The following is a 476,277-nucleotide window of genomic DNA, read 5'->3' as shown; positions in this document are numbered from 1 at the left end:
ATGTCGATCCAAAATGTCAAAAAGCAATACATTTTTTTGGCTTTGAATTGTCATCGAATATCGTTTTAGACACGCCATGCGAAAAGTAGAACTTTGTCGCATGCTCGGCGATAAGCGCGCGCGCGCGTAAATTCGCGCTTAACACGCGTTGTTTTAAAAAATACAAATACAGCAAAGAAATTCTCGTCTGGTGTAAAATTTACGACCGAGCGAAGCAAGTTACTTTGCCACGCTAGTTGGGTAGCGTCCTATTCTCGCAGGCGACACAGTCGTGGCGGCAGGTCGAGTCCTCTCTCACGCGGCCAATTCCCGCGCGCTGCACACGCGCGTACACACACATAGAAACTCCGAAGATTATCCCGGACGTAAGCGGTTATCAATTTTCTGTTTTATGACGGTATAGAGATGTCTGGCACCAGACGAGGGTTAAGGGGAAAGGATATAGTTTTCCATCCACAGAGCGCGGCAAAAAGTCATTCACGCGCCGCGCATCCTCGATGTTATTTCAATTGGAAATTGCGCTGGAAGTTATAGTTGCGTTTTTGCGCCTCAACCCCTTTATTACGAATTCTCTTTGGCCATTTCAAAAGGTGCGAGTGTGTGCGTGCGACGGTTGCATCAACATTCTGCGCCTTGTACGAGTTTTCGAGAGTTTTTCGAGTATTAATTATGCCTTAGAAAACACATATAGTCGAACGAAATCTGTAGATTAATCGTACAAAATTAAGTAATGCCCGTTTTCTTTCTTTGAATTAAAAACAATGCAAGTAATTAAATGGCCATGCGGATTGAAACAGCACATGAAAACAACGTTGCAGCTACAGCAGAGTTAGAGCTGGTAGGAAACGAGCTGTCGGTAGCAACACGTAGCATTAAGGTGTGTGGGTACAAGTGGCTGCGCGCGAAAAAGAAAGAAATTAATGATTGGCCGTGTGTTGCCGCGGCGTCACTGGCAGAAACACACTGTATATCTCGCGCACGCTCGAGCGCCTCGGCGTGCTACCGATGCTCGATGCTGCTGCTGGTGTTGAACTTCCGGCTGGTGTGCATGGCGTCGATGCTGCGATAACATTGTTGCGAGCTTATTTCGGCGCGGGCGTAATAATTTGATCTATACTCTCTCGTATGCACGCTTTCAATCTGCTCTCTCTCTCTCTCTCTCTCTCTCTCTCTCTCTCTCTCTCTCTCTCTCTCTCTGTTTTCGAAATTCTACGAGAAAAGACTTGTAATATGGCATTCGCATGGTTACTGTGTATTGCACCGACCAATCAGTTTTTATGTTAAAATATTGCGTATATTTTTAACTTTTTAAATATTTTTCTTTTACCTGAAAATTCTGCGAATCAATCAATGCACAATACGTTTCTATGCTGGAACTTGATACTGTAAAAGTGTCTAAAACAAAGACTTCACTTTCGGCAACTCGATTTTCAGGTTCCCATACGTTGGAATGAAATTATTATACCAAGTTAATCAATGATTTCTTGATTTATTCATTTACCTGTATGCGTTACAAATTTAACACGTTTGTTTTTGTAATGTAGTACATCTCCACAACGTTAAATATACGACAATGCGTTAGAAGATTCAAAAATTGCGCAGTATTAGAGCATTCGGGTTGAAATGTTTTACTTACAATAACTTAGAAAAAGCCGCATCGAGAAAGATCAAACGAAAAAGCAGGCACCTGCAATACATTTTCTCGGGGTGAAAAATGACTTTCGTCGCGAAATGGGAAAGGCCTGATGTAGCGAATTGCAAACAGAAAAGCTGAAAAACCTGGCGGTTGAAAGAGTGAGAAAGGCAATGAGGATGGATGTGAATGGGCGGGCGAAGGTGACACAAGGAATAACTTTGTGGCGAAATCGTATGGGGATTTCGCAAGAAAAATGTTCGCGTGCAAATTTTCTTTTGTGCGCGGCGGCGGGCAAAGGCCGGCATTCCCGATCGCGCGCGCGCGAAACCGCAAATCGCGATGGCTCGCAACAACGATTGTTTCGACGACGCAATGAAAATGTGCACGCGCGTCGGCAAAAGGAAGGAAAAAAATACGAATGTTGTTGATGAAATTGTTGCTTGGGTTGGCACAGCTGTGGAAAACTGCAATTAAAGTTTGCCGTGCGCCGCTGCTCTAGATACACAGACCTCAGCAAAAGTAGAAACGGGCGAACGCAATTAAAATTCCACGGAGATTTCAAAAAGTCGCGCTAACAAAAGACCGCGCCAACTTTATGCGAGCGCGCGCGGGCAAAAGATGAAAACGTCGGCAGGTAAACAGCGGCTTTATTATTCAATCTGCCTCTAATCTGTGCCAGTGCGCGCGCGCTCAAGGTAGAGGCCTCGTTGTCGATGGCACCGCTGCGCAAGGGGCCGCCGAGATTCATATTTACGCGCGTTTGTCATCGTTTTTAGGCGAACACCAGCGGCGGCCAAGGGAACAATATTTACGGCTTCGAAAGTGCGCTGGCCCGACGACTAAGGCATGCACTGAAAAGCAGATAATGTCCGAGCAGATAGCGGCCAACGATAAATATTTGTCGTTCAAACGCACGCTTTCATGTATTATTGATGGGGCAAAAATGACGTACTTCGATGCGGCGCCCGCGCCCCCGGTTGCCTACCTGGCTTTTATTTATCTTGCGAGCTTACGCCATTTTTACGCTTTTCTGTGCATCTGTGTGTGCATGTGTGCACAAGTCGAGCCTTTGTAAACCATATATAATCCGGCCATTCAGTTGTTTGTTCGCATTCAAGGTGGTTTTATAGCCTCATACTCGTCGTCAAAGCTCGACATTTCTATTTTTATCCGATGCGATTTCGTACCCATGCTGTAAACGACTCGGCACCATTTGATCTTTCAAACATAATTGCCAAGTTTCCAACGAAATTATACCGAATTCGCAACGGGAAAAAGTTTTATTTTATGTTATATATTACAAAAGAATTTTTTTAAACGTCATATTTCGTATTATTTAATCCATGAATAAACACGCATTCAATTATATATATAGTTGTATAGTTTGTCAAATCGAACAATTCGACAATTAAAAATTTCAATGTTGATTCGTTGTCGGAACAAATTTCCGCCCCCGGGTGAAATCATTATACACAACAAATTTATAGTTTACATAAAATTCCATTTCCTTTCGGTTTAAAAACTTTTCTTATTGATAAAACGTAAATATAAAGTTAAAATAACGAAATATACAATACGCGTCTATGCCCTGCATAATTTCGTAATCATTCACTTTTGATCACTGATTGTGGTCATCCACCCGCAATAGTCATCTAACAAACAATAGGAAACTATAATAGTCTATGTAAATTTGAAGTTAATAGATAATAATAGTTTACATAAATCTATAGATTAGGTCGCTCCGTGTCATCCTCTTAACAGTCGAAACTCCAATAACAAGAAATACAAAATTATTTCCTTTGATCAATGCATACACGAGTACATCTGCCCACTGTGTTTTCATTGGTATACTGAAAACGCATTTATATTACTTTATAATATCACACCACAATGAACGTTGAAAATTCTATCGCAGAGAAAATATATTTTAAGTAACAAAAATCGGTATAGTCAGACATGCACAAATTACTTTGAATATTAAAAAAAAATCAAACATTAGCTAAATGTTCAGTAACTATCTTTTAAAGCACGAAGAATAATATTCTCAGGTTCGTTTGCAAAAACCCATATATCAAAGTCATTAAAATTTTTCAGCAAGAAAAGATCCAACTAGCTCTAGAGTGTTATGAACTTCCCCGAACGAAATAGCTCAACAAAAGGCTCAGACATCCGCACCGAAGCACCAGGATAAGATCATTGTCTGCAAAGCAAGAGAGAGAGAGAGAGAGAGAGAGAGAGAAAGACAAAAGCGACGAGTTTGGAGTGCGCACGCGGCAAAAAAACGAGGGGTTGCGAGGTCATCGTGCGACCCCTCGCCCATGCACATAATGGACCGCGCCTAGCTCTCTTCCTTTACATGCCAACGGCTTGCTCGCTTTCTCTCGTTCGCTGATCGAATATTGAGAAGCCTGCCTGTTCGTGGCTGCCGCAGCGATGCAAACTTAATAATTCGTCGATTTTTTTCTTGAATCGCAACCACGATAACGTGCTCCGAATGCGTTGGGCAAACGCGACATTTAATCTGCGAAGTCTTTTACGATATTTACGGCTTGATTTTCACGAGACGTGCGTGTACTCCTGCCGTCTCCGTCTAATAATCGACGTAAACAATGTATCCACGGATTTTCTTGTTACGCGTTGCTCATTCCAGAGATTTAGTGTTCAGTTGTATCATTTATTTTTCTTTTACAGCCAATAAATTACACTAAGCTTCCTACTATCACCCTGGACACACCCCAAAACAACCAATGAAGAGTTAAGAGCCAAGGTGTATATATACTTGCGAACACAGAAGCTTGTATGTTTGTCTTTCTTTTCCTTTTGTTTTTTGTTTTCTGCTTGTTTTTTTTTGTTTTTTGGAGAAAAATTGATTATTTCAATTAGCACTGAATAACATGGGTGAAGTCTTCTGTTTTTTTTATCTTCCTGCGGCTGCGATATCTTTGAACGGCAAGTGCAATACAGTCCATTCAAAGTTTGATCCACGGTAATTTTCATCCACTAGAGCTGAGTTTTCCAAACTAAGATCTCAACAGCTGACGTGAAACTTACGTTAGAAAGAAAACTGAGCGAGCGAGAAAGAGAGTTTATAAAGCGTTTGGATCTTAGTAAATTCAGTACCGGCACTCAAAGACTCAGAGGCAGTAGTAGTAGTAGGAAGCGAGGCATTAAACAGGCAACTTTAAATCGAGCAGTTGAAAAGCGCGTCAGGTATGCGTGTATATATGTATGTATGTGCTTGGTGCGTCGCAAACGAATTTACACACGTCAAGCCTCGCCTGAGGGAGAAGGGGAAGTAGGCAAAGCTCTTTGACGCAAAAAGAAGGTCTAGGTCTCGCGTGCCCTTTCACCTTTAAGTAGCCGGAGCTCGACGCGTCGTCGTCGTCGTCGTCGTCGTCGTCGTCGTCGTCGTACTACTGAAAGAGCTGCGAAAAGGGCGGTTTAATGTGCAAACCCTACTTGTGTGCACGAACACGCGCCTTTTACGCGACTTATTGACACACTATACTGTCCATAGACTTTTCCAGCGTTTTACCTACCTACGTGCTATTCGGTCTCTCTATTCATTATAATGGATTGTTAACAAGCTAAATGAACAATATGTTCTACACGGTAATTATACTATCGGTAGCTATGCCCTTCATTGTACAATACAAAATTCAAACCATCGAATGCTTGTGTGCGTCTTGCTAACGGCAATCGGGGAATGTGAATTTTGGAATACTCCAACTGTTCAATGAATGTTTAGATCAAGAATGCTGAAAGCACTCGTTGTTGGCTTTGCTGTGGTATTTCGAAAAATTGCACTGCCAATCGACATTTCAGTGACGTGGCCCGTTGAGAAATTGGATTGAACCGGCAGAAAGCGATAAAAGCGTCGATTCTGATTAAAAGAATAAAAATGGAAGGAAGCGACTGTCATGGAATCGATGCCGTTCATTATATTAACCATGAAGCATCTCGTTCGACCTTGCGGCAATATTACGGGCAGCGCGGCTGTGGCGTCTGATGAAAATCCATTTCATATCGTAAAGTCGCGCGGAACTCGTAAAAGAAATCAGGCGCGCGGGCAGCGCAGCTTTACGGTCGCGCGTCGGGCTTTATCGCGTGAGCCGATAAATCGGCCAACATAGCAAACCGATTCTGTATTTTTTGTTCCGCGCCTGTGTGGTATGGAAAGGCAATAGCCGGCCGAAATTTTCATCGCGGGACTTGCGCGCGACTTGTATCCCCTGCGCAGCAGCTCCGGCTCCGTTTATGTATAATATAGACTGGGGGGTTAGGAGCGCGATGCTCAGGGAAAAACAAGGAAATGTGAAATGAGAGAGCGAGAGAGATCGAGTGGCGCGAGCGGAGAGAGAAAAGATATAACGAGCCCCGAGCGTAGTAAACAGAGTTTCATGACCGGAAGGCTTTAAAATGATGAGATTTCAGATGGACTATCAGCTGAGATGGAGCTTTACGCTCGCGCGCGCGCCCAAGAGACAGATATTTCCCTCAGACTTTACAACCAGAGATCTTAAACTTGTTCTAATTGTAAATCTTTAATTAAGACCTTGTTGCCAGATAAGACGAGCCTGCCACGTTTAAACTTCATATCGCGAATTTTGAGCTTTAGCTGGCCCCGCACGATCGTCATGAGAATCCGAATGCCTAATCCCTCGTTTAGCTTAATTCATTAGCTCCTCAATCAAAGCCTCTGTGTGCGCTCTTGGAATTGAACAAAAACGGATCGCCAGGATCGCCTGCAAAGCCAATGGTTTTTCCTTTTATAACGGAAAACAATGCTTTCTATCGGGGAACTTTACAAGCGGCGCAGATATAGTGAATTTCAAATCCATACATTTCAGCGTTTACCGCGACAGAGCAAAAGTTTTTCCGTTACTGCGGAGCTTTACGTTTTGAATTACAGCATCGTTCAGGCTTGCTGCAAATAAAAGATCGTAATGAAATATAAAAAACAAAAGCAAGAAAAGTATGACCGGACGACGGCAAACGTGAAAAAAGAGGACAACACAAAGAAAACATTGGGAAAGGTAAGCTTGGGACAAGTGGACTTGAGGAAACATGGAACTTAATAAACGGAGGCAAAGAGAGTGATAGCAGGTGTACACACACGCACACATACCTACGTAACATAAAAAGACGGTTGAAATGTGATAAGATTACAAATTAGTGATAAAAAGATTGGGGGGGGGGGGTTAGGTTGTAGAGGAAAATCGAGAATCGATGAGAGTCAGCGATATATCGATGCTTGTCGCGGAGGCTAGTGCAGCAGCAAAAGGAGAGAAGGCTTGGGGAATTGCCTCGCGGAGTATGTTTGTCGTCGTGCGAAACAACTTTACAACAACTTTACTTACCGTTACTTTTCCAGTTTTTCTCCAACGGTCATGTAAGTCGTTGAATGCATTAGCACTATGCTGTATTTGTTTTATTATTCAATTGTCAAATTGATTGAAAGGGAATTTCGATATTTAGCTAATGCCGTGCATAAAAAAAAATGTCGTTCGTACCAAAATGAAAACGATAAAAGAAAAGCTTTGAAAATGCCGTAAATGGAAGCAGCTCAAGCATGAAAGGAAAGGCCCTGAAAAGGACACTGGATAAAAAGCAAAAAAAGGGCATCGAATTGAAATTCACAGGTTAAGTGGCTGGTCGTTTAATTAAAATCTCTCTCTCTCTCTCAAACAATTCGATCTTGTTCGCCATGGCACATAGCCGGGTCATCCCATTTCAATTACGAACAATTCACTATACTCAGCAAAATAGCCTCTACTTGACCTCTCGTTTTCTATGCCAGTATGAAACATGTGTGATTGCAGTAAAGCTTGTGATTACACTTAACACCATGCTTTCCAAAAACTTTTTCATCATAAATATCTTTGCTTACTTAAAGCTTTTTCGATAAGTGAGTATTTTTTCTTCTTGGTGGATTGAATGACGCGCTTTTAGCAACCAATTTTTACATTATGGATAACGCGTTAGTGGATAACTCTTTTTAAAAATTCAACTATATCAAAGAATTTACGAGGCGTAGTAGGTGCCGATGAAGGCCGCGTAAAGCAAGAAAAAGGCTTTTAAACTTTTGTTGGTGATAAAATATTCGTCGTAAAAGAATAAAGAAGGTCTTTGATGACGACATTTTTTTACAGCGTTGACGTAATATACAAATCATTATAACTATAAATCTTTATGTAACTCATCACCTGAATAGATATATTAAGTTTTAAATGACCATTAAAAAGCTCATCCTCGTTTCAATACCAACCTCTTGATATAACCTCCACTTGTTAATTAGTGACTGAAAGTATTAGCAATGTTTACCCAATAGTAACTTCTTATATATCAGGCAAGAAATACAGTTGACTGCGAAAAAATAAAAAAAGCAAGGGCTTCCGAATTCAAATGTTGGAAAGCGGCGCGAGCGATCCCGGTGACCGAGAGTACAAAAACAAAAACACACATACGCAAGCAGAGGGAGGAATACCTAGCTGGAGAGTAAAAGAGAGGGGGGAGGAGAGAGAGAGAGAGAACGACGAGCAAAAGAGTGAGCGGGAGAGAGAGAGAGAGAGGAAGAGGAGGGAGCAGAGCGGAGGTAAAAATTTCACGACGCCGCCAAGAACAAAAGGGAAGATAGTAAAGTACATATATAGACGTCGGTGGCGGTGGTGTAGTTGCGCGCGCACAGTCAGAACCGAGAGAGACAGATAGTGGGGGTGGCGAGGCGAAAGCTCGGGGGTGCGTTCACCCCGCGTTGCCGCCACTGCCGTCCTTCTCCCTCTCGGCGGGGCGCGAGTTGCGCGTACGCGCGACGACGAGGACGCTGTGTGCCGCCAGCGAGCGCTAGGCAGCGCAGCGACGTTGTTACTCTCGTCCGGGCGTCTCTGTTCCTCGTATATACTCGGTACAAGCGAGCCAGCGAGCGGGCTCAGGCGCACACATACTTTCCGCTGTTTTTTTTTCTTAGCGCCGGCGTTTTGTTCGATCGTTGCTGCTGCTAGACGCACGCGTGAGATCGACAGGGCAGGGCTGTGTGTATACACGTGGCGCGGTCTGTGCTGCTGCTGCTGCTGCTGCTGCTGACGACGCCGTGCGTGCTGCGACAACAAGTGAGCGTGCGATTGTGTGTGCTGGCAACAAAAGTGAAAGGATGTACGTGCCCCGCCCCGGCAAGTGCGACGACGTGTGTATATGCCGACAGTGAGTGCATGGATGCAGTCACGTGGCCGCCGATCCACACAGCCATCATAAATGTGATCAAACGATCTGCCGCCGAGTAGCAGTTGCTCTATTCTTCGTGCCTCCCTCCCCACCCTCTCTCTCTCACTCTCTGTCTGTCTGTCTGTCTGTCTGTCTGTCTGTCTGTTTCTCTCTCTCTGTCTCTCTTTCTGTCTCTCTCTCTGTCTCTCTCTCTCACTCTCTGTCTCTCTCTCACTCTCTCTCTCTCTCTCTCTCTCTCTATTTCACTTGCGGCGCGAACCACACCTTGCGTCGGCAACTGGAGAGCTTTGGAAGGCCACGAGACACTGGCATGGCAGCCACGTCGTTGACACCGTCACCGTTACCCTTAGGTGAGACACACCAATCACGTGTTTTCAGCCACTGTGCAAGGGCGAAAGTGTAGAATCAAACTTTCTTTTCACATCCACACACGCATCAACTGGCGCATAAGCGATGTTCGTTAGTCGCTCGAGTACTTGAAGGGAGGCCTAAACTTTCTCGGAAATTCCAATTATTTTTGATGACCAGTAGGTACTTCTTTGCTGGCTGCCATTAATTAATCGATAAGACGGCAAATGAGATCTGATTCCACTGTATATATAGATACTAGCTAGCTCGTTTCAATTCACTCATGTTTTCCTTTGAGAAGATACATTTCACGCCAATGTAACTTGACTAACATTTCTATACTTGTTTAATTGATTAAATAAGATTTTGTAGGCTTTTCTCTCTTTCCCCCCCCCCTCATTTTCTCTCTCTTTTGATACATGATTACTGTCCTGGAATGAAATTTGATATTTGTTTGTCGAAATGAAATGTTAAAGAGAGAAATTACTATTCGTTCAGAAAGGATAAAATTCACGCGCAAAATGAACTACGCAGCAAAGCATAAAATTATTAGCACAATTTATTATTGTAGTTCAGACTGAAATATATACGCGAACAACCTTTTTTAAATAAAAATCCGAAATAAACTTTCTTCCCAGGAATGTACCATTTTTTGATGGGATAAAGTAGACTAATTTTGCTGAGAAATCTCCTATACTATCAATTTTCTTCTAAAGTTTAGGATGTAAACTCTTTTATTATTCATGTTTTAGGTAATTAATTTTTATTTGCACGTTGATCAGTAGTTTACTTTGAGAGAAACAACTGACCTGATGAAATTATCGTACCGTAAAAAATTCTTTGGAGAAGTATACTAGCATTTTAAAAATTCAAAAAGCAACTAAGAAATTGCAATCGGTAATATTAGCTCGAATTATTGTTACGACTTTTGTACAAAGTAAACTCAAATAATTAATATATACGCACTACAATACAACTCTTAATTAATCGCACCACCTGATCAGCATTATTTCATTGAATTGAGATTCATTATTTGTACATGGAAATTAAATTTTCAATAAACGTATAAATGCCTTCGATTACTGATGTATAAAGTTAAAAATATACTAGAACCGTCGCTATTGATTACAATTCAAATTCGAAAAATAAATACAAATTTCATTTTTTAGAAAAAGTTTTGTTACGACAACATTTAAAGAAGCTGGAGGATTGGAAAGAATGTTTATGCAAAAAAAACAAGAATCAGTGGAAATTATTAAATGGTAAGCGTGCATTCGCGGTGGCAAAACTAGTAGACTTGATAAATCTGTGTGTGTGCGTACGTGCGTGTGCGTGTATTAGCGTGAGTGTGTATGTGTGTGTGCGGGTGGGTGGGTGTGTGGACGAACACTTAGAAGCGGTTAGCTGCATTGCCGGAATATAACCTCGTATTTTCTCGCGTGCCACTCTAGTCAGTCCCACGAGCTCAGGTGCGTTATACTCAAAACTTTGTTTACGTACTGGTAAACTCCACTAAATTTCAGTTGATCCAATGTGTAACGCCAATGCTCGTTTCACGTTGTCGAAAACAAGCAATGCAAAACCCATAGACGCGCTCGACATTAAAATTACCGAGTGCTATTAATCCGTTTATCGAGGACGAGCCGCGCTGATGGAACCATTAAGAATAATATCGGTCGGGTATAAATTGAAAACCGTTGTGAAAGATGGTTTCTCTTGTACGCCTCTCCTAGGTAGAAGTAACATTGTCCAGAAACAGCGAGCTTGAGTGATGAAGAGCTTTAGCAGAATAGCAGCAGCGTTGCGGCCCCGAGAACGATAAAAATCAACAATTTGTTCGAGCCATTACTCGAAAATGGCACGTTAAAAAGTAGCAACTGTAAATTTCCAAAGTACAATGCTATTCGCGGCAATGTACTGGATTTCAGCTTGGTAATTAAGGTACCTCTGTGCTGGGCTCTGTGGAAAGAAAAAAAGAAAAAAAAAGGGCACAGAACAGAAAGACAGAACGAGAAAGAGGAAGGAGGAAGGGACAAATTCTCTTCGTGCATTAATTATACGAATGGGCTGAACTTGTTTTGCACTTAAATTGCCATTCATTTGCGTTTCATATAAGTAAGAGTGGAGCGAATTCACACTGGTTCGAGCGACAACTCCCACGTGATGAAAGCCAAGTTTTCGGGTGAGCGTGTGAGGATCCTCAAAGAAATAAAAAGATACAAAAAGCAGTAGCAGCACACTAGTGCACGTACAATCGAATTAATCGCAGCAGAGGAGTATGCGCGCAACTCAATAAAAGCTCGCGCGATTGTTCATTGAATAGCAGGATTAAAAGCGTCGCGCTCTCGCGTGACAGAGTTTTCAGGTGACTATAAAGATCTTGTTAATGAAGTGGCTTGCATGGTTCTCTCGAGATTTTCTCTTTCTCTCTCTCTTTGCAAGCCAACTTTTATGCTTTCGTTACTTTGCGCTGAGGCTGCGATTACTTTAAAAGTAGGGCGAATGCTAAGTGGATATTTTCCATCTTCATGTTCTCATAGTATTTTCCTCAGAGCTAATACGGAGACCATTCTTTCCAAAGGTATACATTGTGTTAACATTTTACAAGCTACTACAGAAGACTGAGTTTGCTCGGTACATGCTGCCCCATTGCGTTGTGGTACGTTGACATAATTAAAATATAAATTCAATTAGGCTGTTGATTACATACGACCATTCTTATCTTGGAATTAATACTGTTCTACAACAGCCAACGAATATACGATTAGTTTATCAAACTATAATGTCGTCGAATAAATGTACGACAAGATACCGTTGCATTTTCAGTCTCATCAATTTTAATCAAATTGCTCTGAAATCTTTTCGCCCTACTCAACGATATCATCGATTACTTTCGGTTTGCTATCGTATCTTGGAGTACGTACTTAATACAGGGTAAATAAACGCCACTGATTACAACGGTCTGCTCGATTAAATTAACTATACGCCGATAAATCAAACGTTATTATAAATAAATATAACGGACTGGTCATAGCAAAGAATAATAATTTATTTAGAGTTACACGTTTTCGTAATTAGTCATTTGAAAATGATATCGCAAGTTTATTCCGAATGATCTTATCATGAAGTTTTTACGAAAACGTGCATTTATTGCATAGTACGGGCTTTATTCTACGGTTTGACATACTGTTAAAACATTATTCGAATAACGTTGAAATCCATTCATAATATTTCTTGTCAGCTATGAATTCTTTCAACGAAAATATCGATTTTGCAAATGCCAATGTAAATTAATTTTCAATGAAACGATATGTGAATTATTCAGCGATTGATCAGTAACATATTCCAACAGACTTATCAAAATTGAAAAAATGATTCGATTTTATAACAAGAGTGTACAAGATTGCGTTGCTAACGATATACACGTCCACTGAACAGTAGCTGAAAAATCAATAGCAGAGAGAGAGAGAGAGAGAGAGAGAGAGAGAGAGAGAGAGAGAGAGAACAATGGTCCGTCGCGTTGTACTGGTCGTATCCAAGATACGAAGATGAGACTACAAAGTAGGCCTCGAGTTGGCGCGAATAAGGTCACACTTAGTTTAAGTACCGCTCGAAACGACCACTAAATTTCTCGGAATTGCGCGCAAAAGCAGCTCACTGAATTGCCTATAAGCGTGAAATAAATCCCTCGACGTCGTATTTACATGTGCAAGCGGCAACGATCGCGAAGTCAAAACACCACGTGCGCCAGGAGGACGTCGTATTAATCAAATTTCCGTAGCGGCGCGAGCGCGATGCAGCTTACGCGCGTCGTATCGACGCGGAGCGACCGATCAAAAATGATCAGCTGGAAAAGCGCGCAATCCGTTTACGTGCGCGCGAGAGGCTGCGAGCGTCATTCACGAATTGTCTCGTCTCGCTCTCCCTCCGTGACCTCGTTCTCGCGGAGAGGGTAGGTAACGTCAATGGCGCCCCGGGGCCGCCGCCGCCGGCGCCACTCGGCCAGTCGCGCGCGCCGTGCGGCTGCTCAAATGGAATTGAATAAGATAGCGCGCGCGCCGCAGCCGTGGAAGAACAAACGTTTGCTGTAATTGCCGCGCGCGCGCGCGCTAATGTAAAAATTACAGGGGATAGGCGAGTACGTGAGAACTGCAATTACGAGGCACGTTGCGTTGACCCTCTTTCGGCTATTGGCCGCACAGATTGATAGGCTTTTGTGTGTCCTCTGATGTGGAGACTGATGTAATTTTACTAGGTTAATAGTGAGGCCAAATAATTAGAGACTGTCTCTCATGTTCTCTATCCTCTCTTGTCTGGATATATATATCGCCCCTCTCTCTCTCTCTCGGCGTGGATTTAATCCTGTGATCTATATATATACAATAACCTACTGGTTTTGGTTCGCGACGACATTTCTACTAGTGACGTTTCTTGATTACTATCGTCTAATTTATTCTCAGTGATTCTTCTTTTTTTTCCGACGGTATTCTGTGTATCTTCGGCCAACACATTGCGCACGTTGAATTTTTAATTAATTTCCGTTGGCACTGACGAGCTTTTGGGAGTAGACTTGTATATTCACACTCAATCTGTGCCAATATATAGTTAGTCGCTTTATTCACGAAATTCGACGAAAAATAAAATATTGATTTTTTCGTTGTAATATAACGAATGCAAATGAGACCATTACTTGACTCAGAGGCGGGTAATCCCATTTTTACCGATGCCAGAGCAACAAAATAACACGTCAGCATATTTTTCTTCTCATTCTCGTGATTCTCTATATCTATGGCGGAATTCTCGTGTTTCTGCGTATAAATCAAGCTAATTGGACGTATTCGCTTCAGCAATTCAAATAAACGAAGCCAACTGAACTGTTACCATAAGTACTGCCAGGTAGTTGAAAAAACATGTGCACGTCCGAACGATATAAGCCTCTTTCATCAACTTTCCAGAACAAATCTCTCTTCCTTTCTCTCTCCCTCTCTCTATTGCCTTTTATATTCAGATTGGATTAAATATCAGGAATCGATACTCGGTACAATGTTTTCCGAGTGCAAATTTCAGGGCGCGCGCGCTTGCACATATTGATCGGAAGGACAGAAGAGAGATAGATAACTCGCTGGAACCGATTGAATTCTTGATTTTTCGTTTCCATGTCTTTCGTTACCTTTTTAACGCTTCTTCGTTGTCAAATCTAATTTGCGGGTGACTCGTTACTTCACGAGTACAAGCAGCCGAGAGGGCGTGAAAGAGAAGGAGATAGATGGGCGGGGGGAGGGGGGCAAAGGCTAAGAGATATATGTACGTGTACGTCTGCGCGCATTCAGCGGCAAAACGAGATAGAGAGAGGGAGATTGATTGCTTGAATAGTTCGTTATCGGCCGAAATGAATACGAATTTTCGTGACTTGGAAAATTGTATTTGCTAAATGTGCGGCCACTGTTCGCTGCAATTAAAGGGTTGCATAAGGTGAATACTGATTTTATTTTATGTGGAGCACGCTCGTTAAAAAATAAAAATACTGGCAACACGTGACGAATATGAAATTAATGTGTGTATCAAGTGTGGAATTCATAAACACAGAAGCAAGTTTACCATAGGTCGTCTTTTATTTGCATTTAAAAAAGATTTTAATTACTCGATTCGAATAAGACTTGAGCAAGGCATGCGGACGCAAAGGCTTTTGTATACGCGTGTTTGAGAATGAACTGAAATGAACAAGTCTAGCGTAATTAAAAACATTCGTTTACTTATACTACTTTTTCTCCACGTTCGATCGTACCTAGCTGCAACTTTGATAAGAGCTGCAAAACAAAGGCGAGCCCATAATAAAATTGGCTACCTCGAACAGATACAAATTTTCTTCGCGGCTCGCTACGTGTACAACTTTGCAAGCACTGTACGAATTCATAATAATTTCAATCTAACTTTTTGGTTTTAAGTACCCTCCAGTGGAATTTACGGCACACCTTCAGCCGATCCGTCACGTTCTCGTAACTATAATATACCTTGCGTCGGGTCTAAAAATTAGCTGACGGTATAAAATTAGTTACTACGAGCGTAAGAGCATAATAAAGGATACGAATACGAAACTAAGCCTAATCATTGCGTTGAAATCGTGGCCCTTCAAGTCGATTAACCGGTCTAGAACTTAATTACTCTGAGTCGCGCGAGCGAGCAAGCGCGACCGAGAGTAAAACTTAAATTTAATCGGGCGCTCGAAATGCAGAGTGCGCGTAAATTGATTTAACCCGCGGGTCCGCGCGACGACGACGCGAACATTTGACTTTAGATTTAGACGTACACCTATAGCTGCTCCAGTATTGCCCTGCCCCTTAGCAAATTGTCCCGATTAAACGATATTTGCCCCTTACTACGCTCGTTTTCTTTTAAACATTTTCTCTCGTTAGCTTAAAAACCAGTTGGCGTTTCCGATTACCAAAAAGCTCGCTCGCGCTTGCTCTTTTTTTCGCGGCTAATTACCAGTGTTAAATGACTTCTTTACCAATGTAACCAAGTGTTTTAACCATGTCATTTCAAGTTCTACGACTTGAATTGACACATTAATTAAGCGTCCTTTTTTACGACACTACACTCGATTATGCACGAGTAATTAGCGCGAGATCAATATCGTTAGTAAAATTAGCAGCAAACGATATTAGCTTAAACTCGCATATCTTTTCAGAGCTACGTGTGTTAGGGTGAGAAGGACTGAGAGTGGGGGTTTTAAAATATTTAATATAAAGAACACCGGATTTATTTAATTCACAATAACACTACTTAAAATAATAAATAAACCGGAACGCTCGTAATCAAAGTAAGCTTACAATCAAACTAACAACTAACGATACAAATTACATTTATAAAGGTTCGCCGGCTAAACTAGTTAAAATAAGAAAGGATTAAATTTGTGTCGACACGAGAATCGTAATTCTAAAGAGTATAAAGGTATAATTAACGGAAGTACAATTAATGAAATATAGTTGACGCACGCGTGCTTAAAGATAGGCGAACTGCTTGTTCAAGTACCGGATCTAGAAGGATTGAGACGCGTCGCCGCGCCAGCTGAGTCCGATCAAAAAATTTTCTTATCTCAATTCCCTTTCCTCGCACGAAGGTCGAAGGCGTGAACTTCTTGACCTCCTGCCAATGAGGTTTCCTTATTCATGTGTCAACTGCTCCTTTCTCTGTTTGATTGGCTCGAGTCGAAGTCTGTGATGATTCCGACCGTGCGCTAAAGATTGTGCCGTGTTTTGGTGGCTCGTGTTGCGTTGTTTGATATCGCCGGCTTTCGGCTCAAACAACGGGGTGACGGACGCTCAATGTCCGTCGTCGACAATCAGCTTTGAAAGGTAACCTTTCAACCAGTCTGATTGCCACAATGCATTTGCCATCTTTTTTAGCGATGTATGCATTTTTGCGAGTTTGGAGGCAGTGATCGTAGCAATGGTAAATAGTCAAAATTTGATTCTAAATCGTAACTCAGCTTGATGCGGCGCACGCTTCTCTCACACGCTTATCTTAAATTAAACAATATTCGTAGTGTTGCTTAAGTTTCGCGTTTCGAAGAGGCCGTAACTGAACTTAACAACAAAGGAACCAACCGACAAATGTCGGCAGATTAGAGATTCTTTTTAAAAATGAGAGTGTCGATGTCGTTACGCATGGTCACTCGATCTTGTTTTCGAGTTCGACATCGCACGCGCGCATCGATTAGCAAACAGTCCGCGGCGCAATGAAATGATTCAAGCGCAATGTCTTTGTCCAAAAATTCTGTGAGAGCATATTTCAAATTACATCCGTAACATACGTGCGTGTAAACTGTTTATCTGCGGGCACTAGTAGTCATAATAAATCGATCCAAATCCCATTCCCAACTTCCGTAAGTTATGTTCTCCAAGTAATATTTTTAAACGTACGACTAGCATAATTTTCGTCTCCGAAGCGAATTTATAACTGACGTCATATAATTTCAATCGAATACGGTTTATTTGCTAACAAGAAATTCACGTGTTTGTCTCAATTAGAGAAGCACGATAATTCGATAGTTGCTTGGGCCAAGCCAAAAATCAATAATAGGTATTGAATGTTATCGGATATACTGCTCGCACACCATCAAGCTCATAGTGCAATTAGTTAGCATTATTGAATGAAAGCCAAACTGAATGCATATAAATAGCTCGATATAGTTTGTTAAACAATCAGGCAATTACTATGGAAAACGTACTGTCAAATTTACGTCACCGGCGTCGTACACTGAAGTCTTAGACCTTGTGGGGAAAACTTATTAAAGTAAGTTTCTCTCTCTCTCTCTCTCTCTCTCTCTCTCTCTCGCCCATTGTGTGCGTGAACATGAGCCGCACATATTAAATCTTCGAGGTTGCTTCGTGTGCGAAAGTTGTGCACCGCAAATCAATAGCGAATATATCTTTGAATAACGAGATTGGATTTTGGATTAACCGCGATCATGGACTACTACTCAGGTACCTCTCTGTCTCTCTCGCTCTCTCTGCAATTTAATTTTTGGAGAGAGAACTAGATGAGCATATTTCGCGCCGCGACTCAAGCAAACAGACTGGCTCCGAGACAATTCATCGCACAATAGAGACAACGACGAGGAATTTGAATTTTCACGGAGACCCATCTATATTCCGCGAGTAACGTCACGACGATTTCTCTCTCTGTCTGTCTGTCTCTCTCTCTCTTTCTCGCTCTGTCTCTCTCCCTCTTTCTCTCTCTCTTTTCTATTCATTGTCGAGGTAAAAAGCACGGAAGCGATATCCATGGAAATTCAAATAATGTCGCGTACGTGAGCATGTCAACTGTTAACTGAGCGTATTTATAATCTAATAACACTGTCTATACTGCGATTGTCTAGTATATGTTACGAAAGCTTTATCGTCTAATCTCTCGTGTGCAATTTGTTTCATTTCTGCGTGACATTACAAAACCAATAGAAATTTAGTTATTTATTGATATTGCTATTTATTGATATTGATAATGATAGTAGAACATAGTTGTTGAACAAGCTAATATCGGTTTTATATTTCCCTTTTTTTCTTGTTGCACAGCATGCGAGATTTATATAATGCAAGATGCGCAAAAAATTTATTCGAAATCCATGATTTAAAATCACATATCTCATGAAATACTAAAATTGTAGGAGCTTGACAAAGTATCGTACGTACTCAAAGCAGATTTGCTACAACTACTATTTCTGCTAAATCTCCTTATATCACTTTTTTGCAGTCCTTCAGATACTTTATACGTATACCATTGAATATCTAAGGTACTAATATTTAATAAAAACCGCGTTGAACAAAGAATTATCGGCTATCGAATTTACATTAGTAAAAGTGCGAATTTCAATTGACAAATGCAATTTGACTCTTTGACGAGTCTTTTTTATCATTGAATTATTTCTTTCTTGTAGGAAATTCAATGTAACGAAATTTAATATTGCGCCACGAAATATCGGCATGCACAATACTGCTATATTTGTATTTTTATAAAATATTTTTTACTCTGATTATAGCTTTTTTTGGATCCTCCGTAAATAAATATTATATACAGCTTTTATACATCGAGAAAGAACATTCATCTCATGCAGCAAAATTAAATGCTATTTTTATTTACCAGAAAGAACTCAAGGGCTAAAGCGTTTCCATAGTTTATAAAGTGGAGTTTGAATAAACTGAAAAAATATTCGTTTCTCACTCAGTTAGATAAATCGTAGTGGCGAATGCATTCGATGAAATTGTCTACTTCGTAATAACTTTTCTATTTAAGGAGTAAAATCGAATTCTGCAATAAAATTAAAAAATGCACTGATGCGTTTTATTATAAAATTTAAAGCCATTAGAAAAAGCTCTCTGCAACGCTCACTCGCAAACACTACGGTTCTCATTGCAATAGTCATATAAAAAGGCCAGTCGCAAACAAAAGTTGTAAAAAGTGAGAGAGAGAGAGAGAGAGAGAGAGAGAGAGAGAGAGACAGAGAGAGAGGAGAATAAAGTGCGACGCTACCACATAATTCCCTCGGAGAGTGCTCGCAGCTCACTCATCCGCCTCATCCGCGAATAATCTGTGGCTCTCCTGATTAAAAGGGTCTCGCCGACTATTACACAAACTGTCGGCCATTTTCCACATTTTCTTTTTAGACTTAAATTAAAAAAGAAAGAAAAAATAAGAAAGAAAGTAGGAAGCGAATGAATGAGCAAACGCCGAGCGGCTCTACGATTGGGTGGTTTTCGAGAAGAATTGCGAGCTCCAAAAGAAACATCTCTGGGCCTCTTTCTTTACGGCATACCACGAGTACGTGTGGCTGCTCTGTGTACAATTATGTTTATTTAGGAATTCTACTGTAGCATTTGTATTAATTAATGCCACTTCTGATGATTTTTCAAGTATTAGAGTAACCCAAACCTTGATACGTATAATTTTTTCACGTTACGTAAGCTGTAATGTAGATATTGGTTCAATGTTTTTATGTTAAATAGTCTTATAATTTTTCTTACATGAATCGTTCTTGAAATAGTTGTATTATTCAATTATTTAGCTTGATCGTAAGAGATACCATTGGCAACTCTACAGAGAATTTGCACAGAGCACTTCTTCAACAATAAGATGGAGAAAAATGTAGCCCTCGGCAAAAAATTATCGGCTCCATTGGTGGAAAAGACTGAAAATTTTTCACCTTTAAAAATGGTCTCATTCTGCATGATATTTTTTATTTACGAGAAAATTGCCCTTATCGACAGCTGTTTCAGTGCGAATATACAGAATACAATTACAATCAGATCCGATGATTTGATAAATTAATAAAGACAGTTCTGTTTGTATTTATCCATCCGTCCATATTTTCACCAATACAGTTAGCAAACTTGAGCTTTCACGCCAAGCGTTACTTTCAGTACCGTCATAATACAATTTCATGTACAAATAGATAATACTTGTTATAATAAGTGTCCTACGATTCCGTCTCTTCAATCGGTAAAGGATATAGAGGAAGCGAGAAGTTTGTCAGAGCTTACTGAGAAACTTGCAGACCTCGCTGCGCTAACGCACGTTCTAATTAACTCTCATTGTTAGTCAGTCAGTTGGGCTCGTTGCTAATTAGCTAGGTAGACTAAGGGAGCAAGGGAACCTACACAAATAAATCAAATTATGTCCACTTTTTCTTTTAATGACCTGGTTTTTTTATTGAATCTCGAACTTTTTCGTGCGACTTTCGATTCATTCAGAAAAAATAAGACCTAGTACGTATCTGATTCTCAACAAAAAATTCAAATTTCAATTCGAGGAGGGAACTGAATCATCAAAGTAAGGAATTTTGAGATGGAAATTTATTTTAGAAACAATGGGTATGAAGCAATATACTTGTTTTCCTAAAACAAGTAAGAATATCATAAGTTGATGACGCGAAGTATGGTACAAGTGCGACACACTTTATCCGAAATTTTGTCCCAGACTTTTCTGATATATAAATGAATAAAATTTTTTATTCAAAACCAAGAAATGCAAAATAGTCCAGATGGATATCAAATATTTTGGGATTATTGTTTTTGTTGATTATAACAACCGTATTTTTCATTGAAATTCAAGAAATGATCTAATACTCTTCTGAAAATTTGTTTATAAAGCATAATTTTTATTCAACAATAATATAAAAATTATTGCCAGATATTACTTCTAGGACAAGGGTAAGCCAGAAACGTGGAATTTATTCAAAACTCGTATGCGTGAATCTCAAATGACCTTACACGATAAGTTATGAATAGCAACAAACAAATTTTGCTCAGTTAAAAATTGTCTCTGTCTATGGTCACGAGAAACGAATTGTTTGACAGTCAGTTGAGCTGGCGAAATGTGTTTTCGACCAGTTTCCGCACTTCTGTGTTTGCTTGTTCCGGGGAAAACGTTTGGCAGTGATTTGTTTGTTATCTTTAGATAAAATTGAGCTATGTAGATACATTTTTCAGAAAGTGTTTATTCTTTACCGAATCCTAATTAAAGATAAATCAAATTTTTCCGTACAAAATTTAGCCAGAAAGAAAAATTAATTTGTAATTAGCACAATTTCCTAAAATATCATTTTTTTCAGTATTCCGTTAAGATTAGTTAAATCTGCATCTCCTAATTATTGAACTAAATTTTTCTTATTCACTGTTTCAAAAAGTCTGAGATAAAGTCTAAAGTTTTTTTTTTCATACTTACAAGATATGGGATAGCATCCATTGCCATATTTTACCCATACTTTGTTTACATCGGATACTAAATATTAGTGTACTGCTTACATTACTATCGATTAAAATCATTTTCAAATATTGCCGTATTTTTTGTTAAAATGTTCACTATATTTCATTTACTTCATAAGTCACGAAGATTATTAAAACAAACAAATTTAATGCTCGAAGTGAGAGTTAAAGAATCGGAGGGTACGTTTTTCATATTTAAAAGTTAGACCAAGGAGAGTGTGAGAGAGCCTTTGCTTGCAAGAGAGGGTAAACCATATTTACGTGGCTTTGATGTAAGTTTCATAATTGCCTCTGGTTAACTAACAGTCACGAAGCCAATACTTGGGTCACATTTTAACGCGCAAGAGTGCTAAAAGGTGTGTGGCTTATTGACCGTGCACGTTGCTAGCTCAAAAGCAATCTAAAACTTAAATTCCTCTGGCTTAAGTGATATACCTACTTTGCTGTTGAGACTTGCTAATTAAAATCTACAGGTCTTAATACGTATAAAAAGAGCTACTAGAAAATTTACGAAAGAAAAGTGTATAAACAAAGTGACGCAACAGTAAAATTAAAATTTATTATTGTCACAATCAGCGTTGCGTGCTTCGGTTGCAAATTTACGTTGTCGAATAATTTGGGATACTTGATTGTTTAGAGTTTGCAATAAAAAAAACATAGTCGGTCGACATGCGAGAGAAATGGGCAAAATAACAGGGTGCAAGACGCAGTACAGATTTAAAAAAAACATCCGGTGTTACAAAAGCGTGTCCTCTCTGCATGCGCATTGTGCTCTACGATTTCAGCAAATTGTAGAAATCGCTGCAACTACTAGCCTTTTTTCTTTCCTTCTTATTATAACACATCGCAAAGATAAATAGCGGAAGAGTTTTGTAAATCACTTTAGTGCGCATAAGAGTGCTAGTAGGCGATGGCTCGATTTATAGAGCTACGATTAAAATTGAAATGATTAGTAGCAGCGAGAGAGCAGAACAGTTTTACCTGGTTATTTTTGTTTAAATTATAAAATCGTTCAATATGGAAATACGCGCAGTGTTTGTTGCAGACTGCAGAACTTGCGCGTAAAAAAGTGCGGATGCAATTTGTGCGACATTTTGTTAATTGCAGATTAATACGCGCGAGTGCGCGCCAACGCGGTCTGTTCTATTTTTTTCTTTTTTTGTGAACATTAATTTGTATCACATTTCCTCAGCTTCATATCGTTCGCATTTTTCTAAAATGCTGCAGGAAGAGAATATCGTGCTATAAAATTACTCTGCCTCGATGTTAATGGCGAACCACTATACAACATTATCCGCATTACGCGAAGCTTGGCCGAAAATGAAACTTGGCGAACAGCGAACTGAAAAGGAAGTTTGAAAAGCGCTCTGAAGCTCATTTAAACATGGGCGAATAAGCGAAGCTTGTTATTTCACCACATCAGCTCGATCGTCGATCGCTGTGTATCCAATTACACTGGCAAAAACACTACGCCTAGGCAGCAGACTCTCGTCACGTCAATGCGCAAACGAAAAAAAAGCAAACCGACGCGTGCGCGCACGTTAGCAGTACACGATTGCCATTCGATTTGAAAAAAAGAGAAAGAGAGAGAGAGAGAAAGAGAGAGGGAGAGAGAGAGAGAGAGAAAGCCAAATCAATATTGAACTCTCGGAGAGCGAAGTAGCAAGCGTGGTGTGACACGCCCTCCGAACGACCCAGTTCCATCAATTATTAACACCGCCAAAGCAAGCCCACAACTTGCGGTCAAACATTTACCCAGCACGACGTTGGCGTAGAGTGTGTTTATGAAAGTTGGTGGTCGATGTGCTCGCGCGAAGCAAAACTCTTTATGTGTTGTCTGGCACGAGTATATTGCAATCCAACGACGAGGACAACGACGAACGCGACGCGCTCTCCAACTTCCAGTCGAATTTCCCGAGGGTAGAGTTGCGCGTTGCGGTCGATTGATGCGCGTTCGCGGCTACTTTGACAACGCGCGATGCCTGATAATGATGGGAATTTATCGGATGTCACCGCGCAGATTACATAGTTCTACCCCGACAACCGCGCACCCGCGACTTTGACATTTTACTTTGTATCGCTCTGCGGTTGCGCGCGCGCGCGCACAAACGTTGCCGAGTTTTCCAAACGGTACGTCTCTCTGTGCCTTGCGTAACGTCTGCGCGTTTTCACTGCACCCGCGAAATCGCACGGTTTTAAAGCGAACATTTTTGCCGCGCGTGTTTTTCTTTCTGAAGTGGCGAGAGCAAAAAATAGTGGTAAATTATTGGTCGTATACGGCCAATATTCAAAGTAATTAAACTTGGTGCGCGCGAAGTTTGCACACTGTCAGCGTTATTAAAAAGAATACACGCTAGTATTGATATTCAATAATTTTAATATTCGGCTTTTCCATCAAAATCCCTATCTCTATTCATGCTTTTAACAGTTTTGGCCATCTCATGTATACGAATTCTGGATCAACTCTAAAACTCTCTGTCTACCTCAGGCACGCGATGGCGTATTATAATATATACACCTAGTTTTATGCTAAATTCCTCCTGCATGATATGTATATTATTCACATATAGCAGGTGAGAAGATGGACTGTCGTCAAGCTGGGCGCTGAAAATTTGATTTTCAAAGTTTACCTTTACGCCTGCCTGGACAATTTTTTCAATCCGATTGCCACCCAAACTTTGTTATAAATACCCGTATAAACTTGTTATACCATTACTATTATAGCATAACGTAGTTGAATAACTATTTCCTAGGAGAGGGAAGTACTACGTAAACCTGAAAAATGATTCTTTCAAAACAACTAGATCTTCTTTCAAAGAACAAGATTTTTAAGCAATTTTTATGAGTCTGATCATACGCTAACATAATCTACTTACAGGTCATGCCGTTGATTCGGAACATTTGACATTTGATAGCAGTTCATGTAAAGTTTGAGCTCGAATTTCAAACGACACGTGTAAAATTTCAATATTTAAAACTGTTGAATCGTTTTCATAATGTTCCAATCAGTTTACTATCTCATGTAATAGCTTAAAGTTCAAATTGTTTACAAATGATTATAATTATAATAACCGACAATGTATGAAAACTGTCGACACACGTAATGATCTCAATGATTCGGCATTACTGTAAAGAAAAGTAGGGAAACTAGGGAGAAGGAGGGTAGCGGCGTCTATGACGAGGAAATAATTGCTCTCGACCTAGCACTAACGGGATTAACCGGGCCACTCCCTCATCGACTGTCCGATCCAAGCCTTTTCTCTCCAGGTTCTCTTTTCTCGTCAGTCGCTGGAGCCCGTCAGTGGCAAAAGCGAGTTGCTCGCGTAATTGGGACTTGACGGGTTTAGTGGTGCTCCTATTATGCATCCCGGAGCTATCGCTCGTTCGCAGTAGCAGCAGCAGCAGCAGAAGCAGCAGTTGCAGCATCGATCGTAGCCGCAGGATTAGCTTAGCTCTGACCTTGAGGGTTCGATACAAGACAGATGACCGAACTTGTTGTTTTACTTCGGCGAATGCTTTGCACTGTAGATAGACTAGACTCATTAGCGGGTAAAGATTGCCAATCAAAAAATTTCGAGGGAAATTTAATAAATTGTATATCTCAAGTTTTATGGATGCCTAAAGAAAGAGCCGTTCAAAATAAATCTACTTAAAGTTTATAATGCAAAATATTTTGTATAGATAAAAGTAATATATCCATGTAAAATATTCTACCAACTTTAAACGTTTCATATGTAGTAAGCAGAAAGTTTGAAAAGTTGGCACACAATTTCAACATATATTTCTAGTAAAGCCATCTCAGCGTTGTTGTAATAGTTTTCTAAAAATCTTTATGAAAAATTACTTTCAAAATAACTAAAACCTCGAAGAACCAACTCTAGTGCTACGTGCATTTAAAATAACTTAAATATTTCCAAGTAAATACTTGAATAAGAATTTGACAACAATGCATGAAAATTCAAGTTATGTGTTAAAATAGCAAATGATACTAATAGCAAATTATAAGACAAAGGAATAAGCACTAATTGCCGAAATTATTGTTAATATTTGAGAGCTGAATGTTACTAATGGTCGCAAGTAGTAAGAGTAGACTACGATCTGAAAGATTACTATGTTGTCATACGATCTTGCTTCCAGACCGTAATTTTTTGTATGTATTTTGTTATTGCTCGGAGGTTTTTTCTATCTATTGCTAAATCAAAGCATCCTAACAAAAGCAGAACAGAATGAAACAGTCGTACGTACAGATACTGGAGATTTCAAATGATTTTCAACTAGCGGAAATAATGGTTGACAAAAAGTTCCATAGCTCGACAAAGAATCAACGACAGCATCGTCATTATTTCCAGTAAAACCAGATATATCTTGCGCAATGCAACGTTTATTAAAAGAGAAAAAAAGAAGCAAGCGGAATCTACGTCTGCGTGATGCAAAGCTGCGCGTTATCAAGTGAAACGTGGGGCCGAGTGAGAGGCTTGATTATCTTTGACGCTGTAAATCCGGGCTGCGCTCTCGGATGAGCTCTCTGCGATTAGACGGCAGAACGCACAGAGAGGCCGCGGGCGCGGCTCCGAATTCGATTCAATTTGGCATGTCGGCTGTGCTGCGCGCGAGAGTGCTGGCCCGAGGGCTCGAGTGCTGCACCGCGTGACGTTCTCGCGGAAATACGCGCATCGTAGCAAGAATTTGATATCGATGAATTCGCCGCCATCGCGACTATCATATTGACGATTGGTATCGCCAGTGCCTGGCTAACTGAAGCGATATGTGCGTATGCGTATGATGTTTCCACTCAAACATTCGTCCAGTTATCAGTGAGCTTCGTTTTCCAACTTTGTCGCTTAATTGTTGGCTGAACAAATATATTTTTACTGTGTCCAATTGCAGACTTGCGTGAATTTTTCTTTTGCAGACAACTGACGTGTTACCGTCAGAGATTTTAATTAAATTTTATGTAAAAGAAGTGAACATTGCCCGTCTAATCGTATACGAATATTTCTACTGAAATCGAAAACTTATTGCAAGTATGAAACAAAAGTCACTTTTACCTATGATGAACTTACACACATGAGCGTCTCTATATTTCCAGGAGAACTATCTTATGGAATAGTATTTTATAAAATAACATCATTCAAGCCAAGCATTCAGGCGTGAAATAAGTTGCTGATAATTTCATGCAAAGATTTATTACCGTCTGAGGAGACCGAGCAGGGCTCCGAACTCGGCTCTGCGAATAATTTAATATTCGGGTCAGTCCATTTGCCTTTACGAGTTCTGCCTTATCCGGCACACCCTCCTAATTGTCAAAGATTATTATCAAGCGCTCATTTATGTAGGTTCCAGTAACTCAAATATGGTATTATTAGGATTTCACGTTCGAATAGGTTCGCGATAGATAGACTCCGCGAGCTTCACGAATATATGTTATTCACGAAAACTCATTTCTTACGTGGTTAACTAGATTACACTATGCCAAAGCTCAGTTACAATCAATCAGATGATATTAGTGAGCAACTTTAAAAATTCTTGGATTTTATTAATCCCATTATGAAAATCTTTAAAGATTTTACACGAATATCATAAAATGGGCAATAAAGTGCTTTGAAATCCCTCGCTCAATCTCGTCTGCTTTTCAACGTGCTCCAGTTGTTTTCAAGGGCCTCGAAAAAAATTGAATTTTCAAGTAAACGCTCGCGTCTGAGCTATCAATTTTTTGTTCGGGGCGAATCATCCCTTCCTTCCCTTCTCTCTCTCTTTCTCAATTGAATATCAAGCCGATGAAACTTTTAGCGACGCTCTCTCACTTTTTATCAACCGAGTGTTTACTTTGAGGCCCTACTCTCTTCTTCGTATGCATTATGGATCTACACGAAAGGGTTCTTTTATTAAGTATGCTAATGCGTGCATATTGATTCTTGAAATCGCTTTTTCTTCACTGCAAGCAGCGCACGACAGCACCTCGAGTGTCATTCTTTGGCGGCGCACGTTGGTGGTATCGACTTTTTTCCTCCTCGTTGTCGCGCGTCTCTCTCTCTCTCTCTCTCATTCTCTTATTCTTCGGTGCACGCACACGCTTTCACTCGTGTTTCTTTCTCCTTATCTAACGCGCCATTACCTTAATGGATGTTTATTTACAGAGAGAAAAAGAGAGAGAGAGAGAGAGAGAGAGAGAGAGTCGGTCTCCAACCCCTTGCCACGCGACTTTTGCACTCGTGTCGCCTGCTCTGTACGCCCCTCCCTCTAAGTTGCACTGGGTGAGAGATATATTTATCTCCTTCGTTTCTGTCTCACCTTTTATCTCTCTCTCTCTCTTCCACGACAATCGCGTCATGCTTGTTCTCGCTTTTTCACAAGGAGACTCTCTTGTTCACGCTCGTTGCTATTTTGAAGGCGTCGCCTTGTTACCTGCTCGATCCTAGCATTTTCTCGCTACATTTTCATCAAGAGCTTGCAACATTAATGGCGTCAATGAGAGAATAATTTTATCTAAAGATTCTGGTGCAGCTATTTTCACAGAATAAAATATTTCTTTTTAAATAAATATAAATATTACAATTTTACACGTCACCGCGGAAATTATGCTAATGATTCGCTCAATACAGCAGCCTTCGAAATGACGTTATAAAAATGATAGACATGCACTTAGTTACGGGATTTAAAGAGTTCAGGAAGGTACAAAGCATCAAACTAGAGTAGTGTAGTATATAGTCGCATCGTAAAACCGTAAAAGATCGGATTGCTGGTGTCTTTTTAAAACTTTACACTCGTTGCCTACATATGCCAGTGCTGATATACGTAGCCAGTCTACATATATTGTAAACACGCGAGTATGTGAAGTCGAAAGTTCAAACCACGAGCAGAGAAAGTAAATTTTCATTGTAGAAAATGTCGTACAGCCTGAAAGTGGATAGTTTTTATTTGATTTATTTTTCGCTTTGCGAGCGTTTCTGGAATACCGTTTCGTTCAAGTAATCCTCGCGATCGGCGATGGGCTAAGTTGAAAATCGATGTATAAATACTTAATTAGTCATCGGATGTCGCACGTCTAAATGGTGCAGTCCGACAGAAAACAATAAAACGTATCGAGCCTCGTTGGATTTTAATTACAGCGAGGAAAAACGTCCAGCGAACTAACAGCCGCGCAACAATGGACTGACCGATGGCGAACGGATTGGCCGAGAGAGAAAAAAGCTCATTTTTCTACTTTTAATGATCCCCAGTAAGCAGGCAGGCACCCTACAATATACCAAACGTTAATGCATCGTACACGGAACAGGTCGATGAACCAGAAAACTGGTAGTATAATTAATGAAGCAGTCGGCCAGTGGTGCTTTTCTTATTTCACAATCGGTAATTGCTTTTTTTGCGCTGTCTACTTGTCGGTCTCTCTCTCTCTCTCTATCTCTCTCTCTCTCTCTCTCTCTCTCTCTCTCTCTCTCTCTCTCTCTCTCTCTTGGACCTTCATGGAACGCTTGTCGTCGCTTTGGGCGCACGTCAAACATGTCTCATTGATGAAGAAGAGCCGACTCTGCCGCTTTGCGTAATGCCGTTTGGCGAGAATTCATCACAGTTATACCGGACTCTCGGCGCCTAGAATTTCGCTTAGCTAAGGAGTAAAAGCTGTAGCCCATGATGTGACAGAGAAAACGGAATTTCAATGACGTGCGCTTGGACCTCGAGATTGGAAAGCTCTTTGATTTCTGGCAATCAATTATATTTTGATCTAATTTTTCGTCATCATATACATATTCTCTTATCTCTAAACTTTAAAAATTTGACCATTTTCTGAGAGTTCATGGTTCCAACGTACTAATAGACTTATAGTTCTATTAATATTTATGGACCGATGTGATTATCACCAAACTTGGTAAAATAGTGCATTTAAATGTTATACTCGATCGTAAATACAAGCAGTAAATTACGATAAAAATCAACAAAGAACGCGCCTACAGAATAAATTTTGCATATTAAAAAGCCATTGTCACTGATAATGTTATTTAAATAATTAATATTCAATGGTCACACAGCCCCGCAATATCAGTCGTAAAATAATGAAATCCAAGAGAAAATAAAGAGAAACAATATTGATTTGCCATTCATCAATGGGCCTAGAGCAATTTTCATGAGACTCTCTGATATCTGATAAAACATCTGTAGCCCGAAGAAATATGCCAAAGCCGACGAAAAGCAAAGCAATTTATCACGTTCCATCATCGTTTCCCCGCTGTGAATTACAATTCATCTGAATATTTACATTTTGCTCAAGGAATTCAAGAGCGCCGGTAAAAGTCCAAGCGCGAACGCTCGTTATCACGGCAATGTAATTCCTAAAACTTTTTCGCGCGACGCACGTATAACGACGTTCCCAGCGGGAATCTGCTGCTATTTTCATAATACTCGCCACGCCGAATCACAATCGACTACCAACTTCTCTCTCTCTCTCTCTCTCTCTCTCTCTCTCTCTCTCTCTCTTTCTAACGTGCGAACAATAAGCCAGTGAATGTTTGTTGCACTCTCTGATTAGATAAGCGTTGCTGGCGTCGTAGCCACGCCCTAACATAAAAGGAATCGCAAAAGGTGCCTTCGATCCGTTGGCTAGTAGTATAGGGACGGCTTGAGTCAGACGCGTGAGGAATAACGAAACGACGTTTCGATTTCGTTTCAAGTTCGACGTGGTTGATAGAGATGTAGTCCAGAATGTGCAAGAGCTCTGCTTCACGTCGGAATTCGTTCGATGCTCGTGATCTCGTTCCGCCAGTGGCATGGCTGTAAAAGAACCTCGTAAAATAGCCGGGTAAGAACTATGGAGAATGCAAACGATAAGGGGGATGGTTAGCGGAGCAAAGGGCAAGAAAAACATTCTATGATCATGCAGATTCATGCCAAGTTACTTTATACGTATTCTTGCTACTCACGCTATTACTTTTCAGTATTAACGTTGCAGATTTCTCTCTTTTTCCTGAGCTTGCGTTTATTTCTAAGATTGGATTGTATTCCACTATAACACCTGCACATATTCAAGCTTGAAAATTGAATTTATTATATAGAGTGAATGAATAATCAATTCAATTCATATAAATGAATAATTCAAACGAGTAACAAAATAAACTAACCGAACAATACTACTTTAAATGAACATCAATGAACATAAAGAAACACTAACGAAAATGATTGAATATTACTTCCAATAATATGGTATAAATTTGTGCATCAATGATGTAATTCTTATGAAAGCAAATAATTGTCGGATGTAGATTTTAATAAGCTAATTTTTTACTCAACTTTTCAGAACATTTTATATCACACTGTAACCTTTTATATATTTATTTACAAAAGCATTAATTTAAGAATTGTTTGTATCAATCTAGGAAATGCTACATCGATAAGAACTACTTGAAAATCAGCGCGCGTTTCATAACATCCAATCGGCATGGCATTTCACACGTAAAATGATTTCGAGAGGAAATCGAATATCAAGAGAGCTTTGGGTGCGCACGTGTGTACATTCCCGAGACTACGCGAGGTCGAGAACGAGATACTCTCAAGTTTGGGTAGTGCCACGCCTCTGGAATCTACATGAAGTTAACGAGGTAGTAGGTTGCTCGCTCACGCGTGGATTAACTTATATATTCGTCACCCACGCGACTTTCTCTCTAACGGCCCGTCGCGTAGTTTCTGCTAATTCTAAACTTTACTATCCCTCACAATCTCAAAGTCACGATTCGTGTGCTCGCGCTTTACACATCGGCCTGATAAAATAGTCTCATGAGCGCCCCTTTGGAATGTAGATAATATTGAGATTTCGCAAGTTGCGCTTTTGATTCTTGCTGTAGGTAGGTAGTGCGAATACATTACTGTTCATAAACTTTCTATCCAAAGCACTGATGAAAATTTAGACTCGACGATTTTTATTTCAATTACTAATTTAGAGACAAGACTCTCATTATTGCTCGCAGCATCAGAATATTCGAATGGACTCGGCTAGATGATCCTTGAAATGCTTTGAATAAATTAGAGGATTAATTACGTGTAGCGGTGTGTTGCACTAGACGCAAGTCATGCGTGGCTACATAAATTTCATGGAATAATGCGCGTCTATGAGGCACATAAATCAAACAGTTATGTGTTTCATATAATAACCGAGCGTCAACAATATTTTCTCCATTTATACTTCTATACTGATTTATCAAAACTTTATCGCTAAGTTGATCACATTAGAGTTATTTAATACCCTACTCTCATTCCCCTCTTGAAAGGAAAAAGGGTTCCGATAATCAGCTTAAAATGCATCAAAAGCAGTTTCATAATAATAATAATGTACGTTACGCGATTAGGTCATTTTTGACGAAATAAAGAGAGATGAGAACAGTGCTACCGGTAATAATTGCGAATACCACGGTCGTCGCAACTAATAACCAAGGTGAAAAATCGATACAGCGTAAATTAATTTCAGCTGGCGCACTCTCTCTCTCTCTCTCTCTCAACGGCGCACGCCTCTTCACTGTAATATAATTTTCGCCCAACACCCCAGAACTGTACGTCTGCCAATAGCGCTCGCGCGCGTATATGTGTCGCGACCAAGTCGTTTCACTAAACCACCAACAGCTTGAGGTAGCTCACGCCCAGAGAAAAATGCTCGCAGTCATAATACGCGTTTTCTCCTCGCGCTATAATATCTAGAGTGAGCAATTTTTCTATTTTGTCGCCAGGGAAAATACCGCTTTATGAGTTTGAGTTCTGTTCCGGGATTTATCGTTACTACCGTATTTTCAGTTGGCACTGCTTTTTATTTGGATCAATCATTCTTCATTGATTTATTATTTAAATAATTCCATTTATATTTGAATTACTTTTTGATTTATATTGTATTTCAGATAATTAATAAGATAATTCAATCATGTTTTCGGTTATGAAGCGTCAAATGTAGCTTGTGCTGTCGAACGAATATTCAGAAAAATACACACACTTGTCTAAAATACGTCAAAAAGGCGTAAATGTCATTCGGAACCAAGGCAATAGAAGACGCATGGCCAGTTATATAATCAAACGTTATCGAGCTTGTCTCTGATTGGTTCGTCATATGCGAGGAACGAGATGAAGAAGAGTTGCGATTTGAACGGACGATCGGCGGGTAGTCTCGGTTTTCAATTTGACTTCAATAACGTTAATCTTATGTCATGAGTTTTAGTTCGAAACTGTACGCTTTCTGTTTATGTTTGCGTTTCTTTTATTAAAGTTTCGTTTGTTCCTTTCTCCTTCTATCTTTTCTTCCATACTTACACAATCACATGAACAATTAAGCAGGCTCCAACACCTCAACGTATTCCTAAATACAAGCATGCGGTTTCCAAAAAACCCAGCGTATCTTACATACGAACACGCGGCTTGTAAACACCCACTATTTATATCTTGCATATGAATATAATCATACACTTTTTCACTCGCATTCTCATTAACATTCACACATTTACACATATACTCGTATAAATACGTATATATACTCGTATAAAACTTAGGAGGTTTTTATGCCGAAAAGTTTTTCCTCCGTGAGCCAATACATTTTTATCTTTGACGCTCGTATGGAGTTTATTAGTTAAAATAATCACCCAAAAATCCCAACCTACTTCTAATAAAAAGTTAACGAGAGTCGCGACGTACCGTGAGTTTCGTCAAACATAGCTTCTGAAATATCATTAAAATCTCTGAATATTTATCGATAATATGAGGCTAAAATACAATTATTTGTAACATAAATTCAAACATATTGAATCTTTATAAATTTGAAAAACTTCCAAGAAATATTCTCAAAATATTTATCTAAGTTAACTTGACGTTCTCCCTTTGCGTACGTCATTATAGCGAAGGTATACATATAGTAAGCTTATAAGCAGTAGCGAGACTGGGTGTTTGTTATAATCCGAAACTACTTGAGAACTCATGACGCGCGATATTATTACGAGGATGTACACTGTGAAATCAAGACTAAGTTAAGAAAGTGGGCCAGATTGAATAACAAACAGAGTCGAGAGCCAAAGTTGACGAGAGCTAGCTAGCTACCACATACAGCTCTAATGGGAAACTTATTTTCAGTAAGCAGACGTAAGGAAACATATGCGTATATACGTAGACTCCTTTTCCGGCTTATCCTCTTAATTTCTCACATCTATTTACGGTATAATTACTTAATACAAGATGGTTCATTCCCGTCTACTCACTAACTAATGCGCGTTTATCTTGGCTAACAATACTATTCACTTTGCTGAACTGGTTGCACAGCAAACGTACATTCGGCTTGAGTTTTGGCTTACAATTCCTCTATAATTCACTTTAAAATATCATACCTCGTTCGAGCTCTCATTTTATGCAATGTCTGATCAAGGCTATCAGCCACGGGCTTAGAGTCCAAAGACTCTTAACGCCCAAAGGAGGAACTATGGTAAATTTAGCCAAGCTCATGATCCCGATCGCGCGATATACGCAGAGCGGCGCTCGCTTGTGCGGCCGGAAGCCAGTGGTGATGACAAGCCTTTAGTCGGGCAGCATCATCCAAGGCGACAACTCGTTTCGCGTACGTGCACAATTTACAGCCTCGGTCGCTGCGAGATTAAGTCTTTGTAACCCTTGGAGAGGCGAATTTCGGCATTGAGGGCCTCGCTGGTGGCAGTGAGGATTATGGAAATATCGCGAGGGGAAAATCCGCATGAGCGCACAGGTGTCCGATCGATCGGGCCACTAGGCTGCGAGAAGAGAGAGAGAGAGAGAGAGAGAGAGAGAGAGAGAGAGAGAGAGACGAGAGTGGGAGGTCGTTGGTGAATTATTTCTTGGTCGGAGATGGCTATGTTACGGCTTGGGATTTCGACTGATCGGTTGAACTGCCATTAATCATAAGGAATTCATTAGGTTTACTGCGTATGCGAGGATAAGGATACAGCCAACGGTTCGCGCCGCTACTGCTGCCGCTGTTGGTGTATACAACGAGGATAATTTATTGACGAGCTGAGCCTGTTTAGCCTAATAATTTATAAACGTTGCTCTACACCGCTGACAGATCCGACCAGTCATTAATTATCAATGATTTCTCTTCCTTGCGAGGTTATACATATATGCATTACTTCAAGTAAACGTCTCGAAATGAATAGAAATATTCAATCTACATTTTTACTCTCGGAAACAACTGTCTTGGAAGGAATTGATAAACGTCGTTAAATCCTTTATAGCCCTTGCTAGCTTGCGAGTCTAATGAAATTTTAATGAGATCAGAATCTTAAAATTTTAAGATCTGGAGCTCGTTTAAAATCATCTACCAAGTTACGAGAATTCCAAGCGAAATTCTAAACTTGTCGTAAAATGATGTGCTCGTTATTTATGCTAATATTTTTACTAGATCTTTCAGTAAATAAACTTCCAAAGTTTTATATTTGTTAAACATAAGCCCAGAGATTATATGGTATCCAAACATATTAAAACTAGATGCTGTAAGCTTCGGAGTACTGATGATAATTGTATTTGCGTGTAAATGAAAGCTTATGGAATTTCATTAGCGAAACCAAAGTATAGGTAAATCCGTCAGCACAAGCAAATAACAATGATAGTGAAGAACATAGTCTAAAAGATGGAAGCGAGTATTTTCGCTAACCGTAGCGAGTTCCATTAGTAGCGACCAGCGGGTTCAAAAGGTTCGACCAAACACAGAATAAATCCACAAACAATGCTATTTACGTTTGATTCTCGGCGAGACAATGCAACAAACTGACGGTTCAACGGAGCCATTTATTCGCGTCTGGCGAACGTCAGGCTAAAATCACAAGCCGTACGGGCGCGCGCTAAGCGGCTGCCGCCTCTCTTAAATCGCGTCTAACAGCCAAGTTCAGCGGGCGCCAGAGTGGGCGTGCGGGCTAGATACACACGCGCCTCTCTCGTGCGACACGACTCGCCCTCCAGGCAAATATGTGCGAAGAAGCTGCGTCGCACCGTGTACTCTCTCCCTTTCATTCGCGCTTCGAATTCAACTAAATAAGATGCCGCTACAAAAATTGCTGGCTTGCCAAGCTTGACAATCCGAGTGTGCTTCGTGTGTGCGCGTATAGTCGCGTGCTATACTTTCCGAGGGATTTCATTAAGTCGAAAGCTTTGGAATCAGTTTTTCGCGTCCTCTTAGACACCAATTTGCCTGCTCATGTGCGGCAAATTCATTTTTGGAACTCCTTAATTAATTTTCTCACCGAAAATTATTTACGTTTCTTGCTAATTGCATTTATGTACTCGTAGGAACTTGTTGAGTGACCAAGTCGATATGTCTCAAAGTATTCATTATAAAAGCATTTCTTTGAAAAGACCTATTGAGACATGAAATTACTATAAGCGTTAAAGAGAAGAAATATAAGTTACCTTCTTTTTGACGGGCTCATAAATATTTTGCTTTTTTTCAAGATGTTTATGGTTTTTTATTACTGATAGCATCTCTTATTGCTTACGATGTATTCATTATTAGAATGCATATACAAATAAAAATTTATACTTGAGACTCATTCGTTTATCTTTATACATTTAAACTTCAAGGTAGTTGATATTTTTCTTATGGAGTGTTTCCCTTTTCTTGTAACCAAAAAAAACAAGTGTTCCAAGTGAATGTAGCTTGAATTTTCGCTTGATTTCTTTTACGGAGTTTTTTATACTCGGGGACATGCAAATTACGCGTCCGAGTGCGAAGTAAAGTTTCGTGTCAATTTTTTTTACTACGGTCGTGCTTTACGCTTCAAGTATATCGCTTTTTCCTAAAACTATTTTACATAATCGGCAAAAACTTTACAATATTGCATCAGTAGTTTTTTATAAGATGTAGACTTTGTAGAAAAATTAATATTTGGAAAGTTAGAATATTATAAATTTTACGCAAACTTATTTTTCGATAACGATAAATTATTTGGTTATTCAAATGATAAGCACCTCAACAACAATAGATAGTTCAAGATGAATTTGATATATTTATAATTGAAAATTTTAGTATGGAAAAGTTGATCCGATTATCAAGTGAATTCCTTACGTCAATCAAAGAATCTACCGATTCAATTTCAAAATCCAATTACGAAATGCTTCGCTACGACTTACTTGGCAGGTATTTTTGCGAAGGCACGCCTGCCCGTAAACATTATTCTTACGGGCACTTTCCTAAAATACGTCAGGCGAATGCCAAGGCGCGCGACGAACTGATAAATATGGAAATTAGGCAGAGCCATCTCTCTCCCCCGCGCGCTTCTTCTGGATCTCCATCCCGCCGTCGCGTCAGGGACACTCTTCCGACGATAGTTCCAATACCTTATTAGTTTGATGAAAAATCGTCTAGCTATCTCTTAAATTCTCCATTAAAAAATAAATTATCTACCTTCTTTTTAGTTAGTAATAATTTTTAAGTCAAAGTTTGATATGAAACGAATCCAATTTGTATTGCTTATTTAACATACCATGACTATATTATGATTCCATATTTTCGTTACAAAATTATATTTGTCTGAGTTGAAATGTAATTTCAATAAGTAGGATGCAGCATAAATGCTCTTAATTGACATTAATGCTCTCGAATAATGTTTATGACACAATAAATTTCCGACCAAATTAAGTCAGTAGTTTTTAATTAGTTATAATTATCAATTTTAAACTCAATAAAATTCCAATTAATGGCTGCCCAATTACTTTTAATGAAATATTAATTAATTATGTTAGTATGATCAAAGATCACATCACATTTTTCACTTTTAATTAATTTAAGTATACATTGATGTAATTATAAGTATAAAAAGCTTAACATCGAGATTTCAGTAAGCTGGTTAAAGAAAAATACAATTAATTTTTTTACATAATTCGCATAGACATAATAAAAACTTAGAGCCAATCGAGGAAAAAATAAAGACCTTTTAGATCCGCAGAAAACAATTTAAAAGCTGATCAATCACAGGTTTGGTCAGCAATCACTTTGACGAAAGATATATAGAGGCAGAATATACTGCCTGCCATTCTTGTAATCTTAGTCGATAAAGCTCTATGTACCAGAACAAACATTTCATTATTGGTCTTTTATATGCTTCATTATTATATTACTACAGATATATTTATTTGATTTCCTACCACGGTAAAATGCTTTTGCACTTGTAAAAAGAAGCACTTTTCCAAATTGTTGAAGAAATTATAACAGTTTTAAGATAGGTTTATTAGAATGATATTGTAATATTGGCGTGGCATTGATGAATAGAAAGTAATTGGCCAATTTACTATTTATTCGTGAGTCGACTGTGATAAACGTGTACCGACGGCGGCGTAGTAAGCAAAGGAATAAACGTAGAAACGAGTTCATACACACTCTGCAGCAGCAGGACGACGGCAACACAACTGGCTGGCTCATTAGCTCTGGCAGCAGCGCAGCAGAGCAAAGCTTTTACCGTGGCGGCGTCGCCTCAGAGATAAAATAAGTCGAGAGAGAGAGAGAGAGAGAGAGAGAGAGAGAGAGAGAGAGAGAGAGAGAGAGAGAGAGAGAGAGAGGGAGAGTTAGAAAGAGAGAGAGAGAGAGAGAGAGAGGGAGAGTTAGAAAGAGAGAGAGAGAGAGAGATACGAGTGGAGAGAGAAGAGTGAGTGAGGAAAAGAAAGATTTGCGACTATAAAAAAACAAGAAATAAAAAACAGAAAGCTGGAGAAAAGGTTAAAAACGAACGACTGTGCTAGCACGCGCGCGCAACACACACATACACACGTAGGACGAGGACAAACGAGCGACGCAAGCAAGAGTGAGGAAGAGAGGGAGAGAGAAGTAGCTAGAATTTTCATCCCTGCCGCAGATGCGCACCTCATCCCTAGCTTCTCCACCTTGCCTTCCCATTGGTGCGTCGCGCATTTTATTTCTAGTTTTCGCTCGCGAAGTGTAGTAAGTTTTCTTGGCCAAACGCGAAGCACACGCGATGTGCGGATATTACGTGAAACGCGCTGATGAATCGCCAACACGTAATACACTGACGGCCGACTGCGTCCTGGCTATCCCTCTTTTTCCTTCTTTGCGTCGCGAAAATACGTAGAATTGGCCGAGCTCGAACGCTCGCGGCAAGCGCTGCGCGCGCGCGCAGATTTTTCGTTCGTTTCACTCGCGTGGGAGACAAAGTGTATGAAAAGTTGACCCTTCCTTTCTCTCTCGCACTCCGTCGGAGTTACATTCGATGCTTTTAGGCGATGGCTTTGCAAACGAGCTTTTTCGTCCAGGAGAAAGTTTAACTGGCAGGATATGTCGTTCCGTTCTTTAAGCGCTGAGCTTTTTGATAGATAAATACTCCAGGCTATATGCTATATTTCATACATGTCAACGTTGCCCCGACATTACCGAATGATAAAACTTGCGCGTTAAATTTTCGGAGCAGTTACTTACTGCAAATAAAGCTGCTAATCGTGCAATTGTAACGAGGGATTGGAATAACCTAACGACAATGTAATCGAGAGAGCATTTGGAGACTAATCGAAAGTTGGAAGGCGATCTAACGTAATAAAGATAGGGAAGGATCGTTGTAATCGCGTTAAACTGTTTACCAAGAGAGGGGTGGCGCGATAGCCCGGATCGATGTCAAACTGGTGAGTTGGCGCGCGAAAGTGCAGCGCTGTGCGCTAAAGACGTTTACCTGCAGGCGCCGACGACAACGATCGGAAGGAAGGAAGGAGAAAGGAGGCTAGTGCACACGCCAGTTAAGTAATGCCGAATCAGGCGCGCACCAGCCGAACTTTGCCCATTAATCTCGGACGGTCCTCCAACTCCGACGCGAGGCCGAGAAGTCGCCGCCGTCGCCGTCGTCGTCGCTTGCCCCGAGAAAGTGCCTGCACTCAATATTACATATAGCGAGAGGCGAAACTTTGCTTTCGTCGCTCCGTGTGCATGCCTGCGCGTGTGCGCATGTATGTGTGTGTACCTTCGTCGTGAGATTATCCTTCGGCGGTGGAATTGAAACGAGACCGCTGGCCGGAAGGAGTGGAAAAAAGGGACAAGTGGAGAGCGGGCGAGAGAGAGAGAGTTCAGGTTGAGAGAGGGAATCGTTCTTCAATGGGTTTTTTGGTTATATAGTCGTTCCTCTTTTAGACCCGTACATACGATGACTGGCGGAATAGATTGCGAGAGGATCCAGCGGATCGTTCGAGTGTGCTTCTTTCTCCCCCTTGCTAACGTCTCTCTTTCTCGCTACGTACCTATCTATCCTGGAAATATCGGCGAGCAGCTTCTCTCTTCTTTGCTAGCTTTTCTCGTGGCAAAGCAGCAGAGCTCGCTCCTCCATTATTTCAGCAGTCGGGCTTTTCTTGTGTGCCATCTGGGTTAAGGAGACGATGGAAGCGAGTAATTGCACGAAATATCTTATTGACGCAATCTCCAAGAAGATCCTATGGGCATGCCGATTGATTCGATATTGCGATCAAGATATAGAACTAGTCTCTTTTATTACGGTTACTGTGGTTTATTTTTCTCTATTGTAACTTGCCGATGGGACTGAAGTCGTTTATTGAATATGTACTTTTGATGAACCACTTTGCCTGTTGCTCATCTCTTGCTCTGATTGACTACTTTCATTGAAATCTGTTGAAGATTCTGACAATCCCTGATTGCGCTTTATATCTTCCACTGCAAAACCAATTATTTCACTAAACAGTCAAATGTTGCAATAACTTTTCACTCTTGAAGATGATTAAACGCTAAAAGAGTGTTCACTACCTTTTTAGAATTTTTTTTCGATTTAATCTGGCTTTAATTGAAACAACAAAGTACAAGGGGCAGTTTAATATAGTTTATTGATTATACGTAAAACTTAGCGCAATGCGTTCGAAAGGTAGGCGCGAACAACTCGTGATGTATACCTTGTTGTCAATCCTGTCTAAGCTTAGTCGGGATGGTAACCCCGTCAGATCTCGTGTGCTCTAAAGCATAATACAAACGTTTTTTACACAAGTTCAATATAAAAGTTTACGTTCATATTCAAATTGGTCTTTTCAAACAAATCAATTCATTTTTGTCTAAGCTGCCTCCCCTCCCCCTCAAAAAAAAGAACAGAAAAAGGGAGCACTATAAATGCTAGTAGCAATAGGAATGGTTCTGCTATAAAAAGTAATCAGCGACCAACACCTCGCGTTGTCGTCGTACGTTATACGTGTAATAGAGTAAACCCTGCTGAACCAATGTTGGCGGTGGCGACTCGTTTCAAAACTTACAGATGACCAGATTATCGTTTTACTACGCGCACACGTTACACGACACATACACACATAACACATACACCTATGCATAGGTAGCAGTTGCAACGCGCTTTCGCCCAATGCACCTCTTGTTCGCCACCACTAGTGCTGCCGCTGCTGGTCCGTACTAAACTGTAATTTGTTTGTTTCGCAGATAAACTCGTTCGGTCGTGGCTCGCACGCGGCTGGCTTAATTGAAAGCCGTCGCAGGCACAGCGTAGCAGCGCTCCCACGAGGGAGTTCTAATGAAAGAAGAGCGAAGAAAGAACATTTCTTGTTGCGCGCTTAAATTGACGGAGTATTTCGTTTGCTCGGGACGATGAGACTCCTGACGCTGCAAGCGAACGCTGCTACCGATACACTGAGTTATGAATCACCTCGGCTACTGCCCAGCGCAATTACGTCTCACTTGGCTGGGCGTCGCTCGTGACAAGTTGCCCCATTGCACGATGCTCCTCGCTGTCCCAATAACCTGTGCTTTACATAGTTAGCTTGCCGAGTGACTTTCTTCGGGATGTTTTGAGAATGTGATGTTGTCGAGTTAGCCTGATCGACGGACGAGGCCTGTGCGAATTAATAACGCCCAACAGCCATTTTTAGAAGCCCTTTTTAGATAGATTGACACGTTAGCTGAGGATTTTTTAGACTATAAACAATAAATAACTACTTAGTCAATTTGTCCATTTCAACAGCATCAACAAAACAATTCCGATGTAAATGAGCACCGCGGGTGCCCATAGGACATCTAGCTTCAAACGAAGCTGATGTTCTCGTCACCCGATGAGCTTGGATTCCGCCCTAGTACTCGGTAATTCATCACAGTGTGCGGCTTGGGGCGAATTCTTGGCTACATCGGCAGTAGGCCGGTGGGCCCCACCATGTCGCAGCCTTCATCGGGATCTGGCTTCAGCATTGACGGTGCGACGATCCAGCAAGATGAAAGTCAAAACAGCCGTCAGAACGGACGTACCGATATCGTGGCGGACGTTGTCAAAAGCGATATGTCCAATGGATTTGAAGTCCGCGCCAATCGCCCTCCACTCCCTCGGCCTAACGATGCGCAAGATCAGACAAATACCAAAAGTCAAGTTCAAACGCAAAATCATCAGCCACACGTGGAAGAGCGAGCACCGTCGGTACCGGTACTACTGACTCATCAGCCATATCACGACAATATCGTGATTGATAGGGTACAATTTGTATCGCAGGCCGCGGCCCACCTTGGTCCCGAATACGTGATAGCTGCGCCACCTGATTCACTTCAGTATTCGCAGATTCATAGCGGCATTTATAATCCCGCTCAGGCACAGTACGTGTCGAGGGACCCAAGTTTCAGGGATTCGGGTCTGTATACGCAGAGTATGGCAATAGCCGCTCCACAGGGTACATATATGCAGCAACCTCCGCAAACGCAACTTCCTCCACAATCGACTGGACAGGCGCCAACGTTTTACGCTAAACAGGGTATAGGGCTTCAGCCGACCGTTGCTGCTGGTTACGTTCATTTTGGTCCACAGATTCACTACAGTCAGTATCCGCAGACTGTGATGAATACAGGACCGTATAATCCGACGAAAACTATTTATCCACAACAGTACAGCCAACAGCAAACACAACAAACTCCGTCTGCACAACATTCACCAAATCCTCAAAGATTTTCTCAAGAGATGTCAGGGTATCAAGGCCAACCGATAATACAGCCTATAGCACAAAATGTAGCGCACCCTTCTGCAGCCGTTTCCGCCGACAAACCTCCTCGAGGACCGAAACCGTCGGTTCCTCCCCGAGTAAATTCCAAAATTACCCATGAATCTGGACATCGTAAGTCCATTAGTATGGATGCCCAAACAGGGCCAAAGTCAAAATCCGATGAGAATCAAATCGCTCAAGACACGCAGCAACCTAATCAGGATAATCCTGAAAGACGATACGTATCCACGAATCAAGTACCTCGAACGAGGCAAGATGGATTATACGTGGAAGCGAATGGAGATGTTTCAAGGGAACAGTCAGTTATTAGTAGCGACGTTGAAGGTTCCGAGCGCGGAATCTACGTGTCCAGGCCTGAGCGTAGAAAGTCTATATCGGCTGATACATCGAGTAGCTTTCAAAGGCGTAACGATACGATAACGTTTACGTTTCCGGGTGAAAGCAGTACACAGGCAGAATCGATGTTATCCACTAATCGTAAGCCCCATTCCAACGCGAATATTAGTGATGTTAAACCGGATATAAATACTTCGAATTTCATTGAGCAGCAGAGGAGACTAGATATGAATGCCAGCATGCGTATGTCACCTATGCCCATTCTGCCGACGTTGGGTGTAGCACCCAAAGGTATTCTAGTAACTGGAGAGAGAAAATCCGTTGAATGGAGTAGCCTTAGCCCTAGTCAGCGTATCGTTGTACCTCAAGAAAATAGACGCTCGGATTATTTTGACGATCATCGACGATCTCCGATGATGATCGATGGCAAACGTCTCGACGAAGTGAGACGTTCACCAATGACTTTCGTACCTATTCGCGACACCAATGCTTCCGATCGTATCTGTCAAAAGAGTCCAAATAATCTGCCAAATAATTTTGAAAAGACGCGGGCGGAATTAGTTATGTGGGCAGAACAACGTCAAAGGCAAGAGCTTGAAAGTAGGATGATGCAAAATCGAGAGATATATACTACGAGTCCTCGTTCTCGTGCACCCTCCGAAGAAAGACGACCAGAAAGTCGGAGTTACGGGCAAATAGACAAAGAATCTAGAGTACCCATGACAACTTCGGCATTCCAGCCGATAGCAAATATAACTCAGAATTCAATTCTAGAGCAACGTCGTCATTTGCGACACGTAAGTGCTGATCTGACGAAACATATGGAAGCCTCGCGCAAGGAATTTGACGATCAACATATCACTGGCTCTGCTGTTAATTTGGGTACGACGGGTTCGTTAACGTCCACAACGAACGTCATATCTCGAGCTAGCCCTATTTGTTATCAGTACTCCGCTCAAAGCGAAGCTAAATTAGAGTCTAAGGTGCCATTGACAATAGTAACAGATTTCAACGACATACCTTCCAAACCATTCGAACAAGTCGATCACATCATCCATAGCCATCGTAAGAGTCAAAACCTGTCATCCTCGAATGCCGAGAAGAATCACGATAACTCGCAGAGTCAGCCTAACGCAGCTAACGACAAGATTGACAGTCAAGACATTCACGCTCAACAGATGTTCCACAACAAGCAAAGCATCGATTTCATTGCCGAGAAGCTGAGCCAATGTGAGCGACAACAAAGCGATTTACAAGCCAAGCTGCACTGCCTGCAGAGTCAGAACGAAATACTGGACAAGGTCTCGCAATTTACATACCAACCGAGCGATTTCCAGCATCGCATGCAAAATCTCCACTTGCAAAGCCAAATAGCCGAGAAGCTGAGCCAGAACAAAAGCTCCGAATTCTCGACGGCGAGCAGTCGTGATCAGAATAGCGATCAGGAGCAAACGAACAAGTCGATTCTGAATCAATGCATCAATGCATCGCGACAATTGTACGGTCAGCCACTTTTGACCACAGTCTCGCAAGTACAATCTGCCGGATATCTAACCTCGGACGCTCGCATATCGCCTCGAATACAACAGCAGCAACAACAAGCTCAAGAGGACTCGGATTTCAGCGACTCCATTCAGATTCCAAATATCTCGCAGATGCCATTGCCCAGTCTCTCGCAATTCGATCGCGCTGACGTGCTGTCGCGTACTCCTTTCTCTCAACTACAACGCATGCAGCAGACTAATGATAATCTCGACGTGCCGTGCTCACAGCCTAGCCTAGCGTCTGTCGGTACCAGCCTCAACTTTACCGGCACTTTGAAAAAGGTCCCGCCCGAGAAGCCACCCAGGACCTCCCTCATTGTCCAGTCGCCGGATACCGAGGTAAACTTTGCAGTCCTCTCTTCACCACCCCGCATGAGCTTGATGTATGATGTAGCATCGCCGATCTGCCACCCCGCATCCGTGGATTTCGTTAGTGTTCAGCCATCAATCTGTTTTACTTTCAGCAGTTTCTTTATGCATGATTATTGTTCATTATACGCAATATAGTGAATGGTATAATAAAAATCAACGCACTTTCCGTACAAAATCTGACTTATGTGAATCACCTAAGTGCTCTTATTTTCATCTAGTAACGCGATTCGCTTAACACATCACCTGTCTAATCACAGACATTATTTTCTTCTTTCAGAGCAACAGAAGCCAGCCAGCCATCGGGCTGAAACACACATCAAAAGCAAGGGTGAGTACTTTTCTTTTGTTTTATTCATCTTTCGAAAAATCGAGGTGGTGTTTTTGATAGAAAAAACAACAAATACCGTCAAGCTAAAAGCCCTCGCTCTTCACTCGTTTGTGTACCAACAATCTGCAAATTTTAATACTCGCCCGCACGAGTATTATTTTCTTTTGCCTTTGCTCTCAGTCGCTCAGAGTCGAAGAAGAAAAGAGATTCAGTGGCGCGCCGTCGATCAGATTTTTTGACCGGAAAACCCCCTTTTCCCTTAAACTAAATTCCAGTCGTGAGCTTTACAAGGACAAAGTGTGTTATGTGTGTGTGTGAGAGAGAGAAAGAGAGAAGTCAGTCTACCGAACGATAAAGGGTAAAGCACGGCATAGACAGGCAGGTACTATGGGTACAGCCAAATACTGGAAAGGAAAAAGAGAGCAAAGCGCGCGCCTCCTACCCTACAGCAGAGAAAGGCGCTTGTCTCTCGCTTTTCTTCGATGCCTTGCGCGCGCTTTGCCATTTCGTTACGCGTTGCCTGCTGCTGTCTTTTTTCCCCTACTTCTGTATTGGCTGAATGTTGGAGTCAAACGCTTCCGCTTTACGTGCGACCCTCCGCGTGACACGTCCGGCGCGAATTCCCGTTGCCATTTAGGCAAATGTGCGCCACGCACACTCGTAAAACGCACGCATATCTTTTGGTCGCTCTCATCTTTCCTCTCCCCACTTTTGCGTCTTCGAGGAAAGGACAAAGAAAAAAGCTGGCATTGTATTCTCAACTCGAGGAACATTGCGTACATGTCCCCGTCGACCATTTTCTCATTTTACCGTCAATCAATTGCAGAACTCGATTATGCTGCTGCTGCTGCTGCTGCTGCTGTTGCTACCGAGCGACTCGTGAAAAGTGCGGCAACTGAATTGATTTTCATTCTCTGATCGCTTATTTTTCCAGTCAATTCAATAATTTGAATGCAAACTTGATGATTATAATTAGCGGACAGATAGGGGCAATTAGCCACACTCGCCGAGTAATTTCCAATTATGCATAATGAGATTTTTGGAACGAATACTACACTGCAAGCATTTCGTATTCTCCATAGATACTCTTTGAACGTTAGCCTAAGCTGCAAGCATTCCTATAATTACGAATGCATATGTATACCCAGTTATTGAAATTTAATTTGCACACTCGAAAGCACAGCTATTAAATGGTCATTATGCGAGGACCGCTATTATTACGATACGTATACCGGCATTGCAAACGAAACTTCAATACGGGAACGTTTTGATAATGACCAGCGCGATTTTTATCGAAATCAGGTGATTCCAAATACCTATGTAAGAGAAAAATTTATCACAACTTTTGCTTGAAAGAAAATCCACAAACATTTTTCCTATGTTTAACAATCTCCTGTATTCATATTGTTCGCCACTAAAAGTCTGTTTACTTTGTGCTCAACATGTTTTTCATAAATTACTTTTTTCAACTACATATACTACTTTATCCGTCACTATTATGCATTTTTTTATAGAAATGCCCTTTTTATTTAAGAGTGGTAGTTGACATTAAATAATGAAAGTTATAAGCTTTCTTGACTGTGCTGTAAAAATCATTCTAATTACGTTACAATATGAACATTTTTTCATCTTAAAGTACTTGGTAAATGCTTTCATTGTATTTTTAAGTCCTAAAATCTCAATTACAGGCACTAAAAAGTCTCCTCAATTGTAACATTTTATTTTTTTTTAATTTGGTTTGCCACGGTTATTTGAACGTTAGAGTGAATGAATATCACTTTTGATAAAGATCACATTTTCTTCCTTTAGATCAGTACTCCAGCTTAAGTGAAGAATTTTTTGAAATTATTAATTTTACCGCTCTATGAGAACTTTTGCAAATTTGTCTAAAAGGAATTTTGAAAAAATTAGTAAAAGTTATAATAAAAATGGTAAAATTGACTATTCTTCACTTGATCTGGTATACTTATCTAAAGGAGCAAATTGAGCCCTTCAAAAGTGGTTTTCGTTCACTCTAACGTTCAGAAAAGCATGGCAAACCAAATTAAAAAAAAAAAAGAAGGTATTAAGGTTAAGAGGACTCTCTAGTGCTCGTAATTGAAATTTTGAAACTCGAAAAGAAAAAAATAAAAGCATTTACAGAGTACTTCACGATAAAAAAGTGTTTATGATGATAACTTTATTAGAATAATTTTTTCACCATAGTAAAGAAAATTTATAATTTTCACAATTTAACTAATAAATGAAGGTAAACACTCAATAATTTTACAATAAAATATTTTATAAGAGCTTTCGTTATTTGCAAAATGATGTTTAGTTGTAATGTTTCCCTTTCAAATTATTGTGCTTACTAGTAACAAAGAGAAATACTCGATTCCTTCATTATGAATCTCCGATAAGATTTCTATTGCATTGGACTTTATCGGAGATAATAATACCTGATCCGCTTGTTTATGAGAAAAACTCCTTTACGATACGATCGTTTCACGAAAATGGAGCTGTCGTTCAATATCTGCAAGCTACGGCGGAAACTTTGAGAGAATAAAAAGTTCAAACCCTCAAACGATTCGTGGATTCTCATTAACCTTCCCCGAATCCCTATTTAAAACAAACGTCGCTTCTTCCTGGAAAGGGGAAAAAGAAAAAAAACGCGAACAAGCAAGAAGATAAGACTCTCTAATCAACGCTCGCGTTCGTTGGCAACCCCAGTGAAAACGGCAAATATCCCTGAGCCTCTCTAGCGCTTTCCGCCTTAATCCCCCGAAATCAATTTATCTCCCTAGCCTAGCGGAGGTGGCTCGTCGTCACTGTGGCACAGAGCCGCGCCGCAAATAATAACGCGTAATGCGGGCGCAGAGTGGCCTCGTTTCCGTAGCGAGGAATCACGCAGGCTCAAGAGGGAATGAGAGTGAGAGAGGATACGTTAAGTGGTTACATCTGCGGTCTGCAGGGGATACTCTATACGATGGCTAATTAAATGTACCAGCTTGGCTTTTTTATCTCTCTCTTTTCCTCTGGCCACTCGTATATCTTCCACGGTTTTTTTTTTGTTACTACGCCAACTATTTTCCTCCACAAGTTCTCGGCATCATTAACGTTTATGGTCACTGCCTTTGCTGTTTGAATTCACTCGTACGCTCAGAATTTGGGATTCTGTGGGCAGCAATTTTTGCCAGAGACGAGGCTTCGGAGGGGGGGACTACTCATTCTCTCTCTCTCTCTCTCTCTCTCTCACTCTCTCTCTCTCTCTCTTGGTGCACTATTGCTATATAACGGCCGCGTGTACTTGAAAGGGGCGGCAACGCGTGCGCTAGTTACGATGTACCGTTTCTGGGATATACGCGCCGATGTGGCTCGTTCAAAATTTACAGAAACTTTATTGCATATTTTTCGCACCTAACGTCTGTTTTAGCTTTTTTTTATCGTTAATTCATGTAATTTGTAGGATTATATACTTATTTACAGTTTATTGTGTGTGGAGTTCTATTGCAATGAAATTTTATTTCGTACTTTTTTCATTCACGTATAAAAATTTTAATTTCCTTCCACGATTCATTTTTTCAAGTATGCTGCATGTTGGTAAAACATAAATACAAATATAAATGGACATAAAATATTAAGTGCATCGTTTCGAAAGTCATAAAATAACTACAATATATCGTAAAAAATAAGACCTCTTCCTTTGGGTCTTCTTTTTCTACGCCAACAATGAAGTTTTCACATAATTGAGAATAATGAAAATGTATGTTATTTTCTGAAAAATTTTGCGTGTGTCTAATACTCTCATTAATAATTTTGCAGTAAACCACTGTTGAACGAAACTTTTTTTGTTAGGTAAATTGTATGCCCGCGTAAATAATAACTGTATGCATACACTTGTAGTTCGTGAACTATCTTCAAACAAGTTTCTCCATATTTCAATGAGTTCTACAGTTTCTTCAGAAGTGCATAAGAGCGAAAAAATATTATCCCCCAAGCTCTGCATTTTTTATGCATCGACGCTTTCTCTCTTCAATAGATTATACTATTTTAAAATTCAATGCGCAGCTTCTTCTTGACATCGGTATGGTCACCTTGTTGAATTTTCAATTACGCAGTATTGAATTCGATTTTGAATATACTAAAAGAAATAAAACTCTCAAATATTAAAAAAATGCACTAAAATCCTTTTTTAGCACAATAGTTTGAATAATAAATTCCGTTCCTAACTCACGATAAGTTTTATCGTCATTTCGTGTATAATTTACTATATATATATTGGGTTATTGGATTAATAGACAAACAAAAACATCAAAATTCCAGAAGCCTTATAAAAATGTTGACCCGGCAAAAGTCGACGGTTTTGATTCAGTCTCATCTATGCACACATTCGCCCCTTAAAAAAGTGAGTCGTTCGAACTGCAAAAAAGCAGAAAGAGAGACAGACAGACAGACGTATATACCAGTGAAGGATACAGACAGTTTACCGAAGCTCTAGACGACGACGATGGCGAAGAAGAAAAGAAAGAAGAGGAAGAAAAGAGAGCGCGCAGAGGCCGCGCTCGTGCGTGTCTCCCATACAAACTAGGACAGTTTCGCCTTCGGCTCTCTCCGCTGAAAAAGAGACGAAAACTCGGGAGGAGCAGAAGCAGCCTATATACCGGCTATAGCAAAAGCCTTCGTCATCATTGATTTTTCCTTGTTTTCTCTTTCGCTCTCTCTCTCTCTCACTCCCTCTCTTTCTACTGGCAAAAAGTCAAGAGCGTTTCGCAATCGGTGGAATCCTATATAGCTCTTTCGCGGAGAAGAACTGCTGCTGATGCCGCTGCTCCTGGCCGTTGCGCGCACGTATTCACATGGCTGCAAGTAAAAGTTTTTAGAATGCGGCACATCCGAGTGGAAAAGTTTGGCTGCTCAGGTGGTAGTGAGCACGCGTGACGCTGTGCAACGCTAAGCGAGTTTTGTTTCTCGATCCGTAATCGACGCGCGCGCAATTCACAAAACAGAGCCTCATGCGACATTCGTTTATACGCCCAGGGACTTGGAAACTCTTGGGGCTTTTTCGAACCTCTCGCAGCTCTTGCAAGGACAAGCATGCAAAGTAGTCTAGTTCTGTGCTGCATGTGCGTATGCAGAGAGAATTGACGCAGAAAGAAAGATTCAGCAAGTTTGTACCGATGGCGGTGGTGAATCTTTCTCAAAGTTAAACCGACCTTTCTGCATCCATCACTGATACTTGAGAAAATGGTCGTATCGCTGGCTGATCTGAAAGATTGATAATACGGACTGTAAGGTTACAGAGCGTGAGAGCCTGAAAATGCAGAAACCACATCCTATTTATTACAAATAAGTAATTCATTCAATTATACATTGTCAAATAGGGTAAATAGCAAGGGCCTTATTACAATTGCTCTTAGTACTTGAAAGATCAAGACATTGATCTTGATAGCGCTCGAATAACGGTTTATACTGTTCGCCTTCACTTGGTGTTCTGCACAGTCCATTAAGCCATGTAATTATTTCAACGTTATTAACTCTGATAGTTAGACCGATGGAGTGTGCTTCAAGTAGTGCGATTCAAATTTGACTTGAGAAGCAATAATACGTAAATTCAACTCTATTAACAGTAAGAGTTATAAAATACAAATCTACGATGTTTGTGGAAAACGAAAACTGCAATCTCGATCTGAATTAAGTCGTTAAATTCAAGTCTTACGAATAATGAACGAGTAATGGGCTTTCAACTGAATTATGAATGGTTGTTTGCGGAAAGATCTGAAGAAGAACGAAATGCAGTTATATAAAAGAAGAATGAATTTCAATAAGCTGAAATAGCAGAAAATTGATTTCTTTAAAACAAACACGATTATAAATCGAGTGCCAAAGTATGAAATAAAAAGAAATTTATCTTCGAAATAACAAGAAAAATATCTTCTGAACGAGCGACGAAAGCAATGGGGCTATAACTAACAATAACAAAGTAGATCTAAATCTACTGTATTTTTCAGATGGAAAAATTGAGAAAATTTTTTCAAGTCTGATTTACGTACGCAACTTCCTTAAGTAATTTAAATTCTTTTTCACTTCAAGCTTTCCTCCTGCAATCCCAAAATTCGTAAGGATTTCTATGAGGAAGTACATAGGCGTGTAATATTAACGCTGTAATCACAAAATTAGCATTGCTGGAGCAAAATGAGATTTCTTCAGCAAAAACGTTGACGTCTCGACCATATTTACATTTTCTTTGACAAACAAGACAACTTCGTCATTAATAAGAAATAGACTACTTTGACCATTTGCTATAAACATATAGTTACATCAGAGTATTCTATTGAAAATCAAGTGTTTATGAGTTTCAATGGTCATTGAAAGGCAAAAATGTACATAAGAAGTGTGTTTACTCTGCGTAATGCACATGGGTTTCAACGCGCCAACTGTCGCTGTATGAAAGAAGGAAGAATAATGTATTTGATTAGAAGCAGTCCTTTCAGCTTAGAGATAACACAAGTAAGAAAGGTTGGTTTGTTTGTACCCTAGATTAACGAGAAAATTACACATGCTTATGAGAATCCGAAGGTTCTTTCAAACACACCTTGCTACTGTGAACCAAATTTTCACGCGAAAAGCAAGCTATCGGGACGATATATTTTACTCGAAATCTAAAGCCAGCGAAGGATAGACTGATCAAAGGAGCGAGAAATCGAATAATAATTTTATAATACTCGTTGATCCAGATCGCGTCGATCGTTTGTATTCATTTTCAGCTAGCTTTAATCCCATGGTTTCCATTCGTAGTTCTTTGGGCGTCGGATTTGTCCGAGGAGCTTACGCGCAGCGATGCACGTGGGGCTTTTATAATTCATCCACTTTTTGTCAAGTTATTTGTGGGATTTGCATAAATAGACGAGAAAAATTCGTAAAACTGGGTCGTTGCTCAATAATTCAATTCGAGACTCGGAATTTGATTTTTCCTATCTATCTTTGAATTTTATTTGAAATCTTTGTAACTTTATGATTTATTCATTTGAAAGAACCGCATGTGATGGAAATTTATTTTCGATAGATCGTGATGTCAAAAAAAAACAAGTTAGAGATTATTTCCTAAGATAATCTTACTGTTTTAAATGATTCTTGATGATAGATCCCAGTAAAAAATTTCTTAATATCGCTTTAGTAAAATTAATTTTGTCTTCGAAAACTTTATTAGACAAGTGGTCGCCTTTTACAGATTTCTGCCACTGAAAGAGTAAACTCGCCCTCTATTGAGTAAAAATAGGACTATTACTAGCGGTGTTCGCAAGCGAATATATACCAGCAAAAACATCTTTCCATATACGGGTAACTATTTTACCGACACGAGGTAAAGCCGTTAAAGGATACGGTTTTCGTACTTCCCTCCATATGGGAAATCCACTTAAAACGCTGCAGAATTTTGCGTCAGATACGTCAACCCCAAGGATGACGCAAGAAAAAGAAAAAAAGAGAAAGTATGAAGGAATAAGAGGAGGCAGGGGGTAGTTTTGCAAGTGAAAAGTAAAAGGACAGAAGCTCGCGTGCTTGCCATTATTCCAGCATAAAAAAGCTTTGAAATAGCAGAATCTGGAGTTCGAAAGAATAAAAAAAGATTCTTTGCATGGGCTTCATTATATACTAGCGGTTTGCGCAACTAACAATGGAAAGCAAAGGAAGAGAGAAAGCCGAAGCAAAAGGGCCGCAAGCGTCGTCATTTCCTGGCGACGCGAAAGAGCTTTCGAAAATAAAACGAGCTTGCAGTGAAAAAGCGAAAGGACGAGGAGGACTCGCCGAGTGTCAAAGGACAGAAGATGCGCGCGCGTGGAGGGAAAGGGGTTCGCGTCGCGTCAGACAGCGGAGAGTAACAAAGAAGCACACAGCTTGGGTGGCAGGTATACGCGCGTGCATCCCAAGACCTGTACGAGGTGGAGTTTCACAAATATGTTTTATATATGCAACTTGCTGTCTTCGTATACTTAATAATCTTGTATCTCTGGTATGGAATATTTTATCGCAGTCAGTGTCTTCCGGCGATTTTCTTTTGGAAATATCATCGCGCAACGTACATACATACATTTCGCCTCATGCATTTCATTAATTTTCAAGAAAAATAGAGCGCTACTTCATGTCGACCGTGCAACGAGGTCTCGAGATGAAGACACGTACATCTCAACTTGGTTGAAGTAGTGAATAGACAAATAAATTAAAACAAAATGAAAATAATGGAATTAATCAAGATTGATCACCGTCCCGTACATCATTAGTTAGAATAGAGCTGATCATAAAATATGAATATACCATAAGTAATCCAATTGAAACGTAACCGAATGAATTGTAGAAGTAATAAACAACTTGCGGACAGCGTTCTATATGTTAACTCGTACTGACAAGAAAAAACGTTCAATCAATTATTATATTAGAGCTAGAGCGCATGATTCCACATCACATTGATTAGTCGGATGGCCGATTAAAATTTCAGTATTTTTCTAGCCACTCATCTGACTTTCTTTATTCATCCATAAACGCGAGTGCTCGAAACTTCCTCAAATTTCATTATTAAATTACTTCTTCCCCGATATTACATTGAAACAGCGCAAAAACACTTGACAGAGCAATAGAAGTCAAACAAAACCTGATATATATCAGATATATGTATACAGATATAATACAGGGCCCCCAAGCGTTTCAGATTCGACAGGAGCAACCCTAACAATATTGAAAACTTGCGTCACCCCGTACGAATTGCCCCTGAGCAAGCCAACCTTGCCTAGCCAGAGTCTGGTATCAGTCGCGAGCCAGCCAGTGTTTTCCATAAAGCTTCGACTTGCAGTCGCAGTGTGGCGCTCCATTCGTGCGAACGAACAGAGCCGGAAGAGAGAAAGAGAAGATAGCGGGCCGCGCACGCGAGAGCCGAGCGAGCGAGCGGCGGGGAAATTCATCGCGCCGCTGCCGCCAGCCACCGCGTCCATGTCAGTCCGAGCTCGAACGTCCTCGTGCACAGTCCTTCGCTCGCTTTGGTCCGTTCCTTTTGTATACATCTATATCTTACGCAGTGTTTTGTGTACTGGAGCGTTTGACAGCTTCATTTCTGGCAGTGAGCAATCGAGAGAATTGAGCATATCAAGTGTAGGGTGAACGGTGTGCCATATACAGTCTTACCTGATCCGTGGAAGGACGAAATCTCTCTGAATTATCGCCCTTGAACAGTGTGTGTGTCTCGCGCTAGTGTGTGCGCGCATTCCGGCGATGGGACGGGCAGACGCCGGTCCTGGCTATAGTGGCCAGCAGCAGCCGAGCAACGATTTTCTATGCAACAGCAACAGCTCGCGATTCGTTGGTCTCTCGATGCTCGCACACCGTCAATTGAGCGTTATTACACTTTTCTGAATCGACCTGCCGAGACGATCAGCTGACTGCCAACCTGTGTTAGTAAACAAACTCCGATTGCTGTTGCGTGTGAAATTCATCGTTTTATCGCTCCCGAGCAAGAGGCAAGTTTTAATTATCCGTTTCTATTGTTTTTGGCACACCTGCCACCTTATTGTTGGCGTTCAGCTTTGTTTCCACTACGACGCGCGATTGGCAATGGCAAAAAAGAGGAAATTGTGCGAATGTCACAAGTACACTCGTTTTATCTAATCGTCCATATCGCGAGATCGAGCGTTTGTTAATTGTTACGCTGGCACGCATCACTGTGTATACACACTCAAATATTGGCGAAAGCCGGTCGCCTGCCGTTGAAGTTGATTGTTTTCCGAAGGCACGTTTACTTTTACCCCAACCATTTGACAAATGACTTACTGGATTATTCGTATGGTTTGTCGAAAAAAATAATAAATCTGTTTCCTGTACTCTTTTTTCTCTCGTATGAGAGTGTCGTTTTATCGAATGTAAAGTGAATCTGTAAACTTTCAAAGAGGTCTTTTTATTCCAGCGTGACTGCGAGCCGTCCCCGAGCATTTATTCGGCGGCTTTTCTTTTTGAAAAGTAACAGAAAACGCATTGGCAAATCTCTTGCACCAAACCGCGACCTGTTAAATGATCATAATTTCTGCAAATAGTGGTGTTATTGCTGATTTTCTCTGTATATGTTCTTTTCATGATGCGGCAACTTAATATAAACGAAATTGACTTCAATAAGCTTCTCGTGCTCAAGAGAGAGAGAGAGAGAGAGAGAGAGAAAGAGAGAGATAGGTGATAAATGTAGTTTATTGCTTACTGGTGCTGTCATAAATTACACGGAGTAAAAGACTCCGCTTTCATTTTTTTTTCGGACTCTTGTTAAAGGCCCCACTCCAAGACGTTCACGTATGTGCCACAATAAAAGAATACTTATTCCAGGCAGTTTTCTCTGAAAGCCTTTCTGGGCAGTTTACGATGAGAACTTAGTTCGTTAAAAATCTATCGAGCGAGTCGTCAGATAATAAATCAATAGACCAATTCGTACGTAATGAATTGAGCATTCCCTGTCTCGGTGTGGCGGTGACCATCGATGATTCTAGTATTTAACGCGCGACAACGACGTTGCGTCTCTATTTCAATGAATAATTTGCCGAATAAGTTTTGGATTCTAGCCAGAGTAATAAAGGTAATGAGCGAAGTTGAGCCAAGCACTATAAAAGTCCAGATATTCTGGAAGCTACCTCTAAAGACAGGAGATTAGAATCCTCGTGTAATTAAACTCCAAAACAAACAAAGAGGTAGAGAGAAATTGCAAAAAAAAGAGTAATTAGTGAAATCCGAAGGATTGAATCGCGATCAATAGTCGTATGCCGCCTTATCTGGCGATGGCACACGAAGCGGAAGTCACGCTGCCTGTCGCTCGTCGTCGTGTGACATATAAAGCGACGTTGTGCCTTTTAAAGGGACTAAGTAAGTATAGTGGTAGTATAGTGGACTGCCCTTTCTGCGTTCTGGCTGCTAGGCAGCAAAGTAGATAGATAGAGAGAGAGAGAATAGCAATTGAGGCTGTCGTTTTTGACGGCTTATTATGCGCGAGACGTCTGCCTCGCTTCTTGTGCGACGGCTATTTCAGTATGAGCTCATGTTTACTTAACTATTGCTTCAGTTGTTTCAGCGACAATTATCGCTGCTGGCGGCTCCATTGCTCAATCTTTAATCGGCAGCGTTGCCGAAAGCGGAACGGTCTTTTTTTCTTTCTCGCGGCTGCTGGATTTTTTGCGCGAATAGACAAAATTTTGCCGGGAAGCCGAACTTTCTAAGTCGTTAATTTTGACGAATTAATTTTGATAAATGAACGCTCGTAACATTTCGCGGCAATTGACGTGTGGTGTTCTCACGACACCTCTCGTTAGATGGAATTAGGATTGCTTTGTTACTCCGACTCTTTTTCTTAATGACTGAGTTACAGAGTCAATCAAATTCGAAATGATTTCAAATTTCCTGTCGAGGAAACGGCATATGCAGAAATATAAAATTATGTAGACTCGCGTATCGTATTCCCCTTGGTAAATTGAAATTTGAAAGAGCAAAAAACGACACGTGGCTGCGCCGTATTAAAATGAACGTCATGCGACAGCTGAATGAATAATTTATACTCGCAGTATTTTACATTTGTGTATCATAAATTGAATGAATGAAAAAAAGAACGACAATAAATTATTTCCAACTATGTGTACGGTTCAAGTATTTTGCGAGCGTTTCAAATTCACTTATACCGTCGCTTGTAGAACATTAAAGAAGCTTCCTTTTATGGTCACTACGTGGCCAGGCATAGCGCACAATAGAAATTTACTGGACGTAATTCAACTTTCTTTCGGATTTCGTTTTCTTCACGTAACGAAAATATGAAACTATATATGATTAACGCTAACGATATATTTATAGAAACGATTTTCGCCTTGTTACATATCTGGTTCACAATCGCCTTCATGCTTGACGATTGCGATTTCACGCGCATACCTTTTTTTTGCATCCTCGTACACAAACACGCACACACAAGAATTCGACAGGGGAAATTTCATAAGTTCAACACATTACGTAGAATTATTTTTAGCGAAATATGAGTACTATGTGATTCTGCTGCAATAGCTCAATTATTTTATTGCTGATACATGAGCATTTCGTAAGAACGACGAATTTCCAGTAAATAAAGGCTATCTATATCGTCGCAGAGATAAGATTTATGTTAAAGTACCCGATGAGCTTTTCAATAGGTATATATACACGACACGCGAGCGATAATCTCAAGCGACTGTTAAAAAATTACAGTGGAATCATTTTTATTGTTTATGTGTGTACATGGAGCATATAATTCTTTTATTTCTGCAAAATATCGTTCGATTCACGCGCAACAATCAAGCTCTTATCAGCAGTCAATTGTTACAAGGACTCTTCGAAATTACAAACAGAGACGCGATCCAAATAATGAGAAAGTCTTGACTGATCGCCAAAGAGGATTCGCCAATCAAACGATTGCTTATCTCTCCAATATTACAGGGACATGCAAAAATGTGCTTTCGCGAAAGTATAAATGACAGTGAACCAGCGGCCTTGTCGCGTTCGGCCTCCCACGCGTTTCAATTTGTCAAGTCGTTTAAAAATCACTGGGTGAACGAGACGAAGAGAGCGAGAGAGCGAAGTGGGGAGGACTTGTGCGTACGCCGCCTCGAAAGTGAATCGCGTGCGCAATAAGTCATCGCACGCGCGAGCTTTTTCTTGGGCACAGCGAGATTTACGGGCAGGTTGCCGCTTGCCCCGGCACTTTCTTTACGGCTACCGACGCGGAGAGCCAAATCGCGTTATATTGGTCGAGGGCAAAAAGAGGGGGCGTGGATTCGATCGATCTGCCGAGATATTTATGGGGAACTGCGACCCTGAGGTTCGTTGTGGGCTACAACGTAGCGCCAGAGTTTTACTGAACAAGTGTCACGTTTAGGCGACGACCTATCGACGTCCACTTCCTAGAAAGTGTAAAAAAGCCACTAGGAGCATTAAAGACCATTCCAAGATTTTTATTCCAAAGTACGTACGTTACGTATATGAAAAAAATACGCGAAAGGATTTACGAGATTATTAACGAACTCGAAAAGTCACTCGAGTCCAATTAAGGTGGCTCCATAAGGAGGGGCTGTATCACGTCGGAGCACCGTTCGGGGTTTCATAAAATTTACATTTTTCCAGCTGGAACATTTATTAAAATAGTTTTATATTTGACTGCTCGTTCAAAAATGAACTAATCCATACTTAATAGTGTAAAAATAACGAAAAAAATTTTTTTCATCTTTAAAATACGATAATTTATCACGCTTTTCTTAACATCTCTTTTATTAGTTCCATGATCAGTAGTTTACTTTTTAGATACCAATTTAGTGGTTGTATTGAACAACATTAGAGGAAATGTCAGCACGCAATCCTATCCTTCTTTGCCATTGATGTATAACGACTCAACTTGACAATTTATTTGTCTTTATTTAGGTTGATAACCCTCATTTATTTTTACGGAATTTGAAAGTTCGTGAAACATACTATCTACATAAAACTTTTGGTTCGATTCTGTCGAAAGACAAAATTTTGTGGAGCTACCTTAAAACGTCTACAGATCACTATACGACTTCCATAACACCAGACACCAGCGAGTCTAATATAAAACGATCCTTTTTCTCTCTCGCTCTCGAGCTGACAACCACCATCGCGTGTTTAGGGTGCACCCGTACAGAAGCCTCGAGTTTCGGCGACGACACGCACATAAGCTGTTTTCGGCGTACGCGGACGCTTGAAAGTATCGAAGTCAACGCGCCAATGACCATAGACTTTCTTTTATTACTTTTGTCGCGCTTCGTTGAGTGTTGATTTAGCGCTTCATACGCTCTCCGTGGATGATTGAGCTTCCAGCGGATCTTGCCTGTAAGACGAACAATTACGCAAATACTGTGTTGAAACTGCGAGGAAGTTGGATAAATGAAAAAACGATCTCTAATAGACGCGATAACGGAGCAATGTATCAATTTCACGCGTAAAACAAAATTAAGTCCGAAATTTTAACGTATAATCCAATAAATCACCTACTCGCGTGGAGACTAGGATAGAAGTTTACCACTCAACGCGGAATTACCAAAAAAGAGCAAAAGTTAATATAAGAAATGATGTAGGATATGACCTTTTAACATGTGCCAACGACCCAATAATAGTGTCAGATCAGTCGCCATCTTCGTGGAAATAATCTACAATTGACGCGGAGATAGCTTGCGACTTTTTATTATGATTGTCACTTGAATTACTGTACAGAATTCCCATACCCGAAGTAGGTTATAGAGTAGATTTCCAATTAAACTCTTGTATGATTTCTTTGATAAAGTACGATGCAATTCAAATCAGACGCTGTATCATTCACGAATACAATGAATAGCGATTGCGAAGAATAAAATCAATTCAGTATTGTACTTGGAGAATTTCGCGATTCGAATGGAAGCATTCATCGCGCGCGGTTTATTTGACATCGCATACTCCGACTGCGCGCGGCAGGAAAAATAATTACTTGATCGCGCCATCAGTGACGATAACCGTTCCTGAATTTCCATCGCTGGTGAATTTGGACCTCGGGCGCACAAAACGAAAAGGAAAAGCGCATAATCAGACGCACGCCGCGGCCGTCAATTTAACACGCCTTATGGTATTTTAATCCATCCGCGGAGATCCGCTGCGATTAGGCGATGAGCCACGCGCCTGAAAAGAGAGAAGCGGAGAGAGCGAGAGGAAGGAAGGATGGAGTTACGCAACTGGCCGCGTACTGCGAAAGCAACAGCAGCGGTGCTTTTACTTCGACTTCTCTTTGTCCGAAAGCGCGAATTGCCTCGGCGCCAATGTACCTCCCTCCTCCATTGTGTTTGTTTTTCCGATTCGTCCTTTATCGCAGTTCCTGCTACTGGCGATTAACGTATGCTTAGCAATCGAGCCTCGTAGCCCGACAAAAGCTGCATTACGCGCTCAGTAGGTTGCGCGCAAGTAGGTTAACCTCTCCTCGCGCGCATGTGTGCCCGCGTGTACGCATACGCAGCGCTCCGTAGACAGATGCAATCTCGCCGCGGCTGACTTTCTTGATAACGCGTCTCGAATGCCGTATGGATAAAATTCGTCGCTTTTCTCGCTCGACCCGTACCCTCGATTGCTTAACTGGGATTACGCAACGCCACGGCGTCGTTTCCGCAGCTGAATAATTAGAACAATAAGCTCGAAAAAAATAAAGGCGATCGAGCGCTTAAATTCAGAATTATAAAAATGGCCTAGTCACCTACATTCGGCACGTACATCGAAGTGTGGTAGTCAATTAGCAATTCAAATATATCCATTACCGATGTATTTATAAGGCCGCGAGCGCAAATAAAAGGAGCCCGCGGCTCCAGATATAGAAAATGCACGCGCGGCGTGCTCGCGCGCACGGTGGTTTTCACGGGATATTTTCTCAAGAAACACGCGCGCTGCATCTGACAATTTTTTTTCCCCCCCTTCGACGAGCGCCTCCGCGGGTTATGCAGTTCTGGCTCTGATGTAATCTCTTTGTTCGTCTGCCGGCCGCAGTTTGACACGAAATTAAAGTTGCCTATGGGACGCAGATCCATTTTGGTCTTATTCGTGGCTTTGTGTTTGCTAATCAATCCGAACGTGTCAGCGCGTTAATGAAATGGAATCAAGTGAGTTTGATTGTGCGCCGCCAACGGGAAAATTACTTTTAACGAAATCAAATGAATCACAGCGCGGTGCAATGTAACGCTGCGGAAAGCTTAGAGGCGTGTGCCTGGCGATTAAATTTGAGTGGGGGAGAAAATCCCCAATGCAACGCCGAACACATGTGCGCGCCTCAACGCGATTTATGCGCCTCGTATATCGAATTTTCGTATATCGATCACGACGGCTTATCCTTCGTGGAAGCACTTCATTTTTGGAAATTGCGGAGCTTTTCAATATTAATTTTGTAATGAAAATCAAAAATTTTATACATCGGATGAAGGGGATTCAATGGCTCAAAGTGATGCGTTATCTATTCTATCGGATATATCATATATGTATAACGTTTTCTTCGACCTTTTCAAATTTGTCAAGTTTATCCAATACACATTTGGAATGGAGTTGCCAGTCTTATCTTTCGAAGTGTTACAAGAGTCCTACATTGAGTTACGCAAGTATCGATTATCGATTAAGGGTTCTGAGTAGGAAACGAAAAATCGACCGATATCTTTTTATTCGGAAGTTGCGTAAATTTTCAGATAATCGCTGTGCGATTTGCGCACGCAGCACCTTTCACAGTAACAACGCGGCTTATGAATAAATAGCGTTGATTCGCGTTCGCTTTATAATTGAAGTTCAGTCGTATCGTCGAGGCAATAATCGCACGGTACATCAACAAGCCGTCGAAATCTCGTCAGCGCGTGACATCGAATGTTCCTCTCTCGCTCTCTAAATCCAGGGCCGCCGTACGGCGGTGCGACGTATAGGCAGCTGCCTCTGGTGTATATCGCGAGGCGCGCGATTAGACGCCCATTGTGAGAGCGAGCGACGCCCACGTTGCGAAAGTGCTTCGCAGCCGAGAGTTTATACGCGTATAAAGCGACGCGTGATAGCGGCGGCGGGAGTTTGAAGACATACATACAGACGTGTGCGCGACTCGCAATTTACCGAGTGTTGCATGCTGCATGCGCCCCTAGTCGCGAAAGCGGCTTTTACACGCTCTCTCGTCGAGCCGTACGTTTCGCTTAGTAGAGATTTCATTTCGCCGTGTTGCCTTTGCATATTTAATTGAATTTTCAAATTCGTTGCCGCCGGCATGTAGTTTATTTTCAATCTAGAGAAAGAGAGAGAGAGAGAGTGCGCGAGTATTTCAACTCGCGTTTGATCTCCCTCTCTTTATACGCTATTGTTTATTTATTGTGTGGCATCCCGTTAGTTTCCGTACAACTAGCATTGAATTCGCATTCCCGCCTCCGAATATTCAGAGTGTCGTTTATGTTTTACCCTGAATGCACTCGAATCGTGATATGTAAAATTAATTTTCGCGTGGCAAACGAATTGTCGAAGAATCCCCTCGGTTCACGGTAAGCCCAATGATATTCTCACGAGTATCGTGAAAATGCTGCTTTGTTGTAATGACCTACCCGAAGCTAAACACTGCTAAAAATATAATCGAGCTTCCGCGTGAAAGCTTGAGCGCAATTTTTAATTTGCATCGCGCCGTAAAAGTTTTTACGAGGCGACATCCTCTTTCTCGCGCGCAGCCACGAAGTTTTCATGAATGTCAGAACTACATACTCGCGGCTGTGCGGTTCGTTTTGCGCGCGCGTGCACTCGCTTTGTCGTGGTGTGGTCATGCCCGCCCGTCTATCTTGGTTTACGCTCGCCTACTTACGGATCTAACGTTGCCAGTTGCCACCGCGCTGCCGCTGTCGGTCGAGGCACATGGTTACGACAGGCCTTGCCTTTGTACACGCCATGACGCGTGCGTCGGAAAAATTTCGCTCCAAATAAATATGTGCACGAAGAAAAAGCAGCCGCGAAGCTCTATTAGCGCGCGGCCGCGCACTTCGTTATAACGCGCTCGCCCGCGCGTCGCTTATTTATAGAAATTTTTAAGAGCGGAGCGCGAGTGCGGCGAGCTCCCTTCTCTCTTGTTTCGGATAATTAAAAACAAATGACGTGTTCTCGCTCGCTGGCTCGCCTCGCTTCGTTGAAATCAGCAGCGATCGTGAGCGGGATCGCAAACAAACTTCGTGCACAGCGCGCGCGTTTCAGCGCGTCAACCTCGGGGCAGAGTCAAAGCCCGCGGCGCGTTATGCGAGAGCGATAATCCGCGTCGACAAGCGCGTCCCGGGCGACAGCGGCGTGGCGGCTGCGATTCGCCCCAAAGTTGCGCGAACGAGTGCAGCGTCTCGCGAGCGTGTTAAGCGGTCGCGCGCACGCCTACTAGACGGCAATCCCCCGTTCCGCGAACGCCCGACTTCCGCCCCGCGCGTCTCCTGCGTAGCCGACTCCTTCGTTCGCTCCTTTTATTCTGCCGAATCTCGGATAATGTGGCTCGTCCCGCTGCGCACACACTTTGCCCGGTGCGCGTTGGACGAGAGCGAGAGAGAAGCGCGCGCCGGGATGTTTGCACAAGAAAATCACATACAGGCCACATTTGATTATCGCGTGATTTATGCTTACAGCACGTGTAATTACTCGGCAGCTCGATGACATTTGCATTTTTAATTTCACTCTTTAATTGATACACTGCACCTCTATACGAACGACAGCGACTGTCCTGAGGTCACTCTCAGAAACGCGATAACAATCGCTTCTCCCGGGCGGTCTTGTAAACGTCAGACAAATCAAATTTCCTATTTCACACCATAAAATGGCAATGTACGGTACGAGCTTAGCGAAAGGTCATGTAGATAATGCACAGTGCAAAAAAAAAACAAAAAATTAAAAAAAAGAATAACATGAGCGAAGTCTTCTTCGCAACCTTGGAAATTTTGATGCGTGAATCACTTCGTAATTCGACTCTCCGTACGCGCACGCGAGCGCGCGAATTCGCCGCTTTCAAGACTCAATACGCGTGATGTTTTCTGTCTATAAACCGCGAGTTCAGGTACCCGCGAGATCTCTCGCTTCCAGAACCGGGCGACAAGAATAAACGACAGGCCGTTACAATAGACTTGGCCGCGGCGAAACCGCCATATTTTTAGCCAAACGCGAGTAACCTGATTTCTTTTTTTTTTCTTCTTTACTTCTTATGCTACGGGGAAAACACTTATAAATATTAATAAGAGACGCCCCGAAGCTGCTCTGCTGCGCAACCTATCTCTTATGATGCAGTTTTGCATTCTCAAGTATATATCAGGCGCCTTTCCCGGTGTTATCTGATTTTACCGAGGAATTAATTAGTACACCAGGCCGAGAATCTCGTGTACGTTTCGTGTGTGCGAAACGATCGTCTATCGTATGGAATGGGCGCTTCAGTTTTTGTTTATTGATAATCTAATCAACGTTTGAAGAGATTCGTAGAAAATTGTAATTTGACAGTAAATCTAATTTATGAACAGTCTAAATTTCAGTATCCTAAAAACGATAATTAGCATATGTGCATATTGACAATGAAATGCCGGTCACTTTGAAATATCGATCGTCTGTTTGAAGGCTTCACTTGATTGAAAAAGAAGAAACGAAAATAATGCAGCCAAAATTTAATTAAAGCAAAGACGGAAATTACATCTACCTCTTGAAAGTTACGGCTTCCCAGCTGGCAATGAAACATTATGAAGGATAATCCGTACGCATAAAAGAAAAAAACGAAGCACTTCCATCGTCTCATCCGCTTCCGAAAAGAGAAGCGACCCCACAGGATACCTTTTATTGCGCCTAATATATCTCGGCCGAAAAGAAAAAAAAAGTAAACGCGTAAACACACATTGCAGCAGTGCGAATGATGATGATGATGGTGATCGGCGGGAAACTCGAGGTCTCCCGTTCAGATCCCTCGACAGTACATAGCACACTTCCACTCTTTGTCCTCGCTCTCTCTCTCTCTCTCTCTCTCTCTCTCTCTCTCTCTCTCTCTCTCTCTCTCTCTCTCTCTCTCTCTCTCTCTCTCTCTCTCTCTCTCTCATGTGTGCATGTATCTGCCACCTTTTCGCTCGACTGTCTGCGGTAAAGCCAGACGTACGGGCAGGAGTGACCCGACCGGTACTCTATGTGTACATGTAGCCCCCTTGATGTGTGTGTGAGAGGGTGTGTACGTGAAGGCTCGTGTGCAAGCGCGGATCTACAGTGTCGGTCAAAAGTTTTTTTCTGATTTTACGTTACAGAATGTCTTGCATCTTTATGTAGCTTCTAATTTTAACTGCGTATTATTTATTAATTATTCGTGCAAGGCTTTTTGAATCTGTTGCAATTTTTCAACGAAATGGCAGTGGTAATCATGTTTTTAGTGGGCACAGTCGATTTACGAGGCAATAAATGTTGTTGTGTTTCGACGTTCATTCACTACTTAATTACGCTTTTTAAAACCAGAGATTATACAAAATTTATGAAAGCATCTAGAGTGAGGTCGTATAAATTTAATATCGATTGTTTGTTTTTTCCAATTGCTCCATTTGAGAATGCTACGTATTAATGTTGAAAAATTGAATTGACCCGAAGAGAAGGTTAAGTATTTTTTCATAAAGGAAGTGATTTGTTTATTCAATTGAGAGTGTTGATCTTTTAATACTTTTTACCTATTATAACTATTTATTTAACCTATTATATTAACAAAATTTCAGTGTCGTGAGATTCGCATTTTTAGACTTGAAACCATTAATGAGTAACATCTGCGATGTTTTTCCTTCGACGAAATTATCTTTAGTTACTTATAATTAGCTTTAGTTTAACAAAATTAATCCATAATTCATAAAGTATAAGCTAGCTTGTTATAAACTTCCAACTGAATCCCAATCCTATATTCGATTAACTGGATTTCCTCACGCTAAAGGTCTTAAAAGTTTTCCTTCCAAGAACAAAGGAACTTCGTGGACTATATTATTTTCCCTCTCGTAAAGTTTTAGGCCAGCGATAGATGTGTAATATATAAGGGATCGCGGGGATGCATCTTTTCTCGTTATGCCTTTTAACGACGCGAGCGAACACTGTGGCGGGGATGAGCGAGCGACGAGCACGTTAATTACCGGCACGTGGGAAAAAAATACATCAGAGTCGTTAAAAGCTGCTCATGGTAGCGCGGAGTTAACGAGGCTTTCGACGCGCTTTTTTCAACCAATGCGATTCGGACAACGACTTTTCATGAGCGTTTTCAGGGAGCCTGATCTTTAGTCAAGTCATATCGTCAGAAATGTCGTGATTGGCTCTAATTGTACCAACTTAATTCCAACACCGATCAATCTTCGGTGTACGATTGTGCGAACATTTGTGTATATACATTCGAGTTTTTTTTTCTCGTATCACGCGTTATCTCGTTAAATGTTTGTCAAACCTGTATAAATTAGCGTCATTAATCTACTACTAGAGCCAACAAACAGCATATACCAATTCCTTCAAAGCAATAAAGTGTGCCAACAGACGCAGACAGACACTAATTTACCGAAAACACGAATCGCCCTCGGGGTTAACTTTCACACGCGCAACGGGACTAATACCACTTTGTTCCACTGTGGAGTAGAATATACAATCCCTGAATACACACACGCACCTTATTGGTTTTTCCGTTTGGAATTCCGTCGTGTATGCACAATGGACCGTGTATATCCGTAAACAAACCTTAGCCGAGATCCGTCAGTTCTATGTGGTGTTACGAAATTAGGTGCGCCGAAAGAAAGTACTCTACAATCCATTTACTCCACACAGCCACACAGACGCACACAAATACACACACATACCAGTGAGCGATAGCGTCTAGACACGACATCGTGCGTGTGGAGAGAGTTGTGATATATAATGGTTTTCTGTCACACATGCTTGCCTTTTTCTTATTGGCTGGCACGGCGTTGACTTCCGTATTGCAGCTGCCGCTGCAGCGATTGCCGATAAGCGCAGGCTCGTTATCAGATTACGAGGCGCCATGTAGTGGAATTGTCGCCGTACAGTTGGTAGATAGCGTACATCTAACGAGAAGATATGTGAAATTGGGAACATTTATGTGATGCGCTTGTGCGTCTAGACGAGACATGATGTGTATTGTAGCCGCTGCTGCGCGTTCTGCTATTTTCGGTCGGGAGCGCGAATGCTTGTTAAACTGCACGTTGCGCGCGCGTTGCGTAAAAGGCTATTACGTGAAATTTTTTTGGCCCGGGAAATCGAGCTGCCGCCTGGCGCTGTGGGTGGTAAATTTTATGGAAATAAGCTTTCGCCAAGAGCAACACAGTTCCCATTGTTTGTGTGTGTTGGCAGCATTTTGACTTTTCTTTTTTTCTTTTCTTTGCGCGTCAAAACATTGCTATTACGTATATAATATGTGCGAGTTTACGTTCCGAATGGTTGGGCTTCTTCTCTATATGAAAGTTATTACAATTCTGCTCGATAAACTATACGACTTCATCTTTTTACACAGAAGTACAAAAGGCTTCATTCGCACAAAACAAAACGTTAAAACCCTAGAATTAGTCTTGTCGTGTCAAAAGTAAAATTGGTCGATCATTGCAATGGCGTTCATACTCCTCGTGTTATAAATGAAGACCCTTCAGAGAGAAGTGTATCTCTTGCACGCTCGCGAAGAAAAACGAGAAGCTCGGCAACAAATCAGCGGCAGCATCGATCATCGCGATCCCGCGGCGATCATCGTAGCCGCTCATCTCTGCATTTGACGCGCTCAACTTTCGCGCATCCTTCCGAATGCTCTGGCGCGGTAGCCGAAAAAACCTTTTATCGCGGACGCACGCCCACGCGTGAGCATATTATATGGCGGTCCCCTTCCGCCCCCCCGGCTAAAGGATGAGTCATCCGTGGCAGCCGTCCGGCTGGCGCGAATCGATAGCCGCCACCAGCGCCGCGGCAGCTTCGGAATTTCCGACGGAGGGTCTCGCCGCGCGAACCCCGAGCGTGCAGACGGAATATTTCACCCTCGCGATAGCGCGCGCGAGAAGGCGCGCTTACCCACACCTTGCCGATCTACCCGCTCCGCCGCCGCCTACTCCGGTTTGCTCCCGCAACGAAGCTCGCGATAAAGAATTTATGTCGCCAGCGCGACTATGGTTAACCGTATTGTTGGTATTTCGATTAATGTAGCCGAGTAGCAGCTGCGTTCTTTGTACGCTCGCGCGTACGATTTGCCGAGGGTGAGCTTACTCTCTCCCTTTCTCTTTTTAATTTTCGGGTTGCATTGTGTATGGCATCGTGATGCGGCGTTTTTTTTTTCCTCCGTAGAATCGCGCTACTCTTTCGAACTTCGCAGTACGTGCCAATTTTTTTCTTTTAAAAGTTCGGTTTCATCGCGTAGCTAGGAGAAAATGTTCGTCAATTAAGACGCTGTAATGACAGACTTTCGCAAAGTAATTTTAGAACCGTGCGCGTTGACTTGCACAAATTGAAATTGCCGTGTCGTCGAGTGGGTTGAGAAGTTAGAGAAACTCAAATACACATATCTGGTAGTTTGTATGGCAGGGTTCTGCACACTTCAGTCAAGTATATTAGACGGAGCTGTAGCTTAGACCAAAAATCGATTCCAATATGAACGGGCAGTCGCACGGTAAAATTTGTTCAAATCGCGCATGATATTCTATGAAATATATTCTCGTGCTGAAGGGCTCGTACGAAGAGCATTTGGAACCATTAAAAAGCATGCCATTGACGAGATTGCCATCACGCAAGTTCTTTCATGCAAACGAATCCGAGTGAAAGACTCGACGTCGAGCGTAAGAAAGTCGCGCGCGCGGGCTGCGGGTGGTGGCATCAGCAAAGAGCTCGTTTGCCTCGCTGGCATATAGGCGCCTGAGCTTTTGAGCCGCGGACGTGCGTTCTTCATCATCTGGCACTCGACGCCGCGCACAGTCGTCGAGTATCTATTCGTCCATCTGCGCGCTGGCTCGCTCCCTTTCACGCTCGCGCGCGGCACTCGTCTCCTTGGCCCGGCGCGCAGCTAGCTCTGCGACTTTTCTTTTCCACCCTCGGCGGGGCTCTCCTCTCTCGCTTGCTCTCGCGCGGCCAGTGGTTCGACGACGAAGTCGGCGCGCGTGGCGCGTACGTGGCTGTTGACCTCGCGCTTCCCCATCTGTCCTCGCGCGAGGTCCCGCGTCGTCGCATCTGTCTGCCCGTCTCTGTGGGCATTCTTATTTAGTGCTCGGCGCGCGGCGACGGCGAAAACTCATTCCGCGACTGTAATTAACGAGATATCGATCGCCGCCGACATCACTTACTTGGTAGTCTGCTCGCGGACACATGCCGATTAAACGACTGGTCGTCTTGTCGACCTTTTTGCGCCGCCGCTGTCTGAGTGCAGAGAGCAGATGAAAGCGAGGAAAAACGAGACGACGGCGCGAGTGTGTATAGCGGAGAGCCGATCGATTGGCGCTTTGTGTGTTGCTTCGGCACAAGAAAGCTAATATTAGAGTGGAAATGCCTGGAGCCCTCTTGTACTTTCGATGCGCGTATATGTACACATACGTATTATCGAGGAGTAACCAATAGGCCCGATACCGGTGAGAGAGGGACGAGTGGCTCTCTATCGGACATTCAGCATGTATACGAATGATCTCTCTTTCGCTTAGCCCGCAGCGCAACTTTCGACGTAAATAGCTCGGCGGAAATTAAAAGCACTTGACTCGCGTGCGCGTGCATGTCCAAACATCTATTCCATGATGTATCTCAATTTACGCACATCTACTCCGAATAAACTCAATAAACTCCACGCATCGAACAATCGCGGAGTGTTGATTGTGGCGTTCAATCGGGCTCAGCCATGCGCTTCCCGACTCAAAGCAAGCTAAGTTACGCGCGTCCGACAAGGAGATTCCAGCCGTATGTTCTGGTCTTGCTGCATGGGAATGTACCGTAGACGAAAGTCAGCAGTGGTTTTGCCTTGGCAGAGGCGCGAAAGTAGCTTGATAAACCGTAGCCGCCGACGCCACCGCCCCCGTGGCCAACAGTGGGCTTGGCACGTTTTGATGTATATGTATTAACGCGATTCACCGCATTACGACTCGCCGCGCGTGTAATAAGCGCCTTCGTCGAACTTTTATCGACGCGCTATCGTGAGACGCGCCTGCCATCCTTCGAACTTTTTACGATCGCAGCGTTTATCGCTGCACTTGACGAACGAACGATCGAAATTTCGCGGGCACGCGCGTGAACGAGTAAACAAGACTGTCTGTGCGCGTCGGATGTGACGAATTGCCGGGCCTGAAGTGTGTTTAATTGCAGTTGGCGAGACTCCCTTTTCGTCGTCGCTCGTCACGCCTAATAAAGTTTGGTAATCATGGCCTGAGCCAACACGAGGAAAAAACACGGGGCAAAAGTATACACAGATAACCCATCATTCGCTAATGATACCAGGTTGGACGATCCAGTCGGAGCGAAAAGGAGGCGTTTTCTAGGCGACGACAAATTATGCAACCTCGCTTACATGCATTTCATCTGCAAATGATACGCTGTCGGTATCGTTGGTATCGCGAAAAGGAGGACGAACCAGAAATTGCCACTGTTGCTGCTTCGCCGCGTGATCGCTTTCGATTTTTTTTTCGCTTTTTTTCGCTCTAAACAGCAATTTCTTACATGGTTTATTTGGACGTATATATTGCTTACCATTACAAACAATCATTTGCCGACTTTCACCTTTTCCATTTGATACGCGAATCGTTTCAATGTACAAACGCTTGGACATTTATATACCGCTGTTATTGGGCACGCGGAGCTGTTCGGTATACAGTGAGCTCGTACACTTTTTATCGTCTCTCTTCCGCAAAAGTTACGTACTGCTCAGGTAGTTATTCACGCATAAAATAAAATAACCAAGAAGGGACCAAGGAAATAAAAGTCTGGGTATCCCGCGGCAACAATGCGGACTCGTAAAAGTAACAGCCGATATTTTTTCGTCGAATCATCTTGAATCGAATATAAAAACGGTAGGCACAGTAATGCTGAAAAGAAGCCAATAGAGCCAAAGCCGTAATCGCCCCTCGATCGTACAGGGACATAAGAGATGTTTGCCAAGTGAGAGCGCAAGGCTCTCTCGTAAAAAGCTATAGCGTCCCGGAGAAAAGCTTGGCACTTGCGTGTATAATACGCGCGGAATCCCAACAGCAGACGAAGGGAGAGAGCGCCAGATGGAGAAAGGGAACGCTGTGTAAAACGGGGGTAGCTGCCGAGAGAGCTGACAGATCGATACTAGCCCCGGAAAGCAAAGAGGGGGGCGCACTCGTACAACAAACCCACACACACACACAAACCACGTGTAAAGACACCAGCTCTCCACGAATGAATCATTCCCAGTTCACATTGCTGGGATACCTTCTTATCGCGTTTATCAACAGTTTTGAGGTCACTGACTTCGCGATGTGCCAACTCCACTTATTTTTCTTCCGTTGTTGTCGAGCAAAACTTTGGATATTTTCACTGAGAGCGAGCGAGAGATGCAAAGTCAACGAACTGTACATCGGATGCCCGGAGGGATAGAGCGAGAAAAGAAACGGGATGAGACAAAAGAGGGGTGGACGGGAAGGAAATGCGAAAGGGTATTCTACTCGTACTTACCTCGAAGGCGCGCACCCGCGTGGACGATTTTCCTACTACCCTCGCTGGCCGTGTCATTGCCCTCGAGGACACATAGCAGACTTCCTAATCATCGACTTGTCGCCGTCGGAAATTGCCTGCGAGACGACTGATAATTCAAACAAGAATTTTCATAGCTCGCTCAAAACATCGTTCCGTTTGCGTTCGCACAAAAGGACGTATTCTCTTTCTCTCTCGTCGCGACTATTTGAAAAGATGCCACGGAAATTGGCTGGTCTAGCTAGGCAAATGGCCCTCTTACTGCTTGAAAAACGCGATCCGATTTCCTATCTCCAATTTGATCATTCTTTCGCCCTTAAAAGGAATCGTTTATAACATCTTTTCGTGATTTTGCAAAAAGGCAACGAAATGAGAACGAGCACTTTTACCTTGTAGAGAATGTAGGTAGAAGGCCACGAAGACGAGTTATTCTTTGGATCATAGTCATTTAGCTGATGTTTCTTCAATATACATTTCCAGATTAAACTTGTTAGATAGTTCGCGATGACTGGTCTTTACCTTTCGAGAGATATGGCTTAATATAATGGACTAATAAATGTTCTACAAATCACTACTGGATTCGCATTTTTATGACTCATTTCAAATGGCAAAAGAACAAGTATTCGTGTCTTGTTAGGCGTGTGTTTATATACATTGACTTCAAGAAAAGTAGAAAGAGAGAAAAAGTTGGGTTCGTTAAGTAGAACTTGAATTACAACTTTTCTTTCCTCTTTCATGAATAAATACACTTTGCAGGATACAGTGTATTTTTGAACAGTTGTACGTCCACTTTAATTTTTCTTTTCGTACTATCTCACTGGATGCATCAAATAATTATCAATTGACTCACTTTCATTTTCCACTCGAACTTTTACTGTAATTTGCTGGCAATAAAAGTGCCGTTAATATATCCGCGTACGAATTTTTCGAGCAATTCGCTTGGAGCAACGTTATGGAAACAAAGAACATTTGCAATTATTTCTTGACAATGCACTTGTTTCGCTTTCCCTTCTGTTATCGTGCGAGCATACACTGGGAAATGCGAGACTCACGCGTAAATAAGGGCTGGCTGAAGCAGGCAACAATTTCATAATTAATCAGTCACTCAATCGGAAAAGAAAAGAAAATGTCGAGAGGGAGTGAAGGGAGTGAGAGAAAGTGAAGACTGGGGAAAACCGTGAAATTCAAAGGGGAACGACGCAAGTTGCACGCTCGCAAGGGTAATGAATTTTGAGGGGGGGAAAAGAAGATAGAGAGTAGAACGAGGCTGCTGCTACTGCCTCTCGACGACGCAGAGATGTCCTGACGCTCGTAATTAGCCTTACGGTGGCACGGAGATAGCGAGAGAGAAGAATCTCTCTCTCTATTGCTGCGCGCCTTGGTTTTGAATAATAATCGAGCAGCCTTGGCTACTTCAGCAGCGAAATGAGTGCGGTCGAAAAAAAATTCCCGACGCGGCGAGCTCTTCACTTTTTCTTTCAAAAAATAAATCTTCAACTCGCCGAGTTTTTAATAACTTGGAGTTTGCTGTTTGCGCTTTATAAGTTTAATTATTATTCTCAACATGGGAAAATGGGGGACGACTAGTCATTATGAAAAATATGCTGCGTTTGAAAGTGAATAAAATACACGGCGTTCATCTCATCAGCATTGCTGAATAAATCGCAGTAAAGAAATGCCGCAAAAAATAAAGAGAAGTCAGTAACTAAGCATAAATTTCAAGGACCTACAGATAAATCTGAAGAAGCCAAAATGGTGCGTGGCCGTCTGTAAAGTCGCGAGCGAAATTCCGTAATGCACTTAGGCCGCGCCGTGACAACAAAAATGCACGAATATAAAAGGTCGACAGGGGAATCGCCTGGACGTGTTGTATATATATCGAGCCCAGACAACGACGACGACTGGACCGGAATTTTGTTGCTTCATGGATCTTCGTCCTTTCCTGCTTCTCTCTCATAAACACGTATGCCACGAGTGCGAAACTCGACCAGCAACACAACCAAGGTCGTTTTACGAGCTGTGCTGCTCACAAGCGCGAAAACCAGTCTAAAGGAGTGAAGCGTGATATGTCCACTCGTTTATTATCCTCCGGCGTGTCGATCGCTTTTTACGAGCGCTCTCCCTCTCTCTTTCTCTCTCTCTTTCTCTCTTTTCCTGAAATTTTTGGATCGTCGACTTCTTTATTATAGCCGCTACTTTTGACCACTTAGATATCAGTTGCCACTTGACGGCTATTTCTAAACATTTTTTTCTGACGAACTATTAGCCCTTTCAGAAGCTTGTTAAAAAATTTCGAAAATTGTTAAAAATTAAACGACTCTCATGAAGGTACATTTCATTATACACATGACATATACACAATTGATAAATATAGAAGTAAAATAAAAGGAGTATAGTAGTTTTTGAACAATTGTAATTTTTCCCGGCCTGATACAATGATATCTTAGTATATATCATATAATAAATATCTATCTATTAATAGATGAATAATCATCTGTGAACGTTGTATTACAGCGCAAAACAAATGTTGAATGAAAAGTACTGAATAAAGGCCATTATTTTACTTCGAAACAAATAATCATACAAATTGTAGTCTATTCTATTAACAACACCATTGCAACACAAAATCATTACCATATCGTCAGCCATTGAATTAACAATATGTCTATCAAATTAAATGCGATTTGATAGAGGCATAACATTATTTCAAGATTCAAAATGCCAAATTCTCACCCACGCAAACGTAGGTGTCGACGAAAAATTTCAAAGTCCAGTTGCGATCAAGTCGAATCAGGCACGATGAGAAATAAAAATGTACGTTTACATAATTGGGAGCAAAGCAATCAATTACACCAACGCAAGAAATCAACGACTTCCGTTGAAACACGTTTTGCGCTCGTTTTACTATAATTTGTTAATAAGTATATGGGTGTCGTAATATGTAGCTATTGAATTGAAATCTACAATCGTGAAGTGTGAAAAACCACACTTAACGACGTTGTACAAAGGAATAATTTCCCATTCCGAGTCAACTCATTTCATGAGTTTCTTTTTAAGCGTTCGCTTTTTCCCTTTCGAACGTGAGACGTCGCGTCTTTTACGAATTTATATATTAATATTAAATTCCTGAGTCGTGAAAACAAGGACGAGAGGGACCGGAATGCCTTCGCTGCGACGAAACGTTGACAGGAAAAGAGAGCGTTTCTTTCGATGCGATGACCTTCACTACGTGCTCTCGCAGTGATATTATGAGAAAACGTATAAAAAATAAGTGGAAATAAAGCTGAAAACACGTCCACTGAATGAGCATTTTTGACCATACAGAAGAAACATGGCTGAAAATATTAAGAGTATTAGGAGTGTTTTTGAGGCTATTTTAGTTTTTGGAATGTTAATTTGCTTGAATCAAGACATCAGTAAAACATTCATGGTAAATACGTTTGCGTGTCTAAATATATTCTGCAATCATCAATAAGTAATCCTAAATTTTGTAACAACCAATAGTGACAAACAAACGTGTTTATACTTCGAATGATTTGTCTTTGTTCAATTTTTCAAAAGCAATTTCATGCCATGCTCTTCGATCCATCACAAAGCATAAAATCTAAAGCCCACGCATGATATCACGTACAGTGAACCAAGCCAAAGGAAAAACAAGTAAGACGAAGAATTAAATATAAAAAAGAAAGAAGAAGAAAAAAGGAAAAGTGGAGAAACAATGGACGACCAGGAGATTCAGTCGACGGTAGAGTCGCTTCTTGGGCCGGACGTAAAGATCATCGACTGCGAGAAGAAGTCATGCGTGAAAGAAGAGGAGGTGCTGCTGATCAACGGGGTACCGATAACCCTTGACGAGCCCGACGGCATTGCCATACGCGAGGCAATGATAACGGGACAGGTGCCGCCCTGTGACCTCCTCAATCGTATTCTCATCAGAGCTGGCATTCAAAGGTATGCTAAGTATTATACTTTTGCTTCCACTGCACTTTCTTGCTTTGCTCCACTTCCTCCACATTGTTTCCCATGATTTTCAGCGCGAATTTCGCTTTGATTGCACTTAATCTCGTCGAGACGAATTGAGCCGGCATGATAAATCGCCTGCGCGCACGAGCCAAGGTCGCGTCAATCATAATCACAACGATCGCACACTTTAATGATAGATGCTCGATTCCCGCGATGAGTATTACAAACCAAACTCTCTTTTTGATGTCACATGTGAAAGCCGAAATCATTATTTCAAGCTATCGATGTTCGCTGAAACCTAAACCCAACCCCACCCCACTTTTTCTTAATGGATCACTTTGTCGCGTATGGGGCTTCAGCGCAAGCTACATAAAAATTCTGCGGTTTGGAAGCAGCATTCTTAACGCAACTTTTTCTTTTCTCTCCCCTGGTCGAGACTTCGTTTTTCTCGCAGACCTTCTGTTTTTGAGCAGGGAAGTCTCAGTAATGTATAAGCAAGCAAATCTGTAAGCAAACAATACGACTATAGTTAACTATTGCTTGCTATCTACTTTCAAACGCAGAGACGACATTATTTTGTAATTCATTTCTATTAGTTTCAAGTAATCGGTATGACCTATAATTTATTTAGTATAATGGTATTGTAACGCAATACATTCAGTCGTTTGCTCAAATGCATTCTTTCATTCATTGTAGAGCAATTAATTAACGTTTTTATAATTCCGATAGACTTTCCATCGAAATCGAATTTAATTTAAATATATCTTGTGACTATTGAATTCGATAACTGCCTTCTTTAGTTGTCTGTATGCAATATCATAAATTGCATTTTATTAAATTCAATCATATATCGCGATAATTTTTTTTTTTTCACTTAATCTACTTTCTTGATTTTTTAGTCTTGCATCGATAACCTATCTTTTGATTTTTATTTCATATTCCATCGCTCACAATTGAAATATAATAAACTCTGCAGAGATTAGCACCTCTAACAAAATAAAGTTCCAGGACTTCTTGCACTGGCGATGTCATATCGATCGTATATGCTTAATAATTTTGCTCGGCCAAAATTGTCGTTATTTCTCACGATTATTGAGCATCTTATTCTTAAAATTCAGTCTGGGAAAATATAAACTGCTTAAAAAAAGTCGATGCACGTACTTAAAAATTCGCGACGTCGTGACATTAAATGGAGAAAAAGAAAGAAGGTCAGACGGAAAAAGCTATACATGCGCGTTGCACACTTCCGAGAGTGCGAAAGTCAACAATATAAAGTTTGGTAATGAGTCTTTGCATTTGTTGAGAGACAACTTTCCATTTTTTGTAAGCGCGAGACTTTAGTTTCTAAAGGAGTAAATCACTTTTTCATTATGAAGTCTTTTTGTGCGAGAGTCGCGTGATTCGAATCTATCCATTTCAATCCATTCAATTCAACGTGGGAAAATTTTAAAAGATTTGTGATATTTTTCTTTTTAATAGTAAAACCCTCGAATGGGGCAAAAAACATTGTAAACGATGTCGTTTCCTCTTTCATCTCATCTCGAAATCGACGAAAAAAGCTCAACTAGCTATTTTTTTCATCGACTGACCTTTTTTGTCTGGAGTGATGATTGATCTCGCATAAAAAGAAACACGAAGGATCTGGGGCAGAGTTTGCGCTGGAAACCGCTATGTATGCTACATGGAAATCGAAAAACGCGCCTAAAGCATCTGGTGCCCCGTAAATCACTCGCGCTCTCGTTCGCGCGCCCACTAAATTTAGTTACCACAAGATTTTTGTGCTCCAAATCATCTGGGTTCTCTCGCGGGTATATGCGTGTATGTATCACAATAAATACACATGAATTCTCCTCCTCCTCGCATATGCTTGATCGTATCGTACAACTGATTAAGTGCTGCTGCCCCACGGGGAAGCAAACTCCTCAATCTCCCGCTCTCATGGCTTCGCTTTTCATTTCTCTCGAAATACAAGAATAATATTGATACCCTTTCTTTCGTCATTGTTTTCTTTGTAAACTTGCCGTGACGTTGTTCGAGCGTTCGCGATGGATACGATTACAATATTTTTTTCCAGAGTAATGAATTCTCAGATTTGAGATACGAGTGACGAGATCATATCTTTCCTGCTTTCAAATTAAATACGAAACTTTGAATACAGTTTAAAATGTTAACTATTAGATTTTTGAACAATGTAAATGCTTGGCTCTAAGATTTAAGAGCAGGGAAATAAATCAAAATTAAAGTGAAATTGTTATTCTGAAAAGAATAGAATATCGATCGCAATCTCTCGAACAAAAGATACAGCAAGGAGAAAGAGTTTTGAGCACATACAGCATCTAATCCTCATGAATGTTTAAAAAGGGTGCCAGTCCGACTGGAGACATCGCTGAACGTGAAGTCGTCGGTGGTCACGAAGGAGGAGGTAACAGTGGCCCGTGGTGGCAAGATCGTGGACGAACGTAGCCGCGAGACTAAAGAGAACAACAGCTACTCTTCAACGACCAGTGAGGTCTGGGAGCCAATTGGCGTCATACAACGCCAACGCAACCTCAAGCCCTTCGACAGTTCCGACGAGTCACGACCAAACTCTAATGCTAGCTCCGATCAAGGCTACACAAGCAGCAACAACGTGCCAAAAACAGCAACGACAACTCGCATGACAAATTCTTGCTCTTACTGCGGAAGCACCGGATCCGAGTGCGCCAAGAGTTGCTGTTTGCAGAGTTTTGCTGGACTTCGTCTCACTGGTGGACGAGATGAGACTGATGGTGATGCTTGTCGCGGTCTTATCAAGGTACAAGGAGTACAGACCACGACTTCAGCGGTAAGATAGACCGATTGTATTCTCCAAGTCTGTTTATTATGCGAGACAAATATAAATTAACCAGTTTGCTGAAAGTTTCTATCCGTGTTGAAAGAAACCCCGAAAGCTTTACACGATAGTAAAGTTCAAGGCTACATTTTTGGTGTTGATCAATACATTTCTTTTCCATTCGACGCCGTTTAGTAATTTTTGAAATATTTATTTCGTAATGCATTTTCATAAAATGTGAATGCCGAACGGTTCAAAGCATATCATTCTTTGAATTAAAGTGCGAACTGTACTCATTTGCCATTACTATACTGTTGACGTTTCATGCAAAAACTTATGCACGTGTCGCATTACCTTGGCCCATTACATTGTGATGGAATCATTGATACGATTAGTTTTTGTATGATCACGTTTTAACAAAACTTTCTTATGTGTTCTATTACAATCGCGTATAGCTAAGTAATAATATATCGTGAATAATTCATGTATCTCATTCGTATGAGTCGTTAAAACAAAGAAGAGCGCTGAGAAAATCGAGAATGACGATTAGCCGATAAAATATAATAAGCAATCGTTATTATAACAGTGTTCCTCGCATTCAAATGGCTTCGAACAAATAAGGAAGGTATTATTATGGCCTAACCTTGTGATTCTACAGATAAATTTAATTTGTAAAGACATTTTCTTTATACGAGTCGATAATTTTATGAAAAAATACGATAGTCGAAGTGTCGTTTCTTTGGCGCAAACGATAACAGATCGATCGTCGTACAGCAATTATCTATTGCTCAATATAAGTGCAACCTTAGCTGGTACTGGCAATATATTTCTGACAGTAACGCATAACTCTCTGACGCTATAGTTATGAACTGCACGCTACAGAGGCAATTGAAAGCTGTGATAATAACATAAAAGTCAATTAAATGCGAATTAACGTCAGCTATCGCAATGATTTTCTAGAAAGGAGAACGCAGTCGCGGTGCGCAGAGATGTAAGATAGTCGATCGATCCATCCACGTCGCGAGTGCGACAATTGAGAATGCACATCATGAAGAAAACAAAGAAACGCGAAACCTTGAGCCCGTCGCGTTCGTTCGAATTTGCATATTCAATTCAAACGTCTCACAAAATAAATTCATTCGACTTTCCAAAAGAGAAGAAAACGGACATTTTCTGTCGCGTATTCTTCCGCATTACACTCGGCGAGAAAGAGAAAAAAGTTTTTCCCGGATTCGATAGAGCAGAGAAAAACAAAAGCGCTCCCCCTTTCTACCAGCCATATACGGCAGCTCTTTCGCGCGCTCTCTCTCTCTCTCTCTTTCTCTCTCTCTTTCTGTCTTTCCCCCCTGGTAAAAATTGTTAGGTCCCGAGCGAGTTCGTGCTCGGCAAGAGCAAGCGAGCAAGCAAAGCTAAAGCAGGCAGACGACACATCTCTTATGGGCATCTTCTCGCGCGCACTCTCGCTCGCCAAGAGAGATTCTCATGAGTAATACGCGGAATCCCCGTACGAGTCCGAGCCCACTTCTTTCTTTTCTCCCCCTGCGTAGATGTGCGTGCAAATTTTTTTTCCTTCCACTTGTTCTTCTTCTTTCGTGTGCGCAGCAAAAGATTCACCACTACCGGCGGCGCGAGCTTATCTTCCGTAATTTTACGGCTGGTTGCCCCTCCACCAAGTTTTTAGAGTGAAAACTCTGCTCTCTAATTGCGACTATGCCGCCGCGTTCACACCCTAATTAGAGTGGGGTTTCACTCCAACTGCACCAGATTACACCTGCGCAGATCGAAGAAGTCATACTCTAATAAATAAGTATAGATTAACAATCCTGGTGTTTGGTATGAAAATACATCCGCTCGATTGTTGCGCATGGCCCTAGCTATCATCATATCCTCCTGCTAAAACATCTTCTTCCACGCTCTTTGAATATCAGCTTTCCATCAGCAATGAATAATTTAATAATCTGGAACCTTTCGAAATAACAAGTACTTATATCCCATCCAGGTATTGTATGAATATATTGCAAAGAAATAATTAAAATGCTAAATTCACCTCATAAACTGTAAGAATAAGGAACGAAGCTCGATGTAATCGATACAGCAATGTTGCGAAAAGTTGATTCCAAGGTATTTCATATGGTTCAGTTATCCGTATCTTTTACCTCTCAAGGTCTGCAGTTTTCTACAAAAGCTGCATTCAACCTTGTATCCTAACCGGATCAACGCGGGTCACTGAGAGGGCCGTCGGTCGGTACGACAAAAAACTCTACATTCATGATATTACCAACATTCACTACCTGCCATACCGACGCTCGGTAACCCGCCTGGAGCTTTCGAAAGTTTCGTCCTCTTTAGAATTTTGAGTTGCAGAGGGTAAACGTCATATCGTAGTTATCGATCTCTCATTGTGAAATAGCCCGTACGGTAAATGTTTTCACCCCTGCAAAATACTTGCTATACCTATCGTTTGGTCTCTCAGCGACAACTATTCTTCGTGAGAGGTTTGAACGGAGTCGAGCTTTATCACCCACTGGCTGTGCCGCAGTAAATCTCGTTGATCAAGTCCCGTTAAACGGCCTTTATTGTCTGCCACTCGTTCTATCTCGTTCCTTTTAAAGGCACTTTCGCCAACGACGATGCGCCTCGAAATGAGCTAGGAGGCGAACGGAACTTTTTCCTTCTCTTTTTTCTACTACTCTATGTCAACTCCTCTCCTCCCCATTTCGCTTACTTTTATTTCTTTAGTCCAAGGACTTTGTATCCTTTATTGGCGACAATTTATTTCCTTCGCGAGGGCGCCTCCTTTTCCGTCCATTAAAATACGAGCATGCGCTGACTTTTTTCTTTCTTCTTTTACTGCCCAGCGAATACGAATGAAATGAACCTAACAATTTTATAGTTCCAAGAAAAGTCATTGTTCATTATTGATGATCGAAGGACTGAACTTAGCGAATCGATAAGCTAAGCTTTTTCCATTCTTCGAGGCTCATCAATTCACGTATAGCCATTCTTGATCGGCATCGAGATGCCAGTTTTCCTCCGCGCATAATCGGGGCGTCAAAAGTTTGCGGGCGACAAGATTTCTGTCGCGTCTCTCAGCGACACCGCTCAACTGTCACGATTGTATTCGATTTCGCAGCACTGCCACGCGGTGTACGGGGGCGTAATGCGCCGCGGTACGTCATCTACGACTCAAAGCTAAAATGAAGGGAGAAGAAGCTGACTGGCTTCTTACTTACGTTCGGCACACTATACTGACAGATGAGACGTGATCGGGCTGCTGCTCGACTCTCCATTTTTACAACTATGCGAGATACCGGAAAAGCCGTAAGTCATCGTCGTCAAAGTCACATGCTGTAGCGTGTACGTGATCGTTACTTTACTCCCGTTGGCGAGATGACCTCAGTCCACGTTCTTTACTCTTTGATCGCTTTCTGCACTATTTTCCCCTTTTCCTTTCTTTTTTATGTTGCTACGATGACCAAATCATCGCACTTTGCGGGCGGAGGGATATTCTTTTTTTTTATTTCATGAACCGTCCGTAGTAATAATTCGATACATTTGCTTTTCTCGATCCTTGTTCGGATATGTTATTTTTAGACGAAAGCGACACAGTTTGAATATTACAGTTTCTCTTATTGGGTCGATTAGAATGCGATGCGGAAGGAACAATGACCGCTCACGTGAGCGCCGTGTCGACTGACGTGGCATAGAGTGCCAGACAGATTGATGAGTCAAATAGCAATTTCAAAATATACGAAGTGTCATAGTGCGCGTGGGTGTTTCTACATAATATTCTTTACAACAAGATGCAAACAAAATTTCTGCGATAATCTCTGTTGATGGGCACATCGCGAGAATTAGTCGTGAAATACGAGAGTGGAATTCATTATTCAGAGTGACGGATGTCCCAGGGAAAAGAACGTGACGTTGAGGCAAGGCTATTCGACGTTATTTTACATAGATATCCAAATTAGATTATCGGAAATCACAGTGACATTAGCCTCGTTTTCGATGTACATTTGCTGTGATTCAGAGTAAAAAGCGTTTTTTTGTTTCGAAACATTTTATAATCGTCCGTTTGTCAAGAATATTCACTAGCGCGACAGCGTTGAATGTAACATGTTTGTCGTATATCAATATTGGCAGAGCCAACTGCCGCAATTGTGAAAGTTTATTTTGTATTCAGAGGGCCAATGAAGCGTGCATTCGCGCATTTCAATCAAGATACATAATGCAGGAATCAAGGAAAGTTTGCTGGTTAACTGATCGATAATTCCAATTCAATTTGGCAACGTGGCAAACGCAAACTGGATATCCATCACTAGCCGAAATTCCCTCTATTCTCTTTCACTTGGCCATTTTGGCATATCTGTATCGCCAATCGCCAATCGCCAATCGCCAAATTGCTTCTTACCACCGATTCATCCACTAATTTTCAAGCAATTTTCAAGCGGTAATTTTTCCGACAAAATGAACAATCACTTCGGAATTCGCGCGTACACCACTTGCCAGCAGACGCGCAACTGAAATTGGAGATTGCATGCACAGAGTTTGGCGCGCGCATACGTACACGCGCAGACTGATTATTCATGAAGTGGAATAGTTGTTAATCGCAAGCAGTGCGCTGCGAGTATTCCGCTTCTTTAAAATACACGGCATCCCGCCCAAACGAAACTGCGGCAATCAGTAAACTCGCGGAAGAAAGTTCCGCGGCAATCACTTCCGTTAGTTTGATTATGTTTGCCACAGCGGTGCAGATAGCTTTCTCTCTGGCACTGACGGAGCCCGCAAATCCCACTCCACGAGTCCTTCGCGAGCTTTCTGGCTCGCTCGCTGCTCCCGTGCAACATTCGAACATTCGCCGCCGCGCGAAATTGGAAGGCCACTTGCGCCTCTAATGTTTCAATCATTCCGTTAACTTAGTTCTGCCCGCGAGCCTCGTGAAAGCTATTTATAATCGGCTTCGCGCAGTCTCTCTTATATTAAATGCATGCGACGCGAGCTTCAATCCACGCCCACGAATTACGCATGAAAAGCTTACGGACGCAAAAGTGTTCTTCATTGTGCAGCTCGACTTTCGTACGAAGCGCAGCAAAGGAAATCGTCAAATAATTGAGAGAATAGCAAGCGGTTCACGTCACGTTTACATTCTTTTGATCAAACATTCAGGCCACTCCGCGAAAAAGGAAAATCCTGTATTTTTACTAGAGCGATTCTGGCATACACGTAGGCTATATCCATTGGCGAGCTATCCTTTGGAAATGTCGAGGACTCGTTCTGCGTGCAACTCTTTATATTGACTTACAGAAAACTGGCGAATTGTACCGTAAAAGGAATGAATAGAAAAGGTCGTTTCCATTCATATTTTTCAATTATAATGGAAGTGGAAAGGGAACTTTGCGAGAATTCACGTCAATTCTCGCTGAGGTAGAAACTTTTTTGGACATCTATTTCCAGACTCTCACTATTTTTAGAATGAACTACCAAGGAAACTTGTGCAATTTACCACTCTTGTTATTCCAATTTACCTATCCAATTAAGTATTTCTCAGACAATAATCGTAATAACCAACTATTGACAACTGGCACGGCAAATGAGATCTCAGTTTTCGGTGCGCAACTCAGTGAAACCACTCGGTAACAAGTGGTATACAACGTTATTAACAATCGATACCGGCAGATGATTACTCCTAGAGAGAGAGGGAAGGAGGCGGCATTAATACGATCCTATTATAGTATTAGCTGCGAGATTGGCGAACCGCATCCACGCGGCTGCAGGGCTACTAGTCGCGTGGACGTTATGATTCAATTATTTGCGTTTGATTGCCTGCGCGCGTTCCCTCTAATTTGCATCAAGATCAAAGGGTCAAGATACCATCAATTTACTATATACACATATATTGTTTTAACTGGGCGTACAGCTTCTGCAAGTTCAAATCCGATTGTGAGAGATGCATGTGGTGTACACTGATTGGACTGGAATCAGCGAGAGTCTAGTTTACTTTGTAACTTGCACCGCGACAAGGTATCTTGTAAGTTTGATGATGCGCGTGAACTGTAGCATTAAGTTTGTAATACAGTTGAAGATGATCAATAAGGAAGCAACTGGGATTAGGAATTTGTAACTAAGCTTACTGCTCAACTTCAAGCTTGCATAGTTGCGCGTTCCATATAACTGTCAGAAACATAATTACGTTTGCATCGCTTTGGTTAACGTTCTCTAGGCGAGTGTATTGAAATTTGATAAACGCTAAAGTGCAATATATATCTGCAGCTATTTAAGCAGAAAGAAAAATTAGTCGAAACGTCCGAAAGTTCACGCGGCCCGCCTAGAAATAGAGATCATACACAGAGCAATGGAAGGTTGAATCTTGAACCTTCGCTGGCCTTGCTTCAAAAATAGGCGATAGACCGAAAGAGAGAGAGAGAGAGAGAGAGAGAGAGAGAGAGAGAAACGCAAATACACGCGGCGTGGAAAGCAAGCGAATGCCGGCCAGTGCAACTGCGCGACCGACCAGTAAACACGCATGTACATTTGCCGAACGTACAACGCGTAATTAGTCGCGGTTAGGCCGGATAGAGTGGTACGCAAGCTGCTTAGCGGCAACATCGTTCGAGTATAAAAAATGATGTTTGCGTGGGAAATTATTCGAAGATCATCCGAATAAACTGATCATACATTTTCTATCACTAACTGAATGGCTTTGACTTTAATTGTGCAATTAGTTCGTTGGTGTATGAAGCTTAATAAACGAGCTGCTGTTTGTGTAAATGAATTGAATTGCGTATAATTGCAAACACGATGTTGTTCGAAGACAAAGAAACGCTTCCTACAATTTACGGACTGATAATTGCCTTTTTAGCTGCTCTGATTGGGAACATCATTTGGGTAAGTTTTGCAAAAGTGCATCTCTCGCAATGCACGGAAATGCCTTTATCACACGCAGTGAAGGAATAATAAATGGAAAGGCTAATTCTCTATGTCGACGATTCAATCGAATATTTGCAACACAATAAGCAATTGTAACGAGAGATAAGAAGCTTGCGTGCAGTATACTGCGAGTGTCATATGTAAACATTGGTCTTCTGTCAAATTCACGGGGGAGCAAGTTTACCAAAGACTACAAGGAAGCCTCGCTCGCTCGTCTTTTCTTGCAAGCAGCAGCACTCAGCGATTTCGCGAAAAATCTTAAGAATCCAGAGTATGCCAGGAGCATCGCGGAGGCCCCCGCGCTCGGGGAATTTGCAGGATGCCATCGTGTTAGCTCAACCTCGCGGAAAAATGAAAATGAAAATGAATGGGGCTTCTGCAAGCTCGCTTCTAACTCTCATTACTCTCTTTCTCTCTCTCTCTCCTCTCTCTCTCTCTTTTCCCGTTTTCTCGTATGCACTCGGCAGCCACGATTATTAGCTACTGTTGTGCTTCTCGCAGAAAATGCTGCGCTTCATTTTTAGGCTGGTTGATCCGCGCGAGCGAGAGACGAGCAATAACTCAACGGTTTTATATGACGGAGAAAGGTATCGTGGAAGCATGATAAAAGAAAATTCGCTCCAGCTCGCAGCGACATAACAATGTTGTTTTAAATTATTGCACACGCGTCGCGGCATGTCGTTGCTAGCAAAGGCGCGCGCAACGCCGCCGTTACATTTATTGGATAACTTTCGTCGCTATTATTTGTAACCACCAAACGCGGTTATACGTTATACGCGTTTTAATAATATTTTTAAACAGCTTTTCTTTTTCATCGAAGCTAAGGCTGCTTGATACGGCGTTTTTGACAGCACTTGTTTTTCATCGTTGCCCTTTAAAGAGACGGTTCTCATAGGCCGCGTACACGATCGATCGAAGGCGTGGATTACGATAATACGTAGGGCCAGCGATGTAAGGTAAGCGTAGAGGTGTATTTTAGGAATGGTTGGCTACACCAACGTTATGAATACAAGTGTAGACAATGTGGTTAAAAAAATACTAATGATCGAGCTGCAACATTAACAAATTTTTGCGCAATTACTATTATATAGTATTATGAATAAAACAAAGTCTTAACTATCTGTTAGTTTCAATTTGGTTAAATAAATAAATATCGACCAGTTAAATTATTTGTAATTTTAACACTGTTTACAGCAACTAACATTTGAGGTAGAAAAGAAAGCTTCTTTTTAAATTCTACGAAATCAAATGTGATTTTAACAACGCTATAAGCAGAACATAAAAAATGTGTATGATTATCTAAAATAGTATTGAATTTCGTTCAATGCCTTTGTGCAGAATGTTATATAACTTTCTGTCACTCCTCGAAGCTTAGAGGGAAGAACTCTTAGTGCTCGAAAGAAAAGGATAGCTCCACTTTAACTCGGATGAACTTAATTCCTAGAGCACAAGAACTTTCGAGCTTGCCTCATTCGCGCGCTTTCCAACTTCTTCATCATCCCGGAAGCAGCGTCTCACTGAATCCATCTGCAGTAAAGGCGCGCTGCGTTTCTGCACTTCGTTTTTGGCGAATCATCACGGTAACGACCTGATGATGGTCTTATTATGCCGAGACTTCGGATCGACCTTTCTTTCTTGAAAGTAATTACATTTGTTCTCTGTCGAGCCTTGGCGGTAGTCTACTGCCAATTAATTTTTTGATCCATTTAAAAAATTCGCTTCTTGCGCTTGGCAAGCCTGCTGCCAAGAATCGCATCTGCTAATCGACAATTTGATTTTCCGCTGAAATTTCGCGCGCGTTCGTCAAAATAATTATATTGTTTCGGCATGAGTTTAAAATGTAATTACCTCACAATGCAGCGCTGCAGCAACGGCAACAGCAACAACAATCCTCCCTAATTGTTCTGCGACGAGCCCTGCTCTCTCTCTCTCTCCCTCTCGTTACGTTGTACAGAGAACCGTGAGCCATGCGCGCACCGTGCAATTAGCGCCCAATTAAATCAGACCGCTACCAGTAACTCGATAGGGATTTGCTTATCCCTAAATTATATATCGCATCTACTAGCGAATCTTGAAACCGACGATCCGCTCTATATACAGTGTGGGATATGCTTTTCTTAGTCGCATCTCATGCTAAAACTTGAGGTTATTTCTACCTTCATTATACCGGCGTTTATTAGCTTTTCGCTGAATTGCGACCTTTCTTTCTCGAGTTCGAACGATAGACTAAACCTACTGCCAGTCGCTGAATACATCATTTGCGCTTGCGCTTAGGCCACGATGATGAGAAACAACGAGAACGAGCGAACAGATGGCCTTTTCCTCGCGGAGTAACTTGGTTTGTTTAAAATAGTCTTTCTTTCTTTGACACCGTAACGCGTGCAAGTGTGATCGAGCTTTTATTGGGTTATGCGTGTAGAAAGCAAGACTCGGTAGGTTACATCGTCGCGAGTTGAATTCGCTTTAGCGGATGGCATTATCGTGTCGCCACCATAATTCTTTTTAGCTTGGATCGCGCGGTTCGCGCTGCACGTCAATCGCGTTATCCGTAACAAATTCTATTGAATCCTTTAATTTTTGGAACGCGTTCAGCCAGCGTATAATCGCTTGAATTGGGTAATCGTGCTCGCTCGGCTCATTGTCACCGCTGCCTCTGCGATCGGCCGCCGCCACGCAGAATTTCACGCCAGCACTTGCAAATTTTGGCTGACCCACACTTTCGAAGGCCGGCCACCACCCGCTCGACTCTCATTAAATCAGCGCCGCTCCTATCCCCACCCGACGCTCCCAAATAACGGCTTCTCCGTCCGCAAACTTCACGTGTGCAAACTCGCATGCAAAGTGCCAATCAGTTGCCTATTTGGAGCAGCCTTTGCTGCGGCAGTTTAGAAATTGCGCTTTCGCGAGAAATTAACGTTCAGCGAGCCTTTATAAATTTATATATCAACAAAATTAACATGAAAATGGTCAGTTTAATCGAACTTTCGAGCAGATTAGTTTAAAATTGAACCCATTCGATGGAGATACCATCATCATTAAACTTAGACATTTTAAGCACATTATAAATCTATGTAATGTAAATTCAGCATTTTTGTTCTTTCAGATTCCTAATTGGATTAAAATATTTGCTAGGCTGTAATTCAATGGTGCTAGAGGAATCTCGAAAAACAGAGACTCGCTTTTACTAATTAGTAATTAAGTTACTTTGCAAGCTTTGACAATTATGTGTGTGTTCTACTGCGCTCTATTCGTTTATATTTTAGGTTCCAATTTTGCAACTTCTGTCCTTATAGATCAATTAGCTAACTACCGAAAATATCTTTTAATTCGTTCACGTCTACATAACCAGAGAAACACTTCCAATTTTATCTCATTTCTATGACCCACAACGCAACTCGGCAAGTCATCAGATTCAACCCTACAAGTAGCCTTGATAATAGGAAGCCAACAAAGGAAATTCCAGATAGAATATAAAAGAAATAAAAACGAAGACGAGGAGGTAAGCCAGCATGAAGAGGTGTTCGGATACAATGGCAAGAGCGAAGCACAACGGTCGAGAAACTTGGTGACAATCAATTACCGAGCACACGGAGCTATCCTGGGTCTGTTTTCGAGAAAGACCACATACACGGTCAGCCACGTCATCGGAGTATCTCTATCCTCTCGGGGTACTTCAGGCGCGCGAGCTTGTTTAAAAGTGAGACAAACCATGCGTGTACGCTACTTTATTATACGATGAACGCTCAGCTATCTGTCTCACACTCGACACCTGCGGTCCAAACAACCTTGGATACATGCCTCGCGAAGGTACTTGAAAACTTTGATCCTCTTCTCCTCCATATAGTGTAATTTAGTTACGTTGCGTGTTTAGATTCTGCGCGCTATAGGCTCGTGAAACGACAAGCCGCCTCGATGCGACGGTCTTTCGATCAATCATCGTTTGATGGATTGACACTTATCCGACTGGTTATTCGTCTGAGTACTGGTCTTATTTATTGAGTGCTTATCTGATTACAGCAATAGCAGTTGATAGATCACTCCACAAAACATTTTCAGTTGTCGGAACTGAAGATTCATTTGTATATTGCCAGACATATCAGTTACGGCGAAAAACAACAATACATTTAACGTGGTCTTGAACATCGACTGCCGGCATACGCGATAGATAGAGAAGCGGTTCGCGGAAGAAAGAGCTCATTCCCGAGACGAAGACGAAAATAGCGACGAAGAATGATGGTGTGGGCCAAAGCCGCCAGAGAGAGAGAGAGAGAAAGAGAGAGAGAGAGAGAGAGAGAGAGAGAGAGAGAGAGAGGCTCTTATAGAGCACAAGCAAGGAAACATTGAGAGAAGGGCCACTGGTCCGTAGCGTACGAGATTGCATAATGGTTTTCTTGTCTGAGCTTGATCCCTCGGAAATCCGCGGAGGCTCCGTGGCAACAAGGGGCCTCTTTGCCAAGGAGTTCTCTTTGTAAATGGAACAAGAGTGAGAAAGAAAAAAATAGCTACAACACTCGTTAGCTCTGCCTCGTATAAATACCCTAACGCCATAGTAGCTCAACTTGCCACTGACAATTGGAATTAACAGCTACAGATTTTTCTCTCCCCTTTTTCGTTTGTTGTTTTTTCAAAGAGGACATTTGCGCCTTAGTAACGTGCCCCTTTTTCCTCGTACGAACTGTCTGCAACCTACTTTCTTGCAGTTGGCTTTATTTTCATAATGGCGAGTCTACTAATTTAATTTTTAATACTGCATCTCTCAGCGTACCATTAATTTAAATCAAGTTGACAAATATTAAAATAGATGTGCGACGAAGGTATATACAATAAAATATATTTTGACGTTTTTCTTTGTTTCTCGTTACAGCCTACGATCTTCGGCACAGTGGCTTCCGACCTGAATCCCAAGGATGGCAACAGTCGACGGGTAAGTTGGTCAGCTAATTATCCAAAATTTCAAATCGAAAGGTTATAATAACATCTGTGCAATAGTAAACGTGAAAAACGAAAATAGTTTACGGATGTCTGTCGCAAGCTTTCGGCATGATCCTGAAGCATATGGCATGTATATCCGCGACCCTAAGCCAGAATTCGCCAAGACAAGCATATTGCACTCCCTCTAACACTCGAGCATTTCATCCAACGCTGCAGCATTCGGAAACGTACAAGAATGTCTGGGCGCACTGCTGCATCTGTCGAGTGCACGGATATCGTCTTTCTACCTCTCCGATGCTGCTGTCTAGTGTGGTCGCTTCTCAATCCCTCAGACTTTGCCGTAATGAGTGCAGTTTCTAGGAGCGTCGTCGTACGCCGAAAATCCGCATTTTTCTTCGCTTCAATTCTCGAGACACTCGCGTGTATTTTGCAACTTCGTGCGAGCTCGTGTGCGCGCGCGTGCGCGCGTGCTCAGTGTGCCTGAGGCTTAATTAAGCGCTAATGGAGAAGTAACGAACAGCTGTACAGTGCCACGATGCGCTCTCACGTTTGCACTTTGCACGAGCTCGGCAGTTTCAATTTGCCTTGTTTTGATTTTCTCACTCCGCGACGTGCGAATGTTCTAACGCCATGCCTTTGACGTGGCGCTATAGTGTTGCCGTATTATAGACATTTTGAATTTACCTTTGAAGTCGAATGTATCATTTCGATGTTATGAGAAACAAATTTTTTAAATATATCTACGCTCTTAAGCCAAATGCTGTGAACTCATTAAAAAAAAAACTTTTTTTAAACGAACTGCAAGATAGGTATCCGAGATATACATAAGATAAGAATTAATAGAAAAATAAAAGATTTCTTTGAATACAGTGTTACATTTGTGACGGAGAATCGTAGTAAGGCCAGCGTTCTGCCGTCGGGCTCTACGCGCCGTGTCAAGCTGCGAGCGTGTGCGTGTAGAGCACACACTCATGCTTGGTTTGTTTGTTGAGGTCCGACGCGAGGATAACCGACAGAGGAGGGCGCAGGCGGTAGAGAAAAAGAAGAGCGACGAGAGAGATAGAGAGAGAGAGAGCGAGAGGGAGTGAGAGAGGGAGAGAAATAGAGAGAAAAGAAGGAAGAGATCGAGAGTTGCGCGCGCATTTTCGCGCCGATTTTGATCAGCAGTATTTGCCAAGGTGTACCGAAGGTCGTCCCGCGCGCACTTCTTACTGTGTTTTATTTAAGTTTTTCCCCGTACCCTCGCCGACGAGGAATAGTTTGTAGACGCACCCGGTGCGTGGAATGTTTGGATTACTGGCTGGGTAGCCAGCCACAGTATTGAATGGTTACTCGGCACCGGTGCGCGTGTGAGCGATACCGGCGCAACACCACCAACACAACAGGAGCAACACCACCAACGACGTCAACAACAGCGACGGAGCCAGAGACCAACGGACGAGGTCGGTGCTGCGTTTCTCCCTTTCTCTCTCGTATGCTTCGGGCGTCAGCCTATCACGGATAACGTGGCAAGTCTGCCTGCTATACCGTCGGCCACGATCGCTGATTCTTTGTACGGACGTCAGATTATTGTTTTGCGTTAAAAGTAAGGGTAGTATATTCATCTTCGCGAGCGCGTAATCTGTCGTGCGGATAAGGGAGCGAGCGGTGCAGTCGCCATTTTGAGTTTTTGTCTTGTTGATTTGCTTTTATTTTTTTTCTTGATTTCCTTTATTTTTCTCTCTTGTTGTTCTGAGTAAAGGCCTTAATGTTAAGTCGCTGTCACGTTCGTTTGCCTAACCATCACTCCTTATTCTGAATCCAGTCCGCGCGATTGACGCGTTAGAATGATTTAGTCGTGGGAGCGTTCGTGCCTCCCGAATCCTCCTTAAAAATAATTTGTGCGGTCGGTCATGAACTAACCCTAGCGGGAACGGCCGTATTATACCGCTACACATTATTTATTTGCACAAAATAGTCTCTTCGTTTCTTCCCCACATCGCGAAAATAAATATTCCGGCGTGCGCATTATTCATTGAATGAACTCGGAAGGATGGAAGGTCTTGCTTGCGGCACGTGATGCTGAGACACTTGCAGCTAAGCACTGCGAGGGCAAAGCGATCTACACATTCATAGCTTTTTTTCCGATGCAGCGAACATCGCGTCTCGTGGCGTATGGAGTTCGGAATGTATATACATTTTGAAGCACGCAGGCGAGGAATGAAAGTGGGTATACAAGCAAAATGCGGAAAACGGCACGGCGATGAAAGTTATGGCGTAAAAAGAAGGCTGCGCGTTTCTATCAGTCTTATAACGCGGATACTTGTCCAGGATGAATATTGCTATCGCTCTCCTGCGAAAGCATATCAAATCGGATTTTACGTTTCGCGTATACGCGCGCGGAAACTAATATATCGAATTCTCTCTCGCGCTCTCGCTCGACGCGTATGCCAACAACGGGCCGACGCTAATGAAGCTCAAGCGTTTGTGTCGCGAAGGGATGGAAAAAATGCATTGTTCGCGGACAGGCTGCACCTGAATTTTTCGAAATAACTCTGCGCCGGTTTCAGCCTCTGGTCACGTGTGAATGAAGCACGCTTTCAGTAATGAACTGCTGCGGTTTACAATCGAACGGTAAACTATATTGCACGGGATAATGGCATTGCGTGCATTCAGAATGCGTTGACGTTAGCGTGCGCTTCATTAGCTGCAATTATCAACAATCGCACGCGTGCGGGTGTGAAGTCTTTTATTTTTAACATTGAATTAACGTTTCAAAGCGATTGAAATATAGAATAATCAGCGGCAGAGTGATTCAAAGAAGTAACGCGACGTCTCGCGCAACGAACGCACAATTAGTCAGGACTCAATGCGGATCAATTTGTCTTCGACGGATAGTGGAAGCTAAAGTATCCACGGATAGACGGCTAAATTCACCTTAGCAGTCTGTTGCTTTGTCAAAAGTGGAGGCAAAAGATCCGCGAAAAAGAAAAAAGTAACGACCAAATCAATTTCAATGGGATGAAAATAACACTGCGAGATGAAGACTAGCCATTTATTCGCCTTCTTACTAAAGTATTTCAGAAGAATGTTGGCTTCGTCAATGATGCCAAATGGCTTCGCTTCAGGCTCGTAACTTCTAATTTACGATAAGTAGTACCTTCGTTAATTCTATTTTTCGTTCAAATATGTTCGAGTTATGGTTGATTGATTCTTTCTCCTAAGCTACTTTTATGTGTACATAGGTTCGTAAAACATTAATGAAGATGTCATCTTCGCAAATGAACTAAGTTATTTTTCTACTTTATTTACTCTTGTACAAAAATAAAGTATAAATGAATTTCCACGTGGTTCATTATTGAAAGCGCGTTTGATAATAACGTCTTTATCCGTATTTATTTTAATGAAATATCAGATGACTGGTTTATATCTTTGAAATACTAAAAGCAGTACATACGTATGCGTGCATAAACAGGGCCTAGCAGCAAAAATTTACAGCCCGCATGGTCCTTACACAAAGACATTACCATAAAGCTCAGGTATAAAACACATCGTGGTCGTGTTTACCGTTGGCTCACTACACATAAGACCCCTCCCTCCTTTAACCGTGCGCAAGCTCGTCGCGCATGATAACAGCAACTCGGGCAAAGCTTTCGACGTGCGCAGCCCTCAAGTACTTAAGTCGTCGCATCGTTTCGCCCGCCAAATAATCACATTATCGTGAGACATCGCGTCCTTATACTGCGAAGGGAACTGCAGGTGAGTAAAAAAGAGGGACACAAGAGATCTCACGTGTGAATATTTGATGGGCGATTTGCGGCCACTCCTCTGGTTTTGTACTGATCCCAAGATAGATATAGACGGACAAGAGGCAATTTATAAGTTTATTGGCACGTTATACGGGAAACGAGGACCTTATACTAGAAAACTGATCTCAATCCTTCTTTTATACTTAGTTGCGTAGCTGTGTATACCGAAACGTTCGTATCATATTTCTGAAAGCCAGCGTATACATAAGATCTTATTCCATATCCAACTGATAAAAAAAACGTAAAATGTTAACCCACACCACCAAAGTTTACAAACATGAAAATGAAAAACTTCTATACCAGCGATAGAAACCATATTTGCCATTATTCACCGCTAGAACATTCAACAAGAAGAAATTTGGATTCGATTTTTAAATTAGCTTGTCTATTGCGCAAGTCGCTTCCTTTTCCAGTTCTCTGCGGAAAATCATCATAGTCTATGCATTATTGACTCAGTACCGTGGCTAAAAGCTTTTTAATCCAAAAACTAGTTCCGCTAAATCCAGCTCGGCCGACGCGAAGAGGGATTGAAAGAAAAGTAAATATTATAAAAAAAAAGGAAAAAAAGAAAATAAAGCTCGCCAACGTCCAAGCTCGACGAAAGAGAATCTTCGAAGAAGAAATGGCATCGTCTCGAGAGAGGAAGAAAAAAAAAACAACTCGCAGACGCGCGAGAGTAGCACGTTCTCTCTGAGCCGCACCCGTCGCCTCAAATCGATTTCAGTTACGTTCGTGCCCCTCGAGCTGCGGTCTACAAAAGAACGACTTTTGTGACAAGGTGGTGTGCAGATTTCCTGCAAGTAACATTATTGAGTATGGCGAGAACAATTTTCCATTTTTTCTCTTATTTCTTTTTTCCTTTTACCAAGTAACTTACTGTTTCGCGTAACGTCTATTGAATTTTACTTATTAATTTCTTAGCCATTCTTTCCGTTTGGTCTTGCTGGAAACGAAAGTTAAGCTTTATTAGTAGAAATATTTAAATGTCTTCAGAGCAGCTGAAAATGCAATAAGTTTCTGTGGTCTGGCTTCTCGACTTTAGCTAAAGTTTGTATAACGACATCGAACCTGTCCAAAGTAAAAAAAAGATAAAGACCAATTGGACGCAATAAAAAATTATAATTTACAACTTTTATAAAGAAAAACTTAGCAAGTTAAAGAAGCGATAAGAAATGAAAGGAAATGAAATGGGGTGCCCAAAGCGTAACGTTAAATAGATAAAACGAGGGGGCGCAGCGAACGTGACAGCAAAGGAAATGAAAACCCTCGGAAGTACTGAAAAGGTGAGCATATAATGGAAAATCAGAAAGGCTGCGGCAGTTCGTCGAATAATGCGACAATTTGGCGCATGTGACCGACTGATTATTCATTACGTTCGCGGACTCTTTGATTCTTTCCCTCTCGCCTTTGTCCCCTTTGTTTGCCTCCATCGCCGCAATTTTTACATCGATTGAATTAACTGCACGAGCAAGAGGTCGAGAGTTCGCTCTTCTTGCCCTCTTTCATCGTGAGAAAGCTTCTTTTTTTTTCTTTTCGCTCCCACACTCGTTATACTTTCTTGTCGCGCTGGAAAATTCCTTATTTCAGGTAGAAGTTTTTAATTCTGCTCCAGTTAATTATTCCAGTGTAACCACTTTTTACTTGCTATCGAATTATTTCCGTCAAATACGCGAAGAATCGGTTAATTTTGGCATGGACCACCAATACTGCTGTTGCGATAAAAAAAAATCAACTTCAAGAGTTGAGTGATTTTTATTTTCTATTTCCGGTAAACGAGTTTCGTTAAAGCGCTAGTTTTCAGTGTAAGCGCCGCCATTAAAATTTTTCAAGTAGTTGTAGACCTAAAAGCGCTCGTTCTAGTTTTTAAATTAAAAAAATAAAAAAGAGGAAAAAAAGATTACTTCCCAGTCGCAATTAAAAATATGTAGATGCATTCGTACAACAATCAGAATACGGTATGTCCGATTTGATCCAAAAAAGATTGATCCATCGATAAATCATTTTCAGCAACAGTACTTATATGACAAAACATACTGCATAAGTGCAGAAAACAGCCAAAGTACACAGATCACGGCACATAATTGCGGTAGAGCTTGTGCACCTCGACACAGTGCTGGCGAGTGTCTGAGAAGCCGAGGGGGGAACTATAGAAACGTTATCGCCATAATCATATGGTCGTCGGAGCCAAAGTGATTTGTCATTGCGTGACTCTGGCCGTCGCCGTCGTTGTTTGATGGGCTTAGATTAATTATCCCGCAGACCCCGCGTTACTACGCCTCGCTTGACAGAGAGCTGCGGTGGACTGTGTAAAAATTAGTCTTTGCCTCGAACGTTGCTTGCGCCGGCCGCGTTTGACGTACACACGAGTTATGTGTACAGGCGTGACAGCGGCAAGATAGAACGTTTTTCGGTTGAACGATTCTATGAACGATTTTGAGTATGACTTTTTGGATAAAGTTAATTTTTTAGAGACGAATGAAATTGTTCGAGATATAAATAACTTGATGGAATTCCTTGAAATCCAATTCAGCAGTTATATTACCTACACTTAATGTGAGTGATATGAATTTTGTATTTCTCTTCAATTTTTCATACGCCGAAAAATAGCATGGCTTACCTTTTGAAATAATAGAATTTTCGTGGAATAAATACTTTACACGGTTTAATATACAAAGAGCTTCTGGAAATTAAAGTTGGTTCGTCTATATGTCCGAGTACAGCTTTTCCACCTACCTCTAATTAATTTTAAGTTGATGTTTAACTTTTCAGTAATGGAATTCCAGTCGACCATTTTTTTTCCACAGAAGCCATTAAGTCGGTTTCAGCTTCGTGATCCATTAACCAAACTGTGAGAATTTCTTGGAAATACATAAAACTTGCAGATGATTCAGGCGTGAATAAATCTCTTAGAAAACACGCTGACAAAATGATGCGGGGTGAACTTACCAAAATCCAATTGCGTTGTCTGCTTTGTAGTCCGTGCTTGAGTTTTGGATGCAAGTCGCAATATAAATGCATGCAGGGGCCAGAGAGAGAGAGAGAGACATAGCCGGAGCTAATAATTCATATATGCGTCTCTTAGTCGCTTGTCTCCAACGGCTGGTCAAGCGAAACACGTGCGGCTTTTGCGGCGACGGCAGCTGCTGTTGCTACGCTTCCCTCGGGGGACGCGCGCCGCTACCCCCGTCTCTTCATTCGCACGGCTTTTCCTTTTTCCTCCTGTTCGCCATTCTCTCGCTCTTTCGAGACTTTTTTTCTATTTCTCGTTTTGTTTTTTGTAAGGGCATGGCAGAAGGGAACGAAAACGAAACTTTTGTGTGTAGACGTGCGAGGTTATACCATTGAAATTGTGTCAGCGATGGTTACGTGAAAACAAAGATACATTAATTACGAAATTTCGGTGAATACAATTACGTCTAAAATATATTTCTGATGAAGTGTTGTCTTCAAAAATACGTAGTTTACGAATACAGATTCTTGCTACTCCTAGAAAGTAAAAAAAAAACGATGTGTTTGTGAAAAAACCACGAAACAAGCACGATGATTATTTCAGTAGTGGCCAACTGGGCCGCAGCCAAAAAGCTTTGCCAAATAAAAAAAAAGTCAAGAAAATGAACTACCTATCAATAGATGGTATAGCGATCCAGGACTTGATTTCATTACACACTCTTGCTTACTCTTACTAAGGGAATCAAGAAAATATATCACTTTCAGCATTTTTCGAACAAACCAACATTATTTATAAAAAAATAATCTGGATCAATTTATACAGAATTCACTCCTAAACATCCTCGACAGAGCTCGAAGCTCTGGCAAAACGTCAAGTTCGCCGACAGTCTAAGAGAAACAGCGAACGAAGTCGACATATCGCCGTACTCGGGCTCTCTGAGCCGTATAGATAAAACGAATATATTTCAGGATTCACCTTAGCTTGCCAAAGCGTGAGAGGGGTAGGGGGAAGGGGCTCGACCCGCATTTTTCCCCGCCAAAGCTTCCGTCGCCTCTACGTGTTGCATTTGCACCTTCTTCTCTGTCCTTTTGCCAAGCTTTTGAAACATCACCGAAGAAAGTCTGGCCGGATACCCGTCGCTCACGTGTGTATGGATAAGGTTATAGCTGAAGCTTTGCCTAATCCACGCGCACACATGCCTCCTGCATATTTGACGCGCGCCCGCTAGATATCGTTGGATTTTCCAGTACTCGCGAGCTTTTCTCCTCTCCGATCGCCTTCTACGTACCAGTTGCGATTTTTATCCGTATCTCGGCGGCTTTGTTTGCGCACTACATCCTCGTTGCTTTTTGATCGCGATGTCGTAATATATCGAATATGACAGTCAAAAAGGGTATTTCAATGTAAAGCGACTATATTGTTGTTTCATTGAATTTCACATCTCGGTGCGATATGAAAACTTGGATGAATACACACAAGCACTCTATTCAATGGGCAAAATTTCAAAAGAAACTCGACAAATTCATGTCGAGTATGCAGAGAATTGTTTGTTGCCAAATGCTTAATCGAATCGCGTATTTAAAATCTACCCGTGGTTTCCTTCTCAAGCAATATGCATTAATGGAAGCCAAATATTGTTCTTTGCCGTACAGTATAAGTAACATTTTCGAATTCACCAAGCAAAAAAGTCAATGTGATTCCTCGCTTTTTCGACTGCGAACGCCTTTGTAGTTGTTGGCAGGGTCGGAGATGAAGCGATCATCCGGTGTACCAGTAGGCAATCGACCTTCTGATCATTTGGCTTTGACGCGTGAGTCGCGACGCGACGTATCGACAGTCAGAATAGCCCTCGCCTCTCTCTGACCACATGAGTTCACCTCTTGTCCACTTCTCTCTCTCTCTCTCTCTCTCTCTCTCTCTCCCTCCCTCCCTCTCTTCGTCTCGCTTCGGTATTTCACTTCGCGCTACGTTACACCGCAACTTTGTGTCTTTTGTGAACGCTATCGGCTACTTTTCAGATATTTGACATTTCTTCTTTTGTGAGCTCGAAAACATATATGCTTTCACGTTCAGTTTGTATTAATCAAATACAATTTATATTTTTGCTGGTTTTCAATCGAATCAGTTTTAATTCTAGAGAAAAACATCGTGCCGCTAATGTACTTGCATTCTTATTAAACTCAAACAGTCGTGCCGGGAGTTACAACGAAAAAAAATCATAACCACTCTGATTTGTCCGAATGAAAGTCCTATAGCAGTTACAGCGAGCGCTCGGCTAAAATAGTTCACGCACGACTGTGTGTCCCGCCAGGCTGCTGGACATTTGCGCGGCACGCCGGGAATGGCTATGGCCATCCATCAACCGAGAGAGATAGAAAGCACTCCATGTCTCTTTTATACTCTTATAACGCTTGACGACACTTGGCCCAATTTCGATGATGGCGCCGTTAAAGCTCTCTCTCTCTCTCTCCCTGTCTCTCCACTCTGCACTCTTGATCAGTTAACCATTGTTGTGCGTGCAAGCGCCCGTTAAATGCTCAATTTCAGCGCTGCTGCTGCTACTAGTGCAACGGCCATTACTCGAAGCTCAAAGAAAGTGGCCCGCTTTGTTGCCTGTCTACTACGCCACCTCCGTTAATTCGTCGACGCACTGCTGCTTGCTACTGCTAGGGCTTCTAGCGCCACAGCTTTCTCTCTGTTTGTCTTTCGTAAACTGGTCTGCTGGAGTTCGTTAGGCACAATGTAACCAGACCTTCAAATCTTTTTCATCGTGCTAATTAACTCGCATCAAACAAATATTGCCGATATCGCATCTGATCGAGTCGCGATGATTCTACTTCAATAAATTTACTATTATTTGTTCCTTATTTTCATACTTACATTGAAGAATAATTAGCGATGTAGCTTCGATACACAAGAATAATTCATTCTCTTGTGAACAAATATTTTTCATTTTTATTCGGTAACGTCATGAGATCTAGAACTCGAATATCTTAAAAAGAATTTCGAAAAAGAGTTTGGTGAAAATAAAAGATTGTACTTATAAAATATTTTATATCTCCCAGTTAGTTTTCGTTCATACTTACACTGTATCCCGATCGAACAACATTCTCCCGAAAAATTGCAAAAGTCTTTGCACGCAGCTCTAGCGTAAAAAGTAAGAAAGCGACCATTGAATGCAGATATGGCGAGAGAAGAGAAGAGAGTAGTGCGATTTTTTTAACCAGGTATAAAAATTCGCGAAGCGTGTAACCGCAGGGTTTACGGTTGCTCGCCTAGCCAGGAAGCATATGCCTCCGGTATATAAAGTAGAGGACCGAACGAGAAGAGAGAGACAAGCCGAAGTTTTGAGGCGAAGCACTCGCGACGAACGACAAATAATAAACAAAAAAGTTGCAGCCACGTCGGAAAAACTTTGATTTTAAAACGATATTAGATGAGGAGGAAGCGAAAGTCGCTCGCAGATGAAATAGTATGCAAGTAGAGAAAGACAGACGAAAATAGAGTCGCGAAGAGGTAGAAAGAAAGAGCGAGCCTCGATGCGAGAAGCGACGAGGGAGAGGAGAGCAGGAAACCACGGTGAACCGGTTTTTTTTATTACATCTCTTCCGTGTATTTTCTCGGTAAGGGCAAATTTTCCTCTTCGACTAATTTTTTCTTTTAATTTACCGAAGGCGCACTCTGCAAGAGAATTTGCATAACTTAAACTCGTATTGTAAGAAAATCGTTCAGAAAAGAAAGACACAATTACGAATACGACAGAGTCGTGTATTGTGATGAAACTCGAATGAATGAGCTTTCTACGTAGATGCTCAAGAAGTACAATAAACTCAATGGGAAAGAAAACAAAGAAAAGTAAAAAGAAAGCAACAGTATACTACATATAGCGAGTATTCATCAATAATTTCCAACGAAATGTTTCTCTTGAAGCTGTAGTGCAACTTTCTTAAAGAGAGTTAACGAGAAAAGGAGAGTTTTGAGAAGCAAAGAAGAAGAAAAAGATAATACTGGCATCGAAAGAAAAAGAAGAAGCCGAACCGAGTTTGATAAAAAAAAGGAAAAGAAGAGAGAGGGAGTGCAAAAGAAAAGCACCGAGGGAGCGCCGCCAGTGATGATAAACTTTAAAACAAGTTCGATGCCGTCGCTGACTCTCTTTCTAGTTCGCTTTTCCGTGCATATATACGTATCCAAAGCTCTGAATCCGAGTTTGTCCCGAGGCATCCGTCGTCTGGCGGCAAGACACAAAAATCCATCCTCTAGCTTTCCGTGAGAGACGCTATATGCTAAAGGGTTGCCGCAAGTGGGCAACCTCTCGCTCTAGATCCTCGGTTCTCACAGCCCTTTGTAATTCGATGAACTCGGCGACTGAGTGATGCGGATCTTATACTGAAAGCTAATCACCGAGCTAAAAAGGCTACGATTCAGTGGGATCTGACAATTTTGTTGAAAATCCATATATTCGTTTCTTGATTAAAAAAAAAAATGTTTTTTTCGAGTCGAAAAATAAAATTGCGTTGGTTTCGGTTAGTGCGCTGTTAAAAAAGTAATCAGCTTGTTGCCAATGAATACATAACGTCGAACGACACTACGAGACAGAATTAAAATCCAGAATTACTCTGCTTAGCCAAAAAAACAAAAAGGAAAAGGAGAAAACGTGGATGGGTAGCGTTTTACCCGTCTCATTTCTCTTTGGCATTTACCTTTTTTCTATCTCGTTCTTGCTGTCTCTCTCTCTCTCTCTCTCTCTCTCTCTCTCTCTCTCTCTCTCTCTCTCTCTCTCTCTCTCTCTCTCTCTCTCTCTCTCTCTCTCTCTCTCTCTCTCTTTCGTGTGCTATTGGTTTCAGTTTATTGTTTGCACGTGGGGCGTCGATGTAAGCGGAGGGAAGTGCGCGCGAGCTCTTCGGAAGCTTTTAGTTAATTGCTCGCTCGTGAGAAGGCGGAAGCGATGAGAAACGCGATAACGTGGACCTGTTGATAAAGTTGTTAAAAGCAGTGAAAGAAGAAACTCTATCGGCACAAAGTATCAATTGCACATCGAATTAAATTCTCAAATTGAAATACGTCAATTTTGCACGCGTCTTCGAAAACTCACTCGTCAAATTTGCTGATTGCAAATCCAATCAATCTATTCGTTTATGCCAACAATAGCCAATCGTCAGCGCGGCGGTGGCCGCCGAACAATCCGAACGAAATCATCTCTGAGTGATATTCACCTGCAGAGTGAAGTGTACATAACCCTGTTGAGGCCCATCAAAATTTTCGCTCGGACCACGCAAGAGGGTCGCTAACTCCGTTAAGTAGGCACTTCAACCCATCGAAGTACTCTTCTCGGGATGTTCTTTGTCAGACTCCAAAGGCTTACTCGTTCTCCTGCCTTTTGTTTCTGCTGAAGCTATGGCCTTTGCCAGATTCTTATATAGAGAAGCCTCTACTAATTATTTTAATTTTCTCAAATGACCTTTGCGTTAAAGATTGGATTTCAATCCTTCATTGCTGTAAGACAAAACTACATTTTAGCCTGAATTTTCAAGAATTTGATCTAAAAATAGTGTTGGTATGCACGTCGAGCTTGCGAGTAATGCGTTTTTTATATGCATTACGCTTCGTGAATGTGCAGATAATATATAAATACACTGACTGCAGCGGCCGGGCACGTTACTCCGATTCTCTGTAATAATACCCATGCGTATAAATCCAGCAGACGTGGCACGTATAGAAATGTCTCTTCACTCGTATACACTTCAATGCTTGTTGTAACTTATCCCGCAAACAACCGCCGGAATTCGACGTACATTGCAGAACGAAAAATTTAGATAGAAGGACCGAGAGTCTGCAGAAATATTGCGTGAAATGTGCATGTGAAAAATGATGAATATGGAGGAGACACCAATTTGTCAATGGAAAAAAAAGCCCACCAATTACTCTCATCTCGTGACGCTTCGCCATTTCTCTCTCGTTCTCGCACGCGTGCACACATACTACTCCGGTAATCCTCTGGCCGCGCTGCGCTTCGTCCCGTCACTTTTTGCCCGTAGCCCGAAGACTCGGCAGCGCAAGCTACTGCTCCCTAGCGTAAAACCTAAGAGGATTTACGTCTACTTTGCCTCTGCGCCGCCTCTCTTCTTCTTCTTTTGGCTATCTCCTTTACTCTCGCTTTTTGCGCCGTTCGCCTGCTACGCTTATGCACTTTCGTCCTGCTATGTACTTCCTTCTTTTCTTGTTCGGCTTTTGCGAGGTTTCCCAAGCGACTTCTCATGGTATCAGTCAAATTTCACTACCGAACATCGAATTTTCGCACTGATACACCGGGTAACTCGATTTTGACGTCATCTCGTAAACTAGGTCAGATTTTCGATACCGAAGATATTTACATTCAAGGCGGTTTTTTCATAGTAGACAACAATCAAAGCGTCAACATTCAGCTACATGCTAAAACTAACTACGATGATAACAATGGTTTTTTCATCATTATTTAACATATTGGGTTTGAATTCTCGCATTCGACTGTATTAGCTCATGCTTCTGCGTATCATCTTGCTTATAGCTGAAAATTCGAAAAATCTTGTAAAAACGTGCAATAAATCAATCAGTGTTCCAACTTTTTGTTTTATTTTTTTTATTCGTAAGACGGAAATCAATATTTTTTTAACTGCAATTATTGTGTACGCTTCGTTAAAAAAAAAAACAACAAAACAACAACTATCGAAATAGTTTATCATACTCGCTATCAAGTAAAAAGTTGATATTACTCAAGCAGCCGGCCTAATCTGTCATCTTGAGTAAGTATCTCACTCGGAAATATTACGAATAAAATAGCTGCGCTAATTATCCGCATAGCGAAGATCATCAGCGAAACTTTGAAGAAGTTCAAGGTAGCAAGGAGAAGGAAGTGGATCGCGTTAAGCTAATTACCGACTGATGGCGCACTAGGACGCGAGCAAAAATTGTAAGAGATAGCTGCGCGCAATCGCACTTTCTTGCCGATGGCGTCGGTGGCGCAACTTTTTGGATCGTTTGGGAGCTTGCAAGCTTACGTACCTCCATAACTTTGATGCTTGCAGGACTTCATCTTAATTTCGCGTAACAAGCCGCGTTCGCGTGAGTCGCCTTGGAATTTTAAGCAGGTTGTATGCCATAGCTTTATTCAGCTATGACGCTCATATTTCAGGTTTAGCCGTGTAATTTATGCGCTGCCTCGCGCTACTCACTATGTCTTTCTCCCCTATTAGAATAATGTCATTTTATGGATTTATTGTGATTGTATTGTGTCGCGTATTCAACGAAAAATTTCTTTAATTATACGCTTTGGTTAAACTTTCAAACATTGAGATGTTGACCATGAACACGCAGTCATAAAATGAATTTCCGTTGAAAAACCACACAGCTTATGCTATACATTTAATTTTTAAGCACGTTATCGAAGTTCTCTCTCTCTCTCTCTCTCTCTCTCTCTCTCTCTCTCTCTCTCTCTCTCTCTCTTTCTGAGAAAAGAAAAGAAAGCTTGATTAAATAAATTATTTCTGTGGGCTCTCACATTATAAGACGATTATATGTACATTATTGTAATCTATACAATTTGTATTACTCCAGAGGAATAACTAATTGATCAATTGCATAATAATAATAGTCTTGGTAAATGCAATGTTATAATACATGTAAACTCGACGAGTTCACGTATGTACATTGTACATACATGTAAAGAGCGATACGATCGTTACACAGTATGCGTATGTAATCTAATCTTCAGTCTACACTACACTTTATCAGTAGTTTGAATGCCGCCCCTGTTCACTTGCACTCTATCAAGTCAATTTCTATTAATTACTGTGCAGATTAGTTGTATTAAAGTTGTAATTTAAAAATGTTAATGCATTTTATTTAAAATTACGATGCCGCATCTAAACATCCCCTAACGAAGATAATCGGCCGAACAATTAAAAGACGCGATAAAATTACAAGCGCAGTTGATCTCCGCCCAATATAAAACCTTATTGGTCACGTCTTGTGCCTTGTTCACGTCACGCCCAAAAAGCTTCAAGCCACCGCTCAACCAAAAATTTCTCACCGAGAACGGAAGGAATATAGCCTCTCTCTCTCTTTTTTCTCACGAGCGAGCACGAAAAATCGCCGAGTAAAACGAGAAAGTAACTTGAAGTTCTCGTCGACGAGGCGTACGCTGCATTCCTTTGCAGCCTTCCTCTTGGACGTGAATGTATCGCCGGAAAGTTTATTAAGGGCCGTTTGTTCCACCGCGTTCGTGTTTGCGCTCCTGTCGACGTTGACCGAGTGCCTCCGCCCTGCGAAATCCCGTCGCGTATTTTTATTTCGAGCCGACCGACCTAATTTCTAGACGTGACTAGCTCGAGAACAACAAGAACAGGAGATCTAGTCGACTTTCATCGCTTGTGCGCGCTCTTATTCTCTCGGCGCTTGAATGCACAGCGGACGCGCTGGAAAATAGAGTCGAGCTCGTTGTTTTTTTTTGCGAGCATTAATTTAGCTACGTCGTCTGTTTGCTTGATACTTGATGCGTTTTCGTTGGAGTTGACTGCATGACGGATTATATTTGTTTGCCGGAAGATTATCTGCTGCACGGAAAAGCTTCCTATTTTCAGATACCGAAGTTGCGCGTATGTCAGTTAATCTATATGGATTTCAGTCGATAAAAGCTTACAGTGAAATATGAAAAGTAAACTCTAAATTAACTGTATTATCCGATTTCTGCCTTTAAGCGAGTGCGTGAAAAAAGTGTTTAACAGTTGTAATTGACAGACACCAGAAAAGACAAACTTGATTAAAAGATAATCGTACAACTGCTGTCCGTTACAATCGACATGTACTTTATTTAATTGATGGCTGTCGTTATTTGGAACAACGGTACGCTATACCTGATGTAAAATCGCGCACTGTTCGAATACTGAATAAGCTGGTTTTATGAATAGATGCGCAGCATAATTGTAGCATATCAATACCAGTATGACATTATCATTGCGTGCAGCAAGCATACTTATTGGGCATGCTTATATATGTAAAATAGCTGACTCATAGATCATCGTGTCTGCGCAATATAATACGCCGTGATGTCAACGTACGCCAATAATTCAGTTAATCTTCCTAACTCTCCGAAATACATGCACGTTTGAAACGCTAATTAATTTTTACAGAATTTGGACTTATGCCGTTATGTTCAGTTCATTGAATTTTCTATTCCGACGATTCACTTGTCAACTATAAACATAAGTAAAACAAATTTCCGTCCGTCCCCTACCATAAAACCCTCTCTATATACTCTTAGCGAGTATTATCGGGTTCTTATTTAACGGGGCACCTGACGACTTAACTTTTGCTTCAAGTCAATTAACTTGGAACGTAATTCGATTGGTTGCAGTTCTTTTTTCGTTGGGAGGGGGGTACTCGATTGAACCGTGAGGCGGACGAGAGGACAATTACCCGATACGACGTATTGAGACCGTGTGACCTAAAATTTTGCTGGGCGAAGAAAAGAGAAAAGATCAGCCGGAATTTGGCAGAGAAACGGCAGTGTTCGTTTTCACGATGTCCAACCCCGAGATTGTGATCATTTCGGTTGATCAATTTCAAATACGGAAGAATTCTCATTTCTCATAGTCGTTATATAATTTTTATGAACATAAGTGAATATTCACGGGAATGAATGAATCTATATTGATTCTGCTTCAAACTCAGCCGAATTCATTAGCGATCGAAAATCTTCGCGCCGTCGTTTTGCAATGACAGTAACCTTTGGAAAAGAGCAAAGTAAGAGAAATTCCACAAAATATAGTCAAAGAAAGTCAGTCAAGTCGGCGCGAGGGTAGCAAATGAAACTCGGTCATGGAAGTTTCATTAGTCAAAGGCTTGGCGCCCCCACAGCCAATGATTTCCTGGGCTGTGCGCTGCAGCTCTTTGAAGAAATTGCGGGCTCCGATTGATTCGCCGGCTGCTGGATATTCTGGACCAGTGTAGAAATAAGCGCGGCATAGTGGTGCTTCGCCGCTCCAGTAATTGACTATTAGAGCGGATGCTGTATCCCTTGGTTCTTCTCTGACGTTATTTACGAATGCCTCACCTTCGATCACTTTCCTGTTTGCCATTTTTTTTTTATTTGCCTCGAGATTGACTACACGCTGCTAAATGGAAATTGCTGTTGCGCGAATATCAATTAAAAAAGGAAATTAATGGAAAAACATGATGCCTGGCGGAGCTCGACAAGATTTGCGGGGGTATAGCTTGACATAACCTTATTAATGGGTAGAGGGCAAACTCGAAATTGCGTCGACGCGCAAATGACCGATAATCGGTCGGGCGATTACGCTTGGCGCATCACGCGGCCACGAACTCGTCTTTGCCTCCCGACTCGTCCACTAGACTAATCGGGCCTCTTTTAACGAGCGATCTCCCCAAACGCATTTGACGATGTGTCGTCGTCGACGTATTTCCACGATTACAATGCAATGAAACCGGCCTTAACAATTCTCGTACATTGTTATTGATGCTTTATATTCGGTGATTGATTCTCTTCTCATCACATTGTCAAATACATACGAAAAAGCTCTGCATGCTTGTCATATTCGTTTCACCTGGTGATCTTTTAATTTTACGATGGAGTTGATGAGAAGTATAACTGTTGTACTCTGATTCTTTGTTTTCGTAGATTATTTGGTAATTAAATATCGCAGCAGCGAAATTGTAAATATCTCATTGCCTCTATTTTTTGCCATACTTTACACGGTATAGCACTACTCTATTGAAAATGAATCTGAGTTTTTATGTACTATTCGTAAAATAGTACTCTAAAACAACTTCTAGTCCCATTGAAAAAAAGAAAACGTCTGTAATAACTTTTTATCGAAAATCGAATTAAAGTGTACGTTCGTCGTATTATTCGGCGAAATCTATTACAAGAGCTAGCTCGAATTTCCGTCTACCCTCAGATGAACTTTCCTGTCTTGGCGTCAGATGTGGTGAAAAGCCGTCAATCACAATATAGTGGAGGGGAAGAGATTCACCAGGCAGCCAAAGATAAGTAGAATGGAGCACGGTGGTGCAAGAAAACGGATCGTGATACACATGTACATTCTTGCTGTACGATAATCTATAAGGTTCAGTTGCCAAAAAATACATATAATGGATGAGGATACAATATCCGTTCTATTGCGTATCTTGCTTTTTGTTTCAGTGCCACTGTCCTAATTGTCTTAGCACTTGTTCCGGAGATTCCTAGTCAGTATTATTTTTTTAACATCAGGTTAGCTTCGTTTAGTCGGCTTTTCTCTCATTCTTTTCCGTTTGCAACGATCTTCAACGGCTTGAAAAAGAATGTAGCATTGTTAAAAGTTTGCCTTTGTAAGATAAAACAAACCCCTTGCTTTTTTCGAGTTTGAATGAATCATCAACGAAGAATTTGCAATAATTTTGATAAAAATATTACGTAGAACATGAAATAAAGTGCCATAAAACTAAATAATATCTGCAAAAAATAGTAATTTTGATAGGCACTTTCTTTCAAGCGCCTGTTAAACGTCAAATTCCGCGTGCACACTCGCTCTCCTTTCCCTATTCAATGATATATAGCAGTGCAATCGGGTGCTCTTGTTTCCGCCGAAAATTTTCGGTCGTGAGTTGCTGAGTTGGCGCGAGAAAAAGCTTAATGAAAGGACAGAGATGGAGAGAGAGGAGAGAGTTGAGTAGAACTAGCGAGGGCGAAAAGTCGATGAAGGGGTCGTTAGCGAATTCGTCTCTTCTCTTCTTCTCGCGCCCTTTCATTTCATCCATCGCTTGGGATATTTAGTCCCTCACCCCTTCTCTCTTTCTCTTTCGTTCTCTCTACTACTACTGATGCTTTTCAGGACTCGTAAAGCCTCCCCTTAGATTTTTCCCGCGAACTGCCGGAAATCTTCGTTGCGGCCGGAGAGTTTTCCGGTGAATGCTACTGAAAGATGCTTGCAGAGATGAAAGCGCAGAGGAAGAGTAGCATTTTTAAATTCTGCTGAATGTCAGATATTTTATGAAAAAAAAAATCATACGTTTAGAATGAACAGTATCGACAGAAAAATGAAAATTCTGTTTACTAAAGATTTTTTTAAATATTTTTATGTTACAGGTAAGCATGATACCAAATATGAAGTCAATTTTGGCCCTACACTCTTGAGTACGTGAGTAAAATTTAGAAGCCCAATGATTTCAAACAAACGTTTCGTTTTATATGAGACAAACCAATCTCGCGTGGCCCACCAAATAGAATAAAAACCCTCATAGTATGACTCCAATTCATTTTTATACGCGAGTGTTTTAAACGAACATAAAGTAGAATTGTTGAATTATGGCAATAGCAGCCTCTGTTCGCATCTCTTACTTGGAATCGCGCGACCGCTGAAAGTTACCCACGCGAAATTTGGGTGGAGAAAGAGCTAGGTTGTTCTTTCATAGCCAAATTATTCGCTAAAATTCGCTCAAGTTAGCCGATTTATTATGAGTCGCGTCTTGGCCGCTTTTTTGTCGAGTAATCGCATTAGCTACATTTAACGCGTCCGCCCTCCGGCTTTAGGAGAGGAGCGAATTTCGGGGAGGGCGCATACGACTCCCCGACAGCTTCCCGTCAGCGCTGAATTATGCCGGGCGCGCGATTACGCAAAATGCCTCGCGGGCCTGCGTATATACTTACATGTGCGAGCGCGTGTATACTCGTACGTACACCATTGCCGCTTCGTTACTCTTGATATGTGAACATGTATACGTACGATGATCTTTAGACTGTGCTTGCTGGATAACACATGTGATAGGTATTAATTAGCTTTCTGCTTCTTCTTCGTTGATTGGACGTTAGAATATACGGCAAGATAATTTTTTTTTTCTTTTGGTAGTGAAAAGCTTCGCGAATCAACTATGCAAGTTCTTTTCCCTAAAACCAGTAGCCTGGAACAGATAACTTGGCCAACGTAGAAAATGGAGTTGCTGATTTATAAATGGTATCAATCGAAAATACAGCGAAATTTTTTAAATTCGTGAAAAATAGTATAAAATTCGCTCGATTTTGTTAATCTAATCTAAATTTAAGAATGACCGTTAAACACACATCATTCAAAGTCGAATTCTTTATTTGTTAATGTTAAAATAATTAAAATAAATTTCTGTGCGCCAACGTTAAACAAAATGTAAGAGAAAAAAACATTAGCAAAAAAATATCAGTTGGAACAATCGCAGAAGAAAATAAAAAAAAAGAAATTTGCCAACTCATCAAGTCCCGGTGCATTTTAACCAGAGAGAGAGAGAGAGAGAGAGAGAGAGAGAGAGAGAGAGAGAGAGAGAGAGAGAGAGAGAGAGGGCGAGAGAACAAGAATATCGCATATCCAATTCCCACAGGCCAAAATGAAACAGGAAAAACGCCTCGGAATTTAATCCCCTTGATAAGAGGGAAGAAGAAGCTGCGCGCTCACCATCGGTTATTTTCGCAGTCGTCGCAACAAAAAACTGCTATCCATGTTCGCCGAGCTCCTTCTCTCTTCCTCTTTTTTTATTCGAATATGTACCACCATCGTCACGCGCAACATACATACATGTCTACCGTGCACGCGGATTGTAGACTGCGTCGTGCAACGGCAACGGGTGTACGTACGTACGCACGTATATTCCTTTGGTTAGTTTTGCATGCGAAACGCAAGGCAGCATCTGGATTACGTTGGAAGCGTGTCGAGCCTCTATTAAAATATCGAGGAGATGTCCCAAGGGTGTTTTCCATTATTCACGAGAAAGGGAAAAAAAAGCTCGAGGTTGGCAAGAGAGACAGAAAGAGCGAGAGAGAGAGAGAGAGGTAAGTATCTATGCAGCCCAAAGCTATCTAGAGAAAGAGCGAGGGCATGTGATCGGTGTACAAGCGAAATCCCTGAGTGCTCGCGGTGCACTCGGCTTCTCATCCCGGGGCGTTGCCGCAGCTCTCCTTCTTTTTCTCTCCCTCTGCTTTTTTCGGCTGAAGCGAGTAATGAGCAAGAGTGAGAGAGAGAGGGAAGGCCGAGAGTTAAGTGGGCTACTATCCCGGCGGCAAGTGGGTGACCGTGCTCCAGCAGTGGTTAGTCTCTTTTTCGGTCGGTCGAAACACACCCAAAACAAAGCCTTCGTTTCGCAGCTTCTCCTTTTTTCTTTTCATACGCCAAGAGTTTATTTTCAGCGCACGTTGGAGCTAAGCTCAATGCTCAAAACCGAGCTCCGCTACCTAGGCACTAGAATAAAACGAATTATCGCGGTGTAAAGGCATAGCGAGAACCTCGAGTCTTATGCTCTGAATGCGGTGGGTTGCCTCGCAGCAATAAAAATATTTTTAGAATGAAAAGCTGCTTGTGTAATGTGTTGCTTTACCGTTTTTGTTGGCCGTGACTTAAAAACCCTAACGGTAACTTTAGTATATAACTGCACGTGACGAAAGAGGTCGATTCGTCGAGAAATGTAAAATGATTTTTTAGGTCGTTTTACATAGCCCCGCGCGACGAAAGTATGTCGGTTTTTCTCTTCAAACCTTGAGTTAGTACAAACATAAAAAACTCTGACCATATTTTTTAACAATTTTTACAAGTTCCGAGAAATATTGAATTCAACTTTCTATTTTAGAATCCCATTTGAAAAAAGAGTGCGTCTTACTATTTATCGGTTTCCTTTATACTACCGAAGGCGTCGACGTAGAAGCGTAAAAATCAGAAGCGTACTTTACACAAATAAAAGAAGGAGGAAATAAAATGAAACAAATAGAAGGTGAAAGGGGGCGCGATGTAAAACAAGAGAGAGGGGGAAGCGGTGCAGCTACGGCGAAAAAAGAAGCAGAACGTAAAAAAGTTACGGATACGTATTGATGTAATATTCGCGGTAAAAAAAAAATAAAGTTTGACCACTTGGTTTTTTAATAAAAATCGCAAAAATTGTTCGGTCTTACGAGCTCATCCCAATCATTCAACTCTCAATAACTTTTGAAATCTTATTTCGGAGCCTCGCAGACCATGCCAGCAAGACGAGTGACAATGATTTTTTTCATTGCATTGAATTTTTGGGATGAGCTCGCAAGAGCGAATAATTTTTATGATTCGTCGTAAAATTTGCGATCCGGGCTCTGCACCCTCCTAGCTCTACTTGTCCGCATAAAGTGCAACGGAGCATCGAGACTCTGGTTACTCGATTTTTCTTCCCGATAGACCCAGTGCGTACTTGCTTGATGGCAGTAGTAAAAGAACACAAAAAGTTCCACTTCGCGAAGGATGCCCGGAAAAAATGCAACTTTGGTGCGTACATTAAAGGCCGTTCTCGCGGCCGAATCTTTTGTAATGTCCGAACCGAGCGCCAAAAAAAAAAACGTTTTCCGGGGGATCGAGAACGCGAAGGGGTGGAAAAATTGGTGAACGCCGGAGCATTCGCTTGATGAATTCATAGTCGGCGGTGGCGCGCGAGCCTGATGTATTTCATTAACGCGCGCGCCAGTCTCGAATACGTCCAATTGCGAGCGACGACGCGACGCGAACGTGCAGCGTTTTGCAATCTCGTTACCGTATTAATAGTGCATTAACCGAATTAGTCGCGCTACTCCTGTCGCGCTCGTCCCGTCCCCGTGCCTCTTACTTACATTAATAACGAACTTCCACCCATTATTCAATATCATGCATTTATATTTGGCCAAAGTCCTCTCTCTCTCTCTCTCTCTCTCTCTCTTACTCTCTCTCTTTTTGCTGGATAATGCCGTTACATCGAAAATTCGCTTCCACTACAACTGATATTGTTAATTATAGATAATTTATAAAACCTACAGTGTTCATATATTTTCAAAGAAATTTTATTACGCTAAGAATGTTGAATTTATCAATTCATGCTGAAAAATTACCGCGCATCATTTGAAAATTTTACTATTTAATTATTCTGTAGTAACAGTATCAAGTTACATAATTAGAGTTTAATTTACTATGAAAGTTATAATGAACATGTTGTTGCTTTACGCTGTTAACCTGAAAGCTGTATTTTAATTTTTTAAGAATTTTCAGAGCTCATAATGGACGAAATTTCTAACTATAATTAACATTCAGCAACTAATCTAAAATAACAAAGTGCAATTTTATATAGTTACAGTATTGACGATCAAACTATCTGTTTGTAATGATACCAGGAAAATTTGAGCTGAAAGTTTTAATATAGATACCTCGTAGCTGTAGACAAAAGCTGTACATCACAGTTGTAACATAATTTTAAAAGAGAGTTGACGTACTAGCACCGACTAACGAATTATCAAAGTTCATCATAATTGATATAATTTTGCAGAAAAAAAAGTCGATAGGAAAACTTTCAAATCAAACAATAAAAAAAAGTCATGATTTAAAAGTCAAACTCACAAAAGTACTGTACTCGTCAGAAGAAAAAAGAACTCAATCGATCGTTCTAGAGATAGCGTGCTAGTTTTAGAAAATTTAATTAAAGCCAAATTTGCAATCGAGCGTAACAAAAGGCATTGGTGGCCCATTATTCGCGTTCGCTCTTCTCTTCTCCTTTCCATCAAATTCACACTTCTGTCCATTATCACAAGGCGACGTCATCATCGTCGTCGTCGTACTCACAGCATTGGCGTCCTTTACTTCCTTCCCTTTTGTCTTCATCGAAGTCCCTCGGTGGATGGCACGTCTTCCTCGCTCGCTCGCTCATAATCGAGCACGACTTTGGATTATCGGTTCGACGTATGCTCATACCTCGACACGTTCCACTACGCCAGCTTCGCTGAGTCGAGAGTTTCGCTAATGGAAAACTCAACCGCACTGTTTTCTCTTGGAAAACTCGCGCTGTCGCCGTCTTAAGACGAAATTCGAAATATACCATCCGCCCTTGACGGAACGCTGAGTGTCTGTCGGTGCACTGTTACTAATACGATATACGAACAAAAAGAAACGTTCGTCAAGTACTTGGAGTTTCACTTCAGTGAATAATCGAGTAACCCAATTCTACGAGCTTTTTATCTCTTCTCTTAGCGCTCCGCAAAAGGAAAATAAGAAAAAGATGTTGAAATACGACTGCAGCTGTAGGAGTAAGTTGTGAGATATAAATGCTCCCCCAAACGCTAATTTGCTAACGAATAATTAGCACCCTTTCACAAATTCAAGTCCATTTAAAAAGGCATACTAGCTTTTCCTCCCGACACTCCTTTTCTTTCCCTCTCTCTTTTTTTTCCTGTCGAATTCACGAGCGACTTGCTTTAAACGCTACTAAAAATCTGACCGATGCTTCATGTGCACATTAACGTAATAGAACTCGGGCGTAAAGTACAAACTCGCAGTTTTCATCTACTTTCAAACTTACGCCTGAATTCCTGTTCTCCCGATATATAAAATTTTACCTTTGTAAAATATTAAAGTCTTTTTCTTTTCGTCCTCTCTGCACAAAGCTCGTGTCGTACGAGTGGACCTTTTCAAAATTTCAAGAAAATACGAACAAAAGAGAGAGAGAGAAAAAAACGTAGCGCAGCATTCTGCTCTAATTGGCTGAATTATTTGAGAAGTAGAAGTTGAAAGTGCGTTTGAAGCTTTTGAGTATGCACGAGATATAATTCAAAAGGTGTGCAATCTACATTTTTTGTCTCCGCGCGGTGTATAAAAGAGGGGACGCGCTTGAATAGCAAAAGATTCACGGCTGCAGCAAGTTCGAATGGCTCTTTAGATCTGATGAAAGAAGAGTTTTCGGTGGAACGTCAAGTCGGGCGCTTGAATTTTCTACCGAAAGATGCCCCGCGTGCCGCAGGTATTGAAGTTACCGTTAAATTTCAAATGAAAAGTCCCTGCGTTAAAGTTTCATAAGCTTTGTCGTATTTTCACAACGTCACAAAGTTACTTTAGCATTCGCAGTTCGCTTGAGGTGCGAGGCATCCAAAGCACCACACTCGAAAGCTCGACCAGTGCGACATACGTATGCATAACAAAGATTTGGACACGGAGTTTATTTAATTAGTGCCATTTGCGTTTCTCGCGCGGCTGAGAAAGGTCGGCATTATTATATGAAATTCTGCAGTAGCAGCGGTGGTTAGAAACCAAGTGTAAAACGCAAAATTCAAAGGACTGAGCGCAACGGAGAGAGTGCTCGAGCTTGAGAGCGTAATCAGAAGTGATTCGCAGTCACCAGTCTCAATTTGCGCTCTAGGATTAGGTGCTAATGTGACATTACGGGCGCAAGCGCTGCGAGTCATGCATGATAACAGCACCGTGGACGTATATCGTGTGTTGCGCTGCGTATACAGTCAATATGCTTTCACAGGCGCGAGACAATGTGGGCTACGGAGTCTCGCTTGTCTAGTGGCAAATGCCCGAAATGCGTGCACGCGGCTCCCCGAGATGAAAAGCTCGCGTCGTCTTTCGTCGTTCGAAGTCCACCGCCAAAGATAAACTCCGTCGCGAATATTCGAACCGGGAATCCGCGGGCTTTTCGAACTGTCTCGCACAGCTCTTGACCGCGGAGATCTCGTGCCAATATACAGCATTAATCGGCGTCGTAAGATCTAATTTGCCTAGATTAGATTTGGCTGTTGGCGTCTCCAGCGACGAGGTTCTACAGTCCGTACGGACGACTCGATTTTGGAGAAGACTCGGGCCTCTTACGCGCGACGCAGCCTGCGCTTGATGGGATTTCCAGAGTCGCGAGCGGCCAAATAGCCGCAAGGCTATATAGACCGTTGGATGCAACCCTAGAGGGGATTTAGTTACGCAAGCCCTACACTAATGAATGTACCGGTTTGAAGCTTGCACGGCTAGCTTATGTCTTGAGACATTGATTTTCATTTTCTCAGATGTGGCAGCTCACTTTGCTCTAGTTATGCCTCGGATTAGCATTGAATTCTCCATCACCATTGACTTACGTGACCTTTAATCCCAATTGAATCGAAATGTCGCTCCAATTTGAAAAAAAACGCACAGCGGATTGAAATGAATTTATTTGCAAGTCTTCCACATCGAACGATTCGTCAACGCAATATTTGAGTTTATTAATTGGTATAATTTAACTTTGTGCTAACCGACATGTAATTAAGTTAAAATGGAGATCTCTGGCGTATTTGCACTCACGCGATCGCTGGAGCGAAAACGATGACGCAACTGAGAGACGGCTTTCACTTGAATGTAATAACATGTGAGCATCAGGAGTGTACACCTGAACGTAGATGTAGTACTGGAATAGTAAACGTAGAGTCATATTTACGCAGATCGAATTAACTGTGATGAATGTGTAACTTGCAGCATGGTCATCAGTCGTTTATTTTACCTAGAACAGGAGTGCCGCAATTATGAGTTGCTATTGAGAACAGATTGCTCGTGGCAGTGACAATAATGCCAGGTGCATTTAATAATCCGCCTGCCTCGCGCAGTATATCTCATGAGCTGCCAAAAAAAATGCTCTCTCGGCGACAAAGAAGGCTCGTAAAACTCGCGCATAATTCTTTTTGAATCGACGTCTGAATGATCTTGGGAAAGGGGGTAGCAGCTACGCGATTTACGCGAGAATAAACCATCCTCCGCCGCCACCGCTGCTGTGCCGGAGAATGGAGGCTCGACGCGCGCGCGACCATAAATCCGCAAGAGATAATGATCGCAGTACGTCTGCGTCCGTGCGAATCTGCAGGCTTGGCTATGGGACCCATAACTTATCCACCCTTTCCAGGACATATATACGCGCGCAACGATGAACCCCTGCGTGTATACGCGCTTTGTCCGATCCAAAACGAGCCAACGACGCACATCTGCGTTTTTACCATTACTACCTTTTTACGCTCAAGCTCGCGGCGACTCTGCGGTTTACATGTAGGATCGCGTGCCCCAGCGACCTGTTTGATTTACACGTGGCATTCAACCACTTCTTTCTTTTTTACGAGCTCGCGGTTCAACTCGTTACCAAGAAGAATTATTTTTCGTTCGCACAAAGTCTCCGCTTGTCAGGCGCTTGCCACTACTCCTACGATACACTGGCGGGGCTTTTACATACCGACGCGAAGGCACACCCTACCGTTTTTTCTCGAACGATCAAACGCTTATTCGCCATGCTCAAAGACGATAATGGTCGTTAAAAAACATTAGTTAGCGGCGAAATACACGCCGAGGTTAAGCACACCAAATCCGCGAGTGCAGTAAATAATTTCAACGAGGGCCCTTGCCTCGCAAACTAACATCCTCACGCGTAAAACAATTCGCATCCCTCGGTCTATCGTCGCGTCGTGGCAGAGCGCGTAACAAGCAAACAAATGTTCGCTCGAGGTAATACACACGAGAGTTCGAGACGCAAACAAACGCACACACAGACATCGTGGATAATCCCAATGCAGTCTCGGGGCAACTTTCTCTCTGTCCCGTTCTCAAGTCGATCGCGCCTGTTGTTCGACTCAATAATGAAGTTGAATGCAAGCGTGCGCGCGCAGCCGGCGTCGTCAAAGAACTTGCACCGTTGCGCGAGCGTGTACGTGTCTGGTCCTTGGCTAGACATATAGCGACGAGTTGCTTTGCCGCGCAACTTGAAACTTTGCCTTCGATATTGTAGCACTCGCGTAACCCAGCTTGCTCGTCACTTTATTAATTGGTCTATTCAATTCTCAACAAGTGTGCGCTTCCAGCGATTGCGCAAAGTGAAGTCGCCGCGAAAAAATTCACAGACATGGCTCACGCGAGTTGTGCCTCGACAACAATTGGTAAAGTTAGCCTTGAGTATATGTAGCGTTCAGCCGTGCTCTGCGCCAAGTAAATTTACGCCCTTAATAGTTTTAATATTGTAACAATATATAATGGCGTATCGCGTTTCTCGCTTATATGGCCATACGCACTTTGCATCCCATACATGTACTTTTGAGCTACAGCACACAGACAGTGCAGCAGCAACTTGAGCGAGTTTAAAAGTCAAATTACTCGTGAGGTTCGTAAATTTCCATAATAAATTTGAGCCCTCGCATGTATCTCGTAAGTATATTGGTGAATTCCATTATCAGGTGGGTAACAATTAGACTCTGCTGCGCCAGACTCTGCGTTTATCCGCTCTGTTAAATCTATTGTAGACTACTTCTTAGTACTATCTAACGTTATATCGGGTAGTGCACGTTCTGGAAAACAAAAAACGAAAAGTGTTCGATGCGTTGAAATCGTTGATTTTATTTATTTGTGAAATATATAAAATATAAACGATTGTGCGACACACTGCAATCAACACTTTACAAAAGGCTGTCGGACAACAAGGCATATATTCGACGCGCTGCCTGGTAACTTCTGTTTGCCGTTATTTTACCGGAAGAAAAGGCCAGGCGATACATAGTACGTAGAGCTCGAGTTTCCCAAGAGTTAAAACAAATACAATTCAAGCTTGCTTCGGCCCTTTTTCGCTGTTTTTTTTTTTACTGTCTCGACAATACGTTAGCAACCTGATGGAGAGAGCGAACTTTTTAGAAGGGCGTCCGGCGCGCGAGAAAGAGAGAGAAGAGATAGTTTCGTGTCTTCTCACTCCTACCTTTCAAGAAAGCTTCTGGCCCCGATTTTTCTCGCGCCTGATCGCGCTTTGCATCGCAGAGGTTACGTTCTGTTTTTTTTTCCATTTTATTCGTTTGAGCCTTGAGAGAAATATTCTTTAGCTTTTTCTCTTTCGTGCGTCCAATCTCTAATCAAATCCTTTTGTCTCACCGAGAGAGGATAATGTATGAATTGGCTTAGGGTTAGGGAGAGCTTGCAGACTGAATGCTATCTCAAATTGGGAAGCTTCCACGCTGAATAATTCGCCGGCGTACGCTCGAGGTTTTGCTAGCGATATGAGCTACGACATTTCTGGGATTTGAATCATACTCATTAATATTTATAGAAATCGATTCGCGATTGTTCGTTTCGACAGTGCGAGGGCTTGATTGGCTTTTTGATTATTAATCTAGTTGTGACATCTGTCACTGTCACCATTACAGCCATAACAAGTCGAACCGTTGAGTTTCATATATATTTTATTCATTCGTCGATGTATTATTTATATCAAAGCCTCGTCTTTTATGTATCAACGCGAACGTGAGTTATTTGTCAACATTCGTTGATAGTAAGCTTTGCCTGTTTAAACTATAACTGGGTGTTGTTTCGATGCGTATTATAACCTAATTATGGCATAATTAAGGTAAACCCTAATAATGAACCATAAAAATGATAATGAAAGTGAAATATAAGCGGTCGAGCCAAAATATCATTCCCCCATTCGAAATGCAAGCTGATACAACCTAATCCATATATACGGCTGAAGCGATAAAATGATGGAAAGCAAGCAAGCCTCCCGCTTGGAAAATCAGCATAATTAAAACTTGCCTCGTCGTCGTTTAGATTCGCTACTCGTAAGCACTCATTCAGCAGCGTATAATACAGCGCAAGTACCGCTCGGATTACGCGTCCGCGCAATGACGGATTAGCGGTGGAGAGATAGCTGGCCGACGTCCAGACGCGAAATGCAAATTCAATTAACCGAAAAGCACGAGACACGCTGCGTTTCGCCGCCACGCCACGTCGTACGTTGACACTTGCCTTTGCTTGTCTTTCTTTGTGCCTTTCGGCGCGGCAATCGCTCGGCAAAGCTAATTTTTTAATTACATAGACGAAGCGCGTAAATTTCTTTTTTTTTCTCCCTCGCTCTAGCGCGCGCAGATGAGATGCGGAGAAGAGCATTTTCAACTACGCCGAGTGGATTAATTTCCTTTCTGATTAAAATGCTTTTCATACTTTGTTGGGCAACTGCAATTAGCCTTCCAGGGATTCATTGTGCCTCGTGATAATTTTACGATAGCGAAGTCAACGAAAATAATGAAACTATCAATTTGTTTTCTTCCCCCCTGAAATATGCTTTGGTTTGGATACATAACGCGCTAAAGTGGATTGTTTGCCGTAGCGTGGCACGGAGTTGTCGGGGATCGAAAATTTGATACTGCTTGCTGTTACAGCGATGATGGTATCGTTATATCGTTTTTAGCAATTTATTCGTTATAAAACGATTTGGTTTTACTGTTATTCTACAATGAAAAGGCGCGACTTTACGCTCCATTCTTCTATCGTTCGCACTTGGATTTTTTTCACTTGCACGCAAACCATGACCATCAAAGTTATTGCTTGTCGATCAATATTGACATTTACAAAGCGAAATCGCTGTAGGTATGAAAAAAATATGTGCTTCGTACTTCCTCACCGTGAATAACAGAGGGAGATAAAACAGAAAATTTTTTGTTTTTGTAGGCTATTCATCAATTAATATTTTTCAATCCAAAACAGCGAAAACAAAAAATAATAATAAATACCGAATGAAATTCACAAACGACTGAGCAACGAAGGCACGGTCGTGCACACGCGCGTACACTGGGCCGAGGATCGCGGATAAAAGAGCGTTGATCGCAAACACACGCCACTTAGCCTGGTAGCGAGATAAAATAAAACGTTCATAAAATGTGGGTGGTGGCGGTATAATACCATCGCGTGCTCTGGCGCGCAAGCTTCATTAGTCGTATTTATCAGCGCCAGGAAAGGCGATTCGCAAATATATTCTCTTTATGTTTGAGCGATCCTAACGCGAACGCGCGGCCCCGTAAGTTATCGTGTTGCGGAAACGACTTTATTAAAGCGAGGTACATAAACCAAGTAAATAGCATTCCTTTAGCGTGCCCCGCGTCCCCTTTGATTTTTCATGGCCTTTCGAGAACTGCCGAGAAGATGAGTTATGAAGAAACGAACGACGATTCTACGCACGCGTGTATATCCCCGTCACTGCTGCAAATACTCGACACTTATTTATACGTACAACTCAAGCGTACCCAATACTCTGCGACGTGATATTTCGAAAATGCGGATGTATGAAAACTGTGATTCTCTTTTTGAAGGCTTTCGGGATATATATTCTCTGTAATATACGTTTGACCATCGCCAGTTTTTTATGATTGCAATGTAATTTATATTTTTCGACGCTCACGCGGAATGTCTATAAACTTTGAAATGCAATGACTCTGCATTGCGAAATTATAACGTGAAATCTAGTCTAGGGCACAGGCAAACGTTAGGGCTCTGCAAGAGAAGATTTGTATAACGCAATACTTCGTAGAAACCGGTGCTCATAGAAACGTTTATGGAGCAAATTTTCAAATTTCTTTCGCGAGTTGACACTTTGCCCAAAGAAAACACAAAGAAAACAAAGAAAAGATTATTTTTAGAAAAGTGACACATTTATTTCTTCAAGTATATAAATGGCTTGAAGGGAGCATTTAATTTTCTACTGTTCTGAAAAAAAGCCTCCTCGTTAAAATTTCTTTCATGAATCCACGTAATTCCGTAATAAAAAAAGGAAGAAACTCACAAGCGACACCAGCATCATGGATTTCGAAATCAAATCTACAGCGCGAGGCGTGCAAAGCAAAGAGGCAATTGCACGTTAGCAGCGAGATAATCGTACGAGTCGTGTCGTGTCGATTAAAGATAGCTCGCAAGCGTCAAAGTTATCTTTGCCAGTGTATCGGAGGCAGAGAGATGTTACTCGCCGGCATCCTCTCGATAAACGATCTACACGCAGAGGTTTAAAGCAGCAGCGTACGAGCCGGTGCCAATTCCCCGCGGGGGCCAGAGAGAACTGGGTGCATGGTCAGAGCCGGGTTTGCTGGCAAAACGATTTTCGAAACAAATCCCCCTGGAGCCTGGCCAAGCAGTTGTGTATTTGCATTTGCCAACGGGAGAGAATGGAGTTTGATCGACGCGGATTAGCTGCTCGTTGCTGCTGTTTTCTCGTTCTTGCTGCTTGCCACGCGCATGCATGCAGCCCGCCTGCTACGACCAGCACCGTTCGCAGCAACCGCTAGGCGAAAAGCTGCCTGGTTGCTGTTGTGCAGCGATGGCAGAGGGGAAGGAGAAGGACGGGAGACGGGGATAACACCGCGCCTTCAATTTTCGTCCTCGCTTCGTCGTGTCTATTAATAATATGTTGGACAGAATACTTGCAAAACTTGGTCGGGCTGTGCTCGTCAGCAAACAATCAATTTTCTTATTCCCTGACAATTCCTCCAACATCGCTTGTTTACTTCAGAGCTGTTTGTGATATACTACTGGATGAATTACACATATCATCTGTAAAAAAATAATTGCCTCGGAACTTAGTGGACCGGGGTGTAGTGCTATCGGCCACAACTATCGCTCTCTCTCTCTCTCTCTCTCTATCTCTCTCTTCAAACAACAATAGAACAAACGCTGCCTACATACATAAACGGCGGAACGGACAAATGCCTCGCTGTCGACAGTTAGTCTCGTGCGATCGATTTTCCTAAGTAAACGGAAAACGCGATTGTTTCCAAGCGCTTCCCCAGGCGCACGTGCGGTCCTCCAGAAGCAACCACAAATTGTTTACCAAAGACGATGCGTCTGTGTGCCAGGCCGCTGCACAGCTCTTGTCCCATCTATATTTTCGCCACTGTCAGTCGACGTGTCATATCGTTAGTCTGAAAATGTCTAACGTCAAAGCGCTGATGCGTTGCGTGCTTATCGCACGAAAAGCCACTACGCAGTACGTTGGCGCGTATACAATTCGACGAGTGGGCAAAGACGCGCGCTAAAAGCAAAACAAGAGTGCTGCAGTATAGACTCCAATTAGCGAACGCGCGTGTTTTTCTTCTATGAGTTCAGCAAGTAGACAAAACGTTACCTTTTGTATGCTACGTGGACGTTCTCTTTGTTACAATGGCTCATTTATCCCTCGAGCTCATTTGTCCTTTTTTCCAGAAAAGACAGAAAAAAAATAATCTATCTATTAATCGTATCATCCTCATCACGTGCCCCATCAACCAAAAACATATTAGTTTTATTTTATCTCTGGTTTTATCGGTTAAAACACAATATCTTGCTTTGTGCTTTTGATAAACTGTAATAAAAAAAATAATGCGTATGAAACTTGATTAACTCGATAATTTACATGTTATTTCAAAGTAACAATTTTGTGTATTAAAATATTCACAATTAACAATAACAAAATAATCTGGCGATCGAATTCCAATAATAATTGTGACCTTCCAAAAAAGTGCTGTGGACCGTAAGAATTAATTGCAAAATAACATCGTTACTTTTATCATAAAAGCTCTACTTTATACAGAGTAATTAATCTAACAAAGCAAAAAGGTTAAAGCCTTGTAAACAAAATCACAAAATCCGATATATGCTTCCGTCATTTGATGCGTTTTATTTGTCAGCGGGCTCATGCTTTAATTAGACGAGCGTCAAGTGGAGGGTCGCGCGAGGTAAAAAAAAGAGGGAGAATAGGAGATGTATTAGCCACGGCTAATTGGTCGCGCAGGGGGGAAGGGGTCTCCCCCAAAAAACTCACGTCGGCCAATTAGCCACCCCGGGGAATCCCGTCGACGGCGCCATTAATACAGGCGCCTGCACTCGCGCAAGTTTCCAAAATCCGCACGGCGTCGGCAGCGATGCCGCAGTTGAATGGAGCTACTTTATCATCTGGCTGAATTATTCGCGCGAGGCGCTGGAAAAACTTTGCTTGTAGTGTTCCTTTTACTCGTATTTATAATTACTCACACTCTCTAATCGAATTTCGAGTCTAAATGAATAATGCTCGTAAACTAATTAATGAACCGTGATTGGCAAAAGAATCGTGCACGTCTGATCATATATACAGCTGTACTACTAGCTGAAACGTGCACAATAAATTTCGCGTGGTATCACATACACGCTTATACGCAAGGTTTCTCGCTAAAAACATGCATCGTCGAACTAAGAACTTGTAAAGCAAAGCGGATGTCCGTTATTCGGAGAAACGTACAATCCAATTAAACTCGAGGCAAGCATCCGAGGCTCTTTAGAATCGATGCACTCACCTCGTGTGTCACCCTTTACTGCGAGTCCGAGCGAACATACATCGGATGCATCTCCTCTCTTGCATTTTTCGTTTCTTTTTCTTTATCTTTTTACACTCTTCTACGTGACGTACGTAATAAACATGTCATTTATTTTACTCTTGCGCGTTAAGTACTTTAAAAGCAATCGTTTGCTAAATTAAACTGGAAGTTGTCTATCTATCGCTCTGATCGCAAATATCACGTTTGTTCAGTTGTTGATTTCCATTCGATTAACTACGTAATAAATTTAAAAATCCAGAGTAAATGAATTGATTGCTTCCGCTTTGAAGTAAAAGCAATGAAGTTGTTCCAACAAAATCGATTAATCGAAATGTTGCAAAACAGCAGCTTCGCGTTTATTGTTATTTTCTATGAACAAGTGGAATTGCATACTCAACAACAGCGTGCAATACATTTCTTAATATCATTAATATATGACATAGATATTTCATTAACTAAGCGAAAATTTATTATTTGTTACAGGTAAGCAATCACAGTCTTGCATTATACATGGGGTTATATCGTAATACGGATGTTCAACCAACCATTAATGTGAGTTCAAATTTAGTAATTCACAACGCGCAAGTTTGTAAATTAGCGTTGCAAGCTTGCGCTGTGAGATGGTTAAACGTAACAATTGTTGAATCAACGGTAGACTGCGAGATATACATTGACTTTCGTAGTTTTCTATAGCATCATTAGTCATTGACCAGCCGAAAAACAGATAAGAGCATGAAAATAAGATTGTGAAAAACCGTGAAACTCGATTGGCAAGTGTAAAATTATCTCAATTCAATTGAAAAATGCAGGTTCACTTGTTATTCGGTATCAGAGTTCGAAACAGTCTCCAGCCCTCGAGTAGCCTTTCTACAGGTGCGGTAGTAATGTGGGTTAATCAAAACTTGCCTAATAAACATCCCTGACATGCAGCATAGTTTCAATTTGGCGTAAAAGTAATAATCGGTGGTACGCGCCGCGTGGAAGCAGCAAAGGCGGCAAAATCTGGGGCGCGCTTGCGCGCGCGAAAGACAGGGAGCGAGAGAGGGGGGAGGACTGTTTTTGCCGTTACCGCTCTGAGGGTAACACCCTGCTCCAACTATACGAATAGTCAGTCGTGTCTCGGCCGGCCTACACGTATCAACATCCTGCGTGTAGTGCGCGCACCGTGGTGTTGGTTAAAGCGTGTGCTCGTTTCATAATGTGTGATGCCTTGTGTAATAATTAATTGTTGGTGAAAGTGTGATTGAAAGGAAATAAATTAGTGTCGACGAGCAGCATATTGTAAGCTATAGTATAGAAATTCCGTAGGGATACAGAGGTTTTCGACTCGGCAAGCGTGGCTCGCTGATTAATTTTCGTAGGCTGCCTTAAAAAGGAATGTAGATGTATCTGCGCGTTGGCTTTTGAAGAGTTGGAAATTTTATTCGTTGTAGACACCTTCACGCTGCTTTCTATTTGCATAGTTCGTGCCTTTTTCGTTTCTTTTCTCTCTTCCTTTTTCGACTACTCGACCTACGAGTAGCTTGGTTGACTATTTGTCTGAAGATTTTAACGTTGACTTTTAAAATATTATCTAACGTGTGACTGTGTCAATTTTATTTTAAAACAGCGTTGGTTTAATTTTTATAACATTAAAAAAAATTTTCAGACGATCCGCCATTTCATTTTTTAGTTTTTAAGTTTTAGTGACAGAAAGATAACGCACGACATAATTGCATCCAATGAAGATTTATACGACCTCGTGCCGACAAATTACCTTCAATAAATCTCTTTTGAAAGAAGGCTCTTCTTTTGTATTATGATAATGAGAAAAATAACGTATCTCATTTTATTTGGTTATATGATGCTGGTCCTCCTTCCTAGCTTTTTTTTTATCTTAATTTGCTAAGTCGTAAAAAAATTCGATGGGAATAAAAAAAAAAACAGAAAGTAGAAAAAACTAGTTAAACTGACCAAGGAATGAAGCTACGTGTTGAGAAATTTGAATTTTCCAGTCGCGCACCCGTTTCTCCTTTCGGTAGAATGAAATTCGTTTTTTATCCGGAAATAAGCTATTTTAGTCAGTCCTCGTACTTTTTTCTATTAAAGTCGTATAATCGATTTTATCTGCTTGTTTGAATATCATTCCTCATTATGTAAACCAAATTCTTAATTTCTTATCTGCGCGTTTCACGCAGCTATTTCAAGCGAGATAATGTTACTATCTCCCTTACTAAGAGTGTGTGTGAGAGAGAGAGAGAGAGAGAGAGAGAGAGAGGAAATTGAAAGTGGAGACGACTTTTGTATCAGAGAGAATTAGACTATATGTGTTGTGCATCGAGGTACCACGCAAAAGTACATTCTCGAGTTGGCTATGATTTCGCGTTGACTTTCATTTCACCGTCGCCGTTTTTAAGCCCCAACTCTCATCAGAAGTTTTAGTAGGCCTCACACACTTCGTCGTTGAAACGGTACGCTGCTAATGAAAATTTATATAGCCCTTTGTTTGCATATTGCAATTTAAAAAATGTATTGAAGCTTGAGAAACCGCACTTGGCAGCACTATATCTCGATTTGTTTTTTTTTTTTTCAAAGAAAAGAATAATTTTAATTAACACTAAATGGGATTTTCTTTCACTTAGTCCTATCAGTACAATTTTCTAGGAGCAAAATTTGCGTTTTCTAAAAAAAGAATACATTTGAAAATAATAATGAACAAGTTAGAGATCGGAAATTTTCTCGTCACACAAACTTCATCAATAAGAAGTATGGAAGTGTGAGCGATAAATTTTTTTTTCTCTCTATCCATTCAACCTATACCTTTCTCATATCACTTGTCTAAAAGACGCCCGGCAATAAAGAGTTCACCGAAGAAATCGAGAAGAGAAACTTTTGCTCGAAAGAGAACAAAAAAACGCAGCGTATACACGACTTGTATGTATACGCGGCAGAGACTTGCAAGATAAAAAGAGACGCACTATTTGTAGGAAGTAAAAGAAGCACAAGAAGTAAAAGCTTTTTCTCTCAACTGTAATGAGTCGAAACGCTCGAGTTTATCAAGTAGTTGGGGTATTCGAGGAGTAAGAGAGAAAAAAGTAAAGGTAGAAGTGAAACGAGCTTTTCTTTTCTTTATTTTTCGTCGCACGCGCTACTCTTGTCGAACGATTTCCAATTTGCACGGTTAGCTGTAAATCAGTGGAGTCGCGCGCGCATTGGAAAGAGTTGGCGGCTGCTGCTGCTGCTGCTGTTGTGTGCTAGCGCTCGGAGCCTAGGATTTATCGGGAGGATACAGGCAGAGACAATAAAGCGATGATTTAAGATTTTTCAAAGATTAGCCTTTTCAGATTACTTTCATAAATTATCCCCGGCATACGATTCAACGTAAATAGTTCACTGTCGATTCGAGCTGCCTTACTCTTTTACAACTAGTAGTACGAAGCACGAATAGTCAGACTTAGCGCATATGTGCTCGTGAAATTGATTTTTTATCACCACTCTATTGAATTATTTCTTTTGCATGTACTTCGAACTAGTTATTCAAATAAAATGTGAAGATGTCTTTTTATTTCTCGGCACTGATGATTATTCAGGACAAGATATCCCGCGGTAGTACAATACGCTAATGACTGAGCTGATTACGTTAATTAGAATGTAAAAAGATCGTGCTTGCGGGTAGAGCGGGTCGACGGCAGAAAAAGCCACAATATCGCGCTAATGACCAGGACAATTTGGAAACATTAGAATAATCGAGAGAGAGAGAGAGAGAAGGTAGTGGGGGCAGAGAGATCACAACACTGCAAGAGAGTATATAGCATAAACGCGCTCGCATATCGTCAGCCGGGCGAACAAGCGCGCGATAAGCCGAGAACAGGACTATCTCGATTTGCATCACGTCGCTCTCGTCACATTGCCATTTCCGATTTGCATCTCCGCCGCGCCCCACGGGGACACACACACATACGCGCGCGCAGCGTTTTAAAGCTTTTCTTTTCTTTTTTCTATGACTTTGCCGCATGCCCGAATAAATTAGCATTAAAGCACTGTAATGCGTAACGATCTCGCTGCCTTTATTTTATTTTATTTTATTTTATTTTTTTTGGTCCACCTTCTCTCTCCTTTATTTTTTGCTTTCGGACGTTGTGGCCAACTTTACGATCGACTGCAATTGCTCGACGGTGGAAGTGACGTCTCACGAGGAAAGGAAGAGTAGAAAAACACCACTCTGCACGTGCACGCGTGCCTGTGTGTGTATCTTTGAAGAATAAAGCTTTCGAATACGATTCACGATTTATCGCTTATTTGCCAAAGCTTAAAGTTTGTACTGCATTCTTTCTCGATGTTTTTCGCATGGGCGTGTGTAGACCACCGCCCGCCGTGTATCAAGAATCTAAAATGAAAGTTGAAATGTTTTCTTTGTTGTTCCGCGAGAAAAATATCAAACGGGAAACCACCCCCTGAGAAACAGAGAACCAAAATGCACAGTCGTACTTACAGCGCACAGGTGCGCGCAACGGAACGAGTTTACGAGCATTCGTTGGTTGTTTCGTTTTTTTCTTCTCGTGCACCGCCGAGGGCACTTTGTCGATGATACCAGAGAGCGTATCCGAATGAATCATTCCTTTCATTTCCTTCTCTCTTTTTTTGAGCACTTCTTTTCCCCCTCGCTCTCGCTTTGCCAATGGCCTCATTCGCAGATGTATAAAACTAGTCGGGTTATTTAGAGCTGTCTCTCTCGTTTTTTACGCCACTTGCTTTTTTCGCTGATCTCTAGTTGTTTGAATTGAAGATTCATGCATTGAAGAGATTTACCTAAAACACGAGTCAATCGAGTCGACAACTTATCGAATTATTTTTTCCGTAAGAGGCATTCTTTCATTGGCAAATTGCGATAAAAAAGAAAGGTTTGAAATGTCGCCAAGTCTCGTCGGATTACTTTGGGATTTGTATAAAGAAAGCGAAGCTGGGACTCGAACTCATCGACCAATTAGGTAAATAAATACTGGCGCTCAGCGCACAGAAAAAAGACAGAGAGGGAATGAGGACGCTACGTATTTATTCGGACGGCACTCTTTGCCTACTTGATCCGGATCCCAGAGCGAAAGGGATGAACTTTCCGAAGCGCTCGTGCGAGTGTTTATTTTTTCCTCTAGGCCCTTTTCTGCTCGACTACTTTTTCACCTCGCGTTTGAAAATGCTGCTGCTGGCTTGAACTGCTTCCGAAGCTTTCGTGGATTTTTTAGGTATCGAGCCAATGTCTGCTAATTTTGATTAGATTAATTAAGGCTTCTGTCTCTGCCAAAAAAGGATTTGTTTTCAGCGGTGTGATTACTTTAGGATCTTGAAATTAAGTTCTTTTTTTCGAGATTCTATTACGTGAAGTAACATCAATAAGTTAAGAGTATTATTTAACGTTAATATATTGTTTGCAGTATTCACAACGAGTTTACCAAGAAAATATTAGTTTGACAATGAATCAATAATTACGAACGAAAAAATTATCATTCGAGTTGAAAGTCGGCAATAGCAAAGAGAGATTGTACCTCGCGAGAGAGAAAAAAACCACCCGCAATAGCCTGATTAAGCGAGCGCAGAAATCGCTTGAGCGCTTGTCCGAGCGAAAAGAAATGCCCAGCTGCATCTTTTTATCTCATCGGTTCCTTAGCTTACTTTTTATTTGTCCGTCACAGATAAGCTCGAATGAGGTCTTCCCGTAGCAGGGGACATCTAATTGAAAAAGAAAAAAAGCATCAAGTGAGTGAGTCTCTGGGATGCACGTTTATAATGCAGTTGAAGAGGTGGAACCAGAGCTGATTTCGATTGCTTACGCAAAGATGGATTATCGTCTTTTACGCTTTGACGATTTTTCTCCTCATCGTTCTTTTATGAAAGAGTACTGTTCAAAGACATAAAGCTTGCTTCTAAAGATTGCTTCATTTTAACAAATGTTGTTTAACTTTCTTGTCGTTATTCGAAACTTATATCGATAAAGCATGAGGTTGTGATAAATTGTTAACTCACGAAGGAACTTTGTTACGTACTATTATTTTCATAGAACCGAGCAACCTGCTGAACAGTGCTTTACAGTAATCCAGTGTTAAAACACGCGAAATCCATAAAGGGTTTCCATCACGCGAAAAGCTTTCAAAATCAAATCTCGTAATATTCCTCCAATTTTAGTTACTTGTCAGTCGGCAACTAGCCGTAAGGCTAATGTGACCGAGTATCGCGCTTTATTTTTCACTTTTTTTCGGCGGATATATAGGCGCGGAGAAAATGTTTCGAATGATCGAGTCGACAATTGCGGCGCAGCGGTGGTGGCAATAGAAAAAAGAGAAGTTAAAAAAAAAAAGATGATGAACCGGCCAACTGTCGAAATGGAAAAAATTTTTCTGCCTCCCTCAATGCTAGGAGCTGCACTTACGCCGCAGTTTCAAACCGTCTATCAAAATGTTCCGATCGATCCCTTTTTTATTATTTTTCGCTTGCAAGTCCAGTCACGGAATAGTCATCGGTTGCTTTCCCTCCTGGAAATTTATGGAGCGCAACTTGCACACAAGAAGTGCGTACGGAAGTGCTTTGAATCTCTTAACTTTATTGTTGTCATTGGTGATTTAAGATCTGCAATTCAACCAACTTCTCTTTCGGAATATTTTTCAGAAAACTATCAATTTCCACAGATATACTGAAAGCACGTCCATTACTTTAGCGAACTCGTAAATAAAATTATCCTCTCTGTTCTCTACACTTGATTTGCCATACAGTCGCGTTATCTTTTCATGGGAAAAAAGAATTGAAAACAATCTGGAGCTCATTTTGATATGAAAAGCTTACTAGATGGCTTCTTATATCGTCAACTATAAAAGTTATTGAAAATCTGCACGAGCAGAAAGTATTACACGTAAAGAATCAAGTGAAATCGCATTCGAAGCTTATTATTTTTCATTCGATAAGTTTTTAATATTTTTGCCCTTCTAGACAAATATTTCAAGAGAGATTCTGAGAATTTAAACTCCCTTATGCAATTACCCAAAAAGAGAATTACCGGAAAGTTGCAAAGTCCATCCGAGTAGCACACGTGTACAAATAAAATAAAAACAAGAGAAAGCAAGGGAAGGAGGTCGATAGAACAACTTTGCCAAAGGCAACAACGCCATGGATATAGCCATGAGAGAGCATGTTTATTTAACGACGAATCGATATGACTCTATCAATTCAGAGAGAAAGCGTTTGCCTGTAAAAACAGCTTCTCCACTACCCTCTCCTCTAAATATACCTTTCCGTTCTGCCAGCGACAACGTCTTGCAAGTATAATGAGAGTCACGAGTCTCGAGAGCTTGTTAATTGCGATATGTAAGTATGCACAAAGTGAATTCATGACGGTAAACACTTTTGCCTTTGCTGTGTACTTTCGGTAATATTTGACGGTAAATTCACGGACACGTTCAAATATGTTCGTTTCTAATTGAAAATGTAACGAAACATTACTAGAAGAAGCCGCCAGCAATTTAAATAAGTTTGGACGTGAATTATAATATGAAAAAAATACCTATCGTTTGGATTAAATTACAAATTAACTCGGATAGCTATCCGCGTAATGAAGACAAGCAAAAGGAATGAAAATTTTTACAGCAGGGGCAGTAATAAGGAAATTAAAAGAAGGGTTGACGGGTAGAACAAAAGAAACTAAGAAAATACTCAATAAACTCGAAGAGTCGAGAGTCGAGTACTTGCCTCTGCAGGATTATTAATCGTGGTCTGAAAAGTTTTCCAGCTTAATAACAGCGACAGCGAGAGAGAAGCTCTCGATTCACAATTTCCCATGACATTATGCCGGCAAAAGAGCGAGAGGGGCAAAAGCACTTGAGTTCGCCTTTGTGCTTATCTCCGCGAGGAAACAATCTATCGGGAATGGATAATTTGTAAGTCGGTTACTCGACAAATATTTGAAAACTCTCCGTCGCGCGTTTCTTTCCGTATTAATGAAGTTGAAAATTAACTGCCGAGATTTTTCTTTCTCTCTCTTGAAATTTTTTTTATTCGCGACAGATCAAAAATTTTCTCTCCTTTATTAGTTCTCTTTGCGCAAAAACTACCGTCGTGCACTTATTCTCAAGCAAATCGATTGATTTAATTAACGAACTTTACCGCGGATCGTCAATTGTTTTCTGATAGGTTGTGCCTAACGATTTTCGCTTCGTTAAAATTCTATATGACCTATTTGATAAGCTTTTGCCGTCGACTTGTTTAATCGTGCAGATATTAAACAAAGCACTTAGGTTAGTAATTAAAAGAGTAAAAACACTATTTTTTTTGCCGTTATCGGCTGAAATTTAATCCGGTGTGCACGTATAACCGACAATCAGCATGTGTGCATACGAGATCCTTATCCGCGGCTCGTTAAAACAAAACATAGGATTCCATGTGCGAAGCAATATATGCGGCAAAAATGGAAAAGCACGGCACTTAACTGGTTTGCGCTAGTGCATTCGAGTCACGCGTCTATTTTCTTCGTCCCCCATTGGCTTCCTTTCATTAACGCTCTTTCAATTTTTTTTCTATTGCGGTACGTTATGGAAGAGCTCTCTCTCTCTCTCTCTTTTAATAAAACTTGCGATAACATTTCAGTCATTTTGCACACCGTAAAATAGTGGTACCATTTTTTTATCTTTTTTTTAGGATTCGCACTCTCGTTATCCAGCAGCTTTTAAACTTTCGAGACTAAGGCCGCTGGCGCCACGATACAAGCGCTCATCGCTAACTAAAAAAGTTGTAAACGAAGCTCGCACTCACTCTCTTTGGAGGAAGTTGGGGTCGAGCTAGCTGCGCGCAAGTTTTCCAGAAAAATCCGTAAAACGTTGAGCATGTTGTTAAAATTTTAACTGAACTGCTCGCTCCCCTCTCGCTTCTTCTTTTCCTGTACGTTGAGCTTTACTCAACTTCGTGTTTTATTTATTATTCACGATTATGTCAACATCGCTTTAGTGTGATTGGACATAACGAAAGTAATTCACTACAACACAGTTATATGTTTAGTCCTTCAGCGCGAAGATGATCCGATTATACAGAACGGAACGTCGTCAAATGTACTATTCAGCGACTTTAGCTAAGATTGAAATTACTTAGGTTCCTTGAAAATGAATAAAAAAATAATTCAACATCAAAAATGTAACTTTACCAGGACACATCATAATTCTTCAAAAATATACTCTGCTCCATAGAAACTTAACACCTTTGAGTATGAAAAAAAACCTGTCCAAGTTTGAAGTTAGTCAGAGCAAGCGGGTGCCATGTTAAATCATTACTACAGAGGGAAATATACCACAAGGCCCCTAGTATATAGCGAACCCATTACCGGTTCTCATTGTCGAGGCGCTACCGCAGATGGGCGCCCGTTTTGTGTCATGGCCAACCTCCTGGCAGTCGTTACACCAAACCACTCCTTCCTCACTTTGGCGATCTTCGAAAGAGAGAGAGAGAGAGAGAGAAAGAGAGAGAGAGAGAGAGAGAGAGAGAGAGAGAGAGAGAGAGAGAGCGAAACTGTCCTCCGAGATTTGCACCAACGAAGACACAATGGAGATTCAAGTTCGCTGCTGCAATGTTTCCTTCGTCAATGTTCGCTGTTTCAATATACTTTGATCGCACGACAACTGACAAATTAAATTAGTAAATCAATTTTCCAAGAAAAAAATTTAGTTTCCTATTTGAAAAATCCGATGATGCTTACCTCTCTGGTACATATTCAACTTCTCGATCGTTTTTACGCAGGCGTTCCTGAAAAAACAAACAAATCTTTTGGTCGTGACGAAGCTATAAATCCCAGTTTGAATTATCCAGTCGTCGAGCAATAAAATACGAGATAAGCGGGCAACACGGAGTAAATTTAAAAGTCCAACCTTTGTTACTAGTAAATTTCCCAAGGTAATTTGTTTGTTCGTTGCATAGCACCGGGTATGTAACAGAGTAGACGCGACGTGGGAGCAATGTCATCGGTAAACACTCGTGGGCATATGCGAATCAACCGTGCACGCAGCAGCCGGCAGCAGCATCGTAGCCGTGCAAACACTATCGGCCTTAATGAAATTTCGAGATAGGCTCGCGCGCACAATTGCCTGCTCCACCCAAGTGCACGTAAAATCTCAGCCTAACAATATCGAATGATGCGTCGACAAACCCGTAGCGCGTACAATTATTTTGCGAAAGTTCGAGGAAGGGCTGCGACACACACACGCACACATACACAAGCTCGCGCGCGCATCATCGATTCCTGTCGCGCCAGCAAAATGCAGAAAGCTCGAGTCGGCAGGCACAGTTTGTCAGCTAGGGCGCATGCAATTGCTTCGCTCTGCAGGACGAAGCAGCTCGCGCCGACCGTACGGTCATCTCTCTGCACGCTTTGTTCCATCTCCCGCGCACGCCACGCTCGCAGAGTAACATCTCGAGAATCTACGCGTACGCCGTCGCTACACCGTCATAACGCTATCTCAGACGGACGTGATTGTTTGCCTCGCGTGCTCTCCGGCATCCCGCAGACGTCTAATTTACAACTGTACCCAAACTACATACATACCTATTACAAACATTATGTGCGGGCTATATGCTGTTCTCGTGCTTGTCGCATTGTGTTTATCTGTGTTATTTCGTTATCTCGTTTAATTGGAAATTCATTGGAAATTTCCGATGCTTAAATTATTCAAAAGCTATGCGTTGATGAACGTTGACCCGCACAATTTGTCGATAATGGAGAAACACGCGTCATTATTAATTATTTTGAAGTAATTACCAGCGTATTTTAATAACAAGATAAGGCCTTGATGGATTTGGTAATGGGATAATTGTATAAAATTACGCTATAGAATAATTAAACACAATTATAAAAAAAGCAGTAATATAAATAGTTTGTTTAAATTACTGCACGGATATACTTTGAAGCAAGGAAATATATTTGAAATAAACATTGGAATAAACGTTTAGAATATCGTTCAATTACATACTGAATATTCGACCGTATATTTTGTAAACACAAAGAATATTACCTGCAATGTGAATTTAATGAATTTGGTCAGTACACAATCGAATTTTCCATCGTAACGTTATAAATATATATATATATATTGACAGTAAGATCAGCGTATAATAAATAATTTCAAAAAAAAATCCGTGCGAACAAATAGGGCAGTTCTTCTTAAATGAAGCTTCGTAAACAGGCTTCCATTCCTGAAGTTATACAAATGCACACATACGGAAGCATTAGTCGTAATTACGTGCTTACATCTTGTCGCGAGAGAGACGGAGAGGGGGGGGGGGATAACTCTTGTAGGTAAAATATTTTGAGAGTCCTCGGGAAACGGAGATAGCACAATGACAGACCTTCCAATAGCCCGACTAGTATATATACTATATAATTCAATTCCATTTACTAAATCTTCAATAGATACAATGCATATGGAAAATTCACTCGGCTGGGAAAAATGACAAATGTTTAACAAAGATCGATGATGTATAATTCAAAAACGAGTTCTACTGCTAGCACCGAAAAATCGTATAGAATGAATCATTTTTTAAATTCCCTGCGGGGAACTAACAAAAAGGCACTCATGTATAGAAGAATCCTTCTAGATATTTTACGCGAAATGGCCACAGATAAATAAATATTCTTTTATTTTTCATAAGACAAAATACAACATATGTATGATTGCAATAATCATAAATGTAAATATTTCAACTCAATATAGGCTTGCACATACAAGACTTTGGTCGAGCTATCACTGTCACGTATAAATAAATCAAGATATAAATGAAGGTATAAATAATAATGAAAATACAACAGAATATAAAGCATAGTCTGGAGATTTTCTCAGATTTTGTCAGTCATTCATAACCTTCATAAAACAAACATTCAAATATTCCACAGAGAAGTCCAGACTAAATACTACATCCCAGTTCATCATGACTAGTATATTTTTTAAATTGGTATTTAAGTCCAGTAATGTAGTCAGAATAGTTGTCACTAATAATTGTCAATTAAATCAAATTGCTTCAACAGTATCAGGTCACTGTTCATCACATTCAAAGAAGTACTTATGTACATCTTACGTACTTCTTGAAGGAGCTTAACGATGAGATGTGTCTCAGGACTAAGAGAAGAGAATTGCAGAGATGAGATTTGTAGGGCGTCTCAGTTCTCGCCTCAGTCATCCTTAATTCCGCCTGCTTCGCCATACCTGGATATCTGAATCTGTACTTAGTCAGAAGTTCAGCCAGGTAACCAGACTATCGCAGCTGTAGCACTTTGTACATGAGCAGAGCTGTAAAATAGTCCCTGCGTACTTCCACATGCAGCCATCCAAACCATATCCTGTAAGAAGAAACCAATGCACCACAAAATTATTTTACACATGAATTACTAAATCTCTGTAGTCCCTTGTGCTATTCTTTAAAGGCTTCCAAACAGATCACTGCACCGTGATCTAGATGCGACTGTACCAGTCACTAGCCTACGGTGCAGTAATTCTATAACGTACAGTACTTTCTTGATTTTTTTGAAGATCTGATGGACATGCGATTTTCACGTCAAATTAAAGTCTAACACGACTCTCAGGCTGGTAACCTCTTCACTGAATGGAATGTGGACCCTCCCATGCCACATCCGGCAAATCCGCAGCATAAATGTCATTCACATGTTCTCTTGTATCAAACATTATTACGTTGATCTTACCAGCATCGAGACGTAGGCCAGAGTCGTAGAGCCCAGGCCAACCCTAATTTAACTGCCTTAGCCAATCACTTTCGTTTATATTGGCATATAAATAGAACAACAGAGGTCCTAAGACTAGTACATTCTCTCTAGTCCATTCAGGTTGATCTTCTTCCACTTCGAGTTACCGTCCTTAGAGATTGCTATCTGGATTCGACCTTGTAAATACGAATAAATATTGATAGAAGAGCTGATCTATAGAAACCAAGGGCACAGAATTTGTGTAAAAGTTTAAAGAGTGCGATGGTGTCAAAAGTTTTGCTGAAGTCAAATAAGAGTTAGAGTGACACCCTCATCTCATCAATAGCCATGTGTATGACATCTGTAAGTTTAAGAAGTGCAATCTGCATAATATGATTAGGTCGGAAGCTCATCTATAAGGGGTCAAGTAGTTCCTCCAAGTTAAGATACTCTATGATTTGGTCATAGGTTAGTTTTTCCAAAACCTTAAATAGAAAGCAGAGCAATGTTGTCGGACAAAAGTTTGAAACTGATGATGGCGTGTTGCTCTTTTTGAAATTTATGAGCTGCAGCAGTTTCCAGACTTCAGAAAAAACACCCAGAACAAAGGAGGAGTTCATTACCGATACTATGTATCCACCAATCACCGGTAGTTTTCACGATTACCCCTTAAGTGATCCTATCTACACCAGCGACTTGCGAGGAGAAATTGTAAGAACAATGTCATTTATGGTAATAGATTTAAGACTGAAACCTTCCTCTCTCACAGTCATTATGCCCACCATCACACGTCCATATCTTCAAATGGCAAGACTGAAACCATGAATCTCTTCCTCGTTCCAGCCTGGCAAGAGACCAAGGCACCGCATTTCCTTCTGAATATTATTGCCTTCATCAAGAAAAATGTGATCTTACATACACTTACAGTAGAAAGATCATAAATGTAAATAGTAACATCAGAAACAGCATGCTTGTTGAAACTGAGCATCCATTCATTCCTGTAGTTCCTGATAACGTCATATTCGAGATACCCTGTTGCGCGGATATCTTCGGCGGTCGATATACGACCCCCACGAGGATAGAAGAGGAGTTACCTGACTATACACTACAGAACAGGTACTTTGGGATGCTGGGTTTTCTAGGATCTTGCATTGTAGATGATGCTAGCTTACTAATTTTGAATTCATTGCACATAAAAAGAACAACGCCACCTCTGTTTAGATTGCGATCTAGCGTTACTAACAGAAACCCAAGTATTCGAACGATGCTATCATCCACAATTAACCCAGACTAAGACTCAACGATCCTGAAAACATAGTAGGTGATACCACTCTGCACAGCATCGGCTTTCAATCGATGCGTGCTCATTAGCAACCCGCACTACTGAACTAGGTTCACCTATCAGCGGTGGCGAGCGTAACGGACCCATAGGCCGCGGCGAGCTTTTCGGATTGCGCCCCGCCCCTTTTCTGGTTGAATAAGATCAACGGAGTCAAGCGATACGACTGCGTACTCTACTCGCCAAGTCTATCGTTTTTTTTAATTCTACCCATTTGCCATTGTTACCTGTAATTTCCTGGCTGCAGGTTTATTTGCTGGGGTTGTAGCGCCACGAGTTGGTAGACTTCCCCGCGACAATTTTTGCATGGGCTATCCTTCTTATTTCCAGATGACTCAGAGTAGCATGGTCTTTGGTACATTAATCAAAGCTTCAGCTTTCTCAAAGAGCTTTCACCACAGGCGACTTATTTGGAGTCACTCATTCTGCCTTTGGCAGAAATTTGAAATGCTGCCTTGTTAGCATAACAGATCAGTGCGCAGTCGTAGCCAGAGGCACAAATGCAGAGTAGCCATACACCACCCCGCTAATTCCGCAATTTCAAATCTCTCATAATCTTTTCCGAGTTGCCCAGTAAAGCAGTGAAGCACGGTATATCTGGCATCGAAAAAGGTCTTGCAGTAAATGCTCCTAGCACTTGGAGCCTACGGGTGGCACGTTCATCTGCAACACAAAAAACTCACGCAGAGATGTTGAGAACGGAATTTGGAGCTTCAAACGATGGAGCGACGTTGCACACAATCATCCACTACTACTTACCGAGAGGGAGGGGGGGAAAAAGAATTGCCTTCATTCGGAATGCAGAGCACTCGCGTTGGTTATACTATGCATTTAAATTAGCTTTGATAAACGTTTGCTGAACTCTTTTTAACATTTTTTTTATTCGATTTGTTTAGTTTTTTTTTTCAATCGCGTCATTTGCAAATCAAACATTCACGCAATAAGATGATATAATTGACTGCCATAAAAACATCGCAAAACAAGTAAATCGAATCAGTATATAGTCAGCCAAAGGCAAATATATAAATCCCATGAAATCCATACCGGAGATAGTCGTTATATAATAAGTATATATTGCAATGAGTGAATTATGCATATGAATGAGCTGGGCTATGGCGATGTGTCTGTTGGATCGCTTCCAGATCTTAACGTACCGATAGGCATCATTTAAGCAACAAGTACCATCGCGTATACCAATATTCTCGTACCTTGTGCGCGATATTAATGTGACGATGTGATCTAATGAGAACATAATCACGGCATTAACTTATGTCGACATGCCATTTTCGTAAAATAACACTAGTAGGTGTTTCACTGAATGCATAATGCAACTTTCTTGCCACTGATGTAGTTTTGCAAAAAGTAATGACTTTTATTACGTTTAATAATGTACTCTTTGATATTTGAACATATTTATAGCACGTGTAAATTGACAACCCAAGCGAAACTGATGGTGTCGAACAAATGCTATGGTCTTGTTAATTTCGTGGCCACCGGTTGTTTAACTATTTTTTTACACGGACAAAAACTGCCCAGTTTCAAAGCCGAACGAAATGTTCAAATAAAACTACATTGGAATAAATGTTAATGTTGTGTTGAATCAGTATTATTCGTATATTACGTATAGTCAAATTTCTGCTTTGTTGCGAACTTGGATTTCACTGTACCAATACTAATTTGATACTAATAACATAATGAAAAGAATATAAATAAATTGTCTGTCTGCTTTCATTAGGATTGGATCCTCGGATATTTCAATAATTATGATGATCGGCTGATCTTCGTACAGCAGATACTCATTAAAAATTGAACAATTTCGAACTACACCGCGACGTATTGGGCATATATTTAACACTACAAAATGGATATGTCGACCTAATCGTAACCAAACCACTCATTTGTTATTGAGATCCATATTGAATAATTCAATCAGCCAATAAGTTTTAATGACGTGCCAGTTACCGTAGTTTGAAAGAACGCTTCAGATTAAAAATTACGCAGCTTCATAAAGTCACTGCGCCAAGCGAGGGTGAGGCGGCAATCAGCCGTGAAATTTGAGTGATAACTCGAGAAACATCAGTGTGTACCTAAGCGATGAGGTCTCGGGACGCAGCTGAATGCGAAGTCGTCCTTCGTTTTTCCATCCAAGCAACAAACTTGCGTCCGGTAGCTTTTAGCATTCACGGCAGTCACTTGCTAGTTTTCATCGAGCGGAAAGAAAAAACGAACTCATTTGCAGGCTTGTGCTTCGCGAGAAATTCGGTGCATGCTCATATTATCCCTAGTACTTTTTCTTTTATTTATTTATTTATTTATTTATTTATTTGAAACCGTAATCAACGCAATGTTTTTAATTAAAACTTCAACCGAATCGGCAGCGAATATTGGTTCGCCTGATCAGAGAGTATTTTCGTGCAAAAAATCTAGAGAAGTGAAAAATTGTGCGTCGACTCTAATAAAAGCAATGAGAAACAATTGTAAGCTCATCAGCCGAGCTGTGAATCGCATACGTAACGCGTGCTTCACAATACACGCCAGGTACGGAATTCCGACGCATTTAATTGAAAAATTCAAAAGGGCTGAGCGAATGCTGGAACGTTGGAATTTTAGCCATTCGAATAAAGAGCAAGTCTCTCTCTCTCTCTCTCTCTCTCTCTCTCTCTCTCTCTCTCTCTCTCTCTCTCTCTCTCTCTCACTCACTCACACTGGCGAAAAATTCTGCTCGTTCGCTCGGGAAATGAATTTTTTTATAGCTACGTAAGCCCTCATACTTCCCAAAAATCCTATTTGAAAACAATAAGTCCTGCCATATATGAGAAAAAAATTCAATATTCTCTCTCAACGCGCGTGATCTCCGTTGTTCTGGGTCTATCAATTACCATAGCTTCAGTGCAAAATTAATGTGTCGTGTAGAAAAACTTCAACACGCCAAATGAAGCGACATACAAAAATGGCTGGGCCGCGTGAGCGCAGCTATTAATTTTAATCTCGTCGAATGCAAGCATTTTCGGTCGCTGGCGAGTAACCGTGGCTTGCATCGTTTTTCTCCTATTTCTCACGTGGAATAAAAAAGAATATAAAACTCCATCGCGTTTTTCTTCTCGGCCGCGGTAGCAAAAAACGCACGATCATAAGCAAAAAAAGAAATTCGTACCTGCGCTCTTGTTTGTTTATTATTAAAAATTTGTTGATAGATTAAATTCGCGCTTTTAATTAAAAGTTCAGATTGGACCACAGTAGACACACCTACCGGTATTGATATATTACGTTGTCAATGTTTGGTCAACACTGCATCTAAAAGAATTCAATTTAATAGTTTCGTTTTTCGACAATTTTCGTTTACACGTAAAAAACAAAACAAATTATTTGTTCCAACTTACTTAAAGGGCGAAGTGAAAGTTATCAATAGTAAAACGAGAGAATTTCAATTATTTTTGTGATAAAAGAAAAAAACAAAATTAGTTCGAATTTCTCGTTATAGCAGTAGCCGTGCAATTTTCAAACTAACTGCTACTTTTGATACATTGAGCAGCGGAATACTCGTGAAAAATTACCAACAAAAAAAAAAGCAAGAGGGAGAGAGAGAATTCGCAGCCGACGTATTTCATGGCAGAGTTGATTTTTATTCCGCAGTCCCATTGTCGGGATACGGTGCCTGTCGCCGCGTGGTTCGAAAGAGAAAGAGAGCTCGCAATTCCCAACTTGCACGGAGATTTTTTCGCCCTCGGGAGAAAGCAATTTTTGCTCGGGCGACCGGACAACTAGAGAGCCTCGCTGTGCCAAGGAAAGATTTAGAATCATTTATGGCTCGTGATTTAGCGCCCGAGAGCCTACGAAAAATGAGCTAGCCTAACTTTATTAAATGCTGTTTTATTGTAAGCTGTCGCACTTTCTTTTCTCTTTACTTTTGCGATCATGAAATTTAATCGAGGTAATTAAAATTTAATTGTTGCTATCGTTTTTTTCTATAATTCGATCAACTTACTTACGTACTTACTTACTTACTTACTTACTTACTTACTTACTTACTTACTTACTTACTTACTTACTTACTTACTTACTTACTTACTTACTTACTTACTTACTTACTTACTTACTTACTTACTTACTTACTTACTATACGTGTAGATTCTGATGATTTTGAGATCTACATTAAACAGATGTGACCGTGGTAAAAGTAACTATCGCGCTTGCACGATCGTTCTTGCACGCAATCACGTTAAGAAGGGAAGAAGCAATGAGATACAAAAAACCATTTATTTCCACATAGACGTGGAACGAGAAGAATAAAAAATATATTTCATCACTGTATGTCGCTTGTACGTATCTTACGAGTGAAAAAACTTAGAAGAGGAAAAGGGTCAAATAGAAAAAAATGTATGTGTGTGTGTGAGATAGAGAGAGAGAGAGGGATGCAAGAACGATAATGTGCACATGCGATCACGAGTACAGAAGGGCAGCCAGCTGGATGGGAGAAATCGTCATAACGGGGGTTCGCACGCCTAACACAGGCGTTGCCGAGATTATCTCGAGAGTCGCTTGCAGCTGCATTTTACTCTCGTCAACCTGACAGCAAAGTGTCTTTTTCGCGTCTTTCCTTTTCTGTAAATGGAACTATCAAATTCGCCGTGTGTCGCTTCATCCCCTTTTTATCGTTCCGTTCGAATTTTGTTCATTTCACGCCCGGAGATTATTTTTTCTGTGACATTCTTTTTTATACAGTTATACGTTCCGTTGAAGTTAGAAGATAAAATTCGATTTCACATTCCTTTAAAATTTATAGATAAGTGACTATAGTTTACTAAATAACGAGGCAGATATTGCAGCTTGAATCTATACCAAACTTAACTTTCGAAGCAGTTGTGAGTAACGACATCATACTCATCAAAACAAATCTCGTTTCCCCGATTTCAAAACCAAAGACAGCGAGAAAAACAGAAAAATTAAAGAGAAGCTACATGTAAGTTATGGCCAGCAAGCAATCTCGTTCTTTCTGACCTGGTTCGATTTTCACGTTGGACGCCGCCGGCGGCGGCTACTGCGATCAATATGCCACTTCGTTATCCGTCAAAGGACGCGGGAGAGTTCAAAGATGAGAGAAACTTGCCATGTCCTATAACGAGGTCAACGCTCTTTCTCTCTCTCTCTCTCTCTCTCTCTCTCTCTCTCTCTCTCTCTCTCTCTCTCTCTTTCTCTATAAAGCTTTTGTATAAAGAAAATTGCACCTGACATAAGTCGCGCGTTTGCTAAATGCTTTAGCTAAACTCTATCGACGCTAAGGTACACTGCACGCTCAATTTGCCGATAACTTAATGTTCCAGTCTCTCTGACTATCAAGGAGACGATATTTACGCCCTGCTGGTGTCTTTGGCCGGAGAAGGTAAAAATCACGCCAGGGTTTTTGTATTTAATGTTCACTAAAATGCCACAGGTTATCACTGATGATTATTTAGCGCGTTTTAAGCCATAAAACTGTGATCTCGAGTTTTTACAGCTCGCAGTTATTCTCTGAGCCGTTAACTTTGAGAAAGTGCTAAATAAGATAGTGGATTCGTTGAACATTTTAAAACGAAAAAAGGCATTGATCGTCGTGCCCCTCCCCTCTATCCATCGGAGTTGCAGTTAGCTAAAGAACGAGTTTTAAACCAAATATTCACGAGGGCGGACAATGCAGCGCCGTGTAATTGGGAAAGACAATGAAGGGACTCGTGGACAAACAGACACCGCTTGGAAAGCCATCGACAATTAGAGATTGGCATAAGCCTCTGGCAGTTAGGTTGCATCGCGTTGTTTGCATGCGCTAGCAGTAGCAGGGCGCCCCAGGAGAGGGGGAGAGAGAGAGAGAGAGAGATCGATGCTAATCGAGAGAGGGCGCGGCGCCTCGGAATTAACATGTTCGAAGCGCGCATCCGTCACGCGTCGATTCGTTTTGCCCGCGCATCGATCCCTGCAAGCGATACAGCTGCTTTGCCAAAATCTATTATTCATTCGTCGCGATAGCTGCGCGCGCTCTTCCTCACTTTCCCTTCATCCTTCAACTTAAGGAAGACGTATGCGCGCGAGCTATGCGATTTTGCCGCATTCGCGCATAATGCAGGGGAGAGTCTCGCGAGTTCTCCCCCTCCCCCCTCCTCATCTCGTGCGCCGCGAGCGAATTGATGCTGCGTGTCCGAGCTTTTTCACTTTACCACCGTCTGGATTCGACGGGCAAATTGATTCTGCGCGAGTTTTCAGCAAACGGAATTGATGAAATGTTCGAAATTGTTTTTGTTTTATTTGCCTGAGCGCTTCGCGCTCCACGCGCTCGTCTGCCAATTTCACCAATATATTTATTTGCGTAGTTCAATGATTTAATTATGAGACTTCTTTATCAAAGTAGCGGGGAATGCCATGATAAAATAAAACCAATAAGGGAACATTTGACTTAGATTCAAAATGAAGGCAGTAGCGTCACTAATAAAGCGGAGGACTCACTGTTCCTATGTTTTCGCGCGAAAAGACAGCAAACATTTTTTCGGCGCCTTTATTAAATTATTCATAAAGGTATGACTTTCAGCAGTTGAATATTGAAGAAATTGATTGGACAATTGATCGATCTGATAAGACCGATAGGTTTTTCAAACAAAGAAAAACCAGCAAGCTGTGTCGTCAGCGAGACTCGCGTCCAATCGATCTCTTCACCACTTGAGATCAGACATCGCGACAACAATACGAAATATCTCCCGTCGACTGTATGGCCAATCAATAAAGAGCTACTCTCGCAAAGGAATTCCACTTTGTCCATTCCTTTTACAACCGGAAACCAAATACAGCACTATACTCGCTGGAGAACCGCATAGGCCCTGCGTACATATTCGGCCGAACGAAAAGGGGAGAGATTCAATTAGTCGAGGCTCTACGCGCGCAGCCACTTGGCCAGTATAGCATATATATAACATATATATAGCGTAAAACTGAATGAGGAATCGAGGTCGCGGTGAGTGCTGCTAAGGCTTATTAGTCGCTTCGTGCTCGTTATTTTCTATAGATACACCTGACTCAACAAAAAAATCTACCAATTGTCGATCGCGATCGAATCAATTAACACTTTTTTTTATTTTCATCTTCGACCACATGATTATCTTTCACGCGCGGTTCTACTTTTGCACATTAAACAAACGTTATATTGCGACAACTTGACGTTTAAAATTTATATATTTATTTTCACTTGGCTCGTATGAACTGTTTTAATTTATTTATTTTCAAACATGTCAAAAGCACACGAAATGACGAGTGAATTATCTACAACGTACTACATGACTTTTGTTCTCCGTCTGACTTAATTCGAATTTTTTCACTTGATTGACATTATCGTCAACTGCGCGTTGTATATGAGTTTGAAGAAATTATTTCGTTTTTTACATTTAACTACACCGTATATAATGCAAAAGTAAATAGGTCCATTGATATCTAACTACACTGAACGGTGTAATAATATTCTATTCAGCGTTCGACCAAACTCGCCTCATTCTACTACATCTTGCTGTTAGAATTCTCTCTCTCTCTCTCTCTCTCTCTCTCTCTCTCTCTTTCGAGAACTGGTTTCTATACATCTACGAAATTCTCAACAAGTACGCTTGCCTTACATCCGGACTATTCCCCTGGGCTCTCTCTCTCTCTTTCTTTCTCTCCCTCTCTCTCTCTCTCTCGAGCAAGAGGGTCGTGCAAACAGACTCGGCATTTTGGGCTACTGCTCACCAGCTATCCAAAAATGCACTACTCTTGTTCCGTGAGATATCAATTCGCGCGCGCGGGAAAAAGCTACCCCCCTTCTTTTATTATGTCTTCTCGCGCCCCTATACAATGTATGCAACTAATCGCGTCTCATCGTTCAGGCGTTGCGTGAAAGATGAGATTTTGGAAATGTCCGCGTGGCGACTGCATAGATGCATCGATGAGATAGATAGGAGAGCAAGTGAGCTGATTAACCGCATGAAAGCGTTCATTCTTAATGGCGACACGAAGCGCACCTGCCGTGAAGGGGAGAGGGACTCTGCGATATCCGTCGCTGGTGCAGTAATTAAAGTGACCCCAAGCCCCGGCTATTCACGACTAACGAGACGAATGACGTGGCCTCGCGCGCGCTTCTTTGATGTCGAGGAGTAATTATAAACTGGCCATGTTCGCTTCGCTCGAATCCACTTATCTACATTCGATAGCGTTCGTTCAATCTGACCCCTTTCGACTACTCGTGAGGTTGTTGGAATGGCAATGGAAGACGATGGCTTGATGGTACATCGTAAGACTTATTGCCGGCATCAAAGACGAAGGAGCTAGCTGTAGCTTTTGATTGTCGAGAATTTAAGGAGGGGAGAAACAATTCGATTATCCAGTCTCTTTCTCTGCGCGTGTACCCGAAATAATGCGCCGACGAATGGAATTCATCGTGAATAATCTTTGATTAAATCCAAACAGTCACGTACGTTCGCGCACAAATTAACTTGCTACCATTTAATGCCAGCCTTCTTTTCATCTCCACGCTCGGTTCCAATTGATCAAGATTGGATAAAATTGAAACTTTGGAGCTCGTTCAATTTACACCTTTCTCCGCGAGCGAAATGTTTACACGCGCGCGCACAGTCGACCGCCACCGCTAAAAAAGACAAATCGCTAGTATTGCGCGCGCGTGACAAAAGCACCGCTCTCCACCACTTTTTTTGTTTTCGCCATTGGCAAACTTTTAATTTTTCGCGTGTGTATGTGTCGCTGTCTCTCTGATGCTGCACTATTGAGATTTCAACTGGGGAATTCAATAATTGTTCAGTGTTTTATGAATTCTCGCGCACGAGAAAAAGAGAGAAATAGAGAGAAAAAACTCGATATTATAGAGTGGAGTGCGTAAGATTTTTGTTTCATTGAAAATTGGTATCAATAACGCCTGATGGAGTGTATAACAAGAAGAAATCTCTCATATTTAAGAGAAGGGCTCTCCAATAATGAAAAATAAATAACAATTAAGATTCCGGAATTACGACTGTTAAAATCATAAGCATAAAACACTCGCAGGCAAATGGTACGTGGAATATGCGTCATGCATTCAACGCTCCGCGCGGCAATCAAGTCCAAGCGCATTCTGGCAATCCTGTCACGAAAGCCCATAATCATAGATACATAGCTTTTGCGCGATCGATGAATATCAATTAATTATCGAAACAGCCGCTTTCCACGGCTATAATTATCCCTTCGACAGCGTGCTTCATCGCAAATATCCTCCACGACCAGTTTTACTAATTAACGTCGCGTGGCTTAGCAAGCAAAGTCGAATATGATTTACAGTTTCGAGCTTCTTGCACGCACTTCCGTAATTGCAAGTGATTTACTTTCGAGACGGGAATTATGCGTAACCGACTAAAAAAGACAACAAATAATAACAAAGTATTCGTTTAAGCCTTCTCGACTAATTCGTGGATTCGTCCGGCGAGAAATATAAATTCTAGGTTGCTGTTTTTCCTTTTGAACGACCGCATCCCGCCGCGTCGCACCACGAGTAAGTCATTGACTGAATTGACGCCACAGCCATGGAGCGGAGCCAAAAAGGTCCTCGCGACACTTCGCGCGTGGTTCACGCGTAATCAGTACGATAGCGGTCGCTCTTTTCGTTTCTTTACACGTCTTATCGCCAGGGTTTTCATGGAGGTGCCATGTGTCGCTGTAGCGTCACTCGATAAAACCGTGGCAGAGAGCACTGAACAAACGCACAGTAGACTGATTTTAATTCGAGCAGCCCGTCCACGTACCGATAAATTGACTTTTACCTCTGCACCTTTTCACGCTGAATAATACCAACAACATACCTTGCCCTTAGAGCGAATCTACCGCGCGGCGCTTGTAGCATTAGCGTACGTTGGACAAAAGGCTGCGTTCAAAGCTTTTCCGGGAAAAACTGGAATATTCAGATAAGCTGTTTTTTTGCCGGTCTGCCAGGTTATTAAAAAGTCAATGAAAGATAATAGCCGCGGGGGAGAGCGAATCGTTCCGCGTCCGAAGCAGCGCCGGACATCGACTGAAAAAGAGAGAAGAGGGTAAATATTGGGAAAGCAGATACCCTCGCCTTGCGCGCACATTTGTCGCGATATTGACTTTCCGATGAGACTTTCGAGCATGGATGAAGCGCACTCGACGCAGAGAGCTTGCCGCGCGCCTTTTCTTTTGTTCTCATTCAATGCCCGACACGCGACGATCATCGGCGGCTCGCTCGACGTTCGACTCGATCCTTCGATTAGAGCGCGACGAGCTCGCGCCGCCGCCAACTTGGTGTAAATAATTGGAACTAATTTGTGACCGCGCGCAACACTCGAGGCCGGCGATGCAATTAAAGTCAAGTTTTCATTAGTCACGAGAACGAGTGCTTAATTGAGAACTGAATTGTCGGTCAGGCACAATTGCAGGCTCGCGAGTTGAGTTGTGCGGAATTGCGAGTTCTCCGCTCTCTTTGTTTCGACTCGTTGTTCTCCCGTTTATTCGCGAGCCAATCTGGCTTGTCAATGCCCCTTACGTTTGAATTTCTCTAGAGTGAGGAACAATTCGATTTCCATCGATCGAAGCCAATGGAATTCAGCCTCGATCCGCGATTATTCAATAGTAGCAGCCAGTTAGCGAGCACTTGCCGAGTCGAAAGAGTCTTCGACGCACCGAGTGGAATGTAATTACGCCTCGACAGCAGCGAGCGTAAGCACGAGCACAGCAAATGCGAGCGACGAGTCGAGAGATCGAGAAGAGTTCGGCGCTGGCGGAACGGCAGGGCTCAGTGCGGCGGCTCGACGCCAAGGGCAGCGCCGGCAGGTCCGGCAGGAGGTGAACATAAGTGCAAGGCTGAAGCTGCACTGAGTAAGAGAAGTTCGGCGATGAGCCGGGCTAGAGTAGCCGGCGACGAGCAGCAGCAGCGATCGTGCCAATGTGCGCGATGTACTACTACGCGAGCAAGCTGACTGCGGCGGCACTCAGCGGTGCGGGCGGCGGCGGCGGCAGTGGTAGTAGCTCCAGCGCGACGACTGCTTCCGCCGCCGCTGCTGCCTCGACGTCGTCGGCGACTGCGGAAACTAGGCCCGTCTGTCGCTGCCACGAGAAGCAAAAGCAGCTGCAGCAGAATCATGTGCAGCCAGCGTCGCCGCAGCCGCCGCCCGAGCCCAGGCATTACGTGCGACTGCCGCCGCAGCAGCATTACCCGATCAAAAGAAAGAGCAACTCGCTGCCGCACAAGAGGAGCCAGCCCAACACCCCGGAGAAAATTAAGCTCAGCGCCAGCATCGAGATAACGACCAAGCCTAGTAGTAGTCACCACAGATCGCGGAGCAGAATCACCAAGGTGAGCCGCTCTTTATCCGTATTCCATGCGCGACAATCTCGACTGTCAATTTCCTTGTGATAAAGCCAAGAGGAGGCGACGTATTTGGTTTTCTTTCTCCTTTTTTTCTAGTGCGCATGAGGATCTTCATAAACACGCACGTTCTCCGCGCGATAACACGTAGCACCAGCCAATAAAACAGCTTCTTTTACGATCGCAAACAAGAAGGATCGAGAAAGAAAGAGAGAGAGAGAGATCCTCACACTTCTCGCGGTCGATCGTTGTAATGTGTCGAGCGAACAATTCCGCTGTGGATCGATGACGCTTGCACTTTTTTTCTCGTCGAGGGGTAAGGCCACGTCGTCTCACGGGAAATTCATGCACGCGTGTAAACAAGCTTTCGTTTGCAATAAGAGAGAGAGAGAGAGGGAGGGTGGGAAATAAGCACATTCGCCGCGAGGAAATTCGTTCTCAATTTATACGTCCGTTTGCAGCCGGATATGGGCAATCGCGCGCTTACGGTTAATTACCAGCAGAAAAGACTTATTTAAGCTCGGACAAAGAAAAATTGGCGAGTTTTTTTTTGTCTTGCGTAAGCTTCTTGTTCGCTCGTACACGAGGGTAAAAACGTTGTCAATGAAAATTGGCATTTTCTCTTTCTCGAGTAAAGAAGCTTTTCACGTATTTGCGGTTAATACGCCCGAGAGACAAAACAAGTTTTGTCAGCGGACGATTTATAGTACGATAGGTGTAAGCCTCTTGAATGTCGCGACAACGGCTTTGTTCGCGTTCGAAGTTGTTGCGACGCGGAGAGGAAGAGAGAGAGAGAGAGAGAGAGAGAGAGCGCGTTTGCAATCGTTCTTATTGTGTGTAAGCCTCTCTCTCTCTCCCTCTGCGTTGCAAAGTGAGCGCGTGCACGATAAGTTTCTCTGTCTCTCTCTAGTAATCGTGGTAGCGACCGTTCCGAGAGCAAGAGGACTTAATTGAATAGGAAGCTTCCAAGAGACGAAGTGGAGAAGGAAGAGTTTCTCACCTCTAATCGAAGGTGCCTCCTTAATGATCCTTCTTAAACAAGTGTTGCTTGCGTGTGTCGCGCGAAATAAGCTTCTCTTTCTCATCAGAACTTCAATTTTTTCCAATCGCACATTTTTCAGCTTTTTAATTTCACAAACAATAGAGAAGTAGCGTCCTCACGAATACACAGTAACTTTTTTGCGCATACGAGTCATCGGACGTCACCTTACGTTTTCGTAAGAAGCCAAAACTAAATCGAACAAACGAGAGAGTAGAAACTATTTTTCCGCAAGCTTGTAGGTAATGACAGCAAAAAGAAAAATGAAAAAAGAAACTGCGAGTTTTGAACTCCTCTGGAGCGAAAAGCATTTGTTCGCTCAGTTGAGGAGCGAACAAATGCTCTGTTTCGCGTTTTCCCGATTGCAGTCGCGTTCGCATTACGGTATTTTTCGATTTCGCCAGCATCTCAAAAAGCCGAATCTCCTTATCTTCGCTGCTAATTGAACGGGCGATCGATCGATGCTTGACAGCTGGCATATAGATGAGCCGGCGACTAATTAAACATTCATTATTCCGCGGTAACGCGCCCCTTTTGTTCCTTACTCGCGATTGGTTCCGGCAAAGACCATACCAATTCGCCATTAAATAAGTACTGCAAAAAAACCACAACTTGCTTAATTACCAAGCAATTTATTCTTGGCCCAATGGAATAAGAAGAAAACTTGATACCAGAAAACAATTCATCCTAGCAACGTTTTTCTCTTATAGTATCTTCAGGATATTAATGATGGTTGGATATCGGAAAAATAGATAATTAATTCTCTTCCGTATGGATCGAACACAAAATTAATTTGACTGATAATTTGTCTGTTTCAGGTAAGCTCACGATGATTTTATTTTTTATGAGCACGCTGAACTGTAAGTACCGTATTTATAAGGACCAATAAAAAAAGGTAATTCGGTATTGCCAAGAATTTTCCACTCAATAAAACGTAAGTCCTTTGAAGGGGTTTCTCTCATTGCCAACCCATTTTACGTCACCAATAAGCTTGCATTTTCGAAGGCGAATAAAAGACTTAACAAGATCGCCGAGTAATTCATGCAATACTTGACGAAAGCCCTCGTCTTCTTTTACAAGCAGCTATCTAATGAGGCTGTAAGCTTTAGGTAATAGGAACCGTCGTTCACAGGGCTTCTACAACTCATGGATATTTCAAGTGCACACGCGTACGTTGGTTCAGGATGTACAGCTCGTCCATTTATCTTGCAACGATCGGACGTCTTTCTCAAGCGTGTCCCCTTTTATTTTTTTTTGCAGCAAGTCACGGCGTTTGATAAGCAACCTTCCAATACAAGCCTCTCGGCGAGTCGCGCCTCTATCGCGCGAGAAAATTCCATCAGAGGCTATTTCGTGGTTGTCGTCGACATGATTAAAAAGTGATCGATCACGGCCCCGAGGAGCGAGAGAAGAATGGCTTTTCAAACGACGGCGCGCGCGAACGGAGAGTTTGATTCGATTTAAATACGCGCGGCGATCCGAGGAATACCTGACGCGGCGCGCCCCCGGACCTCTTTCCGATCGATCAGCACTTTTAATCCGGCCCCAAGAAAAGCTTGCGCCGCTGCTGGAAAAGGCAGAGCCGCGCGTACTGCTGAATAGGGCGACGATTAACGCGGAAAATATGCGCGCGGCTGCATTTGCATGAAGGATCTTTATTACCTCGGGACGTGCGCGGCATTAACTCTTGCTCTCGCCTGCCTGATGCGTTCCTTTTTTCACCCCTCTTGCTCTTTTCATCCCTCGCTGTGCGCCGTGCCTCGCCACTGGTCACTGGACATTTCACCTAACACGCGGCCAAAGAGAGAGAGAGAGAGAGAGAGAGAGAGAGAGAGAGAGAGAGACCTGCCGTTTCGATCCCCGTGCAAGCTCTTTTGCCTACCTCAGCTTGCGCCTGTTCTTTATAGTAGTCTGCTTTCTGTGCACGACTATTCGTGCTCGTGCGTTTTATTGCGTTGTTGTTTTATATTACACCGAACGCTATTCATCACCGTGTCATTGAATATCATTTACATTCATTTTTTGGAATAATTTTTTGAACCAACTAAAAATTTGTGGCTGCTATCGTAGCTTAAGAAATAATAATTAAATAACAGGTCAAAGAGCAGCAGTATACTCGGCAAAGTGAGCTGAAAAGTCCATTATCAAGAACTCGACTATAAATTAGCAACGATCGAAAAACCAGCCCCTCGAGTTCTACTTTTCCAAAATTAAATCGGCTCATCTCGTTTCTCTATATCTTCGCGCGCAGCGGCGTTAGCGAGCACACGATCGAGCTGCCCGTCATACTCTATAGCTGAAATCGCCCGCGCGATTCATCAAAAACACCTTAAGCTCTCGGCTACCAGCTTTCTACCTTGAACGCCGCCGCGTAGCGGCGTGATTGGAAAAATATCGGCGCCCACGTACGCGCGACCGACCCCTCGATCTTTACGCCCCTACGTGCTGGCTCGTTTAGATAGGAACAATTTTTGCACCCGAATTTAATGCTTCTTTGATGCATCCCGCTAAAATGAAGCGAGAATTTTAAGCGTTCACATTGCTATTGGCGGAAAATTACTGCTATCTTTAATAAAAAATCATCTTTTCTAACAATTATAGGTAATGGAAGTGTGTGGATTTGATAATAATGTACAAGTACCACAAAATTGCACAAGCATTAGGACTAAGAATTCCTTCGATAGCATTGAATTTATTCATTGGAAGCTGTTAATTAAAGCAAAATCTATCGCTTAAGGTGACTTATTTCCTTTTTTTTGCTTTAGAATACGCAAATATTCAAGGTATTTTCAATTTTTTTACGGTTTCACGATCGATCAACCCGATGGGATCACATACATAAAACAAAGTCTGCGAAGACTTAGCTGCGATGAAAAAGGTGCCGTTAACGTGGAAAATAATTTAATACGGCATCAGCTGATAAAACTCTTTCCGATACACCCGCGTCGCGTCGCGTTATAAATAACGTTGCCCGCGCGTTGCCGTCGCGGTATAAGCTCGCCATAGATATTGGAAAGTAAATATAACGCAATGCTACATCATCTGAAATGGCCACCATGCCAGTGACGCCTCCATTTACGCGCGGGCCTCTTTCTGTCGCAACCAATTTTCATTGCATTGGAGAAAGTGTCAGGAAACAGCGACGTACAGCCGAGTAGGTATTAAAAAAGAGCTCGCTTTCCACGCTGTCCAGCAGAGCCTACCTGCGTTCTTTCTATTTCTTCGTTCTATTGAACTTTATGGATGAAGTCACGGCGTACGTCCCACGACCTTGGATACTTCGATCCTTGGTACGAGGAAGGAAGAGAGGCCGATCTTTAGCTCTCGCGTACAGAGCAGCACATCGTCGCTGTAAAGCACTCGAATGCGCTTTCCAAGAGTCCAGCAGCCAACAAAGGTCTTATTGGTGAATATATGCTGTATGAATGCACACGTGTAGGCGTGAGTACATACCTAGCACCGTTGCGTCGTGCCCTTTTTCGCTGCACGAAACGACACGGCCGAGGCGCATAAAACTTCTCCAACTCGCGCCGCCGTTATTGCAGAAATGGCCCGGCGTTAACTCGCTTGTTACGCTTTATAGTATCCCGTTATCGATAGCGTTCTACGCAATCGCAGTCGGAACTCGAGCTTTTTTCATCGTCAATACCTGCATATTGTAGTCCGGGCCATTTAAGCGACGTCGGCGACCAAGAAAACAGATTTGACTACATTTTGCGCGCGCGCAGCGTAGATATAAATTAGCTTCGCGCATAATGGGACTTAAAATTCAAGGCGGCTTAATCAAGCATTCATGGGCACTCGTGGCTTTGCTAATTGTCTTGATTTGAATCCCGCCTTAGTGACTTTCAAAGTACTCCGCATTCCCTTGGAGCACTAAACTCGCGCTTTCGCGAACGAGCTTTATGTACAAACGATAAAACGCCTTTGATCGAGAATTAACAAAGACCAAAAGGGGCTTTTCTCGAAAAGACAATGGACTTTCGGGCATTGGACGCGCGCCTGGAATGAGAATGCTTACAGAGCAACATTTTAAGAAATCTTTGCTTTATCGCCCTGCAACTCAGCTTTGTACGGCCTTCTATCTGTCTCTTTGGAATTTTCTTCCACAAAGGCTTTTTCATCAACTTTTTATTTAGTATGAACAATTGATCGTCTGCATCTATTTATTTCGATCTATTTAATATTAAAAGCAAATTAATTAGTGCTTGCGAAACTGTATTTAATTAGTTACGAAGATAAATAAATCATAAGCCATAAATATCTACAAACGCATAAATTACAAACATTCATATTCAACAATTACCCATGAATTTGATTGTCAGCAGTGTCTGTATCGATAATTTTCACCTGTAAAAAGAGTCGTTGAAAACTGTTAGCTACAGTAGGTCAAAACTTTAAGTCAAGTAAGAAACTAAAACAGAAAAAGGAAAATAACAATGGAATAAAAATCGAATTCGCAGCCACGACAGCACTCTTGGGAGGACGTTGTCGTGAAAATTTAAAACTCGATACAAGTGTTTCTACTTACGCGTTCCAAACTATATGTATATAGTTTTGCAAACTCGCCTCACTGTGTAAAAGAACGCGACAATGAAGAAATAAATCGTCCAGCTTATTGGGCGAGATAGTGCTGGCGTTGCGCGTCCCCTCTGCAACAGTCGAGTGTAGCAATAAAATTCACGCGCGCCGCCTTTCTTGCCCGGGACTTTACAGTAATTTCTGCCCGTCGGCGCTGCCCCGTGGCTTTTCATCTCATCGCGCGAGGAAAAGCGTGCAACCGTTGATTTTATCCCGCTTTCTTGCTTTCTCTTTGCAAAGTTTCGCCGAGCGAGAGAAACTAATGGAGCTATTTTTACATTCGTACTTTGCGCCTCTGCGCTGGCCGTTCGCCATCATAAATAACGTTCACTTGGAAGGTGATAAGTTGCATTTTTTCGAAAATGTTGCAAAAAACCCTTATTTTACATATTTCAAGAACTACCCGAAGAGGATGAAAGGTATTTTCGAAAAGTACTTGTATGTAGTAAATTAACACGACCGAAAGTTCATTCGCGTTTCACTCTGATCTTGAATACTTGCAGTGACATGCGGACTTAACACAGCCTCGATAAATAATTTTAAAACTTTTTCTCTGTATTGTACAAAGTTCGTCACGTAGACTTGTGAGCTACAATAGATCAATATAGATCACGCTGGTATTCAAATTTACGTGTTCTTATATTACACCACCCACGTAAAGAGTCGATTTTATGTGATACTCAAACTAAATAAACGTGTATGCACCTTCATTTCAAATTCGTTATTCCAACATTCGTGTGTGAATGATATTTCATATACGAAAATTTGTCATGGAAAATTATGAAGCACGTGTAAAAAAACTCCACTCCATAACTTACGTAGTAGCAAAGTGGTTAATGACCGTTCTAACGAGGAATGATTTTGCTCGTAATGGGACAGCCAGCTTTTTTCGAGCTCGCAGTGTTATTATGAAAAAATGTTGTCAACGCTATTGGTTGACGCTAAAATTACTTCGTTTATTCAAAAGAATAAAACCACTGCGATATATGTTACGTGACCCTTCAGTGTGTAGCCGCTTCGAATCACCACCACAACAAGCTCAGAAAATCGCTGTTACCGGGACGGTCCGCTTTGATTATCCTCCATTTGAAATCGCAGATAATACATTTTGAAAAAAATAAAAGCGGCTAAAAGAAAATTGTTTCAGTAATCGCCATTTCAAAGTATCGTCTTTAATTAAGAAAGTAAAAGCAAAATTACGTGTAAACTTCAAAGTCCAAGAGTAACATATGTTACTTCGTCATGTCCATATGTGTTTGATTTTCGTAGATATGTAATGTTATAGGAGAAAAACGATGTATAAAATTTATCAAATTATATAATATTGAATTTATCCAATAAACATATTAGTTTAATTCTGTGAAAGTATCGACCACACAATAAAAAATATTCCTATAGAAGATAGTATTGAACGAATCGTTGAATGGAAAATAATAGCCGTGGTGATGATTAAGCTAACAAAATTACCAACAGCTTTTATTCCGTCGATAAATAACAAAATTGTTCATTTTTTTCTGCACAAACGCGTTGATTCAACCAGACAAAAGAAACGTGTACGATAAACAAAAACAAAAAAAAGAAGCGGAATATTTACCATAGTACATGAAATTGATTTGCTATGTGCGAAAACGTGCTGCACAGTGTAAAATCAACAAACCTCCGGGCTCAAAAGAACAAAACAATACGAACTCTCGTCGAAGTCACAGAATATTAACAACAAAAATGTTACTCACAGCCCCGAAAAAAAAGATTTGCTTTGATTCGGCTCGTGTATACCTATTCTTTCGCGAGTGAGGATTGAATGCAGTCGACCGAAAGAAGCTTGCTCATGGGATTTAAGCGGACGACATCGGCTTTAGGGATTGTTTTTTACACGCACACAGTAGACTCATGGATTACTCTAATCTGGTGGAAATTTTCCTCCAGTCAATTGGCATAAGCATTAGCAGAGCTTGCGAAAAGACTAATGTTGGTTTTTGGCTGCGCAAGGTCAATTTTCGCGTTTCGACTTTAGTCTCGACGTCGTAAAGTAAACTTTTAATCGCTATCTCCATTAATCGAATAAATTACGTACTAGCGAGTACAGAGTCGTGCTAAAATTATTTACTTATCGTGAAAGATAATGATGAATTGCACTCGATTTTCCAGTTCATATCGAGCATTAAAATGTTGAAACAAATTTTCCTGCGGCAAATATTATTTCCCGAAATGACGAGAGATATACAAGGTAATAAAGCATTCTCTGCGGCGTAAATTAATTCATTCGACTCTATATCAGGGCTTTGTTTATGGCAGTTAATTAATTTATAACTCACCGTAATTCTTGGAACGTCATCGTCGCTAGAGAAGTTGAATTAATGCAAACGCGTGTCAGTTTATTCAAATGGCCGGTGAAAAAAGCTATCGCGGCGGATTAATTCGAAAAGACGTTAAAATATTCGTGCAAACAATGAGAGTCAACGCATGCGCTCGCATCCGTTTCGATAACATGAAATGCAATACTCGTCCAATCGAGCACAAACAATCATCAAACGAGAACCCACTTGTATTTAATTTCGTGCGCCCATGCGTATGAAAATCCATTTACTTTCGTTTCTCCTCGATGGCCGATTTAATCAGCTTGCCAATTGTTTCAGCCATTACGAAACAGCTAGCGGCGCGATACTTGTAAATTCGATCACTCACATTGCGATTCACGGCAAATTATATGTAAATGAATGTGCCGTCACGAGAAAGTCGTGCGATATTTATAAAAGTTGTCATCGTCGAGCTGCGCGAGAAAATATCGTGCAGGCGATTACTATCAAATTAATTTAATCGCAAAGAACTCAAAAAGTACGAAAAAGAGAAAACTGTACCAGCATAAGGGTTGCGCTGGCATCGACGCATGGAAGATGTATTGGAGACGAAGCAAGAGGATTATCTCAAAGTAGGGTCGCTTAGCAAACTAAATAATTCAAAAAGTTAAAATAAACCTCAAGCAGAAAAGGAAACAAACTAGGATAAGTACGTGAGCTATAACTTAGAAGGTATGATTTGTATAAATAAAATAATATATATATATATACAAGTTGAAAAGGTATGATCGAATTTAATAACATATAAAAACTTCCTCAAAATGAAGAGGAAAATATTTGAAAACGTACAGACAATTACATCCGAAAGAATTAAATAGCAATAATAAAAATATAAGTGATAAATGAGTTATACTAAAATTATAAAATTACGATTGCAAAACAGTTAATGTAGACTCGCAGGACTCTTACAAACGTTTGAAATGTCATATGTTTCGGACGATAGAGAGTTCTCTTGCCTTGGCCTGATTTAGCTAATGAGATGATTACGTGTGCGAAGATGCTGCCAAAATAGGAAAGGGGCACGTTGTTCCGATGCATCGGAGCGATACCGCATAGTGGTCGTTCTGTGGGCAGCGAGTACTTGGCAGCACCCCAGAGGAGGTGTATGAGCCTTTGCTAGCACTGTAAGATTTACCATGGCTAGCCTGTTACTGCCCGGTGGGTAGCAAGGTATACGAGACGACAGAACGCACGTATGCACAAGTGTAGACGTACCAAACTGGAATGGGGATACAGCTGTCTCCGAAAACCGAGAAGGCTTGTTGCTGTACAGGTCTGATTGTCAAAGATTTCTCTCTCTTGGACCCTTTCACGGTGGTCCGATTGGCGATCGAGAAAAGCGGGCAACACCGAGTCCACGTAGGTGCTCGGCTACCTGAGGGGCGCCACACAGTGGTGACCTCGTTTCTGACCCGGCGCTATCCACCGGGGCAGGGGGGGCATAGAGAAGAACTCTGACGTGACGATCTTGAGAACGAGCGGGTTCCGTTTCGCGTGTCTTTTATGGTTAGTACCGAGGCTCTCGAAGAACGCCAGCAGCTCAGAGCACAAAAAAAATTCCATAAAAATAAAAGAGAGCGAGAAAAAAAACGAGAAAGAGAGAGAAAGATGAAAACATTCATAAGATTAGAATCCCTATACATTTCATGCATATGGCGGGTGCGTCTGGCAAAAGTATACGACGAAGATTAAAGAAGCAAAAGTGTACGTGGTTAACCTGAGCAAGGCGCACACAAGGCCTGAACAAGAATATCAGATACTCTCGCTCGATTACATCTTCCGCGATGCGTGCGAGCAGCGCGCTCGGCTTGCGGCAACTACGTACGCATGCGACAGGTAGGTAGGTACGCCCGTACGCCCGGGGAAATCGAGCTTCGTTAGCTTTGCGACAATATAACTGCTATCGCATCGTAATTAATCTTTCTAGGCTTCTCTCTGGCTCGTTTACGACAACTCGCCTTGCTCTTCTAAAATGGGTGTTTTCTGAATGACTGACAATGATAACGCTCAAACGAGTTTCCAGAGCAACTACATTTTCAAAGTTACGTTCCGTGAACAGCGAAGTTTGATTGTCGTACTTAACAAAATTACTTCCCACGCAAGACATTTCTTTTTTTCAAACACATTTAAGTTGGAAGAAAAATTAAGCTCCACTCCGAAGACAACGATAGTGAATAATGAAGAAAGAAAATATGAAGCAACAAATAGATCCTATCGCAGTTATTACCCATGAGTATGTGGCGTACAAGAGAAAAAAATAAATCACGCGAAAAGAAGGAAACAAACGCTTGAAAATTTGAAGAGGCAGCCGCCCATAAAACTAGCGTTTCTTTATCTCATAATCGGGGATTCACGGGTCGCAGTGCGCGCGAGCACAAAGAGACGTTGCGAGAAGGAGGAGCGATCTTTCAGCGTCGTTTCACTCAGATATACGATCTATAAAGCGTCGCTCGCGAAAACTGCTATTCATACGCCTCCACATCGCGAGAAACGGCCTCTTAATCAAATGACAGATAGCGCATCGTGCCGTTACAGATTTGTTTATTGGGCCACTGCTGCCAATGTGAAGCTCCTCTTGTGCTTTTATATTCAACCAGAGAGTCGAATAGATTTATGTGACACTTGCAATCTCCCTGCTTTCTCACTGTATTTTACAATACTCTTCGACCCGTAATGCTCCTTGATAGCATAATTAACTGTGTGGAATATCATCGGATCATCTAACATTTACTGTCAAAAGCTTCCAGAACTATGTATCAGAAAGCTCTCGATAGTTTCACAATATATGGCTATTGGAAAGTAGCCTGTCCGAAAAACAGCTTGTCACAAAGCATTTATATAGAAAGTATATTGTCGGAAGATGTTACATTTTGTACGGCTGACTAAACTCGGCTATTTCCACTGTGCCATTGCAGTGTCGCATACGAAAGTATTCAACAGCACCATTAAAATTTTTAGAATTCATTGTGCTCAACGTTGCACTGAATACACGAGGCATATCATTTTATTAAAAATATTCATACCAAACAGCTTGAACAACATTTTGGGTAGTAGCTAAACATCAAATATGATATCAAAAATGGAGTACTACATTCACTATTACTAAAACATAATGAGAGAAATTCTTTAAATCAAGACAAACGGCGAAGTAGTTATGTGTTCTCAAGAATATAATACAACTACTAAAACCGTGAATAGTACGGCGTCAGAGGAAAGGACGATAAAATACACTCGCAAAATAAAAAAGGTAGATGAAGGACGAAGCGCAATAACGAAAGGGCGCCGTCGTAATTTTTCATTACTATCGAAAAAGAGTGACGTGGCTCGCACGAAGTCAAAGAGCAAAGCAGGGTCCGAGGGCACATCTATTCGCAAATTGCGGAACGGCGCCTTAACAAGGCCATTGAAATTTTGCCGGCCTCGTAAACGTCGCAGTAAACGTTGCACTGAGCAAGAGAGAAAGAGAGAGAATATAATGCAGAAAGTGCATTGCGTCCCAAAAATCCCAACAAAAGCTCCCTTTACGGGCGTTACCTTTGTTTATGTGATCACCGCCGTGCTCGTCTCACGTCAAAAGGCTATACCAGAGTTTTCACAATATCGTTGAGAAATGAAAAATAAAAAATATGAGAACCGAAAGATAATGTAATGAGGTGGTTGTCTGATTTATGATAATAAACATTTGCCTCCGCTTCGTGGTTTTTTTTCTTAAGCTTGATAAAATTTGACACGCAGAGCTTGCAATAAAGATGTTTTTGCAATCTCAGCCCTAGCTGTAGTTGCTACTACCGAGGAATCTTGTGTTTTGCTCCCTAGTTAAATTTGAAATTCTCATTACAGTGAATCTCAGTGCTCTCTCTCTCTCTCTCTCTCTCTCTCTCTCTCTCTCTCTCTCTCTCTCTCTCTCTCTCTCTCTCTCTCTCCTCTCTCTCTCTCTCTCTCTCTCTCTCTCCTCTCTCTCTCTCTCCTCTCTCTCTCTCTCTCTCTCTCTATTACGAGTTGGAAACGATAAACTATTTGTAATATTTGAACGATTTTGCTAATTTTCAAAAGTTGAATGAAAATTCCGAGGCTTCTGTGGTTATAGTTCATCCATTTCTTATAAAGCAATGAAAACACAGCTAAATATCTTTGATATTTGATAGCGATGAAGTTTAAATGATAAAAAATGGAGTACTACATTCGCTATTACTAAAACATCAATAATTTTTAAAAAGAGCTAAAAAATACTCCAAAAATAAGCTAGGTAAATTTACAATGTTTGAAAGCAGAAAAAACCACGGAAATTTAGGAAAATTAACTTCGATTCAAGACGTCAGCTTTCATCAGACATAGCATCGTGCTGCTGCCGTTGCAGCCTCTCCCATCTCTCTGGCATCGAGAGGCAATAAATCCAGCCGACATTAATCAATGCGGCTGCCTCAACAGACAGACGAGTATAGCGTAGCGCCAACGCGAGAGAGAGAAAGGCTCGGAAGGTACGAGTGGAAAAAAGACGCATTTATCATCGAGCAAGCCGACTGCAGTCCATATAAAGGCCGCGCGTGCGTGCAAAGAGAGAAATGCCGATATGGGTCAATTTCCGTGGTTCGTTTATTAACAAATTGAGCTGAGCGACGGAACATCGCATCGAAAATAGCTCTGCCGGCCGATAATCGCATTATGCGTGGATCAAGTTGCACGATATAATGAGCCGATAATTTCCTGAATTCGCCACAAGCCTTGCGCGAATTTATCTTGACTCGCTGCTACTAGTCTCGATTGGCTTCGTTAAAATAATGTTTACATGGCTATCTATCCGAGGAACAATGTATACCGCGCCGAATACAAACTTCACGGCTAATCAACGAAATGGAGCCGTCCGATCTTCCTTATGCTTGTTCTACTGGGAATGTTGGTACTCTCAACGCTGTTTTATCGAATAGCGAATCCTTTGTGTTTAGCTTGTGATGCCATCGTGAAAAATATTACTATCATGATTTAACGTACTTTATCCTTCAGTTGTGAACTACTGAGATCAGGAAATATTAAACAATACCTCAAAATTTCGCGTCAACTCTCAACAACTCAATACCACCGATGCGCCAATTCTCATTCAGCTATTACACAATCAAAGTTCACAACACGAAATGCTTCCGCATCTGCAGCGAGTTCGAGAGATAACTCGAGATTTTCACTCCTCGGCACTGGAAATCTCTCTCTCTCGGCTCGTTGTTATGGAGATGAAGGAAGCGCGCGTGGCCGATTATCGAACTTATAACCTTCCGATGGAATTTCTCACGAGTGTTAATTATCTTGCGTCTGCTTGGTCGCTATTGAAGACGTTCAACAAGGGGTCGATATAGTGAATAGGTGCAAGTCGAACATGCAAATAATAAAATAGACGATTACTAGCTTTCTCTTGACGGTAAATTATTTTCAACCAAAATTTTTGCTTTCCGAACTTACATCACAAAATTAATTCCTAACTAACTGTTATATGGAGACATATCACGTTGAAACCCATTGAGTAAATATTTTTGCATCATTGAGTATATTTTTAATACAGAATTTAATTTTACTAGATTACAGCTTATGATACGAAACATATTCCCGAAGCACATTTATCATAGTACGAGATCTATCAAATAAACAACTTATGCATTGTTCTGTTGATCTTGAAGTAAGTGTGAGGAAGGGAGTATTTAGCCAAGTCATAAAGTAAAATATTGCTGAACAGCATCATTACTTCCCATTGATCCAGTTGTTTTTATCGATCTGAGATCCTTCATATCGATCTTTTCCCTCTAGTTGGTAGAGGAAAGTATATAGATGGCGTTCCCTAGTGACTAGTTGTTTACTGCCACAAATATTGCCGACTGTCCACAACTGGATTCGACTGACCACTCACGTATTTTTTTATTTGGCTGTAAAAACGTAAAAGAGAACAACTTGATAGAACAAGCTGATAGAAAATAGAGAGAAACAATAATTGTGAACTGTATGCGAAACTAAAATAACACTTGAATTTAGATTAAACGGGCAATATTAAAAACAAAAAGAGAGCAGGCACGTGCGTGGCGAGGATCACACTATAGCGAGACTAGACCGGTCTAGGTGGCGAGAGTCTTACAGCTCTCGGGCCAGCAGCCGCAGCCAGAAATGGAAATGCTATTTGCACTCCAACGAACGATATATCTTGTTTCCCTTGGAGATAACGCTTCTGAGTCGCTGTTGTACTGAGTATGGCTACAGACGAGAATTGGATTGTCTTCAATAATCCACTGCTGCAGTTGTATCTGCTGGTCGGCAGCTTCGCTAAGAGGCTCTCCGAGATATGGCGGCTGCGTACACTTGACGCTTGTCGTTTATAAATTTTACAATTCAGTGTGCGCTTGTAATTTGCCGAGTCTACCTATTTGCCATGGACACCGAACTGAGCAAGAGCTAATATTGCCCATCCAAGCGCGCGGAGCTCTCTCTTCTTTGTTTACGCAGCCTCCCTCTCCGGTCTCATGCTCCCATATACTTTCTTTGTCTTTCCCTATTTCTATCCCTATCTCTCTTGCGCTATATGGCTGTCTTTATCGTGATCGCTTCTACCGTCTCCGAGTGAATTAGAACACGAGAGCGGCGATAATTTGCACTCTCGGCTTACTCTGCAATTTCTGCTATGGATATGATAAATCCGAAGAACACTTGCTAGCAAACCTTGCTGAACTTCGCAACCAGCACGTCGTCGTTAGTACAAACTTGCAAGACAGTCCGAGAACTAGAGATCGCGGGTATAACAGTTCTCGCAAGGGTGTCGAGCGAACGCGCGTGGCTAACCGCTGCCCATGATGCATAATGCAGTCGCCCCTTCGGCGGTGGTGGCAATGGCGGCGTTTGCTACGTCAGGCTTGTGGTTTTCGCGCGCCAAAGGAGCCGCTAGTCGGCCCCTTTGCTCTCGCGATTCTGCGAGGGCCCCTTTGAACGGTCATTCTTAAAGGTCATTTGCGAAAAGAGATCCGCTGCGCGCAGTTGCAATTAAAATAAAAAGGGAACCGAAAGCCGAAATATTTGAAATTTTATTCAACGACAGAAAAAGTTTGCTGGCTTGAACGTTTGGAAGAGAATCAACTGGACTCGTCTTCGCGAATCACTTGACTTTAGCGGTTGCATTCAATGTGTATGGAATTACTTTACATCTAAAAGACTTTCATGCAAATGCGAAGTGTTTGAAGTAAACCTGAAGTTGCTTGGGGAACTCGGGGAGAAAAAAGGAAGAAATTAACGAAACGAAGTGAAACTTAGTAAAACCGCGTCCGGAGAAGTTACGATAATCCAAGTGAGTGCGAAACTTTGACATCCGAAAGCTTCGGAAACTCTATGCGCTGCATGCGCACACAATCAACGAAGAAAATCCAATGCAAACAAAAACATGCATCTCAAAAGTATCTCTTCGCGGTGGACCGGAGCAGGGCGCGGCTTATGCATATTCAAAGTCTTTTGAAAATCCCACGCGCACACTGCCACGTATCTTCGCGCACTCGCGCATCCCGTGCGCGTGATGTGGCATAAAGTCACGAGGTCGATTACTTATTTATTAATCGAGGCTTACACACTGCCGAGTTTTCAATAAAAGGTCGGTCATCTCGTATGGATGACTGATGTGATCGAGTGCTGCGTGGATTTATTTTTTTTATTTTTTAACCGAAGCCTGTCCACGCGCACCTCAACGTCGAAAGCGAAACACCCAAGTATTGTTATAACAAAGGGTCAGTTGTAAAATACAGCGAACAATTGAAAGAAGGCAGAAAAAGAGAGGCGAGGAAAAAGCCTCGGAAGCTGCTGCGCTCAGGCTCTAAATAAAAATTTTGTCGCGCGAGGTTTATATCTATACACGTACGTATCGTTTCATCGCTTGCATTGCGCGAGAGAGCAGATGGAATTTTATACTTCGTAAAAAAGTTTGCACTCCGTCGCGCGTGTTTATATAAGACGTTTTACTACCTCGACGGCGCAAACTGATGCGAAGCCAAGAGAGAGAAAGACGCAGAACGACTTGGTATTTGATTTATTTCGCGAGTTTGAAAACGATTTTCACGCGCGACATCAGGAAAAAAAATGAAATAAAAATCAACGGTAATAGATGGAGGTAAAAAAAGTGTATTACGATAGATGAGACGCAGAAAACGAAAAATAAAAGGGAAACACCAAGCGAGAAAGAGAGAAAGGAAATGGGGAACAAGAGAGAGGATGAAATGTGGTTACGGTAGATAGAGTTTCTCCCTCGTTCACTGCGCAATCTCTTGTTGGAAATAGCAAACCGGTCGAATGTTTTTCAACAATCAGGCCGCCTATTATGCGATCACGATCAAACAACGTAAGGGACAGGTTCAATGCGCGCGCGCTTTCGAATTGTTTGTTGAATGCAATGGCTTCCAAATTAATTAGCGGTAAAAAAGTTGCACGAATACAAAATAAAAGTACTACTTGAATTCCGAACGAACAGAAGCCGATATCAGCGTGAAACATTAATCAGGTAAAAAAAGCATGGTCGATTTGACGTATGAACTCAATTACCCAGCACATTGCAGTGCGTAACAGCTCGGAGCAGTCTCGATATGTACGCCGGCATAATTAATGTCGCGCGTATCACATTGTCAAAACTTTGATTCAATATGCTGATTTAAATAGCCTAATTTCATTATTCGCGGGCGACAGAGCTGGGCGTGCTCTAACAAACCGACTGTTACAATTCAAAACGCAAAAGCGACGCATACACGCAGTCTCATGCATAATTGAACTTGCACATGCGCGCTCGTTCCAAATTACACTCATGTTAATTTCACTGCCCGCTACCGGCGCGTCGCAGTAAAAAAAATCAACGGAACTTGCTGCGACTTCAGTTTATGAGAATCGTTCAATGGGATAAATTGAAATGCCGAAACTAATGAAGGATCGCGCAACTTTTCTATTATTGGCTGTTTAGTGTTTGTCGCAGTCTAAACATCTAATGGCGCCTACGCCGCGAAAATGATCTCGAAGCGGTCATCGTGCTTCGTCAATTAATCAGCGACGATCAGGCAAATAAGTCAAGTCTTACTAACACGAGCTTAACGCACACGTGAAATTGTGTGGAGGGCCGAGCGAGGATTCATCATTTTGACGTATAGCTCACGTGAGTGAGACGGAGGGATAAGTCAAAACACACACACAAATACGCAGATGAACGCGCGCGCGTGAAGTCAACGAAAGCTTTGTCGTGTTTTCATCCTCGTGCTTTGTAATATTCGCGGCTGGAAATACATACGCTATTCGTGGCCATCCCTAACTCACTTCGAGAGAAACACATATTTCGACAGGTTGAAAGCTTTTTGTGATTTATTTGGGCGTGTCTCGTTTGCTTCACTAATTACCGCGTAGCTTATCGTTGCTCTATGCTCTACAGCACTCATTCTCTGCTCTTCTTTTGTTCGCGATTAATAAATATGTTGAGGCACCTTGTTACCGCGGCATTGGAAAAGCAGTAATTGCAATCTCATCGCGGCGAAACTTTCTCACGCGAGACAGCAGACCCACCGAGCTGAAATCTTTCGCGCGTCTCATCTCAGAACGCGCACCCGAAAAAATGAATTACCTGGCCCGACAGAACTTTCGCCGAGCAAACGAACGCGTCGAAAGCTTTTTGCCGGCGACCTGTCGCTCTTCATTTCAAATGCTAGCGAAAATGCAAAATCAACCGCGGCTCCGAAAGAAGAAAATGGCTTTCAACAAACCGTAAAAGCACGTCAATTCATTTTGGAATAGCCATTGTTAGGCGAAACGAGCTGCGCGCGCTGTTGTTATTAGCGCGAGAAACCGTGATAAATTGATACGCGGACCGGTGCACGCCGGTACGCTTTTATTGTGCCGGCCCCCTCTTTCGTCGTGCTTAGGCAGATCGTTATATATATACGCCTGATACTACCGAAATTGTATGGGTTTTCAAGCGAACGCAGACCTCCGTTGGTGCTTCCTCTTTTTTACGACGCCCCCCTCTGTTTGTGCCGTTTGCGCGTCTACCGAGTTTGAGCATGCTTTCGAACACCTTTGCTTAAAATATGAAAATTTGTCAGCTGCACAGGTCATGTCGAGGGTATGCTCAGCTCGTGCTCACCAGAGGAGAAAGCGACACTTAAAGGAATTGTTCAGCAGGCCTTCAACACATGAACGGGGCAAAAAATGTCTTGCATGTGTTGCGCGTCTGTTGGAAATCCTACGGATTCGCTGCTCGTTAAATCATAAAAAAAAGGATTGGATGACCCGAGAGAGAGAGAGAGGCGCGTGGGCGATGCGTAGGTCCAGCAAAACTACGCCCTCCTGACTCATTGATTGGGCCTTATTGAATTGCCAGAAAAGTAGGGAAAAAGGGAGGAGAGACAATTTTGCTTTCCACGTTGCTGAAGGGCATGAGCCGCAGCCAGTTCCTTCCTTAAGTGACTCCTTTCATCTCTGTTATCCGTGCGATCAATCTTGTTGGTATTTGTGCTTGCGAAACTATTGCGCGCGTGTGTGTGCAGACGTGCACCTTTGCTGTTCGCTCAACACCATCAGCGACGCCTAATCAGGGGCTAAGGACAGGAGTGCCTTAGCAGAGGGACTTCCTCTGGAGCGTCTTCACCCTTGCGGCAGTTTGCCCGTTGGATCCATCACTAGTAGAAACGTCAGCGAGGGCTCCACCCGTATGAGCTACGTTTAAGCTAGCAATGAAGACGTTTCCCTACATCGATTCCTTGTTGTGTAGGCATCAAGCTGGTAAGCGAGCGAGCGAATATTCATTGAGTGGCCATTCAATTTATTACTGCGACATCCCAACTATGTAAGCGCATTTATACGATTACTTCACACTGTTTATTATTTTTACTCTAATATGAATAATCTTCGTGAGATTTGTTATATTTATTTTAAGTAATATTGTTGTTTTATTGTAAGTTTTGTTTCGTATGTGTTTTATTCAAATGGCTTTTTTCTCACCTACGACTGGGGTTTTTTATGCCGGCTGAATCTTAGATAATTCATATTAATAAAGTAAAGTGCTTGTTGATTGTTTAAATTCTGACTTTTATTCCTTATCATCACGAATTTAGTTTAGAGTTGAGACTTATAGCATTAAGGATATTTACATTCTGCCTAATAATTTAACTAAAACTAAACACCCTCCCTCACAAGAATTCATAATTTCTCTCACCTTTCTAAATTCACTTATTGCGCCAAGATTTTATTTGGAAATCAGCCAAACGTTTATTTGATGTTGGCGCTTAAATTAGGATGCGCTTCATTTTTTCGGCGATGTGCCGATTGAAAAAAACGAAGTCTTGCAATATCCTACTTTATATACAATAAAAAAACCAAATGTGTCAGTCTTTTAGTGGACTTGTTGTAAAAATGTCATTTTATACCATTAAACGCGACTTGAATGACTATTCGAAAAACTAAAAAATATATCAATTATATAAATATCGAACTAACTTGAATTTCAAAAATGCTTCAGTCGCTATACAGATAATTAATCGCAGTCTCGTATATACTTAAAAACCAAGCTCGAAACGTAGGACTGCCACCTGTTATTTCACCGAGAGACTCGTAAATCTCACTCTCTCTCTCTCTCTCTCTCTCTCTCTCTCTCTCTCTCTCTCTCTCTCTGGCCAAATAGAGCACATTTGATAAATAAAGGACACACGCGCAAGGGGGCTTATGCATTTCGGATAGCCTCGCGCATTCGTCATAAGTTTGCCTCTCTCGCAGCCCGTGTCTTCGTCGCATAAATCTGCGCGCGTCCGCCTATATTCGCGGGCCTCCTTTCTTCGCTTTCTCGCTCGCATGCTTTACTTTATCAGTTTTTATCGTTATTTATCGAGCGAACGCGACTTTTACTCGCGAATATTTACTTTTCTCTGGAGGATTTATTCGCGAGAACGTCTATTTGTCGTTCACGAGGACTTATCGAATTCATTCGTGGCTGAAAAGGGGAAAAAATTGTTACGTTATCGAACGGTATTCCGAGAGAAAGTGTACTTGTACAGAGAGCAAGATTAATCTTATCGGCTGGGACGAAACAAAAAATAGATCGATCGCGGCAATAAGGCAACGAAGAATTAAGTTAACGACGGTACGCGGAATCAGAAAGTCCATAACAAACCGGGAACCAGAAGAAATTATCTACGGGCAAATTGAAAACTGAACTAGTTATCGGTAGATAAAATATTTCTTCGATTTGTTTTCTATCAGATTTGCCCAGTCGAGCCACTACTGAGTGCTAATCGCCGATTCGGCCCCAGGCTACTCACAAAGATTGTAGCTAACGCGCAGGAATATATAATGGATTAATTTATTTTTTCTGATTAAGCCTTTAATAACGAAAATCCGTTGGTAAAATGCATTTACCAACTGATATATAAATTTTTTAAATTATACGATTCTGCATTTCGCGAAATGGAAAGGAAATCCATTAACGTATTATCCTTTCCTTTGTTTCAGGTGAGTTTCATGATGCCCGCTACTGTGAGTATTGATGCGCGCATACGCATAGAAAACCAGTTAAGCTGATCAAATAGGCAGAAATAAAGTTTACCCAAAGTGTTGAAATTAATGTATTAACTCGCGTAGCAGCTTATTCTTGCCAAAATAACCGTGACCTACTTAATCTCGGAGCAGCTTATTCTTGCCAAAATAACCGTGACCCAGTTAAACTCAATAAATAAAACTAAGTGAGCTGTGAGAAACATAGTAATCGCTTCATCGTCCACGTGCGCGTAAAAAAATGAAATTAGGACATCACGGTGAATTGATTCGAAAAAGGGGCGGCGGGTGCGCGATTGCATATAGAGAAAAATCCGCTCGTAAAACGTATAATCTTTGCAGCGTATCGGATGAGTGGCCCTCCGAGCCTGGAAAAATATACGCCTATTCGATAAAATCGCTTTTCCTCTTCGATATACGGATAAAAAAAGGAAATGTTAGAAAAACGAGATAAAATACGCTCGGTGGACCACCAAAGATAAGTCGAGTTTTCAATTTACTGAACGGAATAACATTTTTGTGAAGTTAGACATTAATTTAATTTTACGATGATATTTTATAGCTTTTCGCGGTGTTCTAGATGTTATAAGATTAGCTGTATTTATGTAAGAAATTCCATAAATTGAAAATGTTAATTTTATTTTCACTGCCACATTTGAATCTTGATGCTGTGCTTTAGACTTTAATATTTGAATTTTTACAGCACGTGCTCTCTCTCTCTCGCTCTCTCTCTCTCCCTTTGCCCTCTTGGCTTTTCATCGTGGCTTTTCATCAGAATGTTATTTGTTAAGCCATTGTTTTTCTTGTTATCCTCTTCCAATCTTAGCCTTAGGTTTCGTCTTAGGTCTAGTCTCGGTTTTAGCGTTACAGTACATTTTAAGCTTCATTCTGTACTTCACTTTCGACCGGTCTTTGTTATTTCATTGTCTAAATCACTTGTTTATTCACTCGTCTATTCACTGCATTATTACTTTTATGAAATAATTGTATTATTTTTCCCTTGTATTCTCGTCAAACTACACAGGGTTATACTCCAATGGTGCAATAAAGTATAATCAATCAATCCCTCTCTCTCTCTCTCTCTCTCTTTCTCCTCTCTCATCACTATAAATCGAATGAAAATACATCGCTTCCTTGGCTTCATTCAAAATCGAAAATCTTTCAAAGGTTGTAGAACTTCTTTGATATTTTTTATCACCCGAACTGTTGCGTAAAAATAAACATCTACAAATCTACTGTTCAGAATTGTGCACACAAAAAACTATGACACTAAAAAGAAATAGCTTGCACGTTCTACAAATGTATGAAAAACTAACGCTTCTTTTCAAGCATGGTACGAAAAAAAAACAAAAAGAAGACGAGCGCGCGTCGACAACGATTCTTAAGGGTGAGCCAGCCGTTGAAAAAAAACCACAACGTTAACAATGCAAGACGCGTTCAGCAGGCGAGAATAGGGTAGCTGTTTGCCGAGCTTTAAATTCTCATCGCGCCGGCCACATGTGGCCCCATTCACGGCAAGCGTGTGTGGGCAGCGCCCCCCCCCCCTCTCTCTCTCACTCTCTCTGACGATTATTATTCGGGCGCGCTCGTCGACGAACTTTCCCGCGCCACTAACGCAAGTACTAAAACTAAACGCTCATTCACCTAATTTTTTATTCTTTTCCTCTACACGAGCGCCTCTCTGCTGGAAATTTTCAAATTTGCATAATATTAATCCTCTGCTCGGAAAAGTCAAAGTGCCGATATCGGAATTCCCTCTCCCGCATAAATTATGCTTTGTATAATTAATACTCGTACTCTTTGATTGCGCGACAGCGTATCTCGTAACTCAAACGCTAACGACTTTTATCCTTGTCATTATATATCCTGGCCCAATGCACTGCATTGATTTCGAATAATACGTATTTAATTGGTTAAGTGAGATCTGTGAACAATTTACATTGTTCTTGCTGATTTTGTAAATCTAACTAATATAATCTGGTTAGTTAATATGGCGATGACTATTGAAAACCCAGCGAAGCACTACACGATAACTGCCATATCAAATTTGAACCGTTTCTAATTTTCTTATTAATTTGCAACTATGTAGCAATACAATTAAAATAATGTGCATCATTCAATTTTCACGAAATCTAATTAAATTATCACTTTATATTACAATCTTTACATGGATGAAATTCGATCATTTTCAAATTAATACATAGAGAAAGTATACAAATTTTTAATGAAAATATAAGCTTCATAGTATACCATTATAATAGAAGTAAAACTTCTGTCTAAATATGTATAATGAAAAAATCCTTTCCCGAAATATAATCTCTGCTTTCGGGATGAAATTTTCCTTAGCTGTCAGATTAAATTATATTCGACTTGTTATATGAAACCCCCCATAATCACGTCAAGATATTTCAAAACAAAGTTATGAAATAGAACTCGCAACATAATTGTATTTGGACAAAAAAGCAGCCATTATTCAAATTGATCCTCGAATAGCGCAACAGAACAGGACGGTACTTTGATCCAGCTCATCAAGAAAAAAAACTCCGTAAAGTATCCCTTGGAAGCCACTCGTTATACCGCGCCAGTTTTAAGCTGGCAGCAAGCTCCTAGAGCTAACCTTTTAATCTCGGACCCATTAGGCGCCGCGATAATAAATGATGGAAATTACGCGGGCGTGCTTTTTCCCTCTATTCTCGCCAATTATACGCCTCCGAGATATATACAAGTGTTTGTTTGCAATACCTTATGCTCTTGGCGCTCGTTCATTGGATTATGAAGGAGCAGAGTAGAGCAAGTTACTTAGTCCGATGCACTTTAGTTCAAAAGAGAAAGAGATTCGTTTTTCTTAAAGTAACTGGGGAGCAGACTACTGTGTACCATTAAATTTCACGCCAGTTGCGCGTTAGGTTGTTTTTCTTTTCTTTTTCCTCGCGGCTCGCGCCAAGTTTTTGCTAATGTGCCCGCTCTATCTTTATTAAATTTCAACATTCTTAAGTGGCATTGGGTTAATTTTCGGTCTTGAAATGAATTGGCATACTTGTGAGCTTTTCAAATGTATTCAAAACTTATCGTCGCGAATCCAATTCGGTGGCGGTTGCCATCAGAAACACGTGATACCCGACATCTAACTCGAAGACAACCATCGTCAAGTCGTGAAAACAAAGTAACATCAGTCGTAACAAGCGCATAATCTGTTCGAATTAGCATACCTCCTGGCGACGGCGTCGTATAATACGGCGAAGTCGTAAACGTCGACGGAAGTTATACAAGCCGTTTAGAACTTTTTGATATCGCAGCTTGTGGCAGTTTTTATTATCGGATCGAGCATAATCGGCACAAGAGTGAGAAAGAAAGAGATAGAGAGAGAGAGAGAGAGTGTTAGAGAGAGAGAGCTGATGTTAGTATGCAACTCGTTAAACTACTCATGCCAAGTGAGCTTTTACAGCCCAAAGTGGCAAAAGCAACTGCTGTTCGTGACACGTGTTCGCTCAAATCCGAGAGCACGTTCTTCAACTTGTCGCTTAGCTTAGCTAACGGTTGTGACGCGTAATTCTCTCGCGCTTGAACGATCACTTAGAGCTCGACGGATTTATTAAATTAACATTTTTTTTAGATTGATTCTGACTATGTGATAAATTGATTTTCCACTTTTTTTTAATGCATCGTCATGCTTGAAATTTCATTACGAGGCACCCTTATCCATAATTGCACGCAATAAATTCCAAAGCGAGGCACGTTGAAGTTTTTCATTTATTTCAATTCGATAAAAGATGGATTTTTCTGGAATAAATGAATGGGGAAAAGTAATGAGGCATTTTCTATTTATATCGTGCAATGATCAAAGACGACGCGTTTTATCGAAATATTCCGGAAAATGGAATCATCGGTTTACGGTGAAAAAGTATTCATTTCCTTGATGTAAAGGGTAAGGTTGAGCAAAACTAATCGTCTAATATATATATATTTATTTATTTATATAGTTATCGGTAAATCTTGTCATTAATTTCAAGAAACATAAACAAATGGAAAACAGAAGGTATAAAAAACCTCGTGGGTTTCCAGGATAAGTAAAGATAAGGACAAAAAGAAAATCATACAACGTTCGCGTAACCTTGGAGTACGGTAACCGGCAGTTCGCCTGGAGCCAGAGCCTGTTGCCGTTGCTCGCGCGGTTCCCTTCAGCCTCCACGTTCTTTGCCCTCTCACTGCTACCGCCAAATTTTCCGCACCTCACGCCCCCATTGGCCCTTAAAGTCGCGCGCGCATTTTCGCCACGTCCGCTTTTCTTCGGTCCTCTCTCCGCTGTTTTTTCCCTCTCTCTCTCTCTCTCTCTCTCTCTCTCTCATCGCTCTTGTACTCGCCGGCCTACCGGTCCATGGAGTTGCCAACGCAATTACCCGTTCCATCCTTGGATGACCTGCAATGCCCGAGAGATTGCTGTCCCTCGTGAGGTCGAACAACCTTTAAGGAATGAACCTCTTCAAAAATGTCAGAGATAGCGTTACTACCACGACCATGCCACAATGCGCTCGTATATGCCCATGGACAAACCGAATCGCGAGCGCTCACGAGAAAGATCTTAGCGATGACGTCAGAATTTAACGGATTCATCGTATAGACAATCAAGTAATTTGCTCTTTTTTGATTATAGCTTATTTTCTAAGCTATTTTCACGGTGAAAGCATGCTTACAACAAGATATCACATTTATTACTACAGTCGCGTAATTAAGTACACACTTAAGGATCACAGTCACATTCTTGAAAACTAGCGCACGCTTCCTTATTACATCATTTTTGCTAGAGAACTTCCGAGAACAGCTGTGGAGCCGAACTATACCGACACGTCTAAATATCACGAAAGATCGTACACACGTCCTCTCTGGGGACGAAACCACTAGTTTTTTTTTAGCGATCTTGCGGTCGCCTGACATCAGGTCCTCCCTAATTGCTTTTCTTGCGCGTATGTATTTTGCCAACCCTTGCCTCGCAATTTTTATCGGCTATTTCAACCATGCCAACGTCGCGTCGCGTATTTAGAGACTGAAAGCGTGCTCGGAGATCCTTGTCGGCTCGGCATTTTCAACGTTTGATCTATCTTTACTCCATTACTATACTCGGAAATGTCATTCGGCATCGATATCTGACAGCTAAATTTTTGCAATACTGTGAGTAATATCATATCGCGCGTTAAGCGTCATGAAGTGGTGGCACCGAGATTGCAGTCGTCGACAAATTTCGCTCGCTGGCGCGGGGCCGCGGTGGCATCTATAATGCAGCGCGAGGCTTTGGGGGTACGTGATGACGTTAACGGCGCCGCTGCGCCTCTGGCTTAAGGGAGCTACTATGGCTGCTTTCTTTGGTTCGGCATTGTCGTGCGCGCGCTTTCGTATTAAGTTACAGGAGTGCAGATTCGAGTGTTTCATCGGCTGAAAAAACGAAAAGCCGTCAGTCGCATCGGGCACAAACACTTCGATTTGCCTTTTCCATTTGATCATTTGGTTATACGAGATCTCAAAATACAAATAAACGCTTGATGAAATATTAAGATAAAACAACGCAGAGATAAATTGCAAATTTGACAAGTTACTAGATATCTCGCGTGTTACTCAACGAAGTGTATCCGTTGCTTAAAAAGAGAAAAGACTATAGAAAAGCAACTACAAAAAAAAGCAGTCGCGCGTACAGTTATACACGCAAGCCGTAAGATAATACAAATAAATGGATTAAAATTAAAAGATAACTTGAGTCCCAGAAGCGCAGCTGTGTTGAGCGACAGCGTAACTGAAGGGAAAAAGAGAAAAGCTGCAACAAGCGAAAGGCTGTAGGTGACGCGCGAAAAAAAGTCAGCCAAGAGAGTAGAAAGAGAGAGGAAGAGTCGTGTCGAGGTTTGTAATTATAAATCTCATTAAAATTCGCCGTGCGCCGCAAGCTGGGAAAAGCCATTAACGTCGGACGGGTGGTAGTAGTAGTTCTCTCTCTCTCTCTCTCTCTCTCTCTCTCTCTCTCTCTCTCTCTCTCTCTCTCTCTCTCTCTCTCTCTCTCTCTCTCTCTCTCTCTCTCTCTCTCTCTCTCTCTCTCTCTCTGGTACGCGAGACTCGATGGATGAAGAAAGATAAAGCGAAACAAGGGAGAAAGAGCGAGAGAGTGGGTCGATAAGCAGTGTTATTTATGCCGGCTTGTAGCGTGCGCCTCGCATATATACACTCATATACTGTACAAATTTGTGCCAATGTCCTGTATATCCTCTCTGTAAATACACCTACTGCATTTGCGCGCGATTGTGTTTGCTGTGCTTGATTGGATTTCTCCGTTTTGCTCTAGCCTCTAACCGATGGATAATCGTTAACTGTATACTGACATGCGGACTATTCTCTTTTCAGACGTTTACTCATTGCCTTTTCAATGAGAACTTTCATTGTCAATCTTTCCCTCGTTCGCTGCGATTAATATTCATTATTGACACTATGGTCTTATTTATTGAGTTGTAGTTTCGTATAACTCAATTTCATATTGAGCTTCAAATTATTTTTTTTCCATTAAGGAAATGAACTGTTTGTCTTCGTTTTCCAAAGAAAGAGGTTTTCTTAAGAAGTAATTTCTTAAGCAAACATAAACAGTCTTCCAAGAGAGAGTTTCTTAATTGATCATTTTTTAATTCATCCGCAAGACGGAAAGGGAAATACGATTGCCGCGGAAGAGAAAGGACAGACAGATAGAGGAAGAAAGAGACGGGAGAAGACTTAAAAAAAAACCGACGGCCTTTAAAAAGACAGTCTGGCGGAATCGCAGTCTAGCGCGTTAGGCTATATACAGGGTGGACCATTTTAAGTGAGCCAGTACGTTTTCTTGGAAACTAGTGGGGATAGCGAAAAATGTTTCAAACAAAAGTTGTCCAACTTGGAGGGGGACATACCCTCATGACCTTGCCTGTGTCCTTGGATGTAATGTTCAAGGTCATTTCAAGGTCAACTTTGTTTTCTTAAACGGGACCCCCTATTTTTGACCCTGGATTTGGAAAGAACGGGAAATTCTACGTTCAGATGACCTATTATACGTGGGGTCTGGGGTGACCCTCAAGGTTATTTGAAGGTCATTTTTATTTTTTTACGAGTGTAAGATTTACGAAAAATAGTTTCATACAAAAGTTGCTCAACTTGAGGACATACCCTTATGACCTTGCCTGTGACCTTGGAGGTCAGGTTCAAGATGATTTCAAAGTCAACTTTGTTTTTTTAAACGGGTCCCCTCATTTTGACCCCGGATTCGGAAAGACCAGAAATTCTACTCAACGTCTTGTTTAGCCGTCACGTGTGCGGTCTATGTTGCCCTGTTTATTCATGGTCGTAATGTGATGAAGAAGATAAGTGATTAAAGTATTTTAGATTTACTATTTATTTACCAAATTAATCAATTGTTAATTACATGTGAAATATTTTACAGTAAGTGTTCAAAGACATTTCCTTCTCCTTGAATGCATAATTCAATTCTCCGATGAAAATTATCTACTGTCCTTAGTAGTGCATCCTGCGGTATGTTCTGACATGCGATCCTGATCCTATCCATCATGTCTTCTCGGGTAGTTGGTTGTTCTTGATAAACGACATTCTTCAAGTATCCCCATAAGTAAAAGTCAGGAGATGTCAAGTCGGGAGATCATGGTGGCCATGCAACTGGTCCACCGCGACCAATCCATCTACCATTGAATCTGTTGTCCAGGTAAGCTCTAACATTTCTGTGGAAATGCGCAGGAGCTCCATCTAACTACATCCACATTCTCAGTCTTGACATTTCCCTCAAAAAAGTAAGGTCCAATCACATGTCCATTGATAATGCCACACCACACGTTAACGCTCCAACGATGCTGATGATCTATGTGTCGATGCCAATGAGGATTTTCAGCTGACCAATAATGACAGTTGTGCCTGTTGAGCTCCCCATTATTTTTGAATGTAGCTTCGTCAGAGAACATGACATTACGGAAAAAAGTTCTGTCGTTTTGAATCATTTCTCTTGCCCAACGACAAAACTCCAGTCGTCTTTCCATGTCATCTGGTGTGATGGCTTGAGTGAGAGTGATGTGATATGGTCGGTATTTTTGGCTTCTCAAAATTCTCAAGACAGTTTGTTTTGGTATGCCAGTTTCTCTTTGAATTTGTAATGTACTAATATGAGGATTGTCATGAATAATTGCCAATATCACAAGCACGCGAACATCATTCTCATCGTAAGTATGATGTCTTCGCGTACGAAATAAATGTCCTTGTTGAGCTTTCACATGAACCCTTCGAATGGTGTTACGATTAGGGTGTCTTCGGTACGGGAAACGTTCTTGATAAAGTCTTGCAGCTCTATGAGAATTCCCTCCGGCTAGACCAAGAATAATAATCATGTCAACACGTTCACGCGCAGTATAATCCGGCATACTCCGAAACAAAAGGCTTTTGATTTAATTTTTAATAAAAATTTGTAACAAAAAAATTCTCCTCAATGAACACAAAATCTTTATTCAGTGAAATAAACGAATAAACTAAGCTGCTGTATCAAAAAATAATTTTTGTTTTGGGAGAATGAAGAGATTCGATAAGCCAACCCATACAATGACAGATATTCTATCTTCACGGTAAATGTTACTTTTGTGGGGTAAAATGGATGGTTAAGCTAGAAAAGCATACGGCCTTGCGCTAGCATATGATAAAAGGGGCGAATCAACGCTTTCCGAATCCGGGGTCAAAATGAGGGGCCCCGTTTAAAAAAACAAAGTTGACTTTGAAATCATCTTGAACCTGACCTCCAAGGTCACAGGCAAGGTCATAAGGGTATGTCCTCAAGTTGAGCAACTTTTGTATGAAACTATTTTTCGTAAATCTTACACTCGTAAAAAAATAAAAATGACCTTCAAATAACCTTGAGGGTCACCCCAGACCCCACGTATAATAGGTCATCTGAACGTAGAATTTCCCGTTCTTTCCAAATCCAGGGTCAAAAATAGGGGGTCCCGTTTAAGAAAACAAAGTTGACCTTGAAATGACCTTGAACCTTACATCCAAGGACACAGGCAAGGTCATGAGGGTATGTCCCCCTCCAAGTTGGACAACTTTTGTTTGAAACATTTTTCGCTATCCCCACTAGTTTCCGAGAAAACGTACTGGCTCACTTAAAATGGTCCACCCTGTATATATATATATATATATATATATATATATATATATATATATATCAAACGACTGAAGTGCGTTATTATTAGACATCTCGCCCCCTCGATGCTTATTTTCTTTTTTCCCTCTGACGCGCTTATACTCCACGGTTAATAGGCATTTACCATGCCTATTCAAGCTTTCACTGTGTACTTATGTTACAGCATTCGTTATGTGAAGTGAAGTTTTTCAACTCTCAAAGGATCTCGTAACTTTACAGTAAAAGCGCGTGCTGTTTTTAAAAAAATAAGGAAGTTCAACGACTTCTCAGTGGTTTCATTAAAGAAAAACCAGCTACAGTGCTAAACTATTTGACAATCTTGCAGCTTGCTTTTTAAATTAATCCTAATTGCCGAGAAATAAAAACGCGCGCGAGAAGCAAACGAGTTTTACTATTTCACAGAGTAACGCGAGGTGAAAAAGTTTTCTTTTCTCGTTTTACCAGAAAATTCTTTTTAACTTAGTGCTTCGATAATCTTCGTCGACGAAGTGAAAGTCATTCGTAGCCGCAAAACGAAAAGTAATTAAAAAATTACAAACAAGTAAATATGAACAAAACTCTAACAAGTAATTCGCAACTCACTGGCACCGAGAAATCCTTTTAAAAAGCCATTAGCCTTGAGCAACTATAACGAAAAGAAGAAAGCCTCTTTGCCCGTCGCGTGCCTTAGACAAGCCGAACAGGCTCCACTTTAGCGGCAGATTGTGTATCGACACCGTGTTTCCTTCGCTCTTTGCCAAGCGAGGCTTTTACTCTTCCTCGCAAGCTCAACCCTTATGTGCTCACGCTCGTAATCTCAGTCGGATGCGACTCTCGCCCTCTCTACCTTTGCATGTTTTATCGCGTGTGGCGGTGGCGCTGCTGCATGGCTGCTTTTTCTCGCCCGCGAGTTCAAATTTATTTTCTCGGAAAAGAAGAGGGAGCAGATTCTGCGCGCATAAACTCCAAGTAAATGGAAAAATTTAGTTTACCTGCAAATACTACTGGATAGACGGTTTTCGCTATGCCAATGAAATATTGAAATCATAAGTTTTCTCGAGCAAACGAATCAATGGATGGAAGAATGTCGTTGGGCAGTAAAAGAATACTCTTCGTCCCTGCGTGCAATTTAATAAAACGCGACTGCAATCTCAATCTCTCCGTTTCCTCAATTTTTTTCTATTACGCGTTCTTTTTCCGCTCTAATTTTCACGCCGTCACTTTTTTTTTCAAATCACAAGCGAGAGCCTACCGAACGACCGTTCTACTCGAGGAAATATAAAATGTTCGATAAAAATGTTTTCACACAATTTTCGTCAGTCATTTTGTATTTTCGTAATGCAAAATGCCATTCGATGGCCTAATGTTTAGCAAGCAAAACGGACATCCGTTTCAGACTGGATTCAGTAGTATAGATCAAGTTCTGGTCAGACCGATACGAAAACTAGGATTTTTGGCGAGTATGGATTTCAACAATCCACCAGGAAAGTAACGTTTTCTCTAAAAACATACTTGTGAAATAATCTGCAAACACAAGTACACACAGTGAACTTTATGAGATCTGCGTGAAATAAGCAGCCAAGCGTGGTCGCTGCCTCACCACAAGAACGTGAATCATCAGGGGCAGAGTCTTTCTTCTCATCTGCTCGTATATCAAGTAATAGTGCTGGTAGAAAATGAGGAGACGACTGGCAGAGTAACAATACAATATAACTGGTCGTAGCCTGCGAGCTCGTAACTTTTTCAATATGCGCTCTAGTTTATAAGTGTACAAAGGGAAAGGTGAAGCCAGCGCGCGCGAGAGAGTCAGCAATATGTCTTTTCCACGAGAGCTACTCTGCCGCTCTCGGTGTACAAGGAAAATCCGCTCTCGAATTAACGTTGATTCTTGCGGCAAATCTATCTCCTCTCTTCCCTCAGTCGCCGTCGCCGTCGCTGCCGTCGTCGTCGTCGTCGTCGTCGTCGTCGTCGTCGTCGTCGTCGTCGTCGTCGTCGTCGTCGTCGTCGTCGTCGTCGTCGTCGTCGTCGTCGTCGTCGTCGTCGTCGTCGACGACGATAGATGCGCAAAGAGCTACTTTAAATTAGATTGCCGCGCCGAGTCTTTGTGCAAGCTCCGCGCACATATTGCTCTACTCTCTTGCTCTCTCTCGCTCCTCGGGGAGCCTTCCGTTTAAAGGCGCGAACAACTTTTTGCCTGCAGACGCCCTGGCTGATTTGAATTTTTCTTCCATAGCGCTATAAACTTTACTTCTTCCTTCAATTTTTTGTTCTTGTCCGTAGTACTTTTCTGAGCGTTCTTAAACAATACTGTATTGTATTACAGATATTGAAAAAATATACATGCTCGTTGATAAATTTATACTTTTCTCTTCTGTCTTTTGACTATTTATTTGCTATGAAATCTGTGATTAAGAGATTGTAACATAATGTTTTATATACATAGATCAAATCAAAACATAAATTGAAACTATACACATTCATGATACGATTACTATTTCTTCGAATCGGACTTTCCAATAATGTTTATATAAATTAATATCAATAGAACCACTACTTCATTTCATAAAATTAAAATGTTAAATGCCAATAATATTTTGAAATATATATAATCAAAAATAAAATAGATACAGCCATATTTAGTTGTCATTTATTGTTGACCATTTCATTTGAAAATTCATTATTTTCATTATCTACATCATCATCAAAAGCGTAATGTCGAATATATCTTCACGTACAATGTAAAAAGAACAAACAAAAACATTTTTTTAATTACCTTGTGCTTTCATCAGTACTTATTACTGCTTTGATGTAAAGTTTTCAATGACGTATCGGCAAATTATCAAAGAACAGGATTAATATTTTGTAAAATCAGAGTATAAACGTGTATTTACGATGAATCGAACATCAAATGAAAAATACCATATTTATTTTATCATTCTTCTCTTTCCTCCTCTTATAAAAGAGAGAATCTGATGAAGCGAAGCCAGTTTATTCGTGATCTGATTGGCTAAAAAATCGTCACATGATCAGCTTTTATGTGGTAGTATATATATATAGTGTATACGCCCATGAAACATTACTACAGATATGCGATAATGATTAAATGTTCGAAAAATGTAACAGCATCGTCGGTATAGATGATTGATTTAACCATACTGACCTCAAAAAAAAGTCGACTGATACCGCAATTTAGAGAAATTAATTGAACTTTGCTCTATGTCTAAATTAACTTAGAATAAACAAAATAAATAATAAAAAATTTATAGATTATTGCGATAAAATATTGTGCAGTGATTTCAGTTTCGTTACGTAAAATAGAAAACTTTTTTGAAAATAGACTAATTATATCCGTGAGCATCTACCGAACTACGTCATTTATATCGTGAAGGATATGATTTAAAAAACTATAATATTTTTACAACTTATTTTACATTTTTTATCATATTTTTAAACTTTTTGATGTTTTTCCATTACAGATCTTTAGATCATAAAATCTCAAAACTTCATTGATAACATTTTTAAGTCAGGAATATCAACGTAATTACATATTTATTTACAGATAAATAATATCATGGGCTATATCTCATATCAAATCATGGGAATATTTAATGCACATTTAATTTTCGAATTTTCAATTTCGCCAATAAAAGTTTTGATCTACATTCGACTTTGAGCCTTACACATATAAAAATGATCAGACATATGAAATTTTTATATTTGTTATCGTGATTCCATCAGTTCAAATTGCACCTTAAACTGTACGTAGGTCCAGTCATGATGCGTGTAAAACAACTTCTTTCTCGCCGTTCCACAACTGGTACAGGAGATAAGTTTACATGCTAATGACTATAGGGAATTAAGTACAGGTATCTAATGTACCTCTGTAATGTTCTACGTGAACGCAGTTCTAAAAGTAATAATAAAAATAATAATATTCGTGCGTTAAAATGAATACAAGAAAAGACGAACACGATGAGCGCGTAATGCTCTAGACATTCCTAGCGATATTAAATATTAATTATGGATTCCTGTTATTCCTTTGTAATCCATTGAAATTGGCAAGCAGATTAAAAGTTTATTCTGAATGACTGAACCAATTGCAATATAAAATCCATGAATAAATTCATTAAAATCTGTGCTTATTAATATCCTCGTACAAAAAGAAATCTCATCGGTGAATTTTAAAGCAAACGCCAGGCTGACAAAGTGAAAAAAAGAGAGAGCAACGTATCCGTCATTGTTGTCGCCGGTAAACTTCCGGGCTCCATTCAAGTGCCACTTTTTTCACATCTGCTGAAAGTGACGCTATGAAACTTGGCTCCTATATAATCAGGCTGTAGAAGATGGATATACGCGCTTCTCTTTCACACTTGCTTCTCAGCGCCGTAAATCTTGTCGGAATATGACGTCTCCCTTATCTACGCCGAAGTATGCTTTTCTTTTTAAAACTCGGCTTGTTGATTGATTGCTATTAGCGATTCGATTAGCTTGCGGTATTCTGGCAGTGAGATTGATTTTGAGCCTGGTTAAAGTACCGATCGAATTCTCATCACTATCATAACTCGTTCGAAAAACTTTACAGTTCTCGCGGGTACTCGACTCTGCTATCGGAAGCTACCGATTGTTTATCGCGACCGCATCGACAGCCTGTCGATCGTTTCATGCACGCGAGAGTCTACGGGCGCTTATGGGCTTACGAGATCGAATTAACGGTCAGCAGAGACCAGTGAAAGAGAAAGAGAGCATGCTTCTTTTTGCCTTCAGCAGCAAAAGCAACAACGCGAGTAATAGCCGTGAGCACGTCACGAAGGGAGCTTTCTCTCTCTCCTTCCTTCAGCACCATTAAAAATGCTTTCAAGAAGCGTACACCAGATAGAATCCCTTGCCTTTTTTCCCTCCCTCTCTCACGATTTTCCTCCATAAAGTGATATTGACCTGTAGGTAGCCTTCTCTCTCTCTCTCTCTCTCTCTCTCTCTCTCTCTCTCTCACTCTCTACGAGCCATATAATGACGCAATTTATCGTTGCTCCGCCATCTCTTTTCTCGAAGCTCCACTTATTTCTATAGTCACGATCTCGTTCACCCTCTTCATTGTTGTTTGATTTGGATCCGCACCGATAGTTAAATTGAAATATGCTAGATTTTAATTATTATTTCTCCAAGTGTGACAACAAACCGAAGATTGTGAATACAATCTTATGGATTTTTTCATGTTAACGTGCTCATTATATTTTTCAATGTTTATTTGAATCTTACATCAAAGCAATATCTTTGTAAGAATGATAGCCTTATAGTTATCGAATGAGAAGTAAATTATGTATAATCATAATATCTCTCATGTGATTTTTTACCCTTGTTCGATATAGAAAAATAAAATTAAATCAGCTGTCACGGGTGCGACACCGGTGACTCCGTAGAGACGCTGTTTCCACCTTTGGGCTTTCTCACGCCCGGGCAGACGCTTATCAGCGTTTTCCGAGTGGCACCTGCATGCATACGTGCCACCAATGCAGATGCGTTCGCACTGATATATTAGTAAAGGGAACGATTAGGCGGGATATTAAAACAGGCGCGGATTAGCGTGATGATGGAATTCGAGCGTCGAACACGGGCAAGTACGCGACAACCGCGAGCGCAAGCACACACACGATCTTCCTCGATATTTTAGCTTAAATAAAGTGTAGCTACAGCGACTAACTACGACTCTCTTTCATTCACATATCCAAACCCGTTCGAAGGACCGGGCAACGACATAACGAACCGACCACCCGTGATACAGCGCAAGTTAATAAAACTCCCATGCCAAACTAAAAAATATAGTAAACAATGCAAAACCTAGATGAAATCATTAAAAATCGTCAAGTTATGTTTGTAGCAGACAGCCAAGCAAAATAAACATTGGGACAATCGGACTGTCCTATAATTACCCAAGCAGATGCGCGTAGTGTGTGTGTAAGGGAGGGAAAGAGAGGGCTATGGAGAAAGGTAGTGAGAGAGAGAGAGAGAGCGGTTAATGACATCCGGTGCTTTGCTCTGTTGCTTGCAGAGTCTGCCACAGACGCCGGCCGGCAAGTCGGGCACGAACAGTGGTGCAGGCATCGTCAATGGTTCCGGGACCAATCATCCGGACGCCGCTGCCGTCAACCCCGAACATCACGTAAGTCTCTCTCACTCTGACTATATGTGATTGTACGTTATTGCGCCTACTGCTAGCCCCTGCCCCCTCTCTCTCTCTCTCATGCTCTTGATGATGCTCGAGCAATTAGAGCAATTAGCCTCACGTCAAAGTCGATATGTCGATTCTCGCTACGGCAATCGCGCGCAACTATATACAGTCGAGTGCTACTTGCGCGCTCGCGCGCAGCGTTGATTGATTATTTCCGATTGTGGAGTAACTAACTTATCGTGAAATATGTGCCGCGCATAGTCCAACTTTTACCCGTCTCACATCATTCGCGCGCAATAGCAGCCCCGATTGAAGTAACTCATTATCCACCCAAAAGTTTGTTTTTAACAATTCTATCAACAAAATCGATGACTGCTCATCATGACCTACATAACACAATGAATCAATAATGATACGAGATTGAAAGCCTACGAGAGCGAAAGCGCAGCGTCGTCAATTGGACTTCCTTTTTGCGCATGTAGCATTTTGAAGATTCAGTCGTCAACAATGAATTAATTACTTTAAATTGCGCGACGACCCCGACGACCCGAAAAAAAGAACGACAGCAAATAACTATAAATTCGCGCGTGCGTTCGTCGCCCTTCAACCGCGCGACACGATAATGGGCTAAACGGAATACTTCTCTTGTCGCTCGACGGGGGGGGGGGGGGGGGGGAGGGGGTTGGCCCAGTGATACACCGTGTGCCGGCGCTACATCAATTTTCTAATGCGCGAGGACGCGGTCAGCTAGCAATAAAACCCGCGCGAGGAAATTTACATCGCGCATCGGCGATTTATGACTGACGATAATAAATTTGTTTGCGGCCATCACCACCACCGGCACCATCATCATCATCACAAAGCGTCAGACGAGAAAATTCCGTGTGATTTTTTGTTTTGTAGTCGTTGGCGTGCCGTTAATAGCAATCGCAATGAAGGCTGAATGTTCAGTCGCGTAAAAAAGACGGTCTTTTTAAATGATTTACAGTGGCCACCGCGTCGATTAACCAAATTAGCCGACGCACACCACAGGGCTAATGACATTAGTGCAACGTTAAACTATCACGTACAAAATGCGTCGGGAATTTGCGCGGTGGATTAGGGAGGCAGCTGGGGGGGAGGGGGGTTACAGAGCAAAGTTTGTATTAAATTCTGTCCGCGAAACTCATAAAAGCTTTCAAAACAAAAGTAAAGCGCTGCTCGACGAGAATAAGCTGACTAAACGTATTAAGTGACCTTTTGAATGACTACGGTGTGTTTAAATACTTCATCCAACTATAAAGACAGAGAAAAAAGTCGATGATGTACAGCGAGACGACTACGTTTTTTTTTTCCTGGTCAACTGCGTTGTTCAAAGTTATATAATGCGCTTGGCTGCGGTATAATTAGGCCATGGCTATAATTCCCGTTAATGACCCTTGCCATCGAGCAAACTTTTTACGATGCTCCGACCAGCAATAATAACACATATATACTAGAAAAAAAACCAGCGTTGGGTTGAATATTCTTTTCCTCTTGAAAACCACTGCTACGAGAATTTGGTTTTGAATTTGTAGTCGTCTGGAACTGAGAAAATGAAGTAACAAACTTCAGGTGTTTAAGTCTGCAGTGTCATAAACAATACGCCTGAAATATGGAGCTGTCCTAACTTTAACAACGATACTAGTTCACGTTGGAAAGTAAAGCACGCGCTGGCAATGAAAATAAAGCATCTCGTAGAGGAGGAGCTTAACACCATGTCATGGTTATCACAAACAATAATCGGGCGATCGCGCTCACGTGAATACGGCCATGATAGCTGTCGGTGGCACTTACCTTATAAAACTGACTGCCTGTCAGGTAGCGCAAGTAGCACAAGCCAGCGAGTAGCTTTTAAACTTTCGGAATATTCAGCAAATAAACATAGTTTAGCTCTTGGCTCCTCTCTCCTCTGGGCTAAACGCGTTTCACCGCCTGCCCATCCGACTCGAAAGTTAGCAACGATAAATTAGTTTAATCCCCCAGCATAAAGTTCAGTAGCAGGGCGCTATTCTCCTCGCCGCACCGCCACTTCACCTTCGTTCGCCGACAACTTCGCACGCGGACCCTCGCTCGCATCAAGCGCACGATTTTGATCGAATTTGACCGGCAAGTCCTGCTACACGCTTCTTCTTATTCTTCTTGCTTGCTTACTTACTTACTCGCTGGATCTTTGAATATTCAGTGGCTTTGCTGCGAATGCTTTTCCATCTTCTCTAATGGCATATTGCCTGAGTGTACCTTGCAAATTATGAAATTACATTAGATGAAATTACATTAGAGATAGCGAGAAAGAGAGAGAGAGAGAGAGAGAGAGAGTGAGAGAGAGAGAATGGAAATCGAGCGAACTGACAGAAAAGCAATGATGAGAATCCGATGAGGCTACAAAAAATTTCATTTTCATGAAGTCGTATCTCATCTATATCATTTATACAACTATGCCCAAGATTCATAGTCGGCAGTGCCGCGAGCAGCTTGAACATAGTTGTATAAACAATATAGATGTGATATGACTTCATGAAAATGAAATTTTTTGTAGCCTCATCGGATTCTCATCACTGCAGGAAAGCGTCGCACAGCGCTCGGTCAAAGCCGCTCAAATTTAACTCTCCTTCATCCCTGTGGCGTCCCCATAGCGCTCTCGGCGCAGTTGGCAAATCAAAGAATAAAGAGTCATTCGTCCCCTCCGCCCTCCGATGCGCAGCCATTTTCCACGGCAAAAGCTATTTATGCGTTTGTCTCTTGAGCCGCGCGTACTTTGAAAATGCGCTCGTCGTTGCCGTTGACGCGGAAAGTGAGCAAGTCGAGGAGAATTACATTGCGTCCACCCCAATCGTTATGGTGGCCGCGCAGACGTGACGAAAGATCGACGCGGCTGTGCGGTCGCGAGGCGCGAGCGCTCGCGTGCTCGACAACGAGTAACAAGTTCGCTCGACGTGCACATTTTCGAAATTTTTCTTGCCGCCCGGGAATTTCCTTAACGACTGACGACTAAGTCATTCGGCGGGGGCGGTTGGGGATTATTATTAACGCAATGGCTCACTCGAGCCGCGCTAATTGCAAGTAAAATGAATATGAATCCTGAGTGTACGTTCCTTTTCTGTACAGCCGCCAATTATAATTCCAATTAAAATGGTTGCCCAGACTTATTTGATCGTTCTTAGAAAAATGGTAATCCGGTGCGATACCCTTCCTTTTTTTTCTCGTGCGTTCAACCGTTTAATCGGTTACGTATTTACCTTCATCTCTGCAAGTTTACCCTACTTGCAGAAGACCGCGCTGCGTGAAAAAGAGAAGTTTCTCGTGATGAAGCTTTCATCAAGTGCATCGGAGACTATTAGAAAGTCATCGCGCGGTAAGGTGCGGGGTAAAAAAAAAACGAGCTCGCCCGTGGCAAGAGAGAAAGAAAAGAAAGGAAAAAAGGTGCGAGCGAGAAGAAGCAGCGCCGGCAATTGTAGCTACATTGCTTTTAATGCAGCGGCCGCCAAGAAAAATGAAGGCAGCGGTGAAGGCAGCACTCCTCATTTCTCATTCACGCCGCCCTATTTTCTTTTTCTTTTTTGTTTTCTCCTGTCGAAGATACGATGCGCTTTGAAAATGTACCTTACCGCCTATCTACTATATACAGCGCGAATATTATTCTTTAATATTTAGCTCGCGCTAAAAGCTGCCGCGCGAATAGTCGATCTTAATCACAAGGCAATTATTGATATTGAAACTTCGAACCTGAGGATTGAACACTTCGTGAAATTGCACTTTAGCTTTGTCAAGCGTTTCCAATCGCTGGAGCTGTCATTGATATAATCTCCATCGATTGCCGAATCAAAATACATTGACGTCATTCACTGGCAATCCTGAAAGCTAATTGCTCCAGTTTGACCTGCTTAATTCGAAAAGAAACGAATTGATTGCCCCCTCCACGTGAAAATAACGCTTTCACTTTCCCTCGCGATGACCTTCCTAGCCATCGTACTCGAGTATTCAGTGCGCATGCATAGCCAGCAAATCCCTAACTTGGTCTTAGCGTCTCAAACCGAATGGATTGCACGCGGCTTTGAACGAGTGAGCGAGCAATCAAGAAATTTCGCGACTTATAACGAAATCTCTTTCCTCGAGAGGCTACGGTAATGGGAAAACGCTTTTCTCTCTACCCCCATCGGCTAAATTGCCCAAGGAAGCCAGCGCAGTTGGAATGTTTATATCGCAGATGCATCGAGAATGAGAACTTTGACGACAAGCACGACGACGGCGAAGTAATTTCGTTGGAGCTACTAATTGGTGTGCAACTGCTTTCTTATTAAGGCATCTAACTAGACACTTTCAAAGCTTTGACGTAAAAGCGGCCGGGTACGAGCTAAGAAAGTAATGATTATCATAATAGGCGTTCCACTTTTATAATGATGTGTCAATTATCTGTAGCCTCACCAAGAGAGAGAAGGAGAGAGAGTGAGAGTGAGAGAACTTGTTGAGCTTGCGTATGCAGCTCGAAAGTTTTATCTACTTGAAAATATCGCCTTAAAATATATTCGGTGTTTGTGCAAGCTGTACATACGTATCACGTGTCAATGAGTTTTCTAATTTGAGTGATAATTAATTCGAGCAGTTATTTCAATCTCGTACTACTTTTGCGCAGTGATGCAGTTCAAGACGCGGCGAAAAAAAAAATTATTGAATTTAGGAGATTGGGTCAATTGGTATTACTGAGTGTTCTCATTACAAATGTTTGTCAATTCAAGAATAAAACATTGGCTAGAGAGAGTGAGAGAGAGAAAGAGAAAGCGAGAGTGCTATAAAAGAGGAACCCCAATGATATTTTCTTGAAAAGGCTGCTAATGTACAAATGTATACAGAATTATACCTTCAATCACAAAGAAGAACATTTTGACGTTAACGCGAAGGTAAAAGAAATAGAGAGTGAGAGAGAGAGAGAGCAACATTTTCTCATATATAAGCGCAACGACAAACGTCACTCTTGACGCTCGTCGCGGGCAACAAAACTCTTATTGCGCGCCTGGAAATATTCATTTCCAGCTTTTCGCTCGCGCGCCAACCGAGAACAAAAAGCTTCGCCTGGGAAAGCACTTGCGCACACGACTACGCGATATTATGCGTTTTTCGGCCGGAACTTTCATAGCCACGCGTGCAAAAGCCTCAGAGAGTAATCGCGCTATAAGAATTTCATTTCGCCGCGAAAACTCTCTCTGGCTCGGCAAACAGGGACTCGATTCGTGCTCGCGCCAAAGACGTGCGGGTATAAATTTAAAGGAGTGTGCAGAGCAACGCTCGCACGTGCAAAAGCTGCGGGTGGAAAGTACGGGAAGCAAAAGTCGAAAATGCGCGCGCGACTCGCGTTGTCGTTGCCTTTATACTCGGCGCGCGTCGCGCGCAAAAATGTTTCTCCCCCCCTCCCCTCCCCAAAAGATATCGCAAGAGCGCGCGGCGAGCTATTCCCGAAAAACTTTTACGCTCGATTGCGAGAACCACTTAGACGAATGAGATCTCTTTTTCTCGTGTATACGGCGAGAGTTTGTCAACAAACAAACAGAAAAAATGAAAAAAAAAAAAAAAAACAAACGACATGATATTTCTCTTACGAGCTTGGAATCGCTCGAGAAGGATTTAGGATTTGTCGAGGCTCTCGAGGCAGACAATAATAAAAATTTACTATTGAGTTTTTCTTTAATGGATTGAATGTTGATGCACGTTTACCACTAACCATATTTCAAAGTAATTAAAAAACAAAGTGTATCATGTGCAATCGAGCAAATGAAAATACCTTTAAATCGATCTTTCAAGTAGAAACATTTCCAATTTACTCGAGTGTCTCTTATACAAATCCGCCCACTTTCCCTAATCATCGAGTATAAAGCATTTGCTCTTTGTCGGTTTTCTCCAATTCTCGAACAAAAAACCAACAACTCCATCGTTTCATGAAAAAAAAATTCTCTCCATGAATATTAAAAAAAAGAAATTCATACCGTGTAACGCATGATACACGCGTACGGCACTTTTATTCGATCAAGCTCGACGTTGCTCTAACATCAGTAGCGAAACAATGAAAGGGACACGGGAGAAAAAAAAGAGAAAAAAACGACCAATTGGAAGTGAATTACCTCGTTGACGATAGCAGTCAGAGCAAGTTGAATAGAACGCTGAAAAATTTCGAATTTCTCTCTCTCTCTATCTATCTCTCTCTCTCTCTCTCTCTCTCTCTCCCTCTCTCTCTCTCTTTGTGCACATCTCGCGCGTCTGTCTGCATGTGCTGCTACTCATATTAGTTAGAGTCGCGTGGTTTCAATGCACGCAATTGAAACACCGCCACCACAAGCGAACAATGCAACTACGTTCCCCATTGTCACTCTCTTGTTGTTTATTTTCCGAAAGTAGAATTTTTCACTCGCTGTCGACGATTAAAAGAGAAAGAAGAAAAGCTAAGGTTCCCTACATTGGTGATCAGTAGAGATGCATCGATAGCGACGTAGCCTGATTGCTTTCTTGCAGCGATAAAAAGAAGGGATCGCGACGATGGCAGCGAAGTGAGCCAAAAAAACGTGGCACTGCCAGTAGTAGCAGTGGAGTTCGCATGTCCGCGCGGAGTATTTTTCCCGCTTGCGACTTTTTGCAATCTCACAGTCCCTCGTGCTTCTAGCTTACTGCACCGTCGGAGTTCGAATTCGCAATGTGTACAATGCACATCGCACAGCGCGCCGGCGTGTCGAGAGCGGAATGTTTTTATCGGCCACACGCGCGCCGGCGAGTTTTCTTTTGCCAGTTTGGACTTTTCTTGATTGCTTGCTTGTACGCAAGAGAGAGAGAGAGAGAGAGAGTTAGACGATCAATCCTTGCTGACCAACGTATCTTGATGTAGACAGACTTCAAACTATTTTATTTCAATCAATAAAAAATCGCGTTCCTTTCATTTACGTAGATTTCCGTTGGATTTTAAATAAATGTAATGGTAAGGATTTTAACAAAATGCAAATTTTACGTTAATGAAATAAATTTTCTCTACTTTTAAGGAGTAATTACGAACAAACTTTCGTCATTGACTTAGCATTTCGTAATGATACATTTAATTAAAATTATATCAAACGAATTGAAAACGGCGATGTGTCGTGGTCGTACATCATCGTTATACCTAACAAAAGATATACATCCCGCAATGTAAGAGAGAGAACTTTGGTGAAACTCAACCGTCACACCGCGAATTCCTATAACAATCTTAAGCGCAAGCACGTACTATGGCTGACGTTCAAAATCAAGCGACCCTATAAAACAACGATCCGATTCGACCGAGTACGCCCGGCTCTACAAATGTGTGCGACACCACCAGTTGAGCTCGCGGTAGAAAATGAGATTTCACTGTGATATAATTAGGGCGATTAAGCAAATGGAAAGCAGAAGACAAAAAGAAGAAGGGAAATTGTTTCGGTGGAGAAAAAAGTAGGCTAAGCGGACGCGCTGGCAAGTGGCGCAGTCTGAATGGAAGTGGGTCGTGCGCGCGCAAGCAATTCGGCCAGTGTATTAGGCGAGCGAAAATAAATGTCGACGCGTTTCGGGCGACACTTCATCGCGGAAACGTGCGCGTAAAATGCCGTTATTCTTGCGAACGTTTTGTCTTGCCCTCGCGCGCATTTATTTTGCGCCGAGATGCGCGCCGAGGCTATGTGGTATTTATTGTAATGCCGTCGCTAGGCGAGGATAACGAGAAATTTTCAAGCTGTAAGCCACCGTCGTCGCTCCAGTTACAAGAGGCTGGAATTTCCCGGATAAACTGGAGCCATCGCTGAAAGAAATTTTATAGCTCTGAGACGTGGAATCGCTTTGAAAGGGCGCGTCGCGAGATTTTATTGGCTGCTGTGCGAGAGCGGCCTATTTTGTTCGCTGTAAAAAAGCGAGAGAGAGAGAGAGAAACTGAACGAGCCTATGTACAGATATTTGTATTTCTTTTACGAGCCGCGATAGCCGGAAAGATTAATTAGAGTTTCCTTTGTAATTTTATCACAGTACGTAGCAAGATTTTTTTTTAGTTTTTTTTTCCTGTTTTTACGATTTATGCAAATCATATGAAAGGATTACAGTCATCAGATTGAAAAAAAAAGAAAAGAAAAACCATTCCGTATCACACTTGTCGTTTCTGCGAGTGCTATTGCATTTCCAAGCGCACGTAGTTATCTCTGACGTACACATATAGCTTTAAAAGATATATAATTTCACGCAAATTTTAGTACGAACTCGGTACAAAGCGGGCCCTGCTCAAAGTCATTCCGATTCAGTGGGGAAAAAAGTCCTCCTCGAATGTCCGCGTCATAGAGTCGAAATATGCAAACGAGTAAATCGACCTGGTACTTTTAGAAAAAAAATTAAAGGTATATCGAACAAATCACTTTTTCCATTCGCGAGTACAATATCAGATGTCTACCTTAGTCCCCCTCGATGCACATGATTTATAGGGCATTGTGCTGTTCCACCTTGGAATAACCTTCAAATGAGCGTACAACCTGTATAAAAATCCTTTGACTCTTCGATCAGCATGTAAACGACAATGAGCGCCCTTATACCCGTGAGCTATTTTTCACGAGGTTCTTTGTCTCTCTTCTTCTTCCACGAAGAAAGATAAGCCACTAGGAGGGGGGGGGGGGGGCAAAAAGGGTGAAACTATAGAACGATTTTGCAGTTAGATGAAATGACGATGTATGTGCTGGATTCGAATGAGCGAACGATTTTATTTCAGAAATAGATGTGAAATCTCGGCCTTTTATCTTGTTCAATAACATATGAAAACAATTGCATAATAGAAAAATAGTATTCGCATACAAATTATACATATTAGTTAGGTGCATTTTATAGTACAGATTTATGAAAAGCGCCAACAAAAGCGACCGCAATATCGTGAATTACGAACGAAAATTATAAATAAATGATTAACCGACAGTGTAAATTTGTTCTCGGGCATTTGCAGGAGCTGGTCTATCGTGACGGGAATCTGGTGTCTGGCTCGTTGGAGGCGCTGGTGCAGCACATGGTTCCGACCGAGGAGTACTATCCGGATCGGGCTTACCTGTTCGCCTTTCTGCTGAGCGCTCGCCTCTTCATCAAACCCCACGAGCTTCTTGGCGAGGTCTGCGCTCTCTGCGAGCATCAGCAGAATCTCAACGGCGAAGGTGGCAAGGTGAGACCGAGTAGTCTTGCTCTTCTTTAACCCCCCTCCCCCCTTCTCGATTCTTTCTCACGTACGCGAGGCTTAAATATTTTGAAGCTTTTCCACAGTTTTCCGGAAAAATGCAACGCCGTGAAATTTGTCTTTTATTTGTACCACGACTACGTTTTCTTTTTCTATTATTTTTTCAATCGTAATGAAAATTTCAAATGTCATTCGTATCGAGTTTCTCCCGGTGAAATTTCATATTGAAAAAAATTCTAGGCTGGACGACGGTGGCGGCGGTGGCGGCGACGATGCAAAAATGCCAAAAAAGAGTGGAACCTAGCAACGCGTATGATATATACGTCGAAAGACAACGCGCCAAGTGAAATTCGCGTATATCCGCTCGGAAGCGCCGATATATTCCTTTTAGAAAAACGTGCATGAGAAAGATGAATAAAAACAATGCGACCGCAGCAACACAGGCGTAGCGGGAGTATAAATATGAAAAGAAAAAAGAAATCAACTAGACTAAAAAAAAAAAAAAAAAACAGGAACGGAAAAGTGCGCCTTAAAAAATATATCTATACGTATACGCGGCGAAGGCTGACACAGGTCGTAGAGGGGCCACTTCAAGCGAGAGCTCGTGCATTATCGTTTCATCAGCTCGCTCTCTCGCATCCGAGCACACGAGGGGAGGGCCACGTACAATGTAAATCGATCTCTCGACCCTTTCACACACACACACATGCTTCGCTTTTCTTCGAAGGCACGAATAGCTCTAGTCTCTTTGCTCGCCGTCCAGATATGTGGCTCACGCGTGACCGAGCTTTTCAGCATGTCTGAATGACGTATTGTCGAACAGGAGATCTATATATACGCGAATTCAAAGTTCTCTCGCTTTTTGCCCCGATCGCGAACAGCTGCAATTTTCTTTTTTCCTTTTTTTTTTTTTAACATAGAACGGGATTTTGTACGTCCAAAGGACGTTTTCCTTCGACTACTGTGCCAGCTGAAACCGTGCTTTTTCGGTTAGTTTACAAAACTGCTCCCGTCGCGCGTACATTCGAGTGATCTACTGTCCGCCATTGAGCGCGCCGTTCATTTGAATTTCTAGCACGGGAGCCGAACGAGCGCGCATTCTGTGTCTTGAATGGATCTGGAGTACACTCGGCTAGCAAAAGCACCAATCCACTTGCTGGGCGTGTGCTTTTTCCGTGTAATTATTTAAGATTTTGGATTCCATAGGTCTGTCGGTGACAGTGCGGCGTTGATATTGATTTCAGTTTGAAACGCAGTCGTGCGAGCGTGTGTCCCCGTTGACGAGTGACGGCGAGGAGTCGATCGATCTCGGGAGCGCGTTCGGAGATCAAGTTCGGGAAAAATTTTTCAGCAAAGCGCTCAGCTCGCGTTCGCGTGCTAGTCCGACCGTAGAGTGCTTTAATCGCTCGCTCGCTCGCTCGCTGGATTTCCGGCTCATTTTGTTTCTATTCAGCCGCCTCGATTACGGCCGCGCGATCGTGGATCGCAATTGATCGAACGTTCCTATACGTGGGCGAACAATGGCCCTGGGATTTAGCCTCGGGCAAAATGAAAAATCGCCATAAAATATTCATTGATCAACCTTATTGTTACGCAGGAGCGACTGCATCGCTTCGTGCCACGTCTGGTGCAGCTGTTGGCCGAATGGACGGAGACATTCCCGTACGATTTCCGGGACGAGCGGGTGATGGGCCACGTGCGCTCGATCACGCAGAAAGTGGCCAACGTCGACGCGGCAGCGCGCCAAGAAGTCTCGGTACTGCTCCAAAACTTGCTGGTCAAGCTGACGGCATTAGAGAGGTACGAGGAGGCCCTTTCCAGACTTGCAACCGACTCGGCTACCGAGCAGCTTAGCCAGGTAAGCCTTCGCGTATCATCCAAGTTTGCTTTGGCCGTGTACATACACGTTGACGCGCCCACGTGGCTTTTGTTCATTATCGATTTCCGGGCGTCAATTTCTTGTTGGAAGCTATTTCGGTACGGAGGAGCAGGCTAATTACAGCTCGGCTATGTGGACTCCGCGATTAGGCCACGCGCCTCTATGCGTGTTTATCGTTGCGGATGAATTTGCACTTCAAAGCACGCTTCGCTCGCAGCCAATGGCAAATTTTATCGCGGGCATGTGTACCCGTCGGCCCGAATCAATCGCTGTAATAACGAGCTTACGCGGGTAAATATGTAAGAACCGGTAATAACCTAAACGCCATTAGCGTGAGTGGCAATCTCGCTGACGACCATCCAAATAACTGCAATAATCATCCGTTCCAAAACAGTCGCATTCGATTTCTCGCAGTTGCGAACGAAAGCCAATCGTCGCCGATGTATACATAAACGAAAGCGGACACTTGGGCGTTATGCGCGGCTGGGCGGCAAATAACCCAATCGGCAATCGACGCGACAGGCGAAATCCGGAACGCGCGTAACCACGCACGTAACCCTTGAAATCCTCTTAGCAGCCCCCCCTCCGAGCCATCAAAAGCGTAACGTCTTTGGTCAAGCGAAACGATCAGGGAGAGGGCTGATTCATTGACGCGCGCATTCCGAATGCTCTTATAGCCAGCTGTTCGCTTAAACTCTCTAATAGCCGATTGCATACTTTACGGCCTACGAAACGAGACAAATCGCGTTTGTGCGTACGTACGCGAAGCTCGCTCGTTATGCCCTTGATCAGCTTTGCCTTCGCTCGTTGCCCGGTTGCTTTCCACGTGCTCCGCGTGCTCTTTCGGCCTCCGCGTAGGGCCGCTGAGCCGATCGCTGCGTGTGCGGTCTGGCGAATTTTTTCGCCGCTTATCGCGTGCTCGCGCGGATCAACTTTTGCGATTTCGATTGATCGATCCTTTCTTTCGCGTTACTATTTCCTTGCGAAAGGGAACTTGCCGCTTGTTACGATAGAGCGGCGCTCGCGTTATCGATTGTTAGCGAAATTCAAGAGCGGACAATAGGCCAGCGCCCGCCTTTTCTTATACGCTTCGCACACTAGAGGAATTTCATTCGTTTTCCAAAAACGCCAAATTTTCCATTCGCTTCAAAAATGTTCTCGAAACAGCGACGGTCACTTTTCGAATAACAGTACTTTCTTTCGAAATTCAACCAGTTCAAGCGCGCCTTAACGTTTTTGTGTATTTCATTATTGAATATCAAGAGAGTAGTCGAGCAAAACTTTCCATCTTTTTAACAAACTGCTATCGCTGTAGAGAACTATGTTAGCGAATCCAACAAATTGGCTCTCATTTTCTCGGTCGTCAACACAACGGCCACTACAATACACTCTGTCGCAGTGCAGTTAGCCTAACATAGTTAGGCTCTCGCTCGCGCTTCTAGCCCTAGCATCTCTCGTCGGAGAGAGGGAGAGAGAGCAACTATTCAACTCTAATTCGATGAGGCTGCTCACGGCGCCAACACCTGCCTAATGGCTCATTTGAACTACGCATCGGTTAGTTAAATATGCCCAGGCCTTCTCTCCTAGAGAGCGAGAGAGTGAGAGACAGAAAGCGCTAATCAGACTCAATTTGCTTGTTGAATGATGGAAGCAATCTGCTGTTCTAGTCTATACGGTTGTTGCATCGTACGCACGTCTAACATGTACCAAACAACCTTTTGGTCATTGTGATCGATGGCCCAATTGATTTCCAATGATAGCCAACCTTTTCTGATGTGTGTGTGTGTGTGTGTGTGTGTGTGTGTGTGTGTGTGTGTGTGTGTGTGTGTGTGTGTGTGTATGTAGGACTTCAATCTGCCAAGAGAATGAATGAATGAGAACAATGCAGCAAAGAGCGGAGAATAAATAAAGAGAGTGGGGGAGGGAAGGGGTAAAAAACAAACGAACGGACTTTCAATAGCTGACGTTATCAGCGATGCACAGTTACGGTAGTTCAAATTGAGCGCAGAGTATGTGCAATCGACGTTGTTATAGAATCGACAAATGAGTTATTTGCCGAAAAGTTTTTTCGTTGAAATGGAATTGTTTTATTTCTGCATAGTAAGCGAAATCGAATGGAAATATACGATTACCTCGGCTTTCTTGTCAATGATCAATTAGAATACAAACTGTTGAACTGTTTGTTTTCACAGGTGGACGTGACAGAGCTCTGTCCGTCGGCATCAGTGTTGGCGCAACAGCTGACACACGTCGAGCTCGAGCGGCTGTCGTACATTGGCCCCGAGGAATTCGTGCAGGCATTCGCCAAGGTACTTTTTTTTTACTTTTATGAGGGTTGTTTGAGGGTGAAACACGCCGATTTATCGTCGAGCGCGTCGATGGGATTACCACGGCCACTTAATTATTTTTTATCGGTTTTATCGATTTGCGATTGCGCTTCTTTTTTTTATTTATTTTATCAATTTTTTTAACGTCGCCCATTTGTCATTGCAAGGAATCACCGCACTTGGAAACGTCTTTTAAGGACATGAAGAAAACACGGAACCTCGAGTCTTATGTTCAGTGGTTCAATAGACTCAGCTACTTCGTAGCTACCGAAGTTTGTAAAGTAGGTTGACAAAGATGAATGCAGTTAAGACATGTTTTTCTTATACATAACGAGTTGATTTTGATTTTAGCATCCCAAGAAGAAACAGCGGGTTCGAGTGGTCGAGTATTGGATAGAGGCAGCCCGAGAGTGCTTCAACATCGGTAACTTTAACTCGCTTATGGCAATTATAGCTGGACTAAATATGTCGCCAATATCACGACTGAAGAAGACCGTAAGTGACATTATTTACTTGCCTCGACTTAAACAGAAACGATTAGAACAAACAATCTAATGTTAGTCAAAATCGCAGTGGTCGAAAGTGCAATCGGCGAAATTCTCAATCCTGGAGCACCATATGGATCCGAGCAGTAATTTCAGCAGCTACCGCAGCACCTTGAAGGCGGCGATGTGGCGTAGCGCCGGCGCTACGGATGAGAGGCAGCGCATCGTCGTGCCGTTCTTCAGTCTACTCGTCAAGGACCTCTACTTCCTCAACGAGGGCTGTAGTAACAAGTGAGTCGCAGACTTTATATACTTTAACCCTACGCGCGACAAACCCCACTTCTACTCCGCCATCCTCTCTTTAAGCATCACCCACGCTGCTTTCCATTTTTTTTCGGTGGAGCTCTTATTTCCTGTATTTTAACGAGCAGTCCTTCTTCTTTTCGTCTCGAGAGTGAATGCAAGAATATTTTTCGTTGGCTAGTGCTACTTTTGTGACTTGCTACTCACGGATTGATCATTCAATAATAAGAAGCCGATTTAGTCAGACAAATGCGCGTCGAAATGAAAAGTTAGCCTGCAAAAATATCGAAATTCCAATCCTTCAAGGCGTGGAAAAGAAGCCACATAGCTCTTCGCTCCGTCGATTTTCGCGAGCACGAAAGCTAACACGCGGCGACGTTGCTGCTGCTGAACTTATTAAACTTGTAATGACGAAAGTTGCAGCAAGAATCTGTCGGCTTATCCCATATCCGTGTAAAAAGAAGCCTCTCCCTCTTACTCTCGCGTGTGACTACCTTCGGAACTATACTATACATGCTTGCTAGATGCAAAAATTCATACAACTGAAGTAAAAAAAAATAAGGCTTCGATTGCAGCGGCGCTATTCTCAAGGGATGCTCGCTTGCCGAGCGAAAAACTTGAAATGTTGCGTAACAACGTCATACGATTTTCTGAAATTTGCAAAAAACGACACGTCACTTCGCGATTGATTCCCGTAAAATCGATAGGCACCGAGAGAAGTTTGCGAGGCTAAAATCTCTTCATTCCTCTCTCCGACGGCGCGCGAGAATGTAATTTCTGAGAAAAAAAACAAACACACGAGTGACTGCGCTGATTTTTCAGGCTACCCAACGGCCACATCAACTTCGAAAAGTTCTGGCAGCTAGCCAAGCAGGTGACGGAGTTCATAGCCTGGAAGCAAGTGACCTGTCCTTTCGAGAAGAATTCTCGAGTCATAGCCTTCTTACAGGCAAGCCCTGTACTTACGGAGAACGGTAAGGAATAGCGGAAAAGACCAATCGAAATCGCCAATGTCGCTGCTCGCTCGCGCGCTCTCGATTTAATGCATAATGTATTTTTCTTCTTTCCTTCTGTGCTCTGCCGCAGCACTGGTGCTGGCGTCCTTCGAGTGCGAGCCACCGGATAATAACCACGAGAAGGAACGGTACAAAGCCTTAAAGTAAGTGTAGACACTGTGCTCCCGCCAGATGTAATAAAGATCGAAAATTTTAAACTTTTCTTTTTCACCGTTCGATAGAGTGGAGCTGGGTAGCCAGTGAAACCTCGTCGGGCAAACGACGTGAGACGACTGCAGGCAGAGGTACTGAGACGAGACAAAAACAGAAAAAAGCACATTTTTCAAAGAACGCGCAAGGCTTTCGTCGCGTATACTCATTTACCTGTGTAACGCATTTTTCTTTTTAATTCTATCAAATGACAATCTCATCAATACGCCAAAAAGAAATAAAATACGCTGCAGAAGGGCTCTTTGAAATGCGCAACGGCAAAGTTTACGAGAGACGAGGAAGAAGGCAAATGCGAGATTTATTCTTTCGGTAAAGTGTATGTTTTTCGAAAAGGAAGAAGAAGAAGAGCACAAGTGTACGCGAGAATTTTCGTAATAACTTGCGAGCCAGGGCAGTTTCTCTCAAGTTTCAAGTGCTCGACTATAAACAGAAAGAAAGACTTCTCTTGCACTGTGCTACCGAGTTGAATCCCAAACGAACGTTTTTTTTCACTTACATGCAAAGTGTTCTTACAGTGAAATCCATGACAGCCAATCCCAGCCAAATTGTATGCACGCGTGCATTAAAGAAAGGCCTATTGTGTTATTAAAATTCATCCTAGGCTCAACAAGTCAATTTCAGATTTGCCAAATGAAAAATATATTATTTGTGATTAGTGAAACATTCACGTACAATAGTACGAAACATACAAATATTTATGGAACAATAGCGATTTCATGCAGCATGAAATGTTTTGTTATCGAACTTTTCAATGTACCAAGTTTTTGAATATTATTACCGTTAGGCAGCTTTATGAGCGTTTGCATAAACACGAGATAGAAAAACGCCCTTCTGAAAGAGAGCACAAAAGAGAGAGGGACCAAAAAAACGAAAAAAGCAAAGTTGAGAGTATTGCACACATTCCCGGTGCAAAATGATGCGTGCAACGGGAGATACAAACGAGTACGAAAGTCTCGTGGGGAGAATTTGTGTAATAAGGAAATTCCACTGTCACAATGGAACTACGCGGGGAACGCGATCGCGCAAGCAGGAAAAAAGTGCGAAAGGGCTTTAAGCGTTATAATACACTTAAGGAATAAGTGTTATATAACGCTTTCAAGACGTCATGAAAGCCTCGATTTCCCGTCATACTATTCGAGTGAACAAGTCGATATCCGTGTATTATAAAAGCCTCTTTGTCAAACAAACTTATATTTGTTCTTAATCGATATCAATGTTTTTTTTTTCGAATACGTGACGCCAACGCGAAAAAAATTCACCGAAACGAAAGAGAACAGAACATACGTGTTTCATAAAGTTTAAATTGTACATAGATAAATAGCAGAAAAATACATGCAATTCCCTTTTGAGCATTTTTGATGAGATCTAACAGCGCAGAGTCATTTTTTGATGAAACTTTGTAGAGCAGCATTGACAGTTTATCTGCCCTTGATATGAATTTTACAATGTTCATAGATGTATCATTCAACTTTTTTCTTCGACAAAAACTTATTCAATTGTTATCGATGAAAAAGTGTACAATGATTTTTCAAACCGAAACAGTAAAACGTATAGTAGTTAGAAACCATTGGACAGACTTAATTCATTCTTCCTATGTACACTGTCAATCGAGATAATTACGCATTCAAACTCTATGACGCAAAATGAACTTCGAGAAAAGTTTCAACAACGATATATTTTAACCTTTTTGGGTACTTAAAAAATATAGTCATCGTATACATTTAAACGCCAATCAGTATATACACTGCCCGTCAATCACTTTTGCCATGCTTACCTCAAAATTAGGCAAACTTGAAAGTTTTGTATCTCGGTCGGAAATCATCGTATCACAAAAAACCGCAGGGCATTTTAAAGATAATTGCAAAAGCTTCCATTTAAGACGTGCAGAGACTTAAAAATGAAAATATGTGTTTTTTACAGTAAAAAACTGATTAAAAAAATTTCAATTTTTTTAACTTCGACTTAAATCAATGCCAATTTAGAACCAGGCGGTGGAGGGCAAATCGACCTGAGGGGTTCGGAGGGTAATGTCTTTCCCTTTAAAATGAGCTCCCGCGGGGTTCTATCCGATGTTTTTTAACCGAGTTACGGCGTTTTTTGTAAAAAGCAACCTTTTTTCCAATCCTCAATTACTTCGACTTGCGTACGTTTTGGAAAAAAATGCCAAAGAGAAAAAAGTTTCATTATGTGTCCAAGAATACGAAAATAAAGTCAAAATAAAGAAATAGAGAAAAAATTTTTTTTCGGTTTTTTAGCGCATTAAAAAAATAAAGGAATTTAACTTTTTTTTTTTACGCTTAGTTTTAGTTTTTTTGTGATTTACTACGTCCCTAGACATTTTAAAACTAAGCGTAAAAAAAAAAGTTAAATTCCTTTATTTTTTTAATGCGCTAAAAAACCGAAAAAAAATTTTTCTCTATTTCTTTATTTTGACTTTATTTTCGTATTCTTGGACACAAAATGAAACTTTTTTCTCTTTGGCATTTTTTTCCAAAACGTACGCAAGTCGAAGTAATTGAGGATTGGAAAAAAGGTTGCTTTTTACAAAAAACGCCGTAACTCGGTTAAAAAACATCGGATATAACCCCGCGGGAGCTCATTTTAAAGGGAAAGACATTACCCTCCGAACCCCTCAGGTCGATTTGCCCTCCACCGCCTGGTTCTAAATTGGCATTGATTTAAGTCGAGGTTAAAAAAATTGAAATTTTTTTAATCAGTTTTTTACTGTAAAAAACACATATTTTCATTTTTAAGTCTCTGCACGTCTTAAATGGAAGCTTTTGCAATTACCTTTAAAATGCCCTGCGGTTTTTTGTGATACGATGATTTCCGACCGAGATACAAAACTTTCAAGTTTGCCTAATTTTGAGGTAAGCATGGCAAAAGTGATTGACGGGCAGTGTATGCATATGCATTAACCATGCGATTCATATCGGTTTTTCCGTTCAAATCTGGCATCTTTTTTGAGCTTTATAACTACTGCGTTTTATTGTTTGGTTGTCAAAGTAATTAAAAATATTGATTACGATGGTGAAAACGAAATAACGAGATTTAATAATTCACGTACAAGAATACTTTTATACAATAAATTTATTTATATAATCAACGTGCGATTTGTAAAAAATTAATTATTTATAGAGCGAGTCGGAGATTTATATTGCATGTATAACCCGTACTATTTTTTTAATATTTGTTTTAAGTACTTGTCCGAAATAAAAAAAAAAAATTTTAATTCACTATCCGTGGACATCATCGTTGTCGATGTTCTATAATTCCATGATTTGTCTGTGTGTTTGTGTGCATGTGTATATTATACCGACAAGTATGTCAGTACATTTATTGTAAATAATGTTTGTAAATAAGTATAAACAGCGAAATGCGATCTGAGATCAAGGTGAAAAAAAATTGGTACCCAAACACCTAGCGTCAATCGAAGGATAACGTAAAAAACACGTAGTACGTAGTAGCCTGGTGTATAAGAAGCGTAAGTACACTCTTGTTTAACTGAAGAATGAAAGAAAGTATTACTGAGATTAACGAAATAATTGTGACTGTTTGACAGAAAAACTTTAAGTACTTGCTTTCACATCTAGTCACTAGTCATTAGTCTAGTCTAGCCTTTGCTGCTAATTTTATGCGCGCGTGCGTGATGATTTTTCAACCACAACGAGCGTACGAAGATAACAAATAATCACTGCTAAACGACTCTAAACGTCATATTCAAACATTTTCGTTCAAATTATTTGCTTATATATTAATGATATTCCAGGTGAATCTAACACGTAATCATGAAATAATTATAATACTTGATGCTAATCAATATGCGATTGTTGGAAAATCTCATTTCGATGATCATCACATGGAAAAATTCTTCGATGTACATTAATTAATTAAATATCGGGAGCGAATATAATTAAAAATTATATCGCAACAAAGTTAATACGGTTGTCTTTTTATCTATATCATTCTTTTTGTTTGATTCACAATCATTCATGTATCATACGATAAAAATCCTTAACCGATCCTCTTGTATCCATTGCCGAAATGAGATGTTTAGTAACAATAAAAGAAACTTATTGCAACACCCTGTTCATAATTTAAGGCGTAATTATACGGTGTAAGAATGAAATTACGACGTATCGTAATTATGTATTACTTGACAATTCACATTTAAAAGTTTTTAGATGTAAAACGATGTGTTTTAATAAGTTTTGTCAAAGTAATTATTGTTGCAACTACTTTGATTTTATAGTAAAGATATGTATTAACGTGTCAGTATTAACGAATCGTATATTAGCGTATACTCGAAAGAAAATGTTTACTGTAACCTCTGTATAGTATTAATCAATTTGACACGTATGCATGATAAATAACTTAAGTGTCTTGGCACTTAAAAAAAATTAAAAAAAAAACAAAAAAATCGAACTCCCTTGAAAACTTAAACTATTTTTCAATTGCACGTTATTTTTTACTTTTTAATAAATACAAAAGGTGACTAATAGTATTCATTTGTACAGATATAGAAATACGCTATTTCAATTAGAAGTCTGAATATAGTGATTTCGTGCAAATATGAATAATACATTTTTCTTACACCGTCAACGCCGAGTATTATTTCTCATGTACATTATGTATTTAATATTAATCAAACTTGCACGACTAGAGAAAACTCTTTGTCATGAATAAACTAAAAAAAGAACAACAGCAATAGAGTTAGTTAATCATCGTCAAAACTGGTTTGACACAAAAATTAATTGTCTTCTTAGACAAGTAAAACGCGAAGGAAAATGCAAACCAGAATCGACTATATATATATTCAACAACTAATTTTAAGGGTAGCGGTAGCTATGATAGTACTAAACTACAAAGAGCAGCGATAACAATATTTATAACAAAAAATATAATAATCTAAATGAGCACAGCGTGTAACGCAATAAATGAAATTGTACTACAGAGAAGAAAATAATATAAAATAAATTTCGAGGATAAGTTTTGTATCTTAAAGTTTTGTTTATTTATTTGTCTGTTTATGTTTCGTCACTGAAATAGAATATATCTATAATTGTATAAATAATGTAAACACAATGCGTTAACGCTTTCTTTTTTTCTGCTGTTTTATTCCAACATTCCGTTTGAATTGTGACTGTGAGTTCTACTAATAAGCCTCGCTATGTGTATCGACGCAGAAATAAAATTCACAAAATTTGGAATTCTTTTTTTTCAACTAGTTGGATTTATACTTTAATGAATAATCAATTGAATATATTATTAAATTGAATACATTAGAATCGTCGATGATAAAATTCATCAGTTGTTATGCATTTATATACTCGTGAAGCGTCTAAATGGAATCTTTCTCATTGATAACATTTGTCCTTTGTACATTTGGCAATATTTTCTATGATTTTATACTAATAATAAAATACAGCAAATTGCACGACAAAAAGAAAAAAAAAGGAAAAGAAGATTGGAATAATAACATTGTACATATAAATGATACACAAAAATTGACGAACAGCCATTATATTGATGGACTGTAGATGCGAGTGTTGGCACATTATATGTACGACATTAATATACAAGACATTTCAAAGAAAAATACATAGATTAATAATCTATCCATAATAATTTCAAAGAATTATTTCCTTTCTCCATATCCCTAATATCACACCTAGTGTTGATTTCATTATCTCATTTTTTCAATACAGTTGCGAACAAACTTGATAAAAAAATTTCAGTTTACCAAATGTTTCCATGTTCTAACTACACATATATTTAGTTTTGATATTTTTTATATAGTTATTAAAAATACTGGAATAAATTATATAGTTTATTCCATTTTCTTTTATTAATAGATCAGTTGCATTTTTTTTAACCAAAATTATTAATGTAATAACATAAAATTACGATGACTTTTAATTTATTTATTTATACAAATTACAAACTGAGCGACGCCAACAGTCATCCTGGTAACTATGATATTAATATTATTTATCGTATTCGTTATTGTTAAAATCATAATGGTCGATTAGGCAAGCGCATCGAAGATGTTGTTGATGTATTTGTGAAAATAGAAATATATTTCAACAATTAATATCTTTGATCAAATAAACTTTGATAAGTATTACATATAGAATGACTTAATAACCGTTTCTATCTATTCTTACATATTAACAAAAGTTTCTGAATTTCTAAAGGCAAAAGTTCTACCAATGATAAATTTCCAATTAAAATACGATTTAATATAACAAAAATTCTTTTAAAAAAATAAAAGATTTAAATTATTATACTAAATGTTTTAAAAATATTTGTCTTTTTAAATTCCCGCTACAATTGTTTTACCAGTTGCCGATAAAACTGACATAGTAACCCTATTTGATATTGACGTAATTCGCCTTCTGTACTATATTACCGTTTGCCGTATACTATATAGTATGCTGTGTATACATCATTGCCCTTTGCTTTGACTTCACCTATTGTTGTTGACATGGACGAGTCCGAAAAGTGATTTCTGAATTGTTTTTGTGTGAAACGCGCAGGCTGTGTTGAACTTTTAAGTTAAATAAATAATTACGACAGACTTGAGAATAATTAAACTTTATAATGTTAAGTCAGGCCATAGTTGATACAATTTACTCAACAAAATTTATCCAAAATTACTTTGACTGCATAGAAAATTTACCACTACAATTGCAACGATATCTTTCACGATTACGAGAGCTGGATGCTACTTGTCAGAGTAAGAATATATTCATACAAAACCCTACTACAGTTTAAACAATGCATTTAATCTTTGTCTTCATCAAAGTGTCAAATATTTTAATCGAAGTAAGCTTCTGCAACTCTTGAGTACAAACGTAAACTATACACAAAAAAAATAACTGAAACTCTTATTAATTATTTAATTTTGTCTATTTGTAAAGTGATATAAGGTTGAAAACTTTGTAACCAATGTCAGTTTTTGTTATTCACACAAATAGTCTACCTTCGAGAAATCGATCAACAACAGGAAGAACTAAGTAATCCAGATATTGACGTCTCAACAAAGTCTCAAGCTCTAAAAAAATTAATGCAGGCACTCATTTACACTCAAGAAATTGGAGATGAAAAACTTCATATAGTGCAAATTATTCAAGATCTTGTAGAAAGTAGAACTAAGCAGTTAGATGTAAATTTTGAACATATAGGTATGTTACAGAGATAATTTACTTACTTCCAAGTACAAAATATATATTCAATTTCTGAATTTTTCTTTTATTCAGATGCTTTAAGAGATCAAGAAAGCAATCAACCAATCAAGGATCCTAGTATAAATACCAATATCAATGCAAATAGTAGTAATAGTAACAATGAGAAATCAGTGAAACGAGTGAGGCGCACCAGAGCTGAAATGGAATCTGCTCAAGCTATGGACCTTGATGCAATGTCTGAAAATCCATCATCTAGTGCTGTAAACTCTTCAAATGGAAACCAAAGGAAAGCAAATGCAACAAACACTAGTAAGAAGAAAAAAAGGAAATCACGTCATGACAGTGTACGTGAAGATACACCACCATTACCTGACGAAGAAATAGATCCAAATGAGCCTACTTATTGTTTATGTGATCAAATTTCTTATGGAGAAATGATTATGTGTGACAATGACTTATGTCCAATAGAATGGTTTCATTTTTCTTGTGTTTCTTTGAGTACAAAGCCTAAAGGTAAATGGTTTTGTCCAAAATGTAGAGGTGATAGACCTAATATTATGAAACCTAAAGCTCAATTCTTAAAAGAATTAGCATTATACAATAAAGAGAAAGAGGAAAAATCGTAATTGGAATAATATTAAATATTATTTTTTAATTTACTTTTCAAATGATCAAGTGAATCTTTTCAATAATAATAAAATTATGTCAAATTGACAATGAATTAAATTAAGTTAGAAAAGTAATGTATTCTATTGGAAACAATTTTCGAAATATTGCATATTAAAATGTATATTATTTCTACAGGTATAATAAAAAACAGTTCAGTTATGCAAAGAAAGTTTTTATATATATACAAATTAAACAAATAAAAAAATTCTTTTTTTAATCATACACGCACACTTTTATTCACACATACGAGCATTTGCAATATTTGCAACCTTTTTTAGCAAACACTTACTGTTAAAATTCTAAGACAAATCACAATGATACGTGGATGTCATTTTCACGTTTCTCCAATAATAATTACATCAGAAATGTAGTACGATTGGCGTCAATTGAGGTATTGAACTATACACCTACAAAAATAAATTATTATTTAAATATTCAATAATTACAATAAAAAATAGTAAAATATTGTTACATTTTTAAAACAGAAAAATAAGGTATTTAAAGTGACTTTACTTTGTTTTTAAAAACAAACTTGTTCACGGCTGTCAATAAGAACTCGAAATATTGACATGATTTTATAAATAAAAAATAAAATTCATTACTTGGGTGTACTGTCAGCGAGGATCTTCTGTTGAACCTGCTTCTTGAAAGTTCAACCAAGACTGTTCAACTACAGTTGCAACTCTCTTTTCATACTCGCGTTTATTTTCTTGATACAACTGGGCAGCTAAAGAATTTGCTGGGGAGTTTGGATTTGGCTCATCCAATAAGGACTGAAACATTTACAAAAAAGATCGAACAAAATTGAATAGAAAATGGTAATTTTTGGAGTGCAAGATATTCATAGAAAAATTGGTAATGAAAGAAAAAAATACAAAAAACTTGGAGTAAAAATTGAAATTATGCTTTTTATTATATATATTTGTAATGTATATTTTTCATATGTATAAGTGAATGAATTTTCCTGTACTATAAAAGTACTATAATAATTTTACTCATAATAGCAATAGCAATCATAATAATGACAATAATTTCAACCATAAGCACAGTTTGTGCTTATTTTACAGTAACATGATAGGGGAGGATCAGCTTGAAAACTCTCTTGGAGTAAAGAAGCCAAAAAGCTACGTAGTATTAACTTTTCAGTTTATTTCATTTATAACTTCTAATACTTTAATAATTGTATAATTACTAGATTAGTTTTTTAGTTTTTTAAAGCTTCTCTTATATCACTTTGCCTCTTCTCTTTTCGCTGACTCTTTCACAATATTCAAATAAATAAATACATAATTTTATATTAATTTATTATACAACTTTGTAAAAATTTGATCTTATATAGCTGCATATTCGTATAAGTTTTGGGGTAGTCCTTATTTCATGAAAAATGTATGCGTCTTAGCTTCCAATTCAGCACCAAAATACAAAATAAATATGTATATACAATTTTTACAATCAAAAATTCCAAGTATCAAAAAAGTCACATAAAAACATTATTTACCTGCAGATTGACACTCATGATGAAGTTCGCGTTAAAATCAATCACAAATCCGACTTGTTACTATCGCATGCTCAAATTTGAAATAATATTCTATTTATAATTATTGCCTGTATTTATTAATTTAAAGTTGATAATACAATTTTTCAAAGGGACATAGAATAAAATTATTTTATGCACAAATTTGCGTGTATCGATACTAAACTTTTGTGTTTAAAAAAAAAGAGAAATAAAAACAATAGATAATCTAGAATACATTCATAGTAAACAGAAAACAAGAACTACCCAATTAAGTATAAAGTTCATGGTTGTTTTGTTTGGTGTGTAAAAAAGAGGGAGAGAGAGAGTACAATTTGTGTGATCGAATCAGAGACTTGGGGAGTTGAAATGCTTATAAAAAAACTAAAGCACAAAGGCAATAGCTCCAATTCAATAGCGTGGCACGTTAGCTCTCCTCTCGTCCTCAACACGCCTTGTGTAGCAACTGGTGCTGTAGCTGTTGTCAACTGCCGTTAAGGATACGGTATACTGACAAAACTAAAATTTAAAATTGATGCTTGATACACAGTTGCCCATTAGGATTGCTATATCTTTTGGCTCAGTGGCTTCAGTATAGCGTACCCTTAAGTTGCTGCTCCGACAGCGACGAGCTCTTGCCTCCAACTAATCCACAAAACTCTGCTCCACACAAGCCTTCACTCGCTTCTCGTACTCGCGTCGGTTCTCTTTGTACAGTTGTGCCGCCATTGAGTTGGCGGGTGAATTTGGGTTTGGGTCACTTAACAGCGACTGCAACCACACAAAAGTCGTACTTTTATTTTCCTTTCAATATTAATTTCATCTACTCAGTATCCATATTGTTTCCAGACAAAACAATGACAAAATCTATACTCCACACGACAATTTACATCTAAATTTCTAAGTTTCTCTAATGATAATTAATGATTTCTGAAGATTCATGTATAATCTAATAATTTAAATTCATTGAATTATGAAAATTTTACATCAATACAAATATAAACATTAGAATAGAACTATCATCAAAATTAAAAAGATTTATTGTTATAAACATATGTTCTTTTTAGATTCGGAATTCATCATTAGTATTCAAATAATTATCATGAATCTTCTTGTTCATTTTATCAATTTAACACTTAATTTTTGGTTAATAATGACCTTACACTTAAGGTTAATTTTTGTATTTTAAAAATTTAATCTGAATAAAATGAATTCAATGTATAAGATCCCGACTTTGATAAATTGCAACCGCTGTTAAGCCATGAACAAAAATTTACAAAAATAGCAAGGTTGAGACTAAATGATAATGTTTCAGAAATATATTTTCAAGCTTACCTGTATAGATGTCAAAATTGCAGAGACATCATAAGTAGGACTCCAACGATTTTGCAGAATGTCCAGACAGATTCCACCATCTGCGTAGACATTTGGATGAAACATCTTACTAACAAATCTCACTGTTGGTGGCTTATTAGGATATTCCTCTGTGAATTCTATTGTGAGTTTGAAGGTGCCATCTTCAAAGGGAGTGTCATGTGGTCTACAAAATGAATATTGATTTTTCAAATTCAATACATGTCTATCATTACTTTCATACAATACTTTATTGTATATGTTTATTGATACTTTTTTCTGATTAAAAAATCAGTTGAGTTATCATTGTATATATTCAATTTTCACTATTTGGATCAAACAGTCTTGTCAATAACAGTTTGTTGTATAAGCTTTTCTTCACAACTTCCAGGAGTCATAGTTTGTTATAGAAAATTTAATCAAATATGATAAAACTAATAAATAATATTTGGATAACACTGAATATATAATACATATATTCTATCCAAATACTTGCATTTTTATATAATACCTGGCATATAACTACTCATTGAATTACTTAACAAATTCCAAATGATACCAATCATATGATGACAACTGCTCATCAAAGTATAGCAAGTAAAATACATCAACACTCTTCCTATCAATTTCATTTTAAACACTTGTCTTTAAAGATACCAATGTACAACTCATTCTTCATACTTCCTTTCTCTTAATAGTGTTAACTGCAAGCTACAAGTGGAAAGATTTTCAGTTAGCAGTGTCAACACTTACCCAAATATAACAGCATTCCATATCATAATATTGTTATCAGTGGGTGCACCGGAGACTCCAGTGGGTGGATCTTCCTGTAGCCTGTAACAAAACAAGCAGAAACATCCCAAGATCAAGGCTAGTGTAGTAGAAAACGCAGGAGAAACAGCTTCCCCGTCGCGATACGCAATTCTAATAATAAAACCAACGTCATCAACGAGTGTCTCGTCGTCGTCGTGACTCTGATCAGCCCATCTCTGTCGCACTCTCGAAGACGACGTAGTGTCTCCTCGATAGACTGACAAACTTAAAAGTAATCGCGAATTTTCAAAACAGCAGTAGATAATTTGATTAGGTTATCTGAATGACTTACCTCTTAAAGTCTCGCATGAGTCGCCTTCTGGCTGGGGTCGACATTCCTCGGCACTTAACGACGACGAGGACGAAGACGTATAGGTTTAGCAGCCAAAAGTTCGGCTGTTAGAGAGCGCGCTCACGAATACACAGAGCTCTCGCGTGCACTCTCACGCACTGCTGTCCCCTTTTTTCTGATTTCTCGTCCTCGTCACTCACTCTGGCGTAAAGAACGTCCTTCGGGTGCTGTGTATGATGTGCGCAAAAACGCAGACAAGCAAACAGGTATCCAAGCAGCTCAAAAGAATTAGTGAGAGAGATTAGGAGAAAAAGTTGTGGAGGATGAATCAGTCTTCTTTGGAGACGGGCGATACGCTGCGCGAACTCGACTGCGCACTAGGAGTTCGCGGAGAAGACGGAGCACGTATGCTGCACACACGACGGGTTACTCGGTGGCCTTGTTACTCTCGCGAGACACTGGTGAATTTTGAAGGCTTATTCCAAGACGAGAAAGGGAGAATGGTGCAGTTACTGCCCGTCGTCGTCCGCAACTCTACGAGAACCCGAGCCTTTTGTCAGTGTGTCTGGCTGCTGCTACCGCTGCTGTTGGCGAAGGCCGCCCTGTGTCTGGTTATACCGTTAGTGCTGGTCCCCTCTCTTTCCTTTCTATATCCATCTATCCCTCTCTCACTCACTCGGTTCTTGCAGTCTTATGTACAAGTGTGTGCGTCCGCATGCGCGAAAGAGCTGGATTTATAATTGCTCGTGTGTGGATATATACAACCGTCTTTGCTTGGTAGTTTTTACTTGTGCATGTATGTGTGAATGTATTGTGCTCTTCTGACTGCCTCTCTGTCTCTCATTTGGCGGATTTTGGAAAGTCAAGGTGCGCTCTGACGGCTATATACGCAGAGCAAGATGAATGGTTCTTTGTCTTCTCCGTGTACGAATACGCGTACTGAGCGTTTATTTATGTATGTTCACGCACGTTGCAGAATTTTCTCGAGATTTCACTCGTAGTAGGCAACTTTCTTGCAGGGGATCTTCGCACTTCCCGAATGAAAACGATGACGAGCTGCCTAACTTTTATCGCCTGTTGACCGCTTGCGGAGGGGAAATTCACGCTCGCATGATAGAGCACTTTAATTTACTCCAAAAAACGCAATCTTTATAGTTCATTGGATTATTTAGCTTTCTCAGAATGCATTATCAGCAGATGATGACAATTTTTACTGTAATGATTATGTCGCTGCTATTTTCTAATCTTCAATAATTCGGCGGAGCCTTGTCGAGAGCCCTGGACGATTTTGGAGCATATGTGCTTATAAGTACGTCTTATATACATATATACTTTGTTATATGTATTTTGTTAATTGTAATAACTGATCAGTAATCTAATAATTTTTATATTAAATCAACTGAATTTCCTAATTATAAGAAAAACGTGAAAGACATACCAATAAACTTATCTTAGTTGCTTATTATTTTAATATTTAAAACTGTGAATAATTGATATTAATATTGTCGATTTTATATCAATAGATTTTTTACATAAAAATGCTCATTTTGTATTGAAAAATTACTTTGAAAAATAAATAAATTTAAAAGAAAATAATTATATTCATAAAAAAATAAAGAATAGTTCATGCTTATTATATTCGAATTTCACATTTATGGCCATCGACCTATAACTGCTATAAAGCTTTTTCAACGTGACTTTTAGGGTCTGTCTCCATAGGGCCTGCCTGAGTCCGTCCGAGCCGGCCGAGATTTTTTATGGGCACGCCATCTCTATAATTTCGTGTTCATGCGTTTCTCGTATTGGCTGCGTCCGATCGGGCTCGTTTATGTAAACGCAGCCATTCACTATGAAACTCGCCATTGGATACGAAATTATAGAGATGGCGTGCCCATAAAAAATCTCGGCCGGCTCGGACGGACTCAGGCAGGCCCTATGGAGACAGACCCTTACCGCTCTGTATTCGTTGTGATCTGAATCTGACACTTGGCAGTGACAGTAGTGACGTCGCTGCGCGACCGGACTGTATCGATAGTGACAGTGGTTAATCTTTCTTACTTTCATTTTATATTTTCAAGCATTATTAACTTAACGTTTAAAATTCTCATGTTTAATGTAGTTTTATAGCTTGAAGTTTTCATATACATCTGAAATTACAAAGATACTTAAATATGGGCCCATCAAAACGCTTTAAAAAAGATTCGGGTAACCTACAATTTTTAAACTTAGTTTTAATTATAAAATGTAATGTGGTCTTTTGTTTAAATGTAATTTTCATTTATGTAGAACGTGGAAAATCAAGGAAGAATAAAAAGACAGATGAGGCTGATCCTGAATATGTTATCGATGATGATCTCAATGGTGAAAATATAGACACTGAAGGTATTCCGGATGCAGCCAAAAATGATGTAGAAAAACAAGATGATGGTGTTTTGGAAGATGAGTTTGGAGCCAAAGATTATCGTTCACAAATGATATTAAAGCCTGATAATGCTTCAAGACCATTATGGGTTGTATGTAAAACTTTTCAACTATTTTCATGTTTATTTTATTTAATTACAAATAAGAAGAATTAGGTCTTTATAATGATATCTTACAGGCTCCTAATGGGCACATCTTTTTAGAATCTTTTTCACCAGTGTACAAGCATGCACATGATTTTCTTATAGCTATTTCAGAACCAGTATGTAGGCCAGAACATTTACATGAGGTGAGTTATAATTACTTTTTTTGAACAAATATTAAGAATGTTTTAATTATCCATTGAAATGCATTATATTTTTCAGTATAAGTTAACTGCTTATTCTTTGTATGCTGCTGTAAGCGTTGGATTGCAAACTCATGACATAATTGAATATTTAAAAAGACTGAGTAAAACTAGTATTCCTGATGGTATTATAGAATTCATCAAGTTGTGCACTCTTTCATATGGGAAAGTAAGTTGATGGTATTGATGTTAATTTATAAATTATTTGGCTCATTAATAACCATAAAATTCTTCCATTCATCAGGTCAAACTTGTCTTAAAACACAATAAGTATTTTATTGAATCACCATTCCCAGAAGTATTACAAAAGATGTTGAAAGATCCTGTTATTCAAGAGTGTAGATTAAGAAAAAAATTTTCAGATGAAGTCAAAGACAAAGACGAATTTATTACTAACGTACAAAAAAAAATGAAAGCTCCACAAGTAATTTAAAACTGCAGTTATTTTTGAGATTGTATTTCTTAAGGATAATCATGTGATAATTGATTGATTTTACAGTTTGGAGCAAAGCCACTTCCAGATATATCACAAAATAATCCTTCAGAAATATCAAAATTACCAGGAGATGAAAATACAACTGAAACAATTACTGAAGCTATAGTTCCTGAAGATATTACTAACTTTTATGACAAAATTGATAAAGAAGATGAAGATGAGGAAGAGCAGCATCTAAAAACTGTTAGTTTCGAAGTCAATCAAGAGAAAATTGAAATAATTCAAAAGAGGTGTATTGAATTGGAATATCCTCTACTAGCTGAGTATGATTTTCGAAATGATACTGTCAATCCAGACATCAAGTAAGTCATCTCATTAAAATTGTTAGTGAAAAATTAGAAATCATTTCAACCTTTTTTTCATTGTTTAGTATTGATTTAAAACCTGCAACACTTTTACGCCCTTATCAAGAAAAAAGTTTACGTAAGATGTTTGGTAACGGGAGGGCAAGATCTGGAGTTATTGTATTACCTTGCGGTATGTAGAATAAAAAAATGCCATTTGAATAATGATATTTATGAAACAATAAATTTTACCTGATTATTGGATTATTGTAGGTGCTGGTAAAAGTTTAGTAGGTGTGACAGCCTGTTGCACAGTAAGGAAGCGAGCTTTAGTACTGTGTAATTCAGGTGTTTCAGTAGAACAATGGAAGCAACAATTTAAAATGTGGTCTACTGCCGATGATTCAATGATTTGTCGTTTTACAAGTGAAGCTAAAGATAAACCAATGGGCTGTGGTATTCTAATCACTACATATTCTATGATCACTCATACACAGAAAAGATCATGGGAAGCTGAACAGACAATGAAATGGGTTCAAGATCAAGAGTGGGGAATAATGGTTTTAGATGGTAAATTTTTTTATTTTATAATGTGATAGTAATTAAGAAAATTAATACAACATAATTAAGAAAATTAAACAACTTTCTTTTTTTGTACAGAGGTACACACTATCCCAGCAAAAATGTTTAGAAGAGTATTAACAATTGTTCAGTCTCATTGTAAATTGGGATTAACAGCTACACTTTTGAGAGAGGACGATAAAATTGCTGACTTAAATTTTCTCATTGGACCAAAGCTATATGAGGCCAATTGGTTAGAATTACAAAAAAGAGGATTCATTGCAAGGGTACAGTGTGCAGAAGTTTGGTGTCCAATGACTCCAGAATTTTACAGAGAATATCTTAGCTGTAAGATGAGCAGAAAATTGGTAAAATACTTTGACAATTTTTATGTTGAACATAGAAATCAAGATTTTTAATAATATGATTTTTTCATTTAGTTACTATATGTGATGAACCCAAATAAATTTCGTGCATGTCAGTATTTAATTCGTTATCATGAAAGACGTGGTGATAAGACTATTGTTTTCTCAGATAATGTGTTTGCATTGAAACATTATGCTCTGAAAATGGGCAAACCTTTTATTTACGGCCCCACTGCTCAGGTACATAAGTAAACTATTGCATCCTTTTTCCAAATATATAAATTAAATTTTATATAGCTTAACTAATAATATTTAATTTTTTTATAGCATGAGAGAATAAAAATTTTGCAAAACTTCAAATACAATGCTGTTATTAATACAATTTTTGTCAGTAAAGTAGCAGATACATCGTTTGATTTGCCAGAGGCTAATGTTTTGATTCAAATTTCTTCACACGGTGGCTCACGACGACAAGAAGCTCAGCGATTAGGTCGTATTCTTCGAGCTAAAAAAGGTAGTACACGTATCAAAATGTTAATATTTTTGTTTATTAGCTTCATTACAAATCTTATGATTATATTTATAAACATCGTAGGTGCTGTTGCCGAAGAGTACAATGCATTCTTCTACACATTAGTATCTCAAGACACAATGGAAATGAATTACTCCAGAAAAAGACAACGGTTTCTGGTCAACCAAGGATATGCATATAAAGTTATCACAAAGCTTGCTGGAATAGAAAATGTAAGCATGAATTCAGTTACAAGGAAATATTATGAGATCTTGTGCAGTCGCTAATAAAGATGAATAAAGTATTCTTGTTATCTTATCAAAGGAACCGGATATGCAGTACAATACGAGGGAAGAACAAGGTGCACTTTTGCAACAAGTTTTATCTGCTAGTGACATGGACGCGGACGAGGAAAGAATTCCCGGCGAAGGCTCTCGATCGGTATAGAATCATTACGTTACATTTTTACTGCATACACTATAAAATATTAAGTTTTTTCAAACAAATGTTGAACTTTTTCAGACAACTCGCAGACCTGGAAATATAGCATCGTTATCTGGAGCAGACGATGCTGTTTATTATGAGTACAAAAGATCTGCTTCTACAGCGAATAAACATCCTTTATTCAAAAAGTTTAGAACTTAGCTAATCGATAAAAGTTAATTCGTTATTCCTGTAAATATGTTTTTTTGCAATCTTGTTTGTTTCTATGAATAAAATCGGAAAAAGTCGGAATAAAATGACATATTTATTACTGCCATAGATTTTTATATTTACTTAAACCCATCACAAAATTTAAACTTTAAATGCTTTATTGAAATTTTTTTCTACAAAGATTAGGAACTTTAACTACTTATTTAAAGTATATTTAGTTGAGAACTGAGTTCAACAAACATTTATTTTGTTAGGTAAAAATCATTCTAATCAATAATTTAAAAAATCGACAGTTGAAAACAATTTTATTAATTGTTGATCTTCTAAATTGTAAAATTCTTCATTCATTTATTTACAAAGTCTTAAAATACTCATCACATTATCAAACAAATATACACACATTTTGATATTACACTTATAAAATGGAATGTAATCAATTAAAAGCACTTAAAGTGTTTTATATTTTTTTGCTTATTTATGTTACGGTGAAAAATATTTGTATGTTAATTAAAAATACTATGCACAATAATATTAGGGTTTGATTAAATACTTTATTTGAAATTTGTTTTTCATATTTTACAATGAGCAAATGTCATCGTTTGAAGCGTCGTCGTTGTATTTTGGTCAATGAAGGTCTCTGTTTGACTTATATTAGAACGTCATTCAAGAACTCATTATACTGTGTATTATTTATGTAAAAACTGTTTAACCCTTTGACGCTCATCAATTTTTCAAGCTCTTCATTAAAATGACTTTTCATTTAACTAATTCCGATGTTCGTCATTTAAATTAAACTTACAGTAAGTATAACTAAACTAAACAATGTAAACATGTAAACGATGCTTTATTCTTTATATACAAATTTTGATTATATATATATTATACTAAAAGGGAGGCTTCGCCCCTGCTCACTTCACTCGCCAACCATCAAAATCGAGTTAAGTATAGTTGGAAAAAGATAAAAAAGACTCAATAATTCTGCAATCTCCAGCTATATAAGATAAATGATAAATATGAAAGAATAGAAATCAAAACGTTTTAAAATATTAGTTTTCAGAATCTCTGAAATTAACTGATTTTGACATATTTTTATTAAATTATGACCGAAATTGTCGTGGCAATAAACAGTTTTATAATAATCTAATTTTGATTTAATATGCATGTCATATGATCGATCGCCTTAGCCGACATTTTTCTCAGACAACTTTGCTTAAGTTATAATGAATAAAAAATATTATCGAAAATAATTATATTGTCGACATTGTCCCATTAATCGACATCTTTCGCAAATGAATTGAATTTATTTCAAAAGAATATTTTAATAAAATTTGTTATTAGTAATAGAATTTTCGTAATTAATTGCGCATAAAAGCTTTCTAGTCCAAAATTAATTAATGTATTTCCATTATTATTATTATTATTATTTCAATAGAATTGAAAATTATTATTTTTACTTTACGTTCCGTATTATTCTGATTTTTTGCCTTGTTTTATATTACCCTTATAATTCAAAATTTTTATTCCTAAATTATATATATTATATAAATTATATGTATATACCATCATTTCTTGTTCCATGAAACAAATTAGGTCTGTTTTTACTTGTATTTTTAAACTCGTTTCTGACATAGCCTTCTGTCTCTAAACATGTAATTCCATCATAAATATATATTACAATTATATTAATGTATAACATTACATATGGGTTATTTATTTATATAATTATTTTTAGACCATATTTTGTCGAAAGTTGAAACTATTAATGTATCATCCACTTGCATATGTGTGCTCATATTGTATACAGTATAGTCGTATCGTGATTAAAAAAACCTGATATCAAAAAACATTGGATTATACATATTAAAAAAAAATCAAATTCAAACAATTTTTGAACATCAAAATCCTTAGTAGGTATAGCAATAAAATCCCTAAGATTTCTCTTTTATGACAGAGGTGACACGGTAACATCCTTGCATTATGACAGTCAACTTAAAATGATCAATTCAACGCGCGCGGTAGTATGCAGAGTATGACGCCGCAGCAGACGCGACGCCGGACGCGACATGGATAAACATGACGCGACGCGGTCAGCACGATTTCAGGTTATGTATAGAGCATAAATGTGTGGATTGAATAGCCAAAAATGCAACCGTGTACAACACACCACCCTAAATAAGGATCTCTGGATTTATTTCTTGCTAAGTTAGTGGTAGCAGTGATATCTTAAAGTGGTGTAATTTAGTGTATGTAAAACTGTCTTCAGTTTAGGTGTATAAGTGTACTGTTGTCCGTCGCCGTGTCGAGCGAATTGCTGTTGCTGTTTTCTCGTCTCGGCGAAGATTTTCATCTTCAAGATTTACTGGGTAGCTTTAAAACTCGTCCGTCGCTTCATAGCAGTTAAAAACAGCCAGCACCATGGCTGACTTCCTAGACTCGGAAGCTGAAGAAAGCGAGGTCAGTTTTACAATAATATTCTTCTCATTTTGGTTTCTGCTGCGATACACTCTTTGACCTCAATGACGTTTAAAATAAACAAATTTTCCACTGTTTTCGTCAAGTTGTTTGAAGTACATTACGTTGCATTTGCTTGCTTTACACTTCATTTTTATTTATTGAAAATCACAATATGACAGAACGTCGAAATGAGGAAAAAAGTTTCGTTCATCTTGATTTCAACATGGAGTACCTAAGTAGTTGGATTGAATGGATAATTGATGCTGACTTACTTTTTAGCTGCAATTTTTTCGATTTAACTTTTGATTTACCCATTAGTCGTTTTTGATATCAGTTTAGTTTATCTTTTAGTAATTTTTAAAAGACCATCTACAATGAATCACTAATTTGTAATAAGATAAATACTACAAAATTAACCTATAAAACCATATTTGACTTCTACAACCTTCCAAAGATTAAACTCACCTAATATGAATTGGAATTATCTGTTAAAATTCATTTTTTTATTTGAAGTTGCCCCCATAGCACTAATAATTTTACTAGCTGTATGGGTAACAGCTTATACCTATTACTAAAGCTATTGTATTTAAAAATATGTCCAAAAAAGAAACAATCAACAAGTATTAATATGTATACGCATATTCTTAAAGTAAATACATCTACAACTTATTAGAGTTTCAATATTGAAAGCATGAAACGTTTTCTCTTATTACATTGTCAAACTAAAACTATTACATTTTTAATTTATGTAAAAGACAGCTGATATTGAATTAATACATGTTGCAGGATGAGATGCTTGATAAAAATGACAAAAAAAGACTAAAGAAAATCCAAGATTCAGAAAGTGAAGAAGAAGGTTAATAAATAATCTGAAATTATTATTTTATTTTTAATGTAAAGTTATATAATGATAAATATACTTGATTTCTAATATATTTAGATGATGAGGAGAAGTTGCGTGAAGAGTTAAAAGACTTGATTGATGATAATCCTATTGAGGAAGAAAGTGATGGGGATGACAGTGATGCATCGCAAAATTCCAAGAAACGTAAAAAAAGCGATGATGAAGATTTTGATGATCGTTTAGATGATGAAGACTATGATGTTATTGAAGAAAATTTAGGTGTAAAAGTTGAAAGAGTAAGTTGAAATTTTATATATAATTTATTTGTTGAATTATTAAATTGAAAGTATATGATCATTTAAATATTATTATTCACAGAAAAGATTTAAACGTTTAAAAAGAATTGATGATGAAGAATCTGAAGATGAAGGACAAGATCAGGAAGCTGAGCAGGACAGAGATGCTATTGCTAATGAATTGTTTGATGGAGGATCTGGTGATGTAAGTATTACTTTTCATTAAAATTCTTTTATATTTTGTAAAAGCTTTCATGATGAGGAGAAGTATTATATTATATTTATGCTAATCCATGCTAGGAAAGGGATGCACTAGTGGTATGTCTTGCACTTGCACTAATTTAGAATGTTGTTATTTTCTAACTATAATTTTTAGCCAACATATATTTAAAAACATAATTTATCTACAGGAAGATGAAAGAAGTGAACGCAGCCATAGACCAGTGGCTGAAACTTATGATGATGTAGGAAGTGAAGAGGAGTCAGATGCTGATGATTTTATTGTTGATGATGATGGCGAACCAATTCGTAAACCTGGTCCAAGGAAAAAGCACATTTTTAATGATGTGTAAGTCAAATATTATAAATATTTCTCATAAATACTATCTATCGCTACTGTAACTGAAATTTACAGGGCATTACAAGAAGCTCAAGATATTTTTGGTATTGATTTTGATTATGATGAATTTGAGAAATATGGTGATGATTATGAGGAAGATGAAGAAGAAGAGGAGGAGGATGAATATGCAGAAGATGATGATGCAGAACGTCTCAAAAAGACAAAAAAAGCAGCTAAGAAGAAAGCTACAAAAAAAAGTATTTTTGAAATTTATGAACCTAGTGAGTTGAAACGTGGCCATTTCACTGATTTAGATAATGAGGTAATTTTAATTTAATTTGAATATAGTATTTTTTTATTTTATTGCTATTTCGATATTTTCACGAAATTTTATTGTTAATTTATGTTAGATACGTACAACCGATATTCCTGAGCGAATGCAACTTAGATCTGTACCAGTGACTCTTGCCTCAGAAGAAGAGCTTACAACAGAAGCACAGTGGATCTATAATCAAGCATTTGAACGCAAGACTGTTTCCATACAAGATGCTCATTTAAACGCAGAAGCTAAAGAGCGCGCCAGAAAAGGGCCCCAAGCGGTATCTAAAATCAAAAAGGCTCTTGACTTCATGAGAAATCAGCATTTCGAAGTTCCATTTATCTCTTTCTATCGAAAAGAATACGTTCTACCAGAATTGAATATCAACGATCTTTGGAAAATTTACAAATACGACGCCAAGTGGTGCCAACTACGTCAACGCAAAGAAGCTCTACTTGTTCTTTTTCGAAAAATGAAGCGTTACCAAGAAGATCATATTATGAAAGATATAGATGCGCCTCTTCCAGAAAACATGAGACTAATAGAAGATGAGGATATTAAACAACTTGAGAATGTACAGACAACTGAAGAATTAAACGACTCTTATCATCATTTCATGTTATATTATAGCCATGAAATACCAAAAATGCAAGAGATTGTTAGGAAACAGGAAAAAGAAAAACGGCACTTGGAAAGAATAGCTAGACGAAAACAGCAAATAACTGAGGCAGAGGAGAACGGAGAAGAGCCACCACCCGAAGAACCTGAAGATGTGGAAGAAGAAGAGAATGATGAGACATTAAAACAAGCTGTTCGTACTGGTCCTTATTCCATTTGCCGCAGAGCTGGGTTAGACAGTTTAGCCAAGAAGTTTGGTTTACCACCAGAACAGTTTGCTAAAAATCTCAGCGAAGAGTACCAGATTTACGAGGTTGACCAAGAACCGACTGAGCCGAATGTCGTTGCTGCAGAGTTTATCAATGAAAAGTTCTCAACTACGGAAGAAGTGCGTATTGAATTTTCTTTAATATTGTCAATATTATTGATTAAATATGAATAAAAATTTCAGGTACTTAAAGCTGCACAACTGATGGTAGCTATGCAAATAGCAAGAGAACCTTTGGTTAGAGAATCGGTTAGAAAAATGTACAAAGAGAAGGCAAAGATCTCTGTGCGGCCAACGAAGAAAGGTATCAAGATTATTGATGAAAATCATCCTATCTATACTATGAAATACGTGAAAGGCAAGCCTGTAAGAGACCTTGTAGGAGATCAGTATTTGAAACTTGCAATGGCACAAGATGATAAATTAATCACAATAAGCTTTTCCGATCAAATTGAAGGAAATACGACCAATAACTACGTAGAACAAATGAAACAACTTTACTACAGGTTCGTATAATGGTCTAATTCATATCTTCTCATAAAAAATGTTTTTATGATTGCTTATATCTAACGAATGAAACAATTTTTTCATAGAGATGAATTCAGTAAAAACGTTCAAGAATGGAATGACCTTCGCGTGGGAAGTGTAGAAATGGCTTTGACGAAAATGGTCATACCAGACCTGAAAAAGGAGCTGCATTCGATATTGTTGACTGAAGCCAAGGACTGTGTAATGCGATCATGCGCTCGCAAAATGTATAATTGGATAAAAATTGCACCGTACAGTTGTGAATACCCCGACGAAGAAGACGAAGAATGGGATACCACGAAAGGTATTCGCGTTATGGGCTTAGCTTATGTATCAGATTTTTCAGTGGCAGCGTTTGCATGTATGATTGCCCCTGACGGCGAGTGTACTGACTATTTGAAATTACCGCACATTCTTAAAAGAAAGAACAGTTTTCGAGAATCCGATAAAGTCATGAAGGAGGCCGATCTTTTGGCAATCAAAAATTTCATTGCAACAAAGAAACCTCATACAGTTGTGATTGGAGGAGAATCCAGAGATGCACTGATGATCGCGGAAGATGTTAAAGAAGTGATCGCAAGTTTGGTTGCAGACGAACAGTTTCCAAATATTGGTGTAGAGATCATGGATAACGAACTTGCGGCTATTTACTCCAACAGTCATAAAGGTATCTCTGAATTCAGAGACTATCCGGAACTTTTGCGTCAAGCAATTTCACTAGCGCGTCGTTTACAAGACCCATTAGTCGAATTTTCGCAATTGTGCAACGCCGATGATGAAATTCTTTGTCTAAAATTCCATAGCTTACAAGACCAACTACCCAAAGAAGATTTGCTTGAAAATATTTGTTTAGAATTTGTAAATCGAGTAAACGAAGTTGGCGTTGATGTTAACAAAGCTGTGCAACAGCCTTACTCGGGTAATCTTGTGCAATTTGTGGCTGGTTTAGGCCCGAGGAAGGGACAGTATCTAATGAAGACTCTGAAGCAGACAAATCAACGACTGGAAAACCGTACGCAGGTAAACAATTTTACGAATCTTGACGAAATTCAATGATATTAATTTCGAGTTTTTGTAGCTCGTTACATTGTGTCACATGGGGCCCAAAGTGTTTATTAACTGCGCGGGTTTCATTAAAATCGATACAAATAGTTTGGGTGACAGCACGGAAGCCTATGTCGAAGTTCTCGATGGGTCACGTGTTCATCCTGAAACGTACGAGTGGGCGAGGAAAATGGCTGTGGACGCGTTGGAATATGAAGATGAAGAAACAAATCCTGCGGGTGCGTTAGAAGAGATTCTTGAGTCTCCTGAAAGATTGAAAGATTTGGATCTTGATGCATTTGCCGAAGAACTTGAGAGACAGGGCTTCGGAAATAAATGTATCACGCTCTACGATATTCGTTCAGAGCTCAATTGTAGGCATGTATCTCAATTTTATCATAAGAAACTGTTCAGAAAAATTCATTCAATTTATCGATTGATTTTTAGATACAAAGATTTGCGAATTCCATACCAATCCGCGACACCCGACAAACTTTTTGATATCCTTACAAAGGAAACTCCAGAAACCTTTCACATTGGTAAGCTCCTTGAAGCTACAGTCGTAGGAATCAGCTATAAGAAACCCAAAGGCGAGCAATTAGATCAAGCCAATCCTGTACGTAATGATGACACTGGTTTATGGCAGTGTCCATTCTGTTTGAAAAATGAGTTTCCCGAGCTCTCGGAGGTATGGAATCATTTTGACGCCGGTGCCTGTCCAGGAAAAGCAACTGGTATTAGATTACGTCTAGACAATGGAATATCCGGTTATATTCACATTAAGAATTTATCAGATAAACATGTTGTCAATCCAGAGGAAAGAGTTCGTATAGGTCATCGAATTCACTGTCGGATCATTAAAATTGAAACCGATAGGTTTGGCGTTGAGGCTACCAGTAAAAGTAGCGATTTGGCCGATAAAAATAATGAATGGAGGTGAGTTCAAAGTTATTTATATCAATTTATCGTAGCACAACTTGATTTTTAGTTCCCTTGCTAATCTTTCACTTTATATTTATGATAGGCCGCCAAAAGATCCTTACTACGATAATGAAACCGAAGGCAAAGACAATTTAGTCGAAGAAGAGGCAAAGAAGACAAAACAAAGACAAATTTATGTAACTCGCGTAATCATTCATCCATCGTTCAAAAATATCACATACGCTGACGCGGAGAAGCTGATGCAGAGTATGCAACAGGGTGAGGTAATAATTCGTCCCTCGAGTAAAGGAGACGATCACTTGACTGTCACGTGGAAGGTCACCGACGACGTGCACCAACACATCGATGTTCGCGAGGAAGGCAAAGAAAACAAATACTCGCTTGGGCGTAGTTTGTGGATCGGCAATGAAGAATTTGAAGATCTCGATGAAATCATTGCTAGGCATATCAATCCTATGGCTGCATATGCTTCCGAGCTTTTGGAATTTAAATACTTCAAACCACATGTTATGGGTATGAAAGACAAAGCGGAAGAGATACTTAAAGAATCAAAGAGAGAAAATCCTGGTGGCATTCCTTATGTCGTTTCTGCAGCTAAGGTAATGACAATATTTCTTATCAACTTTTGTCTGAATCGTTTTTCATGAATAATTTTTCTACAGAATTATCCTGGAAAATTCATGCTATCTTATCTTCCTCGTACGCGATGTCGCCACGAGTACATTTCCGTAACTCCAGATGGTTTTAAATTTAGAGGTAATAGTTTTTCTCGAGTGGGTGATCTGTTCCGTTGGTTCAAGGAACATTTTAGGGATCCGATTCCTGGTCAAGCTACTCCAAGTACACCGAGAGTGTACCACACTACACCTGGCATGAACATGAATGGTGAGTCTACTAAAAATTCATCGTTTACTCAGGCTTGCATACTTGGTTATCTACTTAAACCTTTGTTTTAATTTCGATAGGAATGAATCAAGAAACTATACAGGCAGTTGCTCGACAATTGCCCCGTGCAGTCATGCACTCGTTATCACAAGTGGCGAACCATACTCCGCACTATCCACAAACACCAGGCGCTGCCAGTACCGCCACTGGTTATGGTATACATGGTACTCCATATGCTATCAATACACCGTATACACCGTCCGGGCAGACGCCCTACATAACTCCTTATCAAACACCTGCTAATCCGACACCTCGTTACGGAGAATCAACTCCTAGTAGTCACAACATGTCTGGACACCAATTCACTGGAGTTAATGAAGCCGATTGGAGGAGAGCTGCTGAAGCTTGGGCCAGACATACTTCAAGACCGGGGTAAGTTATTGATTCTCTTTTATTTATAGTTATCTAAATTGTGCAAATTGATATAAAGTTTTTAAAGTTGTTATCAAATTGAGATAGTAGGATTGTTTTTTAATGAATAAGATAACTAAATAGGCCCCTATTCTTTTCTTTCAGAACCAATCAAGGAACTCCACACACAAATTCCAGTCCAAGAAGTATGTCACTAAGTGGAGATGGTACGCCTTTGTACGACGAAAGCCTCTAATTATGTAATTAGTTTCATTGTATTTATGTAAATGACATTATAATTATATGAGTGAGAATTCGTAGCTTGCTTAAAGAGATTTTTACGTTTTTTAAAAAAACTACACACTCGTAAGCTTGTAAGTACGAATTCTTTTACAAAAAAGTGTAAAAAAAATTTGTGTTAAAAAGAATTTTTTCAAATAAAATTTGGAAATGTAGCTTGCTTGATACTCGTTGCAAGTATGGTACATTAAGTTAATTTGTTTATTTATAATTGGTTTTTCCGAGTCCTTTTATGCAAAGCTACTCATTAATTGAAGCGGTTTTTGTGTTATGTTTGTGTAAATTGTAGAATTTACAAAAGATAATAAAAATATGTATGTATGGGTGCAATTGTGGAAAAGTTTATTGAAATGAAATTTTTGAAAATATCACTGACACATTTAAATAAAGAAATTATGCTTAAAATATAAAATAGTACTTTTCAATAAGTGTGAGAAAATGATTTGAATTTTATGTGGACATTTGCGTCCGAGCAACGAGGGTCAGGAGGCCACACGAGAATAAAGTCACTCTCTCAGACACATGTATCTAACTTGATTTTACGATACGAGATTTGAAACACGTTTGCTTTCTTGAGCATGTGTAAATCTAGTTCTCGGACACAAAGTATCAAAAATTAAATTTTATTATTTACCATAACATGTACTCTTAAGAGTATTTATAGGTACAATGTTTTATACAACTAGCGTTGACATATTGTTTACAATTACATTAGAATGGACTTTAATCACTGATTTGTATGTACACTTCATTCTTATTGTAAAAAATTCTTTCGTCGAAATATTTCATAATTGTTTTTACCAAAATTAACACAATAATTAATTATTATAAATAAGATATAATCTAAAAATAAAATCTCTTTATACAAAAGTAATTACTTAAATAATTGTCAACCGGAAATTGATTCATCTTTCTCTATATATATATACATATAAAATAAACAAAATTAAAGATCATTTGCCTTTCAATTTTTCTCACTTCATTACAGAGACTTGATCATCCGATAATATATCAGTTTCGTGATCCTCCTTGTCATAGCTCCATTCATATTTTGGTGACGTTTGCTTTGAGGAACGCATTCTCGATTGTTGTGGTAAATTTCTATAATTTATGATGCAGTTATAATTATACCAATAGCAAATCATTATAGAAGTATGATAATTACTTTTTAATCATTTTTTGGCTGCTTTCCTGACCTTTTTTAATTTCTTTTCTGATCTCTCTACTTGCTAATTGATCTAACTGAATTTCGTTTGGTGATTTTCTAAACTTAATATTTAATTATATTATTAAAAATCAACCTTCAATTAAATTTTTAGAAAATTATAAATCTTCCTAGTGCAATACTTTACCTTTTCACGTTTCTGATCTGGGCTATGATCTTCACTTGACGAGTACGTTAATTGCTGAATGAAACGTCTTTTCATTGGAAAATGTATCTCTTCTAAATCTGATGAATTTCCTATAGTTTTTGAAGGCTTTGAGCTCATACTGCCTTTTGAATTAGTATCTTTTTTAGTATTACTACGTAGTGTTCTTTTTTCGCTCAGAGGCTGGTACAAACAATTGAGAAATTATTTGATAGATTATTATAATTGAACACTAAGTTGTGTTATGTAATAAAAAAAGTAAACGTACTGAAGTTTTTTTGCCCCTATTGATTTTTAATGGTAAAACATTTTCTTTCATATTTCCTGGATTATATGTGACTTCAGTCTCTTTTTTCACCAATCTTTCTCCTGAAATCCAAATTACAATATGGTTTTTCATTTTTATTAGAAATTGTTTCCGTGCACATAATACCATTCCAATAGATCAAAGAAGGGATCATGAGGCGACCTCGCTTGCTTGTCCGTAAGTTAAAAAGATTGATTGAAACGTTATGCAAATTGTCTGGCTTAATTGATTCACGTTCCTCTAGAACTTTGAAAAAGCTTTGATTATTTTTTAAAAGCTTTTATTCGGAGTGCGTTTTTATCATAAGCCAATCAATATTATTTATAGTTAACAATGTGAATAATAATAAGTATATAAAAGTATTTATGGAATAAAATTTAATGAATTGTCATATTTCTAGAAAATTTTAATTTAAGATCATAATTTAATCTTTTTTGTATAGATAATATGAAAATATACCTGATGAAAATTTTTTCCAATCTACACAAAATTCTTTGATTTTTGCAGGACATCCAGTGCTACAATGTTTCAGCAATTCTTTTGGTACAACTGATATATAAATGACCATTTTATCACTTGAATCTTACTGCATTTTCAAAAATTAAAATATAAAACAAATTTTACCGTGTTTCGTATCACTGATGTCTCCAACTAACATAAAGTATTCATTTTCTTCAGTTTCTACCAGTTTTAAAGAATGCCTTCGTACAATTGGATTTGTTACAAACTTCCTATGAAGAATATGCCCGCGTTCGCTACAATTTATAACATTATATTATATAACACAATATTTGTCAACGCATCCATGAGTTTTATTCTTACTCTACCATGTATTCTAGAAATAAAACTTACTTGAGAAGTTTTCCTGCAAACTGTAAACTAAGTTTATTGTTACTTTCATCATAATCTACATACGGAACCCAAGATATTAGCGACTTTGGATTGCTCTTTGAGCCAAAAGCTTCACTTTGATCGGTTTTGCTACTCATCGCTGAATTTTTAGTTTCTAGTGATGTATTTTTTTCTGTTAACAATTTTTTTTTATTATCTTGTTTAGCTAGCATATCTTCTGAATTTTCTTTATTCTTTTCAATTGAGCTGATTTTTCTATCTTTTATTTTATCACTTGAACTTGACATTGTGGATGGTAACTATTTTCAATAATGTGGTCAATAAGTTAACAATTTGGTTTTTATATAAATTGATTTTGAATAAATTTTTTGAAAAAAAATGCCAGTCAATACTGGCACACTCAAACTGAGTCTTACCTTAATTTGCATTTGAGCTTCTTTTTCATTGAGATAATCTTCTGAATCATAAGAAAGTAAAGGTTGCTTTAATATATCTTTCTGTAACTTCTCTTGCAGCTTATCTACATTTTCATTTCGATTTTTATGTTTAAAATTCAAACCATCCTGAAATATCAAGAAACAAATTGTTATCATGTTTTGAATTGAAACTTTTTAAACTTAATAATTATATCTTACGTTGGCTTTTACAGCAACATTTTCAGAAAGTATAGTAATATCAAGTGGAATAGTACTAGGTTTGCTTATTTTTTGTGATGTTACCAATTTATAATGAACTGGTTCACAACTTTTGATTACTGGTTTTTGTTTTTCTATTAAATTTGACACTAATTTATCCGAACCTGAACACAAATTTGACTTATAATTCATGATATTTACATTTTCATTTCCCTTTTCAATAAAATCAAAAGCTAAAAGATAGATAATAATAGATATTCAAAGTGATTTTCGATATCTGAAAAATTAAGTTACCTTTCTCATAGTTTCGCAACTTTGTGTCAAGATTTACATGTTTAGAATACGGTTGTTTAAAATGATTATCTTGCATTTCATGTTTTTTTCTTTCAGACTCATCTTCTGTGATACTAATACTAGAATCGTCAAATTGTAGAGATTTTATATTTGAAACAGGAATCATTTTAACTTCAATTTGGTCATTTTTTCTGACATCATTTCTTTCTCTATTGTGATTTTTTTTATCTTTATACCTTTGAAATCTTGGAGATTTGGGTTGTATTAGGCGATTAATGGGTATATGTGGAACACCCATGCAACTATCACTATCTGAAGAGTTATGAGCTGATTCAATTTCATTGTGAAGATTTGACTGTTTCAAACTTTCAATAATAGGACTATGTTCTGCTTGGTCATTTATTTTAGAAAAATTCTTATTGACATTGTCACTTTTTATGCATTCACTTTTATTCTTAAGTTTCACTAAACTATCTTCATGACTTGATTCTGCAAGCGATACGGTACTATTGTTACACTTTTCACATACTTGAATTTGAGATCTAGATAGAGATAAATCTTTTTTTTTACAATCTATTCCACAATTATCTGGAGTGTACGACAAGATATACCTTAACAAGTCACTTAACTCAATTAATTTATCAAGATATTCAGGAGAACAGTTTTCATTACCAAGGTTTGACATTATAATACGTAATTTTTCTTCTTTAATTATTTGTGATAAAAAACTTGCATTCTTCAAATTGGTATTAGAAAGATGATTAGCACAAGGTTCTTGTGTAACATGTTGAACTTCATGTTCAGTATTACAAATATTTGAATCTCTTATCTCAGAAGAATGACCAGAATCTTCTACACTTATATTATCAACTTGAAGCTTATTGTAATTTTCATTATTGAACTTATCTACAATTGTTTTTTCAGAATTAAAATTATTGTTTGACTGAGTTCTAGAATGATAACCTAACGATGAACTATTATTTACAACAATTTTAGGATCTTGCCCTATGTATTCAATTCGGTTACTTTTAAAACAGGAAAAATCAGTAATTTCACTGTACAAATCATCATCACTGTCAGTAATAGGTGTAGGCCATCGAAAAGTTTCTTTGCATCCTTTAGATACATAAGCAGTCCATAATTGATAAACATTTTCCCAATCATCTGGAAATCCATTATAAAATTTCCCTCTAACATAATCAGGTAGTTCTATAAGAATGTAATCATATTATTTTCATTATAAAAAAATCAAATATTAGACAATATTACAAGATATTATTAATAAAAGTTTACCTTCTTTTTCATCACTTATAGGACCATTCAAAATATAAGTATGTTTATATATAGACCTTACTATTGCACTGGACAGTCTGTGAGCAACAGGCTTGCTTCTAGCTATTTTACCACTTGATAAAAAATGACTTTTATTATTTTTTAACACCTAACATAATTTATTAGAGAAAACAAATATCATACCAATCTAATATTCCTTTTATTATAAGCTGTCCTTGAGCATTTAAAAGTACTTTCCAACGATAAAATGTTCTGCTGTGACTGAAATTTTGTAAACTATTGAAGTTCTCTTCTTGATAAGATGAACAAGATGTAGCTGATGATATTTTTGTACAAGAATCATGAGATTCAACCTGCTCATTCTGCTTTGTATTTAACGTAGATAATCTCCTTGTACTAGTAGAAATAATGTTAGTGGATGGTGGTGGCATAATAGCTCGATCATTGTCATAATCTTTAATTGTAAAGTGTTTTATGCTTGATGTAGCCATTGGCAATCGCTCAACAGACTTTTGAGTTGGAAAAACTTTGTGTAAATTGGAACTAGATGCAATTACTTCACTCTCAACCTTTGAAACTTGTAAGCCATGTGCACAACTTGAATCAAGATTATCTGTAGTAATACTTGACAAACTAGGCCAAGTAGGAGATGTGCACTGATCTTTATTAATGTCTGCTTTCAACCTTTCCAAACGTTTAAAATATTCCAATCTCAAATCTCTTTCAAGTCTTTTGTATCGTTCTTCTTTTTTCAGGTCTCCAAATTTGATCTAAAGTAACATTAAAGATTAGATATTAAAAATATGTAAAAGTACATATATTGAATAATATGTTAAAGGATAACTGAAGGAAAGTACACAATGATGTTTGATGTTGGTACACATGATAATTGTATATATAATTGATTGATACATTTAGAAGCATAATATAGAGGTTTTTCAATGATTCCATAAACAATATTTCTAACAGGAATAACATTGGTAAATCTTTTAGTCTTGCATTGCTTATTAAAAAATGTGGAAGAATTTACTTATAATTACAAAAAACAAATAAAAGTGAGTGTATTTAACATTAAAATCTCACCCCTGTTGAATTATCGGTCGAAATATCCATTGATTAAAAATTTTTTGTTATTTTAAGTTTCTAAAGTGATTTTAATGCACTTTTATATGCACAGTGCATTTTACAGTTAAGGGTTATCTGACTACGTAAATAAATCGTTGCTTCGACGCTGCATGTATGTATATTTTTACGCGCCAAATGCAGTGTTGCCAAACTCGTATGGAAGAGCCATATCCCATCAATGAATCAATCTGACCATCACTAATATCCATTCTCCATTTTTGAGTAACAATGAGCAATTTTGCCACTAAAAAAAATTTTCTTAGAATCCCTAGAAATAATTCTATGCTTATTCTATGTATGTACATAATATAATGCAATAATTTCTAGGAATCCTGAGAAAAATATTTAGGACTACGAAGTTCCCCCCCCCCCCCCCATTTTTAAGGAAAATTAGCAACGAAAAAGAAAAACGGCATTAATTGCCCTATTTGTCGCTGATATAAGTGCTGATTTCCCTTTTTCGATTACTTACTGGGAAATATGTGATAATTCCAATTTTCCAATCACCTAATAGCTATTATCTAGATGATTTGTTGATGAATTTTTGCCGGTAAAAATTTATTAAAATAATAAAAAGGAATTTTTGTTCGCCTCCATTCGCTTTTTCAATAAATTAAAAAGCGGAAAAAAGAACTCAGTCCATATTTTGCTCTTCCATATTCTGACGAAGTTCCTAGTTAACGGCGCGCAGCTGTTTGGTTATGAATAAAAAGAACGTCATTTCATCAGCGGTACATCGAAAAACAAGAACAAAGGGAGTTACATTAAATCTGTAGCGGTCGAAGTTCAGCAGCTGCTGCTATCTTCGGGTCATGACCGTCGACGTAAACAGTCTCTATGGGATCCCACGTGGGTATTCCCAACCAGGTACTGATTAAAAAGTTAGTTTAAGGGTGAAGACTCTTAGGGAGACTAATCCTTTTCCCCCTAAAGTCTCCCTAAGACCATTAAGCCCACGAACGAAAGAACTAACGGTTGTCAGGACAGAGTGCATAAATAATGGGTCCAGTCCACTGGGCAACCAGTTCTTCTACCTACACCGCCTCTGCACACGTCAGTACCGTTCTATTGTTATCCTGTAAGGACATCATCACGAGATATTACCAGAGCATACCCCGCTCTTGTACCGTCAACTGTTCTTCTCCAAATAAGGTCATCTTTGTTTGTAACGCATCTGGAATCAACTACCAGGAGACGGATATTTGCATTTGCAGGCCGGCCGCGACAGTTGTGTTACTTTAACGACAATAACTTTGGAATCATCATTTTTTATTGAGACTACTGCGTTCTCTCTCTCTCTCTATCTCTCTCTCTCTCTCTCTCTCTCTCTCTCTCTCTCTCTCTCTCTCTCTTTCTAGCCTGCAACTCCATAGCCATACATGTATACAGGCGAGGATCTTTGAAAGTTTCCAGAAGGGGAAGCGTTAGATAGAGGAGACGAGTAGTTTTGGTTCAGTCTCAATTGGATGTCTGTAGGTGGAGCCGAAGTTGTTCTAACCGTACGACGCTGCAAACTGTTATGAAAGATGTAAGCTGATGGATTGTTGTAGATCCGGATAGGTAAGGAGGGTTCGGTTGACCAAGATGATTTGGTTTCGGTGGACGAGGAGGATTGTAGCGGGAGTGGTATTCGAAGAGATTGGAGGAGGGAGTGTGGACATGGTATGATTTGGACTGTGGATTTAGAGATGTTTGCATAGAATTTGGGTGGTTAAAGACTAGTGAGTAGAATGTCCGAAGGGAGGATTGGGAGTTATGGAGATTTGAAAAGAGTGTGGGATAATGAATTTGTGTCGAAAGTGGAGAATCAGTTGACTGATGCTTCCTTCTTTTGTAATTTTCCTAGGCCCTTGAGTGGTGGATCGGCGGACAGTCTTTATAAAAGACGACGATTCTTCGCGAATCGGTATGTTGTTTTGAGCCGCGAATTTGCTGACTTTCTGCTGGTATTGGTACTCTGAAAAGTCCTTGCAGCTTGGCATGTGTTCGATTTGTGTAATTGTCAGTGAAATGAATTTAAATGTAAATTAATGAAATAATGTTTAGTGAGTATGAGAAAGAGAAAAGTGAGGTACTGTGTCACTTGTCCGCCATCGAGCACCACTCAGTCGCTTTTTTCCGTAAAACTAAGCAGACGCGAGACAACCCACTATTCTTGCTTTCCGATGTAGTACTGGCGAAGGTAAATGATGTTTTCATTCAAAAGCAAACGACTGCGCGCCGTTGACCAGGACCTTCGTCAGAATATGGAACGGCAAAATATAGACTGAATTTTTTTTGTTGCTATTTGAGACGTCAAAAATTGTTATTAATTTTATTTAAAATTCATGCAGTTTATTGAAAAAGCGAATGGGGGATAATAAGGGAAATAATAATTTCCTTTCGAGACCTTACTCAAAAATTCTACAACAAATCGTCAAAATAATAGTCATTAACTAGGTGATTCGAAAATCAAAATGTTCACGTATTTCCAAGTAATTGAAAAAGGGAAATTTGCAATTATACCAGAGATAAATAAGGCAATAAATGCCGTTTTCCCTTTTTCGCTATTAATTTCCCTTGAAAATTGCGAGGGGGCAACTTCGTGTCCTAAAATGTTTCCACGGTAGCCCGGTCAGTTATGTAATACAATAGATTTAAAAATATTTGCAAAATAAAAAATGATACTCAAAATGTGGTAAAAAAGATAATGTATTAATTAAAAAACTATTTGTTATTCTTATAAGAATTTATTTACAGTGTTATAATTGATAGTATTTTGAAAATATTTATTTTCCTTATATATATTTACAATCAATTATTTTTTTATTTTCATTTTAGTTGTATTGTTGCTTTTTCTTTGTTTAATAAAAATCATGTGTCAGTTGGCAGCGCTATACAAAACAAAATTTTCACATGTTATGCAAGCAAACCATTGAAAACTTGTGAGACATAACTAGTTAATTATGCCATTTTCTTTTGTCTACTTTTTAGGTGTATCGCTATATATTAGAAAGGCACCGTTAGCCTATTTATCAGCGAGGTTTTCTCTTAATTTTAATAAAAAATAAAATGCATCTTCAAAGTTATATTGTTAAAAATTCGACTAAGCAATATAATTATTTCATATCGTTTGTTACGATTTATTATCATCATGTGCTCATCAGCGGAAGCGATTACTATAAAATAAATTACAACTTATTTTATTTTTTTCCAAACTAATATTTCCATTTCACAGAGTTTTTTCAAATATACAATATATGTGATAATATTCCCATCATTTACAGATGAATATTGTATTACTTTAACATGATGGAAAAATATTATTTTGTTTATTGTAGTATTGCGAATACGGTTCGTATCAGTCCTTGATTGTTAAAAGGAATACGCCTTATATTCTTAATACACAACAGACTGACTAAAAATATTATTATATTGTCATTTAAGTAGCCATATTTTAAGTCTCCATTAATTCACACGTTTACAAAGTATAAAAGGACATTTATCATATCATATACGTTAAAAAGAAAATCAGTTTAAAAAGCTTATCGACTTTTAAACGACTTATTTTCTTTTAATAAGTAACAATTCATTGCAAAACAAATTGTCAGTACAAATAATAACACTAAATTTAGATATACGCCATTATTGAAATAAACAAAATAAAATTCATAAATAATGCATATTTATGCATTGTTAATAATTTACATGGAATTTAGTAATTGCATTTAAAGATATGATATTCGGCATATATGACTTTACTTCTGTATATAGCAGATGTAAATACAATATAGTTTTAATGACCTCATAACTGTTATTGTAATTTAAACGGTAATTATTGCACTTCTGTATATTTTGAAATGATAAGTTGCGAATAAAAAATATTTTTATTGTATTACAATATATTTATGTCTGACTATTTGAAGTAAAACATTATCACTTGATTTATTCTATAAATTGCAGTATATATAACTTGTGTTAAAATAATATTTAATACAATGGTTCAATTTGTTTAATACCGATTCTACATGAACTTCTAAATTTTGTTTTATTTAAAGTAATGCTTTTCTAATTGAACAGAAAACAAAAAATAGTATTCATCATTAAATAAGGTACTATTAGACATATAAAATTTCCACGTGAAATTAGATTGCAAAATAATTAGCCTAAAGTATTCTACATAACATATTTGTGCAGAAACAAATAAATTTTTGAAAGAATTATAGACTTGAAATTTTGCCTATTAAAAAATTATGAAATGTGCGATTTTGTCGTGTAAAATATTTTATACCAATTAATTCTTTGTTAATTTTTCTGTAAAAAGATATAATGTCCGATAATATTTTATTTTTTAAGAGAATATTATCTTATTTTTGGTGTTTAATAGAAAAGCATTATATTAGATAAATCAAAAAAATTCGTATGAAATCAAATCACGGAATATCTGTACGAAACGGACACTGCCAATCTGATAAAACAATGCGATATTTTATAACTTTAAATAAATATATCTTGTATATTTGTGCTTTGCATAAATCCTAAAAAAATGCTTCCATAATAATTTAAAAAAACAAAATCCAATAAAATTTATCATTTTTAAGTATGCTTACGATTAATTTCAATGACTATACAAATAAATGAAGTACATCAATAATTGAAATGTATCTTTAAAAGTTTCTCTTCATAAAATTTCATATAACGTTAATGAAGAAGTCTTGGTAGAAAAAACACATTGCAAATCGTTTGTGAACAAAAATTAGTAAAATCATGTACATACTTATAAATATCTTCAATGCACGTACTGATTTTTCTAATATATATTTCGGTTTAAAATTGATTTTAATCGATTTAATTATATTATTTCTAGTCAATAAATGAATCAATAAAAATTCAATTTTTTACCAACTCATAGTTTCAGCGTCAAAGGATGAGGCTGCCAATTTTCATAATTATTATAATCTCGTATTCATAAATTAAACTATGCAGGCTGGGTCGACCAGAGGTTGATTTGCATCCACAATTGAACCTATGACAGCAGTGCTAAAACGGATGTTTCAGAAAAATATTATTAATTAAAGCTATAATAAACATAATTATCATTCATTAATGTCGTGGTATAGTAGGGCATAAGATGAAAATGAAGTGAAAAATCTAATTTGAAAAGTATGTATTTTTATATTCCACATTAAAAAATAATTAAAGTATTTGCTTGGGAATGAATATCACAAATATTCAACTAAAACATCTATATACTTTCTCAAATAGCTCTCAATAGACAATTCAAACATTCAAATGTAAAAAAGTGTGCAAATATTTAAAAATCAATTACAAGTTGTGTTATACAAAAACTGAATAGTGCATGATCTTTGTTTGCAATACGAACATTTTTATTTTAAGAAAGAAATGCAGTAATTGATTTTTTTAAACAGATAAAGAAAACAAATATACTTAGAATACGTATTTTTATACTGATTTTTATAAGCATGTAACAATACACACTCAATACTTTTCATGACTACAACTTTTTTATGTCGAACTAATCAAATATTAAGTTTAAAGCTTATAGTAAATGAACATAAAAAATGAATACCAATTTCTAATTTTCAATAAAATTTCTAATTATTTATGACATCACTATACAATCACATTTTCATATGGTACGTGATATTATTGACGTTAAATATGTGCCATCATTTTACGTACAATAAGCTAATAAACGTACAAAAAAATGTTAGTTAATGAACTGAATACTTAAGTATTAGACAATTTTTTGTTAGTCGATATAAATAAAGTAGAACAGACATTACCCCGTGCCAAGAGCCAATATTGTAGCCCCTTGTACCAAAGTGATTTCATCTAATGGCGACCTATAGACCATAAAGTTTTGCTAGTATTGCTTGAAAATTAATTATTAAAACGTATATACGATAGAAGAAGATTCGTCTTTTTGGCACCTATTTTACACAACTTTGTTTTTCTTTTCTTTCGAAGCCCGTTATTTTTATTTGAACAATGTAAATACATCATATAATTTAAATAAAAAATTAATAGAAACAAATTGTGATAAAATAAATACCCAATCAACTCAATTCCATTAATTATTGTGATTTTATAAATGCAACATGCATAATCCCAACTGTTAAGCTATAAAATTACAAATATAATTCAAATGATCGAAAGATATAAGAATCATCGACAATAAAAACATTTATGATTAATTTCAATTATAACAAAAGATGTAAAGTTTGAATGAATTTCTTATTTTATTATAAGCAATGTACATATTAAAATGCTTAACGAATTCACAAACATTTACTCGTCAATTATTGTCAGTATATATTGTTTGGAAAACAAACGAATTTCTTTTTTTCTACTCATTTCTTCCTTTTTTGCAAGTCTATTTGTTTCAACAATTGCTCAAACGCAAAATAAGGTTCATCGCTATATGAAAAAAAAAATTATTTTTGATAATTGCACATAGATTTTCTTTGTGATACTTTGGTTGCTTACGGTTTTCGTCATAAAAATATTTTCAGAATGTAATTTATAACCATCATTTTACATTGCAAGTACTAAAGTGTACTTATTGACATGTAGTAATGGCGCAACGAAAATTAATGGTCCTGACCAATAAAAAAGAAGAAAACGTACCTATGAATCACGGTATTTGCAGATCATGATATGTTTACTTGACAGTAGATTTAAGTGATATTGCTTAATTAGTTTCACACTTCATCGTATCAAATGAAAACAAAATAATAAGCATAGAAAACAATAGCAAATAAACTAAAATCATTGGCAAAATAATGTTATACAATCAAACAAAAAATTCTGAAAACTGGAAAATTACTTAAAGAGTACGTTTGCTACAGAGTAGCCGAAACTCATGTCGTTGAGACTAGATAAAAAGTGAAAATTATTTCTGTACAATCATACACTAGTGGAAATACTAACACAATTATTATATGGTATAAAATCTAGAAAAATTATCCTGACTTTGGAGTGCAATCGAATTTTTACTTACATCAAGCTATATTGAATGTCAATCTTAACAACTTCACAGTCATTCGTTTTACAAAATTACATTTCTCTACAGTTCATGAGTTTACATATTTCGCTTTGTAAATGCTTACGACTTATGAACTGATTTCATATAGAAAATTTATTCGTTATCAATCTTAAGCTAGTATTTGATTACATCTATCGTATAAAAAGTTTACTCCATAATCCGTAACTATCTGTTTGTAGAAGCGTCATCGAGCAAAGCAGTCTGAATTGCTTATTAATTTTCCAAGAAGATAACTTTGCTTTCGAATAGCTTCGGCCGAGGTGCTATGAAAAACATGATAAACTAAATAAAAAAAAACAAAAAAATACACTTTACGGCTATATCACACTCCGAGAGTAAATGTAGACCTCAGACGAATGTAGTATTTCGCGTGAAAATTCTCCAAATAGCACTTGCTCTAAAAACATTCACGCGAAAATGATTAGATTCTTTCTCTCGACGATGCCAAGTGCAGAGAGATGAGATGGAATGGGAAGGTAGGTAGTAGCGAAGCTAAGTCTTGTCTGTCGCACGTGCTACCAAATACCTGCACGAGAGCCGGCCAAAGGCGAGTCAAGTTCGGTCTCGTCGCCGCCGGTCCATCGTTGCGTCTCGACCCCCAGTAGAGTATGTCGATCCTCGTCGAATTGTCTCTCTGGGAATGTCACCCCGTCGCCAAAGCTGTAAACCCATTGTTCATGCGATCTAATGATTATCTATTGTCAATCTTTTCGACCTTCTGGCTTATTTGCAGCCGTGTATACCCATGAATTTTACCATAGTAAATTGCATGGTAAAAAAGGCTCTTGCTTTTTTTTTCTTTCAATCCAATTGATTGACTCTGTGCTCCGTTTAATAACTGAATTTCATAGTTTGCACGATCGAGAAAAGTGTTGTTTTCCAATTTTGCCGCGGCAAAAAATCCTTTTCTACGCGTGAACTTGTTTTGTGCTCTACTGAAGCGAGAGCCTAATGAAACGATTGCACTGCGTTTCTGTGCTGTATTCTCAACGGTGTAACTATACCAGTCCTATTTTATATTTGGACAACTGACTTTTTATTTTACAACTGGTTACGCGATTTTTTAGAAATAACACGTGTCTTGAGCTCGAGATTTTGTAAAACAAATTTAAAGAATTATTTGTTCTTCTAGAGAGATTTTCAACTTATAAAAGTACACTGACTTTCTTATAAAAGCAAACAATTAGATTCAGTGTACACAACTAGTGCGATCTCGATCTAAAGAAAACAAACAAACTGGATGAAGCAGCCAACTGCTGCGATACGAAAAACGTTATTTGTTGAGCGAATCATATTTACAGAAAGTGAAATTGTAATTTTTGCAAATACTTCTAATTCTCGTCAGATTTAATGAGCGATATTTGATACATCACAAAATTCCGAAATGCCCAAAAGCTTTAAGTAAAAATATTTAATAGGAAAGCTGACGATCGTACAGACAATTATTTTACACATGAATTATTGGCACAATAAGACAGCAGTTACCCTGATTCATCACTCCATATTACTATGCAGAATAGTTATGTGTAAAACAATTATGTGCACAATTGTCAGCTTGCCTTTATATGGGCTACACGTTTCCGTATTTGCTGTAGATCGATTTGTGTATTGTGTTTCTTATTTATATAAGTAGCAAAATTCTTTCATCGACATTCATAACACGTTAAAATAAATAGATAAGAAAAAAAATTAGTTGTGATTTTCGTTCAAATACTTGATTAAATCAGAATGTATTCGGTATTTGGAACAAAAAACACTAAAATATTCATGCTGATTAATTATTATTAAAGGTTCTTCGAAAAAGAATTGAAAAATTTGCTTTCTTCGCATGACTTTCACTTATTTTTACAACTAAAACCAAATTTAATCTTGTATACACAAAAAACCAATTGGGAGATCGATATTACTTGTTCAATTGCTTTATGAAGAGACGTCTAATGCAGATATAAAAAGTATAGGAAAATAGTGTAAGCTGCGGATATCGATGAATGACTTTCTATCTCAAATGTTACTTTATACATGATTTTTATGAAAGTATTTTGATGTAAAATGTTGAATTAAGAAATGACATCATATAATTACATCAAAATTAATATATTTACACAAAAAGATCTAAGCGTTTTGGGAAATATTAAAAAAATCACGTAATTAGATAGATGCTATCGGAATTCAATGTAATTTGTTATCTGCACAGTTACACCATTCGAAATTCACACGTAAGACGCATAAAAGTAATGTGTATATATATATAAATCTAGGAACCAGATGCACAATACCTCTGAGATTGGTAACGATCGCGTTATGATGTTGGATCTATTTATATAATCAGAGGAGCTTTTATGAAGGTATCACGAACAATGATGTATATATGCGATGAAGGTCCAAAGTACGGCTACATCTTGGGTCCATGCAATATCGCATGATTCTCTAAATCGCATGTGTGTTCTATGTTTATGGAGTTTCTCTTTTCACCTACATAATACGGAAGCATATATTTTTAATATACGCATTTACATGATGAAGTGGCTCTTAATAATATTGTCTATATGTACACGTTACATTCACGATTTGTTGCAAGTTCGCAATCACTTCTGTCGTTTTATTTATTTGTGTATTTGACGTACATGTAACTCAAAACGCATGCATAAACAAATTACATTCGGCATGTACATACCAACTCAAAAAGAATATCACAACCGAAAACACAAGCACAGTATTCAATAGGAAATTAGAAATCTATACTAATAATAGCTCTAATTTCATAATACTCCAGGCAGTATTATAGTGTTAGTCAGGAAAGGTGTAAGCGTGCGAGAAAATTCTATCACCAGCATGCACGTGCAACGGTAACTTCTTCGCAAATTTTATCGTCCTCACTCTGGAACTCGACTTCTTTCATATCTGATAATAAATTACAAAATAACGCGACTTCAATAGGTAGGCCATTATTCTAATATTTTAAATACACCACTGTTCATCTAATGCTGCAATTTAAGGAAAAAATTGCAAAAACCTTATCAGAGTTCCATAGTAAAGATAGTTTAAAAAACTTGTTTCAAAGATAACAATTATGAAGTTGAGAAATTGGAGTGACGTTAAGTAAGATCTGAAAAAGCAGCTTTATTTCTTGATGTTAATAAAATTGCTAAAAATGCTGCGAGCTTAGGCTCGGATAATGAATGCTGACCTGTTTTGAGTACTGCCCATCGAGTTGTACGTATTGGGGGCACCCTGGTGCTGCGAGCGTACCGGAAAATCCACTCCGTTCCCGAGACTAGAACAAACCGATTGCAACCCCACGTATTTTTCTTTTAATTGACGATTCATTTTCTTAATACATTTTTTCTTCATTTCTTTATGGAAAAATAACATTTATGTAACTTTCTACGAGAATTTATTGTATGCTCAGGTAATTCAAATTTGACATGGAATTTGGTAAAAGAATCAAGTTCGTGAAATATCATGTAATGTGCTTATTCTGAAATGTTTCATGCATTCAAAGGTGAAATAAAGCAACTTGCCAGCTATCTCGAAAGCTTCCAACAATTCATAGTTTTAACTTGATTCTCTCAAAGTTTATTTTCATTGAGCAAAGTAAACCCGCTTGTAAAAATCGCTTTGCGATAGAAATATCGAAACGCTGAAATACGAGGCATAACAAAAGTATAAAATACAAAATAAGAGCTAAAAGTGTAAATTATGCAACATAATGATAACGTGTCAAATAGAAAGAAAGAAATTATCTACGTCTGAATAAACGAACTTTCAGGCAGAACTCATAGTGTGCTAAAAGAAAAAACCACGATATTTTTTTTTCGTGTATGATGTAACACTTACACAAAGTAATCGACAAGTGCATAAGAAGTCCAAATTGACGATGTTTAAGGATATACGCGCGAATGCGATGACGGCCGTTACCTACGTGTCGGTATTGTGCAGTTGGCTCAAAGTCCGTACAATGTATTATTATTATAACAACTGAGTTTTTTCCCCATTATCGGCAAAATATGTATTGGCTTGTAGGTATATACGGCGAAGATGAGTAGGCGTCATACAGCGCTGAGCAGATTGCACTACTGACCTATTTCTAATAATGACGCCACTCGCGTATATGCAAGCTCGCGTTGTAAAAATGAATAAAAAAACTCAACATATCCACCAATCGGTTAAAAACGGAAGCTTTTACCATTGCCCTAAGACGATTCGTTTACTTTTGCAAGTACGGAGAATAAAGATTTCAAGTGCATCGTAATCATGCATTCCTCATTCCCTAGGTATGAAATAATCCATCAATGATTAATTATTCATTAGTTATTCGTCATAACGATTTTATCTTAAAATCGATACTCTCCGTAAATATCTTTCAACGTGGTTACGATAGCATACAGTGGATAAGAATAAAGGTTATCAAGATTATTATCTTACCTAGTAAAAATCGGTATGAACCATAGTCTGGAATCGTCACCGAAAACTTCTTGAAAATTATTGTATTTTCCAAGACTGAAACCGTCTTTATCTTTCCCAGTGCGGAACATAGGAGGTCGGAATGCCTCTGTTAATTTTAAATAACATTAATATAATACTTTTCATTTATGTATAATTATTATAAGAATGTAATTCAAAAGAACGTTACGAAGTTCATTAACTCATTTATGTCACTTTAATAAAATATTCACATTAATAAACTTTTCTTACTTTCATTCATTCAAAACGATAAATATCCCATTTTCTAATATATTACAATAAAACATATAAGTTAATTGTGTTGCAATTATTTACCTAACGTCGATCTGTTGTGCAAAATGAGGTAGCAATGGTAGAAGAAGAGTGAATTGAGACTGATGGCGAACATAAGCGCAACAAAAAACAAAAAGAGCAGGTGAAATTTACCGTCTCCTTCTAATTCGCCCTGTAAAATATTTTTTTTTACAATGAATCAATGTGCTAAGTGGTTTTGTTAATGAACAATGTCCAATTATAAAAATATTATAAAATTTACCCTCCAAAACTGAATAAAGTATTGTAAAGACGTGGCAGCAATATAAATACAGTAAAGAAGAGCATAGGCTAAAAATAACATGAAGAACTTATAATTGTGGAAGGCTACACAGTTATTCACCCATGGGCAGTGATGATCCATTTTAAGGACACATGTGCCACAAACACTGCAATGATGTGCTCTGTCAGGTTTAACCAGTTGACACTGATCACAAAAGCGGATTTCTAAAAAATGTAAAATTAAATATACTGAATTTATTCTTTTCTTTTGTAATAATTAAATAAAAATTATTTTCATTTACCTCCTTTAATTGTTCGATTTGTGACAGGCAAGTCTTGAGCAAATCTTTCCAAAACTTGTCGATAAGTATCTTCACTTTCTGCATGCAATAGTTTTTCTACTTCAGCAGCAGGTAATTTGAACTAAAACATACAATGGAAGTGATTTACAGCTAATTAATGGTATAAATTAACAAACCTTTACATTTTTCAATTTTAGATCATACTAAATCTTACACTAATGTATACAGAGAATCATCAATCACAAAGAAAAGATTTACACCTCAAACACATTTCTGGTGTATCTATTTTTGCTTAACTTTTCAGCGAGGAAAGAAGTCAGTTCACAGTTAATCAGGAACATGAATAAATAAACAAGATTTAAGGTAAGCAAAGAAGTTTTATTCACCTTTTCTGGAACCTTTACTAAATCTGTTATTATGGTCTGCCAGTAGGACCACAGGAATAAGAAAAAAAACACATGGAAGAAAATCAAGTAAAAAACTGCAAAGAATAGTATTTATTATTGATAATAACAATATTATTTATATGTTACTCAAATTGTACACAAACCTTTTTGAACCATGCTCTGTACAGTATCTGTAAATAAAAATTTATAACACACATAAATTTGAATTTCATTCACAATGTGAAAAACCAAAGTAATTGAAATACAGCAATAATTATAATATATTATAACAAACTTATTTGAACTGTTTTGACTCAAATTCTCAAGTATAGAAACCAATTTAAAATTAAATTTTTCTTATACTGCTCTCAATACTAAAAATAGCATCTTTTTGTTTATGATCAACTCTCATTGACATTCCATTTGGAGAGAAAAAATACATAAACATTGGTAAATTTACATAAATGAAAAACCTCAATCATGACACAGATGTGATTTGTAAATAAATGAAATTAATCATCATAACCAATCGACAAATTAAGTTTCATTATACAATACTTGATAAGTTTGTATGCTTCAATTGGAAAAACAATAAAAATTGTGAACATTAATACAATTCAAGATGTTGGACAGTATAATAACAGCAATATTAAAGCAAACTCTACTAAACACAAGTGTTTTAATTTTTATAATGTGACAATCTATTAGAGCTTATAGAAATAAATCAGTAAGATTACAGGTAACATGACTCACAGTAGCATAGCGGCACGACGTAGGCGTAATAGGACCAACTAATGATGCAGAGGATAAAGAGGACGGGCACCCACTTGATTCCTCTTATGCACCAGGAGCAGCCAGAATTACCTTTGCGCTCCATCCTGATCATCGCTGCACCTTATTACGTTCACTCACTCGCACTCCTGCGGACGAGTTTTCGCTACGTGTCACTACGGTAGGACTTGTTCCATTGCAGCAGCTCCTCGGCCTCAAGATTTTATTCAAAACGGAGCTCCGCACACCCTTCTTCTCTTTACAAAACTTCGGCACAACTCTCTGTGGCCTATCTTTCTCTAATTCTATCTCTGTCTTTGCTGGTTTTTCGAGCAGCGGCGTTGCCACATGCGCACTACGTGTGGATATGGATATATGGGTACACGCACGCGTACTTGACTTGACACTTGGCTTTAGTAGTGTATGTAACAGTACTAGCGTACTGGTGGTCGAAAAAGGATACGGAGGGGAGACGTGTTTCGTAAACTCGCGTGTTCATAGCGCTGTCTTGTTTAATGTTCCTTTCCTACCTGCGGTCCTGCGCTGACATCTATCTATGCCCGTTCGCTCGAATCTCGAATGTTAAAACATAAATCCAAACATATATTTCAACTCATCTCTAATTCCAAATGCGTATGAGCATTGGATTTTTCCGGTACACGACTTGTTGATATTAATATAGTTGTTAAGATTTATTTTGTTTTCTTAAACTTTGAAGTATAAAAAAATATACTATTCTTGTATTTCAAGCAAAAAACTACAATTTTCATGATTTATAACTTTTATTAAAATTATATATTATATACAATTTAATATATCACATAAGTTGTTAGATTGTTCGGTTGCAACTTTATCTTGTTACATCTTTTTATAAAAATATATAAATTCATGTACATCTTATAGAGTAAACCCAAAGTTTTTGACCCACTTAAGTCCATCAGTGGAGGTTGTTAAAGGCTTATATTCAAGCCCAATGTATTCGTTATAAGTAAGCTTTTCTAATAACAAAAAAACGTAACGATAATCTATTTCTCCAAGAACATCTGGTTCATTTCGACTAGGTACTTGTGCAATTTGAACATGACCTAAAAATTAAGACATAAACAGTATTTTTTTCTGACAAATAATAAAACAAAACAGACATCTTACCAATATGAGGGAAATAATCTTCAATAGTTTTTGTTATTTTTCCAGTTATTTGTTGTACATGGAAAATATCCATGAGAAGTTTCAAATTTGGACTGTTAATTTTTTGTATTACATCAATAGCTGAAATTTAACTCATACATTAATTAAAAATTTGTTTGAATGAAAAAAACATTTACTAAAAATTTTTAGTGTTCATATATTCCATACCTCTTTTATAATCATTTAAATAATAATTAGGTACAGTAATACTGTTGATAGGTTCAATAAGGCCAATAATATTTTCTGCAGCAAATTTTTCAACTGCATATTTCAAATTATTCTCATAAGTAATATCATTTTCTGGAGTTGAATTTTCAACTTTACCAGCCATCACATGAATCCTTAAATACAAAAGAAATATTATGTTAAAATACTTTCATTTTATTTACAATTAAAATAACTGACTGGAATATTGAGATTCATTGAAAAACATAATATAGTTTTAATTGTGATACCTACTTTTTACAATCTAATGCTTTAGCATATTGAATGGTAAGGTCAATGCTATCCCTAAAGTCTTTTTCTTTTCCTGGAATAGCAGCAAATCCAAGTTGTCCTTTTGAAGTGTCACCTCAAAGCAAAAGAAACATTCAATATAATAACATAAACATAATTATCCACAAAGAAATTGGAATAAATGTTTGTTGTAATACCTGTAAAAACATTAATTAATATCTGCTCAATACCAGCAGCTTCTTTGGCTTGAGCAACTTGTTGCATACTGAAGCCAAGAGGAAAGCCACTTTCTACAGCCTTGAAACCAGCATCTTTAGCCACTTGATATCTATCAATCAATGATGGCACTTCTTGGAACATAAAAGATAGATTGCTTGCAAATTTGTGAGCCATCCTTATTTGTCTCTGAAATAAAAAAAAAATATGTGAACACTTGTCTAGTAATCATATCATTAAATAGTACTGTTACATAATACATTATCATCATCAGCTTATCATAACTTTATCACTTTAAAATTTTTAATTAACTAGATTATTTTTTTCATACTTTTTAGAGTTATTGTTGGTTAGTTAATTTTGATAAAGAAAAATGTATAAAAAAAGATTCTAGATTTAAAAATAATCTGGTTTTAAATATTTTATAATGCATTAAAATAAATAAAAAAATAACTTGTTTAAGTATTAGGTTATTGTGTTACATGCTAAATTGAAGAGGTTTCTTTACAATCATAAATTAATTAGTTACATTTATTATTATAAATCATTCACTCATTCAACACGTTTTGCTAAATTATTATATTATATCTTTTTCTTGAAAAATTTGATATTTTTGAAATACAGCATAAGTATCAGCATAAAGACACAACTTATTCAACCAAAAGATAAATGTATATATACTGACATAAATAAATACAACAAAACTAAAGAAAAACTCTAAACAAATTAAATTCAAAGATCAACAATTGATTTGATTAAATCGTATTATTTGCTGCAAATTATTGTACCCATTCTACAACATTCTGTCGTAACACCTATTGGTAAGTCAATCAGATCCAAAATTTCGGGCTTCATGTCCAGATTGCTCATCTTCTAGAGCAAGTTCCAACTCCAAAGCATACAAACCGTGACAAAGTTGCTTATTGTAATTGCCCTCTAAACTAAATAATAAATACACCGACTTTGAAATTTGAGGTTAAATTTGCAGACCTTCGTTAAATCACATATATTGGTAAGTTTGTCTATACAAAATATGAGTGGCAAAAGAAAACTCAAGCATGACTTATTTTTAAATTTTTTATTTTTTCAGCCATAGTTTACCTAGCATTATTCGTTAATTAGGCATTAAATAATAAGATCATTACAAGGATAATTTATTGTTTGTTTAATTAATATATTATAGAGTAATTTATTTAATAACAGCGGATATGAATATAAATAAAATAAGCGTCTATCTATTGGTGTGTTTGTGATTTTTTTAAAATGCATACCTGTTTTTCAATCAATTAGTAAACATTTGGGTGTTTAGAAAAATACGCACCATTAAAATATAGTGGTTACTATCTAAAGAAAAGTATATCACGATGTTTGCACGTTAACAGTTGCAATAAATTGTGTCCTTGTTGATAATTGTATTGGAAAAATCTTGCACTTATCTCTAATATATGTGTTGTCGGTGTTTTTTTATTCAACATTCAAGTTTACCGACTTGTTAGCCGGCAAAGTAGAAAAATGTTATTATGCCAAAATTCAAATTTTTAAAATTAAAACACGAAGCGATAATAAAGTAAAGCGATAATGTAATAATTTTTTTAAAGAAAGTTTTTAATTTTTGTAGTAAATTATGTGCAAATATTAGAAATTCCTTAAATCTAAACAAATTTCAACCACAATTTCTTTTGGGCGTTACAATTACAGAAAATTAGATCTATTGAAAAAATACTAAATTTAGAGTCTAATACTTAAAATTATGTATCATTCTGAATACATAATTTATTAGCTACGTACAAAAAATAGACAACATGGTGAAATTATCGTTATATTACGTAGAATTGATATCCTTATTCAAGAGTACGTGCAATTAAGAGTTTTTTTTTCAATTTTATCGTTAGCTTTTCAACTTGGCTATTCAATAGTACTTCAATGGACGAAATTCATCAATGCAACCAATAAAATCGATGAAAAGCAGCGAAGTACAGAAACACCTAAAAGGAAAAATACTGAAAGCAATAAACAGAATTTCATCAGAGAAAAACCACAAGAGCTATTATATATCAACGGGGGGTAGCGAGGCCATAAAAGCAAGAAAGTCATCTTCAGAGTGAAGCAGTTGGATGCGACACATGAAAGAAACCGAGCGTGGAAATGAAGCGTGTCGGGCGAATGACTGCAGGAAAAAACGAGCAGCGAAGAAGGCACGTCTTCCGAGAGTGCACCGCCACGGTCGCGGCTATGAGATCATCACACCAAAGAGTGCAATAATGCTTTAGTTGCTGCGTTGAACGCTTTCTGTTAATAAGAGGATCCTATATTTCTATCAATTATTATTATCATTAATGATGGACTTTAATTCAATGAAGTTCGACATTTTCATTACAATCAAAACTTTTGATTCGATACTTAGAAAATGATTAATAAGTGTAAAAATGAAAATTAAACCATGAACTCTGATTTCTTCAATCGTATTAGTAGAAATACGTTGACATAGAAAATGGAATTGCAGTAAAAATCACCCTTATTATATATCTTGGCTATATCTGTCAGCTTAAAAGAAGCTTCGAATAGAGGTGAAGTTGTTACGAAGTTTCTTACGTAATAATCGTTCCGGGAAGAAGTAGAAAAAACTGGATAAATAAAATTTTTAATCATCCAGCTTTAAATATTATATTCTGCCGACAAAAGAACAAGCATATATTTCGTAGAACCTAAAAATAAAATAGATTCTTTGTTCGTTTTTATTATATTGTTAATCCAATTTTTGAAATCAAATTCATTGATATTTCTTTGAATTCTAAAGCTTCGTATTTATTTATCGTGCAATTTTCGTATATAAAAGACTCTTGGAAAATATTTTCAAGATGCAATGCTTTAGCGCTCGATAAAAATTGCGCAATCGTTCCTACGATTATTACAAGAGTATTCGAAAGTGTAAGCTTTATGTACTACAAGCCCTATATGCCGGTCATACCAGAGACCCAGTAGAGTAATCGCGAGCAAAAACAAGTCTATATAAGGGACGACTTCCAGGTGTTCAGCTATCGATCTGGTAAATTTCCGCTCGACGACAGTGCAGCATGCGACGGCGACAAGGAGAGCGAGCTTGCGCGCGCAAGCGCCATTCCCTTCCTCGCCGTCGTCCGCGAGAGCGTCCAGCAGCAGCAGCAGCAGCAGCAGCAGCAGCAGCAGCAGCAGCAGCAGTGGAGTCCGGGGCACACAGCACGCTCATCATTCACATTTCACCAACCTCACCTCACCTCTGTGCACCGTACGAGGTAATCCAAACGAGGCGCCCTTTCTTTCTTGTTCGCTTTACATAGGAAGCTCACCGTTTACCGTGCGACCGCAATGCCCAGCTGTTCCATTCGAGTCAGCTGAGTGTTGTGTTCGCCCTCGCGTGGGGGCTGCTGCCGAGGATTTTTGGGTTAGTCGGTACAAGTGCTCGACGCTGCTGGCCTTTGTGGTTGCAATGCTTTCAAAGTTCTGTTTAGATCACGGCCCCGTGGCATTTTCGATTTTCGCTAGGGCTAATAAATTTGGTTATTCGTCGACGACTTTTCAGTTTCATTGGGTATCTTGCATTGTAACTACGTTGGAAAAAGACAAAAGCTCGCACGCATACGCGGCAATGCGTGAGTACACCTAAATCCGTAATGTAATTGTCTTAATTAGCTTAACGAGCGCGTAAAAAGTAGAGCTATAGTCTTATTGGGGGAGTGTCGTTCTCCTTGATATTGAAAATGCGTTTCAAGGATGGTGACATTGATCGCGGCGTTGAAAACGCTCTAACACAGAGAAGCAACTTTCAGTGCGTTTTTGGCAGGTGTGAAGCATGTGTAAGTATGTATATCGATGTATCTATTAGTGAAACCGTGTCAATGGTTGGATTTGGAAGGACTTTGCATGCGTTGGCTCGCGCGGTCGGATGCCAAACATTTTGGAAGCTTGGCATGTATTATATTCTACGACAACTCGTTGTTTCAGTACGTGCTTCAGATTTTGCAATTGTTTTTAATATTGAAATCGATTTTACCAATATCAATGCAGCTCCGTTAAATCATTTTTTCATCGACTAACAACGGATTTTCATAATTTGATTATTGTCTACTTTAAAAAGGCATCCGTAAGCTTAAATTCAAGATGGAAAATTGCGCAAGGGAGTAATGCAATATCGCGATAAAGAGCCAACTGCGACGACGTAGGTTTTCGTCACAGTGTTGGAAACAAGCACTGATGTTCGAATCGCAATACCGTCAGACTTCGCATTACGTTTAAATTCGCATGCGAGAGCAGTGCCATTAAGCGCTCACCAAAGTGCTGACATTTACGTATATCGGAAACGTCGGAAACAAGCCTTTAACGGCTGTTCGATATCATCTCCAGCTATTAGTATCGAAGGCCCCTCACTCTAGTAAAAAGCAAAGGCGAATAAAGTTGTGTGCTTTAACGTGGCAAACTGCATCAGCTTACATTCCTTCTCGTTTTACGTTTCAGCATTAAAAAGAAAGGCTGATCCACAGAGAGCTAACGAACGGACCAAAGGAGACGTTTCAAGGAAACAACACAGGGGGACTCTGGCACTCCCCTCGCCCCGTTGACTATCCCCCGTTCTAGAGGGATCGTCGACCGCACTGTTAAGAATTACGTAGCCATATAGGTAAGCTCCGTTCTTTCTTTGGTTCGCTCAATTTATGAGTCACTGGTTAACACTGGCGCGATATTCCATTTTCCATTCTGCTAGCTTAATTTAATGTAATGTAGCCGGAAATGTAACGTTTTCAAGTAGGTCAAAGTGCTGTTGCTGGTTAAATATGTACTACTTAAGCTGGCTATTAAAATCAGTGTAGCGAAACTATTGTCAGGGTGTAAGGCATCTCAGATTTTCGTATTCATTAAAGGTGACATATTTAACTGTAGATATTTTTAAGCTACAGCAATCAGTCCTTAAGATTCCATCTTGCTTTAAAGCTCATTTGCAGTCTGAAGTCAAAACAAGACCGTGATTATTGTTGAAATTTCTTTGTTTAAACTGACAAGAGCCGCAAGGAAAACCCATAAGGAATCAGCAATCGTGACGAGTGAAATCCAAGCAGATTACCCCATCAGCTGCCTCTTTCACTGAAAATAGTTGACCCGCGGCAACAATATCCGAAGTCAAAGCGAAGCGAAACCCACGAAAAGGCGGTCCAATGTATCCGGGTTCTCGCTACGGAGGCCCAGCGACGAGTAGCAGCGACGAGCAGGTGCAGAAGAGGCGGAGGAGCAGCAGGCAGCAGATAATATCGCGAAAATGTCGTTACCGCGCGAGTGGAGTCTTCATCAGCAGCAGATCAACGGTGAGCTGCTACTTGGCCGTTCCCTCGACTATGCAACGACCAACATCGGCAATGGTACAGCGTCGCAGAACGTCGCAGCATCGACCCAGGACGTGGTCGCCGCCACCGCTTCTCCGCAACACGCTCACGACGAAAATATGAATAACCAACATCACAATCTCTTAGGCTCGCTCTTCTCCATACACTCAGCGCCTGTTTACGATGTTTCTTGCAATCCCGATAACAACTCGTCCATCAGGTCAGAACGTCTTCCTCTCGAAAACAAAATAAATTTAGCTACGTTTCTTTACGCTTTAATATGACGTGGAAAGTTCACGTCTGGCTGAAATTGGGCTTTATCGACTTGCTTCTGCTTCTCGCAACGTTGATTCAACTCGCGAAAACTCCGCACATCAGCTTTCTTTGACTGTTAAAAAAGAGACAATGCTCCGTGAACAAACATTTGCCCACACTGTTGCGGCTTATCGATATCTGCCTAGAACTTTCGGAGCAGGCGTGTGGATCAGTCGAAAATAAAAGCATCGCGTTACCGTTGCTTACAGGCCAGTTTCACTGGTGGTGCAAGCACAAGCGACATCGACGCCAGTAGTGCCACCTCACTTGTCACCACCTGATACTCTCGAGGACGAGGACAACGATAACTTGCTGACGATATCGTCATTGACGGCACGGCCTCTCATTGCCAAATCACGCGAGTTGAATAAAAAGCGCGCCAATCATCAGAAGAAAAAGAAGCAAGACGACACTGGCGCAAAATGCAAAGTCAAGCGAAGGAGAAGAAAGCTCAATCTTGAACCATTGGATGGTGGTTACGGATGGGTCATCGTCATCGGAGCTTTCTTCGTGCAATTCTGGGTGGCCGGATTGGTCAAATCTTACGGGGTGTTTTACGTCGAGGTTATGGAAATGTTTACCGATGCTTCGGCTTCGTTGGCTTCCTGGATACCGGCCATACTTTCCTGCTTGTGCTTAGCTCTAGGTAAGTATTAAATTGCTCCTGTGACGTTGATCATGATCTTTTTTTGTCATTTCGTTCATCTCGAGCGAACGCGCTCGACGACAACTCGAGATAATAGTCAAGTTAATGAAGCCATTTACATAGGACTGTTCGTGGCACGACAAAATTAGTTTTAATTCCGCTTGTATTATCCTCTCCGCGCGAACATAAGAAAAGAGGAGTACTCCGTTCGCATCCGCTTGCTGCAATTTTCGATGGATCAAAGCCGTCGACGTTAACTTTTCTTTTCCGTCGACGATTGAAGCACTCGTCGCAATTCTAGTTTTATCCTTCCGACGCACACGTACTTGCCCGTCTGTACACGAGTCTCGCTATGTTCACGCACACAACAAAATACGCAGTTGGGCCGACTACGATAGGATCGATCTCTTCGCCGCGGCTGGACGCGTCGTATACTCGAAATCGCTGCCGAGATGAAGGGAAAAGTCGTTAATACACGAGCCACGCAGTGCTCCAACTATATAAAACTTCGACAAGCAGTTTGTTCAAAAGCTCGTCAAAACGTCTCCACGAAATCGATGATCCGACATTCGGCTTCCCTCGGTAAGTATATCAAGGATCAAACGCAATTGTCGTAGACTCTCGTGCGAGGACAAAAAGTGGCTCCGATTGTCAGTCGCAGGCCGAAACATCGCCGCAAAGCAGTCCTGCCTTTCCGCCGTCCGTGGAAATGCACTCTATCGTCGAGTGCATTCGCTCCGCCAGGCTACGCGAAAGCGGCCGCATCTGACGATCTATTTTCCCCTCGACTGCGCTCCGATTTCGCGTCCTTGGCAGCGGCTTTACATTCTTTTCTTGCGCAGCGATTGTTCGCTTCGCGCGCGCTTTCCAAGGCGGGATATAACGCGCGTCGCCACTGCCGCTATCCAATCTGTCAATGTTGCATGTCACATATGGCTTTTGTCGCTTCTCGTTTACCCCCTCGAGGCTCGCGGAAAAAGTTTCTATTGGTGTGTATACGATAACCAACACGAGTGGCGTCATCAGTCGGATGCTTGTAGTTGTCATGTTCTATTTTGTTCTTTTGGTCAAAGCGCAAAGTATGACTTCGTCTATAGTGATTTCTCCACCTGTTCCACATAGTATTTTCAGCTCTGCTAAATTCATAGGTAATTTTACAGTTAGTTTAGCACCCTCCATTAGTTGACCGAAGTGATCAATTAACATTTTGCATCAAGCGCTCTGTTCGTCCATATTTCACTCCAACTGAAAAAGAATAAAGAAGCGCAGCAAACTGAAGCATAATAGCCTCTGGCAATTTGACTTTGACCTAAATATTCGCTGCATAAAGTTTATAACGAATCATTACTCGGCGGCGTACCACCCATCCGTAGAATACTCCCTCGAATCTCGTTCCGCGTCCGTGATTCCGACTTGCCTCTCTGATTTGGAAACCGATAAACAAAGTGGTGCGCTGATTAGTCGCCACTATAGTTACTGAAGAGTATCTCACCCTCTTAAATTAACATTAGCTGTTCAGTGTGAGTGAGTGTCTGGCCATGACAGGTCAAGGTCAAGCTTCAACCATCCAGGTGCACGTCTATATGTCACGACGCGCGCAATGGACTTGTGGAGAAAGAGTATACAGAAGCTTGATGGTCAGAGAAATTTAGTGGTTTGTTGAATTTTGTATTTTTAGAGTTCAGCAATGTACCTACTTTGGCGACAAGAGAGGACTACTTACGTTGAAGCTTGTTTCGCAGTCATTTCTTCTTTAGTGCAACCGTGTGCTGGCTCTTCGAATTGTTTAAACTGACGTTTTATTTTCAGAGTATATTGGTATAACGAGTAAAGCCATATAGGCGAGAATTATTTTTTACCGTGAAAACAGAATTTTATTGATCTAGATTGACATGACATCTTTTCTAGCTTCGATGCAATTTTGCTGTTCATTCAATTTCAGTTCAATATAATCTTAAAGTAATCAAAGAGATACCACTTCTGGTTCGTCAAATAAACGGGATATGTGCAATTTTATCATAAGCTATTTCTCAACATTCATGAAAAACCATTGATGAAAATCCGATTTTCCGAGTAAATAAAAAGCCACTTAAACGGAAGCAGCATGCAGCCAATAAAAGTCATTTCTGTACACTAGTAAAGCACTTCATAAAACTTGGCATTCGCATTTTTGCTTATACTGAAATAAACTTTCCAAATTTTCTTTTCCAATAGTGAAACTAACATTGACGCGCAAGTGCATCTGTTTAACGAAAAAAGTAACTTATTAGCACTTGACATATATTTCGGGGGGAAAAGCGAGAGGGACAGGAAATGAAAGTGGAGCTTTTGATAGTCAATGGCGGATTTTCATCGGAAGCAATGAAGCGAAAACGCTTTCCACTCTCGAGTTTTTCAAATGTAAAGATCAATCGAAGGACAACATGCCTGTAATGTAAACTACTACGTAGAATGGGAAATCACTTTTAGGATAAGCTCGTGGAAACACGAGTATAGGCTTTTCTTTGTGTCCGACATGTTAACGCGAAAAATGTGCGACGATAAATATCGTCACGAGCGAATACAATCGCTACACACTTTCGTATTGAGCTGAACGTAAGTTGTATGTATATGTACCTATAGAAAGCTTCGTGCGCCTATACCATTAATTGTATTGATTGTAAAGCTGGAAGCAAAGAATTTAAATGTCATTCTACACTGAGAAAGCTCTCTGGTTCGTTTAAATAAGGAGTTGATATTTCTTACTTCCAGTCGGGATTTTACTTCTCTACAAATGGATAAATCCAGCTCAGCAAATAATCATTTAATAAAAAATTATTACGAAATTTAATAACGATAGTATGAATTCGTTCGTTAGTATTAGCACCACAACTGGTCTTTGGAACTCACAAGCAAATATTGTTGGTGTTATTCACAGTTCATTGGGAGAAAGTTCATTCTCCGCAGTGGACTATTTTAGTCCTCTGTACGTATCACAGTCAATATACACACGAAAATACTCCATGTACAACAAACTCAATCTATCCGTTATTTTACACAATACCGGTAATAAAAACTGCAAAACTAACGATATTCAGATGTGCGGATGGAGATAATAATAATAGACGAAGTATATTAAGAACTAGAAACAGGCAGGAAGTTTATATCGATTACGTAGAACAAAAATGAAGTATCATCAGACTGCGTAATATGACGTTCATAAACTGGTAGTATATGGCAGAAAGTATCAATGGAACGTTTTTATCTTCAACAGTAACGATAGTAGCTTGTTGATAGACGTATTTGTTAGATCCGTTTACGTAATATTTAATATTATTTGTAATAATACATGCTTTTCCACCGTATACTGAATTATCAGGGTGATTTGTGTTACATATAAAATATTGCGGTATATTAAATTATTGTTTCTTAGAAAGGTTATTTTTTTTATCTAATTCGTTTACATTCTGAACAGCTATTTTAATTTCTGCCTTCATTTATCTTATTTATGAGTATTATAACCATATTAATAGTATCCATTCTGTTTATCAGTTAAATTGCATCATCGTAGTTTCTAGCTGATTGTTATTGGCCGGTGACGGTTGAATCTATGTTTGTTTGGGTTCCTCTCATATTTTGAAAACATTGCTATTTATTGCCTACACATACATCAGGTATGACTTAATGTTTTCGTTAATTTGGATTCCTCGTGGTAATCTTTTTGGTCTAATGTAAATAATTTTCGTCACAGTAGTTTTCTCGCACTGCACAGCACTTTTCCACGTGATATGAAATATTACATTGAAAAATTCACTAAAATATTTCACATACCTTGCAAAAATGTTGTAGAAATGTTCGTGAAATAAATTATGAATGTTCCATTAAAATGTTTCATGTAATATACCTAACGTATTGCAAAAATATTTCATTGAAATATTCCATGTCAAGTTTTGAAACATTATATGGAAACTTTGCATAAACATTCAAAAAAAATAGCAAGAATTATTTTGTGAAAGATTTTTGGAATGTCAATAAAAATATTTTGCGAAGTATTAGCATAAACTATCAGGAACGTTTTTCTGTTGTATTGTGTAAAAATATTCCATAAATATTGTGACAATATTCCCACAAATCATTCCCCGAAATAATTAAAAAATAATTTTAGAAAAAAAAATCGCATGAATTTTTCGAAAACTTATTATAAAATTCTCATTGAAATGTTTCGATTAAACCTTGCACAAAACTTGCAGAAACATTGCTCCACATATTACATAAAAATGCTTTGGCAATTTTTATAGAAACATTCCACAAAACAGCGGTGAAATATTGCACAAATGATTTGTGTAATATTGCAGTTAAAACTGAAAATGAACTACTCCTAAACGTCATCATATATATTTTCCTATTTTTTTATTTATCAATGATGGATGAATACACAAATAAATTAAGAAAAAGTAGACAGTTTAGTGTCAATTTTTATTGACACAATTAATTTTCCATAAAAATTGAGCACTAGTATGGGTCTGAATTGATGACAAACATACCTAATGTATCTGCTGGAAAAAGCTAATCACAGGAAACGAGACCTCCCAGAGCTCTCCCCCCCCTCCCCTCCAACCAACATAATTTATGCAAAATAAAGAGAAAAAAGTGTAGTAAATAAATTTTGATTCAAACCTGATGCGAAAACCTCCTAGAGCAGCACCGTGTCGGCGTCACGGGCACGGCCCGCACTATGCTGCCCTAACGGTCAAGGTGAGCTGGGTTGCCGCAATTTTGAGTGCCCTGAAACGAAAATATCTCAGAGGATATCGCGATAATCCGACGTTAACCCAAACGGATTTCGTTAGCCATTGTTGTAGACGCTGGGTCGCCGAGTCGCTGTCACAAAGAGGCACACACAGGTTTACGCACGCAACGGACGTTTGACAGCGATGTAGTGGAGGCGCTAGGCACTCACACTCACCCACAGCACACACGTAGCGTAAGGGGCGTGTAGCGCAGCAGAACATTCGCGTGGCAATGATGGCACCTGCACGCAGCGCAAGACAACACAGTGTCGAAGAACGCGGACACAATCGCCAACACTACTAACTTAAAAAGCTGGCAATCGCTTGATCATATTATATCGCTTGATTCGTGTCTGTATTTCCATCTATTCAACAACAATAACTTTATAGCTAGTACTCCTTCATCCTTCTTTATGGCCTGGCTGCCACTTCATCTATTCGATAAACAATACTTCGATAGCTGGTAACCGCTTAGCCTTCTTTATGGCCATACCTGCACCTTCATCTATTAACACCTTCTACTAGGAATATTCTTGCGCACCTGAATAGCCTTACAATTAGCCCAAATAGCCGACAATCCCTTGACCATATTATGCCGTATTTGCCATTCCATCTATTCACACCTTCTACTAGGAATATTCTTGTACACCTAAAAATCCTTATAATTAGCCCAATAGTCGACAATCGCTAGACCATAATCGGCCACATCTGCCTTTTCATCTATTCAACAATAATAACTTTATAACCGGTACTCCTTTATCTTTCTTTATGGCCATACCTGCATTTTCATCTATTGACACCTTCACCTAGAAATATTCTTGTGCACCTGAATGGCCTTATATTTAGCCTAATTAACCGACAATCCCTTGACCATATTATGCCGTATCTGCTTTTCCATCTATTAACACCTTTTACTAGAACTATTCTTGCGCACCTGAATAACCTTATAATTAGCCCAATAGTCGACAATCGCTAGACCATAATCGGCCACATCTGCTTTTTCATCTATTCAACAATAATAACTTTATAACCGGTACTCCTTTATCTTTCTTTATGGCCATACCTGCATTTTCATCTATTGACACCTTCTACTAGGAATATTCTTGCGCACCTGAATAGCCTTACAATTAGCCCAAATAGCCGACAATCCCTTGACCATATTATGCCGTATTTGCCATTCCATCTATTCACACCTTCTAATAGGAATATTCTTGTACACCTAAAAATCCTTATAATTAGCCCAATAGTCGACAATCGCTAGACCATAATCGGCCACATCTGCTTTTTCATCTATTCAACAATAATAACTTTATAACCGGTACTATTTTATCTTTCTTTATGGCCATACCTGCATTTTCATCTATTGACACCTTCTACTAGGAATTTTCTTGCGCACCTGAATGGCCTTATATTTAGCCTAATTAACCGACAATCCCTTGACCATATTATGCCGTATCTGCTTTTCCATCTATTAACACCTTTTACTAGAACTATTCTTGCGCACCTGAATAACCTTATAATTAGCCCAATAGTCGACAATCGCTAGACCATAATCGGCCACATCTGCTTTTTCATCTATTCAACAATAATAACTTTATAACCGGTACTCCTTTATCTTTCTTTATGGCCATACCTGCATTTTCATCTATTGACACCTTCACCTAGAAATATTCTTGTGCACCTGAATGGCCTTATATTTAGCCTAATTAACCGACAATCCCTTGACCATATTATGCCGTATCTGCTTTTCCATCTATTAACACCTTTTACTAGAACTATTCTCGCCCACCTGAATAACCTTATAATTAGCCGAAATAGCCTACAATCGCTAGATCATATTCGGCCACATCTACCTTTTTATCTATTCAACAACAATAACTGGTAAACGCTTAGTTTTCTTTATGGTCATACCTGCACTTTTATCTATTCGCACTTTGTACTAGAACTATCCTTACGCTCCTGAATAGCCTAATAATTGACCGAATTGATTAAATAGCCGGCACTCGCTTGATCATATTATGCTGTATCTGCCTTTCATTTATTCAATTAGAATAACTTTATAGTCGGTAACCACTTGATCTTTCTTTATGACCATATCTGCCCTTTCACTTATTGAACAATAATACCTCGATAGCCGGTAACCGCTTAGGCCTTCTTTATGGCCATACCTGCTCTTTTATCTAGTTGTACCTTCTACAAAGACTTTTCTTGTCCATCATATCTAAATATTTTTCAATTAGCTGAAATGACCGATAGTTGCTTGACCATAGTCTGCCGTATTTGCCTTTTCTCTGTTCATACCTTACATCAATATTCTTTACTAACTCATAAAAAATTTCTTTATAATCACCGATTTTCTTCAAATAAGTTATATTTGTAAGTAACATAGATATAAACATTATGATTTTGGAGACCACAATATTCATTTTTTTAAATGCCATTAATTACCCACGGGCAATTTACAGCAGCTGATTTTCCGGCTACTTAATGCATTTTTTATATTTCCGAAATTTCAAATTTTCCAAATTAATTGAACTTCAAAGAAATTTTCTATTTTAAAGCATTAATTTTCCACTTTCATTGATTACAAAATATTTGCTCTATAGACTGGCAAATTGTATAATTTTATAATGGATACCATTAATTATCTCATGAAGTGCATAATTTATTATTGATAAGTATTAAGAACGCATAAACGAAGACTATCATTCATCGCGTGAAGTGTATAAAGCCTCAAATAATCATAAATTGAAGTCGCGCGTCGTTTATAAATGTCAATATTAAAACTAACTAGTAAGGCATACTACCAAGTGCAATGCAACATTAAGTAAATTAAAAATTTCTCATAGCGCTGCAAATCAAATTTTTCTATAATATATTCTTTCACATGCTTACAACATATATATAAATCTAATCGTACAACTAAAAGCATGGCTCGGAGAGTTGGCAGAGACGCTTAACACCTTGTGTATATTACTTGCGGCTAGGCGTCAATCGATTTTCCTATAGTAGCACCAGGAGGAAAAAGAAAATTACGACGATAAAAAAAAATATGGAGAATTTTCGGCTACTTTCTATGAGTCAGCGTACTGATGGACAGGTTTGGAGTATCCACCAGTTATGACTGTCTACTACCTGTCGCATTGTCGTCCGCAATAATAACAAGGAATATAGATATTTACGCTTAATGTGCTAGCAATCTATTAGCTTCAGCTTTAGCCTAGAAACCAAGGACCTTATTTACCTGACTTGCTGCAACCGTGTTTTTTTGGAGAACTGCGTTTGTCTCCTTCCTACTCTCTTTATTCCAAAGTTATTTATAACCGTAGACCATAAAAAAACTTATATAGTAGTTATACTCGAGTAATGTTTAACGTTATAATTATAGGGTTGAGTCTTCAATCATTTTTACAAATCATGCATCACCCAATGCAAAATATCTATTTTGCGATAATAATAAAAAAAATTTTATTGCAGCTCCAATAACAAGTATGCTAAGTCAAAAGTACAGTTGTCGAGCTGTAGTATTTTTTGGGGGATTGTTTTGTTCACTCGGTCTCATGCTCAGTTATTTTGCCACCAATCTGATTCACCTTCTATTCACTTTCGGAGTTCTAACTGGTAAGCAACAAAAAAATTGTATACAAAATAAAAAAATAAAAATTGACGCGTGAACTGTGGGTACTTTAGTCAATAATCCATCGATTGCATCTATTGTACATATTAATAGGTAGCAAAAAATCTTACAAAATAGGAGTACATGTAAAAAATATATTGAACAGGTATAGGAGGAGGTTTATCAACAACACCAGGGATAATCCTCGTTTCGCAATACTTTGACACGCACCGCGCCTTGGCAAACGGGATCTGTGTGTCGGGGACTGCAGCTGGCAGCTTTGTCTTCCCACTATTGATTGAATTTCTCGTAGTACATTTTGGTTTTCACGGTACCCTACTAATCCTTGGCGGCTGCATGCTACACGTCTGCGTTAGTGCCAGTCTTTACCGTCCACTAGAGAAGAATTACGAGAATGAGGATGTAGCCGAAGACGAGAGGAAAGAACCAGGAACAGTAATTGTCGAACGCGAAACTCCTGAAGCTGAGATCAAAAGGCAAAAACTGGAAATGCTTTTCGCCGCTAATGATACCACCGCCAAGAACAACATGGTCAACCAGATGTTTCATCAGAATAACCATGCTAATGGTCAGTGATTTTTTTATTAATCGATATTATCGTATTGTGGCTACGGAGATATTTGCAATTTGAAGTAGTTCGGTAACTTAATCTTCCATCTTTTACGATTAATTTCATTGTGAAAAAAAAAATGAAATTGCTTATAGTTGATAAAATAAGATACGTTAATCATAATTATATCTCTGCATAAAGTTTCTCATATTGGTTTGACTTCATTGACAATACAACTTGTGATAGTCAATGCGATAATCGACCTGCGAGCATAAAAACTTCAATGAAATTTCCCCGCAGCAATCTTGTATAATAGCGCGTTTTATAAACTTCAATTGCAGAGCCAGCAGTAGGATTGACTGACAGCGAGGAGGAGAAGGACATAATGGGCGAGTCACTGAGGATGAAGCCAATCTCGAAGATACGCAGCTCGAGTATACTACATAGCGTTGAAGACTTGTCAACGGATTCGACTTGCTTCTACAAGAGCCGCTCGTCTCAAAGGTCAAGCCTACGTAACGGCACTATATATCGATTTAGCTCACCGCCGCAGTTGTCACGACATTAAAGGGACGACTTTTGTTAAATCAATGAAACCCATTATTCTTCGCCTAATAAAACTTTTCTTTGTGGAGGAGACAAATGTTCTGTCCTTCATATAAGTTTGTTTTCTTCATTTTTGTTCGTTGACAAAAGTTTCAAGTAAATTATTGTTATTAGGTTTCACCGCGTTATCAAACACAATTATTGCTTACCCAATGACATCATAATGTAGAAATTTACATTCTTGCGCAATCTTTGAAATTTTGTATTCATAATTTGATCAACGCAATTGTGTGTAAGTTAATTTAATTGTGTATAAGTTAGATTTAACTAAAGATTGATATAGCCGAGGAAATACCTAGTAAAATATATGAAACGTTACCATAAAAAACTTTAAAAGTAGAAAATAAAAATCATTCCAATAATAGAATTCATTAAAACGATAAACTCAAATTGAATTTTTTCCATAGATCTTTGCGAGCATCAGCCTTAGCAGTGTGTCCAAATGCACGAGACAGTATAGGGGATGTACCTCGGGTAGATTCAGAGGCAGCGATGCAACAACGGCACCATAGTAGTCTGACAGCCGAGCAATCAGCATCAAAGGAATCATTGTCACAGCGCATAATCAACCGATACATCGACTTGACTTTACTTCAAGAGCCACACTTCATTCTCATGTGTCTTTCTGTTACCCTCATGTCCACTGGTAGCCCGTACATGCTTTACTATCTGCCTGCCTATGTACACGCGAGTGGTTACACCAAACCCGAGGCTGGATACCTTGTGGCCATTTCCGCTGTGTTGGATCTGTGCGGTAGACTCGGTTTGGGATATCTGTCTGACTTGCAGCTTTTTGACAGGAGGAAATGTTATATCAGCAGGTAAATTTGGACTTCTAGTTTTTTTATATTCTTTTCAAATACTATGCATCGAAGCTTAATTTCAATTACTTGAAAGTTCAAATAAAAAAATGTCGGGACTCTGCACGCTTCACCGTGCAATCTTGAGCATACAACTTGTATGATATATTTTTCTTAAAGAAATATGAGTTTAATCAAATGTTTCTTTTTAGTATCGTTGGAGCCGGCATAGCAGTGTTAATGATTCCTCTAGCACAATCATTCTACGTTCTTGCTTGTTCCGTAAGCATTTACGGTCTTTGCCTCGGCAGCTGGTTTCTTTTGGTTCCAGTACTGCTAGCTGACCAGTATGGTACTGACAAGATATCATCTAGTTACGGACTTGTTAGAATGTTCCAGAGTATCGGTGCTATCACCATTCCACCGTTAGCTGGTAAATATATGTCTTTTTGTAGACTAATTTAAATTTTTTAGCGTAATAATAATAAAACACGAAATACACTTAATTGCAACAATTATTTAATCATCGATTATCATAAATATATACTTCGATCAGTCTTCATTAGCATTTCAAAAATAACTTGTTGTAAATCAGGGGTAAGTTAACGACCAGAAAATTAAATTAGCACGTATTAAAATTAGTCTGTCAAGTCGACTTCGCCTATTAATTACTATGGTAACATATTGCACTGACAAAAATATGAAATATCCTTCTCAGCCGGGTATCTAATGTTAATGTATCTTTTTTCCGAGATATAAATTTATGTCGTTATATTTTCCCCTTTATCATCCAAACCCGTTTATTCTTCCATACTTGGACCATACTTGCACATATCCTACACGTCAACTACCTTCTAAGAACAATTCTCCATCATAAATAAATATTTTATAAGGGCATGCTTAATTATGACGCAACTTTTCTCCTTAGGTCAAATTTACCTATAGGTCAACCGGATTGCGTAATGATTACCTACTCTTTTCTAGATATATTTTTTTCCTTAGTATCAATTTTTTACTGTTTTTAAATTAAACTTTGTTAAAAATTATTAGACCAAATCTTACGTTATCAAAAATATCATTTTTAAACATTAAAAATTATTTATTTCACTAAACTTGATGATAGAATAAATTTGAAATGTATATTTTAAAAGCATAATTCAAAATTAGCAGTTAGACAGGCTACCGACTCAAAGTATCTATACACGCAGTATTTTATAAATAGATGTCAGAGTTTGCCTGCCAAAATTACCGTTAGATTGTAAAAGATACATTATAAAAGAGCATTATACGCTTTAACGCGGGCTGTCGCTCAGTTAAATTTGTCCATTATTTGCACGATCATGTTACAGTCATGACAATTTTGCACATTTGCAATGAAATACAACCCATGCTAATTTTAATTAAATTTGAATGATCGTCATACTTCGCGTTAGTACCGGAACTAGTTTGTTAGGAGGTACGTAGTGCTTCAGTTTAAGTCTGAAAATATAAAATAACGAATTCATAAAATTTTACTATTGTATATTTATGTTAAAAAAAGTACAGATAACTTTCGATACAAATACAAAATAACAAAAATGCGTTTGTGGTTTATTGAAGCCATACGTAAGAACTCCAAAGTCAAAGTTATTGCTCTTTATATCCAAAAAGTTATTTACCCAAAGAATGTCGAAGGCGCGCCAATTGCGGCACTCAGCAAGGTTCTCTCCTGAATACGTACGATCGAGCGCACGTGCGTGTATATTCATCGAACGTTAGACAAAATAACGATAAGAATAAAAGGCCATTCTTCTACGCGTGTGCGTAAATTTCGCCTTTTTTCCAGGCGTACTTGGACGTGTTGACATTGAATTTTATTTTCGTCGTCCCTCGAGTTTATCGATTGCTTTTTGTTCTTGGACAAAGCCGTTCTCGTTCTTATATGGGTTGTTATAAATAACTAACGATATTTTTTATACACTTCAGCGCATTGTGTATCTTTACTCAGGAAATAAAATGTCGTAGTAAGATCAAATTCAAAGTTTGATTAGCGCAAAATATTGTTGAATTAAAAAGATGTAAAGAGTGACAAAGTACTCCGTGTAAGTTATTAATAACTGCGAACGAGCAAAACGCTATGGCACCTTACAGTAAGAAAAAAAGACAAATCTAACGTAAAATAGTAATATTTTGTTGGCCCAAAGTCTATCAATTCGCAACGAGAATTCGATTAGAATCATTTCCGTGCACATCGGTCCTATATACTTGCGGTTTTTGCCTATCGATTCGCTGCAATCGCTTGACGTGATACCGTATAAATATCCGCAAGGCACTAGTTAGAGTTCAAGGCAGTAAGACTTTAATTACTTTGCGTTTCAATCGGCTCTAATCGGTGCTTTACATTTTCAAATGGAATAAGATTAATGAAAATCAATCGGTTGAATTAATATGATTAGCATATAAATTACACGTCACTCTCAAATTAGAATAGATCAAGCATGTGAAAACGATGATTTTTCATAATTACTTTTCCTTTTTGAAAGTTTTTGCTAAAGTAGCCACTGTATCGATCCAAAAGATTTTACCGGTTATTTACGTATTTCTGATAAATTGATGTCATAAACAAATAAAATTGCAAACGTTTGTAGCGTCACGCTTTTGCAAGACGTCGTCGTCGTCAATTAATAAGACTGAACGTGAGTCGGCACACTTGGGGAATTTCTTTACTTCTCAGCTCACACATTTGATTTGATCGAGACACAAAATTCGTTTTCTTTTTATTTACTTAGAAAGCTATACGTAAACAATTTATGCTAAGAATGTAAAGAAAGAAGCGTAGAAAACAAGCTTAACTTAATTTTTTTTCCAATGTTTTCTTTCAATATTTGATAACGACATGATTGATTTTCCTTAACTGCTTTTCATATACTTTTGTTGTTAGCTTGAGCTTGTTTACATGTTTTCGTTCGCCTTCATTGATTAAATACGCTATTTAGGTCATTGATTACCTAATTTATTATAAAATAGCGTTGTTTATCATAAAAAATTACTTATTTAATTCTTGTGTTTATGAATGGCACAGAAAAAAAATAAAAATAATAATTACATCTATTAATTTTCTTTCAAAAATACATGCTTTTTTCGAATCCTTGAAACAATACATTAAATCAAGTCATGAAATTCACGGTAGCTTAAAACTTTGTTTTAACACTAGCCGTAGTAAATACCTGATTACTAACAAGAGGGTCTCCTTACTTTTCAGGATTCATGCGTGACATGACGGGCAGTTACGATGTGTGTTTCTTGTTCATGGGCACGTGTATGTTGATGGGTGGTCTACCTCTGCTCCTCGTTTCCGATAATAACAAGGCCAAGCAACCCGACCAAGAGGCAGCTGCTCCTACCAACAACTGGAAGATAGGCGATGATGATATTTTTGAAAAGAAGAAACGTTCTGTCGACGAGTGTTAAATGTTGCTTTAAGATAACTCAACATTCAACTCCATTTTATGGTTTTAGACGCAAATTGAAACAGTTGATGAAATCTTCGTTAAATCTATATGTAGCTGTTTGGTTTCTTTGATGCTTTGTGATTTGAATAATATAATAATTATATGAGACTAGCAAACACTTATATTAGCAAGAAAAATTTTGAACTTATCAGCAAAGAAAACGATCTGAAGAAATTTACATGTACCTTGTTTTATTCTAAAACTTATTATTGCATATGTAATTTAAGCTTGGCTTGAGGATACCTTTAACAAATTGACAAAAATGTTATTTTTTAAATGTATGATAAAATTTAAAATTGTTCTTGTATATCAAAAGAAGTTGGTAGTCTCGAATATTCGAATCTTTTGTCAGTTTTAAACATTACTTAATGTGAAAAATTACTGAATATCTCTTTGGTAATAGTAGTAATTGTTAAAACTGGTAGTTTTTAAGTGTTAATTGTTATGGAACATACAACATGTTTATACTTTGACTTTAAAGATTGTTGAAAACCCAAGAAAAAAACACAACTAAATACCATATTATATTATTCTTATGTCTGCAGAAAGCGAGAAATATAGTACTCAAATCGGATATATTATTATATTGAAAACACACATATTTTTGAAAGAACATTATTCAAGCCGTTTGTGCATCAATTAGGAATGAAACAAATCACTTGATTTGATTTATAATCAATAAACAAATATTCTTTCAAAATTTTCGAAAGTTTTATATAACAATAAGTATGTTTTCGATATACTTCTTGATATAGTAACTCCTATATTTTAGATCAAAAGTTCATTTGCATTAACAGATCGATTTATTAACAGAAAGGAATCATTTCTTGATCTATCATTTTTCTTCGTTTTTTCTTGTATAGTATTGTATGCTAGATTTTCCTGCGCTTTATATGTAATATTTTTATGCAAATTCAATTTCAGAATCTTAATAAAATGTACTTACACAAATATTTGTATTGCCGATAGTAAGTACATTTTTAGTTTGCTAATTTGATTTAGAAAACGAAATGTGAACAGCGAAGATCGCTTTTAATCGATCGAGTTCTCTTCATTTATTTTATTATGATACCCACTAGAAACGACTGCCGATTAATCAAATTATACTAAAGCCAAAATTGTACGAAATGAAAAAAACATCGTTTTTTATAAATATATTAGGTAGCGTATGCAAGTGATCTCATATGACATGACCTGGTAGGATACATTTACAAAATTTATCAATACAATTTTATTATTTTTCAATTTTATGAACAAAAAAGTAATTAGTTTTAATGGTCTAACTAGAGTTTGTTAAATAATTTGTAATATTTTTTCAAGCATTAGTTTAAAACATTTTTAATTTCATTAAACTAATAATGAATAAATTTATACTAAACAATATTGAGGTAATAAACCAATAGTATACAAATATCAATTTAAATAGAATATATGCTAGATATTTAAATTCTACGCGCGTCCTAACGTACGCACTCTATGTTCAGAATTTCACTTGTAAGTAATAATTTATTGTTCTAATTATGTACAAGAATCGATGTATGAACAAAAATAAGCAAAAAGTTAATTTTATGGGGCCTTCGCTATATTAAATAATTTTTTATTCACTTCAAAATTAGTTAGTTCGTTGATTTCAACAATACAGCACTGCAAAATGGAAGGAATATACTTTCTAATAACAATTCGATGGCTGTGCAAAGTGATAAAACAAAATAGATGATTCAAGATTGTATAATTTCATATTTATTATTTTTTCTGCATCATTTAAATAATCGTTTTTAAAGTGTGCCTCTTAAAGTCTAAATATTGAGAAGAACGTTCATTGCTTTGAACAAAGAAATAATCAGCAAGAAAGTTTATTCGAATTAATGTATGCATAATAATTATAATTTTTAACAAAAGAAGAGCTTCTACGTGTCACAAAAACTTAAATTTATAACATATATTCATTAAAAAAAGCGATTGCATAATATGTGAACCAGGGCATATGCGTTCATACTTTCATCGCAAGCGCGATTGCACCAAAAACTCATCTGCATAGAATGAAAGAAAGTTGAAATTTGTATTTTAATCATATACTGTCTTTTTGTCTCCAACAGAAAATGTCTAATCTACGGTTCTTTAGACCGAGTGACAAGTGTATGTTCTTTAAGTTCTTTTATAAATACAGTACTCTTTTCTATACTTGTAAATATTATAGATTTTATGAAAACTAATGATCCTGTTTATTTGTCAGCGGAATTAATAAATATAAGTTTCACACGAAAGTATAAGATGCGTAGAATCAAAAGAAAAAAATCAGATATAAGGAAGAAGGGTTTAAAATAAATTGTTTTTCTTCAGGTGGAATTAATCGTATTTTATAAAAGTGGCTGGTTCAATAAATTCGATGAAACAATTAGCAAATTTAAATGTGTAAGCAAGAACGATCTATAAGTACTTATCAGCTTTAGGAAAGAGATTCAGCAAAGTATGAACGACTCTTCATTAATGAAAAGAATAGAGAATTAGTAGTGTATTTTTTCTAAATGAAAACGTATTTTATAAACTTCTTGACCACAAGTACATTTTTTCATGATAGACTTAAAAAAATACAACTTCGTTCCCGAAATGAATGTATGTCAAGGACCTAACTGCTATTCAATTTTTAAGGATCTAAATGATTTAAAAAACAAGTTTGTATAATTGGAAATTAAAGTGAGAATTGAAAAACCGAATAAGCATTGATTTCGAAGAAGTAATTTTAAGTGACAAAATGATTTTTAAGGAAAAAAGAGAGAAGAGTAACGTTTTTCATCTGACATCTGGGCACACATAAAAAAACTATAACTATGATAATAAAAATAATGGACGAGTTTTTTCCTTCCCCGTCATACGAATTTTTTGCGAGCGACTTTGAATGAACAAAGTGAACGAGCTATTTTCCCGATGCGCATGCGATACAAAGACTTGATTTTTCTGAATAACATAAGTTGTGACAGCTAAAATTATCGTACAATAGAAAATGTTTGTTTAGTACGGAGACAATATACAAGTGCGATAAAATTTGTGTTGCGCGCTTACATTTGCACGCATCTATTATGAATGTGAACTGTATTTGCCGAGCAAACGATGTTTTTTCTTTCGCGCGGATTCCTGGTGTGAACTTGGATAATTGTCTAAAACGAGATTGAAAAATCTAAAGAATTATTGATAAAATAAAAGATGCTTGAAAATATAAATAATATAAATGTAGAGTTGGTTTATTTACTCCCATCAACAGTAAGCCTCGTCCCAATTTCGTTTATCCTGTTAAATTTAGTAACTCGATCATTATCACAGCTGCTTTTGGCTCGAGCTTACCCAGAAATTGGAAGTAATTGCCATATGACGTAGATTTTGTGCCGAACAAATGACTCTGGGCCACAATAGAACGATGCGGAAAAACGAGGAAATAAAAAAATTGTGCACAAGTGTATCGAGTGAAAGAGAATGAAAAAAGGCCCCACTGACAAGGCAAATGGCTGCGGTAATGGAGAGAGTAAGCGCTATATTTGAAACCTTGACTTTGCCGATCCCGTGCCGAATATAGGTTAACGCGAGCACTGCTTGTTTAGTTGGCAACCACGCACCGGCGAAGCCGTGCGATAGCAATCGAGGAGTTTGCAAATCGTCGAGGAAAGTTCGCACACACGCGGGCTGGAGCTACCGATGGACAAGTGTACCAAGCAAACACGCGGTCTTGCAATCGATAATCCCGGGACCGTTCCTGCGCCCAAAACTAGCCTACGCACTGCCGTACGTGGTAACGAGCGACTGCAAGGAATGCGTGAGCAAAAACGCCGCCGGTCGCAAGCTTCGCAGTGGTATACCCGATCCCTGGCTGGACTACCTCGCATGGAAGGAAAACAGCTCCTCGAAGGACGCGCGCTCGAGCTGGGACTACGTGTGGCTCACGGACTTCGTTTGGCGTAATCGGCGACTGGCGATGGTGCAGGGCATTCCCGATCCCTGGAGAGTCGGTCGGACCAGTAATTGGATGCCCGCTGCTCTGCCAACTTTAACGAGCGCTGTTTTCCAACCGCAGACTTTGATTGCTCGTGCTACCGAGGCGACGACCACGCCGAGGCGAGGAAAAAGCCAAGGCCCATAAGCGACGAGGAGAAAGTTTCGAGCGCTTTAGCGGGGCGTGACTCGAAAGACAAGGGCGATGCAAAGAAGACACCACCCGAAAGACACAAGAAAAAGGAACACAGTACTTACGAGAAAGTCAAGGATAACATGACCAAGCTCGAAGGCGAATTGAGATTGAGAGACGCTGCAAGGAAAAAGATACTTCGACGAGCTGCTGCTACTACTGAGAAAGCTGCAAAAAGTAAAAGCACGCTTTCTGGAAAAGTCATTCACAGGGAGAAGGCAATTGAAAAGGTAGCAGGTAATCCACCGAGCGATGCTCGTCGCAACATCAACGCGAGCTTCGAAGGCTGCAAAGCTGAAATAAGAAAGTACAACGATGACGTTTCGAAAATCAGGAGAGACGCAAAATTAGCCCAACAGAAAATCCAGAAGCTCAGAGAGGAGCAAGATAAGCGTCGTTCGGGAGCCAAGAAAGCGAACGACGAATATGTTTTGTGCCCTGGAAATTGCGGACGCGTTCGCCGGCGCGACAAGGTACCGACGTCGATTGTCATTAATAATGACGAGCGTGACGCCGCCAGCGTGTCGGCAGTGACGACGGCCAGCATTAGAAGCGCAAAACACTTTCTGCGGGAGATCAACGACAGAATAGAGTTGACGAAAGATGCCCTGAACTCGCCCGACATAAGCACGAAGCGCAGATCCTCGGCGCAGAGACGCGAGAGAGGAGCCGGCGACGATCATTACAACGCCGACGAAGTGGTCGTTTTGCAACCTAGTTTGTTCAGTCGACGTGCGATTCCGATTAACCGCAGCGCTTCTGAAATTCTGGATCACGCCGATATCGAGTCAACTTGTCCCGAGCGGCAACGTTATCGGGAAACTTTGCCGCGCAAACGTCATCGTGCAGCGAGAGAAAGCGAACTGCTAATTATAGAACCTTTTTCCGAGCAAGACTAATTATTATCAATCAATCTATTATTAAACTAGATCTTGCGCCGGAATATACGCTTCTTAGACATTAAAAAGCCTTGCTAATCGTTTATTTATTCAAGTATATCATTCGTGTCAAATAAACGTAATTGCACAAATTAGTTTCTAGCAATATGTACGTATACATATATATTTATATACATACATACATATATATTTTTTCTCGCGTTACCAATCTAATTCTGAAAGACTGCCAATGAATAAGCCGCTAATACGAACGAAATGTTCTAAAAAAAAGGAGAAATGTATTTTCAGAGACTGTCTTTTGTGGGGGTCTAGAAGTCGCGATTCGCACACGATCGCGAGTACACGATTATCGCACATGATCTTCTGACGTAAGGCATCGCAAACAGCTCGCGCGCTCGAGCCTGGAATGTATAACGTTGCGGACAAATAATGAAGCCACTCTGTGCATTCTTGCGAAAAGAGATTTTGTACAGAATTTTTTGAGCTTTATATGTAATTGTTCTCGCGTTTTCTTGAATTAGGCTCAAGGATTTCATCATTTTATTTCTATTCGAAAGAGAAATTTTGAATAGTCCTTAAAAAATTTGTAGTACAGTTATTTATATTTGAAATTCTAAATAATTTATATCAATATTGTTAATATTTATATTAATTTTGTATGTTTAAGCAAATACGCCTTACAATATTGTATTAATCCTTGAACCCATTTATCAACCTCGAAAATAATACGTAACGAAATAACGGGATCTGATCTCAACGTATCATATAATGTTTAGAGTATACAGCTTTTTCACAAATTGGTTTTAGTTGCATAATTCGTCACTTATCGCTCTAGAAAAAATTCATAGCAGCAAGATATCAATCTCAAACTGTATCGATTTCTCGAGACGAACGATGAGCTAAAAAGTATTGGGACGAGCAATGTGGTACTTGTCGTTTGCATTTCAATTGTAGCAGCATGTGAGATTCATAGTAAATTAGCTTTCGAACGCCCAATTCATAAGTTTTAGAAATATTTCAGCCAATAAAGATAAAGCCAAAAAGAAAAAATTACAGTGAGCGAAAAATCTCAATTGGATCCTCGTGACTTCAGTCATCGCTCAGCAGAGTCCTAAAGCATTACGAGAAAAGATGAGAAAGAGAAAGAAGAAGAGAGAGAGAGACGCATCGCGCATGGTTTAACCATTGGTATCGTTCGCTGAAAGGAAACCGCAAAGCTGCTGCAGGAGAGACAGGAAGGACTCAATCAACGCCCGTCATCGGCGAGTTACGCCTGCCGAAAGACAAAGTAAGCGTAATTGAGCAACGACGATATCCTCAACGACTAATCGTTCAACTGGCGAGAAAATGCTGCCAGCAAATACCGGATACTTCAGCCCCAATGCCAATTGACGCTGATCGGGTGCGTTGAGCTTCGTCTTCGTCGGAAACTGTCGCATACGCGCCTCGTCACTTTTTTTTCTTTTACCGCTGCTTCATCGCTCGCCAACGCTCCGTTTCGTGGTAAAAATCGCGCGAGCTCGAAAACTCATTCGGTCGAGTGGCAAACACTCGAAGGATGCATATATTTATAAAATTTGTTGCTACTTCAACTTCACATAGCTCGTAAGATCAACGATAAAGATTTACGACACTGGAATCTAACAGATACTTGATGTTAAGACAAATACTGTATAAAGCGCTAAATCCTTCATCGCTCGTTGCGTGTGATCAACAATATTCGACATCGAAAAGTAACACACGCATATTGCACGTAATCATTGATTTAGCAAATACTCGTTTTTTTCGCATGATAACATGTTTATCTCGATGAAAATGCAATAATTTAATAGTCAAAATTTTTCTAATTTTTCTCATTAAATAATAATATATATAAATTTCCTTAAAAATATATATGAAAATTCTAATTGTAACGCAGTAGTAGCTTTGTAAGGGGATAATATTCATTCTGAAAATATGTATATATTTATCATTACATGCGCTTATCATCGGGTGACATAAATATTTTTCTTTTCCAAAAGGCGATTACAAACAACCACTTGAAGTGACAGATGCGGCGAAAAGATATAGACTCTCACAATTTATTGACATTATTGTCGCGATGCTAAAATGTGTTACGCTCGCTTTCTTATACGAACGATAATGAAATTGACACAGATTTTAAAAATAAAATTGCAGACGATATATAATAATAAAAGATATCGCTGAGCACGGGGAGCTATTAATTGCGCAAATCTCCAGAAACTCACTTTTATAAATAATAAATATCCTGTATTTTATGATCAAAAAGGGACTCGACACGACTCGGACAAAATAGAACAATGACTGCGAACGTTTGACGCATGAGTGAAGCAGGTCGCGAGTCGATAAAACCACCGTCAGGGTCGTATTTGTATACCTGGAGCAGCAGTATACATCTTGCAGGCTACGCGCGGGAAACCACGAAAAGTGACGTTGTCTCTTATCGGGTCAGGGCCACGTAGCGACGTGGAAAAACCGAGCGCGCGTTTACTTATTGTTCTTATCTCGCGTCGGCGGAGACTGCTTGGCGCGCTCGCGTGCCTCGCTCCTCGGCAATTCGGCGCACGTCTTCACCTTGGATTCCTTCAGGGACTGCACAGCTCCGATCATCAAGCTTTTTCGTGGATGATTTTTCATCGGCGAGGTGGATGACATTAGCAGCGTTATCGTCCAGAGAGAATATTGTTTGCTCGTTAAGATATTGTAACGAGGAGTAAACAATATGTATGTCAGGCTGAGTTGAATGACAGAGCCCCACGATTCGTTTAATATTTGTAATATTTGAGAGTAGTGTTATTTGCTCGATGTTGAAATCGAGACGATAAGTGTCGATGGTCGATTATACTCCTTTTCAAATGAAAATATCAAATGTCTGAGTATTGGTGAATATCCTTTTGTTCATTCAAGTCTTCACTCGTAACATAAATTTGAAATTTCTCCGTGTAAACGTACAGCCAGCATGAGGAAGTGAAGGTTCATTGGCTTTTGCATTTTGGCAATGACAAAAAATCAATTGGTTGTACGAAAATCGCGTCGAGCAAAATCAACGTAGAAAATTCATTTGATGGGCTGTTAGTAAAATAATTTAGCGAAAATCAAACGATTACTACTTGTAATAATAGTAATTTTAAATAGAAATCGAGAATGAAATTCGTTCATTCGTTAGTTCAGGCCAAATCCAATCAGTCCGGTACCAAAAATTTCCAAGCGACGGGACGTAAAAAAGAAATCATGTTGCAACAAACGAAAAATTCAGGTCTTTTCCTACTCGCTCTTTTTTCGTGTTAATTTTTTTGTCTACCTACCTTTCTAGCCTCACGACAAAGAGAGGGAGGGAGAGAGAGAGAGAGAGAGGGAGACAAACAAAGATGATCGAATGGCGCGTGTTTGAGCAAGGAGAGCGCCAAGTGTGCGTCGGCGCAGGTATAAACGCATGCGCCAGGCGGGGGTGGGGAGAGAGAGAATGAGAGTTGTGTGGGACGTACGTGTGTTACACCAGCTGATCGCTCTCAGTCGCGTTACGCTCGCTGTCGAGTGTGCATGCGCTTTAGTTTTTCGGGACAGCGCGAGATATCGTCGCTGGGGGGCGAGCGAGCGAGCTTGCAATTGTGAAAGCAAGAGAGAGAGAGAGAGAGAGAGAGAGAGAGAGGAAGCAAAGAGCACGCGAGCGAGGTTAGGAAAGGGCTCTCTGCGAGTTGTCTATATGTGCCGTTCCAGAACTCTGCCAGCTTGGGGGCCAACCGGCCGCCGGCGATTCACAGCAACAAGTTCAAACTCCTAGAGCTTTTTGAGCGTCTTTGTTTCGCTTCGTCATTGGCTGCATGAGTACCCGCTACTGTCATTGCTGCTGCTACCTTGTGTACTGAGAGAGCGAGAGAGGACGCCAAGATGATGCATGACAAGGGAGAAGACAATGGCATCAACATCAAGTTCGGCGAGGACAGAACCAAGGGTGATTACCGGCTTGTCAAGCCCAATAATGCCGCTGCCCTCAATGGCAAGAAGAAACGTGCCAATGGGACTGCCAAACGAGGTGAGTGCACGGGCGTGGGGACGAGCTTCTTGCTATCGAGCTCGTTCTTTTCTATTTCGACGCTTGCCACTTTTATCGCCGTCCAGTCGTCTGGCGAACAATAGTGCGCGCTGTTTTCAGCCTGTCACGGGCGTTTTAATACGCAGCGCTTAGCGCGCGCGGTCACGGTGTGTTTGTGCACGTAGCGAATATCGATTGTCACGGTGCGGACATGTAAAGCGCGCGGCCGACATTTAGTCAATGGACGTTTCCCCAGCACTAGCCAACTGTACTCGACTCTTGCTTGAAACAGCGACCGATGCGCGTCTATACCGAATGGCGACTCGCTGGAAAAGTTCCGCTGTCGCCGCTCGAGGCGAAACACGCGTAGGAAGTAACGGAAAAGAGCGCACCTCGTATCGCTGGAGGTCAGGCTGATCTTTAATTCAGCAACGGCGCGGAAGCTCGGGCTGCGCTGGCTTCGCAATTCAATCTCGGAGAGCGCGCGGGAGCCTCGGCGATCAGAAAATCACGGTTTGCGTCATCAGTCGACGAACGAGAAAGAAGACCACGAGCATGTGCGCCGCGAAAGCTTAAAAGTCGTCGACGAGCCGACGAACACGGAACACGGAGCGTTTTTCTCTCTTTGTTTTTGTGCATTTTTTTTGCTTCCTATCGCAACACCTCGAATGCCCAGCAAACGCTCCAAGGCTGCGGATTGCGGGCTCACGGCGACGAAACATCTGCGCTAGGTGGATTTCCGCGCGCGATAGGCCAGATCTTGACCTAAGCAATGCCCGTCGCGATTTCGTTCGCGCGAACTGCGCGTTGGCCGTAGTCCCCTCGCTGTGATTGTTATTGTGGCGAACTATAGATTCGGCCTGGTCAGCTTTCGCGACGTGCAATCGAATCGCCGAGCCTGCGTCCGAGATGAAGCCTCCCGTCGACTCGCGGAGCAGCGTGCGCGCGTGTCGCGTGGAGCGGATCAATTTTCATTTTAGCCGGCGAGGCGCTCGCGCGCGCGGAATTCTCAAAACGCCCACGTTTCTCGTGCGTCATGCTATTTTCGGAAGCATATAATAGATCAGAAGCTTGAACTTTGTTTGGTTGACATGTTGGCAAGGTGCCAGCCGATGATCTATTTAACTTTGGAGGGCGGCTGATTATGTCGGCCACGCGACTGTGTTATGTTTCGCTCGACACCGTGACTCTCGAGTCTTAATATTATTAACGCGACGACTACTAAGTTTATTACATATATAGGCATGCGTCGAAGTTTCGTATTTGATCTCGCCAAAAACTTCGTACAGAAGGTACTGACAGCAAGATATTCATGTTTACATAGAGCAGCAACGTCGATCGTTAGCTTTTATATACTTGCGCGTCGCGCGGCTTTTTATCTGCGTGAGCCGCTGAACAAGCGACGAGTGTGTTTGCCTCCGCGAGATTACTCGAGTGGGTCTGCTTCTCTCTTTTACGCGAACGACACGCCGCACGCCGATACGAGATTCTTCAGGATTCGTTTGGCTCTCTTTTTCTCGACTTTACGACTCGTCGATTTAGATAGCGGACCGAGCGACAGGCTTGAAAACAAATAATTATATTTGTTATATCGGCTCGAGCTGTCGGCTTTCATTGAAGTTCGATTAAAACTTCAATTACTTCAGTACAATGTTGTCTGATCAAACAGATTAATCACAAGAGAGCGTCACTCGACTGTTGACATAATTGAGCTACTTGTGAAGAGCTTTGCAATCGCCACGGGAGCGTCAAGTTCACACGCCCAACTGAATTTCGCCTTGGACGCCGCTGTTCACTTCACGCCAATTCCCGGGAAACATATTCACGTTGACGCCCCGAAAGTGAACAAATTGCGCAGAAAACAATCGACGAACAATTAATAAGCGGTCGCTCAGCCATGACGCGTGATAAGCGCAATCTCGGCGATACTCGAGAACGAAAAAAAAAAACGTCTACGCGTCGTAGATGTCAAGAAAAACAAAATTTAGTATATCGCGCGATGTCCGCGCACATTGAGTAATTGCCGAGAGTTTGCCGTAACCGGGCAGTACGAGCTTGTATACGTCTCATTTCTTGCATAATGAATTGGTTAAAATACTACATCGTCACTTTGCCACTCTGCAGAGCCAACAGAGCTATCTTGACAAATTCATTCGGTTTTTTAGATCAACAAGCTCGTTGAGTGCGCTTCATTGAAATTCATCGCCTGCAGTGCGAATTAATTATCGACGTCACTTTTCTCTTTTTTTTATCCACTCCTTTTATCGATACAGCGAAATACGTAACGTGACGTTTCGCTAGTTTTAGAATATTACGAGAAAGAAGACCATGAGCTCCTGTAAAGATAGAAATAGACGTGTATCGCACTGCTTAGCGTTTGAATTTCCAACGACACAGCAGCATTGAAAGTAGTATTTCGCTCACCTTTGCTGAAGAAAATTCGGCCGAGATAACGTAGACAAGATTGATAATTTTAATTGAAAGTGACGATCGAACAAATCGTTCGATCTGTGGCAATAACAAAATATTACGCGAATTACAATTTCGCGATAAGAGCCTCGTTCGAGTAATGACAAAATAACTTTAATAATCATTTAGACACCTATTAGTTATAATCGGCCTAATATATTTCTTGTCACTATAATGAACAGCGAAAAATATCAACAAATTTACGAAAAAAAATAAGCGTAACTACCGCAATTCTAGCGCAAGCTTGAAATCTTTACGTCAAAACATTATGAAGTGTATTTTTCTTTCTCGCGCGCGTGTGTTGTCACACGTATGTCAGCGATAATAATAATAAAAAAAAAACAACAACGAAGAAGAAGAAGCCAAAGACGTGAACTTGGACGAGCCCCCACTGATGACGCGTCATCCCTCGTGAGAAACAATAGACATATCTGTTCTGTGAGTTCGTCGCGCTCAATGAACGTTTATTATGTAACGTGATGCATCTCTATCGACTTAAGACGTGCGCTCATTTCTATTCTTGCGCTCGTATGAATGAACATACTTATAATCTTTAATACAATGATGGGGCTCTATAACCATTGTCAATATAAGCTCATGGAAGCGTGCTTCGACAGAGATACACTTGCCTTGAAAACTTAAGCAGATAGAAATAAAATTTTTAATGACATTTCGTATATCAAAAGCTTTTTTAAGCGAGACTACAAATTTCTCGATCGTTTCTCACTACCAAAGCTCTTACTTTTCTTACTTTTGGCGAATCAGTTTTTATAAGTTTTTGTCTTTTAAGAATCGGAGATACTTTTCAAAAGGAACGCGCTTTATGATCAAATAGCAGTCACCTTGAAGGTTTTCACGGTTATTTATGAATGGTGTTCAAACTGCCGTGAAGACTTCTGTTGAAATTGCCTTCTTTATATGCTTCTTTGTACTTTACGCGAGAGAAAACTTCAAAGGATGAGTCCTGTATTAAGACGAGTAATAAAATGGTACACCATCATTGTTCAGTAGCTCGTTCTGTATAAAACTTGATGATAGAGGAAATGTCATAGCTTGGAAATCGTTGGAAATGTGCTGTTCTACTTTTGACAAACAATTTTATTGGTTTTTTGCAAATCAATTTTTACTGCTGATTATTAGAATGGATTTATTTGCTCATCGTATGCCCTTCGTTCATTTATGCACAAAACGTTTTTTGCTGAAACTCAAACTTTGAGAAAACCTTGAAATTCCTCTGCGACGTATAATTTAAGTATTTAAAGTTATTCCGTATACCGTGCAACGAAATTTTTTTTTGGAAACTTAATTAAATTTCTTGAGCGAAAACCTTATACAAAAGTTGCTTTTCAATATGTAGCTAGAAAGTTTTCATAAGGCTAATATTAATTTTATCTAGAGTGCTTTCAAGCTTCCAAGGTGCATAACAATTTCAAGTTTCACCATCTCTCATCACATTCTAAAATGTCCGTCATAGTAAGGAAGCGTTCACGGAATCAATAATATTGATATTCATTTGACCTCGAAAAAAATTATCACGAAAGCACAAAAAATACAGCACAGCATTAATATTTCTTAAACAGAAAAGAACGTATAAGCTACTTGAAATGCCCCTGCGAAGTGACCTCGATGAAAAGTGCATCCCCCAAGAGGGCATGTGAAATTCACTGTTCGCACACCTGTAAAAACCGCGCCAACTTTTCCGCGCGCGGCGGTTCTATTAAAAGCACGCACGTGCAAAAAAAAAATCGATCGTGGTAAAACAACCGGCTAGCGTGTAAGAAATTCAACCGAAGCTTCATTTCGCCTTGTCACGAGATATATAAACGCGAAGTGCAATGCACCCGTACTCGTGTTGAAGTTTCTGTATGCATAACGTATTATTTTCAGTGCTCTCTTGTGCTTGACTTTTTGTTTTGGATTCTTCGTTTAACACGAAATTTTGCTGTTTCATTTGCAATTAGGTGGTTGATGAATCAAACAGGTGTTCATCCGTGTACGGGTACACTCGCAGACTGGAAATATCCAGTTTCGCACTTTTATGGCTTGCAAAAATAAAAAGAAAAGCGCCGTGTATTTTTTAGTGTATGAGGAAACTCAACACCAAAAACTATTTGTGAAATAAATATTTATTCATAAATGCAGGGGAAAACAGAGATTGAGTTGCATTTAAAATCGAGACGGTCCATTGATAAACTTGACATGTCGAGTCGCAACTGGACAACTTTTTACTGCGCGCGCGCGCGAGCGCTGCTCGCGTAATGGTTCAATAGGAGAGAAAACAGCCGACGTTTGTGAGCTGATTAGCCGTAAAATGGACTTTCAATTGATCGGAATGTAAAAGATGTGTCAATTTTCTTACGAACGCTCGACGACGGATGCGGATACCGGTTCGACCGAGCTTACAATCGCATTCAGCCAACTGACGGTAAAGATAGGTGTCTCACATTCGTCATTTTGACTGATTTATTTTTAATTTAGCCGAAACGAGCTGTTGATTAAAGTGGGCAGCTGCGCGAGGCGCATTTTCACAGGAATAAATCAAACTTCCGCTACGCGCAATTCGGAGTAATGAACGGATTTCAAACAAGAGAGCGCGTTTATTCGATGAGTCGCAAAAGAAAACCTTTCCAAATAGAGTTTATCCTCGTTTCTGCGTAAATCCATGGTTTTCCGCGAGCTTTCAATCTCGATAAACGATTGATCAATCAAGCCAGGTGTGTGTGAACCCGTGTTAGACCGAGGACGACGTCGCTGGATGGAAAAGCGACTGAAATTAGATTTTCTACGGGAAGTGAACGCAGTTGGCTTACGATTGTCGCCTCTGCATTTTTCCACGTTATTCTGGAAAGGTCTGTATCTTTTTGCCTTGTATTTCCATTCAAAGAAGAATTGCAAGCGACATTTGTTTTCGTTACGATGGAGCTGTGAAGTAGGGAAATGTTATAAGCTGACGGTGAACTTAGTAGTTGATGTTGGTATTCGAATGAAATTCGTGCTTGTGTCGGAGTGGTATAATTATTCTTCCTTCACTAATTACTCGTAAATTTGTTCAGTGATTAATTCGGTGCTGTGAATTGAAATGCTTGTTATTTGACACTGATGAACTCTTTAAAGGAAGCAACATTTTATATGTGTATAGTAGCAAGTAATTTGTTAAATGGATCTTCTATTAAAAAAAATTGTTTCTCAATAATTGTTAAGTTAGCTGCGAAACACCGAATGTTTATAATACATTTTCATGTATTGAGCTTGAAATTTCGCTAAAACTGATTGAAATTTTACGCGTATGGAAAAATAATATATACTTTTCAAACTAACAATAATAGTATGATACACAAGCTTGTTGAGCAAGACGTCTAGACTATATGAAAGTGTTTTACTAAGCCAGCTTTGCCGAAATACGTAAATAACGTAATTTATTGACATGATATAGCTGAGTCTGATATTTATTTATAAGTAGTAAGAAAAATCCACGGCACAAATTTGATTTGATAACAGCATAGTTTCAACAAAACAAAATAATTCGATGATAAATTTCGTAAAATCCCACCACTTCAAAAGATAAACCGTTCGACAAAAATTGTTAGTAGAAATTAAAAAGAGTTCACGCTGGCGAAGTAAAAAGAAGCTTCGTACGAGCTATCCATTCTCATCGTCATTCAAAGCACTATCGAACCACCTCGCAGCAGGAAAGAAAAAACTTTCCACGAACAGCTTTCAACGTAAAATAGTAATATTCCCAGACGGCGTGTGACTATGGTTGGTCGAAATAATGATGGGAAGAAGAAGCCTCGAATGAGCGATAAGAGACGAGCGAGAGAGGGATAGAAAAAGGGCCGATGATCCGAGGCGCCGCGGCCAACGATGACTCATCGACCAAACGAACAGACAAGGCCGACAGACGGGAAAAAGTCATAGATATATCGGACACGTGTGATCGAAAAATGGAGCGTATTCAACATCGCTTTTGAGGCATCTGCCGTCGCTGCGCCAGTTTATTCCTAACCGAGAATTCCATTCTGAAATGTGGCTCATTAAATACCGAGAAAATTAAAATTCTTAATAAAAAAAATGTTGGATAGATAAGATTAATGGCTACACTCCGAGTGACTCATTTCATTCGCTATTGCAGCAGCACTTGATTCTGTCATAATTAACGTTCGCATTCGTCTAATCGATCTCAAGACTAATAACCAATGTTTAACTATACTCCTTCATGCGTCGTATATACATTTATCATCAGCTAATTGTACACAACCTTTCTCGTTTTTATTTTTTTCTTTTTTTTTTTCTTCTCCTTCGTATACTTTGAAAGTGCATCAGTATGCGTAATTATTGGTTGAGTTTTTGCACGTAGGTACACGACGAAATAGTCGCTCATTATTTCATCATTCGTGAATGGATATTTCGTTAAGATTCTGCAATAACTCGCGTGTCTCACTTTGCTAATATGTTTACGGTAATTTGTTATTTAAGTTCAGTATTCTAATACCCAGGCTTAACCCTGAAGAGGAAAAGCTGAGATTTTAAAAATTATATATTTTTATAGCTCTCTAAACACAAGACAATTTACAAACTCGCAGTCAGAGTGTTGTTGACGTTCTAACAAGGCAGAGAAACAGAAACGATAGCGCATTCACAGACGCGCAAAGCAATAATACTCATGACACAATAAAGACATCTGCGTGGTAAAAATTCATCGGAGGGAACACGCATCGAAAATATAGAAAGTGCACGTGGCTCGAGCGACTCGTCTCTCTTGCTATGTACGTTGAGAAAATCTCCCCCATATAAATCGACAACAGCGCTTTCGCAAAATCGTGCCAAATACGACGTCTGACTCGTTTGCGCGGCCACTAAAAGCACATTTATTTGCATTGTGATATAGATTTCGTTCGACAACTTCGTCGTTATTGAACTTTTCTGCGCGTATGCGCCGAAACTTAAAAAAAAAACATGAGAAGCTGTGCATTCGTAAAAACGAGATATCGAAGAACCAGACTGAGCTTGCGCGCACGCGTGCTCTCGTTTTTTACCGATCGCTATTATGAAAAGGAGAGAGAAAAAAATCAAAAGTTGAATACTGCCAACGTGTGTCGCTCCGTCGATAAAAAAAGAAAAGAAGAAACACGCGAACGTTCTCGGGTGAATATTCAAGCTGTAACATTCCAATGAAAAAGAAAGAGAAACGAAAGATTCGAAACGCACCGAATAAACCAATCAGCCGATCAACGAGACACGCAGCGAGAAAGAGAAAACGGTTAATGCGCGTTCGACCTGTTTTCGGTCTATTAGATTCCGAGCGCGGCGAGCGCTCGCACGCATTGCCTGCGGCCAGAAACGTGCCGTCCACACGTGCGCCGCGCGCTCCCGCGCTGCAAATCTGCTAATGCAACAAACGCACGAGTCGTACGCGCTCTCCTGTTCCTCTGGCTTATTTTTCCTTATCCTCTGTCTGCTCGCGCGGCCGCGCACGTGTGTGCCGCGTCGTTGCGGCACGATCATGACCTTACTTCGCACGCGCGTGACTCTCACTTTCGATCTGTGATTGAGCTTTTCCTTTTCTTTTCTTCGCGCTGTGATTGTCGAAGCTCCCTACAAAGGCTTTGCGGCCTTGATCGAAGTTAGGTTTTGGTTTCTGAATACGGTTACTTGACTACGTGACGCAGGCGTATATTGAAAACAACAAAACCCGAGGAGTGCAAAGGAAATTTGTTTATTGATCTATATATAGCAGGCTTTGGCTGACTTCAATTAGCCAGGTCGATCAATAATTCAACAGCAGTTCGTGCGTGTGGGCTCCGAGGCGCGGTAACTCATCTGCGACATTTATTTCGTCAAAGTTTTTTCTTTCAATGCAATAAAAGAAAATTGTCTTTTTACGAACGAAACTTAATTAAGGCTTGCGAATCGCCAGGAAAAATTTTTCCAACGCGGCTAACTCGAATGTAAAATCCCCGGGAGAAAGTATGAACCAAGAGCTGCCAATCGGACGCCTATTTTCGAGAAAGAAAGAGAAATACCCGGAAAGTCAGCCTGTCTTGACGGAAGATTTGTCTTGCTCAAGGTAAGATCGCCGTGTCGGGTACAATGCAATTCACGGAAAATCGACGGTTGAATGCCCACTCTAGTTTTCATTTTCACCGCGACTTCGACACAAGCGCGAGCCATTAGAGGACAGCGGGAATTTTGTTTGTCGTTTGCCTACTGTGGCCTTTTATCGATCGCAGCGGGTTACGTCCACGATTTCAACTAGACTGGCTCGACGTTTTTGCAGAGTGCTGCGGAAAAGCTCACGGGCAATTCCAAGAAATTGGGGCTCCGTGTATAACTGCGAGTGACGCAACGATATCGCACTCGCGAAAGAGAGAAATGGGTCGAGGCAAAACAATGTATATAAGGGAGGGTCAAGCTTAAAAGATAGATATAGTTACGTAAACCGCTGTTCATTAAGACGCGCACTTTTCCCTAGCGTGACGCTTCCTCGTTCGTTTGCGCGGCACAACACGCCGGGGAAAAAAGTTGTGCGAGGGGTTGACGAACTCTGCCTCGACTGTGTCAAAGGGAAATAGAAAAATTATACTTGAGCCTGGTGATGCATTCTTTATTGATCGTCGTACGTAGGTAGCTGCAATTTATGAGCGGACTTGAATACCTTTAGCGGCATTGCGTGCGAGATGAAAATTATAGGCGATCGTGTACGCGAGTACGATGAAAATTAAAGACTCGCTTGATTTTCATTATCTTTTATAGTCGACGTCGACAAATTTCCAACTCCGTAGTTAAGTAACGTCGAGACATCTCGCGCTGCGCAGCTTTATTTGTGAGAGCGTCTGGTTCATGAAATGTAAAACAACGAATTTCCGTGCAGTCGCGAGACAATCGGCCTGATGGAAGATGAGCCAAGTGAATTAAAGCCACTCTACACGAAAACAGCCTAAACTCCTTTTTCTTTCAATTACCGGCTGTGCGTCAGAAGAGGGTCAAACGTTTCATCAACAACGCTGTTCCATTCTGTTTTCGTTTCGTTTTGTTTGTCTTCGCAGTCTGCTGCAATCTAATAATTACTCGACGCGGACTGCTTTCAATGATTGCCGCCTCACTCGTTAAAGACGATTCGCTTGGGAAAATAAAATTGCCGATAAAAGCCTATAACTTTATAGATCAAGATGTGTAAAAATCTGACAGATTTTTTTTGCACGACATGAAGAGTTAACGAGTTTTCATAGCTCGTATGTAGGTCATGTCAGACCAGATCTGTTAGAGTTGAATTTATGATGTTTTATATGAAAAGAGTCTTCTTTTCCTTTTGAAAGAGAGGGGGGGGGGGCTAAAATTCTTCAAAAGTTTGTAGTAATGTAAGAACAGTTTATCACATTAGCCTAACGAAGTCTGGTATACATGGGATTGGCTAAAAATAATGATATTTGCACAGTGTCAACTCGATGCGTGAGCGAGGGCCTTGTTTTTACAGGAATTAGTGGTGTTCAAAGAATTCTTTTTTCTGGAAATTCGTTCTAAGCATAGAATATCATAATGGATGTTTGATAGTATAATTAACTTACATTAGATAACGCTCCTCAATGTATTTCGTAAAAACGTAGAGGACAAATTCTACGCTTCCTTGTAAATTGGAAATCCGTAAAGTCAAACAAATTTTTGGAAATTGAAACCGATAAATTTACCGCCGACACTCTTACACAAAAATATTAAAACAGCGTGCGTCAGTTTCCGCTTGCCAACTGAAATTTTTCCACTCCTCGTGTAAAAAAAGAAATAATACCGATTCCTCTGCCGACAAAACTAAAAGATGCAGCGCAGCTGCACGCACCACCGGAAAATACGTCTGTGTTATCTGCGTTGACGGCATTTCCGTGGATGAACCGAAGGCATGATTTAGACATTGGGCAATCTTTTGCGTTGTTTACCGACCGAGCGTAAAACGATGAGTCAAACGATGAAAAAAGCTTCTGTTTCTGTTCTAGTTAATAAATTAACTTTGAACACAAAGTTTTCTTTTCCAAAAAGAAATTATGAGTCAGCAGATAATTGAGTTGGCAAACAATTAAAGATAGTTTTTTGTGAAAGAGACCTGCCAAAAAAAATTAATAAATAAGAAAAAATTCTCTTTTTTTTTATTCAAGGTTTTTCAATTTAAATAAAATAACACATTTGCGATCTCATGCGACAAATAGACTCTTTCTACAAAATATTATCTTTGCTATCTCTCGGTGAATGGCACGTTCATCGAATATTACATTCGTCACGCTTTTAATAATAATACCAAGTTCCGTTGAAAATGAATATATAACGTTCGCAGCTGCTGTGCGTCTGGGTGATTTCACTTCCGAAGGTCGGTTAGACGGTTATCAGTCATCAGTCATTCGTCGCGCCAGACGCACGAAACCAACGAATTTTCATTTGCTTTTCACAAGCGTGTGTGTCCTCGCTGAAAATATGTTTGTCACACGCGAAGTGATCGCGAATTGACGTAGCAAAATATCAGCTGGTGCTCGCGCAAATGCAACGACGTGACACTTTCAATGGTTGTCTTCGCGCACAAACCCGCCGCCATCAGATAAGAGAGTTATAGCGTCAGTCTTCGGTTGCTCGCAAGCGAGGACGACTAAGTATTACACTCGCACTGATGCTCGTTCGTGTGAACGATTAAGATGCGTTATAACCTATATCGACCGCCGTTTCAAATTGCTACAAGTGTGAATTACGAATGGGAAAAAAAAAGAAAAGCAGTCTATTATCTTCGGTCAACGAGAAAGGAGGCTAACTACGCCGTGGCATGCGAATGACGGCCGAAAATTGGACGAAGTGCCACGCGTGAGGTTGCGAAGCTACCACCCACTAGACGATGAGTTGAGTTTTCTTGCTCTGTCGCGCTTACGCGTCCTTTATTTGACGATAAATAGCCGAGCGGCGGGTTACCCAAGAGCTCTTTCAAGATCGGCTTACGACCAGCGATAAATAGATTTGGTTTTATTAAGCTCGGACTTGTTTACGAGATGCACGATGATGGTGTATTGTGTTTCGTGCTGCGTTTGCGTTGGCGTTGCCTTTTAATGCTGACATAGCCGTTAGATAGTAATGTATTATCGTTCGAGGACGGTGATTAAACGGTTGCGCGCGCAACGTGCAGTCAAAATAGAGTATCGAAAAAGCCTTAGAAACGAAAGGTCTCCAGATCGCCCGTACCTATCGCCGCTTGAACGAGAGCTTAAATTGACGCAGGTGGTCGTGACAGATACGCAGCTTACTACTGTCTCGCGACAGATTTGAGTTGATCCTTTGAATTGCACTTCGGCGCAATATTACCGCATTATCGTATGTGTGTGCACGCGCGATCAAAAGCTGAAAAATAAACGCGTGGAGAAGCCTCGTCCGGATATTTGTAAGTGCGATCAGCGCATGACTCCGTACGAAGTCGACAGGGATTTCGTTCGAAAATTTAAGTAAACGTCTTACGCGACCCTGCTCTTCTGTGTAATGTGAGCTTCCGATAACAGGCATAACTTGTTTGTTTTCATTGGTGTTTATGTAATAAAGACGTTGCTTGAATAAACTATAAATGATGACTGCGAAGCACGACAATTGTTACTAAAAACGAGCGTAAGAACAGACTGTTACAACCGGTGCGTAAACAAATATTGCCGTGCTGCGTGATCTGGATATCATCTGGATATCGATCTGACCCGAAACCGTCTAAATAATCAAAGACTCTCTGCCTCCGCTTCCATCCACAGACGTCCAAGTGTCAAAACGTCACCTGTGCGCCTCGTGCCAGGCTCTCGAGTCCACGCGGAGTCCTCAACAAACACCTCGACCTGGACTTGTACGTCGCGGAGCTCGCGCGATCAAATGCCTCGTAAGACTGATCATCTTCGTGGCTCTCACTATTGCAATGGCTTATGCCGGCTGGCTACTCTACGACGAATTCTTTGAGTGCTTGTGGGCTGCTACTCAAAGCATCGTTTACATGAGCATCGCTCTGCTGTTTAGCAGCGCTGCTTTGCTGAACGCTTGCAAGAGCGGTGAATTCACCGTGGATGTCGATGCGGTTTTTCGCTCGTACAATTGACACGCGCTCGCTGAAATTACTTTCGGGGTATACGGATTGCGACTAAAATGTTTTGCCGGGCGCGTAGCGAAATCAAATATTTGTGAAAACATACGTACATGATGATAATAAACGTGTTGTTTCTTAAGTCGATGCTATTACTGGAAAGTGCCTCGCAATTATTATTTGTACTACAACGATCATGATCCAAATGTGCGGCCAGCGGGCGATCACGAGCTTTCGGTGTTTTTCCATTTCAATATCAATACTGTCCCAGTCGCAATTCGTCGAGTTCGATGCCATTGCTATGCTACACTAGTTGACGTAGCAAGCAGGCAGATACGGTCGACAGGTTGGCAGAGGCAACAGTCGAGAGGAAAACAACAGCCATCGGGCGATGATCTAACAGTCCCCGAAATGTGCCGTATGCCGAATGTCCGTCGTCCAATTGTGGAGCGAGAGACGGTCAAATTGATGGAAACTGCCTGCATCAGCGGCAGCTCAATTGGACGACGCGCTTTTATTTATTTCCCCGGCTTCGTACGCGCGGCCGACCTGAATAATGAAGACGCATTACCGCGCGAATCAATTTGAAGGCGCGCGCGGGTGCAGATGACTGTAATTGCCCTGCTCTCCGCTCAAATGATGATGGCGATGTCTGCAATTGCTTCTTCTTCTTGGAATGATTCTACCCGCATCTATTTGATGCCTTTTGGAGGGAATTCATATCTGGCGGTCCCTTTCATCTTGTTTTTATCTTTTATCCGTGCAGTTTCGTTTGTCAGGGACGTTTGCACGCTGAAATGGGCGCGCGCCAACGTCAATTCGCACTCCTTTTTTTCTTCGAGCCGATAACAGCGACGTAAATCGCACTAAAAGCAACGTGAATTCGATCTTCTTCTTTTCGAGAACTTGACATTTAATATAAATTTTTAGCATTTCGACATAAATAAAAAGTAAATCGGAAGAACGCAGAAATATGATACTATTACGAGCGAATGAGACTGCATTCACTAATATTACTTAAATATAGATACGAAGTTTAATGTTGGCTGTGAAAAATTAACGGGAACTAAAAATACAGTTCTGTACTACGATCACTAACAACAAGCTTTTTGTACTAGTCGAATCGGTTGAATGATAATATGAATAATTATTTCAGTAAAATTGAATAAATAGCTGAAATGGAGGATAATCAATAGCATTCATCTAAAGGAAATAGACAAGACCGACTTTGAACTTGAATAAAATGACCGTATATGAACAACAACAAATAACGTTAATCATTGCTTCTTACGTTTTTCAGAAGCGAAGAATAAAGAAATGTCGATGGAAGACATGGTGCCGCCTGACGGTCGCTGGGGATGGCTCGTGCTTATTGCGGCGATCACGGTGAATCTCCTCATTCCAGGCGGCATCAAATCGTTTGGCATTCTTTATCAGGAATTCCTGCTTATTTACAATGCCAATTCGACATCGGGTTCGTGGATTCCTGCGCTGTGCTACTTCCTTTACAGTTCATTGGGTAACGTCACTGTTTATCTTAATGACAATGAACCAATTTTACATAAACATTGTATACAGGGCCACTGTCAAGTATACTTTCGGTGAGGTATTCATATCGTACCGTCACCCTCATCGGCGGTACTTTCGCCGGAGTTGGAATGATGATTAGTTATTTTGCCACTTCGATAGAATATTTGTATGTGAGGTATGTATGAAGCATCAATATTGATGAGTTTCGTCCGTATTGGCTGTTATAAAACTTACATTTACTCGTCAATTTTCTTTGTCAGTTATGGAATTTTTGTGGGAATCGGTGCTGGTCTTGCTTTTCCCCCAACGGTTTACATTGTTACTTCATATTTCGTCCGACTGCGAGGATTAGCAAATGGTTTTTGCATTTCTGGCAGCGCCTTAGGATCAATTATTTTACCTCCAGTCATGGTTCAAATGATAAAAAGTTATGGAGTAAGGTACTTATATTTTCTTTCACTTTCCAATCGTTTAAAAATCATAATTCGAACAAATAATCTAATGCACTGATTTTAGAGTAACGATTCTGACAATGGGTGCACTGACGCTGAACGTATGGGCGTGCGCTTTGATCTACGAGCCGGTGGAAAAGCATCTGATTCCTTCGAAAAAACTCAAAGATGTAGCAACGGAGGAAGCACTGGAACCGTTAGCCGAGGCCGATGTTGACATTGCGGTAACAAGTCCCGAAGAAGAGAAACGTAATCCTCTATTGTCGCCGAGTAGCGATAATCAGTCGAGTAGCAATGGTGAGGCAAAAGGTGCGCCACCGATCGTCCCAAAAAGTGCATCGAGTGCGGCCTTGGAACATTACTACAAGCCAACGTCGCAGCCGCGTACGCGTAAAATTAGCATGCCAGTTGGTCCGCGCGATATGGCTGGTCAGATGCACAGTACACCAGCCTTACACGGAATACCCGAGAGGCGACGTCCACGACCACCGCCACTTTCGCCGAGTACGTCTTCGTTCAATTACATCAGCACGCCTTATCACGGAAGCACCTTGACGGCAATAAATCCCGAGTTTGCATCCACTTTAACGTTGAATGCCATCACATCAACGTTTCGGAAGTCGCCGGAGAAGCAGGCCAAAAGCGAAGATGAGCAAGAGAAACTAGCTAACAAATTCTTCGACTGCAGCTTGCTTAAGGATCCTATGTATTTAGTTATTCTGATTTCCAACTCGACTAATGCCATCAGTTACACTAATTTCGTAATCGTGCTCACTCTCTACGCCGCCGAGTTGGGCTTTACACAGAACGAAGGCTCTTTGCTGCTTTCAACAATCTCGCTTTTCGATCTGACTGGTAAGTTATTCCGACAATTTGTGAACAATATTTAAAATAATTCATGTCGTTATCGACCAAATACCTCCCGTTACCTCGGTTTAATCGTTCTTTCAATAATTGCTCTTCATTCAAATCCAATTTGAAAAATATTAAGTCCGCGTCTGATTATTGTTTATAGTTATAGTCTAGCATTCGCGTAGTCTAATGAAACAAACTGCTTAAAAGTTAGTTATTCGAGAGAATATGTGTTTTCAATTCTGCATTTCTTTCGTCACACAACTTTTCAATTTATATTTGCAGATACATTATACAATAATTGCAATCAAAGCTACAGACCTTTTGAAGAATAAAATTCTAATAAATATTTAAAATTTCAGGAAGAATCGGAGGAGCAGCAATGTCGGACACAAAGCTAATGCCGAAGCACTGGTACTTCGTGGGAGGTCTTTTCTTATCTGGCATATCATTGGCTATCCTACCTCTTGCCAAAAGTTTCTACATGTGTGCATTTTACTGCAGTTTATTCGGCATCTCATCGGGAGTCTACGTAGGGGTGACAGCAGTAGTAATGGCCGACATGTTAGGTGTGGAAAAGCTCACTTCGTCCTACGGAATATCGTTATTCGTTAATGGTGTACTTCAATTAATCGGACCACCGATTTGTGGTGCTATCGGCGATGCAATTGGTGGATGGGGTCCGATATTCACTGTCCTCGGTTTCATCCTCATCGCGGGATCTGGACTTTGGGGATTCGTGCCATTTATTAGAAAGCGTCAAGAAGCTGCGGCAAAAGCGAACGCACTTGGACAAGTTGAGGCGCCTGAAAAAATTTAGCACACTACGCTGAACTTAGCCATACAGTTGAATAACGGTGAAGTGTTGGCCATCGAGGAAGATACCGCTTGGCGACCCGCTGGCGATGACAAGGACATCGAAATGGGCGAACGCACCATCTCAATATACCACGTCAACGTTTAATGATGGGAAGAACGAAGTGTGATGTAATAACATGTACGAACGATGTGTTTCGTTTTTTGCTACGTTATATGGGGTGAGCTGCGTGTGATAATGAATCTTCTTTTTCTACCGTCTGTGTTAATAATGTTTCTATAACGCTGTGTGAGCTTGCGTGCTTACGAGACTATTTTACTACTTGACGTTAGATAGTGAATCATTTAGAATTAAATATATATATATATATATGATGAAATTGACGTCCTTCCTATAGAAGAGAATATTGAGAGCGAAATGTCATTTGTATAAACTCGTGCGGTAAGGACGTTTCGGTTACCACTTGTTTGCGTACATATGCATCTCAGCAAGCAGGCAGAAACAAAAGTAGGTCAATAATTTTTTTCGACAAAACTTACTAGTTTTTAGATTGATTTTTACATTTTTATGAGTGATAGAAAAAGAATTATGCCCTTATAAGAAAGTATCTTGTAGAAAAAAAAGTTTAAAATGGCTATATTTTTGATTCTGCAGATACTGTAATTTTAAAAGAGAATATATAGTGCTTTCCATTTATTCATAATGTTAATTATTATATTATTGTTAGGAATTCATTAGTGACAGTCGGCATTTTTTTAAATATTATTTTGACACCAGCAATGGAACCTTTTTGAGTATATACATTCAGATTAAGTTTTTCTCTGTCTTGATTATTGTTGATTTTTAAATGTGTACTATTACGTTTTATTTTTATTTTTAAGTAGACCATAAAGTTTTTGCACTCGAAAAATAAAAACTGCAACGTTGTAATAATTTTATTTGTACCATTTATTAATATTTTTCATAGGAAAAAGATCGAGGTTTAAGATTTTATTTTTTAACAATTATCACTAATTATGATGAGATTGATTACGAGCGTAATATGGCATTTAATGGTCACTAAACAATAGTAACATAAACAAAAAATCTACAAACTGTGCTGATCATATCAAAGTTTTGCCAACTAATATGAGTAAATTGATAAAATAAAATTAATAGATATTTTTTATATATTCTTGTAGATTTTTTACCATGTTTGCTTATGCTTTCCGACGTCACTGCCACGTATTCTTAGTCAAAGTAAATAATATGTAACGTGTAAGAACATACATATACATGAATAATTTTCGCCAGTGTTATTAAACATACATACTAAAAATAACTTAAGTAATTTTTTTTTTAAATTCAAAGGTGTAAATAGCTTAAACAACTTTAGTAACGAAAGTATAATAATCATATAAAGGAATTCTTAATGTTTTTATTTTTTCAATGATAATTTTTCTTCACCGTAGATAACTATCTAATTACGCAGTCTGTCTTCAATTGTATTTTCTTCTAATAAATACTACTAAGGATATTACCTTGGACAAAGAAAATATACTAAATAAAAATTCGCAATTTAAAACGTTTAAATACTAAATGTCACTTCATGTGAAGCACAGATGTCGAATTAAGGTTTTTGAATTTTCTTTAACTGTGACTTTGTTTTATTCTCTACGCCAAAGAACAAGCGCAATTGATAACGCTATTTTTATTTTATCAAAACTACAAACATTGAAGTTTTTACACTACAATTAATAATGCTTAATTCTCAAGCAGAGTTTTGTAAATAAATAGTTATATGTTTACAAACACGAGAATTTAAAGATGAAGATTTATTAGAAAAGCATTTTTGTAATCTTCTACTATTAGTTTTAAGCAACGGGTTTGGTTATTTTGTGTAAAAAACTATGACGTCGAATAAGTTGTAGCAAACGAACCTTAAGAACTATTAATTATCAACTTTATAAAAAATGATAAACATATACTCGTGTCTCTTCATCGTTTTATGCTCAAATTCGAACGCGTTGATGCCCTTTTTACAGAGCTATTGAAAGAAAAAAACTGTCTTGCCTTATACATGAATATTATACAAACTTCTTACAAAGGTATTTTAAATAATTGAATAAAACGATCGCGATAACAACTTGCACAATATTTTGACTGCATACACAAGAAAGTACTTATAGATGTATTAAAATAATGTATATAAATATACATAGTACAATCATAAAAGATTAAATTTTACTATATATATCTAACATCGTATTAATCTTGTAAATAAATGTATGTATTCGTAATGCGATATAAGATGTATAAAAGTAGAACCGCGAACACCACAGCCCTATTATACATAGATATATAAGTTTGAAGAGGTAAAGTAAAATTTGGCTATCGCGTCGTATATAGTATTATGTATCTACCGTGTACATTTGAAACGAAAATGAAAGTGTGCCGAAATAAAAGAGCCAAATAGTGTTGCAAACGAAAGGGAGTCGTGCGCTCGACTTTGACATCTTTTTTGTGAATAAAAAATTATATTCTGAAAAATGAATTCTTGTTTTATTTCACAAATACTCTAATTTTCTCAATATTATAACGGAAACCGACAAAAATATTTTTTTAAATACAATGACCTACAAAAATAAACTTTGAAGTTTTTTTTCGGTAAAAATAGTTTGGTAATGAAAAAAAGCAATATACTTTTCCCTCGAGGCTTGTTCTGCCTATGGGCGCGCTTAGAGCGTGTAAGTCCATTAACTAAATCGCGTCGTGCGGAGCAAGAGCGAGCGAGAAAGAGCAAGAGTAAGCGCGTAAGACGACGGCAAGAAGGCCGTAGCGCGCTTGCGGACGGGTCGTCGGCACATGCTACAGTCGAATCACGCGTCAACACGATAGAGGTCCAAATTTACCGAGAAAATGCTGTTCCGATCATTTTACGCTGCGATGCAAATTTGAACCTTATATTTATTTATTTGCCGTTTGCTTTTTATTAAAGAGATCTATTGACAATTCATAAAAATGTTTTGCCAAATCGTCTTTTACTACTGGATAGACAATTTTTCATATACCTAGATTATTTGACCGTGTTAGCAGACACTCAAGTTCACGAATTTTCATTAAAAACTATATCTTGAATTCTCAGTAATGCTACGTTAAATTGTTCAATACATTTTATCGCTCCGAGCAAAAGCATTTCTTGCTGCTGAATCGACAAATTGACATTGATAATCGATTCGTACTACTTACTCCGAAATAAACAAAATAAAGACACAAAAAAAGAATTTAGCGTTAAACGATCTGATCATAATAAATGTAAATCAGTATTAGTCTCGGCATGAGTCTAACATCAGATGTATGTTGGATGTATGTAAGTTGCCGGCAGCGCAGCTGGTGGGGGTCTGCGCGATGCATACTTACAAGTCGCGGCGGAGGAGTCAAGAGAAAAGCGGTGCCGAGCGTTTTTGATGATGTGGAGTCTGGAGAGTCGAAACTGCCTTGACGACTGATAGTCCACATTTTTTCCCCCTCTCAGTACTTAATATCGGGATTTTGCGTAATAGTTACTCGTTGGTTTTAAAAAGATAACATTTTCAAGAGGAAGATGAGGCAAATTATCCTGCAAGTGTTGCTCGCCAGCCTCACCATCGCCACAGCTATTCCCAAGTCGGATGAGTTGCCAAATGAACGAGTTATTGATAAGGTAAATAAATATTAATCATTTTCTTTTTCATTTGTATTTATAATTTACTTATTGTTGCGATAGTCTGTGCCGGAAACCGGTTGTGTATATATTAAATCAACAATCCTTTGTTTTTGAAATATTTTTAGAGACAAATTGTTACTGTTTCCTTAATGCAAGTTTATCGTTTTAAAGTGCACATTAGTCACGAAAATTTCTTTTGCCATTTTATTTCAATCGTTCATAACCTGTGCTTGAATTTGATTACTAATTTTATTTTTAACTAACATTGTATAACTTTGAAAAGTCAACTTTCATATGTATATAAACTCTCATATGAAATAAAAAATGTGCATCACATTGCTTAAAATAATTATTTTATAATGATTAAAATTGAATTTTTCAGGAATTAAGTGATCAAGAACATTTCATCAATTCTCATCATAATCCAGCTTATGATCATGATGCATTTCTAGGAGAGGAAGCCAAAACTTTTGAACAATTGACTCCTGAGGAGAGTAGCAGGAGATTAGGTTTAATTGTAGATAAAATAGACAAGGATAAGGATGGGTTTGTTACACAAGAAGAATTGAAGGATTGGATAAAACACACACAGCAGCGTTATATTCGGGATGATGTTGAAAGACAATGGAGGTCGCATAATCCAGATGATAAAGAGAAGATTAGTTGGGACGAGTACCGCCGCATGATATATGGCTTTCTTGATGATAAAGATTCTGAAACCATAGATAAAAAAGATGAGAATTACTCTTATGCTACTATGCAGAAAAGAGAAAGGCGGCGCTGGTCTATAGCTGACCAGGATGGAGATGATGCTCTAACAAAAGATGAGTTCTATGGATTTTTGCATCCTGAAGAAGTAGATCATATGAAAGATGTTGTAGTTATTGAATCAATAGAAGATATTGATAAGGATGGAGATGGAAAAATTTCTCTTACAGAATATATTGGTAAGTAGGGATAATTCAAATTTCATTTTTCATTTTCATGTGATAATGGAATGCCTTTTGATTATTTTTATTTATTCATGGTAAAAATATTTTGCAAAAATATTTTTTGAATTGTAGGTGATATGTATCATGCTGAGGAAGGATCAGAAGAGCCTGAATGGGTGAAAAATGAGCAAGAACAGTTTTTGTCTCATCGTGACAAAAATGGAGATGGTTTCATGGACAATGCAGAAGTAATTAAGATTTTATTTAGATTTATCAAATAATTTGAAGTCAGAAATTAATGTGGAATCTTTTTAGGTGAAACATTGGATTCTTCCTGAAGACTTTGATCATGCTGAAGCAGAAGCACGTCATCTGATCTATGAAGCTGACTCTGATGCGGACCAAAAATTAACAAAAGAAGAAATTTTAGAGAAATATGATATTTTTGTAGGATCCCAAGCAACAGACTTTGGAGAAGCACTTACAAGACATGATGAATTTTAAAAATGTTTTTTTATAGCAGATGCATTTATTAAAGATATGAAAAATTTAGATAATTACAAATACATTATAAAAGATGGAGCTCTCTATTTTTAAAATTTTATTTTGAGATTTTAAATTAGTATTTTGCATGTGTCATCTAAAGATAGTGCATTAATTCATTATCATATATATATTTAAATAATTCTATGATCTGTTAATACCTTTTAAACTAGCAGTATTTAATGAATACTGCTATATAAAACTCACAAATTCTTATTGAAAATATTTTCAAGTCCCATATTTATACTTTACAAATAATAGGCCAAATACTGTGCAAATAAACGAAAAATAAAAGTTTTAATTTTTAATTCTATAAATCTTGAAATTTATTATGACTAATTCATCAATATATATTTTTATAGCATAGATATCTTATCAGTTATTGATAGTATCAGATAATATCTGTCTTCAGACCATCAACTATAACATTTTTGTTTCATACGTGAAATTATTAAATTTAGTATAATTAAAATGAATTCATCCATAGTGAATCTCATCATAATTTTTGCAAGTAGTGCTTTAGGTAACTGATTGTTTATAAAATAACAAAATAAACTTACTATTATTTATTACTCATTTATAATCATTTATTACTTTTCTCTTCCAAAGGTATACAAATTTTAAATGATAAAATCACAAAGTATTGCTTTAACTTTACATGGCCTGGGTCATTAATTAATTATGAAGATAAAATTAATTGTACAGCTTTAGAACAGATGAAAATACCTTGTGTTCAACGGCTCAAAAGTATATCCTCTCTATATATTAATGACAACAGAACCTGAAAAATATACTGTTCTCATGATTGATTTGCATATTCAATTTAGTCACTGAATCGCTACCTAATCTTACGGAAATATGGATGAATGAAAGGAACGATTACACATGTATTCTAACAAAAGGATACAGTTGCATAAAATACACATACAGTTTTGATGAAGCTGGTAAGAATCTTCATTTTTCTAGAATAACGTTATACTACCAAATATATGATTTTTCAAATTATATTTAATTTACATTATTTTTATTAAATACATTTAGCCATCAATGTTACATATTTTTGTGGAAAAATGGTAAAAAATAAGGCAACTGCCATTCAAGATGGATGTTTCAGTCAGAAAGTAAGTTGATTTATATTAATAAAAATATGTTTAGTTAAATTATATACTTATTACAATAAATAAACAATAAAACCTTTTCACTCAAACTTTCTTTATAAAAAAACTAATTTTAGATAGGAGGTTATAACATAGAAACTTGTGCATGTCAATCAACTGGTTTTGGAGATGGAAAGCCTTGTAACTCATCCACAAAACTTACTTATTCCTTTTTAGTTTTAATATCAATTTTACTGAGTATAATCTGACAATAATTTGTTTGTGATCAGTAAAATAAATGTATAAATTGATTTTATATCAAGTAAAGAATTTAAGGAAAAGCCAAATACTATTATATTCATAGAGTATATATTTATTTTTCAATTATTTCTTCCTGCTGTTTTTATAGATTATTTGTTAAAGCTGCCACCACACAACCATAATTCCATGCTCATCACTATAATAATAATGCTTTATGCTCCCTTCCCTCTATTTATGTCTTGCCCGGCGGGCGGCGTCGGCTTGCGTATTGTGCCCAATGTGCAGTTTTTTTATATAAAAAGTTATTCAGCTGAATATTTCATGGTATTTTTCTTAATGGAAAAGTAATTTAAAATCATTATTAGCAATTTTTCATTGAAGAAAAATCGTCATGGAAAATGATTATCATTCAACGGTGTATTCATGGTAAACAATTTCATTCTTTTTTTCAGTATTTTTCAACGATTATGAGAGATGAATAGTTGTAGATTTAGGTTATGTTGACTTGTGTTGACATTTTATACCATACTAAGAAATTAAAACAAATAATTTGTTTTAGGTTTGACAAAAGCGGAATTATTTCAAATATTCGAACACATCTTAGACACAACTTAGTAAATGCATTGAAAAACAAAGATTTAGTCCAAAAACTTGGCAATAATGCTCCAAAGTCAGCTAAGCAGTATGTTCATGATTTGCTAATAGCAGAATATTTGTGGAATCATAATTATGTTTATACATTATCAGTATTAACTAGTGAAGCGCCTCTTTTAGTCAATTTTAGTAAATATATGAAACCGGATAAAAATGAAGAAAATCCTAATGTTCAACAAAAATTACAAAATGATTATATTGTACATACACTCGAAACTCTAGGAATTAAACCTGATGAAAACAGAGGTAAAGATATTATAAAAGATTATTATGACAATGACATACCCCTACTCCTTTGCATACTACATAGTATAAAAAAAACAGATATTTCTACTGAAAGTAGTAGCCAAGCTCACATAAAACAGAAAAATGTAAAACATAAAAATGTGCAAACTAAAGAAAGTGGAGAATTTATATATCAAGAATTATCTAAAATTTCTTTAGCAAAAAAGAATTTAATATGCCAAAAAGGAGTATTTGATGCTCAGTTAAAGCAAAAGGAAATTGAATTAAAAGAGCAATCATCATATCTAGAAAAGCAACTTTTATTACTACAGTGTAAATTAGAACAAGCACAAGTAAAATTTGAAAACGTGAAATTTTTTTCAATTTCATATTGTAACTTAGTTATTCATTTATTTATATTTTTTACAGAAAATAATGCAGGCTTATGACATCAAAGAAAAACGTTTTGACAAGAGTAAAAGACAAGAAAATTTACGAATTATTGACAAAGAAAATGAGTTGATTAAAAAAGAGAAAATGCTTTCTGAAGAAGCAAATAGGTAAAAGATTCTTGTTTACTACATCACAAATAACATTTTTCTAAATTTATGTTAATAATTTATTATTTGTAAATTATTGTTGAAATTATATTTTAGATTGGAACAAGAAAAAACTAATCATAGACTATTTGAAGACAATTTTAAAAAATTGCAAAATGAACTTTCAAAAGTAAAAAGACTAAAACCTTTTGTGGAGCGTAATTGTAACTTGAGTATCAAAGATGCTCAATCACAGACTGACTTTGATAGTTTTTTACTAGATAGAAATGAAAGGAATTTTTTAAATCAAGAAAAACAAGATTTAAGTGGGCTTGTTCAGGAACAACAATCTAGGATAAAACAATTGAATGCTAGAGTTTTATATCTAACAAGAAAATTAGAAGAAATTCAATTAAAGTATTCCCCTCAATTTCAAGTACCTTCATCAGTCACGAAAGTTGTAAATGCAAACCCTATATTAAGTGAGAACAGTTCTACTGAAGATATTCTTCGAGATGCTAAATTGCGTCTCACGCGTTTGGAAAAAGAGAGTGAACGAGCTGAACAAAACTACCATAATTTTGTTAGAAACTCATCAAAATAATTATATGATTCTTAATTATAAATAAGAGAAACTGAAGAAACTGATAATTTATATTTATATATGTTGAAGACTGTCCAGTACAAATAAAATAAAAACTATGTTATGAATTCTTGGAAATATGTTTTATTATATAAAATTGGGCGTAAACGTAATATACAAATTGATCACTATTTTCATTTTTATTACTTGTTGGTTTCTAAGTTCATTACATACAACATTCAATCATAGCAATATAAAATGTAAGTCAAGCTGCATCCTCTTTACATCATCTTCGTTTTGGGTCAGAGCTTCTCCTAGTAATGACTAGTTAAGGAAAATATGTTACTTTTATTAAAATTCCTAAGAAATTTTTTCATGAAATGAATATTATAACAAAACAATTCAGTACTTATTTTATTAAACATATTTTTCAAGTTATGAAAATTAAACTACAAAATAGCTAAACTAAATAATAGCATTAAAAACAACTATAACTATAACTATAAATAATCTTTTATAATTTAAGCAGGTATTAAAGGATATTGTTTATCACGGGTTTCGCGTCCGTCCCGGTCATGAGTTCGGTCCTTTTGATACGGCGATTTTTCCTGAAATTATATAAGTTATTCATTGTAGAGCTTTTTTTGACTGTCAAACGAAAATTAATTATATATTTAAATATTTGTGTACGTAATAACGAGTACTTATGTAATAAGTATCGCCTAGATTCTTTCTCGTCATTTTTTTATTGCCTTCCAACTCGTATTTTCAGAGTGTTGAACGTTGAAGTTTTTGAGAACTAAAGTTTCAAGTAAAGATTTTGTTAGACAGATATTAAAAAACGCGTTGTAGATTATCCAAAAAATTTATAAAAAAGAAAAAATACATGTTAGCTTTTAGAAAATATGTGCTATAAAAGTGATGAAATGTTGTTCACAGTGCCATGAATATAGTTGTAGTAGTAATCGTTTACAAAGCGTAAATGTAGTGTTATGTCATGAGTTTATGACTATCCTCTGTGTGATGTGTAATTCGTATTTTGACAACTTAAATTTAGTTCATGTAAAGTTGGTGTAAAAAGTTTTCTGTTGAGAACTTAATTAATTTAAAAAAAAATTGAAATTAAAGTAATAATCAGTTTAGTTCAAACATAATGATTGGATTCAATTAAAGGGTAAAAAATTGAATATTTATAGATGTAGAAGAGGACTAAAAAATCAAGAGAAAATCGTGAGAAAGTAATCTAGGATGTTTCAGTGATCTTACGTAATAAAATTATAAAATTAAGCCTATAATTTTTCTCTTGGTTTTCTACAAACCTTAGTATAGTGATGTTTATCTCTATGTTCGCCAATATCTCCGTTTTGATGGGTACCTTTTGCTGAAAGGGAATAAACGTCACTTTGTAGGAATCTTAAATGTTACTGTATATTTAACCAAGCCACTCCAACTGAATTAAAAAATGTAAAAAGACAAGCATTTCATTAGAAATAACTAAAAAATCACAGTCACAATGAAAACGTGCAGCATAATATAAAAAATAATTGATTCTACCCCGACATTTTATAACGTAAAACTATTAAAAGAAAAACGCAATTTAGAAATCTTGAATCACGAACCCCGGTCTTCGTCTTTTCTTCTTTTCTGTTCTCCTGACGTTGATGGCTCATCGCCTCGGTCCTGAAAAAATTTAGATTGAACAATATTCATGAATGACCAGAAGTGAATTGCAAAAAAGATAATTACTCTCTTTCTGCCAAGTTTCTTTTCTCTTCGCAATTCCTTTTGTTCTTCTCGTGCTTTTGTTTTGGTTGAAGCGCGCTCCTTCTTTTCTATAACAGCTTCAGTACGCCTTGTTTCCTAAAACAATTTAGATTCAAATATTAAATTTCAATGTATACAATGAAAATTGAGTTTTGTAAAGTCTTGTAGAAGAAATAGTTGAGCAACATACCTTCGGAGGGTTTTCCATCTTCCTTCGTTTGGTATCTGAAAAAAGAATATTTATACATCATGTTGTATGGTTGAAAATATTTTGTGAATGTTGTCGTACCTCGATCAAGTCCATCTGCCATGGGACCTGAGCTTGTACTACTATTTGATACACTCGAAAGGTCACGATCAAAATTGTCAGTCGGTCCAGTATAGTAATGATCCTCCTGCAAAGTTGAAAGTTTTGTCAACATTCAATCAAGAGTGTGTAAGTAGTGGTGCACAATAAATCTAACCTTATAATACTTTTTATCTTTTTTGTCAGATTCCTCTTCTTTATAGTCATCTTTCTTCGAATATTTATCTCTAGACTCTGAAGCTTCTCTACTTTGCTCTCTTTTCCTCCCTTTATCGGAAGTTTCACTGCACAATAGACAATAGAATCGAATCAATTTGTTTTAACTGTAACAAAAAGTAACTTTGTGATTGCAAACTTACTGATGGGTTTGATTAGAAGCAGCAGCGCGTTTTTCACGCTGTTCTTTAATATCTTTTTCGGGACGGCTATCACCGTTATTAAGTTCTTTGGTAGATACCCCATTACTTAATTTTATTGAGTTGGCTGGTTCAGTTTCTGCATTCTCCTGTGCTTTAGCTTCTCCTCCCTAATAGTAAAATATTTAATAATGGTTGTAATTTCCTTCAGAGTAGATTAGACTGATAAATGAGTAGTACTATAAACCTTATTTGCAACTTGGTGGAAATCAGATTCACGAATCATGTGTGGAGCTCTGGCCTTCAGCTGTCCACAATAAGAAGTAGCCAAAACGTGAAGATCTTGTCTTTTATTGCGTTCTTCGTCACGTACTTTTTCAACTTTACGTTCAAGGATTTGCGAAAGTTTGGCCAGAACAGGGAAGTGAGGCAGAATTTTAATTAATATAATCAAAGAATTTCGTATTTGTACGTAATCTTTGGAGTCAAGACAAACTACTATTGCCTAAAAATAAACAAAAAATAGTTTCAAAAATTACATTTTTACATGTTTCCTAGAATATTTTTTAAAGTACTTTTTAATGCACCTACTTTTGTAATTTTATAATGCCATTTGTGACAGACGTGTCGGTAGTTTTCAAATCCGACCATGTCGCTGGCTTCAGAACATTGATTACTAACTCGGAATTTGGTGACAAAACCAGGATAATTACTACACTCTTTGTCAAAGATAGCTTTTTCCGAGTGCCATCTCATTACAGTTTCAAGCATGGCACATAAAAATCTGCCATAACGGTGTGCTTCATTCTCGGTACACGATGTTACAGAGTAAGTAATATCACAGAAAAGCTTAAAAATCATGAAAAATATTGTAAGACTCCATCACTTTTGATCTGGATATTTTTCAGTGACTAATAATACTTACTCTGTCATAGCATAGAAGAGTGGAAAAATTGGCTGTCTTTAAAGAGTGGATTGTATGTACAAATTTGGCGCAGTACATAGAATCAACTGTGGTAAAAGTACATCGTGGAAACAAGCATAGTTGGAGAAACTGTGTGATAGTTTCGTTCTTTGCAGATTTGGCACTTCTTGATAAAAACCAAGTATCCTTTTCCTGCCTGAGATAGGCATGAACTTTTTCTACATGTTCTTCTTGCTTTTTCTTCTCATCTTGTAATTTGTCTATCAGCGTCTGATACCTTTCTTGTTCCTTTTTACCTTTGCTTGCAGTCTATCCAAAATATAGTTAGACGAGTCACTAAAATTTATTTTTAATAATAGTTTTAAAAAACTTTGAATAGTTTACCAAATCTTTGGAGTCAGCAGCTTGTGCAGCGAGTTGTTTTAATTTGTTAACTTCGCGTTGATAACTTTCAGTAGGTACATATAAGTCGTACATCGATAGTGACCAGAATGTCACTAAAAATTGTGGGGAAATGTCCTCCCAAACTTTAAGAGATTGTAAAGGTCGTACTGATGAAGCAATAGGTGCCATAACTGCTTGAGCTGCTTCTGCATACTTAGCTTGCTTTGTCGCCGACGACATTTTCTTATAATTTGGATCCGCTTTTCGAAGCGAGTCATATTTTATCTATAAAAAACGAGGAAACGTTAATAAAGAAAATTCATTAGGAAGTTTTTGAAATACTTGATAAGTATTTACGTTTATAGCATGAGAAAACATTGGTCTTGCCAAGAAAAAGGCAACATCCGAGTGAATATGGTAATCTTGCAACATGGAATGAATAGATGGTAATCGCTCAACATATTCATCGACTGTCATAGTCTGACCTAAGAATGTACCAAATTGTACTAAAGCGTCATGGCATTGATCATATAGCTTTCCTGAAAATTGATTTATGATTTATATAAAATGTTGACTAAAGTTTGACATACGTTTTGTAATAAAAAAACAATATTGTACTCGCCTACTAATTTTAAGTGAGACTGTTCTGTTTCTCGGTAAACTACGCAATGTTTTTGCTGAGCCATTAGAAGACAAAGTGCTACCGCGAGATTATGCTCAGATAAAGCTTCTTTCAACCTTTGTGATGATTTTTTGGTATTTCGTACTTGACTAAAATATCCAGCCTAAAATAACATTATCATTTTCAATAAAGCACACATACTATATGATTGTTTTATTGATTCTTAAGGAAAAATGTATTTACCTCGATTCTTAAAAGATCGCCACCAGCCATAGCATCTAACTGATCAGCTGTCAATTCTTCTGATGCTTCAATGCCAGCCATTTTTTGTACAATTTCTTTTAAAATCAAAAGATCCAAACTAAAAAAATAAAGTGAATAAGAAGACAATAACAATCAATTATTTTCTGACAATGTCACTCTCGATGTCCTGTATTTATTTTATAAGGAACACTACACGGCATTTTATAAAGTTCTATTTTTCATGCCACATCAAATATTTTTACCAATACTTTTTCAAGCTTACGACTTTGAAAAATTATTTAAAAATATACAACATTGTAAAAATATCAAAATTTTTTATTTATTAGCTTAAGCAATCAAATATAATTCCATAATATTATTTGAAATGAGTAAAATTTTAAAAACAATATAAAATATTTTAATTGCTTTTATAAATCTACGTAATCAATTTTTTTTCACAAAAGTGATACATTACGTTTCATTTTCAATTTACAATGTGTAAGTTGAGAAAGTTACAAAAACACCTGTTTAATCGTCAATTAATTTCGTCAACAGTACAAATGTTCTAATGTTGACTCCATTAACGAAAACTCGCATTATCCAAGGCTCTCATTTTTTTATTAGCCTGTCTATCGCTAAAAATTATCAGGTACTACTTTTAAAACCATCGAAAAGATTCTTAATTATCATTATTATCACTCTTTAAAATTAATATAACTGAAAATGCCAATATCGTTTAGAACATTTAAATAAGATTTTTAAACTTTGACAGCAAGCAGTATGAATTCTCATCTTCAATAATGATTTTCTGATAAAATTAGAAAGTTAGAGAATTATGTATATTTTAATATTGTAATTAAATTAATAATGTCCGATTTTTTATAAACACGTAAATTGAACTTATCGAACTTGATATCGCAATAATGATGTTATGAAATAGTTAAATGAAATCAATTTCTTATGTAGTCCGATACATCGATCTGTATATTCTCTTGGTGTGTATTACATCGAAAAATTTACGAAGAATAAGTGTGAAAAAAATAAAAAATTGTTTGAGACTTCCATTCATAACAAATTGTGAATACCTCTTAAAAAGTAACATTGCTATGTAATTTCACGTACAAGAAAATTTTATTAAATGAAAGTATATCAAATGACGATTGATTGCCTGACTGACAGTTCCATGTTTTCGATCGACATCACTGATCTGCAATCTTCCGCAAAGCATTGAATAGACACAACTATGCAATTATAATGATTAGAATACCTACGATATATGTGTTCAATTTCAGTTATGTTAGTTATATAATATTTTTTGTCTACTTTTAAGGCAAAATTTTGCGATTCTTTCAATAATACAAATTTCTTACCGATTCAAGAATAAAATTAAAATAAAACAAAAAATTTCAAAAATAAAGTGACTTACCTCTTTTGTGCTTTCAACATATTGGCCACGTACTGTAGTAATCCAGTCAATTCAATATTGTATTTCTTAAAAATAGCTCCACAAAAAGAAGCAAGTGATTGTAGCCAAAGTGATATACTCGTTCCATCGTGTTTGAAACGATTTCTTTCAGCTCCTGCTAACGCTTCAATTAGACAGTATCCCAAAACATCGTACGATACGTTTGTTAAATATTTCATAGAATCAACTACTGGACCTGAAAGAAAGAAATACAAATAATTTAAAAACGAATCAATTAATAAATATTCAAATTTTTGCGAACATAAATTACCAATTAAGTTATCGTAAAGCTGAATTTGAACAATGACGTAGTCAAAAAGTATTCCTGGCGATGAATGCGTCAATTTCCCTATGGATCTACCGACAGGCTTGATAGTTTCTTTGCTGACCCTTTTTATCACGTTCTTAATTTTCTTTTGTGCATCGGCACGTTTCTTTAGCAAAGCAGCATGCTGATTTGGTGTATCGTTCTTCCACCTTGCGTAAAGTGCATACCGGTTTTGGTAAGGATAATACTTGAGGATGTTCCAAATTTCTTCAGCTACACAGCAGTTACAGTCCATAAAGGATAACGATGGAAGGAGAGCAACGTCTAAGATAGTTAAGACATCGCAATAAAGCGTTGCATCTTTACTAACGGGAAGCTTATTGGCATCCAAACTACATTGTTTTATCGCACTATGACATAATCGCATTATTTTGTACATTAACACAGGATCATAATGTAGATTAGGACCTAGTGCTATCAACATCGGTACTAGACGGTCATGTATGTCTCCTAATTGATTTAATGCTTTGGGTGCTAAGGGACTTGTTAGAGGGGGGATCTTTCGTCCTGGCAACCTGGGCGATATTATGCAATGTCTAAAACAGGTGAGTATTGGTATTTCAATTAAAAAAAATAAAATATTTTGTATGATGAATAATTTAAAGAAAAACTCACTTTCTGTATACTGGCTCAACAAGGGCATGAATGATTCTGCAAAGTGCCAATGCTATTGGCTTTTGATCAGTTAAAGAAAAATCAGGAAAGCGAGAGAATAGAGATGAAGCAACGTCCCATGCTCCGACTTCCAAAAGAGCCTCGCACAGCCCGAATTTCTGGTTACCTGAGTACTTATCCTGCAGATTCATAAGTTAATATTGTTACAATCGTTACCAACAAAATGAAAAAAAAACCGCACAAAGATAAAATTTACCACAACTGTTTCTTTCTCTTCCTTTTCCTCTTCTTTATCTTTTGTCGAAATTACATTCATCTTTCTGACATATTCCTTTGCTAGTTTCATCTCATTATCATAATCTCTGATAATAATCTTATCATCAGGAACAAGCCAAGGTAATATATCATCTAGACTAATAACTTCATGCTGTAGCATTAATGCAGTGACTTTTTGCAAAGAAAAGGGGGTGGCATTAACTGCACAACAATACTTAAAACCTAATACTTCACATAAAACTTGTCTATCACTCATGTAAGATCGAATTAGAGGTATAAACACTGCAGCATTGTGCGGTCTATTTTCAAAAACTTCAAGTAATATATCAAGAACTCGGTTTGGATCAAGGTTAAAATATCCTAAAAAAAATTCACTGGATTAACTATATAAAAAATATATATCTATTTTTTATGTTATGATCACTATCACAGTATAATTTAATTAATATACATGAAATCAAGCGATTGAAGAGTAATTACAGATAAAAAACGTAAAAATTTACCAATAAGAGATTTGACTATTTCTAAAACTGATTCTACTTCTGTTTCTGAGCGTTCCTGACTTAATTCTACAATTAACTTAGAATAACCTTCACTTTCTTCTCTAAAAAGATTGAATTTTTTCTGTTTGTAACTGGAATAAGAAATCAACAGTACAATCAATAATAGTACAATGCAGTAAATAAACCATAGTAATGATGAAATAATTAGTGCATACTAAAGTTTTGTTTTCACTTTGATAAACTTAGTTTGAAAGTTTAAATTTCTTAATGTTCCCACTTCTTGTAGAGTATCAATATCAAGACGTTCTTTTAATAGTCTATCTGTAAGAAACTATAAACAAAATAACAAATCAATAACCTTGTTATTTTAACACTACTTGGCATCTATATAAACAATAGCACATACCTTTTCGCATTCTTTTACAATGTAGTAAAAATTACTTCTATTTTCACCTTGGACTTCTGCATCAACAAATGTAAAGAGATCCACAATAGCAGAAGGTATTGATCCATCTATAGTCTACAAGACATATAAGATAAATGACAATTAAAGTAATACAGTATCAGTTTTAAATCACATTGCTCACTGAACATGTAAGTATAAATAATTTGAAGTTATTTCTTGAATTTTTACAAATAAACTTACCACAAGTTCACCTAAAGTTGTAACTACATTATCCCTTTTCACAGTTCCATGGATCCCACTCAAGATCAGTTCGTATAATCCACGTCTCCATTCTGAAAAAAAAATTGTTTATTGCAACAATTAGTTAACTGCAATGTTTAAATAACAAAAGTATTGATTGCAACAATAATGTACCTGCAGGTTCTCCTTCCTTGTGTTTCAGTTTGATTATTTTGATGCTGCGAACAGTTGTTAATTTACATATTAGGCCTTGGGTAATAAGGATTGAAACATTTGAGAGAAACTTTAAAATCTGTAGTGTAGCGCGTCTTTCTAACACATAATAAACGCGGTGTAAGGTTTGACTATAGACTAAAACTTATGAGACCGCAATAGAACAAAATCGTTGTCTTCATAGATAACAAAACACGCGTCTTCCGTCGAAGTGTGTAGTTTTAACTTCTCGCTCATTCTTTCTTTCTCCGGTCGTAGCTTCCCCTCTTTTTATCCGTGTGCACTTACAATTCATTTTTTCCTTGTTTATCCCAACTCTTCCACAACTCGGGACTCCACGTTTTCGCTGGCATCTTTACAATACTATCATGTATACAATACACGCGTGCTTATTCAACCCCACAAGACTTTATTCTTTCTCTATCTAAAGTTATTTAATTGATTTTATTGAAATAAAACTTCCTTTAAAAATCGCTTACGGCTTAAACAGACTCCATTTTCGATAGTCTTCTCTCGACGCAACGCCGCCAGCTCAAGCACGCACGCACACATTTACGCCGTGTTAGTGTGTTCTCAAACTCATCATTTTAAGATGTTGGACAAGTTTACATATTGATTTTTATTTATTCAATTTTCATTAATGAATAAGTTCATTGAAGCTATCGTAATTGGTACTGTTACGTTATATTTTTATCAATAACATTATTTTTACCCTGAAAGATTCGAAACAATAAAAAATTAATTTTTGAAAAATATTTATATCAATATTGATTTGCATTTAAAAGTTGTTGTTACTTGCATTGTAAAAACAATTGTTAAAAATTTTATTCAAATTAGTTTTTCTTGTAAAATTATTGAAAATAGTGAGATAAACAACTTTTCTTCGTAATTGTCATTTAGATTGTAAACGTGACCTAAATTGCTCAAATTCATCGTTTTGAGAACGGCAATAAGTTCTTTTGTGTAAATCCAGTAAATTCGGAGAGGTAACCAAATTTTCGTGTTTTCAAATCCCTTTTCATCTTTATTAAATTCATGCTTAAATAATAAAGCACACATCAACAAGTTTGGTAACGTTCGCCTAAACGTTGTTACTGAAATATTTTTGTAAGAAGTCTTTATGTTTCGTCAATGTAATCTCGTGTGTTAGGTTAAATGTTTACATATTTAATCGATTATTCCAAAATTATTGTTAAAATGATTTTATCATTCAACGTAAATAGAGTGTAGTGAAAATGATACGTTATGAATATTGCCTGCAACTGTAGATTAAAATCATTAATTTTCATATAGCGTTCAGGTTATACCGCTTGTTGACACTGACTGTTCTATAATGTCTCTGAACTTTACCATTGATATTTTTTGTTAAATGACGTATCTGCGTACACGTAATTGTTTCTAAATAAACTTTATAATATTCGTTTTAGGCATAATGACTCGAGCAAAGACTGGTGAAAAAAAAGGTCCCCGTATCGATGATGTCGTTACCCGTGAATACACAGTAAACCTGCACAAAAGGTTGCACGGTGTAGGTTTTAAGAAACGTGCTCCAAGAGCCATTAAAGAAATCAGAAAGTTTGCAGAAAAGCAAATGGGTACTCCTGATGTCAGGATTGACACTCGTCTGAACAAACAGCTCTGGTCCAAGGGAATCAGGTAAACATTACTCAATACCTGCTATTAGACAAGTTTTGACTTTTGATTGATAATTAAGAAGTGTGATATCAAAAAATTCACAAATGCATATCTTATTTCAAATACATTTGTTTTCATAAGTAAGAAAATGTCATTCTATTTGCCAATAAACAGTAGAATGTATTTAATAATAATGCAAGGTGGGTTTCCAATTTAGTTTGATAGTTTGCAAAAGAATTTAGTAAAGATAATAAGACAATATTAAATATTCAGTAGAGAGCTTTCCATAGAGTATAATTTTGATTATTATAAAATCTATTTTATTCAGCTTAAGTGTATTCGCTTTTATCCCTAAAATCTTGGATGGATTTTATCATCTAATTTTGCAGCTAATGTTCTTCTGTAAGATTGTGTATGCTCGTAGTATATATTTTTTTAACATACAGTAGTGTGAATAAGAAAAACATATCAGATTTAAAAAAGAATTTTCAATTTTATCAGTCAGTGAACAATAAAATATATGAATTTTTAGGAACGTTCCATTCCGTGTCCGTGTCCGTCTAAGCAGAAGGAGGAATGACGATGAAGACTCGGTACACAAACTTTACACCCTTGTCACATACATCCCAGTTGCCACCTTCAAGGGATTACAGACAGAGAATGTGGATGCGAGTCAGGATTAATTTATTACCATGAGAGTATAATAAATAATTTTGGCTAAATGTTTGTCTTTTTATTTAAATATACTTATACTTAACTAAATTCAAATTTGTTTCTCATTTTTACCAAATCGACATTCTCTACATTCTCTAAATACCCTTCAGCCTTTAAATTTATTAACACTAAAAATAATTTAATATGACCTATATAATGCAATGAAATAAGGTAATTATTGCATGGAAATAATTAAGAGAATTAATATTTTTTAACAGGCAGGTTTTTTTAAAACCGTTTTATCATGTAAATTAATTAAATTTTTTTCTTGTACAGATTAAATTTTGGCAATTGATTAAAATTTTCGTAAGCACAGTGTGCTTTAGATATGAATTTTCGTAAAAGTGAGAATAATTTTAAAAATCGTTATAATCAAAACAATTCTGTTGTTTCACTGGAATTGCTTACATATAATTTTGCGAAAGGGTCATCCAGTAGGGAGTTCGCTAATCTCGAAATCAAGCACACACACACACTGATACGCACACCTCTCACGTGGTAATTCCGAGCGACTGCCCAAGCTTTTCTCTCTCTTTCCCTCAGCAAACTTGTCTGTCCTGTTCTTTTCGTAGCGCGCCGCGATACCCCCTGTTGCTAAACTGATTACGGGCGGCTCTTGGCTAATGAAATTACGCGCTCACAATCATCTAATGTCGCGTGGATCCTCGCGACACTGCCTCGGCTTTATTAGGATTTATATGCGCAATCGAGTCTCGTCAATGTTGCATTTTCCCACACACGCGCGCAACGCCCTGCACCGAGAATTTCCTTATGTCTCGGAACGTTTTAAGTGCTTTTTATTATGGCTCTTGGAACGAGCTTAACCCAAATGCGCTACTGCACGCGCTGACGTAATTAAGATAATTGCCATTTGAAAATTACATTCGCCTGGTGCTCGTGTACGCGAAATCCGCCTGTGTTTGTTAGTAATAATTAGTGTTTCATTTTTAATTAATTGATTAAGTCGTGCGATGCGTTCGTTGCAAGAGGAAAACATCGAATGTATCAATTGATTGATCGACCGTGACGGCCGAATAATTTAAGAACGTTAATTAATTCGTAACTGTCCGGTTCGGTCACTGTGCAAACGATTTCCTAATATAAAAAAGATAGCATGATTGTTAGTTAATCGTCAAAATTTATCACAATGATTCATCTGACCATTTCGAACGAAATTATGAGATATATTGTAACTATATGAGCGTATCAAGAATGCAGTCGTGGGAAAATGGACACGACGAGAATTCGGCGTATAGGCCGTGGGTGCCCGGTGGCAATGATTTGTAGATGTGCAGCACTTGCGCGCATGGGACAGACATAGGCAGCGCGGTTCAGCGGTCTTCGCACGTGCGTTCAATTTCGCCGTAGCGCGCGCGCATCCCTCTGGAGAGCATTACACAGCGGCGCGAAGGCTTCTTCTGGCGTGCGCCCGATATTTTAATATCGGTGACCTGGCAGTTGCGCGCCGGTCGCTCTCCCTCGCGACAAATCAAGGACATCTGCAGCAGCGCAGTGCGCGTCAAGGGACCGCGGCGACAAGTGAATAGGCGCATTACGCTGTACTTCTCTTGTCTTTTTTCATTGTGGGAATATCGGAGCTTCTCGCTCTTCCCGTTTCGCACTGTGACTCGCGGCACGGGGGCTGTTATTCAAATCGAAAATCATATAGATCGCCGCGCGGCTATTGGAAATCCATTGAATGTACTCGCGCGCACCACCATAAATCGCCTACAATGGAAGCACATCCATTTCAATTTCAATTTCAATCTTTTTTTTTATTTGCAAGCAGTCCGTTCCCTGCGCGTGATTTCCAAAGTCTAACAATGATTTCGTTGACCTCACCCTCTCCTAAGGCAGCAGGGTCGTGTCGCAACGACGGCTTAGTTGGCGTTCGATGTAGCGCGCGCGCTCGTCTCCGGCGTGTCAATCGGCGCGCTCATTAAATTAAATAAGAGAGAAAAATCCACTCGGGCCGTTCGTCCGCGGCACAGCCTTAGCAAGTCCGCAGCAACGGCCGGAGTGCAGCGCGATAACGATCAGCGGCACCGGAAGGGCGTGCTCACCCTCCGCTCCCACGTGTCGGTGAAACCCAATCAAGTCCGTTCGAAAATCTGCGCTCCTCGCGCTCGCTTGCTTATCCTCGGCGACGGGACCGTTGATCCGCCGGTAATCGCCTTTTCCGCGGCTCGTCTTTCCACTAATGCTCAACCCCTTCGCCTGCCGCGCGCTCCGCTCCAACTTGGCTGCTAACGAGCGCTACATATGTCGGCGCCGTCTGTTACTACCGCGCTCTCTTTCTCCGCATTCAATTGTGCCGTGAGCTTTGCGCACGGACGCGCAGGGACGCGCCGACCAACCTCGCCTCTGACTACGCGATCAACGCACTGCCAGCATTGTCGTTCTGGCGAATGATCGATCAACGGCTCGTCGCGCCGATTCGCGCACCAGATACGAGCACTCCGGCGCCGGGGAAATTGTCGGTGTGCGAAGAGAAAGAAGCGAGGGCAAAGGTGGAGCTGATTAGCGCTGTGTTCGCGGGCGGCGCGCGCCTCCAGGGAACCGACGTCGCTCCCGCGCGCGCACAACGCACTCGACGTGGCGGATCGGCCACGTGCGATCCGCGATATTCCCCGCGGAGAGGACGGCGCGCGCGCGTGAGAACAAGTGCGGCCCGAGCCTCGCCAATGCCGCTCCTACGCACGTGCCGTTTTCCACTTGACGTTTTGACCTTGCAATTCGCTGGTGTCTGCGCGATCCTCTTCCTCGTCTCTTGTCCTAGCATTGACGTGCCAGTCGGGGCAAAGAGTAATTTTGTTCGCATGCCACAGTGTACTGCAGCCGGCAGTATGACAACTAACGAGGCTGTTTCGTTTGCACAGTTACGCCGGCGCTTGCTTTTAATTTTGCAAGTGACGTTCGTTAAAATGAAAGTATATCGAAAGTAGCTCTCAACGTCATACGCTTCGTCTATTTTTACTATGACAAATTACATTGAGAATTTGCAAAAAATAAATTATTAATAATACCGCGGTACTTGGACTACGAAATCTTTCGATGACGTGCAATTAATGTACGATATAATAGTAATCTTTTTCTTTCTGCAATAATGTTGCTATACGTCGCGAAGAAGGGTAGCTCGTAAAGTTTATTTCTATAAAAAGTTGACTAGATTGAATGTCACGTTGGACTTATTAAATTTGGTATTTTTAAGCTACCCAAGAGATAAAATGAAACGGAAGTGCCTTTCTGCGGTTTCGATTTTACTCGCGATATCGCCATCGCGACTGCAAAACTAAGGGTTACGTCTCGTGGCCTTTTGGCACGCAGATGAATATATACAGCAACGAACGGCGTCCGTAAAAAGCAACCTAAAAAGAACTTGTCGACGGCTCGTCCTGCCGCAAGCAGCGAGATCGCGCAAACGTTGTCGCGCTGCGAGCAGAGCAGCAGCGGGTCATAGCCGATCGGAGTGAAGGGCGCGACGTCGATCGCCGGGAGCTGAATTGGAAAAAAAGGAGAAAAGCCGAAGCGAAGCGCGAAGACAAACATCAGGCCAGAAGCGCAAAAGATTGGCGCACAGGATCGAATGGGAAAGAGGCATCGGGCGGACGAGGCGCGTGCGCGAGCACGAGAGCACGACGGAGGGGTACATGCGCGCGCTCGGGAAGGCCAGGCAGGCAGGCAGGCAGGCAGGCAGGCGAGAGCGAGACGGCTGGAGCGCGCGAGGGTGGAGCCTGAGACGGGGCGCCGGAGCCAATGGCAGGGGGGCAGTGCGCGCATACCGGTAGGCAGGCCAAGCCCCGCGCGCAAGTCGCGCCGGCGACGCATCGCCAGCAGCCTCCGCCGGGGTTATTGAATTAGGCTTATCATTTGATTTTGAGGAGCGTGGCCGGCCGGTTGGTTCGCTCTCACTGTGTGTTTCGCTCGCTCGCTCAGCGCACTGCGACGCCACGACGCGCCTCGGGAGCGAGACAGAGCGAGCGGGAGAGCAATAATTTGATAGCCCCCGCGGAACGCGGAGAGAGAGAGAGAGAGAGAGAGCTTGATCCGATTACTGGGCTTCGGAGCGAGCGCACGCAAAGCCGCGAGAGACCCTCAGCGCGGACGCGAGTCGACGGCGAAGACTGCTGCCGCTCGCCCGCCCGCGCGGGCAACGTCGTCGTCGGACGAGCGCGCGGCCCGCCGACGCCCGCCTTGCCCACCTGCTCCTTGTTTTCGACCTTGCGTGCGCGCGCGCGCGCAAGCACAGTCGCGAGTGACACCGCGCTTCTCCTTTCTGTGATAATTGCTTGGCTGTAAGCTTCCATGGTGTATTTGTGACTGTTTCTGTTGTTGTGCTACGACATGAAGTGTTGACAGTTCGCTATCTTTCGTTGCGCATATATTCATCAGGTGAGTTGCTCCGTGTAGCGTAGTGATCAAGGCAGATGCGAAGCTGTTCGCCGACCGCAGAGCTTAACAAAACAATGTCTATTTCTATTAGCTTTATCGATTACTCGTGCAGGCGTTTTTCCAATACGACTACGTAGCAACATCGTGACTTTCGTCAAACCATAGGAATTCGTTAGATAAACTCAGCATCCAACTTATTCCGAGGGTTAACAGACGCGACAATTTAATATAATAATCGAGAATTTTATAAGTCAATGTTCGATACTTTAGATAATGACAATCGACGAGTTGTTTAAGAATACTCCGGCAATCTGATTGACATGGCAATTTTGACATTATAATCCGATTGGCATTTCTAAAAACTTATCTTCGGTGCTATTGCTTCTCGAATGATGAGTAGTTTATGCTTCCTTAAATGATTCAGTTCAATGGCGAAACGGTGCCACCGTAAGGTAACAATTCTTGATGTCATTCAAAGGACAAGATGAAAGAATAATTTTATATAGTAGGTTTCTAAATTGTCACGAAGACGAACAGATTATCGAAATGATTAAAAATTTACTTGGTGACTAGACATAAGAACACGAACGTTCATTTTTCTTGCGCGAATGTTGAATGTGAACAGCGTACCTATTCCCGTAGATTAACGTAGTCTTACACAAAAGTAACCTTTGATTTTCTCGCGCAAACTGTTATTTGGCCATTCTCCGGAGTTATCAGTAGAAGCAAAGCGTAGCGCCTGACCAAGGAGGCTGCTACCACACTGATCAGAAAACTCTCTCCTTCGGCTGTTCCAGCACACCTCGCAGCCACAAAGCAGCAGCATCGTGCAATTTCAATCAGCATCGACAATGGACTACACATACCTGAACCAAGCGGCGGCGGCGGCGGCGGCCGGTTTCGAGGTGTCGGCCTCGTCGTGCGCGCTGGCAGCCAACGAGATACAGTGCGCGGGTTACCCGGACATGAGCTCGTGCTCGCAGATGAGCCAGGCGGCCTACCGTTACACCGCGGCGCGCTACGGCGCGCCAGGCAACGTGGCGACGAGCAACGCCAACGGCGGCGCGAGCCTGGGCTCTCACCACGCTGCCGCGGGGCATCCGCACGCGCACCACGCGGCCGCCGCCGCCGCCTGCAGCGTCATGGCCGCCCGCGTCGGACAGGACGTCGCCCAGGCGCACAGGCACGCCGCCAGCATCTTCCCCGCGGCTATCAATCTGCAAGGTACGCCGGCACGCATGCTGAGCTATTGTCGGGCGCGCACTTGTCCGCGGGGGTTGTCGCTGGTGCTCTTCCTCCCTCGAGCGACAGAAGGCCGTCGCATATTCGAGTATATGCTTTTAAGCGACGCGGCCGAGATGCAATCGCTCGGCTGGATGAGAATTAGGCATCTTTGCGTGACGGCCCGTCACTTTGAAGTTCTTTTGCGTTGTCGAGCAGATGGACTCAAGGAAGCGCGATGATTTCGGCCCTAATCTGTCGGTTGGAAACGATCGACCGAGCTATTTTTTTTTTTTTTTTTTTTTAAGAGCTTTAATGAATATTTTACAAGTCATTCAAGTTTCAGTATAATAGTTGAGAATGGGAAGACGTTCACGGCAGAAAGATTAACATTACACTCGCGGAGATGGGAAAAGCTCGCGAGCGTCCGACGGCAATCGTCTTGTTCTACTTAAGATTCAACACGTGCTTCCAGACAATATTGAATAAAAGCTTCATCATTATAACAGTAACCGGTTCGATGTGCTATGATTTATGTTCAATTAGTTAGCAATATTTCTCCATATTGGGATCATTAATGTATTATTTATAGTCTCTCGGTAGTTTTTTTAACTTTAATAAAGTTTCGCTGTTAAACAAATGGAGATACAGTGAGATTTTTTTTATACGTATAATTGCAGAGTAAATTAACGACAACATGTGCAACTCCACTTTTTTATTTTTCTTAGTATAAAACGAACCACCGTGTTTTATTTGAAAAGTGACGTTCAATAAAGTTCGTTCTTTTTAAATAATCAATTTAACATAGCGTAAATTATCAAATTTACCTTTACCTCTTTTGACAAGTTGATTAAAGTTTTCTGTCGTTTTACCAGTTTTTCCTTTAATTTTCTACGTTAGCTTAACCAAAAAAGAAAAAGAAAACGTCGCAAAATCTTGAATAAAAAAGAAGCAGAAAAAAAAGAGAAGAACAAGGGGAAAAAAGGAAAAATTAGTCGTGGAAACGAGCCGCCATAAAAAAGCCCAGGCAGTTCGTACTCTCTCTCTCTCTCTCTCTCTCTCTCTCTCTCTCTCTCTCTTTAGTCGAGGCAGGCAGGCAGGCTGGCGTACGACAAGATGGCACTGAAAATCAATGGATGTTCCTGTGCGCAAGGCCGAGCTACGTAGTCTGTGTGTATGTCGCGCGCGCGCCTCAGTCATTGCTATGGTTACGTCCCTCCACTCCCTCCCGCTACTACTCCTCTCTCTCCTCGTTGCAGTTTTATTCTGGAGGAGATAGCAGCACGAGCAGTCGTTTTAATTGATTTCCTGGTGCGGATAATGAGACGCTGATTCCTTTTTTTAGGCGCGGCGCTGCGCCGAGGGGTTGTCGAACGCTCAATGACTAGCGTCAAACATTTAGCTTTTTAACTCGAACGATCGATACGTATATCTCCGTCTGCTTTTTTAATCAACCCCTCAAGCGTTTTATTAACTTTGCCGTATCTCTTTTTAGACGCCGTGCATTCTGCATGGATATCTAAAAGTGTGACTTTGTTTGAGATCGTATCGTGCGCTTTTTATGCGCTGCTTTATTATTTTAACGTGCATCCTTTTTTCGCGTTGTACAGCTCTCCCGGCGATGATTTTATTCTTAAGAAATAAAATGCTTCCCGTTCAATGTGATATTTAAAGCTAATAAATGGAGCAATAACTCTTTTCATTGGGTAGGTGGTTTGTTTTGGTCATGAAACTTTCATTTCCCATTGACAACCAAATCGGAGCTAACGATTCCTGCAATTAACTCGATCCAATCTATAATAAACCATCAATGAAACGTTGAATTATATCATATTTATAGTAAATCCTCAATTGCTTGCGAGCTTGTAAGCCCAAAAATAAATTTCCAAACTGTCAAAATTGAATATTCGTCGTACGTGCACCTGCAGAGAGCGAGAGAGAGAGGACCGAAAGCATATCGCCGGGTTGATCACTTAATCATAGAATTTCCGAGTTTCGATCGCTTCGTGCGACTGAAATAATTCAGGCACTTCCGCCGCGTAGCGGAATCTCTCTCGTGCATGTGTTTGACACGCGCGAGCGACTAATTTATCTCTCGCTCAGAGACCTTAATCGATCGTCCAATTTCCACGTTTTGTTTTCCACGACCGAGTTTTTCCCGTAAAAATTTTATAATTAGCCGCTCAATTATCGCTCTAACTGCAATTAAAGATGCCTTGATTGAATCGACAAGTCGAGCGCGCTGGCAAAGCGATTAGTTATTTGCATCTTTTTTATCGGATTATCCATGGAACTTTATCGCGCGAGCAAGAGTACAATTTCATGCAAATTGAGTTTGTTCTGACTGCTTGACACTTGCACTTCTATTGAATTAGATATTGACCAAAACTCGATTGTATGGCTCAGTTTGTAATAATGAAATTCAACAGTGTTACTTTAAGAAGTTCGAAAACTAATGTTCGGTTACTGGTGTCTCGAACACACCTTGCCTATGAGAACAGGAATGAGTGGGTCGGGTGATTTATCATGCACACGCAGCTGTTAGTAATTTGATTTATAAGTATAGTATTTCGCACGAACAAATAACAAGTGCATCAGCTTTCGACATGAATAGTTTCAAACAGTAGTTTCCAAATCTTGACGTGTGTTTGAATATTAGTAATACATACCAGACAGAATTGCTGCGGGTACATTTCAGTCTCTTTCATTTTTTCTCACTATCTTTACTTTAAAAATAATTTGCTGCTGAGGTTGTTCGAAAGAACATTCCGTTGCTCGACGCGAGCAAGAGTTATCAATTGCCAGAAGATCAATGTTGTGTGCTGGACGTTGCAGGTGGTCTAGGTTACAAAGCATACGGCTGCCACGACGGTCTGGCGGAGAAGCGCAAGCAGCGTCGGATACGAACGACCTTCACGTCGGCCCAATTGAAGGAGCTCGAGCGTGCCTTTCAGGAGACCCACTATCCGGACATCTACACAAGGGAGGAGATAGCAATGAAGATTGATCTGACGGAAGCCAGGGTCCAGGTGAGTCTCTCTCTCTCTCTCTCTCTCTCTCTCTCTCTCTCTCTCTCTTTCTCTGTTCCTTCTGTATCGTTTGGCTTCCTTCATTATTCACTTCGACGCATGGCTCCCATCAAATATTCAACCATTCCAGCGCCTATATATATATATCGCAAAAGTAAATCTCGCGGGGACCCCAGCAACTTCGCTGCCATTTTTTCTTGTTTCTCTTTGATCTCGAGCGGTTAAGAAAAACTACACATATGTTTTGGTGGGTGATTCGCTGAGAAAGATAATCTCGACTGAATTGCTTTGTTTACGTTTGTGTGTGTGTGTGTATGTGTGTCGAATGAAAATCAACTGATCTCTTGTACGACGAAAGGAAAATTATGTTTTACAGGAAATGACAAAGCAACAGCTATCACTTTGAGGTTGCATTTGCTAGAAATAATATTATTAACAATTTTAGAAAACTGTCTAATGTATCGTTTGTTATAACTCTAAACTATCTCGATATTTCAATTCGATACTAATGATAGTTATGACGAAAATTCTACTATGGTAGCGCGAGCTGCCATTCAATATCCTCGAGTCGTATCTTGAAGTTTCGTAAATCAATTTGAAACATACTTGTCTCACGGAAATTGGTCGATAAATTAATCTTTTTAGGAATAATCGGATCTTTATCGGCCTTGATAATATTTAAAGTAATTTAATATCCATTTAACTTACTTTAAAAATGATTTTAATTACGGGAAAGCGTTTCTATCAAACAATAAATAAACACCAAAATAAACGACAAACTCAAACAAAAAAAGTGGCTTTTTCACCCTAAAAGCTTCTCTAGACAAGATAAAACCTTCGAAACAGCGCGTAGCCTCGAGAAAACCCATCAAACAAGTTTTCTCGCACTCCAGCGAGACAAAAAAGAGTCAGACAGCCCGAGCGTGTTTCTAAGTGCTACCGTGTAGAAAAAAACAACATGTTCATGAAGAATGGTCGGGAAAGACGTTTGAGGAGAAAGAGCGAGCGAACGAGCGAGTCGCCTTTGGTAATCGAGTTAGGCGCGCTACGTCGGAGTTTGCACCTGTGTGCGGGAGAGAGAGAGAGAGAGAGAACGCGTAGTCCGACGCTTGATGGATTACACGCTCTCGGCCTCCTGACGGATCATCGCGCCTCGATCGAGACCTGTGTGTACCGAAAGAGCACGCAAAAAAGACGCGAGCATTTTTTTCCCGATGCTCGTTGCTTCGAGAGGCTTATGTCTTGGAGGTGCCGCTTTTCAATCAATCAGTGTTTCAAATTGCAGCACTATATGTCGATCAGAGGCACTATCAAAGTATCCAATATTCGGTAATAATTTATTGCGACCTTCACTTTCATAACATCAAGAATTTCACACTCGTGTGATTATTATTCTAGGAAAATATGATAGGACGTATTCATTGTCTGAAGTAAAAGTGATTCTCATCGTGTGATAATTCTGATATATATTATCGAAGAAAAATAATTCTCAAACTTTAATGTTAAAATTAATTATTTTCGAAAAAATAAATCTCGTTATCAGAATTAGGAAAATTCATGGTCAATCCATTAATACAAGGACTAAAGCATAGCTCAGAGCTGCTCGGGCAATCTTGAAGTAATAACAATCATGCAGTTCGACGGTGATTGTGCCATGATTGCACCTCGCATCTTCGGTATAATTTCGAATAGGGGCCTCCTTTAATTTCCAAGCACCTCTAATTGCTGGTAATACGCGTCGTGCACTCACGACATAACGCCATGCTAAAACCAGCCAAGCTGCTACAAGACCATTGTGCCTGCTGTCAGAATAAATTTTCATGGCTAATTAGACTTCTTCGTTGACAATTATATCATCAATGGGACTTGTAATGGATAAAATGTCGAAGTATGCTTTGGCTTTCGAAATTGTTGAGACATCAGTGGCATTTTGCAACGACAGTGTTTTTATCTAAAGCTTATAGGAATATTTTAGGAATATGCGCTTTCGAATCAGTTGAACTGTTCCCAAGATATGTCCGAACTCATATACGTGAAAACATTCAGGTGAAATACGGAACTTCCTTTTTTTTAAAGTCAGCAAAAAATCAAATGTTACTTTTTTCCATCTACGAATACTACATGCTATATACTCTTTGTAATGAAGTATGCTATTCGTTCAGGAAAACTGTTATAAGAAATACAGAATAAATTCTAACTCTCGGGAGAAAATAAAAGCAGAGCAGCAATCTGAAGGCTCGTGGCATATTCAGGAGTAAAACTGCTTTATAGATACAAGCGGGGCGGCTAATAAAATTATCGTTTTGAATGGAAACGGACGTCTATGTAGTGGAACACCTAGGATGCGTTAATGATGCAAATCGCTCTCTAACTATATACACACAGGAGAGAAATAGAGAGAGAGAGAGAGAGGACACTTCCGTCGAGACGGCTAATCACGTTTATATAGATAGCTGTAAGCCTTTGCGCTTTGATAATTCACGAGTCGATCCATTCATTCCTATCAGAACGTTCATTGTACTCTCTCGTTCTCTCTCTCTTTGGCTTGTGAGATATTAATGGAGCTCGTTAGGACGAGTAGCGCCTCTGTCTCCGACGGGAGTGAGTAAGTAAATAACACTTACTTTTACTTAGTGCCCATTGATTTGTAGTTTTTCTCTGTCTCTGTCTCTCTCTCTCTCTCTCTCTCTCTCTCTCTCTCTCTCTCTCTCTCTCTTTCTTTCTCTGTTCGACAAACTTTGTTTCGAAGAGACAACGCTGGATTTACTTACGCATTTGCTGATTAACAGCTACTTTCCTCTTTCCTTGCTGCTAATGGATTAATTCCGTTAAGGTGTTTGTGCTCATGTGGGCATTTGCTTTAGATGTGATTCGATTTTATCTGTACAACAACATTTTCCTTCGAGACGAGCAGTCGATGTTCTTTGCACATTCTGACATTCGACCCAACGCGGAAAAAATATTCGGAATGTCAAATTCGCGGTCGCCTCGGACGCTTGATTTTGAAAATGCATAAAGGCTGAGAAAACAGCTCTTTAGAAATAGCATTGTCGGAACGCGAATGTTTGCCGCCGCGAATTCTTTTTGACGCAGGCGCATGAATAATTGAACGATGACACTGTGTGCCGGGGCGCCACGGAGGACGACGAATTTTCCGGAATACCGTCAGAGTCGCAGACGCGCGATGCCTTTTGGCCTCTCTTCTCTCACTTTTACCGTGTCTTGTTATACGCGCGCGCGATTTTATCCCGGAGCGCGCATGAAACATTCATGAGAAAGACGAATAGACTCGCGCGCACCGCCCGCCAAGACGTGCTCTCGCACCCCGGCAGATTTTTCTCCTCTGTTTTTAAGCGCGGAAATCAGCCGCCGAGCAGAGGTGAATTCTCCCGCGAGGACGACCGCGTCGCTCTCCGCGCGCCGAGGGCCTTCATTATTAACTATATCAGCAAAAGTTACGCGCGAATCGGACAGATCGGATCGGAATTTTTGCATTCGCGTTTCGGCCACACCGATCGTTCGTCTTTTCAAGCTATCGAGGACCGTCGAGCTTGACGAACGGGCATAAGAGCGAACGTTTCGAATTTACGTCGTTAAACGCGATATTAACGTCGAAATCGGAATAACGCGTTCTCTGCCAGAAATAAAGAATAAATGTCGCAACGGCGCAAATTTACGAGAATAAGCGGAAACGTCGGATCGTCGGTCGCTCCAGCGTGAAATATAAAGCATCGCGACTACGGACCATGAGACCCGACGCTGCAATATCAAATCATTTGCAGGCAATCCAAAAAAAAAAAGAGAAAAAAAATCACATACGCGCGCGCCGGGAATTTTTCGCGTGACGGCGCACGCGGAAAAAGCGTTCATCAGACCGTCGCTCAATGATTCAAGCAGCGCTCGAGTAATGACGTTAATACGCGCAACGCGTAGTTGTGTTTTTTTTTTCCTTTTCTTGCTTTTTATTGACCTCGCGCGTGCGCGCTCGAGCGCAATTACAACGCTGGCACGCAAATTATGTTGCAACTCTGCTTTATGTTCCTGGCCGTGCGATCGCTTGATTTTTCGCCGGCTGACAAATGTTTGGTCGTTATGACGGGGCAAAGATCGCTACCCTCCCTCGTAATTTGTGCGCGCGCGAAAAAGCATCGCGGTGCGGCTCAACGCGAAGTGCTTCGGCGATAAAATTGCAGGTGGCAGGCTTCGGGATTTCCCTGATTTGCAATGACCAATCAACAAGGTTAGAGTCGGAAAGACGCTGGACCGACGCGGGAGAGGAAAAGGCGAGGCGGCGCGCAGATAGGAAGAGCCGAAGCTGGAGTTGGCGTTGGAAAACGAAGTGGAGAGCCGGCGGTCGGTTAGAGCGTCAAGCCCCATGATAATAAAGGCTCCGGGAGTCGTCGCTCGGGCGATTAATTATCCAAGCGCTTGCGGTCAGTACTCGCGACCGCCATTTCGCTGCTTTCGCCCATTTTCTCCCTTCCTCTCCTCTCGCACGCGATTCGCCGCCTCGAGTCTCCCGGAGACTCAGCTCCCCCTTCGCCGCTCTCTATCTCTCGAGCTCGCGGCCGCGCACGCCGCCTCTGCGGCTCGTTCCTTCTCCCTCCCTTCGCTCCCAGAAGCTGCGCCTCGCAATCCTCCTCCAGGCCAGCAACTTTTATTATTTTTGACGCTCGCGTTTAATTTTAGCCCGCGTCGCTCTGCCTTTTTATTCACAACTTTTATGTAGCTAGGGTAGTTTTCAGCCTTTAGACTTTTAATAATAATCACTTTGCCAGGATGTTGCCGCTTTATTCCCTGTATAAATGCGTTTTATGAAAGCTACATGGCTATATTATTAGGTTGGAGAGGCAGATAGAGTAAAATAATAAAGGCGCTGGCTAATTTTATTCTAATATAAGTGAAATTTTACCGACGGGTACTTGTTCTTCCCCATAAGCCTAACGATATATGCAACGCTTGTAATTGTACAGTGCTCAGAAACATGCAATGTGGGTATTTCGAAGTAACGTTTATTTTCTCACTTTTGATCATCATTGACTCGTTTCGTGGATATTCGTATGAGAATTACTCGTAAATATAATTTTTTGTGACTTTAACATACTTTGATAACGATAAGTAACATTCTTGAGATATAATTCCTCGGCTGTTGATCGATAAGTAACTCGCGCAACGTGAGCAAAGCACAAGCTTTCACGAATTTTTCGTAACTAAAAGATGGCATCAAGGCGAAGTGAAGTGAATAGCAGCAGAGTCTCGCTAGTAAAGAGCGCCCTATTTCACTTCAGCCTGTTTTTCCCCGGCATCGATTTTCAAAGAGTTTTCAGAAAGGTCTATGGTTTAAAAATTTCAAAGCTTTTCAAGGGGTCAACGCATTTTGTCTGCTTCTTTCATTGTCAGCAAATAGTTTGGCGTCGTGAAAGTTGAGCAACCGTAAACACTACCACGAGCAGTATACTTTATTCGCTCTAGCCGCGCGGTGAATTGACATTCACCGCGCGGCTAGAGCGAATAAAGTAAAGGTGGATATTCACCGGACTAAAAACTGGAATATCTTTAATTAACGATCGCCAATTAACTCAGCATCCAAGTGCGAATTAATCAAAAGGCGCGCGCAGTATATAACCAGCAGCTATCCAATCAAGAATATATTCATTTGGAGGGCCGTCAGCGGAAAATAGGTAGCCGCCATACTCTGGCAAATTGAATTTAGCAATGATAGTCGTCGAAAGCGTGCGCCCGCGACTGTAATTTATGCGCGCGGGTGTCGTATATAGAGAGCGTTCTCTCTCGCGCGGCGCTCGATCTCCGGATTATTAATTTCGCGTTCGCGGGCGAGCAGCCGCTCTCTCGAGTGATTCCTCCGGTTACAACATCGCAACTATAAATCAGCGTCTTGCGCATAAATCAAGCGAACGAACGATCTCTCTCTCTCTCTCTCTCTCTCTCTCTCTCTCTCTCTCGCGCGCGCGCGCACCCCCGCCCTCGTGTATCTCCGCGGCCCCTTGTTTTCTGGTTCGTGCATAATCTGCGCGCGCGAGCGCTCTCGCAGCGGGATCCGAATGGCGCAGTAGGTGTACGCGGCCTGCTCAAAGCCCCGCGCTTTGCATTTATTGCCGTCTCTGTTCGATTTCCCTTCTTACCCGATTGTTACACAAATGCCACGGGCGACACTTGTGAGCGCGACATATGACGCACGTGAATTTAATGCACTTGTGTTTTGCATTTGTATCCGAGTCGAGTCTATTGTCGGACCTGTTTCACCGGGTATTTCCGCATTTTTCTCTTTGTACTTCACTGCTGCACAATTATAGGGCGGCATATTGGCTTCAGAGACGAGAAAATCAGCAATCGCTGCCTCGTTTGGTACAACTTCAATTTCCCTGCAAACCAGCGTAAATTTCATAGTAGATTGTCGCATTGAGTTCCAACCAAGATTTCGATGTTTAACCGATACCTGAAACCAATTTCGAAAGCAACATATTCGAAAGCAACGCGTGAAGCAATCGCGGAAAGACGTCGAGAGGTGAGAAGAACCGAAGAAAGAAAAGCCAAAGGACAAGCCGAAGTAACGCCGCTAATTCCCCAAACAATCGCACTTTGGTCGCGCGCTGCCGTGTCAACAGGCGTGCACGGAGCAAGAGAGCGGCCGCCGGGAGCAGAGAGCGCGCAGGCTAATGGAATTGTAATTCGCGCGATCGTCCATTATAGAGGGGTGGAGCTGCCGAGCGCTTGCTTGCTTGTCAATGGGATATGGTCACGTGGCGCAGGCAGGCCGGCTGCGGTGTCTCCTCGATTCACTCCCGGGCCATGTGCTTCTTCGTCTCTGCGGCTCTGGCTTGCCTTTCGATTCTTTGATCCCGACTGCTTGTTCAATTACTGGCTGCCGCGTACCGAACGGCCGTGGCGAGATTTTTACGACTGCGGCTGGCGCGCCGACCCCGTTACTCCTAAGTGAATTAGATTGGATGAGAAGTTTATTGCGAGCCTGCCTCGCCTCCTCTTCTTGCTACGGATAGATTGGAATCAAGGCGCCAAATGATTCACGGTGCTCGTGCCTGGCCCCGCCGACGAGCGATCGCGACAAAATCCAAGGCACTCCGCGTGTAGCGACTGTCGGTATGCGTTCGACGACGTGGCGAACCCCGTGTAAACGGACACGAACGCAGCCGACGTAGAACGCGAGGGAAAGGAAAAAAAAATTAATTCGTACCCTCTGTCGAGGAATAATCACTCGAGCAAACATAAAAGACAAGCCCGCGCGCGCGAGAGAAAAAGAAAGTTTCCTGCCTCTGCTACGCGGCAACTGGAAAAGCCGCTCGCTCGGAGGGTCGCCGCGTCGACCGTGGCAGTTGCTGCGTGCGCTGGCGACAATTTCCCTTTCCCCTTGGGATCCTCCGGCTCTCTCGACTAAAAGCTACAGCAGCGCCAGCCGCGGGACAAATGAGGGCAGCCGCAGATGGAAAAACAGAGAGGCAAGGGAGGGAAAGGGCTGAAAAAATATCGCGCCGAGCTGCTGGAAAATAACGCTAATAACGCGCCGCCGCGCGGCAGCGTTAATTTTCGCGCGCTCGCGAGTTTCATTTTCCCCGGCGAACGCGCGCGCGTGTGTGCGGGAGAGCTTTAATTGGAGGGCGTAGGTGAGAGGTAGTATGATTTTATGGAAATGTTCAGAGGCGATAGCGAGCGAGCAGCAGCAGCTACCCACGGCTTCGTTTGGGATAATGAAGCCCGGGGATTATTTTTTTTTCTTCTTCTTTCGCTTTCCCTTTAACGAATGTGCGCGTGCCTTCCGACAGGGCTGATTAAAAATATTTTCAATTCCGAGCTGTTATTTGTATTCTTACGGTGAAGTGGTTCAACGCGGATTGTTTCTCTGTGATTCAGCTGTGCATTTTACACAGGCGAAATATCATTTCACCGGGTACGCTACGCCATTAGAACGAGCGAAGAATGACGTTTATGCAAAAATATTTATTCGTCATTTTTATTTGAGCACGTCATCTTCACTTTTATTTAATTGTATATGCTCGATGTCGTGCAATCGTCTAAGCGCACGTAGCAAGTTACGGCTGTCCGATCTCTAATATTCGCGTATCGCGGATTGATCTAATTGCCTATTGAATCATAACAGTCGTCAAGGAAGATAAAAGAAAAGGTATCAGGGCGCCACAGTAGGCTGTGATCAAATAGAGCCGGTCAATAAAGCAATCGAGTCTAGCGTGGGAGCGAGAGAGAGAGAGAGAGAGAGAGAGAGAGAAAAGAGGAAGCTCTGGGTCGTGGCAATCGAGTTGGACACGGCTGCGTTGAGACAAACAAGCCGTGTATACACGAACCCTCAAAGGAACACAGTGAGAGAGAGAGAGAGAGAGAGAGACATGCCAGGCAGCAAAGTGCGCAGCCACACATACATAGGCACGCGCGGATGCTATAGGTACAGCGTTAATCGTCCCGCGGAAATTCAGTCGTCCCCTCGGGACGTCAAGTGCCGCGCGAAGGGTGCTGCCGCCACCATGAAAATGGGATAAACATTCTCTCTATCTCTCTCTCCGCGCCAGCGGCAATCGAGAGAGGGGACGCCACCGAGAGGATGATGGCTAAATTGTCGAGTGGGATAAAACTGAATTTTCGCGTTGAATTAGTTTTGAATGCGATCGTAATTGTATTTGTTAGTGTGAACGCGCAACAGACTAACGCCGTTTCGGCGGCTATTGATACCGCGCTGCTTCATACGATTTACACGCAATGGATACGCTTTTGACCGTTTGTATCTTTGCTTTTTCGCCAGACCACTTTGTTGCGGACAACTTTTTTATAACACGGATGCTTGTTGCTACGTTAACGATCATAAAATTAATGCTTTTCGCGTTGTTACAATTATGCTTTCGAAATCGTAACATAAAGTGTGCAGTAACTTTTAGTTGTTAATCATATAACGAACTGTCGAGGCCAGTTGAATAACATTAAATTCAATTCAATACTTCTTTTCCTCGGAAAGATCGGATAAAGAACAAAGAGCCCTTAATTTTTGAAACGCTTGCGCAAAGTTTGCACAGTAATTTTGAATATTCTGACATATTACAATTAATGAGCATGTGAATAACTCGTTTTCGTTAAGTTGGTCGTTGGAGCTGTAAACAATGTGAGAATAAGAGCATCCAAACAAAAAAAAAGGCAGGTTGAAAATGAAAGAAAAGCGCATGAGTAAGGAAGACCAAGGAAAAGCAAACATCGCGCGAAAAACAGACAGCGAGAGCGGCAGTCAAGTCGTGCAAATAGAATTAAAGCTCTCGCGCGCAGCAGACCAGAGAGGCAGTGTAAGGGAAGCGTATATACACAGGGGGCCCATGTTCTCTCTCCCCGCCCTTCGTCCTTGTCTCTCTTGCGCTTGCGCGCGTAATTGCGCTCTATGTAGATCCACTTACAGTGATTAAAAACTGTCCTGCTGAGCATCATCTCTCTTCCTCTCTCTCTCTCTCTCTCGGCGCAAGCGCGACCTAGGGGGATGATTCTCGCGCGTTGCAATTTTGCCTTGCGAGCTCAGGGGAGTGGGCCGCGATTGCAGACGTACGCCGATAAGGAGATTGTAATTATACTCGCGCCTGCGCCACCGCCGACGACGGTGCCCAGGCAGCTTTGCGCCACTTCTGCGCGTTGCTGCTCTTTCCCGAATTCTTTCAAAGTTAGTTTCTTCTTCTTCTTTCTTCTGGCTGTATGTATTCTCCTGCTAATTGGATTGGATTTTTTAATGGGCCACTTTGTGTAATTACATTGATAGCCAATTTATTGGCTCGCTTCGTTTAAGGCTGCAGAATCATTGAAATGAAACGGACTTCTTTGTTTTTCCAAAGATATACTATTATCTGAGATTAGCGGGAAATGACATTTTCTTTATTTCACGCTGAATTCAGACAGAAAAATTCCTCTCGATGAACATGTAATATCTGATCGTTCAATTAAATTTAATCAACTTGATGTTGACCTGATCTGAAAACAATAATGCAGCGGACACAACTACATGATTTCTCTCGACCAGAATCTCTTGTAATACTCGAATTCAAGCTAAAAAGAACAAGGCACGATGTGAACAACGGCTGAATTTCCAATCTGGAAAGCTGGAATCAGCGAGAAAACGGGTTGTCGTCGCAAAGGAAACAGCAGCGGGCAATTAATCCGACGAAAAGACTCGCTCGGTCGCGTCCGAGCTTTGCAATCGTCTCAATTGGTCCAAAGTCGCCGCTTAATTGGATTGCTGTCGCGCGCTCGCGCTTCGCCATTGAAGTCAGCCAATTTGTTAATTGCACCGCCCTCGCCGTTCTAGGTCACAAGGGCCGCCGACGCTCTTCCACTTTTCTCTTGCTCTCTCTCTCTCTCTCTCTCTCTCTCTCTCTCTCTTCGTCTGCTTGCAACGTCTGTTTTTACAAAATTTTCGCCAAAACTTTGGCCAACTTGCAAAAGTGATTTTAAGGCTAATTGGATGGATTGATTGGTACAAAGGCCACTTCTTCTCCGTGTCATTGTGTAGCTTTTGAAATGTCATTGTTAATGGCTTTCGAAATAAAATTTTTTTTAACTGATTCGTGACATGACGTTGCCACAGTGGTAAGCAAACAAACGATCTTCCAATCTTGGAGAAGCGCGAGCGAGCAGTAATGGGGCACGCTGCAACGAGCGACGATGGTGAACGGTCCCTTAGCGAGCGGCGTGACGTGGCTGACCCGAGGGTCGTTTGCTACCTGTCCGGTTTCACGGACGCTGTTGAATAGTTCTGATTTAGAAAGGCGCTCTAATATCTGTAAGATCTCTTCGTTGAGTGGTACTTGATGCGGATCGTGAAACCGTAGCAGGCAGCAGACGAGGCTCGACGAAACGGTCGACGAAAAACAAATCGAAAATTGGTGGCCGGGAACGTCACGCGCGACGGTTCGCAATCAGTCGCAGAAAGCCGGAGCAAGGCAGGTCCGCGTCAACTCCCACAGCGATCGCTCGCTGCTGGGCAAACTAAGGCTCGTTAATCATTGAGGCGCGAAAGTCACACTTGCCAGCGAGCGCACGGCGCACGCGTATACACTTATGAATAATGCCGTGGCCCCGGCGTACGTGCACGCGTGCGTTACTGCACGTCGCACACCTCAATCGAATTACACACTTATGTAGCGAGCAGATGTAGCCTTCCTACTCCTACGCATAGCTCCATTACAAAGTAACGCCCTTGTCACCTCCCAACGCCGACGCGGGAGAGTTCGCTGAATATTAAGCCGCGCGTATGCTTGTTTAGCGGCTCGGATCGACGTTCGTCGCGCTGCTGCGCGGCTAATTTGCCATTGAGTTTTCCACTCGAATTTCCGATCTTCGTCGTCTCGCTTGCTTTCGGATTCACCTTGGTTCGCGATGCCGTTTCGATTTGTCGTTTTGTCGCGTGACGGATCGCGGTGACGTTTAACCGATAGAACGTAGCACCTCGCAAATTGGACGTGTCGTTTTGGCTTTTTTCCTCGTCGACTGCTTCGCCCGTCCGATGAAAATCAATGCTCCGAATTACTACGAATCGTCTCCGCCAGGATGGTTATGGCGAAGAATCGGGTAACAACACTGATGACCAGGCACGAAAGCGAGAGACAGAGGATTTCCCGCGGAGACGTAGTATATGTACGGAAACGAGATTACGGAGGGCGCGCAAAATCAAACAACATGTGTGCTGCAGCGCAAGCGGGATAGAGGAGAAAAGGCAACGAATCACGGCCGAAAGCTCGTGGTCGAGTAAACAGCGCAAGGAAAATCGCCGGACCGCCCTGGAATTTCTAATGAGTGGAATCGGCCGAGGCATACCGATAAGCCTTGCCGTGTGTGCAAGCACCGCATCGCCCGGCGGCTTTTTTCCCCTCTTGCTCTTGATTACCTTTCGCATTTCTCCGCCTTGCTTGCATTCGTTCCGCTCGCTCGCCGCCTTCATATTGTTCCGCCTTACTTCACGCTGGCGCGCGCGCTTTATGGCCCTGCTGCTGCAATTACGTAACGCCGTTAGTTCCATCTTTAAAAACACAATGGCACGTCCAAATCCAACATTGGCGTTATCTGATATGCGAAATTGGGTAAGTTCCGATATCCCAAAGGAATTTCAGACGGTCAGATAGTTTTGAGGGGAATGTCAATTTCCTTTTTTTTTAATCACTTCCAAGACAAATCAAAAATGAAATTATATCGACTAATTTACAAATAATTTTAAAAAATATCAAAATTCTGTTTGAAAACAACGTTAAGCTAGATTATTATAGCTGTAATAAGCTAGAATATATATTTATATATGTGCACCTGCCATTGCTAAGAGTGAATTTTTCCGTGAGCCTATCGAATTTCTTGCTGCGCCGATGAACATTGTCCGCGACTTCGGTAATATGCTGTTGGACTAAACAGAATATTAGTGTCGATCTATAAAATAAAGTGTCTTCTTTTTTCACAGTGAATGAATATTTATCTGTACCTTCTTGACCAATTTGACTTCATAGTTCAGATGCTCATGCTTAAAGTAATTAACAGTTGCTCTGTACTGTCTTCAACAGTTAGGTTTCCATTGCAAGTTTCACTTACGCTATTGAGGTACTGAGCCATGACTTGGATGCCTCCTACAGAATATTTATGTTATTCATATTCACTCCTTCAGCTCTTCCTAATTTGGTGCTTTGATGACTTTCTAATTGAGTGCTTTGATAGGGTTTTGAATTTGTGTATTGTACAAACGTGACCATTTGTGTAGATTATAAGAGTTAATTAACAGAGTTCATAGGATATTGCTTTCTGCTCCTCGCTGATTTTTAGGAGGAAAATATAATTTCAAATTCTAAAATGAGGCGCACTGTTAGAATAATACAGATGAGTTATTAATGCCATGTCACAGCAGCTTTTAAAAAATTAATCCTTCCACGAGGTATTGACAGCATTGTTGCAGACAGTATTATCCGCTGCACACTCTCCATTTAGCGTAGTCGTCAACAACGCACAATGCTGTCTGCAATGATGTTGTCAATGCCCCGGGGAAGATGGGAAAGGATTAAGTTTTTAAAACCTGTTGCGACTACCCATTTTAAGTACTCACGGTGCTCTAATTTATTGACTGATTCGACCGTGGGAACGACTGGAATCGCAACAATGCTTGATAGCTAAGTAGCAATCACTGGTATTACATTTTTATTAATTATTTAATAAATGTTGCATCCTGAGTATGATTTTATCATGAGGACTGATCTCGCATTGAACGTGGAATTGATTTCACTTATTATATCCACTCGGCAGTTAAATCAGATCGAGTATCGAACCACTTTCAAGATTGAATTTTTCTTCTAAAAATCGGCGATACGCAAACATAGCTTATGAATTGTTCGCTAATCGAGAGACGCGCAATCGATTGTACAAATTATCTTACACAAAGGTGAAAAAATTGAAATTTGAGGAATGACCTCCGTGACCCTTAAAACTTGCTGCCTTGAATTTTTTTCCTTAAAATGCAAAATCTTGTCGGACGAATAAATGATGATAAAGATTTTATTAATTAACTTAGGGGAGTTACTCATAACTCAAACAGTTCGTCGATCTAAATTTATCTGAATTTATTTCACCCACAGAATTTAACAATTATATCCCGTTAATAAATAATTGACTTAAAACAAGTATTGGTGTTTTAGCGCGTGCGCATTAGTGAAGTCGACAGCTCAAGCCGTGACGTCAGATTTGAATGTATGTGCAAGGCGCCGATCAATAATGCGTTCCAATCATTCTGTCGTGTTCTGTTTTTTAATATTGCATGCAATCCACAGTTACTGCAAATGTAAATTCATTTTCAATAAGTGAATCGTATGCCCAATTTTATGCATAACAAATAAGATGTAAAAAGAATTCGAAAAGTTTTTATTCTCATTAATCAAAAAATAGAAAAAAGTAATTATTGAAGACAGAATTGATATTCGAATAATGCGCAACTGTCGAAATGCGTAAATCCGTCATGTCGTCGCCGAACTGTCGCAATTCATTAATTGCTAGTGAATACAGATGGTATTTAAGACAATGTCGCTCCAGAAACAAAATCGCACTCAGCAATAATTGTTACTCTGCTATACGAGCGAACATGTCAATCATAGAAGCGTAACAATCAATAACTGATAATCCAATTGCGGTGAGAGTAGATGAGGGTGTGCCGAACAGCCGGGAAAGAAGAGAGTTTCATTAACTGTCGAATAGTACATCATGCCTTTTTCGCTCGTTCGACGACCTCATTTCCATCCGTAAGACCTGTCGCAAAAGAGAGAGGCGTGTTACCTTACACCCACCTTCTCTCTTTCTCTCTCTCTCTCTCCCTCTTGCCGACCTGTTTCCTTGTACAACAATGGACATGCACAATGCAGTAGTACAAGTCTCTATAATCCGCCCAGCTTCCTTTTTCGACGCCAGATGGTTGCGGCGGCGTTTACTTTCTGGGGAGAGCAGGCAGAAAGAGAGAGAGAGAGAGAGAGAGAGAGAGAGAGAGAGAGAGAGAGTCCAGCAGCAGTAGCACGCAGAGCGCGATTAAATATTTATCCGTCATCGCCGGGGACATCTGTCGGGAATCTGCCGACTTCATTATAGACTTACTTTGACGCCTGAAAGAGAGAGAGAGAGAGAAAGAGAGAGGCAGGCCAGTATATTTGTACAACATTAACGCCTACTACCACGTTGGGTTGCACTATGCGTTCTTGAATTGCTCGACACATGTCGTTCTGTACTCCTCGTCTGCCAAAATTACACGGGGGTGGGTTCTTTCCTGCAAGTTTATGGAAAAAGACGCCGGTGGCTGGCTGTCGTTCGTCTTTCTCAACTTTTTCAATAATCAAGTTACGACCGTTCCGCCTAGTTTCCTGAAAGTTATGGCATATCGAATAGGCTGGTACATCTTACTTTTCACGCCTCCCCCCCCGCTCTTAAAAAAGTTTTTCGTATAATTTTGTTTGAATTAGTCGAGATAAAAAAAGTCGACCAAAGAAACTGTCTCTAGCGATCCCTAATGCAAAGTCAGCTGTCAATGAATAAACAATTAACATCTACGCGAAGAAGAAAATTATCGAAAGCAGCTCGTCAACCAAAGTGAAAAAGACATGTTGGGAAGGTGGAAGGCGGGGGGCATTGGTACGGTGCCAGAGGCATTAGCTTAAACGCATCTCTCTCGCTCCCGCAGAATAGCCCTAAACGCTTGGGCACTTTGGCATTCATATGCATGAGATTCGGGGCGCGAGCGCCGAGGTTTTTGCGGTTAGCTGCTGCAGCAGTTGTTGCTCTCGCGCTATATGTAGGTAGTTCCCTGCATAGTTTGTGTTTGCACTCGGGATTTTCCCTGCCGAGTGTTTTCAATCGGAAACACGACTGGTTGCATAAATACTTGCGCAAACTGACGTGATCATGTGTTAACTCACGTGACACGAATGATTGATTTGTTCGAGGCTTACTTCGCTACTTTTTTTTTATTCCTCCCCGTTTTCTTTCTTAATGATTTTATGTCACGCGATTTTTTTAATACTTAAAAAGGATGTAGAACTAATTTTTTGGCAAACGCGTGTTTGATATCATATATGGTCAATGGGTATTAAACGAAATTCATTACAGTATTTTATTTTAATAATCATAATAGTTTATATTTTCAACAAACAATGATTTTGGAATAATCATAATAGTTGGTGTTTTCAAGAAACAATGATTTTCGAATTTTGACGGCAATAATCACAGCATAACTAGAAGAGGTATCAACACGCACTGATAATGGCTTATCAAATATGCTAATATTTTATTTTTCAAATGCATTTGCAACAACGTAATGCAATTGTTTTTGATTGCTCTTGTTGTGTTAACTTAATCTACGCTTATAAATCGAGGAAATTTTTCTTGTTACAATAGGATAGCCTTAAAATTATATCCCGTACGGAACATAAGTCCAATTTTTTTTCATATATAATACTAAAATAATTAAAAAAGTCTTATATCACCGAAGCGTTATATTGCTATCACTTTGCGAAACGAATCCAGCTTGTACATAGTCATTGTCCAAAAAAAAGCAAAATCAATAGCCTAATAAAAATTATTCAGTGATTACGAGCTATACACCGGAAGCATGCGTGGCGAAGCGAAAGCGAGCTTGCAGTGTAGTCGTCGACTCCGGCGACAAACAAAACCCGCTCGATAAAAATCCAATATTCGGCGTGCGTGTGCGTGCGCGTGTGTTTGCCGTGTACGTCCCGGAAAGGGCAATCACGTTTATCTCCCTGCCAGAGGCTGCGCGTACCGACCTCTCACGCACATGTCTGTGCGGGATACGGATGGAGAGCACGCGAGAATCCCTTGCTGAATTATTAACGCGCAGTTTTGCGCTTTTAATCTTAGTCGTGTTTTGAGGACCGAGCAAGCTCGGGAAATAGTCCGCTCGACTATTCAACGGAGGCCTTTCGTTTTCTCTTCCTTTGCTCGTTTTTGTCAAGGACGTATACTAAAAGGATGCCCCGCGCGTATTCATTCCGTCATGGTCAGGCTGATTTTCCAGATCAGCGCGTTTGTAGTCGCGAATAAAACGAAATTCGCTTTGTAAAATGCACTCACACGAGGAAACAAAAGTCTAGCAGAGGCATTTCATCAAGAGGGAGAGAAAAAAAGGAGGCCTTTGCGGCTCAAAAAGGGTGCGCGCGTTTGCTCCGATCACACGGATACGGGCACACAGGCGAGCCGAGAGAGAGAGAGAGAGAGAGAGAGAGAGAGAGAGAGAGAGAGAGAGAGAGAGAGCAAAAGCAAACACAAATCCACTGCTTTATCATGCAGGTCACCGCGCGGCCGTGTGTGCGGGAGAGCGAAGCGAAACGCTCCGTTTGTTTTATTTGTTAAATATTTCATTTGCCGGACGGGGCAGCCAATTACCTCTCTTCGGCGATTGCACGATAGAAGGAGAGAGATAGAGAAACTAGGCGATAACGAGGCCCGCCGTAAAAATACTATTGTCAGCCCGACGCCCCCCCCCCTCTGCTTTTTTGTCTGTGTTACGCTGACGTTTTCCTTTATCATTCGATTTCATTTCCAACAAAGTTGATTACTCGATCATGTTTTTATCTTTCTCTTCTTCTTTGGAGGATACTTCTAGAATTGATGAAATATCTGGCTTCTGCAAGAGGAGGTGATGAAATTATCGACGGTTATTAAGAATATCGGCGGTACGTTGCTTATGCAGGCGAGATGTTACAAGTTGATTACGCATTTAGACACGGGATTAAGTGAGCGTCGAACTCGTGACACCGACGCGCTGCGGGTATCATATCGACTTATCGTGATTTATGCAAAACACGCAGAGACTTTCAACACGACCAAACCCGACGTCATTATTATTCATTCTGCGTGTCTAGCGAGGATGTTTCAAATATTCATGGGGCTTTCATATCGATGTTTGCCCATGAAAAATGAAAAAAAAAAGACGCTCGACGTATTCTCGAAGATCGAAGCACAGAATGCTTTTAGCGGGATAAAATAAATCGTCTCACCGCCGATGCCCCTCCGTTCTGCATGCCGTTCGCGAGATAGAATGGAAAATTGACCGAACTAATCGGTTGATCTGTTTTTGCCGGCAGGTGTGGTTCCAAAACCGTCGTGCCAAGTTTCGCAAGCAAGAGCGTTTGGCCCAACAGAAGTCCGGCTCGTCGCAGCCGTCCAATCCTGCCCTGGACAGCAACAATTCGACGAGCGCCGCCGGCGGAAATTCGGCGCCGAGTCCATTGTCGGGCAACGTCAAGGCAGAAGGCCGCTCGCCACGAAGTCCCGCGAGTCCTGCGAGTAACTCGGAAGTCAAGCCCATTGCTAGTCAGAATCTGTTGAAACACCCGGAGGTGCCACAACCGCAGCAGCACGAATCGCCGAATGGTCGGGTAGGCGGCGCCGCCTGGGGCTCCTGTAGTCCAAGACCCTTCTCCGGCGCTCTCGCCCCTTACATGCTGGATCCGCTGCCCCTCAAGACCGCGAATCTATATTGAAGAGAGCTTTAGGTCGCTCATTTATTTTCACTTTCTTTCCTTCGACCAAATTTTGAAGCGATCACATGACCGTTGTCATCGTCTTTGCTTTTGTTCAACAATCAGGGTAAAATTAGCGTTGTGTTGCATAGTCGATATTTCGTTAGCGATTCGATCATTCAAGAATATAGTTGAATCATTTGAACACGTATTTTGAGACAAAAAATCAGAGTGTAGCTCCGTTAGTTGATCGTATAACGACGGTTCACTTATTTTTGGAGCGAGTGATGTACTCTTTGCCAGCGTTTCGAGTGGCTAGCGCGAGCTTTCAAAATATATCCTCGCCGATCAGTAATCCCCTTCCCCCTCCCTTCTCCATTTCTTAATTTCAATTCGAGTGGACACTTGAATGACCACTGCTGTAAAAAGAACAAATAAGTAATGTGAAACTTAGATTAAATGACCATTGAGCAAGCAAAAGAAAAACAACATGTATCACGAAGTAAACTAACGTTCGTTTTAGACTGCGAGAAATGAATTTTTTCTCTAGAACACCAAAAGCCATCCGATATACCATGAAATGTATTTGGAAAGAAAAGTGTGTACCTAGATCACGAACGCGCGTCTCCGGACATTGTACATATAGTCTAGTTGTTTTCGTCGCTGTATCGAGTGAATATTTGCGCTGAGAAGAATTTTTTTCGTTGGAAGAAAGAAAACACGTACTATTTTTATTTTTCATGAATATACAGAAACTAAAGTGAATGTAACTGTAGCACATCATTTTTTTTTCATACTACACGCGACAGAGACAGGTCATCGCAACGTGCTTCGAAAGATTGTAATTTTGCTGATCACGATATATAAAAACCTTCGTACAACACATACTACACTGCACCTCCGAAGCAAATTTTTTATAATCATTATATTACGTACGTACGATATATGTTTATAAAACTCATCTGTATAGATAGCCTATAAAAATATGATCACATTTAGTACATTTTACAATAACTTCACTTTGTTTATCTTTTCTTTTTCGAGTGTTTATTAATTTGTTCAAAATGAAAACACACTTGTTAGGTCGGTAATTGTTTAATCGATTGGAATGATATTCGTCCGTGGAGTTGAAACTTTTAGTGAGAACCGAGCCATCAGTAACTTATAAGCAAACTTTTCGTCCAAAGTACCGATATCTCGGACTCTCGATGACTTGTGTGAATTAGTCTTCTCAGTGCAAATTTATATAAGGAGTGATGCGCGTGTCGAAAGAATAAAATGCGATAAACGGCGATTCTCAAGAACTAAGGTTAATTATTATTAAGTATATCATTATGTGTGACTGGAACTTGTACAGTTGTTGCTATAAATATATGAAATTAGTGTTTTACACCACATTTCATTTTTGTCTCAACCTCTTTCATTTCTTACTACTTTTTTCAGTTGTTCCCATGCGGAAAGATTAAAAGTATAGGCAGTTTATTTAAAATTTTTTTTATTGATATATTCATTTAAAATAAATCAATTCTCATTCTTAGTCGTAGTTACATTAAATTACGCTCTGGATGAGATGATATACTTACAGTGCAGTTACGAGTGTAAATCATAATAAAACGATCTATCATATATTCACAACGTCATCGTTAAATCTTGAGTTTCTTCATATTTTGTCGCTGTTGCTTCATTGACCAATGAGAACAACAAAAATTCCCAAGAAAATTGCAAAAATAGATTACAAGCAGTGCAAAAGAGCTACACCGGTTTTACTATTTGCTTTTTTTTTCAATTTTAGCTATGGACAAGTTGGGTAGCTATCAACATCTATGATAGCAGCGGAGTACAAAAATGTCTGTTTTTTTTTTTTTTTTTTTTTTTTTTCAAGTAAAAATCGGTGACACCGAGTAATCCCCGTAATTTTCTTGATCCTTCGTTGCTCATTACTCCCGGAAACTTTTTTACTAACTTCTATATATTTTTTATATAAAGTTTCAGTTACAAGTTTCCAACATTGATACTTCCGAGCAACACAACATTCCAGTAAAAACTCAAAAGTTATTCAATCTAGTTATTTTAAAATAAAATAAAATAAAAGAATTAATATAATGATGAATGGAATCTAAGGGCAAAAATGGGAAATTAGAAAAATCAAAGGTGTGACACGCGATGAAGATGATGATTAAGCGAATGAATGTTAAAAATGAACCGTGAAAAGAAAAGAAACTTTATGATCAGCATTAGAATGAATATTTCTTTTCTCATCGTCAATTATTTTCGTCGTTTTTTGAATATCGCAAGGCTCCGTAAATAAAAAAAGTTACGGGTAGCCCGGAATTTATTTCGTTAATTCGATGATGAATAAAACAATTTTTCCTGTCGAAAAAATTCCGTAGAACTTACCCGAAGTCATTTTAGAGCACAAATATCGCTCTTAAAATAAAATATTCTTACATCAAGAGAAAAATCTATTGTTTATCAATATTTTAGAGTGAAATAAATTATTGAGCGAATTAAAAAAAAAAAGAAAGACGTTGAAAACCTTATTTCCATACCTTACCGTACCAATTTAGATGCCAAAAGAAATTTTATTGTACGGAAGCATCTCTCGTTCGTACAATCCTACCGTATCCAGTTCTACTAGATTTCTCAAATAAGTAATGTAAAGACTTCGGATCCAATGACCGTAATAACAAAAAATTCGTTCGTTAGTTAATATATTTTTTTGTCACCGTATTTATAACTCAATACTCCTCGCCCCCCCTTAATTTCTTTACTTCATATCAAATACAGATAGAGCCGTCATCGGAGGATCAAAGGGTGGAATATTTATAATATCATGAGTAAAATACAGCAATATTTTCATTCACATTATAATCGCGACGTTTGAATTGCGTCGTGGATTGTTCGCTCGAGTTCGTCAACAATATCCTATGTTATTTAGTGTGCTCTAGTACAACAATGACGCGTGTAAATAGTACCTATGTATACTCGGGCAAAAGAAAGAAAAGAAAAGAAAAAGCACCTGTTCGGGCGTCAAGTTCGCGCTGTCTGTGGTTTTTTTGGGCGATCTTCCATGGGCGCCCTCCTTTTCGTCGCTAGAATCTCGAATCACGCGATAGTGCACGCGATCGGGGAAAAGGAAGGACGGTCAGCCGTCGTTTAACGATTGGAAGGAGCTGTTTAGGCCATGGTGAGTGTGCCGGCGCCCATGCCGAAGCCAACGCCGCGTGGTCCGAAGTTCCTGCCGTAGCAGCCGCGACAGTAGATGTCGCCGTCGGGTCCGTCGTTGAGGTTCGTCGAGTCGAGCGAGCGGTGGCAGGCGCCGCAGCTGAAGCACCTCTTGTGCCAGACGCGGTTCTTCGAGATCATTTGCTCGGCGGCGTAGACAGGGTAGCCGCAGCGAGAGCAGCCCTCGCCGTCGCGCGCCTTCGAGCCCAACTCTGGCTTCGGCTCGAGACTGCAGCGATGAAGAGAAAAAAACGTGAGGGATCGTTCGAGCGGCTGCTCGGCGAGCTCGACAACTCGCTAATCAAAAGAGAAACTGACTATGAAGGCGCGTGATCGGGGTCGGTGGAAACGAGGGTAGGCGTGTGTCCGAATCCAAATCCCTTGGGTCCGAAGAGTTTGCCGTAGCAGGCGCGGCAGTGGATCTCCTTGTCGGGTCCGTCGCAGGCGAGCATCGAGTCGAGTGGCCTGTGGCACTCGGCGCAGTTGAAGCACTTCTTGTGCCACATCGTACCTTTGGCGAGCTGCTGCTCGGCGGCGAATACCATGCCGCCGCAGCGGGGACAACCCTGGCCTGCTGGCGCCTTGATCGACGTCGTGTCGGGGTTGTAGAATGGCCTGCTCGCTATTAAATCTTCCTCGCTGAAAAATTATTCTCTCGTTTGTTAGTCATTCGTAAACACAGCATTGTCGATCCGAATGACCGACGTCCGTTCCATTGATTTAGATTTAATTAATAACAAAGAAACGAGCTGACGTAGACTGATCTAATAACGAGCTTATTTCAAGAAAAGAAACGAACGTACCTGACGCCATCGGTCTGCAAGAATCCGGAGCCGCAGGCAAAACCGTAACCATGAGGTCCCCACTTTTTGCCGTAGCAAGTCTTGCAGTAAACGTCCTTATCGGGACCGTCGCAGGCTATGATCGAATCAAGAGTCTTGGTGCAGTCCCTGCACTTGTAACACTTTCGGTGCCATTCGCGACCCTTGGAGAGCACCTGTTCAGCGGCGAATACGACGCCGCCACAGCGAGGACAACCTTTGCCCGGTGGCGCTTGGATCGTGGCCGTATCCACGGTCGTCGTGCGTGGAGCAGCATCACTGTGGTGGGTATACGCAAATTAATCATCGCTTTTATGATGTTACAGTACGCTTTTTTAATACGCGCGCGCGAATGTTTAACGAGGTGGTTGTAACAGGATAGCTGCATCTTGATTATCGCGAAAAGCTAAACTTACGTGACATTTATTCCTAAGTGTGTAATATGAATTGCGCAATCTTGGACGATGAACGAATAAGATTGGTATATAGTTGGACAATCCAAAGACGTCGGTTACGAAACATCAAATCATTCAACGGTGAATATTGGAGATCGAAAATATCGAACAACGCTATATTCTGAGCACAATTTTTGCATTTGTTTTTTTTTTCAATTAAATTTTCATCACAAAACATCGCATTGAATGCAAGTATCCTGTTACGAGTTAAGTGAATTTCCAATGGTTCTAAGCTATACGGTGTATTCCAAAAACAAGCGAAATACGGCTCATTAATAATCGTGTTATGCATGATATCAAGACAATTGAATTTCTCGTTTGAAATAATTCAACATGCGCCACGATACAACATAAGCCACGATCGAGCTGAAACGTCTGATAACGCGACGGACAATCGAATTTCCGCTGGTGATTCGATTTTTCTAGCCGCGATGAATAACGGATGAGCTGCAACCATTGGCGATGCACTGAATCTCATTAGAAATCCACTTGTATCTCTCCGCATGCAAAAACAATCAAAATCAGACGGAATGAAGGAAGAGAGCAATGAAAGGAGAAGTGGATGTCGCGGCGAAAAATTCAACGGCTAATGAAATCCTGAGACAATTTCAGTGCCGCCGCGGTGAATTATTCGCGGTGACTCTCCGTGCTTTATTGACGTAAAACAAGTCCACAGAAATAATTGTTAGGCGTGCACATATGCTTGATTCAATTGTAGTATTTATCACTCGGATTTCTTGTGTCGTAGTAATAAATAACAGTAATCGGGGTTATTTTCATTGTGAAGGAAGAAAAGCACACCAAGACTGTTCAGAGTTATCACGATCGCTTAAGTTGTTGGTAACGATTTGTTTGTGTAATGGATAACACACAAATATTTTCAGAAACGTAGTGATTGGATAAAGGAAAATAACTAGAACTGATTATGAAGGTAAAACACTTAAATGATGGAGCTGTGAGTAGCGCGTTATAGCGTTATGTGGCACCGATAACGTGAGAATAAAAATACTAAGACAGAAAAAAATTATGACTATTCGCACGGAGAGAATCAGTTTCATAATCTAATCAATTTATCATTTTATTTCTAAAAGTATTTTCATCTGAATCAACGCTCATGTCTAAGAAATATTATTTTAAGAATAATTATTCAGCCAATCAATGTTTTATCTCACTTTGGATTTCAATTATTTTATTAGTCACTATTGCAGCTTTGTAACTCAATTTTTAGTAGCGATTGATTTCTCAACAATATTAAATCAATAGATTAACAAATTGTCTCCACGAATAGCCACTGACGAGTGTAAAAAAAGAACAACAAGACAAAAGTACCAAGAACAAAAATAAAAGGAATTTACGCGAAACAGAGAAAATTCATAAAAAAGTAGGGTACTTTGATCTCGTTAATCATGACAATAAAGGCTAAAAAGAGAAGCCGGGGCTCGGCGTACCCCTCATCCTCGATATCGCACTGCAGCCCGATCCATATGACCCCGGCGTGGCCGATGCCTCGCGGGCCAAATTTCTTTGGATAGCAAGCTGTTAAGCAGAGAGAAATAGACAAAAGCGCATCATATAATCATGTTTTTGACAGAGAAACAAAGAGAGAGAGAGAGAGAGAGAGAGAGAGAGAGAGAGAGAGAGAAGAAAAAAGAAAACGTTAATTATAAAATAATCAAGAAGTGTCATAGAAAAGAGTCGCATTGTATGTGTATGTATTGTTGGTGTACCTAACAAACCCGTTGGCGTAACAATCGCTTTGGAGAGCACCACCACCTTGGCCGTAGCCGTAGCCCTTCGGACCGAACTTCTTTGCGTAGCACACTGGGCATTCAGGTTTGATTTACGGGACATTGCAATAATCAACGATTTCATTAGATTTCCGATTTTTCTTTCGAGTTGTCAATATGTATATCTCGGTTTGATCTTTTTTAATCGACAGTGCATCCTCACCTTTGCAATAGATATCCTTGTCGGGACCCTCGCAGCAGTTGACCGAATCTAGTCTCTTGAAGCAGAAGCCACACTTAAAGCATTCCCTGTGCCATGGCTATCAGTCGAACACAAATCAGGAGAGAGAAACATTGGTTAGTCACTGCTCGTTGTTGTTTCTTTTTCTTTTCGTATATTCAACGATACTGCGGGCGGATAGGTAACATCGAAACGTCATGCTGTAATGCCGATGGTGTATTGATCACGTTGTTATTTTGCGAGTTCGCAAGCCCAGTCTACCGACAATAACTTTGATTATCGCTTGGATGCGCAATCCTATTACGAGATCTATTCCGAGCCGCTGCGAGCACGCAACATCTGACGAACGGCGAACGGCGAACTCCGAAAGCATCCGTATTTACAACGACTCGTCGTTGCTCCCGAAATAATTGAGAAAAATCGAAAATCCGAGCCTTGGTAAAAGTGCACGAGCGCCTGTGCGCGAGCGAGACTGATGCGGACGAGAACAAACTCAAACACCGAGCACATTCGCACACGCGAGCCGAGTGATTGGCCCAGCGAGTGCAGGGCAAACGCTGTTTGCTGTCGCGAGGGCTAATAGACCGAGTGCGACAAAACCGACACACGCCCCCGCCTCTCTTTCAATCCCATCCCATTCAACGATGAATGAACTTAACGAGGGCTAATGTATGCGCGTCTGTGTACAGTCCTGTTCGAGTCTCGCTGTCTCTCTTTTTTCTTTCTTCTTCGCGAGAATTGCGAGCGAGCGGACAGAGGGGTGCTTATGCAAGCCCGAAATCGCTCAACTCTTCGTGTTTTCAAAGTTAATCACGCGTCTGACTTGTCCGAGATGCTTTTACTTGATTAACGATCTGCTGACATTTAGTGAAAGACGTACGTTTCGGCTAGTCACAATTTCAGTAGTATGCGTGTCGCTGTTGCAAAACATTCTTCAGGGTTTTTTAAACTTACTTTTTCTTCGATTGCAGTCGTCTCTTGCCGTTACAACGCTGCTTTTCATCTCAAATTCTCGATGAAAAATGTCTATACGACCCAAGTATTATTTTTCTTACTGTACACGCAGTTATTGCACATATGATTATCATTAGAGGTTCAATCATGAGAAATGCTTGTCACAAAAATTAGGATGGATTTTTTGTGTGCGGAAATTAAAAAAACTATATATAAAGTTCCACGAGAAGGGAACACAAAAAAGAAAACACTCGATCTTTTTGTTGTTTCTTTCGTATAAATTCACTGGTCTGATTGTTAGGACGATAAACAAAATATACCTCGACAGTAAATTTCGCGATCGGGACCATCGCAATGTAAGGTAGAGTCCAGGGTCCGGTGACAGATTTTGCACTTGAAGCATTGTTTATGGTAGCCCTATTCATAAGAAGCAGCAATGACTACGTGGCTGCTCGATATTTACTTTTTTATCTACTGTAATTTCTTGCTTTCGTTACTCTTTTATGCTCAGCATTTTCATTAACAGCGTCAATATTAATAGCATTATTGAGCCTATTACATATTGTGCTCTCTTGATCCGAAAACATTTTCGAAACTCAAAAAAAAAGGGCCACTCGTGTGAGCATATGCACGCTGACGAAATATAGGTATATATCTCGAAACGCCATGACGAAATTTGAATGTTGGCGAAGCGCCGCACGACTCCATCGCTGGCTTAATTTTAGAGAGCCGTGCGCGCACGTGACATCAATTTTTCGAGCACTTCTCTTATTACCCGTAGCCACTGTCGAAATTCGAAAAAAAAGAAACGACGAACGCTGTTTATAAATATAAACGAGCTTGCAAGACTTTAGTGTACACGCTGTCCGAATTTCGTTTGAAGAGCGTTTATTTTTGGGCGTCGCTTAGTCAACGTTGTAACGGATTCCTTTTAAAATTCCAATTGATAGGATTTGCAAAATATTAAAAATTTATTATGTATGAAATGAGAAATAAAATAATTTAAATGCATAAAACGATTAAGTTGAAAAACTATTATGTATGTGCGAGTAATAAGATCTTCCTATCGACTCTGCCGTGTTCAATTGCCGTTAAAGCTCTTAAATAGTTTGATTTTATAATTAAATAATAACAACGGTAAAAGAATTATAAAGAACAATTGAAACGCCGATAAATTAGTAGCGGTAAGGAGGTTTCTTTTGAAAGTCTGTTATCTATTCTGAATAGATTAAAAACTACATTCGATTCGAAATGATCGCAATTTACCGGGTGCAGCTCGCGAGTTAGATTTTTATTTCGTGCATAACGGCAACAGCAATATTGATAAGAAAAAAGATATCGGCGCATTCAGAAATACAAAAGTTAAATCGATATCAATATCAGATTCTTGTCTGTCTACGCTCCGATCATATTTTTTTTCGAGAATACAAAAGAAAAGCTTACTCGTCGTGGCAAATAAATAAAAAATGCGTTAAACCCGATTCGTGGTAGCCGCTGCATAATTAAAAAGGTAAGCAGTCGCGACGATTATTATCAAATTAAAATCGCTCAACCCGTGACTGCATTAAAATACATGGAATTTGTTGTTCGCGCACAACTGAATTTTCCCTAGCGCGGTATCGGATTTCCATCGTAGCGACGCGCTGCGGGAAAACTGAATTGCGCGAGGAATTCAATTTTCTTCGGAATAACAATAATAATGCGCGCTCATTTGGCATTCTTAGTATCTTGTAGATATACAAGTTTCACGAGCCTGGTTTTTCGTCAGTTGTGATGATCATGAGATATACAGATCACAACGCGAAGACACGGGCCACACAAATTTCGGGCATGGTTATTTTATTATTATTATTATTTTTCATTATCATAAAATATTTTTGAAAATGTCACTAGTAGCGTTAAAAGTGGTATTTTCAGAGCAATAAGTGCTTTTTCTTGAAATAGATATATCTATACCAAAAATTCGAGAGATCTATAAATATCGTAACTTTTATATTTTTTAATTAAAACCTTGGGACATTTGCTCATTTTTTATCGACTCACATAATTTGTCGACTATTTTTTCATTTCAGATCACCTTTTTTTTTTGACTTTCGAATTCTATTGTCAACTGATTCACGTGTAAGTTATAAATAAAACGTCGTAAAATTTGTTTTTTTTTTATTTCGCTTTCGAATTGCACCATGATGAAAATAACAAAAGCAAGAAATTCGATCCGCTTTGCAGACAACCGCAAGTATATGAAAATATTTACACTAGTGGTATCGGTGGAGCACGTGAATATATATTTTTTCGTAAATTCAATGCTAAAAAATGAAATTTTTGAAAATCTAATCTGTTATCTTGTCCCGTTAGTACGATGTGGACACGAGTGTATTTTGGTATGAGTTGCGAAGGAAAACTAGTCCGATGCAAAAACAGATTACTTTTCGTATTGAAAAAAGTTTTCTGGTTAGAAGCATACTTTAAGAATCTGAATATAAGTTTAAATCAATTCAATTTTGAAGAAAATCATCAAGTAACCTATTGGCAAGTGGACTTTACCGCGAAAAAAGGGGTCATCGTCCTATCACCGTCCTTCACCGACTTAACTTACCCTTCCTCTGGCGAGCATCTGCTCGGCAGCGTAAACGTAGCCGCCACAGCGGGGGCATCCCTCACCCTCGGGTGCCTTGGCGATGGCGCGGGGCTCCATCATTGCATTCGTACCTCTGTATTCCCTACAAAATACACACGATTAACATTCGAAATAATCAAATTTTTCAATAGTTTGTCTGTTTCATGTTGGCATGTGATGTGAATGAACATTTACGATGAAAATGACAAAACTATTCATCGTTCATTTTTGCGTAGTCAGTTATGATGGTCGCAATGACAATCACAACTTTCTAAGTGTGGAGATGTGTTGAGTCAAATTCTTTGCGACGTTCGATGATCTAAAACACCGATGAACAGCATAGAATTTGACAGAGAAGAGTGTTGGTAAAAAATGCAACGATCGAGTTTCGCTGGAGCCCAATGACCCCTCGACAAACGATATCAGTTGAAGAAATTATCTTGGAACTGAAACGACGAGCCAAGCTTTTCGACGCTCATGGGTATATTATGAACTTTCCAAGATTCATTTGTCGACGAGAGATTGTCTTGATATCCTTGGCTTTCGCGAAATTCGGTTGTTCATAAATATTGAGTTAGGGAAACAAATCTGCAAAAATTACGCCAACCAAGTGATACAATAGCACATCTAGTTGAGAAAAATTCATAAGGCGCTATAACAACAAAAAACCTACGGAGAGGAACAGACGCTGAAACGATCAATAATACAACGCTTCGTTAGTTACGATTGTTTTTCTTTCATCTTGTACGGGATACGTTATTCACAATTACAGAAGGAATATCGTACAGTCACATACACGTTCGATGATACAAAATCAGATGAGAGAGACAGACGCATGACGCGCGCGTGTTCCTCGTCCGCGGTTTGTTAACTTTGTTGTACTTTAATTGTTAGGCACATGTTAGTAAAGGTTAGTGTTCCCCAACCACGCGACGTGGCTTCCGCCGAGCCCCGAGAGGAGAGCCGAGAAGCAGATGTTGGTGCGTACCAATTACAAAAAATAAGATAAAAAAATTGTTTCAAGTTTCGTGGAAATTTTATTTAACAGAAATAGCGACATTGAAAAAAAGAATATAACTATTCACAGCGAGAGAAAGATAGAAAGAGAGAGAGAGAGAAAGAAAGAGAGAGAGGGAGAGAGAGAGAGAGAGAAAGAGAGAAAGAGAGAGAAGAGAAAAAGAGAAAGAAAGTGCAAGAGAGAGAGAGCGAGCGCAAGACATTCGTATAACTGCTAGAGTACTGTGTGGGGGTTAAGGGTTAGCGAGGGTTAGAGGGTTAGAGTCGAAGAAGAAGGCCGTGCAGGACATTCGGCGCAGGAAGCGAACAGCTGATCAATTGAACAAGTGAAATAATTAATAATAGTTCACGCCCTGGCCAAAAAAAGAGAAAGAGAGAGATAGAAAACAATTGGACTCGGTGCTCACCATCATCAGTAATTCAGTTTTAGCGTGGGATACTCGATTGTGTGTTTTTTTATACTCTTTTTTTTTGTATTTTGTTTTTTTTTTTTGTTTCTATTTTACTGTCGGGGCCCTGTTGCGAGATCATCCCGTGGCGGCTCGAACTCGGCGGGGCTGGCGGGAATTTCGGGGATGGGATTGTTTTCACCTCGGCACTCGACCGGCGAACGCTTGCAGGCGACTTTTTTCTGCTTGTTTTTAATTATTTGCACGAATCAACGACAAGCGTCCCTCGAGAACGAGACCTTGTGAATTATCAAAGCTCAAGTCCTTTCAAGTTTCTTTTTGTATACAGTGTTATTTATTAATTAAGATATTCCTTTTTTTAATGTAACACTTATTACAGATGGTACAAATATTCCTATATCTAAAAAGAGAGAGAGAGAAAAAATTTGTATGTGTTTTCTTTGCAGTTTAGTGATTTTGTGTCTGAGTGTTTGTATAAATCTTTTTTAGATAAAGATCAATTGAATATCGTATAAGTGTGTGTACATTATTTTCCATATACGTGTCGGTATGTTTTTTTGTAGCACTCTATAATAATAAAATCGTATTTTCTTTTCTTTTCTTGCACAATAATATCAAATGATAATAAATATTATAAGTTGTTTTTTCTGAGTATATATATCTCCATACAATGCATTATAGAATCATACCCGGGTTCGCATATCCACGAGAGTTCTTGCGGAGAACTTTCGGGGATCGCAGAACATCGACTATACATTGACAGTATATAATCACTTTGTTTGACGCTCGTCTCTTAAGGAAAAAAAATGGTACTTGATGGTAAAAACACACACATAAAAGGGATCAAATAAAAAAGAAAACGGCACTTTTTTTTCATCGTCAACACTAAATGGACAACAATGGCGGTGATGTTGCTACGAGGAAAAAATTTAAGGTGCCCGCCGACATCACCGACTTACAAGAGTTGAATAATTTTTTTATTCGTTTTTTTGCTTTTTTTGTTTTGTTTTTTAGGATAAAGGGTGAAAAGAACCAAATAAAAAACAGACTATAGGATAGAAAGAAGTGTGATCCAGTTAAGCGATACTTATAGGGACGCATGCTCGGCCTCAAGAGTAAGAGAGAGAGACGATTTTTTTTCCTTGAACGCGAGGAGAAACAAAGGGGCTAAAGAGGGACGAGGAAAAAAAAGAAAAGAACGAAGAAAGAAAAAGGGACAATAGTGACAGGGAAGCAGGGGGAGGGGGGCGTTGGGTGACATAGAGACAGGAGGGCTGATGGCACTCACTGGTGAGCCAAATGATCTCCCTGGTCCATGGAGAGGCATCCAGCACCACCACCGAATCCGTAACCCTTGGGTCCAAACTTGCGTCCGTGGCAGGTTCTGCAGTAGAGCTCACCCTCGTGCTCGCTGCAGTTTGTCGAGTCGAGCAACTTGCCGCAAAGGCCTGCAATCGGATAGACGCGTTCATCAATGATGAGCGTCTGTCAATTAAACGTGCTAACCGAATTCGGATGGTTCTTCTTGATCTTTCGATCGCAAAATAAAATTCTGGAAAATGATATCAAGTCGATTGGTGATTGCAATCGAATAATCAGAGATCGGAGCACCGTCTGACGTAACGTGCTTCTTATCACTGAATCGCGTTAACGTTACCTCTTCCCGACGGCAAAAGGAAAGTGTCAAACCGATCAGCTAGGTTTGCTCGATCGCTATACATCGTCTACGTCTAGTAAATCAATCACTGTTTACGACATTATATTTTCTTGGTCTAATCATTTTACTCACCGCATTTGAAGCACATCTTGTGCCATTTAAGTCCACCGGCTACGCGCTCCTCGGCGGCGTAGACTGACTTTCCGCACTTCGGGCATTTCACTTGTTCGATTGGTTTGTAAGGCATTTTGTCTGTAAAAAGGAGTCCAATTAAATATTCCTGGTATGATTGTTTGAAAAGTTGGCGTTATTTGATTCCCGTAGCTATTGGCTGACAACTCCGAGAGATATTGCTTGAGATTTGACTTGTACATTGACCGTTTTGTGGGCTATTTGGAAATTAGATATCGGAGAAACAATTACAATTGGATGTAACCATATTTACTCGCTTTCCAAATCGCATTTACATTGATTGTGAGCGCGATGCTACGGTAAGTTATTACAATTGCCATCGTTGCTTTGCGTCGTGAAAGCGATATTTATATCTCATTTTTGCCCGCTCGGCCGTCGCAGCGCGTCAAGTCTCGCAAATTGAATCAAACTCAAAAATCGCCAAAAAGAAAATGACCGAATTACGGAAGGGATTAGTCAGATGCTATCTTTAAAATGATTTTATGTAACGAAGTAGGCTACTTTGCTCGTGAGTGTTGAGCTTCCCTGGCAGCCGGCCAAATTGCAAAACATCGCTGCTACAAATTATCACGTTTACACGGAAAAACATTTTTTTTCTTCGCCGTCTTTTCTCTTTGACAAATAAATAGAATGATGATTTTAGCACGCAAACTACATTAAACATCGGCATTACCTCGCGGCATTAATTTTGCAGCATTCCAACTTGAGAATCACGTTAACGTAATCATATATTTCTCGAGATGGCGTGGATTATGAAATCGGTAAAAGTACATTATGTATCAAGGGAGTGCAATGAGGAATGGTGGCACTGCGTGACACAGTGCCATGGTTTGTCCACTGCGCTCGTTTTCAGCTGAGCTCTCAGCAAGCGACATGGAACCCTATCGATTGTCTAAAAGTAAAGTGCCTCTTGTACGCGCGATTCTTCAGGTACATTACTCTCGGGCCGTCCATGCGGTTCTGTGCTCCGTGCTAGGAAGGCGCGCTCAATCGCCACTTTACGCGCGGCGTGGGGGATCTCGATCGAAACCGCCGAACATCCCGTGCGAATATGCGTATTTCAAATTCGACCCTCCTGAAAAAAGAAGATTCTCAGCTGGAACGTAGCATCGAGCGAATTCCAATTTCCCGCCGTGTGAAAGTTATCTAACCGCGTGCGAGCAAGAAAAAATGGAACGTAAACAATCCGCCGACGGAGCGCCGCATCTATTTCCGTGGTCAAGCCCGCGCGCGGTCTATATTCGTAGACGCGTGCGCGGCGTAGGCAGTGTATCTGACGGCCGTATTTGGAGGCAGACGGCTCGCAGTCATTTAGAGATCGCCCTTTTGCCTTCTTCTTCCGCGCGAGGCGTCGATATTTGAAACTCGATACCGCTTGCCCGTGCGATCTCGCAGCGCGAAGTCGTCGCGCGTCTCCTCATCGCGAGGCGCCCTTTTCGCGTGCACGCGTGGCGACCGATTTTCATAATTGCATTTTGCATCATCGTCGCGGAGATAGACACTTGTAATGCGATGCCACCGTGAGCCGTATAAATTTTTCACGGGCAAATTCAATTTACCGGTAGAACGAATCGAATGATCCAATAAGAAATTCATAAACCCTTTTGGAAATTCTTTCGCATTGCTGTAATCGGGCTTACCGAAAGAAAAAAAATCGATCGGTCATTATGTTCCTTCGATTCTCCGTCACACGCGACGTTCAATTAGCTCTCATCGAGAATCGCTCTCGGAAAAGAAAAAGAACACCCTTGGAAAGAGAGAGAGAGAGAGAAAGAGAGAATCCGACTCTCTTCCATCTTTTAATCTCATCCTCTAGCTCCCCTCTCGTGTGTGCGCGTGTATCCTCGCGGTCCGTTTCTCCTCCCACGCCCCCACCGCTTTCCTCGAACCCCACCGCTTGTGGAGCATTTTGCCTCCCTCCAGTTCTCTACCCCCACGAGGTTGGTATATAACTTACGACCCGCCCATTTCAGTTATCTAGCGCTGTTTTTTTTCACTCACCCCCCCCCCCCCCCCATCGTTCTCTCGCTGTCGCGCGCGCTCGCGAACACGTACACGCGAGCAAGCAAGAGTTTGTTTCTATTTGCACACTATCAGGATTAAAAAATGCTTTATTTAGATTTGCGCGAGTGTAAATAGGAAATGCTGTTTGCTTACGCGCCTTTTACTTTGCGCGCTTCCGTTCGCAACGCCCAATACGCGTCTGTGTTTACGCGCACGCGGGCAAAAATTTGCGAGCCACTGTGTCGCTCTGCCGCGTGCATACGCACTTATTATACTTCGTCGTTTCGTCCATTTGACGATTCGACGTTGCGACGATTTCGCTCGGCGCAGGAACATTAATAATAGGTTTGCATAATTATTGATTTTTCATTTCGCGTGCAACTTCCAACCCGGAATAAAGAGAAAATTGAAGCATTTATCCAGGAAAAAAAAATGTATTTCTTCGTGCGAGGAATCGTGGCTGATTAAACGAGTCTACGCAGTCCAATCAATGAAGCAGCAGCCACGTCACTGATGTTTCAGCAATGCGTAATTGCTAATCGATCGTGAGCATTAGTCACTGGTATATCGCTCCGGTGCACTTTTCGCGAGCTCGCTGCGATCGCGCGCAACGAGAAGAGGAAAAAAAACCTCGTTCTATAAATAATAATAAAAGAAGGAAAAGGCGACGGCTTACTTGGCCTACTTAGCTGTCGCAAGTAATTAGTTTTCGCGTTCCGAGAAAAACCCGTGTGTGGAGTCGACGATCGATCTCGTGCAGAAAGACCGCCGCCGAGGCCGTTCGGCGATCGCTTTGTCCAGATCGGATAAGCCCCCCCCCCCCCCTGGCGAACTTTCGCCGCGTGGACGCCAGCGCGCCTCGGGTTATTTCGCGCACACAGCCCCGCGAAAGCTATTTCCGTATGCATAAGGCGCGAGGCCATCCTCCGGGGAGCCGTTTCGCCAAGCGGATCTCAAGATCGTACGTCGAACGGCCACTGCTGCGCACTTTCCTCGCGCGTTGCGTAACGACGCGAGGAAGCGGAACGATTACGCGATCGCAAGCGCAAGGTGGAACGGCGAAAAGCGAGCGCTACAGATTGCAGAGGAAAAACTCACGAGAAGCTTGCGTGCCGTCCGAGCGATCGGAAAAAAAGAGCGTGCCGCTGTTATGATAATGGTTAAGAGAGAATTAGAGAGACTGAGAGAGAGAGAGAGGAAGACCCTTGCCTGTGTGTCAAATCGTCTATGTCTCGCGCACTTGAATAATCTCTTTCTCTTCTCTTGGACAAACACCGCACACTAATACTGGATATCGAATGGCGCCGCTCGGCTCGGTCACGGCCTAGTCATACAGATCTTTGCACACGGCACGTGTGCACCGGAGGCAAGAAGAGAGAGAGAGAGAGAGAGAGAGAGAGGAAAGCACGGCACCACAAGCAGCAAGCGCGGCAGCGTCATTGCCGAGGCCAAACCCGACAAGACACACCTCTTGGCTGTAGTGCCCTCTTTTTCTCCCTTCGTGCTCGCGCTGCACTTTTAGACAGAGACAAACGCTACGCTTGCGAGTAGGAGTTGGGAGGATCTCTCGTTCGCTCTCTCTCTCTCTTTCGCGCACGCGAGCTTCCAAAAGCTCTGCATGCGCTGTGCTCGCATGCTTCTCGTATTTTTCCTCGCGCGCCAGCCCAACACTTTCGTGCTCTTTTTTTTTTGCTTTTTGGGAATTTTTGTACGAATAACGATGTCTCGTGTTGCAGATTCCGATGGACTTCGTTGCAGGCAAGTCAGACGATTTACAAGTCGGTACGACTGACAATGAATCTTTATTCCTTCCATTGGCTCGTTGATATGTTGGAGCGCATTCCTGAGAGCTAGTTTGCACAACATCCATCGACAGTGGCGTTTCATATTTATAAGAGGCTTCGAAAAGCGTTCAATCCTGGTCTCGCCGTGGCGCTTTCCTCATACGCGACGCGACTGTCTTATGTCAGTCTTCTTTTTCCGTCTCCCGGCCGCGAATTTCTTACGTGACGGCGTGCTCGCGGGTCAGCCGAAGAAACACGCCGACGCGCACCCGAAATAACAACGCGGAAATCCCGAAAGCCAGGGTAATTGCAGCTTAATGAAAACTCGCTGAAAAGGCGCGATTGTGCACTGCATGTAGCCGCGCGGCTAATTTCCATCGTCGCCGGGGCCCACGCGGGCAAAAAGGGACGCGCGTGTGTGCAAGCGAGCGAGGCGTGGGCGACGTCGTCGACGGAGACAGAAAACGAGCAACGCAGCGAAAAAGGGGGATGAAAGCGAATAACCGGCAAACGCGAATATGATAAAAGCCAAGAATAAGTCGCGTCGGAAATAGCCGCGAAGATGAGACAATGTAATATTGCGTAACGTCGTTTAAAGGTCCTCCTTCTTATCCGATAGCGCTTTCTCGGATTATATCGATATTTGGCTTCTTCTTCTCTTTGGATTTGAGAATAGATGTAGCTAAATATAATTTCTCGTTTGTATGTTAATCGGGGTTTTTCGTTGCTCTCTCTCTCTCTCTCTCGCTCTGCTATTTATCAAAACACATCGGTAATTAGCGCGCCGCGCGCGCCATTGTGTAAGCATTATTGTTTCTGCAAACAACTCGGCTACTACAAATATTTGTTTACTTCGATGTGCGTTCTTGAAAGCATATTAATAGTGTTAAGGTAATCAGCAGCGCTTATATAGACTGACCCGTCTAACTACGAGCGCAATACATTTTTCGTGTTTCTCTTTTCTCCTTACTTCGGATCTTGTCGTTCGTTTCTCACTGTTCGCAAGACATTTTTACAAATTTTTCGAGATATTGAAGGCGAACGATCTAATAGTCGTTTATTTTTGGCCTATAGCGAGCGTCGATATGGACCATGCGAAATAAACTCGGCTCTTCTAGAGTGTTTGACAACAATCGTGTAATTTTAAACTAATGACAAATACGTGAAATGCCTTTGCCAAATTTCGCTGACTAATACGAACTTGAAATAAACATCGAAATGACAAACAGCTGAGATACACGCATATGCTTAACAACTTGCACTCAAGAATCTTCGAAATTATTCCGGTGCTATGTATAATTTATATAATTGCTAGACTTATTCGCAAAATTGAAAGAATGTGGAGGTGTTAACGAGGTAAGCTTATTAGCCAATCAGACTCAATTTTCAAATAACTAGCTTCGAGTTTCGCCGTAATTTCATTAATGAAAGAAGATAAGGCGCCTCACATTTTCCCGCAACGCTCTATGACGTGCCAAAATTTTTAAATCCAAATATATAAAATGGGAATCTCGCATGTGTGCACTTCCATTTAATCCTGAAATAACTTTACGAGTATGAGACACTTTTATGCTCGAATCACGACGGCGATATAAATATCCAGGATTTATAAGTTGCTGAGACAATCAAAGTTGTGATAAGTACATAAAAAAATGTACCCGACGATAGGTTCATCAGACTCGCAGAGAGGAAAGGTTCAGTCACCTTTCGAGAAATTCTTAGCCACTGACTAATCGCGACAACGCAACGCGCATATGAGCCCGACCCACTGCTGACACATTTTTCTTCGAAATTCGAGTTACTATTTGCAATGATAAATAGACGACATCACTCGGCAAGAAAAACAGCATCCCAAGGAAACGTAGAGCTGAGGAGACGCGCGGACCAAGTTAGAACTCGTGGAGAAGGCTTCGAAAGGCGAGCGGCCAGCGGGTGGGAGAGATACATTCATGAGAGCACACCGGCGGTCGAGAATTGACGAACGGCTCGTTCACTTTCGCAAGCTATCGGGATAGGTGAAGGCGCAGGTGGCAAGTGTGATTGATTAGGAGCGAGCGCGGGCTATCAATTGAAGTCGCCTCCGGTTTCGCGCGCGCGAGGTGACCGGCGAAATTGCCATGCGCGCCGAGATGAAAATCGCAAGCTCCAGCGCCACGTCAGGGGCAAGGGGGAGAATTATGAGCGGAGAGAAAGACACTCGTCCACTATTAATAGGACCTCGGCTCGCGCGACTATTTTTAGGCCTGCGCCACTGGCCGTTCGGATAGGCGCGCTCGCGCAACGTATAAATGCCCCCAACCGGAGGCGAGACCCTCCGACTTTGAGAGGCACTCGCAGACAATGCCTTCGCAGTTGTATTTTTCCTAAATTGCGAGTGCTCCTGTCGTTTATCGAGCTTCTCGGATTTGCTGCCGAATGTAATTTAATATACTGCGAGAGCGAAATTTAAAAAATATCGATTGGAGCGCTGTCATGTTTCAGAATGCAGGTGTCAATCCGACGCAATTTTAACGTACGGAATCGAGTTTGGAGAGATATTTCATTCCAGCATCTTCCGCATCTCCCGCATTTCATTACAAGGACTGTCGTGTTACAGGGCGCAAAATTACCGGCTATTTTCGAAAGTAGCTAATCTTATCGCGCATTGAGATTGTAATCGTTGAATAACCAAACACAGCCACTTGACGAGCGAGGCTAGCTGATGCGACGAGCGGTCGATCAAAAACAAGGGGCCCTCGGCGAGAATCTCAGGGCGAGCCGGGCTGTTAAGTCGACCAGATTCAGCCGCGAATATGTACGCAGGCGCAGCGGTCGTCTGGCCGGCTGGCTGGCTCGCACAGCCACAGGCACGACGGTAACTGACCCGCAAACGTAATGGGCCGAAAGGGACGTTTCCGGCGCGGTAGCTTGCTCATCAATTTTGCACGCGTGCAATTTTGCGCGGCGCGTATTTTCGGCGGGATCGCTCCGCGAAATCGAGTTGCAATGATCGCTGCTACTTTTGTCGCGAATATAGAACTGCCACGCGGCCACGGAGTCCGAGATTATTTCGCGATGATTGGATTTGGTTGGCAAGCAGCGAGCGACATGGCTTTTTGCGTGTAGGCCGATTCGATTTAGCGAGGCGCCCGCTTGACGCGCTGCACTTCGTTATGCAGCGGTTATCTGCGTTTCCGGCTTTAATTGTCCTTTCGAGGTTTTTTGTTCGAGCGAGTCGCGGGCATTTGATTCGGATTAGGAAAGTCATCAGAGGTGTACCCGGCGCTTGATAAACAGTTTTGTCGCTAACTCGGTAACGTTCGAGAGGTGCGCGCAAAAGCGAGAACGGCAGTGAGACTGGTCTCACTATGTGCAGCGCCAACAATATATGGGTAATTCTTGGCTATTTCGATTGACTTGTAACCCTTAGGTTACGGATTTTTTTTTCATTTGGCACAATTGTTGTACACATAAAACTGAGATTTTTCCCAAATTTTGGAGACGATACATTAATTATATGAAAAGTTATTAACAATTAAAGAAAAATGATAAAAAATTTTCAAACGGCTATATTTTAAAAACTAATAAAGATATCGAAGTCGGATTTTTTTCAAAATACTTATAATGCCTTAAAATTTCGAAATAATTACAACAATAAACAATAAAAAATTTTTTTCGAAAGTTATTAACTTTTTGTTTAAACAATTGCTAATATCTCAAAAGGCATATTTTTTTTTTGAAAAATTCTTGCTCCTACGTATTCCTGAGGATTTTTGCTATCGAAATCATTCATAAAATTCAAGGGCCCGACATATCGGAAAGCGTAGCCCTAATCAAAAGAAGATGCCTCGGTGTCAGGTCGCTTTCGACCGTGAGTCCGCTGGAGCGCTACCGCAGCCTTACGCCGAGGCGTCTTCTTTTGATTAGGGCTACGCTTTCCGATATATCGGGCCCTTGAATTTTATGATTGATTTCGATAGCAAAAATCCTCAGGAATACGTAGGAGCAAGAATTTTTCAAAAAAAAAATATACTTTTTGAGATATTAGCAATTGTTTAAACAAAAAGTTAATAACTTTTGAAAAAAATTTTTTATTGTTTATTGTTGTAATTATTTCGAAATTTTAAGGCATTATAAGTATTTTGAAAAAAATCCGACTTCGATATCTTTATTAGTTTTTAAAATATAGCTGTTTGAAAATTTTTTATCATTTTTCTTTAATTGTTAATAACTTTTGATATAATTAATGTATCGTCTCCAAAATTTGGGAAAAATCTCAGTTTTATGTGTACAACAATTGTGCCAAATGAAAAAAAAATCCGTAACCTAAGGGTTACAAGTCAATCGAAATAGCCAAGAATTACCCATATACCTAGCTGTATTTCCGGCAAGGGGCCGCTGTGAGCCCTGTTTTTTACCTGATTAGCAGTTATACTTTCAAATTATCATTCATTCTATTTGCCTATTTTTTTTGCTTCCAAACTCTTATTTTGATTCATGATTTGATTTTTTTTATTTATATAATTTTTTAGCTTCAAATTAACTAATGCTAAGTAGTTTGCAAGAGAATTCTAGAATTATCGACGATAAATTATCTATAGTTATAGACGAATCATCTCGTGTGGGGTGTTTTTTGAGAAACAAAACGTACTGCTTAACGAATAAAAAGTTTTAAACATTTTAATTTGTGTTCGTAAACTAATTATGGATAATAGCGATTTTTATTAAGTATCCGACTATTTTGACTTTCATCATTTTCAACAGAAGTCTTCGATAAATATGAATAAGTTTCGATGACTTGTGAAGCACAACACCTTCCATGATAAGGGATGTCCTTTCGAATTATTTCGCAATATTGATAAAATTGTATACATAGATTACAGCACATTTGTGCCGTGTCACGAACAGATAGCATGCTCATGAATTAAAATAAAAAAAGCTAAAAAACTCATCAAGACTTGCAGTCTTGCGGCTTTTTTATTTTCCCTCTGGGGGGCTTGACCCCTTGACTTCGCCAGGGCATTCCTGCACTCGCTTTCATCCTCTTATCCTTTTCGGTAGCTCCGTTCTCAACTTTCCTCAAAGCTATGTCTTGCGATCGCGATTCATATATGATGAGTTCATCATTGCGACAATTTGAAATTATTTTAACATGGGTTACCTCAAAACAAACGATAAAAGATGGGAATTGTAGTTATAAATTTATTATATTCAAATAAAAATGGCTACAGTTTATTATAATAAAGCAATTTCTAAATATCAATATTATTTCAAGATCAGTGCAGATCAGTTTTTCATTACTGCGTGAGTCATAATTCGAAATTGATTGCTCACTGTTCTGAAAGAATTAATATTGACTAGATAACCAGACCAGTAAAGCTCGTGACGGTTTCAGAAATTCTCAGTATAATAAACTTCAATGCTTTATTTGTCTCCTTGTTCGGCATCGTACAATTCATTTTGTAAACTCGTTAACAATCGAACCCTAATAAAATAACCGACCAAGAATACTCTCAACGTAATGTTTCAAAATATCAATGACATAATATGATTCTGTATATACACACATTTAAGTAATTTTCATTCAATTTTATAATATTATCATTTTCATGCCTTACGAGGTGATCTCGTTGGCACAAAATTTTTTATAATATTTTTGCAGAGCCATTCTCATCGCATAATCTATCTGAAGGCCATGACTTTGAAGAGTAGAACATCTACAAGACCAAATTCGTAAACTCTTCGTGAAAGTAATATAAGCCAAATCTGTTCTACCTGTTATTGTCTATTGTGAAGTTAATATACATTGTATGACAAAGAAAACAACAGTATATTTATAAAATTCTAAAAACTCTAAGCAATTGTTGTGATTGCAATGTACAATCAGGACAAATTCGATGTGTTGGAAATATATAAGATGTGTAATCAACAGCAAAAAAGAAGAAAGGCTACTCAGCTATGATCTAAAACTCGAGTCTGATTAAGATGAATACAATACATGGCACTGAGCAAAACATCCGAAATATAACGCGCGAATGATCAATTAAGCGGGTGCAATGGGCGCATCGGATTTGTGTGTGTGCGTGTGCAGTACAGCATTCAAAGAATGTACGCGAAGTTAGGACATAGGTTTGGCACGACAGGTCGGTCCGTCACATTGACCCCGCATTCCTCGTCTTGCCGGCGAGTTGCACATACGCGCGCGAGATGATTTTCCTATTCTCGGACGCTGTGCGCCGCAGTACTTTGACCCAGTGCGCGGTGGACGGCGCGCCGGCGATTGTTCGATGACGATTTCCTTTCAGGCTTGCACGCGTCGGGCGTGGACGTGCGAAGTGTTGGCGATCAGCATCCGCGATTCGCATGCTCCGCCAAGCTTTATATTTGTACTTTTGGCCGACCGTTCATTTTACAGTCGAATCTTAACTATACGCACCCGCGCGAGTTTGTCTTCTCCGCGATTCCGACTGTTATCTCGCGCGGCAATCGTGGATGAGGCAACATTACAAACATTTACCATACGAATCAATCGCAATTCCAAAAATAATGAAGCAAAAGCGTTTTCTTGGAGTCTCATGCCTCGCAATCCAAAAGAATTTTTACACGCCGATATTTCCGTCCGGTATATAGCGTTTCAACGAAAATATTATCCTAGCCCGAGAGCGAAAAAAGCTCTCGCGAAATAATATTTTCGCAATCCAATGGTAAAAGACATGTTTCATGCGAAAAAAAAAAAAAATTTCCCAGAAATGGCTCGAGTATCGGGCGACGATATTCACAAGACGCGGAGCGATATCGTCGTGTAGCGCGCGGGCAGAGTCCACGCGCGAAGTTTTCCACCGATGAATAAAGTCGTTGCGATTCGGCAACCACTCAATTAACGAGCTTTCGCGTCGAGCTCATCGATCTCCGTCGTCGCGCGAGCCTGAGAAATAGAGAAATAACGGTAGAGGCGGGAGGGGGGGGGGGGGAGAAATGGCCTACTTGTCGGTCGCCGCGCTCTCTCGAAAATATTAGAATATCCCACGCGCGTAACACAATCCCCGCGGTGTGCCGGGGTAACCAAATTTAGCGTCCGACTGGCAGACGCGCGAGAGACACGTAGTCCTCCTTTTGCGTGACTCATTCTCGCGCCTACTCTCGTAGAGCTTTCGCGCGCTTCATTTCACATTCGACTGCCCGGCGCGTCGCGGCAAAAATCGACATGTTTCGCGAGCAGTTCCTCCTTCCGTTCGACGGAAGGAGGGGCAAGCTCGATTTCTTTCCGCGCGACGGATACTCATTAGCGCGACGCGCGAAGCTCTAGCAGCTCGCCGACTTTCATAAATTTTCGCGCTCCGCGAAGCATTGGCCAATCGCGAGCTTGCGTCCGCGGCCGGCTTTAAACTTAGAAAATAATCGAACAATATAACTTTTGGCAGTGTTAATTTTGATTCATGCCAAGTGTATTATTGCTTGCAAAATTTATTTATTATTTTGGAAATTCGCCCGGCGAAAACGGTTCGCGCGCTCGCTATTAATTCGTTACGTAACTGAGTGCTGTCGCGGCGCGAGCGCGCGTTCTCACTTGCTTGCCTCTTCGGCAAAGGCGCACGAAAGAGCAGCTTGCGCAGCTTTGTTGATGCGATTAAAAATAGACGTGTCAATTTCCAGGTGCGTTACCTCGCGTAAAATGCCGCTGATAGGTTTGACGGACAAGAATTTACGTTCACGTTTGGAATTTGAAAACTCGTTAATTTCAGACGTGTTTTGGATTTGCCTATGGTTATTGAGTTATCGTTATCATTCATGCGAAAAAAATAAATAAATATATAAATTGAATGCAATTGTTCGAGAATTGATTTCTTGAATATACATATTCGGATTCGCGATTTAGTGTACGATTTCAGAAATAAATCAGAGCCGTTATCAAAATAATGCTGCACACGCAATTTTTTAAGACTACGTCGCGCGGCAGCCATTAGAATTTCTGAAAATGTATATTTCCGTCAAATTGCGCTCGAAGCCACGACACCCGTGATCTATTTATAAGTCAAGTGTAAGAAGGTGTGCATGGTCAGCCGTGAGTCCAAAAGCAAGGCGAATTCCGAAAATACTCGTGTCCAAAAATAAAAATGACCGAAGACCGGTGGTAGCTCATTTCCTAGCCGAAGCTCCATCTCGCGCTCCGCTGAAAATTCGCACGTTACGGGCTTTCTCCAGCCAGGCTGCGCCACCACACTGGTCAACTCGATCCGATGAGTGCCGTGCTCCGCACGTTCGCCGTGACGACCGCCCCGCGAGCAGTCCTGCGTTCTTTTCGACCGTGGCGTGCAAAATTTTCCACCAAAGCGAACACTCTCCTATAATGCTCGCGCGGCATCAAACGGGACAAGCGTTGGATGCATGTGCGCGACGATCTATTTGAAGCAATGATGTTACGTGGCCCGACGGGGTGATTCAACGCACGGCTGGCCAGCTCGCGTGTGATTTTCAATACTTTGACGCATGTGTATCGCGTATACTTGAATCGCAAGCGCGAAATAAAGCTCGAATAGCGCAATTGCTCTTGCTTTATAAATAATTTTGGGCGGTGCTTTATTTGTATGGTCGGGCCGAGTCTCGGGAATTATTATTTGCCCTGTTTTCTCTGCCAACGGACGGGTTGGGGAAAAAAGTCTCGCGGTAAATCGTCCACCGACCAGCAACTTTTGCAATTTATTTTGGAATCGGCGCTCCGACTATTCGCGCCTATCAAATTGCGAGCGATCGGAATTCCAAAAGTTATCGCGACAAGCAATTTCAGCTAGATCATTCGTTCGATTTTTTAGACACCTCGGCAAAATCGCCAACTTCGTGTATTAACATTAATTAATAACGCCTAAACATTCCATTCGGTTGTCTACCTTTAGCACTTGGGAGAGCATGTTTACTTTGCTTGTTCGTTTACTTTGCTGATGCAAAATAAATCAACAAAGATAATAATTTTAGCAAAGGAGAATTTCGAATGAAACGCGGTAGAAGTGCATCTTTAACAGAATAAATAAGTTCGTTAAAATAAAAAGTGTAGCTCTGGAAATAAAAATATGGTAAATTCGAAAGGACAAATTTTTGTTGTACTGCTGAATTTATTTTCGATTCTGTATCCCGCTTATAACAATTCTGTTACTGTTTTTCTGCAGGCTTCGCGTTATCGTTATTTCTTCATCGCCTTTTTCCTTGTTATTCGTCGCTTGTCAGTCTCACTTTTATTTACAGAAATTCAATATTCAAAATATTATACTGCCAGTACGCGACTGTCGAATACCAGATCCATCCAAACACTTTTATCCGCGATAAATTAGAATCACGCAGCGGAGAAAGTAAATCGCGCTAACAAGAAATAAGGCGTTCAGCGTAAACGCACGCTTACACTCGATGCTCGGCGAGCATATCCGAGCAGCGATCGCGCGGATTAATTAGAAAACGCTCGCGAAACACTCTCTTAAAATACGTACCTCCCACGTTAAAGCGGGAAAATTAATGACGCCGTTGAGGATAAAAACCGTGGAGCGTCGCACGATCGCGAGGAGAAAAATCACAAAAATAACGCGACGCGCCGGGACGCGGAGAGCTCACGATAATTATTCGGAGGGAAGAGCGCGACAGACGCCCACGCGATCGACACCGCGATCGCGTGCTAGGCATCTAAGCCTCACGCCGAACGACGACGCGCGCTCACGAAATCGTGATATATGCTTGACTCGAGGAATGCGGGAAATAATCTCTTTTTTTTTCTTTTTCGCTTTTGAACTTGCGAGGGGGGAAAGATTTGTGTAGCAGGGATTTATTTAGTGGAAAATCTTATTAGTTTACCGCGCCTCTCTTCTTTGTTTTTTTTCCTCTAGCGTGCAGTTTATTTTTAAATGTTGGCATAGTTTCCAAAGTCTATTTTAAGCTTTTAGTGAAATCTTGGAAATAAATTTCGATTTTTATGGGTTAGCCATTATAGCTGTAGTCGTATGCCTGCTAATGAATTGCAATAGTGATTTATTAGAAAGTGTCGATAGAATTGGTAGATAGTGCTGACATTGTCATCAGCGAAAGGAACGACTACGGGAAAGTCCATGACTCTAGAACTGTCATAAATTGAAAAAATTATTATTGCCAGACGGCTGCAATAAACAATTTAGTTATTGGTGACGTTCCGATTATTGCGCGATTATTTATAAATATTAATAGTGCTTACGCGCGTTGCACTAGGAAAGAAGAGCCACTGAAGTTTCACGATAGCGGCACCTAAACTTAGCACGCAAATTTCGACTTCGGCCATCGGTCCGAATATCGCATCGCTCTCTCCAATGCCTCGGTGTAGTTTTCAAACAACAAGTGGAGCCGGGCGCAAGCATTTTATATTTCCTTTGCAGTCCCAAAGAGAGCAAAGCGCTCATGCGTTTCCCGATAGATGTAACCCGAGCGTATTGCAACGAAAAGCAGTGTGTATTTTGAGCCCGAAATCGCGCATACGCCTGCCACGTTAAAGGCTTATCGGTTAATTTTGGACGAGCTTTTTATAAAGTCCGTGCCAATAATACGCACGCATGTCGTTTATTATGCCACGTCGTTTTTCGCAAAATAATTCAAAACCGCCGACAGTGAGCGATGCTCATTTTTTTCTCTCTCTCTCTTTTTTTTCCGAACAGCTCGTGTCGTGCACGTCTTTCTTTGTTTTTTAAAGATCGGGCTTTTAAATTGATGCGGCGTGGTACGCTCTCGAAGCCGCGAGTATGAAGGTCTTTCAAAATAAACTTCCGTTAATTAGTTTTGAGCTCGATAAGAATTTGAATAATGTTATTTACACGCGAAAGATTGTAATAAATATACATAAATTGACCGATTCTCTTGCCAAAAATCTAAAGCGCGACACTCAGGAGACAATGTAGATCTAAATACAATGTTTGCAGTTCTTGCGAGATTCGGCATCCGTCAAGGCAGCTCTTAGCTGTAAAAACAAGGAGCCGTTGAAAGCTCTATTGCGCGTATACGCACCAAGATTAAAAAACTGTCAGTGAACGGCGGACGGGCGACAGATTTTTCAGTCAGCTTGTACGACGCCGACAATGAGCAACGACCGTTCGTTGCCGTGCGAGAATTACCTGGACTAATAAGAGAATGTAGGTTGAAAGACGAGAATTAACGTTCCTGCGATTCGAGTGCGAAAACTGAGTCAGCGGCCTGCGATGTAAATTACGAAAATGTCATTAGGACTTAAGCTGGCCTTCGGCCATCGATAATATCATTAACGCGTTAAATTTAGACGCGAGGAAAGCCATAAACAACAATTCCTCCTATATTTTTTTTCTTTCGCCCGTGTCCGAAAAAAAGCGCGTTTGTTATTTCGACTGACGGGATTCTGTTCGTTAGACTAGCGCTATGACGACGACGACGACGACGACGAAAGTAAGATAAATAGTGCTGCGTTCCGTTCATCAACTAGCCGAAAAATTGATCGACGTATTTTTCCTCGGTACCGTTCACGATAAATCCAATTCGTGAGTTTTTCTTGGTGTTATTGATGTTTGTCATTATTTGGAAATTGTTCATTGACCGATTGACTTGGATAGATCAACCGATACACTTCTGAAATCTACGCGAACCAGAAATATCATTAGCCGCAATACGTATTCCAATGAAATTTTCGCGCGGCTGAGTCTCGTTTTGTTCTGAATAAACAAGCTCGCATCGTCGAGATTAAAGCTGAAAGCGTCACGCGACAATCGCACCGCATCGTTGTGGTGTGAAAAATCAAAACTGCAGCGATGAAACATTGTCGATGGGCGGCTAATTTCAACGGACAGGGAATGAAAAATGCGAAGTTTATATTGAAAAACTTGGCGATGCAGGCGCAACTCCGACCGTGTACGTACACGGCATCTCCGAAAATATCGTGCGCGGCGACATCGTACACGTCACAGTATCGCTCTCTCGCGACTTGCCTAATAATCGCGGACAACCTGCTAATAGCCAGGTCGCTTAGGCAGCGAGCCCACTGGATACGATGACGAAGGCAACAACTTCAAGGTAAGCCAAAATATTATGTAGCTTCATTCTCGCCAGCTACGAGCTTTTCATTTATTATTATTATTATTATTATTATTATTATTATTATTATTATTATTATTATTATTATTATTATTTATTTTTTCGGCATCTACATTTTGCTAACGTTGTCATGTGACTTCACGCAGTCGAAGTAAAAAAGTTTCGACAGCTCTACAAGAAACGCTTCGATGAAACAGTCGTCAACATTTAATATCTTATGTTTTTATTGCGTTTATATAAAGTTTCGCTTTTCAAGTGCAAAGCCTCCCTAGTCACGAGAAACAAGAAATAATACATACTAGTGTCACAATTAGGGCTATCGGTGTCTGTTTCGCTAACAATGCACAAGCATTAGTTTATTTCAGCGCAATAAATCATTGTATTTTATAGATTGCAGTTGTATATATACTTCATAATGCCAATATATTACAAAAAAGTCTGGTTATGAAAGACATTGTCATGTAATTCAGTTTATAATTAAGTTATGTTAGAGTGATGCAATAATATGTCATTTATACACCAAGTAATTAGAAATTTAATTAGAATACAAATTTGAAGTTGGCCACGGTTCGATTAAAAACGATGCGTTTCCTAGAATTCCGTCGGGGCGCGATTTCAAACTTCCGTTTGAGTGATTATTTTGACTTACTGATTTATTATTTCGAACACCGAGATACTCGCATAGATGACATAAACACTCAAATCAGCTAGTTAAGTACTTATGCTATAGCACTTCAGTACATTTGATGAATATATTAGTATTTATTTCGCATGTTTGAATACGCTGGCGATATCCAGAGACACCCAACGTGAAAATGTTTTGTAACATTTTTATAAAACGTTTATGAAAATCTATTTTATAAAATTTATATACATATAGACATGATTCTCCAAACTTTTATAAATATTATATAAATGTTAAAAAACGTGATTTTATATTAACTTTTATACACGTCAAAGAATACTGTTTTTTTATCAGATACATTTCAGATACAGCAGTCTTCTTCAGAAATCCGGTGCGAATAAAAATTTCAATGAATGACAAGAAATCTAATCGTCGATGCGCAGCATACAAAAAATCACCCAAGTTCTATATGGATTATAAGAATATGACAACAGTAAAGTTTATGGACGTTTCTTAAAATCGATTTATTTTAATTTAATAATTAAAGTTGAACGAAATTTTATTGTGAACATTAATGCTTTGTGGTATTATTATTAGGTTTCGGTTGCATTTTCGTCGGCGTTGTTAGCTTATCAGGGTTGGAAGGAAAAGCCTGCTCACGTAAAAGCCGCCTACATACCGCGTTTATGAGTAATTGTAAGTCGAACGTCATTTGATTTCAAAATACAGTTTGCACTTTTCGTAAGTACAGAGCAATAAAGTGTCCGTGAACTCCACTATCGTCATTTTGTTTTATAAACGATAGAGCGTGGGTAATTTTTTGCAGGCTGTATTAACGATCAGATTTCTTGTCACTCGTAGAAGTTTTTATGCACTAAAATTTTGAAGAAGGTTACTATATCTAAAATGTATTATTAGATTTGAAAACAGTGTTTTCTTAAACATCTTGTAAAACTTTTATTAAAGTTTTATAAGTGTTTTATAAAATATTTTCACGTTGGAGCTAATATAAGCAGTCTTGTGTACGTTTTGATGAAGAATATTTTGAGTACAGTTGAGCTGCATATTACCGTGATTAGTAAAATACGCAATTACTCTGGTCGTTGGTTGGCTTCATTATTCGATATGGTTAACTACCGTCGTATTTCGACTATTGATTGAACGTATAATTAAATTGGTCATCTGGATGTCGTTGTATTTCAAAAGATTTAGCTAAAAAATCTAGAACGATTTTACATCCGATCGAAAGTCATCGCGATTGTTAGATAATGAAAAGGTTGGATCGCTTCTACACTTTTGGAATTCACAAATTTTATGCTTTTTACTGAAAACAGTCACAGATGTATAAAAATTGAGACATGAAATTGAATATCGTTGGCTGGCAATAAAGATTTTTCTTATTGCAAAATTGAATACTATTGATTACCGCTGATACGAGAAAAAGCCTGCAAGAAGCATCGCAAAAACAGCATCTTTCTCGGTTCGCCGAAAAAGAAAAGCTTAAGAATCAACAGTTTCGCTGTCTCTCGACAAGTTTCTTTCCAAAAGCTCTCGCTGCTTTCTTGCAGATCTCGTCCTCGCGCGCTTCCTCGCCGGAGCCTGTGAAAAGTGCACAGCGATAACCGCACTCGCGGCGAGTCTTGCTCTGCGAGCGCCTAAACGGCATAAACATCGAAATAAATCAACAGCGGTGGCAGCGTCGGTGGCTGGCAGCGGTAATACACGCGCTGGCAACTGTACCGGCGCTGCTATCTGGTGAGTCAGCGCGCGGAAAGCGTCCGCAGCACAGCGAGCGCGAGGATATCGCTGCTATAGCGGCTGCGCTGCCCCGCTGCCGAGGAGAGCGCGAACGTTTCAAGTGCGTGGCTTCGCCAAACGCTGTAATCCGATATTCCCGCGAGGCGAGCTGTTCGCACGCGCGCAATTCAATATGGACCAAACTGACTTTTTTTCACTGGGTTAGCTTTCGACGAGAGAAGCTACGAGGCTATACACGCGGAATATATGTCCATTTATATTTCGGCATTGACTGCTCGTGGTCTCACAGCGGCAGCCTCCAGTGCAAATCAGGTGCAAACTTTGGCGCCACGGATCAAGCTGATTGTTTGATCACTAAATTTCCCGCTGGAATGATGCTATATATCGTGGTAACTATTGGGAAAGGCTTCGCAATTAATCTATGTCTTCAAATTCTTTAGATTCTGTTTTCGGGACTCATAAATATGTGCGGGCTTAAAATTCATATAATTTATAGGGCTCTATTGAGAACTGTTTCAACAATTCATTGTCTTGAACGAAGATTATTAACGTGAATGTGGCTGTCTAGTTTGCTTCCAATAGATAAATAGTCTTTCTACCCTAGATGATGTAGGTTTTAGCATTGCCGATAGAAGTTTTCGACTTTAGTGGTGTTCGGTATCAAAAGCTCACGAGTATGCGAACGCTCGATAAAAGCTCTATTGGCTTTCTACGTTGACGACTCCAAGCGAGAATCACAATTTGTGAAGTTACTTTATCATGTATATTTAAAAACATGATTCCACAGCCTATTATTCTTTGACAGTGGAATATTATAGCTATGCAATAGAAGCAAATTTCTAGAAAGTTCATTGAAATCCTCAATTTCCGACTTTCACGTATTTTCTTTAAAGTTATAGAATCAGGGGAACATACGGCTGGTAAAAACTTCCATAAATACGTCGAAGCTAAAGACATCATAATATTTCGCTCATTATTTTGTGGAGCTTTTGTCAACAGTTATTCTTGTGCTTGCGCAAAACAGATGCATCATAAGCCTTTATTTAGCAGAAAATTTCTACGGGTGGGGTACACTGAAAAGTTTCAATCATGAGAAAATTGGACTCAACCAATGTATTCAAGGAAAATTATGATTTTTCGAAAGAAAATCATTTGTAATCGATAGACGCTTTAATCAACACTTCGTAACAACATGACAATATTATACTAGCATTTTCCTTTAAATTAAATAAAAACTGAAACCTAGCAATTGATTACTATTTTATTATGCCATCATTTCCATGGTAATTATTTTTGTATATTTGTCGTTTCTGTGAATATGAAATTGAAATCTATGTAGTTCAAGAGCATTTTCGAGTGTATAATTGCACTCAGTGTTTATATATTTTTACTTTGGCGTTAAGCTCCAGCAATAAGCTTGCAAAGTATCTTACTATAAGATGGTATAGCTGTTCTGAATACATATTGAACATAAGGAAGGGTGTTGTAATGATTGACAACTATACTTAAAGCTTAAAAAAGCGTTCATCGACCTAGTTGATAACTCTTAAGAAATTATTCTTAGTGAAAGCTTTAACGAATAATTCATTATTAAGTAAAATACGTTTATGAAATAATGCAAAAAATTCTAACCATTAAAATTAAAGTTTAATCTTTAAAAAATATTGTTATAGTTTTGTTTACTTGTAGAGAAAGTGAATAGTATAATGTATCAATGAAATATTAAATAAAATAAAATTTGTTGTAAAAATAATAAAATGGTTTGTTTATCAATAATATAATTTATGAGACTAACAAAATTCGAGAAATATGTATTTGAGAATAATATTGATAATCAAGACATTTGAAGAACATTAACCAAATAAAATTATTTAAGTTTTCAAAATACACTGACGACAAAATTTGTAAAGATAGACACAAGGGGATAATAAACATCTATAATCCAAGCTGCATCTCTTAATAGAAGTAAAAAATGTAGCTTTGAACTTGATACTGGATTAATATGTGCATGAATTTTTGGAATATTTTTTTCGGTTTGCACGTATTTTTTATTCAAGCAAACTGCTGAGTTGCGCTTTTTGGATCGGTGCCGAGCGTGACACGTTTGCACGGATAAAGCAGGAATTGACCACCCTCGTCTGGCACAGGCACAACAAACGTTCATCGGGTTCACGTACTTTTGGCAACATCGCCAGCCAAATTAATGAGCCGGCGCCCGACCGCAGCGCGACTTGTTTCACTTAAGTGACTCTCGCTGATTGAGGAGAAAATCGAACCCGGCTCACTGTCACTGGCCGTCCGTGTAAAGTAATACATTGTTGGTGCGTTAGTTATACTGTCCGGAAATGTTGCATGCTGATTGAGTAACAGACCGTCAAAATAATTATTCTTGGAAGGGAGATAAATTACGCGAGATTAAGAGACTCGTTATTTCATGAATTTGTGTCAATTTTCCTGGGCATAACGCTTGATTAATGAGATATCAAAACATAAATCATTTCTGTGCTCATTTCTCGCTCTTAAGTGTACCTATTAAAACTACATGTCTTCAGCTGTTGATAGAACACGACCGATTTTATTCAAGCGCTTTATTTTATTTCAATGAAACTTGAAGTTCTTTTCTAATTTAAAGCCCGAAGAAAGAAGTGCAATAATTAATAAGCCGCGCGCGCAATTTCTCTCGTCGCTCGTATTTATATATGCAATCAGCCACTAGGGTTACTGAAGAGAGTGGGAAAAAAAATCTCGCTCTTTCGCAACCTATTTTAGCCGGCTCTCGTTCGCGTTGTTGCGCGCGCTAAAATTATCGCAAACGCCAGCTTCATATCCTGGAGCTGACGCTTGAAAATATATATACAAAAGACGCGCGATGTAGTGCCAAAGTAAATGGAAATTCGACGGAGCCAAGGTTTCCAATTTTTGAAATAATAGAGAATCGCTTTGTTGACACGTGGTTCCAATACTAGATCGGTCGATCGATTGAGCTTACGATCCTTTTCTTTTATTTCTTTAATTGATTTCTAGGTCAAGATTGAAAATTCATTTTTGACATATAAATCTCAATTCTTTTTAGAATACCGATGAATTCGCGTAGAATATGCGAAAGATCGAATCGTGTCTATCGAAATCCTTCCGCTTCTCCAATTTTCTCGGATTATCGTCGATTTCTCCACCAACAGTTTTTCCGCGAATACAAACTGATATTTATGCTCGTTATCGTTAATCACAATCCGAATGAATATCGCGCATCTAAAAAATATCTTTCGAAGTTAAGGATCGAGCGATCACCCAATTAAGGTTGTACGTTGCAAGTTTATGATCGACCGTCAGTTAATTCAAGAACGGCTATTTCCAACTCTCGCTAATTTTTCGAAGCGCGACCGCTACGTGACTCATTGCCTAAAATATATCGATTCCAAACAGTCCTCTACTCTTCTTCTGAATACGCGCGCGCGTGCCACGCTATCTCAAAATAGATCTCTTATTTTTGCGTCGATTATTCATTTTCAATATTATTTCAATCGTTGAAAAATCCGACGGACGAGATAGAAATAAAGGCTTGCTTGCCTTTTGTTTCACTGTTGTAAACGGATGTATGATGAAATAAAAAAGCACAGAGGTCAAGTAATAAACAAGACAATGTATCGTTTAGAGTTATATATAATTAATTATATATAATGCGTAATTGGTATATGTACATAAAAAATAAAAAGTCATAGTGATATCGAAAATCGAATGGGTTTTTGGGCTATCAATGTGAAGCGTCGTAGAGATATTGCAGGAAATATCGAAGACAGGTCAACGGTGTTTACTTTCCGAGGAGAATTTTGCGGGAAGCACCGATGTTCTGGCCAGCCTGAGTGGCTCCCTTATTGGAACCAGCCTGAAGACCAATCACTGTTTGGCCGGCTTTTAGTTGCTCTTCTGTGAAGTCACGCTTGCACTCGTCGGCGGGTTTGGGGCCTAAGTGAGGTCCCTTGTACTCGGAGTGTCTGTAGGTCTGTAGAGCAGAATCACAAAATTCACTAAGTTCATGTCGTTGGCTTTATTCCGTTGGCTTTGAACGATTAAAGCAATAATCAAAGCGGTATAATGATGCGTGCCTCGATTATGGATTTTCATTAATATTTTATTGTTTGCGTTTCCGTTTCAGTTTCTCAGCAATTTCCATAAGAAAAAGACCACTATTATGATAATCAAGGTATACCCTGACGTACTGCGCGTAAATCTATGTTATCGACTATGAAGAGCATGAAAGTATAATGAACTTCAATGACAGAACGAGTTTTGACGTTTGCCAATGCACGCCACGACCTAGCATCTCTACGTAGTAATTAGGTAAACGCTCGAACCGATTACGCAGATGCAGAATGTATTTAAAAAGAATTGAACGCTGTGGCGTCTGAAGTGACGTTGCACAATCCTCCGCAGCGAGAGAAAAAAAAGCGAAAAGAAGGGCACGGACGAAAATAAGAAGTAAGACTATATGGGATCAAACGGAATTGGAGCGCTGTCATAATAAAAGTCGTCCGCGGGGAAATCGGGAATGCTTGCGAAACAGCAGAAGCTGAGCACGACAACTCACCTCGCGACCAAGAGCGAACAGGGTCGTGACGACTTGCGCAATGTCTTTCTTCTCCCACAAGTCGACGGTCTGGAAGACATCGACGTCGGCGCAACCGTAGTTCTTGGCTGCCTGCTGGAATCTGTTTTTAACAAGCAAGATGTATTTTCATCGCTGTCTCTCTCTCTTTCTGTCCCCCCTTTAGATATATATTTGTGTACAGAGGCTCTCAATCAACTTTTTACTAGCTCTTCTTGACACGTTTTTACACTGAATTGCGCCCTATTGGCGTAAATTCACGTAAATTGGCGTGGGAAAACTCACTCGTATTTCTGCTTTTTCTATACTATCCTCGAAGTTTACCAGATTGGACGAATTTTATGTCATTCCTTCATGTTTGTGATTAATTTCCTCGTCGATGAAGAATTGATTTCAGTTGCTCAAATTACAAAATTCATCAATTTGTATTTATACATTTTCTTATTTCAATTATTTTCTAAGCTTTCAAAACAAGCCAAAATTTATTAATAGAAAAGTTCACTCTGAAAGAGACCAAGTTTTGCTTTGAAAACTCAATGTCGTGTTTTCCTCAATTTGCCATCGTTTGCACTTGATAAGATTTTGAAAGTTTCGCATAAGTTATCGATCATTTCAGAATAATTGTTAAAAAGTAAAATTCTATAATCTAGGGAAGTTAATTAATTTTACTATAAAATAATTATTCGAAGATTGAAAAATATATAAATAAATAAAAAGATCAATGGATTCTCTTTGAAAAATGAATTGAATGACGACCACATCTTATTTATAGACTTGCTTATTCTAAACAAAGTTATAAAAGTCGCTCTGTCAAGAGATTCAGCATTCCATCTTAATTAAGCTCAATATACGTGGGAAGTCAAATTACAAAAATTACTATAATATCGTTTTATATAAACAACTATATCTAAACAAAAAATAGAATGAAACATTTCTGTTCTTTGAATCATCAATGAACAATTGTATTAACCGTACCTCTTAATGTTGTAGAAGTAAAAATTATTTTACAAAAAAAGAAAATATTTTTACCAATATAAAAAATATTTAATTATTGTATCGTCTCATATACGCTCAACAAAAAACATAACAACTAATAGAGCTTAATTATTGTTGAATTCGAAAAAGACTCTCGTAGCGAGACATTTACTTCGAAATTAAGAAAGCATCGACTTACTTGTTGATGTTCTCCATCATCTTGAAATCTCCACCGGAAGTGTTAATCTTGTTGATAGAACCAGGTTGGATAGCGTTCATCAGCTCGCAAAGAACAATACCGTCCTTGAGATGGTCTTCAAAGGCAACTCCAGCGGGGAATTTCTTGCCGAGCACGGATTCGATCCATTCCTTGGCTTCGGCTTCCTGCTGTGGGTCACGCTTCGCCAAGATCTGCAAGTCAGACGTTTCATTAGCACTTGATCGACTATAAAAATCTTAATTAAAATCAGCGAAGTGCAATTTTTAATCACAAAGCTTCTATCACTGTGCAAATAGATCTAAAAATCGTCACTGATTCGAATGACAACACAAAAGACTCTGGGATAAATGTCACAACAATCCGCGATCCACAAGAAACGAAGAGGTCGAAGCCGTACCTTGGCGTGGACTTGGCGTTGGAGAGACATTGCGAAGCAGCGGGTGTTTGTCCTTGAGTATACAAGAAGTCGAGCTGAGGGCTACGGGCAAAATGTAGCGGCTGAGATTGGAGTGGCTGGCTTTATAGCATGAGATGGCGAGCAACAGGTCGAAGCTTTTCGACTTGCCAGACGGGCGATCTTAGCCTTGGGTATCGAAGGGGGAAAATTTGGATCGTGGGCATTCTAATATTGGCGAAAAGTCCAAGCGATGATTTGACTCTCGGAGAACGCTCGAAACTTCGAGAGAGGGGAAGAGCGCGAGCATACACAAGAACTTTCCGCTGCGGATATGGCAATCGTTCCGAGAGATGCTTGGACTGAGCCCGCGAGAAGTGCCTGCATTTCCGAGCTCTCGTCATTCATGGTTCACGGTGCGCACTTGTAATATTTTGCTTCAAAGTTATTTTCGAATCCGTGACCAGTGGCTTAAAAAATCCGGTTCATTTAATGGCTCTTCACGCATCCAACAGTTTTTTCCAGTACAGCTTTTTTTTTGTTTTTACTGATTTATTGTCATTGTAGTGTTTCATTGCGGTCATTTATTCACATATATAAATAATCAATTCAATTCATGTTTTTCTCTACCATTGATATTTATAAATATTAGATCAATAAGCATACACATAGATAGCAATCAATTGTGGCGTTTAAAAATAAAAAAATATATTGATTTTTCGAATCACGTTTGAGATGAAAATTTGCGGACTTAAGTTTAGAAAATATGGTAATAAATATTGAAACTATTTATATTTCTCTATATATTTACGATTATAATTACGACTAAACAAGACGAACAAGGAACTAACATTATGAATTTAATAAAAGTGAAGTATGAAGCTCTTTAAATTCATTTTCGCAATTTCAGCACTATCAAACTCTCTATACGAACTCCATGTTTATGGAAGATTTTTTAACAATTTCATTTTGGCGAACCTTCCAACTGTCGAAAGGTTTCAAAGTAATTTTATGAAATTCAGAAAGAGAATCTTTAGATTTTTCGATTTGTTAAAATAGATATTTACTGCTAAGATATGGAATATTAGATTTTCATATCTTATAATATAATATCAATTCACATATCTAGATATTATATAATATAATATAATATCAATTCACATATCTAGATATTATATAATATCAATTCACATATCTAGATTGCATACCTATAAGTGACTATAAGTATAAATAGAAAATTTCGTCTTTGTATTATATTTTCCTTAAAGAGGACTAGTTATAAAGCTAATAATACATGCATATGTTAAAAATGACTCGGGTGGACCTTTTTTATTTTACCATAAATATAATTAAAATATTTTAATTGAAGATCATGAAAATCATTTTATTCGAAATTATTCATAAAATACTGTACACTCCACAAATTTTATCAAAATTATTTTAATAAATGACGAAAATTAAAAATCTTTTTCAGAATGAGAGTATAGTTTCAAGTCATTACGGATTGATGCAAAATAGTGTTATTTTGTTATTTTTACTGATTCTTCTTGTATTTTTTCGCCAAACCATAACCCAATTTTACTATCAAAGATAGTTTCATATTTTTAAAATATCGTAGTTGGCTATTAGATATTATGGTGAAATATAGATCTGTGTTCTTGAATAAATTGTAAAATGATATGCTGACAAAATGAAATGCTCATAAAATAGATTATTATTCAGTAACTACAAAATATTTCTGACGAGTAATAAAGAATAGAAAATCCATAAATGGATGATTTTTTTCTTCTTCGTATGGTTCACTTCTTTATAAAATGAACATTTTCCAATTTTAAATTATTGAGTTGATAAAATCATAGTTAAATAAGACATTGACGTTTTCATGAGCTGGAAAATAAGTTTTTTAATGTTTAATTTGCACAGAGGGTCTAATTTCACTGATTGATTGGTTTTTTTTACATACGCACCGTACAATAAGTATCAAAATTTAAATACAACATTTTACCAGCAGTAATGTAACATGGCGACGAACTTCGTAACATCATAAGCAACAGCAACTTTTTCGACTTTTGGGGAAAATCATACCATGGAATATTATTTCTAAATAAAAGATTGTATCAAAACTATATTGATATTGGTTACTTTATTTCGAATGCATTTGTGGAACTTACTTACAAAATACTGTAAAACTGATTACTATGATTTGATATTTTTTGTCCTGACCAACAAATGTAGAATAACCGAAATACTGTAGACGTTGTATTCATGAAAAATTGTAGCATATGCACGGGCTCATTAGTGCGTGTAATTGTCTGCAAACAAGTATCTCATTGTACGTAAGTTTGAAAATGTATCGTATATATTGTACTAGAATTATAAAAGAAAATTGTTGATTGTTAAAGATTAAGAATGCAATGAAAAATTTATTCTTTCCTGAATGCAATACGTAACAAATGTCATTTGGTGATTATCCAAAACTATTTTTATAAGTTAGCATTGATCGTTAAATTTATAAATCATTAAACTTGAAGCTGATATCAATACAACATTTATACTACAATTGGATAATCTAGCATAGAATCAATGTAGATAGATTACTTGTACTCCACAAACGCTGATAATGATCATATTCAAAAACAGCTGCAATAGCCACGCAATGGTTAAAGAATCTTCAATTAAGCTGATAAACCTAGTAGAATATAAAATGATTAATTATAGCAAGTAATTGAATCTTAAAAGAAGCTGAAATTAAACAACGAAAATGACAATTTTTTGATTAGTATGAAAATAATATAATAATAATAATAATAATAATAATAATAATAATAATAATAATAATAATAATAATAATAATAATAATAATCAAGCTGTACAAAAACAGAATAGTAATTTGAGCTTTTGACGATATGCTGACATACGTAAACAAGTTAAATGGTTCAGGGGAGAAGGGTTTATTATATTATATTATACCATTTTTTTCCACATCACTTGTAAAACTTATGACGTTTCTCAAAAAATATTTTGAAATGCCATTATCCACCATTTACCAGGTACGTCCAAATGTTAGATGTGTGTCTTGAATTACAAGGTTCAAAGAAAATAGACACAAATAAATTAATATTAATAATAAATTAAAAAATAGATAAGTCTCTAGCACAGTTAAATTAAAGGTAAGGTAAATTATAGGTAGAGTATGCGGATTGTACAAATAAAAAACAAATGTTTCATTCGGAGCAAATAAATACAATAGGCATAAAAAATCTCCTCAAAGTGAGGAGGAAAAGCCAAAAAAAAAAACACAAATATTATTGACACAGCGTTTAAACTTAAAAATAGCGTAAGAAAGTTTAGAGGCACGTCTAGACTTTACAATGATCGCGGGAGAATGGACATTCGCGTGGTGACGTAGACGCACGCACACAGTGGCAGGTCGAACGACAGAAACTACTGCAAACAAATCCGATGCCTCGGAGACGGCGACAGCCCTCACTGCGTTATCACCGAGTTGCCGATCTGAGGGTAGCGGGTATTTGGCAGCATCCCAGAGGAAAATACCGCTACTCCTGTTAGCGTAGCAAGTGAGTCTGACACTAACCTCGCACAGGCATCGGCAGGGCACATACGCACGCAAGCAAAGTAATTCAGATGCGGAAGTCCAAGCGGTACGATCAACTAGGCGGTAGCATCTAACTGAAAGGTTGAGAATGACACTGCGAATTCTCGAGCCAGATTGACTGCCTCCGAGGGTGTCGTTTGTTTTCAGGAGAAGCAACCAAAAGGCGGGGAAAATGGCAAAATTGTCCTCTCCTCTATGGAACCCTTTTGCGGGAGTCCAGTCAACGATTAGGAGAAATAGATAGATAGTTCTTTATTTCGCCAATGAGATAGAATCCTGTCCGGCAGCTTTGATACATCAATGGAATTATAAAATAAAATTCATGAAACATGAGTAAAATATAAATTGAAAAACAATAAAATAAAATAAACACGAGTAAAAAGTAAAATAGTAAAAAAGTAAAAAGTGCGAAGCAACATAAGATATAATTGTATAGGATAAAAGATGAAAGATGAAATGAGTATAAGTGTGATAAAAATATAAGAAAACGCTGTGAAAAAGATACATAAAAACAAGATAAAAGACAACATACTATAATGTAACTAATATAATGTAACGTATGTAACTAATATAATATAATATAGAACTAATATAATGTAACGCAATAACAAATGTTAATTATAAAAAAGATTAAGTAAAAATACTAAAACAACAAATAAAGAAATGATCAACATTAGTATAAAAACAAATAAAAAAACAAATCACAAAAATATCGTAGCGAGACTAATAAGAGGAAAGTGGATCTAGGAAAGATAAAAAATTTAAGTTACTGATTAACTTAAGAACTAAGATAAAGACTAACATTTAAAAGTAAGGACTATTTGTAGACGAGAAAGTTTTAAGTCTTAAGGTACCATAGGTCTAGAGGAGGTTTGTCGTCGGTGGCGGAGCAGCCAGGCGCAAAAGCAGTCCTGTCCACCGAAACTAGAATTTCGAAGTAGTTGGTAAAAGTGGGCATAGGAGTATAACCTTTGCGTATTGCTTTCCCGATCTACAGCTGAGCTTTGTGGTTAAGGAGCAAGCCTCGTCGAGAGAGAGAGAGAGGGAGTGATATGACGCAGTTTCCTGCGGGTCTTTGGTCATAGAGGAGAGAACATCTTTGTTATTTTTCCCGGCTTTCCGACGCTTCTCCTGAAAACAACCAGTCAGTCCGGCTCGAGAAACCCTCAGCCTCCCGCCAACTTTAAGTTAGACGCTACCGCCTAGTTGCTCGGGTCTCTTTGACTCCCGCATCTCAACTACTTTACGCGTGTGCGAATGTGCCTTACCGACACTTGTACGTGGCTGGCGTTTTTTAAGTTTAAGCAATGTCAAGTAATTTTTAAGTTTAAACGATGTATCTATTATATTTGTGTTTTTTTTGGCTCTTTTCTTCTCATTTTGAGAAGATTTTTTATACCTATTGTAATAAAAATAAATGTATTTATTTGCTTAAATCTTAGTTTATTTATACAATCCATACACTCTGCCTACAATTTACGTCACTTTTAATTTAATTGTGCTTGAGATTTATCTATTTTAAAATTTATCTTTGTATCTATTTTGTTTAAACCTTGTAATTCAAGACCTGTGCGGCAAACGCAAATAATGAGAAAGATCATGGGTATCGTGGGTTCAGTATCTATATGAGCATATCAAGCTGCTCACATACAAGTAATCCGCATACACTTTATTTTCTTGAAACTTCAAGAAAGTGCATTATGCTCTAATATATATTATATAACAGATTTATCAATCATTATTCGTAGTCATACCAAAATGGATGCACCAAAGACGTTCACGTAATAAGCTGTAGCGACAAAAAACTTAGTCCATGTCTTAGAGTTTTTTTTGGACAATTTGAAAAAAATGACAAGTATAACATTACGTCGACAAATATTAAAATAAGCGTATATGTCAATAAATTATCAGACTAAGTCTTTTATGATGGGATGGGAATTTGATGGGAAGACTAGTTTTATCTTATATAGTGTATTCATTTGTGTTCTAATGAAAATGTGAAATTGAGAATAATAAATATGCTGAATGAGATTATAAATAAATTACCTAAGACAATCCCAATGAAACCGTATGGTTTCACCAAGTTTAGCTGATATAAACTGCTCATGTTGGCGCCACGAATTCAATATTATTGTTTCATAGTTTAGTCTGCTTATGCTTTGAACTTTGTAACTATAATAATATAAATAAAATGTGAAATAAATTATGATAGATAATTAAAAGAATTATTATTTTATTGTATTTTGTTACACTTTCTTTGTAAAACACTTATACAAACATAAAAACATCGATAACTACACAAACGAAACCTTATTAATACTAAGTAAATTAAATAACATTCTTACCCTAGTACAGAAAACATGCCGCAAGCATGCTCTACGAGCATGATGAAATATGAATCAAACGTTATGAATGTATAGACAACTGCAAGAGCAGCTTGTAGACCATGTAGGTAAATTGGAATATAATACTGCTCTTCATCTACATAATACTGCACTTGGAGTAAGTTAGTTACAGGACGAGATTCGTTCAAAGGACTAATAATATCCATAAAAAAAGGAAAGAATGGTATGGTACAAAAGAAAGTAATCGTCCCTGTACATAGATCTGAAATGTATGTTGAATAATCGATTGCAACGTTAATATTTTGAGCTAATCGTATTATTATAAATGTTTTACATAAATACACCAAAATCAACATTTTTCCTGTTTTCGCGTGTTTCCTTAAAATCGCTACTTCCTTATCGTCTCCCACATTTCTCCAATTCCTGTGCATCTCTTCAAGCGTTTGCGTCATCTTAGAATGTTAAGCTGTCTTAATTTAATCGCCACATACAATTCAATAACTCATTTATAATTATTGAATACCTTATCGAATTGAACTATGCTGTTCGCAATAAAAATAAATGATCCATATGTTGCAATTAAAGCTGTCAAGCAATCAACAACTTTATTCCAATTTTTTGCATCTATCACTTCTTTAAAATATATTACCTTGAATTGAAGAAATAGAAAAGATTATTCTATTTTTAGCATTGTATAAAAATAGACATTTTTATAACAGTCAATCGTATATATTTGTGCTCTGCTACTTGTAAAAAAGTGTACTATCTAAAATAGGAAGAAAGATGGCAATTTTAACTGTTACGATTACTTGAATCTTTTCTACAGAAACGTATACGTTAATAATCAACATTCATATTGGATGTGCAAATGAAAAATTATAATAAATAAAAACCTCTGGAATAACGACAGTCAATATAGCAATCCACATGATACCTACAATCGACGTCCGAATTTTTAAGCTTTGATAAGGCCAGCGACCATAAACTTTGAGAAACGTTTTGTTAAGGCGAAAAAGACGATCGTTAAAAAATTCGTCAGTAGATACACTAGCGTACATTTTCAACATATTTTCGTAATTTACTTCATCACAACTATTATATGCGCGTAAGTGTTAAGTTTAGCTGCGGCGAATAGAAGATCGCAAATAAAAAGTAAGATCAAACATGGGAAAATGAAATGAATGGAAAAGAACGATGGAATCTTTCATTATGTGTAATTTCGTTGCTTACTGCTATTTCTATATCCCTCGGACATATATAGGCGACAGAAATGAATATTAATTATTAGCTGCTTTGAATATCGATTGCAACGAGTGCAGTGTGTGCTGTGCACGAACGAAAGCTCGGGAGTGACCAGCAATGCGGAAAAGAAACGACGGGTGTCCTTAGGCCAACCAGCGTTCTTGAGAGCAGCTCGGAGACTGCGACGTTAGTAGCCAATCAGTACAGTAGCGAGTTCAGCAGAGAATTCGAGTTGAGCCAGCTGGCTGCAGCAGCACGTCAATTTTCAGCGACGTAAGTTATTTATTTTGCTCCGCGTGCCTTCGGCATAATTAGCGTGTCACTGTGCGCGTTGTATTCAGCGTCGCGTACCAAGCATAATAAAGCAACGCATTTGCATACCGCGGGGAATCTACTGGCTAACCGATTGTTTTCTCGTTTATCCGAAAACTTGATAACTACGACCTCTTCTCGCTCGAAATTGAACTTCCGTGATCGACGATGTGCCTTGTATCCCGACATTCGCGCACTTTTACGGATGCGCGGTCACAATCGACCGATCGACAGGGTAATACATTTCTCCACGGCAGATCGAGCCGACGATTAGTCTCACACCGAACGAATTACTGAACAAAATAGATTTTCATATCCGGGGATAGTGAACGATAAATTATACTCACTGTTGAAATACACGATAAACATTTTTTTTAGCTTCTTAGTGGTAAATTCTTGACAGAGTTATGTAAATATTATACTTTCCGAAATTTTTTTTTTCGTTTTTAGATACATAGATCTGAAAAAAATCAACACTGCGAAGCATTTTATTATAGTTCTCATTTAATTAATTTTAACATAAAGTTTAATCATCATTTTATCAAGGCTATACACGAAATAAATAAAATAACTTCAATGTGCCTCATGTATGTTAAAGTAATTAACATAATGTTATTCGGTTATTTAATTTTACAAACATAAATTGTTCTTAAATAAGATCATTATGTAACCGATGTAATGGATACAGAAAAAACGTATTGCAATATTTTATGAAATAAAAAATCAATAAAATACACGTGTCAGTTATAAAAATGTTTGTAAAATTTTTATAGATAATTAAAATAACAATATTAAATAATTATTTTTTTATGAAATTGCAAATTATTTCATGCATATATCAACAAATAAACAAAGTACTTCAAAACAGTAAAGAATAATGTTTCAATTGATCTACGAATATGATCTAATTTTCATTAAAAATTTTTATTTGATGCATAAATTTCAGTTTCAACTATAGTACATAAAAACCAGGTAAATATACAGGTAACTCTTTTATATTTTAACTAAGGTTATTTTTTGCCCTTTCCAAAAACACGGTCTAATACTTTTATTTTTATGTAATAAAAATACAGTTGTATTGTAAAACAACATTTCATATGTTTATAAAAAAGTTTAAAAAATATTTATAAATATTATCGATGGCAATTTGTAAATCATATCGACTCAAATATTCCTAATCTGAATCTTCTTTATAAATTATTGAAATGTCAAATATATCATTATCGAAGAAGCACTAGTTCACATAATTAACAATCATATTTTCTATTTTAACTGCATGATTATCCTAAAGTTAATAAGGAGTGTTTTATTTTTTAATATTTTACTATTCATTCTAAGATGATGTTTTTGTTACGAACTACTATTCAAGGAAAAAAAAATTTTTTTTTAAATTGAGACAACGTGTGATTGGAAAAATGCGTGTAAAAGCAACGCAAACGGGACCCGTGATAGCTATTCTTACGGCCCTTGACATGGAATGACTCGTGGAAAAGGGAAAATTCGACAAATGCTTTTGTCTTCCGTGCCGCAGCGACGAGACGAGAAGACTCCTGGAGAAAGCACCAAGTCGAGTCAGTAACGGGGTGAGTCATTTTTAATTCATTCGAAAAGTAAAGCACTTAAATTTATTGCGATGTCAGCGTCCAAGACAGTGTCTGCTGATATTCATGCTGACGAATTCGCCGAGCAGACATGGGACAAAGCGGTCGACTCTCCCTCCTAGTCATTCGATAAATCCGCGATATTTTTCCGATCATTATAAGTACAATTTCTGCTCTACGATTTAGCGCGAACGATCTTCTAATTTAACTACATGATAATCCTAGAGTTAACGATTCTCGACCTTGTTAATATAACTTCCAAGTCACTCTAAAGTGCATATTCAACTCTTCGCTCAGGAAATGCGCTCGATTTGCAGAAACTTTAACAAGCCTTTGCTAATGTTTTTTGTTTCTTATTCTAATAATTGCCGATGCTCTCAGATGATTAATCATTGTGGAACAATACCGTTGAAATAGGATCCGACGACTCTACAGATGTAATCTTCAACGCAGGGGTAACAGTGTCCTGTGGCGGCGCATATGTTCTCTGTATCGTTGTAGCTATTCAATTTCTTTATGTACATTCGATAAAAAAGCGTATAGGCATAAGCGAAGTGTGTGTAACCTCTGAATAAAAATACTTTTATTTGTATTTGTTGGAATTTATTATTTCCTACAATGGTGGCTCCGATAAGAAAACACCGATAACAGTGTTTACTTAATAATTAATCCGTATATTCACCATGGTTTTATCTCATAAGAATTATACTGCACAGCGGCTCGCTACTTTACGAATGGAAAGCCAGCGCTTATCTAATGAATTAGCAGCTCAACAGCGTCAGCAAGAACAAGAGAATGGAAATTTTTGCAAGGGTAGCATAACAATACATCATACACAATGAATGTTATAATATAATTAAGTTAAGTATTGTAATAACCTAATAATGTTGTTATCTATTCAATATCTTTTTTCAAAATTTGTAGATTTTTTGGATTTTTTTTGGACAAATTTTGATATAATTTTTTTAATGTTGTCTTTTTGTTATATTACGCGGATTCTTATTCCATAATTTATGTAACTTCTCTTTTTGTAGCAAGAATTTAATATTGCTTTAGAAAGTTCAAAGCATAGCTGAAAACTGGACGAATATGGGAAAATTTGGTTTATTTAAGCCTATGGCTTCTTCCATGAAACAGAAATGTCCTTGGGCAGAGCGCGATATTTCGCCAATATGCTTCCAGGAGGCGTCGGTCTAAGACCCGAATTAAACACTTAACCAATCAAGTGAAAAGTAGCGGAAGAAAGGGAGAGATCGACGGCGGCCGAACGTATCTTCTAGTAAAACATTTCTTTGACATTTAAATAGTCTCATAATTAGTCTAAATAACCGGCAGTCGCTTGACCATTTCGGCCGTACCTATCTTTCATCTATTCATACCTTCTACTAGGACCTTTCTTTCACACCTAAGTAACCTATGATTAGCCTAATTAGCCAGTAGTCACTTGACTTTTCTCGGTCGTATCTGCCCTTCCATCTATTCACACCTTCTACTAGAACTGTTCTTTCACGCCTAAATAGCCTTATAATTAGCTTAAATAGCCGGCAGTCGGTTGACCATTCTTAGGTATACCTACCTGCGCTTTTATCTATATATTCAACAACAATAACTCAATAGCTGGTAACCACTTGAGCCTTATTCTTTGTAGCCGTATCTTACTTTTTATGTATTCAACAATTGTCATTATTATTACTTAAAAAACTATGTTAATGCAAAACACCTCAGGGATACACTATAGATGCCTGGATATTCAGATAGACTTGGTTCCCTATAGTCATTAGCAAGTAGACTTACCTCCCCTACCACTTTTAGATTGATCAGAGAGGAAAAGTTTTATAGGCGTCATGATTGTACAGTTGAAGGTGGTACCCGAACCACCGGAACCAATATTTTTTAATCGAGGCTAACTCTTATAACAAATTTCTTTATAATGACCGATTTTGTTCAAACTAGGTACATTTATTAGTAACACAAATATTAACATTTTTTACAAATTTTCAGATCATATCAATTTTTTTAAATGTTATTAGTAATTAAATAAATTATAATATTTTTTTAAACGTTATATATCTCAGCAACGAAACATCGTAATAGTAATACAAAAATATATATTCCACAGAAAAGGTTGTTCTATATAAAAAATGAACATAGTGGTAGTGGAAATATAAAATCGTATGATAATTTTCCAGAATTTTCCAGACTATATTTAATACTCTGCAGTGTTATATGTTCTTCATTTTTATACTTTAGACCTTTCGTGTTTTTTGTTCTTTTCAAACTATTATCTGATTGAACGCTTACGGAAAATAACAATTTGTGTAAAATATAATATCATATGACATAAATATTTAACATTATTTTTAAGAAATAGCTTATTTTTATATTCTAGCTTAAAAGATTAGTTTTAACAAATCATTTTTTAAAAATTAAAGAGTAATTGAGATAATTTTACGGTTGTTTCTGCCTAGAAAACTATTTATTAAAAACACAAGTATTTTAGAACCATCAACATTTAATATATCGCGTAGAGTGAGTCAGGTATTGCTTAGTATTTACGCGCCTTAAATAATTAGACATGTTCTCATGACTTCAGACCTAAAGTATAAAAATAAATGGTAAATAACTCTGCTAAGATAAACTCTAGAAAATTTTTAAATATCCATATATTTTTACGCTTACTAAGTACTTACAAACAGGTAAATAAATAAATTTGTTGCCGTTCTGTGAATTTCAGCATATCGCTTTTTCTTTATTGTTCTGTATAACAGCATTCCTTCTGAAGATTATATTTTTTATCACTCATTACGAAGCAATAATGTCAAAAAACTCAATAGAACATGAATTTAAAAATAAATGTAGTTTTCTAAATATCAGCATTGGTCGCAATTTTTTTATAAACGTGAAATAATTTTGTCATGAAAGTTGTGCTTAAACGTAGTGTGGTATGTTTAAATTAATTTTTAGGTGCGACCAGGCACTTCCAAGTAAGTACTAATAATATAAAAGTATATGATAAAATATTGATGTAAATGAAACTCAGCGATGACCTTTCTTCCTGTAATCATACCAGATGGAAGATATCAACATTTCACGTTTATTCATATCAGACCAGTATTGCTTTTATTATGTATTTTTTGAACAATACATATGCATATCGTAAAAAAATCGATGTAAAAATCTACTTATAGGTGGAAAAGTAATTTCGTTCTATTTAACTATAAATTATAAATTAAAGTTTGTAGCATACATAACTAAATATTTGTGTAAAGGTTGAGTTTAGTCAAATGACCAAAATCTTTAGTTCTTAATATATGTTAAAAAGGGAGTAAAATGCATTAATTTGATTGGAAACGGAATGAAAAATTAAGGGTTTTAAAGATAACAATAAATGTTTATTAATAAAGTAGTATATATCACATTTCCTCTACAAATTCATAATACAGTAAATGTACAGAATTATTTACATTTGAGTGCTATTAAATAGAAGAGTTAATAATTCTGGTTGTTGCATATCCCTCTTGTACTTTTGCACCATTTCTTGGATTTTTAAGCGTCTTCTTACGTGAGGTGGATGATAGCTACAAAAAAGGTGGCACCATTAAATAAATATTCTACTAGGTTAAAAATAAAGGATTTTTATAAAATAATTTTACTTTATTCTGTATCTTACCTATCATTGTCTAATCGTTTTCTACGGCCAATATTCAATGCAGTTTGTCGTACTAATGAGCCTAATGCTCTCCTTGATACAATCATACCATCGATCAACGGTGTCGCGAGATTCATTCGTGAAGTTGGCCCATGCATTTTGACTCGCATTAAACCATTGGCTAAGGCTTGCAAGTATATTACATGCACGTCGCATGCTTGTACTGTGCGTGACTGATCCAGTCCTGTATGCGTATGTGTCAATAGTCCAGCTACAAATAAAGATAGTTAATAACAAAACATAAAAATTAAATCTCACTATAATAGAAAATAAACTTTTTTATATCAATAGTTATAATAGATTTATAGATATATTTTATTTAAAAATGAATTATATTTAAATTAAATTAAATTAAAAATTATATTTAAAAATACATTTAAATTATTTAAAAAAAACTGTTGCTGAGAATTCAACAAAAATAATTGACATAATAGTGTATGATCAAGTATTTATCATCGCTTATGTTAGAAAACAGGTCTCCAATGTATAACGGAAGTTTATGTAACATGTAATTACCAATAGGAAATTGTGCACAATCTTCGAGACTCTCAAGCCAGACAACCATTATTTTAGTGTCAGTCTGTGCAGGAAGCGAGTGCTTGGTAGTCCTTCGAGGTCTGATAGGCTCAGATTGTGACGATGAAGCTAGATTGGCACTCTGTTTTTCAAGATCGAGTGACATCGCGCGAGTTTGTCCTGATGGAGAGTTGGAAAAAGCATGAGCACTGCTAGTACTACATCTGTCGAACCATACTGTTACAAGAGAACAGGAAATTTATAGACGAATGATTCAATTCTACATATTAATATTGAATAAATCGGTGAAACGAACCATTGTTAGAATCATTCAAATTACTGTCAGCAGAGTTTGGTTCAGATTGTACATAGGCCGAAAGGGTTGGCACGACAAAGGCAATTTCTGAACTAACATCCGCCCAATAGAGCACGTGTGTGGTACCATTATAAAGAGCGCCACCGTGTTCACTTTCCTCGTTCGAAGGTACATTTGTTGGAATAGCAGCACTACAAGAATGCCAGGAAGTCTGGACATGTCCTGTCCAACCAGCATGTGTAGCTACTGACACTGGCCAGCCCAGTGAGTTCAAAAATTCGAGGAAATTTGGCGATACGTTGCTTTCGTGTAGCTGAGGATATAAAAATGTTTATTCATTACATTTTCAATATTTGTAACATTCAATTTATAACAATTATACTCTTTACTAAATTTATTAATAATCTTACAACGTTTGAAAGTATAGTTTCTGGGATAGTTTGGCCAGACTTTACGTAGAATACGTGCACGGTGTCACAAGTTCTTGCACTAATGTGATCAAGACCTTCGAGATCTGTGGCGAAACCAGCTATTGTAGGATCTAAAGCAGTGAGTCCACCAGCACCGGTATTTAATTGATTCTGCGTGTCTGACTCGAGATTCAAGAAGCCAAAGTGGCTAAGAAAAAGTCGCGCTGTTTGGAACTCGTGGCATATTTTGGGAGGCGAACATTCGTTCACTTTCTCGGCAGACACGAGATTTGCATTTTCTTCGTTATACTTTGCCTCACTATCAATTGCGTAGTCGAGCAATTGATGCAGAATCTGATGTTCGTTCTTGATTGAGTCATTTTCATTCATCACTGCCTCCAAGCTCGGTATCGACTCATCGCTGTTAAAACAAAATATGAATTTTTTTTGTGCCGCATTTAATTTCCATAAAATATTTTATACCAAATTCCATCAAAACTCACACTTTGCAATGTGGAATTTTGTCCACGTTATCCGGAAAGAATCTTGGCTTATAGTCGACAGGCTGTTGAGTCTCTTGCAACGGCAGCGGTCGACCTGGATTTGTATTCGAGCTTCTAACGACCGACCGATGTCGAGGTAAATGTCTCAGTTGCATAGTCCAAGCGTGTCGACCAAACGGTCCACGAATGAGGACAGTCACGGTTGGTTGAGGATCTTGATCATTACCTAGTGGCTCTTCTAATAACGCGAGCATCGTTACATTATCGGCTACAAAGTAACGAAATCGCTCAACCGCTGTCTGCAATGGTACTTGACCGCCTGGCCAACTATTACAATGGCGTAAAAGAGAAACTTCGTCGAGAAGCGAAGAAAGAGATTCAGCACCGCATACACTTGGGAAGTAGCCGACCTGCAATAAAATAAAAACACGCTGTTTGAAAAAGAATCTTTGCTGAAATATTTGGTAAACGTACCTGCTCCAAAATGATCGTAAGTAATGCATCAGCAGCATCTCTGACGCGCATCGAAGCAGGTTTCAGTTCCTTCTCGTCTTTCATCTTAATTGGTTCTCCGGGTTTTCCCACTGATTTCGAACCCGATACTCCTAATTCTACGACCTCTAATACTGTGGTCAGACACTCCTTATCCTACAAATGTTAACCTTTAGCGTAAAGCAAGCTCTTATTGTCCATATTACATGTCTAGTAGATTTAACCTGTAAAAGCTGTGGATGTGTGGTAAGCCAAGTGGTCAAACATGAAAAAGCAGCGACAATTGACGAATGTAGGTCTTTGGAGTGAGCTGGGGGTGGTCGCCAACATTGATACGTTATGTAGTCACATAGCCACTTAACTGCTCGCTTACATTCCAGAGCATCTGAAATAGAATTACCTTTGTCACAATTATTATCCGAACTCAAATATGAGAATTCATTAATTGTAAGTAAAATAAAAAATCGTTAGTTGAAAATTTTTTTAAATTCCAAACCTGTGAATTTCCTTGCTGCTTGTCAACATATTATTGAAATTTACTCGTACTTATCATCAACTTATTTCAGATTTATAATAGACATACCTGTTTCTCGGATACGTGTTCTCGCTAATCCAGACAGCAGTTCGAGGGCGGCCAACGAGATATTCAGATCAGTTTTCCAAGATGATATCAAACGATGACATACCAAATATGTTGCTCGTACAAACAGTGCATGCGCTGAATCTGTTTATCATAAGATTTTGATTTCGTATTAAAAAGTTAAGTCATAGGGAAGATAACATTAATCTTATTTGAATTTTAATGTATCAATCAAGTTTAGTTTACTTTACTATATTAACTGCGTTTTTTATTATAATTATTTATTATTCAAGATTTTAATATAAAAAATTCAGAAACAATTTTAGTAAGCTTTTATCCATCAACTGAAAAAGTAAGTAAGTAACGTTAAAACGTGTTTAAAGGCATTCCTTCAAATTACATATAAATAAGTTACAGAAAGTTTGTCGTTGAAAACTGTAACAGTATTAAAGCAATATAAACTGTATAATATATATTAAATCATTGTTCGTATAAATTATGAATTATCATCAAGGCAAAGGCAATCGTAAGCATGAGTAAACAAACAGTGTAGTTTTCATAAATCAGCGTAAGTCAGCGTGAGAGATGAAAAAGCAAAGGAGTTTTATACAGCTGTAATTAATTAAAAAAAAAAAAACAAATAAATAAATCTTTTGCAAAAATATTTACCGAAAGAAACGCTTTCTTCTTGTAGCATAGCAATATCAGATGCATCGCCTAGAGAGCGCAGATCGCTGGATATGCTTATCTGGCTGGTTGTGTCACTGGTGCAAACTACCGAGTAATTTGTATACGTAGACCAATAGCAGAATGAAGATATATGCAAAATGAAGAGGAAACAATAAAAAACAAAACAAAACAGAAAAATCAGACACCAAACCGAACACAACACTACACAATTTGCGCATTCGTTCTTTTAGTATACAGCAGATTATTGATTTTTCATCGACACATTACACAATGAAACGAATCATTTGTATAAAGAAAAAAATTGACAAACAATTTGATTCTATTTTGAAAAGTTTTAGATTTTTAATTCAATTTATGAATAGAATCGGGTATGCGTTTGACCCATTCGTTAATGAATTTATAAAATTTATGTGTGTGTGCATGTAAATTTTTATATGTTTGTATTGTATTAAAAAAAACTCTTGATGCTCAAGCTTACATATGTGTAATGCATCAAAATGTAAACGAATGATGCAGCAACAAGCTTACTATTCATGGTAATGTGAAAATAAGCGTATCGAACAAAATAAAATGATTGGAAAAGTTGTAAGCATTATTACTATAAAAATTACCGGATGATAGTAAATTAGTGGTGGTTTCATTAGGCAGTGCGGTGTCAGGTTGAGTCACTTGTTCTGCCTCTTCAGCTGCTGCAGAATCTTGGACACTTAGTAATAGTCCACCTATTCAGAGTTTTGATTATATTTAGAAAAGATTACCAAATTTTCTTAATATAATATAATAAAATAAAATTACCTAAAAGCATGTGTGTATTTTGAGGATCTACTTCGACTTGTAGTGCATTTATCAACAAATTCATCAGTTTTGGTTTTAATTGAGCAAAGGTAATCGGTATTTTTTCTTGATTTATGTAATTACCCGTTGGTATTTCTTTAATTTGCAGATTCTGAAAGACAAAGTCACATAATATATTGAACTCCATTGCCATACATAAAATTACAATCAATTAGACTTACTTGAAAATGTAGCGGTAAACACAGCATAGATATCAACAAATGAATAGACGATCTACGTAACTCTACTTTTGAGACAGAACTAGATTTGAGCCTCAAATCTTTTTCTGGTAATACAAGCTCTAATGCAGCAAGCACTACGGGAACAAGAACTAGTACACCATCAAGTTCGAGACGAAATAGATCAGCCGAATTAGATAAAATACTAGCTAGTGTTTCTCCACACTCTTTTACCTAACCAAAAAATCTATATTAAAAACTTTTAATATTAACAATTAAGTAAAATTATACAAACTATTAATCATATTTACTTCAGAAAATCTATTTATCTTCAAGCCTTGATTCATAGCTTGATAAAATCTAGCTAAGTAAGCAGGCAAAATCTCCTCTCCAGTCTTTTTAGCACAGAATATTCTGCAAAGAGTGCCCATTGCCTCTGCTCGACCAGATTCATATCGATCTATACTTAATGAAGGTGGTACTTCACCAAGGCTTTCTTGCAAAGAGCTTGGACCGTCAACAAGTATCGATGACGGACGTTTTGGAGCATTACTTGGTTCTGTAAATTAAAAATGACTCTTTAGCTATTAGTAAACAATATTTTGAGCTGTATATTTTACTTCTTACGTGGCAAGTTTTGCGACCAACCATCTGTACCGATAAAAGCAGCTTCGTAAAGCCACTCTCCAAACAAGTGGAGTATACTATTGCACTTTGGACGAGCCGATGCTAACGGAGGTCTGACATCCTGGTTCAACGATATTATAGCTGTTGGAGCAATTATCGTTTTGAATGTACGAAATGATCTACTATTAATTAAATATTAAACACTATTTGAACTTACAAGTTGTACTGGAAGTAGACGAAGGACCCGAATTAGTACTCATCAACGAACTACTCGTAACTCTACTAGTGGTCAGTCCAATCAATGATGCCTTGGGAATACCTAAAAAAATCAACAATCAATCATTTTATCTCCCGATCGCATAATCGACTTCGACCTCAAAGTAAACACACAAAAAACATGAATATTATAAGTTAAAAAAATATAAAAAACGACTACTTGACTAATGTGCAAAAGAAGAAGAAAGAAAGAAAAATGAAAAATAGAAAATGAAGTGTAAAAAAGTAAGCTGTTCATTCATTTTCTTTTGAGTCAGGCTTGTACCCTTAGTGACGGCGGACGGTGTAACGCTGAAACTCTTGGCGAGCCTTCGCTGCGTGGGAGGTGTCGGTGAGGGATGGCTGGATTGCTGATGATGCTGTTCTTTGCGTTCAACGGTCATTCCACCGCCACTCGTCACACAGCAATCCTCCCAGCAACATGCCTGCGTAATACCTGCAAATACTCTGTAGACTGTTCACCCCTGCCTATACCACCACCTTCGTCACAGATATTTCCTCGAGTGTGTTCATCGTATTAACAGATGGATTATTATGAATAATGATAATATAATAATTGTTTACAACGCTAGAAATTATCATAACTTTTCGATGTTTGTTTATGAGAAATTATACTTTAAAGTTTTTTAAAGATATCAGTATTAAATAATTGTTTTTGGTTCCTACGAACACATGTTTTTTTAGCAAATAATCGTTGATATTAGCTATTAAGTATTAAAATATGTATATATGCAGTTGCAATCTGCTCAGTTGTGCAAGCATTATACGGAAAGCAGAAAGCCACATGCCCGTGCTTTTTGAGAGAGAGTCAGAGTCGCAGTAGTTCTATACAGTGTACAATGATGTAAAGTTTTAGTGTGATGTGCCACTTATAGCTAACTTAAATTGATTCAATTTATCATACCTAAAAATGCATCGACCTGGCCAGCAATGCCTTTTATTGCTTTAAGAAATATGTAGGGTAACTGTTGTAAACAAGGATGTTGACATGGATCGACGACGTTGGGACTGGTAATAGCGTATCTTAAAAAAGCTGGTGTCTGCGATATCACAGCTGGACGGCATAGATCGACGGGATCACCTATTGTGCGCAGCAGTCTGTACCATGACTGAGCAACTGCTTCGTTTGACATTGTGGAAGGGACTAATTGAGAATCTTCATCACCTAAAAATACAAAATTTATATTATTCATTTACTTAAGCTTTTACTTTGTAAATCTTCCTGTTTACTTACTAATTTTTAGCTCTGGAAACATTGGTCCATACATTATATGTAGTAGGCGAGCTGTGAGAGCCAAACAAACGCGGTTCCATTGCTCTATTAAAGATAATCGATGACGCCATCGAAGACATGCTTCTCTTAAAGTTCTCCATAGTGGTGGTGATGGGAAATTACGTTCACATGCTACTAGCCAAACCTATATTGATTAAAAAATTAGAGTAAATAAAGTAATTTATAATCAAAACTTTAAAAATATCCTGAAATCAAACCTCTAACAGTACTCCTAATACTCGTTCACAAAGTTGCTCCCCTGTATCCTCTCTTATTGCTGGTGGAGCCAGAAGAGCATCATTAATACCAATTAAAAATAAAAGTAAGCTCTCCCAAGTTTCTCTTTCTAGTGTCACAGAGCTTCTTGCAATTTGTTGCAAAGTACGCAAAACTCTGTGACATAATACTGCTTGTTTATTTATTGTATCATCTCCTACAATTTATTAATAATAATAATGGTTTAATTCAAAGTAACAATATATTTATTGCTATTACTACTTATTGCATGCAAGTAAGTGTTATGTGTTACCCAAATCCTGGTATAAAAATGGCCAGACTATGGAAAAAAGAAGTACTTGTTTTAGACAAATGAGGACTCGTTATAAGGAGTATTTGTATAGTGTAAAACCAGGACACGTGAATAGTAGGCATTATGAGAATACAACAAAGTAGATATATTAAGATTACAAGTACAAATGGAGTGAAGTAGTGTAATTCTACTCATAATACCTGGTATAACTAATACATAAAAAATCAAACATATATATATATATATATATAATAGTATCCAATTACCTTCTCCTTTCCTTGGTACAAAGAGATTATGCAAGTGACAGATAATCTTTCTTGCATAATAATTTGGATCATCTGCTATAGGTTTAGGCACTGATATTTTCGGTGAAGTGTAGAGAGCAGATAACCACTCACAGTAAACATTAACACAGTCCCGAACAGTGTCATGTTCAGTTAGGGGCAAGGACAGCCCAAAACAGATAACTTCCATACACCATTGTATTTCTTTATCTGTATTCAGTGGACTTGGTTCTGCAGCTTGAGCAATACCAAGATTTGTAGCCAATTGTCGTACAATGGATAGTGTGACTTCTCTGCCGACTCCAGGAGCAAATTTCTCAAGAACACTTTGGCTGTCTTCTGATCCATGTTGGATCAGTATACTCAGAGACGCCCACTCTGAGTACATATTATCTCCTAAGTCCTACAAAAGAAAAATTGATATTAGTAAATATTTCAATACACTTAGATATTGTTTTTAAATAAAAATCGAAATTTCAATATTCGAGTTATGAAAAATACACGATGAAAATTCAATTCTTTGATTTAATTTCAAATTATATTCAGCAAGTAATCAGTGATTCACTAATTGAAATAAATTTTCACTAAAAAATACCATAGCTGAATCCGTTATAAAACATAAATAAAGCGTTTAAAGCGTAGGCGTCAAACTCGTCATCAGCACGATAACCTCGGGGTACAAACAAGTGCTAGTAGGAGAGACTTTATTAGTATTCTGTGAGTGTACATAGCGAAAGCAATGAATTAATTACCTTGGAATTGACACGATTGAAGACGCCTAAATTCATAGATTAACATCTGCGATATGACAGTTAAACTTTCAGAAGCATTATCGGACCTTGAAATTAAAGTCCTGACGTTTTGATACTCCAACTCGACTGTATGTATTATGCTCCTGGATACATTCTCTCATCATTGTACGTACACATTCCCGTGTAATTGAACGCTCAAGTGCACACAGTCGTTCTTTCTCTCTCACTCTCTTTCTCGCTCGCGCTCTCTTCTACCTACATGCTTCAGTCTTGAGAACGTGAGAGCTGTCCGAAGCTAACATTTTCCTCTCGCTATGAGTTTCTGCTTCGAAATGCCATTGCACTGTTGCTACTTAACATATGTCTATCTCGCTCTTTACTCACGAGTGCTATCTATTCTTTTTTATCCTTCGGTCGGTTAGTGACCCGTCATTCTGAGATTTTTATCTATGAATATAAATGACAATTATCATTTCTATGCATATCTTTATTTGACTCTATAAAGAAAATAATATATTTAATAATTCAACTTTGAAAAATTATAATAATCTTAATAACGATCACAAAAAGCATTTTTGAATCAATGACAAGTATTGTCTATTTGGTAAGCTGCAGTAAAACAACGAATTATTTATTTTCTAAATACTTTACATCGTGTACGATTGACAATACAATTGGTTTTTTAAATCTAGAAGTATAATTTAAAGGACAGGAACAGGTGCGCGCGCATTAAACACCGCAAATTCTTCGGTGCTCATACACACGCACAATGCAAGTTAAATGAAAAGTGCGAAAACATGGCGACGATAGAATAACCTATATTATCTGGTCCTACGTGTTCGGGTCGTTGTTTTGAGCAGCGGAGCGTGCAGAAATATTTCGCACGTTCGCGAGGACGCGAAATTACGTTTCTATTCTCCAACAAGCACGAGAATAACCCGTGTGTTGGATGAATAAACGCGTTCTTCAGTCAAGAACGTTATCTCTCTTAGATATAGGTACTAGGAAGCTGATCAAGTACGGGAAGGTGGGTGGCCCTTTCTACTTATAGAAAGTCCAGATTGTTAGATTACATCTGTCAAACTTCATCAAAATAGGTGTGCAAGTTTGCCAGTGATCATAGTGCATGCGTGTTCGATTGTAAAAGTGGTTTTTCTTTTGTGTGCCGCGAAGGAAAGAGAGAAAGAGTCCAATGATTGCAGATGTGTAAGTAGGTGTAGGTGGATTCGCACGTATTATCGATTGACAAGTCTTTTGGCTTTCGGTGGATACTCGCTAGTGCTATTTTTAAAGACCTTTGGTAGTCGCATTTGTGATTTACTTGAGCAAATCTAACTTTTGCAGTGATTTATTGTAAAACTTACAAAGCCACCACCTAAAATCAATAATCGTATATGTATAACGTAAGAAATAGAGAAAGACGCAGGCGGGACAGGTGACCAATGGTTTTTTTATATCTTCTGATATCTGCTGTATGAATCATCTTTGTGATGTTGCGACTTTGATTATTCATTAGGACTCTCCCTCTTTCATTTGCCTATTCATCAACTGTACAATTCTTTTTGCAAAGAATCAAATTTATTATTCGGAAAAAAGTTCTTATGATATAACTATGGTTCTAAATAGTTTTTTCAAATTGAATTGTCGTACTTATTTATCTTAGTTATGGTATTGACTTGTAATACTTTTTTTCAATCAAATCAATATTAAAAAGCTTATTGAATATTTAAATTCAGAAGGCATGATGGGAGATCGGAAAGCAGAGCTTGAAAGAAAGAAAGCTAAACTTCAAGCGATTAGAGAAGAAAAAGAAAGGAGAAGAAGAGAAAAGGAACAAAAAGATGTAAGTTAATGTAAAACCTTGTTATCACATAATGGAATAAGACCCTGTTATAGCAATTGTACTAAAAAGAAATAAAATACTGTTGTAATAATGTACATAAAAAATGCCTAAATAGATTGAAGAAGCACATAAGCGGGCAATAAACCAAAAAGAAGATCCATTAAAAGAAACTGATGCACTTTTATCATCACTGGGTATTGCACCAGTTTCAGGTGAGTAAAAATAGAGTGTATTTGGATGTTTTTAATACATGAAACTATAAGTCATATCATTTTTGTTTTGGCCTCCTTAGAAGTACTATCGAGTATATCTAGTGTAAACTCTACAGCTACTCCAGATCAAAGTGTAACAGCAACTCCTGACACTAGCTTACAGCCAAATAGTATTAATTCTGCTCAAAGGTAAAATTCAAATTATTAAAATAAAATAGCAAGCATTAAATATAAGAAAGATCAAATCATAAAAGTAAACAAAAAAAAGCTTTTGTTAATGATAATCTGAAAAAATAATTGTTTATTGAATATACTGATATATTAGATTTGACAATCGAGATATTAATTTTGTAATCCATTGAGCAGTGCACCGAAAAAGAAGAATCGTGAGCTTACGATAGTTTCGGTAGCGCGCACGAACATTCCACCAAAAGAACCAGTCGTTTATACGAAGCAAACGCAAACAGCAGCAGCAGTAGTTCATGCTTCCCATGATGGTGAGTATTCTAACTTGAAATTTCTATATGATTTTCAATATTATTGTCACTTTTTACACTTTACATTTACATCTTGACATTGATGATCAAGAGGAGTGCGATATGTCGAGATTACTGTAACCCATGTATCTAACTTCCCATTTCAAAATTAATTTCTGTGATTCTAATTATGATATAACTGACATCAAAATTAAATTAATTTGAACTTTCTAAATGTGAACATAATTTTATGTGTTTAACGACTCTAAAATTCACAATAATAAATTATTGAGATCTAACAAACAAAATTTTGTAATTAAAATTAATTAAGAGGTCATCAACATATTTAACATAATTTTTAATTGAAGGAAGTTTTTACTTTTTTCCATATATTTTCTTATGATCCAACTAATGAAAATAAAATAAAATTTTTTCCCTTTTCAACTGTTGGATTGTGAAAATGATTAGTAATTGAGTTATTTTAATACATTTAAATTACTTGTCTTTAAACAAAACAATCACAATGCTAATCATTTCATATATTTTATTTTTACCGTTAATTTTATTATTATTACTATTTATTGGCGAGGAAACTTACATATTCACACACAGGTAACTCTCAAAGCCGCAAAAAATTAATGTAGTGGATACAATTCGAAAAATAAATTACATTTGAATAGATCTTGAGTAGGTATTTAAAAATACTGCATTAATTATTTGCAATCATTGACCTCATAATTGCACATGTTTATAAAATAATTATTTGTTGTACTAAAATTGAGTGTATCCCTAAATATTTTAAAAACTACTCAGATAATTTCGGCGGAGACAAAAACGCTAATTTTTAAACTACACCCATTCATAAAATCCATTCATCCAGAAACAATAACAGGACATCTAATAATATAAAAGTTTCTGAAAAACTAAACTTATTGATTCATCGATACTCGGTAAAACAACATGATATATTTTCTTCAGTTTCATTAAAAATTTCATCATTGTAGTACAAGTATAACTTATAGTTATAATTCATCATTAATGAATAAAATGAAGTAGATGTATTGATTTTATATATTTTGTCGTTTAAAAGCTTTTTATTTTGGCTAAATTTAGTTTGTTTTGAATTTTGCTAGAACAATTTTTTCTTATATTTTATATTTTTGTATGTTTGACCGGCAATTTTTTGTTGTTTAAAGTGTATTATTAGATAAATTAACTTACGTTGTAATTGTTTGTAATTATTAAATATCAAATACTTATTAAACAACTAAAAATTTTCCTACTAAATCTGAATTTAATCATGAAAATTTGTTCTTTTTGTAAAGATAATTAGATAAATTACTCACCACGATACAATATAAATTATAATTTATACTTGTCACTCAATAATTACACACAGTCAAAAGATGTTTTGCATTGTCAATGATTCGTTGCAGTTTTTTGGTTTCGAGGTAAATAGCAATTAACAAGGGTAACCAAGTGATTTGAATAACAATCACGTATAACACGCACGTTTATGATGGTGAGAATCGGAAAAGGAAATGGCAGAGGGATCAGCACAATATTAAGTCTGAACACTTTTTCACGGCAATTTTATCTGTCAAAATCCCATCAATTTTATTTGTGATTGAATCAATATTGTCTTCTCTCTAAAACTGTCATTTATATTTGAAATTACAAAATTGATTCTATCACAGTAATGTGTGTACTCCACCTACACAGTTTCCTAACAATTACATAATCGCATTACTCCTACTAAAACTCACTGTTGACTTGTAAAAAATTTATTTAATTTAAGATGATAACCATGATGATAAAAAGTATATTATAAATTTTTTGCCAAGTCAATAGGTAACTTCGGGTTCCGACGAGAGAAATCTTCCAAAATTAAGCCCTGTAATAGTTGAAAAAGGGGGAAATCCTTGTCTCCTCGGTTGTGGTTTTAATCTTAATTATTAAAATGTGTCTACGCGTCTCTTCCCTTTGACTTGCGATAACAAATGACGCTCAAAATGCGACTGTGGGTGTTGGACAATAAAAAGGACTATCCGCCTCCTCTTCCACAAACTCTTCCTGTTCAACAACAACACCAACTCATTCTTGCTCCGCAGGCTACTTTGAGACCGACTGGTGGCGTCCCAGGAAAGGTGGGTCTGCACCTAACTACCTATGTATGTTTCGTCTTCTTTTCACTTTGTTATCCTAAGATTTTTTAACCGTATATGTGGTTATCAATGGTAGTAGATTTGTAATATTACTTTATCGCATCTTATTTCTAATACCAAGGCGACTAAAATTTTCTCTATTTCATTTTTAATTATATCAAATTATTTCTAACTTGGGAAAAAAGTCTTTGAAATAAAGGGAACATTTTTGTCGCTCGTCTTTACTGTAAAAGGGATCAAATAACAGCTTAAATTTGAGTTTCTAACAAACGAGTGATAGTTATATTTATACTAACATTAAAACTGTTTTTACAATAACAAAGAAAAATAGGGTGCGATAACAAAGATACTTTCATTGTCGATATTTATAGCACAATGTAAGATCAAATATCTAAAGACAATCATTTCATTAATTTTCAATGCAACATTTATTATAGTAGCAACATTAATAAAATACGTTGTCTTTGATTTACCGCCTTGTGTATTTTCAATTTGATGCTGGTGATTAAAAATGCTTCCATTTTTATTAAATGCTTTTTATACTTTGTTTTTATTTTTTCGTTTTAATGCTTATTCTGTTGACGAAAACAATATAAAAAATTTTTCTCGCTCTCATTAATGCTTCAATTGTTATCAATTTTATTTTTATCACAGCAATATTTCACCTACAAATAATTCATAGTATAATCGTCACACATGTTTTAAAACGATGGACCTGATGGTTGAATGGAATTGAAAATAATAATTATATCAATTAAAACGTACTCACCTCGCTAAGTCAATTTAGCGTCTAATGAACAACGGTGCGAAACTGATTTTCGTAAACGTGTTTAATGATGTTTATGAAAATGGCACTTGAATGCTGGAGTAACTTAGGGGGGTGGGTATAAGTGTGACAAGGTAATATTTCCGCGCATGTGCTAAAAATTTTATTTTACGGGTTCACAATCATTACAATGAATAAACAAAGTCAAAAGACTAAAATAATAACTGACTGTGAATATATTAAATACAATTGTTCATTTAGAACAGTAAGGTTGGAATTTGAGTGGAAAAATTGTAGCTTGCTTGTAAAAACTCCGAATAGAAGAAATGTAATCCAGTTTAACATGCAAAAATTAAAATAGAATAATAACAATCAGAAAAACCGATGGCAAAAATTAATCAAAGAAACTGAAATGTTAGCGCCGATGCATGTGCAATAATTTTGCTGTTATGGTATAGCATGACAGTCAAACAATAGCAGCGAAACAGCTCTCAATTCACTATTGTTATTAACTATTATTAAGTAAAGAACAAACTGGAATTCGAATTTCGGAGGAATCATTTATAGGATTGAACTATAATTTTTTCAATTATATCATAGGAACAATAAGTAGGAAATTATGAAATTGAATATGTACGTTTCCTCCGAAGCGCTGATTTTATCCCAGCACAGTAAGCAACAAAAAGAAGCTGCACTTTTTTGTATTAGTCTGTGTTCAATGCGTATTTTAAACAATTTCTACAACTATTTAAAGACAGATTTTTGATTAATAAAGCTTTCAATTCAATTTGAAATTGCATTCATAAAATTGAATTGATCGTTTGATAATCAGTAATGAGAAGCATTGAATATAGACATTATTGATTTAGTAACGTGTTAATAAAAAAAATTCTAATCCTATTCAATTTTTGCTTGTCCCTCTCAGCTCATACATTCGACTATTACGGTAAGTTACATATTTTTCTTGTTTTTCTGTCAGTTATAATAGTTTTGATTAGATAAATACTAGATTCTTATTTTTTATTTTTCAATTTTGAGAAAAAAAACCAATGTATGATTTATCAGAAATTTTTATGTTAAACAATTAAGACAGACGAGTAAATTGAAGGTGAAATATTGAAAGAATTAATAAAACATACGAGTAGAATAGCTTAAAAAGCGAGAGGAAACGTACGGAATACCAATAAATTGCTAATTTCATAATGCGGAAGAGTTCAATTAACCTTGTGCTCTATAGATCATTGAAAACTATTCGTGCACGTAAATTATTTTATTAAATAGTAAATAATATTTTGCAAGTACAAACGATAATTTCGATTACACAGCCACAAGCATTAGTTAAAACGTTCAAAAGATCTCATGAATAAATTTATTATAGATATATTGTTTGCATTCAATATTTGAAAAGAATAATTATAAGGTGCTCTAAATTGAAACTACAATAAGGTAAACGAAAAATATAAATTAAGCATATTATTGTAGGAAATGTCCGTTAAAAGTAACTCTTGTCACTACTTAACGCACCTTCCAGAGTACTCAACTTTTCTTACGTCAACTTACATAGAGTCATTGATATAGACTATCGTGTATGGAAAGCTAACCGTCATGGTGAGAATACTTGTACTAACTCAGAATAAGGGGCAAACATTAGGTGTTGGTTTTTACTAAAAATTCTGTTCATAGAGTAATTTACTGTCTGCAATTGTATTGGCCACAATTTCACGAAACGAGGTCAAAAAGTACAGACTTCTCAAATAATTAACATCAACAAAGTACTTTGTGGCCTCGTGGGTTGAAAATTTACCAATTTTCAAACTTCAACTAAAAACAAAACTAATGAGGACATACTCTTAATAAGAATAAATTATTAGTAGATCCTTAGATCAACATTACTTGTCCCCGTTATCTTAAAAGTTTCAGTTTTTTGAACTTTAACCATTTAATTTATCATTTACAAGTAAAAACACGAAAACTTTTTCGAATACATAGTTTAAAGTAATATTGATCAATTATTTTTCACAACTACCAGCAGTTTTCACACTGTTATCACAAGAAAGATGTTTATATTTGTTTACTTTTCAAACTGTGAACGATTAATTATTAAAAAAGGAGAGTGGGAGTCCATGACGTATATAATGTGCTTTAAACTATAAAAAATGTTTTTGCATGCCAATATGTGTTCTGCGGGTTCAAATCGGTACGTGTGTCACATACTTGTAGGGTATCTTTTTGATATTCAATATTTATTTTAATTGAAACTTAAACATATTTTAATGGGAGTTTTAGTAAAATATTTATTTTGCAAATATAAAAATTGTAGTAATATAAGATACTAAATACTCACTCTACAAGTTGGTGACACATACTCGATTAAAATTTGTTTTCTGACATCCCTTAACGATAAACTAATCTTCCTATCTTTTCAGCGTAATATCGATGTATTTGAACATTTTGCACAATAAAATTTTATTTTAATATAAAATCAAAACGTACAGTTCTGATAGTAAATTATAGTCTTTATTGTGATTGAAAAAGAAATTTAACTTTCTTCAATGACAAATAAACGAAACATCGATAGTATTTTGAAACAGATTAGGACTTTTCTTTCAATGAAACATTACGATTTCGAATTGATTGACTTTTTTCTTTTCCTTTCTTCAAGACGAGTACAATCTAAACCCAGGTTTAGAGTGGGAGGACGAGTTCACAGGTAGGTGAATCTCTAAGAAACTCGACATATTAATGTTGAGTCATTGTGTCGTGTATTGCTATTAGATATTCCTGATTTGTTGATTTGTTGATTTGTTTAGTTACTAAATATCGTCTATGTATATACGTGTTTGATTATTACGTATCATTTGATTTTTTCCTCTTGAATTCATTCATTGTCATTGTAACTGTAAATGATTAATTACCGAACTAGACTCATTCATTCAGCATCGTTAAATTAAAAAGTATGATTTCAAAACTAAATTAATTGGCGCAATACTAAACAAAAAAATAAAAATAATGACCTACGCTTGAGCGACATCCATTTTTCAAGAAAAAAATCGTAAACACTTTTGCTACATTTATAAATTTAATATTCAAAAAGATTACCCTGAGTACACATAAGGGCATGTGTTTATTAGAAATTGTAAATAGGATCGTTAACGATTTCGGAATACTGCAAAATATTAGATAAGATTAAAAAAATATATATATATATCTATTTTCGCTTGTGCTTTTATGGTTTAGATTTTGCTTTTCTAAATTAAGGTTGAAAAGCTTTATATTATTTTTAATAAAACTGAACTATCAACGCATGTTGTGCTTGTGATTTGATTTGATAATAATTAATTATCTCGAAATAGTAGACAATTTGTATTTCTTTTTCTTGCTATCCAACGTCATTTGAAAGCTGTCTATTCATTCACAATATTTATTCTCAATATTGTGATTTATTTCTTCCATTTATGCATGCCTGAAAATCCAAAGGAAACAATTCTTTGAAATCATGTTTTCTCCATCTATCCATCATTTATTATATCAAATACTTATTTCCTTATTTCATATACACTCTTTTACGACACAACCAGTTTTGGAGTAGCATGCACTTCCTGCACTTAAACAATCCTATAATATAAATAGTCGTGAACATGTTAATCTTTTTCACATCAGTTTGCCACTTCCACTATACGTCACGAGACTCAGGAAGCTGCGTTAACATCCCTACATTTCTTTTTCTTATTACCGTCACCTCATGCTTCATTGTTCGGTTTCACTGAGCGATCATAATATTTGTTTTCTTTCGAAATGTCCTTTATTTATTTTTTATGTTTTTTTTTTATTTTTCACGAGCTTGCATCGTTTGAAGTAAATTGATCGAAGCTCTTTGATTGTCGTCAGAGCATGATTAACTGTTCGCTGTTTTCTACAATATGTAGCCCGCGCTAAATTCTTGAGAACCCTGTGTTACGACTGCATTTTCGTCGCTAAAAATTTATCTTACGAATCGTTGAAAGTAAGCAAACAATTTAACTTTCAAGAATGTCAAGAAAAAAGCTTTTGAGCCTTATTTTTATCTTTTGATCGTTGCAATATCGCTTGACTTTCTTCAACTGAAAATGACTCGCAAGTTATGCACGTCGCTGTTCCCCAAGCACTTATGCGTAACTAAAATGAAATTCCAATCAGACAAGCTATATAGTGCATAAAGCACGTATGCCATACCCCTTGTAGACCCTTTTGGTGTATCAATGATAAAGTCGTCGTAGTTTCTTACAACTTTGTTTTCGTTATTACAATAATTATTATTTCTTTAATGTAATGCATCGGTATGCAATCCATAGATTATCTAAATGAGTTACTGTGTATCAAAGAAAGCAGAAAAGAATGATATTTAGACTAGTTAGGGTTAGAAGTAGATCGTTTGTTGTGTGCGTGGGACCGGCTTATTCACCACAGTTTTGACATATGATGATGGCCAAGCCGAGGACGAGGAGAACAGCCTGCCACATCTTGATGGTTTCCAGAGCAAACTGCCACCTGGAATCTTACCCCATGGGCTTCCTCAAGTCAAAGAAGTTCTGCCAGCGGTCACTCAAGAGGAAAAGGAGAAAGAGAAAGAACAACCCAAGGAAGGTCTGTGAATTTCAAAACTTTTCTGTTTATTCTCAGTTGTTTCTTTCATTCAAGTAACTTCATTTATATGTGTCGAACAGTGAGAGAATTGAGTGAAGAAGAAAAGCAGATGATCATCCTGTCAGAGGAGTTCAAACGTTTCATGGATAAAACCTCAAGGGTCGTGGAACGTGCACTTTCCGAAAATGTCGACATTTACACGGATTACACCGGAACAATGGACGGAGATGATGGCTTGTAAGTGAAGATTACAGATTGAATAAAATCAATGGGAGTACTATCAATATTTCGTTCGTTCAATTGCAGGGACGACAAGACTCATCAGTGCTTGTGGCTAAACCGTGTGTTCAACGACGAGCGCTGGTCGCGCAATCGTTGTGTCACGGCAATGGATTGGTCGCCACAATTCCCAGAGTTACTGGTCGCTTCTTACAACAACAACGAGGATACACCTCACGATCCAGACGGCGTATGTCTCGTTTGGAACACTAAATTCAAGAAAACCACGCCTGAGTTCATCTTTCACTGTCAATCTTCAGTCATGTCCACCACTTTCGCTAGGTTTCATCCGAATCTCATTCTTGGTGGTACTTATTCGGGTCAGGTCGTTCTTTGGGACAATCGGGTACAGAAGAGGACACCTATTCAGCGCACACCTTTGTCCGCAGCTGCGCACACTGTTGGTGCTATAGCTTACGATTTCATTAGATGCGCAGAATTGTTCAAACTGTAATCTTCATTCATTGTCATATTTCAGCATCCAGTGTATTGCTTAAAAGTGGTGGGCACGCAAAATGCCCACAACTTGATTAGCATATCTACAGACGGAAAATTATGTTCCTGGAGTTTGGATATGTTGTCGCAGCCTCAGGAAACTTTAGAATTACAGAATAAACAATCAAAGCAGATAGCAGTCACTCAGCTCGCTTTCCCAAGCGGTGATGTAAATAATTTTGTAGTTGGTAGTGAAGATGGGGCCATATACTCAGGTAATTATTTTCGATTCGTTTCATTATTTAATCAAAGTGAAACGTGTTAAAGCCTATGTTGATTCTATTTTTCTTTTCAGCCTGTCGGCATGGCACAAGGGCAGGTGTGACAGAAACTTATGATTGCCACATGGGTCCTATAACGGGTTTGGATACGCACGCAGTACCCGGCGGTATTGACTTTTCACATCTATTTCTTAGTTCGTCTCTTGACTGGACTATTAAATTATGGAGTTTGAAGGAGAACAAACCCCTCTATTCATTCGAGCACAACAGTGATTACGTTTACGATGTGGCCTGGTCGCCAACCCATCCGGCAGTGTTTGCTGCAGTTGATGATTCTGGTAGACTAGATTTATGGAATTTGAACCAGGACACCGAGGTACCTACCGCCAGTGTCGTCGTTGATGGGTGCCCTGCTCTCAATCGGATCTCGTGGACGCCCAGCGGGTTGCATCTTACTGTAGGAGATGATAGTGGAAAGATTTGGGTGTACGACGTTGCTGAGGTTTGTATAAAAAAGCAATTAGATTTATCTATTGAAGAATAAAATTATAATTGATTCGGTAAATTTTAGCATTTGGCACACCCAAGAATGGATGAATGGAACAAGTTCTTGTACTGTCAGCAAGACTTTAAGAATAATAAAGCTGACGAGGAATTGGATAAGCTTAATCTTAGTTCAGGACCATCATCGTTAACGTCAATGACCTCGATGTCTTCGGTTCCGCTAAGATAAATGTCGCGCTAAAATTTTCGAAAGCTCGAAAATCGAGACTATTTGTTAATATTATCAAACGCTCTTTTTTTCTATTGAACTTTTTTAAATAAAATTACTTCCTTAAAGTAGTGTTATCATGAAAGAAAAATTACAACAAATATTGAATAGATGAATATTATTGAAAGGTATTGTTAATAACATAGATTAAAAAAATTATGGACGTAGTCAACGCCTCATAAATAAAGATTCGCTTATTGTGAAGAATTTGATCTTTGATGTATCAAATTCTATAACCAATATATAATATGTAAAAAGATGTATTACAAGCTTTGTATGAAAAGTGAAATAATTATAATTTATTTAATTATAACAAAACTTCAAGAGAACTTGAAGTTTTCAGTGATTGTTGGAATGCGTATAATTGACTCATGTAAATTGCTGTATAAGAAGCTTTTTTAAAAATATTCTTTTTTTTAATATGAATAAAAGAAAATAATAATAGTTTAAGTGAGTTTTATTGCACTGTTAAATATTACCTTTCAACCTAATATTAATTATATGTCACTGACATATAGTATTTATTGTTTATTTCAAGGACTTAACTCTTTGCAATAAATATACTTTTTATTTAAGTTAAATAACAATGGTTCAAGTTTTATTCAATGATGATTCTTCAAAAACTTTTAAACATAACACTTGCATCACATGATTATAAACAAACTATGTCATTCTTTCACATAAACTTGTTCTAAGAATAAATAAAAAGTAATTATATATTTATTTAGTTACAGTTATTGCTACTGATTCACCACTAGCTGCAATATTTTTTTCTATTTCTTTTTGAATTTTTTCAATACCATTTGACACATGTAAAGGTAATTCAGACAGGAACTTAATACTAATTACAACTCCTTTATTCCAATATAAAGTAGTATATGTTTTAAGATCTGAAGGATTTGGTATGTGATGTATCTGCAAAGTATAAGCGACGATTTTGAAATATAATGACCTAGCAAATATTAAAGTTATCTATAGTATAACAGTAAAATATATGGTGCTCACTTCTTGTATTACATCTTCAGGTATATTTTTCTTGATCAATGGGCTAATCTTATTATACAATTTGTTGTAAAATTTCCCTGAATCTTCAGAACTAGACCACAGACCTTCTTGGACAGTATAATAAACCAACCCTCCTGCTATACTGCTTTTGATAGCAAACCTAAATTAAAAATATAATTTCATTGCACGAATATTTTAGTTCAACTGTGTACAATATCAATATATATGATGAATAGTGCACAATATCAATATATATGATTTGATCAAAAATAATTTATATCAAAAATAGAATCTTCTAAGGTAATCTTACGTAGAAAATATTTTTAATACAAAACATTTCCAATTCTTAAAAACGTGTTCGTTAATAATTAGATACTAACCTTAATAAACCCATCTTTCTTGCTCAAGTATTGCTAGGTATATCCGACAATCGTAAATAAACAAGAGCACACAAAATAGATAATTATTTAAAAAATCTCGTTTATTTCAATACAATTTTCAATACATAATTGTACAACTATGGGACTGAAATTCAGAGCAATTTAGCCAAGGTGTTCACTGATATTCACTTACACACATACACATTCATACATTTAAGGTCTTTACATAATCATGTGTTTGTATATTTACTGCTCAAAGTACGTTGCGCATGCGTACACCACACTATTACAAAGATGAAATTGTTTCAACGCACTTTTGTGAAATTTTATAATAAATAAAAAAAGTAATTAATTTTTATAACTATATAAAATTTCAAAGACGAAAAAAATAAAGAGCATTTTTACATTAAGTACTTTAATACTACAAAACATTTGAAACTATAATAAAAACCTACATTCTGAACATAAATTTGCTCATCAAAAACCATCTGATATTGAATATGAAACAATTTTTTTGTATTTTCCAAAAATGAGTTTATACATAAATAAAAAATTAACATATAATTTTTTATTACAATATTTTGCACAATACAAATTCTATTCCTAATTATATCATCCAAATTTGTTGTGCAGATCAATTAATCTGATCGACGTGATGATTTTCTGGAACGGGATGACGATTCATGTGGTGAATATCTGCGATGCTTCCTGTGATAATCATCACGACTAGGTGATTTGTGATAACGACTATGTTTAGAATGATATCTACTTCTAGAACTATTGTCACGTTCAGATGAACGTCTATCTCTTCTTCGAGAAGATTGATATTTGTCATCTTTATCATCACGTTTGGTAGTTTTTGAATTGCTTGAATTGCTCTGTGATGTCTGTATCTGTTCTTTCTTCAATGAATTTTCTTTTTCTGATTCTTTTTGATTTGTCTCTTTCACGTTTCCATTTTGCTGTGAATCAATTTCATTAAATTCACTACCCATAACTTTTTGAAGCCTAGCATCATTGTCTTGCTCAACTTTTGAAAAAGAAGGATATTTGATAATCCTTTTTTGTGCTTGTTTCCAATGAGGAGGTGTCAAACTTCTTGAACGACTTCGCGACAGCGAACGATATCTACAGATTCCTCTACCCTTAAAAATTCTACCAGCTGGATCTTTTCTGAAAGTTTGGCGACGCTCTTGATTGTATTGCCGCTGATTAGCATTTGGAGGACCTGCCCTGTATAGAAATTTATTTGCTGGTACTTCAGGTATTTCATCTGGATCAATTTTAGTTGTTGAAACAAGTGGATGAGGTATCTCATCAGTTTTAGTCTTTTTAGGAGGCTCTGACACTTTGTTATTTTCAGATTCAGTCCACTTCTTTTTTTTTGATTTCTTTTTTTTACCTTTATCAGAGTCACTATCTGAACTAGATACACTGTTTTTACGTTTTTCTTTCTTCTTTGCTTTATTTTTAGACTTTAACACAAGTTCACCGCAATTAACAACTTTTGCATCTTGCAAAGGTCTTGACATTTTATCCACTGGAAGATTCTCAATATGACTAACAATTTCTTGACCAGATATGACTTCACCAAAAATTACATGAGTATTGTCAAGATGAGGTGCAGGTTGAGTTGTAACAAAAAATTGTGAACCATTTGTATCCTTGCCTCGATTAGCCATAGAAAGTAAAAATGCCTTCTCATGCTTGTAAGTAAAATTTTCATCTTTAAAAGTACCACCATAAATTGATTCTCCACCAGTGCCATTTCCATTGGAGAAATCTCCTCCTTGAATCATAAAATTTTTCACAACCCTGTGGAACACTATTCCCTTATAGCACAATGGTTTGTTTGTTGATAATCCAAGACCCATCTCTCCTGTGCATAATGCTCTAAAATTTTCGGCCGTTTTTGGGCAAACATCGGCGTAAAGTTCAAATACAATACGTCCTATAGGTAATCCACCGACTTCAATGTCAAAAAACACTCTAGGATTAACTTTCATCTTCGCTAAGATATTGTAAAAATACTGTTAGCGGTATTTCTTATTTCTCGTATGTACCGCTTATCAAAGAATCCAAGACTTATAACCTTAAACGTTATTACTTCGAATGCTTCGTATCATTGCAATTTGAACGGCTGAAATCAATATAAAAGACATACAGCTATTACACTACTATATCCCACGGACATTACAAATATAAGATTCATTGAATAAATGTAATAAAATATTACATACCAGTTGGTTAATTTAGTTGTGTACAATTGATTTTATGTTGGTTTTTTGAAGAAAGGTACGTCAAAATGTATAAAAATTACACTCGCCGTGTCAATAAGTCTTCCCTTTCTTGTAAAACTATATTTGATCGATAAATTCTACATTACCGAACCCTAAAACTGTTTAGATAACTTTCTACCAGCACGATGCGGTTCCATCTTTGACACCGTTTCACACTGTCGTATAGTGAGAAATAGATCGCCCCGAAAATTCGTTCAAACAAAATCGTATAATTGTTCCGTCCTTTTCCAATCAACAGAAACACTGAAAACCAATATTTAATTACCACGCTTGTTTTGAAATTTTATCAGCCAAACAAAAGTTAATACCATATTACAATTTTCACCACTCTAAAATGTAAACTATACGGATTCCGTAAAACATAGTCCGTCCCTGATGTAGGCAAGGATGCGTGCGCATGCGCACTCAATGCCCTCGCAAAAGAGCGAAAGCGAGACAACAAATTCACCATTTGGGAGGCGTATGAAGATAAGAGCGAGAAAGAAATAGGAAAAACAGCTGCTGGGCGCTGATGGTACGGTATGGTGGGAGAAAAAGAGAGAAAACAGCTTTTGAGAAGAGAACAACAAAGACAGGGTTAGTTTTAATATATCGGGGGGAGAAGTGCCTTTGCTCGCACTCTGCCTCTCGTGTCGCGTATAAGCAGTGCATAGACGGGAATGTTTACGTTTCGGTGCTACTGTTAGTTGGGGCCGCGTTTCCCTTTATCGTGGCGACAATGAGTTGCATTGTCTAACCACGTTTTCCTTCTTTCTGTTCTTGCGGCGCCGCGTTTTTTTCTTGTTTCATCGCTGGTGTTGTACCTAATCACTTGAAAAAATGGGTAGCTATATGAGTAGAGTGTTGACAGCGTCAAATAGTGCTGTGAATTCAGTGTGTCGAACGAGGAAACGAAAAATTATTGAGGAAGATGAGTTCGAGTCCGAGAGTAGGTTCATCGAGAAAACTATGCACACACCCAAAAGGTATCTATACGAATTAATGATATCTAAAAATATAGCTTTCATGACCCTGTTTGGTACTTGACGCGCGCGATGTGTGCTTGAATACAATTGTAAAAAGTAAGATAAAAGGGTTACTGCGTGGTTTTATTTGGTAAAACTTTTGAACGGAAAGTTATACTGCTACTGAGGTAACCAGACGGCATTTGCAGCGATGACATCACCATCCTGAGAATCTGCTTTCCGTGATCGTGTTTAGAGGCGCATACTCTCGTACTCGCATGCGACGTCTGCTGCTATTTTTAAGTTTTATGTATGACACCATACTCAATTCGCACGTTTATCTATACTTATAGTTGTCGCTCTTTTTTTCTTGCAGAAGAAAATTATTGTCTACTGCTCAGTACATCTACAAGACATTGTTCCTTGAGGAGAAAGCCAGCGACATTACAGTGCTGATGCTTGGCAAGCCCTGGAGGCTGCACAAAGTTTACATAAGCCAAGTAATTATCGCCTGTATGGTGCTAGTCAAACGTCGCGATATTTCTCTTTAAAGCATATCAAATTTTTTATTTAAACCGAATGTTAAAATCAGTTTTATCTGTAAAAAGTGTATTATTTCTAGTTACAAAATTATTGTAGCAAATTGACTTTAAAGATAGTGTTTACAGATTAGAGAACTTATCTGATTCACATTGCTTTTGTGTGATTATGACAAATTTAATTCTTTGTTTGGAAAATAATTTTTTACAATTTTAAAGTATTTTACCTTTGTCAATGTTTCAAATGTATTCAAAAATTAATTTTTTTATGAAAGTAATGTTATTCTAGTAATTTCACTTGCATTAATAATCATTGAAATGATCATTTTTTAGAGCCCTTACTTCTCATCTATGTTTTCTGGTTCCTGGCGTGAGGCAAATGAAAAGGTAGTGCGTGTGGAAATCACAGACCCCATCATTACACTAGAGTGTAAGATTGTTCATTTTGTTTTCCTAGTTTGTACAATACTCTCCTCTTTATATAGAATCACAGACATGTTAAGACTCTTGAAATAAAAAGTGAAAGCTTGTGAAGCCTGGGTTTAGCTATCATTGACCTAAATTTCTATATTAAGGATTCTACATTTCCTCCATGGCAGTGACTTCTAAAATTGTTTTGCCTTAAGTGCATAGTCTCTAGAAGGCATGTCTTGGAGTTCTGTAAATGAATTTAAATGTCCAGTATAAAATATAGTTTGATTCAATTTAATTTAGATCATTTGCATTTGAATTTCACTAATAGAAGATTTAGTAATTGTCTGTCTATAAAGATATATATTTGTGTGTATATATGTGTGCGTGCGTGCGTGCGTGCGTGTGTGTGCGTGGTGCGTGTGCGAGCATGCATATGGGCGCGCGCGTATGTGTGTGTGTGTGTCTTTCAAATCCAATTAATATTAGATTAGAAAAAAATTACAAGACATATCCAATTAAGTTCATCTTCATTTGGAAATATAATTATTAATTTTCTTTTTCGTAGCTTTAACTGTAGTACTTGGTTCCTTCTATCAAGATGAAATTAACTTTGAACCAAAGGATGTCATTTCAATTCTTGCAACTGCAACCTTGTTCCAACTACAAGGCATCATAGATCAATGTACAGAAACAATGGCTGAAACCACAAATATGAAGACTGTAGTTTCATACTATAATGCAGCAGTATCCTATGGAGTGCCAAAAGTGAAGAATACTTGTAAAAAATGGCTAGAGATAAATTTAATGGATCATGGCTGGCAACATCCAAAATTCTTAAGAGAGATTAGCCCATGCTTAATGGCAGAGCTTATTGCAAGTCCAGAACTAGTGGTTATGCAAACAGAATTTTGCATTTACATGATGCTTAGAGTTTGGTGAGTATATTATACATAAATTGTTACATCTTTGTTTGAAAACATACCGATAGTTAGCATTTTTTTAGGCTATTCGTACATATGCAAAATGCAGATGATACTAGCCAAATGGAAGAATTTTTCAAAAATCGTACTTGGACTGAAGCTTTTCTTAACACAAAGGAAGGCCAAGAACTTGCAGCACCATTCAAATCTCTTCGGAAAAAGTACCTGTTGATGAATGTGCAAGACATTAAAATTTTGCAGGATGATAATATAATACCTGAAGACTGGTTATATCAATCTTACAAAGAACAATGGCTACATATTTTAAGAATAGATGCAAACAAAGACACAGGGTAAGCAACATTATCCTTAGATTTTTATATAAGAAATCTAACTTCCTCAATCTATCCTAGATTCCTGAATCAAATTCCATCAGTTCGTCTCTGTCTATTTAAACGTGTTCTTGTCCTTAGGTATTCCTAATTTATTTTACAGTGTTGAAAATTGATGTAGTTGATAATGTTATTGTTATTACAAATTACAGACCTAAAGAACTGAGTAAAGAAGATTTCGCTAAAGAATGTTTCCGCTGTGCAAGGTGTATTGATAGACCTGGAGAACATGTGTGGAGATGGACTGCTTTTCACTTTGGACTAGACATTGTAGTTACCTTAGATCTGACGTCATTGAGGTTTAAAAGACACATAGGTATCGATTCAGAGCATATAAAAGCTAATCATAGTAAACATAGTATTATATTAAAGTAAGTTTTTCTTGTTTGAAATAACTTAAGAATCAACAAATCGTTAACGCACTTTTTTATGTTCCTAGAGTGAATCTGATATCATTAAATGAGCAACGGCAAATTAAAAACTTACAAACTTCAGGACAAATTAGATTATCACTTCATAAAAGTGAAGATGTAAGTTACTTTTTCAAGTTACTTACTTTTTATTTACATCTAAATTTTTAATTATACTTGTTTGAGATAAATAATAAAATTTATAATTTTGACTCTATTTCAGAAGCAAGTAATGTGTCTGGATAAAGAATTAACATATCCTCTTATTGTGTCGGTTAACATGCAAGTTGTGACCCCTTTTTCACGGAGTGAAAGTGGCCAAGATACAAACATTACAGTCTTCACTAATACTTAATGTATGAATGAGAATCTTTGAAATAAGAAAGCCTCACACGGAAATATCGAGAGGCAAGCACATCGTTCATTGCTCACAACAAATCTTAATAATACTAGTCGAAAAATCGCTTATTGTGTCTGTGAAATAACAGACATTGTTTTGCTTAGTGATAACGCGCACAAAAGGAAATATTGTTTGGTCGATCAGAACCTCAAACACGGTGCCAGTTCATTATAGTTTAAAGATTCGCCACAACAAATTTTTATAGTGTGAAAACAATGAGAACTTTAACTTAAAGAGACTAGTTTTACATACCAAAACCATTTTGGTAGAGTAAAATAATTATCATCTCGCTCAGTTTGATATGAAATATCATTTTCGTTTCTTTTCATTTTTTTTATCTGAAATAAAATAAAAAAAATATTTTTAGATGACATTTTATTTTGAAGATACCACATTCTTCATATGTAACGATTATTTTGAGAAAAAAAAGTTTTTCTAAATAAAATCAAGTTACTAACATTCCAATATCCCGTCTTGAATTCGTGAGATGAAATTTTCTCAAAAAAAAAATAAATAAAAAATAAATAAATAAATAAATAAAGGATTGTTAGGTATACAATTGATTATCAAAATATTTCAGTGTTTAACGTTATTTGGTACCTCTACGTAGCAAAATATAATGTTTTTCTATAACACAACAATACATGTTGTACGGTGCCTTCAAAGTATCGAGCTGCATCAATGTAGCTGTACAGTATTGCGTACCTGTCTATGGGAAATCTACATACATTGCACTTTATAATAAAGCTTTTCTACGTAATATATGAAAATAAATTATATTTGAAAAAAACATGCTTATTGTAGATTTTTTTGTAACCATTTAACACTTTATTGATACAATAATATTCTCTATACAATGAGTGTCTGTGTGTACAATATAATATCATTCGCATCAATATGTAATATAGTTTATAAATTAATCAATCATTACTTCGACTAGGACATTCTTTCGATACAATCGGTTAAAATGACTTCAAGCGATAAAGAAACGTAGTCGTCTGTCGCTTCTTTTCGCCATTTATTCGTTTCACCTTCTACCTGTCTTCGTTTTCGATGTGATATACCCTAACATTTATTTTTCTTTTTTCTTTGAGTCTGAAGCAGTCGTATTTTTATATTCTATACTTTTGTTTTATTGAGTAGGCCGATGCAGATATAGGCAATGGTTTTACAATGAAAAGCTTACGGTAAACGATCCTTTAGTACAAGTATTTTTGTGCCAAATCCATTTTGATTTTTTTTCAGAAAAGTTTAATAAACTTTAAAGAAGCATTCTAAATTAACTTTCTTCATTATGCACGTCTTTGCACAAAAATACTTTTACTGCACTTACGATAGAATACATTAAACTTACACTCTGATATGTTTCGTTGACATTTAGAATGTTCTGAAAGCTGTGAAAAAATAGGTATACATATATGAATGTCATCAACTAAAGAGGTAGCGCTCGATTAGAAAATAAATTAAAAATGAGAGCAACCAAATGTTCAAAATCAAACTATGATTTCGATGAAAATCTACTGTGCAACATGATCACTCATGACAAAGTAGCAATCTTGTTTCGTACATATCCAATAAATACCCTCCGGGATACAAAATATCAAACCTTTTTCACATCACACTCCGTCAGCCGACGAGTGTATCAAAAGAATGCGAGCCAATCGATTGACAACAACGTATCTTATAATTTAACGAGAGTGAAAGATAGAGAGAAACATATGTATATAGACTCGAGTACGGAAAAGTTGGTGAAACGCGCGATTCATTAGTTTTTTGTGTAAAACTCGAGGCAAAAAATCCGCGTGTATATTGCTCTTTAATTTAGCCTGGCTAGTTATAATTTCGTCTCACATTCTCGTTGGAACACAGTTCGCTTCTGTCGCTTTGCAAGAGATCTTCATAAAAGAAAAGGAAGCGTTCAACTTGCAAAGCATGACGGCAGGTGTACGACGATAGAAACCTTCGAAAAATCCCTCCTTCGCTCTCCTGGCAGGATTTGATTATTTATTTTTGTTTGTTTGTCAAAATCTCGCGAAGCTTACGTCTTTAGCGTGGCAAAAGCGCCAGGACAATCGTATTCACTTTCTTTTTTTGTGAAATCGCGCACGACCACTGCGAGGTATATGCACAGCTATCTACACGTTCTCAGAAAAAAAAATCTTTTATCTATTTACTTTTTGATTGATTAAACTAAATCTATGTCAATAGTTCATTGCTTCGTTCGTTTGTTTAATTCTTTAATTATTTCTCTAATTCTCATATACTATACCCTTGAAGAGGGTCACAACTGTTGAATTTATCATCAACGAAGCGAGTTTATTAGTACAACATGACTACAATTTCAAATCCTCGGAGCAGTCGCACCATTCATGTTTACGCATTTACTATATAAATTCCTAATCGTAGTAGCAAATCCCTGCGCTCGATTAATCTATTAATAGTCGCTTGTTTTTTTTTTGCTTTTCGTCGTGGTTCAATAAGTCTTGAAGCCTATTTCTTTGCTATTTAGTAGTATATAAGTATATGAACTATGCGCGCGCGCACATCAAAATCGTGACTTTCTGTTTTTTTTGTTTGCTTGTTTCTTATTTCTTCAGATTTTTTGCAAGTAGCTACGTTAGCAGCAGGTGAAGGTGGCTCGCATTTCTTTACTTATTTTATTCGTTTTCGCTAGCGTTAAAACTTACTTTATAAACTTTTATATCCCTGCGCTTGATTATCGTCGGAGCTACGCCTTTATCAAGATGCGAGAGTCAAACGTGTTCAGTGAAATTGGAGTTGAGCAGAACTGACAGAAATCAACTATCCTGATTCGAAAATTGGCATGCGGATCTATTCGATAAATCGCATCAATGAGTGAAGACGAAGACGCTCTATATTTGACATTATCGTAACTCCGAAAGCGCGTCGTATTATATAATCGTAGTACTTTAGTACCTTAGATCGTTAATTAAAATTTTAAGCGCGCGAAACAATCGATCTCGGCGTCCGTTGTACTTTGAAAATACTCGCTCTATTCAAGAAAAAAACCTTTCACCTCAGCACACTTCATCCATTCTCCCTTTTTTTACCATCCCACCCCTTTAAAGCTTATTAATTTATAGGCCGGTGTGTAAAAGGACGTGTCACGTTTCTTTTCTTTTTACTAATAATACAAGAAGTAACGGTCAGCGTGCATCGTTTTCTTTCTTATCAATACTATTTGAATATGGAAGTTGTTCTTGCTCGCTTGTTTCGAAATCATTTTAGGGCATTTGGGCGCTATAAAAAAGAAAAACAAACAAAAAATTCAACAAAGATTCGTGGCTGTAGTTTGTTTTTGTTAATAACTTGGCAGTTTACGTGGCAAGAAAAAAAGCCGCGCGAGTTATATTCCCGAATGGTGGCAAGGAAAACGATAAAAGAATTGCAGTGGATGCGGTTATTCATCAGGTCCGCGTCATTTATTGCCGAGATTGATTAACCGTCTGCCATTGAGTTGCGTATAGCTTCTATTGACTCGTTCGCTCGTCTGCAGCTTTCTTTGTTCGTTATTAATCGCCTTGTTCTGCTACTTTGTCAGCGCGCTTGATTTGCCTTTTAGCTCGTCTTTGTTGCCTCGCTCTCACAGCGATTGCTGGACCCTCCGACGGAAAATCGATCTATTTTTCTTTTCGATTATCGGCTGAGAGACTCGCTCGACCTGCGGATAATACAATTATTGTATTTTATTTTAACGGAGGTAGACATTTCTAGAGGCTCTGATTGCGTGAAAATAAATCATTGTTGTTTGCACGCAGTACTTAATGAATTCAACTTACAAAATGAAAAGTTATAACAAAGGTTATGAGATTTTAAATGAAGAATCTTTCAAACTTACAAAAAAATATGATTGTTTTAGTATTTAAAGTTTAGTTTTTTTTGTATAATATTTTATTACAGGATCTTGTTGCACAATTTTTTTTCAATTTGAAAAAGGTAAAACTACACGACAATGAAGTGATAAAGATGATCTACTAACCAATCTCTATCTTATATCTCGAAAAAATATAAACTAACAGTTGAAACAAAGAAAACTTTTTATCATAAACTGATGTATACCTTATTTTATAAAAAGTTAATTTATTGGGACAGTGATATCATTAAGGGGACGCTAACTATCAATGAATCGGCAATGTTTTTCCAAGTTACAAGTTGTTTTTTGATAAAGACCTTTATATTACCATATTTTAAAAAATATCGCGATAACAGTATATTGATTTCAATTTGAATATTCTGCACTGAAAACAAAGTTATGCTATATGTATTAGATGATATATATATTTGATGTCAAGTTTGCTTTGACTAGCACATAGAAACAGTTTGCCCCTGGCAAAATGAAGATCTTTCGGAAAAAGCTGAGAAGCGAAATCGCAGGTTAAATATCTTGAAATGAATAGAAAAACACAGTGTACAAGGTGCACAAACCATCCGAGGCATCGAGGACTAAAAAAGCAATTAGCGGTGAGTTCCTAGGGTGTCGTTGGCAGGCGATCGAGCCCCGCGATGACAAAGCCCAGAAGCGTGAGAAGACCGATGGACGCTGGCTCCGTGCTCGCAGGCGTTGAGTTGCACAAATCCGTGGTGCACGAGCAGTACTTGGCGCGCACGTCGTGAGTGCCGCTGCGCGACAGGCAAGCTTTGTTGTCGGTCTTTTCATCCTCGAGGAAACCGCATCCACGCACCACACGGTCTTTCCCGTACACTGCAATTAACATCGTCATCGTCATTATTTTCGCCACTCTTAGCTTGGCGGATGGCCAACGACCGCGTTTTCTAATTGACGCCAGCTTTCCCTAATCATCCTTATTACATGGTCTGCGCGCGACGCATTACCCGTTGCCACAATGTTCCTGTGCTTTGAACGAAGATTGCGACTTGCTTTTTCACATATATATTCGGCTTTTCAACCAGATTGTGGACGGATCAAATGGCAACTACGCCTTTATCAAATTCCATTTCACGTGTTCAATGTGTACTAATTGCGAGCAATCGCGGTATATAGTAACAACATTACTTATGAATATCGAGCAGAACAAAGTGAGCGAAGCTGATAGTTGATAATTCATGTAGCATTTCTTTAATTATTTAGCTTACGGAGCCAGCAATTTTCATATAAATCTCGTGTATTTTTACCTTGATTTATTTATAAACCGACCTCGATAAATTTTTATGTAACCCATTGAATATTTTAGAAAAGTAAATAAATAAAGTATTCAGAAGACGGAAAAAGCTACGCGAGTTTTGAATACATGATCGGAAAGAAAAGGATCTTTATAAAATGTCATTCGACGCGTCTATTCAGTCGAGTGTCTGTTCACCAATCGAGTGCAGCTAGAGTTGAATTGAAACGAAGTTAATGCAGTCGGCTTGCGGGCTAATGAACGTGCGTTTCTCGAATTGGCTGATTACCTCACGCGAGACCAAAACGTTGATTCGTTTGAGATACGTCCGTGTGTCTTTCCATTACAACTGAGAGAAAGCGCACGCACAGAGAATGCAAATGAAGCAATTCTGCTTTGTGAACGCAAAAATATAGAAGTTCGATATATACTAGCGAGGAGCAAGCCAGTGGGCTTCGATCGACCCTGAAAATGAAAACGTTATGTAACGCGTGTTCTCGCCGTAAGACGTACGTATGTTTTCCGCGTTAGAATGTATTTTCAAGATTAAAGCTTCAAAGTCCAATGAATTCTGCAGTTCACGCGATTTTTCTTTCTTTTATTGAGTACCGTCCTGCTTGTGAATAGCAATGTTCAATATTTAGTCTTGAGATCATTCAAACGATTTGTCAGAAATAAATGAACCAATTGTTGACCGGCGATGGGATTCTCAATGTTTCAAGCTAAAAGTTATTTATCGTTGAATATCGATGAAGTGAAACGGAAATTCTATAACCGAAACTGCAATGTTTCTCCGTATGCAAACAAGATTATACCGTGAAGTGGTAAACAGCGAATTCACAAAACAAACAACGTATCTCGTATTTACGAAAACAAAAATACAAAAGTCTTATAAAGTCTCGCAACAATCAATCGAGAGCTCGAGCGCCACGGCTACATTAAACTTTGAACAATTCCTCAAAATCCCGAAATTGACGCGTGGTCGTTGTCGAGTCTGCTCGGCTTTTCAACTTCGGCACGCAGATTCTTATCTCACCCGCAAAAGGGTCGTCCGATCGAGGCGCTAGTTTACGGAGCAGAAATCGAAGCGAGAGAAGCTGCTTACGTAACGTGCGCGCGCGCGCGCGCCCGCGAGAGAGAGAGCGAGAGAGGAGCAGCGTCGCGTGCGGCACCTAAAACCCGAGGCCGCGCCGCAATGCAGTGAGCGACCGTCAAATGCTCGATCTCCTTTGCCAAATCCCGTGCGCGTCTCTTTGAATAAAGTGCAGCTTTGAGATGCCGAATTGTTCCGATGTAAATTTAGTTTTGTTCAGCAATTTAGTTGACATTGAATTCCCTTTTACACTTCAGCGTGATCCCGAGGATTTCATGACTAAAAGCTTATTTGATGAAGACTGATGCAATATATGCATTAATAGCGACTATCTTCGTTTCCATTTCAAAAGTCAAACTAAATTGAATAAAAGCTGTTATATAAGTAGGAACGTTAGCTAGAAAATTGCAACTTTTTAAAAATCAAATAAGAACTCGGAGGCTTCCAGTCGATTGAATAATAATAGTAAAATTAAATAGAATTTTTGAAAATGAATTTCCTGCTATATCGTTTCTATTATTATCAGGGCACCCGGTATAGGTATACACCAGCTGTGCTCGCTCGCGAAACGAAAAATCGAATGTCGAGGACTGAGACCCAGATGTAGCGGTAACACGGCCGTATCCTGCAAACCTACTTCCATTCGCCGCGCACGCGAAAGCTCGCGGTGGCTCCATAAAGAATAATCTGTTTACAGAGCGTTACACCGACTCCACACTTTGCATCGATTGCTGGCTCCGTCTATCTGGAGCATTGATCCTCCACGACCAAAGCTCGTCGTACAGCGGATCGAGTCAATTGTTAATGATCGATAAGCGTGTACCGACAAGCTTGTTAACAATTCAAACTCCAGCTATCCAGCACCAGCCTCGCTAAATCGTTGATAAATCAATTGCTTGGCAAAAGCTAACATTTCATTATACCGCGAATCGATGGGCAAGTAACGCTTAAATAAGTAATGCTCGTCGGATTAAAGCGAAAGTATATACGCGAGAAGTGAAGCTGACCTTTTTGCGAGATTTTCCGGCAGAGCACAGGCTCGACGTCCAAGTGCTCGAGGCGTGGTTGAAAGCTGCAGTTGACCGTGCCAAGACTGTACGGGTCGAAGGGATCGCCGCATCTTGGGTCGTATTCGCTGTTGCACTGGTAACATACTACCGCCTCACCTGAAAAATCGGATTGCCTGTCGTTCATCTCCTATTTTTAAGGCTTGGGGGGTTATTGCACGATACATTTATTTTAGCCATATGGTAACAAGCAATTGGTGATTCAATATATTTTTACAGAAAATAATCTAGTATTTTTAATAGATGACGCGGATACATGTTCAGGGCTATAATGCTGTATGATCATTTGATTTTTTTTTCTAATAACACTCATATATGTGCAAAAATAATTTTTTGGCAATTTTATCATATTGATCATTATTAATGGCATTCTCGAGAATGTCAAACAACCCTAAACTAAAAATTTTTCGAAACGGCATGCAAAATTTAAAAATGAATTAGATGCATAGAAAATTTGAAATATTATTTCCGCATATTACTAAATTAGTTAAGTCAGCTCGGAGCCGAGCTTCCATAGAAATTATATTAACTTGACGTAATTTTATAAATAATTATCCTAGAACAGCAGAATATTTGTGCTGAGGCTACTCAAATACAGTAGGTTCATTAATAATAAATATATGAAAAATAAATTAGTCTGTACATTGATGTGGTATTTACAGCCATCAAGACGGCAAATCATAAAATACACAGTCGTAATGCAGTCTATTTCAATAAAATTGAAGATTAACTTTAATAAGTCACTTTTATAAGTCTTTTCAAGTGAACGCTTAATTGCGAGTGAAATTTTCTGATCATCGAAAAATAGCCTCTGTTAAGCGAAGTTTGATCTTCGTCAACTGTTCGCGGTAAAAATCACACGAAGAATTAAAGTGCTCCTTATATGGCGCAAGAATGCCGTCAGTATTTTTCACTAATTAATGCATGTCACGCTGCACTTCAGCGAAGACTTTTATATTTAGTATCGAGAATAACAAAAATAGATACCAACACGAGTCGTCCATTAAAGTCGGCTGAAATTTTAACCGACGCCACGTCGCGTATCATTTGCGGAAGACACTCATCCGCTCGAGAATCCAATTTATAGCGATAAACGATTCACTATTTTTCAAAAGGGACTTTTTAAGAAACCTTTTTTCGGCTGGGCATATACGTATTAACGTCATCGCTTCAAGTGGGTCATCGTTGCGTCGCGATGCATTCCTGTATATCGAGCGCTTTCTCTCTCACTCGCTCTCTTTTTTCTACAAGTCATCCCCTCGAGCTCGAGAAAACAAGTTGAGAGTTTTCGTTGCCTTTTCCCCTCTTTTACTGCCTTTTTATACGGAGGCAAATTAGAAAGCCTTCCCTTGCAGTTTTGTGGTTCTACAGCAGCTGTTTGCCCGGTGGCTTTACTCGTAATTACAGAATGTTTGCGATTGTTTGTGTTTTGTGAGAAATGACGTACAAGTGGTGTTACTGTATTTTTATAAATTATTTTTTATGAGTTTGAATTCGCTTGAACTTTTCGATGAAATATGTAAATAAACATGGATTTTAATATGGTCTCGTACATACATGATGTTCAAAATTATTAACAAAGTTCTGACTATAGAGATAAATATCTCTTAAGAGCTAGTATAAAAGATGTATTCCAACAAAGTTTTCGCATTATTCGATATTCTTGTGCCAGCGTAGCACTAAACTCGAGTTCTAATCGACTGAAAATCAATTTATGGCTCGTATTACGTTTGCTTTGCTTTATAGCAGCATATACGTACGACATTCGTTCGGAAGCAATATTACAAGCAAACCATATCTAATAAAGACGGCACGGTATAGATTCGAACGGCAGGAGCCTTACGCGATCTTGACTATAGAGCCAGCGCGGCGCGTCTGATCGTGCGCGGATGTTACTACTGGCGGTGACGCGCGCACTCCCAAAGCCTACGTAATGCGCATACATAGCCGGATTGGGTTACGTAAGCCAGCTTGCATCGCTTTTTGATTTTCTAGCAGCCCGATAAAATTGCACTCTGCTTTGCTCCAAATGAACGAGTTATCTCGAGGATTCTGTCGATTAGATTTATACTCTGCACCTGCTGTCGATTTACGCGAACTACCAAGATTCAAGGCGCAGGACATGTCGCACCCTAGTTTTTCAATCCATTCGAACGTAATTCAATCAATAATTGGTATTCTGGATAATCGAATGCTGCGAAATCGAATGTTGACGTATGTCAGGATCGACGTTCGTAAATTCAATTCTTGGCAGTAAAGTCCGCAAAGATAAATGAAGCGCCGCGACTTCCAAAGGGCAAACAGCAGCTGGGGCTCTCGAGTTCAATTTCGGGATCGAAAGCTGAAGACGCGATGTTCGCTAAAGAGCCATTGAGTCCAAGGTTTGTAGGCGTTGAGCACCAGTTACGCCAAACTTGGTCGGCCGAGATCAGGTTGCTCTCGGTAACATACTTTCCCCGGCGGCAATTTTATCCGGTTCGTCGCCGGAGAGAGAGTGCTCGCGGGCTTTTCTCTCGCCTCTTCGCTTATTGCGACGTGATTAACGCGCGGCTCGAGCCTTTTCTCTCTGCGACGTGTGCGTGTACGGCGCTTTTTTGCCCGTGGGTATAAAATGCTAAGAGTTGCGCAAAGCTACGTCGGTCCGAAAAGAACAAAATAGCCGCGATGCACCTCCGCGACAGCAGCTCTAAAAGAGAGAGAGAGAGAAGAGCCGGAACCGGAGGCGCACGCCTACACTCGAGCATGTATAGTGGATGACCCGTGCTCTGCGCTCAAGGTAAAGCCTTGGAGAATCAATGTCAAAAGCTCTAGTACGCTAACGCATCTGCTCTTCCTGAAAATTTACCAAAGAAAATTCCGGTTGTATTTAATAAGGAAGAGAAAGAGAAAACCTGGAGTTGTAATTCACGGAAAATTACGTACTTGCTGCGAGTTTTCTTTTTTCGTCTAGTTGCCGCAGGTTATACGCTGAATTTTAACGACACAGCTGTGCTTCACACGGCCTAATGTCGCTTTTTTGTTTTTTCGCCGCAGGCTTTTACTCTCTTGAAAATTTCAAGCTTTCATTCCCATTCGCCTGCATTTTTCATTTATCGTGGATCCAAATGAAACGTTGGGATAGTACTACACATAATTCATATATATCTTGCTTACTGCCGGAATTAAAAAAGTTACATCGACTTATTGCCTATAGCCCTGTCGACAATTAATTTAATTAAGTGATGCCATCGCGTAAAGTATATAAATAACCGATTAAAATCGAAAACACATAATCCCAACGTAATTCAATTTCTAAATTGAAATGTTCAAAGTAACGGATGATAATTATCGAACGTCGAAAGCATGTTCAATACGTCTTTTTCATCTGAAATGAAATCGCCCGAAAACAGCTTCCATTGGGAAATTCCATCCGATAAATCGCACACGAGCCTCGCTCTCAGTCAAGGGCGCAAAGGCTTGCGGGTGCACATTAGCCGCGAATAATCGTACTGTATAACGCGAAGGCAGGGAGAGCGCGAAAAGCTTTTAATTAAGCCAGCCTGCTCTTGAAAATCCAATTGCTCCTTATGGCCCGCGCCGCAGGAAGAAAGGAGGGGGAGGCGCGAATAAACAATGCAATTAAGAAGGCCTCCATAAGTGTACTGTACGACGAGGCGGCGTTGATAGAAGTCTCTTTTTTTCCACGAAGTTTTCCCTCTCTCTCTCTCTCTCTCTCTTTCTTTTCTTAAAGCGGAGTGTCTGGAGGTTGTAGTGGGTTATTATGAAGCTTAAACCGTCATTTTTTTCGCTGCAAGCTACGCGGTTGAAATACCAAGCATCTGCATTTGCTTTTCGATCGTTTTTCCTCGATAATTAATAGCGTTTCTTTATTTGTCTTGGTAATTAGAGGCTATACACTAAATACAGTAATGAGAAGAATGATAAAAGGAAAACAAATGCTCAACAGTTTTCTAAACTACTATTTGTACAATGAGTAAAAAGGAGGCGTTAATATAATCCACAAGATCTCTCTCTCTCTCTCTCTCTCTCTCTCTCTCCTCTCTCGTAACAATGGGTAAAAATGACTTTGAAATATATTCTTTCGGCGTTGTTGTTTTAGTCGACAAAGGTAAAAAACACAATGCTTCACTTTTGTCCCTCCATCCCTTTGAGCGCAAATGCAGACTGTTCCCGCGCAGATAAAGAACTTTTACAGAAAGGTAAAGCGATATACGCGTAATTGCAGGTGCACAAAGCGCCACTTGACATCTCCCCGCGGAAGTGCGCGTGTTTTCTTCGGCAACGATGGAAGCTGGTTGCTCGAGTCGTTCTCCGTCGCGCGAGAGCAGAGTCGGAATATACGATGCGTGACGCGATGAAGCGGAAGCGCATTTCGTCGATGAGCGATCGAAAGCGAGCACAGGTCGCTTGGAAAGCACGCCGTCGAGAGGAGAAGGGAGGCGAGGCATCACGTTCGATTTGGCCCTGCGGAAGCGCGGCAAAAGTCAAACGTGACGGTGTACAACAGGTGCACGAGGACACCGAGAACTCGCTCGAATATAAGCCGTAGATCTCGCCTCGGGCGGCGCTTTTGCAAACGACGCAAGATACTACGCAAGTGCAGATTTTAATGCGGCAATCGCTCGCGAATCATCAACTTACATCGAAGACTCTTGCCTCTCTTATCGATAGAAAATATACTGATTTTGCGGGCCTCCCATTATTGTCGGATTCAATAACTCATTTTTAAGATTTCTAAGGTTGCGCGTAACATGGATATCTCCATTTAAAGCTACCAAAAATTAATCTCAATTGCCGTGAATATCGATCGCTACTTGATAATGATTGGATCAGAGTCTGAAATATCACAATTGACGTTAGCGTATAATGCTATTGGAAAGCTACAGGACGCTCGTCGTCTGGATGTATTCATGGCAATCAACTTATAAAGATATCTCCATGAATATTCCGACACGGCTCAAAATACATGCTTCTTAATAACCCAATTGTGAAGTTCTACGCTTTGTAAGAGCATATAACTAACTCTATTTAGTTACAAGTTTTTGCTAATGTGACAGAGATGAGCTGTGTAATAGTAAATGCAAAGACGACATTGATTATGATAATACTTGTTTTTTTTTTATTCAAAAGTAGAAGACTAATAATATCGTAATTCACACGCAAATTAATAAATTACCAGGGTGAATGAAGTTATCATAGTAACTCACACACCAAGCTCAAGCCCCAATAAAAGTCACTCAATTCACATTGTCCCTTAGGTATTGCCGCGAATAAATCCAATCTCCTATAAAATATATCAAATATCATTTCAGACACGAGAATATATTTTCAAGAATCACTAATACTTTTAGAAATTCGGTTATGAATAAAAAAAACATGCGAAAGCAAATTGATATTCGAACGAGTAAAGACTACTGCCGGCGAAAGTGGACGGGAGATCGAGTATTCGTGAATTTCAAGTGGCTCAAGGCGAAAAAAAGGAAGGGGAATAAGCGAATGCCGCCGTTTGTCGTTCGCTCGTGTGACGATTGACTGGGGAGTTGGAGTGCGAGGCTCGAGTTGAACGCGCTAGCCGTGCAACTTCGTACGTTCGTTATCCAAGCACTTGAGTGGGGAGCTTTCGACTAGTGACACGAGTAGCGTGAATATGCAACAATTCAATGAAAGCCCGCTTTTGTTTTGCCGGAGGGGATTTCGCGACACAAGTGAAGACTGACGCCCGCAGACGTTTTCACGCGTGTCTTTATGAACAAATGCGCGGATGAAACGCGTGGATTGCGAAGCTCTCGCGCGATCGATCGCTTATCCCAAGAATCTGCCATCACCTCGATTACTGGCGAGCTCAGTCGAACGAACTAAATCAATTTATCTAAGCAATCTAAGGGCCATTATCGGGCCTTAAAAACCGGACCGGAAAATCGGCAACAAGGTGAAGAAGAAGAAGAAGAAGAAGAAGAAGAAGAAGAAGAAGAAGAAGAAGAAGAAGAAGGGGGAAGAAGCGGAAGATGACGAGACCGGCACACCGCCAAGCGCGCGAGCTGGTGTGCGCGCGCGAGAAAGGCTTCTCCCTCTCTCCCTCTTGGTTTTACGCGGGTAGCCGAGAGGGAAAGTGGGTCGCTCGATATAGCCCCCCGCGCTCTCTCTTGCAACACCACCCTCACCTCTCTTTGCACTCTTGCACATCGTGCTATGGAATTTCGCGTGACTACCCCCTTGTTTCCCTTTTGTCACCGCGGGATTTGCTTGCTTTGTTTGTGTGCCATCATCTTGAATGAATCCGAGTGAAACTGAAGAGACCGGGATATTGGAAAACGTTATTATAAGACAATAGGGGCTTCGTTTCGCGGAAGGATAATTAAATATGTGCGACCGAATCACACGATCTGTGTCGAATACGTCTGTTTGTCAGGAATTACTTTAAACAACCGAACAGGTAACGGGTCGATATTGAATTTCGAAGAATGATCGATTTAATTTGGATGAGATATCGAAGCTTCGTTACTTCTAGAAATGCAAAGCGACGGATGTATGAATACGCTTTGTTAGGCTATAATCAAATGGGATTGACGGTTTGACACTTTGAGTGCTAGTGAGCACATAGGAAATTGATGCATGCGAAAGTTATTATCGGTGACTATCAAGCAATCTCGTTTTGGCTCTATACATATCTTGTCTTATCGTTAAACTTTTCGTTGTAGATAGATTGCACGATGTATTAGTGCTTTTTTATAACTGCAACATTCCAGTCCTCGTGAAATTCATAACTCATCTAACTCGATTAAGCTCCAATAGACAAAAATCTAAACTATCGAGAAAGTTTCTATTCTCGAACTTGTGAACTTATATATTGAACGAAAAAGGGCCGTTGAAAAATGATAATATACGCGTCAGCCCATCGTTATCTGTACATCGACGGTTGCGCTTTTCTCTCGGGGCCGAAAGTACCGGACGAGACGCTCGTCCCGCCGTTTTTTCGGCTTTCGCACGCACTATAATGACGCCAGTCGCTCGCGTATTCTGCAGAAGAGCGTCAAACGCGTGACTTTTATAGCCGCGACTTTCTACGCTTGACGAGTGAAATATCGTTCGGGCGAGGTCGCTGGTGGAAATTTCACCTGACGTTCGGAGCACGCGAAGAAGTGAAATGCTTTGGATATATAGTTTTTGGGCTGGAACGTTTGAAGGTAGGGCATTTGTTGGGCGAACGTATATTTTGCTGGTGAGTTTGCTCTTTTGAAATTAACGGGAAATTTTCATTTGAACTTTCCGACATACACGACCAAAGGCTTTGGTCGATGAAAGGGAAAAGTGACTGTTTAACTGGCGACAACAATTCGACGCAGCGCGACTCAAAAATTACGTTTCAATTATTGAATAAAGCGACACCTCCAATTACGAGTGCAGTTGTTGAAAAGCGGGCAAAATGGCGCTCTAATTGGATAGCGGCATTTCGCCGTTCGTGAAAAAAAATAGGCCCCCTCTCCCATCGACTTTCCGAAACTTTCAGCGAACGAGAACGAGCGAGGTACGTCTTTCGAACGTAATAATGCCCGATGTGCATTCCCAGTCGGCAGCCAACAAAGGAAGCAGATGGAACGAAGAGAAAGTAAAGAGATATGCGTTCGGCGTACAGCGAGAGCGTTGGCAGTAGGCTGCAGCCATTCAAATAAAAAGGGGAAAGAGCATTTAGAGACTGAAAGGGAATTATGTTGTGTGGCGAAGACCGTCGATATTGCGTTTGGGGCTTCCGCGATGCATCTGGGTTAGTCCATCTCTTTTTCTCTCCTCTCTTTACGCGCTAACTTTTTTTCTTTCCATCTTTTTTTTCTTTTTTTTTTAATTTTTATCCTCAGCCCACCACGCATCGGCTTGCTAATTAGTCGAGGCTAATAAACGAGAGCTGCTATTGCAAGTGGGCCGAAACTTACCAACAGACGCCGATTCTCTTGCGAAATATGCGATTCGCCGATTTTTCGTTTCTTTTCTAGGAGATTAGCAGTGAAAAATGAATTCAATCTTCTGAAAACTAATTCCTTTATTGCAACTCCATTTTGTGTGTAATTCACGACTGTCTATCGTGAACTCGACATTCGTGGCTTTTCATTGTACTTTTCAGGCTTGAAAAGAAATGAAACGCACACCGAAACGCACTCGAATTCTATTGAAAGAAAGGCAACGCGTGCTGTGGGTATTCTAGGCGGATCGTGCTCCGCACGCTTTTGATATCGCATTCACGCTCGCACGAAAAATACTCGAAACACTGTCAAAACTTTATCGCGCACCCGCCGAGTCTCAGATAAATAAAGCACGCTTTTATGAGAGATATATAAATCGCTGACGGCCTACTGATGATGCGTTCCTGCATTTCGCAGGAAGGGACGCTCCTCGTTTCTTGATGAGATTCTTTACGAGACAAAGTTTTGTGCATCTTTCGTCCTACCGCTAAAATCCAGTACTTTCACGCGCGTATGATGGATTATTTGGGAGACTTTTGCAAACGATCGGGGTTACTTCGTTTCCATCTAACATTCGACGGAAAGAAAAAAATAACAATTATAAATCGAGTTATTTACAACGAGGAAGCGAGAGGATGAATTGTTCCCACAAGTCGACTCGAACGAATGAAGTCGAGCGCTCGCCGCGTATATTTCTCGAGTATATGTACCATATTTCTCCGCGGGCAATTGAATTTTTTTCCTCCGCACGTGATATGCCGAGCACGTAAAAGTCGGTAATAAAGAAAAGAACTTTTCCTGCTTTCGCTTTTGGATGATTAATCTGATGTCGCGACGGTGCGACGGTTGCGCGAGAATTTCACGCGACAGCGCAATTGACTTTGCGTAAACCGCGCGATAAGTTTGCGCGAGCATTGGCGCGAATTATATTTTGGAGTGACGAATTGCGGCGCGTAATTGAACGGAATTTTCGCGGTCGCGGGCGCGTTTCCCTGTCCCAGCCGTTCAAACTCTTTCAAACGTGAACTACAGCGCGATTAGCGCCGAAATTAATAAAAAGGGGCCGGCGTGTGCTACGCGCAATTAAATTTGTTGTAATTAGTTGGACGAGCCGCTGAGCGGGGCGGGGGGGGGGGGGGGGGGGGGACAATTCGGCGTTGGAAGCCGCTTAGCGCTAACAAAGTGTGTAGCATCGACCGAGAGTCCGATGAAAAAAATAGAAAAAAGGAAAGTGCGGGGGTATGGTATCGCTATGTATGGCGCAGAGTTCAAAGTCGACGCTCAAATCGATATCGAGTGTGGAGGTTACGTTGATGATTGTCGGCATATATATCGATCGGCCAACTTGTATACCTAAATTTTTTCCTCCGGTGCAGATATCGTAATATTTATTTATTATTATTCGTGTATCTGTTTTAGGGAATATCATCGGTTCGAAAACTTCTTGACGGGATTGTCTTTCAATTTGCATCGATGCAAATGCAAACATACCCCTTGCGAAGGATTTGTAGTCTGTTTTCAATTGCTTGCTTCACATGATTTGACATTGTACCTGTGTATGATGGTAAATCTATGTGGATGTTTATTGTAGCAGATCAATTGTTGCTCTATTCTTGTATTGTTTTATATAATTATTCCATTACTGAACCACTTTACGAATTTGAGGTATAACAAATAGAATTACATTGAATAGATCGAGTATATTACATATCGCACGATTATGGAATGATATAATTTGATAACTCATTACAATATTGACAAAAGTTTATATTGAAAATATTAATCGAGATAATATGAGTCTACTCGGCGCGATATTTGCCATTACGTTAAATTTATTATAATGAGCATCACATTATGTTCGAATAACAGTGACTCTTATACCAAATATCAATCAAATAAGTTAGAGCTCGGTTAAAAGCATTGTTTTATGATCTAAGTTCACGTGTTTCAGCAAAAATTCGTTGACGGCATTAGTATTTTTGGCTAATAATCAAAAATTGTACAATAATAAAAAATAAAAAAAAATAGAAATTTAAGATGAGTGTAGGTAAAATGTAGAACATATCAATGGACATCGTGACGACAGACTATCGAGTACACCGTCTCGCCAATTCACGTCCGTCTTGCACCCAAGGAAAGTGGAAGAAAGTCAAATTACGCGAGACTAATCGGCCGGTAAGCGGGCGCAAGTAGAAGACGCGGGAGAATTGAGGCACGTCCCATCGGGGGAAGTCCTCCAAGGGCCCGCAGCTGCGCACTTGTAGCACTTCGCAACTGCTGCTCTCGATTTTCTAATGGAATCCGATTTCCCGCGGCCCTATGCAATGTTTGCCCCACCGACGGTTAGCCTTTTCTCCTCTATCTTCTGCCATCGCGTTGCGCGTTCGGGTGTCGTTTGCTCTCTCAGTGTCAATTGACCGATGGCCGCAGCGCTTTGAAAAAGGAAAAAAAGAGACGTTCGAGCACGATTAGACCGTGTAAAATTTCGTGCGAAGTTGCCGACAACGCTTGGAACCCGCGAATCAAGCGCAACTTGGCTTTCTCGTATCCTTAAAATGGCTTCATTACTGTAAATTTTCGGCGTGGCGCTCGGTCGACTAGACTCGCGCGCGCGCAAACGTGCATAAATACCAGAGGCGCGCTTGCGCGCACTGTATAGTCTCGCGGCATGCATCAGGGCTCGCCTATACGCGTGTACGCAAAGCTGTAGCGCGAGTTATCAACGCGTGATCCTCCGTTCGGCTCTCTCACTCGCACGTGAACCAAAGGAAGAAAAGATAATTGATCATGCGTCACGAAAGGTTTTCTCCGTTTGCCAATTACCACGGCTTATTTTTCGCATAGCAGGCGTTTCTTGCTATTTTTTATTCTCGGCGCAGACATGTCTATAGTCTCCGATACGTTACTGTTCACGCTGTCGAAGATCGCCAATTGCGCAATTCCGTTTCGGCCTTCGCGGGGTCTTCCAATTTTCACCGTAGTCGATCATCGACAGTCGCAATCTAAAGGAAGAAAAGATGAAGAAAAAAAAGAAATTAAAAAAAAAAAAAAAAAGAAACGTCGAATGTTAGTGCACGAAGAGGAAAAAAAAGACGATCCGTTTACGTAATCAATGCGAAGCAGTGCAGTTTCCGGGTCCACTCTTTCCCTCTCTTTAGAGGCGCGCGCGAACAATAGCTGCCGTGTACAGGCATGTATAGAGATACATAGGTGCAGCAACGCAGCTCCCCATTGAAGGCGCGGTCCATTCATGCAGCTAGTCCGCGCGGTTTCAGTGCACACTTCATTAAGCCGCCTGCGCTCACCGCGCCGCACGACACGTCTCACCCTACCGATAGCACTCTTTCACTCATACTCCATCATAACCTTTGAGTCGTCGAATCGATTAAGATATCACAAGAATATTTATTTCTTTTTTTGTAATCAGTTTGGAAGTTTTCTTGCCAAAGGATTATTGAATACTTTTTAGAATCTTCGATCGGAATTATTATCTGGAAATATTGATATTTACTTACGTTCTACGCTTTGCGATAAAAATATAGACGTTTCTATTCATATTAAATTCATGTAGGCTTTTTCGATAGTTGTTCGATGTTTCGATAGTTCAGTGAATAATTATGTTATTTCATTCCCTCGAATATCTTCAAAGCGAAAAAAAGACATTTATACGTCGAAAACTTCAAGAACCTGATTTAACGAGTTACCGGAACAAAAATATTGAAAAAATTTTCTGGATATCGATATTTATCAGTCCTGCATGTACGTGACAGCTCAGAAATTTGTTCTGAATGTCAACTTTACCTACGTAAATACAATATAAATCATCGAATTTAATGTAATTGTTAAATCCATCGTTAATGTACACATAATGCAGTGCAAATAATTACTTACTAGATACAGTAATACATCGCAAATTATTCGAATAAATTTAGGATGAACCGATGAATCTGCTATTTATAAATGAACATTTTATTCACTTGTATATCACGTTAGTCGTGATCAAAATATTCTTATACAGTGGTAGCAGTCAATATGATAATTGATCGATTAAAAAAAATGATAACACTTTGACCATCTTTTACGTAAATCCTGATAATATAATAGGATACTTTTAGGTTCGACGTGACGCGCAAATGGAGCCGGTAATTTTCAGCTGAAAGGGTCAACTAACGTTGAATCGAGCAATTATTATATAATTGATTGGAAACGAAAGCAAAGCGATTAAACGAAAACGCCTCATCGGGACTAGCCGCCACCAAATTCGCACTCGTATCATTGTATTTTCACGCTTTCCCGGCTGCAAATCAGCGCGGAAGTCTAATGCGGCATTTCCATTCGATTCAAGTATTACATTGGTATTGACTTTGTCCCTTATCGCGTGTACACATGACGTTTGCACTGCGGGTTCTCTGCGAAGGGGCAGTTGACCCTGTGCTTTTTGTCAGTTATAAAGGAAAAAAAAGAAAAGAAAAGAAAAGCGAATTTCGTCTTTTCGAAGCGAAGATCGTAGAGGCTCCGCATTTACGATAAATTGTCGAAAAGGGGAAGGCGCGTCATCGTTGAACCCTCTTTTTTTTTCCTTTCCCCGAAAATCATGTGCCATATTCTCTGCGTTTGTCTGATCGGCGCAGCGTAATTAGTGGGTAAACAGTTTCATTGAAGCACCGTGAATGCCGTCGTGCCTATTGATTTTATTTTCGAATGCCCAACGCTGCGCGTGAAAAATGCAACGACGACAGGGCATTTGCATGCTCTATTTCAATGTTGCCGAGGGCCACGTGATAGCAGGAGCATTTCTTACGGGGGCAGCTCGGAGATGAAGAAGAAGCAAGGCGCAGCACAGGGCTAAATCGTCCGCGTAAAAAATGAATTTCGCTTTCAACTATTGATGTCGACGAAGCTCGCTCGACCGTTGGATTACGTAATCCTGCAGAGAATATTGTATTTTTGTCAGCTGTGTATCTTTTACTCGAATTCACGAACAGAGAAAAAAGCGTAGGAAACGAAAGTGTTTCATGAAAGAGGATCGCAATCGAGTAAACAGACACTGAAGAAATCAATGTTCGGATGAAATTGAAGCGAGTTATATCTGTTCGCTATTCAATATAACAAATCTGATTTCAATATTAATTGACTGAATTATTTCTTTATAGCTGCTTTCCGATGGTATGAGCAAATTTGATTGTTCAATTAACGAGTGACTATAACGTGCTGATCAATAATGTCATCATAAAATTTTTAATTAAACAATTTTTCATTCAATTATATAGCGGCTACCTGTTTAAGAAAAAGAACTGATGGATACAATTGTGCAATAATTACTAAATTGTGTTCGTCAATAGTTGACAGTTCGATCAGTTCGCGTGCAATTATGAAAATAACATAAAATACAAAGAAATCATTGAATGCAATACACCCATCGAAAATAAAAGAGGAATTCGAAGCTGGATATCGATCTAAAGTCTCAACACACTAGACGTACCAAGTCGCAAGGTCGCCACGAGGACGATTAGCAAGGGCACGATGCAGTGGCGATGACGCATCCTCGTGCAATCACGCACTTGAATCACTTGTCCGAACGAGCTGGGTCGTCGAGGGATAGGCGAACGAGGATTTAAAAAAGAAGTACGAAAGAAGACAATCACCGGCCGCACATGTGTGTATGCCGTTTCGCGCGAGTCGTCGCCAACAAGTCGAACGTCTGCAGTGAAGGAAAGCCGTGGCTCGACTGCCGCGTGCGCCGCCCGACACACGGAACATCGCACCGTGCGAAAGCCACCCCTCCCTCCCTGCCTGCTCGGATGCGCGCTTTTTCCATCGACTCGCTGTCTCCTTCGTCTCGCCAATGTCTCTATGCTGGATTAAGAGGCTTTTATTCGCTTTTCGTTTGCTGGCTTGCTCTAGGCCACTTTGGGCGGAAGCCTTAATTTTTCATTGCTATAAGGGTTTTAAATATTGTTTCTAGTATTCACTTAGAAAGCAACATCTACAATATTACTGTCAAAATTATCGTTTGCTTTTATTTTTAACCAATCCATAGCAAGCTTTGTACTCGGTTGCATTAACATTTTGAACGTTATAAAAAGATTATCTGCGTTGTAATCCAGTTCTATAACAATCTGAAAAATTTTAAGAATGTAATCCAGTTACAAGTATCATGCTTTGAGTGGCATCATCAACAATTTACAAATCAATTGTAGATATGCAAATTCATGTAAGCTCAATCGTAAAAATCGAAAGAATATTACGGAGCAATGAATGTCATTGGTTTGCTTGAACTAGTTGCAGTTCAGTATGGAAAACCCAGACAAGAAACGTTCAACCCAAGTATTAGCCTATATCATCAATATTTTTCAGAGTATTAGGTAAAGAAAATCTGCAAATATTCGTAGGACAAAGTATAAAAATGATCAGTTGGCAAAGTACTCGGTGCATCTGTTGTTCAGATGGAAGTGTATAGACATGCAAAGAATACGGTGCATAGATACAGCTGTGGCTATGGAAAAAGACCCATCGAACGTAGACACAAGAAGAAAAGGTTTTGTGCAACGTCACGGAATCTGCGACATCACTGATTAAAGAACGTTGGTAACATATCGTACATCGTTCTCTCTTCTGACAATTTATAGTGGATATTAAAGAAAAGTCATCCCGGTACGCCAAGCCTGCGATTATTATAGTGTACTCACATGATTTTTCATAAGCACACAAGCTTCGCATGTAAAGAAAATCCCAAGGAAAAGAATGTCGATAATCGGCGATATGTTCCGTAGTGGAAGTAAACGAATCGAGTGATGGAACTGATGGATGCGAGAACATACCGCTAACCCTTAGCAGATATATTCAATGAATATTGGTTCCGGTTACAAAGAAAATTGGCTGCGAGGTCACTTTACCATTTAAATTACAGTCGGATTCCTAAAAGATTTTTCGACGAGCACCAGCCGAGGAGCTTTCTTTTGGTCCTACTTTCTTGTGTGCCTTCTAATGTACATTTCTTCATAAGTTTAAAACTGATATTTCGCATCAGTTCAATCGTCGCGTAAAGTTGTGGTTTGAAGTAATTCATTGTAAAACGGCGTCACCAGCAGCAATAATTCTTAAAACACTTTTAAAATCCGTATCATTATTCCGCAGGATGTTTTTCTTTTATGCCGCCTTTAACTGTTCCTCGCCTTTACAACATTTGATTGATCGTTGACCAAAAGATGGACGTCGGTGACGAATTCATCGACGAGCACGTCAGCTACTCATGTATGACTACTTGACGAATAATGAAGTGTGAGCATGCTCATTCTTAACACACGTGCATTATCGATGGGTGGCCATTTTAAATGAGGCTTCTAGTCAGCAGCTGTGAGTACTTGAACACGGCGAATTGTACGCTGCGCGATTCACTCTGTTCTACTTCGAAAAGTTGTGTGCGTTGAATCCCTAAGAAGCGCTGATGAGATTGCGCCTTCACTATAACGCCTTGATAAACTGCTGTACTATATCCTTCTCCTGCACGGGTGTTGGCGATTGCAACAAGCCGACTAATTGCCAGGTACGTAAATTGACGCGAGCACGACATTAATATCACAACAATGAGTTTTTCTCTCAAATTCATTGCAGATCAATTCTTTTTTTTATTTTCGGATAATAAAGTAGCATGATGATAGGCTGCACAAATAACGTCTTGATAAAATACTTTATTTATACTTTATGCATACGCTCTTTACAAAATACTTGACACATCTGCTATTTAGTTTAATGCTAGGTTCGGGTAATGCACTAAGATATATATCTAGCGCAGCTGTCGAGAGGCAAAGAAACAAGGTAGCATATAGATGAATCCGTAGAGATGTTGCATTTTAATAATATACATCAGCTTTGATCGAAGTGAATTTAAAAGCTCTTATCTTGATTTTTTTTATCAAAGTCATGCCATATTATAGGTTGAAATATTAACGGTCAAGTACTATTGTAAAGCTCGTTATAGTGTTCGACTAGGGTGATCTATTAGTAGCGAAATATTCTTTTTTTTTAACTTCAAATGATTCTTTAATACATTGAGTATAATTAAAAATAAAATTGTATCTGGAATAAAATATTTTTGTTGTAAGTTTACATTTTATGTTTTACCTATTTAAAAATGTATTCTGTCGTAATAATATTTAAAGTATGAAAATTGTCTGAAGATAGCCAACTACTAGTGCCTTGATCCTATAGCTTGATCATTAAGTTAATCTATCAAATTGTATAAAATTGCAATTGTATAGTCATTTTCGATTTATTACGTTTTTGCACTGTATTACAAATACCAAAAGATACATGGTTTGATTTTAAAAACATTATTATTTCCTAAAAGAGACTACAAAAAAAGAACTCATCGATTTATAGAAAAAAAACTGTTAAAAATGTTACAGTAAAGGGAGTATTTCCAAATTATTTTGCTTTATTCATTTATAACTTTCAAAATTCCAGCGAATCAAAAAGATAAATTGGTTTTTTTCTTTGTGCGAAGCCCTTTCGGATGACCTCTGAGTAAGAGAACGTACTTAAATATTTCTTACCACTCGTTGTCATACGTTTCATTTATTAATGTTAGGACATATGTTGACACTATGAAAGTATAATTGTCGGTTGATTGTCATGTTGATTATAAATCCACACCAGCCCCTATGCAGGTATTATACGTCGAACAGACTGACAAATGGTTGTCTCATTATGCGTGATACGTAAAAAGGAGAAAGCGCGCGGCGAGTTGGTGACGCATGCGCAGAAATATCAGGGTGAGACGACGCGGCTTGAAAGTTGTCAGTGCTTAAGCGTGCCTGCCTGCAACTGTGCGGCGTATGTCGACTTCGTCGTTATATTCCGAAATACCGTCTACAGAGTGAAATTACATTGCACCTCTGTGAAAACATGCGATTGACCAGTACTGCCGGGTAAACAGATATCGAATTAGTAAGGTAAGCCCATGAAAAAGTGAATAATCTCCTGTGTAATCGTGGAACCGCCAAAATGTCTCTCCGATCGACGCCATCTTGATGGTTTATGTTGACAAATTCATCTTACGTGTGCGTTCAGTTCAGCTTTTTCTCGTGATTTTTCAGTCAAAAGTACGTGAATTCATTTTTACATTTGTAAAATTTTTACAAAAAATAGCTCCTTTAACGTTAACCGAGCTCAAATGCGTATTTACCAACTGCCGCTTCCATCATTATGTATAGAGATTATAGCTTGTAATTTAGCTTCGTAAATATTGATTGTGCAAGTGATATTTAAATAAGTTTTTTTAGTTTGAAGGTGAAATTTGAACAGCCAAAGAGTTCAACATGTTCTATGCACACTTTGTTTTGGCCAAAAAGGGCCCTTTGGCCCGTATTTGGTTGGCAGCTCACTGGGACAAAAAGTTAACTAAAGCTCATGTTTTTGAAACCAACATTGAAAAATCTGTAGATGGTATTTTACAGCCAAAGGTAAACGTCTCATATTTTCATTTGTCATTCATCCATCATTATCATTTTGAAGTGTTTTAAAATTAAAAATTATTTTTCTTTTATTTAACATTTATTATTCATTATAATCTTAATCTTAAATTATAATGTTATTCATGATTAAGTTTATTAACATTTTCTATTTTGTAGGTGAAAATGGCTCTGAGAACATCTGGTCACTTGTTGCTGGGAGTTGTACGTATCTACTCTCGCAAGGCAAAATATTTGTTAGCAGATTGTAATGAAGCATTTGTCAAAATCAAAATGGCCTTTAGGCCAGGAATGGTTGATCTACCTGAAGAACACAGAGAAGCAGAAGTGAATGCAATTACATTGCCTGAAGTATTTCATGATTTTGATTCAGCTATGCCGGAATTAAAGTAATTTATTTATGTATTGGTTGTGAACAATGCAAATTTTTTTTTTGATCAAATATTTAACATTTATTTTTCAATATTTACAGAGATGTAGATATTGAAGCACAATTTAGTTTGAATCAATCAAGAGCTGAAGAAATCACTATGAGGGAAGATTACGGTAGTTTATCGTTAGTAACACATGATCAAGGTTTTGGTGATATGAGTTTTGATGTAGAACCTCCAGAATTACTTCGACATGCTTCCAATATTGATGCCCCTTTGGATCAAAGGCATATGTTGTTTACTGATGATGGTGCTGGCATTGAAGCTGCTTTGGAGCAAGAAAAAGAGGCTGTTGCTGGAACATCTTCAGGAGCTCAACCCATGGATATTGATACTCCAATCAGAGATGATGGCTTTGGTGGTCACTTAGGACAAGATATGATCTGTAAGTACTTTTGATTAATACAACTATGACTTCTTTTGGTTTTACTTCTGGTTTCACTTGTTAATGGCATTTATAAAATCACTTTCAGCTGGTGGACTCTTTGAAGGCGGTCTCTTTGACGAAACACCAATGGGTGATGTACCTGTCCCAGATGTAAGCTCAATGGGTGATCAGCAAGATCCCAACGCAGCCGCTGTGGCAACTGCACCCGATGATTCGGACGAAGACATGGGCGATCACTTTGGTGGGCCAGCTTCGCCAATGGGTGGCATGAGTAGCGATGGCTCGAGGCCCGCATCTCCTGCTGGTGGTCTTGATGCAGGGGGTGGACGAATGAGTGTCGCAAGTCGACGTTTTGCCACTCCAGCACCACCAGCCATAGCGGATGATCACATGATGGATTGTCACGACGAGCAAAATATTCCTCAAGATCAGTCGAGTTTGACACACGACGAAGAAGAGAGTTTCGCTTTGGCGCCGGTTGACGCATCAGCTCTAAAAGGATTCACCAAGGCCAAGCGAAAGAGAAAACTCATTGTTGATGAGGTGAAGAATATTTCCGGAGAGGAAATGAAGGCACAATTGTCAGACACGAGCGATATTGTAACGACACTAGATCTTGCACCACCTACCAAAAGGTTGATGCACTGGAAGGAAACCGGAGGAGTAGAAAAGCTGTTTGCTTTACCTGCCAGGCCCATTCCTGCAAGAATTTTGTTCAAGAACTACCAACGACATTTGACCAGCAAGACCTATGATCACGACGACTTCGGAAGATTAGGTGGCGGGGAGGATGATATGCCTCTTGAGCAAATGAGGGACGAACACAGGGAAGCTGAAGCTGTATTTGAACAGAGTGGTATTCAAACGAGGCGATCTACGCGCAAACGCAAGGCACCTGCCGATGAAGAGGTATAATATTTTATTTTTCAATTTTATTTTGTTAATGATCGAATATGACTTGATCATTCTTCAATTTATAGCCATCATCGCCGTTGCAACCAGATATAACACATACGTCGGCTATATCAGAACCAGTGGACCAAAGCGTAAACGCGCAACTTCCTCCAGTGGTATCACCGGTTCAGGTGCCAGTCCAGGAACCGGTGGTTCCCGACATTAGTAGCATCATGTCCGGTGTCGATCAGTCGACAATGATGAATGCTGGCGCTGCACCTGTAGAGAATCCACTTCTCAGTATGGAAATGCCACAGATACCAGCCAACGAAGTCAGCTCGTTACTTGGGACAGATCACCACGAACCTCTGCCACCTACCGATGGTATGCCGCAGATGGAAAACATGGGATATGATCAGGTATTAGATTCATTTAATTTAGACGTCCTTCTTTCTCTGATGTTTAAAAGCTCCGAATTCAATTTAATTAATTTTATACATTTTTTCCAGAATGCACCTCCTTATATCGGATACGATGATCAGCATCCACAAGCTCACACACCTGGTGGAATTTCGGACAGAGGAGGACCACATACACCGTGGAATCAAGAAGATTACGAATTTCCACCTTCTGTCGGACCGGTAAATATAGCTCTAAACTTCAAAGATATAATAGTTTTGTATTTTTGCAAATGTTGATGTTCTTTCTATGTTTTATAGCAAGAGGAACAACAAGTAGATGAAACTTATGAACAATTTGAAGAGCGTGTACTGAACAAACGTGCAGCGCACATGTATCATGCTATTAAGAGTAAATTTGATAACAGGGATACTTTGACTCTTTCTGAAATGACGCACAAAAACAGTCGCAAACAGGTATGCAGACTAGATTATATTTCACTTTCTAGTTTGATTAATATGTGTTATATAATAATGTTTTTTTCATTGTTCATAGGCGGCTCAGAAATTTTACACACTGCTAGTTTTAAAGAAATTTCAAGTGCTGGAAATCAATCAAGAATATTCCTACGCTGATATATTCGTTACCAAAGGTCCAAAGTTCGAAAATCCAGCGCTTTAAATTCATTATTCTTTAATTTTAGTTTGCAAATTTTTAACTTAAAATACAGTAGGTATATATTGGCATAACTTTCCTAATTTTTCATTTTTACAAACGAACGCCTATCGTATAATTGACGAGATCGCGAGTATTTATTTCTTATTGATAAAAAAACTCGGTAAATATAAATATATAATAAAGATATGAAAGACTAAGAAAAATATATTTCTACACAAGCTTTGTTAGATGCTAATAATACTAAAGTAATCGTTTTGGGTTTTATGTCCAATCACGTAAGGCAGAGATATTTATATATTAGATTTTTCAACGTGCGTTAATGTAAAAACAATGATTTTTTTTCACCGTTAGTCAATTAAAATAGTTTTGTTTTCCTTTATTTTATTGCAAATTGAGTTTCAATATGAAGTAGTATTTTACTCCATTATAGATGAAATAGGAAGATTGAAACTCATTTACAATGAATTCGACACGTATCATAATTTTATTATTGAAACTCGTGATGAAATAAAGTATTTAAAAGGGAAATACAGTGTAAGTGTACGGCATATTTAATAAATAGAATTTTATTTCGCAAACTGAATCAAAAACCGTAAATATTGCTAAATTTTAAGAAATTCTTGCTTTTAAACGTCATACCTACTTTTGTATTGAATAAAGTTGAAAAACTTTATCTTGCATTTTTTAACTTAACAAAAAACATGCTATTTACGTGATTAGCAGTGATTCTTAAAATGGCAAGAATATGTAAGGCCATTTCATTTTATATAGAAAATACAACTTCATTTAAATTGGATTTCAGTTTTCCCGTAGATTCAATATCAATATTGTGCAAAGAAAATTATTATACTTACTAAGTGACAATTAAATTCTCATTTTCGTATTATAACGAGAGTTCATTCAACATTTTTAATTATTTTTATAGTATGTGTACTTTTAATAAAAATTTTCTAATGAAAATGCAGGTTGCAAGAAAGCGAAATTATCTGTATTGCGTATTATTAAAAGTGCGACTTTGAGTGACAAATGTTACGTTCTAAGAATTATAGTTTAATTGTACGATCTATGCTCTTGTTATAGATTGAATTCGATAAAAAAGCGAATGATGTAAAATATTTTGTTAAAATGCGGAAATAGTGTTTGCCTCGCAAACTTGCGCGATTTTTAAATTGTGACTATGTCGGTGGAATGGTATGAATATATTGTCTAGAACTATATTGCGATGGGATCATACGACAATGCTTCGATTTTTTTACAATTCTGATTTGTAGATTCGAAGTTTCGTTATGTTATGCAAATCCCGTAAAAAAATTGAACTATAAGTATACTGTTTGTAGATAAGAATATACTAACTAAATAAAGTAATAATTAGTAAAATAACCAATGAGTAATGAAATAAGCTTTATTTCAAAAGACCATCTATTAATAGTACATGTGTATTATGAATAAGCATGTTCACTTCGTTGCAACCAGTTAATTATTCGCCAAGTACGTACAAGATAGTTGATTCGATTGTTCCGTGTAATGGCTAAAGAAATTAACAAACATCCGTCGATCATCCAAACTCTTGCAATCATGTAAAAACCGAGATCCTGGATTTTGATTTTTATAAAAAGTTGATGATAAAAAACAGTCTGTTAGCGGAGTAATAAACTAATCGATAATCATTTAATATTTTAAATAGACTCAATCATCAAGCTCGCCACACTGCATGGCATCGCCGTATGACTTGTCCTTCTTTTCTGGGTCCAGCTTGATCATGTCGTCGATTCGTAGGATCGTGATAGCAGCTTCAGTTGCAAACTTGAGAGATTTAATTTTTGAAACAGCCGGCTCAAGAACTCCCGCCTTCTTATTATCTCTGATCGTGCCCTCATACAAATCTAGTCCAACCCTAAAAATTATAATAATATTAAATATAATTAATGCAGAAGATTAATCAAATAAGCAACTCATAATCGCCTTAGATTCATTGCCATAGCACAAAATGTAAATTTACCATTTGAGGTGAGCATGATCGACGACTGTTTGGCTGGAATTATGGTAAGCTCGCAGCTTGGCAACAAGATCTGTGGCGTCCTGCGCCGCATTGACAGCCAGTGTCTTGGGAATGACCAACAGTGAACGAGCGAACTCAGCGATTGCAAGTTGTTCTCGAGAACTCTAAAAATATAAAATTACAAGACTGTTTTTTTATTGAATGCATTTGCGTGCTTCATTTTATTGTGAATCACTTACCAATGAAGTTGCAAAGTTCTCAAGATAGATAGAAAGTGCCGCCTCGACACAACCACCTCCAGCGACTACACTCTTGCTCTCGAGAACTCGTTTCACTGCACACAAAGCATCGTGCACGGAGCGCTCCATTTCGTCACAGTAGAAATCGTTGGGTCCACGCAAGATGATCGAACTGGCTGTCCTAGCTTTTGGTCCTTTGATGATGATCAATTCGTCGTCGCAAATCTGTTCTGTGTACACCTCAGAGGCTTCTCCAAGATTACTAGCTTCGAAGATTTCCTCGCCTTCCATATTAATCAAAGAAGTCGTGAAACTAGCACCAGTTGCCTTGGCGATACGCTTCAAATCTGATTTTTTACATCTACGCACAGCCATTGCTCCGGCATCAACGAAATACTAAAAAAAATATTAACAAATGTATGATAGCGAAAATCTACAAAAGTTGTTAGTCAACTTTTTGTACCTTAAGGCACAAGTCATCAATTCCACCAGTGCAGAAGATGACATTTGCTCCGGTAGCCAAAATTTTCTGTATGCGTTCCTTAGTAATGTCAGATTCTCGCTGACGGATAGAGTCAAGTTTCTCTGGATCATTGATAAGTACTTCAACACCAAGTTTCATCTTAGCTTTCATCAATCCGAAATCCAAGCAAGCAATCTTAGCATTGGTAATTTTCTTAACCATCAATTGAGAGGCAACTGTGCAGTTAAGAGCATAACCAGGAACAAGGACTGACTCCCGAACACTTTTACCATGGGCTTTCAAGACATTAACCGCGTTAATAGGGTAAACAAAACCTCCTTTGCCATCATTGATTTTGACAGCGTTTGCAGCATCCACTACCATATTACCGAAAAAATCTGAGTCACTTTGAAAGTATTATTATAGAAAATATTGAGAGAACTGCTTTTAATGTAAATCAAAACAGATAAGCATGTAATTATTGATGAATATTGATTATATATAAAAAAGGATACGCATTGATAATTTTACTAGATATTGAAGTTTTGGCTACTTGAATCAAACAATCCTTGCCAAGTTCTTCTACACTAACTGTCAAGTGTTCTTGAATATATTTGCAAGCTTCCCTGAAAGTAAAGTTGAATACTTTAATAAGGAAAATTATTTATAAAATATGATTTAAACTAAAGAAATTTCAATTTACTTGCAAGCCAATCTGTAACCACCAATTACAGAGGTTGGATGAATCTTCTGTTTAACAAGTTCATCCGCATTTTTAAGTAATTCTGCAGCGATAATAACCTACAAAAAATTATGGAATAAAAACATATTAAAAACAAAGGAATAAAATTCTATTACAGATTTGAAATATTTCTTGTCAAACTTACAACTGATGTGGTACCATCTCCAACTTCTTCATCTTGCAGCTGTGCAAGTTCAACCAAAACTTTTGCTGCGGGATGTTCAACTTCTAATAATCTGAGAATAGTCGCTCCATCATTAGTAATTGTTACATCCTGGTAATGGTAAATATATTATAACTTAACAGATTATCAAATAAATATTTTAAATAAAGTAAACCAATTTTAAAAAATCACTGAAAGACTTACACCAATATCATCAACAAGCATTTTGTCCAGGCCAACTGGTCCTAATGAACTTTTGACTATGTTTGCAATAGCTGATGCAGCCATCACTGTGAATAATTTTAGTTATAGGAGTCATGCTCAATTATTATGAATTACTTTCATAATTATTTTCTAACATAATTAAATAAAAGAATGAATTTAAAATTCATTAATTCTATTCTTATAATATAATTGTGAATTTTATACATAGCGATGAACTAATAGGGAAGTCTATCACGTTCAGCAATAGCGTAGACAGATATTTTAACCTTTGGAAAACTCAATTAACAGCATAAGTAAATCAATAATTTCAAATTTTTAAGTCAGCTTCAGCATAATATAAAAATCATAACATATAGGCGACATAATTATAGAATAGCGTAAATCATAAATAATTTGGTAATTAAATGTGTTGTGTAAAGTTAAAAATGTTAATAATGAATTTTAGAGTAAGTCATTGTGATGGAGGTTACAGACTTACCATTTTGAGTGCGAACCGGAGCACCGGATTGCCGGGTGCCACCGACCGCCAGAGTACTTGCTACCGTCGACATTTCTTCGTAATTTGTACGATAATCACTGGAGTAAAGAGAATCAACTAAAAATCAGACGAACACGGCGTCGAGAGAACTCAACCGCGTGCAACTCGAGTCTTTGGATAAATAACAATGGACGACTTTCTTCGCTTAAAGTACGCCTGCTGGAACACATTCCGTTGTAAAATGGAAGCTCATTGGAGGACACACAAGACGTTAGCGTGCGCATTGGTCATTATTGGTGATATCACAAATGCCGGCGCGCTAGGGGATTCATGTATTTATCGAAATAATTTTCATGAATCTTGTCATTTATCTCTTCAGTAATATTTATAAGTTTTATGAAATATTTTTAAACAAGAATTAATAGCGATTTGAAAAAAGTTTGTTTATGTAATAACTGTAGTTCTCTTTCTTTGTAAACGAAGTAGAGGTCTCGCGCATGTAAGCCGAATTTGTGACCTTATATGGTCAAACTTTAGGAACAGTTTCTTAAATTCTTAAATTTAACTTTTTGTTGTAAAATTTTTTTGTAAGTAATGAAGATATTTTAAAATAATTTAATTCATAGTAAATAAATTAAATGTTTAAAAAGAATTGATTTTATATCGACGAAGCTATACATTATTTACAAACTAACCATAACAATTTTATTTTCAACTTATTTTTTTCTTTTTTTCCTCTTCAACTGGCATGGAATCAAGTGATGAGTTTCTGAACGTTTTGCGTAATTTATCCACTTCTGATTCCTTTTCATCCACGCTCCAACGTACTGTTAATCCAGTTGTCTGTGAAATTGGCATATTACTAACAACTATATCTTTAGAGCCACCTTCTTCTACATTGTAAACAGTAAATAAACTATAATATTCAAGTATATTCTCTGAAATAAAAAAAGGTTTGTAAATTAAATTGTACAGTAATATAACTATCAAGATAAATTATTCAATTATTCAAATTTTTACATAATATATAGCACACATGAATTTTAAAAGAATATAATTTTATTCAATATATAAAAGTAATTTGTATTTCTTTTATTCATTGACAGTATTTTCCATAGGACATAACAAAAGTTATTTAGAAAATTGTACTCACCTACAACTTCTTTTTCTAATTTATACTCAGCTGCTATATATGATGCAGTGTACTTTTTAGGATTAGTTTTACGATTTGACAATAATTCTACTGCTTGCCGTAAGCTTATTCGGCCAGGTTTGATTTCAGGTGGCTCATAATGTCCAAATGGAAAGTCTTCATGCAAAAGCCTATCTTTAGGAAGAGGTCGATTTGGATTTTTTCTTTGGTCTATTTCTTGAATCTATAAATATATTTTATAAGAATAAATCTATATGTCACTTTATAAAATATCTAGTAACCGTCTGACTGCTGGTATGACACTTTTAAGCATAATGCTGTGATGGATTCTCATCCACCATTAGTTGGGAGACACTTGCATGGAAATTTATGATTAGTTATCATTTTTCTAGAAGAAAAAATGTCAGCATTCAGAAGGTTAATGTTAATGTTTTATAATAATATACCTCGGTACTATTAGATGTCACATAAACTTTTTTCAGATTATCGTTAAGTTGTTGATCTTTCCTTTGAGCTTTTTGCTTGTAATCTGGTTCTACTACATTATAAAACAACCTTACATGAACTTTATAAACTACTCAAATAGTTTGGAGATAAAATGTTAAGTACTTACATTTATTAACTAATTCTATTTGCTGCAGTGTGGAATCATATGTTGGAGCAGCTTTTGGTTTTTCTCGGGAAATGATTTTGTGTGCACGATTTTCTATATTCCAATTCCTGAATGGTTTAGTCAATTTAGAGCCAATAGATCCCATAATTAAAAAAGGGCTTAAATTCCGAAAACATAATTATATTGAAAACATTATCTATATGACATTAATGTAACATCATGCAACATGAAAATAATATACACTTCAAATGATCTTTGCGACATATCACGTACATGTTTTCACTTCAGCGTAATTGTAAGGAGGTGATAATACCTTCGCGTTACTGGTATTTTGTTTAAAACTAATTTTCTTTTATGAATTCATAGTTTTTCATAAACAATCTAAACATCCGTATGATTTTGGAATCGGAGTATGGATTTTTAGGTTACGAATAAATTATTCGACCCCAGACAAGAGTGCAGACGATTATTATTGGTTTCGTCTCATAGCATGAGTAGAAAAAGGATAGCAAACAAAATTCAAAAGACTCGAAAGATGGGTAGTAGACAGAGGTCTCTCACAACCGTGCAACAACCACACAAGTCACAACGCAAGAAAGGCGCCAAATTTCTTATGAAAAACTTTAGTTTCTTCAGTAACTGTAGATATCTTTTTATTACTTCTATGCTTCGCAACGAATAATATTTATTTTATTCGTTACATCCCAAGATGCATCTCAATTGTATGACTAATGCCTTGTATTAATTTTATATCATGGTAAAAGAATTGTTGATCAATAATCTGCAACTATTTGTTCAATATGTACTACTGTATGTATGTATAAACACGTATATGCACGTAAAAACAGACTGACACAGATCAGCATTCCAAGATGTAATATATAGGCAATACACGATTTATAGGGCATTGTTCAACTAAAAATGAAGTAGAACCTTACAATAATCTGCAAGTCATTCTCTTTTAAAACAATGTAATATAGACAAATGCTAAATTAAATGTTTTGAAGAATTTTAAAGTATATTCCCCTTATTATTCCCTTAATCAAAACTAGCGCATCCCATCGCTTCTATAATAAATAGTCACTCGCGCCATGAGTAATTTCTTTTTAGGACGCTGGCGCTTGCTTTTACTCGGTTGTGCGCGCGAATTAAAGAAACAATAAATAAAAGAGCTCTCTCTCTCTCTCTCTCTATCTTTCTCTCTCTCTCTCTCTCTTCCTCTTTCGTCTTGCAGGCAGAACAGAACAGCGCAGCAGCTTACATAGCAGAGCGCGCGGCGCGTGCCTTCGCAAGCTGGCAGCAAGCAGCGAGTGGATCGGAGTGAGACAGCTGCAGCTCGCGAGCACTGCATACCATAATCAAACTTGTGTGTGTTCATTCACTGACACACGCTATCTTTCTCTCTCATACGGTAGCGCTGAATACAAGGATAAAAGAGGCATGCTGTAGTGTAGGCGAGACAAGGATGAGGATAGGCGAGATAGATGTTTGTGTATATAGGTATATACACACGCATGTAAACCAAAGCGGAGAGCAGTGCAGTGCAGCGCGCTGGCGGCGGCCGCGAGAGAGCACAGAGCGTGAGTGTCAAGTCGGTCCCCAGGAATGTGGCACTTCAAAATGGCTGCCAGTTACTTTAGTAATTTACGGCCGTGTCTCTCTTTGTTGTCGGCCGTGCAGCCGTGATCGAGTGAGCTGCAGCCAGGTTGCTCCTTGAGCCATCTAAGGCACGGAGTTGCGATCATCAGCAGCTCCGCCAGCCTCCGTACTACCATCTTGACCCAACATCCCGAGCTTGAGCACTGAGTTCGCTGATTTGCCGCCGCCGCTACTGCTGTACTGCTTCTACTGCTGCTGCGACGGCTACTGCTCCGATTCTACTCTCAGGGGCATCCGTGTGTTTTGTTATTCTCTTCGTAGCACCAGCCTTGTCGTCAAGGTCCATGCTACACTCAAAAGCTGGCCAAGTATGCAACCTCGTCTTCGGGATAAGGTGAAGCTGTAGTGTGCCAAAGCTCAAGATAACAAGAAGTTTACAGAAGTTTGCTGAGGTCTGCCGAAAATGACCTCCTGGTGGTTTAGCGGTTTCGGGCATTACCCTGACTTAGTTCTGGTATTAAATACTTGTTAAAATTTAAAAGATTTAACTATTAAATTGCTGTTGGCTGGTAGCATATACCGAAAAAGCTCTTAAAGTGGAAAAATAGTGGAAAAGAAATAAACTAGGACACATAAAGATCTGCTCTGACAAAAGCTGTCTTGGAGTTTGATGTAAAAGAGAATAAGGAGGGTTAGGTATTTCAAGTGCTCAAAGGATGTTAACTGTATTTCATAAGTTAAAACATGTTAATCCAGCTGTCAAGTCTCAATATGATTCTCCATATTTTCTAAATGCTTTAAATGCTGTAGGATAAGTTGAAAGTCTATCATCATTATCTACTTCAACTGTAACAATGATAATAAAGAGTAAGAGGACACATGGTTTTTATAAAACTACACAGAGATACTGTTATCTTACTGGATACTCCCAGTTTCTTGTGCCTTAAAGCTGATATTTACTTGAACTTTGTGTTTCAAACTATGTTACTGGATGTCTTACAAAAGTGATTTACACTAATTAAATGTGACAGTGAATGGATTATAAGTTTCAATGTATGCAATGGATATTGCTATTTAAATGGAGGATTTTTCATGGCAAAGAGAAAGTTGAATTTATCTCATTGACTTAAATGTGCGCTTTGCGCCAGTGGTGTATTTATGTTTCTGCCAAATTGAAGCTAGGTCCCACAGGGCCTAGCATGGGCCACTATGAATCCACCTGCAGTCAAGGCAACAACTCGTGCCTCTGGATACCATCAGAAGGCACTAGCTGAGATTCGCAATTCATTGCTTCCATTTGCTAACCAAACTGGTAAGTTTTCAGAGATAATACTTTAAAATATGATTAATGCAGGAGATTAATCAAATATTGTAATCTCATTACAGTCTTGTAAGACATGACAATAGTCACAGTTGATTGTTGTATTTGGTGTCAATTTGTAAATATACAACACTAAAAAGAATAATGATCTATACAGGTTCATTTGCAATGATATTGAATCAATCTAAGCATAAATGGTATGAATTAACAGGAAGCCTAGGAGAAATTGGTTCTAGTGCTGCTAGCACAATATCAACACTTTCTACAACTAGTGGTGTAAGTTCTGCTTCTGGTCTCAGTGGCCTATCTGGTGCATCTGGATCAATAGCAGAAAAATCTGATCAACGCCAAGCATTAGCACAACTTGTAGGAATGGGTTATACAGAGGTATGTAGTATATTTGCTTTTATCAGAAACATTTTTTATGCATTATTCGTCAATCAATATATATTTTCTTATGATCAGTTGAACCGAACGTTAAAATGTTAATGATAAGAGATTTGCACAATTCCAGCTAATCTTTGATATTTAATTTTATTGTATAAGTAGTTTTAAATACAGGAAAAAATTGGCAAATATAATAGTGTATTTTAAAATAATTCCTATTAATTTATAATTCATTTTTTACAAAGACATATGTGAATCATCTATGATTCATCTTATAAGTAAAGCCTGTGTGTAACTAAATTGAGAAAGAAAGATTATTAATAAATGGTTCAAATAAAAATTACTCAATGGTTTATTGATCTGATAATATAAACTTTTTTCTTAATATACTAACAGAACTAGTCAATTAATGGATAACTCATGATTTATTTAACGACTCATTGGTAATAAAGAACTAAAAAGTGTTTATATATTAAGATACGGAAGAAATCGCGTATTTGAATGTTCAAAAAGCAATTTTTCTATTTATAAATTTTCATATTTTTTTTACTGATACCTACTTAGTTTTATAAATATTTCAAAATTACAATTACATTATTGATTTCTACATTAATGAAAATGTTTTCAATGTTATTTGATAGCTATGCAGGAAATCATTTTTTCAAGATAAGCTTTTTAGAAGAAAATAAAATATTTGTTGCTTATAGAACATACTCAAGCATTTTCAAGACACATTTGTAAATTTTGCAGTGTTGCAAAGTTTACAAATGTTTAATGTGTATTGTATCCATTGAGTTCACAAAAATTTTGGTGCCTATTTCTATTGTATTGACAATTTTAAATAGTATTTCAACAAAATGTCCATTAATATATGATTCCATAATTATTGATGTTCTATTTGTAATAGAAGAAAATTGACAAACAAGTATAAATTTAAAACCAAGTGTTGAATTATTTTCAACGAAATGGAGCACTATATATTTGAATCTTGATAAAACTATAAGCAAAATCAATTTTCGAAAATTGGTTGTTATTAATATTATTTTTCTCTTAGGAGCTGAGCCTACGGGCCTTAAAAATGACAGGCTGGCGGCCGGACGCAGCATGTGAATACCTAAAGCAGGCATCGAGTCACGATGCAGGTGCACCAACATCGAACCTCAATGGACTGAGCAAGCTAAACACAAAACTCATTCGCAAGCCAAGTCTAGAGCGTGAATTATCATTGCAACGAGGTTCACCAGCATTGGATAGCGGCGCAGGCAGCTCGCGGTCAGATAGCCCAAGGTTACCGGCGGAGCCGGGTCTTAGTCCGCACCATCAGCAACTCAGTCGCCAGTATTCGCCTTCAAGTTTTGTCGAACGTGAACCTCCGCCGCCACCTCCCCCAAGATGTAGTTCAACTCCACCGCCACCACCTCCGCCGCACGCGCCGTACACGTCGCCGAACGTACCTACGAAGATGCAGGAGATGTTAAAACGGATGTCACCTGCACCTGTAGTACCCAGTAGAGCGCCTTTGGCCGCGCCTGGCAGTGGTGGCTCGATTTCAGGAACAGTTAACGGGGTACAGAGAGGTACGAGTCCGGTGTCAACTAACAGTGCCAGTTCTGGAGGTAGACAACCGATGATTGTTCAAAATGGACCACAGGCGAGTGATCTTTGTTATTATACGTCTTATTTTACTAACTAGATGCTTTGAAATATACAAACTAACATTACTTTGCTTCATAGGTTCAACAACAGCTTTCACAGCAAATGCAAGCTCTAAGCATCTACCAATCAAACAACTCATCGTCGAATCAAGTGGAACCACCGCCACCGTATCCTATAGTCTCGTCTTCCGCGCCGGGTGTAGTGCAGCCGCCGTCGTACAGCGCCTCCATGCAGAACCGACAAAGTCCCACGCAATCTCAGCAAGATTACCGTAAGAGCCCATCGTCGGGCATCTATTCGGGACCAACATCGGCAGGTTCGCCAAGTCCCATAACGGTGTCGACTATGTCGCCGAGCAATCACAATCAGTCGCAATCGATGGCTCGCCCAACTCCTCTGCAAGCTTGGGGTGCTCGCCAAGCAAAAACTCAACCGCCTATCATAATGCAGTCGGTGAAGAGTACTCAAGTGCAGAAACCAGTGCTGCAGACAGCAATAGCCCCCACTGCGCCTCAACCTATTTCCACGACAAGCAGTACACCACCACCTCCGCCGAGCTACGCATCCTCGATACAGCAGAAACAACAGCAGCAAGCTCAACAACAACAGCAGACGCAACAGCAGGTGCAACAACAGCAACCACCTCCGCCAGCATATCCACCGGTGGTAGGGAACAATAGCTCGAATTGTGCCTCCAGTACTTCACCATTGAATATGGGAGTATCGGTTGGAGTACCTACCACTGAACCACCAAGTTATGCTACTACGATGCAAGCACTCGCCGCACAAAGGGGCATGCATCATCCAATACCACCGCCACCATATGGTTCTACACCTACCAGTGATGATTCTTGTATCGGCATGGTAAATAGCTTATTGAGCTATTTTAATATTTTACGTTCAAACTCGTTTCTATTTTTTTTTTGTTCAATGCCAAATATTATATGCATATTCTTGACGTTGAGCAGCATATGAGTTTCAATGACAATGTCTGTATATTTTGAAACTGCGATAAATTTATCTCTGGCAGCATATCATTCTTTGATAGATACTCACTCCTCTTTGTTACTCGGAATTGTTTTTTAAAAATGTTTTTGCGTAGACAATAGGTCGATTGTCTATCTTTATTATCAGTTTCTAGCCCAACGATATTTTTTCTCAACAAAGTTGTCAAAGTTATTTATTATTTTATTTTTTAAATACAATAAAATCATTCCATGTACGTTATTTTTCATTAATTATATGACACTTTCGTTGTATTATCATAATAGAATATAAGCACATCGATTTTTATATTTGGAAAGTATTTAGAAAACTGTTGTTTGTACCGCAAGTATATTATTCTTAAAATGTTCGAGCATCTTAGCCATAAACTGTACGTAGTTATGCATAAAAAAAGAGAGAAAGTTTACACTGGTCAAAATTAATCAGTGATGTGCGAGCACCAGACAATATTCATAAAAGTAAAACAAGAAATAGATTACCTACATTACGGCGAATGTAACAAACAAGTGCACTTTTGCAAAAGTATGTGTAGTATTAAGTAAAAAGTCGGGAGAGAAATAAAATTATACAATGTACATACACGCGTTGGCAGATTATTGAAAGTATCATAAATTATTTGTTGGACTGGAATACTTTTTTATTTATTGATGAATAATTTTGGATTAATTGTAATAATTTTTTATTTAATTACCCGTAGGGTTCATCAATGGAAAGTGGTTCGGCATCTCGTTCCTCGCCTGTAGCACATCACCCACCACTACAACGTAAATATTCACCAGCACCAATGCAGGTAGTGGAAAGCTGCCAGCAACATCCTTCGGAAACTCCACCTCTACCTCCAACATCTTCGAGCTCGGTCACAACAAATGTGCAGCGCAATAATGGTACTCACTCAGCTCTACCCGATGGTGACAAGAAGACAGCTGCTGGCGGTGGCGGTGGTGGTCAAGGCAATGGTCAGTACAAGATAAAGCACCAGTCACCTATACCCGAGCGCAAGCATATGAGCAAAGAGAAAGAAGAGGAGAGAAGGGATTGCAAAGTGCGCAATTACTCGCCTCAAGCCTTCAAGTTCTTTATGGAACAGCACGTGGAGAATGTGCTCAAGTCACACAAACAGCGGCTATATCGGCGCTTCCAACTTGAGACCGAGATGCAAAAGATTGGTTTGAGCGCTGAGGCACAATGCCAGATGCGCAAGATGCTTTCACAGAAAGAATCCAACTACATTAGGTTGGTTAACATGCAAAGAATCACCTGTGACATTATCATTTGCAAGAGAATCTGGTTATTAACAGTAATTTAATTTTTAGGTTGAAACGAGCCAAGATGGATAAGACAATGTTCACAAAAATCAAGCCCATAGGTGTTGGAGCTTTCGGCGAGGTTACACTTGTGCGGAAACTCGACACTAACCAGTTCTACGCGATGAAGACGCTACGGAAAGCCGATGTCTTAAATCGTAATCAAGTAGCGCACGTGAAAGCTGAGCGAGACATCCTTGCCGAGGCCGACAATGAATGGGTCGTCAAACTCTACTACTCCTTCCAAGACAAGGACAATTTATACTTTGTTATGGATTACATACCTGGAGGCGATCTCATGTCGTTGCTTATCAAGTTTGGGATTTTTAAGGAATCGCTCGCAAGGTTTTACATTGCCGAGTTGACTTGCGCCGTCGAGAGCGTTCATAAAATGGGTTTTATTCATCGAGACATCAAACCAGATAATATACTCATTGATCGTGATGGTCACATCAAACTAACAGATTTTGGGCTGTGCACGGGTTTTCGCTGGACACATAATTCGAAATATTATCAGCAAAATGGTATATTAATTGTTCATTTTATCAATTGAATTGTTTTCCACTTTATGAATTATAGTTAATTTGTAATTTTTTTGGGTTAAATGTAGGTCATAGTAAACAGGATTCAATGGATCCCTCTGACGACTGGAACAACGAGTGCCGCTGCCTGCAACTGAAACCGTTAGAACGACGAAGGCACAGAGAGCATCAGCGTTGTCTCGCTCACTCACTAGTCGGTACTCCAAACTACATTGCACCAGAAGTCCTGCAACGAACAGGCTACACACAACTGTGTGACTGGTGGAGTGTCGGCGTTATTCTTTATGAAATGCTCGTGGGTTGCCCACCTTTTCTTGCTAATACTCCTGCGGAAACGCAATATAAGGTAAATTATCATTCTCAATGCTCGTTCATGCTTTCGTTTATGATTGAAAATTATGTTAAATAAAGCATGATGTTATGACTCCAGGTAATACACTGGGAAACGACGTTGAATATACCACAACAGGCCAACCTTTCGACAGAGGGTAAGGACCTGATTCTGAAGCTGTGCGTGGGCGCTGATCGGCGTTTAGGCAAGAACGCGAACGAGGTGAAATCACACCCATTCTTCGCAAGCATTGACTTCGAAAAGGGCCTGCGTCGTCAAGTAGCGCCGCACATACCTCGCATACAATACCCGACGGACACAAGTAATTTCGATCCGGTCGATCCGGAAAAATTACGCAACTCCGAGACGTCGGATACGAGCAAGTCAGACGAGCATCTTGACAATGGCAAGCCTTTCCACGGTTTCTTTGAATTTACGTTCAGGCGTTTTTTTGATGACGGCGGTGGGCCCGCCTATCCTAGTCGAATCAGCCTGGACGACAATGACAATCAAGGGCCTGTCTACGTATGACATTAGGCCAAGTGACGCGCGTGCCTTCACCTCTACTTCTCTTATACTTTATTTCTTATGACGCGCGGTCAGGGTATACGTTTTGTTTTTTTCTTCTTGTCTCTTCTCTCTTTGTAGTTTCATGGTGTCAAGGAGCCATACCGTCGGACTTAAGTTTCGGTATACCTAGTTGAACAGTGAGACTAAATTTTGACAACTTCCTATTGTAGGTTTTTTAACTTTATTAAGCCAAATCTTCGACAAAGTCGACAATTGCCTTTTGGAGTTGGAATATTATTATTATTATTATTATTATTATTATTAATTATTATTATTAATTATTAATTATTAATTATTATTATTATTATTATTATTATTATTATTATTATTATTATTATTATTATACTTATTTATTATCAATTGAATTTGAATATTGTTGTTAGAAATCGATCTTCGCCCAAGAACATACGTAATTTAAAAAATAGGAAATATGTCAGTCGAAGGTATATTTTACAAAGTGCAAGTGAATCTATAACTGGAACAAAAACGCCCGCGCCCTGCGAGAAAATTTATAAGACTTGAATGTACGGTCAGATTTGGGCGTATCGACCGTGCGTGTTTGCTGATAACGTTTTTTTTCGTCTTTTTATAAATACTTTAGCTTGCCATTTATTCGGATCAGCTTTCAAGTACGGAGAAAGTATGCGTGCGTTTTTTAAAAATGTTTCAGCGAGTACTGTGATATTGCAGATAATAGCATAATCTAGCTTATAGTTATTTTTATTTTGAACAATTGAAACTTTCCATATTGGTGAGTTGGCCAATAAGTTGGCAATAATTTATGTACTAAAATATTCTTTGAATCAATTTTTAATGCTTCAAGTGTCAGTTCTGTTTGATAACGTTTTACAAATTTTTTCATCAATTTTATAGAAATTTATTAAATTATATGATGATTATGAATTGTTTGATTAATACAACTGTTAAATCAATCAAGAATTTAAACTTTCACAATTGTAATATTATCATCAAGATAATTCGTCTTCTCACGTAGAATGTAATGTATTAATTGCATATCGTACACTGCAGCTTTTCTTTACTTTGAAACGTTCATTTCCTTTTCTCGTAAACGCCTACTTGCTCCGCACTAGCAGTATACAATATTTTATATATATATGTATATATGTGTATGTGTATATATATGTATATACACATATACAGACGGAGAGACACTTTGAGTGTGATGTTTAGTATAACATGAATAGGTCTTTCATTTAAGATCTTATGAGACAGCTGAGGAAACGAAGACAAGTAAAAAAAAAGTCTTCGGTTTCCTTGTGTTAGATTTGTAATAAATTATACTGTTGCAATACCTTATTTATTAAAACCAATCATGTAAAAAGTATTGAAACAATTGCATGCTAAGTAACGAAGGGCAGTTGTCTGACTCATAGTTATTGTGTTCTGAAAATCCCGTACAATATAGAACATTTTTTTAATCGTGTTAAATGCGTCTTTTTCACGTTATCGCGGAATGATTCACTTTGAGCTTCTTTGTGGTCAATGGTTCATTTTTTTTTAATTATCAGTTATTTATGGCTTATTATGCGAAATCAAGCATGATGAGACATGTAAATGAGATGTGCACCATTAAAATAATAAATTACAAGATGATAAAAGCGTTATTCAAATTAAGATAGCATGTGTGTGCCTTGAAAGAAAAGTGTTAAAGTGCCTTCAATCAATTTCACTCGAAACGTCACGTTCTATCTTTTAAATGAAATTTAGATTTTTATTCTTGATAATAATTGGATGTGTTCTTGTAAAGAAAACACAAGATGTCGAATTTTTATCGTTTGTATGTACTATGTACAAAAAAATTATAAAATTGAGTACTCCGTACGCGAATATGTATATTATATATAAATAAAATATTTAATTTTAGAGGGAGAGGGGGGAATTATCGAAAAATAACGATGATTGTTCAAACGAAAGAGAAAATTAGTTTTCGTTGTGCTCCGAAAACATACAAATGAGAAACTAAAAAGGTGCAAAATACTAATTAATTTAGAGCATCATTCAATTTTGTAGTCCCGACTAATTTATAAATAAATTATAGCCGATTGACAATCCAGTGAAAAAAAAGCAAATACCTGTGGGAAATTAAAAAGGACCTGCATTTATATTATTCAATCGATTATGTGCCAAGACTGTATGGCAATTTTCGATGCTTGTTATTTGTGCTACTGAGAGAATACTTTTGATTCTCGGGACTGTTGAAAATGTTGCCTGCAATTTTTTTTAATGACGAACAAACATCATATAGCTGCCTTGTGGAGGAACTGCAATTTCGTAGGTTCATTATGACTTCGCGTACTACGAAATTAAATGTTCTTGTCGCTCTTCAATACAAACAATCGAACGAAGCAGTAAAACGTATCGAGTTTGTTTTTTGTTAACGAGAGTCATAGCGAGCGAAGCGAATATTGTAATGTTATCGACAGAATTTTTTTCAGAAACTTTTCCCAAAGTCGCTTGATACGTTGAACTGCTTGGTTTTAGAACCTTTATTAAGAAATCACACGAATGCATATAAAAATGAAAACGCGCGAGTGATAGTAAAAATAGAGTGCGAGTGAGATCTGTTTTACGACGCATCTACATGAAATAAATAAACAACCGTGCGTTGCGAAATCAAGTGTCAATTCTATATGTACATTTTTTAAATATCTCCTTCCCAATTGTAATTAATTCAAAGTAAACGGTAGCGAGAGATTAGTAAAAATTAAGCTTAGTTTTTTAAGTCTCTTATAATATATTACCGAACTTGTATAAATATTTTGGATGAGTGTTCTAAATTAAAAGTATGTTCAGTGCTTAAACATCTTTTCTATTAATTTTAATTCCTTTTTTTGACATGCCACTCTCATTTCCATTAAACTTTTTCATTTTATTTTTGAAATTGTAGAAACAATTTTGTACTTATAAAATAATTAATGTAGGAAAAGTAATATTTAATTTTTTACTATATTTTATGTTGCAAAATAATTAATTAAAAAATGAGACAGATCATGTGCTTAGCTTTATTTATAAAATGCTTAAAGAACAATAAGCAATTGTTTTACAATATAGAATATATTTGGTGACGTATTATTTTTTTGATAACTTTCATTACGTCACTTGGATACTCCATGTTATTTGACAAAATCAAAGGTTTTCATAGTTACTACACGTGTTAACTCATAATATTTGATTTAACAATTTTTTTATATAAAATACGATTGGAGTAAAACTGTTTTTGCTCTCTCTCTCTCTCTCTCTCTCAACTCTATAAAAAAGAAACATTTGCGCAGGCGCTCTTCCAACACGTGATGTGACAGGTCAGGCAGACGACGTGTTTTCTTGGCTACACAATAGCAGACTTCATTATCATTTAGGTATAGCTGAATATTTGTTCACCTTTTGCGGTTGCAATTCGTGTAAGCTCGCCGACGAAATATCATTTAATTTTTACTCTCCGAACGACAGAGGATCAAAACAATTTACAAAGATGAATCGAATAAGAAAAATGCTGGCTAGCAAGGAGACTCGTGACTATTTTATGAGGTATATTGTGTCAAATTTCTTTCTTTCACAGTCAAAACATTGAATGTTCGTACTTGAAAAATTTCTATATCAAATGATTATTTTCGTAGCACGCATTTCTGGGGTCCTGCCGCTAACTGGCTAATTCCAATTGCAGCTATTGCCGACATTAAACGAGATCCGAAATTTATCAGTGGTAAAATGACTTTTGGTATGTTAAGTTTCATTCATATGTATTGGAGTTATTTGTTCACTCTGTTCATTAGAATATATTTACATTTTTTACTTTTCAGCTTTATGTTTGTACTCCATGTGTTTCATGAGATTCGCTCTCAAAGTTCAGCCTCGTAACCTTCTACTTTTTGGCTGCCATCTAACAAATGAGTGTGCACAACTCACACAACTTTACAGATTCTTAGACTACAGCTATGCAGAGAAGAAAGAAGAGAAAAAATAAAGTGATTACTATAAACCAACTCACCTTCTTAAAATAAACCCACTACTACTGCCAAGGAGTTTAAGAAACATACACACTGCACTTCCCAACTCAAATACTACTGAAGCGTTGAGTCCATTCAGAGTAAAAATGTAGAACATTTTTATAAATATAATGAAAGTGCTGTATATTGATCTGAATTGTTTAAGATTTTTGAGATGTACAGTGCATCGACTTATTAGATAGTTGTCCCGCTTACTGGGTAATAGTTAATTAGGAAACATAAAGTGTAAATAATAAAAAAATATAAAAATCATGGGATTTACTACTTTGAATATAATGAATCATTAGATTAATAGTTAATTTATATTAATTGGTGCTATTGTAGAAGGCGTTGAGTTTATTTATTAATTTATTTAAAATTTAAATAATTAATAATAAAGACCTGTTTTAAAAAATATTGGTTATTCACATTCTTTTCTGCTCCCAGCGAGAATTGCCATTAATATTTGACACTGGTGGTGTGGAAGCCATCATCTTCCTTTTTCAAAATTTACAAGATCGCAATGTCATGTCAAAATTCGTAGTAACCAAACTATTTGTTGATAAAACAAACATCCTTTAAAGCGTTAAAATCGATTGAAAAACAGATTTATCTATGTATGCTCTTATCGTAAAAGCTCTGCAAGTCATAAAAAAGTTTCTGCAAGCTTCAGCTTATCTAACAAAATTCGTTAACGTACACATTATCCTCAAGATTTACGTTTCTATATTTCTTCTGCTTTACGCTGTGTCCGTGATATTGATGCTCTACCTGCAGGAGCGCCTCGAGCGCACCTTCCTCGAGAATGGAGTAACCGGCAACTCGCGTCGATCGCCGTCATAAGCGAAGCCGGCTGCGATCGTGTTTTTTTATATTTCCGAGTTGAGGCCGAGAAGAGACATTATAGTTTTTTCGCTGCTTGGGCTGCTGCTGTTGTAAAAAATGGTGATCTCGACCGAGCTAAAGGAAGATCCGGAAACCTCCAGTGTCGTCGAGAATGATTTGGCTTCGTACAACGCTTGTAGCGGTGAGTTTTAGGAATGTAGAAAATGTATATTTTTTGGTGGCTATTGAAGTCAACTATTCTGGTGTACTCCTGTTTTACGACCTTCATCGAGGTTTGATCAAAATATTGATTCAATTGCCTATCATAATCGACGTGGGGGAAGGAAGTCACCGGAATAACCAACAACTTCATTGATTTTTGTAATCTTTCTTTATTTAATAGTAAAAAATCACATATGATATAAAATATTTAATCATAATATTTATTGTAGAAATGTTAATTGGACAGAATACACTTTTAGTGTGTAGACGGAGTATTTTATAATTATTTGTAAATAATATCAAAATATCTAATCATAGGCAGTGTTGAGTAACGTCCCACTATAGGCGGGAAGTAACAGGCAGATCATTACAATTGCTTTCGTCATGATACACGATTTTTCATTATAAAATTTTCGTATCGTTGCACGTCACTTTATTATACTTATGTAACAAAAATGTTATACTATAATGGTAAGTGGTTGTAAAAAACATTGCATCAAATTTATCTGCTTTGGATTCTGAAATACTTAAAAATACAACTACGTCTATCACGAGATGAAATCGTATTTTACAAAAGTATTAATATAGCAGGAAAAGTTTGTTCGATATAAAGGCACGATATCATCATTTTGTTAAAAGTACTATGTAGAGTAGATCACTTCTTTTACCGGCGATTGAACCGGACAAATAGTGCTATGCTCAACACTAAAAGTACCCAGCTGGACTGTATAGAGGCAGCTCCAGCCAAACGACATTTATAGATGTCATACCTGTAAGTGTTTTAATAAACATTAATGATTTCAGAACTGTATTACACTCTTGATTTAGAACTATCAATTGAGCGATTGATCGAAACAAAAGCAGTTAATGTATCCGATTGCTTACAATTGACGTTATCTAATTCCATTTCCCGGAAACGAAATTACGCGCATGTTTGTTATTTACGTTTATAAGTTATCTAACATTTATCAAACCAACTCGTTCATTTTTTTACCTCTCGTTCTATCAACACAAACAATAAGCGACCCCTCGGTCCAATACGAAAAATTACGAGTTGTCTAATTAATGTAGTATTTTTGATGTAGTGCAAATAGTAGTAGGTCCCTCAAGGGCGTCACACATCTAGTTATGCTAATTTGCTTGATGCATTTAGTCAAAAAAGGGGGGTCCTACCGGCTTGAATAAACTTGGAAAGATTGTTTTAGCAAAGTATTGTGGCAGATCGGTCAACACTTTTGTTAAAAAGGATTTGTATTTTTGTCAACAATTTGATTGCACCTTTGATTTTGGAACAATTTGCCTTTGTTTCAATTACTTTAATGAAACGACGTATATTGGCAATCGATAATTTAGTATCAGAAATCATTACTAGCAAGTATACTAAACTCGCATTCAACAGAACAAGCGAGCTGAAGTTCAAAGCAGCAGACTCACCTAGAGACTTTGTCCTCAACGACATTGGTGAACTCAGCTTCAACCAATTGTCCATCGAAATACGTTATCAGATCTTCTAGCGGATACTCGAAGCCTTGTTTGCATTCGCACTTGTAGCCGCCACTGTCGAATCCACGACCCAATATCGGTACGCACTGCTCAATAAAGAAGAGAGATATAGAACACAATGGAATATTTAAAATAAATACGTTGTTGATTAATGCCATCGCTGAAAGTCTCCATTATATGATTCCCGCCATTAATTACGCCGTGTTCGACTACGAGAACGACTACGAAGGCGGTAAGCTCATGCACAATTAGAGGAGCGAGCGAACGACAAAAGCGTAGGAATATCATAGAAGAATGCGCGATATAAGGCAAGAAGAAGAAGAGGGAAGAGAGAGAGAGAGAACTCACGTATGAGGATTTTTTGTCGCACTTGTGCGTCCCCTTGAACGCGTTGGGAACATTGAATTTATCGTCACACTGGTTGATATCCAGCTGTAGCAAGTCCATGGTCACAGTAACGACACCCCTGTAAGTGTCTTAATGTTAAATATGATCTTCCTTTAACCTCGCCAAACGAGCGAGAGAGGAGAGAGAGAGAGATAGAGAGCGAGAGCGAGAGAGAGCGAATATAGGTTGAAACGTAGTCATCCTCTATTTGGCTCTCTATCTTTCTGCGCTGCTTATTCTCGTGTGGTGGTGACCCCCAGTAGAGTGAGCGTCCCCCGAGAGAACAGGTTCCCCGCTGAAACTATCTCACACTCGTAGTGGCTGGCAGGCTGGCTGCCTGCCTGCTCGCCGATACTTACTTGAATTCCAGTTTGTCTTTGAGGCTGTCCCAGCCGAAAAAGGGGGATGCATAGGTAATTAACCATTTCTTCACTTTGCCGTTACAATCGAAATAAGGGACGGTCCAGTAGCCGTGGTTCAGGTTTGCTGCCCTGAAACGTACACAACAGACACTCCGAGTCAGTAGACAGATAAAAAGCGGGAGAGACAGAGACAACGAAGAAGAGGAGGAGACGGACGAGCCGACCCGCCCCATCCGCAAGCGCATTAAAATAAATTACACGTACGGCCAGCGCGTAGATAACCCCCCGCGAAGACAGAGCCAGTGTTTTTCTTTCTCGCTTCCTCTCACTCTCACTCGTCGTCGTTGACGCCTCGCTCTCACTCTATCTCTCCGTGGCCGAGGCTTCCTCTATTTGCAGAGAGTTATGTGGGAAAGTTCAAGCGCGCTATTGAACTGAGAATCCCAAAAGGGAGAGCACAGAGAGCGAGAGCTCCGATGTTTTTATTTCGGCCAAAAATTTATTAAAGAGCCGTAAACATGACGAAGAGAGAGAGAGAGAGAGCGAGCGAGATGAACGAACGGGTCGACTTTCGGATCTTCTTCGTGGTCTACCTTCCTCCTCTCTACTATATCTTATACCTGTAAAATGTCGGGTAGCGCTCATATTTTTTCAGCGATTCTCCGGTCTCGTTGTAGCGCACCATCATTTTTAGGAAGTATTTCTCTAGATCGTCGTGATTTGCCGCCCAACGGTTCTTCAGCAGTTGGAACCACTCGTTATTCGTGTAAATCTCCTCTGCAATAACAATTCACGCCATATGAAAATACTTACGTTATACCGTTTATTCAATTGTTAGCTATAGACGCGATTTTTTTTTCATTTTGACAGCTTAAACGAGGGGTTAGTCAATTATGTACGTTACACAAAAATGTATAATTTACCTGAAGAGTTTAATCTGGCTAGATCTTCGACTTTCAATTTGAGCGCGTTACGCTCCTCCTTGTAGGCGTAGGGCGCGAAATACGTGCGGTTGGTAAACTTATTACGATCCCAATAAATTCCTGCTGACCACATCCTCGAGTTGCCAAAGAGCAGAGCTACAACTTCAGCTAACATTTGATCCTCGTTCAATGGTTTATCGGCAACACGTTTGCCCGAGTACACTTCCTCGGGGTCGGACACTTGCAAAAAGGCGCTGATAAAGTTAGCTAGACGGACGGCCATTTTCGCCTCGTTCTCGTAAAATTCATCTGCTCCAAAACCAATGTCACCAGGTAGTTTAAGTTGCTCTTTCGTAAAACTGAATCGACATCAAAGTTAATAATGAGTTGGTTTTAAAAAATCAACAAATGTATTTAACGTACTTGTTGCAATTTTTTTCGTGTACGTGACCAATGAAGCCCAACACTTGATGAATGTTCATTTTGCTAGTGTGTAGCGAGCCGGGTCCAGAGGTGAAGTTCCTGTATTCGTAATACTCCTCGAGATACTTTTCCCTCCTGACGGGCGTCGCCTTTGTTAACTCTACAGGTCTTTTTTGAATCCCTAAAACGTCCGAGATAAAATCATTATATTTCAATTACAATCATAGGATTAGAGGAGTGAAGCGTAAAAGATAGTATTTACAGCCAATCTTTGAGCAATCGAATCCGTTATAATATTGCTCGGGAGATGCTCGCTCGATGATTTCACCAAGATAGGGTGCTCTTACCGTGAAAGGTAATCGCCAGCCTGGCTTGCATCTGCACATGTAGCCACCTCTCCTGAATCCCCAACCGTGCAGCGGCTCGCACTGTCAATTTATAATCAACGTTATAATGCAGTGTTTGCAAGAGATTCGTTTCGTCAATTAATTTTGATTAGACTTTTATGTTTGTGCAGTTCACCAAATAATCCATGCATGCTTGGATTAGAAGATGACGAAAAAAAGATTTATTAATGACTTTGTTGGACACAAGAAAGTTAAATGAATTACCTCGGTAGTCTCGCGCTTACATCTAGCTGTATTAGCAAATTTGTTAGGTCCCCTGTTTCCTTCACCTCGAGGACATTGATTAATATCTATCCTGTCAAAGTCCATTTCCATAACTGAAACAGCTGTGTACCTAAAATTTACATAAATGCAATCATTACTATCAATTATTAAAATGAATCTTATAAATTATTCTCATTAAACTAATTTTGTGTTAAAAGTAAAATTAATTTTTTCGAGATATTTCAATTAAAACTAGAAAGATATTAAGAAGTGTGCGTTCAAGTGGAAATATAGTAACAGTTAACGTAGGAAAATTATGACTTAATATTTTTATTACGGTAGCTAGTCTATGGGAAAGAGACTTTTATCATTAGTAAAAGACCACCTAAGATCATCTAAAAAGTCTAGATTTTTGAAATTTGACTACAGGTCTTTTTTAATCCTTTAAGTGCTTTAATCCCATCGTCCCATAGTATTTCACACGTGTGAGCAACATGAAAGGACTATCTTGCTTGACCAGTACAGATAGGATACACACCCTCTTTGAAGGACACAAAGGGGGTTGCGAATAAATTATAATAATAATGAGCGAGCAATCTTCCCCTAGCATCTATCTGTGCATTCTGTGCACAATGCAATTTTTGAAACATATTGGGACTCAATGCATGCAAACAGTTGCATCGCTGCATCAGCTGCTGGTTTACTTGGAGAAAAATCTTACCTGGGAATTTCAATGTGTCTAAAACTAGTGTAACGAGGGTACAAATCTACAATTGGAACAACTGCTGCGAAAAGCCAACGGTTTGAACGTCCACAATCAAAATAGGGTCTTATCCACTTTACTGGACCATCCTCCTCGTGAGCACCTGAAATACAAGTTTATTAAAAAAAAATAAAATTTTTCTCTCTTTTCACATTTATCACAATTAGCATACCTCTGGGACCATGGAACGTGTGAGTAATATTTGTATTGTTTGCATATCTAATTTCTACTTGGTACGTTATCTTGGTGTCATGTCTCTTTGGATCATCTGGCAGCCACTTCTTGTACCTGTAAAAATTGGAAACCATTAAAACCAGTTTTTCGTATTGCATACAAAATTGCATTATATCAATTGTGATAATAACTTGAGCTCCCATTGATTTACCATTCATTTATTCTATAGTAGTCTGTTGTATAATCCTTGCTGAGTTGGTTAGCAGGAAATGCACCCAGATCCTGAACTGAAAATGTATTTCTAGTAGATATTCTTTCAAGATGCACAGGATCATTGAAATCATCAAGCCTGTATGTTCTAGGAGCAAATCTAGGCATGGTCTTGTTAAAGAATCCTCTATAGGAAGATGTAAACGACATATTGGGAGCAAAATAGATTGCTGAAGCATTGATGTGCGGATTGGCAGATACATCAGCCACAGTAGATAGGAAGTAATACATCATTCCAGGATCATAGGTGTCATTAATGGGTGGCTTGTAATTCCTCGACTGAAGAATATAACTCCAATAGAAACTTCTAGTCAGAGCCATGTTGTGCAGGTGCAGCAGTGCTGTCCTATTCGGAAAAATAGGATTGATGTTGATCTCCTTGATGTCGGGCAGGTGTGAAACAGTGTCAGGATCCAGGTAGAGGTCGTCAAGGCGCTGGATCTGACAATTGTCCACGTTAATTTTGTCAAGCTTGTATCGAACTTCATCAAAAGCATCTCGCGATTGCCAATTTGGAGGTCCATCATCGCTTTTATAAATATCTTCGTCGTTGTAACTTTGGGACCAGACTACGCCCAAAACCAACAGGTAGCAGGCGACTAATACCGCTGCCATGCGCGTCATTGCCTCTTTTTCACGTTAACACTAAAAACCACAAATAAGTTCTTGTCTCAATGCAGTTGCATTGTAATTTCCTTGACGGGAATGCACTAAATAATGAATTGTTCTTTCAAGCGACCAAAAGAAACGAATTTAACGTTGATGGTAAAACCCGATGATTTGTTGTGAGCGAGGCAACCGCCGCCCAAACGTCCGATTACACGCCGCGCATGCAGTGAGTAAGCGCACTAGTGAGCAAGAGAGACGAAACGAGAGAGTGGGAGAGAGAAACAAACACGCCCATGGAGAGGAATTTTAAGTTTGTCGCACATTGCATCGACTACATGTACTGTATACACGCTACCACGACAAATCGTGTGCTGATGAATTGATATCGATGATTAAGTTAATAAAACTTATTTTAAATAATGCAATTTAGTTTAGTTTACTTCGTTTTGGAGGCTTGAACTGTTACTAATTAGTTTTGCATTTAGCAATAAGCAACGCTTTGATCTCGTTTTGTTGATCTATCGTGAATGCGGTATTATAATCTAGATTCTACATAATGAACTTGCTCATCTTTTATGAAAATTTTGGAGCTGTAAACTGTATTTATAGCACATGAAAAATAAACAGGTTGACGGTGAATTTTTAATTTAAAATGATGATTAAATTAAAATTATACAGAGAATTATGAAGCTTCAGAATTTGTTTAAACAAATTGGAGCATTAGCTATTATTTTTACAATATTTCTAATTCTAGAAAAATGTAACAATTAATAATTATTGTTGAATATTTTCTACACTTGTACATGTCTCACGTTTTTTCTTGGAATCGGTCTGTTTTCATTTCACGACTGTCTGCTATAAATAGGTCAATCGAATTGATCTAATGAATAGCATCGTCTGCGTTTTCAGTAAAAACTTCAATTGCACGCAATAACCAAACGCTATACTTCTGTTGTAAAAGTCTTAGATGCAAGTAAAAATCGTCGCTAAACAAGCGTGAACGACCAAGAAGAAACAAAAAAAATCAACAGTGATCGTGCCCCTTGAACGATGACTAACTGTAATGTTGCCGAGCTCAAAAGAAAAACTTGAATGTTCAGTAGAAACAGACAATTTGGTACGACAGAGTTCCAAGTGACCGTTACGTCGGTGTTGATTGTCGAACGTTGTGAGCGTGGCTTGAGTTCAGAAAGAGAGAGAGAGAGAGAGGGCGTCTGGTGCTTGGCGTTGGCACCAGTGACGTCACGAAAGCGAGCGAACGAGCGAAAAGAGAGAGCGGGAGCGCTCTTCGCCTCCCGCGCGCGCGTCTATCGCGAGTCGGGAGAGCGAGCGCGAGCGACAGAGACAGACAGACAAAGGCTGCCGAGGAGAGTTCGCGGCGCGTTGTCGACCGACCAGCCTGAGCCAGCCTATTACATTTCCCTTGGGAGAGAAGCATGGAAATCATCGCAATTTGTGCCTATTGAACTTCACGCAACATATACGAGAGCTTCCGTACAATCTAAGTCAATACCTTCAGTTTTTTTTGTTTCTCTCTCGTCGGTTTCTTATCGACCACCAGCAGTTTTTTTCGTGCAGAATCGACTAATATAACTTGCCTCGCAGAGCCGCCACACACGCACACATCCATATATCTATACCTCGCCCCGAACGCCGTACATTCACCTACGCAAGGACTTTTTTGCCGATCGACAGAGCGAGATCGACTTGGGCTTCTGCGGAGCTTTTCTCAGGTATTTTCTTTATTATTAATTCGTTAATCGTTGATGTAAGCCTTGATTCCAATGAAAAAATCGACGCAAGGGATCGGTGGTGGGGATTTGTAGAATTTACGTGGAGGACTCGGCGATTTCGCATTTTGCAAAAAATGAGGTTAAGTTTCGCGAATGCAGACTTGAGTGAGCGAGAGAAAGAGGCGAACGAACGAAGGCAGAAAGAGAGACAGAGAGGAGCGCCATCCGGATAGGTTATAATTTCCGCCCGCGGATGTTACCCATTGGCGCTGCCGAGCGAATTTTTGCACGAACGCACTTTGGTGTGGTGTGCAAGCGTTGCTGCTGCTGCTTTTTTCGCGAACGGAAATCGTCGCTGCTGCTGCTGCAGCTCTGATGGTAATGATTCGCTGTTGCACTGCCTGCTGCTGCATTTTCGATGCCGATTTCGTTTCTCTTTCTCTTTTTTTTTCGTCTGCCTGGTATTTTGGAGCAATTTTTTTTAAGTGCGTGGTAGGAGGGGAAACCAAGAAGGCATGTGATTTTTTTTCGGCTTTCGTTGGTGTATTTTGAGTGGTCGGCATCGAAGAACGACATTCTTTTGCGCGTTACATGTGTGCGTTTTAGCAAATTTACTGAACTGAGCGTTAGTGGTTGAGGTGTATAAATTATACATATATTGATAAAGATTCCAGACGAGACAGAGCGAGAGAGCGAGAGAGCGAAAGAGCGCGAGAGCGCGAGAGAGAGAGAGAGAGAGAGAGAGAGAGAGAGAGGAGAGAGAGAGAGAGAGACGTTATATGTGCATTTTGTGCAACGTGGATTGTGATAATATTGCGTCGAAAGTAACGTAGAAGCGCAAGCGATTGAGAGGGAAAATGGAAAAACCTACAAGTAGTAAAGATTGGCCATTAAATTTCAGTGGAAAAAAGACGTTACACGCCTACACGTGGCTGTAGCCATAGCGCGACACTCGTATGTATACTCCTACTTTCTTCGTATTGGAAAAGACATGCAATCGCGTGGCGTTCGAATAAATGTGCGCATCCAAGCAAGCCACTGATGAATAAAATAATCGTCGCAAAAGTGGCGTCGCGGATTACGTAGCACTGGGCGCAGTGCAGCGAGGAGAGACCGACGCGCGCACGAACGTTATCGCACTGGTAAAAGTCAGCAGCAACAGCCTCAGCGGTAGATTTGTCGAGTTGTCAAATTCTCTCATCGGTAATCTATTCGTCTCGTACTTATAGAACACACTCGGCTCTCTCGCAAAGCCGTATCAAAACTTTAATGCATCACCAAAGGGAAACAATTTGCCCTTTTATTTCCCATCTAAATGTCAATTCGCTCGCCGGAAGAGCACACGACTGACACTCTCGCGCGGCAACCACTGGGCATTCTTGGGACCGAGCACGAAAGAAGAGTGCTAAACAGAGCTTTTTGCGTTGTTTTTTGCTTGTCCGTTTCCTAAACTTTCTCGAATTCCCAGAGAGGTGAAAAAAAAGCGCAGTTGTTCCCGCAAAAAAATTGAAGAAGCTTGGCGCAGAAAGAGTTGCATATATCCATTTTTGTTCATCCTTGACCGCAATATCCTCGAAGGTTCTCTGTCTTTCGCGTGCGCTCTCTCTCTCTCTCTCTCTCTTTCTATCTCTATCTCCCCCCCCCCCTCTCTCACTCTCTCTCTCTCTCCCTCTCTCTCTTTCTCTGTCTTTCGTTTTCTCTCGTCTCTCGCTTTTTTTTTCGTGTTCGGTTTTTACGCGAAACGCGTACGCCGCACATAGCTCTGTGTCTTTCTACCAGATACATATTCCCATCGTGAGTGTGACTTAATAGGACATAACATCGCGGCCCGGACCCATTATCATGCAAATGCGAGGCGAGAGAGCGAGCGCCCCCTCGACTCGGCAGCGCGCGCGCGCGCGCGCGATGACCCCCCTGGCAGTGGACGACACTACCTCCCTATAGCGCAAGGCCCCGTTTAATCGAGGAAATTGAGGAGAGCGAGCGAGCGAGAGAGAGAGAGAGAGAGAGAGGAGAGAGAGAGAGAGAGAGAGAGAGAGAGGACGCCGAGAGCGAGCCGATGCGCTTTTCGACGCGCTTACAACCCGACGACGATTCGAGTGTCAAAGTAAACCTACTCGCCCCTAATCACGCGTAGCGTCCTTTGTTCGGCCGAGCCTGCTCGCCGCATAAGCACACGTCGCTTCTTTTGCCTGCTGACTGGTGTGCTCGCCTCTCGGCGAGTATCGATCGACCGATGATGCTTTTGTCTGCCTGCGCGTTCACTCCCGGTTGCCGGCGCTCCTCGCGATCGACGCCTAATTGCCCTGGCCGTTCGCCGCGCGGCGCGCGCTCGCTCGCTCGCTCGCTCGGCAGGCCCAACGTCTTTTCGCGTTCGTGTCGCGCCTGCTATTCGCGGATTCGCTCGCTCGCTCCGGTCCTCATTTTCTCGCGTTGCGCTTTACCTTCCGATTGACAATGAACAAGAGGATGAGAGGTTGCTTTTTGTCGACAATCAAATTTCATTTGTTAATTTCATTGGAAAGACATTCACTAGTCGACTGCAAGGTTCTTTTCCGTTCTTTGTGCAATCTCTGGCTGCTCGTCCGACCAAATGGTCAAAATTGACAACAAACCGACTATTTGCTTCCGGCAGTTTCGCAGTCGTTCAATCTAAATTGGTAAAAAAACCGATTTTCAAATGATAATTACGAAGAGTCAAACAGAACAAGGACTAACCGCAAAAGAACTCAATAAATTATTTTTGCCAAAAAGTGGGATGCTCGAAGTAGATAAACTGTATAGTTCAACGAGGTATACTAAGATCAAGTCAACAGATGCAACCGATGTCTGTCAACGATTAATCTAATCAACGTAAACATTCGATAAGAATTATCTTCGGACTCTTTTTT

General features: G+C 39.1%; 30 protein-coding genes and 1 long non-coding RNA gene across 73 annotated transcripts; 16 read left to right on the top strand and 15 right to left on the bottom strand.

The window, feature by feature from the left end:
- Positions 1-41,990: 41,990 nt before the first annotated feature.
- On the top strand, positions 41,991-201,919 carry LOC131671574 (uncharacterized). The gene is made up of 13 exons (XM_058948082.1): positions 41,991-44,639; positions 44,950-45,000; positions 89,742-89,801; positions 184,544-184,654; positions 193,644-193,853; positions 195,463-195,723; positions 197,937-198,053; positions 198,239-198,352; positions 198,423-198,566; positions 198,645-198,847; positions 199,682-199,833; positions 199,946-200,018; positions 200,097-201,919. Exons 1-13 carry the CDS (start codon positions 42,072-42,074, stop codon positions 200,116-200,118), a joined length of 4,086 nt encoding a protein of 1,361 aa, XP_058804065.1. The 5' UTR covers positions 41,991-42,071; the 3' UTR covers positions 200,119-201,919.
- Positions 201,920-206,542: 4,623 nt separating this feature from the next.
- LOC131671587 (inhibitor of growth protein 1-like) lies at positions 206,543-208,083 on the top strand. The gene is made up of 3 exons (XM_058948109.1): positions 206,543-206,824; positions 207,066-207,272; positions 207,348-208,083. Exons 1-3 carry the CDS (start codon positions 206,689-206,691, stop codon positions 207,899-207,901), a joined length of 897 nt encoding a protein of 298 aa, XP_058804092.1. The 5' UTR covers positions 206,543-206,688; the 3' UTR covers positions 207,902-208,083.
- Positions 208,084-208,196: 113 nt separating this feature from the next.
- Positions 208,197-212,531, bottom strand: LOC131671588 (ubiquitin-conjugating enzyme E2-17 kDa). 2 transcript variants are annotated; one of them, XM_058948110.1, is made up of 5 exons: positions 211,916-212,531; positions 211,564-211,644; positions 210,793-210,997; positions 208,547-208,717; positions 208,197-208,351 (listed from the first exon to the last, which is right to left on the bottom strand). In XM_058948110.1, exons 1-4 carry the CDS (start codon positions 211,957-211,959, stop codon positions 208,559-208,561), a joined length of 489 nt encoding a protein of 162 aa, XP_058804093.1. In that variant the 5' UTR covers positions 211,960-212,531; the 3' UTR covers positions 208,197-208,351; positions 208,547-208,558. The 2 variants fall into 2 exon arrangements, with proteins under 2 accessions (XP_058804093.1, XP_058804094.1); XM_058948111.1 differs by lacking the exons at positions 208,197-208,351; positions 208,547-208,717 and adding exons at positions 209,269-209,976; positions 210,061-210,228 and having other exon boundaries at positions 211,916-212,521.
- A 184-nt stretch (positions 212,532-212,715) lies between these two features.
- Positions 212,716-217,648, top strand: LOC131671586 (general transcription and DNA repair factor IIH helicase subunit XPB). Of its 4 annotated transcripts, XM_058948106.1 has the most exons (16): positions 212,829-212,870; positions 212,917-213,224; positions 214,035-214,120; positions 214,202-214,428; positions 214,515-214,625; positions 214,702-214,851; positions 214,927-215,106; positions 215,182-215,480; positions 215,549-215,655; positions 215,736-216,032; positions 216,123-216,391; positions 216,464-216,628; positions 216,716-216,902; positions 216,984-217,132; positions 217,224-217,340; positions 217,422-217,648. In XM_058948106.1, exons 3-16 carry the CDS (start codon positions 214,087-214,089, stop codon positions 217,542-217,544), a joined length of 2,415 nt encoding a protein of 804 aa, XP_058804089.1. In that variant the 5' UTR covers positions 212,829-212,870; positions 212,917-213,224; positions 214,035-214,086; the 3' UTR covers positions 217,545-217,648. The 4 variants fall into 4 exon arrangements, with proteins under 4 accessions (XP_058804088.1, XP_058804091.1, XP_058804089.1 ...); XM_058948105.1 differs by having other exon boundaries at positions 212,716-213,224; XM_058948108.1 differs by having other exon boundaries at positions 212,716-213,224; positions 217,202-217,340; positions 217,422-217,553.
- A 2,194-nt stretch (positions 217,649-219,842) lies between these two features.
- LOC131671572 (transcription elongation factor SPT6) lies at positions 219,843-227,025 on the top strand. Of its 2 annotated transcripts, XM_058948078.1 has the most exons (16): positions 219,843-220,007; positions 220,794-220,863; positions 220,948-221,147; positions 221,230-221,352; positions 221,448-221,465; positions 221,558-221,715; positions 221,782-222,028; positions 222,117-223,031; positions 223,095-223,417; positions 223,505-224,459; positions 224,518-224,861; positions 224,931-225,419; positions 225,508-226,024; positions 226,088-226,310; positions 226,391-226,742; positions 226,887-227,025. In XM_058948078.1, the coding sequence occupies exons 1-16, from the start codon at positions 219,969-219,971 to the stop codon at positions 226,975-226,977; spliced, it is 5,064 nt and encodes a 1,687-aa protein (XP_058804061.1). In that variant the 5' UTR covers positions 219,843-219,968; the 3' UTR covers positions 226,978-227,025. The 2 variants fall into 2 exon arrangements, with proteins under 2 accessions (XP_058804061.1, XP_058804062.1); XM_058948079.1 differs by lacking the exon at positions 221,448-221,465.
- A 941-nt stretch (positions 227,026-227,966) lies between these two features.
- On the bottom strand, positions 227,967-233,016 carry LOC131671573 (putative uncharacterized protein DDB_G0282499). 3 transcript variants are annotated; one of them, XM_058948080.1, is made up of 14 exons: positions 232,856-233,016; positions 231,956-232,542; positions 231,773-231,885; positions 230,480-231,688; positions 230,186-230,349; positions 229,967-230,113; positions 229,551-229,849; positions 229,323-229,453; positions 229,158-229,247; positions 228,825-228,944; positions 228,660-228,760; positions 228,374-228,574; positions 228,187-228,290; positions 227,967-228,122 (listed from the first exon to the last, which is right to left on the bottom strand). In XM_058948080.1, the coding sequence occupies exons 1-14, from the start codon at positions 232,883-232,885 to the stop codon at positions 227,996-227,998; spliced, it is 3,423 nt and encodes a 1,140-aa protein (XP_058804063.1). In that variant the 5' UTR covers positions 232,886-233,016; the 3' UTR covers positions 227,967-227,995. The 3 variants fall into 3 exon arrangements, 2 of the variants coding, with proteins under 2 accessions (XP_058804063.1, XP_058804064.1); XR_009302550.1 differs by having other exon boundaries at positions 227,983-228,122; positions 228,187-228,285; XM_058948081.1 differs by lacking the exon at positions 228,825-228,944.
- Positions 233,017-235,621: 2,605 nt separating this feature from the next.
- On the bottom strand, positions 235,622-246,754 carry LOC131671594 (palmitoyltransferase ZDHHC20-A). Of its 2 annotated transcripts, XM_058948124.1 has the most exons (10): positions 246,385-246,754; positions 245,796-245,822; positions 245,632-245,726; positions 245,246-245,366; positions 244,945-245,168; positions 244,725-244,854; positions 244,371-244,497; positions 243,133-243,219; positions 240,472-240,605; positions 235,622-237,916 (listed from the first exon to the last, which is right to left on the bottom strand). In XM_058948124.1, exons 1-10 carry the CDS (start codon positions 246,515-246,517, stop codon positions 237,903-237,905), a joined length of 1,092 nt encoding a protein of 363 aa, XP_058804107.1. In that variant the 5' UTR covers positions 246,518-246,754; the 3' UTR covers positions 235,622-237,902. The 2 variants fall into 2 exon arrangements, with proteins under 2 accessions (XP_058804107.1, XP_058804108.1); XM_058948125.1 differs by lacking the exon at positions 243,133-243,219 and having other exon boundaries at positions 246,385-246,753.
- Positions 246,755-247,171: 417 nt separating this feature from the next.
- On the bottom strand, positions 247,172-259,551 carry LOC131671592 (putative hydroxypyruvate isomerase). Of its 5 annotated transcripts, none has more exons than XM_058948118.1 (6): positions 259,231-259,551; positions 248,244-248,451; positions 248,050-248,161; positions 247,759-247,931; positions 247,552-247,671; positions 247,172-247,487 (listed from the first exon to the last, which is right to left on the bottom strand). In XM_058948118.1, the coding sequence occupies exons 2-6, from the start codon at positions 248,437-248,439 to the stop codon at positions 247,300-247,302; spliced, it is 789 nt and encodes a 262-aa protein (XP_058804101.1). In that variant the 5' UTR covers positions 248,440-248,451; positions 259,231-259,551; the 3' UTR covers positions 247,172-247,299. The 5 variants fall into 5 exon arrangements, with proteins under 5 accessions (XP_058804101.1, XP_058804099.1, XP_058804100.1 ...); XM_058948116.1 differs by lacking the exon at positions 259,231-259,551 and adding an exon at positions 249,584-249,719; XM_058948117.1 differs by lacking the exon at positions 259,231-259,551 and adding an exon at positions 249,534-249,693.
- LOC131671591 (monocarboxylate transporter 12) lies at positions 251,379-271,634 on the top strand. 2 transcript variants are annotated; one of them, XM_058948114.1, is made up of 10 exons: positions 251,379-251,534; positions 252,754-252,916; positions 253,297-253,824; positions 254,138-254,574; positions 262,821-262,964; positions 263,126-263,548; positions 263,872-264,034; positions 264,544-264,957; positions 265,149-265,369; positions 268,178-271,634. In XM_058948114.1, the coding sequence occupies exons 3-10, from the start codon at positions 253,550-253,552 to the stop codon at positions 268,384-268,386; spliced, it is 2,286 nt and encodes a 761-aa protein (XP_058804097.1). In that variant the 5' UTR covers positions 251,379-251,534; positions 252,754-252,916; positions 253,297-253,549; the 3' UTR covers positions 268,387-271,634. The 2 variants fall into 2 exon arrangements, with proteins under 2 accessions (XP_058804097.1, XP_058804096.1); XM_058948113.1 differs by having other exon boundaries at positions 253,297-253,833.
- Positions 271,635-277,049: 5,415 nt separating this feature from the next.
- LOC131671576 (monocarboxylate transporter 13) lies at positions 277,050-296,282 on the top strand. Its single transcript, XM_058948084.1, has 6 exons — positions 277,050-277,554; positions 291,399-291,617; positions 291,677-291,803; positions 291,889-292,068; positions 292,145-292,935; positions 293,295-296,282. The coding sequence occupies exons 1-6, from the start codon at positions 277,410-277,412 to the stop codon at positions 293,750-293,752; spliced, it is 1,920 nt and encodes a 639-aa protein (XP_058804067.1). The 5' UTR covers positions 277,050-277,409; the 3' UTR covers positions 293,753-296,282.
- An 853-nt stretch (positions 296,283-297,135) lies between these two features.
- On the top strand, positions 297,136-299,186 carry LOC131671584 (calumenin). The gene is made up of 4 exons (XM_058948102.1): positions 297,136-297,431; positions 297,817-298,381; positions 298,499-298,614; positions 298,682-299,186. The coding sequence occupies exons 1-4, from the start codon at positions 297,333-297,335 to the stop codon at positions 298,868-298,870; spliced, it is 969 nt and encodes a 322-aa protein (XP_058804085.1). The 5' UTR covers positions 297,136-297,332; the 3' UTR covers positions 298,871-299,186.
- Positions 299,187-299,302: 116 nt separating this feature from the next.
- LOC131671583 (polyamine-modulated factor 1-binding protein 1-like) lies at positions 299,303-302,396 on the top strand. 3 transcript variants are annotated; one of them, XM_058948101.1, is made up of 9 exons: positions 299,303-299,432; positions 299,519-299,656; positions 299,737-299,853; positions 299,951-300,030; positions 300,144-300,693; positions 300,827-301,167; positions 301,246-301,499; positions 301,576-301,706; positions 301,803-302,396. In XM_058948101.1, exons 5-9 carry the CDS (start codon positions 300,659-300,661, stop codon positions 302,287-302,289), a joined length of 1,248 nt encoding a protein of 415 aa, XP_058804084.1. In that variant the 5' UTR covers positions 299,303-299,432; positions 299,519-299,656; positions 299,737-299,853; positions 299,951-300,030; positions 300,144-300,658; the 3' UTR covers positions 302,290-302,396. The 3 variants fall into 3 exon arrangements, with proteins under 3 accessions (XP_058804084.1, XP_058804082.1, XP_058804083.1); XM_058948099.1 differs by having other exon boundaries at positions 300,827-301,499; XM_058948100.1 differs by lacking the exon at positions 300,144-300,693 and having other exon boundaries at positions 300,827-301,499.
- Positions 302,397-302,403: 7 nt separating this feature from the next.
- Positions 302,404-311,418, bottom strand: LOC131671582 (THO complex subunit 2). 3 transcript variants are annotated; one of them, XR_009302552.1, is made up of 27 exons: positions 311,204-311,418; positions 310,877-310,920; positions 310,703-310,794; positions 310,463-310,576; positions 310,272-310,387; positions 310,057-310,187; positions 309,534-309,913; positions 309,278-309,456; positions 308,606-309,198; positions 308,296-308,530; positions 306,870-306,987; positions 306,627-306,789; positions 306,362-306,543; positions 306,005-306,289; positions 305,621-305,929; positions 305,287-305,544; positions 304,943-305,200; positions 304,699-304,865; positions 304,497-304,623; positions 304,322-304,427; positions 304,223-304,257; positions 304,015-304,128; positions 303,888-303,948; positions 303,588-303,649; positions 302,973-303,067; positions 302,812-302,876; positions 302,561-302,585 (listed from the first exon to the last, which is right to left on the bottom strand). XR_009302552.1 is itself a non-coding variant. In XM_058948097.1 (26 exons), exons 1-26 carry the CDS (start codon positions 311,266-311,268, stop codon positions 302,555-302,557), a joined length of 4,290 nt encoding a protein of 1,429 aa, XP_058804080.1. In that variant the 5' UTR covers positions 311,269-311,418; the 3' UTR covers positions 302,404-302,554. The 3 variants fall into 3 exon arrangements, 2 of the variants coding, with proteins under 2 accessions (XP_058804080.1, XP_058804081.1); XM_058948097.1 differs by lacking the exon at positions 302,973-303,067 and having other exon boundaries at positions 302,404-302,585; XM_058948098.1 differs by lacking the exons at positions 302,561-302,585; positions 302,812-302,876; positions 302,973-303,067 and having other exon boundaries at positions 303,587-303,718.
- A 436-nt stretch (positions 311,419-311,854) lies between these two features.
- On the top strand, positions 311,855-313,312 carry LOC131671593 (large ribosomal subunit protein eL31). 3 transcript variants are annotated; one of them, XM_058948122.1, is made up of 3 exons: positions 311,855-311,901; positions 312,343-312,571; positions 313,083-313,312. In XM_058948122.1, exons 2-3 carry the CDS (start codon positions 312,348-312,350, stop codon positions 313,231-313,233), a joined length of 375 nt encoding a protein of 124 aa, XP_058804105.1. In that variant the 5' UTR covers positions 311,855-311,901; positions 312,343-312,347; the 3' UTR covers positions 313,234-313,312. The 3 variants fall into 3 exon arrangements, with proteins under 3 accessions (XP_058804105.1, XP_058804104.1, XP_058804106.1); XM_058948121.1 differs by having other exon boundaries at positions 311,888-312,022; XM_058948123.1 differs by lacking the exon at positions 311,855-311,901 and adding an exon at positions 311,962-311,985.
- A 3,853-nt stretch (positions 313,313-317,165) lies between these two features.
- Positions 317,166-342,428, top strand: LOC131671603 (paired mesoderm homeobox protein 2A-like). The gene is made up of 4 exons (XM_058948150.1): positions 317,166-317,656; positions 318,454-318,880; positions 321,713-321,906; positions 339,531-342,428. The coding sequence occupies exons 2-4, from the start codon at positions 318,508-318,510 to the stop codon at positions 339,927-339,929; spliced, it is 966 nt and encodes a 321-aa protein (XP_058804133.1). The 5' UTR covers positions 317,166-317,656; positions 318,454-318,507; the 3' UTR covers positions 339,930-342,428.
- Positions 341,391-356,596, bottom strand: LOC131671602 (muscle LIM protein Mlp84B). 2 transcript variants are annotated; one of them, XM_058948148.1, is made up of 9 exons: positions 356,438-356,596; positions 353,165-353,284; positions 352,664-352,823; positions 349,928-350,051; positions 346,360-346,456; positions 346,137-346,230; positions 343,937-344,233; positions 343,452-343,772; positions 341,391-343,362 (listed from the first exon to the last, which is right to left on the bottom strand). In XM_058948148.1, the coding sequence occupies exons 2-9, from the start codon at positions 353,277-353,279 to the stop codon at positions 343,086-343,088; spliced, it is 1,485 nt and encodes a 494-aa protein (XP_058804131.1). In that variant the 5' UTR covers positions 353,280-353,284; positions 356,438-356,596; the 3' UTR covers positions 341,391-343,085. The 2 variants fall into 2 exon arrangements, with proteins under 2 accessions (XP_058804131.1, XP_058804132.1); XM_058948149.1 differs by having other exon boundaries at positions 356,327-356,468.
- An 18,482-nt stretch (positions 356,597-375,078) lies between these two features.
- Positions 375,079-377,789, bottom strand: LOC131671585 (muscle-specific protein 20-like). The gene is made up of 4 exons (XM_058948104.1): positions 377,630-377,789; positions 377,212-377,423; positions 376,020-376,140; positions 375,079-375,434 (listed from the first exon to the last, which is right to left on the bottom strand). The coding sequence occupies exons 1-4, from the start codon at positions 377,657-377,659 to the stop codon at positions 375,243-375,245; spliced, it is 555 nt and encodes a 184-aa protein (XP_058804087.1). The 5' UTR covers positions 377,660-377,789; the 3' UTR covers positions 375,079-375,242.
- A 1,272-nt stretch (positions 377,790-379,061) lies between these two features.
- On the bottom strand, positions 379,062-384,962 carry LOC131671580 (odorant receptor 63a-like). Of its 6 annotated transcripts, XM_058948092.1 has the most exons (9): positions 384,481-384,654; positions 384,111-384,236; positions 383,922-384,039; positions 383,588-383,849; positions 383,289-383,414; positions 380,225-380,315; positions 379,802-379,938; positions 379,594-379,726; positions 379,062-379,513 (listed from the first exon to the last, which is right to left on the bottom strand). In XM_058948092.1, exons 1-9 carry the CDS (start codon positions 384,652-384,654, stop codon positions 379,463-379,465), a joined length of 1,218 nt encoding a protein of 405 aa, XP_058804075.1. In that variant the 3' UTR covers positions 379,062-379,462. The 6 variants fall into 6 exon arrangements, with proteins under 6 accessions (XP_058804075.1, XP_058804074.1, XP_058804073.1 ...); XM_058948091.1 differs by having other exon boundaries at positions 383,588-384,039; positions 384,526-384,962; XM_058948090.1 differs by having other exon boundaries at positions 383,588-384,039; positions 384,481-384,960.
- A 27-nt stretch (positions 384,963-384,989) lies between these two features.
- LOC131671581 (uncharacterized) lies at positions 384,990-387,295 on the top strand. Its single transcript, XR_009302551.1, has 4 exons — positions 384,990-385,102; positions 386,088-386,113; positions 386,538-386,724; positions 387,124-387,295. It is a non-coding gene; the product is annotated as an uncharacterized LOC131671581 (long non-coding RNA).
- Positions 387,296-390,162: 2,867 nt separating this feature from the next.
- Positions 390,163-399,043, bottom strand: LOC131671571 (ral GTPase-activating protein subunit beta). 2 transcript variants are annotated; one of them, XM_058948075.1, is made up of 24 exons: positions 398,713-399,043; positions 397,943-398,363; positions 397,677-397,703; positions 397,366-397,580; positions 397,109-397,292; positions 396,779-397,039; positions 396,140-396,310; positions 395,816-395,917; positions 395,599-395,739; positions 395,283-395,530; positions 394,975-395,205; positions 394,754-394,904; positions 394,570-394,680; positions 393,938-394,042; positions 393,272-393,412; positions 393,185-393,199; positions 392,913-393,073; positions 392,671-392,844; positions 392,197-392,606; positions 391,694-392,114; positions 391,284-391,596; positions 390,968-391,204; positions 390,413-390,662; positions 390,163-390,320 (listed from the first exon to the last, which is right to left on the bottom strand). In XM_058948075.1, the coding sequence occupies exons 1-24, from the start codon at positions 398,746-398,748 to the stop codon at positions 390,203-390,205; spliced, it is 4,644 nt and encodes a 1,547-aa protein (XP_058804058.1). In that variant the 5' UTR covers positions 398,749-399,043; the 3' UTR covers positions 390,163-390,202. The 2 variants fall into 2 exon arrangements, with proteins under 2 accessions (XP_058804058.1, XP_058804059.1); XM_058948076.1 differs by lacking the exon at positions 393,185-393,199.
- Positions 399,044-399,508: 465 nt separating this feature from the next.
- Positions 399,509-410,942, top strand: LOC131671595 (cytoplasmic dynein 1 intermediate chain). 11 transcript variants are annotated; one of them, XM_058948130.1, is made up of 14 exons: positions 399,509-399,739; positions 400,449-400,555; positions 400,671-400,767; positions 400,848-400,956; positions 401,134-401,264; positions 403,355-403,390; positions 405,100-405,120; positions 406,837-406,884; positions 408,645-408,797; positions 408,878-409,034; positions 409,104-409,476; positions 409,555-409,786; positions 409,867-410,294; positions 410,364-410,942. In XM_058948130.1, the coding sequence occupies exons 2-14, from the start codon at positions 400,454-400,456 to the stop codon at positions 410,523-410,525; spliced, it is 2,049 nt and encodes a 682-aa protein (XP_058804113.1). In that variant the 5' UTR covers positions 399,509-399,739; positions 400,449-400,453; the 3' UTR covers positions 410,526-410,942. The 11 variants fall into 11 exon arrangements, with proteins under 11 accessions (XP_058804113.1, XP_058804110.1, XP_058804115.1 ...); XM_058948127.1 differs by having other exon boundaries at positions 403,286-403,390; XM_058948132.1 differs by lacking the exon at positions 403,355-403,390.
- Positions 410,943-411,148: 206 nt separating this feature from the next.
- LOC131671597 (MICOS complex subunit MIC13-like) lies at positions 411,149-412,143 on the bottom strand. The gene is made up of 3 exons (XM_058948138.1): positions 411,950-412,143; positions 411,570-411,729; positions 411,149-411,479 (listed from the first exon to the last, which is right to left on the bottom strand). Exons 1-3 carry the CDS (start codon positions 411,961-411,963, stop codon positions 411,285-411,287), a joined length of 369 nt encoding a protein of 122 aa, XP_058804121.1. The 5' UTR covers positions 411,964-412,143; the 3' UTR covers positions 411,149-411,284.
- A 283-nt stretch (positions 412,144-412,426) lies between these two features.
- Positions 412,427-414,579, bottom strand: LOC131671596 (peptidyl-prolyl cis-trans isomerase G-like). Its single transcript, XM_058948137.1, has 2 exons — positions 414,190-414,579; positions 412,427-414,089 (listed from the first exon to the last, which is right to left on the bottom strand). The coding sequence occupies exon 2, from the start codon at positions 413,953-413,955 to the stop codon at positions 412,588-412,590; it is 1,368 nt and encodes a 455-aa protein (XP_058804120.1). The 5' UTR covers positions 413,956-414,089; positions 414,190-414,579; the 3' UTR covers positions 412,427-412,587.
- Positions 414,580-414,804: 225 nt separating this feature from the next.
- LOC131671590 (protein germ cell-less) lies at positions 414,805-419,017 on the top strand. Its single transcript, XM_058948112.1, has 8 exons — positions 414,805-415,214; positions 415,570-415,693; positions 416,066-416,162; positions 416,712-417,081; positions 417,150-417,419; positions 417,611-417,829; positions 417,898-417,988; positions 418,092-419,017. Exons 1-8 carry the CDS (start codon positions 415,069-415,071, stop codon positions 418,221-418,223), a joined length of 1,449 nt encoding a protein of 482 aa, XP_058804095.1. The 5' UTR covers positions 414,805-415,068; the 3' UTR covers positions 418,224-419,017.
- A 66-nt stretch (positions 419,018-419,083) lies between these two features.
- LOC131671579 (uncharacterized) lies at positions 419,084-439,238 on the bottom strand. Its single transcript, XM_058948089.1, has 4 exons — positions 439,007-439,238; positions 425,510-425,668; positions 422,715-422,991; positions 419,084-421,950 (listed from the first exon to the last, which is right to left on the bottom strand). The coding sequence occupies exons 1-3, from the start codon at positions 439,065-439,067 to the stop codon at positions 422,759-422,761; spliced, it is 453 nt and encodes a 150-aa protein (XP_058804072.1). The 5' UTR covers positions 439,068-439,238; the 3' UTR covers positions 419,084-421,950; positions 422,715-422,758.
- A 3,105-nt stretch (positions 439,239-442,343) lies between these two features.
- Positions 442,344-447,153, top strand: LOC131671601 (double-strand-break repair protein rad21 homolog). Its single transcript, XM_058948147.1, has 9 exons — positions 442,344-442,478; positions 442,809-442,988; positions 443,157-443,386; positions 443,470-443,813; positions 443,902-444,725; positions 444,797-445,129; positions 445,220-445,351; positions 445,430-445,585; positions 445,665-447,153. Exons 2-9 carry the CDS (start codon positions 442,845-442,847, stop codon positions 445,788-445,790), a joined length of 2,289 nt encoding a protein of 762 aa, XP_058804130.1. The 5' UTR covers positions 442,344-442,478; positions 442,809-442,844; the 3' UTR covers positions 445,791-447,153.
- Positions 447,154-447,171: 18 nt separating this feature from the next.
- LOC131671599 (T-complex protein 1 subunit alpha) lies at positions 447,172-450,296 on the bottom strand. The gene is made up of 9 exons (XM_058948140.1): positions 450,097-450,296; positions 449,598-449,683; positions 449,376-449,504; positions 449,192-449,289; positions 449,004-449,114; positions 448,489-448,894; positions 448,026-448,421; positions 447,787-447,950; positions 447,172-447,681 (listed from the first exon to the last, which is right to left on the bottom strand). The coding sequence occupies exons 1-9, from the start codon at positions 450,167-450,169 to the stop codon at positions 447,474-447,476; spliced, it is 1,671 nt and encodes a 556-aa protein (XP_058804123.1). The 5' UTR covers positions 450,170-450,296; the 3' UTR covers positions 447,172-447,473.
- On the bottom strand, positions 450,174-453,637 carry LOC131671600 (protein NDUFAF4 homolog). Of its 6 annotated transcripts, XM_058948142.1 has the most exons (6): positions 453,498-453,637; positions 451,863-452,020; positions 451,696-451,787; positions 451,250-451,472; positions 450,792-451,034; positions 450,174-450,312 (listed from the first exon to the last, which is right to left on the bottom strand). In XM_058948142.1, the coding sequence occupies exons 1-5, from the start codon at positions 453,635-453,637 to the stop codon at positions 450,808-450,810; spliced, it is 840 nt and encodes a 279-aa protein (XP_058804125.1). In that variant the 3' UTR covers positions 450,174-450,312; positions 450,792-450,807. The 6 variants fall into 6 exon arrangements, with proteins under 6 accessions (XP_058804125.1, XP_058804124.1, XP_058804126.1 ...); XM_058948141.1 differs by lacking the exon at positions 450,174-450,312 and having other exon boundaries at positions 450,735-451,034; XM_058948143.1 differs by lacking the exon at positions 450,174-450,312 and having other exon boundaries at positions 450,735-451,034; positions 451,863-451,969.
- A 996-nt stretch (positions 453,638-454,633) lies between these two features.
- LOC131671598 (serine/threonine-protein kinase Warts) lies at positions 454,634-463,384 on the top strand. Its single transcript, XM_058948139.1, has 8 exons — positions 454,634-454,773; positions 454,994-455,169; positions 456,224-456,820; positions 456,904-457,689; positions 458,528-459,063; positions 459,144-459,658; positions 459,745-460,022; positions 460,107-463,384. The coding sequence occupies exons 1-8, from the start codon at positions 454,671-454,673 to the stop codon at positions 460,536-460,538; spliced, it is 3,423 nt and encodes a 1,140-aa protein (XP_058804122.1). The 5' UTR covers positions 454,634-454,670; the 3' UTR covers positions 460,539-463,384.
- Positions 463,385-463,907: 523 nt separating this feature from the next.
- On the top strand, positions 463,908-464,978 carry LOC131671578 (mitochondrial pyruvate carrier 1). Its single transcript, XM_058948088.1, has 3 exons — positions 463,908-464,123; positions 464,213-464,313; positions 464,396-464,978. Exons 1-3 carry the CDS (start codon positions 464,068-464,070, stop codon positions 464,557-464,559), a joined length of 321 nt encoding a protein of 106 aa, XP_058804071.1. The 5' UTR covers positions 463,908-464,067; the 3' UTR covers positions 464,560-464,978.
- An 817-nt stretch (positions 464,979-465,795) lies between these two features.
- On the bottom strand, positions 465,796-472,704 carry LOC131671577 (uncharacterized). 2 transcript variants are annotated; one of them, XM_058948087.1, is made up of 13 exons: positions 472,601-472,704; positions 470,986-471,689; positions 470,773-470,888; positions 470,559-470,703; positions 469,838-469,967; positions 469,489-469,654; positions 469,227-469,407; positions 468,804-469,162; positions 468,501-468,657; positions 467,878-468,009; positions 467,480-467,597; positions 467,063-467,217; positions 465,796-466,398 (listed from the first exon to the last, which is right to left on the bottom strand). In XM_058948087.1, exons 2-13 carry the CDS (start codon positions 471,666-471,668, stop codon positions 466,293-466,295), a joined length of 2,448 nt encoding a protein of 815 aa, XP_058804070.1. In that variant the 5' UTR covers positions 471,669-471,689; positions 472,601-472,704; the 3' UTR covers positions 465,796-466,292. The 2 variants fall into 2 exon arrangements, with proteins under 2 accessions (XP_058804070.1, XP_058804069.1); XM_058948086.1 differs by lacking the exon at positions 472,601-472,704 and adding an exon at positions 472,466-472,599.
- Between the last annotated feature and the right edge of the window lie 3,573 nt (positions 472,705-476,277).

This window comes from Phymastichus coffea, unplaced genomic scaffold, assembly GCF_024137745.1.
Source record: "Phymastichus coffea isolate CEN01 unplaced genomic scaffold, Cenicafe_Pcof_1.1 PCOF00129, whole genome shotgun sequence".
In the NCBI taxonomy this organism is placed as follows: Eukaryota; Metazoa; Arthropoda; class Insecta; order Hymenoptera; family Eulophidae; genus Phymastichus; species Phymastichus coffea.
This window is presented reverse-complemented; position numbering and strand designations above follow the sequence as displayed.

What these genes read in the sequence shown, in the direction of transcription:
- LOC131671591 (XM_058948113.1), top strand. Translation starts at nt 253,550, where the DNA reads ATGTCGTTACCGCGCGAGTGGAGTCTTCATCAGCAGCAGATCAACGGT. An exon ending in TCAGAATAACCATGCTAATG is followed by an intron (nt 263,549 to 263,871) that starts GTCAGTGATTTT and finishes CTTCAATTGCAG; the next exon opens with AGCCAGCAGTAGGATTGACT. An exon ending in AAGAGCCGCTCGTCTCAAAG is followed by an intron (nt 264,035 to 264,543) that starts GTCAAGCCTACG and finishes TTTTTTCCATAG; the next exon opens with ATCTTTGCGAGCATCAGCCT.
- LOC131671582 (XM_058948097.1), bottom strand. Translation starts at nt 311,268, where the DNA reads ATGCCAGCGAAAACGTGGAGTCCCGAGTTGTGGAAGAGTTGGGATAAA. An exon ending in TTGTAAAAGAATGCGAAAAG is followed by an intron (nt 310,388 to 310,462) that starts GTATGTGCTATT and finishes TTTTGTTTATAG; the next exon opens with TTTCTTACAGATAGACTATT. An exon ending in AAGATAAAAAGTATTATAAG is followed by an intron (nt 304,428 to 304,496) that starts GTTAGATTTATT and finishes TCAACTTTGCAG; the next exon opens with GAGGATCATTACTATACTGG.
- LOC131671577 (XM_058948087.1), bottom strand. Translation starts at nt 471,668, where the DNA reads ATGACGCGCATGGCAGCGGTATTAGTCGCCTGCTACCTGTTGGTTTTG. An exon ending in CACGAAAAAAATTGCAACAA is followed by an intron (nt 469,163 to 469,226) that starts GTACGTTAAATA and finishes ATGTCGATTCAG; the next exon opens with TTTTACGAAAGAGCAACTTA. An exon ending in CGCTACCCGACATTTTACAG is followed by an intron (nt 468,010 to 468,500) that starts GTATAAGATATA and finishes TGTACGTTTCAG; the next exon opens with GGCAGCAAACCTGAACCACG.
- LOC131671573 (XM_058948080.1), bottom strand. Translation starts at nt 232,885, where the DNA reads ATGGATATTTCGACCGATAATTCAACAGGG. An exon ending in ATAAAAGGAATATTAGATTG is followed by an intron (nt 231,886 to 231,955) that starts GTATGATATTTG and finishes TTTTTTATCAAG; the next exon opens with TGGTAAAATAGCTAGAAGCA. An exon ending in TTTGCAGGAAAACTTCTCAA is followed by an intron (nt 229,454 to 229,550) that starts GTAAGTTTTATT and finishes TATAAATTGTAG; the next exon opens with CGAACGCGGGCATATTCTTC.
- LOC131671600 (XM_058948142.1), bottom strand. Translation starts at nt 453,637, where the DNA reads ATGGTAGTACGGAGGCTGGCGGAGCTGCTGATGATCGCAACTCCGTGC. An exon ending in TGACATCTAATAGTACCGAG is followed by an intron (nt 451,473 to 451,695) that starts GTATATTATTAT and finishes ATATATTTATAG; the next exon opens with ATTCAAGAAATAGACCAAAG. An exon ending in ATTAGAAAAAGAAGTTGTAG is followed by an intron (nt 451,035 to 451,249) that starts GTGAGTACAATT and finishes TTTTTATTTCAG; the next exon opens with AGAATATACTTGAATATTAT.
- LOC131671599 (XM_058948140.1), bottom strand. Translation starts at nt 450,169, where the DNA reads ATGTCGACGGTAGCAAGTACTCTGGCGGTCGGTGGCACCCGGCAATCC. An exon ending in TTGATGACTTGTGCCTTAAG is followed by an intron (nt 448,422 to 448,488) that starts GTACAAAAAGTT and finishes TATTTTTTTTAG; the next exon opens with TATTTCGTTGATGCCGGAGC. An exon ending in AGAACTTTGCAACTTCATTG is followed by an intron (nt 447,951 to 448,025) that starts GTAAGTGATTCA and finishes TTATATTTTTAG; the next exon opens with AGTTCTCGAGAACAACTTGC.
- LOC131671593 (XM_058948122.1), top strand. Translation starts at nt 312,348, where the DNA reads ATGACTCGAGCAAAGACTGGTGAAAAAAAAGGTCCCCGTATCGATGAT. An exon ending in CTCTGGTCCAAGGGAATCAG is followed by an intron (nt 312,572 to 313,082) that starts GTAAACATTACT and finishes ATGAATTTTTAG; the next exon opens with GAACGTTCCATTCCGTGTCC.
- LOC131671588 (XM_058948110.1), bottom strand. Translation starts at nt 211,959, where the DNA reads ATGTCGACCCCAGCCAGAAGGCGACTCATGCGAGACTTTAAGAG. An exon ending in CTCATGCGAGACTTTAAGAG is followed by an intron (nt 211,645 to 211,915) that starts GTAAGTCATTCA and finishes GTTTTGTTACAG; the next exon opens with GCTACAGGAAGATCCACCCA. An exon ending in TGGAATGCTGTTATATTTGG is followed by an intron (nt 210,998 to 211,563) that starts GTAAGTGTTGAC and finishes TTCATTTTGTAG; the next exon opens with ACCACATGACACTCCCTTTG.
- LOC131671596 (XM_058948137.1), bottom strand. Translation starts at nt 413,955, where the DNA reads ATGAAAGTTAATCCTAGAGTGTTTTTTGACATTGAAGTCGGTGGATTA.
- LOC131671586 (XM_058948105.1), top strand. Translation starts at nt 214,087, where the DNA reads ATGGGCCCATCAAAACGCTTTAAAAAAGATTCGG. An exon ending in GCACTCTTTCATATGGGAAA is followed by an intron (nt 214,852 to 214,926) that starts GTAAGTTGATGG and finishes TCCATTCATCAG; the next exon opens with GTCAAACTTGTCTTAAAACA. An exon ending in ACTGTCAATCCAGACATCAA is followed by an intron (nt 215,481 to 215,548) that starts GTAAGTCATCTC and finishes TTCATTGTTTAG; the next exon opens with TATTGATTTAAAACCTGCAA.
- LOC131671603 (XM_058948150.1), top strand. Translation starts at nt 318,508, where the DNA reads ATGGACTACACATACCTGAACCAAGCGGCGGCGGCGGCGGCGGCCGGT. An exon ending in CGCGGCTATCAATCTGCAAG is followed by an intron (nt 318,881 to 321,712) that starts GTACGCCGGCAC and finishes TGGACGTTGCAG; the next exon opens with GTGGTCTAGGTTACAAAGCA. An exon ending in TGACGGAAGCCAGGGTCCAG is followed by an intron (nt 321,907 to 339,530) that starts GTGAGTCTCTCT and finishes TTTTGCCGGCAG; the next exon opens with GTGTGGTTCCAAAACCGTCG.
- LOC131671595 (XM_058948126.1), top strand. Translation starts at nt 400,454, where the DNA reads ATGATGGGAGATCGGAAAGCAGAGCTTGAAAGAAAGAAAGCTAAACTT. An exon ending in GGGTATTGCACCAGTTTCAG is followed by an intron (nt 400,768 to 400,847) that starts GTGAGTAAAAAT and finishes TGGCCTCCTTAG; the next exon opens with AAGTACTATCGAGTATATCT. An exon ending in AGTTCATGCTTCCCATGATG is followed by an intron (nt 401,265 to 403,285) that starts GTGAGTATTCTA and finishes GACAATAAAAAG; the next exon opens with GACTATCCGCCTCCTCTTCC.
- LOC131671571 (XM_058948075.1), bottom strand. Translation starts at nt 398,748, where the DNA reads ATGAATTTAGGCGTCTTCAATCGTGTCAATTCCAAG. An exon ending in GTTTACCGCTACATTTTCAA is followed by an intron (nt 394,905 to 394,974) that starts GTAAGTCTAATT and finishes TTTGTCTTTCAG; the next exon opens with AATCTGCAAATTAAAGAAAT. An exon ending in AAAATTCCACATTGCAAAGT is followed by an intron (nt 392,115 to 392,196) that starts GTGAGTTTTGAT and finishes TTGTTTTAACAG; the next exon opens with CGATGAGTCGATACCGAGCT.
- LOC131671602 (XM_058948148.1), bottom strand. Translation starts at nt 353,279, where the DNA reads ATGCCTTACAAACCAATCGAACAAGTGAAATGCCCGAAGTGCGGAAAG. An exon ending in CAAGGATATCTATTGCAAAG is followed by an intron (nt 346,231 to 346,359) that starts GTGAGGATGCAC and finishes CTGAATGCCCAG; the next exon opens with TGTGCTACGCAAAGAAGTTC. An exon ending in TACGCCAACGGGTTTGTTAG is followed by an intron (nt 344,234 to 346,136) that starts GTACACCAACAA and finishes TACCCACCACAG; the next exon opens with TGATGCTGCTCCACGCACGA.
- LOC131671597 (XM_058948138.1), bottom strand. An exon ending in CTGAAGATGTAATACAAGAA is followed by an intron (nt 411,480 to 411,569) that starts GTGAGCACCATA and finishes TATACTTTGCAG; the next exon opens with ATACATCACATACCAAATCC.
- LOC131671594 (XM_058948124.1), bottom strand. Translation starts at nt 246,517, where the DNA reads ATGATCAGGATGGAGCGCAAAGGTAATTCTGGCTGCTCCTGGTGCATA. An exon ending in CGTCGTGCCGCTATGCTACT is followed by an intron (nt 245,823 to 246,384) that starts GTGAGTCATGTT and finishes TTTTATTTACAG; the next exon opens with ATACTGTACAGAGCATGGTT. An exon ending in ACTTTATTCAGTTTTGGAGG is followed by an intron (nt 244,855 to 244,944) that starts GTAAATTTTATA and finishes AATATTTTACAG; the next exon opens with GGCGAATTAGAAGGAGACGG.
- LOC131671584 (XM_058948102.1), top strand. Translation starts at nt 297,333, where the DNA reads ATGAGGCAAATTATCCTGCAAGTGTTGCTCGCCAGCCTCACCATCGCC. An exon ending in ATGAACGAGTTATTGATAAG is followed by an intron (nt 297,432 to 297,816) that starts GTAAATAAATAT and finishes TGAATTTTTCAG; the next exon opens with GAATTAAGTGATCAAGAACA. An exon ending in GTTTCATGGACAATGCAGAA is followed by an intron (nt 298,615 to 298,681) that starts GTAATTAAGATT and finishes GAATCTTTTTAG; the next exon opens with GTGAAACATTGGATTCTTCC.
- LOC131671578 (XM_058948088.1), top strand. Translation starts at nt 464,068, where the DNA reads ATGAATCGAATAAGAAAAATGCTGGCTAGCAAGGAGACTCGTGACTAT. An exon ending in ACTCGTGACTATTTTATGAG is followed by an intron (nt 464,124 to 464,212) that starts GTATATTGTGTC and finishes TTATTTTCGTAG; the next exon opens with CACGCATTTCTGGGGTCCTG. An exon ending in CAGTGGTAAAATGACTTTTG is followed by an intron (nt 464,314 to 464,395) that starts GTATGTTAAGTT and finishes TTTACTTTTCAG; the next exon opens with CTTTATGTTTGTACTCCATG.
- LOC131671572 (XM_058948078.1), top strand. Translation starts at nt 219,969, where the DNA reads ATGGCTGACTTCCTAGACTCGGAAGCTGAAGAAAGCGAG. An exon ending in CGTTCAGAGCTCAATTGTAG is followed by an intron (nt 224,862 to 224,930) that starts GCATGTATCTCA and finishes ATTGATTTTTAG; the next exon opens with ATACAAAGATTTGCGAATTC. An exon ending in ATGTCGTTTCTGCAGCTAAG is followed by an intron (nt 226,025 to 226,087) that starts GTAATGACAATA and finishes ATTTTTCTACAG; the next exon opens with AATTATCCTGGAAAATTCAT.
- LOC131671583 (XM_058948099.1), top strand. Translation starts at nt 300,659, where the DNA reads ATGGAAAATGATTATCATTCAACGGTGTATTCATG. An exon ending in CATTCAACGGTGTATTCATG is followed by an intron (nt 300,694 to 300,826) that starts GTAAACAATTTC and finishes AATTTGTTTTAG; the next exon opens with GTTTGACAAAAGCGGAATTA. An exon ending in GTAAATTAGAACAAGCACAA is followed by an intron (nt 301,500 to 301,575) that starts GTAAAATTTGAA and finishes TATTTTTTACAG; the next exon opens with AAAATAATGCAGGCTTATGA.
- LOC131671592 (XM_058948116.1), bottom strand. An exon ending in AAAGCATTAGATTGTAAAAA is followed by an intron (nt 247,932 to 248,049) that starts GTAGGTATCACA and finishes TTTGTATTTAAG; the next exon opens with GATTCATGTGATGGCTGGTA. An exon ending in AGATTATTTCCCTCATATTG is followed by an intron (nt 247,488 to 247,551) that starts GTAAGATGTCTG and finishes CTTAATTTTTAG; the next exon opens with GTCATGTTCAAATTGCACAA.
- LOC131671579 (XM_058948089.1), bottom strand. Translation starts at nt 439,067, where the DNA reads ATGCGTCATCGCCACTGCATCGTGCCCTTGCTAATCGTCCTCGTGGCG. An exon ending in CGTGGCGACCTTGCGACTTG is followed by an intron (nt 425,669 to 439,006) that starts GTACGTCTAGTG and finishes CCGATTTTTCAG; the next exon opens with GTGAGGCGGTAGTATGTTAC. An exon ending in CCGGAAAATCTCGCAAAAAG is followed by an intron (nt 422,992 to 425,509) that starts GTCAGCTTCACT and finishes TGTTAATTGCAG; the next exon opens with TGTACGGGAAAGACCGTGTG.
- LOC131671585 (XM_058948104.1), bottom strand. Translation starts at nt 377,659, where the DNA reads ATGTCTCTCCAACGCCAAGTCCACGCCAAG. An exon ending in ATGATGGAGAACATCAACAA is followed by an intron (nt 376,141 to 377,211) that starts GTAAGTCGATGC and finishes TGTTAAAAACAG; the next exon opens with ATTCCAGCAGGCAGCCAAGA. An exon ending in TGTTCGCTCTTGGTCGCGAG is followed by an intron (nt 375,435 to 376,019) that starts GTGAGTTGTCGT and finishes TCTGCTCTACAG; the next exon opens with ACCTACAGACACTCCGAGTA.
- LOC131671590 (XM_058948112.1), top strand. Translation starts at nt 415,069, where the DNA reads ATGGGTAGCTATATGAGTAGAGTGTTGACAGCGTCAAATAGTGCTGTG. An exon ending in ACTATGCACACACCCAAAAG is followed by an intron (nt 415,215 to 415,569) that starts GTATCTATACGA and finishes TTTTTCTTGCAG; the next exon opens with AAGAAAATTATTGTCTACTG. An exon ending in GATGCAAACAAAGACACAGG is followed by an intron (nt 417,420 to 417,610) that starts GTAAGCAACATT and finishes TACAAATTACAG; the next exon opens with ACCTAAAGAACTGAGTAAAG.
- LOC131671601 (XM_058948147.1), top strand. Translation starts at nt 442,845, where the DNA reads ATGTTCTATGCACACTTTGTTTTGGCCAAAAAGGGCCCTTTGGCCCGT. An exon ending in AAAACATGGGATATGATCAG is followed by an intron (nt 445,130 to 445,219) that starts GTATTAGATTCA and finishes CATTTTTTCCAG; the next exon opens with AATGCACCTCCTTATATCGG. An exon ending in ACAAAAACAGTCGCAAACAG is followed by an intron (nt 445,586 to 445,664) that starts GTATGCAGACTA and finishes CATTGTTCATAG; the next exon opens with GCGGCTCAGAAATTTTACAC.
- LOC131671580 (XM_058948090.1), bottom strand. Translation starts at nt 384,654, where the DNA reads ATGTTGAAAATGTACGCTAGTGTATCTACTGACGAATTTTTTAACGAT. An exon ending in TGACTGTCGTTATTCCAGAG is followed by an intron (nt 384,237 to 384,480) that starts GTTTTTATTTAT and finishes CTTCAATTCAAG; the next exon opens with GTAATATATTTTAAAGAAGT. An exon ending in GGCATGTTTTCTGTACTAGG is followed by an intron (nt 383,415 to 383,587) that starts GTAAGAATGTTA and finishes ATATTATTATAG; the next exon opens with TTACAAAGTTCAAAGCATAA.
- LOC131671576 (XM_058948084.1), top strand. Translation starts at nt 277,410, where the DNA reads ATGATGCATGACAAGGGAGAAGACAATGGCATCAACATCAAGTTCGGC. An exon ending in CAATGGGACTGCCAAACGAG is followed by an intron (nt 277,555 to 291,398) that starts GTGAGTGCACGG and finishes TACGTTTTTCAG; the next exon opens with AAGCGAAGAATAAAGAAATG. An exon ending in ATAAAAAGTTATGGAGTAAG is followed by an intron (nt 292,069 to 292,144) that starts GTACTTATATTT and finishes CACTGATTTTAG; the next exon opens with AGTAACGATTCTGACAATGG.
- LOC131671574 (XM_058948082.1), top strand. Translation starts at nt 42,072, where the DNA reads ATGGCAATAGCCGCTCCACAGGGTACATATATGCAGCAACCTCCGCAA. An exon ending in TCCAGTCGCCGGATACCGAG is followed by an intron (nt 44,640 to 44,949) that starts GTAAACTTTGCA and finishes TTCTTCTTTCAG; the next exon opens with AGCAACAGAAGCCAGCCAGC. An exon ending in TATCACGACTGAAGAAGACC is followed by an intron (nt 198,567 to 198,644) that starts GTAAGTGACATT and finishes TCAAAATCGCAG; the next exon opens with TGGTCGAAAGTGCAATCGGC.
- LOC131671587 (XM_058948109.1), top strand. Translation starts at nt 206,689, where the DNA reads ATGTTAAGTCAGGCCATAGTTGATACAATTTACTCAACAAAATTTATC. An exon ending in GCTGGATGCTACTTGTCAGA is followed by an intron (nt 206,825 to 207,065) that starts GTAAGAATATAT and finishes TCACACAAATAG; the next exon opens with TCTACCTTCGAGAAATCGAT. An exon ending in TGTAAATTTTGAACATATAG is followed by an intron (nt 207,273 to 207,347) that starts GTATGTTACAGA and finishes TCTTTTATTCAG; the next exon opens with ATGCTTTAAGAGATCAAGAA.
- LOC131671598 (XM_058948139.1), top strand. Translation starts at nt 454,671, where the DNA reads ATGAATCCACCTGCAGTCAAGGCAACAACTCGTGCCTCTGGATACCAT. An exon ending in ATGATTCTTGTATCGGCATG is followed by an intron (nt 457,690 to 458,527) that starts GTAAATAGCTTA and finishes AATTACCCGTAG; the next exon opens with GGTTCATCAATGGAAAGTGG. An exon ending in AAAGAATCCAACTACATTAG is followed by an intron (nt 459,064 to 459,143) that starts GTTGGTTAACAT and finishes TTTAATTTTTAG; the next exon opens with GTTGAAACGAGCCAAGATGG.